Source organism: Papio anubis, chromosome 14 (assembly GCF_008728515.1).
Source record: "Papio anubis isolate 15944 chromosome 14, Panubis1.0, whole genome shotgun sequence".
Lineage (NCBI taxonomy): Eukaryota > Metazoa > Chordata > Mammalia > Primates > Cercopithecidae > Papio > Papio anubis.
Genome location: NC_044989.1, coordinates 22,896,082 through 23,374,919, shown reverse-complemented (window position 1 = coordinate 23,374,919; position 478,838 = coordinate 22,896,082). Strand labels below are relative to the sequence as shown.

Here is a 478,838-nt window from a genome sequence, read left to right as displayed (position 1 = left end):
TGTTTCTCAGATTGAGGGTGTGTGTGTGCACATGGTGGGTCAGCCAGCTTGGGGTCGGGCTCCCTGTTATTGGTCACTTGGCTAGCCTGGGGGCAGGCCCACAAGGCTGTTTTTCAGGCTTGGGACACAGCTGCATGACTGCTCAGTTGGCCTGGAGACATGTCTGCTGAGCGTGGCCCGTGGGACTGTTTCTCTGGCTTAGCGTGTGGGCATATAGCTGCTTGGTTGGCCTGGAGTGTGTCTAGTGGGTAGTGGCCCAGAGGGATGCTTCTCAGGTCTAGGATATGGTAGAATATGGTTGCACAGCTGCTTGGCTCACCTGGGGGTATGTCTGCCTGCGGCCGCTTGTGGGGCTATTTCTTAGGCCTGGGATGTAGGTACACAGGCACACAGGTTCAGCTGGCCTGGGGATGTGTCTGCAGGGGGTGACCCATTGGGCTGTTTCTTAGGCCAGGAACATTGGTGCACAGCTACTTGGCTGGCCTTGGGGCTTAACCTCCAGGAGCAGCCTGTGGAGCTGTTTCTTAGTCCTGGGTATGGGCACATAGCTGCTCAGCTGGCCTGGGGCCATTTCTGCCAGGGGTAATCTGTGGAGCTGCTTGTCATGTTCTGATTGTGGGCTTAGGGCCATTGAGCAGGTCAAGGACTTGTCTGCATGGGGTGGGGCACCTCAGGGCTATTACATTGGCCCTGGGTGCAGGCTAAAAGTTTAGCTGCTCTTCTGGCCTAGAAGTATGTCAGTTGCTTGGAGGCTTGAGGGGTAGGGCACGTAGCAGTTTGGCTGGCTCAAGAGCATGTTCACCCTGGGCAGGACTCCCACACTGTTCCTCTGGCTGGAAATGAGGGTGGTGGGAGTCAGTTTCCTATTGTGCAGGACCAGTGTTACAGCTGATACTGGGGCTTTATGCTGCTGGGATGTGGTGTTAAGCCACCAGTGTGGGATTAGTGGAATGAAGATGGAGCCCTGGTGCTGGAGAGGTGCAGTGGCTACTGGCCTGCAGAGGAGGGTGCACTTCAGAGGTGGCTCTGGTCTCAAGATGGTAGAGTGCTGCAGTAGCTTGGCTCACAGCGGGTGGGGTTGGGGGTATGGATGGCACACTTTGTGTTCCTAATCCGGGGCAGTGCAACTGGATGAATTCCTAGCAGCTCTCCAAACTGGGAGACCATGGGATTCTCTTTTTCTAAGGACTGTAGGCCTCAACAGTGGCAGTGGGATTGATGGGGATCTTCTGCTTACCTTTTCCCTGTGATGGGAAGTCCCTCCTGACTCCAGGCAGATCTGATTTGGGCATGGGAGACAGGGCTGCAGACACTGGGTGCCACCATGCTGCCCTCTAAACTTTTTTTTTTTTTTTTTTTTTGAGACAGAGTCTTACTCTGTCGCCTAGGCCGGAGTGCAGTGGGGCAATCTCTTGTAGAGATCTTGCAACCTCTGTCTCCTGGGTTCAAGTGATTCTCCTGCTTCAGCCTCCTGAATAGCTGGGATTACAGTCATGTGCCCTCATGTCCAGCTAATTTTTGTACTTTTAATAGGGATGGGGTTTCACTATGTTGGCTGGGCTGGTCTCAAACTCCTGACCTCAGCTGATTCACCCGCCTCAGCCTCCCAAAGTGCTGGGATTACAGGCATGAGCCACCATGCCTGGCCTGCCCTCCTGGACTTTTGATCACCATAGGTAGGTCTACACTCCCCTGTTGTACTCCAGCACTCTCCCTTTGACACTCCAGTCAATTCTTAGCTGTTTATTTGTTGTTTTTGCCCTTTCTTATGGGAAGAATGAATGCCAGATATCTCTAGTCAGTCATTTTGCTCCTGAGCTCAGAGGTTTTTTGCTGCTAGGTCACTGCCTCCTTTCTGGCTTTTGGTAGCACCTTAAGCCCAGGTTTACCTCAGCCCTAGTAAATGATTGGAGAGCTGCCCTTTCAAATGAGGGAGGTCCTAAAGGGGATATCCAGGACGTGTGGGAAGGTTGGCTAAGAACTCATGCCCAGGGGACGTGTGGGACAAACCTCCTACAGCATGGCGCTGCTTAACAGACATTTGCTTTGGTGTCTCATTTGACAGAGTTACAGAGCAGTTTCCAGAGCTGGAGATGTCCTGCCTTCCCACTTTGTCTCTGCCAGTCCTCAGGGATATTTCTCCCTGTAGGTACTTGTGATGCTTTCTGTGGGTTAAGATAAGGACAGGACTCCTGCCAGGAACCCAGGATGGTGGGGAAGCTGGTTGTCTACCTTAATCTCACTTTTCCTGGTGTAGAAACAGTGAGTTGGGGGGAAGTTTTCCACATGCTTGGTGCCAGGCAGAATGGGGGAAAGGGTGTCATGGATGTGGAAGTCCTATTCTCTTACAATCTGCTTGGAGTTTTTTCCCTTCTCTGCAACCCTGGGAACTGTCTCATTTTCATATATGAGTTCTGGGATATTTCTGGTGATGGTCTTGGCAGTGTATATTTGTTTTTGGTTTTCTGGATGGAGTGGGGGAAGTGAAACAAGCTTGCTTCTATGCTGCCATTTTGGAGCTGAGAATTTCTTTTAAAGTTTTTAATTATTTCAGCATCTGAGCAGTCTTGTGGTTAGCTTTGTTGATTGCTTTTCCTGTTTAGGGTTGTTTAATGTATTCCTAGTTCCTTGCATGTCAAGTCATTTTGGATTGTGTCCTGAACATTTTGAATATTTTTTATACTGTTCTGGGCCCTGTTACAGTCTTGGGGAGAAGGCTGACCTTTTTTGTTTTAGCAGTCAACCCGGCTAGGTTCAGACCAAAAGTCCTGGCCTAGTTCCTGTGGGCGGTGTTTCCATTGTCAGTTTAGTTTCCAAAACTGTATATTATGTTCAGTCTCTGTGTTAGGCTGAATAATGGTTCCCCAAAGGTGTCCATGGCCGAATCCCCAGAACCTGTGAATATGTTGTCTTAGTGGTAAAGGGGACTTTGCAGATGTGATAAAGGATCTTAATATGGGAGATTATTGTGGATTAGTGTGTGGACCCAGTGTAATCACAAGGATCCTCATAGGAGAGAGACAGGAGAATGAGGAAACGGAGATGTGATGGCCAAAGCAGAGGTTGGCGTGATGTGATCTGACGATGGAAGAAGGGGCCAGGAGCCATGGAGTGCATGCAGCCTCTGGAAGTTAGAAAAGGCAAGTGGATTCTTTCCTAGAGCCTCCAGAACACAGGTCTGCCAACACCTTGGTTTTAGCTCCTAAGTCCCATTTTAGACTTCTGACCTCCCAAATCGTAAGATAATAAATTTGTTGTCTTAAAGCCACTAAGTTTGCGGTGTTTTTTTTAATAGCAATCCTAGGAAACTAATACAGTTCTCCATGTGCATCACGCAGGGGTAAGTCTAAGAACCTGGTGGTGGCTTACATCATAGTTCAGATCTCACAGCCTTTTCCGTCTTGGTCCTGGTCAGTTCTACACATGTGCAGCTCAGGATTTTGTGTCATAATTGAAAGGACCTTTTTCTCCAGCTCCTTACTCTCTATGATCTTCCCCTGACTCTCAGGCTCCTACGAGACCCCTTTCCTGGTGGTTTGGCCAGAGAGACAAGAACTCTTAGGGATACTTCTGCTATCATGGCCACTGCTGCTGTGAGGAGGTGAATGCTTTCCTAGGGCTCATCTGGGTCTGGGTCTGGAGAGTCTAATGAGAGAGCGTTTTTCTTCTGGGGTTCTGGCTGCCCTAGAGAATAAACTAGGAGATAAGGAGTAAAAGGCAAACCCAGGGAAGTCACCACCATGTGGGTCATTCTTTGACTTCATTTTCCTACCCAGTTCATTGGCTTTTTTAAAAAAAATTTCTCAGAGCCCATTGATAATTGTTTTCTATCTTCTGTTCAAGATTTTTAGCTGTAATCAATGGGAAAGATGCAGTAGAATGTACCTATAACATCTTAACCAGAACCAGAAGTTTCTTCATTTCTTTGTTACTTCCTGCCCTTCTTTTTCCCCTTCTGTTTATCTTAAGGCATTATTTGTTTTTTTATTCACTGTTGTGTCCTTTCTAGTTTAGCCTGCATTTCTAAAATATTTTTTTTGCTAATTCTCCCTGAGCTGTTTTACTTCATTTGTGAGTTTTTCCAATTTTGGGGTTATATTGTTCTTTCATTTCTTATATTATTGTCATATGCCCTTTTGCTTGTGTTGAAGATATTAGGTTATCATTTTCTTTTGTAGCCATGTCTTTCTGCAGTGCTTTTATTGCCTGCGGGGTAGCCTTCTCCTTTTGAAGTCTTTTCTTATATTTATATAGTATTTCCTCTCAATCCTTTTGTTGCTTATTTTTACATGGAATTATGTTTCTTGAACTTTTAGAAGGAAACCTGGATTTCAAGGCTCTGGAGCTCTCTCTCCTGTTATTTTTGTGAAGTATTGAAATACATGGCTGCTGACTTTCTGAAATCTCACTTTGCTCCTCTTGCCTCCTTCTATTTGGACTTCTTTTTTCTTTGTTTCTTCTGTCCCCATGCTGTTCAATTCAGATTCTCTCCCTGGTAGTTTTTCCTTAATCTAGGCTCTGTCCTGGAAGAAGGCTTGGGCTGGTTAGTTTTGAGGATTCACAAGGCTCATCCTTGCCATGGAACCCTTGCACCACCCTGAGTGCTGGGACACAAAGCTCCTCTCACTGCCCGCTGCCCTCCTCAGCGTGGCCCCTGAGCATTCCCGTGAGTCCCTGTTAGGTTCTCAGTTCCATTCCATGCCAATTACTTTTCTCTACTTTCTTCCTCACACAGGTGTACCACAGAGTCTCATAGGTATCAGTGGTGCGTTCCTACTCACTTGGGATTTGGAGTTCCAGGGAGTCCTATTTAATTTTGTTTTCGATGTTGTCCAGGAGTCTTTTTCATCCTGGTTTCTCTGTTTTTAATGGGCAATTCTGGACGATTAAAAACACTGCGTGGCCACTGCCTCCATCCTCCTAAGTTATTTTGGTGAAAAAGTGTGTTCTTCTGCCAAGCACAGGTTCTAGGTAGGAAACTCACGGGAGAGAAGTGAAGATTAGCACAGTCACTGATGGAAATAGGAAAGAGAGCTATCTGAGAGTAAGGTGAGGGCACAGTTGGGGGTGGGGGCCATGTATTCATGGTGGCACCAGCACCAGCCTGTGTGAATATGGGCTTTTCCCCCTGCTTGCAACTGTCACCCCAAATGAAACATCAGAGGAGGCTGAAAGTTGAATTAAGTTAGTATTGAAGTTTTGTCTTGTTTATCCAACAGAAAGACGACAATGTTAGGAAAGTCAGATAATTTAGGGGAGAAGAATTCCATTCTTGGGAAGTGAAACCAGGGTGGGGCTGCTAAATTCGGAGGCAATGGAAAGGATCAAGAAACTGAATGTCTCTAATGAAACTAAAGAGCAAATGTAGTCATATACCTTGTGAACGTGCTGGATGGAGGCCTGCCAGAGATTTCGTGGGTAACAACGACAGCAACAACAACGAAAGGTCCCACGTTAGGTGCGGGCTAATATACCTGATCTCTGTAAATTATTAGATGCCCTGGAATTTCCAATTTCTCAGCAAATGGTAAATCAGTAAACCTTGCCTGTGTATCATCACAGCAGTTTAAGAGCCACAAAGAAGATCATAGGCTCAAGAAACTTTGCAAGTATTCCTGAAAATACATAAATAGCCCTAGTCATATGTCTATAATATGGTATCTACATAGAGCACAGAGCTTTTCTAACATTTTCACTGTGGCAACAAAGCAAAGTTAATTTTGATATGAGATAATAGTCTTTCTAAACATTGTGTATGGTTACCCTTATAGCTGAACATTTCTTGAGAAAGTGTTGGAAATTAATTACAAATTTCTATTTTAGCCTTTTAATGAGTGCAAGTATTTTAACAAGACTTTGCAAACAGAACATCCCTTTAGAAAGAAATGTGACAATCTGCAGTAACATTATACTTAGTATGTTACTGAAATAAAGGCTATTTGTGGTGGGGAGTCTCAACTTATGTCACATATTTAATGCATCAGTAAGCTGTCAGCTCTGTAGTTTATCATACTTTAATAAAGAAATTTAACAGATTATGTTTAAAATGGAGCAAAGAAAGGAGTAATTGCCTATCACACTGTAAAAAATCAGTTACAGATCTTTGGAATGTTTCTTTACACTAATTTCCACATTGTTTGAACTTCAGTGTTTAACCACAGAAACAGAAAATCAACCCTACGTTCTCAAGATTTTATGGCTAGAATTGGATGCGACTTTGGCTGTCTATTAATACCAATGTTAATCTAAATACAAATATTAAAAAAATTTTTATGCTTTAATATTTTTTTTTTTTTTTTTTGAGACAAAGTCTTGCTCTGTCACCCAGGCTGGAGTGCACTGGCGTGATCTTGGCTCACTGCAAGCTCTGCCCTCTGGGTTCACGCCATTCTTCTGCCTCAGCCTCTTGAGTATCTGGGACTACAGACACCCACCACCACGCCGGGCTAATTTTTTGTATTTTTAGTTGAGATGGGGTTTCACCATGTCAACCAGGACGGTCTCGATCTCCTGACCTTGTGATATGCCCACCTTGGCCTCCCAAAGTGCTGGGATTACAGGCGTAAGCCACCATGCCTGGCCTTTAATATGATATTTTAATGATAATACTGGAGTTAACGTGAAAGTTTTCAATGCTTAAATATAGGTGGGACAAATGACTGATTTCTCTATTCTTTGCTGCAGGTGACTTAAAAAGATTGTCATGTTGTTCAAAATTAACAAAATATAAAATATCTAAGAGCCTTTTCCAGAAATTGTCGGGTCACACTTTTGCAGCTGTCATTGGATATGTGGGTTGGGTGTTTTAGTTTATATGTAGGTAGTTATTGTAGGTGTATGTATTGGAATTTTTTCAATTAAAAATATTACAGTATGAGTAGAGAGAGACTGAAGTCTTCTGGACAGATGATTCCTATGAAACATTTTTGAGACAGAGTCTTGCTCTGTCACTCAGGCTGGAGTGCAGTGGTACAATCTTGGCTCACTGTAGCCTCCGCTCCTGGGTTTAAGTGATTCTCCTGCCTCAGCCTCCTGAGTAGCTGGGATTACAAGCATGTACCACCACGCCTGGCTAATTTTTGCATTTTTAGTAGAGACAGGGTTTCACCATGTTGGCCAAGCTGGTCTTGAACTCCTGACCTCAAGTGATTCACCTGCCTTGACCTCCCAAAGTGCTGGGATTATAGGTGTGAGCCACTGTGCCTGTACCCTCTATCAATTTTTCTTAAGAAATATTTTGAGAATTCTAAATTAGAATTTGCTTCTGAGTCTTCACAAGATTACAATTACTTTCTGTTTTGCTTCTTTCAGGAATGAGGGCAGAATGTGTTGACCTCAGAATTCCATGATTATTTGAGCTTGTGTCATAATTTAGAAGAGAAGAAAACTTGGGGTTGGGGATAATGGCCAGATACATTGGGAAAACTCTGCCTTTTGTATCCAGTTTAGTAAAGTTAGAGTGACTGTTAGTCTGTTTTTGATTCTGAGAAATCTGCAGTAAAAAAACCTATTTAACCTTGATAAACCCAGCATTTCCCAAATTTATTTAATCTCAAAACCTTGTATATCACTGTTCGTAGCAGCATTATTAATAATACCCAAAATGTAGAAATAACCCAAATGTTCAATAACTGATGAATGGATAAACAAAATGTATTCATTTTTGTATATATCCATTGTGTGTATCTGTATAGTGGAATAGTATGGAGCCATAAAAGAATGAAATGCTGACATATGTTCCAGCATGGATGAACCTTGAGAACACTTTGTTAAGTGAAAGAAGCCAGAAACACAAGGCCAAGTATTGTATGATTCCATTTTTATGAAACATTTGCAGTGGGCAATCCACAGAGACAGAAAGTAAATTAGTGGTTGTTCAGGGTTAGGGGTGAGGGAGAATGGGGAGTATGCTAATGGGTACAGGTTTCTTTTTGGGGTAATGAAAGTATTCTGCAATTAGTGGTTATTGTTGCTCAATTAGTGAATATACTGAAAAATCACTTTAAAAGGGTGAAGTGTATGGTATGTGAATTATATGTCAATAAAGCTGTTACTTAAAAAAAATCCATAAAAAAGGGGTTATAGCAACAATTAGGGCAAGAAGTGATAAGGGTTTAAAAATAAGGCAGTGGTGATAGAAAGGGACTGGAAAATTTAGGGGGTGACTTGAAGAGCATCGGTGACTGATTTATACTCACAGGAATGTAAAGTCCCAGGGCTAACACCCTAAGGAGACAGTGCTCATGGGTCCTCTGGTGCCCAGGTTTGCATTTGAGCAGTGGCCAGCTTCACCGAGAATGAAGGAATTCCGTACACAGAGTGAATGAAAACCCTTTAACTAAAACTTCTTATGGCAAAAACTGCCACTACTTGTGCACAAACCTAATACTTCTTCAGTCATCTGTAGACTGCAGGGCTGGCTACAGCAGCACACTTGCTTATACTTTTTCATGTGCTGTCGCCAATGGAGTTGGGGTAATCTGGCTGGTGCTGCGCACCAGGGTGAGGCGGCCCACAGTGGGAGGTGGAAAAGGCAGTCTTTTCGACCTAGTATGAGCCACTCAAAGGCTGTGCTCATTTTCTAGGAGGAAACACACCCAAATGACCTGCATATGTTCCAGAGTGGGCAGCAGAGCATATGCATGGCAAGTTTGGATGGTAAACACACATTCCTGGAGTCTTATTTTTTTTTTGTAAAGAGATCCATGGGATTCCTCTGTGTCTCCTCCCAACAGCACATCTCACTCTTTTTACCATTGTATGAAAACAGCAGGCTTCTTGGAGTTGAGTCCTTATGTTATTCAGCTCCTTGACCCAGCTGGGAAAACTTTCTGTATCCTTGGATGCCAAAGTCATGATATTCCCTTTGGGACCAAGGCTGCTGTGGTCACGCTGTTCTCTCCTCTCCTCTGCTCTCCCAGGCCGGGGTTGTGGTTCCACAAGAATGTGAGGAACTCCTTGAGAGTCCATCACACAGTGCAGGCTCACAGCAGGAGTTTCTAATGAGGCGGCAGTGGATGGTCTGACATCTCAGTGAGTGGACTCTTTCCTTACCTCAGTCCCAGGTTTTCTGTTTAAAGCCAAAGCCTTCATTATGTTGCTGAGACTCTTACCAGGTGTTTTTAAAAGCACTTATAAAGAGGACTTTTTAACAGAGCTGAATGTCTATCCCATTCACAGAGTTCTCTGTTTTCTTATTACGGATTTTTGAGGTAGCTTGGGGAAGAGGATTGTGCCTTAAAAACTCCAGGCAGATTTGGAGGGGCTGTGTAGTGTGAGCTCCTGGAGTCTCACTGAGCTGGGTTTGAAGGCTGAGATGCTGTAAACCTGCTCTCTGCTTAAGGTCTCCGGGCTCCGTGGCCTCATGCCTGCAATGGGGATGACCATCCTGTGCAAGACTGTAATGAGCATGAAACTCAACAGTGTACATAGAGCACTTGGGGCACGGCCTAACTATAACCGGGCAAGCCACTTTTCTGAGACTGTTTCCTCTTCTTAAAGGGTGAAGAGGCCCTATGCCTTTTAGGGTAGTTGAGAGGATAGAATGAGTTAATGTGTGTAATTATGTTATATACATACATTAAGGTTCAATTAGAGGAGACGTACAGGGATCTTAATAACCCATTCCAGAGTTTTAGCATGAATACATGGCAGCATATTTTTTATTTGTAATTCTTTTTGCTACTTGATAGTGAACCCTCTCCAACTTCTCCATTGCTTGTGGTACCCAAAATAGGAGATGATCTTCACAAAAGAGAATCTCAGACTGAAATTCTGGGGAAAGGGCCAGACGCAGTGGCTCACTCCTGTAATCCCAGCATTTTGGGATTGTGAGGTGGGTGAATCACCTGAGGTCAGGAGTTCAAGACCAGTCTGGCCAACATGGTAAAACCCCCATCTCTACTAAAAATACAAAAATTAGCCGGACATGGTGGCAGGGGCTTGTAAACGTGGGAGGCTGAGGCAGGAGAATCGCTTGAACCCGGGAGGCGGAGGTTGCAATGAGCCAAGATCATGCCATTGCACTCCAGCTTGGGCGACAGAGCGAGACTCTGTCTCCAAAAAAAAAAAAAAAAAAAGAAAGAAAATAAATTCTGGGGAAAGATTACTCTCTGTCCCTCACTACCCATTTTTTTAAATATATGTCTTTATAATAAAAATAATGTCATTATAGAAATTCTGGACGAGAAAGAAGAAAAATTGCCCACAATTCCATGAATAAACTAATAGTTTTTTTTTCTGACTGCAAATCTGGTCATTAAAAATATACATATCTTACCTATCTTTAGATGTGTATCTTATATATCTTTATATACATATATCACATACCCACAATCATATAAAAATATACATTGTTTTCCCTTTTCTAAGTGTTTTCCATATGGTGGCATGTCTTTAGTATTACCTGTCTCACGGACACAGCACTTCACGCTGCCAGTGCTTAGCACAGTGTCGGGCATGTTGTTAGTGTCAGTAAATGAGAGCAAGTTATTGTGATGGTTATCCCTCAGCATCCACAGGGGATTGGTTCCTGGACCCCCAGGGATACCAAAACCCTGGATGCTCAAGTCCCTGATATTAAATGGGGTAGTATTTGCATATAACCTCTGCACATCCTCCAGTGTACGTTAAATCATCTCTAGATTACTTATAATACCTAATACAACGTAAAGGCAGTGTAGTTGGTTGTTACACTATACTGTTTATTCATTTGTATTAGTCTGTATTGGTTTTTTGCCCCCCAAGTTTTTCCATGCATGGTTGGTTGAATCTGGATGGGAAACCTGTGGATACAGAGGGCAGCTGTGTATGACTTTTCTCATAGTTTTATGATTTCCTCATGGATGCTCAGAGTGGATTCACCAGGTCAGGTGTGAATGCTCCTGTGGCTCCTGATACCTGGCCCCTGCCTCACTGCTCTCTAAAAGTGCTGCTTTGGTTGACAGAACCCTTCACTGCTCACGGGGTTCACAGCTCATGAGCACTTGGAGTCTCTCTCCCCCTCATTTGTCTGAGGTTTGGGGAACTAATCTAGTAGCTAAAAGATGTTACTACCTCATTGTTATGATTTTCATATTTAACAACTACCCTTGTTGAGCTTTTTTGTTGTATTTTTACTGGCAACGTTTCTTCTTTGTTAGGTCTGTTTAAGACCTATTCTCTTCAACTGTTGGAATCACTTAGCCTTTTCTTATTGAATTACATGGGTTCTTTAATAAAGATACAAATCCTTTGTCATATAGACTGCAAATATTTTTCTTGACTGTTCTCTTCTTACTTTGGCTATGGGTTTTAAAAAAATCATACACATGCATAATGTGAACCATGTCCTGTTTGTAGCCACCACAGTGAACTTTTTCACTATCCATGTCAGCTCTGATGGTTGCACCTGGACCCTCCCCTTTTCTCACAGACTCCTGATATAGTGGACATACATGGCTTTTACGGCAAAATGCAGTTTATTCACCCACCCCCCGTCCCTGAGTTAAGTCTGAAATACACAGACTCTTCATAGACTCAGAGAACACGTTTCTCTTGATTTAGGGAAATGAGGTAGACAGGAAAGGAGTTAACAGGACAATTGCTTGATTTTTGTCTCAAGTTATAATTTCAGCTCTTCATGACTGGCATCCTCTAGACATTTCCATCCTTTAGGACTGAAGGTATCACTGCAAATATTTATTTGACAAGAGTATGGTCCACTTATCATAAAGCCTCGGCCAAGTTCTCTCAACATCTCCCTCTCTCACCTACCCTGACCACTGCCTTCCGATTTTTTTTTTTTTTTGGTAAGGAGACCCTTAGTCTTGGTGAGATTTGTGGATTAATGGTGTGAGGCTCTTCACAGGGATGACAAAGCTGGCCAATCTGCCTTCTGTGAATCTGTGAAATCTAAACTTCTTTCCTTGCCAGAGGATAGGCACTCCCATCTGGTGCTCTACCTTTTCTTCCTGGGGAGCCTGGCATGGAGTCCTTAGCATAGCAAGACAGGTCTATACAGCAGCCTAGAGAGCAGCCCCAGCCATGACTGAAGAAGGCAGTGAGGCCCCCTGACTGGATTTTAGGATAGGATGGAAATCACCCTGGCTGGGCGCAGTGGCTCATGCCTGTAAGCCCAGCACTTTGGGAGGCCGAGGCGGGCGGATCACCTGAGGTTGGGAGTTTGAGACCACCCTGACCAACATGGAGAAACCCGTCTCTACTAAAAATACAAAATTAGCCGGGTGTGGTGGCACAGGCTTGTAATCCCAGCTACTCAGGAAGCTGAGGCAGGAGAATCGCTTGAACCTGGGAGGCAGAGGTTGTGGTGAGCCTGAGATTGCGCCATTGCACTCCAGCTTGGGCAACAAGAGTGAAACTCCATCTCAAAAAAAAAAAAAAAAAGAAAAGAAAAGAAATCACCCTGTATTCCTCTTCCTAGAGAAAGTGTGTTGCGTCTCTTCTTAGGCTCATGAGCTGGAATTGCCATGTGGCTCTAAGTCGGTCCCCAGCACAGGAGTGATACCAGTGGGAAGCTAACAGTTTTGAAGCTTTCAGTTGCACAGGTGTAATAAGAAGAGCACTTCAATGAAAAAGCCTCAGAGTCAGTGTCAGCGTGTTTGCAAGTCCCTTTCAACTTTGACCTTCAATTGTCTTTTCTTCTTGGCTTTTCAACTCTAAACCTTCCCTCAATATGGAGTCCTATCCTTTCTAATCATCAAGATCTGCACCAAAGTCTATAAGAGAACCCGTACAGCTGATATATGAGGGGTAGAACAGGTTTTGCATCCCTGTGGCAGGAGGATGGCACACAAAGATTACGCTGGCTTCCAAGTCTAGATCTATAAATATATTTATTATAATATAACAAGAACTTAACAATAAACATATACTATGTACAATACCATTACAGAGAACCCTGTTTTATATCATTCACAGAAATAGCCAGTTTTGCTCCAGTGTGATAGATGAGGAGAGAAACGGAATTTCAATGTCATCTGTGTTGAGTCTCGCTGACCACTAGAACCTCCTTTGGAGGCAGACGCACACCAATGCTAACATTAGCCCTGCCCCAGGCAGTTAGGAATTTGTGCTCCAGTCCTTGGGTTCACACTTGCACCCTGTTTGACATAAATACTTTAAATGACATACAATGTATGTAGTTTTGTGCTTATTACTTTTTAAAATAATAAATAATATTAAAAACTGCATAACGAAGCTCGGTATCTTGTCCAAGTGGGAGCCACACTCGTAGTGCTAGAAGTTGATGCCCAGCATTAGAACTGGAATTTTGTGTCATCAAATACTAAAAGATGGAAAGCATGTCCTGTCTTTTTCTCTTATAAATGGTTGTTATCATGAAACGATGGCAAGTTGACTTCCCAGATATAAAAGTGGTAAATGTGTATTTGGTACCAACTTCAACTCAACAGCGCAGTGGTGGCGGTGGTGGCGGCAGCATTCTTCCTGCCCTGGAATGGAAACTGTTGACCGTGTGAGGTTTGAGGGGCTAAGGACTAGCGGGAAGGCCTTTCCCTTTTGAGCCACGGTGTGACCTCCCTCCTGGCTTCCCTTTTCTCAGGTTCATATGTGACAAGAAGAGTGGTTCTGCTCATGCCCTCAGGCCTTGCTGCCATGGCTCCACTAAGAAGGCTGTCCCCATCCTGAGAGCTCTTGCGGCAGGTGCCTTAATATATAGCTATGAATATCAAAAATAGTCTCCTGTGCTTTATAGATGCTTATTCTCCCTCCTTCCCTTCCCACTGGCCTGGGTCCTCAGCTTGACCTCATGGAGGGAGCTGGGCCGGTGTCCTGAGCCAGAACCGGGCTCCTTCTAGAGCAGACTCTTCTTCCTTGGGCACAGCTTTTATGGGGCTGTCTGGGAGTTACTTTTTCTAAAAATAAAATGGGGGCATTGCCCACCCCAGGAGAGATCCTCTATTCTGCACATAGAAAAATGAGAGCAAAAGCCCCCCTCTGGCACTACCTACAAAGAGCTTTGGGAATTCCCACAACATTATCCCTCTTGTGGCCTGCTTCTCCTCTCAGTACTTAAAAATAGCCTTTTGTTTATCAAGAAAATGCCTCAGAAATCTAAATAATTCATACTGGGTAAGAGAAAGCTAGCGCAATCACTTTGTCCTTCTCCAGCAAAAACACAGTAGAAAAACCTGTGAAGGACAGACCGCTGTCCTCGCTCCCCGGCTCTCCCACGGCTGCCACCCCTGGCTCAGCGTGGGCAGCTGGGCTTCTCTTCGGCCCCAGTGGGGACCAGCAGCCTCCTAGGCCTTGTGATGCACAGTATTGTCCCTTGTTTTCTGTCGGCCACTGAAAGTGTAGATTGGTTAAAAAACAAAAGTAGGAATCAAAGTGATAAGGACACTTTGATCTTATTCCAAGAGAGCCTGATGCCTAATGTCGTCATAAGATAACTGATCTATGGTTGTTTAGGGATCAAGCTTGCTCTGCAGGAAGGAAAAGACGGCTTCTCTCTCCCAGTTGAAAAATATGTGAAACTCTATTGCACCTGGCAGAGCGGATGCCCCTGTTCAGGGCGGGCGCCTGGTCAGGAGGCAGCCAGCCCCACAGTGGGATTGTGGTTCCTGCGGCTCCATGCATGGTGCCTCCGTTTCACCCAAAGGTGAGGATGATTTTCTACATTCAATGTAGAGAATATTCAACATGTTGAGCGCAGTGAGTTCCTTGATTGTGTTTTGTTGGCCTCTTGTTGGTGTCGCTGGAAAATTATCATTGCGTGGCACTTGCCTCACCAGACTTGTCCACAGTCTTATCATGGGCTTTCTGCTGATGTCAGCCGCTTTGAATATATTTCTTTATCACGACGCAGCCGTGTCTGAAGACAGGGCAGGGCATGTGGGGGAGGAGGGTCCATGTGTTGGTTGTGGGCTCATAGGCCTCCATGTTGCCCAGTGCGGGCCCCTCACTGCTGACAATGCCTCCAGTTGCATAAATCTTGCCATCAAGCACCACGGCACTGTTGGGGGAAAGCAAGGACAGAGTTAGGCATTTCACTTCCAACTTGGCCCTGGAGATAGGTTCTCAACATCGTGTCCTGTTGTAGGTTGCCTGTGCCTTTTGCAAAAGTCATCTGGGATCTTGCTGCCCTTCTTTGCCCTCTGACCCGGGCTGACATGAAAAACACCTGTCCTCTAGGGCCAGTCAGGAAGCTGTGCTATGCCACCCTGCGAGCGGCAGAAGGCGCTCCCTCCCTGCCCCGCCAGAGTGACTAACCATGGCTGGGAGAGGAAAGATCTCTGTGCAGGCACTCAGCTCAGGTCACTGAGGCTTTCTGGAGTCTCTTTTGTGTGGCACACGCAGCCTTCCTACTGCTCAAATCAAATTGGGAACATGACTCACAAGAATGACGGGAGAGAATAATAAGGAGCTCAGCTGGAATTGAACGTCAGCCACTTGACTGGGAGCTCCACCTGCCAAGGTGCTCCTGTGTGACCTGGTACTGCTGCCCACCCAGGATTGCAAGGGCCGAGCATGCTTTGCAGGGTGACCGATGGTTGTGCCTGGACCCCTTCCCTGTGTGACACTCACTGGCTTGCTCCTGTTGTCTCAGTCAGTTTCATCATGAGGGCTCAGCATCTGGCCCCTCTCTGCACTGACTTCCTTAATGCATTTCAGCTACCTCTTTGCACTGACATCCACATCTTGTTACTGGCCCTGACTCTCTTTTAGCTAATGGCCATTTCTTCTTGGCTATTCCCTGACATTGGACACATACCTTTTCAAAGGCTCCACCCGTTTCTGAAATGTCTTAAAGAGGGACTTCTTACCAGACCCTGGAGCTTCTAGTCTTCTCTCCCTTAGTTTCATGCCATCTGGGGCCCTCATATTTTCCTTCTGTGGTGCACCTATTCCCTGATTCTCTTGCAAGACCTAGCTTAACTCTCCCATTTGCCATTAAGTCTCCCATTTTTTTTTTTTTTTTTTTTTTTTTTTGACATGGAGTCATGCTCTGTCACTCAGGCTGGAGTGTAGTGGTGTGATCTTGGCTCACTACAACCTCTGCCTGCCGGGTTCAAGCAATTCTCCTGCCTCAGCCTCCTGAGTAGCTGGGATTACAGGTGACTGCCACCACACCTGGCTAATTTTTGTATTTTTAGTAGAGACGGGGTTTCACCATGTTGGTCAGGCTGGTCTTGAACTCCTGACCTTGTGATCCATCCACCTCGGCCTCCCAAAGTGCTGGGATTACAGGCATGAGCCACCGCACCCAGCCTCTTTTTTTTTTTTTTTTTTTTTTTTTTTAAATATGGAGTTTCGCTCTTGTTGCTCAGGCTGGAGTGCAATGGTGCAATCTCACTGCAACCTCCACCTCCTGGGTTCAAGCGATTCTCCTGCCTTAGCCTCCCAAGTAGCTGGGATTACAGGCATGTGTCACCACCCCAGCTAATTCTTGTATTGTTATTAGAGATGGGGTTTCACCATGTTGGCCAGGCTGGTCTCAAACTCCTGACCTTGTGAATCGTCCACCTCAGCCTCCCAAAGTGCTGGGATTACAGGCATGAGCCACCATACCTGGCCGTTTCCCATTCATTTCTAGTCTCAGAGGAGGTGCGGGCATCCTCCCAAGTGAAGCGTAATGCTCCAGTTGTCTGCATCAGTGGACAGGGCAGTCAGACTGTGCTCTGCACACTGCCACCATTAGGGTATGTGACATGGAAGTATGGCTCAGGAATTGTAAAATCTCAGTCCAACAGGAGCTTAGCAGTTGTCTGGTCCAATCGCCTGTTTTACAGACAGAACTTCCCCAGAGAGGGGAAGGGATGTGTCCAAGGTCACTGACGTGCTAGTAGGTTGTATCTTTTCTAGCTATGCTACACAGACAATGGGCACTCAGTAAGTACTTCATGCTATTCCCACACTGAAGATTCTGCAGTTACCTCTGCACAGGCACAAGATATCTTCAGGAAGCATCTGCTATGGGAGTCCTGACAATGGGGTTTCTGAGGCCCCCCTTTTTCTTTTTTTAGATGGAGTCTCGTTCTGTCACCCAGGCTGGAGTGCTGTGGCATGATCTCGGCTCACTGCAACCTCTGCCTCCCAGGTTCAAGCGATTCTCCTGCTTCAGCCTCCTGAGTAGCTGGGATTACAGGCACACACCACCACGCTTGGCAAATTTTTGTATTTTTAGTAGAGTCGGGGTTTTACTATGTTGGCCAGGCTGGTCTCGAACTCCTGATCTCAAGTTATCCACCCACCTCGGCCTCCCAAAGTGCTGGGATTATAGACGTGAGCCACTGTGCCCGGCCTTGGGGCCCCTTCTTATTCCTTGTTCCTCTTAGTCCAGGAAAGGATGGGGTTGGAAGAGCAGGGACTGGTGTCTCATTGCCACAGGGCCAGGAAGCCTGGGGACCGAGCCACACTTGGCCCTCTACCTTCTCTGCCTGCAGGGGCAGGTTTGTGTGTGCTTTTACCCAGTCAGCCTTTGGGACTCTGAGCCCCAAGCACAGCTCCCAAGGCCATCAGGATCATTCATGCTGTCATTCATGCTGTCAGAGCATTCCCCCAAGAAATCACTTGTTCCTGTAGGGCATCACACTGGCCTGGCACTGCTCTGGCCTGGCACTGCCTCCCGTCTATGATGGGGCAGGTGGTCCTGGGGGAAGCAGACCTCACCTCTCACTGAGAGCAGGGTAGCCTTGATGCCTTCAGGAAATAGTTCCTTTCTGCTGGAGCTGGGGTCAGCTGGAGCCCTGGGGATAGGCTCCTGGGCCAGAGGCTGCTGTGGGCTGCTCTGGGTGCTCCACCCTACTGGTCTGGGCTAATGCCCACGCCTGTGGTTGGATGGGGAGGGCCACTGCTCTGGGCCTGGGAATCATTATGGTCACTGAATGGTGGGAAATCATTGTGGTCACACCCCTCCTCCTCCCGCTCCTCCGTCCCAGCCCTAACCAAGGTGCCACAGCCCCTCACCTGCAGAACTGGCGAGAGTGGTTCATGTTTGGGCCCGCCTTAATGTTTCCTTTCTCAGGGTCGTAGATGGTGGTGGCTCTGGCATAAGCCCCGCCCAGGATGAAAACGAAGCCATTGAGTGTGACAGCGGGGGCATACTTGTTGTCTGTGAGGAGAGCAGAGCAGGCAGGTCACGGCATCTTGTCTCGGACTTCCCTCTCCTTTTCTTTCCCAGCAGACCCTCCAGGGAAGGAAGCTGGAAAGACTTCCAACAAGTGACTGACTGGCCTGGAGACAGGTCTGAGGCCCAGGGGAACCTGGAGCCTTGACTCACTTGCCCTTCTCCAGACACCTGAACTGGGGGCTCAGCAACTCCTGCCACCCTCTAGATCTGGGTCTGCAGAGCTGTTGGGCTTAGCCTGACTTCTGGGCATGGATACTGAACAAATCAGCGAGGCAGGGGTGCGACCCTGGCCCTGGGCTGAGGACACCACTGGTTCTCACCAATCATTGGGGACTCGATGAAGCTCCACGTGTTGGTCTGAGGAACGTAAGACTGGAGGACACCGGCAGCTCGGCCTGCCTCATTCACCCCACCAAACACGTAGATCTTGCCACCACACACTGTGGCTGCAGCAGAGTGCACTGCCTTGGGCAGAGGGGCCACGGCCTCCCATTGGTTTGTGATGGTGTCATACCTGCAGGAGAGGAGAAAAAGAGCCCAGGGTCAAGATGGACCTTGCGCGGGGCAGAGGTCACAAGCAAGGGCAGCAGACTACCATTTGCTCCTTGCCCTCAGCATGGCCAGCATAGCCTGAGATCACACAGCGATGGGAGGTACTGCGATGAGACACTCAAGGCCTTGTAGGGTCTGGTCCAAATTAGCCCTCTCAGCCTTCCTCTGGAACATCAGTGGGCTCTTTCTGCCTGTGGCAGCCTCTGCAGAATTCCTGTCTCCATCCCTTTGCTCACACAGTGCTCCCCTCCTCTCTATCCAGATCAATCCTGCCCTTGCATTTGGCAATGCTGCACTGAGCATGTGCTTTATAGCTAGGCCCTGGGCTGGAAACTGGAGAAACGTGCTGGATGAAGTACCATTCCTGCCCTCAAGGCGCTTATGGCCTCATGAAGAAGGCAAGCCAAATAAAACACACAAAGAACAATTACATGCAGGATGCTGAGTGGTCTGAAGGTGAGAAACCCAAGGTGCACATGGCAGGGAGCACCCAGCAGCTCCAATAGGTCATATTAGCTTCCTAGAGGTGCCGATAACCAGGCTGGGCCTTGAAGGGTGAATAAGCTACTAGCTAGGTGGATGGGAAGCAGGGCTGAGCGGGCACAGGGAAAGCATTACAGGTGAAGGGAGAGCAGTAGGCAAAGGTGGCATTTTGGGAGAAATGACAGTCCCCGACTTACGATTTTTCAACTTTATGATGGTGCAAAACGATTGCAATTTTGATGTAATGTGCAGTGTTCAATAAAATCCATGAGATATTTGACATTTTATTATAAAATAGGCTTTGTGTTAGATGCTCTTGCCCAGCTGTAGGCTAATGTAAGTGTTCAGAGCATGTTTAAGGTAAGCTGGCTAAACTATGATGTTCAGTAGGGCAGGTGTATTAGATGTATTTTTGATTTAGAATATTTTCAACTTTTAATGAGTTTATCAGGAAATAACCCCATCGTCAGTCAAGGTGCTTCCATAGTATGGAATGGCTGGAAGTGGGGGTTAGTTAAAAAGGGCCAGGGGTTAGTTAAAAAGTTAAAAGTTAGAAGTGGGGGTTAGTTAAAAAGTTAAAAAGGGCCAGGTGCGGTGGCTCATGCCTGTAATCCCAGCACTTTGAGAGGCCGAGGTGGGTGGATCACCCGAGTTTGATCACCTGAGTTGAGTCGAGAGTTTGAGACCAGCCTGACCAACATGGAGAAACACCGTCTCTACTAAAAATCCAAAAAAAAAAAAAAAGAAAAAGAAAAAAAAAAATTAGCTGGGCGTGGTGGCACATGCCTGTAATCCCAGCTACCCCAGAGGCTGAGGCAGGAGAACTGCTGAAACCTGGGAGGCAGAGGCTGCGGTGAACCAAGGTTGCGCCATTACACTCCAGCCTGGGCAACGAGCAAAACTCTGTCTCAAAAAAACAAAAACAAAAACAAAATGGCCATGTGTGCAAAGCTAAGGGAGTTGGGCTTTATCTAGAGTGCAGTGGGTGAAGGTTTGTTTGTTTGAGACAGGGTCTTGCTCTGTCGCCCAGGCTAGAATGCAGCAGCATGGTCACAGCTCACTGCAGCCTTGATCTTCTGGTCTTAAGCAATTCTCCCACCTCAGCCTCCTGAGTAGCTGGGACTACAGGTGTGCAGCATCATGCCTGGCTAATTTTTTTGATTTTTCATAGAGATGAGGTCTCCCTATGTTGCCCAGGCTGGTCTTGAACCCTTGAGCTTAAGCAATCCTCCCACCTTGGCCTCCTAAAGTGCTGGGATTACAGATGTGAGCCACAGTGCCTGGCTGTCCTGAAGGTTTTAAGCAGGGAAATAATGTGATCAAATTTGGCCTCTAGAGAGATCACTGTGTCTGCAGGGTGGAGTATGTCCTGGAGTGAGGAGGTCAGAAGCAGGGAGACTAGTTAGACTAATCTGCACAAGAAATTTGGTGAGATGCGACAGTGGCTGGGACCAAGGGATGACAAGAGTATGAGGACACAGGAACAGAAGGAGAGGCGAATGGGTATGGCTGCTCATTGGTGAGATGCTGGTGCTAACGGAGACAGTTGCCAAGAATGGTTCAGGGTCTGGCTTGGGAGACTGGTGGATGGTGACACTACTGGTGGGATGGGGAGGTTGAGGGAGGAGGGTGATTTCAGTTTTTTTCACAGGAAATTTACAGTATTTGTGGGCAACAGACTGGGGATGTGCAGCAGACAGTCAGATATTTGGGTGTGGATTAAATATTCAGCTGTGGGATCTCTGGCACAAAGCTGGAAATGGAAGCTCAGGAGTGCGCTGGGGAGATGCGAAGTGCGTGGGGGCTGAGGACAAACTGGGGAAATGTAGCCTTTAAGACGGGAGCTGAGAGGTGTCCTCGGAGGGCAGCCAAGGTCCCAACAGCGAGTGGGTGGCTATGCCCCCAAAGGCGAGGGCTTCAAGGATGGAGGATGGAATCTCCAGCAGGCCACTGCTCTGTAGTCAAGGGCACTTCAACTGGAACAAGAGGTGCAGAAGCCATTTGTGTCAGTGGAGACCGTGGGTGTAGACTTCTTTTGGAAGAAACTTAGCTGTGAAGAGGCACAGAAGGTAGGACCTAGAAAAGAATCCGGAGCTGAGAGGGGTCAATGGAATGCTGATGAATGTTTAACAGCCAGCTCTCTAGGGAAAACGTCATGGTTTGCAGCATTTGCTGGTTTCTGTGATGTCACTCCTCCCACTTGGTTGATTTCAAGCTACCATAGGGATGTTGCTGAACATGGAGTTGGAAAGAGATGTGCTGTGGCCACCATTCTCTGGAATCTCCTCCCTGGAGAGGTGCAATGGGCATATATAAACCTCAAGGCCCAAGAGAGCAGTAAAATGTAGTAAAAAATTAGGAAGTGATGAATTGTGAGTATGAATTACCTTTGTTTTTAATATTGGGTACATAATTTTTAATAATTAGAAATTGTTAAATTTTTGTGGTTAACAACTGGCTCAGAGTTCCTGTAATTTTAACATTCAGATCTCACGAGCCAGTGAAAAACAGGTCTTGTTTTAACTTTTAAGGGGAATGTTTACTTGTGTGTATGTACGTGCTAAAATAGGAAGGAGTCCAACTGGATAATGAAAGATTAAGTGTATATGAAAGAGAGGGGAGAGCTGATGATGGAAGCTTTCAGGAGGTGGATGCAAATGGAATCCAAAGTGTGGAGGGAATGTGGAGTCCATTTGCACAGGAGAAAGGAAGTCAAGGATGGCACGAGTGTAGCTGTATTTGCAGGAGTGACCACAGGAAGGTGAGCAAGTTCTTGACTGATGGCTCCATTTTCTTTGTGAAGCAGGAGTCAGGGTTGACCAAAGTAGTGGGGGAGTCTGTAGGGTCAGCTCTCTGAGGAGAGAGGTCAAGACAAGAAATAACTGCTCTTGAGAGTGGGAGAAAGTGCTAAAGAAGGAAACCCAGAAAGGCTGCCTTGTAGCGTGAAGGAGCCGGTAGCAGATGGGGGCCTTCCCTTCCCGCGTGGTGGGGCCAGTGTGTTGTGGAGTGGGATTTCCTCCATCACCATTCAGCCCCCAAGGCTGGGCGCCGAGAATGCAAACGGTTGGATTGAACAGATCTGCTGATGTGGGGTGCAGGACAAAGCAGCAGAGGAAGAGGATGAAATGACAACATGAGTTCCAGACAAGATGGGAGAAAGGACAACAGGAGGCAGCTGCTGGGAAAAGCAGACTTGGGGTTCAGCAGCCTGGCCAGGTCACTGGGAGGTTTGAGGTCTTACTTCACAGGGAAGCTGGAATATTGGTCCTCACTGTTTCTGTTGGGTTCCTTGGGGGCTGCTCTCCCAACTCCAGTTGCCTCCATACTTAGGCCCTCCCAGCGGGGGACACATCTACCACCCACCACGCTGCTCACTGTTCGGTGAGTGCCTGGATGCAACTCGAGGCCTGGGCATGGCGTGCTGTGCCACCAGGGTTGGGTCTGTCCCCAGCACATCTTTCCTGGGAGGCACACGGGGCCTGCTTTCTTTCTGTGAGCCTCGGTCACAGCCCAGAGCCCTGGGAAGCTGGCCTCCCAGAGCCCGTGCGTCTGCCTCCAAGCGAGGGTGATATGACGTCCAGTTCTGTACTTGGATTTGAGAAGAGGCTGGAATGTCTCAAAGGGCAGCAGTGGGGCAGATTCAATTAAGCCCCAGACGAATGATATGTGGCTTATATGCAATGGAGTAAGTGTCTTTTTGGACAGTGTCAGAAGTTCAGATATCTGCTTTTTAAGCCAATATGGCAGGGCTCCAAAGAGCTCCTGCAGAAGGAGCTGGGAGACAGTGGAAGATTATGTGGCTGTTAGTCCTCAGTCTTTCAGTATGATGGCACATTGCACCAAATGTGAATTTCCTGAGAGCTTGTTATTCCAGGTGGCTGATTGCCAAGCCATGAGCCCTCCCGTCAGCTCAATCTGTCAGCTTCCTGCTTGAGAAGGATATGCTAATGACATGCAAATGACCCCGCCGAGTGAGGCGCTCTGCTATCATTTATCCAGTAACCACAGCGACTGCAATATATTGCTATGAAATATTAGACCCAGTTATTTATATAATGATATAATACAGGTTTGTCTATTGCGCTGTTGTCTTAATCTATAATTATATAATCTTGCTCTATTTCTGTAATACCGTAATGTAATATAATTATAATGCACCATATATCTCATTCATTATCAATATAATAGCCATTTGTACCATTAGTGCTTCCTGGGGAACAAAGCACCCTCGTGTCTATCCCCATTACCCTGACCTTCCTGTCACCCTGAATTCTCATCATTGCCACTGTGTGCCACAGAAAGCAACTCACCCGAAGGGGGTCTAGCTACACTTCTTGGAAAGCAGTGAGTGCTCCTTTGCCTGCACCCTCCAACCAACTTGCATGCACACTGCCCAGGGGTCTTCAAGCCTGCACTACCCCTGCAAGGATAGCTGACAGAGTCCGGTGGGCTGAGGAAGGGCTCAGGGCCCTTCAGGGCACCCTTTCGTCCTGGATGGCTCCATCATCTCTTGGGGCTCCCGGGGTGGTCTTGCTCACACTGTGCCCATGCTGACCTTTCACGGCCAGAAGTAAGGCCTCACCCCCCAGGGAAGGCCCTAACAGGCAACCCCTGGGCCTTGCAGACTGCTCCAGGACCCCAGAAAAGCTGAGCTTGTCTCACTGCTTAGTTGGTACATTTGATCCTTGAACAAATCTCTATATTTATCAACAAGTATAAGTTTGCAAAATGAGTAATCAGTGTCTTAGGAGATTAAAAATAGCTGACAAAAGCAAGACAGAATGACGGATCCAGCTCAGTTTACTCCTACAGAGAAAATGTCTCCTTTTTCATGTATTTATTATTGGATGACAAATGATCGGAAGCGGATGCTTCCAGAATGCTTGGGGTATGCATAGCTGGGCAGTGGGTCACACTGAAGGCCGCCAGCACCGGGGCCAACCCAGGTCCAGCAACAGCGCTAATATCCTCATCATCACCCAGGAATGCCCACGATTGCCAGATCAATATGACAATTAAATGTTGTTACTGAGCTGTCTCTGGGCTCCACTTGGGGGAGTTAAAAGCCCACAATGAGCATTCAGAGCCTGTCTCACTCTGTAAGCCATCTTTGCTGTAACATTTGTCAAGTGTCCAATTAGCCACCAAGGGGGAAAAATACAAATTGAGGGGTATGTGTGGCTTCATAGGCAACATGATGTCCCACGGGAAGATGTGCTTTCTGGTGGCACGTGGCGGTGGGGGTGGTGGGCTCAGGTGCAGGAAGGGCTCTGGCGATCTTAGCTGTCTCCCCTGGGTTGTGCTTTGGGCCAGGTCAGCCTGATGGGTTACCCTCCAGGCACTAGTTTCTCCAAAAGCAGGACTAAGCTTCCATTCTGCTGCCTGACGAAGCTTCCTGAGCTCTTCCCCCAGGCGTCCGTTCTGTGTAAGAACAGTCTCCCTGGCTCAAGGGAAAAGGATTTTGTATTCTCACCTGGAAGCACGCGCTTCAGCCCACACCCCCTCATGCCTGTATCTAACCCTCCACAATGGCCTCGGGAGGAAGCCAGCCGGGGACTCCCAGCAGAGGGCAGGTTCACACACGTGGTCCTTTGGCTTTTTTCTTCTGGAAAGTTCTAGAGGGTTGGCAAGAATGTGCTCCCTAAATTGCTTAGTTTGTGTGCAGTGGCCTTTCCCTAAATTATGAACAGATGTCCTGGTGTGTGTGGCTGGAGGGAGGAAGGGAGCTCCCTGGTGTAGGACCCCCACTTGGCAGGACAAGGAGGCACTGCCACTGGCATGACCCGCATTTTAAACATTGCTTCCAGCTTTGCCCGAAACCCCAGTGGTCTCTGGGCTGGTGCTCATGTGCAGGGTGTTCCCTGACTGCCTGGCCGGGAGGGTCTGGCTCATCCCAGGCCTTCTGCAACTGGATCTTGGGCCTCCAGCTTGTCTGACACCTAAATGGGCTGTCGGGACAGAAGCGCCCCATCTCCCATCTCAGCGACTGCAAAGGTGACACAGATGTCCTCCCGCCTGCTTGTACCCCACACCCTGGTGCCCCCCGGTGCTATGATTGAAGAGCCTGGGATGACTGCCCTTATGAATGGTCCAGGCTCTGCTCCATCACCACTGAGTGGGTGTCAGGAGGTACAGTGATGTGATTTCAGTTCTTGGTGAGCATAGAGCATGCCTCTGTCCTGACCATGGCCTCATTACCTCTCCACGTGGTCCACGTTGCCCGCCACGCCAAGTCCCCCGAGGGTGTAAATCTTCCCATCGTAGACGAGGCTATTGTGCCGACAGCGGGGGACTGTCATTCTGGAGACGAGGTTCCAGTTATCAAGCAGGGACATGTAGCACCAGACATCAGCCAGCGTCACCCCTGATTCCATCCCACCTGGAGGCAGTGTGGGAGGCAGAGAGAGCAGGCGGGGTGAGGAGGGGCCTGGGGTCAGCAAGCCCAGCCCCAGGGGCAGAGGAAGCCTTCATCTGCAAAGTAGACACTTCTGGGCTGCAGCCTTCCTCGGCCCTGACATGGGGAGCAGTCTCCTTGGGATCCCCATGCCTGGTCCCGCCCCAGCCCCGGGGGGCCTCACCTGAGAGGTAGATGTTGTCCCCGGCACTCACTACACTGAAGAACTCGCGGTCGTAGAAGGGCAGCGAGGCTAAGGGGTACCACTTGTTGTTCTGCGGGTTCCAGCAGGTGACGGCCACCAGCGAACGCTGGGTCATCCCCACCATCTGACGGCCCCCAACCAGGACGATGACCTCAGCCACACCTGCAGGGACATGGATGGGCGCCCTTGGGACACACCCGAAGACTGTCGGCATCTGTGCCTGGCACCTCACTGGGACCACTGAGCCTAAGACACTGCTTATGGGGAGGTTTGGGGCGTGCCCCTTCAAACCTGCGGAGAGGCGTGGCCGGGTTCTGGGCGTCTGCATCTCCTGGCGGGCGTGGGGCAGCATATGGTAGCGTTTGGCCTCGTTCACCAGGTCCCGGCAGGCTTCTGATGACTTGATCAGCTCTTCATTGTCAACCACATTGAGCAGATAGCTGGGGTGGATGAAGGGGAGGCGGACCACGGCCAGAAGCTCGGCTGCATACTGCAGGGTAAAGGAGACATGGAATCTTCTTAGACTAGCAAGAGAGAGCCACCTCCTGGAAGGAACGAAACGGTGTGTGGCTGCACAAGAACGTGTAATTCCAGGCTGTGTCGGGCTTGGGAGTGTAGATGTTCTGCTAGCCTAGACAGAGGTAAAGGGAGGTACCGTCAGCTGGAGGTGTGGAGGGGAGGGCAGGGAGCACAGGGATGGCGAGGGGAGGCTGGCAGGCAGCAGCCAGCCCTGCAGGAGTGGGAGCACCTGTTCATCCCCCCAGCACCCCATTCTCGCACTCCACCCTGGGCCGTGGACCCCCGCTGCAGATCAGACCACTGGGGGTAGGGGCGGGGTGGTTAAAATGAGGAAGACACGATTATTAAAGAGCCGTGAGTATGGCAAGGACTCAGGAACAGGTGGGAGGACCCACGAAAGCTTCAAGAAGATGGCGACTGTTGAGCTTGCCAAGTTCCAGCCGTGGAAGCCTGTGTCTCCCCAGCACCAAAAACTGTTTCAGTGGTGTCCCACGTCCCACGGCCTCAAACTGTCGCCCTGCACCGAGGAGGTTTCAGAGGCTCACTTGAATCTCCCCTCCTAACAAACTCTGCTCATCACTCCACTTTCGTTTCATCCCATGAGTAACTGGCGACCACCATAGGCCAGGCATGAAGCTCATCACTGGGGGTACAAAGACCAATGCGACCCAGTCTCTGACCTCAAGGGGTAGACAGTTTAAAGGGAGGGGATCTGCTACAAAAAATTCACGGGGGGCAAGAGGAGGGTGTAGCAAGGGTTTGTAGTGGATGCAGGAGTAAGAGGTTTTGCAGAGGGAGTGGCGTCTGGATGGAGTATGCAAAATGGGCAGACTTCTCAGGCACAAGGTGGAGGGGAGGGCGGACATTCGAAGCCTGTGTAGAGGTGTCAGAGAGTGAAAGAGAATGGTGTGTCTGGAGAATTGTATGGGGTTTATTCTTACGAGATGCAACAGGATTTTGTTGAGGAGGCGTTTAGGGAGACAGGGAGAAGTGAGAGGAGAGAGGCTGGGGAGGCCAGCTCATGCTCAACAAGGACGGCACAGTTTCCCCTGCGGAGTCGATCAGGCAACTGACGAGGGGTTTGAGCAGACGGATGAGATGTTCAGTGTGCTTTTAGAGAGACCACTCAGGCTGGAGGGTGGAAAATGGATTTGGAGGGAGCAAGACAGAGGCAGGGAAACCACTTAGGAGGTGCTGCAGTAATCCTGGCGAGAGGAGGAAGGTCTCGATGGGGAGAGGGAAGTCGATTCACTTAAAGGGGAGGAAGGAGGCAGGAACGAGCGCTGTGTAGCCAAATGGCTGTGGGAGACATGGGAAGAAGCTAGGCTTCAGTTTTGGGGACCAGGTGTGGCTGAAATCAGGAGCACAGGAAGAAGTGTAGGCTTTGGGCTTGGTGAATTAGATGGATCTGCGGGACATTCTGCTGGAGAGGCCCAGAAGGCCACTGAGCAGAGGGGTCTGGAGCTCAGGAGAGGGTTCTGAGCCCGAGACACAGATCTGGGAGTCATAGGGAATTGTGGCCGTCACTGTTATTAGCTGCCCCATCTAACTTCCTACCTCTGAAAAGAAACCCTGCTTTCCCACCTGATCTGAGGACCCCTTTCTCTGGGGCTCAGTGGCTAGGTCTGGGGCAGGAGCCCTCTCTGTATCCTCTGTTTGCCCAACACAGTCTCCCCAGGACCTCACATTCTCCCCCTTCCTGAGTACAGGGGTTTCCATTTGGTCCATCAGGGGCTGTCCGTCCCCTCAACAACTGGAGCAGGTGTGGGCTCCTCCAGCTGGGTCCGTGTTCCTGGGAGCCCCAGAGCCCCCTGGCTCAGGCACCCACTTCTCCCTGCAGAGTGCAGGTGCTGCGGCTCTTGGCCCACTTGGGTCTCCTTTGGGGTGGAATGCTAGCCCTTGAGGATCCTTTGGTGACTGGGTTCTCATCTCTCTGCCCTTCCTTCTCCTCTCTGCCACTCAGGGGGAGCAGGACAAGGAAAGTTCACTTCCTTCACCCTTGATGCAGACCCCATTGCCACAGGGGGAGCCCAAACCCAGAGAAGGGGCGGGGGCAGGGCAGGCCCCACCTGTGTGCGTGTCGCGGGGTCCTTCTTGATCCACTTGATGACCGTCTCATACACCAGCTCCTCGGCCTTGGTGTTGAGGCTGTCGTTAGAGACGTAGGCGATGAAGTCATCCTTGGAGATGCTGAGGATCTCCTCCTGGGCGGCCACTTCGGGGAAGATCTGCAGTGCGAAGGCCTTGGCCATGTGGTAGAGCTCGCTGCACTGCATGGCCTCGGCCATGGCCAGCACACCCAGGCAGTTGCTGGCCGTCAGCTGCTTCTCTGGGGGCAAGAGCACAGGACCACTGAGCCAAGGGCCCTGGAAGCAGTTGCCACCTGTTCCCATCGCTGTCACCCTGGATCCTTCTCTGAACCCACATCCTGGGGACCCTGCCTCCAGCATTCAGAGTCCCTGCAGGCCCCCTTCCTGGGTGTCTGGAGCCTTCGATCCTTCTCCTGGGTTCTCCCTTATCCCATCTCATGCTGATTCCCAGGGGCCTCCCTCTGTGTGCACAGGTCCTGGCAGAAGGACCGAGACTGGGAGGCATGGAGTGTGAGAGTCCTGCTCAGAGCCTGGGCCTGGGCTGGGGCCAGGAGTCACACTGTTGCTGAGGTTGAGGGTAGCACTGAGGCTTACAGCATCTTCCATGTTGTATGTCTTCCATGCCAGGCATGTCTGCGGTCCCAGACTCCTTCGTTAAGCTGTGTCAGCTGTAGTGCCCCTCGTGCACCTCCCAGCTTCTTGCATAGGCTTCTGCCCCACCCAATCTGGCCGGCTAGGCTCTGGGGTCCATCTGGCCAGCTCTCCTGGGCTTAGTCGCTAGATCCAGGGTGGGAGCCATCTCCATACCCTGTTTACCCAATACTGTCCCTCCCAGGACCTCACACTCTTCCCCCTTCATGATAGTAGTTCTTCCAGCCTAGGTGTGTCTGGGTTCTTGGAAGCCTATCTGTGTGCGAGCCTCATCGCTGCCGTGGTTCCCGGCACTTCGAGACTGCCTGGTGCCCCTCTGTCCTCACGGATCTGCCCCATCACTAGGCTGGGCTCTGGCTTTCTCTCTGCACTCCATACCCCAGGCCACTGGTTCTTTGGAGGCTTTCGTCTTTGTCCCTCCCTCACCTTGCTGTTGCCCATGCGGGGCAGCATCAAGTGTAAAGGCAGCATGTTGTTTGGCTCAGGGACCCCCCGGGAGCTCCTGACACTCAGTCCCCATCCTGGGCAGCAGACATGGGTACTCAAGGGACAGTTCAGATGTCTAGGCCTGGGCAGACATCTGGGGCAGCCCAGGTATGAATAAGGTAAAGGGAAAGCAAGTTTGGGCTGCTTTGTTCTGGGTCTAGAGAACAGGGCGGTGAGGCCAGGGCCACGGCCTCTCCCCACAAGCAGAGCACGTGCACAGCCCTCATGGTACCATTTGTTCCCACAAGGCCTGGCGGGGCACAGTGCGCCTCTCCCACCTACAGAGAAATGACACGGAATCCCCTTCATTTCATGCCAGGGAAAGAGAGTCTTTGCATGTGTATCCAAATTACCATCTTAAAACAGCCCTGCCAAACCCAGCCACATGTGAGGGAGCTTCGGGTGTGCACACATAGCCCTCCCCGCTCAGTCCTCCCCGCTCAGCCCTCCCCGCTCAGCCCTCCCCGCTCAGTCCTCCCCGCTCAGTCCTTCCTGTTTATGGAGTTGTCTGCCCATCTGCACTCCTCCCCACAAGTGACACACATGGCCTCCGGGCTCACCGAGAAAGGACACACAGACTTTGCAGAAGGTGTGGAACTGGAACTTGCTGGCCGCCTCCAGCAGTGTCTTGGCGTTGGCCGAGTCGATGACCAGGGAGCCCGTGTAGACAAACTCCAGCAGCAACTCCAGGACGTCTGCTTGCAGGTTCGACAGGACGAGCTCCAGCTTCTCCCGGCCGCCCTGGCTGCTGTCTTGCACGGACCTAAGCACAGAGACCAGGGTGTCCTTACCTGCTGCCCCGCGGCCATCGTGCCGCTTCCTCACAGGGCTAGATCTCCCTGCACACCTTGGTCACGCCCTTGGTTTTAGGACTCAAAGGACACAGCAATGACACACCTGAACCTAATGCTCTGACACGGGATCTGAAAGAGAAGAGTCTGACCAGAGACGCCCAAAAGAACAGAAAACCCTGCTTATCACTACTCGGCATGTCCATGCAAAAAAAGATGCAAATCAAAAAGCATGAGCTATGGATGGGGACGAGGACCAGGACTGGCCTCAAAGGGAAACAATACGGTTCAGCCCACTGCAGGCCCTGGCATCTCCACCAAAGCAGGCCGACGCATCCCAGCCCGGCCTTGCCTGCCTTGGGTGGCAGATTCTCCAATGTGACCCAGGCTTGGGAGGCTCCCAACTGGCTGTGATCCCAGCCAATCCAGAGATATCCTCCGATCGCCCCAAGACCGAGGGCCCCAAGTTGCCCCAGAACCTTCTCCAACCCCACCTCTTTCCAAAAACATATTGTTTCCTTTTAGGCATGGAAAGGAAGCCCTTCATGACATTGCTTTGAAACTGAGGACAAGACGAGATAGACGGACAGAATGGTCAGAGCCGGGAGGAGGGGAGAGGAAACAACCAAGGACTTCCGCCACAGACAGCCAGCAGCCATGACCTGGGGCCTGGCCCGGGGCGGGGCCCTCCTGCCACATGGAACACGGGGTCAGAGGTCAGAGTGGCCTGCGTGTAGAGTGTGCATCGGGCTTGGGAACTGGGGGGAGCAGGGGAGGGACACAAATATATCAATCTGTTTATATCTGGTGTCTACAGGAATACAAAACCATTGCAAAGGCTCCTAAGGCCTGGCAGCCGCCCCTAAAGCTGGACCTGGAAGGAAACAGATAAGATGAAGCAAGAGTGACACCGATGCATAAGTGACAGCAGGAGTAAAAACACCCGGCGCGTCGGGAGTCTGGAGGCCTCGTAGGCCGTCGGCTTGGCTGCCCTGTCCTGGCTCCTCCAAGCAGCCTTGCTTCCTGCCCGGAGCCCGGTCCTGCCTGGGGCTGGGCTCGGCCACATGGCTGGGAAATGACCTCTGTGGTCCACTCACTCGCTTCCGAGGAGGCCACAGGGCAAGATGCTTGTGATGGGTTCCTTGCGTGCACCTGTGGCTGGTGGTGGGGCTGTCGAGGTGTCCAGCAAGCGGGCAGGCTGGCTGCAGACAGACCAGCTGCTGGGTGTGTGGGTGAGCGGAAAGAGCACAGGGCAGAGAGCTGGGGGCGCTGGGTGCCCGGGCTCTGCCACCGACAGGTGGGCAGCCTTGGCCTCCCAGGCCCTCAGCCTCCTCTTCTGCAAAACAAGAGGGTGGACCTAGATGAGGTCTGAACTCCCGTGGAGATTTTGTGGCAGAGGCTGGAAAATGCCCTTCCCACGAGACTCTTCTCTATGTGGCAGTACCTGAAACTCCATCATTAGAGCGACATTCTCTCAGGTCAGGCACCGCCCTCCCAGGGCCTCAGCGCAGGCATGGCCAGGAGGAGAGGGGGAGATGCAATCCTGCCACAGAGCCGGCGTCCAGGCTCCCTCCCAGGGCGGCCACGGTAGGCCGTCCCCACACAATGGCTCATCCCACCAGGACCCCAAGGGGCCTCTGCCTCCAAGCCCTGGGCCAGCCCAGAAGGCAGAGGGGGCAAGGTGTGGGCTCCACAGAGGCCCCTCCAAACCCCTGCAACACAGAGTGACTCCTAACGTGACTTCACACACCTAGTCTTCTGCTGTTGGCATGGATTTCCATACCTCAGTGGCTTTGTTAAGTGTAGAAGTAATCCACTAGGTGATCACTTGAAACCACAGAAATCCTTAACACCCCCAGCCCCAGAGCCATCTGGTCAACCTCGTACTCCTGTCTTTGCTGCCCAGGCCTTCATTCCTGCAAGCCGCTGCCTGGCCTCTCCTCTGCCCTGTGGAGGTCACACGGGGCCACAGCCTGCTCCCGAGGCCCCCAGTCACTGCTGCCTTCACCTCTGGCCAGCTCACTTGTCTACCCAGGAGTCCTCAGGTGGAGGAGCTCAAAGCCAGTGAAGGGCTGAGCCCAGGGGACTTCAGGATGTGTGAGCACACACGCACACAGATGCACTGTGGGGAGGGGTGCTGGGTAGATGGACAGTCCATGGCTGAGTGACAGGTGCGATGGGACCCACATGGCTGCTGAGGGGTGCTGCCTGTCTTACCCACAGTCTGAGCTAGGGAGTGGGTCCTGGCCGCCAGGCGCAGGAGGAGGGGCACCAGGTGCCGTAGAGCATCACAGGTGCTGTCTAGACTGAGGAGGACCCTTGGCCACAGGAGGCATGGCTGTGGCTCTGTTCCTCCTGGCCCCTTGTGAGGGCCACCTATGGGGTGGAGGGGGCGCTGGGCAGATGATCTGCAGGGAATGGCCAGAGAGGCACAGGGGAATGTGATGGGGGCTCTGTCAGAATCTGAGTTCAAGGAGGAGACGAGGCCTCAAAGGGCGAGGCCTGTGCCTCTTACCAACACACATGGTTCTCATCCACACAGGCCTTTGTGCGTGGCCTGGAGAGCTGTGAGGGGGTGGGGGCGCCTCTCTATCCCTGAACACCAGACTGTCTTGGGACTGGACCCCGGGGCTCCTTAGGCCTCTTCCCTCTGAGCAGGGACCCCAGAGGGACACCCCCGTGATGGGTGACCCTGGTCCCTGAGGAGGGGGTACAGGTGGCTGTTCCGTCCCTGCCCTGAGCCATTTCTTGTCCTACTGGGCTCCATGGAGTGAATGGCGTGGGGTGCTGCTGGCCCGCCAGGTCACGACGTGGCTTTGGAGGGACTGCAGCAGGGCAGACGGGGAGCACTAACCTTCTCTATGAAGCTGACAAAGGGGGGTGGGGTGCAGAGTGAGGGGCAGGCTGGTGCTGCCCAGCCACACGGGCCCCATGGGGTCTGTCAGAAGACCAGAGCTTCCTAGAGTCACTTCCTTCTCGGGTTGGGGGTGCCCAGGAGAGGCCAGAGTTCGGGACGTAGCCTCTGCTCAGCAGAGGAATGGCTAGGTCCAACTACCGGGATGTTTGCAATCCCACCATTAGCCATGGACTCATCCAGGATTAGAAATGCCCTTCCTTTCAGACATCAGGTTGGAGGCCCTCATCCACCCTCACGCACCTCGGAGGTCAGATGTTTCATTTTGCAAGGTGGAACTGGGCACCGTCTGGAGCGATGGGCAGAATCCGTGGGCAGCGGCGGGTGAGGCACAGGCATGGGGCAGGTGGCTGGTACCCAGCTCTGCTCAGAAGAGAGGACTCTGCCCGTGAATGAACACCTGGGCATGTCCTCAGCTGCAGGACACACGCATGGGCATGCACGAGTTTCCCTGGGTCTTGGGGATTTGTGTGGCTCAGGCCCACCCTTGGTAACTTGGCGACAGGTGTGGGTCATGCCATTGTGCCAGCATCCAAAGTGAGACATGGGAGTCTCGTTATCTGGCTTCCAAGCCACACCTGTCTACCAAGCAAGGTGGCAGGCACTGCCACCCACACGTGCTCAGGGAAGAGGGTGAAGGGTGTGGGGCTCTGGGCAGGACTTTGCTGGGGCCCTTCTGCATGGCCACGGGGGGGCAGCCAAGCCCAAAGGGACTTGGCCGCACCCTGGGAGAGGACACTGAGATCCAGCGCTCCCACTCACGGTCTGACCGTCATCTTTACAAAACACACATCTGGTCGCAACACCCCCAGGCTCCTGTGACCCAGGTCCAGCCTCCCTCCAGCCGCGTCCCCTGCAAGCCACCGTCATGCCTGGCCCTGCAGCAACGTGGAGTCCTGAGACCCCCTCCTGCCTTTCGACCTTGCTCTCCCCCACGTGTCTGCCCGGCCGATGCCTGTTCTTCATAACCCACATCAGATGCCACCTCTCCAAGGTGCCTCCCTGAATGCCCCTCCCCCACAGCCAGGCCCTTGGCCCACGAGTCTCTGAAGCATCATCTCCGCTCGTCTCCTTGCCTGTCTGCAGTGTGTCCCCACCAGACTGTGGGCTTGGCTGGTGTTTGGTGTGAGTCCCGGCCCCAGGAGGGGCTCCTGTGTGTTTGCTGAGTGACCAGCGAGTGAATGACTTGGATTCCCACATTCTGTCCTGTGGCTCCAGGGCAGGGTGTCTGCACTGGGGTTGGGTCTGGCAGGCACTGTCCTTGCCAGGCTCGGGTGCTGGGTCATTGTCCTCCCTGGGGCTGGAGTGGTGGACACATCACCTGTCCCAGGCTGGGGGTGGGAGTCTCCTGACAGGAGGCTCAGGGATGCTGGGACAGCAGGGAGGGGTCACCTGCCCTTGGCAGGGCTCACCCAGGGAGGGCCAATGTTGATCCCCACAGAGGTCTGCACCAGGACAGAGGTCCCAGAAATGGTCCCTACTCCCTCCCCTTACAAGAGTGCAGCTGCCTGAGCGGGGAGCCACTGCTTGGGGTCAAAGGGCAGGGCCACGGCTCCACACTGGGCCAGTCCGGCCACTGCACAGTAAGTCTCCAGGGTCACGGATGTGAAGGGGACTGAAAAGACATGGTGACATCAGCTTCTCTCTTGACCACCAAGAATGTGAAATTATCTGTGATTTTACACGGCGGGAAAGGAAACCATCTTCCTATAAAGACCTGGCTTTCCTCCTGAGAAGGCACTTGTTTGCACTCATCAGCACCAATGGTCACGTGTGCTCTGTGGCTGCAAACTCACACGGCGACCTTCAGTCACAGGGCACCCTGGGGCTTGGCTTTGGCTTCCCTCCTTTTTCCCGTGTGACCCTCCTGTATGCTGAAGGCCCCCCAGCCCTGACTCTACAAACCTCAGACCTCTCTGGGTTCAGATCCATGCACCTGGCTGCCTACAGGTGGCCCAACCTGGGGACCTGGGCATCCATCAGGCTGCTCAGCTTGACACGCCAGATGCTCAACTGCTCATCTCCCCAGCTTTCCCAACGCTGGCCTGTGGACCTGCTCTCCTCCCTGTGATCTCTGATGCCCATGACACCTCAGCTTCTTGGGTCCTGGTGCTTGCACGTGGGAAGCCTCTCCGTCCTGGTCCTGCCCATCCTCTGCCCATCACTCTGGGGTGTCAGAGCTGCAAGGAGACCTGGGCATCATGTGAACCAATTCTGATTTGTAGATGAGAAAGCCCAGGGTGCAGGAGAGGAAGTGACCAGTCTGAGGTCACAGGACAAGTGGCAGAGTCAGGTGTAGGACCCAGGTCTCCTACCTGCCAAGGCGGGGATGTCCTCTCTCCTCCAGCCCCATCCTTTCTGATCAGGGCCACCGAGACACATCCTACTGTTCTCCCGCCTTCAGGTGGGTGTCCCTTCCTCACTGCTCTTGACATTACCCACCTCAGACCATGCCCAGGTCCTAGCATGGGGTCAGGGCTTGCCTGCCCCAGCACAGCCCCCTCTGGGAGGGCCATCTGCCCCACCCTGCCCTTCCCCACTCATGCCCCACCCCTGGCCTGGAATGCTCTTCCTCCCTCTTATCAGCCCAAGAAGCCTTCACTACTTTGGGTTCCCACCTAGCACGTGTTCTTCTCTGTTGCGTGCAAGTCTGGCTTTCCATGTGTGGTCTCTGAAAGCCATCGGAGGGCCCCGTGCTCCTCTCGCCCACCACGTTCTAGCTGGGGAGGAGGCTGCCGCTCAGCACTGACCTGCCCCCTTTCTGTCCTCTCCAGCTGGTTTGGAGCCAGGCCCAAGACCCTAGGACGCTCATCCGTGATCCAGCAGCCAGATGTGGGCCCCTGCTTCCAGGATTTGTCAAGAGTGGAAGCACAAAGTCCTCCCTGGCCTGGTGAGGGCACTAGACATATCCCTTCACCCCAGACCACATGCCCCTAACCCCTGTGCTTGGACAGAGAGAGCCCAAGCACCGGGGGCAGGAGACCCGAGGTGTCCATGAGATGGGAAGTCCCAAAGAGCCTGCCCCTTCCTGCAAGGCTGAGGGCCGGCATGGGGCCAGGCGGAGCCCGCCCACAGGGCAGCTGGGCTCTATGTGAAAGGACGGATCGGAGAGGAGATGCCAGCCAGGGATCCATCCTGAAACAAAACACAGTCACTCCGGGGTTAGTTGGCAAGTCCAAACACGGCATTGGGAAGCAGAGGTCCTGTCCTCCCTCTGAGCACAGTCCTGGCTCAGCGTCTGCCCCGGAGAGGCTGCAAGGCAAGAGGAGCAGCGGCGTTAATCTGCTGAGGGCTGAGAGAAATGTGAGCGTTACCCTGGGCTGGCCCCTTGGCTGCTCTCCCTTACTACGGAGCTGGAAGGTGGCCCCTGACTTCTTTGCAAAGGTATGAAGCAGACAAATTAAAAAAATCAACATAATGGAGAAAAAAAAAAAAAAAGATGCTCATGCACCAATAAGACTCATTCAGGTAGAAATAGCCAGGGCAGAGGGCAGGAGGGAGGGAGCAAGGGTTGAGAGAGACCGTGTTTAGGACACACCTGGTCTATGCTCCACAGCGCCGGTTTAGGCTCAGTGCACAAGGATCAGACATGCAGTGTGGCCCAGGCTTTGCTACAAGTCTCTTCTCCCCGACTTGGGCTGGGGAAAAGCGGCCCCGGGGGCACCCTGTGCTCCTCAGCAGGGATGGCCTGATCGATGTGCTTTCCTGGCATTAGTCATCACTGACAGCAGGGACGATGGCACTGGGGATCCTGCTCTGGTCCAGTGGGGGCAGTGTGCAGTGATCCCTTAAAATGGAGCCTACAGTCCCCCTAATCTCAGGGAGGGCTTGTGAGCCACTGAGAACCTGGGATCTCAGGGGTGGGGCGGGGTGTTGTCTACTGCTGGCAGAGGCCCCTGGTGACCAGCAAAGCTGTGGCTGGGGGCAGATGCTGGGGGCAGTGGCTGCTCTGAGGCTGTGTGTGAGAGGGTACTGGGGAGGAGGAGGAGGAGAGATGGCTACTGGCTCTGTGACAGGGAGTCACGCTTCAGGAACCTGCAAGAGAGGGGAAGAGAAAAGCGACACAAAAGCGTCCTACAAAGGAACAGACCCGACCACAGCTGGAAGGAAGGCAAACCTTTGAATCAGGTCCTTGAAATACAAGCTGCAGGAAGCTAGAACATTTTGGTGGACTTCAAACTCTCTGCCTTCAACAACAATTTTCAGGTCTGTAAACGCTTTCGCTCTGCGTTGCTGGTTCAATTCCTTCAACATTTCTGCAGAACAGAGAAGACAGACAGGGCCAGGTTCCCATTAAGAGTTTTTTTTTTTTTTTAAATTAAAAAAAGTATTTTTTTTTTCTTTCAAGAAGTAGAGAAATAGGAAATACTTGATATTGTTTCTTGGCAAGACTGGCTCAACACTGACAGTCAAAAGAAGTCACAAACATAATGCATAAACAAGCAGCCACTGGGAGGGGCTAATAACCAAAGGCATCACAACTTCAAAAAGCAAAAAAACCAAATATGATACAAAAAATCAAACCCAGAAATTGAAAGGTTGGGGGAGAGATTCCCATACTGACGATTGGAAACATAGAGAATACATTATCACAGACAACTAAAAACTGTTAAATAACCACGGAGCAAGTTCTCCAAATGCCAATGGGTGCCGATGTATTGGAGACCAAGTCAAGCATGGCATTGTGATGTAAGATGGGCTGGATATGGTTCAAAGGAATCACAACCACAAAACCTGCAAAAACAGCGTCCCTTATGTTAGACACTCACAGCCATGGCATGGCAGCGGACCCCGAGAAAGGAGGGGGCCATGGGAGAACTGGCAAACACCTCCTTCTGTTTCACATTTGTGGGGACTTTTCGGGAAAGCAAGCAAGCAAGGGACAGGGGCCCTCTGTGCCTCCTCCCATGTCCCAGGCGAGTCTCTCAGGACGCCCACCCTCTCCTGGGGCTTTGACATTGGGCAGAGCCTGCTTTACAGCCCAGCAGGTCCCAGGAAGTGGCCTCGGAGGCTCCCACTCTGCTGCGCACCTACCTGTGCCCGGTGTCTCGGACCTGGGGCTGGCACACACAGTGCCCGGGCCCATGGGCTCCAGACCTGGGGATGTCAGAAGCTTCTCCCAGACCCACCCCAAGGCTTAGAAAGGAGAAGGAGGGAAGAGCCTGCCAGCCACCCTGTTGGGGTTGCACACTCTCTTTCACTGGCCAAAGTTAGGGCCTTCACGTGACCACTGCTTCCCACAGCCTTGCCTCATCTGCCTGCCCCCAGGACTGCCCTTAATGTTGCTGGTAGCTGTGCGTCAGGCCCCTGATCCTTGGGCCAGAAAGACCTGTCTTCAGGCCAGGCGATTTCCCTTAGCAGATGTATGGGAGAGGGTGGCCTGCAGAGCTGAGCCCTGCTCTTCAGCACCCCTTTGCCATTGCCCATGCTCCAGCCTCATTGGTTATTGCTGGGGCAGGGCTGGGGCTCCCCGCCAGGACTTCTTCCTGGCCCCAGCCCTGCTTCTGACACTTGGCCAAGCCCCTTTGCCTCTCTCAGCCTCTACTTCTGTATCTGTAAAATGGGGATTGAGGATCCTGCTTCTGCTCCCTGACTGCCAGGCAGGCCCTTTTGGTGAGGACACACTGGGCTCTGCTGAAGACCAAGGAAGACAGTGGGAGGGGCTCCTGGAGAACATGCCACATGCATGTTCAGGGAGTGGGGTCTGGGGCCCTGCCTTCTGGGAGCCATGGGCAAGGCCGAATCACTGACCCTGCCAACCCCAAGTCACGCTGAGCCTGGAGTCGTAGCAGAGCATCTCCAGGGGTGCGGAAGAGGGCTCTGGCTGGGACTTCAGGAAGGATCTACATGGGGTGAGCTCAGACCTGGAGCAAGGAGGGTGGGAGCTAAGACAGAGACCAACAGGCTCAGATCACCAGCGGGAGGGCGCAGAAGCACGAGGGGGCAGGTGCAGGTGGACAAAAGGGCCACGGGCAACAGGGAACACGAGACGGTGGGCGGGGCCAGATCGCAGCAGTCTTGCCTGGGAGCTCCAGCTTCATCCAGGGCACCAGGGAGCCACAGGGGATTCTGGATAGGAAGTGGTGAGGTTAGACTTGGGTTTCAGACAAATCCACACAGAGGCAGGATGGGGAATGGCTTAGGAAGCCAATGGGGGGCAAGAAAGTGACGTGCCCTGAGGGTGAACCTGCACTGGGCCTCCTATCAGCTGTGTGACCTTGGGAAAGGGGACCTACATTCTCAGAGCCTCGGGGTCCGCCCTTGTTGAAGGTTCCGTAAGACAGCATGTGGCGGGCACACAGGGAGCTCAGCGTGGGGGCGAGTGCAGTGCTGGTTTCGGTGACGGTCTTTCCAAGGGAGAGGTGAGAAGGCCAGAATTACACAGCAGCAGCACGACAGAGAAACAGGAGTGTGTGTACCCCGTGGGGTTCAGTGCAGGAAGGAAGCGGGGAGGGGGAGGCGTGGAGACCATTGATGGGATTTTGGAGGGGATGGTGGTGGGACATCAGGAAGGGAGGGAACTAGAAGATCAGTTGTGGGGTGGGGCCTGTGGGACACCCGGGGTTTGGGGTAGGAGGCAGTGGATAGAGGCCTGGGCTGGAGAGAGCCTGGCGGTGCCTGCAGACAGCCGGGGCGCAGGGGAGACAGCACAGGACCAGTTGTAGGGCCAGGCTGGATAAGGCTCAGCTGCCGCACTCACATGCGTCTCCAGAAAGTCACCAGCTGAATTAATGCCCAAACCACGAGCCAGGTAGATGACATCACCTTTTTGAGTGAAGTGAGGTAGATGACGTCACCTTTTTGAGTGAAGTGAGGGAGATGATGTCACCTTTTTGAGTGAAGTGGTAGGGAAGGGGAGAGAATTCTGGGCTGGGATTCTGAAGACCTGGATCCCGGTTCTTGTTCCAGCATTGCCACTAATTGGTGTGTGACCCTGGGCCAGCCACCCCAGCTTTCTGGGCCTCCATTTCCTCTAGCACAGGAGGGCAGAGATATCTGCTCGGTAGCCCCCTGGGTGTCACACTGCAGAGAGTGACAGATGTGGCCCCACATGCCTGCTGAGTTAATCAGTGCTTAGGGGCCTGGAGAACACAGCAGCACACACATGCCTACTCCTTCTGGGCCCGAGGCATCCCGAGGGTTTGTGAAGACCTTCCCTTCAAATCGAGGTCCCGGCAGTGATTCTATCAGCAGCCCCAGCCCCGGCCGTGACACCTGCTGCTCCAGGAATTCTGCAGCCAGACCTGGAAGGCACTTGGAGGTTCAGGTGTCCCCCTCCTAATGTAGGTGCTTTCTGTTCTCTCTGAATCTCACTTGGTGGAAATCTGGATTTAGTAGTTGGGGAAGATTATTCACTTTCAGAAGAATTTGTCAATTGATGAAAGTGCTCACCAGGGGACTCCTTTTCCCAGCAGGCCCCAAGTGCATTCCGGGTATCGATCGGCTGGTGTGTGCGGGCTGCTGCCCACTGCCTGCCCAGCTGGCAAAGCAGGCTCTCAGGCTGTGCCTGTTGGGGGGCGGCAGACCCAGAATCCACAAGGGGGCACCAGGACCCGCGGGGCACAGGCTGCCCTCCTCCCTGCCCCATGTTTTGGCAAAGGACACTCCCTGATCTCTGAGGAGCTACCCAGTGAGGTGTGTGGGGCGCTGTGAGGAGGCCTCCAGCAACAAGGCCTGTTCCCAGGTGTGGGGAGGTCTGCAGGCCTCAGGGCTGGGCCTTCAGAGCAGACTTCCAGAAGCACCTGGCACCCTGCACTATTCTGCTGCTCCAGGTTTCTGCGGGAGAAGATGGCCCAGAGACGCTATGGCCTTCCCTGGATGGAGGCTCGTTGGGGTCTGGCGAGCGGAGTGCTGGCAGCTGAGCCTACCAGGTGGGGTGAAGACTTAGCCTCAGCATCCGTCCCTGTTGGCCAGCCCCAGGGGTTGTTTTTGGGTCTCCTTGGCTTCGAGTGGGATGCCCGCCTGCGCCTGTGGGACTGCACACCCTGGCGCTGCTCACTGAAGTGGCTGCCCCCAGGCTCAGATTTTTGTCCCAGGCCTCTTTGCCCCTTTTCCCACTTCCTCCCGCACGCCCAGGATGCCCGACTCAGCATGGAGCTTCTCTTCCCGCGGAAGACGGTCCACCGCCCGCATTCTGCAGGACTTCCCCGGACTCCTCCCACCCCTCATCACACCAAGTCCCATCTTTTCACCTCCTAGAATTCTCAGGATCCAGCCGCTCCTGCCCCAGGCCCTTCAGCACCCTGAGTGAGCTGCCCTCATCTTTCACCTGAGTCACTGCAAGAGCCTCTGAGGACGTCTCCCTGTTTCCAGCCTGTCCCCCTCCAGGCCACCTCCACACTGCAGCTCCTCACAGCCTCCGGCCGCACAAATCCTTCGGGGCTGAGCAGGGGCAGCACGGCCCTCTGGGGGTCTCCCCGTTCCCTCAGCTCCTCCTCCACTCCCAGGGGGCCCTTTGCTCCCCAGCGAAGCTTCCATGCACCCCACACATGTCCCCACTCCAAGTCTCCGTCCTCTCTGCCTGGATCTTCCATCCCCTTCCTCCATCTGGCCAAACAGTATTTATCCTTCACCACCAGGGAAAGTGTTATTTTGTCCTGGGCCTTTTTGCCTCCTTCCCCTCTTCCTCCCATACCCCTGCCCTCCACCCCCTTTCGCAGGCTGGCAGAGCAACCTGTGCTCACTTCTTTATAGATACTAGGAGTTGTAATTATTTATTTACATGTCTGCCTCCTGCACTAGACTGTGTTTTATTTATATTTTTATCTTCAACACTCAGCACAGGGCCTGGCATATATATAGCTGGTGTCATGGATAGCAAAAATTCTTTGTAGCTTCCCCCGTCAAGAGGTGGAGATGATTTCCCCACCCTTTGAATCTTGGCTGGCTTTGTGATTTGCTTTGGACCACAGAAAGTGGTGGAAGTTGACCCTGTGTAAATGTGAGCCATGGCCTCAAGAAGCTTTGCTCACTTTCACTCACTCTCCAGGGACCCCTGGCACCACCACCATAGGAGCGAGCCTGGGCTAACCTGTTGGAGCATGAGAGACCGCGTGGAGCAGAAACGAGCGGTCCCAGATGAGACATTTAGACCAGCCAGTCTCTGCCAGTATCAGCCAGGCTGACCTAGATCGGCTGAGTGTATCCCAAACTGCCAGGCCAGGATCACAGTCTAAATAAGTGGCTGTTGTTGAAACACTCAATTTTAAGTCACTCAATTTAGAATTGTTCGTTAAACAGCAAGAGCTAACTGATACACAAAGCATGAATAGATGATGGACTCCAGTGCTCAGGGAACTTTCCCTGTGTTGGTTTCACCTTTGCTAGTAGTTTGAGGCTAATTCTTTTTTTTTTTTTTTTAAGTTTTGGTAAAATGTACCCATTTTAAAGTGTCCAGCTCAGTAGTGTTAAGTATATTCACACTGTTGGGCAAACCACTGGAATCCTTTTCATCTTCACGAACAGAAACTCCACACCCATTAAACAACCACTCCCCACCTCCCCTCCACCCAGCCCCAGCAACCATCATTCTACTTCCTGTCTCTATGAGTTTGACTATTTTAGACCCTCTTATAAGTGAAATTATGCAATATTTGTCCTTCTGTGAGTGGCTTTATTTCACCTAGCATAATCTCCTTAAGGTTCACCCACATGGTAGCATGCATCAGGATTTCCCTCCTTTTTAAGGCTGGCTAATATTCCACTGTATGTAGATACCACATACTGTTTAACATTCATCCTTTGATGGACACTTGGGTTGCTGCCACCATTTTGCTGTTGTAAACAATGCTGCTATGGGCACTTATTTAGACTGTGATTTTGGTTTGGCAGTTTGGGCTACATTCAGCAGATCTAGGTCAGGCCTGGCTGATATTGGCAGAGACTGGCTGGTCTAAATGTCTCATCTGGGACAGCTCATTTCTCCTCCACGCAGTCTCTCATGCTCCAACAGGCTAGCCCAGGCTCGTTTCTATGGTGGTGGTGCCAGGGGTCCCTGGAGCGTGAGTGAAAGTGAGCAAAGCTTCTTGAGGCCATGGCTCACGTTCAGTTCTCACCCCCGAGTTACGGACCAGATATCCCCTCTCGCGACCCGTCTCGAACCCCGTTCATTCTAAGTGGTTAGTATGAAATGGCTCTGTGGATGCAGCAGCAATGGGCATGAGGGAATGGGGACTTGAGGAGGCTCTGCCTGGAGCTGGATGCTTTGCCTAGAGGAGAGTGAAGCCACAAACAGAACCAAGGCTGGAGATGAAGTTGCAGCCAAACTTCTGCATATTTTTCACCAAACGACATAAGTTATTTGTCAGAGACTAATGGGCTCGTTCCGGCTGGACTACAAGAGCTGTGTGAGATGGTAATAAAGAGGAAGAGATGTCAATATTAAAAGGCAAAGAATTTCAGTGGCTTTGCCGCAGAGAAGTCCATTAAATCAGAGCCTTGAGAAAGGTTGTGTGGCCAAATCATTTTTTTCAGAGCTCAAGAAAGAACCCAGCTAGGTGATAAATGCTTCCCATCCCATTGGTATGTATGACACATATTTGATAAAGGACCTGAAAAAATTATAAACTCAGAGCAGTTGTGAAATATACTGAGAAGGCCCAGCGAAGACAGTGTCAGGCGGGCCCATAGGGCAATTCATCCAGCAGCAGTGAGGCCGACGCATGCTGACACTATGGGGACAAATGGAGGCTTTACGCAAACAGCATCCCGCTGCTGCTCCACGCGCCTCCCGAGCGGAACGTTGCCCTCCCTCCCCCCACCGTCTGATCAGATATGCATTTCTTCCCCTTCTTTTCCAAAGAAGAGTTGGTCTCAGAATGAACCTTGGAGGCCAAGAGCAGGCTCCAGCTTCCAGGTGAGACAGAATGAAACCACCTGTGGGCGGGACCTGTGGATCCCTCATCCAGCCTGAGTTGGATGTGTGACACCTGAGGCCCCACGCAGGCAAACCCTCCTAGGAACTGTGAAACAGTCTGACTTCCTGCCTGGACTTAGGGTTTTAGTGAGGAGCCCTTCTGGCTTTCCTGTTGTCCAAATGGGAATTTCTGCCATTTGTCTAAAAGGGAGCCAAAGTCCTAGGAACAGTCACAACCTCTCCCACTAGCCTGCCGTTTCCAAACTGATGACACTGGATGACAAGGCCTATTTACTGAGCAGTGATAGCTGGCCCCAGAGGTCCCCTCTGTGCCTACAGCCCCTGACCCAGGGCTGCACACCTGTGGGTGTGGGTGGGACTGAAGACTGCCTTCCAGCTGGAACATTCTCATGTCCTCTAAGATGATAGAAAATTCACTTCTATTTTTCTCCTTAACATTTTTTGAAATCATCATAAAACTAACAGAAATATTCCCTTCTCTTTCACTGGGTTTGTGCCCTTGACCCTTAGGTCCAAGGACTGAACAGAGGCAGCTGCCAGCTTGGGCTGTGGGTAGTGCGACTGGGAGACCTAGATCTAGTCACAGATTCACCTCAATCCTCCTGTGACCTTGAGTGGGAGCTCCTTCTTCATCTAGGGTCCACCAGACCAACGACTGCCTGGATCCCTTACTTCCAAACTCTGTACTGTGGGCTCCTGCAGGCTTCTATGACCTGACCTGACCTGTGCTCACAGCTTCATATTCTATCATGTTCCACACATCCCCCACTCTAAGTTCACACCCAGTTCATCCTGTTCCTTCACTTTGAATGTTTCTCTTTCTGCCTTGGCCAAGGTTTCTCCTACACTTGCTTCCTAGGGTCCCATCCATTCCTTAAGCCTCACTCTATTATTATTATTATTTTGTAGAGACAGGGTCTCGCCATGTTGCACAGGCTGGTCTCAAACTCCTGACCTCAAGTGATTCTCCTGGCTCGGCTTCTCAAAGCATTGGGATTACAGGTGTGAGCCACCATGCCTGGCTGTAAGCCTCGCTTAAAATCCCATCCTCCAAAAATTCTTACAGAATTCTCCAGTTGCCATTAACTTCACCCTCTCCTGTGGTCCCATGAGACCTGGTACCTTCATTGGAGTAGAGACCTTTGGCTGCCTTATTACGGAGGAATGTCTGTCTGTCTGTCCATCTCCCTTCTAGTTTGTGATCTTCTGGAGGGCTTGTCTCTCTGGCCCCCCGAACACCTGGCACCATGTTTTGCACAAAAAGTTCCTTTCCGATTGGAATTCATTGTGGGTTACAGACCACATGCGGATGTGTGCTAGGGAGTTAGATGACATTCCCTCAAATGTGATCCACTGGAACTATTTGAAATACCACAGTTGTGTGGAATTGGATGGACAGAATGTAAAAGTCAAGCCCCTCTAACTTCAGGCAACATTGGTGCTAATAACGGCGATAACCCTGCAATTCGTATGCAATCTACAGTTGCTAAAGCATTGGCACATTAATTATTTAGGTCCTCCTTGGGGAGAGATTTAATTATCTGTTCAGCTCCAATGGCTTTGAAGAGCCTTAAATGGTCTTCCTGGGAAGAAATGACCACCCCAGCAGCCGCCGAACACAGGTGCAGCCTGGAGCCCTTGAGGCCACTCTGCAGAACAGGGTTCTCTCCAGGCTTTGGGTCCTAGCTGCCTGGATCATAAGATCTACCCCCCGACCCAAAAAAAAAAAAAAAAAAGAAAGCCAAAAACAGATAATCTTCCTGGACAACTCGTGCCTTGTGGGCTCAGAGTAGGAGTCAAAGGGTATGGTCTCTTGTTTAGGAAGGAATGGAGGAGGACGGGGGCAGAGTGTCAGGATCCCATCCCCAGCCCAAGGAACCTGGCCAGAGGGTGGGCACTGCAGAGGTGGGGGTGGGTCCTGAGCTAAGAAGGGAAGGCCATGGGCAAATTCTGTGGCTGCCGCTGGAGCAAGTACCTGGTTTGGTTGACACTAGCAGCATGTAGTCCCTCCTGCCTCCAGCAAAAAGGCTGCCGCTTGGCTCCTTCCCCTGCTTGGAGGATGGAGGCCGAGGGATGATGGGAATATTCCGAGCAGGAGAGAAGGAACATGTCATGGGGTGAGGGCAGGGCTGAGAGACCTTGGGAGAAGGCCAGGGCTCGGGAGACTTGGGTGAGAAATAGGGTCAAGGCCAGTAGTGTGAAGAGTTCTAGAGTGGCCAGAGCTGGAGGTGGAGGGGACTTTGTGTGGGGAATTAAACATCCAGGGGAGTCAAGGCAGGACCTGGAAGAGCTCTGTGGGGCCTGGAAGCCTGAAGGTGGGCTGGGGGAGGGCCAGGTGAGGGGCCAAGGCAGATGGGAGCAGACAGAGGGGCAGGCATTTAGGGGCAGGGTGGCTCTACCATCCTTTTGTGAGGTAGCTGGCCCCACCAGGGGTTAGAACTTGTTACCAGGAAGCGAGGTATCCTGAGGTGCCTTGGTCCTCAGGGCCAGAAGAGGAAGAGACTCGAATCTGGCCCCAGAAACTGAACTGAATCCAATGTCTGGGGTGGGGGTGAGGGTGGGTGGGTCTCACTCCTCCCCCGTGCTCATAGCCCTCCACGTCTTCATGTGGAAGAACTGTGTTCTGTCTACAGCGTTATTTATTTAGAGGTACTGCTTCTTTTCCATTGGAGGGTGGGCTCTTGGAAGATGGGGTGGTTCTTGGATGGAGGGATTGAAGAAGCCAGGATAGATAGTTGGGGCCAAATGCAAGAGCCAAGTTCAGCACCTTGGAGAGCTCTGAGTGCCCTGGGGTCAGGCCAGAACGACAGGGGAACTCTATAGAGGTTAGAGGGTGCCCTGGAGCAGCTGACGACGTCCACCGCTGAGTGGGGCTGGGGCCCTGACATCCTCCTTCAGAGGCAGACTCAGACCCCGAGTTCTGGGAACCTCAGATGGCTTGTGTCTGTTTGGCCCCTTCGTTTATTCATTAAACTGCTGTTTCCTGTGTGCCGGGCACTGGCGGGGGGAGAAGGGGGTGCTGGGGTCACATGGAAATCGGCACGTGTGCAGAGCTGGGGGAGCTCACAGTTTAACGGGAGACACACTCACAGAGCGTGTGTCTGCCTGGAATGCCCTGCAAGAGGAGTCTGACTGGGGCAAGTGCTGGCCGGATGTGGCACCGAGGAGGGGATGGCTGGTTCTACCCGACGGAGCTGAGGAGAGTGTCCACAGGGAAGGTGACAGTCAAGGGAAGACTCAAAAGGTGAGCAGGAGCGCCCCAGCTAGCTGCAGGGGCGAGATGTGAACACACAGGCTGAGGTGTGAGAGGGCCACGTTAGGGACTGAAGGTCACTCGTATGGCTGGCATGTGCTGTGTGCACACATGGCTGTGTGTGTGCACGCATGTGTATCTACATGTGTGTTCAAGCATGTGGTGGGTACAAAGGTATGGGTGTGAACATATGGTGTGTGCAAGCCCGTGGGTGGGCGTGTGTATGCAGCCCTGTATGTGTGCCAATGTATGTGTGTGTGTGTGTGTGTGTGAGAGCATGTTGTGTGGGTGTGTGCATGCACCCCTGTGTATGTGCCTGTGTAGGGGTGTGTGTGCATGTGAGCATGTGGTATGGGTGTGTGTATGCACCCCTGTGTATGTGCCTGTGTAGGTGTGTGTGTGTGAGAGAAGATGTGGTATGGGTCTGTGTACACACCCCTGTGTATGTGCCCATGTAGGGGTGTGTGTGTGAGCATGTGGTATGGGTGTGTGTACGCACCCCTGTGTATGTGCCCATGTGGGGGGTGTGTGTGTGTGTAAGTATGTGGTATGGGGGTCTGTATGCACCCCTGTGAATATGCCCGTGTGTGTATGTGTGTGTATGAGAGACAGCACGTGCCTGTATGTATATGTACATGCAAGCATGTGGTATGTACATGCAAGCATGCACGCACCCCTGTGTATGTGTCTGTGTCTGTGTGTGTGAGGATGGGTGTATGTGTGTCCTCGTGTGCATAGTGCATGTGAGCACGTGGTGTGGGTGTGTGTCTGTGCCCGTGTCTGTGTAGTTGTGTGTGGGAGACAGCATGTGGCATGGGTGCGTGTCTACGCCCTTGTATATGTGAGCATGAGGCCTCTGCATATGAGAAGCAGCGGGAAAAGCTGCAGATCAAGGCAAACCCCTATCTGACAGTGAACCAAGCAAACCAACCCGTCTTCTTTTTCCCACAGGAGGCTGGGGGCCACTGGTGGATTTCACGAGGGAGGCTGAGAGCGTCAGGTTTGTCTCTGACACTGAAAAGGTTGCTGGGAAGCAGCTGCGAGCGGCCTGCCCCTGCACGTGCAGGCCCACCTCCCCACACTCCCCTGGCCTGGGGCTTTCTTTCTCACACCATCATGAGCTCCCTTCTTCCGGGCTGCCCCTGCCATTCCAGCCCATTCTGACCCCTCCTCTGAATTTCCCAGGCCTTAGGCAAGCACCCAAAGCATATCATCAGGTGCCACAAGGCACAGGGCCCCAGGCCGACACCTGGAGCTGGGGTGGGGTGAGAGCTGCGGAGGAAGCGGGGGCAAGAGGTGAGCAAGACAGCTCCTGTCCCAGGGGAGGACGCAGCTCAGTGCAGACACAGGTGCCCACAGTGAGGAGCTGGATGAGAAAGCTGCAGGATGGTCAGCTGTGGTGCTAGAGGCCTTCTGAGGAAAGAGGGGTGGGTGGCCAGGGCCGGGGGGCCAGGAAGCGCAGGACTGTGGGGCAACCGCTGGCTGTCTCCAGTGGAGAACCGGACACGTGAGAGGGGTGAGTCACTCCGAATCAACTAGCTCAACACCTCAGTGCGTATTTACCGGCCTCCTTCATGCCAGGCCTGGACCATGGAGAAGAAGCCACTTTCTGTCCCCAAGGAGCTCAAATCTGATGGGAAAGGAGCCACTGGAGTAGACAGAGGTGAGTTTGGCTGCTCAGCACTGGAACCCCTTCCTACTGGGGACAATCCCAAGATGTGGGGATCTGGGCCCCGTCACTGTGGGGGCCCAGGGGAGGTAGCTCCCTGGTAGCTGGCATGTGGTCATGAGGCCTGGGCTTGGCCGGTTGGGTGCTCCGGCCCCAGACTTCGAAGTTCCTTCAGGAGTGCAAAGACAGTGATGACCATGTTGGCTGTGATGAACTTGCAAAGCTATGCTCCCCCAGGACCTGGGCAGGCTCTGCCATAAGTGGCATTTATCATAGGCCTGACATATCCATGCATCTGTCCCAGTCAGGGCCTGGGATGCCAACCACAGGACCCAGTTCTGACAGCGAAGCAGAAAGGTATATATTGGAGGCTGGTGAACGAGGCTGGGAATTGGGGCAGGAATTGAGGCAGTGCAGCCAGGTCCGTCACAGAGACAGTCCCCCTGGGGTCCTATACAGGCACAGTCTCCCCTGGGAGCCTGCTGCCCTCCATTCCCAGCCAGCGGGCAGCCCTGGGTTCCAGGAGTGGGTGGCTCTGCAGCTACCATGAGACCACCCCCTACTCTCTATCCATTCAGAGGCCCTGGCTGACTGGCCTCCACTGGGGGTCCTGGGGAGCTGGGTGAACAGCTGTTGTGGGGTGTGGGGAGGGGCTGGCTGGGAAGAGGTCGAGTGAGCAGCCTCAGAGCTTCAGCATCCAAAGCTGCAGACCCACAAGAACGGTGTGCTTTGGAAATAGAAGGGCCACAGGGACCTGGACGAAGAAATGGTATTCCTCCATAAGGGATGAGGAGCCCGACAGCCACAGATGCAAACCCAAAGCCTAAATTCTCATGTGCTCATGAAACCTCACTTTGTTGTATTCTTCCTGGAGACCTAATCTTTCCAAGATCTGGCCAGCTACGGCTTTGGGAAAGTCAGCCACCTGCACCAGGTGACAGGCCGGCTTAGAGAAGGAGTGGAAAGAGATTCAGGGAGAACTGGGGATAGGGGCAGGCAGGAGAGTCACAGGAGACGGGAAAACATGGGTCTCCTCCTCCTGCTTCAGTAAAAGCCATTATTTCCCAAGAATTCTGAGAGCCATAGTCCCAGCAAATAAATCAATAGTTTTAAAGGATTTGCAAGAATTAGTGAACCAGAGCCGGGAGTACAATCAGTTTAGTTACCTAGGTAAAGAGGGAAATGAAATGGAAACCCCAGATGCCAGGAGGTAATGTCAGCTCAGAACACTGCGAATCCCATCCAGGGAGGAGTCACAGCTGGGAGGATGTGGGGCTAGGAGAGAGGGGAGAAGAGAGAGTGTGTGTGTGTATGTGAGTGTATGAGTGTGTGTGTGTAGAGACCCCTCCCCTCTCTGCCCACCCTGTGCCCTTCATGGTCTTCCAGGAGGAGTGTCTGCCCCTGGTTCTCTGTGCCCACCCCTCCTGCCCATCCTGGCCCGGGTCAGTTTAGGACAATACACCTGCCTCCTGCCATTTCGGGGGGGGGGTAAAAGCCCAAGAGTCATTTCTAGTTTTTCATATTTCTAACGACCTTTTAAGATGATACAAGTAATCTCCACATCATTATAGGAATATTAGAAAATCTTTACAGGCATGAAAGAAGAAAGTGGAATTGTGCCCTCCAGGTGATCCGCCCCCTGCCGCAGGCCCTGGCGCAGAGTCAGGAGGTCAGGTCTGCCTTAGAAGGCCTATGGCAGGCCTGGGGGCCGGGGGGATCATGCAACGGCGGGGAGTCAGCCCCTCATCCTGCCAAGGGTGACACATTGCTGCAATGCCCCCATGTAGCAGACATGGTGCCCAGCACGCCCCCTGCCCATCACACCGGTCGGCGAGTCCATGTTGTGCCCCAGCCTGTGAGGAGGCACCCGGCCTGGTTCCATGAGGTCCCAGAAAGAACCAACAGATGGGCTGTACTGACACCCGCCTCCTCCCAACCCCCAGGTTGTGCCTGGTCTCCCCTCGTCCCAGGCCAATCCCTCCTCCTGGGTGTGTAATCCCTGCCTGCTGAATCCTATCTTCCAGTTAGCCTGCCAGCTCAGGCAGGTAGAGCCGCCGCCTTTCCCTCCCCCGATACTCCCAGAGCCCTATGCAGCCTCTGACACTCACTGGGCTCCACGTGACGATCAACACGACTGATACCCCAGATGCAGGAAGGAGAGGCCTGACTGGGCACATGGCCCATGCTCCAGGGCCTTCTGGCTCAATTCTCCCTGCGTGGGACCATTCATGTGTCCCTACCATTTTGGCTGACATTCCGGTTTTACCGACACCTGTCTCTGCCTGGGTCCCTCCCCATATGTATTTAACGTGAGTCTGTTTTTCTTGGGAAGCAGAACCTACCAGATTCTGTGATAATACCACGGCCCTGTTTTTACAAATCCACTGGACACAGTTACCCAAGAGTTGCTGTCCTGCACTGGCGTGGCCAAGCCTGTGTACTCGGTTGCAGCCCCGGGTTCTGGGGGCCTCAGCTCTAAATGAGCCGGGCACCGGCCACTGTGCTCAGAGGCTGACCGGGGGTGGCAGGGCAGCCACACGGTGGGGGGACCATCCCCCACGTGAACACAAACGCTGAGAAGGACCAGTCTCCCCAGCAGGCTGTGTCCAGCACCGGCCATGGGCGCGGCTTATGGGGCAGGGCCCCCGCTGTGCAACAGGCCCTGTGCAGGGGGCAGAAGGGATGCAACAACCTGGCTTTCTGCCCTCTCGGAGCCTTCTCTGCATGTACAGTTATCCATTCAGTGGGGCAGGACTGTGCAGAAGGGAAACGGAGGCTGCGTGGGAGCCTGGAAGAGGAGGGTGGCACCTAGGCTATTCCCTCCGCCTGGGAATTCCTTCGTCCTCGTTCAGAAAACATCTACCCATTCGGTAAGATCAGCTGCCACTCTGTGGTCCCACCACACTTGGCTCAGCACTCTGCTGAGTCTGTTTGCTTCTCTCTGGACCGGGGGTGGCTCATGGACAGGGACTTCCAGCACTGAGCACCCAGCAGGGGCAGAGAGGTATCTGCTGGCTGAGTGAATGACCCTGACCAAATGGGAAGACAGGGGCCTTCCTGGCCTGGGGGCACTGAGACGCTGCAGGCTGGCCGCGTGGGGGTCGTCACCAGCTGAGTCTGCAGTCCCCTGTGGTCACACAGGACCAGGTCCTCCTAGACTCCACAGTCCCCAGCCCAGGGATGAGGAAGGTGCTGCTCGGCCTGACATGGGAGTGGCCACTGCCCACCATGGGGCACGGCCTTCCTGCTCAGCTCAGCCTTGCTGGTGAATCATGCTGCCCCTGCTGTGCCACTTCCGGGCTCTCTGGGCTCCCACGCTCTGCTGCGGAGGCCCAGGCTGCCTCCCTCTCAGGGTGTGTGCTGCCTCTGGTGGGTGGAGGTGAGGGGAAGGGACTGAGGGTGGCCCTGAGGGGCCTTGCTGGAGCAGCAGTGGGGACCACGCACATCTGAGGGTTTGGGTAAGTGGGGGCTGCAGCCAGGCCTGGGGCAGGCTGGGGACAGCCTTTTCCCCAGCCTGGCTGGCCTGGGGGATCGGGAGGGTCTGCGAATCAAGCTCTGGGACTCCTTGAAGTTCCAGGAAGAACACCGCCTGTCCCAGCAAAGGTGGATCCAGGAGAGGAGTGGGCTTGGCCACCTCGGCTGCCACCAGAAGCTGCCCCTTCAGCTCCTATCTGTTCCCCTCTGCCCCTGGAGCTTCTGAAACCACTTCCCTCCTCCCTGGACTTCTGCAGGCCGAGGTATGACTGCTCTGTCTCCTGTTAGCAAGGTCTGCAGCATTGCTCTGAGCAGCATCCTCCAATGTGGTGCACCTGTTCGACAGGGGTGCACAGGTAGGCGCTGGGGCAGGGGAAGTCATGGACTTGCTCACCACTCCGAAAAGCTCTCACTCCTCAGGAAAGCTCTCAAAAGCAAAGCCTGCATCTGACCGGTCTCTGCACCCCAGTGCCTAGCATAGCTTCTGGCCTCAAGCAGCTTTCAGGTAAGGTTTGAATGAGTGATTGAGGGAAACAGGTGCTGGCTTGGAGAAGGTGCTGTGGGATAGAAGGCACTGAGCTGGGTCTTGAATGGACAGGGTTTGAGCCATCAGCCATGGAGGAAGGGCTGTCCACAAGCAGAGACTCAAGGTAGAGAAGCACAGAGTGACCAGGGATGCTACAGCTGGACCAGCTGGGTGGGGGACGACGGAGGGAAGATGTCAAACAGGGAGGAGGAGAAAAAAATTACGCAGAGAGGGGCAGGACCCTGGCAACAATTGCACTGAAGTGCTTTAGACATTTCCAGAAATCCAGTGTTCTTCTCCCCTGGGCAGCGCCTACAATGGAAAGCAAAAGGCTGCAAGCTTCAGGGTCGTTCAGTGCCTGGCCCTCTCCTGGCCTGGAAAGAGGAACAGAGGGAGGCCAGCAGGGCTGGGTGGTCTCCCCATCACAAGCATACATTTCCCAGGCATCTGGGCAGTGATGGAATTGTCAGCCTGGAAGTCACCTCGAAGGAGAAATGACCGTGTGCCTCAGACAGAACAGACCCCAGGCCTCAGCGTGGAGCACTCACTACCCAAGAGCTCAGGGTCCTAGGGGTGGAGTCCAGGGCCACTGGGTGGCAGGGCCAGGAGGAGCAGCCGGATCTACACAGGATGGCACCGTGCAGTGGTGGTGATGCTGAGCAGGGCCCAGTGAGTGCTTGCTGGGTGATCGCCGCGGGCTGGCATGGCACTGGCACTTCACACTCCTCATTGCTTTTGAGTTTTGGGAGAGGTGAGGTGACCTGCCCAGTGGAGGGAGGCTGATCTGATCTGACATAGGCCTGTCCTGTCTCACATTGGTTCCTGGCCTGTGTACTGGGCTCACCTGGAGGCTTTAAAAATACACAGAGGCTCAGGCTTCACCCCCCAAGTTTCTGATTCACAAGTATGTTTTTGCCTTTTTATTCTCACTCCTGAAGTGTCCGGATCTGTGCTCAGAGCTCAAAGAAATTTACTAAAAAATATAAAATTAAGGAACAACAGCTCGAAGAGCCAGCAATTTATGCAAATGAATGCAAATAAATACACACTTCCATACATATGTTTATGCAAATATTCTTGTGGTCCTTGCAAATCACTCACCCGCCTGCAAGCAGCCACCTACGAATTCTTGGTTGAGAACCCCGGGCAGAGTGCCTGGGTTAATGACAGGTGGTATCACGACCTCCCAGAACAGACGTCTCTATTAGCAAACTCATCCCAGAAGTCCCCCAGGGAACCTCACTGAGCCTGGCTCTGCCCACCACAACCGCCTCCCCTACTCACTCAGGACTCAGGACTCTTTCAAGGCCACTGGCCAGGGAGGAATTGGGAGCAACTGTCCAGCAGGCACTCCAAGGCCACCAGGGCTGGGCAGAGAGAGAGGGGCCCTGGCAACTGCCAGGTGCCTGATCGCTGCTGGGAGGACAGCTGTGACCACTGAGGGTCGGGCTGCCTTTACCTCTGTGCCAGTCTGGGTGGGCCAGCTTGTCACTGAGCACTTGGTCTTGGGTGCTCCACATGCGCTGTCTGCCTGACCACACCCTACGGCTCACTTTCATAAAGCAGGAGGCACTGGACTTCAGAAGGAAACTCACCCAGTCACGATCAGAGGTGAGTGCCCCATGCCTATTTCCTCAATGGACGCTCCTTGCATATCCAGCACTCATTTGCAACCCCTTCTGCCAGGCTTTGTGGAACAGTCATGATCTCCATAACTTCAAGGCACCCTCGCTTTGTTGCCTCCAGGATAAGCAACTTCTGCAACCTTCTGGCTTTTGGCCTTGGTCCCCGAGAAAGACTGAGAGGAACTGCTCTCTTCCCACAGGGTCACCGCACACTGTCCTTCCTGAGCCGAGGCTGGGCACACTTCTCTAGTTGCTGCCTGGGGCGGAGGGAGCTTGGCAAGGGGGTTGGGATGTGGCTCTGAAGATCCACCCGAGACCCCTGCCCTGGTTTCGGGGATCGTAGCTCAGCCTGTCTTAGGCAGCCTTGGAAAAGGCACATGCAACTTGTTATTTCTCTAGTTGCTGCATCTGGGATGTGGTTGCCGTCATCATTTGGGAGGCTCTGGGGAGCTCGAATGTGAGCCCCCTGAGGGCAGGGAGGTTGGCTTGTTATGCAGGGTAGGTGCTCAGTACAGTTTTGTTGACTGATGCATAGAATGAGTTTTTCCTCTGCAACACCTATGCCTCAATATTTTCTCCAGTTGTCCTTGTGACTTCATGCACAACTTGGGGTGAGGTGTGGGCCTGTCCCACCACGGTACTCACCTCCAAGAGGGCAAGAATGGACAGTGTCCCCCATGGACCCAGTATACAGCTCGATTTGGAAAAGGTTATTGATATGGTTTGGATATTTGTCCCCTCCAAATCTCACGTGGAAATGTGTTGGAGGTGGGGCCTGGTGGGAGGTGTCTGGGTTATGGGTGCGGACCCCTGGTGAATAGCTTGGTGCACCTCTCACTGTCTTGAGAGGCCTCTCCCTCTATTAGTTCATGCTAGGCCTGGTTGTTTAAAGAAGCATGGTGCCCCTTCCCTCTCTCTTCCGTCCACCCTCACCTTGTGATGCCTGCTCCCCTGTGCTCTCCACCATGAGGGGAGCCTGACCACACCCTATGGCTCACTTTCATAAAGCAGGAGGCACTGGACTTCAGAAGGAAACTCACCCAGTCATGATCAGAGGTGAGTGCCCCATGCCTATTTCCTCAATGGACGCTCCTTGCATATCCAGCACTCATTTGCAACCCCTTTAGAGGCCTCTCCCTGAGGCCTCTAAAGAAGCAGATGCTGGTGTCATGCTTCCCGTACAGCCTGCAGAACCATGAGCCAAATCAACCTCTTTTCTTTATAAATTACCCAGCCTTAGGTCTTCCTTTATAGCAATGCAAAATGGACCAAGATAGTTCCCTAGTTGAAAAGGTAAGTTCATTTCAGCATGGTTCTCACTTTTGGCAGGGGTACTGGTGGTAGGGAGATGGCAGAGGGGTGTCAAACCCTTCAGGCCATGATGGAAATTCAGTGACTAGTGTCCTATTGGGCACCAGAAGTCAGTTCAGGTATGACTCTGTCTCACCAAAGGCCTGTGACAGCAACTTTTCAAGCATAGAAATCTCTGGGCCCTGGTGACAACACATCCCTCCAAACCCTGGGCCCCTGGTGGCAACCCAGCCCTTCGAGTTGTAACACACGGTGGATTCCAGTCCAGTGGAGAGAAATCCGCCACGTGGTGTTGGGAGACAAGCCTGGCCTCACTGTCCTCACTCCCAGTTCTTGTTGGTCCAACTTTTCAGGAAGAAAAAGAGCTCTCACACTCAGAACATTCCCTGTCTGAGTACCAGAGGCCCTAGCTCAGCCACCAGCCACCCGAGTCACCACCCAGGCATGGGAGCGAGGCCCAGGCCATGGGGAGCACTATCTCCGTGTACTCTTTTTTTTTTTTTTTTTTTTTTTGAGACAGAGTCTTGCTCTGTCGCCCAGGCTGGAGTCCAGCAGCGCAATCTTGGCTCACTGCAAGCTCCACCTCCCAGGTTCATGCCATTCTCCTGCCTCAGTCTCCTGAGTAGCTGGGACTACAGGTGCCCGCCACCACACCTGGCTAATTTTTTTGTAGTTTTAGTAGAGACGGGGTTTCACCGTGTTAGCCAGGATGGTCTCGGTCTCCTGACCTCGTGACCTGCCTGCCTCGGCCTCCCAAAGTGCTGGGATTACAAGCGTGAGCCACCGCATCTGGCCCTCTCCGTGCACTTTTAAAAGACCATTTTATTATTTAATTACCTCAGGCTGGCCCTTTACCTCCTCAGCTTTTCTGGGCTGTTTGGGAGATTCCCTGTGGCTCCTGTCACTCCATGGTTGTGGGAAAAGGGAAAAAGGAGATAAAGCATCTCCTTTGGAGGGGAAGGGGAGTGATTGGCCCCGGAGCCTCCTGGCTGGTTGGTGAGGTTGGCCCTGCCAGTGACTCTGGGGTCTGTCCCATGGCAGGCTACTGTCTTGAGGGACTGGCCCTCACCCACATGCCAGCCCTGGGCACAGCGGGTGCTGCCCTCCCCTTTGTGGAAAACTGGCTGGAAGGGGAGAGGTGCAGGGAGGGCCTACTGGATCCTTTTTTATGGTCAACCGGACTCATCAAATCGATGGCAAACAAACCCAAGACTGTTAGGAAACATCTATCCCTGCCTCCTGGCCCTGGGTAAACATGTTCTGTGTGGTGATCTTGCTCAGGACCCAGGGACCGAGCGGGGGGCCCACCCAGGATCCAGTCCAAAGCCCAGAAGCCAGAGACAGAAGCAAACTCAGAATTTACATCTACAGCTCAGAGCTTAAAATTTAGAACCCAAAGCCCCAGCCAGAGCCCAATGTTTGACACAGTTCAACCAGAGGCTAAAGTCGACCTAAAATCCTGGCGCTGAGACACCTGGACAGAGTCCCGAAAACCCTCCCTGGCCCAGTGTGCTGGAAAGTTCCTTTTGCTGCCTTGAGCCCTCTGATTGGCACCTGACAGTGTGCATTGTATTAATTATGGTCAGAGCTTTTCAACATGCAATAAAAAGCTTTTTAAAACGTTCCGATGGGAGGTGATTAACTCTATTAAGTGGCATTATGGATCTTTCTATCTGTTGCTTTCATAAACATAGTTGTAGGCGCAATGTTTTATTATGGGCATAAAAATGTCCCGCATTACAATGCATAAGCGCATATTGATGTTATATTTCTTTAGTGTGCTATGTGCCTCAGTCCCCAACCACTCGGAAAAGAAACTACACGTCTTAATAATTTATGTTCCAAGTTTTAACCAGGATTATCAATGGCAGCTTTTGAGCTTTCTCTTTTGGCAACACAATACATCATAGTAAAAATGCACCGACAAGCGATGTGTCCGTTTGATTTTTTCCACCTGAATCAGCAGCCCAAACTCCAGACACAGCAGTTTAGGGCAACCAGCACACTGAAGAATTTAAGTCTAAGCATTTAATCTGTTCTTTCCATAAATTTCTGCTGCTTGTGCTTTATAATGATTCTACCAGAGGAAGTTTATTTATATCGCAGATTTTCAGCATCAGCACATTGAGAACACAACGGCAATCGCTCAGTCAATAGCTTACAGCCATGTATAATATCACTCCGGAAATCAAAAGCCCATTTGGAGAAAAGAAGGCTCAGATTAAAGTCACTTTAAGACATCAATAACTTGGAACTGGCTGAAGAGAAGTTATAAATATCCAGGGTGCGCATATGCAAATAGGCGCTCACAGACGCGCCACCTCCGCGCGCCCGGGAACCTCCCGGTGGTCCCCTCCCCGGCGCACGTGACGGCGGGGCCGCGGGGCGGGGCGCCGCGGGGCGGGGCGGCCCGAGTGGACTCGTCACCACCTCCTTCTCCTGCCGGGCACAAGCAACCCCGCCCCAGCCCGCGGGGACCCGAGGGGTCTAGGACTGGGGCGTAAGGCAGGCGAGGAGGGGACCCCTACCTGGAAACCCCAATAAGCTCAAGATAACAAGCACACTTCTGGTTGCTTGCTAATGGTCCAGAGGGGCGCTTTGATGACCCCCGCCTCGTGCCTGCAACCATCTATCTCACTCCATAGCATTCGTCCTCAGCTGGGGAGTTTGGGGACTGGGAGTGGTCAGGAGCAGGGCGGGGCAGGGGAAGCCCAGCACTTTGAAACGCTTCCTCCCACCTGCCACCCTCTCAGAGACCAGACTGCTGATGAGATCCACTCTTGGAATCCTCAGGGCAGCTCTATGACAGATTGCCCCCATGGTACAGGCCAGGAAAATGAGGCGCAGAGTGTCACTGGTCCCAGGCCACACAGCAAGTGAGTGGCAGAGCGGAGATTTGAATCAGGTTCTGCTTAATTCAAAGCCCTGCATGTATGGCTTTCAACCCACCACTGTGTTTCCCTGTTTCCTGCTCACCCTGCCCCGGGAAGGCAAGCTCGGGCCCCAGGAAGATTTAGGGGTTCCTTGGGAAGGTGAAGCCCAAGTTCAAGGAGCACCACCGACAGTCTGTAGGTGGTCCAGGCTGAGGAGAGGTGGCTCGGGAGGCCAGCTGGGTGGGACCCCTGGAAGGAGCAGAAGCTGGATGGAGGAGCCAAGGCAAAACCCAGGGGGATCTGGAAGTGGGGACGGGGCAGGGCTCTGTCCTTAGGTGGTAAGGGGGCCTCTTGCCTTTGGGAGGGAGGGAAGGCCAGAAGCACCTACCAGGAGGCGCTGGAACCCCAGGAGGGGCTGGTGAAGTCAACCGCCAGAGATGAGAAGCTGCAGTCCTAGAAACTGTCAAGGCCTCACATGGCCAAGGGCTTATCTTGGCCAAAGCCCCCACCATCTATTGATCGATCGATCAACAAACAACAAATGCCTCCAGGAGAAAGAGGAACACTGATCACTGCTCAGAGCACGATGTGGCCCTGCACAGAGCGAAGATCCATCAAAAAGGGAATTTCCTATGGTCAGTGGGTGATAGTAAGACAGTGAGGTTAAATCCTACAAAAATATCTGGACGAGACGATGTGAGAGGGCAGAAAAACTGAATTAACTTTGTGTTAAGACCATTGAAGCTGATGACTGAAAGTCAAATTTTTTCAGGATGACTTTTGCTGAAAGACCCCCTAAGGGCCCAGAGAGCCCCCTCTGCACCCTTGCTGAAGCTGTCCCCTCCTCCTGGGTTCTACCCTCCCTGCTCTGGTGCCTACAGAGCACCTGGAGCTTGTGCTTCAGTACTGTGGGCAGCACTGATCTTTTCATCTGGAGCCATTCATTCACTCATACACTCAACAAGTGTTTACTGAGCATCTGTCATGTGCCAAGCACTGGATACAGCAACTGGCTGTCCCCTTGGAGCATGGATTCTAGAGGATACCTGGCGACCTGCCCAAGGTCTCGTCCTATACAAGGGCAGGCACAGTTCGGCTGGCTCAGAAGCACAGGGCAGCCAGGCAGAGAGAGGCCCTCGAGCATGCATTTGGGGGCAGTTGGTTCCAGAGCTCCCAGTAAATAGCTTTTCAGGGTCTCAAGCGTCAGTCACTCATCATCTCTCTTTCCTTCTTCCTAGTGGGCCTGGGGGTTGCTCATGGGTTTGGAGATCCTTCCCAGCACAAGTGCCCGGGGGCACTGTGGGGGCACCTCTACTCCACCACGAGTAAGGCCATATCCTTCCAGAAAACTGACCTAGTCCCAGGAGCAGGATTACACACTCATTGTCCTTCTGCCACTGGCCATGCCAGGAGGGATTCAGGCCCAGCCCCAGGTGCAGCTCAGCAGGGCAGGGGCCTGGCCCTGTGATGAACGCATGCAGGGCAAGGCCATGCCAGGTGTGCAGGTGCAGTCTGTCTGCGGGTGGGGATACAGCGGGCCCCTTATCAGGCGTGTGGGACCTTCTGAGGTTGGGCTTCTCTCCTGTTAAAACATTTTTTCATGGTTTTTTTTTGAGACAGGGTCTTGTTCTGTCACCCAGACTGGAGTGCAATAGTGGGATCATAGCTCACTGTAACCTCAAACTCCTCGGCTCAGGCAATACTTCCACTTCAGCTTCCCAAATAGTTGGGACTACAGGTGCATGCCACCATACCCAGCTAAATGTTTAAGTTTTTTGTAGAGATGGGGTCTTGCTATGTTGCCCAGGCTGGTCTTAAACTCCTGGCTTCAAGTGATCCTCCCACCTCAGCCTCCCAAAGTGCTGGCATGACAGGTGTGAGACATCATGCCTGGCTTCTCTTTCTCTCTCTTTTTTTTTTTTTTTTTTTTTTTTTCTGAGATAGAGTTTTGCTCTTGTTGCCTAGGCTGGAGTGCAATGGCTTGATCTCAGCTTACTGCAACCTCCACCTCCTGAGTTCAAGCGATTCTCCTGCCTCAGCCTCCCAAGTAGCTGGGATTACAAGCGCCTGCCACCACGCCTGGCTATTTTTTTTTTTTTTTTTTGTATTTTTAGTAGAGGTGGGTTTCACCATGGTGGCCAGGCTGATCTTGAACTCCTGATCTCAGGTGATCCACCCACCTCGGCCTCCCAAAGTGCTGGGATTACAGGCATGAGCCACCATGCCCGGCCAGCTTCTCTCCTTCTTACTGACCTGGGAAGAGGCTGTGGAACCCCCAGCTTCCACGTGAGCCCCAACTGCCACCTGCCACAGGGGAGGGGCTGGACTCCCAGAAGGCTGGAGCCTGATGAGCTGGGGGTTGTGGGGACAGTAACCTGTGCCCCTTGTCTCTTTTGGGCTACGAGAACCAGCTCTTGTTGGGATGGAGTGTTCGCCTTCCTGGAATTCTCCTGCCTCCCCAGGCCTCTCTGGTGGGGCTTGAACACTTGTTTTTGGCAGCTCCTCATGTGGAAGCTCTGGTTTCTGTTTGGCAGCTGCAGGGGTTCCGGGGATGGTGGCTGGGAACCCTGATGAGCCCACACCTGACTTTACCAGGGAGGACAAGCTGCCTTGGCTCGGGTGGGAGCACCTGTGTAAATCAGAAGAGACGGGCTGAGGGGGAGGCAGCAGGGAGCTGAGGTGACCTGAGCCACCTTGGGTAAAGCCAGATGTGATGTCAGCATACTGTCTCTCAGTTGGTGAGGCAGGGGGTGGTCCATGCCTGCCTGGTCTCTGGCCCAGGCCATGTCCCCAGGAGCCTCCACCTGGGAGAGAAGAGTGAGTCACAGAGAAAAGACCTGTCTGCCCTAGGCTGGCACTTGGGCCTGGGGGCTTCCACATGGTGTGAGGGTCCAGGGAAGCTTTCTGGAGGAGGAACAGGCTAAACACAGGTCTAGATAGGAGTGATGTGAGGGGCCCTGTGAGCAGGTGCAGCGCTGCGGCGCACAGGTGGCCTGAGCAACTGGTGAGGGGCTTAGTGAGAAAGGAGGACCCCTGAAGGGCTCCAATCAGGGGAGGGCCTGGCCAGTGGCGTGTTAGGAGGATTGCTCTGACCACGGAGGCTGGAGGAAATGAGGAGGCAACACGCCACTCAGGGAACCCTGAGGGGTGGGAGGGAGAACTGAGACCACAGAGGCTGGCCAGGCCTGGAGGAGGGCCTGGCTGCAGGAGGCCCTGGGGAGGAAGCCTGGTGGGCTGGATGATCTCATGGGAGGCTCAAGGCTCTTTAGCGCCAGGCACAGTTGGGCACGAGTGAGGGCACCGCCTCTGATCTGGGACCAGCTGCTCATTTTCCAAATGGGGAAGGGAAGCAGGAGCTGAACTGAGCCGAAGCCAGGCCCCTCTGTCCTCACACCGGACATGCATCTGCCAACTACCCAAATGACCAGACCTGGGACTCAGCGCTGAGAATGGAACAGTGAATATGGGGTTGAGGACAAGGCTCTGGGGTGAGGGCCCTGCTGTCACTCAACTGCCTGGTGTCCACCCGCTGACCCACTGGGTAAGCATGGGAAAGTTATTTGACATTTCTGAACCGAAGTTTCCTCCCCTGTAAATGGAGGTCATGAATGTACCCACTTCAGAGTTGTAAGAATTAAATGGGTCAACACATGGAACATGCTAGAAGAGTGTCTGGAAGGTAATAAGCTCAGTAAGTCCCCCGGCGCCACTGCCGACGGGTTGCTCAAGTTACACACTGCACAACTCCAGGGGGTGCCATTCAGCTCACCCACATCCTAGGTTTCCTTCGTTATCATGACAATTTTCTGGTAGGTGGCAGGCAAGGGTCCTAGAAAAGGGTACCTTTTTACATTTCATACACAGTTGCTAAATCGGTCAGCGGCGGGGGTGTTCTAAAGTCACTCAGTTGAGTGGGGGAGACAGACATGAAAATAGACCATCAAGATGCTGGCTGGTGGGGAGGATGAGTGAAGGCTGCGCTGCGCTGGGGTGAGCTGAGGAGAGGCTTACTCTTCCACGCTGAGGCTGGGGCCTCTCAATTCTGACCAGAAAACCGGGATGTCACAGACACCCTGGGCCTCACAGGTCTCTCCTGAGGAGACCTGGCTCCCAGGCCCTCTGACCGGCCCAGCAATTTGAGCGGGGCCAGGCCGTGAGGCTGTGGCTTCAGTTCCCAGAGGCTGAAGTCCCCTTTCCTCTGTGTCAGCATGTCAGTGTGAGTTCCTCCGCCTCTGCACTCAGTTCCGCTGTGGGAGAGGCAGGCGGACACAAACTCAACAACCGGAAGGCCTCTCAGCGGCGGCGGCCCCTGAATGGCTCATCATTCACCTGCCATGACGGACAACGGGACGGCCCCTCATGGACGGCCACCTCCCCTGCCCCTCCAGGCTGCTTCAGCCCAGGAGAACGGAACCTCGTGGCTCTGCGCAGAGGAGCCTCGGCCAGTGTCAAGGGGACGTGGGGCCTGTGCTGAGCACCTGGGAGGCGCTTCTGTGAGCCTTGTGGGGAGCCAGAGTGAGGCTGCTTGCCCTCTAATCTGCTGCCCCCCAGCAATCGGCGAGGCCAGACCTTGTCACTCTGTCACCCCCAGACTCAGCAGCCTGTGCTGACGGGGGCATCTTCCCCACCCTGGTGTCCAGGGCTCAGGGGGTTTTCCTCACCAGCCTCTGACGCTCAGGCAGGGCTTTGGCTCTGGTGGCACAGGCGGGGAGCTCTGGAAGATGCAGACCCCTATCCTGGAGCTGGCCTTGGTGGGGGAGGGTGGAACCCTTGAAGGGAGTGAGTAGGGTTGGGGAGGACGATGGGGAGGAGGGTAGAGGAAGGATGGGAAGAGGCAGATGAGTGGGCAGGAGGGGGAGGAAGGAGGAAGGCCAAGTGTGGACAGGGGACACACAAAGGGAGCTCACAGGCTGTTCTGGGTGCCGTGGAGCTTGAGGGGCCGAGATGCACAGCCAGCTGGCTACACTGCCCCATGGCTCCTCAAGGCCCATTGGTCTCAGAGGCCTGGACCACCCCTAACGGCTTCTGTTAGGCAGCTGAGAGACCAGGCCAAAGCATCCACCTTTAGCCTTCTTGCTTCTGCTCCTGTCAGAGCCTCGGAAGCCTGGAAGGCTCAGCAAGGACACCCCGGTGACCAACCAGCCTTCTCAGGCGAGGCTGGTCCCCTACTCCCGAGGCATAGCTCTCAGTGCTCCGGGGGAGCACCGGGCCCAGGGGGTGAGGAGATGGCAGCCAGGACTCTCTCAGGGAGTCCCAACCTCCCTCCCAGAGAGCGCCAGTGAGTTCTTCCTGCTCTACTGGGCTCCTTCAAAGCTATCAGCACATGGTTAATCTTCCTTCCGTTCAGAAATGCAGAGTAATTTGCCCGAATGGGGATTTCTGCATATTTATACTAATGTCTGTGTTTAAAGCTTATGAGACAGGGAATTGCTGAGAGATGTCCATTAGCAATATATACAGACGGCAATTATTTCTTTATGGTGTGTGGTTTGACTGCAGAATACTTTATTTCAATAGAAGTAGTGGGCTTTGCCTACTGTGTTTTCTTATGTGCCAGGAGAAATCAATAAGAACAGTAAAGAAGTGAAAAGAGGCAAGAATAAAAGGACTGTGCCCTTTTAGGATACGGAGAGCCCTGAATATGCTACACCGCAAACTGCCTTCGTCCTGAGAATCTAAATGCATGTGCCCGGGTTGGGGGAATTCAGTACATTTAAGGATGCTGCTGAAAACTTGCAAACCTTCCTCAGGAAGCCTCAAATTTGTTCAGCCCAGGAAGAGCTGGCAGGGGTGCCTTGTCAGAGACAAGCAGGAAAAGGGAGTAAGGGGTGTCCTCAGAGGACCTCACTTATGGCCTCTACTCCCCAAACCCCTATTTCCACCCTAGGACAGAAGCAGGTTTTGATCTGAAACAAAGTAAACCCTAAGACTAGAGGTTCACAGACCAAAGATTTCTGGAATGTTCACGGAGGATGGTAGAAACCAGTTTTTAATTTTCTTTGCTGTTGGGGACGAGCGGAGGGGAAGGAAACAGGACTGTTCCAAACTGATGAAACACCATGCAGGTGGGGAGGGCCAAGCCCTTCTTAGGGAGTTTCAGTGTGGAAGATGCTCAGCCTGGGAGATGCCAGCCAGAAAGCCTGGGAAATTCCTCCCCTCTGCAAGCCCCACCCCGTGCTAATCCTGGCTCCACCTCACCTCCGCCCAGCTTCTCCTGGACTCACATGACTTTTCTATATTGGTGCCCAGGAGCTTAAGGCAGACGAGTCTTAAGCGGGCATCGCAGACAGACCGGACACCTGTGCAGTCTGGAAGAACTTCTCAGCTGTCAGCCATGGGAAGGCGATCACTCAGCCTAGGTGTTCCAAAGAGGCAGAACTGTCCTAAGGGGCTTTGCAGATAAGAATGGCCCCAGAAGTCGGGTGGAGGAACGCACATGGATGATGCAAACATGATATCTGACTCTGCGTGGCAGCAAGCTGCTGCTGACATTTCTCATTCCTGCTCCGGGGAGCTGCAGTGCCTCACAGCCCTTCCCCTTCGCCTTCCCTCACATCCTTCGGTCCTACCAGTTGGTCCTCTGCTCCAGGGCCTCTGCTCTGCTGGAACATCTGGGCAGCATCACTGGAGCACAGCCCACCTCCTCTGGGCCAGCATCTCCCATCGCGTGGCCTCCTCAAAGCCGGCTTTCATCTGCCGGTGACGGTCCCCTTGGCGGGTAGGCACTATTCTTTTCCGGCCCCAAAATAGTTCCCTGAAGTCGACGCTGACTTCTCACTGCCTTCTTGCACAGAAATCTCTTCCAAGAGGCGCTGGGGTCCAGAAGAGGGACAGATGGTCCCTTTCTTTTTATAACATGGCCAGTCTTTTGAAGTGAAGAGCTATAAACACAAGTTTTGTCTTCAGCAGATGTTCTGTGGGCACAACAAGTGCCACTTTGTGCTCTTAAGCAACTGCGAGTGGTGGTAACTGGGAGGAGTCTGAGACTGGGCAGAGCTTTGGTGCATCTTTGGGGGTCTAGGGGCTGTCGCATGACGATTCCCGTTCAGGCTGCAGTCAGATCTCACGTCTCTGCTCAGGCAGTTCCAGGTCCACACACTTCCTGGAAACCATGTCTGCTTACCCTACCAGAGCCCGGGGACCGCCCCGCACCAGTTCCGCCTGTGCAGTGGCCATTTCTGAAGTGCTGGCAGTCTAGCTGTACTCTTGTGCAGCTCTGCTAGCTGATCCTGAGGTAGGGGCTAAAGGCTGAGGACTGGGTGGATGCTCTTCCAGAGGCCCACGGACCATTGGTATCACTTTCTTCCTGGAGCTATTTATGCTGATTTGGGGACCTTGCTAAGAACAAGAATGGCTGGCCAGGCAAGACATCTGTGGAGCTCCCAAGGAGCCGTAGGCCGTGCTAGATGTCGGCGGGAAGCCAGTTCCTAGAGCTCTGTGCTGGTGGCTCCTCATTCATTGGTGACAGGAACACTAAATGGATGTACTGCTGTCTGGTAGATTTCAAGAATTTAATTCATTTTAAAGGGCATAAGCTCAATTAATAGGCCTCATCAACTTCAAAGATGTATCATCTTTGCACGGAATTGGCTCCTTCACAGGATGACTGGCTGCATTAACTTTACTGCATTGGCGACGCTCTGATTAAGGCGTGGGAGATGGAGCAACAGCAAGGACTCCCCAGGGCCGCCGGACTCCCAAGCTCCAGTGGCTTTGGCGGTGGCCAGTGCTCTGTCTGCAGCTTCCTCAAATGGCCCAATGCCCCCTGTGCTACTTTGGGAATTCCATCTACCTACCCACCCATCCATCCACCCAACCATCCCAACAACAGTTTTGGAGATGAGGAAAGAGCCCGAGAATCGCCAGCTTATACAGAGAAATATCAGCCACGAGACTGTAGGAGACATGAAACAGCCACTTGTGGGACTTGCCCGTCCTTAGCCCAGACATGCCTGGTGACCACACAGGCTACAACAGTAAGCCTCAAGGTGTGGTGAGGTGGATAGGGTATGGGCACTGGAGGCAGGCAGCCTTGAGACTGACCCACGTTACCAGCTATACCTGGGCAGGGTCTTAAGCCAGGCCTTAGTTTTGCATCCATGACCCTGCCTCACAGGGCAGAAGCAAGAAATACACAAATACGGGGTGAATATACAATTAATATAAAGTGGTAGGCACCTACAAAACATCCACCCCCACCTCTGTTCCCTTCCGGAAGATAAGGCTGCATCTCCCAGCTCTGCCCACCAGCTTCCCTGGAACGGCACTCCCGACCCCAGCCTGAGACCAACAGCAGGGTTCCTCAGGCGGCATCACTTCAAATCCTCAGGCGGCATCACTACTACAAAGACCCAGAGGGAGGCCACATGTCCACGTCTCTGCTTTCTGGGATCAGTGCCATCAACTAGGAATCTTGAAGGTAATGAACATCTCCATATAAAAGAAAGACTGAAAACATAGAAATTATTTTTGGATCAATCAGAATTTCTGAAACCTGCCTGTTCACATGAGCAGATGGATCAGGAGCCTTCAGAATCACCATGGTAATTCCTAAACTGAGGGGCGTGTGAGGTCTGCAGCAACAGGTTCTATTTGGGGTCTGAAAAGAAAGCAAGGCAAGCCGGGGATGCTAACTGGGCCAGGGCCTGGCTCTTGAAGGTGCTCTGGCCTCCACTGGAGAAACATGGCTCCCAGGAAGGAGCTGGGTGATTTAGTTTTTTTTTAATTTATTTTTTGAGATAGAGTCTCACTCTGTTACTCAGGCCAGAGTGCAGTGGTGCAATCTTGGCTCACTGCAACCTCTACCTCCTGGGTTCAAGCGATTCTCGTGTCTCAGCCTCCCAGGTAGCTGGGATTACAGGAACCTGTCACCATACCCGGCTAATTTTTGTATTTTTAGTAGAGATGGGGTTTTGCCATGTTGGCCAGGCTGGTCTTGAACTCCTGACCTCAAGCAATCTACCCGCCTCAGCCTCCCAAAGTGCTGGGATTACAGGTTGCAAACCACCGCACCCGGCCGAAGCTGAGCAATTTAACCAGGATATAAGCGCCGTTTTTGGAAACCACTGTCGCCACAAAAAACACTCATCTGATATTTGTAGAGACCTGGAGGGTGGGAATCCGCCCAGGAGAGTTCGCCAAGCAGGAATTCCAGAGAAGCCGCTGACATGGGAAGTGATGGGGTGGGGGCTCCCGTATTCTCGAGTGAGAGTTTGCCCTTGTCACCTTTTCCTCTCCTTTTGGGACGATGTCTCCTCCCTCATCAAATCATCCTGTGTGGCCCTGGCTGACCTTGCCCATGTGGCATCATGTGTGACTTGGCCCCTGTGAGTCGTGCATGTCTTGTCCCTGCTCTTCCTCCCATTCATTCCTTGTGGAGCTGCCAGTGAGTACAGAGGGCTCCCGGTGGGATGCGCTGCTCTGATCCCAGCGGCTGGCAGTGTGCACCACATGGGCAAGCTTGGAGAGGCTCAAGAGCTGGCCTAGTGCGGCCCATGCAGATGCGGGGCTTGTCCCTGTGGAGTTCTCGGTCTGTGGGAGGAGAGAAGGGGTCTCAGAATGACAGCTCCTAGCAGCAAATGAAGCAATTCCACAGGGCACCATGGCATAGGGGTGGTTTCACAGGGAGCTTTCCGGTGACAGATTCTGGGGGAAATGTGATAGCTAGGTGATACCTCTGAGCCTCAGTTTCCCCACCTGTAAAGTGAGGTTTTCCTGGATGACCGTAGGTAGCATCCTACTCTGACATGCACTATGGTGGTGAAGGACGGAGGTAGAAGGGTTTGAACGGAGCAGATGTGTTGCTGCTCAGGAGTAAACTCCCATCAGCAGAGAGGAAGGTGGAGAGTTGCTTCAGTGTGCACAGCTGGGGTATGGGAGTAGGGTAGGTGGGCTGAGACACACCTACCTCCTAGACTTCAAAAGGAAATAATTCAAAAATTCAGAGGGCAAGTTCGCTTGCTCCCAAGTTAGGGGCAAAAAGCTGCTGGAATGAAGGTGGGGTTGGGGGTGTCTCGATCCTGATAAAAAGGAGGAGGTGGGGACACCGAAGAAACCAGCAGAGTGGACAGCAGGACTTTGGAGAGAATTTTTTCTCTTTTCATTTCGTTTGGAAGTTTAAGTGTATATTTGTATATCTCTGTGAGTATAAATGTGTGTTTTAACCAAATAAGCCACAATTATTAGAGAAAAGTTAGAATATCTGCAGTGTGATGCTCAAGACCAAGGAGGTGACAGTCCCTCTCCCTGGGCCACCTCAACTGTCGCCTGGTATCCCGTTAAGAGGCACTTGACAGGCTGGAGCATGACCAGGGAGGACACGCACATGGTAAACGGGTCCTTCGCAGGATGGGCAGCTGAGGCCACTGGAGATTTTTGGTCTGGAGAGAAGGAAATTCTGCCACCCTCCCAAAGCTGAAGGGCTGTCATGTAGAACAGGGACCAGCTTTGCTCTGGATGGCTCCAGAGGGCAGGGCCATGGAGTGACAGGAAGAGACAGCTCTTAACCATTTAACAGGACAGACTGTCTAGCAATCGGTGGTTCCTGCTTAGTTCCCAGTGGTGACGGTAGATTCCCTCCCAGCATGAAAGTTCTATGGAAAAACAATTAACCCCAAGTGTGGATGATTCTAATCATGGGAAATATATTCAGTGCTTAGTTAACAAAGCAGAGGGAGCAGCCTGTAGCTAAACCAGGATAAAAATGGCAAAAGTGCACTTATGAAAAGGTTCAAGCAAACCACTGAAAACACCCACAGGTAGAAGTCAGACATTGTAACTACATGGGAACTGTGCCTTGTGAGGGGCTACCCTTTCCATCCACCAGCTAGACAGACTTGTAGACTGTTATGGACTGAAACGTGTACCCTCCCATCCCAAATTCCTATGTCAAAGCCCTAATCCCCAGTGTGACTGTGTCTGGAGAAAGAGCCTTTAAAGAGGAAATTAAGGTTAAATGAGGTCATAGGGTGGGTCCCTACCCAGTCGGACTGGTGTCCTTCTAAGACCAGGAAGAGACACCAGGAGTGCTCATGCACAGAGGAAAGGCCATGTGAGGATACAGCGAGAAGGCGGCTGTTTGCAAGCCAAGAATCGAGGCCTCACCAGAAGCCAACCCTGCCCGCGCCTTCATGTTGGACTTCCAGCCTGCAGAACTGTGAGAAAATACATTTCTGTTGTTTAAGCCACCCAATTTGTGGTATTTTGTGATGGCAGCACAAAATGAAAAGTTAGAATATCTGCAGTATGATGCTCAAGACCAAGGAGGTGATAGTCCCTCTCCCTAGGCCACCTAGCCTGTCCCCTTGTGTCCCTTTAAAAGGCACTTGACAGGCTGGAGCATGACCAGGGAAGACACACCTTAGCAGACTAAGATGTAGCCATGGCGTTGACTTTGCTGATGTTGGTGAAAACGAATATACACTGGCATCGTGTGTAGCCCTGGATCTAGGGCATTAAGCAATGACAATGAGAGGTCATTTGGAGGAGGGGAGGGCAAGGTAGTGAGAGGCCTGTGGGCAGAACCAGACTGTTCACAGTGCTGTGCTTAGTCATCCAAGAGGCTGCCAGGACACTGTAAAAGGAAGGAGCATTTGCCTTGTGGTGTACTGAAAACACTTGGGCTTCCCTTGAACACAGACATAATACAAATGGTTTAAAAATATAAACATATATTCTTTTTCAAAGAAGAGAGTTACACGAAGAAAACAGGCAATGACAACGATTTCAATGGATGGTGACCTTTCAGCCATTTTTTCTTCAAGCAATTTACACAATGTTTTGTGCTCCTAAAATACTCTGCTTGTATTATTTTTACCCCTTATATTTCTAGAATAGTGAGTGTTCTCCTGAATGGAATGTAATTTCAACCAGATCGTTTCTCATTGAACCAGTTTTGTGCCATGTTTTCTCCAGTTTTGTTTCCTATTTGGGGTGCCATGATGTCCTTCCCTCCCCATCACACGGGGACAAGCAGCACACATCCCACGCCGTGGCCCAGCTCACCTTCTCGCAAAACTCCTCCCAACCTCTAGAAAACTCTAGGGCTCAGTCCAGCATGGCATGCTTTTCCTGGCACAGACAGCAGATGCCAGATATTTAAATAGTGGTTAGGCAACGGGAAACTCGCCATTAAACCCCTGTCATGACAGGAGAGAGCGGGGTGCACAGAGAACTTCCTGCCCATGGATGTGCACCTGATTTCCCTGTTGGGGGTTAATGGCCCCCAGTGTTTTCTACCCAGCTCAAAGCCCCTGAGGATCAAGGAGGTCTTCACCTTGCAAGACCAGGATGGCCTCGGAGACGATGGACTCTTGTGCAAGATCTTGGGTTGTTACCCCAGCAAACACTAACTGATGAGGCTAAGAAGTCAGCCAAGTAGCCCAAGCGGGCTCCCTGGGCTTGGCGTGCCAAGCATTCAGAGAAAGGGATGGCTTGGGCCTTTGTGCTTAACTCACTAGCTGACCCTGTCTCAAATCAGGACAGGCCCTGCAAACTGTGTGCACACACGTGTGTGTGTGACTCTATGATAGATGGATCTATTGGAAAATCATAATTCTGTGTCTCTGGCACTTCCCTCAAGCATTCTTTCCTAAGATCTGGCATTTGTAGAACCACTCACTGTCCCCTTAACTTTCCTGCAGGCTCTGTCTAACCTGACCCCTCTTTTCTCCAGCCCCTGAGCCTTTATTGCTGGCACCCCCTGGTCTCCCCAGCTCCCCCAGGGCAGACTTGCACCTCTCTCCCAGGGCCTGGCATGGCCACAGGCCTCATGTGCACAGGAGCCCAGACTGCATGGGGCATGCAGCTGGCACCCTGCCTGTTTCTTTTGCCTGGCTCAGGAGAGAAGCCACGTGTGGGCTCTGTGCACAGGAGGTGCCTAAGACCACAACGTGATGGCTCAGTAAAAACTTGGTGGTGCAGCAGGGAGGGAGGGGACATGACTCAAGCTCCTGAGTGGCCTCTGCGTGTCACTGACCTGGAACCTCACGGGTTACCCTGCCGGTGTCTGCTGGGGCCTGCTGCTCCTGAGGGAAGACAGTGTCTAGGATCAGGGCAGCTGGCTTCCTGCCGCGGGTCAGCACCATCACCTGAAGCCCCCAGGAAGGAAATGTCCCCGCCCTTGGCTCCCGTCGGAAGAGCCCTCTCAGCCCCATGGGCAGGGTGACCTCTGGCCCTGTCAGACAACTGGGGCCAGAGCAGGGCTTCTGACCTTGAAGATACTCAGCAGAGATTTGGGGTTGAAAGGCCATCTGCTCCCGCAGCCCCACAGAGAGAGGGCCCGGGGTGCCTCGCTCTGCCTGTGCCCTGCTGAGCAGGCTGGGGCAGCCAGGGGTCACCTCCTGCTCCCAGGATGACACTGTTCCTGGGTGGTCCAGCGGCCTTTGCGGCATCTTTCCGCTTGCCCGGTTCACTCATAGTCAAATGATCTGTTAACAAAACCGTTAAGCCCTGGACAACTCTCCAATTACTGATGAACAAGCCCCGTGAGGACAGAGCCCCGCGAGGAGGGGAGGCTTCCTGAGCAGGGCTGGGGCAGGTACAGCGCAGGCGAGGACGAAGAGCCTTGTGCAGATGGAGTTTTGAATTCCCCAGGCTCTGAGACACACACTGCCTGCAGGAGGGTGTGTGTGTCAGGGGTCGGGGCTGGAAAGTCAGGGCAAGGGTGGGATGGCGGTTTGGTTTCAGATCCATGTTGTGAGCCATTTAGTCAGACTTGGAGATTATTTTGGACAACCCTGCTTTAAAAGCAGTGGTGGTCCTGAGGTTAAGGTGCTCCAGACCTGCTTTCTTCTCCAGAAGTCTTTAGGATTTACAGTAGTGGTCATAACAACGGCTAATATTATTTGAGCCTACTGTGTGCCAGGCACTGGGCTAAGACTTTACATACATTATTAAATCCTCAAAGCATGTCTGTGAGGATGGCACTATTACCTCCAAGTTACAGATGTGGAAACTGAGGCTTAGAAACACCCGTTTTCTAGCAGAAGTTCATGGGGTTAGTGGGAAGTGGAGTTTGAATTCTACCCAAGCAGTCTGCTGCAGAATCTGGGCTCTCAGCCACCATCCATGCTGCCAGCCACACCCTCCTAATCAACTCTCTCTGCCTGCAGCTTTGGCTGTTTGGTCTGGAGGAGCCAGAGAATTCTTTTGGTCCCATCTATTGATGTGGCCATGGAGGACCTGGCCCCGGCGGTGTCCCTGGAACCCTGATTATCAAGCTGAATGCCACGGGATACTGAGAGCCCCTGGGTGGAGGTAGGAGGAGCTCTCTCAAGACAGATAGCTCCCAGAATTAGGGAGAAGCTCCTAGCAACAGGCTGCTTCCTGCTGGTTGTTATGGCCAGTGGAGGACTGTCAAACATTACAATGGGAGAAGGGGATTTTCTTCTGTTCACGGTGGATGCCCTGGGAGCTAGATGCTTCAAATATCATGATATCTCCTGGGACTCATTAACCTGGGACGCTAAAAGGCCGTGGACACTGAAAGATGGCCCTGGTACCAGTAAAATAATCACAGTGAACAGTTTTATAGTGATTCCTGCATGCTAGGCAATATACCAAGCCTAGGAGTACGTAAAATAACTCAATCCTCACAACTGTAAGAAGTGGGTTCTATTCTTCTCCCCCTTTTACAGATGAGGAAACTGAGGCAGAGTTCCAGAGCCTGTATGGTCTGGGGCAGGATGTAGTGGAGGTGCTTGGGTACAGAAGGAAGTCTGAAACAGGCGTGGGTCAGGTGTAGGTGGGTGACGGGTTGCAGAACAAGCTCTCCTAAGGGCACTTTCCATCCCTGTATGCCTGGGGCCCTGAGCACTGACCTGCTTTCATGTGAAGGGAAGGGGGAAGTCACAGAACCCTGGTGGGTAATTCTCAGCCCAGTGCTTTGTGCTCACATTCATCAGATGCTTCTGAGGCATCTCTGAGTGCGGGCACTGGCTCGGATGCTGAGCGGGGAGTGGGGATGAGATAGCGTCCTTGCTGCCCCCGACCTCAGGGGCTCACAGTCAAACAGTCTCACAGGCACTCGACCGAGGCACAGCGCACAGCTAGACTGGAGAGCCAAGGCCTGGGGTGTTGCGGGCAGCCTGCGAGCAGAACAGCAAAGGATGAAGTCGGGGCAAGCACCGAGTCAGCACTGGTCATCATCCCCAGAGCAGCTGGCTCGTTGGACAGTGTGTGGCAGGGCCAGACCTGCATTTTGAAAAATCACTCTGGCTGCACCACAGAGCCGGACTGGAAGGAATGTACTGTGGGCTGGGAGGCCAGCGTGCAGGCCAGAGGTGACGGTGGCCTGATGGTGGGGTGGTGGGGGAACAGAAGAGCAGAGGAGAGATACGTAGAAACCTGAATTAATTGAGTTTTCAGACTTAGTGCTAGAGGTGGACAAAGGGCTGGCCACAGACGACGCAGGCCTTGAGTTTGAACCCTGGATGAATTCATGTTGGCATTTCTGAGGCACAGACACAGGAAGAATAGGTCTGTGGGAAGACAATTTCCGTCTGGATAACATTCTGTGCCTCTGGCCTGAGTGTAGGCGAACAGCTTTATCATGCATTCCCAGCTTCTTCCAGAATATTTATGGAGGCTGCGGAAGAACAATGTGCCCTGGACATGTCAGAGTGTGGGGCAAGCAGAGATGAGATCAGTGCCAGGCCTCATGCCTGGGGAGAGCCATCCTGAGTCCTCCTGCCAGAAAAGGGATGCATCCAACCTCCCTTTTAGGGAAGGGGTCCCCATCCCTAAGTTAAATGGCTTGACCAGGGGTTGCCAGCCCTGTGAACAAGCATGGGCTTCTTCCATCTCCTCTGCGCTGGGGAGGGCCTGGCCTTCTGCCCCTTCCCTAGCCTCCTTCTCTGCTGAACTCTCTAGACCCTGGGCCAGAGGCAACAGTCAGAGCTGCTTTTGGTGGTAAGCAGGCACAGTGCTACGTACGGTCATGTCCACAATCTCACTCAATCCTCCCCGAGGCTCTATGAGGGTGGTACTGTCACCCCCATTCTAAAGACGAGGAAAGAAAGGATCAGAGAAGTGAGGAGGCTTGTCCCAGTCACATGGCTATTCCCTGTGCCTCAAAGTATTTTCACAAGATCTCATCACTGTTACCTGTGAAGACAGGGGCGAATGTGGCAGCGAGGATGAACACCGTGCCATGGGGTGGAGGTCCAGTGCCAAAATGGGAAGGGAGGAGCTGGAGAACCAAAGGAAGGGGCTGAGCCATCCCTCTCTTCCAGTACGGCTTCCCAGAAGGGAGGCCAAGCCTGTAGATGGATCCTCATGACCCCTCACCCTAGGCCTGCAAAATATAAAGTAAGAAGAGATACCTTTCCCTGCTCAGGTTGACACGAGCTTTGCTTTCTGGTCTAGAAGCAGGTAGGAGCAGGTGCAGCCTGGCTTTTCACTCCAAGCCAGGCAGGTGAAGACACAATAGCCTTTCTGCAGCTCACCACTAGGCCTGGAGCCTGGTACTTTGAAAGGTCCCCATGCATCCTCTGAGCCACCAAAAACTGTTTGCCAAAGGCGGCAGGGGTAGAAATAGCTACATTCATAGCCTGTGCTATGTCATCAGGCACGCACAGCTGGGTTCACGGGGTCCCAGGCATAGTAACACTGACTCCAGGTCTCACCCAGGCCTGAGCTTGGCCACACCTCTCCCCACATGTTAGCTCAGCGGTTCCAATCCAACGACGAGACAAATGTCTTAGGTACTTCATAACAGGATTCAAATGGAACGAATTCTTTTTTCCTCCCTTATCACTTTGCACACATGAAATCTATTTTTAATTAGCTTTCAATATATCATCTAAAAAAAAATTCTACAGCTTGCTCCCACCCCCAAATTGTTCTTAGAGAAAGAAAGATTTGTCTTGTACGTTTCTTAAGAAAATCTATATGTGCTCAATGCATTTAAATAACACTCATTAAAGTGAACGGCGCGCAAGCTGGCTTCTCTAGTCACAGATGAGAGACAATTGCTTGACCTATTGCAAATCAAAAAGCATTTCCACGCCACCTTTATTTTTCAACTGGTTAAGTTTTAAATTAAAGTCCCAATGCCCTTTTTGGAAAAGCAGACTAATAGGACCCCAACTGAAATTTTAGCTCAGTGGATCGGAAGATAATTACAAGAAACAAAATGTGAAATTTTAAATCAGGGCACTAATGAAGTCTAAAAATACCAGTGGCCCATCCCTCTGGCTGGCAAGACCTGTTCTTCGTGGAGGGGAATCTCCCCATAATTACTCAACCCTGGGAGAGGCCAGGTTGTCACGTCAAACAATAGCCGGGAAAATCGGGGACTTTAATGAGCTAGATCTCAAGGCGTTGCATGGTGGATCTTATTATAATGCTGGGCAAGGTTTCAAACAGAGAACAGGAGAAAAGGAAAGTTCTTTTCTTTTCCAAAGTGGAGTTCTGACTTGTGTTGACGCCATCACGCAGAGCCTCCTGTTCCCGCCTGGAGCCAGCTGTCTGTCATTTAGGAGTGTGAAATCAATTGGGCTTCAGAGATGTAAAATCCTAAGGGGCAAAATTAAAAGTGACCCAAATCCAAGCCCACGTGGTCCTGTTAGGAGCATGACTCTCATACGGCAAGTTTCAAAGATTTAGTTTCAAAATTCGGGTTTCTTATTTTAAAAAATATGCAGTTGTTTGACATTAGGTCTGACAGACAAATTATAGCTTCAGCAATAAAGGCTTTTAAGATTAGAAATGAAAAGAGATTTACTTATACATCACAAAAAAAAAAAAAAAAACCAAAACCCACCCAGGCTTGAGTTTGGAGGCATTTGTAGGCGCATGCATCACTCTTTCTTCCCCACAAATACAAGGGGATAAATCAACTGATGAGGCCGTAAATAGAGAAGCGAGTCACATGGAATTTCAAGGAAAGAGCCAGTGTGCTGGCAACCTCTGGAAATCAGGGTGATGGACGGGTCAGTTGTTGTCACTGACTGGTGGGTCTCGCTGGCTCACCAGAAGGCAGGGCTGCACCACACTTTCTAGGTCCACCCCATCCCTGGCCCTCACCTGGCCCTCAGTCTGCCCAGTGGGGCCTGGTAGAGGGAATATTTGCAGGGCCCCTATTTCTTGTCCCCTCCTGTCCATTGGCTCAGGACCACAGAGGATGGTTCACATCCTCAGGTCCCCGCACAGAGGTTACAGGAACAGCTCTGCAATGGTCATGGACCCCGTGGGCACAGAAGTCCTACAAGGTCCTGTCCCTGCCACCTGTGTCTTTCTGATCTCATGGGCTCAGGGCTGACAATGTTTAGCTGCCTGCACCCAGCAGCTTCAGTGGGGTGGATCCCAGCTTGGTGCTGAGCCCCAAACTAGGGACTCCAGTCCTATCTCAGCTAGTTACCTTTTTGCACAAAACAGCTCCTTTTCCTAGATGCATGCCTGGAACGTGGCAAGCCAGCAAGATCTTGCATTAGCCCTAGAAGACCCCAGAGGGGCGATGTGGGGAGAGAATATGCCGCCTGGTGCCTTGGGCTTTGGCATAGCCTTGGAAGCAGGATTCCCACTGCCCAGTTGTCAGAGTTGGTGACTCATGAACTTGAGCTGGGAGTAAGTTTCTTTCTTTCTTTCTTTTTCTTTTTTTAAAGGGAGACAGAGCTTAACCAAAACAATTCAAACAAAAAATCAATTTAGTCATTTTTTTAAAAAGATCTTAAAGCAAGAGTTTACCAGAATTTAGAGGTAATTTTCTATAATTTCGTCATTTAAAACTAGTGCTGATTTCCAAAACAAAAGCAGTCAGGGCTCAGCCAGATTGGGAATTAAACCCGACCGCAACCAGACATGAGCTTTATTGTTGGGATGCTTGACAAGGCCTGAAAATTGCTTAAAATGACAAAGGAAGAGACTTGGGAGAGAAGACAGGAGAGTGGCCAGTGGGGTTCCTTGCTCTGCTGAGAGGCAGAGCCCCCCAAAATGCTATCTCAAGGGGTTTTACGTGGGAAGGCTGGGAAGCTGTGCCCAGAGATGCATACTTTCTAGGACCGTCTAGTCTCCTCTTTCAAAGGAGATGTAGATACCCCACTGGGGCAGACTGCTTGCCGTGGACTCTCCTGCTCCCTCCTGCCAGGGAGCTGCCTGTACCTGGCAGTGGCCCAGCAGCCTTCCCCACTGCATCCATCCAGCAGGAGCAGGGACTTGGCTTGTCTGGGGTGCTAAGGGCTAGGCAAACCTATAGCAGAGGAACCCAGCAAGCCTCATATGTGTGCCCTGGTCCTCCTGTCCCCTTCTGCCTTCCAGTCTGGACTGATCCCTCATACAGACATCAAGAACCCTAATCCTGAGACTGGGAACTCCAGCTAGGACCATGTCCAGCATGCATCCTTCCAGAGGCTCTGTTCTGAAGGCTTTACCTTCGAGTTCCCTGGAGTGAAACTCCTCTGAGGCTGGGAGAAGAGGGTTAACTGAAGGCTGAGGCTGGAGGTGCTCTTTCCCAAGGTCTCACAAAGTCACCCCTGGATCCTTGAAACGAAACATTCAAGTGCCTCAAGATGGTCTGGGAACGTCTCCTGGGCCTAACTAAATTGCCTTGGGCACTGCTCTCATCTGATGGCATGACCGAGGGTGCTTTCCCTGGGAAGGACACAGTTCATGCTCTGAATTTCCTCGTGGGTAGAACATGGAGAAGGCCCCAAAAGGGACTGTTCTGTGGTCCCCTAAGAGTGGATGACTCTCACCCTTTTGCATCTTGGCCTGACCTTGGGGGTTGGAGGTGAGAATGGCCAGGGCTTGGGCTGGAGGGGGCGGGCTCTGGGCTTTGCAGGCTCTCCCTTCCTTCCTCTTCCTGGGCTCCCTCTTCTTACCCAGGTGCATTTCCCCACCTTCCTTGTCCCGCCCTCCACACTTTTCCCCTCCTTCCCCCATCTCAGGCCAGTTGTCTTGGGCAGGCAGAGGCTCCACTGCAGCCTCTGGGTTGGGGAGGCCAGTGAAGGAGCTGGCATGAAGCACACTCCTGTCCCGGTGGTGTTGCAGTGACCGCGCAGGGAGGTGCAGACGCAGGCCTGTGGGCAGGCACGTGGCAGCAGGACTTACCTCTGGGGTGCCCTGGGTCGGTGAACTCATACTTCCCCACGCCAATGGTCCGCAGCATCTGCAGCCCGTGGGCCGAGTCAGTTGTGGGGGGCCCATTGGTGGCAGGGGCACCACTGGGGAGAGTGGCGGACGGCTGGGCTGGCGGCGGTGGAGGCAGCAGGGGCCCTGCCATGTGGCCGTTGCCCACAGCGGTGGGTCCTGGGCGGGCCACCTGCCCCACACCGGGCAGTGTGGACACGGCCAGGGGCTGAGGGCTGGCATACAGGGCCTGGGCGGGCATGTTCACCACCACGCTGCTCAGTGGCTGAGAGGGCGGCTGAGGGAGCGAGTAGTGGCCTGGCATCAGCGGGAGTTGGGGCCCCACGTGGGGAGGCAGTGAGGGGGTCACCCCAATGACCGGGGCCTGGACGTTCACAGCCGGGCTGAAGGTGGGAGGCTGGGCCACTCCATAGGAGTGTGCGATCAGGGTGGGCTGGTTCCCGGCGGCCACCGTGGTCACCCATGGCCCTGTGCCTGTAAGGGAGATGGAAGAAACGTCATCTGCCGGTTACATATTCACTCAACAAACACTGACCACCCCAGGCCCTGCACTGGGTGCTGGGTCACAGAGGTGAATGAGACACCTGCGAACAGGAACTGACCGATTAGGAATCTGTGATCGTGGCAGCCCAGGATAAGTGTGCTGGGGGTCTATGAACAAACAGCTATTGGGGCTCAGAGGAGGAAGCAAGGCATGCCTGGGAGAGGTGAGAGGCAGCAGAGCAGAGAGAAGGAAGCAGAGCCCTTTGAGAGACTTGGGGACTTGGGTTCCACTCTCAGCTCTGCCACTTAGTAATTAAGAGCCTCAGGAGCAAGTTCTTTTTTATTTTATTTTTTGAGACAGAGTCTCACTCTGTTGCCCAGGCTGGAGTACAGTGGTGTGATCTCAGCTCACTGCAACCTCCACCTTCTAGGTTCAAGTGATTCTCCTGCCTCAGCCTCCTGAGTAGCTGGGATTACAGGTGTGCACCACCATGCCTGCTTAATTTTTGTATTTTTAGTAGAGACGGGATTTTTCCATGTTGGCCGGGCTAGTCTCGAACTCCTGAGCTCAGGTGATCTGCCCACCTCAGCTTCCCAAAGTGCTGGGACTACAGGTATGAGCCACCGCGCCTGACCTCAGCAAGTTCTTATTTCCTCTGATCCTCATTCTTCTCATCTATTAAATGCAATTAGCAATACCTACCTCGGGGGACTACTGGGAAGAACTGAATGAGGAAGATGTACTTGGAAACAAAACAAAACAAAACAAAACTAGCAGAGTGTCTGGCAGGTGGTGAACGCTCCATAAATGCTGGGGTTTCTCCTCCCTTTCTGCAAGCTCGCCTCTGAAGGAGGCAGGGGAAGGGGATGGTGGAGACGGGGGTGTTCGCTGGGCCCTCAGGTGAGGGCACTGGAGCCTGGTCCTCGCAGGAAGGGAGGGGCCCGGGTGGGGGACGTGTGGAAAGGCTGGCCAGGCCTTGCTGGGGAGGGCGGGCCTTGTGCTAGGCAATGTAGACATGGCCAGCCCTGGGGGAAACAAGAGAACTCCACTTTAGTCCTTAAGAAAACTTTGGCTGAACAAGGTGGGGTCCAGATACACCTCTTGAGAGCCGACGCAGAGGCGAGGTCAGCTGTGCCAGGCGGGGTGACCTAAGGGGGCTTGTGAGGGAAACTGGGAGACACCATGACAGGGAAGGCCAGTCTGGGCTGCCTCTGACTGAATGAGCCTGGGGCCAGGTCTCCATGGCCCAAATGCTACCTTGGCTTTCACAGCTGCTCTGGGGTGGCAGCGTAGACTGAGGATGGGGAGAGAGAGGGAGTAGGGGGCAGAGGGCCACTCAGCACCACAAGCCCCACAGGATAGAATGTGGAGCTGGGAGCTCCCTCTCAGAAAGAAAATGGCGCCAACGTGGGGCAGGAGCTAAGATGGCGGGTCACTACCAGACCACTGTCCAAGGGAGAGCCACTGTCTGGTGGTGAGGAGCGAGGCTCAGAGTCACATAGACCACGGTACGAGGCCTGGGTCGCCCCTTCCCAGCCGAGGGACCGTAGGCCCAAGCTTTTCCCGAGCCAGTTCCGTAAGCATTGTGATGATGCACAGAACAGGACACGTGATACATGTGCAACACATATTTATGATTTTGATAATGAGAGAGGTCAGGGAGAACTGGAAGCCAAGAAACTTCAGTGAAGTCATGGCAAGATTCTAGAACGGGCTGCTGATGAGAACTGTCCCCAAACCTGAAGAGGGGAGGTGGTGTCATTATGAGCCAGCCTGGGTGTCTTAGGCACAAGGCATGTCATCCCAAGCTCTACTCTTTCCAGGATTAGCCAGGGAGCCTGGAAAAATGCGTCACAACTTCAGAGCACAATGGGCGGGGCCCAGGGGACTCTGTGGCAGAGACACAGAGACACAGTGCCATGGAGGTGATTTACTTATGATGTGGTGAATGGTCCAAGGGTACAAGAGACCTAAAGAGAAGTCTCTAGTTATATGTGGCAAGCTCCCAGCATTTTAATCCGTGACTTGGTCCTGACGTGGAGTCTGCAGGGAACATAATTGGGAGGGGTGGGGTCAGCAACAGAAGCTGATGTCTAAGAGATCCTAACAGCAAACAGGGGGACACTGATGAGGGCTTGCTATTGGGTCCCCAAACCCAGCTGCCTAAGCCCAACTGTGAGGACATGAACAGGGGTAACTGTAGCTGCTGGGGCATCTTGGGGTGCTGTTGAGGCAGCATGTGACGTGGCTACTAGCTGAGCAGTGATGAGACCAGAGGTGCTGAAGGAAGCACGTGCCGGGCAGACCACTCATGGGCTATTTGCATTGAGTTCTGGACGCTGCACTTCAAGAGGGATGCAGGGGGCAGAGCAAAGCCCTGGAAGGCAAAGGGCCTGGAATCTATGGGCTGTGGGGCATGGCTGAATAGCCTGGGGTGTTTATCCTAAGACTTTGAGAGGGGCATGAAAGGGGTCTCCTGGCACCTGTGGGGCTGTTGTGTGGAGGGGCAAACTGAGGTGTTCTGTGGATCCTAAGGGGGGGCTCTGGGGCCAACGGGAGATAAAAGAGAGGGCATTCATTATGGCTGGAGCTGTCCAAAGAAGGGCTGGGATGTTGTACGAGCTGGTGAGTTAATTCCCAGTTCCCGAGGGTAGAACACCCCAGTTGTCATACAACCATTAGCAAGGAAAAACCTTACTGGAAGGCATGTCTCAAGAAATTTGTTATGAATCAGAGTACCCAGGTTTGGGAATGATGATTCAAAAGAATCCGGAGCCAATTCAAAGTCACCCCAACAATGTCATTCTCACTCCCTTTGCTCTCTGGAGTCCTTGAGTAGCAAAGAAAGAAGTAGAGAGACAGCTCCTTCACAGGGAATTACACACAGTGCCTTTCCCCCTGAACCTGACGAGGGGGCTTCTGACCCTGACAGGGTCAAGACCTGCTGTGCAGGAGTTGGGGTCCCCAGGAAGCCTCCAGCTTCTCACCAAGCCCTGGGCTCAGTCGTTTCTATCTGCCGACGAGGGACATACCTGGATTGTCACTCTCCCTCATCTGTTTGGAGGGTGGCTCATCAGTGTCCCAGGGTGTGGACTGATTGATAGGCGTCTGCCCCCACCGGATGCTGGTCGCCAGTCCCTGGGACTGACTGTCTGCCTTGGAGATGCCAGGAGCCTGTGGGAAGCAGATGAGGAGGTGAGCATGGCCTGGCCAGGGACCATTCTCCAGAACAAGACTCCCTAGGAGGGACCTAGCCTCCAAAACAAGCCTCCCGTTGCCTAAGCTTCGCCCACTGAGCACAGGGTCAGAGACAGAGCCTACTATGGTTCTGCCATAGTAGTAGCAGCTGGGACCTCTGCTAAACTCCTGCCTCTAGGAACACCCAGGCCAGTGCCTCCCTGGACACCCTCCGTGGCCACTCACTCTACCAGCCCTATCACAATGGGAAGAGCGTTCTGAGCTATGAGATGGGATCTCCGGCCCTCGGACCATCCACAAACCACAGCCACACAGATGCTACCAACTTATCAGGGCATGTGCTGAGCACTGTGTGCCCAGCCCAGCCTCTATGTCACCACTGGCTGGCTCTTGGACACAGGAGAGGACAGCTTTCCAAGGGGCCACCGGCAGGTAGCAGGTGAGGGACTTTATACCTTTCCCATCCTGCCCCCACCCCAGCCTCTGAGGCCCAGTCGTCCTATGGAGGAGGCGTGGGGAAGGTGGGAGCTGAGGCCCATGGCAGGGACAGCTCAGATACTGCTCCTAGGTGGACGGTGGGACCCTCAGCTCCTCTGTGCAGGAAGGAGGCAGGCTTTCCGCTCTGTGAGCCCACTCTCTAGCTCAGATTTGCAGATGAATGAAAAAATAAACCTCAGAGTGAAAAAACAAAAACAAAACCAAAAACCACCAGGACAGCATTTGTCTCCCTGAGCCACAGCCTTATAACGGAATATTATATAGCTATCAAAAATCATGTGTGAAGAATTCTTGATGACAAAATGCTTACACTATAATGTTTAATGAGAAAAACAGGCCCCAGAATGACACACAAATGGCCTCCCTATGCAAACACACCTGTGTCAGACAATATATGTAGGAGGGAAATGACCAAAATGTTAACAGGGATGTTATTCTTGGGTGAGGGGATTATGGGTAACTTATTTTATTATCTATACTTTTCCGTATTTTCCTTTTTTTTTTTTTTTTACTATGGCCATTATATATATAGGCAAAAAACAAACAAACAAATGAAAATACTCCTGGAAACATGCTGGAGAGGTTGGGATAAGATACCTGGGATATGCGGGGGTGTGGGTGTCAGGACAGGTGGCCCTGGGAAGAGTGAGCACAGTTCCTCAGAGCACAGCCAGAGCCCAACCAGGTGTGGGATGAGGGGTGAATATGGATGCCCACCAGGAACAGCCACAGAAGAACACAGGAGCCTCCAGGGGCATCTGCAGGCCTCTCAGGTGAGGACCATGGTCCTTACCGTGACTTCTGATGAAACCTGACCCAGGAACCCAGCTGGTGGGAGACAGGGCCTGCTGCTGAGCCCCTCTGACCAGAGTGGCTCTCCTGGGTTCTGTGCCAGGCACAGAGAGGGGGTGTGGATAGGGAGGCTGGGCAACACTTGGGGCTTTGACGCATAGTGCAGACGACACACAGCGCCTCCATAAGGGCCTGATGGAGGAGCGGGAGCCGTATCCCATTAGGATCTGTGGGCTGCGCTCTGCTAATTGCATCAGGCTGCACTTTATCTCTGGCCTGCATTTCAGATGCTTTGCTTCTGTGAACAGAGCAAGAAACAAAGGAAAAGGGTGAATCTCCTGAGAAAAGAACAATTCAAGGGACAAGCTTCCTTATCAGAGGGCCTGCCCCATTTCTATCTGTGGGACAGGCAGAAGCTGGGAGGAGAGGGGGTTGGGGACTTCGCTGCACTCACTAATAGTCTTAGGGAACAATAGCATGGTTTTTCCAGCATTCTCCAAATAGACAGCTTTTAACGTGTGCCCTGTCTGAAGGATCTATCCACTCTGCAGCCTTCGTTGTATTTCCAGGCTCTCAGGTCCTGGTGGCTCAGAGGTAGGGAGACTGCTTTCCTCGGAATCAGAGGCATCCGAGGGAGAAGGAGCCTATGCCAAGTCCCATGCCGTCCCCGGGAGCAAAGTGTGAATGCGAAGATCCCAGCCTCATGACCAGCACTCCGTTCACGGACAGCGCAGAAGCCCCTCCTGCCTGGAGGAGGTGCTGCAGCCCCTCTCCGCGGTGCGGGATGCTGGAGGTGTCCCAGGCAAGAGGCTGTTGAGGTTTTCAGCATCCTCCGACAGACACTCTTCTCCCCTCTTGAATCACACTCCGGCCTGGCAACTTGACAGGGAAGGGAAGCTTCTGGAAACTTGCCCTGGAATAGCCCCTGCCTCCAGGAGAGGAGGTTGGGGTCCCCTCAAGTTTGGGTCCTCATGTTCTGAGCACTAAAACTTCAGGAGTTCCAACGGTCACCCTAAAATTGTTGGAGTTTCTGAACTTGAAAAAATCTCACTTTTCCAACACAGATTGCTCAGCCCCTTGGCTTCAGAGCACTCCTGCCGCTCATTCATTTAGTTTGTTTCTTCTGCCTTAGGTCTATATCGGGCACCGCTCTAGGCACTGGGGATGCGGATGACCGAGACTCAGCCCTGCCCTCAAGTGGCTGCTGCGTCACAGTGGGAGGACTCGATACATGAACAGCTTGAGGCAAAGACGCTGGGGTGTCCCGGGTGTGCAGAGGCGGGCCCAGATGGGCTGTGAGCAGGCGAAGTGGGCTACAACCGGCCTGCTATTTGGCTGTGTCGTTCATGAATACTACAAGCAATTTCTTATGTATAAGAAAGCAGCTCTGTGGTGAGAACCAAAAGTCTTTTTTTTTTCTTCTTTAGGAAAGATACACAAGGCTACCCATTTTCTACTAAGCACTCACAACATCTGAAGCTACAAGCAACCTGTAGTTCAGGAATTTTATTTATTTTATTAAAACAATGCAATGACATTCCTTCCTCCACTTTCTCCAGAAAAAACCTGGACACGGGGTGTGCCCTTTGCCGAGGAGCCTGGGCCCCCGGGTAGGTGACATGCAGAGCCACTGGTGATGTGCGTCAGCGCAGCCTGACCACAGCCCCCTCTTGCAATGAGTTCCAGGCCCTCAGTAAAGCCACATGGTCCCTGGGTTCTGGAAGCTTCTAGGGGACCATGTTCAGGTCCGTGGGTCCAGCTCTGAGCCCAGCTCCTGCTAACTCTTTCCTCCCATGGTTCACAATCCCCGCAAGCCCAGGCCACCCTGATTTCCATGCCTCCTGGTCGGGGGGTGCTGACGACACAAGAATGCCATGAAAACCAACCAGGAGAACTTAGCCTGGGCAGCAGGGAGGAAGGCAGAGTTGAGCAAGCCTCACCTCATGCCCTCCCCCTGCCATCATCTGGGACACCAGTGAAGCCACCCAGACCTTTGGCCGTTCCCCAGTGTTCCTTGCCATGCCTTCTGCTCCACTGACATGATGGCACTTGGCAGAGAGAGGCAGACCAGGAGAGCCTCTCCGTGCCTGGCCCCACGGAGTGGCCCTATCTGCCCATCATCGGGCCTGAGCAGGCTTCTCTTGGTTTTCCTTTAATGAGATGCTAATGGGATGCATCATTAACGCAGACGCTTTTTAAACCCTGAGCTCTTGTAAATTTTCAAAGGTCACAGTTTTATGGCAGCTGACAGCATCCTGCTTCTTTCAGCAACTGAAGAACACTAAAGACCCAGGGCCTGTATGGTTGAAGCTCTCTGTGAGGCAGTGCAGAGTGGGAGGCACCTGCTGACCATGGGGGCTGGGGGCCTCCACATTGCAGCAGTCTCAGAGGACACGTGGGTTCACTCCACCAGCTTGGGCGGAACCAGCCGTGCACGGCCCACAGAGCTGCTCTGAGGGACCTGCTTAATTTAGGGAAAAGTGTGTAGGGCCGTAGGTGGTGTGCAATGAAAGATGCCTAGTAGAGGGCGAGGGGCTGACACTCACCCGGGGAGGCAGGAGCAGTGGATGCCCATGGAGTACCCTTTGCTCAGCGGGCTGTGGACCCAGGAGTCTGTGACACACAGCCCCGAGATGCTTTTGCTAATCTGTCCGCCCAGAGGAAACCCCTTTTTCTACTTTGCAGAAAGGTACCGCATAGACTAGCAGTGTCCTGCGTGGCAAGGGAGGTTTGAGGTTTGAGAGATGGCAGGGACTCCCCTGGGGTCCTCCCAGGCCTCGCTTGTTCTCACCTCTACTCTCTGTGCACCCAATGACCACAGTACGTAGCGCACTACCCCCAGGACCTTGTTTCTGCCCCATCTTTGCAGGCAAAGCTCCATAACTCCAAGAGGGCAGGGTCTCTGAGCTACACTGTTGGCCAATGGAAGAAGCATGCATCACTGTTGGCTCGATGAATGAATGAATGCACAGGGTGGATTCCAGGGAGAGTGAATGACACGAGTCACAGAGCAGAGCAGTGAAACAGCACGGTTCCCTCACTGGGGGGCTGAGGTTTCCATATCATGGGGGCCGTGTATGCTGGGGCCCTTAACACCGTTGTCCTGGATGCTGCTGGAGCCCTGGATGGCCCAATCCACTGACCAGCAGAACCCGTCAGCCCCTCTGGATGCCTGGATACGATCAAGGCATGGACACTGAGGGGTGACTACTGCCTCTGTTGAGCTGGGGGGACCTGGGGGAGTCTCCTGGAGAAAACAGAACACAGCACCCTCCACTATTTGCCCAAGGATGTCAGAAGAGGGTGAATCAATGAAGCCTCGAGAAGAAGCTTCCAGAAGAGATGGGCTGGGGCTGGGCCACAAAAGCTAGGCAGGATTCAATCTGGCAGATGGATTGGGGCCCAAGTCACCAAAGGACCCCACAGCAAACAGTGCATTTTCAGCCTAGATACATCTGGCAGAGACAGGCTTCAGAGTCCACTTCCGGGGTACACATGGGCCTTTTCTGGAGGGATGATGACGCCAGCACCCACAGCTCTCTCCTGCCAAGGAAACTGTCTCCCAGACCGGAACCTGCAGGCCACGATGCCCTGTACCATGTGGTGCAGACACGGCTGGCAGGGTGGCCTTCTGCTGAGCATCACTGAGCACCCTCTCTGGGCCAGAGGCACCACCAGGTACCAGGGATCCGTACTGGGCAAAGTCCTGCCCTGGAGGAATTTACAACCAGTATAATGGGACACCTGCACCAGGGAGCCGTGGGGGTGACACAGGCTTGGAGAGAGACCCCAAGGAACAGACCCATGATGTTGTCTCACTCCCACCCCTGTTAACAGAGAGACTGGTGCTACCGTTAAGAAAAGGTACAGTAAAATCACGACGAAATGCAAAGGGGAGACCAGACCAGGGAACATGGGGAGAGAGAACACTGCACACATGCAGGCCCCGGGGCTCCTGGAACTGCTACAGTGGAGCCTTCAGCATAGCACGGAGCTTCCATGTAGCTAAATTAAAACACACACACACACACACACACATGCACACACACACAGTCCTGTGACTCTTTTGACATAGTATGTCAGATGCGACACTATGACAGTCCTGGGCCTATGTTTTTAAGAGGCTTGAAGCTTCTGCCTTGGTATCTTAGACCCTCCAGACCATCAGCAAATCAGATGAACATCACCAAGGGTTACTAGTCAACATCATGGGCTCAGCAGAACTGTTCAGCCAAGCTCTCTCAGAATTCCTGTGCACAAATTTGGGAGATATTATAAAATGTGTCATTTACAGCCACTAAAAAAGAAACAGGTAAAAAAAAAAAAGGGGGATACACAGTCTACTGTGTATCTTACTATTTTGTATATGTTGCAAAATAGTAAAGGGTAAAGTCATTTGTGCCTTATCCTGGACATAAAAATGCACAGTGTTACATGCATCTCTTTGCGTTCTGTAGAGGATTGGGGGCAGCATAAATATAGTGGGACTCTAATTACATAAATGCCAAAACTAAAGTTAGTGCAGCATTTCCCTAACACAGCCCAGCTGGGTGGTGGGTGTGAAGTGGTCTTGGATGAAAACTTGAGGAGCCCCAGGCAGGACAATGCCGGGGGTAGCCTGGAGTTCCCTGTACCCGGAGCTTCATCTGGAGCCTTGTTTGCATCTCTGGACTCCCCACAACACCCAGCTCATTTGGGGAAGACAAGCTTTGGTGTGCCCATCCCACCCACCTGGCTCTGGGTTCTGATGGCTCCTTCTGGCAAGGGATGCTCACATGCGCTGGCCCTCCCTGCAACTCTGGCATGGTTCTGATTGCCCCACGCGTTTGGAACTCCCTACATCAGAAAACTTGCTCTACCAGCTTCCCTTGCAGCTAGGGCATGGCATGTGACCTGTAACTCAAACCCACTTAGGTGAGACTGCAGTCTGGAAAGCTGGGTGACATGAGGAGGCCAGCACTGCTCAGAATCCATGCTCTGCAGAGGCTGGTGGCAGAGGAACAGGGATTTGGGAGCACATGGGTGGGGGAGGCTGTAGTGTCCTCAGCCCAGCACTGGGGGGTGAATGCTGTCATTTCCTTTTTCTTCTCACTCTGCAGGGTTATTCCCAGGGCTCTTCTGAGAATAGCAAGAGCAAATTTGCACAGTGCTCCTAGCAGAAGTGCATTTGTTGCAGGCACCTCTGACCACCGGGCCCTGGCTTGCCCTGGGGGGAATCATATCACACCAGATATGAGCTCCAGGAGGGGGCATCGCTGGGCAGGCCATTCCCTGCAAAGAGTGGATATTTCACTTTCTTTCAGCTTCCCTCCCTCTGCAGGGCACTTGAGGTCTTCATGGTGCCAGGTCCACCTGTGGGGAATGATGGCATCCAGCTTTTGGCAAACATATTCAGACCAGGGTGTTGGGGACTGAGCACGTGGGCCTCTCAGGGGCTCTTGCACTACAAAGGTGAAGCCCCAGGAAGGCAGTTCTTACTTGAAAGGAATTACGTTCCAATGGTAGAAAGTCAGGCTTGGGGAGATATCTTGGTGTCTGGGATCTTTCAGATGACAGCTCATAGGTTTATAGCTGGGCTGTTAAGCTTTCTAGTGTTGGCAGGTTATCACTGAGAACACTGATTCCAAGATCACTTAGGGAGGGCTTCCGACCACCACCACGGGGATCTCCAATGTGAGTGCACAAAAGCAGCATCTGGAAGACTAGAGGAATGGAAGTTTCTGGACCCTATCCTGAAGGTTCTGATTCAGTTGGTGTGGGGTAAGGGACCCCAAAATGTGCCCCTTTAATAAACCTACAGGGGATGCTCGGCAGGTAGTCCATGGACTCGCTCTGGGGATCAATGAAAGTCTTCACGTTTAAGTTCTTGGGCCTGTGCATGGGGACCGTGGGGTTGATGCTGCTCATCAGGTCCTGACTGGGGGAGTTCTGGGTCTTGCTTATGTGGCTCATGGGAACCAGCTCCTTGGCGAGGCCACTTGTGAGGACTTCTGCTGAGCCTAGGTTTCAGGGGGTCAGAAGGACATGTTGAGAGCCGCCAAAGCTGGAAATCTGTGGTCTCCGGGAAGCGCAAATGACATTTACAGTTCTCTCCGTTCTCATTTCCTGATTGCTACTGAACTACAAATGAGAAGATAATCGCAGTCAAATCCCTACGTGGGGCCAGGGGAGGGTCTCCCGAGCCCCACCTGCCCTCATTAATGAGGCTGCCCTCTCTGGCCCCCTGGCCCCAGGTCTGCACCCTCAGCCTCCCCTTCAGAGCCCTGCCATAATGCGCTCCGGTGCCTGATGACATTTCTAATAATACTAACCAATGATGTGTTAAATTGAGACACTTCTGGCTCGCATGCCGGAAACTGCATGATGGTTTAAAGGACCAGTGCTTACCTTTCTCTATCAATTTGCTGCTAAATTACTGCTTTCGGAGCAACTTACAGAAAAGTAATTCTTTATTTAAATTTTAATTTCAATCTTGTCATTTAAAATATATATTCAGATTCCAATCATATTACAGAATATGATGATGTCTTTGGAGGCTAAATGGTCCTGCTGAGAGCCCAGGTGGGGACAGAGGACGTGATGGGGCAGGTGGTAGGAGGGGCTGAGTAGCAAGTGAGAGACAGAGGACAGGCTTGGTGAGGGCAGCCACGTGCTGGGCTGGGAGCTACAACCGCAGATCCCGTCTGGGCCCCAGGCCTGGCCCTGTCCTTGCCCTGTGATCCTGGGCTTGGTGTCCAGCCCCGAGGGTCATCTGTAAATACTTTAAGTGGAAACCACCAGTCACTTCCTATGCCCTTTCTCACTGGATCACCGTGAAGACCCAAGCCATAAACGGATGCCAGGCACGGATGAACTGGTCCTCCCTGGCCAGCCACTGTCCTAACAGCCTCTTCCACGCCAGGTGCCAGCATGTGCTGATTTCCTTCCATGACGAATTCTGCGTTCTTACCTTCATTTCACAGATGAGAGTAATAAGGCCCAGAGAAGCTCAAAAGTACTCAGGGCAGCCAGGTGTGGTGGCTCATGCCTATAATCTCGGTACTTTGGGAGGCTGAGGCAGGTGGGTCACTGGAGGTCGGGAGTTCGAGACCAGCCTGGCCAAAATGCTGAAACCCCATCTTTACTAAATATACAAAAAAATCTGCTGGGCGTGGTGGTGTGCCCCTGTAGTCCTAGCTACTTGGGAGACTGAGGCAGGAGAATCACTTGAACCTGGGAGGTGGAGGTTGCAGTGAGCCAAAATAGCACCATTGCCCTCCAGCCTGGGTGACAAAGAGAGACTCCATTTCAAAAACAAAACCAAACAAAAAACTCAAGGCATGGCAAGCCTGGGACTCTAACCCATGTCTACTATTTTATCACAAGACCTTCAGAGGTGCTCTGGGATGGCTGGAATGTTCCCAGGCTACCTCTTCCCCAGCCTCCCCGGCTGTGGCCGGTAGCCCCATAAATGGACTCAGCCATATTAAGGCTGCGCCCACGCCATTCTGTCAGGATAATACTAAAGCCCACCCTAGGTACCTGCAAGCACACGGGCCACGGCCTCTCCTTCCCACACTGTGTCAGCCCGATGGGGCCTCCTGCTGTGACTCTGCCAGCCCACTGGGGCTATCTGCTATCTCCCTGGGTTGCACTCCTGGTGCCGCCCACCTCTGTACTTCAGTGAAACCACCCCCTTTAAATGAACAATCACCTTCTGATGCCAAATATGGGAGCATTTCACGTCCTCTTTCTCTGATCCCTAACAATGGCTTCCTCCTTCTTCCTTCTGGAAACTCCTTGCCCCTCCATTTTCAGCAACAATGCTTTTCCTGGTTCTTGACCTAAACCTCTTCCCAGCGCCTCCTCCCGGTGCTGTTCGCCGGTGTCTCCTCTCCTCGGATCTCAAGCATGGACGTGCTCCAGGCTCGTGCCAGGCCTCTCTCAGGATTGTTGGGGCCCTGTCTTCTTTCTTAATGATGTTTCTGATGTGAAACACCTGTGTGGTAGCCCGCATCTTTGATAGAACCCAGCTTTCTATAGTATCCTGGAAGTATGTTTGCTTTTCCCTTTTCCAACATCAAAGTCTATACCCTGGAGACACTTTTGCTGAAAGTGCAGCACAGATGGCCTCCCTTGCACACATAAAGCAACCACAGATGGGGCTGGTTTTTGCACCGTGCTCTGGAATGTGCCCTGTCCGGGCCCCCAGCCCCTTCCTCCAAGCCCCCCTCCCAGTGGATGGGCCTTGTGGACAAAGGAAATGATAAATCTGGCAGAACCTTACAACTCAAAAGCTTTCAACTTTCCTCTAACAACTTTCAACCGAAAACTTCTTAGTCCCATTTCCAAGTAACTTTTCATCCATTACAAAACCCACAAAATTTTCAAAGGGGCTTTGAAATAAGATCACCTAGAAAAAAAAAGCCCATCACAAACGGAAGTCTTTGAAAAGAAAGAGGCCCTTTCCTGTGCTTCAGCTCCCCTCTGATACCAGTTTCCCTTTCATTCTGCGGAAAGGTGCAGGGCAGGCCTGGCCCTCAGCAGATGCCTGTGATGTGCGGGAGCCAGTGGCCCAGACGGACAGACAGGGACGCGGAGGAGCGCGAGGGGCACCTCTCACAGAGCAGGGCCGGGCCTTTCATCCCCGTTCAATCAGGCCGCACCGCTCCCCCAACAGCCGCGTTCCTTGTAGCGGTCCGGCCTGCTCAGAGGCCCCACCGCCCTGCCTGTTTCTGGTCACCGTGGCATTGGTGACAAGGCAGCGCCCTCCTGAGCACGGCGACCCTCTCCATTCGTGTCGCCAGAGTGGGCGGGGAGGTGGGCACGGCAGGGGCAGCCCCCGCTCTGGCCTTTGATAGGACATTTTCCAACTGCCGGCCCTGCGGGCAGTGACTCCGGGCCCACCCCCCGCCCTCCCCAGGGTCAGCTGCAGACTCGCAGACGCACATCACACAACGCCCATTTCCGGGAGCCTTTGTTATTTTCAGATTTGAAATCCGTAGTAAACTGGTGAGGAAAAGTCCGCTGCGGGCCAGTGTGGGGCCACAGGTGGACTCCCTTACTGAACCATTTGTGGATGGGGCCTGGCCCTCAGAGACTACAGTCTGAACACCCAACATTATTATTACTATTTTTGATACAGGGTCTGGATCTGTCATCCAGGCTGGAGTGTGGTGGTGCCATCACAGCTTAGTGCAGCCTCGAACTCCTGGGCTCAAGCGATCCTCCTACCTTGGCCTCCCAAAACACTGGGATTACAGGTGTGAGCCACCATGCCTGGCCTCAACATTAATTGTGAGCCCAGCTACTTGGGCCTGCATGGAGATGACTCGCAATGACCCCAGGAGAAGAAGCAGGCTGTTTACAACGGCTTGGCTAGGAGCTGCCCTGGCCCCTCTGCCCCACCCCCAGGGCCTTCCCAGTGCCTCCCCAGAGGGCATTCTAGGATTAACTAAGCCCTCCTGTGTGCAGGACCTCCCAGAGCCAGAAAAAACCCCAAGACCAAGTCCCCATTGTCTGTGACTCCCTTTGTGACCTTCCTCAGTAGTCGCTTAACACACTCATTAAGACTCCTGGGCTCGGGCTGGGTGCGGTGGCTCATGTCTGTAATTCCAGCCCTTTGGGAGGCCTATGCGGGTGGATCACGAGGTCAGGAGTTCAAGACCAGCCTGGCCAAGATGGCGAAACCTCATCTCTACGAAAAATACAAAAATTAGCCGGGCACAGTGGCAGGTGCCTGCCTGTAATCCCAGCTACTCGGGAGGCTGAGGCAGGAGAATTGCTGCCCCGCTCCCTGGGAGGTGGAGGTTGCGGTGAGCTGAGATCGTGCCATTGTACTCCAGCCTGGGTGACAAGAGCGAGACTCCATCTCAAAAAAAAAAAAAAAAAAAAAAGACTCCTGGCCTCCTCCCTTCTAGTTGGGGGCAGAGCGTTCCTCATTTTTTTTTTTTTTTAATTGCAAACAAAGACTCACTGGGAAAAGGGAACAGCTCCACGTTCTAAAACCTCTGCTGTGTGACTCGCGGCACTGACTCCCAGAGCACGGAGTCGACGGAGAGCTCGACTCTTGACGCCAAACGACAGTCCTGACACGACATCCTCAGCGACCTCATTAGAGGCCTAACAAGAGAGGGAACGCGGCAGAGTCACACCGAGGGGCAGCGAGACAAAGAGACAAACAGGGCAGCACACACGGCCTCGGAGGCGGCTCCTCAGACGCAAGGCGCGCCGAAGGAGATACAGCAGTTTTATTGTGGGGACTTCAAGACTCACCCAAGCAAGTCAGCACCTGAGTGCGGGTCTCAGGACGGAAGCCTAGATTCTGACATGGTATAGGGGTCGGAGCTGGGCAGAAATGACCACTCTGCAGTGGGAATGTTCCAGAAGACGCAGCGAGGGCCTCGGTGTGCCTTCCTCCAGCTCCTGGGTGCTGGCTGCTTTGTGCCTGCTTAGGCTGTCTGTAATGAGAGCCACGTGTGGCCAGGCAGGGTCTTGAGGCAGAGACATTCTCTTTGGCCCCATCTTGGTTCAGAATTGAGGTGGTTAAAGTGATGTTTAAAAAGAACTGGTATTTAGCAACAGCCCAGCTCTTCAGCCTTCAGGAAACACGGGGGCAGCCAGATGCCATCTACATTCACTGGAGGCCCACAGCAAGAGGCACGGCGGAGAGATCTTAAGCAGCGGTGGAAGAGGCAGGGGACATAGAAACAGCCCTCTTGGGGCAGACAGACAGATACTTCCCTTCCCCGGGAGCAGTGCTGGGGAGTAGCAGGGCGGGGATGGGCATTGCACACAGGGGCTGTGGGTAACCAGGGCAGCATGAGGCTCTGGTCTTCTCTGCAAGAGGCTGGGTAGCCACGGTGCCAACTCCTCAAGAGGCTGGGCCTGGCCCACCCTTGGAGATGGGATCCCAGACAAATGCCCTCCACTGATGTCCCCTCCTCAGCAGGAACCCGGACTGCCTAGGCCAAGGTTTCCTCCCTTCATGTCCAAAGGTGGGCTTCTGTCTGCATGTGCACTGTGGTCCGGCTACCACAGCTCCACTCCCTCAGTGCTGGGGCCCATCGCCTGCAGGGGCGTCATCCATCCATCCAGTCCCCCTCCCACCCACACTTACTGAGAGGCAATCCTGTTCTGCAGACACAGCTATCAATAGTCTCTGGCCTAGGGGAGTGCACAGGCTAGTAGGAGAGTCAGGATCATAATTACAACAGCTGATATCTATGGAAACTTTAGATGGTCCAGTTGACAGCCCCTCGAGGCCTGGCAGTTCTCTGAGGCCAAGATCTAAGGGCCCAGCTCTGCTCCTCACTACATTAGTCAGCTCAGGCTGCCAAAACAAAATATCACTGGATGGCTTAAAGCAGGGGTCCCCAACCTCTGGGCCACAGACCAGTACCACCCTGTGGCCTCTTAGGAACTAGGCCACACAGCAGGAGGCGAGTGATGGGCAAGTGAGTGAAGCTTCATCTGTATTTGCAACTGCTCCCCATTGCTGGCATTACTGCCTGAGCTGTGCCTCCTGTCAGATCAGTTGCAGCATTAGATTCCCATAGGAGCACGAATCCTGTTGTGAACTGTGCATGCGAGGGATCCAGGTTGTGTACTCCTTATGAGAATCTAATGCCTGATGATCGGAGGTGGAACAGTTTCATCCAGAAACTGCCCCCCGCCCTCCTACCCCTGTGCATGGAAATATTGTCTTCCACGAAACCGGTCCCTGGTGCCAAAAAGGTTGGGGACCACTGGCTTAAACAACAGAAATGCATTCCTCACAGTCAAGGAGGCTGGGACCTCTGAGATCAGGGTGCTAGCACGGGCAGGTTCTGGGGAGGGCTCTCTTCCTGGCTTGCAGACTGCTGCCTTCTTGCCGTGTCCTCACTGGGCAGTGAGCTCTGGTGTCTCTTGTTCATCTTACAAGAGTACTAATCCCATCAGGAGGGCCCCACCCTCACAATCTCACCAAAACCTAATTATCTCCCAAAGGCCCCATCTCCAAATGCCATCACAACGGTAATTAGGGCTTCAACCTGTGAATTTTGCTGGGGGCACAATTCAGTCCATAAGATCCACGCAGCCTGCACAAAGTAGGTGTTCAGAAACGCTGGCCAAATCGAGTGGAGATCAATCCGCCTGTTGTTTCTCTGGCTCCACCTTGCCCACTAGACCCCAGGGAGTGTTGAATGGAGACAGACACCCACAGACCTGACTAGCATGCCAGTTGGTCCTCCTACCAGCCTGAGCTCTAATTTTCTGATGGTTTGCTTTTTTCCTCTCACGACATAATCTCCATGATCTCTAGTCTTTCCCGAATGCTGTTGAAAGGCTTGTTGTATTTATCTCCGGAGAATCCACCGTGCCCCTGTGCAATTTTCCATTGTCATGGTTCATTTTAATTTCCTCTAAGGCTGTTGGCCACTCTCGTGTTCAGAAATAGCTTGTTCCACTTAATAAAAGCATTTAAATATGCAGACACGAGAAGTTTCCTTAGCTTGCTCCTAAACATCACAGTAAGTGGAGTGAGTTATACCCCATGTCCTGCTATAAGGCTGAGTGCAGACCATGTGGCTTCCCAGGAAGGAGAAACTCTGGATCAAAGGCTCAAGGGCAGGAGCAGGATCTGAGAACTTCTGGTGAAAACCCAACCAGCCTGGATGACCATAGCTCATATTTCTCAATTGACAGCACCCTGGCTCTCCTGGACTTGCCTCCCTTCTTCATAATGATCAGAGCTGTGGCCAGCATTCAGCAGGTCTGGATTTGAGACCTGGCCCACTCCTAACTGGCCTTGCACAAGTCACTCCACCTCTCTGAGCCCCTGCTTCTCTCCTTCATCTATAAAGTAGGCAGGACAATCCCTCCTTTGAAAGGCTGATTTCAACAAGCAGTGGGAATCTTCTACTTCCAGGACCTAGCGAAGTACCTGGGACAAGGCAGGGGCTCAGCAAATGGCAGCTATTATTACTTTTAGGGGACCCGAGAATGCAGGAATATTAAGTAGCCTTTTATAAGAAGGATGCTGTGCCAGAGGCACAGTCTTTCTCCATCAGTTTTCTCTGGGTCGCTGCAGCCAGAGACTCCTCCACGGTCTGTGGATTATCAAGAAACAAAAGCAAAGCACTGGAAAGCAGGCTGGATGCTGATTCAAAACCGTATCTATGGGAAATGTAGCAGTTGGCTGTGAGACCAAAGCATCACGACCTCTGGTGGCGGGTGGTCTGAATTGCAGGTCAAGAAACAGCTGAGCCAGGCTCATAGATACAGACAGTGAGGGGCAATGCCTCAGGGCATCTTTCTTTGGCTAAATAATGACAATGAAGAAGCAAGAGTCCAGGTAATTGGTGGATACCAGCATGGGATTGGGAAGGGGTGTGGCAGAGATGTAAAATCCCTGAGAAGAAGGCAGTTGAAACCCTGTTTTAATGGCTCAGGAAGCCAGTTCCTATCTGGTACCTGGTCCTTCTAGGACCCTGAAACCTCCTGTACCACAGAGGAACCCTAAGCGTACATCTGGGGCTGGGTGGGGCAGGCAGGGGAGTGCAGGTCAAATATTTTGGGTCATAACTGCCCCAGAGATCAACAGTCCAGGTAGTAATTGCTAGACTTCCAGCCATGCGCAGCTCATGTGGAATACCAATGGCCCCTTGTGAGACGCCTGGGGATCACCTCCAGGGGCCATTCTCCCTGGAGACACATCTATAAATACCTCCAAGTAAGCCCAGCCAACCCACTCATCTTTATCTGGAGTTAGCACTGGCATCAAAATTCTCTTCTATTGGTTATTCATGGGGAGTTAGTTCATGGATTCACTTGAGGTCACATTTAAGTCAGCTGCAGAAATGGGGGACCCTCCAAACCCAGACCTTGGTCACAGCTAGCTGGCAGCTCTCTCCTTCTGCATCTGCCTCCTTCTGAATACAAGACTCCAACCTCTCACACAGTCCATGCTGTACAACCCCACTCCCGGGATGATATTCACATTCACATGTGCACACACTATCACACAGGTGCACAAGTGTGCACACGTCCACTCACCTACTTACATAACTGAGCCCACACACATGCATTCCACACAAACCCACACAGCCCCAGCCTTCTTGGGCTGCGGGGGACTCTGGCCCCCACAGGGCAGGAGTAGCTGGCAGACACCCTAGCTGCTGGCCCCACAGAATCTTTTCTTTTCCAATGGCTCCAGAACACAGAGTCCCCCATGGCCACTTTGAGCTTTCCTCCCAGATACTTTTTCCTAAATCAGCTTCCAATCTGACTCATTTCAGTTTTAAAACAAGAAAACATCAACAAACATGATGGAGGGAAACAGATGGTAACAATTACAGGAGGGAGAAAACAGAGCTCGCTCCCTCTACAAGGGGCAGGCAAACATATTGTTCCCCAGACAGCGGACTGTCCTCCTGCCACTAATGTGTAAACCTGGGTGCAAGGCTCCCAGGGCTCATCGCCACTGCAGGGGATAGGCCAGCACTGTAGGGTCCATGAGCGATGCTGGGCACCACCAGGCGGGTCCACTGGAACCTGGGACCTGCCAGGTCCCCAGGGTGGGGAAGGAAAGACATTCCAGCACATCCCAGGCCACCTCACATGAGACATGCCACATCCAAGACCCGAGATCAGGGTGGGACATCTTCTTCCCCTGCATGCTGGGTCCACCTGTAACCAGCTCTTGTCACCTCCTCATGTCACTGTGCAGAAGCCTGTCTCACCCAGGACTGTGAGCTCCTGAGGGCAGGACGAGGTTTCTCACTCAGGGTGGTGGGTAGGAGTAGGACTCTGGAGCCTGGCTGCCTGGTTCAAATCCAAGTTCTACCACTTTCTTTTTTTTTGAGACGGAGTCTCGCTCTATCACCCAGGCTGGAGTGCAGTGGCGCGATCTCGGCTCACTGCAAGCTCCGCCTCCTGGGTTCACGTCATTCTCCTGCCTCAGTCTCCCCAGCAGCTAGGACTACAGGCGCCCGCCACCACGCCTGGCTAATTTTTTGGTATTTTTTAGTAGAGACGGGGTTTCACCATGCTAGCCAGGATGGTCTCGATCTCCTGACCTCGTGATCCGCCCTCCTCGGCTTCCCAAAGTGTTGAGATTACAGGCGTGAGCCACCGTGCCCGGCCTCTGCTACTTTCAAGTAAGGAAAGCCAAGCAAGCTCACAGACCACTCCATGCCCTCCTTTTCTCACCTCTAAAACAGAGATAATTCAAGTATCTACACCATAGAATTATGAATTAATATGCGCAAAGGACTTAGAACCATGCCCAGAACACGCAGGTGCTATATGTGGAAGCTCCCAGTGTTATTACCCATGCAGATGTCCGGCGTCTGGTTGAATGCTCAGCAGGCGTCCTAAAGGCCCCCGAGTGCAAGGATGAGGGGCAGGCCTTAGGCTGGGCCATGAAGGAAAGACTGAGCATTCCAGGCAGAGGAAGCCCTGCACTGACTTCAGGGCTGGGAGGAGTCACCCCTGTTGTTGGGAGAGTCCAGGAGAGATGGCCAGGGTCCGGGGTCCTGAGTGGGAGTTTTCCATGCTCCTTCCCTCTTGGGAACCACCGTTTGCATTTGTCCATCCTTTGTGATTAGGTAGGACAAAGGCTCTGCTCTCCAGCAGATCAGATGGGTGGAGTCAGGTAAGAAAACAGGTGCAACCCAGAGAAATCACATGCTGTGATGTGAGTGGGGTGGTGGTGGCCTATCCTAGCCTTGTGAGTCCAGGAAAGCTGCCTGGAGGAGGGGGCTGAGTCCTGACTTCAGGACAAGGGGTGTGGGCATGAACAGAGAGCATGATGCGTTGTGCTGGGCACAGGGAGTGTGATGCCTTTGGGGGCCAGAACAACAGGGCATCAAGAGTGAGGGGTTTGAGTCCATGTTCCTTCATTACTTGAGTGCCCCAGGCAAGGATTTAATGTCTCTGAGCCTCAGTTTCCTCATCCACACAATGAGAATCACAGTTCCCTCTGTCCCAGGCCTGATGAAGGGGTGTTGGAAGGATGTGCATCGCAGGTACCCAGCTGGCTCCCAGCATGTCCCAAGGGGATCAATGCAGGGGCCACTGTGCACCTGCCTTTTGGACCAGACTTTCTCTCTCATGTGTCCTGTTCTTACATACATTTACACACAAGCTGTCGTGCCAGTGGCCACAGTGTCCCCACCTTTATGCTCCCAGGGATATGCGGTAGCTGCCCCTATTTGGACTCCTGGATACAGCAAGCTGCATTTAACCACCACAGGGAGGAGGGTATGCCAGACCCCCCTTGGTGCCTACTTGATGCCAATGTGCACAGCAGCTTGTCTAGGCACTCCCAAAGTGGAGAGGGGCAGCTTTCTGCTGCATTTCATTTTGGCAGTGCCTTTTCTTCATCTTGAAATATACTGATGCCCTCACTTATTCTCCTGGGGGCTCAGCATCTCCATTCTCTCCAGTCTGCATTTCCTGTCTGGTGGGTCTGTCCCGTTAGCACCAGGGCGTGAGCGTGCTCCTCCCCTCCTCTCCTCTTCCTCCTCCTTCTCTCCTCCTCCTCCCCACTTCTCCCATCCTCATCTCCTCCCCATCTCCCCTCCCACTCATCTCCTCCTCCCTCACCTCCCCTCCTCCTCCTCCTTCTCTCCTCCTCATCTCTTCCCCCTCCTCCCCATCTCCCCTCCTCATCTCCCCATTTCCTCTCCATCCTCCTCAACTCCTCCTCCTCCAGCTCCCCTCCTCCTTATCTCCTCCTCTTCCTCCTCCTCAGCTCTTCCTCTTCCTCCGTGTCTTCTCCTCCCTTACCTCTCCTCACCCTCCTCTCTTCCTTTTTTCTCCCTAGGTGCTCCTAACTGCAGTTACTGCTGCTTCAGCCCCTGCCAAGGCCATTGCCAAACGTGCTCAGGAGGGCAGGGACTTGGGAGGCCTGAGCTAACCTGGACAAGAGGCTTCTCCCTGCTGGGTCTCATGTGAAAATCAGCAGATGGAAGTCGGCAGCAGGTCTTAACCCGGCTGGGCTTCCCCAGTCTTCCCTGGGAGGTCTGGCTCAGGCAGGCTGCAGGTGGGACCTGGGGCTCTGCTGCAGAGTTCCTCAGTTGCTGCTGTTGCTGCTGCTGCTGCTGCTGCTGGGTGAGAACTGGGCCCCACAGACTGGACGCTTTCCAAGACAAGTCCCCTTCACAGGCAAATGCTTCCCCGCCAGGGGGCCAGGGCTTGGAGCACTGCAGTCCCCCAGCCAAAGGTGTTTCTGCAGTGGAAGTGTGTGCCTCAAGCTGCCAGCCTGAGCAACGAGAAAGACCTTCCCCTGGCTCCCTGAACACTGGTTTCATGACGGGAGTCCGGCTTCCCGTGCAGGGTCATCCCTGTGGGTAGAAGGCACTGGTCAGAGTGGCAGCAGCGCTCCGGCCAGCAGGATGCTGAGTTCCCATCACAGCGGCACACGCTGGCCTGTTTATACACGTGGCTCTGCAGGCTTGGCCTTTTCTCTTTCAATGATGTTTATCTGGGTTCTGTAACGTTCTTCTCCTGCCTCCCTCTCCCACCTCTGGACAGGGACCCTGTTCCTGTGTCTGGTCTTGTTGCCTAATTGCCACATCACTGTCACCTTTCCAGATGCTCACAAGCCCACTCGACGCCTCCGCTTGGACGTCCTGCCTGCACCTGTAGCTCACACTCTGTGCGTCCGGGATGTCCTGCCTGCACCTGCACCTCACACTCTGTGTGTCTAGGATGTCCTGCCTGCACCTGCACCTCACACTCTGTGTGTCCGGGATGTCCTGCCTGCATCTCACACTCTGTGTGTCCAGGACATCCTGCCTGCACCTGCACCTCACACTCTGTGTGTCCAGGACGTCCTGCCTGCACCTGCACCTCACACTCTGTGTGTCTGGGACGTCCTGCCTGCACCTCACACTGTGTGTGTCTGGGACATCCTGCCTGCACCTCACACTCTGTGCATCCGGGACGTCCTGCCTGCACCTGCACCTCACACTGTGTGTCTGGGATGTCCTGCCTGCACCTCACACTCTGTGTGTCTGGAACGTCCTGCCTGCAGCTCACACTCTGTGCATCCGGGACGTCCTGCCTGCACCTCACACTCTGTGCGTCTGGGACGTCCTGTCACACCCCTGTGCATCCGGGACACCCTGCTCATACCTGCATCTTCACACCTCTGTGTGTTTGGGACATCCTGCCTGCACCTCCACCTCACACTCTTGTGTGTTTGGGACATCCTGCCTGCACCTCACACTCTGTGCATCCAGGAAGTCCTGCCTGCACCTGCATCTCACACTCTGTGTGTTCAGGATGTCCTGCTCTGCACTACAGCCTGCTCCTGTGTGTCTCACGTAGACCATCCACACTCCACCATCATGTCCGGGACGCCCTGCCTGCACCTCACACTTCAGTGTTCGGGACGTCCTGCCGCACCTCACACTCTGCAGTGCGTGTCCGGACGTCCTGCCTGCACCTCACACTCTGTGTGTCTGGGACGTCCTGCCTGCACCTCCACCTCAAACTCTGTGTGTCCGGGACGTCCTGCCTGCACCTCACACTCTGTGTGTCTGGGACGTCCTGCCTGCACCTGCACCTCACACTCTGTGTGTCCAGGACGTCCTGCCTGCACCTCACACTCTGTGTATCTGTGACGTCCTGCCTGTACTTCACACTCTGTGCGTCCGGGATGTCGTGCCTGCACCTCACAGTCTGTGCGTCTGGGACTGGCCTCTGCTCTCTCCCTCCCCACCCTGGGTCAGCTCCCTCCACTGTATGCTCTGTCCCAGAGCTGGCCTCACCACCCTGTTCCCAAGGCAGGAATTCAGGACTTGGCTTTAACTGTCTCCCCCGCCCCTCGCCCCAGCAGCCTTGCTGATGCCCTCCTTAATATTTCCTCTAGCAGCCCTGGCCTCCCTGACCCTCACCTCTGCCTTCTCCTGACCTCCAAGAGGTGTCACCTGGGGGGTCTACCGGAAGCTGTCCTTGGTGTGGCAAGGCAGTTCTTTTCCTAAAATGTAAATATGACCGTGTCACCCTCCTCCCTAACAGCTTCCAATCCCATAGTCAAAGGGATCAAGTGCCAACCCCCTGATGGGCCCCACTGGCCTCCTGGTGCCCCCTCTCACCACTCCTGGGCTGGTACTTCATGCTCTGCCAGCACCCTCATGTGGTCTGCTGCGTCCTGTCTCCACACATCAGCCTAAGCCTGGCCTCTGTGTGTCCACTGGGCCCCCTCACCGAGGCTCGCTCTGTCTTATCCTCAGGGACTCAGCTCAGTGGCCTCCCCTCGGAGAAGCCCCCCCCGACAGCTCCCTTCTCTGGCCTCCCTTTATCTGGGTCGGATGCATTTCCCCTGGTTCCCCAGCACACCCCATGGGGATCCCTGGAGCCTGTATGAGCTACTGGACTCAAAGTCCTATTTGCTTATCCCCATACTTTACACTATGAATTCCTTGAAGGACAAACCATGCCTTATTTCCAGGATAAGGCCTGGTACATAGTAGGTGTTCAGTAAAAGTTGGGAGTGTGAACTAGGCACTAACAGGCTGGGATGAGGCAGTCTGGACTTAACACCCTTGCTAGCTTTATCAGCACCCCAGACATGCTTCCATCAACATCCTTGTTAGCTTTACCAGCACCCCAGACATGCTTCCATCTCTCTTTTCCTGATGCAATTCCAGGGCAAAGGAACTTTTGAGTCCTTTCTAATCAAGCTGTCAACAGGGGAGTCCTGACACCAGGCATTGATTTTTCGCCAAAGGGGAGGAGGCTTTCCCTCTGTGTTCTGCACCCCAGCAGTCAATTCAGATTTTTAGGCTGCAGTCTCTCCTATTATCATGGGCACGGCCTGCTTCAGCTGCCCTGGGGCCTAATTTCCTCACATCAGCGTCAGTGCCCCCATCCCTGGGATGCTCAGATTTCAAGAGGAATCACAGCTAAGGCCTTCATGAGTGGACCCATTTCCCTCACCCATTTCTTCCTGCTCTCCTATCACTGCCAATCACTGTGAGGCACCAGACCCCTCTGAGAACATCCACCAGCCTCAAGATTTCCCCAACAGCCCAGGCTGGAACCAGACCCTTAACACTGCAGGAGAAGCCAGCTCTCGATCCAGGCCCACAGAAGACCCCAGGTGTGACGTATTCAGCTCAGAGCCTCACCTGCTGCAGGAATAGTCACAAACCTGCTGCTTAAAACCATTTCATGTACGCTTTCCTTTACCTTCTAGCAGGGGGTGAGCAAGGAGTGGACACCATGTCTAGGGAGCAATGGCTGGAGGCTGTAGCTGGAGCCTCCTGCAACAGAGAGGCTGCCTTTCCCTGGGTTGAGGGGCCTGTAGCTGCCAGGCTTGTATCTGGCTGCCTTGGAGGAGGGACCAGGGTGCTCCAAGCCTTGGTCTCCTAGAGGGGAAGGACCAGCATTTGCCTGTAAAGGGGGATGTCTGGCAAAGCATCCTCATTTCCATTCATACAGTTCATGGCCTCTGATGTTCTCAGCAGAGAGGAGTGGTGGCTGCAGAGCTTTTCTCTGGCCTCCTTCCAAATACTTTGGGATTCAGTCACCCTTTCTTCTCCTAGAGGACACAGGTAGCCTGATCAAGCTATGGGTTCAGGAAGGATGTTAAGATTTCAACTCCTGCCTTAATGGATGCCTTCTGTATCAGCCAGGGTTCTCCAGAGAAACAGAACTAATAGGACAGAAATTATATATATAATGTAGGATTTATTATAAGGAATCAGCTCCTGTAATCATGGAGGCCAAGAAGTCCTGAGATCTGCAGTTAGCAAGCTGGAGACCCAGGAGCGGGAACTGGTATAGTTCCAGTCCAAAAGCCTGCAGGCTGGAGACCCAAGAAGGGCGGATGTTTCAGTTCCAGTCCGAAGGCAGCAAAAGACCCATGGCCCGACTCAAAGGCGGTCGGGAGAAACCCTTCTTTCTTACAGCAGGGTCAGCTTTTGTTCTATTCAGGCCGACTGACTGATTGGATGAGGCCCTCCCACACTGGGGACGGCGAGCTGCTTTACTCAGTCTACTGATTCGAATCTTAATCTCATCCAGAAACCCCCTCACGGACACACCCGGAATCATCTTTGGCCCAAATATCTGGGCACCTTGTGGACTGGTCAAGTTGACGTGTAAAATTCACTGTCCCACCATCTACTACAAAGCCATCGGCTCTGGCTACAATTTTTCTTTGAATCTGTCCTTTGGGTAGGGAGCGTCCAGGCAGGGGGGGAAAAAAAAAAAGCCCAAACAGTAAGGATACTAAGCAGGGCTGGAGAATTCCTTCCATGATGACGGAACTTTTCCTCTGGCACTCCCTTCCCAATAAATAAATCCTGCCCACTCCCAGGAGATGCGGTGTCTGCCTCTTGTCCGCCCCCCAGCAAATAAAAGAAATAACACGCTTCCCAGTCGCAGCTGCTCCACACCTCAGCATATGCTCTGCCTCGCTTGCTTCCTCACTGTTAAAATGACAACGGGCGCTGTCTTCGGTGCTTCCAACACCCTCGGGTCCTTCTCACGGCCCGGCCTTCCTACGCTGCTACGTTGTGCATTACCCACAACAGCAAAAATGTTCCACTGGTGGTTTCAAGATTCCTAAAAAAATAGATTCAAAACATCTTTAATACTCTCTGAAGAAGCAATACATCACAGGAAAAGCTGTAACCTTTCCTATTGCTGATACTATCCAGACTGCGGGCTGATGAGGACGGTAACTGCAGCCAATTCGTATTCTGCGTGGCTGCCACTGGAGGTGCACAGGAGCTGGTCCACCCACCCTCCACACTCCCAACCAGGGAAGCTGCTGAATTTCTGAGTGTTTGCCTAATGCCCTTTTACATAACCCGAAAAGAGTCACAGTACTTGAAGGCAGTATTTTCCAAGAAACAGCCTTCCCCTATTAACGCAACATCCCTGAAAATAATACTGCTGTTTCTACAGCAGTGACAGGCCCTGCATGGAACGCATTTTTCCTTCCTTTTTTCCCCACCACAGAGCCACAGGCAAGAAGCTGTGGCAGCGGAGCCTCGTCAAAGCCAGCTGGACAGAGGAATGGCTACTTGCATTGTTAAGTAGGAGCGCTTCACAGTGACCATGGGCCAGCCAGGAACTGCCTTCCCCCAGGACGGGGGGACAGGTGTGGGTGGGTGTGAGGCACAGGGAGGCTTCTCTGCCTGGTGATCCCAAGAGGACCGGCAACAGGTGCCCTGACTGGCTGAAGGAGGAGGCTGCCGAGAAATCAGAGACTTGAATTTGCCAGGTTGTTTGAAGGTTAATGTTATGGGTAATCAAAGGGAGGAGACAAAAGACAGAAACATAGAAACCCTTCAGAACAGTGAAAGGTTTCATTTACCTTTGGTAAATAAAAGTGTGTTCATATTTTCACAAGGATTTTTCTATTTCACCAGCTTACAACTCAAACCGGGCTGGGCAAACACGCTGCGATACGGCGGTCACGGCTATAATCCAGAGAGAATGCTCAGAAATGGGAAACAGAAACGCAAGGCAGGATGCCCCTTTGTGCTGGAAGTCAGACACCCCGTGTGTTCTTCTCGCCGCCCGCTGAGGTCTGAGCCGGGCCCTGCTGTGAATGACCCTGGGAACGGTGCCAGAGCCACCCAGACTTGGTGCGGACCACAGAGCTCCCTTTCAGGGGCCCTGTGTCTTTGGACAGGTCACTAGACTTCTCTGAACCCGTTTGCTCATTTCCAGGAAGGGGTAAGATCTCTCTGACAGTTCAGGGGGTGGGCAAGAACGATGGGTGCCAAGCCCACCACCCCAGGCCCTGGAAAGGAATCAGCCTTTCCAAAAATGATGGTTTTTATTATTCTCATTATTCTAGAAAATGTCTTTGTGAATTGTTTGCTTGATTGAAACTTGTTTCTTTTTAATAAAATCTTGATTTTAAAAAGCCCGAAGGCACCTCTGTTTTTTTTATTCAGCAGAATAGGACGCGGGGTGAAGACAGTATTTAGAGACTTGGTAAATGTTTTCTTCTTTAACTTACATTGCCGTGTGTGTGCGTGTTTTTCTCCTTTCATCTTTCCCTCGCTCCCTCAATTTAAGAAAGGTTAGTTTAGGTAAAATGAGCATTACAAGGCTCCCACAACCTCCGCAGCCTTTCTGTCACAGGCTCGAAGAGCAGAATGAACCCCAGGCTGAGTATGAACTTTTTGTAGGGCTCAAGAGAACAGAACCCCAAGCTGAGGAGGGAGGGGCAGACTTGGAGTGTGGGAGGACAGGGTAGGGGGTGCAACCTCGTGGTCAGGCTGCCACTCGGGGGGCATGGCAGAAGCAGACCTGGCTCAGTGGCCAGAAGCAGAGAGGTCCACCCCCCCAGGCCAGGACCCATAGGCCCAGCGAGGTCTTCCTTGCCGAGAGCTCCAAGGGGACTGACCCTTGGATCCCTTAGGAGGAGGGATCAAGGCCACCAGGACTGGAAGCCCAGAGGCCACAGCAAGCCTGATTCCCGAAAGAGAAGCAGAGGGGGTCTGGGGAGGGAATATCTGCCATCTTTCATCTGACAGGGGACAGACACAGGCACTGGCTGTGCTGATCAGAAAGGAACAGTGATGCTGACGTGCAAGAAGGCTGGCGCAGCTGAACCAGGTCACGGTCACTTCACTCTAATCTGACATTCTCAGCACAGGCTGTGTCCACGCAGTGACTCTAACAGGTGCATAACCATCAGGCAGCAAACAAGGGGTCTATGGATGTGAAGCCCCCTAGACTGGAATAATGGGATTTCTCAAAGGGCCCCAGGAGCTAGGGCGGGCAGCTCGCAGAAGGTGCAACTCCAGCAACTTCCCTCCACCCAGAGCACCTGCTCCAGCCTGGCTCGCGGGTCCACCGTGTGAGGCAGCGGGGCTCGCACAGAGCCCGGGGACGCCTCCCTGGCCACTGCACCCCTTTCTACAGGCTGACTCAGAGCTCCCTGCAGCGGAGACACACAGGAGACGCTCTGAGGGTCCTGACTTATTCTCTGGTCCCAGAGATATGACCCAGGGTCTCAGGATCCCAGGTTGGATGGTCCAGGGTGGATGGAGGGCAGCAACCTCCTCTGGAAGTGGGGTCCCCAGCAGCACCCGGTTCAGTGAAAATGGAAGTGAGAATGAGCCTCTAAGAGGAGGTTGCATTTATACAAGAGCAGAAGTCGAAGCAGCAGTTTTCTCATCTGCAAAATGCTAATAACAAAGCCTGCCCCTGGGCTTGTGAGGACGAGCTGAAGCCCTGGGGAAGGCCTGGCTCACTGCAAACCCGCATGGAAGAAGCGCGGAGCTGTGAAAGGTAGTGCAGGTTCTAGGGAGAGGGCCAAGCAGACAGGGAGAGAGGGACCTGATGGCTGGAATGGGCTTTCAAGGAGTCTTGTTTTGCTGGAGGCGGAGCTGGCCTGGGGCTACAGGGAGCAGCAGGCTCCATTCCCATCATCAATGCCCAGATCCCAGGGCGCCCCTCACCTGGGGGGCTTACAGCCCACATCTTCCCATCCCCGATGGCTTTGCGGTCCCTGCTATTTCCTGAATACACCAGCCCACCCTGCCTCAGCCTGGAGCCTGCAATGTTCCTCCCTCAGCCATCAGCGACCCGAGTGACCTCCTTTCTTACCTCCTCAGGCCTCTGCCCAAAGGCAAACACAGAGCGCTCTTTCCAAACGCTACTATTTCAAATCTCGCAGCTAACACTCCGTATTCATTTTTCTCCATTGCACTTATCAATATTATGTGTGTGATTCTGAAGAATGTATATTCTCTAGATTTTATGTACAATATTCTCTATGCCATTGTCATGTTTACTAATTGTGTTTGCAAATCTTCTATACCTTTATTTTTATCATTATTTTTGTCTGTTTGTCTTGTTATTTAGAGAATGTGTTAAATGTGACTGTGAATTTATTTTTTCCCTTCTAGTTCTGTCAATTTCTGCCTTTTATATTTTGAGGCTATGTTCTATGTTCTGTGAACCCTTTGGGTATCTGAGACGGGTCTCAATTTAGGAAATTTATTTTGCCAAAGTTAAGGACGCATGCCAGTGACACGGCCTCAGGAGGTCCTGATGACATGTTTCCAGGGTGGTCGGGGCACAGGTTGGTTTTATACATTTTAGGGAGACATGAGACATCAATCAATATATGTAAGATGTACATTGGTTCTGCCTGGAAAGGGGTGGGACAACTCCAAGTGGGAAGGGGGCTTCCAAGTCATAGGTAGGTAAGCGACAAATGGGTGCATTCTTTTGAGTTTCTGATTAGCCTTTCCAAAGGAGGCAGTCAGATACGCATCTACCTCAGTGAGCAGAGGGGTGACTTTGAGTTCTATCTGTCCTTTGTCCACAAGGAAATTCCTTGTGAGGAAGGTATGTAGCCTGTTTTTATTTTTTCATTTTTATTTTTATTTATTTTTTTTGAGACAGAGTCTCACTCTGTCGCCCAGGCCGGAGTGCAGTGGTACGGTCTTGGCTCACTGCAACCTCTGCCTTCTGGGTTCAAGGAATTCTCTGCCTCAGCCTCCCAAGTAGCTGGGATTACAGGCATCTGCCACCACGCCCGGCTAATTTTTTGTATTTTTAGTAGAGACAGGGTTTCACCATCTTGGCCAGGCTGGTTTTGAACTCCTGACCTCGTGATCCACCCGCCTCGGCCTCCCAAAGTGCTGGGATTACAGGTGTGAGCCACCGTGCCCAGCTGTAGCTTGTTTTTAAAATCTGAGTAGTTATCTTTTTTAAAGGGATAGAATGAGAGGCAGGTTGGCTCTAAGTAGTTCCCAGCTTGACTTTTCCTTTCGGCTTAGTGATTTTCGGGTCCCAAGATTTATTTTCCTTTCGCAGTTCTTAGATGCTCACAATTGTTGCATCTTCCTGGTGAGCTGAGGGTGGTGGTTTTTTTTTTTTTTTTTTGAGATGGAGTCTCGCCTTGTTGTCCAGGCTGGAGTGCAGTGGTGCGATCTTGGCTCACTGCAACCTCCACCTCCCGGGTTCAAACCATTCTCCTGCCTCAGCCTCCTGAGTAGCTGGGATTACAGGCACGCGTCACCACACCCAGCTAATTTTTGTATTTTTAATAGAGATGGGATTTCACCATGTTGACCAGGCTGGTCTTGAACTCCTGACCTTGTGATCCATCCACCTCGGCCTCCCAAAGTGCTGGGATTACAGGCATGAGCCACTGTGCCCGGCCAAGGGTGGGTTTTTAAAAAATAGTAATTATGAAGTATTGCTTCTTGTCTTAGTCAATTTTGTGTGATACTGATGTAGCTACACCTGCTTTTATGCACAGTGTATCTTTTTGCCTTCCTTCATCCTTTTCCCTTTAATCTTTCTATACCTTTTCTCTTTTAATGTGTTTTTTATAAATAGCATAGAGTGAGAATTTAAAATTTCAGTCTGGAAAGCTTTATCTTTTGGTTAGAGCATATACATTTGACGTAATTACTGATGTACTCGGGTTTAAATTGATCATTTTGCTAAATGCTTTCTGTGTCTCACTTGCTCTATGTTCCTTGTTTCTTTTCTCCTTTGTCTTCTTTTGGATTAGGTATTTTGTATTTCATTGTAATATCCATAGATATTACATCCCTCATCCTTGACTTATTGAAGTGCAATATAGATACTTATACTCTCTTCCTTGGCCTTAAAATAATTCAAGGGCCTTAAAATAATTTCATTTCATTTGTTCCCCACCCCATTTCTAAACCTTTTTTGCATTTATTTTATTTCTCTCTATACATGTTGTTTCATGAGAGTTTTTTAATCTTTGTGTACAATTGATATAGCCTTATTTTTACATTTTTTTTGTTGCTTTTTCATTGCTCCCTGAAACTCTAACCTTTCTTTTGAATTAATTTCATCTGCCTGAAAAACATACTTTTGGATTTCCTTCAGTGCGGGCTTTTTTCCCTTTTCTTTTCTTTTTTGAGATGGAGTCTTGCTCTGTTGCCCAGGCTGGAGTGCAATGGTGCGACCTTGGCTCACTGCAATCTCTGCCTCCTGGGTTCAAGCAGTTCTCCTGCCTCAACCTACTGAGTAGCTGGTATTACAGGTGTTCGCCACCATGACCACCTAATTTTTGTATCTGCAGTAGAGACATGGTTTCCCCATGTTGGCCAGGCTGGTCTCCAACTCCTGACCTCAGGTGATCGACCCGCTTTGGCCTCCCAAAGTGCTGGGATTACAGGCATGAGCCACCACACCCAGCCAGGCTTTTTGGTGACAAATTATTTCACGGTTTGTCTGAACTTTTAAAAAATCTCATCTTTGTTCTTTCTTCTACGGGCATTTTCACCGGGTATAGAATTCTGAGCTGGCAATTTCTTTCAGCACTTTAAAGATATCACACCACTGACTTCTGACTTTCAATGTTTTATTGAGAAGTCAGTCATATATTTCATCACTGTACGTTTCAAAGTAATCTGTCTTTCCCTTCCACCTACTTTTTAGATTTTTCGTTGTCTTTAATTTTCAGCAGTTTTACTCTGAGTGCCTTGGTGTAGATTTCATTTATCCTGCTTGTAGTTTAGAGCGTTTCTTGAATCTATGACTTGATATCTTTCAACAGTTGAGAAATGTTCTCACCCATTTTCTTGAAATACTGCTTCTGACACAGTTTCCTCCTCCTCTCTTTCTGGAATTCCAGTTATACGTGTGTTAGACATTTTCACTGTAACTCCTACTGCCCCACCTCCCTGCCTTTTTTTTGCATTTTTTCTCTGGTCTCTCTGTACTTAATGCGGATTTTTTTTCTAATCAATCTTTCAGTTCATAATTCTTTTTTTTTTGGTTGCATCTGTTAAACTTGTCATTGAATTCTTCATTTGGGGTATTATGTGGTTATTTACATTTGGCTTTGAAAAAAGATATATAGTTTCTGGTTCTCTAATGAAAATTACAATTTTGATCTTTTCACATCTGGAACATAGTAAGGCAGAGTTATTTTAAAGTCTGTGTCTGAGAATTCCAATGTATCTGGAACCCCTATGGGTCTCTCTATTTTCTGTTGTTTCTACTGATATTTGTTAATGTGGTCTCCTTGTATCTGGTTATTTTTAAAATTATGTTACAGATTCTACCTTTGCACATTGTTTTTAGAAATAATTTGAGGTCAAGATGATATCTTTCTCCTAAGATTATTTGTCTGCTTCTGCTGGGCACCTAGGGATACCAGCAATATGGGATCACCTTAATTCATTTTGGAGAACCCAGAGGATTTGAAGCAGAGAGGCAGCTCCTCAGAGGGCCCAGTGTACAGCCCTTCAGAGTCCCAGGCCAAAGAAAGTGGAGGGGTCAGTGGAACCTGCTAGTCTCCTTGGCAGACTCTGGGTTCCAATCCTGGTCCTCTGACCCTGCAAGCCTGCTGTCGAGCACCCTGCTCAGCTCTCATCTGTCCCTTCAGAACTGCCAAATACTCCTAGAGGAAAACTGGCTGTAAGCATAAGGCTCACCTCCACAGGCCTCTATCCTTCCCAGACCCTAATCGAATAGCAGCTCACTGTGTTTTGTTACCTCTCCAGTACCTTCAAGACAATGGTTATTAGACATTGCCTGCTTTTCTAACTGTCTTCAACACAAGGCTTGCTCAGCATTTCCTAGTTGATCATTTTGAACATGGAACTTGCCAACACTTACTAACATCTAACATACTAGATATTTTTGTTACTTATTCGTTGTCTTTCCATCCACTTGAAGGTAAGCTCCATGTGGGCAGTAATTTTTGTTTATCTTGCTAATTATTACTCTAACCAAAGCACCTGAAACTGTGCTTGGCACAGAATAAGTGATCAATAAATGGTGAATAAATACATGAATCTATTATCTGACTTTACTGCTGCAAATATTTACCCAACAACACGAACTTGCATTTCTACTTTTGCAGAGGCAAGTGAGGTCCAGAATGGAAGGTGATCTGGGCCAAGTTTCTGTAGTGAATTGAGACACAGTTAGGACCCAGGCTTCCTGCATAGCATTTCAGGGCACCTGCCCCACCCCACAGGGCTATTTCTTATCCCAGGACCAAGCCTTACAAAGGACAAGGCTGGAGTGATGGCAAGAGGCAATCTGCTGATCAGATGGCGGATGAAACCAAAAATTTCAGAGTCAGAAACCACATAAGTCCCACGGTGAAAATGCAGACAGAGGGCCTATGGGGAAGTGGGGAACTGAGGAGAGATGACCACGTCTTTAGCCATTCCCTGCAGCTCATTCCAGACCAAACCTCTTAAAGCACCAATTTATGAACTTCATTCCAGGCAAAAGATGAAGAAAATGTCCATGAAACTTCTCAAAAAGTAGCAGATTCTCCATAAAAGCTCACTCAGATAGTGACAAGTTAGGGAGCTGGGAAATCAATTGGTTCTCCAAAGCACACCAGAACGAATACAGCAAGGTGCAACTCAGTACCGAGAGGCCAGCACGAGTTGGGTTTGGAGCTGAGGACTGGCCATGGGCCCAACAGGCCCAGCAGCAGTATCCCCTCACGCCGCCCCAAGACAGTCCCTGACTACTAGCATCCAGTTGAAAGGCTTGATTTCCAAGTGTTGGGAAAAAGGGCTTTATGGGGAGGGAGATGGCCAGCCAGGGATGAGGACTCTCCACTGCTTCTGATACCACGTGATCCCTGAGGGACTGTCAGGGGTATGTGTCACAAAAGGAACTCATCTGCTCAGCCCACCCTCCCTACCTGAGTAGCAGACTTCACATCGCCCCATGTCACTGACGACAGTAGTGTGGACCATGGGTTCTGGAAATAAATGGGGGGTGGGGGATGGGTTCACATTCAAACAGGAGTCTGATTCCCATTTGCTACTTAGATTAGTAGTGTAGTCTTGCACCAACTATTTAATCTCTTTGTGTCTCAGTCTCCTTGCCCATACAATGGGGATAATAGTCACTACCTCATAGGTTTTGTTGGAAGGTTGAACCAAATAAACATGCAAAGTGCTTGCAATAGGCTCTGGCACATGGTAAGTGCGTATTATGTATTTTTCATCATTACTATCATCATCTGTCCTGAATTTCTGAAATTCTCCCATTCCCCCTTTTCTCACTATTACCTATCTCTAGGCCACAGCTATCATGAAATTCTGTGCCCGGCTCCACACAGGCATCCTTGATTCCTATTCCCTCACTCCACAATCCGCTGAGGTGCGGGGAGGGGCAGGCATTCTGAAGAGCACACCTGCTGTCTATTTCACAAAAACCCATCTGTGGCTCCCCACAGCCCTCAGAATGTGGTCCCAGCTGACCTCTCCAGCTCATCTCTGATTGCTGCCTTCTCCAGCAAAAGGGCTCAATGACTTTTCAGTCCTCACAAGTACCAAGCTTGCAACTCTTCACCAGGTCTCTCCAGGGAATTCTCTCTCCCACACTTTCTCCTGGAGATCTCCAACTCATCCTACAGGACTGGGCTTAGACATAGTGCCCTGCCACTGCCGGCCATCTCCCTCCTGGCTGTAATGACATAAGCACCCCCAGACCACAGGAGTGGGGAATGTTCTGTTTACCCTTGTGTTCCAGCATCTAGCATGCTGCCTGGCATGCTCGAGACACTTAATACATTTGTGTCAAATGAATGAGTGACTACATGATTGATATCAGGGGAACAGGTTGATAGAATCACAGACAAAATGGAACCCAGTGACTGACTTCAACTCTCAGTGGAGAATCTTCTGGAACGAGCTCTCATACTAAACCTCCGTTGTAATTATCCTATTCCCATTCTGAGCACAGGGCTCCCTAAAAACCTGTAAATATTTTGTTTCCTACTTGCTTATCTGCAACTTAATCACATAGTAGTTATATTATTATTATCTTTATTGTTGTTATTAATGGTGATAAATAAAACAGAGCATATAAGGATTTGCAGAAAAAAACAATTGTGTGATTTAGAATTTTTAATTCATATGAATTGGGGTTTGTATTGAGTGCTCTGTGCGAGAATGGATAATCCTCAGTGCCTCCCCCAGTGGGTTTGGTATCTAAACGCTCCATATTGTAATTCACATCCTAAGGGGCCCACAGCACTTAGAAAATCATCAGTTCTCCAGTTATCTGGTTCCTATCAGCATCGCTTTCTCCAAATGAATGCATTTCAATTAAAGGAAGAATTTAACAGAGTAAATGTGAGGTGTGTATTTTGTGAATTAGAGCTCTAACTTTGAATAAAAACAAAACAACAAACATTTTCTGAGCTCTTATGATATTCTAGGCATAGAAGATAAGACAGAGAAAAAAAAAAAAAAAGACTGGGCCCTACCTCCAAGGAGACTGCAGTCTTGCGGGGGAAGAAGGATGAACACAAAAACGAAATATTCAACTGTAAGTCAGGGCAACAGGCAAGAGACCTCATGGGCGTGTGGGAGTTCCTGGTGCAGACAGTAAGCTATAGACATGTTTGGGAGAAAACAAAATAAAAGACCAAAACTTCACCAGCAGATGCTGTTATTTTCATGTTTACAGACACAGTTTTACTCTCTTCTGTATGTGGGAACTTCCTCCAAATGACTTCTGTGCATTCCTTTTTCCCTCCCATCATGCTGGGAATGGAGACGGAAATTACTGTCCTTGTGTGGACACCAAAAGGTGACATTTTGGGTCAACTACTGACAACCTGTAGGCTGGAGAATCACCCTCCCGCCCTCCCTCCTTCCTCATCCTGGGACAATTCCAGGGTCCCTAGAAAGAGATAAGTGTGAGAGAATCTAAAGTGACTAAACATATAAGTTGGGGGAACAGCAGTTCACATGACAGAGGCTTGCTCACAAAAGAAACAAGTTCAGAGCTCTCTAAAGCAACGGTCCCCAAACTTTTTGGCAGCAGGCACCACTTTTATGGATGACAATTTTTCCATGGACGGGGCTGGGGGTGTGGGGAGATGGTTCTGGGATGAAACTGCTCCACCTCAGATCATTAGGCATTAGATTCTCATAAGGAGCATGCAACCTAGATCCCTCACATGCACAGTTCACAATAGGGTTTGCGCTCCTATGAGAATCTATTGTCATTGCTGATCTGACAGGAGGTGGATCTTGGGTGGTCATGCTGGCTTGCCTGCCACTCACCTGCTGTGTAGCTGGTTCCTAACAGGCCATGGACTGTACCAGTTTGTGGGGGTGGGTGACCCCTGCTCTAAAGAATGTAGTCCCAAATATGTAAAAGATAGGGTATGACTGGATTTCAGATATTTCATTAAAAGTAACTTTTCCATTTGGCTCAAGACTAAAAAACAAAATGGATTGCTGATGGTCTCCTGCGGCCTTGTCTGCAACCCCTCTGCTTCTCAAACCTTTCTCAATCCCATCTTCCTTTTGGTGTTCCCAGCTTGGGACAGTGGGAAGAGATTCTTCTCTGGGGTCAGAGTGACCTCCTTTCAAATCCCCAGCTGATCTCTGAGCTTCTGTGTAGTCTGGGCAGTTTGCAGGCCCTCTCAGAATCACCACCTCCTGGTCTGTGGGTGGCAGAGCCCTGCTGTGCTCTGAATATTTGTGTCTCCTCAAAATCCATGTTGAAACCTAACCCCTGGTGTGATGGTATGAAAAGGGGAAGCCTTAGGGAAGTGATTAGGTCATGAGGGTGGGGCCCTCACCAATGGGATTAGTGCCCTCATATGGGGTTCATGAGACCAGAGCTTGCCCCTTCTACCATGGAGGATAGTGAGAAGGTGCTGTCCATAAGCCAGTCCCAGCCCTTACCAGGCACCACATTGGCCAGTGCCTTGATCATAGAATTCTCATCTTCCAAGACTATGAGAAATACATTTCTGTTGTTTCTAAGTCATGCTGTTTACAGTATTTTGTTATGGCAGCCTGAATGGGCTAAGATAAGCCCTAGTTAAGGGTGTCTAAGGGACTAGGACAGTGTCTGCCATTGAGTGTGGGTTCTGCAAGCATCAAACTCCCTTCTGCTCTCCCTGAGCTGCCCACAAGTGCCCTCAGATGCCCCATAAATGACTCTCCTCTTTCCCTCTGCTTTTATTTCAGTTTAACTTTAGAAGCAAAATTCTCCGATAAAACCAACTCCCATCAAGTAGTGAATGATTTGTTCCCTCAGGAGATTAAAACTGCTAATTGCGTTTATAAGACAAGGAATTTCATAAAGTGATCCTTTAATTGTTAAATCGGTCAGGATGAACATGAAATTTTGGGCAGATTCCTTAAGATGCTCTGAGGCAGTGCCTAACCCCGTGCCTTAGATCCCTTGGCTAAACTGAGTTGGAAATCAGGAAAGGCAAGGACACAGTGAGTCACAGGAAGGGCACCTTGCAATCACACAAGGGACATGAAACAAACGAGGCCAGAGACCCCTGCACCCAGCAGCAGAGCGGCTGGGAGGAGGACCTTCCAGCCTTCCTGAGCAAACTGTGTGCAAGGCCTGGGAATGTTCTGGAATCAATCATCTCTTTCCATTCCTCCCTCTCTCCTTTCTCTGTCTCTCTCCCTCTCTCTCTCTCACACACAAACACACATACACACACACACACACACTCGCCCACAGATTGACCCCCTACCTGAAACTCCCATACTGCCACTTGTCCTTTAAGAAAGGTTTTCCCTTGGCCAGGTGCTGTGGTTCATGCCTGTAATCCCAGCACTTTGGGAGGCCGAGGCCAGTGGATCTCCCGAGGTCAGGAATTTGTGACCAGCCTGGCCAACATGGCAAAACCCTGTCTCTACTAAAAATACAAAAATTGACCGGGCGTGTTGGCAGGCGCCTATAATCCCAGCTACTTGGGAGGCTGAGGCACGAGAATCACTTGAACCCAGGAGGCGGAGCTTGCAGTAAGCCAAGATCGTACCACTGCACTCCAGCCTGGGCGACAGAGTGAGACTCCGTCTCAAAATAAATAAATAAATAAATAAAAAGGTTTTCCCCATTCCTAAGGATTTGGATTTCGTGTGTGCTAAGCATCTGAGAAGGAGGAGGGCTTGAATGACTTCTTTGCTTTTATTATAGTTCCTCTTTCTTTTGGGCCCAGAGGCTAGGATATGTGTCTATTTTCATGGGCAGTCTAATCACTAGGGAGTTACATGTTCTGAAATATGACCAAATCGACTTTATAGCTCAAAAAATACTGAGAGAAGATGAATGGCGAGGGCTTCTCATGGTCCTTCACTGGGCGCAGTTCCTGGGGCACCAGGGGCTGTGTTCTGTGGAAGGCCTGGTCTGGGCCCCGTGGAGCCTCCTTCAGCTGTGACACAAGAGTCGCATGGAAGTCGCTCCATAAGGGGCAGGCAGGTGGGGCGTGGTGGCTCACGCCTGTAATCCCAGTACTTTGGGAGGTTGAGGTGGGAGGATTGCTTGAGCCCAGGAGTTCAAGACCAGCCTGAGCAGTACAGTGAGACTTCGTCTCTTCAAAAAATTAAAAAATTGGCCGGGCGCGGTGGCTCAAGCCTGTAATCCCAGCACTTTGGGAGGCCGAGACGGGCGGATCACGAGGTCAGGAGATCGAGACCATCCTGGCTAACACGGTGAAACCCCGTCTCTACTAAAAAATACAAAAAAAAAAAATTAAAAAATTAGCTGGCTGTGTAGTCCCAGCTACTTAGGAGGCTGAGGTGGGAAGATCCCTTGAGCCTGGGAAGCGGCGGTTGTAGTGAGCTGAGACCGTGCCACTGCACTGCAATCTGGGTGACAGAGTGACCCTTGTCTCCAAAAAAAAAAAAAAAAGGAAATGGAACAGGCCATGCTGTCCCCCCAGTGGCTGAGGCCTTGCTCCAGGGAAGGCGGTGGCGGGTTGGATCAGGCCTGATCTAGCAGGCAGGGCCAGGTGGAGTTGGGGCACTCAGCGGACCCTCCCAACAGCCCTTCCTGTTTCCCCATCAGAGGGGCCTGGCCCTTGTACTGCAAATGGCTGAGGGGACAACTGCTTCCCTGGCCTTGGCTGCAGCCCATGGCTGAGGGGCAGGAAGCATGGGTCAGGATGGGAACCTCAGGCCAACAGGCAGCGAGGAGCAGAGCAGAGGAGGCACTGGAGAGGCGTGGGAGGACACCACCTCCAGGGAAGGGGTCCCCTCTAACCTCAGAGGGTCCTCCTTTCTGTTCTCACCCTGCCTCTTGCTCACATCTACGATGGTCTAAAATGACTCAAAGTGACTTGGTCTCTCCATTTTGCAGATGGGCACTCAGTGCTCCAGGGGCCTGAGCTCTCAAGACATGGTTAGTGTCAGAACCAGAAGGAAAAGTCCCCCAAGGCCACCTCCGGGGCTCCTGCTGCTGCTGAAGGGGATGCGGTCTCCCAGGAAATCAGTCATTTTCATCCCTGTCCAGTGTTTCCCCCTGTGACACCTGGATCCCAATGGGGCCATTTATCAGCAAGCCCTGTAACCAGCAGCAACTGCCTCAGTTATAGAGAACAGAAATGATCTTCCAGGCTGGGTGCGGTGGCTCACGCCTGTAATCCCAGCACTTTGGGAGGCCGAGGCGGGCAGATCACGAGGTCAGGAGATTGAGATCACCTTGGCTAACATGGTGAAACCCCGTCTCTACTAAAAATACAAAAAAAAAATTAGCTGGGCGTGGTGGCGGGCGCCTGTAGTCCCAGCTACTCAGGAGGCCAAGATTGCACCACTGCACTCCAGCCTGGGCAAGAGAGTGAGACTCCGTCTCAAAAAAAAAAAAAAAAAAAAGAAAAAAAAAAAAAGAAATGATCTTACTGTTGTCTAATGGTCCTTTGTCTAGATGCTTCATGCTGGATAGTAACACGGTCCCCTCGGGGGTTGCCCTAGACCCTGGGCACTGAAGACCAGACCCACACTAGAACTGTGCACCCAGTACCCAGGCCTGAGCTCACAGAACTGACTTCATGGTGCTGTGGTTAACCTTGCCACAAATCCAGGCACCTCCTCTGGGCACAGTCCCTCAGGAGGAGACGGGGCAACATTGCGTGGCCGGGGGGGGGATCCCGTAAGAGCTGTTCCTGCACTGAGCTCAGGGATGGGCTGAGTGCAGCCTCCCTTTCCCACTGGACCGTGAATGCAGCTGCACCAGGGCCTCTGATGGAGTCCACCAGGGCTCCTTGGCCTGGCCTGCTCCCCAGGGCTGGGCACAATGCTGGACTGGTCTGGAGACAGGGAAGGGGTGGGGTGTGGACTCACAGTGTTTACGGCTTTCCTGGGCTCCAGCACCTGAGGAACGGTACGCTTTCCCAGCCAGCCTCCTCAATCTCCCTCTTTTAGAAAATCAGTACTTTCAGAATTCTTATTCCAAACATGCCAGGGCCTTTCAAAAGGCCTGGGCCTCAGACCCCACCTGGAAAGCAAGTGGCTGGGTAGGAGACCTGGGAAGCGCCATCAGTTCTGGAATCTGGGATTTTTGTCCTGAGACACAGAGCTCAGGGCCCAGCAGAGGTCCCCCTAGAACTCAGAGGACATGCACTGTCCTGCTGTCAGACTCTGACTACCCCTCCCACTCCCCCCACGTTGCAGCCTTCATCTTCCGGCCCAGGAAATGCCTTGACTGCTGGTTGGAGGTGGGATCCAGCCACGTGGGATGAACAGGGTTTCTGGGTTGAGGCCCTACTTCTGGTTGCCTTTTCTGGCTCCAGCAACTACAGAAACTCCCATAGGGTGGGCATTCCTCACAGTTCCAGGGTCCGGGGAAGGCTGTCCAACTTCACCTCTGACCTCAAACCTGCTTTCTCGAGCCCTTGTTTGCCCTGGGGTAGGGGGGTCACTTCCCTGACTTTGACCTACCCTGAAGAGAGGCACTGTCCTGACCTCACCCGACTGCCCACCATTGGGCCGGGCACAGAGGGTGGCTCACACCATACTCAGTGACTCATGGATTGGCAAGAGCTGTGATGTCTTTTCCTAAGAAATCTGAGGGATCTATGAAGCCCCAGAATTGCTGGCAAGTCCAAGTTGGCCCAGGCTGGGCAGACCCTCTCCTGCTTCCTGATCTCTCTGAGCCAATGGGGTATGGCTCCCCTGGGCTTGGCCTGAGTAGCACCTGAGATCCAACCTCACACACTTCCAGGCCTTCCCTCGACCCGGGATTCAGACCCTCAGGACAGAACCCTCCCAGGTAGAGGTCAGGAGTGGTGCCTGATGCCTGTAATCCCGGCACTTTTGGAGGCCGAGATGGGTGGACTGCTGGGAGCCCAGGAGTTCGAGACCAGTCTGGACAACACGGCAAGACCCTGTTGCTAAAAAAAAAAAAAAAAAAAGAAAATTCACATAGAGACATAGAGTAGCTGCCTGGAGCTGCCCCTTGGCTAGGAGGGACATTCACCTGCTTTTAAGCCACAGTCACAGCTTTCCTGACCCCCAACCCCTGTTGTGGTTTCCTGAAAGTTCCCCACTGGCCTCACAAAGGACTCTGGGCAGAGTGAGGAAGAGCTTGCAGGGTGGGGATGGACGTGCTGACTCAAAGCCAGCCTTTGGGGCCGACCAGGACAGAATGTCTCCAGGAGGCCTCTGTGCAGGAGCCGCAGCCAATGCTGTTACTAAGAAAAGCGCAAGGAGAAAGGGTAACACAACACGCCTGCTTTGGGCAGGCCCTAGGGCAAGCGGGGTGGGACAGATGACTCAGGAGATGCTCCGGGAGGCACAGGAACGATGTCATGTCTTGCCGATGGGCACGGGCTGTCTCTGGTGTGTTAGGATGAAAAGGCCCCACACTCTGGTTGTCTCCAAATTCTGGGGAAAATGAGCAGTGGATGCTCTGTGCTCATCTTGGCACAAGGGGACCAGGGATGCACTGGGGGACCCTTGCTGTGGCCCCTGCCCCTGCGTGAGTTTCTCCAGGGCAGTGACTGCCATAGCCACTGGATTCTGCTCCCTCTGCCCTGCCTCAGCCCCAGCCAATTGTCCTCCCCTGGCCCCAGCGCCCCAAGAGTGTCCTTCACAGCCTGATATCAAAGCAGCAGCTATTAACTGAGCCCTCCACTGCCACCCCCAACCCCCACCACGTGCCCAACACTGCAGAGGGCTTGGTGTGCCAATAGCACGGCCCTGTGCAGAGGCTGGGGCATGAATAACAACATACTAGGATGTGGGATGGAAACCCCTGGGTCCCCATCAGACAAGATCATGTCAGCCAGTGTGGTGGGCTAGCCTGGGAACCTACCAACCTCAGATGCACTATTGAGTGGGGGAGGTGCCCTCACGCTTCTCACTGGGTATCTCAGAGCTAAGAGTAACCCTCCCACCCCAGGGGTCTTGCCTAAAGGAACATGTTGATGTTTGCAGTCTAGAAGATGGCAGGACATCACGATGAGGTTGGGTGCATGGCTAAGCTCTCATAGACCATGGCCTGGTCTCGTTTGCAATCACGAGCAAGGCTTCAAAAAACCTCAGACCTGCCATGCTTTCCCGTGGCAAACCACAGAGCGGGAGGCTTGAATACACATGCGCATTCCAGGGCAGAATTTTACTTCCTTATGACCACGTAAATTACTTCATCTCCTGAAACTGCCATTAACAAATTATTCATGTAAATTCACAAGCCCAGCTTGAAGTCACTGAATGCAGACATTTCATTCCCAAGGACGCTTTACTCCCAGCCAAAACCCATTTAAAATGAATTTTCTCTGCTGAGCAAATCTCGTACCCCTACTTGCCGAACCCCCTCAATGGTCCTAGGAGGCATTCACAAACTCCTCTCCACTTTCGACGAGGCCTTTTTGTTTAGTCTTGGAGCGTAAGTGTTCAGGAGTTAGTACAGCACAATGAGTGGCCAGGAGTGCAAACCTGAGGGCAGGACAGACCCCAATTTCACCTCCAAACGATTTGAACATCTGTGAGATACAGATTAGCTTCTCTAGGCCTCAGTTTTCTTATCTATAAAATGGGAATGGTAATACCTCCATCACAGGGTTGTTGTGAGTTCAGTTTAAATGAGATGATGCAAAGTGCTTAGTTTCACATACACTGTAGGCACTCAATAAGTGATGGTTGTCATTCTGTTATCATAGCGGCTGTTATTATTCTCACCTAAGTAAAGACAGGATCAAAGGTGGCTGCTACTGCTCTCTGGCCGAGCAGCCGGTACCTGATGAGAGGCCAAGGGTGGATTCTGGCAGAGAGGACTCTGTGGGAGCCAGGGCTTTTCCCCTCTCCCAACCTGATGGATCCCACTCCTTCTTTGAGCCCCCCTCCTTCTGGCAAAGTCTCCCCTCCAGAAGACATCCACTTAGGAAGGGTCCCACAAGTCCCATCCAGGAGCTGATAGAGGCAATTTAATCAAAAGGGCAAAACCGCACAAACAGCTGCGCTGGTAGAGGAACAACGCCCCCTTTGCAGGAAAGCCCGGGAGCCCTGCCAGACAGGCGTGATGTTCAACCTGGAATCTGGCAGATAAAGCGCTCATTACGCCAGAGGATGGGAGCTGCGAACACCCAGTGCTCAGGTCGCAAGACCAAGGCCTTGCAGCTACAGTCGCTGAGTCTTTCAAGCGTCTAATCTTTTTTCTCCTTCTCCAGTCCATGTTTTAACAATAGTGTTATTCAATGTGGGCCATCCTGGATAACTTTATTCTTCCCTTAGATCCATCCCTATGAAAGGATACTGTGTTGTCCAGACCACCCATAATTCACTATGCTGAATCCCCTTCCATCTGGCGGCTTAGACAATTGTTGAAAAGCTGTCACTATAACCTATTGTCACTGCAACCTTTTATGAACCAGCCTACATTTTTATGTCAAAAATTTATCTGAATGGCTTCAGAGCTCTTGCCTCCAATTACTGCAGTGTCACCAACCTCCAGCTTGGGCTGCATTCTAGCGAACACACGGGGACACATGTCCTCTTCCCTCCTAGCCTAGCCTCACGTTGAAACACAGAGCAAGTTTCTGGTTAGTGTGGCGTATCTCCTGCACATGCATATGCACACCCTGCAGAATGAAAGAAGTGAATCGGGGGTTTGGGCCTTTGGGGTACATCCTAAGGAGGACCCTGGTATGAGGAACCCGGGCAGCCATGGCTGACCCAGAGCTGTTCTGTGTAAACCAGCACATGGATGGAGGCACAGGAGGAGAGATGTGGCATCCGGTGGGCACCACACAAAGAAGCTGGGCTCATGTTTCCTTTGTCTTTAAATTACAAACAGTAACGCACACACTCCCTATCCACGGAACAGAAAATGCTGGAGGAAAAAAATTATGCATGCTATTAAGAATGCCAATATCTTCATTTATAATTCTTCTTGTTCTGACTTTTCCAAAATACATATGCATATGTGTCTGTGTCTCTGTATATGTACACACATGGACTAAAGTATATAAATATTTATATATGTAAATATTTACATGTCATAATATGATAAATTATTAAATATAGAAATATTTATATAGAATGCAATATAGAAAATTATATTTCATTAGATTAGGTATATATTTTTAAAATACCTATTCAAAGATATTTCACTACTTTAGGAGTCAATGATAACTGAAAAGATGACTAAATAAACAGACGTTTCCTTCTATAATTTTTCTTCTTGTTATTACAGAGGAGAAAAGCCCTGGTTTCCTCATTGGGAGAGCTCCTTGACATCTTCTACATCGATTTGTGAGGGCTGTTTTACTTTCCCTACTTGATAAATGAAGAAACAGGGACCAGGGCACGCCAAGAACTTAGGCAAGGCTGGGGGCAACACAGGCCTTGAACCCACATCTTGGAGCTCAGCCCAGAGTCCTTGCCGCTGGCGTCAGATGATTCTGTGGGATATGCATTTATCTTCATCATCCTCTGAGGCTGAGAAACCCAACATTCTCTACTTCTTTTGCCCCTGTCTGCTCCAAAGTGGCTGCTTAAGTAAAAAATACTCCTTAAATAGGAAAGAATGCCTGGGATGGGAATCCTGGAGTTTCCCATGACCCTTCTTTCATGCAAGCTGAGCTGGGGGATGGCAGCTCCATGGGGCTCCGGGCCAAGCCTGGCTTTCCCTTGCCCACACCGCTCTACCCCCAGCCTTCTGGGCCTGAAGAGGTCCACCCCTATGATTTGGGGGACACAGACACTGCAGTTCTAGACCCTCTGGCCTAATCTCAATGCTGGCCGCTCGGCGCTATCAGGCTGCATCCCATTATTGGAAGAAAGACAGCCCAGGGGCCACGCATGATGAACACTCGCAGACATAAGCAAAACACAGGGAGCCTTGGACTCTGCTAACGCCCTCCCCTGGGCCACCACAGGGCTGCAGACAGGTGCTCTGGATGAGCAGCCTGGAAGTCTTCTCTGAGGCAGACCCCACTGTGCTTGTGAATTTGTGATCAGTCCTTGGAGAGAGGTGATCAACTCTTTTTGTGACCGTGTAGTGATGACATCCGCACAGCTGTCCATGGCTGTAGCAGGCACTGTGCACCAGGGAACATGACTGGCAGGGAACAGCCAGGGCAGCCATGTGTGTGCTTGTGCACAGTGTATATGTGACTGTGCGCACATGCAGTACAATGAACATCATCTGAATTTTCCTTTTTGCTTGAGGCAAACACAAGGATGTTAAACTCTTCCACTCTGTCCTGAAGTCAGATGGACCTGACTTCAACATCCTGCAAGGTCACTTACTTTGCAAATGATCTTGGTAAATGAACTTCCCTAACCCTCGGTTTTTTCATCTTAAAATAGGGATGATAATACCTGCCCTACAGGATTTGATGCAAAATGTGTGCAAGGCACTTACTCATGCCTGGCAGGTAGTAAAGATTTAATAAATGCCAGGCATTATTACTGTGCCTCTTATTACCAAACTCTTAGGTACTCAGGCTGGTTATTATTTGTACCCAGGATACCGTTTCCAAACCCTTGAACTTCAGAGCGACCCAGCCTCATCTCTCACTGACTTTCGGATGCCTCCAAGCCCTGCAGAACCAAGTGCTCCCTGCATGGGAAGAGGCCTTACTCGTGGCACCAGCTCCAGAGGCATCCTGTGCATCTCTCCCACTGAGATGGAGGAGTGAGGGGGACCAGCCCAGAGGCCATGAACGGGCAGGGTTGCGGAAAGACCACAGGTCGGGGATGGGGGCCAGGAAGACGCATCTTCTCTGCAGAAGAACCTACAAGAGCTCCCTATCTCCTTCCCTAGACTAAGAGCATGTCAGGGCTGGAAGGAACCTTACAGAGTCTCATTTTAGAGATGGGTGAACAGAGCTGGGCACGGTGGCTCATGCCTGTAATCCCATCACTTTGCGAGGCCAAGGTGGGCAGATCACTTGAGGCCAGGAGTTCAAGACCAGTCTGGCCGACACTGTGAAACCCCATCTCTACTAAAAATACAAAAGTTAGCTAAGCATGGTGGCACATGCCTATAATCCCAGCTACTTGGGAGGCTGAGGCAGGAGAATTGCTTGAACCTGGGAGGCAGAGGTTGCAGTGAGCCAAGATCACGCCACTGCACTCCAGCTTGGGTGACACAGCGAGACTTTGACTTGGAAAAAAAACCATATATATACATATACATATACATATACATATACATATATATATATATATATATATAGAGAGAGAGAGAGAGAGAGAGAGGTGAACAGACACGCAGCAAGTCTGCAACCTGGCCCAGAGGAAACAGTGCCCTCATCAGACCCTTCCCAGAGATGTGACCTCAATCTCTCCACCTATTATATTGGAAAAAGGATAAGCAAATGCCTGCCTAATTGCACCTTTTTAAAAGACAGCCTTCCCTGAAGACTTTAAAAATATGTGGGTCTGGGTTTCAGAGACAGCTCCTGCCCCCAAAGCAGAGCCCTCTATGTAAAGCAGCAAGCGATCCAGCACTGAGAAGTATTTTGCTTCTCTTTTCAGTGGGAAGAGACTTCACCATTAGCTCTGTTTGATTCTAAACGCAGCCCTGAGCTTTCCTGTATCCCTAGGCGCCTATCTGGCTGGGACCACTCCAGAAGTAGCACTTACATTAGTTCCATGAGTAAGAAGGAAGAAAATCTGAAAAATGGGTAAAGTATGTACCAGGAATCTCTTATTTATTTATGTCCTCCTTGGGGAGCCTGTTTCTGAGATGAAGAAAATAATTTCGCCGTTGTGTGTAAGAGACGGCTCTGCCCCAGCGTCGGAGTCTTCCTATCGCCCTCGTTTTAGAGGGAGATGCTCGCAGGAGAGGGATTAAAGGCGTGCTAAAGAGGCACATTCCCACGACGGCAGCGTGCATCCCCAGACACGATGTGTTCCCGCCAGCACAATCTCATCTTCCATTATGGAGAAGGATGACTCAGCGTGAGGTCTATTTTCTGTTTAGACTTAAGCCACGTTGTGCGCAAGGACAGTGTGGCATGGCCCCCGATAAATCACAGCGAGCCTCCTAGTGACCCTGTTCTGCTCCAACGTGAGTGCGCTTATGAAACGGGTTCCTTCCTCTCCCCTGGGATGCAGCCACCAGGACACCAAGACCTCTGCTTGGAGACAGAGACTCATAGGGGCAGACTGGTAGCTGGAGCCTGGAGGAGAACTCAAGAAAACCCTTGCAAAATGAGATGGGCATGATTTAAATCCATTACGTTTTAAATCTGCCAACAACCCTAAGGGATAGGGCTGCAGCTGCCTGGCAGGGTCAAAGCAGATGGCAGCAGGGTGCGAGGCTGCTGCCCCGCCCCGCCCCAGGCCTGCCCGTCCGGCTGGCTGCCGAGGGTCCTCTATTGTATGCGGCTCAGTTCAAACCACCAACGGACCCAGCTTCTCCATGGCAACCCCAAGCAGCCTGTGCATTCCAGAGGCTATGCTGGCAGCAAACATGGACCCAATGCCACAAAACGGTGTCCTCCTGACAAACCACGGGGAGTGTGAAAACCTTCTGGAATGCTTCTGAGGAAGAAGCCGGCCCAGGGATAGCTGGGGATGGGATGGGGATGCAGGAGAGTGATTTACAAACAGAGAGTCACAGTGTCCGGAAGGGGCAGGCTCCTTGCGCTAGGGAGCTCACAATTCACTGGCCTGGCAACCACCCTGGGACAGCTGGGATCCCAGTGGAGAGACAGCGTGGGAAGGGATGGAGAAGGACCTGCAGAGGGGAGTCTGCAAGATTTGGTGGCTCTAGGGTGTCCAGACGGAGTCCCCTGGCTGTGTGTTGGGGACACTGCCTCCTAGGAGGTCACGTCCTCTGCCCTCCAAGTGACCAGGACACTGCTCCCCTCTACTTGCATCCACACAGTCACACCACAGCCTGGCAGTGCCCGCTGCCTGCCACCCTTCCTGCCCACTCCTTCTCTGCGTCCATCTCTCATCCTTCTACTGCTGACTGCACCTCTGCCAGCGTCCAGATCCAGGCCTGTGTAGAGACACCTGCCCACCTTCCCAAGCCTTGGCACAGAGAGGGCAGGTAGGAGAACAAAGGGCTATGCCTTGGGTCAGGAATATCAGCATTTGAATCTGTCACTTGGATTTGAGTGACCTTGGGCAAGTTAGTTAACATGCTGGGACCTCAGTTTCCTTATCCATAAAATAGAGACAAAAATGCTGGCTTCGGTAGGGTTTTGTGGGAGAAATGGGATAGAATAATACATGGAAAGGCAAATGACGTTGCAGGAAAGAAGGGTTCCTTCCCCTCTCCTTTCCACACCCCACAGCCCCTTCCCTTCCCAGGCCCTCTGTGGGTGCCTCTTTCTGGGCACCTGCATCAGGAAATCAAAGTTAGGAAAAGTGATCCTCCAGAAACTGACAGAGAAGTCCACCCAGATATTCCAAACACTCCATCTCTGTTGTGGTAAACGATGACTTTAATTTACAAAGCAGACGAATACTAAATCTTCATGAAATTAAAAACTATATTATTTATGTGAGCGGAAACGGAAAATGGTCCGTAGCTAGCAGCTATCCTGCTTTGTAGGAGGAACACTAAAATAATTAAAACCACTCGTGCTTCAGTAATAAATAATGATAATAAATAAATGTCCTGACCTTAAGCAAAAATATAAAATTAAAACCCATTTGGTATGTAAATTCATTCAGGACACTAGTGCGTCTCTCAGCCCAAGATGATGTAGAATGGGAGCAGTGTTCACTACATGAATTTTGAAAGGAAAAATCAAAGAACAACAGAGTTGTGTGTGCATTGACTCATTATTCTACTTTAATTCCATCTAATGCTGTGTGGAGCCTGGAGGCTGGGACATTAATTTCCTGCTTTTTCTGTTTCACCAATTCCTCATGGAGACCAGGAGAAAGAATTTCAATCCTGGAGGCTGAAATCAGGAGACAGAGAAAACGGCAGGAGAGGCGGAGAACTGAAACGCAGGAAGGCCATTTTTAATGTGTTTACAGAAACACGGTGAAAAGAAGTCAGCGAAGAAGGGCACTGGTGTTGGCTGGGGGTGAGCTCTTGAGTGTCTGGGATTTGACCAATCCAGGAGGAACGAAATGTCCCTGGTCTTGGGTCCAGGTGGGAGCCATTCCAGGGCCCGGAGGAGCCGGGCAGGAAGTCTGCGGGCAGCCTCAGACTTCAGGAAAACGCGAATTGGTTCCAGATGGTGACACCTCCACCTCCCAGTGCCCGGCTTTACCATGAAATCGCTGCATGTTCCATGAAGCCGGCGGCTCCCCGGAGCGCTCCCAAATAAGGCCAGTCTGGTAAACCACAGGGTAACGCGCCAGGCAGAGAAACCAGAACCTTCCCACCTCTGCTGTATAATCAACTCCTAGACACCCTTTTCATTAAATCCCTTCCTCCAAGGGCTGCCACACCCAGCCTTTAATTTCAGTCTCATAACTACCTTGTGAAGTGGACGAGGAAGACACGGTTATTCCTGTTTGACAGGTAGGGACACTGAGGCACAAGGGCTCACAGAGAAGACGTGGCCGGGAAATGATCAGACCCTTCTCCCAGGCCGGTGCTCTGTGTAATCAGGGAGGGAGGGGCTCTGAAGGAAAAGCCTGTGGACAAGGAGCACGTAAGCGATATGCCTGGCCACAAGGTGCCCTGGTCCTCCCACCTCTTATGTGTAAAATGAGGGTCCTCCCTTAGAATTCACTGCCTTGGAGTTGTGCAGGCTGAGATACCGAAACTGTAAGAGCAGCCCCTGGGAGGCCTTTCCGAGGTGCAGACGCTGCATTTCACAGCTGAGTTTTAGGGGTCAAGGCACAGTAGATGGGAGCAGGCTCCCTGGACCACCCTGGTCCTGACGCTACGTTCCCCAAGGGGTCTGACGTCCTTCCATCACTTCTCCCCCTCACCACTGCCCCAAAGAAGTGGTGAGAGGAACCACCCCACAGGAAAGGGGGACCCCCATACATTCTGCTGTCCAAGGGGACCCAGAAGCGCCAGCACCAAACAGATGCACTGAATAGAAGCATCTATTAGACACACGGGCCTGGAGACTGGGCTTGGGGAGAGTAGAAGGGCTGTGCATCTATTCACGCAGGCCCTGTTTTCACCCTTCTTGTATGACCACCCCCACTCTTCCACACAGGACAGCATGGGAAAAATCCAACGCACACCCTCCAGTGTCTGAACGCTCCCAAGTATCCACAGGGTTAGTAAAGAAAACATTGGGATCAATGACTGATTTTCTTCATTTTTGAGCCTCAGGATCACACTGGAAGTCCTGGACAGTCAACAAGCCACCAGAGGAGGCACCCTGGTGACGAAGATGTTGTTTCTCCAGCCTGCTTGACAACCTCCAGCCCAAGGACTCCCGGGAGCAGGGGCAGCCCCCTTTCCAAAGGACAACTCTACTCTACTCCAACTCATCTAGGACGTCGATATCCCCACCCGCTCCTGCTTGCTAATTTCACGTGACTCCATGGTGGACACAAACCACGGGGCTTGAGCAGAGAACAATGAAGCCCTGAGAAGACCAGTGGGGTAGCTGGGAAGTCTTAAAGACCTGCATAACCAAACGGTGAAAATCTCCCAAGAAACACTTTCGGGTCAAGCGTAAAGCTCCTGAACCAACGTGCCTGCAGGGAGGGGACACCAGCTTACCTGCAGAAGGTCACGGGGACTCCCATTCCCCTTTGGGGGCCAGGAGACGGTCTGTTTGCTCCAACAGATTCATAAAGAATCGTGTCCTCTTGGCTGTCCCTGAGAAGGAGCAAGGGCATTGCAAGCTCTCAGTTCTTCCCTCTCTTTTGGGCAGATAAGCCACAACCCTGTCATGTCTACTACGGAAAGAGGATGGATTCTTCCTTCCCACTACAAATTCCATGTGACCCCAAAGCAGGGCTGACTTCAGAGGAAACCCAGGCCGCAGCCGGCCTGGCAGGGCCTGCACACGTCTCTGTGCTCCTGGAGAGGCCCCTGGCCTGCGGCCACGTGGACCCTGGGCCTCTCTCTGGGCAGCTCAACTGCTAGGTCCCTGCTTGGTTCCCCCAGGTCAGTATGTTCCCGAGCAGCTGCCCCAGGACACAAATGACAGCTCCAGGAAGCAGAGCTCAGAGACAGCGGGGCTCAGCTTCCAGGACTCCTGGGTCTTAGGGTCAGAGTGGCCTGGAGCTTTGGGTGGGCAACCAGGGGCTCAGGATAGGAATCAGCACCCTCAGGACTAATGGGGCCCTGGAGCTGGGGTCATGCAGCCTGCTGTGCTTCTGACGTGCTCCTGCGCCCTTGGCTGGCTCCCTTTGTGAATGCCACTGCTCCGCAGGCCAGCTGGGACCACCATCCACTGATGAGGATGGGCCCCTCTCCAGAGGGTCTCTAATTTCTTTCTTTCCACAGCAGTGAGTGGGTGCAGCGTGCTTCCAGTAGGTGCTCAGGAAAAGCCCATCATTCACTCATTCAACAAACGTTTGCTGAAAACCTTCCGTGCTCCCCAGTCATGGCAGATGCTTGTTTGGCAGTCCCAAGGGGAGCTGCTCCAAGGCTAAACGGGCTTGACAAGAAAGACTTCAGGGAAGAGATGGTTAGGACCAGGTTTCTGGAGATGAAGAAAGAGGAAGGAGTGAGGGCAAAGGCTGAAATGGGCAGCATGAGAATGTGCGCCACTCCCAGGGGGCAGCCCTGAGGGGCAGGTGGGGGGGCAGCAGATGAGGCTGGAACGCCACGAGAAAGGCGAGTTCTATCTTGATTGTGGACGGGGGTCTCTGGAGGGTGGAGAGGGCAGGCTGGAGGGGCAGGATGGAATGCTGGGAGACCCAAGGGAGGCTTTACAGCGGTCCAGGGGAGACTGGGCGAGGACCTTGGCCAGCACGGTGGCTGAGCAGATGCAGTGACGGGATCGACGGTGGACAGGTTTAACAACAGAATGGATGAACCTAGAGTAGTCACTGGCTGGAGCTGGGTAAGGTGCAGGAGAAGTCAGGGACACGCGGGTGGGAACATGGGGGTTGGATTGTGGGATCCGCATCAGGAAACCCAGGGGGAGGCTGAGATGGGAAGAGTCACGTAGGGGAAGAAGTGAGTCTGAAGTGCTGTGGACGCCGAAGGCTTGGCCCAGGAAGCTGCTGTCATGCGGCTCGGGAGCACAGACAGGGCTGGCCTGGGATGGGACAGGACACACGAGCCTGCGGACTGTGTCCTGGCTCATTCCTTGTCCTGTTCAGTCTGCAAGGCAGCCAGAGGGATACAGCTAAATTGCCCCAAGGGCACCGGCCTCCTGTCTGTTCCTCACCCCTCCCTCAGGGCCGTTGCTCCTTTACACCCCTGGCCTCAACATGCTTGTCCAGATACCCAGGTGGCTGCCCCTCACCTTGCCAGGTCTTTGCTCAGAGTCCCCTAAATGTGCCGTTTAAAGTCGCGCGCTCCCCACGTTCTGACCTGGCACTCTGGGACTTCTTTTCCTGCTTTATTCCTCGGGGTGTCGTTAGCCCATCTGAGATTTCCTGACTTATTTTGTCATCTGTTTTCAACCATTAGCATGCGAGCTCCCAGCGGCAGGGATGTTCCTGGCGATCAGGGACTCTCACTTCAGCACAGGCACACAATAGATCCTAAATAAACACTTATGTATGTAGTGAATGAATGAATGGATGCGGGCCTCTGGCTGTCATCGCCCCTGAATAAAGACCACTTGGTCTGCTGCTGACTCACAGTGCACTCTTCCAGCCTTGCTTGGGGCCTGGGCCATGGAAGGGATTGGGTTCCAGAAGGGTGCTGGGGACCCTGGCTCTACGTGGCCTGGACTTCAGAAGCTGCCCCTGAAGTTTGGGGACGGATCCGCAGCTTCTGTGTGGCGGGGATTTTAGCATGCACTGGGCCATGCCCGGGGCCTTGCACAGGTCTGGAGCAGAACCAGGGCCTGGCCAGGGCGTCCGCCGCCTGAACGGAATAAATCCATACTTGCTCCAAAGGCTCCCAGAGTGTTCAGGTCTTCAACGCCAACCCACATACTTTGGCAGGGGCAGATGCAAAAATAAAACCTACAAGAAACAATCTGGGGAGAGCAGGAGGTGGAGAGTGAAATGGACAAAACATATGGGCCTGAGCCGGAACAAACAGTAGGGAGAAAGGCCTGCCCGACCGAGGGCCTTCGAGAAAAACCAGAAGCTAGAACACCGCTTAGGCAGAGGCAAAAAACCAAAAACTCCAGAATGTGTGCTTCCTTCAAAGCTGTATCCCTTCCTGGTCCCAGGGCAGGGAGAGTATCAGAGCAATACAACAGAAAAGGCGGCAAGAGGCAGGAGCGGGCTTGGGGCCAGGAAGCCCAGCCTCTCAGTTGGCTCTTCCATAGATGCTGTGTGACCTTGAACATCTCTCTTCCCTCTCTAGCCCTCTGCTTTTGTTTAAAGTGAGGGGTCTGAACACTAGGCCTTCCAGCTCAGTTGGCTACTCCATTTCCTGGTCTTTAGGCAGCCTCCCTTTGGAAGGGCTGGCTGGACTCTCCCAGGATGCCAGCTGTGTGCCTTTGCAAGTTATCATAATATGGCAGGACCCAGAATAGATGTTGACAGTTGTTCAGTGCACAGCTTGTACAGCTGTACATGGCAGCCTCACCTACCCTGTGCTTACAGATCTAGCACCCCCTTTAAAGGTCACTGAGTTCCAAATTTTGGGAAGGCTCCTCAGAGAATTGTTCTGAGTAACTAGAGTGCTGGATTTAGCTTCTGGACCATGTAACATCCAGATGGCTGCTGAGGTGGACTGTTTGCTCAACTCAAACTTTCCTCTGAGGCAGAGAGGAAAAGCCTACTTCTCTGCAGGTCCCAAATGGGCTTTCTGTCTGCTGACCCTTGTGTTCCAACCAACAGGGGTGGCAGGAGATCTTCTCTGGGGTCCTGGGGCCAAGGCTGCTCAACTTGGCTCCCACTGAAAAGGCAACCCGCAAATGACTTTGCCACGTTTCACATCTCCACAGCAGTGTGGAGTGGAGCTAAACCGAGGTGGGTGGGTGGCAGGATTCCAGGATAACCCTGGTCCCCAAGGCCACAGCTCCAAGGGTGCCCCACAGGCCCAGGGCTGCCTCTGCCTGGACACACCCAGGCCGCCCTATTAATAGACCAGCTGCAAGAGCCCTGCCTTCTTCGGAGTTTCCATTTCATGTGCTCTAGATCTGGCTGTCCCAGTGGGGACAGCTTCCTTGCAAAACAAACAGCAAAATCAATATTTCCTTCACCAGGGGAGGTGTAGGCAGGCCAGGCCTTTCTCCATTCCTGCAGGCAAGGCGCAAGCCCAGGGATGGGGCACAAACGCCGCCTGGCTCATCTCTGCCTCAATTCAGCCATTTGATTATATTAAATTCAACAGACATTTATTGAGCAACTTCAACATATCAAACCCCAGTGGGCGGGTGGAGAGAAGAATGAATAAGACGCATCCTGGGCCTCGAGGAACACACGTGTAACCAGGAGACAAACACATAAACCAAGAGCTATGGTGTGACGCGTGAGTGAGGCAGTGAGGATGCGGCCGGGAGGCCCGGTGTCTGAAACCATCCATCTTTGGGTACAGCTGGTGTCTGAGAGTGTGGAGATAGCCTCCTGGCGCCTCGCTCTCAGCAGGCTTAACCAGAGAGCTCCAGGTGAGATGTGTCCTCTGGGGGCTGGTGGGTGCTCCAAGCCAGGCCCAGCACAATTTCACTCTGCCTCTTCTCCGTGGCCTCCAGTCCACCTGCCGGTACGGCCTAGAACAACCCTGGGCTCAAATCTCAGTGCATACAAAGTCCCGAGGGAGATTGCTAAAAATGCAAATCTAGGCCACAGCCCTAGAGACTCAGAATCAATAAACTTTGGTTGGGGAAGAGGCGATGTCTGGGAATCTGCCTGTTCTACAAGCAGGAGGCCTCAGACCACAGTCTGAGAAGCACCACACTGGATCTGGGCTCCTTGGGGCAGGGGCCAGGGAGAGAAGCCCAGAGGTATCACTGCCGTGGTGTGGAGAAAACCCCGTGGAAGGGAAACAGACTCGCCTGTGGCTGAAGTATGCGTCTCCAGGGCCCAGGTGGGTAAGGGGAGGCCTGGGAGGCTGAGGGTGGGTGGGGAGCAGCCCTCGGAGCTCTGGCTTAGCTGCTGTTGAGAGGAGGCGACCTGAAACTGGTGAGAGGTGCTGAGGCCTGCTCCCAAGTGGGCAGGTGCACCTTCCCACTGGGCCAAGGGAGAGTCCTGGCCATACTAACTCAGCCTCTCTCCTGGGGCCCACTCCATGTTCGGCTTCATGCTGGGCTGGGTGGCAGGGAGCCCAGGAGGAGGAGCAGGCCCTGCCACCACCCCAGGGGCACATGCAGGGTCATCAGGCTACTCACAGGGGCAGGGGCAAGCCCAGAGTACATGGCGGGGACCAGGCCATCCAGAATTGTCAGAGGTTACAGAGAAGGATGAGGGAGGTGAGGGCCGTGGATGGGATTAGAAGACAGGTGGGGTTGGTGTGAGCAGAGGGCAGGTGAGAGGACTTTTCAGAAACAAACGCCACAGATGAACAGGCTGGAAGGCACATGAGAAAAATTGTTGCAGCGAGGCCAGCACACAAGGCCATTCCTTCCCTAGCCTCTAAATTATTAGTCCATAAAAATAAAACACTTTCCCTGCCTATGCGTCAGGATTCTTGGAGGAGCAAGAATGAGAAGGACCACACGGGCTTTAGACCCCAGACACGGAACCGCTTAGCAGGCATGTTTTAGGATAATAAAGGAATCTAATGGAGAAGTGGTGCTTCCGTCCCCCAGAGCTCCGATTAGGCTCTGGAATATGGGTGACACGTACGCCGTGGAGGACACAGCGCAGTTAGAATTCTGCCAGCAAACATTCTCAAATATTCATGAAACATGGGACCAGGCCTGACTGTTAACACTGCAACTGGTTCCCTCCAATGGAGTGACAAATGGGCGCCAAGCACTGTCATCTGTCCCTTTGATCTTTCCAGCTCCTGCCAGGCAGCGCAGGGGGGACTTGGGTAGCCCGGGGGAGGCTGGGCTCTCCTGGTGGCTTATATTTCCATGTAAGAGGGCTTGAGAACAGCAAATTTCCTCCTACTCTAAGGCAAAATCATTGATTCTCCAAGTCTTACTCCATCAAAAGTGATTAGTGGGGGGCCCTGAGGATTCCGCTCCACCACACTCACCTCCTTTATGAAAGGAGCATTGTTATATACACAAATATCAACGAACAGCACTGGCGAAAAGCAAAACGTCTAAAAAAAAAAGTAAATTAGCCTTTGGAAGAAAATAAGGAGGAAAAGAATAAAATGAACTCCTGGCTTTCCTGGTTAAGAGCTTCTTCAGAGCTTCTCGACATGCTGAGAAGGAACCACAGTGCAAAATTGCTGCAATTTAACAGGGCGTCTAATTAAAAGGAGCAACATGAAAGGCCTGTTCTTCCTAGTCTGGGTTTGCTTCTTTCTGTGCAGGAATCAAAAGTATGACAACTCTGGGACAAAGAGTTACATCCCCCAACAATAAGACGGAGCACACCAGCTACTGGATGACTGGTTTTTATATCCTTCCGGCCAACGAATGTCGCTGAGGCTTGCGAGGTACTCCCTGCTGTTTTAGGAGCTGAGGTCACAGAGAGGAATCAGACGCTGGCAGTGCCCGTAGGGGAAAGAGAGAGAATTTAGACAACTAACTACAATGTGGTGTGTGCCAAGGGAGAGGGGCAGCAGCCCTCTTGAGGCTGAGGGGCACCAAGGAGGGGCTCAGCTCAAGCACAAGGGCTTCTCCCTCCCCTATATCAGCTAAATGGACGTTTCCTGAGGTCATCCCCTGACCCTTACTTTAAAAAGTAATGCTGGCTGGGCGCGGTGGCTCATGCCTGTAATCCCAGCACTTTGGGAGGCCCAGGCAGATGGATCACCTGAGGTCAGGAGTTCAAGACCAACCTGACCAATATGGTGAAACCCCAGCTCTACTAAAAAATACAAAAATTAGCCAGGCATGGTGGCAGGTGCCTGTAATCCCAGCTACTTGGAGGCTGAGGCAGGAGGATCGCTTGAACCCAGGACATGGAGGTTGCAGTGAGCCAAGACCATGCCATTGCACTCCAGCCTGGACAACAAGAGTCCGTCTCAAAAAATAATAATAATAAAATAAAATAATGCTTTTAGATAGAGGGAATGGGGGGAGGCTGCTTAATGGGTATGGGGATTCCTGTTGGGGTGATAAAGACATTCCGGAACTAGATAGTGGTGATGGTCCCACAGCCTTGGGAATGTACGAAACGCCCCTGAATTGTACACTTTAAAATGACAACTTTTATGTTATGTATAGCTTACCACAAGTTTTTAAAGTAGCATTTTCGGAGGTCACACTCCATTTAAGCTCTGCTTACAACTTCAAGGGTTCTGCAACAATTCCTGAGACAGGGCTGAGGGGTGTCCCTAGATAGTTAAGCCTCCCCAGAGGCCTTCTGCATGCTCTTGTTCTGCATAGTCCTGGCTCCAGGCTAGGCTTAAACATCGGGAATGAAAAAAGCCCATCAGCCACATCCCAGCCAACCCTTCCAAAGGCCACCAGAACTGCTCCCAACGGCATAACCTCCTGAGCTTTGCCTGGTCTAATTTTAAACTCTCCCTGGTGGTAAAGCGAATAAAGTGTTTCTCCTTCTCTGGAGGAGAGTCTGCTATTGCTTAGAAGTTCATTTCTGGGAGAGTGGCTGGTGGGCTTGGCACTGTTTCCTTCCTATCACCCCTCAGAGCCTCTGACACCACCCTCCTGCTTCTAGTTACATACGGGTCCCCTCCCCTTGGTGAGGGAGTTCACCAAGCCAAAAATCCGGGCAGGCTGGCACGGGTGGGCATGGTGATGGGGAGCTTGGGGAACAGAAAAGGAGGTGAAAATAGAGCTTTCCTAGGATTTGGCAGAGACCCAAAACCAGATCCTTCCCTTGGATTTGAACTTAGCCACCCAGCAATGAACTCATCATCTGAGCCTCCCCTCTTCTCGTGACTGTGCAAATGTTTAGCTTCACCTTCGTGCAGCCGGCAGTCCATCTGTTAACACGCTGGCCAGAACAGGGCCTGGTGGCACAGAACTGACCCAGGAGTAGGTATAATCCTCTCTTCTAAATGTCTTAATACCATCGATAATCTTGTCACATAAATCTCCCAGTTAGCAGTGAGCTGCAGCTATCGACGCTAGACTCCAAGAATCTTTCAGTAACGGATTCCTCCTCCTGTAATCCATCTCCTTTCTTATACCGATTTCAGCTGCCATGTTGCCGAGCACGTGGGAGAGCTGCCCTAACCTTTACAGGCGTGGTTTCTTGGGGAGCAGTCACTTGCAGATTAGGCCGACGGAGCCTGATCATTCAGCCCACTCGGGTGTGTACCCGCTCTGACGGCCGTTTCCTGCTCTTGGGGTCTGGTGCTACCGTCTGTGTTTTCTGCATAATCTCCTTGTTTTAAAGGCTGAGTAGGCTGGCTGCAGTGGCTCATACCTGTAATCCCAGCACTTCGGGAGGCTGAGGCAGGTGGATCACCTGAGATCAGGTGTTTGAGACCAGCCTGGCCAATGTGGTGAAACCCCGTCTCTACTAAAAATACAAAAATTAGCCAGGTGTGGTGGCATGCACCTGTAATCCCAGTTAGGAGGCTGATGCGGGAGAATCACTTGAACCCTGGAGGCGGAGGTTGCAGAGAGCCGAAATCGTGCCATTGCACTCCGGCCTGGGCAACATAGCAAGACTCTGTCTCAAAACAAGAAACAATAATAAATAAAATAAAATAAAATAAAGGCTGAATAAAACTTCCTAGACCAAGTGCTGTACCCCTTGACTTCCTCTGTCCCTCATGGGCGCCGCCCCCCTGCCCCAGCCTCTGTGCCCAGAGTAAGTCTAGGCACTTTCTCCAGCACTGCCAGTTTGGGATTACAATGTCGCCAAAGGCTTGGAGGGACGTGACGAGCTCAGGCTGTTGCCATGTTTCTCCAAAGAAATTAAACTCAAGTTATTAAATCACTTCCAAGACGTAAATTACCAGCACGAACACCGCTGGGCAGAGCCAACACTTTCCAAATTTGGATCCTCCCGAGTCTCAGAGTTTCTGCCGTTCTAATCCCCAGAGGGCGAAGCTGGGAGGAGGGTGCCTGTTTCCAGGAGCAGGGTACACAGCTCTGCCCCCAATCCCTGGTCGGTTAAAGAACAAATATCCTTTGAGCAGCACTGCCGCCTGCCCTGGTATGGGCTCTGGGCACCAGCAACAGCTGGGTAAACAGTGGGCTGCCATCTAATTTCATACCCAGGCCCAGGGGAGCAGCTGGAGAAGAACACGGCGCAGACCCAGGAGGCCGGCTGGAGCCTGCCTGGGGATCGCTTGTCTTCTAAAATAGGCCCATAAGCCTTGGCTGACATTTGGGTTCAGTTTCCTCCAGGCAGGTGTGTGGGTCTGTGGAGGCCTTCTGTTTCTAGAAGGCCCACCGTGGATCACTGGAAGCCGTTCCTTCCCGGAATTCTATAAAATGACCTGCTGGCAACAACACAATCAAAGCACAGACCTTAACAGGAAGGAGTGTCCCAGTCCATGAATCTGCCCACTTTTTCTCCTTTCAATTACAGTGAGATAAAGAGGAGCAGAGATGGCAGCAAAGAGAATTTTCTTCTGAATTAAAGTCTGTGAGAAGAGGGGAGTGGTTGGGCCTCAGAGCTTTTATTTGGCTTATGTGGTTTTTTGATTTAAAGTATTTCCCTGATGCTCTCTGAGTCTGATCAAGAGCTTTCTGCGAGGGGAAGAACCAGTACAGCACGTCTGTTTCCATTTTCTTACTCCAGCTACATAAGAGTCCCGATGTCGGCTCCTTTTAAATGGAGGCCACATTGAGCGTCTGATCCCACTCACGTGTCTGCCCCTCCTTGGAGACACCACTGCACGTAAACGACGCACCCAGCGCCTTCCCTTCTGAGAGGGATGTGGGAGTACCAGAGCTTCTCGCTTTAATTGCCCTTTGAAACTTTTCCAAATTGGAGTCCATATGTTATAGGAAGCAGGCAGGTGGTCATTAGGAAGCTTGTAGAAACATTTTTCGACACCGAGGAAGAAGGTGTGATGGAGTTTCATTTCAACCCAGCAGAGACGAGGTCAGCAGGTCAGCCCGCTGCTCCTGGATTAAACTCACAGCATCAAGAGCATCTTCTGCAAAAATCCAGCCCCACTCAGATGGGCCTTCTTGAAGGAGATGCTAGGAAGAGACACTTCCATGGGGTGTCCACGGGATGTATGATTCTTCTGGGGCTGCGGCGACAAACGACCACACAGTGGGTGGTTTACAGGACAGAAAGGTCCCTTCACACCGTTCTGGAGGTCTGAAGTCTGAAGTGAAGCTGTCAGCAGGGCCACAGCCCCTCTGGACGCTCCAGGGGAGGGTCCTTTGCCTCTTCCTGTTCTGGTGGCTCCAGGCATTCCTTGCTTTGTGGTGGCATCATTCCTCTTTGCTCCGTCTTCACGTGGCCTTCTCTGTGTTGTCAAATCTCCCTCTGTTCTCTTATATAGACATTCGTCATTGGATTTAGGGCCCACCCCAATCTAGATGGCCTCATCTTGAGCCTTACCTTAGTCACCTCTGCAAAGACCCTATTTCCACACAAGGTCACATTTAGAGATGCTGGGTGGACATGTATTTGGCTGGGGGTGGGGCACTATTTAACCTACTACATGGTGAGTGCCCTGAAAGTAAAATTCTGCTTTCTCATCAATTTGAATGTTTTCAAGAAGAGATGGGTTCCTTTAGAAATGGCCCACCTTACCACCCTAAAATATAGCTTAAATCCCTACCTGGATGTGATGGGGAGTGGAACTGGGAAATTGTAGCAAGCTCACAGGTAAGCCAAGAACAGGGTTGGAAGACAAAGCCTAGGCCACCCAGTTGTCTCTTCAGCCTATAAACCAGATGACTGGCATCTTGTGAAGTTCCTGGAGGGGCAGGACAATCTCAGGTGGCTGAGAAAGCAACCGCCAAGCCCCCGGGGACCCCTGACACCACCACCCTGAGTCATAGGGTCTCCAGATCTTCTCAGCACCCCCATCCTCCACCCCCACTCCTGGCTCAGTGTTGGCATTCAGAAATGTTAAATAACAATAATAATAATAACACATCTGAGTGTGACGCTTTAATAGCCAATCTGTCATTTTCCTACTTTATTTCTGAGATTTTAAGAACGGAGCCCTTCCTGCACAAAACATCAGGGTGCATTTATATTAAAAAATGAAACTAATTAAAATGTTTGAAAACCATAAAGCACACCACCATAACACAGCAGCAGCCTTATTTTTCCATTCGAAAAAGATTTTTCTTTTTTTTTTTTTTTTTTGAGACGGAGTCTCGCTCTGTCGCCCAGACTGGAGTGCAGTGGCCGGATCTCAGCTCACTGCAAGCTCCGCCTCCTGGGTTCACACCATTCTCCCGCCTCAGCCTCCCGAGTAGCTGGGACCACAGGCGCCCGCCACCTCGCCCGGCTAATTTTTTGTATTTTTTAGTAGAGACGGGGTTTCACCGTGTTAGCCAGCATGGTCTCGATCTCCTGACCTCGTGATCCGCCCGTCTCGGCCTCCCAAAGTGCTGGGATTACAGGCTTGAGCCACCGCGCCCGGCCGAAAAAGATTTTTCTTCTTCATTTTGTGGCCTGCCCTGATGAGAAAACTGTTGGCGCTGGGAGTCACTACAGGCGTGAGGCTGATAGGAGCTGTTTTGCCCCTGAGCACTGCCTTTGCTCCTAGACCCTGGCATGGCGTCTGAGGCCACAAAGCTGGAGCAGCCAGAGGGTTGGACTTGGATGGAGAAGGCTGGAGGACAAGCTACCCTCCGGGTAATCAGAATGCAACCCACTAGATGAGTGGATGTCTTGTGGGAGAGTTTTTCAAAGGTGGAGCTTGGAAGGTGAACACCAGCACTTAAAAATGGCACAATGAGCCCTGAACCTCAAATAAATGTTTTTTTATTTTTTATTTTTATTTTTTTGAGGCAGAGTTTCATTCTTGTTGCTGGAGTGCAATGGCGTGGTCTCGGCTCACTGCAACCTCCACCTCCCAGGTTCAAGCGATTCTCCTGCCTCAGCCTCCAAACTACCTGGGATTACAGGTACGCACCACCACGCCTGGCTAATTTTTTTTGTATTTTTAGTAGAGATGGGGTTTCACCATGTTAGGCAGGCTGATCTCAAAGTCCTGACCTCAGGTGATCCGCCCACCTTGGCCTCCCAAAGTGCTGGGATTATAGGCGTGAGCCACTGCCTCCAGCCTAAAAGTTTTTAAAAAGCCCCAGCACAATGCAGTACCAGGTGTGTGTGGCCACAGTGGACGGTGGATCGGGAGTCACTGCCTGGGACTCAGCGCACCCTGTATCACAGGTGGAGTCATTGACATTAGGGAAGCTGCCTTCCCATAAGTTAATCCTCAACCAGCTGAGCCACAGAACCTCCTAAGTTAACAAAGCATGAGTGTTTGTTGAATGAATACATGAAAGAGAATCCATGTGATGTTCAGAATGGTGGGAAGGAAGGCAGGGTGGGGAGTGGGGACCAGAAGGGAGGACCAATCATATACATGGAGATGCCGCAGTGTACTCGAGCTGTGCCACGGTGCAAGGGGTGTCTGACTTCCTCAGAAGAACATGGAGAAATCAGCAAGATGTCATTGTTTAAATGCTACACTCCTTATTTTCTCGGATGTGAGTCCATTTCTTAAAAAAAAAAAATGAGCCTCCAGGAATTTATTCTTAAGACAAAATTTGTATTTCACTACGATCATCAGCATTTATTGGACACTTATCGTTTGCTTAGTAATGGGCTAGAATTTTTTTTTTTTTTTTTTTTTTTTTTTTGAGATGGAGTGTTGCTCTGTCACCAGGCTGGAGTGCAATGGCACGATCTCGGCTCACTGCAACCTCCGCCTCCTGGGTTCAAGCAATCCTCCCACCTCAGCCTCCCGAGTAGCTGGCACTACAGGTGCGTGCCACCACGCCAAGCTAATTTTTTGTATTTTTAGTAGAGACGAGGTTTCACCATGTTGGCCAGAATGGTCTCGATCTCCTGACCTCATGATCTGCCTGCCTTGGTCTCCCAAAGCACTGAGATTACAGGTGTGAGCCACTGCGCCCAGCCTAATGGGCTATATTTTTTTTGTTTGTTTGTTTTTTGAGACGGAGTCTCACTCTGTCGCCCAGGCTGGAGTGCAGTGGCGTGATTTCAGCTCACTGCAAGCTCTGCCTCCTGGGTTCACGCCATTCTCCTGCCTTGGCCTCCCGAGTAGCTGGGACTACAGGCGCCTGCCACCATGCCTGGTTAATTTTTTTTGTATTTTTAGTAGAGACCAGGTTTCACTGTGTTAGACAGGATGGTCTTGATCTCCTGACCTTGTGATCCGCCCGCCTCGGCCTCCCAGAGTGCTGGGATTACAGGTGTGAGCCACCACTCCCGGCCTGGGCTAGATTTTTTATGTGGAATTTCTTTTAAGGTAGTACTGTTATTATCTCCATTTTATAGATGAGGAAAATGAGGCCACACAATGGTTAAGCAGCTTACCAGTGGAATGAACCCGAGGCTGCCTGTCTTTAAGGACAGTGTTCTTTCTGATTTGTGTTCTGCCTGACACACGACCAGGAGTCACTCACACATGCGCCAGCTGAACTCACCTGCGTCAGGGTTGGGGCATGCAGCTGTCTGGCTGAAATGTAAGACCCAGCGGGGGTGGGGGTGCAGAGGTGACAGATGAGGCTTGGTAAAGCCGGAAGAGGTGGGATTGCCAAGGGTCTTAAGCCACTTTTCCTTCAGGGCAAATATGGAGTAACTGCAAACTTGAAAAAAAAGGATGGGCCGGGCATAGTGGCTCACGCCTGTAATCCCAGCACTTTGGGAGGCCGAGGCGGGCAGATCACAGGGTCAGGAGATTGAGACCATTCTGCCCAACTCGGTGAAACCCCGTCTCTACTAAAAACACAAAAAATTAGCCGGGCGTGGTGGTGGGTGCCTGTAGTCCCAGCTACTCGGGAGGCTGAGGCAGGAGAACGGTGTGAACCCGGGAGGCGGAGCTCGCAGTGATCCGAGATGGTGCCACTGCACTCCAGCCTGGGCAACAGAGCGAGACTCTGTTTCAAAAAAATAAAAAAAAGAATGGATGTGACAGAGTGGGCAGATTGGAGGCAGGAAGCTAGGAGAGGTCATCTCTGTCCCAAGTGAGATATGATGGGCCTGGACTATGGCAGTGGAGTGGGGACTGGAGGGAAAAGGATGGATTCCAGAAATCTCCGAAGGTGGACCTCGGCTCACTGATGGGCAGTAATGAGGACGGCGAGGGAGGGAAAAGCCATGTGGCCGCACCTGTTGGGTGGGCGGGAAGCCTGAGCCCTGAGCCAGGCGTGCAGAAGAAGGCACAGCTCTGAGGCTGAGGATGGGAAGCTCTGTTCTGGGAATTTAATATTTGAGGTTCGGGCAGATACCTAAGGGCAGACATCTGGGGAAAGGAATTGCGAGTCAGAGTCATAGGCTTCAAAGTAAAAAAGGTCTGAGTTCAAGCCCCATTTCTGTAATACCACGTATGAGCTAGCACATGGAGCAAGTTCTCAGGCTTTTCAAAACTGAGTTTCCTTCTGTGTAAATGGGCAGAACTATAGACTTACCACATGGGGTTGCTTTAAGAATGGAGACAAAACATATAAAGCTCTTGGCACAGGGCCTGGCCCTCCACAAATGGCTTAAAAAACAAAACAAAAGAACAATGACAACAAAAACAACCATAACTACAACCACCAACAAACAGAACGGGAGCCAGAGCCCAGGACTACCGGGGGCACGGTGCTGGGTTTGAGAACATCAGACAGAGGTGATGATTTCCCATTTCATGCAGGCACAGCAAGTGCTCTGCAAAATGCCTGACTTCGGGATTCCTTTAATTAGCGAGGTGCTACATGCATGCCAATACATGCCTAATTGATCTGTAGACTGTTGAGCACTGTCGCCGAGATGCCTGCCACACAAAGGACGAGAGGCAGCCACAGGGCTCCTCTGAAATGAGAATATACGACCGTGGAAAAGAAATATAATTTTCAAAAGTGCACAGCTATTTTTCAGTAAAGCGAGTGGATTTCCATGACTACCCCTTCTACCCACAATTCAACTTGATTATTCAACACATATTTACTGAGCACCTAACAGGCAAACGGGAGGTGCCAGCAATGCGGAACCTAAGAGGACGGGTCTTTTGTCTGAAGGACCTTCACTCTGGAGGGAAAGAGACAGGCAGAGAGGAGGAGGTCACCCAATGAAGACCAGGGTAATAATAACGGATCACACTTACGGAGTCTGTTCTGGATGCAGACACTGATGTAAGTGCTTTGTATCATTAACTCATTTAATCTTCCCCACGACCCAATGAAATGGATAGTATTATGATCTCATTTTATAGAAGAGGAAACCAATGTTCTGAGAGGGTAAGCAACTTGCTAAGGTCACAGAGAAAGTGGGAGAGTCCGGATGCAACCTTGGGTAGTCTGAATCTAGAGTCTGGGCTCCTAATCCCATCGCTGTGCAGGCCAAGAGGTATGTTAAGAACTTATGTTGCTGGCGTGCAGTGGTATCCCAGCTAGGATTAATGTGGTTGGCTAAGCGACTGACGGTTTCACCTGCAGGCAAAGAAACCTCTTGGCCCTGACTGCCTCTCAAACCACAGCAGCTTCTTCCTGTCTCTTGGCACCCTCAGGCATGCCATAGGACAGAAGTCAAACTGAAAATCCAGGGACAAACAACACCCCAATGACAGGGAGGAATCACATCATTTACCGATGCTCAGTGGCTTCAGAATGGCCCACAGGGTCGGCCACCGTCACAGGAAGCTTTCTTCTGCTCCTGGAGTCCCTCCATGGCACAGGGTCAGATCTCAAGGGCATTCCGAAGAGAGACAGGATGAGCGTCTGCCTGCTCCTCCCCTACTCTCCTTTCAGATTTTCCTTGGAGGCAGCCACTCCCCTGCTCCAAGCCAAGTTCTGGGCTTTGATAACTAAATGACAGACCTGACTAGCCAGGAAGTCCTACTGATCTTTCTTTTCTTTTCTTTTCTTTTTTTTTTGTTGAGATGAAGTTTCGCCTAGTCGCCCAGGCTGGAGTGCAATGGCGCGATCTTGGCTCATTGCAACCTCTGCTTCCCAGGTTCAAGCAATTCTCTTGCCTCAGCCTCCAGAGTAGCTGGGATTACAGGCGCCCACCACCACACCCAGCTAATTTTTGTATTTTTAGTAGAGATGGGGGTTTTGCCATGTTTGCCAGGCTGGTCTTGAACTCCTGATCATAGGCGATCCACCTGCCTCGGCCTCCCAAAGTGCTGGGATTACAGGTGTGAGCCACTGCGCATGCCCGCCCCCCTTCTTTTAGACAAAGTCTTGCTCTGTTGCCCAGGCTGGAGTGCAATGGAGCGATCTCAGCTCACTGCAACCTCCGCCTCCTTGGTTCAAGCAATTCTCCTGCCTCAGCCTCCCGAGGAGCTGAGATTAAAGACTCATGCCAACATGCCCAGCTAATTTGTGTATTTTTAGTAGAGATGGGGGTTTCACCATGTTGGCCAGGCTGGTCTTGAACTCCTAACCTCAGGTGATCCGCCCACCTTGGCCTCCCAAAGTGCTGGGATTATAGGCGTGAGCCACTGCACCGGCTCCTACTGATCTTTCATGGGACCATGTGGAGATACCAGTTCTGAACTAAAGAAAACGCACTACAGTGGAGCCGCCTGTGAAGCTCCTGGCTGCCTTCCATCCTGGGGCCTTGAGGATCTGGAGGCACAGCCAGCAGGTGGTGGAGTCCTTCAGGACAGAAGAGCAGGACAGAAAAGCCCACCTGAAGATGGGTGGTGGCCGGACACCCTGGCTCTTCCACCAGGGACAAAGACGCTGGTGCCTGACTGTCTGACCGTGGGTATATCAAGGCTCAAGTCTTTGCCACTGAGGGGGCCAGAGGCGGGTGTGAGTGGTGGTGGCGAGGCTGCTGCCAACTCAGATGCCACCAGAGTTCTAGCGACTGAAGGCGAGAGACACAGAATATCTGGACTTGGGAAGATTTTGGAGGAAAAACGCACAGTCCGTTGCTGGACGCGGCGGTTACTCATTTCTGCTCGGTGCTCATTTTACAAAGCCATTGCTCATGACAGGTGCAGACTTCCCCTGTGGCCCAGTGAGTGGCCAGATCAATGGGGCCCCATCAGCTCGGTGAGGGAACTGCTGGGGTCTCAAAAATGGATAACCCCAAATTCCAAGTACCAGTTTCTTCCTCAGTTATTTACAAGGCACCCGATGTGGTACATAGAACCTAATTCATAACGCCTTTTTAACGCCATTATAACGCAATATTCATAATATTCCCTTCTAATCTCAGCAGATGACAAGTTGCCACTATTGAATTCCCATTAATATGAGTTATGGGTATAATATATTTTGCTCAATATCATCTCCTCAGCCTAATATTGTGGAAGAATAAAACTTACACGCTCAGCATATTTCTGGTTTTTGTTGTTGTTTTTTTTTTTTTTTGAGATAGAGTCTTGCTCTGTTGCCCAGGCTGGAGCACAATGGCGCTATCTTGGCTCACGGCAACCTCCGCCTCCTGGGTTCAAGCAATTCTCCTGCCTCAGCCTCCCAAGCAGCTGAGAGTACAGGTGCCCACCACCACGCCCAGCTAATTTTTACTAGAGACAGGGTTTCACTATGTTGGTCAGGCTGGTCTCCAACTCCTGACCTCAGGTGATCCACCCGCCTCGGCCTCCCAAGGTGCTGGGACTACAGGCATGAGCCACCGCGCCCAGTCCTCTCAGCATATTTACAATGGAAGAGGCGATGGTGACGCGGTATAGCTGAGGCTTCACTTTCAGCCCAGCTCTTGGGGGTGCGAGAGGAATTGACCACAAACATGCCTTTCCATGGCTCTGGCGTCCACCAGGGACTCTATCTGCCAGGCTCTGAGCAACTGGCTGGGTGGAGGTTCCTGGGCTGGGTGGAGTGGGCAGGTTCTGGAGCTCCGGTGGGTGAGCTGCTGGGGCCTGCATCTTTTCCCCTCTCTCTCTCCTCCTCTGTCACTTTCTTCTCAGGATCAGACTCATCTTCAAAGCAGGGGCTGTTTCTGCCCTGAGGCAGGCCTGTGTCTCCACGTTACCGGCAGCATCATAAAGAGGCCGTGAACCCGGTTCTGGGGCTCTGTGACCCTAGACATGATACCACCTCCCGAGGTTATTTAATGAGGATAGTTATGGCCCCAACCTCATGCAATTGTGAGAGTGGAGAGGGTTCACAGGCAAAAACACTTGCAGCAGTGGCTGGCTCCCAGTGAGCACTCAGTAAATGTCAGTGATGGTGACAATGACAATGATAATGCTGGCAGCAACCCCAAGGACACATCTCAGGTCCTGGCTGGCTGGCAGTCCAGACTTGCTTCTTAGAAAGGTTGCTGAGTACACAGGGTTAAAGCGCACACTTGTGCCAGGTGCATATTTCAAGCCCAGAGCTGGGCTCTGGTGGGCTTGATGCTAGTGAGACATATAACCTGCCTCTGAATACGCATAGCTGAGACCTCACCTTCGGCCCCGCTTTCTGGGATGCTAGAGAAATGGACCACAAAGATGCTCCTCCACAGCTCTGGTGTCCACCATAACTCTCTTTCTTAAGGGCCTGCCCACTGTGCTTGGCAGTAACCCTGTGGCCGGGTAGCTCTGAGCCTGCGGAGCTGCTGCTGTTGGGGGAGGAGCAAATGGGAGAGTGGAGAGCTTTTCTACCCAGATCAGGTTACCTGGTGAGTCCTGATGGGGATCCTCAGTCATGCCGACCCCACATTTTCCCAGGAACCTTCCCTGGGGGCTGGGCCACCTCCCGCCCATTCCTCAAGAGCCCTTCCTCATATTCAGTCAAGCACACGCTGGTCTGCGTGAAGACCCGTCATCTGATGGGCTTCCATTCTGCTGCCTGTGACCGACACCCCTATTTCTCTTCATCAAGGAAATGGCATGGTGCATCAGCTGTCCCTGAATTTATGCTCAGACATTGCTTCTCTCTTCCCATGGTGGGTATTCATTCATTCATTATTCTTTAGGTTTGAGTTTTCTTTTTTTCACTGTGGCAAAATGTGCTAACATAAAATTTGCCATTTTCCCCATTTTCAAGCCTACAGTTTAGTGGCATTCACTGCAGTCGCAGTGCCATGTGACTGTCACCACTATTTCCAAAGCTTTTGCATCATCCCAAACAGAAACTCTACCCGTTAAGCAAAAACTCCCTGTCCCTTCCCTCCACACTAGCCCCTGGTAACCTCTAATCTACCTTTTGTCTCCACGAACCAGGGCATTTATTTTAATAAAGCGCTTTCACCCAGCTGTTTCACTTAGACCCCACAACAGCCCGGTGAGGTGGACATTCTTGTGCACAGCTTATAGATATGGAAACAGTCTCAGAGAGCTTCGGCGTTGCACCTTAAAGTCACTCAGTCGGTCAAGTATGAACATGGGTCCTGACTGCCACCTCCTGACCCCAGCCTAGGGTGCTTTTCATCACTCTGAGCAGCCTCCTCAAATAGGGTCTCTCCTTCCCCATCCCAGGAAAGATCTCATGGAAACAGGGCTTGAGACAAAAGCCATAACCACAGTGACCTTTTCCTTCTTCCCTCTCCTCCTCCAAAGTGGTGCTGAGCTCACAGGGAAGACAGCGGCAAATTGTGGCTGCCCTGCCCCCGACATACACAAACGTCCTGCCAATGATTCTGCTGTACCTCCCATTCCCAGCCCAGGTTCAAATCCACCAAGAACGACTGAGGGACCAGCGAGAGGCAGCTGCTTTCCTGAGCTTGGATATATTCAAGGCCTGCCCAGCAACACCTGCGGGCGGTCTTGATGGCTGTGACTGCCCTTCTGCGACGGAACTGGGCCAACGCCTCTGAAAGCGGGGACTGGAGCGCAAACACTGGCCATGCACTACGTCTTGGGGGCAAAACAAGAAACCCTCAGAAAGAAAGAGAAGCCAGAGCTCTAAGGCCCAAGCATCCTGCACGTGAGTGCTATCTGTACCACCCCACCTGGCTGTTAAGGAAAAAAGGTCGCCTGATCAGACAAAAGGGAGAGGACTGCAGCTGGCTGTCTATGAGGTCTGGGGCTCGACCATGCAATCCTTGTGCCTTTTGGTCCTGACATTTGTTGGTTGTTTCAAACCGTTACGAGCAAAACTGTTCCTGTGGGGAGTGTGTGGTTGCACCTTCAGGTGGTGTCACCAGCACTGGGGAAGGATGTGCCTTGAAGCTGTATGCATCCAGCTGCTCATCCAACCAATTTCACCAGGGTTGTCCTGGGCTGGGCCTACCCAGAGCAGCTCTAGGTGATGAATCCCACTCTGCTGAGTGATCTGGGGCAAGTTTCTTAGTCTTTCTCATCTCTGAAGTGGTGCTAATAATAATTACTCGGAGGGTTATAATGAGGATTAAAAAAGTTCACATTGGTAAAGTACTTACAACAGTGCCTACAACAAAGTAATTACTAGATGAGTGCCTTAAATAAAATAAATAAATGCAAAAAGCTGCAGAGGATTACAGGAAAGTCAGAGTAAAACCTTGAGAAGATGCAAATATTTGAAGGAAAGGGTTGTGATACTGTGACTCCAAATGCTCTACGAGAGATGGGAAGGGCACAGTAACTACAGCAAAAGCCCCGATGATGTAAAATCTGCGCCCCCAACACAGCTTTATCATCCGGGCTCAGGCCCCAACTATGAACCCATGAGGGCTTCATGCTAGCTCACCACGGGGTTACGTCTTCATCATCCTCATCATGGCACGCACAGAAATTACTGTTTTTGGAGGCTGCTCCACTATCTTCTCTCAGTTAGTAGGCAAGTTGAGATGATGTCAAAGGATTCGACTTCCCTAACTCAACAACAGTGGTTAAATACATTAATAAATATTCATGTACATTAATCCATTCATTCTGTCCTCCAACACATACTGAGAGCCTCTATAGACTGGGCATCATGAGCCGCTGATTTTTACAGAGTTCGCTGCCTCATAAGGAGACAAATAAATAAATGGGTAAGTTTCACATAATATTGAGGTATTATAATAGGAACGTAAACAAAAGTGTTATAGGAACAAGAGAAATAATAGCAAAAAATGTTTCCCCATCACAGGGGGTGGTAACCTTTAGGTTCTCAGTTGTAGGGTGAACTTTTTCTGGGCAGGAAAGAGAGGAAATGACAATGCTAGGAAGATGGAGTGGCAGGTGCAAAGGCCCTGGGGCATGAGAGATCTTCATATGTTTGGGAATTTCAGGGTGGCTAAAGTGGGTGGTGGGGTGACGCTCTCCAGTGACCTCCTGGCTCACGTACCAGTGTGTTAGTGGATTTCCCTCAGACAGAAACACAGACCCACTGACACATAGGAGTGTGGCGATAGTAAGCTGTGTCCTGGTATTGACATTCAGGGAAGCAACAGATAGCAGCAACCCTGTATGCAGCAGCGAGTGCTGGGATGAATGAGTAATAGGAGAGGGTACTCACGAAGGTCACTGCAGCTGCTTTTAGCAAACCGACACGCCTGGTGAGGTCTAGGAGAGAGAGGAGGCACCCATGGCTGTCGCTTGGGAGCCGTCTGTGCAATGGAGGCGGTTGTTTTTTATTTCTTTTTCACACAACTAGAAAATGTATTGGCTCACACAACAAGAAGCCCAGAGCAACCAGGGCTCTGGTTTGGTACATCTGGAACTCTCTTGTTTTCTCCTCATGTGAGAACTCTCTTGTATATCTGGAACTCTCCTGTTTTCTCCTCATGTTTTCTCCTCTTGCTTTCTCTCTGCTCATGTGCTGGCTTCATCCTCAGGCTTGTAGCGGGAAGGTTACAGCAGTTCAAGGCACCATATTCCAGTCATGACAATGTCTGGAGGGCGAAGGATGACTTTTTTTCTTGTGACTCTTCCTTAAAAGCAAGGAAACCTTTTCCAGAAACCCCAGGCGGGATTACCCTCATATTCTATTCCAGAACTGCCTCACATGACCCTTTCCTAAACTAACGACGGGGAGGGGAAGCGCCATCACCATGCCTGGCCAGAATCATATTCTCACCAGGGGCTGGGATTCACTTTTCTTTGAGCATGCGAGGTGGTGGATACCTGAGCAGAATGGGGGTTCCACTGGGAAGGGAGAACGAGAGAAAATGAATGTCGGACAAATGGGCAGCAATGCCCATTACAGACCACGAGGTCACTTTGTCAGGCCTGGCTCATTCTCCAGCTCTGCCTGCAGCTGGCACAACCAACTCACCAGGCAGGCTCAGCCCATGCCCCCATTCCTACCTCCATCCCCTGCCACCCTCCAGCCTGAGGGCCACTTCTAACCTGAACTAGGGACACTTTAAGTAGTAGGTGAAGAATCTGGGTCGTGTTCACCATCAGTCTGGCCCTCGACTGGGTGTGTTTTCGTAAAGAGGCTGTCCTATACTGAGTCCCTTTGTCATGCCAGAGAAGCCTCCTGAGGGCAACCTCAAGGCCAGTGCTGTTCTAGAATTGCAAAGATAATCACAGAGACACCAAAGCCATGGCCCAGGGCTGGCCCGAATGCTGGGAGAGCTGGGCAGATCCACTCTGGACAAAGGAGAGAAGCGTCACACTGGGAGGACCTGACCTCACGGCCAGTGGGAAGAGAACGAGTTCAGGATGCTCGGGATGGATCTGGCCATCCATGAAGCTGGACTCAAAGGTTTGTCCTTTCTGCCCCAGGTGACTCTCGGTCATTCAAATCCATGTTTTTAAAATAAAGCAATCAAATCTGAAAGCATGAGCCACCGGGATACCCCAACAGGATCCCCCCATTCCCTACCCTAGCCAACTGCCTTAGACAAGGGGGGCCCAGGTGGGTTTTGAGTCTCCACCCCTCCAGGTGTGAAAAAAAATAAGAACGTGGAATGTGAGTGACTTTCTCTATCCATCCACAGCTCCATCTGGGCCGGGCAAGAGCCCTACCTGCTGGCAGCCTGGGGTTGCGGGGCCAGGGGGAAACTGTGTGGCCCTCTAACGGCAAAGGAAGGCAGGAGTGGGGGACAGAGAACCACAAATCTAACCTTGACACTTGAGCCTTGGGGAGCAGGTCTAGCAAGGGTGGCCCCGTGGGTGGCTGAGGGGTGTTTTCTTAAGGGACTGCAGGGAACAGCAGCCAACAATTTAAGTCAAGGGACAGAGGTGCGGACAACTGGCCCTCTGCTATTGAGACGTATAGCTCGCACCATTCCCCAGCTCCCAGGACTCCTTTTCACAGTGCCAGAAGGGTACAAAGTATTCACCCACCTTTTCCGGGAAGCAGAGGAGGGGAAGCTGGGCATGCAGAATTTTGCTGCCATCAATAGGAAAGGCGTGTGACAGCAGTCTCTGAGTGCATACAGATGCCTGGCCCACTCACTCTGCTCAATTCTCAGGGCTCTTTATTTACCAGAGGAAAATGAGGTTTCTTGCCTACGGGTTCTAGAGAGGCAGATTCACAATGCAAATTAATATGCCACGACTAGTTGAGACTGCAGCCAGAGCAGTACACGGAATTCTCCTAAACCTTCCTTTTAGGGCAACAAACGGAGTGTTGAAACTGATTGGTAATCCATTAAGTTACATCAGCTCTTCTCTGCAGAGACTTCCACAATGCCTCTTCCCCATGGCATTGCACTTTTGGAAGTCTCAGGCCAGTCTGGCTGGCTGTACCATGAAAGTAAGAAGAACAGAGATAGGGTCAGTCTGGGTTTGGAGGACGTTCCCTCAATGAAATTAAACTAACTGTGTAGGGGCTGATGGTAGATAAATGATACTGAGATGCATTAAGCTCTCCTTTTTATGTTTATTTCCCCAAGTTATTTTTAGCATTACAGACAGTTCCTAGTTAACAAATGGGTTGCGTTCTGAAAGTTCATTTGTAATTTGGCTGTTTAGATTTTAGAACATACTTTCCCTATAAAAAAAAATGTTATAAATGGTGATGAGACTCCCAGGCTAGTTCTCCAAAGCCTATTTAACCCATAATGTAGCTAAAATACTGTCCTTCCTCAAGGGAAAAAAAATTGTTTAATTGCAACATGAGTAATTAAACAAAACAGAGAAAACCATTAGAACTGAATAAGAAGTAGATTTATGTTCATCTTGAGTGATGCTCTTTGCAGAAAACCTAATTTAATTTAAGAAGAGGTCCTTCTAAGGGCTTTTGGGGAACTGCACAGGATTTATCCTATTAGGGAGAAACAGGCACTGGGCTGTCCGAATCTGTGGTTAATGAATACTGCATCATGCAACAGGCTCCCTTTCCTGATTTCAGACTCATTAGGAAGTCTCCCTACCAGAATTTGTTTTCCCAAGTAGATTTTCACAGGGAGAAAGCCTCTGGTCAAAGTCCATGAAGGTGGCCTCCTTGGGGTGATTTTTAAATTCCAAATCAATAGGTTAGCATCTATCTGTCTTTGTGCATGTCCTGGGGACAGCAGTGTTCCAGTCCCACCAACCCGGGAGCAGTGACAGGATCAAGCATTGGTACTTCTGAACTTAGAAGCCAAGGTCAGTGTACCTGCGAGGTCCCCTGAGAGCCAACTGGACAGTTCATTCCCTAGCAGCATAATCCTTGCCACGTGTCTTCTTTTCAACCTCATTAGCCAGTTCTTTGAGTAGATAGATGTGCGTGGGTCCTAAGTGTCCCACATCTATACCAGGCCATGTGAGAGAGTAATCCTTTCTGCCTGAGGCATGCCAGCCTTGGCCAGAACTGAAGGGTGAATGACTGTGCCTAAACAAACATGCCGGGAACACTCCATGGGTAGATTGCAAAAATGATCACAATTCTTTCCAACTTTAGATGCCTGTCCCTTTGCAATGTGGTGTTGCGGTATTTCCCATCAAGAAGCGGGGTCTCTTTGCCCACTCCTTGAATCTGGCTTGGCCATGCCTCCTGCTTTGGCCAATGAGATTTTAGCAAACATGCCCCAGGAAGAGGTTAGAAAAACATCTGTGCATTAACCTTGCTCTCTTGCTGCTCTTGGTCCCCTAAGACCACCGTGTGAATGAGCCTGAGATAGCTGGATGGAGGATGACAGGCCACAAAGGACTGAGGCACCTTGGCCAACAGTTGGCCAACCACAGATGTGTGAGACCATCCCTGATCATCCAGCCACTAGCCAATCTACAGCAGACCACAGATAAATGAGACAGCCCAGCAGAGATCAGCTGAGCCAGCCCAGACCAGTGCTGACCAGTCAAACCACAGAACTGTTATGGCTTTAAAACACCAGGTTTTGGGGGTATTATCAAGCAGCAAAAGCTAACTTACACACACAACTGGCTCCAGTCAATGCAGTCTTTGGATATCTTTATTTTGAAATCCATGTATGGACTTTTTTTGCCCAGACTAAGGCTTGTCTCTTACAAATGTGGCAAAATACATCTTCCTCCCTCTTTTTGCCTCCTTAATCAGAAATTTAAGTTCGGACCACTCAGCCCAAACTGCAAGCTTTGAAATGGGTGCTTTGGAAATCATGACATTTTTCAATTTTGTACACACTTTGTGACTGACAGGTAGGTTTTAAGTCAATGAATACACAATCAAACTGTAACTGCAACTTAAGGTACAGGCAAAATCCATGAGCTCAGTACTAAAGTGCACAGGTTGTGTTATCTCACAATGCATTATTGTTCCCTGATAATTTATCACAAGGCAAATCACAACTCTTGTTCATGGAGAAAGCAACAGTCTTTGGATAAAATCACTTGCAGTCTGGAAATTCATGGCGAAAGGGGCTTGAATGATTCTCCTAACTGAGCCCACTCGGCAAGGCAGCCTTCGATCTTCAATGTGAATACAAGAGGAATGAGAGTTCTGTGCACAAGCATCCTCTCTTCATTCATGGGCCCCAGAAGCACACAACAGGAGGGGCTGCCACATTGGCCCTGCGGTCACTCACATGATCCCCACAGAAATCCCAGATCCTCTCCCTCAAGGGGAGCATTCCTCCAGAGAAGCTGGAGTGCATGGGGAAGATATCATCTCCAGCGTTGTCTCTATGATGATACATATCCACCCTGACAGCCCTAAATGCTCATAAATGTCAAAACCCGGGTGTTTGAGTGTTGACGATGAAGCCCGCAGATTTCACGGCCCCTTTCAGTTCTCCTCGGGCCTCCGACACAGGCGAAGTCCCTCTGCTTCCCAGCTAGATTTATTTTCAAGGGCTTAGCTCTGAGGGACGATGGGAATGTTTCAGCATGAGTGCTCCTGACCACAAGGAAAAAAAGCCCCCAGTACATTTCACAAAGACATCAGCCAGGATTCTGCAGAGTCCATTCTTTCACGAACAAAATTGCATTTTATGAAGCCGTCCCTTTTCTGTTTCATCTGTCAACCAGGTTTGCTGAGAATAATTTAAATTTCATGCAGCAGCGACTGTGGGGCATTGGGGCTTCCCTTCAGGCCCACAAACAGGTCTGGCAGTGGAGTTGCAGTTCTGCTTCTCGGGAGCACCCTGCCCCTGCGGTCCAGACCATCTACAGACCAGACACACAGTGGTGGGCCAGGGACGGGATGCCATGCCGGTTTCTCAGCATGACCTCGTGCCGCATCAGACAGGGGATGGGGACAGGCCAATGCATCTTTCTTCAGCCTCCCAGCACCAACCACCAGCAGGGGACAGGTTTCCCCGCAAATGTATGGATAACTGGGTAGACCCAGTCAATGGTTTAACTTTCTAAAATTAACTTTTATCAAGTGCTTACCACATGGTAGGTAGTGTTTTAAGCTTTTCTATGCATATTAATTTAACCAGCTCTCACATCATCCCCATGAGGAGGATACTATGATTATTCCCAATTCTTAGAGACAAAGAAACTGAGGTTCAGAGACATACTCAGCTTCTAAGTGGCGGAGCTAGGATTCAGTCCCAGTACTGTCAGACTCAAAAGCTTGAAGCTCTCAGCAGTGGTGAAATGCTGAGTCGACATAACCTTTGGCTTAAATTTTCTCACCTATACCACAGAGGTAAATGTGCCCACTTTCTGGCCTGAAATCTCTTGCTATCAGCTGGGTGGATGAGCGGATGGAAAAGTTACCATAACAATGCTGCAATCATGGTTACCATGGTGAATGCATTCTGCCAGGCAGCCTGGAGTGGGAAGAGGAGCTGGCCCAGGCTGGTTCTGATTCTAACTCACTGGGTGACCTCGGCAGGCCACATTTTCTTTGGACCTCACTACTGTGACCTGTAGAATGAGGGGCTGGAGGACGTGGTCACTCTGCTCCTCTTAGGCTCTTGGAACTTGTGACCTGGGGAGGCCATTGATTGGTCTGAGCCATGAGTGTGTGTTGGGGGGCTAGGGTGAGTCCACCAGACCCTCCCTGCACTTCAGCAGCCCAGGAGTCTGCTTGTCCAACTGGCCTTTCTTCAAGACACGCGAGGAATCTTTAGGCCACAGACAAATGAAGAAGTAGAAAAATCAATTCAGGCCTGAAGTAGCAGTGATGGAAAGAATTGTCATCACCTCATCAGCCAGCCGCTGGGAGCACAGCCAGCCTCCCCACCCAGAGAGCCTGGCAGAAGCCGGCCCCTGCCTGGGAAGGTGACCAGGCCCACAGGGCTGGGTGGGGAGGGTGATGGCATGGGATGCTTCAGCCCCCAGGGCACATCGTGATGTTCACCCTGCGCCCTGCCCAGCCAAGAGGGGACACTAAGGCCTGACAGTACTGACACTAGTCCCCCAGTCACCTTCCTCAGGGACAGATGCTGCGTTTCCGAGTGTGGCTCTGGCCCGCATGTGGCTCTAGACCTTTCACCCAGGAAACCCGGTGTATACATTCCAGCAGCTGTCCCCACACTCTGGCAAGCTGGGACACAGCTCTGCTCCTGGCTTCCACCCGGCCGACCTCGCCTACCCACCCCACCATCCCCTGGAGTGCGGTTTCAGCTCTGTTTCCACAATAGGCTTTCCTTAGAGGAAAGGGCCCCAGAGCTGAAAAAAAGCTTTAAACTCCCTTCCCTCAGTCACCTGGCTGTATCAGTCTCAGTCTGGAGTTCACTAGATGGCCTCTTCCCCGCAGCTCCCTCCTGCCTACAGAGCATCTGGAATCCCAGCCAAGGAGTAGGTTTGAGATGCCCTTTCCTTTCCTTGCTTTCTTGGGGCCTGGCTGCTGTGTCTTTTCTGAAGACCTGCCTTTTCCTCTTGGTGAGGTTAGAAATGAACACCTTTCAGGCTGGGCATGGTGGCTCACGTGTATAATCCCAGCACTTTGGGAGGCCAAGGTGGGTGGATCACTTGAGGACAGGAGTTCAAGACCAGCCTGGACAACATGGTGAAACCCTGTCTCTACTGAAGACAAGAAAAAAAAGGACATGAACACCTTTCCCTAAGGGGGTAGAATCTCATCCCATAGGCCTCACCTGGATGACAGTAACAATGGTGATAGGAAGAGGTCAGCACCGATACAGGTCTCGACTTACCACATGCCAGGTTCTGCTTGTTCTGAGCACTTCACACAGGTTTTAACCCACACAGTCCTCACAGCAACTCTGCTCGCAAGTACAATGACCTCTTCCCATTTTACAGAAGTGAGGCCCAGAGAGGTCAGGTAACCTGTCCAGGGTCACTCAGATAGCAAGCGGTAGAATGGAATTCAAATCCAGGCAGTCTGTCTCCAAAGTCTGGCCCTATCCACTGCACTAAGCTTCCCCTGCCAATAACTTCAGGGGGAGAGACATTCTTGGGTCATTTGGTCACACTGTCCAGGCCACAGATTTGTTATACACAAGGAGCCATGAGCTCCCCGAGGACAAGAGCCAGCCAGCCCTGGCCTGCTCAGTAAAGACCCACATTGTTGACCAGGGAAACTGCAAATACCTGGGCCTGGGCCTGCCCATGAATTGACATGGTCTTGGCACGGGGTCAAATACATAGGCTAGAGGACAGGCCTCTGGGCAGGCAGGAGCCAGGCTAGAACGGCAGGAAGGCACTGTGGCCCAAATGTGCCAGGGGTGCCTGGGAAGCCAGTACTGCTGTCCTCCCTCCCCCAACCCAGTGCTCCTGGGCACCAAGGGACCGGGGCGTAATCCGGGGAATCAAACAAGCCCCTGCAAGAAAGAGGCTGGGCTGGAGGCAGAATTCAGTTCCTCTGTTGTGACACGCCAAGGAGCGGGCTGTCCTCACAGGCATGAACTTTCGGCCCCTCTCCCCTTCCTGGCCACCCTGCCCAGTCCCTGCCCCAGCTGTTGTTTTCTGTCTGTGGCTGGGTTCCTTTCCTCTCATGTGGCTGTGGTTTGGGGTCAGGCCAGTCAAGGATGGTGACTATCAAACCACTCTGGAGCAAAGGGGGAGCTCTGTGGACAGCACAGCCCTGGAGGGGAGCCCCAGCACCGAGCCCCTCCACTTCATCCCCCAGAGCAGCCCGACACCATCCCAAAAAACACATGCATCCTTAAAAGGACAGACGTCTTCAAGAGGGCCTCTGGGCCCAGCCTCTCTCTCCCACCTGGAGCCCCGAGCAGTCAGTTCCAGTGGCTGCCATTCTCCATATGGCCAACAGCTGGCCCTGCAGAGCACCTGCCAGATGTGGCCAGCGGGGCTAGCGGCTGGCCCTACTGGGCAGAGGTCACCGAGTCAGACCAGCGCTTGGGCTGGCGCCCAGGGGAGGAATGTGTTTGGCTGGCCTGGGGGCAGCATGCCCAAATAATCCTCCATCTCCTCTCCCCTGTCCAACATTCTTTCCCTCCCCGCCTCAGTGGGGTAGTGTTTTCATAACAGGAAAATAAAATCAATAAGGCACTGCAGCAAGATGTCAGTGCGCTCCGAGCCAGCCTCCAATAGCTCCATTGTCTCGGCCTCCACCGGGCTCTGCGGCCAGCAGCACTCACAGTTATTAATGGGAAGCAGGGCTGAAAGGGAGTTTTGAAAACCAGAAGACAAAGGCGCAGCACACCTGGAGTGCGGCTTTCCAGTGCCACAGCCACCTCACAATGGCCGGGCTGGGGCTCCCTGCCTTTAACTTCTCTGGCAACTTTTCTGAAAGCAGGAAAAGAAAAGCCTAGACACACCCACATGTGCACACACACATGCATGCACACATACACATCCTTGCACATACACGAGCGTACGTGCACACCGCCCCAAGGGGGCTCCTGGGAGACGACTCTGAATGGCCAGCAGAGGCAAAGGCAGCCTGCATAGCCCCTGCTCGCTGAGGAAGCAGGATAGGGACCAATGGGCTTCCTGCCACAGCCATGGCCAGGGGCCCGTCCCTCCAGGACTCAGGCTGCCTGAGGGGCTCTGAGCAGCCAGCACGACTGGGGACCAGCTCAGCCCAAGGCCAAGCAAGAGCTGTGGCAACACTGTTTTCCACATTCCGTTCAGCAACACAGGCTGGCCTCTGTTGCCATTCCCAAGGCTGGAGCCGCCTCTTCTAAAAGAAATGGGAATGACCTGGAGCTGACATCCCTGAGGTCAGCTGTGGGGATAAGTCCTGGGTCCTCTGCAGAAAGGTCCCACAGCCTTGGACCAGCAGCCTTGGACCAGCCCTTAGAAGGCCCACTGAGCCCTTGCTGTGCCTCAGTGTCCTCAACTGGAAGGCAGGGATGATAAAAGTACTGACTCATCGTGCTGTGGCAAGGCTCAGAAGAGACAATATATATGAGAACACGCGGCCCAGTGGTTAATAAAGGGTGGGTTTATCACCTTTATGACTTACTACTTGTCAGTATCTTCTTGCAAACCCAAGTTACTGGCACCCCCAGGGATGCTTGCATGGTCTCAATTTATCTATTTAGGAACCCCATATTGCCATCTTGGAGTTCGACTGTTACTTCACTCATTAAATAACATCTAATCAACATGGCATAGGACAATGAGTGGCCTCAGCACCTGCTTATCTTCCTACAAGTCAGTCACAGAGAAAGACTTCATGGATAATAAAACCCTCGTGAACGCTCGCAAAGAGTTGCCAGGCCCAGGTCCTGGGAGGACAAGACTCTGGAGGACTCAGGGTCTGGAGCACAGGCTGCCGCTCTGGAGCCTGTGGGGCTGGCCTGAGCCTGCAGGGAGACAGGGCCCCTCTACCCAGCTCCTGCTCAGAGATGACACCAGGTCTTACCTTGGTGGTGACCGCAGAGGCAGAGCTGGCCACGAGGCTGGTGATGGCCTCGCTGCTGCCGGTGGTGCAGGGAGCAGGAGCTGTAGCGGGGGTGGGCAGCCGGGAGGGCACCACGGGCAGCGGCAGGAGGCCAGGCCGGGCACTGAGGCTGCTGGCTGTGCCGCCACCGGCCCCCGAGGTGACGCTACAGATGCTGGTGGTCCCATGCGTCCCGTTGACGCTCCACTCGCGGCGGTCCCAGCCCACCCGGTAATCTCTTTCGAAGCGGCTATGGTGCCGGGACATCTCGGTGGGCCGAGGCGGCTTCTCACAGGGAAACAGAGCCCGGACCTGCGGTGACAGGGTGGAGAGAAGGGTGATTTAGGACTGGAGCAGGCAGCGACAACGGACAGCATCCATGAAGCCCCTTCTCTGGGTTCAATAACAGGCTTCAAACATTAGCTCATTTCAGAGTCACGCAAGCCCACAAAGCATGGATCATTAATTAGCCCCACTTCATAGACAAGGAATACATGATTTGCCCAGGATCCTGTGGCCAAAGTAAGTAGGCAGGATTTGAACCCAGCCACAGTTAAAAGTGATACTGTTGGTTCTGCCACGTCTCACTGCCCCGAACAACACAAATGTGCATATTTTAATTACGGTTGGGACTTTACCCCCTCCACCCCCACTGTGAAAAAAGAGCCGTGAACTCCTCAGGACATGTTTTCCTCAACCACATGATAGGATACGGTCACCCGCGTGTGCAGACTCACTTTATAGTGGACAAAGCCCTTTACAGAAAGCTCTCTTCCTCCTACAGTGGCCTGTGAGGTGGCAGGGCATGGACGGTTCCCAGTTGAGGGTCGAGGGACCTCACTGAGAATAAGTTATCCCTCGAGGTTCGAGTACTAGAAAGTGATAAAGAGTCCAGGATCCCCAGCCTTCAGATCCTAGCTAAATGCACAACTCAAGTCGCAAAGGGTGTTAGCCTCTAGGAGTGGAGTTCCCTTTCATAGTCACAGCCCTATGATTTGATCTTGGGCAGCATCAGAGACCCCGTGTACCCTGGCCTCTGTTAACCAGACCATCTCCCACACGGCTCTCCTGAACCTCTAAGCATAAGGCCCTTCCATGTTGTCATGGAGACCTGGACACGCCATGATATTTGGAAGGGCTTCTGAATCACCAAAGATTGCATTTTGCTCAGTATTACCATGATTTGCTGGGTTCCCTGCCCACCCTCGATTAGGAAGGCTGTAAAGACACAGGGGAGGTGTTAGTTGCAGAGGCCACGGAGAGGCAGAGGCAGAGGGGAGAGGGTGTGGCAGTGCCAGGGCACGAGTGATGGTGGGTTAGGGTAGGGGTTTGCATCACATCCACAACCCTGGGCATGGCCCAGCTACAGCTTGGTTGCCTTTGGCCTTTTGCATTCTCCAACTGTTTTCCAGTCTAGGGGTGAGCGCCCAGAAGTCCTGGTTCCCAGCTCCTTTTCCTACCCTGCCAGTCCAGCTCAGCCCTGGGGAGGCACCCTGGAATTGTTGGCCAGTGGACAGATGGGCCACTTTATTTTAAAAATATTTATCTATAAAGCCTGTTCCTACTGCGGACTTTGCACATCCAGACCTAGTTGTCAACTTCTGGTGCCATGGAGCCAGGGCCTGTGCCCAACCCAAGAGCCTCCTACCCATGTTCTACTTGCATGCTGGCCTGTGCCCTGGTGGCCATCATCCCCTCTGCCAGGCACACCGGGCAGACCTGAACCCACCCTGCAGCCCAGTTGAAGCCTGCAGCCCTGCCTGAAATAGAGCTGACCATAATTTCTTCAGCTGGGTGTGGTGTCACTATTTATTTCACCATTATGCTTTCTGGCTTACACAATGTCACAGAAATTATTTTTAAAAAGTCTATCCAGGCTGGGTGTGGTGGCTCACGCCTGCAATCCCAGCACTTTGGGAGGCCAAGGCGGGTGGATCACGAGGGCAAGAGATCGGGACCATCCTGGCCAACATGGTGAAACTCCATCTCTACTAAAAATACAAAAATTAGTCGGGTGTGGTGGCATGCACCTGTAGTACCAGCTACTCAGGGGCTGAGGCAGGAGAATCGCTTGAACCTGGGAGGCAGATGTCGCAGTGATCCGAGATTGCGCCACTGCACTCCAGCCTGTCGACAGAGCAAGACTCCGTCTCAAAATTAAAAAAAAGAAAAGAAAAAAAGTCTATCCAATATTACCTGGTTAAAAAATGAAAATCAATTCCCTTTTGATCTCCCCACATAAACTTTTTCAGCTGAGCTTCTTGATGGCATTGTCTAAACTGAGCTCCAGTTTCCTCGTCCTGTTCACTCTGTGACCTGCTCCGCAGTGGCCTTCGCCCTGGCCACTCCATGGGAACTGTTCTCATTGAAGTCAAGGGTGACCTGCTTGCTAAGTCCAAGGGGACATTTATGCCGCTGTCCTCGACTTCCCTCACATGCGACGTGGCTGATCTTCCTTGTTTTCCAGAGCCCTCCTCTGCAGTTTTGGTGATACCAGCCCTCTCCTAGTCCTCCGCCTCCCTCTCGGCTGCTCCTTCTCAGTCTCCCTGGCGGGCTCTTCTTCCTCAGCTCATTATTTAAAAGCTGGGGCTCCTCGGGGTTCCAGATCTCCTCCGCTTCTCCCTGGATGATCACATCCCTCCTCCCCTCTTTCCGGATAACTCCCAAGGCTACCTTTGCAGCTCTCCTCTCTCTTAAGCACCACCCCCACCTCCCTGCAGCCTGCCGCACACCTTCCCCCAGCTGTTCCACAGGTGCCTAAACACCCAGAGTTGCTAAATTAGTGCAACATTCCTTTGTCCAAACACCCATCCTCAGGCATTCCCTCCCTCAGAGAAAGTCGCCTCTATCTCCTCACCTCCATCCCCCTATAGGTCTTAGATTCCTCTGCCTCAGCTACTCTCAAATCTACCCCCTTCTCCATCTGCAGCCACGACCTTCCGTCACTGTCGCCCAGTGCCTCCTTATTTCAGCTTGCCTGCCTGCCCCCAGTCTTGCCCTTCTCAGCCATTCTCTACTCAAATGCCCACAGGAGTTTTGCAAAGGGCAACTCTGATCATGATACTTGACTTTCCTGCTTTAAATCCTGTCCATCAATATAAGGTTCCAGCTCTTCCTGGTAGTCCAGAAGAGGATCTGGTCGGGCTCCCTTTTCTAGCATCCCCTCTCATTCATCCCGTCCTGCCCCAGAGGCTATGGCCCATCATTCCAAATGCCTTATGGTTTCTGAAGCCTCATGTCCCCTTTCAGCTCAGGGTCCAAGTCCACGCTGCTCTTTTGCCAGGAATGGCTTCTGACCGTCCCCCTGCTACTGCCTATGACCCCACCCAGCTCAGGCACGGATTCTTCTAGAAGCCTGTACTTACTTTTCCCCTTCTGGGTCAGGTGAGAGACTCTCCTCCAGTGCCTGAGCAAACGGTACCCACCCTCCCTACAGCCACAGCTGCTGTCTATCTGCTACCGTCAGAACAGGGCCTGGGTCCTCATTCTCTGTGTGACCCCAGCAACCTGAACAGCGCCTGTCAAAGAAGGGTGCTCAGTACCTGTGTGCTGAATGAATGATTAAACAAATGCTGGTTTTTTCTTAATTGCTGAGCACTTCCAGAGAGGACAAACACATTTGTGTGAAGAGAAAACCTCAAAGAAAGAAATGTTGAGTCTCCTGACTGGAAGTTCCAAGTAGGTGCTGGAGTAAGAAAACATCCTATCTTAGCCTGGGCATGGGGGCTCATGCCTGTAATCCCAGCACTTTGGGAGGCCAAGGCAGGAGGATCACTTGAGGCTAGGAGTTCAAGACCAGCTTGGCCGACATGGTAAAACCCCATCTCTACCAAAAAAAAAAAAAATACGAAAATTAACTGGGCATGGTGGCGTGCGTCTGTAGTCCCAGCTACTCAGGAAGCTGAGGCATGAGAATCGCTTGAACCCAGGAGGTGGAGGTTGCAGTAAGCCAAGATCGTGCCACTGTACGTCAGCCTGGGTGACAGGGTGAGACAAAAATTAAAAAAGAGAGAGAGAGACAGAGAGAGAAAATGTCCTACAGTCCTAGTAAATCAGACCTTGAGCCTCCAAGGACAGGCCTGAACAGAGAATATCTGCATGTCGAGGTGAGCTGGGCTCACAGTGTAGACGCCTCTCCCAAGGCTGACCTGCCAACAAGGGGCTCATGCTGATTATCACGGCCTCAGGGACACTGCCTCCCTAGGGTTGGATCCTAATGTGGCAGAGAGGATGTTATGTATTCACCACAGTATGTCCTCCTTCTGGGCACAAGGAGGAACTCTCCCAGCTGCCATTGCAGTTAAGCTGGGCTCCTGTGTCTGGAGTCTGGCGGATAGAATAGGTGGGGAGGGGATGGAGACTGCTTCCAGACCTGGTCCTTTACAAACATCTATGACCCTCAGTTCCCTGTGCTCGTCATGGCAACCTTGGAGGCCACATGTTCCAGATGGTGCCACCATCTGATGGAAGAGCGTTTCTCTGCGCACACTGGATGTTGCATAATGGGGGCGTGAATCTTTGTTGTGATAACACGCTGAGATTGGCAGTCTATGTGTTACCTAAGCACAGCCTAGCCTGGCCTGACTGATGTGATAAATCAGCCTCTACCTTCCTACAAATCAACACAACTTCACATGTCGCCAAAGAAGCCATCTCCTTCCAGCTGGGGAGGATGGAGGTGAGGAGGGTATGCACTGAGGGTGGCCAGCAACACCGCTCCCCTGAGACATGCCTGGAGGTGCTTGGGATCAGGTCAAAGGGGTCTCCTAGGCCCTAGTAAAACCTCTCCACTCTCTGCCTTGGGGACCACCTGCTGGGCCATGGTAAGGTGCCCGCACCTTACCGTTCTGGTGCATGAAAGCAAAGCCCAGGCCCCAGCGCCCTTCACCTCCCAACACTCCCACCCCCCACCCTGAGGCTTAGTTCCTCAAGTCTCCTTTAAATGCCAGGCAGAAGATGGAGACTTGGAGCCTGGAGCCCAGAATCTAGTTTCAGCCTCATTAGGTGTACTCAAAACAAAGGTCAAGAATTTGCATGCCAGCATTTCGGTGAGACTTCATTCCTCAATTTAATTTCCCCTCTCAAACGTCATGAAAGAAAGGTGTTGCACGGTTTACCCTGAGTGAGATGGCAGACTGCCAGCACCAGAGGTGGCAACTTAAGTATTTTCTGCTGGGCACCGAGCCACTGTGCCACAAGGTCCCATGGGCATACATGTGTGCCCAGAGTGGTGTCGAGGGAGGCATCGGAAGTGCTAGTTGTGGCAGAAGGAGGCCTGGAATGGATGAGGTACCTTAGATGAGACTGGTCAAGCAATTACCGACAAAACACATCAAAAAGCTTCCTTGTCAAGGTGAGCCCCTTTTCCTGGCAGGCTGCCCATGAACTGGAAGAACCTGGCACAGGGCCCTTCACCATGGTGGGGAGCAGGCTGAGCAGCAGCCATCCCTTTGTATGGAGGGGACCATTTACAAAGACACTAGGACTCGAACCTGGGTGGGGTTAGTGCCTTGCTAGCACCTGTTTACATTCCACGCACATGTGAAGAAAACGCTCTAGAGCCTAGAAAATCTTGTATTAACAGGTGGAAATAGGCCACGCTGAGGGGCAGGTAGAGACAGTTCAGTGCTCGTCCTGGGTGAAATGTGAAAGGCCTCACAGTTATTTTATGTGCCAACTTGGCTCTGGCCTTTGGGATCTTGCAGGCAGCAAAACCGATGCTGGCCAGGAGACGGGAGGCGAGGAGGGCCGGCCTTTCCCAGGGGAGGGCAGAACCCCGAAGTCTGTTTTTTGTTTGTTTGTTTGTTTTTTTGAGATGGAGTCTTACTCTGTCACCCAGGCTGGAGTGTAGTGGTGCGACCTCAGCTCACTGCAGCCTCCAACTCCCAGGTTCAAGCGAGTCTCCTGCCTCAGCCTCTCGAGTATTATAGGATTACAAGCACCCAACACCACACCCGCCTAATTTTTTTTTTTTTTTTTAGTAGAAATGGGGTTTCGTCATTTTGGCCAGGTTGGTCTCAAACTCAAACTCCTGGCCTCAAGTGATCCGCCCACCTTGGCCTCGTGAAGTGCTGGGATTACAGGTGTGAGCTACCACGCCCAGCCTCCTGAAGTCTCCCCTGTGCACAGAGCCTGCCAGTCAACACCACACCTGCGCCTCCATGAGGGGGGTCATCTTCACAGCAGTCCGGGACAGACATTAGGCTTTGGCCTCTCAGCTCTGGGCCCAGATTCAGAATCTGGAGCCTGGGCCCTGCACACACAGCTTAGGAAGCCGGCTCAGGCTGTCCGGCTCCCCGTTCCCTTCTCTGTGATGCACCTCCCCGCCTCCAGGGAGCAGAGAGGGGAAGTGGAAGACCTCCTTACAGAACGGGAGCAAATGTGAAGAACGGGGGGAACATGTCACTGGGAGCTCCTGACAGGCAGAAGCACTTCTCGGAATGTTCAGTTGTTGATCCCGCTGCAACCCAGGCCCCGCTTCAGAGCCACATGCTGGCATCTCAATGCACACAGGTGCACCCCAAACCTCAGGACAAGGTCCCCCAGCATCCCCAAATGCAGCAATGCCACATCCACCAGCTCTGGGGAAAATCCCAAGGTCGAGTGCAACTGCCTCACAATTCAGATCATCCCTCAGAGGAGGTGGGGCAGACGCCAGCGCTGGGGTGTGCCCGATGGCATCCCCAGCCCCGCCAGAGGAGGTGGGGCAGAGGCCAGCGCTGGGGTGTGCCCGACAGCATCCCCAGCCCCGCCAGAAAGGTCTTTCCCTCCCATCACTTATCTCCAGGAGACAATGAAGGGTGTATTCCTGCCACCTCCCTACTTCCAAGGGATGAGGCCTGGCCTTCCCTTCTGGCTCACCTGCTCACCAAAAAGTGTCCTCCACCTGACAGAGCCTTGACCTCACACCTCCACAGATGAACCTCCCTTCAGGCTGCCTGTTCCTCAGGAATGAATGGAAACTGGCCGCTTCCTTTCCTATTGGCACATGGGGCCAAATCTTCAGCTTCATGGGGTGCCAGAGCACCTGGGAGAGGCAGGAATGAGGGAGCGGTCACCCTGTCCCCAGGGGCTCCTTCTGTTCCCTTGCAGAAGGCAGGTGAGTCTTAACTAGGATCAAAATAAAGATGACAAAGTAGCCTCAGCCCCTGACTTTTAGCTCCCTCCTTAAGCCTTCTCCCACTATCTGTCCCTAGAACCCTCACATCCCAACAGGAACCCGGCAGGTTTACTGGGATAAGGAAAAAGACACTGTCAAATCCGAAGCAGTATGTGTGGCCTGTTGTCTGCGAACACGCACAGCTCCTGAGGCCCTCTGTGCTAGGTCAGCCAGGATCCTTCCTGTAGGGTGATCTCACTCAGGGACACTGGGAGACACAAGCTGAGGGTGGGGGAAGGTCATCCACCATAAATACCCATGACACAGGGGACCTCGTATCACTAGCCCCAGGGCCTGTCTTGATGGAAGAGCTTCTCCCTGCAGCTCAAGGGCCCTCATGTCCCAGGCCCAGGCTTGCAAAAGGCTTGGGCTACCTGGGGCCTGAGGATACTGCAGGAAGGAAATCCTGGTGCCCCAGGCCCAGACTGTGTCTCTAACTGCTCACCAGCTGGTGTGTTGTTGGGGATGTCGGACTCCTGGACACTTGCTAGAGATCGGATCAGTAGCCCTGCCACACAGACCTGCCGGGAAAACCCTCACCATGAATAATTCATGAGTAAATAATTAAGAGCTTCCATGTGTTTGTATAGTCCATGTGGGGCTGGAACAGAGGAAACAGTGTCCAGGAGCCCTCAGTGCTGGGCCCCGAGAGTCCCTGCTCAGGAACAGGATGCTTCGTGCACCTGAGCTCACGGGCGGGATGGAGGCTGTGTCCGGTGACACACTGTATTCTGGATGCTGGTGGCGGCCCACACACATTAACATGCACCGTGTGTACACACTGTACACAGGATCACAGGTGGCTAATGACCCTTTCCTCGTTCCTATCATTAAGCCACGCCGAAGGAGTGGGCGGCCGGCTGTGAGGGCCCCGAAGGCATGATTAATCCACAGGAAGGCAGGGGGCCCGCGCTGCCTCCAGATAGGGAAGCCGAGGTGGCTGGCTGAGGAATGAGCCTCGGCCGGCCGGCCCCGATCGGAAAATGTATGATTGCCTCATTTGGGGGAGACGTGCTGCCAAGTCGATTGGAACAGTCTGTGCTTGTCTTTATTATTTTAGTTTCCCTCTCTGCATCTTTTAGCCTTTCTTCTGGAGCAAAATACTAAACAGCAGCCAGAACACCATCTTGGCAAATGCAACACAAAGGAACTCTCTGGGCGTTTCTGGAGAGGCAGCTTGGCCACGACTTGACGTAGATGTTAGCGGGAGGTGGGGATGCCCCTCAGAAATGCCTCCCTGCCTCCTGGGGCTGCTCCAGCCCCTAGTAACCCCCATCCCCACGGAGCCCCCACTAGCTCAGAAGTCTTGCTTCTGGCTGAGGCTGGGGGTGAGCCCCACACTACCCTACCCTGCTGGACACCTTCTTTGATGAGCCCTCTCTTCTCGGAGCCCACAGAAGCCAGACTCACCAGGCCTAGGACCCCAGCAACGGACTGGCATGTTCCACTCACCGTGTGAGTTCTGATCCTGTCCCTAAAGACAGGGCTACCTCTCCCTCTTCGTTTCCTTCACTGGAGCTGCCCGAGCACAGGGCTGGGCACCCGGGGTGGGGGGCTCAGGGAACATTTGGCAGACCAAAGTGACCCTCCCAGTACGGGACACATGGCAGGGCCAGGACTAGGCTGAGGAGAGTGACAGGTGGGGCCAAAATGTATGGAGACCCCCCCATCAAGGTCCATCTGCATTTATATTGCCCTGAAAGGGATGAGGGGATGAGTTCTTAAATGATGCCTCACCATCTAGCCCTGGTCCTGACCCTTCACACAGCCTCTAAGGGTGACGTATTCCTCGAGGGTGAGGTGTTTGGCACCTCCAAATGAAATGTGGGGGTCATGGGGGCCATGTGTAGGTGCCAGGCTGGACCCAAGACTTCACATTTAAATCCTCTGAGGCAGCAGAAACCCAGGAAACTCTGGAGTACCCCAGGCTGATGCCAGCCTTCTCCAGTTCCACTCTAGGATGAGGAACCTAAGATGTGGATTTATTTTTAGCTCCTTTTCTTAAAATATCAAGGCCCCAGGTGAACTGAAAGCTTCTCGTTGTCACATTTCCACTCCCATCCCTGGCCCCCAGTTCTCACCAGCCACCTCGCCATCAGACCCCACTCAGCCAGGGCTAATGTGAAGATCGCCCAACCAGGTCCTGTGGCTTGGCAGCCAGAAGTTTCCAGCAACACCTGCTGCAGGATCCAGGGTCTGAACCCAAATGAGCAGCCTCTACCAGGCTCTCCAGGCGGGGGAAAGAGGGGAGGCGGGGATTTGACAAGTCCCATTAGAAACCAGAGCTGTGGCCGGGAGTGGTGGCTCACGCCTGTAATCCCACCACTTTGGCAGGCCGAGGCGGGTGGATTACTTGAGGTCAGGAGTTCGAGACCAGCCTGGCCAACATGGTGAAACCACGCCTCTACAAAAATACAAAAATTGGCCAGGCGTGATGACAGGCTCCTGTAATCCCAGCTACTTGAGAGGCTGAGGCAGGAGAATCGCTTGAACCTGGGAGGCGGAGGTTGCAGTGAGCCAAGATTGTGCTATTGTACTCCAGCCAGGTGACAGAACAAAACTCCCTCTAAAAACAAACAAACAAACAAACAAACAAAAAAAAACCCGAAAGAAAAGAAAAGAAACCAGAACTAGAGCTGTGACCTCTGACGTTTGCGTCCACTCCAGGGACCACAGGTGGCATCAATCTCTGGAACCAAAGGCTTTAGGGCATTGTCTTTGTTATTTAAAGATAGGGAGCCTACTTTCTCCAATGCCAGTGAAACCTGCACGCGTTCCCAGGTCTCAGCCAGTCCAAAGCTTTGAGGGAAGCACGCCTGGCAGAGCCGAATCTTTCTCAGCAGCAGTGGGTGCAGCTGGTCTCGGGGGAGTGGGAAGGGCCCTCACCCTAAACACCCCACAGTGGCCAGTACAGCAGCAGCAAGTCCTCACCCTTCACAAGGCTCTTCTTTTTTTTTTTTTTTTGAGACGGAGTCTCGCTCTGTCTCCCAGGCTGGAGTGCAGTGGCGCGATCTTGGCTCACTGCAAGCTCCACCTCCCAGGTTCACGCCATTCTCCTGCCTCAGCCTCCCGAGAAGCTGGGACTATAGGCGCCCGCCACCACACCCGGCTAATTTTTTTGTATTTTTAGTAGAAACGGGGTTTCACAGTGTTAGCCAGGATGGTCTTGATCTCCTGACCTCGTGATCCACCTGCCTTGGCCTCCCAAAGTGCTGGGATTACAGGCATGAGCCACCGCGCCCGGCCTCTTCTTTTTTCTTTAACCACTTTATTGAGGTGTGATTGATGTACAGAAAGCTGCAGATATTTAATGTGTACAACTTGATGTGTTTGGGAATGTATCCATCCCCCAAAGCATCAAACCATCATCACTATCCGTGCCACAAGCACAGCCAGCATGGCCACAAGTTTCTTCTGTGCTCTGTTCGTGCCTTGCTTTCTTTTTGTAGTTAGAGCACTTAAATGGGCGGTGCTGGTCTCAAGACACGAAGTTTCAGTTACACAAAGCCAAACAGGATTTGGAGAGCCCCTGTAACAGCACAGGACCCGTGATTCACAGCGCTGTGTTTGTGCTGTGTGCTTCAGCCTTTGCTCAGAGGGGAGGGCTTCTGGGAAGTGCCCTCACCACACAAGGTTCTTTTAGAGCCACTACATCATTTGCCTCACAACATCGTGCCGGTGTAAGCAGTCCAGCACTGACCTTCGCATTTTACAACCCAGGGAAAGGAAAAGGGTGAAGCCCAGGGCTGGGCATAGTGGCCTACCTCCTCCCAGCTCAAAGTGTGGTCGGTAGGCCAGCAGCCACAGCATCGCCTGGGGACTTGCGAGACATGCGGAGTCTTAGGCCTTGCCCCAGGACTACTGAGTCAGAATCTGCCTTTTTAACAGGGTGAGGGGTGGGGAATGGGACAGGATCCACTCACGGAGCCACTCACATGCAAGTTAAAGTTCGAGACGCACCAGCCTAAGATCTGGCGAGTTAGCAGGCCTGGATTCGGCCCTAGGACCCAGGCGTTCTGACTCCCTGGATGGCCCTGAGGGACAGATATATATTTGGAAAAAGCCATATTCCATAATGACAGGGCTTAATACGTGATCTAAAAAGACAAATGTTCAAAATGCTTTTCTGGTGGTTACGTTTCAGGAAAAATGCCACCGATTCCATTTCTGGGCACAATTTCTTGCACAAAAAGCAATCTCCCCATCTTGGAAAGGCAGTGCTAGTGCCTGTTTTAGATGAACAATATTAAAAGAACAGGCCTCCCATTTCCCTCCCTTCCCATGTGCACCTTTGCTTTGAGAAAATCGGGCTGTGGGTTTTGATGTAGTGATTTTTTTTCAAAAAAGCACACATGATCCAGAGACTTTTCTCACAGGACTAATTGACTAGGCATTTGTGCTATTGCTCCTGGTGTAAATCATTAAAATGGTGATAATGAAAAATAAAAAAGATATTGGAAATGACAGTTGGAAACATAATATCAGCGTAAACTGAGGGAAGAAGGGAGGCGTGTATAAATTAGGAACTCGTAAACATCAGGATCGATGAGGGAGCTGTGGTGACTACCGTTTGATTACTTAGAGGAGGATTAACCAGAGTTATCATTACGAATAACCATTGTGGCTCCTTCTAACTCCTCCTTCTTGTGGCTCCACAGAGGCTGCAAACACTGGAAACTCCAGCCCTGTTTCCCTGTAGTCCTGCAAACACACGATCACAGTCTTTTGAGCTGGATTTTGCTGTTACTTTCCTTTTCCAAGCAGGCTTCCCCACTCCCAGGGCTGCCTCTCAGGCATGCCCGATTATTCTAGATCTTGCAGAATTGACTAATTCAATGAGCTCCTCTTCACAGGAAATGGTGTTCATCAGTGGCCCAAGCTGATGAATGAATCCTACTCGGTGCCGGGAGCCAGACCCAGTGGCAAGAGTTGCAAAGAAGAAAGACTGATGCCTTCTCTCTATTTGGCTGCCAAAAATGCTCTTGCAATTTGCTTTCTTCTAGACAAGAGTCTATTCAAAAGTCTATTTGGAAACATTAGGGAACGGCTGTCACATGGCCGGCAGATCATACTGCCTGTGACAGGATATTATCTTCCTTAGGAGTGACTCGACCAGTCTTTTATTTCACCGAGTAACTAGCGTCTGGGTTGATGGCTGCAGAATTGCTCCGACGGCCGGGGACGTTAAAATCCCTGTCCGGAGTGAATGCAAAACCGACAGCCACTTCAGTGAGCAGGATTTGTGGAACGAACCTTCGCCAGTATTAAGCACCAGTGCCCACCTTTCTGGTCTCCATCTCTAGTGGGATCTGGGGGGCCTCCTGCTTGTCCAAATCCCTCCCCAGGAAACCATGACATAGCCCACTTCCTGTTCTGGGGCTCCACTCCATGAGTCAGGCCTTCGTGCCCCTCTTTCCCTCTCAAGCAATTCCCCAGGCATGCCCTTGCGTTAATGCATGGTCTGCCCTTTTCTCATCAAATCACGTCAAGTTCACTGCCCACCTCCTTCCCCCATTATACCCGGCTCAATGCAAGATACTGAGAGGAAATAAGAACAGGGCACGCGGCTCCTGCCTTCAGGGAGGGCGGGCTGCTCTGGAGGGCACAGCCATAAAATGGAAAAACTCCCTGGGGGGCAGGGGAGGGACCACACTGAGCAGGCAGGGTAGGTCAGGATAGCCCCAGAATCCCAGGGTGGCCCAGCTCCCTGGGGCTCCATTCACTTCCCATTCACCAGAAAGGAGACTGCGTCTTAGTTAGGACAGTGTCTAATTAAGATGGGAGACGAAAGGCAGCATGGCCAAGGATGGCAGTCCCAGCTCCGCCCACCATGCAAGCAGCCTGCTGGCTCAGCCCCAGAGCCCCTGCTGGCTGGCCTGTAGCCCACCTCTCCCCCACAGAGGGACCTCCGGGGCCTCGACTTTGGCTTTGGGAACTAAAGGTCCACACTGTCCACTGGAGCTTCCTCCAGGATCAGAAGCGACCCCCAAGGAAGGAGTTGCTTTTGGTCACTCGGGAGAGACTTCTGTCCTCTGTTCCTGGCCACGGGGCCCTGTTTTGCCCACTCCCCTGCTGACCTCAGTACCAGGCTGTCTCCAACCGCACAGGCTTCTTTGTTTTCAAGTTGGGAGCTGCTACCCTATCTTGATGTACTTGCTTCAGATTTTCATTGTCTTTATTCTACGTCCGTGTTTTTAATTTAATTTAATTAAAAAAAAAAAAAAAGCAGCCCAGACCAGAGGGCAGCCTGTTGCGAGGTTGTGTGTTTTATCACCACCCAAGCATGCAAACGAGGCAGCCTCTGTTGACAAGTTCACATCTCCAGTGCAGAGCTGGCTGTTTGAACAGCTTGTGTGCAGTAATTGAAACATAGATTTTGTTGCCTTTCTGTTTATTTTTAGATTAACCAAGCAGGGATACTTTGCTTCCAGGCTGCCACTTCCACCCCCACTGGGCAGCCTGGGACTGCTGGCCCCTTGCATACTGGCAGCAGCAAGGGGCACCCCCCCTGGGGTCTTCCCCTCCTGATGTGTCCTTTGCCTGACTCTGAGCAAGGGTGACCTTCCCTGTGACCTCCAAGGCCCAAGGCAGGGACGCTGATGAATGCAGTGCTCGGAGGCTGTTTCCTAACTCCCAGGTCTCTGAAGACATCCCCGTACCCACCATGTTGGACTGCCCCAGCAGCCTGGGGAGGCAGGCGGGGCAGGGATCAGTGACCCCCTTCGACAATGGTGGTAACGGAGTCTCAGAGCCTTAGGACAGAGATGAATTAGAATCCAGACCTTCCACTCCCAGGGCAGGGGGACTGCAACAGAGAAGAACCCACATAGCTCCCAGAAGACTCAATCAGGGCCAGTTTTCTGTTTTGGCCACTTAAAAAAAATGACGGTTGCATCAGCCTGGATAGGTAGGTGACGCTATGATGCTCAACAGTCCCCAAAACCTCAGTGGGTTCAGCGAGGTATGCTTTTCACTCATGCCATGCTCTCACTGCTGGTCGGCTGGGGGCCCTGTGCCAGGTCATCCATGCTCTAGGACCCTGGCTGTCAGACTGGCCACTGTGGCAAAAGGAGAGATGGGTTAGTGCATCGCACACTGGCTCTCAAGGTTTTCACTTGGTAAGCTTGTGTCCTTTCTGCTCTGATGTCATTGGCCAAAGCAAGCCATGTGGTCACGATCTAAGTGGGTGGGGACGTGCAACTCTATCACGTGCCCAGAAGGAGAAATGGTTTTGGGGGAAAAGACAGCCAGGGAAGAGGGTGTGTGCATGCGTGTGTCTGTGTGCCTGTGTGTGTCTGTGTGTGCCTGTGCCTGTGTGTGCCTGTGTGTGTGTGCCTGTGTGTGTCTGTGTATGCCTGTGTCTGTGTGTGCCTGTGTGCCTATGTGTGTGTGTGTCTGTGTGTGTCTGTGTGCGTGTGTTCAAAGGGTCCCCAAGTTGGGATGCATTCTCCTCTGAGCCCTGCAGTACCCCTGAATTCATCTTAGCAAAATTCCTTTGGCATTCCATGCTTTTTCTCTTTAACCTCATGAGGCTGGCAGCTCCTTGAAGACAGAGCCTGCCTGCTCCTTATCTCAGTGTCCCCAGGGCCCCACCCTCGGCCTGACATAGTGCAGGGGTTCCACTGATGTCTGCTGAGCTGAACTGTCCCAGGAGAGGGTGTGTGAGTGAGAAGGATGTGGCCACGCACACAGGCCTCAGACCACTCTTCTCCCAGTGGCGTAGCACCACCCGTGTAGTGCTGGAGGCCTTACTCTGTGCCACCTCTTCCTGGAAGCCTTCCTGGACCACCTAGACTGCAGAGATAGTTGCTCTTGGCCTCATCCAGCACTGCTGTCTTCTCAATACAGAGCCTGTGAAATGATGACCATGTAACTGGCTTCTTCCTCTGAGTTACTTTCTGAACTCAGCAGGATGTAAGCAGTAAACAAGCAGTAAACAAGTATTTTTTCCTCCCACTACTTCTTTCCAGACTCACTCTGTTAGGCCCGAATAGCATTTGGGGTTTTCTTCGGGGGAGGCGGGAGGGGTGGTCACTTTTGGGCACAATGTCTATTAGTAGAAGTACTACTGCTGCTGCCACAACTACTGCTGCTGCTACTACTCCTACTACTAAAAGCGAACACTTCCTGGGCACTTACTGTGTGCTGGCTACCGCACCAAGGGCCACGCACGCATCAGCTCTTTTAATCTCCACGTACTTTAACTGAACCGAGGCAGGGAGGGGTTTAAGTAACGCAAAGGTTTAAGTGACCTGTGGGGCCACATAGCTAGTAACTGGCTAGGTCAGTCCTAAACATGATCACATCCTTGGCTTCTCCAAAGCCCAGTCCTTTCATCAGAACTCTTATCGTATCTGGTCCACAGCCTCTCCCCTCTGCCCCAGCTCTGGCTGGACCCAAGCTCAGAATCGGGTAATGAGAATGGCAGCGTCGCCCTTCCCTGGTTTTGCCTCCTTCTCACTAACTGCTGCTTCAGCCTCCCCAGAGTGGCCAGGCAGTGGGGCTGGGAGCACAAGGGCAAGGTGTGAGCAGAGTGATGTAAACGGGCAGAGACAGCCTCTGTGTGCAGAGACCCGGTGCCGGCTCTCCTTCCTCTGCAGCACTTTGGTGGGTTCTCTGTGGGAGCTCCATGAGGGTCTGTGCTCTGCTGGAAACACTCCCTCGGGTGGCTCTGATGGTTCACACCCCGGCAGGCTGTCCTCCTGGGCAGGGTCTTCCAAGACGGCTGGAGTCTGGCTCACTGTGCAGTGTCCACTCTGGACTCACAACCACGACTCTCCCTTGATGACCAACTCTGGTCCCGCTGCCCCCAGCACAACCCTCACTCTCCACTGCACAGTCCAGAAGTCCCCAGGAGCCTTTTGCATCTGGACACTTCCTGGTAAGATTCAGGCACACAGCCTTGGCGTCCCCCAAATTCCAAGGAACACAGGTCACGTCCTTCTAAGTGCTCGGGGTACCCCAGTCTTGGGGTAGCAGCAGCTCCCACAGAGGACTGGTTGAGGGGCTGGTGGAGTGGGGAGCTCCTCCCCGGGAGGGGAGAGAAGCCTCAGCATCCCTCCTAGGCCAGCTCTCTTCTAGGGTCGCTGCTCCCTGTAGTCAGCCCAAAGCTTTTCTCATGGAAGTGGAGATGGGCCCTGGGGCTGTCTAGCTCCTCTTTCTAACGCGGGGGTACCGGATACCTTTCAGGCACAGCCTGGGGCCTTACCTGAGACCCCAAAACAACAGGAATAGCTTTATTTCACATCTTGATACAAATGATTCACTCCTCCTCCAGCTCAGCTCTTGCCTCCTCCACGAAGTCTTCCTGATGGTTCCAGGTCACTCTGCTGCCTCATCCCTTGGCCCTAATCTTTTCTAGCCCTCATTCTGCAGGGTCCCCTGTATCTGATGACATACTAAGCTCTGAAAACACACTGCATTGGCCACCCCTGCCAGTTGCCTGGGGGGAAGCCCTAGTCACGCCCATCAGTCACATTCCCTGCCCACAGTCACATGTGTGGCTGCACAGAGCCCAGCCTTAGGCAAGGGAGTGGCCACCCTAAGGACAATTGGGATGATGGGGTCAGGGCCCCTGAGAGGGTTCTGGAGAGCTGTCTGCAGGCCAGATCTCAGCTGCAGCAGGCCCTGGGAGAGGGAGGGAGACAACCATCTGCTCTTGGCTCAGCCCAGCCCAGTCTGTAGGCACAGGCAGTCCATTTACAGAGGGCTGGCCCTGCAGCGGCACACAGAGCAGGGCTGACACCCACTGTCTGGGGCTCAACAAAGGGGGCTGCACAGGGCTGGTCTTGGATGAGGCGGGAGGAAGGGAGTCTGGAGAAAGCCGTGGTCCCCACCTGAGGCTGGGGGGACTCTGGTGTCAGACGCCAGCCTGGCACCATCAGGATGGCTTTCAGGGGCTAGAATAAAAGGAGCTCAGTATTCTTCACGCCTGAGAAGAGGACTGGGCTGGCACCCACTCCCTGGCTACAAAGGAAGTGACTCGTCCCCAGGAGCAGCATAGCTGGGGCCTACTCACCCCATACTCCAGGGCCTCCTGCCTAGAGGAAGTGCCTGGAGAATTTCACGATGAAATCAGAGACGGAGATGCCAACACCCCCTTTTGCTTACCACAAGGCGGTGCCGCATCCCTCTCCACACCCCTGAGCTCTGCGGGTGTCAGCCTCCTGGCCTGGGGATGCCCCACCCCAACGACGCCGAGCCTTCCTTACCCAGCTGCAAACAGGCAGCAGAAAGGGGAAGCAAGGAGCATTTACAGAGCACCTATAGCATGTCTGCCACTCTGCAAGTCACTTAAACTGTGTGTGTCATAGCACTGCCTCCATTTTATAGAAGGGGCAAACTGAGGCTCAGTGATGAGGTGGCTTGCTCAAGTCCACTTGGGGGAAGCAGTGGTGCTTGGAAAGAAGCTCTTGTGCCTGACTCTGAAGCTAATGCTCTTCTTTATCTTCTCCCGGACTCACGTCCAGCCCCGGCCTGCAGACCTTTCGTCTCGCACTCACAATGCTTCTTATACATTCAGCTCCCTCGGCTGGCAGCTGTGCTTCCTCCTAACACCAACCACTTCTTCCCATCTCCACCCTGGCCACCCTGGTCTGGGCCCCTGTCATCTCTCAGCTGACTTTCTGCCACAGCCTCCTAACACGTCTCCTTCCTTCCTTCCTCACCCTCATTCAGGGTATTCTCCACCCAGCAGCCAGAGTGATCCTGTTAAAACACAAGCCAGATCATTTCTCTCAAGCCCCTGCAATGGCTCCCAACCTACCCTAAGAAAAAGCCAAAGGCCTTCTAAGACCCATGAGGCCCTGGTGCCCACTCCCCTCTCTTGTTCGATCTCCCCCTGCCCCTCTGTTCCAGCATGCTGGCCTCCTTGCAGTGGCTCCATCACTTTAGGCCCCTTCTACCTCAGGACCTTTGCACATATGGCTCCGTGTGCCTGGCCCATCCTCCCCACTACCCACATGGCCAGGGTTCTTATTGCATTCCAGCTTCTTCTCAAATGTTACCTTCTCAGTGAGGCCTTCTCTGCCCATCCTATTGTAAAATGGCAACTTCTTTCTTTTTTTTTTTTTTTTTTTTTTTTTTTTTTTTTTTTTTTTGAGACAGAGTCTCGCTCTGTCGCCCAGGCTGGAGTGCAGTGGCCAGATCTCAGCTCACTGCAAGCTCCGCCTCCCGGGTTCACGCCAACGGTGGCTCAAGCCTGTAATCCCAGCACTTTGGGAGGCCGAGACGGGTGGATCACGAGGTCAGGAGATCGAGACCATCCTGGCTAACACGGTGAAACCCCGTCTCTACTAAAAAAAAAAAAAAAAAAAAGGCAACTTCTTTCTCTGCTTTTTTTTAGATCACTCTCATTGCCTTCTCTTGGCCTATACAGTTTACTTACTTAGATTTCTGTGTGTCCCCCTCTCTGGAATGTGAGTTCCCTGAGGGCAGTGCTCCTAAACACAGACTCATTTAATCTACATAACGACTCCGTGCGGCAGCTATTCCGATGGCTATCTCCATCTTCCAGACCAGGAAACTGAGGCACAGAAAGCTCAAGCAATTGGCCCAAAGTCTCCCAGCTAGAAAGTAGCAAAGGAGAATTCATGCCCTGGGAGTGCAGTCCCGGAGCCCTGATCTCAGGCACCACAGTCTCCACCTGCCAGCTCTGTTCACTGCTGTATCTTGGCTCAGGCAGTACCCGGCCTCTTGTAGGGCTCCGTAAATAACAAATGAATGAAGAACGCTGCAATGCCACATCACTGTGGTTCTCATGCCTGTCTTGTCTCCCCACAGATGGGCAAGATCCTGGACTCAGGCCTGTTCTTCCCTCCTTCCCTGCCCCACCTACCAGACTGCTGCTATCTGATGCGGGCAGCATCAGTCAGGGTATGTCAAAGAAATGAATTCTTTCCCTGGATCTTCAAGCGGTTGCTTTTGCCAGTGGCCATGGAGAAGGGCAGTTCAGGTCAGTTGCACAAAATGTCTCCCACTCTCCCTGTCCAGCAAGTCCCGACCCAGAGCCCTGAAGAGTCCGCCTGGTGGATCTGGAAGATGACATCACCGGCCCGGGGTAGGCAGGCTTGCCGGGTTCCTCCAGCCCCAAGCATCCTATTCATAATGTACCAGCATCTGGAGTGGCGCAGGGAGCAGCCAGCTCTCCCCCAGGAGCATACACATCCACGATGCAATTCCTCCGAGGAAAATTACTCAGGCAGCCATTTATTAAAACACAACTGCTCCCGAGGAGGCCTTTCGGCAGTGGAAATACCAAATAGCTTTGAAGCTCCAGACGTCCCAGAAACCAATGAAGCAGGCTCCTAGGCACTATCTGACTTTTAATCTGCTTGTTCTTTCCCCCATCTGGAAGGTCTAATGAAATGTTACACTGCGAGGAAACACGGAAATCAGTAACTTCAGAGGGCAGGGACATAGATTTCATTTCTTGCCTTGGTCTGCTATTTGCATAAACCTCAAGGGAACATCCGCGAGAAGAAACAAGAAAAATAACAATATCTCCGTGCCTACTGGGGGTCAGGCACTGTGCTTGAAGAATGATGACATTTTACATTTAACCCTCACGCACATCCCGGGCAGGGACTTTTCATCACCGTCTCTGTGGCAGAGGTCGCCGGCGCTGCCCACGTCTGTGCCCTCCTCCTTCTTGGGGACCACAGCTGGACAACACTCTCCAGCCCCCCTTTGATGCTAGCTGGAGCCGTGTAATGAGTTCTTGCCGACATGCGCAGAATGTGTGTGCAAGTGACTCGGGTCCCTCCAGACCATATGGTTAGAGCAGAGATGTCTTCTTCACCTCTCTTTCTCTGTCCATTGCAGACGAGGATGAGGCGCAGATGGCAGGGACACACTGCACAAGGAGCCTTGGTTCTTGTCGGGCTCTGCTCCTGGAGCAGAGCTGCTTCTCACTGACCCACCCCACACCATGGCTTGAGAAAGAAGCTACACGATTAAGCCACTACAGTTTGGGGTGGTTTGTTCCAATCGTTAGCCTGCCCGGACTAATGCAATCTTTATTTCCCAGGGGAGGAAGCAGAAGCTCAGAGAGTTGGAAGCGACTTGCCCAAGGTCACAAAGAGCCTGGGTCCGATGCAGCAGGAGCTGCCTGAGTGGTAACTAGACCTGGTTCCTTTCCCAGGTATCCCCGGTGAAAAGCCCAGGTGGCTGCTATGAGACCACCTTCCAGATTCAACTCCCCGGGGCTGAGCAACTTGTAGTTGGTCCAGGTGAGGCTCTCTGAGGATTCAGGCAGAAGCCTGCCCCTCCTCTGCAGGAATGATCTCTCTCTGGCCTCCACCCTGGGAAGAGAATGCAGGAAGGACAGTGGCTGGATGTTGGCTCCCTGGAGACTGTCTCCTTCCAAATGCCTGACAAGCCCCGAGGATGGCACATGCTTTGCAGAAAAGGTCAACTCCAGAAAGCAGGAGACTCAGCAATTCCCCAAATAGCCAAACCCTGAACTCGGGCTGTCCCCATCAGAGCACACATGCCCCACAGAAACAGAACAAGAGATAGAGGGAGAGAACCAGAGACACCAAGGTGGGAGAGCTTCCCCAGCAGGCCTGGTTATAGCCAATTGGTGAACCCCTGTGCAGATGGAGCCCTCTCATCTGTAGAAGCCTCCCTGGGCATCCAATTTTCCAGGCAGGTGGGTCTACTGGGACTAAAATAAGTCCTCTAAATGCCTAACTCATTTTTGTTCCTTAATAAATACATGTACAGAAAAAGATGCAATTGAAGAGAGGAAGGGAACAGTATTAACCAGGGAAGAAATATAATTGCTAAATTCTGAGAGGCTATTTTAGACAAGAGATCAAAGGGTTGAAAATTAAAATAAAACAAAAGACAACACTACCACCACCCTGGTTGCCTGACTCAGCCCTTTAGACTTCTTAATGCCACTTCCCAAGGCCATCAGTATGACGACAATGACTTAACAACAGGCAGCACACAGCCCAACCCCTCCCAGGAGAGCTAATTACTTCCCAGGATTAATTCTTCAGTTTTCTAGACAGTTCGAGCAGCTGCACCACCACGGCCATTGCCAGAAACAAGAGCTTCTGGATGGAAGACACACCTACTGTTTCCCAGGAAATGGACCTGGGGCCTCAATCCACAAATCATCTCACACAAGAAGGCACCAGCCCTGCTGCTGTCTGCTGGGAGCACCATTTTTATGGTTCTTTTATTTTTGCTAGGGCTTTTAAAAGCTTTTTTAAAAATCCTGTTTTTGATTGCGAGGGGCTTGAGAAAGAACGGTGAATGCACTGTGTCCGAGACCAGCAGTCTGGGGAGGACTGCTGCCTCTGACACTCAGATGAGATCACCCTGCATTGCTGGTTAGCTCGTATCTTACCGTCCAGCTACAACAAAGAGATGCACAGAGCTGCTGCCGACTTTCAGTCCACCAGCCAGCCCTGGCCAGGCACTCAGCCCTGTGCTGGGGCTGTGAGTGCTGGCAGAGATGGGTTTAGCTGAGGACTGCCCTCAAGGAGCCCATGGCCTGGCAGGGCTGAATCAATCCTCAAGGAGATCTCAGACCATGAGACAGGCAGAGGCTTCTGATGAGCATGTAAGGGAAGCTCCTTGAGTTCTGGAGCCTGGTTCTCTCCCCTGGCCTTCTCCGTAGCTAGGCATATAACTGCCCATCTTCTGTCCATCTACTTATCCATCCATCCATCTACCCATGCATCCACCCGTGCATCCATCCATTCACGTCTCCCTCTGTTAACCCACCAAATATTTGTTGAACATCTGTTCAGATACTTTGTCAGGCATCCAGATTCCTGTCAAGTGAAGAAAGTGAGGAAGGTTCCAAACAGAATTCAGTTGTGAAATCTGCGTTTTGTCTGACCCATTCCCTCCTTCATCTGATATGAGCAAGATCCTATGATCTTTCTCTCCCACAGGGAGCCCATTAGCTACGGTTGGGTGTTGTGCCACACCCCTGGGGTAAGCATGTGACCAGGCCAGGCAAATCAGGGTGTTCTATCCCCCTGGCCATAAGGATTGATTCACGGTTCCTGACCCAAACAGACCCAAATCCCATAGACATGATATATGAACTCCAAAAACAAAGGTCTCTCTTCCTTCGGGATCATGCCCAGTAAAGATGTTGTAAGCAGGGCCTGCTCCTGGCCGTGTTCTCTGGTCATGGGGAGGGGACGGTCTGCAGGGCAGAGGATGAAGCCGGCCACAGAGGGCAGTGGAGGAGGGATGGGTGAGGTCCAATAGTACATGAGCGACTGAACCTGGCTGTGCTAAAGCCTGAGCTGTGTCTCTCCGGTACAAGAGCTAACACATTTTCTTTTGTGCTTACGTTAGTTTGAGTTGGGTTCCCATCTACTGCAACCAAAAGAGTTCTATGTTCCAGTGTACCCTCAGAGAAGTGCCAAGTTCCGTGCTGCTGAAGATGAGGTTTGGGATGTAAGGATGTGTCTTTGTGACTCTTTGGGAAAGAGAGAGGATTCGGAGAGAAGGAGAGGGAAAGAAAGATGCTCAAGAGGAAAGGACAATGTGGACCAGCACTAGCCAGCACGATTTTCTGCAATGGTGGAAATGCTTCTGTGATCTGTGCTGTCTAACATGGGAGCCAGAAGCCCCCAGGGGCCGTTGACACTTGACAATTGGCCAGTATGACTGAGGAACTGAAGTTTACATTTTATTTAATTGTAATTGATTTAAATACTGGCTAGTGGCTACTGTATTGGACAGTGCAGGTGTGACCACAGCCCTGGGGGAGGAAGTATGAGGAAAAGTGAGCACTTCTGAGGGACTGGGCAGGTATCAGGGGTGGGACTACAGGATGGGAGCCTGGACACAGAAGACCCTGGGGGACACTAAGGTAAATGGTCCAGGCGAGGACTGAGGAGGGTCTAACATGGGGCAGAGGAAACAACTAGGAGCCAGAAACAAGGAAGTTCCAAAGTGGGAGGACGCCAGAGTCAACTCGCAGGGCTGGTGGGCGGCATGGCTATTCCCTGAAATGAGGATTACAGAGGAGGATGGAGGTCTGAGGTGGAATGATGGGATGAAGGTTGCTTAACAGAAGTTGGAGCCTAGAGAAACAAGCTGTTGGAATCATTGGAGTTTAGGGGATAATCGCTCAGACTGTGGAAAGACAAAAGTATACCTAAGCTAAACTATGGAGACTGCCATGAAGTGGCTGGAAAAGGAGAATGAGGAAATACAATGTATGAAGGAGTCAGAAGGAGGTAGGATAATGACCAGGCACAGTGGCTCATGCCTACAATCCTATCACTTTGGGAGACTGAGGAAGAAGGGTCACTTGAGCCCAGGAGTTCAAGACCAGCCTGGGCAACATAGTGAGACCCCATCTCTTAAAAAAAATACAGGCCGGGCGCGGTGGCTCAAGCCTGTAATCCCAGCACTTTGGGAGGCCGAGACGGGCGGATCACGAGGTCAGGAGATCGAGACCATCCTGGTTAATACGGTGAAACCCCGTCTCTACTAAAAAAAAGTACAAAAAAAACTAGCCGGGCGAGGTGGCGGGTGCCTGTAGTCCCAGCTACTTGGGAGGCTGAGGCAGGAGAATGGCGTGAACCCGGGAGGCGGAGCTTGCAGTGAGCTGAGATCTGGCCACTGCACTCCAGCCTGGGCGACAGAGCGAGACTCCATCTCAAAAAATAAAAATAAAAAAACAAAAAAAAATACAAAAATCAGCTGGTGTGATGGTGCACATCTATAATTCCAGCAACTCATAAGGCTGGGGCAGGAGGATGGCTTAAGCCTGGGAGGCGGAGGCTGCAGTGAGCCAAGATCACATCACCGTACTCCAGCCTGGGTGACAAAGTGAGACCCTGTCTCAAAAAAAAAAAAAAAAAGGAGGTAGGATAAAGATAGCAAAGCGTCATCAGTCTGCTAGGATTATTATTAAGTGTCTCTTTTTTCTTATATACAGACGTATTTTTGAGATAACTGAAATCGATTCCTTTCAACATCCAATCTTAAACAAGAACAAAACATTTTAGCCGTTTAAAAGAGAAAATATTCTGCAGTACACTGCATACTTCCCAATAAGCTGAACAGAATTGAACGTACCAGAGGTACCTAGGGCTGTGAGCCAGTATGATCCCCAGGACCCAGTGTCCCTACACTCATCGGCCCCGGGCGGCTGCCGGTTTTCTAAGCACGGATGTAAAATTTTAGAGTTTGGCAGTTGCTTCACCTCTGATTAGCTTCTAGCAAAATTTTCTTGCTGGTACAATCTTTCCCAACGCTTCTCCTCACCCTTGCCAGGGCAGGAGTTTGCAGAATTTGCTCTGAATTTGGAATGCATGTAATCAATCTTATAGTCAATTTGTATTTTTTAAAGAACAATTCTGAATTAAAGCCGGAGGGATTGATGATGAAGAAAGAACGAGATTTTGTGTGCACACATTTGGTGATGCCTATTTGTTTTGTCAGTAACTCAGAGGTGCCTTCTGTTCTTTCTCTCAGTCTAGGCTCCAAATCTCTAGGAAAAGTTTCCAGATCAGTGAGAACTGGTGGAACAAGCAAAGGCCCTGACAATCTTGCCACTCAGAACCTCCTATTCTGAAATAGATCAATGGCACAAATTGTCACACTGTCACAAATGTACAGCCCAGACAGCTAACAGAGTGACATATTCCACAGTGTGTCCCTCCCCACAACCAAAGATCATTCTCACATTCACCCCCACAAAGCCACAGGCACACTCTTCTGAGTGTTTGGAATGTATGTTTCAGTCACGATTTTAGCTTCCTGTATGGCAGAGAGAGGCTGGGATCTGGGTAGCAAGTAGCTGACAAAGGATGACAGATAATCTCCTTGTTGAGGGTCTAGGCCAAAAGCTTTTAGACATCTTGATAAAGATAAAGCAGAACAAGAATGGAGCCAAACAGATAGGATGGAGAATTAGGAATTCCAGCTTTGCACCCATGCCATCTGGCTTCCTTGCAAGTGAAACTGACGTCAGACATCTCTGTTTCTCAAAGTGTGGTCCTTAGGTCCAGCATCACTTGAGAGCTTTTAGAAATGCAGAATCCACTGAGAAGGGCTGCCTTGCTCGGTTCATAATTCTATTTCTGTGGCCAAAGGAATCCTGGACTACGAATCAAGAGAAACCCGAGCTCTGTCCTAGTTCTGTTTCTTATTGGTGGTGTGAATTTGAGTAAGACCTTCCTTCTTCTGGTCTGCTTTCCCAAATACTAATTGGGGTCCAACCAAATGGGCTCAGGGATCCACCCTTGTTCTAATTCTCAAAGTGAGATCTGTAGGTACCCTCAGTGCTTCCAGAACAACTTTCCTTTACAGACCAGAGCCTCCTTTTTCCTCACACACAAATCATCATGGGATTTTGGAAGTATTTCCGACTGTCATGAAGGCTGTGGCATGAATCCCGCCACCCTTTGGACACATTCCAAAGCCTCTAACAGCCCGAAGCATCAAACCAGGATCCAATGAGCTCCTTGAGAACCCAACCTTCCATCCCTAAGTAGACTTGGTGGTGCCAGCTGCCGTAAGCCCTGCCTCTCCAACTTCCCACCCCACACGCAGCTTCTTGCAGGTGGCCAAGCTCCAGATGCCCCAGATCTCAGCAAAGAGCAATGAACCATCCCTTCCCAAATACCCAGATGGGGCCTCCTACTTCCTTTAGTCCCTGCAGTTCTGTACTCCAAATTCTGCCAACAGATGAATCCTAGTATCTCGTATGGTTATAACAACTCTGCATTCTAAGCACTAATGCAGCTGACATAATATTGGGCATGAGTGGTTACACAGGATACCTCCTCCTGATCTGCCGGAGAAGCGTGTGCGTGCCTCTGTGTGTGTGTGTGTGTGTGTGTGTGTGTGTGTGTGTGTGTAGTTGTCCACATTTCTGCCCACTGCAGGAATCGGCAGCTCAAACTCAACTAGAAGTTACTCATCCTTCCTAAAGGACCTGAAATGCCCTTCCCTGCACTGTAATATGATGGAAAAGGCAAAAGGGGGAAGCAGACCCCTCCCTCTGAGGCAACAGAGTGTTCAGAGGGCAGCCAGGGGCACAGAAGCGACAACACTGCCATGAAGGGTGGTGGCAGCGGCACCCACCAACTGAATTAGCCGACAGAGCCCGAGGGCAACCAGTGACTGAAAGGGAACTCAGGACAAATGCAAATTCAGAGACAGAAAGTCAGACTGCAAGAAAGTGGCTTCCAGGAGCAAGGTGGAGTTGGACCAGAGCAGCAGGTGCACTTCAAGTTTCTGCCAAGAACAGAGACGTAATGGACAAAATAGGGAAGCCAGCAGGTCCAGAACAGCCCTTTCTACCACACCTGAAGGAGAGCGAGCGAGAGAGGGAGAGAGAGAGAGTAGGTGTGTGTCAGATCTGTCTTTCACTATTTCGTTAGGGAGGAAGGGAACCAGAAGTTTGTCTCAGAATGTTGCTATCCTTCCTTTACTATAGGCGTGGTACCTACTTATCTACATCAACCAGGACATAAACAGTACAGAGCTTCTTTTCACAGCACAGGCTCAGGCCCTTCCAGTAGATTCTCTCTTTGTCCTCCTAACGGCCTGAGTGCAGCAAACCTTCATGGAGAGAGATCAGGACTCAAGAATCCAGTATTATTTTATAAACGAAAAGGTCGGCAGCCCCCTTCACAGGCTGCTGTGCTGAGGCTCTCTCTCCTCTGAGAATGGAGCGTTGCCTGTGAGTCTGATGGGCCAAGCCTTCTTCCATTCGAAGAACAAATCAAAAATGGTCCCTGAGGCAAAACGGGGAGAGTCAGCCTCCTTTAAACTCTCCACGGCACACCTGCTCTGGCCGGCATGGCCCTGACGGCACCAGCACCAGCCCCCTGCTGTGACAAGTACCCGGGTGTCACTCTGAATTACAGGCCAGGAGCCAACCCACTCTGACAGCGAAGCTGCCGTTCACAAAGCGTACTCTAATTTCCGCAGCTTGGAGCCCCCTGCGTCTTGAGGATGGGGTTACCCCAATCACGATGCTGGGAGTCGCTGGGGTGTAAAGTAAAATCCAGCCCTCCGTCATCAGGTTCAGGCTACACGTTACCCGAGAGAGTCACATGAGAAAATTAAGTTAAACCAGTGGCGCAATATGTGGTCACTCACCTTTGTCTTGACAAAAGGACCTGGCATTTAGGAAGGTACCTGTCGCTCTGAATGGGCCTGGCAGCAGAGAGGGCTTCTGTTTCCCACATTTGGATTCTCAGACCAGAAACCACATCCTCCGCTAAGCAGTCTCCTGAATGAGATTTAAAATGTTGAAATTTAAGGGGGCCAGAAGGCTGCCTTAGGCCTTAGATTCTTTCATTGCTCTTCTTTCTTTAAATTTTTTTTATTGTAGTCAAATATACAAAATGTAAAACTGACCATTTTAGCCATTTTACGTGTACACTTCAGTGGCATTAAGTACATTCTCAATGTTGTGTAACCATCACCACCATCTACCTCCAAAATGTTTCATCTTTCCAAACTGAAACTCTACGCCCACTAAACAATAATTCCCCTTTCTTGCCTCCCCGAGACCCTGGCACCCACCGTTGTACTTTCTGTCTCAATGAATTTGCTCTAGGTATCTCATATAAGTGGATTCATATCATATTTATCCTTTCTTTTGTCTGGCTCATCTCATTTAGCATAATGTCTTCAAGGTTCATCTATGTTGTAGTAGATATCCATGACTATAGCATTCCCTTCCTTTTCAAAGCTAGATAATATTCAGTTGTATGTATACAACACATTTTGTGAATCCATTCATTCATCAATGGACACTAGAGTTGCTTCTACCTTTTGGCTATTGTGAACAATGCTGCTATTAACGTGGGTGTACAAATATCTGTTAGAGGAGCCCTGGGTTTAACATTAATTTTAATCGTCTCTTCTCCTGTGAGAGGCAGGCCTCAGCCTGTGGCCGTGTGAGGCTTGGCTCTGATTCTTTGGAGGCAGGCCAGGGTGGGGTCTCCTGGGAGAGGGTGGGGAGGCACCTGTGCATGGAGGCCTAGCTCAGAACTTAAAGGGTTAAGTTCCACAAATGCAGAGACTGTTCTGTCTCTTTTCCTCCCAGAGCAATCCAGTGACATGCTGGCATGAGCTGCATTTCCCAAGGCCACAGAAAGACCACAACAGGCCCCTGTACCCAGTCTGTCTGGTCAGGCCACATTTTAAAAAAATTAACTAATTTGATGGAGATATAACATCCATAAAGTAACTGTACAAATCTTAAGTGCACAGTCTGAAGAGTTTTGACAAATGCATGCATCTGCCTAACTACCACCCCAATCACGATACAGACCATTTCCACCGGCCCAGAAAGTTCCTTCGTGCCAGACTGCATTTTAGCAGCTGCTTTTAGGGCCAGTCGATACTGCTGCAGCATCAACAGGATTAGGGGATCCAAAAAGCCTGCAGGGGGTTCTAGGCTGTGAAATCCAAGATGCCCTCAGCTCTAAGTGACCAGAAAAGGTCACTTTTCTAATTCTGCAGCTGACTAGCCACCCACAGTAGTCTGGCAAGGGAAGTTTTAAAGCACTAGAGCCCCAAAGAGACTGTGGGACCTCAGCTTAACTCGACAACTCCAAACACATCCACTCTACTAGCCTCTGTGCCATACATAGAGCTGGGCCCTGCAGCGGCAGGGAAGGGGCAGCTCTGCGTAGCTGGAGAGACACTGAGCAGAAGAGAAGGAAGACGGGAACTCGGGCTGGAACAGAAGTTGGCATCTGTGATGCCGCAAAGAAATAAGTCATTCTGGCTAAGGCCAAACAGGAAGGCTTCTCGGAGGCGGGGGCATTCATAGTAGCCTCTGAAAGGACGCACAGGATTTCAACAGAAAACAAGAAAGAGAGGAAAATTCCAGGCTGGGAAGACATAATGTGTCAATAAAGGCATTGAGACACAATAATAATCACTTACTAAATGCCTGTTAAGCAACAGGCATTGGGCTAGGTTTTGCACAAATGTGATTTTATCTAATAAAAATAATAAAGATAAGGAGGACACTACAAGGTAAGTCATATTAACTGCAACGTGGCCAAGTGACTTCCCAGGTTCACAAAGCATTGTACCTGGATTCAACACAAGGTCTCACGATCTGAAGCCCCGGCTGTCCTGTTTCCTGTGCTGTGGGAAGAAATACGATAAAACGCGTGCTGCCCAGCGGATGTGGGAAAGGAACCCCTGGTTGCTCGGAAAGGCATCCCCAAAACTGGAGACTTTCAACGATTGGCGGGTCCTCACTTGGTTCAAATATCAATTAAAATGTCAGGAGCAATGTTACATACCCCAGAAAGAGCTGTGGGAACACCTCATGGTGTACATATATATTTCTTTTAACAAAACACACACCCTAGGAAAGTCTCATGTATTTGAAAAAAAGGGAGTTAATTAGTAAATTTGTTTTTTCTAAAAGCAGTCTTATTGATACAAAATAGCCCAAACCGGGTTCACAAAGGTTGAAAACAGAGTTGGCTTGTGATGAGCATTTCAACTGTCCACAAGCGGATCTTCTAGATTGTCAGCCCAAGGAAATTCTGTTCTCTTCACTGGCATAAATGCCCCAATTCTTATTTACACTGTTAGTCCCGTGAGAGTGGGGGGTCCTCACACTGTTACAAATGCCATCTCCCTTCCCTGTACCCCACCCAGCCCAAACGCCTCACCCCATCAGCAGCTGCCAGGGAAGGAGCTTTCAGGGAGCTCCCAGATCTCCCAGCTTTGATCTGCGAGCCAAGGCTCCCCGGAGGCTGCACAGAGCTGCATCTACGACCCACAGCTCCTTGTTTTGCATCAGCTGCTTCATTCCCGGCAGAGGCTCACGTTTTCTCTGACGCCAAATGCCATGAATCCTGCTGGGCCAGGAGGTACAAGTCTCCACAGGACCCCTCCCTGCTTAGACCATCCCAGCTTTCTTTCCAAAGCAGGTAGAATGCCAGCCCCAGACGGTGGGGGAACTCTCAGAAAAAGACTTCCCTGGATGCAAGAGTCCACATCAAACCCATGCCCTAGGGCAAGCCCACAAGCAGCCATATCAGAAGGTACCGCTTACTGGTGCACACACAGATCTGCACACACACACACACCCCCCACACTCTTACACAGTTGCCCTATGCACACACTCACACATACGCATGGTTTCTCTGCTGCCTTTGACACCCAGGCCTGCCGTATGTATACACCTTTTCCTCCCCGAATATCTCCAAACCACTTTGTGTGCTCGGGAAAAACCGAGAGACGTTCTCACACAGGGAAGCCACTGGTTGGCAGAAAATCCCTTGAACTTGCCAAAGACCAGGCCAGGCAGCACTTTCTGCTCCTCAGCTTGGGGGCCTGTGAGTTGCAGAGACACGGAGGGAGCCCTCCCCTCGGCCCCCAGGCTTTCTCACCGCCAGCTGAGCTCCTCCTCTCGGCCCACGTGCACACACAGCTGCGGGTCTGTCTCCCTTCTCAACAAAAGTTCGTCTCTCTCCAGTTGGTAGCCTGGAGCGGGGCCAATCCTCCCGTTACCCTGAACGCGCGCCTCGATTTGCAGAGGCCTGTGGCGAACAGTCTCCCTGCCCTGACCCTTCTCCCCGTGCAGAGGGTGTAGCGGGTGAGGCTGGGAACACACCTCCTCCCACCTGACACCCGACCCCAAACCACAGGCCTCTCGTGAGCTCCCCACCGCCCAGGCCTCAGTCCCAAGTTAAGATAATCTTAGAATCTTGTCACTCCAGTGGTTCATTCTTGAAGGAAGTATTTTAGCTTCAAAAGAAAGTGGAATTGAGATTTTAACATAGGAGCAAGAAAAAGTCTAACCTTGGCGATGCACATTCCACGAAGCCCCACTGGCAGGGGCCTGGGTGCCGCCCCAGGTGCTGCCCTGGGTGCAGGCCGCAGCGCACGGTGCAGAGGGTGCGTGGGCCTCCCACTCCCTTCACCAGCTCCCACCGTCTTCATTCTGCTGCACGCCAAGCACATTGCAAACCAGAGTACTTTCTCTCCTTGCCAGTGAGCCGGTGCTGTCTATGTACTGCAGGAGGAGGCCATTACAGGGAGTTAATAGAGTTTTAAATTTGTTTTTAAATTTTACAATGCACTTCATCAAATTCAGTGTCTGAGCACAGCATCATGTTCAGACCAGGCAGCATATGTCAAATGGCCTCAGCCTTCCCCTCCACCCCTCTCCCACCAGGAAAGGTTAACTCTTTGGAGTAACTCCCAGGCATGGCCCCAGTGGAGCGGGTTCTGGTCTGTGGCGGTCATTCTGGAATAGGCCCAGTGGAAAGGCTGCTGACTTATTTGAGATGCTCTGGGCAGCTTCCATGGTCAAGGGCCGTTGAGGCCTCCACTGGGCCTTGGTCGTCCTGTTGAGGTCCCTTACTGAGGTGGCCACTTGGGAGTCATGGTGACTTGGTTCTCTCAGGTTCACATCTCTATGGTCCCAGGTGTCAAAGAGGGTGAGAAAATACCCAGGGCACAGACGTGAAAAGCAAATAGTGCAGTCTGCTGACGAGGAACAGATGGGAGCACATTTCTGCTATTTTTCACCCAGAAGGATTTCCTTTAAGGACATGTTCAGCTGAACCTAGGATCATTATTGTAACTTGGGATCAGTTGCTGCGGAATTGGAAATAAGTGAGATTTATGGGCCCACGGTTTTGTGAAGAGCGTCTTGGGCACCAGGACTTGTGGCAGGTCTTCTCTGTCACTAACTGCAGTCAATCTGGCCTTTTACTAAGCTTTAATAAGGGACTCTCGTTTTAGGGAAAGTTCCGGAATAGATAATACTGGCAAGAGAAATCCCTTTGGTTCCAGGACAGACTGCAATAAAGCAGCTCCGTCCTGGCAGCTCTGAGGCAGGGTCTCAGCTCACTGAGGTCACAGAGCCCCATGAGGGAGGTGGAGGGTCCCCTTGCCAGTGAAATCTGGCAGTGGGTGGGTGGGGGATGGAACTGGTGGAGGCGGTCACCTGTTATTCTCCCTTGTGCATCACAACACTGAACCTCACCCCCCAGATAGGTTCCATGTTGGCACTAGTCTGCTTTCAAAACGTCCCAGGCAACAAGAACCCAACATGTCTGTTTTTGGTTAACAGAACCCACGAGGTGGCTGCACCCTGGCCCCAGCTGTCTGGCCATCACGTGGCAATGACTTTTGCTCACTATTTATCTGAAACTTGTCTGTACAGGTGACAAGGAGGAGAGAGGCTTCTCAGCCAGGCTTCTGCCGAGTCCCAGATACAGTCCCAGCTCCCCCTCTACCTCATGGCGCATCCAGGTGTCAACCTGAGCTTTGCACTTCTTAAAATGAACATCCCTCAAATAGAAAACAAACCCTTCTTTGAGGCTACACACCCAGTTAAACACCCCACCCTACTTTTCAACTCTGGGGAGACTTTGCCCATGTCTGCATCCTTCCAGACAGAGCTTGGTGCTCTGTGTACGGCTCAGGTTTCCCATTTCTAAGTTCATACACACACAAAAGCTGGCGGGGTGGGGCAAGAACCCTCGGTGGCCTCCGCTCTTCTGAGCAGATTCAGAAACACATGCTGAGAACTGGGCCCAGGAGGGATGTGGGAGCTGGGGTGGAGCTGGGCTTGGCAGCTGGGCAGGGGTAGGGGATGGGCTGGGATGGAGGGAAGAGCATCTTGAGGTGATGGGAGTCTTTTTGCATTCAAGGGCTTGCTGGCTTCCAACTTGCTACTTACTGCATTGAAAAATATTCCACACGATGGAAGAACTATTTTCCAAAACAAAATGCTAGTATTCATCAGGAGGCGCGGGTTGTGCAGTGTGAACAATTCACTTTCGTTAAGTACCATATGGCCGCTGGTAGGAAAACGCTAACATGTTTCAACAGTACAGCTGGGGTAGGGCTCCTTTATTCACCGTGCAGATGGCTCTAATTGACATCTCTCCTAAAACAGGTCTCCAGCATTTCTGCAGGATCATTAGAGTAATTAGTTATTAAATACCATCACCACTTTTAGAGAGGGGGTCTGATCCTTGGCAACGTTCCAGCGTGATGGAACTGACAGGTTGGGAGGACAAACCGTGGGAGGGCCCATGGAAAGGGCTTAGGAGCTCCTCCTCTTCAATGGCAAGGCCAGAAGAGGACAAAGACTTCGCGGATTCCAGAACAGCCTCCTGGAGAGAACTCAGGCGCCCAGAGGGCTGTACACCACAGCTCTAGAGCTGGCCCTGCCTCTTTGGTGGTGTGACTGTGTACGCCCCTCAATCACCCAGTCTCAATTTATTTATCCCTTAAATGGGGGTAATAGCAACTGCCCTTCTGGTCCTGCAGAGCTGAAGCTACCTATTGAAGAGCAAATGGAAAGAGCTGAACTCAAGTGCTGTGGCTGAGCTGGTCCTGATGGCTGTGTTTGACACCCAGCTTGACCCATGCTCACCATTTCAGTGAGTGACAAGCCGTGGCCTCTCAGGACATGGGCACACCTGAGACTCAGTCCTTGATGCTGCCAACGGGCAAGCCTTTGTCATGCTGTGACCAGAGCCCAGTCTGCAAATGTGGGCTGCCCAGGCTATCTCAGAAGGGGTGGGGGGCTCAGCCCAGCCTCCATGAGCCCCAGAGCCAGCCCACGGGTGGAGACTGGTCTAAGCTAGATCCTGTTTCTGTACTAGACCTATTACACTCTACTCCCCAAACCAGCCCTTGAAAACAGCCCTAACACCTGCCCTCACTCGCCTCTTCGATATGCTCATCACCTCCAGTCAGCCAGGTCTATACCGAGCCTATGCTTTGGTCGGGGCAGGTGGGCAACAGGGGCTGAGGTGGGGGAAAAGAAAGAGGAAAATAAGAAGAACCATGACCTCTGTTCTGTCTCATGAGACTGAACACACAAAGGTCTCAGCAAACCCCATACTGCAGCGTGCATAGTGGTGGAGTGAACCCAATATCCATTTTAAAATGGAGCTCTTAGCCAGCTGCAGGGGCTCATGCCTACAATCCCAGTGCCTTGGGAGGCTGAGGTGAGAGGATCACGTTAGGCGAGGAGTTCAAGACCAGCCTGGGCAACATAGCAAGACCCCATCTCTACAGAAAATGGGAAAAAAATTAGCCAGGCGTGGTGGTGTTCATATGTAGTCCCAGCTACTTGGGAGGCTGAGGCTGTAAGATCCCTTGATCCCAGGAGTTCTAGGCCTCAGTGAGCTATTGATCGTGCCACTGTACACTCCAGCCTGGGTGACAGAGCGAGAACTTGTGTCCAAAAAAATTAAGTAAAAAGGAGCTTTTCAGCCAGTACTATATACTTCGGCCCTATGTATGGTTAGAGGGTGGCTTGGCATCAACCCCAAAGAGAGATTTCTAGTGACAAGGGGCTTAAGGGTGGGCTGGGGGCCACGAGGATCACACTCACAGCAGAAGCTCTGAGTCCTGCTCCTAAGGTCCAAGGGGCAGCTCTAACTCCAGCCAACTTGCAGACTCGGCTCTACCTTGGCCTTCCACACCACACACGTGGCAGCACTGCCAGGGTGGCTGTAGAGATAGCACTGTGAATCAGGTTGCAGTGGCAGGAAGGAAAGGCGGTCTGGGGATGTGCGCGTCCCTAGGATTTCTATAAAAAAGTAAATACATGTGTCCAAAGGGTAACATGGATCTTGGAAATAGCCTTCACTTTGAGTTCAGTCCACATTGATTGAGGGTTAACAGCGTGACATTATTAGTTTAATTTCACAGTCTAATCAGTTTCCTGCTTTATTGATCAAAGGACTTGGAGCAATTGTAATTTTGTGAGGCTGAAAAGTGAAATTCTGGGCTAAGGGAATAAAGCCTGGAGGCTCTCTGGGCTCAGGGGTCGTGCAAGGGAGCGCGTGGCCTCATCCTGTACAGCCCACCTTACAAGGGCTGCAGGGTCCACAGGTGACATCTCCAGTCACGTCTTCTTCCTCCCACTGGTGAACCACACGGAGGGCACAGGAACTAGTGACTAACCAGCATCGGAAATGGAGACCAGCCTCGGAAACAGCCCCTCGCCCCACGACACCCAATCCCACACCCACCTCCAGCCATTCCGAGCCCCAAACCGGCCCAGGGCCTCATTGTTAAACACCCTCCGTCAGCAGAGCCCCATCTGTGCGATGGAATTTTTTTTTGTCACTTTTTCAAATCAGAATAGAAACAATTTTTAGTCTATAATTACCATTTCTTTTCTCAACAGACAAATGTTTCCTTTTAAATTGTAGGGCAGAAAAAGCAAAGAACAACATTTTAAACCAAAAAGAAAGACTAAAATTAATTTCTTCTTTACAGAAAAATAAAATACAACAGCTCTTAGAAGCCAGGTTTTTCTTTTCCCAAAAGAGCAACAAATGCAACAGTGTATTCACTGCCACCATTAACTCCCATTTTAGTGGCAGGTCCTGGAGGGGTGGTGGTGATGGGGTCTGCAGTAGCCCCAGGGCCTTGTACCTTGATCTCCTGGCAGAGCCTGGGCTGCTCCTGATGTCTGCGTTTGCTTGGGATGAATGGTCCAAAACCTTCAATGCAGAAAGCTGGCCTGGGGTTTAGGGCTCCAGGAATCAAGATCAAGGCCTGGGAACTACCAGTTGCTCCTATGGAGCCTTGGGGTGTAAGCTAACCACCTGGCCCTCAGTTTCCTCACCTCTGAAATGACAGCACAACCCATGTGGCGAGGTGGTTGGACGATTTTGTGGGCTGCATGTTTTGGAACTCAAGAGCATGCAACCAATCCTGCTGCTTTCACCACGCCATCAAGACCAAGCCGACTCTCGCTAAGAAAGGCTCTAGCTCTGCATCTGAAGACAACAGCCTGTAAGTTCTTCTCATAGCTTTCTAAGCCGGCAAGCTTCTCCACCCACCCCAGGAAAGGGCCGTCCCTCCCGGCTCCGGGCTCCACAGTCTCCGAGCAGGCAGGAGGGGTGCTGCAGACAGCATGGCGCGGCTTCTGTGCTGGACAAGACCCATGAGGGCCCTGCAGACACGGTGTGGTATATACTAATGCCTGGCCCCCCCTGGGGTGGCTGGGGGGCGGGATTCTGAGGGAGGGGCAAGCATGTGCTGGCTCTAAAGCGGAGGAGAAGCAGGTCGCATTTAAGGACTGGAAAGAGGTCCAGGGTAGCTGGGCAGGGCCTGCTCAGGTGACGAAGCAGAGAGGCAGGAAACACATGTGTCCTCCGTGTGAGCTGTGTCCGGGGTCTGGGAGCCCACGTTAAGGAGCCTGGTTTCAGAATGGGCCAACACGGCCGAGGTCACCCAGTTCTCCTGGTTGAGGCTCCATCCCCGCTCCCTAACTTCCTAGCAGGGGAGTGACACGACGCAAGTCCACCAACGCAGGATACCAGCCCCATGTGGTCACTGCTCAGCCCACCATGCTAACCTCCAGCATGAAACTCTGCGGGGGCGCACCATTACCCAGAGCTATGCTGGTAAATGTTTAACACCCGGCTCTGCTGGTGGTGGTGGACAAAAAAAACCCTACCCAGACCCTGAGGCGCATGCAGCGTTCACCAGTCTCTGTTGTACAAATATTCCCACTGTGGCCGTTTCGAGCTACCAACGTGCTGTTTCCTAACGAGGAGCTGGGAAGAGATGTTAACAATGGGCTCTTGGGAGCCACGGAGCCAGTCCCAGCTCACCCCACCCTAGAGACTTGTGAACTGGGTGTGGAGGGCAGGTCACGAAGGTGATGCTCTGGACCCACAGCTGCTGCGGCTGCTCTGTGACCATGAGGCAGCCAGGTCACTCTGGTAGGCAGGGGGCAGAGCAGGCCACCAGCCCACCAGGTTCCTGTCTCTCCCCTCCAACCTTCAGTGGTTTTACCTACCATCTGCTGGATCTTGTCCAGATACCTCACCTGGAATTCAGGGTGTCTCAGGCCTGGCGACCCCTCACTCTCCCGGCTCTCCTTTCCCTGCCCCATGCAGAGCCCTCTGCACCAGCCTCATGCCTCCTCGGGGTTCCTTAGTCACGCATGGGCTGTCCCATTGCCAGGCCAAGAGCGCAGCGTTTGTGGTCCCTCTGCCTTCGATGCCACCCCTCCTGCATGCCCACATGACCACAGCTCTGGTTTCCCCTCCCCTGAGACGCTTCCTCTGACCACCCACGTTCCTCTGAACTGCATGCGCTGGCAATGAACTCCACGGGTGCACGTGGGCATCCCCTGCCAGACTGCACACTTCATGCAGCTTCCTTTAGGACAAAGGTTCCAGAATCTTCCACTCAATGACTCAACACTCCTCACAATGAGCTCCCAATTCCAGGTTCTTCCTAACCTGCTTTTACTTTTCAGCCTTTACCTTCCTCTCAAGGAAGCAGAGGAGGGCAAACATTAGGGCCCAACGTCTATGCTTCTGAAGACACAATGGCTGCAGGCCCAGGGACGTGACTTGCCATGGCCAGGTGAGGCCAGAACGGTGGCTGGGTTGCATCGGGAGGGAGTTTCGTGCCAGCTCCAGGCCACAGTAAGACAATCACATCAGGACAGGCAGGGCCTGGGGCAGCGACACAGGATCCCTAGAATGAGCCCAAACAGGTGGAAAAAGGCAACTGGGCATCCTGCGCACCTGATAGCTTTCTAAAAATAGCGGTGGGCCCTGGCTCTGCTGGATTGCCTGGGGGAGGAGCAGGGGCTGGGGCTCACTCGGCCTCTGGGGAGCCAGGCAAGTCCCAGCAGGTTCCATGCCTTACTCTTCCCAGGCAGGGCAAAACCAGGCCCCTTGCCAAGCTCAGGACGGGGGTCTGGGCCCTGCTCCTGCATCACCTCCCCCTTAGCTCCATCCCACTGCCTGGCCAGAAGGAACTGTCCCTTGGCTGCTGGTCATGCAGGAGAGAGAGGAAGGGAGACAGGGCAAGAGCAGATGCCAGCAAGCTCCGGGCACCATTTCTTCTTGGCCAAGAAAGCTGGGTACACAGACATCCTCCTCAAACCAAGGCACTGACGGCATCGAACAGAAATGTCATGGTCTGAAGCCACATGGTTTAGCGGAAAACAAGAAAAGAAGAAAAAAATGCTCTGGGCCAAACCCCAGAAGTGTCCCCTGCCCTCCCGGTCCCTCAGGCTCAGGGATAGGCAGAGGGCAAGGAGACAAAGAGAAAGTTCTTCTCTTCCAAGCGTGGGCCTGGCCTTAGCCTGTATTGTCAGTTGTCAAGTCTTCTCTGGCTTTTTCCTCCCTCCTATGTGTCGAGAAGGGAATTCTTAGCTCCCAGCACCTTGAAGTCAGGCATTTGGCCTCCCCTCCCAGCACCAGTGCCACAGCTGCACCTGGAGTGCTCAGCTGATTTGAGGAGATCTTTTAAAAACAAATCTCATTCATTAAAAGTAAAAGTAACAGTATGTATTCTCACGAGCCAGAATGTCAGCAAATTTTAGAGATCACTAAGTCACCCAACTGAGAACCAAAGTCTGAGTTTGGATAAAAAAAATACAGGCAGCAAAATGAGTTTTAAGATCCCCATGAAACAGAAATGGCCTCCCCCCCACGTGGAAAATGCCTTCTGATTCTTTTGCTCAGAGGCAGGAAGCCTGGGAGGCTTTTGTTTTCCTGTAATATTTTCATGCCAAATGTGTTCTGCTCACCACGAAGTCCTTCAGAAACTCTGACTTTTAAATCTAGCTTTCTGGACTCTTCGGAGGGACACACGCACAGCACTGGTGGTCCTGAAAAGGCTGGCAAGGCCAGCAAAGGAACGGAAAGGATCGAACCAGAGGGGTCCCCTCCACCGCCTGGTCCCTCCACCCACTCCCTCTCTGAGTTGAAGGCCACAGATGCCCGCATGCATGTTCCTCCTCACTTGGGCAGAGCTGAGATCATGTTGCTGAAATGTGACACCCAGCCCACTGGCCTGCCAGCCGTGTGGCCACCCTGGCACCAGTGCACGCGCGAGCCGCCCACCCGTGAGCCGTGAACATCCATCACCGTGACTCACAGCTGCTGCCCTGCTTCTCCTGCCGATGCCTCCCGGGAGTCCGGGGCAGGACGGAACAGTATTTCCCGGCCTGCTATTTCCTGGGTCTTCCTGAGCCCCTCCCAGCCAAGGCCAGCCCAGCAGGCGCCGGTGCTGCCGTAGTCTCTTCTGTCCTGCCCGCCTGCTCTGGGTTTGGTGTAATGGAAAGAGATGCGGATGAGGGGCCGGGCACTTGGGCCTGGGTGGCCCTGCACTCCTTAGCACAGCACCAAGCAAGTCATGCCCCGCTCTGGCATCGGCTTCCTTTTCTGAGAAATGGGAACACCCGCACCTCTACTACCTATGGCACAGAGGTGTCATAGGGAGAAAAAGCCCTAGATGGGGAAGGCCTTTGGAAGAGGAAGGCATGCTGGTAAAAAAAAACAAAAACAAAAACAAAAACAAAAAACAAAAACAAAAACAAACCATTCACATGACAGAGCGACGCTGGTGGTGTTTAGGCGAGCTCCCAAAAGACGCATGGAATCTTTTCTTTACGAGATAAGTACTTACTTCAAGGTTCCTCTTTCCTCTTTGGTAAAAGGAATTGTAGAAGCGTGCCAAGTCCAAGCAGTACAAACAGCAAATAATCACTTGGAAGAGAAGCTTGTTGAAATGAGTCTTTGCTGGGGACAAGGCCGGCTGGCAGGCTTGGCCTATAAATCATTGCTCCCTCGTCGGCTTATTGGCTTTTGCAAAGAGATGAACTCAGCTGACTCTGACATTTCCCAGCTCCTATGACTGTGGCCTGCACACAGTAGGTATTTCCTCAATGTTTGTTGAACTGAATAATGGCAAAGGCAGCTGGAAGTGTGAGGGGGTAAAAGCCATGTCCACCCAAATAGGAGACTCACTACACGAAGCCAAGGCGAGGGAAAAAATCCAAACAGACGTGACTTCAGTCTGTGGCCAGAGCGCAGTTCATTCCTGCCAGCTTTAGCTGAAAGGGATTTTGGGTGGGGGAAGCCGAGGGAGGTTAGAATTAACATACTTACTGTATTATGTTGCAGCAGTGATAAGACTAAAATTTTAGGATTTTCTTAATGAGACTCCTGCATTCACTAGTTTTCCTTATCAGCACTGGCAAGAACCACAGTTTAGTATTTATGTCCTTTGCTTTAGAATGGAGGAAGGATCATAAGAGGGGTTGGAAAACTCACTCTACAAAATGCCTCTGCTCCCTTTCTGTTCTCCCTGTGGCATGCAGGCCCTCTGCCCTGGCCCACCCTTGGGTGGACCATGCTGCCGCTGAGTTCCGGGTTCGCTAAACAAAATGCAAGTGGGTGCTGGTAAAGAAACCAGTGGAAGTGAGAATGCCAGGCAGTTCCGAATGCCTCTGCCCCCCTGGGTTCTGAGAACCATCCACCCTCCTGACTAAATGCCCATAACCACCCTGACAGGCAGGCGCACAGGTTCTAACACTCAGTTCTCCAGAGACAGCTCTAACACCTGCTCACATGGTCAGCTCCGGGGGGAACGCAATCACGGCACTGACAAAGTCGAGTCCACGCAAGTCCTCACATCTGCACGGCACTGGTCACCTCTGCAACGCTGGGCTTACTCTGCAAACTCTGTGGTGGCGGCAGGGGAAGAGCTGCATGTCCAACAGCCTGGCCCGGAGGTGGGAGATGACTTTAGAGAGAGTTGCCACTGGAGTCAGGAATAAAAGCTCGGGCGTCCAGACTCAGGGCTTGGGTTGGAGGAGAAGAAACTCTCCCCGCAGAGACGGAGCCATGGGTTTCCCATCTCATACTCAAGGCTACCAGCCTACTTTGTGGGAAGAGAACCCAAAAGACCCGCCTCACCTTCCCACCCCACTTAATGACTCTCCAACCTTGCAAAAAGCTTTTTTTTTTTTTCTTTTTTCTGATCAGATTTCAAGAAGGTAAAAGGTCTTCCATTTGCCCAGAAATAAGAACAAGCATCCTTCTTTGATCCCAAACATAACCAAAATTCAAAAAGCAATCAAAAGAGCCTTAGAGGCCGGGTGTGGTGGCTCACACCTGTAATCCCAGCACTTTGAGAGGCTGAGGCAGGCGGATCACTTGAGCTCAGGGGTTTGAGACCAGCCTGGCCAACACGGTGAAACTCCATCTCTACTAAAAATACAAAAATTAGCCAGGCGTGATGGTACATGTCTGTAGTCCCAACTACTCAGAGACTGAGGTGGAAGAATTGCTTGAGCCCGGGAGAGGGGGAGGTTGCCATGAGCCAAGATCGTGCCACTGCACTCCAGCCTGGGCACCAGAGCTAGACTCTGTCTCAAAAAAAAAAAAAAAAAAAAAGCCTTAGAATAAACACACTGAAGCTTGGTGTTCACAGGCAAGCCCCAGCATCCTTGTTCATAGCCTATGGATGCTTCCTTTGCAAACAATTCTAACAAGCAGGTCCACAGCAGGTCAGGTGGGTACTGGTGCTTTAGGCAACAACAATGACCATGGCAAGTTTAAAGAATGAGAATAAGGGGAGATGCAGAAAGGCTGTGAAAAGCAGGTGCACAACCTTAGTAACCACAGTGAGCTTTGACCATTTAGTTCAGGGGCAAACGTCCCAACTACCTCTACGGGACCCCGAGTATTGATACATCACTGCAAAATTAATGATACTACTAAGGCCATAGACTGCTTAAGAGTGTGGGCTTTGGAATTCAACAGAGGCTTATGTCCTGGCTCTGATGTTTATCATCTGGCTGCAGTCTATTGAACAATGTGCTGAAACTCTGAGCCTCTGTTTCCTGCCAAGAAATGGGGTACAGGTAGTTCCTACTCTTAGCTATGGGGAGGATGCTGCCTGCCTGCAAAGCGCTCAGTGTCTGGGTCACCTGGAGCATGTTCCCTACAGAGACATCAACAGACACCAGGGAGGAGGCAGAGAGGAGTGGCTGCTGGGTCTGAGGATGCTGGAGGAGCTCACGACTGCCCAGCTGGCCCGATGCAGCACATGGGCCTAGAGGGCAGGCCGCACCTGCAGCTTCAGTGTATCAGGGAGAAGGCCCTGACTCTGAAACCTTGTGTGAAGTTAGAGCATTGGTCCTGCTAGAGGTTTCTGACGTGGTTGAGGGGAAATAAAGTCTGCTTGCAAACTTCCAGTGCATGAACCTTGCCTCCAACGGTGCCATGTAGGAGTCCCTTATCCTTCCTCCTGCAGGCAGAGCTGGCTAGCAGGGCTTGGGCCCAGAGCCTTCCCTGGGAGTCCTTCTGCATGGCCTTCTGCATGGCCACAAGGAAGGTCCTTGGGGAAGCCCCTCGAAGCAGTTCCCTCCCAGGTTACCTCCTGCACGTATCCCACACCACGTGGCAGGCAGGGAGGGCATAGACAGATACAGGAATATCCATCATTGACTCTCCTAATTCTAGCCATCAGGTTATGTACGTAGCTCGGGGTAAGGCAAAGAAAAATATCTGAGAAGATGGAAACACCCATGGGGGGAGGGAGTCTTTGTAAAATGAAGGCAGTCATCAGAATTTGTATATGGAGAAAAGAAGACAATTGTGAAAACTATGCATCCTGAACTCGGGTTTATGATAATGTAACATTTCCAGCAATAATATTCGGGGAGGAAAGGCAGACGAAAATGAACTGAACTTTATTCGGGGATCTCATTACGATGACTGTGGTTCCTTTTGTTAAAATACCGAAATTCCTATAATGAGATCTGTGTTGTACTAAGAAGAAATGTATGAAAGAGTGACCTTAAAGCATGGGAAAACTTTCATTCACTGTAAACAAAAGTTTCTTTCCTTAAAGAGTTGGGCGTATGTAAACAGTCCACTGAAAGAAAAGACTTGTATAAATAATCACCTGTGCCTGTCTTTCCCAATGGGCTCTGACAGTGCCACGGTCTCAGGGCCCAGGAAACAGAGGTCAGGGCAGTGGCCTGACCCTGGCCTCCAGCAAGGGGAGGGAAATTCCAGTAGGTCCCCTCCTTGGATTCCAACACAAGCAAACACAGCCAGCTTTGTTCTTCCTCTCCTCCATCACCCCGGCTGGGAAGGCTTTGTTTTTGTTTGAAGTAGTCAACGAATCACAGAAAGCCCTGAAAGCCCCTTCAGGCTCCTTTCCCTCCAGCCCTCCCCGGGTGCAGATCAGGCACCTGAGGCCCTGGAAGGCTTAGGCATCTGAACCCATGAAAGGGCAGAGGCCAAGCCCAACAGAATTAACATGACGAACACCCCTGCCCCGTACCCTGTTTTGAGGGGGATTTGACCTTGTCTGGGCTGCTTTCTATTTAGCAGAGGGCTTCACCCTCCCCTGGGGGGGTCGCTGACCACCTTCAATTAGACTAGGAAGTCTTTAGACCTGTCCTTCTCTCTCTGCCACTCCCTGACCTGGCTCCTCTCCTGGGTGGGTGATACCAGTGAAAGGAGAATACCTTGGGGACCCCAAAATCTCTAAGGAAAACTCAAGCTGGAAATTGCTTAGGGCAAAACTACTTCCCATTCTATTCAAAATAAATTTGTTCATTAATAAAATCAAGTTCATTAATAAAAGTTCCTCTGCTCACTGAGATAGACACGTATCTGACTGCCTCCTTTGGAAAGGCTGATCAGAAACTCAAAACAATACAATCTTTGTGTCTCACCTATCTGGGACCTGGAAGCTCCCTCCTCACTTCAGGTCTTCCTGACTTTGCTTCAAGCTGCCCTGCCTTTCCAGACGGAACCGATGTACATCTTACACATATTGATTGATGTCTCGTGTCTCCCTCAAATGGATAAAACCAAGTTGTGCCCTGACCACCTTGGGCACATGTCGTCAGGACCTCCTGAGGCTGTGTCACGGGCACGTCCTCAGCCTGGCAAAATAAACTTTTTAAATTCACTGAGACCCTGTCTTAGATTTTCTGGGTTCACATACCCAAGGGTGGTTTATGCCAACACTCCCTCTGCTGACAGCCCTCAAACAGGGCAACATCCTGGTCCTGGGCCCAAGCCTTGTTCTGCTGCGGGGCTGGCCAGAGTTGGGGGGTGTGGCAGCAGCTGTCTAGAGGCCCTGGCACACTGGCCGGGGGAGTCATCGGATGCCATGGGAGGCAGGATTCTGGGCCTGAGCTAGCAGGTGAGAATGCTGGGGTGGGAGGGAGCCTGGCGGGGAGGGGAGGGTGGGGGACCAGGGACCCTGGGGGATTGCCAAGGCTGACAAGGTAGGAGCTGGATCTGGCTGGAAGAAGTCCTCGGTGGATGGCTCAATAGTGGACAGGTCCAAGCCTGACAGCAGAGCGTTGGTGTCAGTTCACCTAGGGAGGCCGTCCCCACCTGGTGGCTGCAGCTTCTGACACAGCCTCTGGGCACAGACCCAACAGAGCATCAGAACAGCCTTGAGACTGGAAAGTGCATTCCAGGGCGTGGTCTGTGCAGGACTCCCAGAAAGGGGAGAAGCGGGCTCTCCACATGCCGCCTGGCAGCCCGGCCCTCACTAGGCCCACAGAGCAGGCCCTTTCCCTGGGTTAAGGATTGCCTGGGGGAAGTCACTAATAAAAAGAAAACATTTTTCCAAGAAAGCAAAGGAGACTGAGCACTTTGGCTGCTTCTGATGCCTGCTCAGGACATCTGGAGCCACTCTCTTGGAAGATGGTTATCCAATTCATGATATCGGGATAGGAGAAAGGAAAGAGACAGCTGTGGGGTGGCTGAGACCTAGGAGTGACTGTGGAGGGCAGGGGATGGCTAGGACCCCGGACCAGGTGCATGTGTTGGCGTGTGCAGCTGTGGACCAGGCCCAGTGGGGAGTTAGCATACGCAGTGCCTGGTGGGGAGCTCAGGTGTCCTGGGTACTGGCCAGGGAGTGCTAAGGTGTAGGACACAGCACTCCAGGAGGGACAGCACCCACACCAGCATGTAGAAGGTGCACAGAGGCTTCCTGGAGGAGACAGCTGGGGTCTCTTTTTTAGGGTTGCCTTTCTGAAAGGCCAAGGAAGTAGCAGAGGCAGAGGCCCAAATGGGGCTCAGCAGACAGAGGGAAGCGAGGGCCTGAGATCCGTGAGCATCTCCTGGAGGAGGGAAGCTCCTCCCTCTCTTTGCAGCCAGGATCTTGCTCCCCAATCCCCAGTGGCCCAAACATTTGCCCTGCCAGAGGACCACTGGGTTCTCTCACAAGTCAATGGGTAGGCTCTAGTTCTTACATCTTTACCTCTAAGCAAGGAAAATAACAACAGGTCACAGTGAAATCTGCTTGAGACTGTTAGGCGATACAGCGTCAGGGTCATGTGGGAGGAGGAGCCACAGGCCAAGTCTCAGGTTCCCTCCAGGCTGGGTCCCCACAGAGGGGATGGGGAAGTTGGCCCCCAGTCCACCGGACCTGCCTGCTTTCTCAGAACAAGGATAATTCGAGGGGTTACTCTCGAATGCACTATCTCATTTAATCTTCATGCACTATCTCATTTAATCTTCACAGTCCCCTCCCCGTTTTGAAGATGAGAACACTGAAGCACAGAGGTAAAACATGACTTGTCCAGAGGGTCTGAGGGGAAACAGAAATACCCACTTCACTCTCCATCTCATTGACCCCACAAGGCTCAAAGAATGGGAGGCCAAAATATCTTAGAGGCAAGAAGACACTGCACTAAAGTGACTTTCCAGTGGTGGGAATGGGCCCAGTCAGTTTTCTACCACAGGGAGCTGCTGAGCAAATGTGGTCTAGGAGCAGAGACCCCCGGGCAGCCATCCATTCAGTGGGAGTGGCCTCCGGTAACACATGGAGATCCGGACGCGAATCCCATTAGGAGAAAAATAGAAAACACGACGCAGCCTTGTATCCACTCTGCACCTGCATGTTAAAAAGACGGGAAAAGATTCTGGAAGGGCCCAAATTTCAAATGTTATATTAGTTAGGTTCTATTTATTTATTTATTGAGACGGAGTCTCACTCTGTTGCCAGGCTAGAGTAGTGTAGTGGCACAATCTCAGCTCACTGTAACTTTTGCCTCCCGGGTACAAGTGATTCTCCTGCCTCAGCCTCCTGAGTAGCTGGGACTACAGGCACGTGCCACCACGCCCGGCTAATTTTTGTATTTTTAGCAGAGATGGTGTTTCACCATGTTGGCCAGGATGGTCTCGATCTCCTGACCTCGTGATCCGCCTGCCTCAGCCTCCCAAAGTGCTGGGATTACAGGCATGAGCCACCACGCCCGGCCTAGTTAGGTTGTTTTTAAGAGTTTCTGTCAAATGGCTTCTGTTCCTAAGTTTAAAGAAAAAAGAGCTCAGCAGATGGCAGACCCCTGGGCTGGAGGAGAGCGGCTGAGAGGACGCGCCTCTGCCTTCCACGTCCACAGCGGGCACAGGAAGACAGGGCTTTCTGCACAAAACCTCTCCCCGGACTTTGCAGGCTCCGCACCACGAAGCAGCTGACGAACGGGGAGCTCTGCTCTTTCCCTGTGACAGGCAGGCTCTGGACCCAGGCTCTTGCTCCCAGGCACGTCCGTCACCAGTCTGACAAAGCCCACGCTGCCTCCCCTGCCCTCGAGCCCCATCCTCCACTGTCTTCAGAGATACGGGCTGGCGGGACACCACACGCAAGACTTGGTTCTGCTCTGAGGGTCTGGAGGGAGTCCCTGCTTCCTGCCTCACCCCAGATCAAACTGTGAGGCTTTGTAATCTGGGATCTGTTCACTAATTCCTCCGTGGCCTCCCCAGTGCCAGGGCAGGCATGGATGAGGGCCCTGGAGGACCTGCTGATTGGCCAACCGCCTCGAGGGTCCACTTCCCAGGCCCTTGCCTATGAGCTGCTTGAATTCCAAGAAGTCTGCCAAGAAGTCAGCTGTTTGTAACTCCAAATGTATTTTCCTGTAGAGACAAAGCCATCAATGGCCATGGGGCTACCCGGCTAGATCCCACAGGCTGGTATGATCATAATCTAGCTTGCTGAGCCATGGCACAAAAGCCTGAATTATGTGCATTGTCCCTGGAGGGTCTGCCATGTGCAGGGGAAGAGGAAGAGAAAGGAGTGTGTCTATTTTGTTTCTCGGTGCTGGGGCGAGCTTGGCCAGTGTAGCATTCCCACATGTGTGTGCGTGTGTGTGTATTAAGGGGAGGTTTGTTAAAATAAATGAATCTGGAAATCATGACCCTTGGCCTTGAGCAGTGCACGTGCTGGGCTGTGTGCAGGGTGCTGCCTTTGAACAGCTGCTCCTGGTCAGCCCTTCCCAGTCCCGGGCCCAGCAGGTGCCCACGGCCCCAGAAGCAAGGGTCTTCTGTAAGTGGAGCCCTGCCTTAGCTTCTCTCCCCACTTCCTTTACTGCTCAGCCAGCCAGGCTGGGCAGGGCAGGAGGGATCCATAGTTCTCACTGAAACTCAAGTCCTAGAGCCTCAGAGAACCCTTCTAAGCTCTAGGAGGGCGAGGGGACCCTGCTGTCCAGCTTGGTGTCTAATTAATGCCAGGGCTTGGACAAATTGACCAATAGACTATAGTTTTAGAAACACAAAATTGATTCATTTATCTTTTTAATAAAGCATGCTTGGCTAGTCCCATCCTTTGTGGGGATAGCTATCAATCAACATGGCAGACTAGGCTCCTTCTGTGCCCACTAACTCACTCATGGAGCCACCACGGAGGAACAGCCACTCTGCTCAGATGCCGGGGTGGGGGGTGGGGAGCTGCAACTTCTCAGATCTAGTCCTTGTGGTTTCATGTGGTTTCATTGGGGAACTGTCTATGAACTTGGTCTAAGTCAACACACAACTGTGTATTAATACAATTTGGTGCTCTCTGCACTTCATGTGCCATTTGAGCATTCGTGCCAATTCCATTTAGATCCTCATTCACAGGAGACCTTCTGGGGGCCAGGACTTGTGCTGGGCATGGGGGATGTTCAGACAGACAACACAATATTCCTGCCTTTAAGGGCAGACCTTTACAGTTTGTTATAATTGTGACAAGCGTTACTACACAGAAAAACACAGGAGCTGTGGAAGTAGAGACTGGGGTCCCCCCAGGCCCATGGGCACAGCTGGAAAAGACTTCCTGGAGGAGATGGTGCCTGAGCCAAGTCTCTGAAGAGGGGAAGTCAGGTAAAGAAGAGGCAGGGATATTCTGGGCAGAGAAACATCCTTAGTAATGAAATCGCATGTATGTTGTGCTCAGGAACTGGGAGAGACTTGGAGTGAATGAGCAAGTGGGGGAGTAGAGATTGTGGGAGTGGGGGTCACAGGCTAAGACATGACCCTGAGCACCAGGTCCCAGAGTGCAAGGGGATATGGGGGGGCTTTACAGGCTGTTCAGAGGTGGTCCTGTTGAATAAGGACCCTCCCTTGGGCTGTGGTGGTGGAAATGCGAAGAGGGACAATTTGGAGAAATATCCAGAAAGTGATTTGGGTTAGAGTTGGCAGTTGACTATCAAGTTCATTAATTCATTCAACAAACAGTTCCCAAGTGTCTCTGTGTGCTGGAATAGTGTTGGGTGGAGGGAAAAAGACATGTCTCAGATGAACTCTAGGTTTTAGGCTTGAGAGGCTGGGGGAATGGTGGTGAAATTCTACTGAGATTGAGGACATAGGAGGAGGGAGAAGTTCAGGGAAGTCATTAATGAAAGTGCAGGATGGGTGGGTTTCACACGGGTGAAATAGACAGAAAAGAACATTCCAGGTGGAAGAACCAACTGAAGCCAAAGCAGCAAGGACAGATGGAGCGTGGTCTATTTTCATGAAAGAGAAACTAGACCCTCTTCTTCGAGTCCAGAGGTTTTGAATTAGGAGAATGACAGATCACCACACCTGGACACACTGCCCTTCTTCCTAATGATGCCTCAAAGAAATCAAGCAACATCATCCATTTACTCACTGACGATGGCAAGATCCAGGCCACATAGTCAAGTGACTGCTTCTCAAATTTGCAGACAGAGGCGCCAAAAAATTCTGCCATCAGCTGCTCCTAGATCCCTGCTGCTAGCCTTCACCTACAAAGTCCAGTCAGGGTACTCATCAGGATGGGGGAGAATGAGGAAGAAACGTGCAGGAGAGACCAAAGCAACTTCCAGGAAAACCATCAGCCCAGCTTCCTGTGGGGCCGGCGTCTACTCACCCACCTGGCACTCTGCACCCTGAGGCCACTTAAGGGCTCTCTGATCTGGGGCACTATAGCTCTAAGGTCCCCTCCTTATCCTCCCCTCCCCAGGTCTCCCTCCAATGGAGCCCTGAGGGTTCCAAGAACTGGAAAGTGGGAAGCCTGATGCCCAGCTCCTCAGATGAAAAGCAAGCCATTGCATTTTCTGGCTCCTTGGAGGCTCCTCAACCTCACTCCCTGGCAGCATAATTATAGATGCCTCCCCCCTTACAAACCCTGCCTACGCACTGCATAAAGGAATACAATTTCTGGCTGTCCAAATTACAAGAGACCATAATGCGCAAAAGCAATAAACACAGGTTCTAACAGCAATCAGATACCACTTATCGTAAACAATGGTTTTTGTGATTTATTGCGTTTGAAGCAGGTTCAGCATTACTCCTTAGAAGATTTGGTTATTCTTGTTTTCAAGCAGAGTTGCCGGCAGCCAGCTGACGTCACATGAAATTGCTCAAGTGCAGCAGATTTTAAAAATAAGGCCAATGTGTTGTTAAAATAATAATCATAGAAAATTTGGGGTGGCTGTAGGCTGATGTGGAAAGTCTAAAGATGGAGCCTTTTGGTATTTGTAGCCCCTCTTGCCAGAGTCCACACCTCCTCAGTGGGTTCTGCACCCAGCGCATCTTCGATTCTAATGCCCAGCACTTTGGATCTCTCCCTCTGCCCTCCTGTCCTCTGAGTGACGTGGGAAGGAGGAGGAGACTCGTAACCAGCTGACAATCCTGACAATTTGGATTAACACGTCAAGCGTTTCAGCTTACCTGCTCAGGCCTTAGTTAGTACTCAGGTTCTGGGAGAATGCAGAAAAGTTAAACAATGCATCTGAACCAAGAGTTCGGTAATGATCATCCAAAACGAAACCTGCCTAGTTCTCACAGAAGCGGCAGTCCCTTCTCTTCTGGACCCCAGCCACCCTGACAGAGGGCATGGCTCAGAAGGCAAGGAGGATTTCTCAGGGCAGGCATTTTCAAACTGGCTCAGAGGAAGCCTTGGATCCCACGTGGGTAATTCAGGGACTCCAGAAAGAGGCACCTCTGCTTCGCCCAGGGAGTTCTGCCTTTATTCATTGTCTCTGGCAGATTTCTATAAGATTGTTTAGGAAAAAAGAAATTGGATTGCAGAACTAGTCCCAAAATAGGAGTCAGCAAGTTCTGCCTCTCTGACCCTTTTTCTGCCCTCCCCAAATTTACCATTTCCCCATGATTTAAAAGTACAGGCACCAGGATGAACCCACTCCAAGACAGTACTACAGTGAGACCCTTTGAGAAGCACCACGCTCTCAGGAGGTATGGCCCCCTCCCCTCTTGGGGGTCACCATGCGTGAAGCATGCCAAGGATGGCTGACAGTGGACTCCCCAAGCCTCCTGAGCCACATCCCACAGCCCACAGCCTGTGTGCCCCCAGGGACCTGGTTTGAAGGGACATATCCTGGTATGAGGCCAAGTCCCCACAGCAGGCACAGAGAAGTACAACACGTTGTCACCTGAGCAGACTGTTAATGCCTGCAATCTCCAGGGCCTGGAAAAGACACCCTTTAACCAACAGACAGCCCCCTCCAGACAGAGGCGCATACACAGCCCTGTACCTGCGGATGCTCCATTTCAGTCTGGGAGGCAAAGCTCTCTGTTCTTAGCTTGGAGCAGACAGCAGAAAAATCACTGAGCTATATAGATCACGATAAGGAAAATGGATTTGTTAGTGACTACCCAGTCCTTAGAGAACAGCCGTGATATCTTGTTTGAAGTAAATTCATAGAACATCACTCATCCGGGTGGAAAAAACCATATTGATTGCTAACATTTATTGCATACTTATATTCCAGGTACTATTCTAAACTTCTTTTATAATTAGCTTAATCCTCGCCATATCACAATGTGATAGGTATTTTTATCATCCTAATCTTTTTTTTTTTTTTTTTTTTTAGACAGAATTTTAGTCTTGTTGCCCAGGCTGCAGTGCAATGGCGCGATCTCAGCTCACGGCAACCTCCGCCTCCCAGGTTCAAGCAATTCTCTTGCCTCAGCCTCCCGAGTAGCTGGGATTACAGGGATGTGCCACCATGCCCAGCTAATTTTGTAGTTTTAGTAGAGACAGGGTTTCTCCATGTGGGTCAGGCTGGTCTTGAACTCCCAACCCCAGGTGATTCAACCAACTTGGCCTTCCAAAGTGCTGGGATTACAGGCGTGAGCCACCGCACCCGGCTTATTATCCTGATCTTAAAGATGAGGAAACTGAGGCTCAGAGAAGTGAGGTCATTGGCCGAGGTCACCCAGCCAATAAGTGGAAGTGCAGTTCCAAAGTCTGCTGCATCCACTGCGGGTTCTGCCATCGCCATGCATGTTGTTTTCTGCCGAGAGCCCTGACATATTTCTCTCTGTGTGGTCTCCTGTCAACTCTTTGTTGGCCGGGATCAATACGTGTATAGGAAGACAGGTGGAGTGAATACAACTTAAAACAACATCAACTCTCGCCTGCAGGAGTCCGAACTCGCCAGCAGCATGTGTTGTTCACCGGCTGGGTTCCCCCACCACCCCCACCGGCCACACACCTCCCTCCTGAGAGATCAAGTCACCGCAGCCACGAACCGACACAGAACATCCGAAACCCTCAAGCCAGCGAACCCTTGTTGAACGTCGATGTGCCAGGCACCGATATCACATCCCCAGACGGCAAACAGGAATTTCAGAAAAAACAAAATTTGTGTTTTGATAAAGACAAAAGTGATACACTGCTCAAAGATACTCTCGACGCTGTGATAAGGTTTTATCCAGATCCTTGTATCTCCCAGCCTCCCTGTCCTCACACACAGCTAACCCTCAGCCTCGAATCATCTCTGTGCAGAGGAAGATGTGAGAAACACCGCCTTCCAGGGACTGCTTCCCTGACACTCCCTGCCCCAAGGGGACCCGCCTTCCTTCTCCAAGCTCCTGAGGCACTTTTCGGTCTGCGCCCTCCATCTGGCCGGTGACTGGATTATTATACTGCATGACACTTTCTCTGATTGTCTTGTGCAGGTCTTGATTCCTTGACTAGGGAGCTCCTTGAAGGTGAGGCTGTGCTGTACCCTTTACTTACCTGTGTGATGGCACTTCAGGGGGCACTACTGGGAGTCACCTAGGGAGCTTATTTCGTTTATTTAAATGTCAAATCCTGGGCCACACTCCTAAAGATTTTGACTCAGTGTCTCAGAAGTTCACATTTTTATCAAATAACCTAGAAACTTCTGATGCCAGAGGTCTGAGAGCCTCCGAAGGAACCAACCCTGCCAATGGCTCATCTTGGACTTCTAAGCTCCAGGACTGTGAGAAAATACATTTCTGTTGTGTAAGCCACACCCTGTCAGTGCTACCTTGTTACGGTGGCCCTAGCAAACTAATACAGCATCCACAGCAGATATTTTGCAAATATGTATTTTTTTGTCCAAACTCATATTGGTCAAACTGTGTGACTGCCTGGAATTCTTCACCAGAGTATTCCTACCCCAGGGCAGTGACGTGCTGTCCCCTAGAAGCCTGCCAGCCCTGACTCAGCTGCCTGGCGTTGGGGCAGAAGATGGCTTGAGAAGGCATCTCTCTCAGCCCTACACCTGCCCAGTCTTGGGATCCAGCCACCACTTGTCTCCCTGAGGGCAGGAGCTGCCCTCCCTCTGGAGCTCCAACCTCTTGTCATTGTCACCAGCCACTCACTAAGTTCTGCTCTCTGGACCAGGTGCCACCCAGCTCCTGCTCCCTCCCTCCCAGATAAGCCAGGCATTATTGCCTGTAAGGCTTGGCTGGTGACAATCGGGGGGCCCTGTGGGCAGACCCTCAGGAAGGGGGCAGCTCTGCTTGTCCCTGCCTGTGTTTAAGGGATGGGCAGACCCACAGCAAAGCCTGTTGAGGCTATGCCCACAGGGACAGCTCACCATCGTCCCCACCATGGCTGGGGTGGCCCCACACAGCAGGCCGTAGAAGGGTCAGGTGCTCACAACCAGGGATGAGCTAAGGGAAGGCATCCTGGGACGCCAGCCCTAGAAACTGGATACTAAATGAGGGGGTGGCTCAGCAGCGAACCTCAGTGGCCCTGGTGCCCCTAGTCATGCTTCTTGGTCAAGTGTCCCCCATCTTCCAGACATTTCCTGTCGCTCCCCAATCCATCCCCTGACATAACCACTAGAAATAAGTTCTTCTGAGGGCAAGATTTCAGCAAACTCCCTTGTCACTGAGCACATGGCCTCACATTGAATAAAGGGTCTTTAGGATGCTCTCAGCTCCACCTCCGTCTCATTTCCTCCTCTCCTTGATCCTGTTTTCTCCCTGGGGTATGGGTGACTGTGTAGCCAGTGTGATTAACTCTGCTGGGACTATAATCTCAGGAAGGAATGGAATGGAAATCATTTTTGGAATATAAATCAAATAGAATTTCAGTTGAAGTTATTTAAAAGAAATTAATTGACTTGTACTCGCCACAATACACTGATAAGAGTTCATTGCCAGGTCCGTCAGGAGGAATGAAAAAACAGTTAATAAAATTCAGCTGTCAAAAGCAGCATGCGGCCGCTCTCCAGAGGCCTCCCACCGCCCCCCGGGTCACAGCGGGTGGAGTGCACTGGTTTGCAGGGGCCAAGCTCAGGCTTTGCTGTATTTTTCTCTTGCGTAGGATTACTCGAGTTTTAATACTATAAGATTCTTAGGGCTGAGACTTTTTCCCAAGCTGCTTTGTATTTCTGTATTGCACCATGCACATATTAAATCACAACCAAAGGAAGGATGCCAGAGAGATAAGACTGTGTTTGCGTTCAGTAATTCATTGTTTTTCATTTGAAAGACCTCCTAAAGAGATAGTTCTCCTCCCCCTTATTGACTACAATGACCTTAAAGAGGAAGGAGTGGCAATATTTAATTAAAGATATCATCCGCCCCTCTCCCTCACTCTCCCAGATCCACAGACAAGAATAAGTTATGAACTTAAACACACACACAGAGTAAGGCAAGGGAGAGGTAGACTTTCCACATCGCAGTCCAGTGAAGACTCTGGACATGGCAGCCAGCCCCATCACCCCACCCACGTTACAGCACTTCCCAGCCTCAGTTGGGTGTTATTTGCCTTTCTCGTAAGAGATGAGAATCCTTGCAGTGCAGCCACAGAAATAACACTGTATCCCCAGGTCTCCACCAGCCCCAGTCTACCTGGAGCGGCTGCTCCCGCCCTGAGCCCTTTTCTTGCGTAGAGTATCTGGAGCACCCACCATCACACATTCCGGGCCTGAAGGAGCTGATGGATGTTTTATTTTATTTCTATGCCATCCCAGGCACTTCCAAGCAGTAACCCAATTGATTCTCACGACGGAGGTACATAGGTACTGTTTTATCACCCAAATCTTTTACAGATGAGGGAATGGAGACACAGAAAGTCACCTACCCAAGGTCACACAGTAAGTGACAGAGCCAGGACTGAAACCGCCCAGTCTAGCTCCAGATTCTCTGCTTTCTCCATGACAGGGAAGCAGCCTTTGGCTGAGCTAGGCTGTGCTTTATGTTCAATGTCCCTGCAGTCAGGGATAGATGTTAGGAGCTGGTTTGCTGAATTGCCTGTATTAAGTCCATAGGTTGTGGGAACCCAGGGTGGGGTCCCACTCCAGGAGTCTGCACAGAACAGACACACAGGCATCTTTATCAAGACTTTGGGTTTTGACTGCAAGATTGGGGGATCCTGCGGCCGAGATACTGCGGCAAACGGCAATCTCAAGTTCTTCTAGAACCTCGACACTCCCCCATCAAGAGGCCTAGCCTAATTCTCTCCTCTTGAATCTACGTGGACTTGTGATTCACTTGTAACTAATGGAATGGAGCACAGGTGTGCTTCTGAGGCTAAATCCTCAAAGGCAGCGCAGCTCCCACCTGTTAGCTGGGACCCTTCCCCATGGCCCTGTGCTTCCATATGAGCAGAGAAAGCCCAGCGGAGGTCCCATTGGGCAGCATCACTGCCAGCCATCTGAGTGAAGATGCTTTGGAGGATCTCTAGCCTCTGCAGGTGGACCACCCAATCTGTGAGTGTTCCCAGCTGAGGTCCCAGACACTGAAGACAAGCTCTCCCCACCATGTTCTGTCTGAAGTCCTGACCCACAGAATCTGCGAGTAATAAGGCGGTTGCTCACACCTCCAGGTTTGGGGAGTGGTTTGTTACACAACAACAGGACTGGGACGGTGTTGAGCCACACAGTCTCTCGGGTGCCTGCCACTGGCCAATGCCTTCCTGCCCTAAGCATGGGGTCTTAGAGGCCTCAGGCCCAGGCCCCTGCTGAGAGGCTGAGAATAGGGGTCTGATGGACAGATGGACAGACAGATGGCACCCCAGGAACAAACATGCTGCTCTGGGTGAATTTCCAAAGGTCAGGCCCGAAGTGAGGCTGGATCCCTCCAAACTGCTCCCAGAGATGCACATCCTGGGTCCCCATCTAGGCTTGAGTCAAGGGAGGGGTGCAGTCGCACTCAAGAGCAGATGTTTAAACATTTAGACTTCAAGAATGTAGCCTCTGCCGAGAGGCACTACAAAGTTGGGGTAGGTGAGTCCCAGGTGCTATGACATCCCCTGAAGCCAGTTGTTGCTGTTGCTCTTGTGACTGTCATTAAGGACAGGCAACAGGAGAGGGAAGGACGGAAGGACACCCGTGCACTGTCATGCTGCTCTGGGATGGGGGTGGCAGTGAGGCCATTTGGGGCGGAGATAAGAAATGGGTAATCCTATTATCTGGTGGGTAAGCACACACAAACAGGCCCCTGAAATGGGCCCTGCTCCTTTCTTCATTTTCTTCCCCACCTTAGCCGTTCTGCAAGTCCCTGCTATTTATTTTCCTGCCTCTTATGTTACAGGATCTGGATGCTGATGGTGCTTACAGGTGTGTGGGTCCCTGCGCCAGGAAGGCTATGATGGCACGCACAGGAGTGAGTGCTACCAACAGCTGGGCACACCCGTGCAGCTCCACCCAGATAGCGATGTTGAGCCTAAGGAAATGTGGCCGCCTTCACACCTTTGCTTAGAACCCCAGGGTCGGCTCCATTCTAGCTTTGGTCACAGCTTTTCTGCATTCTATAAAGAGACTCTAAAGGCTCTGAGTGTGGAAGGTTCTCTGGCGTAAGTTCAGCATTCTTCTCCCTTTCCCAAATCCCACCTGGGAAGGCTGTGCGGCTCTGGAAGAGAGACTTCTACCCCACCCTGTAGGTGTCAGGGGTTTTGGCGTTCAGCAGGGCTGGCTGCAGAAGGCAGGCTCATGGTTCTTTTGAGGAGTCAGGCTGTTCAGGTTTGCACTCCTGGGAGCTTTGATGGTGTCCCCTACATGCTGGAACCAGGAAAGGAGGAGCCGGTGGTTCCAGGAGGAGAGACGATGGCTGCTGAGCCAGATGGTCCCGTGATGTAATGGTCTGATGTAATGAGTTCCCTGCTGCTCCCCGTGGCTGTGGCTGCAGCCCCTTTAAATGTCCTAGTGTGATTTCAGCAGCCACAAAGAGGAAGGAAACAGCCTTTAGTACCCCGCTTAGGCCACAGTGGTCAAAAAGGGAGGAGCTAGGGTCCTTGTCCCTGGCAAGGCGGTGGAGTAACAACAATTAATAAAAGACCCCTACAGGAGCAGTGGCTCTTGGGGGATAAGAATTAGGTTGAAAGGTCCTGCCCTGTGCAGAGATTCTCTCCCCAGTGGCAAGCTGTAGGGCCTGGCTCTGTTACTAGGGAAGGTATCAGTTCCATGGCAGAGGTGCATCGTGACAATGGGTCTCTATCAAATCTGTAGGTGAAGGGTCAGGCCATAAGCCTTCCTGTGCCTTCAACTTCAAGAAGATAAGCTGCTCTGTTGTCTAGCGATGACCTGTGAACAAAGGCAAGCTGTCCAGCCTGTTGCAACACGAACCAAAATCATGCCCATCTGGAATACGTCTGGGCCCGCCCACCACTCCCAGGGAAGTTTGCCTGTTTTCTCAGCATTTTCTTAAAAGAAGATGAAAGGATTCCAGGGGTTCCCAAGCCCAGAGTGCTCCTGTTGCTGCAGAGTGGCTGGTAATGAAGCCGTTCCGCAGGCCCCAGTGTGGTCCTCGTGGTCGGGCTCTGGGCTGAGTGACGGGGGGGAGGCTGACCTAATTAGCCTGGCTGGAAGCTGCTTGGCATTGGCAGCGACAGACGGAACATCCTCTTCAGAGACCTCCAGGCCTTTTGGTTTTTCCCGAACTGGGTTAGGTGTCCTCTGAACCCACCCGCTAGGGGAAGGGCTGGGAGGACGTTTTTGATGTAAATCCAGAGAACATGCAAGTTCAAATCCCTGCCATTCTCTGGCCTCTCTTCCACGTGACACTGGTATGGGGGTGCCTTTTGAGCATGCTCTTTCCGGTCACCAAAGCTGGTCTAGTAGGGGCTTCCATCTGTTCTCTGGAATTTTGTGTAGGTGGTTCTCCAGGGGTACTTGGGATGACTTCCCTCCTGGACAAGGGAGCCCTGGCAAGAGACCTGGCTGGGGACTTTGAGAGCCTGTTGGGATGCAGGGATGGGGCAGCCATGCTTGTGGCCACCCAGGCAACCCAACCAAAGAGTCCACCTTAAGAGGCAGAGGGATGAAGCCACATGTGGACAAAAAAGATGGGCAGGAACAGAGGGGAGAAGCGGCACACCTGGGGCCATGCTGCCCCTGCAGGAGGGGAAGGAGTGGTGCAGAGAGCTGGAGAGCCCTCTGAGCAAAGTGTCCATCAAGGCCCCAGCCTGGGAGAGCCTGTGAGTGCATGCCTCGAGAGGACACCTCCGCGGAGGTTGGGGAGGCAGCTGCTGGGAGCCAGGGGACAAGGCCTGTCTCTTCTGATACCCTGCATCACAGGGCTCTCAGATCTCCTCTCAGTGTCTGGGCCTCAGTTTCTCCACCTGTAAAGGCCCCTAGCAGCAGAAAGTGAGGGACCACGGTGAATGACACTTAACCTCGAAGGGAGAGACACTGTCAAATATAGTGTATAAAAGGCCAAACACGAGAGAAGACAGAGCATTCTGGTAGAGGGGGGGAGAGGATTTAAGGGTTTTGTTCCCCGCAGGAAGGTGAGAGGCAAAAGGATGCTCTGAAATGACTGTCGACCTCGTGGCAGCAGGTGGGCAGATCAAAGCTGCTCAGTGCCTGCCCCATGGAGGTCTTGGTTGACTGCCTGGGAGGAGCTGGGTCACCAGGGCCATCAACCGGGCTTGGTGGTTTAAGGAGGAGAGGCCTGGGCACACTCACCGGCCAGACCTGCGGCCCACAGGCTCGGCGCACAAAGCCCCTGAGCAGACTGAGGGGAGCTGCCACGGCTCCTGGCTTGTGCCCGGCACATGCTGGCTCGAGGACAGCCAGCCCCAGAGGCCCAGAATTACTGAGTCTAACCCAAGCCCAGCCCTGGCACTAGAACCTTGCTCCAGCTTCTTTTTCTGACCCAGTTAGTGCCTACCCTCTTCCAGTTCCAGCTGCAAACAGGAGCCATGACCCCCTTTCAGGGAAGGCTAGGCCTCTTTCCCTGCCCCCTGTTCCCCCTCCCTCCAGCCTCCCTAACTGGAAACACTGGGACTTAACCATGGAAACCCTAGGGAGGCCCCGAGGCTCCAGACAGCCGCCTTTGCTGCCCTGAGGCGAGGCCTTTGCCTGAAGCTCCAGGCCTGGGACCCCACGGGCAGTGGGGCACCTGTGTAGACATCCCTGCCTGTAGCTCCTCTTAGTGCCCACAAGTGGCCCCCACCCCGACCCTGAAAACTCCAGAACGCTAAGGCTGGTGGGCGATCAGAGCTCTCACCCTCTGCTGGAATTTTTTCCAAATAAGTGAATGCTCTAGGTCTCTGACATTTGTCTCTTTAAGCACAAATATTAATTTAAAAAAATTCTAATAATTTTTTTTTGCTTGAGCACACTTCTGAAATGTATTAAAACTTATCTGGCCCCTGAACAGAGTATACAAAGCATAACCTTCTCTTCCCTCGATGACCTGGGATTGCTCTCAAGAATACCCATTGCTGGCCTGAGCTGTCACTGCCTCCTCCTGAGTTCCCAGTAGGATGTCCAGACACCACCTCTGGCCAGCCCTGTCTCGGCCCTCAGGGACCTCTGGCTGGCTTGGAGAGTGCTTTTGTGTGGCATTCCCAGCCCAGTGGGTTCATCTGGGCTGGAACCAGAGGGTCCTAGTGGAGGAGGGAAGGATGCAGGCACAGCAGAAGCATTCTCTCATTTGAGCACCCGGGGTCTGCCCCCGCCTCTGTTTAGACAAAGATGGCAATGTGTGCAGGACTGTGTGGACTAGAGGCCCGGCATGCTGTGCTCTGAGACCTCCTGTCTGTGTTTCCTTCCTCCTTCGCTGGCAGCTGCTGCCGCTCAGGGTCACAGAACTCACTTGTCACCTGTGGCCCTATTTTATCCATGGGGGCCTGGGAGGAGCTGGAACATGGATGGGGTAGCTCCCACCCAACAAAGGAAGGGCCTCCTGGCCACGGCACCTCTGTTCTGGATGAGCGAGGCTGCAGCAGTCTCAGCGGGTTCATGGTGTGCAGCGGCAAGGACCCTATGAGGAGCCTGCGTGAACCAGGAGCCGTCCCTAGGACAACACTAACTTCTATGGCCTTGTATTTTCCAGTCTGAGTGTCTAAAACCTGCTAAACATTCCCAGTTTGATCGGCAATGATGATGGCAAACATGTAAGTGGCCAAAGATAACAAAGAGAATCATAGAGCCATGAAAAGTCAGGCTAGAAGTGACCTTAGCAACCTTTTAGTCCAACCTCTCACTCAGATGGGGCGACCGAGACACAGGCAAGGGAATGATTTGTCAAAGGTCAGAGCAACAACAGAGGCAGAGCGAGGCCCAGGCCAGCCTGGGGCAGCCATCCCCTGCCAGGTCTCCTTCACAGGACAGCAGCCTCCACTCAGATCTGCCTGCCCTTGCCGTAGCCCCGTGCATTTTAATTGCTTATTCCTTTTCTTATCATGCCCTGGGGTAATTTTACAAAGGGCACAACTGCGACATTCAAACAAAACACATCTATTCTCAGGTTATTTTTCCTGATGTAAATGCTTATGATTAAAGAAGAAAATACAATTGTAGGTAAGACAAGCCAAAAAAAAATAAAAAGAAAAAAGAACTATTTCAAGGTTGGCCACCCCCAACAGACCTAAATCCTGCTAGAATTTCAGTAACCAAGCCAGTGGAGCCAGCTAGAGAGGGCTGAAAAGGGAGAGACCTAGATGGGGCTTGGACCACACTGCAGCCTGGCTGCTTCTATCTGGAAGTGTCCATGGTGCTTGGAGAGACAAATGAGGGGGTGGCGTTGGGAACCCAACAGGTCCCCCGTAAGTATGTGCAGTGGCCACCAGCATCATGGGAATAAGACATATACTGCATTTAAAGAGATCAGCAAAGCGGCCCAAGGGTGGTCTGAATCCCCGCTGACCACCTGCGCCTAATGACAGGTGCTGGAAAGGCCAAACACGAGGGGATGAACTGGTCATATAGGTAGATGTGCAGGAATTTTATTTCATGGGGGTCAGGAGACGAAGGGACACAGGGGCCAGAGCCGTCTCTGCCCTCTGCCAGGCCCTGTGCAAGTGTCCTCCCACTTAGGGGCCAGAAAATCTGGGGCCCCCCAAAAAGGGGGGTGGTAGGTATGGGGAGAGCTGCTGAAAAACCCGGCTCCCTCCCAGGAGAACCGCCCACCAGTGAGCTTCTGAGCTGCACGGCAGCGTCTCAGGAACACACTGTTCTCTTTGTTGGGGCAGAAATATGTTCGATGCTGATTATGCAGACCGATGAGTAGGCCTCTCTCGCTCTCTCCCTCTAATCTGGAGTCCTCCTGCTCAGCAGGCACAATTGCATGCAAGCGATCCTGGAAAAAGCACAGAATGAATTTTTTTGCCATCCATTGTTCTGGAGGTATTGTGAATGTCTGACATTCCAGGTGTAGAGTTGTGTAGCTGACTAGACTTCAGACAACCTCCCGGTCTGAGCCAGGGGCAGTGCAACCTGTGAAGAATGTGCACCCGGCCTGGCTACAGCCACAGCACCCCGATGGGCCCAGGAGCCAGCAGGAGACCTTTCTCAGAGGAAGGAGTCTTTTTTTTCAGTTTCAAAATGCAGGTGATGTTTTAAGATGCATGTTAAAAACAAACCATCAGTGGCTGCTTCTGGAGGCAGGGGGATGCCTGGGAAGGGGCACGAGAGGGCTTTCTGGGTTGATGGGAACACTGTTTTACTTGATAGGAATGTGGGTTACACAGATGTCTGCATTTGTCAGTGCAAAACTGATTGAACCGCACGCCAAAGATCCAGGCATTTCATTGTAGAGAAGTTATATTAAAAACAATATTTAGAGAAGACCTACAGGCTGTCAGTGGTAACGAAATCTAGATTAATGAGTTTTCCAGATAAAAACAGTAACAGTTAAAAATCAAAAACGTTTTTAGTTTTACTAGTTCAAAGGAAAATGAAAATACAGCAGCGTTCTAAAGCTGAGTGAACAAAGGACTCCAAATTACTTCAACTCTTCTGCTGACACAGGCTCTTCAACCTGAACATCGATGACGGGCTCGGTGATAATGGAATTAAGCATTTTGACTCCAAAGTCCTGTCCTCGATGCCTACGCTATAGGTCTATTTCCACTGCTGTCTCTCGGCCACCTCTATCTCCCACCCTCAGTGAATCTGCCTGCACCTGTACAACCTCTTTCCCCAGGACCAGCTGACGCTACAATGCATCTCAGTTAGATTCAATCCAATTTGTATCAGCCCCTTATTCCACAGCAGGAACAGCGGATTGATACCAATTGGACCCGGTCTAGCAAGGAACAGACCCTGAGATCCCAACCTGGGCTGGAAGGGAAGCTGCCCGACGTCTTCACGTGGGGAAGAGTTGGAGATTTCTGATTGGAGTCTGGGCCATCAGCCACCCTGAGTCTCAGAGTGGCTCCCGTGTCCCAGATCCCTGAGATGACCCAGTTCATCCCAGGACTGACACCCACAAACTACTGCAGGAAGTAATTTCAGCTAATCAAGCTGCTCATCAGCTCTCCAGACTGGGCCACCACTTTCCCAGACAGCACACACAGGCCGGGAGACGCTCCGCCACAGACAAACAGATGCGATTTCCACTTTTGTTCTCATTAAACAGTAGCATAATCATGATTTATAAAAATATTCAAATCTTAAAAAGCAGGTCAAAGTGCAACCTCGTGAACTGAACTCGAAAAAGCTACTCACTCCATGTGCATGATCTGAAATCCTGATTTCTCTTTTATAAATTGTCGCAAGGGGATGAGGAGTTAGGGAAAGTAATCAGTTTTTAAAACTCTTTTCTTGGAAATAGTAAATTATGTTTCCAAACTCAAAATAGTCCAGTTTTTTTATATACCTAAAAATCAACTTCCAAAGCTCCAAACAGGTTTTTAAATCAGAGAAACAGTGTTTAAAGTGGCTTCACAGTCACAGCTGGTTGCCCATCACACACACATCATGTCACTGCTATCAGGAGCTTGTCTGTTTCTCCATCCTTCTGCTGGGGAAGGCAGGAGACGGCCGGGGGGTGTCTCCACGTATCGAGGGCAGTTGTCCTAACACTGGTCTTGATTGCTAGATCTACAAAACTAGGATCTAATAAAATGATACCAAGTGCTATGCAAATTCCCAAGGTTTAAACACAGCAAATACACACCCAAATAAATGGAAATTCTAACAGTGAAACTTTCTCCACAGCTTCTGATCACTTACCTGTTTCTTTTTTCTCTCCATCTTTGTTCTGATTCCTGAAGAGCCCTCTGTACTCCTTCCAGACATCTCAAGGCGCAGTCAAGTCTCCCTTTTCCATGACGCCCTCCTGGACTGCCTACCTTCTGCACACCAGTGTTTGACATGAACACATCACTCTGTGTCCTTCCTTGCTAAGGCACCATCTGAATATCCTGCTCTTCCCTTCCAGACCATGCTGGGAAGAGCTGGGGAGAAGATCTACTTTAGAGCAGAGATGTTTTCATTCACTGTTATCTTGCTGGTGGACAGCACAAGGCCTGCTGTACCGTTGGTACCAATACATATTTACAGGTCTAAGGAGGGTCATATATAAATTAATTATCCTCACAATGCTAAAACCAAAGCAAATGCACTTAAATAAACCAATAACCTCCTACCCTAAAAAAAGCCAACACCTCCTACTCCTCTGTTCCCACCCATCTCAGCCAGTGGACAAGCACTGTATTTCTAGAGAATGTGCCTCAAATATTAAGGTTGAAGCATCCTAAGCAGTCCACGGAAAAAGATGTGTCATAAACACAGCAGCTGTGCTGCTCCGCGCCACTCCTCCCTCATCTCCTGAGAGACTGCCCTGGGGTCTGGGAGACTCTGGATCTCCAAGTCATGCTTTCCTTTCTCCGGGTGGGGGCCAATAGTGCTGCCTCTATGAGCCCAAGGGGCTGAAGACCTTTCTCCTCTTCCCACCTCTGACTTGTTCCAGCCGTCAGAGCCCAGCCTCCTTGCCCAACTCTGAGAAGTGCAATTGCTGAAATCAGACGGTGATTCTGATTACTCCATAGCTACCCCAGAGCCAGGGAACTTCACCAAGTCACCTAAAGCGCAGCCACTGCTTGAGTCCGACAGCTCTGGAACAAGAAAATAAGTATCTATCCAGGTGGTCCTGACTTACACCCATAGAAGCCAGGTATTTTCAATGCAATGCTTATCCAATTGCCCTAATCTGTCCATTTCCTGTAAGTAGTGGTAGCTGGCCCCTCGATTCCCTCTCCAGTCACCCCCAAGAAGGGAGAGGTAGGGCTGCTCTAAACCATTCCACTGTCTGGCCTACAAGAAATCCCACCACCCTGGGCAGGAGGAGTGAGCCCTGAGCAGCCAGCAATCAAATGGAAACTGAGTACCCAGGCCTGGCTTCAGCGAATATGCCAAAAAATCCAAAAATAATAAAGTCTTGCAAAACCATTTCCTCAGGCAGCTGTAGGAGAGGAAACTTCATGCAGCAAGAGAGAAAAGGGCTTTAGGGAAAACCTGGTAAGATTCCTCCTATGCCTAATATTTAATACAATTCTTACAGTCACGAAAGGAAACGTGCTTAGTCGCAGGGACCTCTGTAAGCGTTCAGCCATTCGGTCTGATTTTCAGGATAATTTCTCCCTGAGAGCTCTGTAGGTTCTGTCACTTTCAGCAATGGAAAGAGACACAGTGAAAGATCTCCCAGTCTTGGGAGGCATAGGGGCGGCCTCACCCAGGTTCTGCCTTGAATCTTCTAAGGTTATACTGTCCAATATGGGTAGCTACTCGCCAGTGTGACTTTCAGTTAACATTAATTTAGCTCAAAGAGAATTCAAAATTCAGTTCCCCAGTCACACGTGCCACATTCTAAGTGTTCAACAGCACTTGCCAGCACAGTACAGGGCATCCGCATTACTGCAGAGTTGTGAGTGTGGAAGGAAGCCCCCTACCTTCTTAAATGTCCTAACAAAGGCACTGAGAAAGCTGGGTGTTGGTCAGGGCAAGACTAAGTTCTTTCAGTCTGTTTCCCAACCCTGAAAGCCTTCCTGAGCCCCAGCAGAGGGGCTTCCCTCGGCGCCAAAAGCCTGGAGCACCTTGCTTGGCAGGGCAGGCAGGGTGAGGCCCCCAGGTAGCGGTCTCCTGCCCGGTCGGGTGTTTGTTCTGACTTGTCACAGCCAGCTGGATGTCAGGGCATCTCACTGGTGCCACAGCCCCCAGCTCACTCGGTGTGGAGGCCAAGGTAGAGACAGCAGAATGGAGTCTACACCGGCACTTCAGAGAAAACAGATTTACTGCTGCTCAAATCTCAGACTTCTTGATTTTCAGGGAATTCTAGCCTGCTTTCCTGGCGATGACCTCTACATCCAAAACAAACAAACCTATCCTGCCCAATAGATGAATAGGATGGTGTTCACTGTCAGTGTATAGGATAATATTATATTGTATGCTGGAAGTTTGCTAAGAGTAGATTTTGGTGCTTTTATCACACACAGAAAAGGGTAACTATGTGAGATGATGGATATGTTAATTCACTTAGCTATAATAACCATTTCACTATGTATAAGTTTATCAAAACATTGTGCTGCACACCTTAAATAAAAAAGAAAAATCCTAGGATTCTGGCCAGAAATCTTAAATCAGCCCTTCCCGTAGTCCCAGACAGATCTCTGTCTCCCTGAATACTCTCTACCCGGTGCTCCTGTAATATAGGCTGTCTTTCAGAAGGCATCCATATAGTTGATTTCCCCTGACTTCAGTGCTAAGCCCACTCGACACCTCGAGCTTACAGCTCAGTGCCCCTCAGGTCACATGTACACACCAGCCTCAGGCCAGCCTCTCTCTTGGCCCAGCTGGAATCTTCCCCTCTTCTCCAAAGAGCTTAAGGCTATATTCCTTTAGGAGGCAGGGGAAGACGCTCCTGGGCTAATGAACCTTCCCTGGCTCTCCCAGCCCTTTGCTCCCTCCCTTCCCTAAATCCCTACAAAACCTTTTGGCTTGGCCCTGCCTCTTTGCGCGGAGGTGAGTTGGAGTCCATTTCTGTGATCTCCATGCTCGGCCCAAAGGAGGTTTGGCTCATCTTGACCAAATGATTGTTATACCGTCTCCCCCAGCAGGCCTGTGTAACTAAAATGGGGTAACGGGGTCCAGGTATGTGGAACTCCAGAGCGCGTGCATTGCTAGAGGGAGGGGCTGAGTGACTGCCCAACCAACCCCAGGAAACCCTCGGCCCCCTGCTGTGGTGCTCCAGTCATGGAGGGCCAGAGGAAGGAAAGAGAACCACATGGGCAGCCACAAAACCACAGAGAGATTGCCAAGGAGGGAAAAAAAGGAGTCACTTACTTTCATCCCGTTTTCAAGTAATTGCAGTTGCCAAGAAAGCAACCAACCCAGCGGAAATACCCACCGACTGAAGGGAGTCAGAACTTTCACGCCAAGAGAAACAGCACTGCCTGGTAAAGGTGGCTATGACTGGACATTAAGTCATTTCTAAAGGGCTCATAGTTTTTTTTTTGTTTTTTTTTTCCCCTACCCTAGGAGAAACTCGTGATTCTTATATGGTTGCAGAACAAATATAACTGTGACTTATGTTTCCCAATTTACAGAGCTGATTTCATGCGCTTTTGACAGGAATATGATACTTCTGACAATTGCAATTCTTCTTGACGCTGCAGTGTTTGGAGGGCAAATGTCCCATATGCCACACTCTCTGATTTGTTTTTTGGGCCTTCCAGGTATGTGAGAGACTCTCATAGAAATGCAAATGGATGGTATGTATGGATGCAGAAGTCTGAGTCCCTGGGTCTGCATTCAGTAAATAACTTTCCCCCAAGCATTGCCATAGAAGTCAGGGGAAGAGGGAGCATGCCAGAGAAATTTACGAAGCAGAGACAGCAGTGGTCCCTGGGCCCCCTAGGGCAGCTCTGGCCCATCGTGCAGGTCTGGAGGCCACTTGAGGCCTTGCTTCCTGCCCAGGCCGTGCACCCCCGCCCCCTGCCTTCCTCCACTGCTGGCCCCGCTGAAGGTTAGAGGGGGTGCTGCTGCTGCACACTGGCGGGGGACCCTTTTTGGGGGAACACATATCTTTCCAGTGGGGGCAGGATGGGAGAGAGGGAGAGAGGTACCAGGGCTGTGCTCTTCCCGCACACCTCCTTCCAAATTGAAGAGGACCTTGAATGAATGGAGCAGGAAAACAGGCAGTTTCAATAGTCTGGTGATGTTTCAGCTCTTAAGTTCAGAGGTGGGATGGATCATGTGTGTTCATTTCATTGTTGTCATACAACATATCTAAATGTTACATATCTTATTCTGAAAATACCATATTACATAAAAAATTATAAGTGGTATGCAGGGCTGCCTGGTGTCTAACGATGCAAAACCAAATTTCTAAGATCAGTTTGGCTCCAGGAACAGCTGATATCCCACTGCTGCAGCGGGTAAGCCGGAGTCCTCTTTGGAACCCAGTGAGCCCCTCTTGCGACCCCTGAGACTGAGCAGTGCCGTCCGGGCAGTGTGAAGGACACATGGGTGGCCAGGTTGAAAAGACAGCTCATCTGAGGCCATGCCATAGGTGACTGGCTGCAGCTCGGGCTGAGGGAGGAGCGGAGTGGGGCTGGCCAATTCGGCAGCAACTCCAGAATTTGGTTCATAAGTAAAAACAAGCAGTGGGGGAAGAACAGCTGGTGTTGAGTCTGGTGCTAGGATTAGTCTGCAACGCTAATCACAAGAAGTGGAAAAAATTAGGAGGTCCTGCCTGCCAAGGAGGTTTTCAAACACATGCGCGTGCTACAGTCGTGGCGGGATTAGACTCTCCCAGCGCCAACAAGGTAGGCGTCCACAGCCATGAGTCGGAGCCCGTTCTGGGGTGTCACACCCGGAGCCCTGGCCCTGACACGACGCCAGAAGGGGCCGTCACTCTCATTGGAGCTGTGGGTACAGGGGAGGTGGGTACGGTGCAGGCCCAACCCCAAAGCTCCTCTGTGATGTCCTGGAGAGAAGCTGGGACCAATGGGGGCTGGGAACATGTCCCCAGTCCCAGGGGACACAGCGGGGTTGACTGTTATACCCACTGCCACCCAGGGCAGAAGATAAAGAACACTGTATGGTTTAAGTGAGATGTTATTCCAGACATTCACGAAAACAAATGGGAACTCCAGCCAAACGTCAGAAGACACAACCTCAACACCTCTGCAGCAAAATTATCATGTGTCCCAGGGCCAGGTAGGGGCAATGACCTGGACCCACCTCACCAAAAAGCATGGCATGGGCACCAGGATTGGGGGGCTCCATTGACTTCCCTGCCTCCTCCCTGACAGCCCACACCCACAGAGGAACCTACTAGAACGTCACTACAGGGGCCACCTCCTGCAGCCCCTCACATCTTTTATCATTTCCCTGATAAATGGGGTTTCCAGCCAGGTACATGATGCACGCCTGTGATCCCAGCACTCTGGGACTGAGGTGTGAAAGTTGCTTGAGGCCAGGAGTTCGAGACTCCGTCTCCAAAAAATAAAATAAAAATAGAAATAAATAAAAAAAAGAGATTTCCTTCCAACAGAGGCACAGAGGCGCATTAAAGGCCCAGGTGCTTGGGGCTGGGTGAGAGGGAAGGAGAGATTAGCTTACAGAGATGAAAGGAGCACTGCCGCTTCATCAAGACCGGTATACTGCAATAGTGCAAGGCCAGTGTGAGGCGCACGACAGATATGCTGATGGCAACTGGGGGTGGCAAGAAGACAGAAGGAGCCCGGAAAGCAGGGAGAGGACCAAGAAGTGGGAGAGAAAACTAGGTGACGGGTCACCAGAATCCATCCTGGACCAGATGGAAGCCGAGGGGGCCTTTCGTGATCCTCAGCCCCAGAATCATGACTGCGGGGTAGGGGTCGCTCATGCCACTGCCAAGCCTTGGGGCCAAAGCAAATCCTGTTCTCAGAACTCTCCAGAGGCTTCGGCAGTCTGCACGAAGGTCCCTGCAGTCCTATATCTTGGAAACGTGCCTGATGGATATTCACGACAAAGCACGTGCTTTTAGAGCAGGCTGGATTGGTTGCCTTTCCACTTGGACTGCAGGCAGCTGAAAAAGATGCTCGGGCCTGTGGCGTGCCTGTTCCCAGGAAGCGCTTCCTTAAGGTCACAGGAAAGCGTCTCCGTGGAGGAGCTGCTGGTGGAAATGTTCCCAGCACCCTTCCCTGCCTGTCCCAGCCCCCAGACCTTCATTTCGGTGTTGCTATTTGCTTCTACAAAATGTGGAGCTTTTCAAAAGACATTCAATTTCCTTTGTTGCTATTCAGTTGCCATAGTCAATTAAAATCTATCAATGCCCCTGAATAAATTTGTGCTAGGTGAAGAAAGAGCCTCAGTACAATCTCTCGACATGATCTCTATTACCTTATGTTACTTTAATAGCTAGAGTAATAGTTTGTTATTAATGGAATTAAGCAATTTAGTTCAAGCTTCCCAGAGGTCTTATAAGACAACTATTATAATTTGTATTCTCAGATTTTTCCATTGAGTAGATGCCATGTGTTTTACATTACTTGCTAATGTTTCGAGAGATAGCAGTAGTATATTTAATATCTGGCTTTGTTTAATGATTCTAAACCTCTTTCGGTGTAGGTAAGTGCTGCTGGAATTTTGAGCAGTTTAAAAGTCTACACTGTACAAATAATTATCTCCAATACTACTCAGCTCAATTTCCATTTGTACTTTTACTTTGCCATCTATCCATCCTAAAGATTTGACCCAAAATGTGTTTTCCATTTTTCTCACTAAAAGAAAAAGTCTCCTGTCCCTATGGAGAAGGCCAGAAAACAACGTACTTCTTCAAGTGACCACATGGACACACAGACACAGACACACACACACACACGCACACACGCGCACACACACACATACTCTCTCACACACAGACACACATGCACACCCCGCTCCCAGAGATTTAGCATATTCGAATAGAGTCATATTTAATCAAAGAGTTAAAAAATAGTTTTTGATGATTGCAAAACCTGTTTTTAGAAGAAATAAATGTATTCACTGCATTATGAAACAGCTTGAGAAAACAAGACCGTACAATGTACACCATCTCTGTATTTAAATAGTTTCATTTCTATTCATGAGCTCCCTGATTAGATACATGGAAAATATCATCAGTAAAATATGAATAATTCTGACAAATTAATAGCCGATTTTTTTTAAAATGAAAATATGCGTAAGCATCTCATCCTCATTAGATAAAGCTGCTACTGGGGGTGCATGAACATCATGGCCTGCCTGGCCATGGCATAAATCCCTCTTAAACAGCAAGCAGAGAAGCAAAAGCTCCTAGAGGCCCCCTGGGAACTGTGCTAACAGGAAAGGGCAATGCTATTTGCAAGAACAGGTTGGGGCAAACACTGAGCTGGCCAGGCTTGGGAAGTGCTCTACCTTACGTCATTCCTGTGCGGGAGGCAGGGCAAAGATGACAGGGCTGTGAGATGCCAGAGCAGGAACGGAGCTTGAACATCATCTTGTCCAACTGCTCATTAGATCCTGGACTATTTCCACTGTTGCAGATGAGGGAGAGATGAGAGTGATTTGCCCAAGGTTACACAGCTGCAACGGAGAGAGGCAGGACTTGACTTCTGGCTTTTGGGCTCAGACACCCGTGCTTTTCCTGTGGGCTGCATCTATTGTGAGGCTATGGTAAGGAGGGCCTCCAAGGAACCCAGCTGATTGGCAAAAACAAGAGGAGGTTCGGGACCAGCCAGAACTAGCTCTGTCTTGCTCTACAAACCCCTTCTCTTAGGATATTAGCTCCCTTTTTCCTTCCTTCCCAACCAGCCTTTGAGATTCAACTTTGTTTTGCACAGAGCCCCAGAAAACTCATGCTTTCCTTATATTCATATAAGCATCAGGCTAAAGGACCCAGCCCCAAATGGAACTCTCTGGTTCTTAATTCCCTTACTTCCCATTGCAAAGGAGATTTAATCTGATGCTTCAGCTAATTTCTTAAAGTCACGGCCCACCAGCCCTGCGTTGCTGCCAGACAATGGAAGGGTGGCCTGAAGCCAGGTATCTGCCCCTCATCCAGTAAGCTGAGGCTGGAGGGTGGGCCACGTGACTGCTATCAAACAGCAAGGCTTGTGGGTGGGTGCAGGGGTTTTAGGAGGTCGGGTGAGCAAGACCGGCAGCCCCAAACTGGTCGAACAGAAAAGGCCCTCACAGGCTCGTTTCCTCTTTGGCACTAGAGGCGTGGACAGCGTGCAAGGAGCAAGGAGGTCTTCCTTGGGAGGACATCCAGGGGGCCAGTCCAGAGAGGGCCATGGGAATAGCATCCCAGGTGGAGACCACGCGGAAGAGGCACAGTGCCATGAGGTCTCAGAGCGTGATTGTGGGTGGTGTGCTTTCGGCACAGGTGTCTGGAACTTGGCCTCCAGGGTCTGGGGAGGCTAGTGGCGTGATCTGCAGATCTCCCTCTGGGGCTAGTGCGCCGGAGGAGCTGGAGGGAAAAAGGTGGAGGCAGGGAGCCCATGGTGGCTGCTCAGGTGCCAGCTGGTGAGGGTCTGCTGAAGGAAGTCAAGAGCAGTGGGGATGGAGGGGAAGGACAGGTGGGAGGGATGGTTAGGAGACAGAGCTGAGAGCCTGTAGTATGTGGAGGCGAGATACACTCTCAGGTTTCTAACTAGGGGACTGGGCAAATGGTGTTGCCATTTCCAGAGGTGGGAGGCAAGGGAGGAGGAGGGGGCTTGAGGAAACATGGAGTTCAGCGAGGTCACAAGGCACCTGAGTGGCATCCGGGGGGAGGGGCAGTGGACAGCCATGTCAACAGGGCCAATCCCTAGAGATAGATCCGGGAGGCTCCAGCATAGAGCTGAGGAACAGGAGATAAGTAGCACCTGGAGGGCTGGAAGACAGTGATATGGGATTCCCACTGCTGGGACAGGGACAAAAGGGGCTGTTACCTGAGGGCAAGAGGAGCAGGAGCAGAGCTGCTGGCCCAGCCGGGGGAATGCTTGCATGCATGGGAGTTATAGGCCTTGAGACCCGATTCATATCCCCCAGGCCCCCAGGCACCTGAGGCCATGTAGTGCCCTGCCTCTGCTTTGCTGGTGTGCCTAGGCGTTCCTTCTGCCTTTCCCCAGGCAGGAGAAAAGCATCACTGGAGGAACTCATACTGAACCACCAGACCACATTCGCGCAGGTCCCTGCACTAAAGGCCAGTCCACCTGAGCTCCCAGGTGTAGGAGAGCAGAGCTCAGAGGCTGTGTCACTCACATACCCACCCACCTGCAGAGGGCCTCTCCGGGTCATCAGCGGTTCTCCATCCTATGAGGGGCAATGGGCTTCCACAGAGCACAGGCGGAAGCTGCTGGTGTCCCTAGGGGCTGGAGCACTGAGTTTCATACTAGAATCTGACATAGGGTCGGGGGAAAGAGGAGGGAGAGCATTAGGACATATACCTAATGCATTCAGGGCTTAGAACCTAGATGATGGGTTTGTAGGTGCAGCAAACCACCATGGCACATGTATACCTATGAAACAAACCTGTGTGTTCTGCACATGTATCCCAGAACTTAAAGTAAAATTAAAAAAAAATCATATCAGGTAAAAAAAAAAATCTGATGTAAAGAAGGAGAGAAGGCTAGGGTTCAGCCCAGCCTCCTGGACCAGCACAGTTGGCAACTGGATGGGCCCAGGGCTGCCCGTTATACCCTCCAAAGATCCCTGCAACCTAGCAGCTGGCATGGTGGGTTTAGGTTGGGAGCCGTCCATTTAACCAGCCCTGAGGAGGGAGGGGTATCAACCAGCATTAATACTGAATGGCTGCCACTCTGTTTACTTTTACAAGCCCCAACTTTCCATAAATCCAAAGTCAGAAATCAATCATCTTTTATGGAATATATTAATGGCAATTCCATTATTTAAATCCAATCAATGCAGGTGGGTTTTTTTCCCCCATGGCATTGGAGCTAAGTAGTTTGAAAAGGGGGCTTTTGACTAAGCAATGGAAAAAATAAAGCCTAATGACCTTGCTCACATCTCAGTATCACACTTAGATACCTGCTTAGGAAAAAGAGATTCGGTTTCTCTCCATTTATCCTGCAGAGTAGGAAGGTTTTAATTCCACTGGCCTAGGAAAAATAAAAATTCTTCTCTTGTATCCACTGTGTGTTGTCCGAGTGTTGTCAGGACCACTCAGCATCATTGCTTTTTAAACTCAGTCACTTAGCTGCTGTGATCTACTGCTTTCCAATCAGATTTTTTTTTTTTTTTAACCACCAACCCAACTCTTCCAGGAATTGGCTTCAATGGCCTACAAAATAGCTTATCTTTAGCAGAAACAAGTAGGGGTTTTTTGTTCCCAGAAGTAAAAAGGCACAAAAACAAGACAGAAACCTAGTGGTTCAGGAGATCAAGAGGCCAAAAGAATCCTCCAGAGAATGTATGCGCCTGCATGCGCATCCTCGCCCACGGTGGCTCCCCCAGTGCACACTCACTAAATAAGCGAATGATCTTTCCATTCAACATCGGCTGAGGCAGGCAGGGAAACAATCCATTGCCAACACTAGAGTGAGGGGAGTATAAATAAGACTGTTTTTTCAAACACAAATGTGGAGCCTAGAGTGGACGAGGAGTCTCCTGGCACCAGCCTGAGAGGCCCTCCTCCTTCCCCAGCCACCTCTTCCTCTCCCTTAGGACCTGATGTGGGCACCCCCACCAGCCCAGGTCCCTGACCAGACTCCACGCATGCACGTTTCACTGTGAGGTGCTGATCCGTTCACGTGCCCATCTCCCCAGCTGCTGCAGGGGTCAAGCCCATTCACTCGGGGCCATCTAGTGCTGTCCCTGCAGGAGGGGCCCTGCCACCACCATGCCCCCATCCCAGAGTGGAGCCTTGTCTCATGCATTAATGCAAAGCCATTCTCTTGGGAGGCTTTCACGAGGACAGATTCAACAGCACAGGTTTCTGAGAATGCTTCGGCGTGGCAGGAGGTACACAAGGACTTCTGACTCACCCTGCTTTCGGAGGCAGCTGGGGACGAGCTCTTCTCCATTTCCACTCAAAACAAAATAAGGGAAAATGGGCTTCAATTGCAGCAAGGGAGATTCAGGTCAGATAGAAGAAAAGCCTGCAGGAGCCACCGGAATAGGGACTCTGGAAGCTGATGGAATTTCTTTCCCTGGAGACCTTTGGGAAGAGGCTTCAGTGTCAGGGACAATCCATTCCCAGGGCTTTCTGTAGAAGGACCAGCCAGCCTTGTGGGTAGGCCCTTCCTCCCAGCACATCACTCAGCACCCTGCTGGGGAACAGGAGGGCACCTTCCAAGGGGACCCACAGTCACAGACCCATCTTTCCTTGGGGATGTCAGATTGTTAGAGCCCACGGAAACACCATGTTCTCTGCTTTGTGATAAACGCCAGTTTCTCTCATTCCTTTATTGCTGGGGTTGGAAACTACCCCTCTCTTCCCTAAACAATACTTTTATTTTCTGTCAATCTGGCCACAACCAGGGCATGCAAAGTCCTGTCCTGATGGACTGCAGTAGCCACCCCAGGAGCCAGAGCTTCCTAACCTCCCTGGGACTGGCCAAGCCCGAGAGTAAAACAAGACCCTTAATAGAGATTTTGGAATGTGGTCCCTTCTTCTTTGGGGTAAGCAAGAGGTCGACGGCTTTGCATTAGTCACCAGAATGCCCAGGCAATTCCAATGAGCAGCTGAGGTCAGAGGCACTGCCAAGCCTGGAGGAAAATGTGTGGCCCACTTGTGGCCCATCGGTAGGACTTTCTGGATGTGATTTTGTGTAGGCGACACTCCCTGTTCCTACACCTGTGATTCTGTCTCCTCCTTTTGATTTATGATGTCTTCATGAGTCCTTTTAACTCCCCTGCAATTCTTCCTGGAACTCAATGAGGTGAAAACAAGTAGAGTAGAGTAGAGAAAATAGAAAACCTTCCTGCTTTTCTCCAGCTAGGGCCTGGGCACAGCTCCCACCCATCAGGCCTCCCCTTCCCCAGACACAGGAGCTGGGTCACGGTCTCATTCTGTAATCCCGCAATGGGGAATTGTAGCCAGTTCTGCCAAGAGTCCTCCAAGGCCCCACAGAAGAGGCTGGTCTGGTTCCCAGCAACTGCGTGCTGAGACGAGACTGAGCGGGAGACGGGGGACGCCCAGAGACGGCTGCCAGAGCATCATCCAGTCCAGGCTGGCAGTAGCTGGGCCCCCCTCTCTGCCTCCCATGTCCACTCCTCAGCCCCACGCTGAATAGAAGGTGGAGACTGTCAGCAAAAGGCCAGGGGCGCCCAGGGGTGGAATTTTTCCCCAATCCTGAAAGCAAGGAGCTCAGGCCAGGGGCAGGAGGTGTGCCATTGTGAAGCTTGCCTGACACATAAGATGGGGCCAGCGCCTCCTGTGAGGCAATTCTGTTCAAAGGAGATGGGAAGATTCCAGCTGTTTCAAGCTGTTCTAGAAAGCACAAGTGACCCACTGTCTTGCCACACATCTGCCAGTCCTGACCACGTCACTGGCCACAGGAGGTTAAAAGGCGAGAAGGGGCCTCCCCTTGGGCTGGTTACTGTGGTTATCGAGGAATGAGCATGCACCGAGCCACTGTGGCTTCTCCCACCACATGGCCCGGCTGCAGAGGTTTGTGCAACATTCCAGATGTGTGACAATTAAGAGGCTCAACATCTAGAAATTCCACCCTGTTCCTTGACACTTGCAACTCAGGGCAGTTCTGTTTCCCTGAGAAGAAAAAACAGAGACCTTCATGACTATGGGCCTTGACAGGCTCGTTACAATACGGGGGCCAACAATGTCTGCAGTGCCCCTGCCCAGGAGAAAAAGAACGGAGCCTTTTAGCAGGCGGAGTGGGACACCCCGAGGACCCCTTCTAGCCTGGGGCACGGGGGGCAGGTCCTGCAGATGATACAGGGGGGGCTGCTGGCCTTGCTGGTAGGTGACGGCATGGCAGGAGAGGAGGAGCTCTTGGCAGAGCTAACCCAGTCCTAATGACCAACCCACGCAGCCAGGGTTCCCGGCATCTGAGCAAAGAACTTCTTCCCCAGAACGAAGTACTTCTAGGGGGTATAGCCAGAGATATATGCAAGGTGTCCCCTGGGCAGGAGAAATACAATAGGCTCATTAGAAGATGGAAATTCTAATTCTGTGCGTGCAGAAGACATCCCCTCCTGCCCCTCTCCCCAGCGTCCTTGGTTTGGCCTCCAAACACCACTAGAAGCCTCACTGCAACATTAAGTAGGCAGCCAGCAAGGAGATGCTCTGCTCTACGGCCTCTGGGAAGCACCTCCTGGAACCCATCTAGGGCTCACAGTCTTGCTGGAGAGACAAAGGTCACACAGAAATAAAGGCTGGACACATGACAAGAGGTACAGCTGCTCGCACGAGGGAGTGGGACGCCCTAGCTAAGAGTGAGAGCTCTCACAACATACAGATGTGAACTCCAGACCTGGGCTTTCTAGTTCAGCGACCTTGGATAAGTTATTTAGTCTCTAAATCTCAGTTTACTTCTCGGTACAGGAGATAACAACAGTAGCTACAGCCCTAATGCCGCTGGGAGGATTCCACGAGAAAGTGCACGCAAGTTGCTTAGCACAGCCTTGGGCACTTGGCCAGCACTCACTGGGTTCACAGACACGGTCCTGCGTGAGCTCCGGGGAGGGGTGATACCTTTGGTCAGGAGTGGTGAGGGAGGGCTTCAGGGAGGAATTGTGGCCTGAGCAGGGCCCTAAGGATGGGCCCTGTTGACACCAGAGGTGAGCAGGGAGCTGCCCTGCAGGAGGTGGCTGCATTTCTGCAGCTGTGCTCGCCCTCATCAAGCCTCATTCTAAATGGATTATTGTTTATTGGCAGCTTATCCCATCTCTCGGGTTATGAATTATTTACCAGATAATGACTTCATAATTGTTAATGACAGATGCCCCAAGGACAGGCTGACATAACTTCTGAGGCCACAGTGCTAATTGTGGTGGAGTCCCAGAAGCCCCCACGTGGCCCCATCCAGAGTGTCACTCCTAGGGACAGAGCCTGACTGGTCCTTGGAGATCAGTCATGAATCCAGTCCCCTCATGATGCAGATAAAGACAGCAACATTCAAAGAGGGGCACAGACGTGCCTCTAGGTCTCAAAGCCTGTCAGTGGCAATCATGGGAGGGATAAGCCTCAGTGTCTCGGATGGCCCATTCGTCACTGTCCAGGTTTGGGCTGCTGGACACTGTGAGCTGAGCAGGAGTTCAGATCCTCTTCATGGGGTGAGGGGCTAAATGAAATGGAGCTGTGATAGGTGCTTGGAGATTCCCTACCAGAAGTAAGTGGGAGGGGCCCCAGGACCCTCTGCTGTGGCCTATGGAGAACTGGAATAGGATGCAGCCCAGTGGCTGTCTGGGATCTTGTGGGCCGAGGAGCACCACCTCCCTGGGAGCAGACAGATATTCCCTGCGACTGGCTGCATTCAGCAAGCAAAGGCCGCAGGATGACTGACAGGTGAGGGTGGGAGGTGGGCACGCCAACACCTTCCTTGAAGATGCATTTGGTCTCAAAGAAGGTATGAATTAAGTCCATGACTCAGTTAGGGTCCTAGTCATTTAGAATAGTAAGAGCAAAGCCTTGTACAGCACCATGTCTTACGCACTATTCTAGGCACTTTATTGTGTTAACTCATTTAGTCCTTACAAACACCAGATAATTTTATGAAAATCTCTACTTTGCACATGAAGAAACGGAGACACAGGGAGGTTAAGGACTGCGCCCAGAGGTTGCACAGCTGGAAAGGGGCAGGGCTGGGATTAGGACCAAGGCAGTCCAGCAGCTATGCTTGTGACCATTACTTTCTGCTGCTTGCTGTTGCCTGAATGAATGAACAAAGGTCGTGAGGACCCTCTGAATATGGAACGTACCTTTCTAAACATGGCTTGAATGCGATGTTGAGCATACTGAGAGCCTGGGTTCTAGTAAGATCTGGGAGGCCTAGCTTCCTCTTGGGCCATGGACTATGCTTGGAACAGTAGAAAGGAGAGCTCTGGCTGGGTGCACCATGTCCCCAGAGGTGGTGGCCTTGGGAGGGCAGGGTCAGTGCGTCACCCTCTGCCCTAATAAGGGCGGCTGTTAGCTAACTTGATGGGTGTGGCTGGCTCCTTTCACACACAGTTTAGATAGGTTAAAGGAGCCACTTCAGATCATTCATTCATCTCAGAAACATTTGAGAGCTTTCTTTGTGCCAGGCTTTGTGACTGAGACACACTGACTGCGACAGTCCCTGCCACCAAGGAACTCCCGGTAGTCTCCCGGGAGGGTTCTGTGATCTGAGGAGGTGGGGCTGAGGGGCCCAGGAGCACAGCCAGAGGCCGTGGGAACTGACTTTTTCCATTCATCAATTCCTTCCAGCATGTGTGGGGTGTTTGGCTTTGCAGGCTCCCCTCAGTACTGGGGGTGGGAATGAGCCTTGAGCATCCTGGACAGTGACGGGACCATACCGGAACCAGGAAGCAGCAAGTACTACAAGGGTGCTGGGGAGAGAAATGGCATCACGGCATCAGAGGAGAGAGAATTCCCTCGGGGGCGGCCCTGGAGCTCTTTGCCAGGAGATAGGTAGGGATGGGAGAGGTGCTTCTGGGAGACTCGCTCAGTAGGACCAAGTGCCCCAAGGTGGGATATGAACACTCAGGTAGGTCAGACAGTACAGGAGTCTGCAGAGATGTGAGCAAGAGCCCAGCAGAGACTGGTGCAGGCCAGATTTCCTTTATGTGATCCACAGAGGCAGCAGCTGTAGTTAAGGGAGGACCTGCGCAAGATGGCAGAGCACCACAAATGCATTTCAGAAAGCCTTGAACTGGTGCTAAATAAATAATCACACTGTTTATTCTGAGATGGAGAGGGAGGACACCTCCTCTCTGTGCTAATGGCAGGGGCGCGGCTCTCTGGCTGGCGGGGCCGACACCAGCACATCCCACATCCTGGAGTGCTGATCCCAGAAAGGCCTGGACAGAACCTCTCTGTGTTCTGACTTCCGTTTCCCACTTTCAGCATGTGCCTGTGTACCTAGAGAAGGGAGTGCCGGCTTAATTGTTACCTCCTGTGCTGTTACTAGGTTACTTCGTAAAAGCAGAAATGTGCTTCTAATGATTTTTGCTGTTGCTGCTACCTTATGAGCCAGATGCTTTTATCTAAATGAGTTACTACAAATCAAGGGTGGCCTGTGAGGGCTGCTAGGCTGCATCTGTCTTCCACAGGTGAGCTCAGGCTCTGTGCGTGAGGCTGAAATCTCCCCATTCTCTTTGCATCCAGCCTGCTTACAAGAAAGGGTGAAAATAGGTATTGGCGGCTGTCATGAATGACCTCCAGGTGGTCTGGGAGCAAGTGGAGGGGTCTCCAGCCTGTGATGGTCATTCTGTGTCCTGTTCCACTTGGCTTAGGAAGGTGACAGCCTGGGTCTAGTTGACCCGTGGTCTTTAGGCCTCTTGGGTCATGGTGGGTGGGAAGAAGGGCAGCCCACACGTGGCTCCTTCAGTTATCCTCCTGAGTGGGGGTTGGGACCGCACTGCAGCCCAGCAGATGGTCAATGCCTAGCTTGACACGTCGTATGTGCTGCACTAATGGTCGTGGGAGGCAGGCAGGCGCGTGATTGATACTTGCTCAGAGCTTTTTAGGCTTCAAAATAAGGAGTGGCAGCTGACACGGGGACAAGAAGGGTCCCTAGGTTATATTAGGAACCAGGAGACAGGGACTTTAGTTTCTGCTCTGCCTTGATGGGTTGTGTGACCTTGAGCAAGATACTAGACCTCTCTGGGCTTTGGTTTGCTCCTTGGTACAATAAATGGCAACAAGAACCCCTTTTTGTCTACCTCCTAGAGTCCCTCTCATGATCCAGGAGAGGAAGCTGTGAAAACACTTTGCAATCTAAAAGCACTAGGTCACAGGAGGAGGTAACATAAATCGTCTATCTTTAGCCTTAGAGGTTCCAACAAATTGGAGTTGGAGTAGGAGTTGCCAAGGAGTCTCTGTTTTGGGGTCGGGGAGTCCACATGGAGCCCAGCTGTGAGGGTGGCTCTCGCCAATGCCCTGTGAGCTTTCAGTTACATCCCCATTATATGAGAGAGTGACCTTGGGAGGGTTAGCATGGCATTCAAGGCTGTGTCTCCCAATTCTTAGGTTTCCCTTAGCATTTCTGCTCTGATATCTTTGGTCTTTTTATATCTTCAGGCTTTTACACAAGCTGTTCCCATTGCCTAGAGTGTTCCCTGTACACATATATAAATGTATAGATTTAGATTTCCAGCTTTAAGGCACCTCTTCTTTGAAGCCTGTGGTTTTGATCAAACTAAGCTAGTTGCTGAATATTCTCCTCCCCTCAAATGTGTGCTCTGGGTCAAGGGTTTTTGTCTCATATAGTCACTGTCATACCCCCAGTGCCTACAACAATGCCTAGCATTATAGTAGATGCTAACTAAGTATTGTTGAGTAAATGAGTTGCTCTTCCGTAGCACTTGTATACATTCTTCTTGTTGCATTTATCACATATTTGCCACATAAGAATGGATCGCATTTATCATGTAAGAATTTGTATGTACTTGCTGCCCCACCGGACTGAGAGCTCCTTGCAGGCAGGGCTTTCGTCTGACCTCTCTGGATCCCAGACCTAGGACAATGTACAATGTGACTACCAGGAAGTGTTGAAGGAATGAATGAATGAGTGTTGCAACACTCTTTTGTTGCACCATGTGCTGGGTATTCATCCTATAGTTCCCAGTACTCCTGGCACTATTTGTCCTGTTGTAAGAGAGAGAGAGAGGGGTGGAGTTGGAGAGAGACGGGAGAAATTTATGATTAGAAGACAAAAGCTTAAAAGTCTTTCTGAGTGGCCTCTGAGTATGAGTAAGTGAGATCATCCCTACAGGATAGAAGTCCATCAGTTTCAGAGCATGGTCACTCAATGTATGCATACACGGTGCTTTCCCTGAGCAGGATGCACACACGGCGTTTTCCCCTGATGGATGTTTTTGTGCAAGCTAGAAAGAGGCACTCCTCCCTCCGAACTCTCAAGGGCATGGTGATACTCCCAGAGCACAGACTGGGGGTCAGAACGCACGTCTCCTTGGCCAGGTGCCCTCATGGAGGACACAAACTCACAACTGTTCCCGGCAGCCCCAGCCACAGGAGCAGGTGCAAGGTAAGCAAGGAGACAGGCCGCTTAGAACATCAAATTTTGCCATAAAAATAAACTCTGAGGTTTGTGGAGAAGCTATTTCTAGCCCAGGTGCCAAATGAGGTTCTGCACCTAGACTGGACGGCTGTGCGCCCCTCCATCTCCCACCATTCACTAAGAGAAACTACCCACGTGCATGCTATCCTCAGTTCCCTGGCTTCCAGGACTGGGGAAAGAGTCCATCCCGGGCATCTCCAGCCTCTTGCCGACAATCTCCGCCCACTGTCTAGCGTGGGGCTGAGTGGAGCTGACAAGGAAGACTGAAAAGGGGGCCATGGCCTTCCACAATCCTGAACTGGGTGGCGCTTTGGTGGCCATCATTAGCCATCTCCGATCTCCCCTAGTCCAGTCTCAGCACTCAGATGCTGTGAACCAAACCAGCCTCTTCTTCTTTTTTTTTTTTTTTTTGAACAAAAAAAGTGTTGCAACACTCTTTTGTTGCACCATGTGCTGGGTATTCATCCTATAGTCCCCAGTACTCCTCGCACTATTTGTCCTGTTGTAAGAGAGAGAGAGGGGTGGAGTTGAAGAGAGAGAGAAGAAATTTGTGATTATAAGACAAAAGCTTAAAAATCTTTCTGAGTGGCCTCTGAGTATGAGTAAGTGAGATCATCCCTACAGGATAGAAGTCCATCAATTTCAGAGCATGGTCACTCAATGTATGCGTACACGGTGCTTTCCCCGAGCAGGATGCACACACGATGCTTTCCCCTGATGGATGTTTTTGTGCAAGCTAGAAAGAGGCACTCCTCCCTCCGAACTCTCAAGGGCACAGCGATACTCCCAGAGCACAGGCTGGGGGTCAGAACCCATGTCTCCTTGGCCAGGTGCCCTCATGGAGAACACAAACTCACAACTGTTCCCGGCAGCCCCAGCTCACTGCAACCTCTGCCTCCCGGGTTCAAGCAATTCTCCTGCCTCAGCCACCCGAATAGCTGGGATTACAGGCATGTGCCACTACACCTGGCTAATTTCTGTATTTTCTAGTAGAGACAGGGTTTTGCCATGTTGGTCAGGCTGGTCTCGAACTCCTGACCTCAGATGATCCGCCTGCCTCAGCCTCCCAAAGTGCTGGGATTACAGGCTTGAGCCACCGTTCTCAGCCCAAACCAGCCTCTTCTATGGGATCTTGGAGGGCTCTTGGCAGAACTAGCTACAATTCCCCATTGTGGGGTTACAGAACGAGGCTGCTGACCAGTTACTGTGGCTGGGGAAACAGGAGGCTCCCACCCTCTTTCCAGAGAGGCCTGACTGGGGTGGGAGCTGTGCCCAGGTCCCAGCCAGAGAAAAGCAGGAACCTTTCTACTCTATTTGTTTTCACTTTGCTAAGTTCCAGAAAGGATGGCAGGGGACTTAAAAGGATACATTAAGACACCATAAATCAAAAGTAGGAGAGAGAATCACAAGTGTAGGAGCAGGAAACGGAGAAGGGAATGTTGCCTACATGAAACCATATTTAGAAAGTGCCATACACAGGCTACAGGTGGGCCACAAATCTGCCTCCAGGCTTGGCAGTGCTTCTGACCTTGGCCACCCGTCAGAACCACCTGGAGAGCTTTACAAAAATCCAGATGCCTGGATCCACCTCCCAGAGACTGACTGTGAACTCACGCATCTGGTATGTAGCCTGGGTATGAGAATTTAAAAAATCTCCCTGGGTGATGTCATATGCAGCCAGAGTTGAGAGTTACTGTTTCGAGAGCTTGGAAGAGGCAAATCTGTTACAACATGATTTGTGGGTCCATGAGATCCTATGATGGTGGCTCGGGAGAAGAATATGTCTGTGGTGAAATCAGAGACACCTCTCCCAAGGGTCCTAGCAAAGGAGTCACAAGTGACAGGATAAACATTAACTGCCACAGAATCCTAAATGAGGGTGCACTGTTGTGACCTGGAGGGCAGCAGATATTCTAACAGCCCGGAGAGTTCATGTAAAAGCATTCCGGGTGGGGCAAGATGAACACAGCACAACATAGCCAAGGTATCCAGCTTTTGGATAGCTTGATCCGGGGGTAGATTTTAAAGGATCTGAAAGACTAGACAAATTACACATCATCCAGGAATACTGTTTTGCCAAATCTTTATAACTCCCATCTGAGTTCCTCAAGCCACAGAATTCAGGAACCTGCTAATAACACCTATGAGTTGACAGTAGTGGTTAAAGTTTTAAAACACACTGATATCCTCATGAGAACAATTAGAATATCTGGGGGAAGGAGCCAGGCATCTGTACCTTTTTTTTTTTTTTTTTTTGAGACAGAGTCTCCCTCTGTCACCTAGGCTGCAGTGGTGCAGTGGTGCGATCTTGGCTCACTGCAACCTCCGCCTCCCGGTTTCAAGTGATTCTCCTACCTCAGCCTCCTGAGTAGCTGGGACTACAGGCATGTGCCACCATGCCCGGCTAATTTTTGTATTTTTAGTAGAGACAGGGCTTCACTATGTTGGCCAGGCTGGTCCCAAACTCCTGGCCTCAAGTGATCTGCCCACCTCAGCCTCCCAAAGTGCTGGGATTACGGGCATGAGCCATCGCGCCTGGCCCATCTGTAGTTCTTAAAGCTCTCTGGGCAATTCCAATGTGCACCAAGGGCTGAGAACTGCTGGCCCTGGTGGCACCGTTCCTCCCTTGTCACCATTCAAGGTCCTGAGAGGTGGGAAGGCCGGGGTTATTCCCATTTCACAGCTGAGGATACTGAGGCTCAGAAGGTTTTATAGGGCTTTCCCAGAGTGAGTGGTAGATTTGGGACTAGAATCCAGAGCTTGCCTCCAATCCCAGGTTCCCTGCCACCATGCTGCCTGTGAGGACATGCTGTCTATGGTTCTGTAATCTCTGAACTGAATAAAATTATCTGATCCCAAGAGGTATGCATGAACAGGGCCCTGCGCTGGGCTTGTAGAGAAAAGAGGATGGTTCCTATCCTCAGTGAGCTCAGGGTCCAGGAAGGAAGGTGAGCAGCCTAAGGCAAAGGAGATGGAGATGCATGGCTAAGGGAGGGAGGAGGGCTGACACAGTCCAAGTACAAGGCTTCCTTGGAGAGCAAGGAAGCAGCTTTGTCTTGGACAGGCGGAGTCTGATATGTGAATCAGACAGCAGGGATCTGCTACGCAGAGGCTGCTGAAGTGGTCCGGACCTTAGGACAGAGGTGCCATCTGGGAGTCAAGCCTGGGAACAGCTGAAGCAGAGGGAGGGGAGGGAGGGCTGGGGATGCAGGGAGCCGAGGAAAGCCTTGTGGCACCAACACCTCCCCTTCTTGGCGGGAGGAGGCGGTGGAGCTGGAGGACAGCAGCTCACATGAGCAAGATGGACAGGAAGCAGGAGAAGACGCTGGCACCGAGGTGGACAGCACATGCTGGGGGTCTGCAGCCCTGTCGATGGAAAGGTGTGGAACAGCTGCAGGGCACCAGGCAGCGAACGGACCAGAATCCCAAATGCCTGCATGGGGCTGAGGGCTTGGCTAAGTTTCTGTTGAGGGATCTGGGCCCCAGCTAGTGGGTGTGGTCACATGGCCTTCTCAGGGGTGTGAGCGCCCAGATACCTATTTGAAGAAGGGGCTGCAGAGGTCCCCAGAGCGGGCCAGGAAAAGCAGATACAGTCAGAAGACAAGGGCAGAGTGTCTGCGTCGGGCAGAGTGTCTGCGTCGGCCAGAGAAACACTGGGATGTCTGCCTGCAGGTCCCTCCTTGAGGTGGACACCACAGAGGCCAAGAGGGGAGTGGACAAGGGGAGAGCAAGGCTGTCCACGGCGTGAGGGAGGGAAGACAGGCAGAGGGCAGGGGAGTGCGATCAGAGAGGACACCTGCAGGATAGACTGGGGGAAGTGAAGGTGGGGGGTGTGGAAGCCCAGGGCACGGCACACGGTGTTCTCTAACTGCCATTAGCTCCGGAGACATTTGCAACCCCCTCCGAAGATGCAGGCGGCATCTAGGTCATCTCGTTTGCTGAGGGCAGGGGGACAAACAGCCTGGACAGACAGTACTGAGAGGGTCTCAATGATGGAGGCAGTGGATGCCGCCCAGGGCAGCTCCAGCACCAGTGGCAATCAGCACTGCCCTTCACCACCTCCAGAGCCTGAGGTGTCTGCTAATGCCATTCTTGGCTCAGACTTGGGCTCTGCGCAAACTGAGTCCTCCGCTCAACTCCCCCCACCCCTCTTCCCTGCAGTGCAGGTATCAGATTTCACTCCTGCTAGCTGGTTCCAGTATGGTCTTCTTTCCACCAAACCACAGAAAAGCAGAGCGCGGCCCTCCACGCTTGGCTCTTCAACTGGCCTGTTTCGTAGCAGGTTACACAGGGCCCTGTGAGCTGGCCCAGTTTCCACAGCAAACTGATAGCTGCTTCCACTGATCCCCAGGGGTCACAGAACCATCTAGGGGCCTCGGAACCTTCCTATCATCTTGGAAATCAATGGGACTCCTGCATGTGAGGGAAGCGCACAGCCAGCACCAGGCCGCGGGTCGTGTCGCGGGCACTCCCAGGCACAGTCCTGGCTGCACACGGTGATTTGTTTACTGAGAGCTAGGCAGGTGCTGGTATGAGTGGCGGAGCGGGCGGAACTCAGAGACAGATCAGGTACGATTCCCATCCTCCAGGAACTGGCCAAGTGCTAGGGAAGACAGACTTGAGTTCACAATGGGGACCCTGGTCTGGGGGCGCAGTGATAGTGGCCCACATAGGGTGCATCTTACCAGCTATGGCTGGTGAAACCACCCTCAAGGTCCCTCCCCATCCTAAAGTACATGATTGCCAGAGTTCGGGATGAACAAGAGAACAAGAGCCATGTGCCACCCTGCATCAGCAGCAGGGAAGATTAGACCCCAGACTAAGGGTCAACATTTAAGAAACCAAAACCCACTGTCCTGGGGTGTCTCTGTTCCCTTCCCTCTCGCCAAACTCACAGGTACATCCAAGGAGAGCTGGCTTCTGTGAAGAACATGTCCTCAATCTTTTCTTTGCCCCGTGTAGGAGCGGGGATGCCCTGGCTACCAAACCAACGTTTTGCTGTCTTGTTTTCCAACTCCCCTTCTCTGACCCAACAGGAGGCCTGGAGGCAAAGGATTCCCCAGTGCTGGGGATATCGCTAGCAAGCACAGCCATCCCCCGCCAGTGGTGCCATGGGCGTGTGCCAACAGCCCACCAGCTTCCTAGGTCAGGAACCCACCTCTCCTCTGGCTGCCCCTACTGGGCTGCTGGGAGGCTGCAGGCTGGATGTACCGTGGGGTCACAGGGTGGGGAACCTTCCATTTCAGTGCTGATCCTGGCCCAGCCCACAGCCTTCTCCCACTTCCTGCTGACAACCAAGGCTACCCCTAGCCTGAGATTCCAAAGCCATATTTTCTCCTCTCTGTGCAAAGGTTCTGGCTGGGGACAGCCATCCCCAACCTCACAGTCTCTGAGTCCAAAGAGAAAGCTCTCTGACCAGCAGAGAATCTGGATGTGGCAGGAGCCTTGTTGGTCTGACACTCTGCCCCTGCTGCAGATGGAAGCTGGAGTTTGGACTCAGGCAGATGCCAGGAGGCCACCGGTCAGAGGGCATGAGGGTGGGCTGCTGAATACAGCAGTCCCGGGACTGCTATGACCTGTGCTCACCCAGCACTAGGCCCCGTGTGTTATGCAGACGCAGCCTGTACTTCTAAAGGCTCAAGTTGCACAAGGACATATGAGGCTGGGCCAGCTGGGCCTCTACTGTCCTGGATCCGAGAGCACACTCCTCTGCCCTCCAGCCTGCTTTATTCCAGGCCCAGTTCCTGTCCCTTCAGTAGCAGGAAATGTGGCGAATGTTGTCAACTCTAGCTCCAGGCCTCCTTGCCTCTGCAGGCACATTCCTGGCCTGCCCGGTGGGAACTAAAGCAGATCCCAGACCAGAGATTCTGTTCACAAGATTGTGCCCTCCCAAGGCAGACCAGGTTCCCCCACACTTCTGGCTGCCTGATCCTGCTTGGAGAACCTGGAATCAAAAGTTTAGGCCAGGACTCTAAAAATTTAACCCAAGGAAGTCATCAAATGACTATGCAGATACATATGCAACAATGTTTGTTGTGCTGTTATTTGTAATAGTGAAATACTTAAAATATGTTAAATGTCCATCAATAGGGCATTAAGTGAATCATGTATGCTATTACATCCACAGAGTAGACAGTCTGTAAAAATGGTGACATAGATTTCTACTTACTGACATACAAAATGGCTTGACACACTGTTGAATCTAAATAACGTGCCCCCCCCACAGTACCCACAGTCAGATCCTGTGTGCATGTGTGTGCCTGTGTGCACTGTTTACATATGTGCGTAAGAAAAAGCCAGGAAAGAAACACTAAAATGGTTATCTCTGGGGAACGGGATTATAAGTCATTTATATACTTTTAGCCACTATGCTTTAAAATCCCTTTACAATGAATAAATAATATTTTCATATTTAATAATACATTTTAATAACAAAACTTAATTATAAAACTTAATTACAGTTTTTAAGGAGGTTAAAGGTCACCTAGCTGCTGGCCATCCTTAGATCTAACCTCCTGGGGAAAGCCAAGGCCCAGGTAATCAAGGAAGGTCACAGAGATTCTTTGGTGCGGCACGGTGGCTCACGCCTGCAATCCCAGCACTTTGGGAGGCCGAGGTGGGTGGATCACCTGAGGTCAGGAGTTCAAGACCAGCCTGGCCAACATGGCGAAACTATGTCGTGAGAGCACACGTGATAGCCAGTCATGATAGCATGTGCCTGTAGTCCCAGCTACTTGGGAGGCTGAAGTGAAAGAATCGCTTGAACCCGGAGGCAGAGGTTGCAGTGAGCCGAGATTGCGCCACTGTGCTCCAGCCCGGGCGGCACAGTGAGACTGTGTCTCCAAAAAAAAAAAAGAGTCATAGATATTCTCTTTGGTTGATTCTAGAAGGATTGAGGCTAACATGGCTTAGCTAAGCCCCAGTACCGGTTGATCACACGCCTGTGGTAAAAACTGCCCTGAGGAAGACGGCGAGGGGACCTACTGCGCTTTCTCCCCTTCCCCTACACATTTAGTGTGAGAGGAGAGAGCTGGCTATGCTCAGGCCTGATGACTTTATTTCCAGGTGAGCCGAGCAGAGACCTACCTTGCGCCGCCCGTCTCTGGCAAGCTCAGGATTCGTCCCCAGGATGCAAAAACCTCGATGGCCGCCAACACTTAGCAAAGCGTGAGCATCACCAGGAATCCAGATAGTCTAGAAAGAGAGGGAAAAAGAGTAGGGTAGGGGTAGGGGAAAGGTCTAATTTTTTCTTTCTTTCTTTCTTTCCTTTCTTTTTTCTTTTTTTGCAAAAAAATCTCTTTTGAATTCCACCATCCCAGGTGGTCCCCACACTAACTGGATGCTAGTCTCCGCCTCAGATGTCCCCGATGCTGAGCTGCATACTGTGGATTATCTCACACGGGCTGTGCACAGCCAGCCAGCGACGTGAGTAGCAGACTACTCCTAGTGGCAGATATGAGGCATCCCTCGCCCATCCTCCGAATATACACAGCCCTAATCCCCACCATTGAGCCACTGACACTGAATAAGAGAGAGAACAATGGTATTGTCTTCCATCTAATCCAAACTAAGAAACTCCAGCAATGGGGAGAAAGAAAAAATTTAAGTCTTTAATCTAATACTGAGAAGGGCACAAACTCTAGAATTACAAAAACAAATCATTACTTTTTTCACACAATGGGCAAGAAGACCTTGAGGAGGCAAAGAATAGGTTCCCTGGGGAGAAATTTTTTTTTTTTTTAAATTATAGATTTAATACCTAGGAGAAAGAGGCTATCTATTATGGGGAGGCAGAGCTACTCCTGGTTCCTTCTTTTAAATGTAATCTATGAGAAAGCCATCTTCACCACGGGAAATGGCATCCCCCACTGCAAAACGCACGACTGTCATTACCTGGGAATCAATATATTTTTTTAAACCGAATATATCATTATCAATTGATTTTCCTTTTTCCTCTTAGCACTCCAGAGTCCCGGGTAGCAGGGGAAAGCTTTAATGTGATATGAAGGATTTGGACAGGTAAATAAGTTATTGTAAACTCATTTTGCCTTATGGCCAGCTTCCCTCTGACAACGCGACGAGTCTTTCTCAGATCCTCTCAACCTAAGCTTTTCCAGCGGCCGCTGACAGAGACGCACGTGAGCCATATCAAATAGCCATTTTAAAGCTGAAGGTGGCAAAAATATTATTTTTCCCAAGGATGGAATGTTCTCTTTACGACTAAGAAATAACCTCTGTGGGGCAGCAAAATAAGCCAAGGTCGCCATTTAATTCTGACACAGAACCAAAGTGGTAAGTGCATTTCCTCTACCAAGCCTATGAGAAGCACAAGGAGAAATCGATCACTTTGACCACAAGGTATTGGCAATACTGGTGATCGATGTCGTTCTGGGAAAGATCCTTGGCAGATAAGTGCTGGTGAAGAGAGAGGCCTAGGAGATAGGGGTCAAACCATTTTTAGGGGCTTGAGAATCTTATTCATTCATTCATTCATTCATTCATTCAATAAATACTGATTCCCTCTATGTGTCAGGCAGTACGTTCAAGGCACTGGGAATACATGAGCGAACAAAAGAGAAAAATATTCCTGCCCTCAGGGAGCTCATATTCTAGAGGGTGGAAACATAGAATATACAATACACTTAAAAAGTAGTGAAAATTGTATCATATTTTGGAAGGTAGTAGTGCAATGTATTAGAGAAGAAATGGAGCAGGGTAGGGTGCATGTTGTGGGCGGGCCTGTGGTGCAGTTTAAATAGGGTGGGCAGGGTCAGTCTCATGAGCGGAGGACATTTGAGCACACACTTCAAGATGAGGAGTAGGTCGTGTGGGCATCTGGCCCTACCTGTTCCAGGCAGAGGGAAGAGTCAGTGTGAACATGGCTGGTATGTTCCAGGACCACCAAGGAAGCCATTGTGGTTGGCGGAGGGAGGTTCTGGTAAGAGGTGAGGCCAGAGCGGTGAGCATCCTGATTGTGTAGGGCCCTGTAGGCCACTGTGAGCCCAAAGATCCCAGTCGCCATCTTTAGAAGGGGCTCCCAATTTCTTAAGCCAAAACCGTCAGAGTTCATGTCAGGTTAATCCACTTCCTTTCCAGGCTGTGCCAAATGAATATGGTATAGGCTAGACCGCAGCCTAGAGGGACAGTGGTGGGAAGGAAGCACAGGCTGTCTATGCCTGTTCTGACGAAGGTGGCCTTGCCCTTCCTTCTCTACGGTCCCTACCTCTAGGGGAGACAAGTGAAACAGTTCCGAACAAAAATAAACCACATGCACAGCTGAGTTCTCTGGGACTTTTCTTCATGTGCTGATGAAAAGGTCTGGAAGTGAATGACCCATTGGCTATTATAGACTGTACTGGGCGTCTTGTGTTGGCCCTCTCGGCCTGCCTTTCATCTTCCCCACCCTGTTCTTCCCCACCTCTCCCAGGCAAGACCTGGGAGGCTCACCTGACCTGTATGGAGAGCATCCCTCATGTTTTGGACCCTCTGACTTCTGGTTAGGTTCAGCCCATGCAGACACCAGCAGGAGACTGGGGACAGGGTTGGGGTTGGCTGTTGGTTCCCCTGCTCCCCTCCCTCTCTGTGTCTTCATGAGCAGGCTGTCCCTCACCTGCAGGTCATGGCTCTAGTTGGGGAACAAGGAGCTCCACAAGGCTCTCTCTCTGGATTCCTGTAATAGCTCCCTCCCCTGATCATTATGCCCAAAGGCAGTAATTTCCCCCATCCCATCATCAGCCCGGGGGCACTGTGCTATGATGGTTTCTCTATACTGTGCCTGTTCACCTTTGTGGATAGTCGTTTTACTTAACTCTCTTCAAATTACACATTTGAATATGTCTATTTCAAGACCCCAATGAAGACATTCACAGAGAGGGTTAAAAGCAAGAACCTGGAATCAGACACATCTGAATTAGAATTCTAACACTGACACTTAGTTTTGTGACAGCAGGTAAGTTCTTTAACTCCTAGGAACCTCTGTTTCCCATTCTTTTCAGGCCAACATTCAAACTGAGGAAATACAGAGAATACCACAAAGACACTACTTGAGAAGAGCAACCCCAAGACACATAATGTTTTTTTTGTTTTGTTTTGTTTTTGAGATGGAGTCTCACTCTGTTGCCCAGGCTGGAGTGCAGTGGCGCGATCTCGGCCCACTGCAGCCTCCACCTCACAGGTTCAAGCAATTCTCCTGCTTCAGCCTCCCAAGTAGCTGGGACTACAGGCACGCGCTGCCATGCCTGGCTAATTTGTGTATTTTTAGTAGAGACAGAGTTTCATCATGTTGGTCAGGATGGTCTTGATCTTCTGACTTTGTGATCCGCCCGCCTCGGCCTCCCAAAGTGCTAAAACTAGAGAACCCGTGACATCCTCCTCCTCTTCCTCCTCCTCAGCATCACCATCTCAGTAGTGCCATCACATGCTCAAGTCCAGGGCAAGCAGCACCTGCTTCCTGACATCTTTGCCCACCCCAACCAGAAACTCTTCCCGTGAAAGGGTTTCTAACTGTTCTCGGTTCACATTTGGCATCAGTTTATGCCTCAGTGATTTTGTTTATTTTTTCACATCTTTCTTTTCTTGTTCTTTTCCCACCCACCAAACCTCCACACCTTGCAGTTAGACCCTGGGCTTAACAGACAGTATCTTTTGGAATCTGGTCCACAGCACCCGTCGCGTGGTGGTGTATAATCGATCCTTGACTCATTATTGTCCTTCCTGGGAGGCCTATAAGCTATATCCGGGCACCGAAGCACGTCCCACTCTAATGAGATACATGGTATTTAAAAGTGATTTCAAAAGAAATTGCTAGAAACCAATTTTTAGTAATAATTTTGTTCCCAAGTTAACACTGTAAAATCTTATGTTTCCAAAGATCATGGCCTGGGAAAATGAATCCCAGGAACGAACCCAGGAAATCACAGGGAGGTAGGTATGGTTTTCTATCTCCAGGTCGATAAAGAGACTGCTTCAGGGCTTAATTTGTGACACTTTTGGCCAAATTGACCTTTTCCCTTCCACTAATTTCATCAAAGGGCAGCTTATAGTCTTAAGGAAAACAAATCGTAAAAGCTAAAGGACAGAGGACTCTAATTTATTTTTAAAAATACAGCAGGTAGTCAGTCACCGCTTGTGAAAGGGGTCTTAGGACGTTCAGCTTCCCAAGGTACTTGGGAAATGCTAATTGACTTTGACAAGGCATTAAGACCAATATGAAAGCAAGACCCTTGAATGGGCTATTTGGGTTAAATGCTGGGAGAGCTTCAAAATGAAACTAGAGAAAAATTTTGAGATCCATTTTACCTCTAAGTCTATAAATAAAGAAAGTTCCCAACATGAACCAAACTGATGGTCAAGAGAATTATGAACGAGGGCCCCAGGATTTTTTACTTCTTTATAAAATACACCATGTTTTTGGGGAGAGAAACTGCCTTCAGGGAGGAGAAACCAATTAGGAGCCTCCAGTTTGACACAGAATCAGAAAGCAGCCCCGCCGGGGTCTTAACCACACTCTCCAATTATGGGTCCAGAACCCAGAGGTTCAGCACCCCTCAGCAAACGGGGCAACAAAGAGTCTTTCTTCCTTGGAAAAGCAAAGCAAAGCAACCGGAGGCTGTAAACTGTAGGGAGGAAACCGGCTCCCGAGCCCACCCTCCTGTCAGCCCAGGTACGGGACTCCGCGGCACCTCTGACCCTGGGCAGGAATGCCTGCTCCCAACGTGTCCTGCAAGGGGAACGCTCATTCATATTCTTTTACTTTTAAGACGAGAGGAAAACAGGCCATCCATCCATTAATAATATCAACTGTGGGTTCACCAAAGCCTGCAGGCTTCTTGCCAACACAAAAATAAACGCTCTCAGAAGGTTTATCCATCAGGTTCATGACAGTTCACGAGCCGGGGTCCAGAAGGCACTGCATTTTAAAGGGGAGAGTGAAGGCGCAAAGATGGAGTAAGTCATGAGAGTCCACCCAGCACAACGCAGAGATCGCCTATTCCATTAAGGAGCCACAATTGGCCACTGATGAGATCCATTACTTATTTTCAGCTGGTAGGGATGCATCTCCTGGCCTGCTTTTTGTAGGCATGTATTCAAAGAAAGACAGTGTCTGCAGAAGTCAGGCTGACCGATTGAGAGGTAACCATGTTTTCCTAAGGCTCGAAGTTTACAAAGCCTAGCCCATTCTTATTTTCTCATTTACCTGTTCCAACAAATTTATGAGTTGATTACTTTTGTAATCCTCATTTCACAGATGAGGGAACAGAGGCTCATGGCAAAAATAAAGGTTGTCCAAAGTCACACAGCAAGTCAAAGAGGGAGCCTGAACAGGAAGCCTAGATTTTGTGCCTCCCATCCAGGCTTTTGTTCCTGGGCCTCCACCTGCTGTCACCCTTCTCCTCCTGAAAACTCCTCCCTGGAGGCTTCTTCCTGCACTCTCTGGAGTACAGAAACTTTCCAGGCAAAACGCTGGAGACTATCACAATTGGGACACACGTGCCACCCAAGGAGGCTCCCTGTTGGGCCAGCACAGCACCAAAGGGGCCCATCTCCTAGTTCCCTTGGATGGTTTGGGGCAAGGAGAATGGGAAGATAGAGAAAATGAGGTGTTCATAGTTGGACTGGATCCTAAGTTATGCCATGACATGACTCTATCAGACAGCCAGCATGAAAGGTTTCAGGAAAAAAACGTCGCAAACCAAAATCCTCTTAAAACCTCTTTTTTTTTTTTTTTTAAATTTTGATACACAGCAGATCCCCCCAAAATGAAATGAACTGGAACTCACCCAACTCAGTCCTGCCACTCAGTGCTGGCAAATATCCCCCCACCCTCACTCTACCAGCTAATACAGATTCGCCCATCACTGGAAGCAGGACTGGGATGACCCTTGCATTTCCCCAAGATGAAGAGAAAGAAGCCTGGACCTACTGAAGCCTGACTCACCCACAGCAGCACTGAAGATGTCCGCAGGGAGGACCCACCTGGCATGTAGTAGATGCTCAGTAAAGAGTAAGGCTCTGTTCAAAAAAGGAAATTGCCTCCACAGTTCAACTCATTTTCCACAATTTTTCTTTGAACATCTGGAAGATGTTCACACCACAGGTTCATGATTGGAATATAAACCAGTTTTTAAAAAAATCAGACATTGCTTCCAGATTTTGCTCTTATAAACAGGCCTCCATCCTCCCTGTAAATTGCAATAATTCCTTCCCAGATGTTGCTTCTCCTTCAGACCCATAAATCTCAGCTTTTCATAAGGACGCTTCGCCTCTGCCTGGTGCTGCGGGCTGCGTGGAGTGCTCCTGCATCTTCTCTCCCTCATTAGATGTCACACGAACCCCGCGAGGCAGGGCAGGTGCCCACATCCCTGATTCCCTGACGGGCAGGCCAGCTGCCGGCCCAAGTTGGACTGTGGCGGGTGCGGGTGTTGAGCAACGCACAGTAGCCTTTTCTCCAACACCCTCCAGGTCACCACGTGGGTGGGGCGTCAGAGACTCACAGTGCCCACTCTCATCTATGGAGGCTCCACTCCCGCCTTGGTGCCCTCAGGGGCACTGCCCCTTTAAAAGTCTGACTTCACTGTGGACACGGCTTTCCTCGACTCTCCCTGACACTCCTGGGACCAGGCTATAACATTTAAATAAGACTTGACTGGAGTCTGGCGGAGTAAAACAAAACAACAGGCAAAGAAGTAGGCGAGAGCAATGAGAAGAAAGCAACACGCAGCCAGACAACTCGGCTCCCAGTCGGTTTTCCAGGAGGGCCCCGGGGGCCTGGTCAGGCCCATCCCAAGTCCAGGGGGTGACATCACCTCAGCATCCACCAGACAGGAACTCGCACCCAGGAAAGAGGCCACCTCAAGTCTGGATGCCACAAGCAGAGCCCAGAGAGCGTAGGGCTTCCCTGTTGCCTTCTGCCTTCCCTGTTCCAGTTTCTCGTCTGAGGTCTGTCTCTTCCCTGGTGATCAGCCCTGGGACTGTTTGCCCCATTCTTCAGGGGAGCCTGTGACCTGCACCCCAAGCACTCAAGCAGCCAGCCACATCAGAAAACACCACGAGCCCTCTAGCCAGACGGAAGCTGTCGGTGTCGGGGGGCTGAGAGACGGCTGTGGGGACAGGAGAAACAGGCACCGCACTAGCTCACTGCTAGGGTCTGGAATGAGCCAGTGTGGTCCACAGACGGAGCTGCTGATGCTGGGGGCAGGGGGTGTCTGTTAAGCCCCACCCCTTTAGGGCATGACCTCTTGACAGCTTTGAAGAGGAGCCCTAGGAACAGAATGGCTTCACAGTGTAAAACGAGGTGGGCTATTAGACTTCATGATTTGCTGGTCCCCTTACAGAGATGCAGAGAGGTCTTCTCCCAAGTCTGAATCCTGTAGCCTCGCTCCTGGTCTGCGCAGCACCACCCGAGCTTCATTTTGGGTTTCCATCCTAGTCTCGGAGACACCAGTTCAGAGACTGGCTCAGCCTGTATAGCGGTCAGGAGCATGGAAGATTTATAATCTGAGGGAGCTGGGTCTAAATCTCAGCTCTGCCATTTGATGGCAATGACCACGTCTGCCCACCCTCCACTCCCACTCCCAGCCTCAAGCTCCTCACCTATACAATGGGGATGATACCACTAAACATCCATGGTTGTTCTGAGACTTGAATGTTCTACCATAAGAAAGAAACTTAACACATTTCATGGCACAGACACATGGCAGCAATAACCATTATAATGACCATGCCTGCTCACTGAAGAACAAAATACCTACAGCGCCTTGGGGATGGTTGGGAGTCACAGTAGATGGAGCCTTCTCTTCCACCACCCTACCAAAGAAGTGGGCATGGAGGGCACAAATGAATGAAGAGGGGTCTTCCTCAGAAGGTGGTAGAACCAATGGGCTGATCACATGTGCAAGAGTCCTGGGTTGGTTTCACACTGGTCAGCGACCACTCTCTGCTCCCTCCAGCTGTCTCCCTGAATTTCAGCCTTCACAGAGCCCCTGCTCCCACCCTGCCTGCAGCCAGCGATTGGTAAACCAAAATCCAGGCCTTCGGGCAGATGCTGCTACAACTTCTATTTCATGATTCTGCCTTTACTTTGAGCCCAAGCCTACAGAGCTGGTGGCCGAAAACCCCTTCCCCAACACAAGTGGGTCTTAAAAGGCATTGCTTCCTCACTCAGTAATAAAGCTATTTTATTTGAATAGATCTGAGGCTGTTTTCTACACTGTCAGAACAACAACAACAAAAAAATTGTGAAAGGCTTTTGAGATTACAGGACTTTTTACCCAAATATGATGAGTTATTCATTTAAAAATAAACTACAGACAGGCATGTTTCTCCATACCCAGGCAGAAAGAAGCCATTAACCAGGAATTTCTGTAAGTACTGTGCTTTTCTTGGCCAATGTGGAAAGAGCCTAGGAGCTGGAAATAGAATGAGAAGCGAATTCTGTTTTCCTGGTCTCTACCAATGTGTGTAGGTAAGTGGCTTGATCGCACCGTGGCTCTGTGATCCATCTGAAGACACATGCGGGACGGCTTACCACTCCGACTGCTCTTCTGCAAAGGAGGCCAGCAGCCGAGCAGCAGTCAGCACGGAGGTACCCATCATGGAGCCACAGCCTGGCAGGAATTGATGTCCAAATCCAGGCAGGGTCACCAAAGGCAGGAGAGGGTGAGTGACAGGAGGAGGTGAGTGACAGGAGAGGCTGAGTGACAGCAGAGGGTGAGTGACAAGCTCAGGTCCCAAAGCTAGTCAGCAGGAGGGTTGGCACGAGAGGGTTCCTAACTCTCTGGCCACTGTCCTTTCTTTCACCCAAGATCTTTCTACAGTGTAACTGTCACTAAAGAGCTGCCAGGAAAGTCCCTCAGAAAGGTCAGATAACATCCCAACCCAGTCTTCCTTCCTGCAGGAAGTCCTGGTCCCCTCTCCTCCCTGGTGAGCATTAAATCAAATATTCCTTGCTGTATTATTTTTCAAGCTTGATGTTTCTAAATCCAAATACATCTATAAATAATACATACTCATTTATATGTACATTTAAAAGACAAAAAAACCATAACAAAGATACCTGTAGATTCTTATGAATACTAATGGCCTGCTTTAACACAGTGGAAACAAACAGCTAATGAACACAGGTAACTGCAAGCACAAATTTCCCTCCACTCCATCTCGGGTCCGTACACGGTAGGGGAGAGCCTCCTTTCTGAACCTACACCATTCACTGCTTCTCTCCCACGGTCACATTTAGCCATCTGCTTCTTCTTTTATATGTGGGACTGTGTATTTTTTTCCTCTTCAGTTTTATATGAAACATTTAGCAATGAACTAGCAAATAAAAATACTACATATCATCTAGAATTCATATAAAATTGTACTTGGCTTTAACGCATCTAAAGGTTGATAAAAAGAAACACATAGATGCTTCTTAAAGGCTTATTTATATTTTATTACACATTACACACATTGCACTCCATTGAGAAAATTTAGAAGTTGATGTGGTTTTCTCTGTCACGAGCCTGCATGGCGAAGATTACCACATCTACAGAACATTTTTCCTTTGGAACACAATGCACTCATCTCGCAATTACCCCAGTGGACGGAAATGGTGCAAGTAATCCATCAGCACTCACATTAGTCTTTGGAAGGAGGCGTTTCTCTATTATTGTTTTTCCCTTAAAGAGTGTACTGTTGGCATTATCCGGCCACCCATCCTTTACCCTGCTCGACGTCTCTTGTCTGCACTCCAGACTGAGGACTGAGGTGAGCACCGTCACCCCTGAGACACATGTGCAAGTCAGCAGGAAGGTGGTGGGGTTGGCACCTGCCCCAGCACACACCCACATGCAGAAACAGGGGACAGACAAGGCTGCTGATGGTGCAGGCTAAGTTAACTAAGTTAGCGGGACTGAAGATGGCCAGAGGAGGAGAGTTTCTGGGCCAGAGGGACTAGGAGGACTTCACAGCAGGGCTTAAGCGGGGTCCTGGAGGAAGGTGGCGCCTGAAAGATCAATGTGAAGAAATTGAGAGGGACAAATGCCTTTGTTTGGGCTCCTCCTAAAGTGGATCCTGAAAAAAGATTTCGACAGAAGTGGTTTCTTTGGGAGTTGATCCAAGGAAGCACTAGGGTGTGAGACAGGCCAGGAGAGAAGCCAGCTGAGGATGCATTCGCCGTGGGGTCACCACTGGGGCCAGCTGGGGCTCTGTCCTGCTGGGAACCCTCTGTCGTGCAGAGTGCACCTGAAATTGTCTCACGATGAGGCGAGGAAGCCGGGGTATTTATGCATTGCCTCCCGCCTCTTGCTGGTAGAGGGCTGCTTCTGCAGTATGAATGCCCCCACACCTCCAGCCTGCCTGCTAGGCGCCCTCACACACAGAGAGGCAGGACGTGAGAGGCGTGAGCAGGTGAGAGGCAGGAGCAAGGTGAAGCCCTGGCTGGGAGATGGGTGCAGCACCAACAGCCTTCTGTTCGCTCTAGCAGGAAGCCAGGGCTCCCATCAGCACCCAAATGCTGCCAGGACTGGCTTCAGTACCTTCCTGGTGGCTTCATTCTCTGGGATCCGACCCTTCTGAGTGAGAGGGGGCCATACCCTGCCTGCCACAGTACGAGACCTCGAGTTTGCTCATCCTCACAGTAGAGGCCGTGTCAAATGTGTTCGTAATGGGATCATCTACTATCTGTCGGCCGTGCAGCAACCATGTATGAAAAATAACATTGAGAAGCAAATTAAGCGATCTGTCTGCAAGCAGCCTGTTTAGATGAGGAAGGGCTGCTGTTGACGAATCTATTAAAATTATACATAAATTATCTAAGAGCACATAGATACACGCTCACAATGAGGGCATTGATTATGGGCATTTTAAATACAGCCTGGATTAAATCATCTTGTCTCACTTGAATGGAGTAATAATAATTAAGAGAAGAGGTGGGAAAAATAAATTATACCCATCAACTTCCTGACCATAAGAAATGTTCAGACTTTTCATTTTTCAGAATGACGACGCCTTAAAACACAAATACTTCTGGGTGCTGCCAAGAACCCTCCACAAAATGGGTTATAGGAAAGAAGGATCCAGAGAGGCCCCTGGATGCCCTCAAAAAGGGAAAGGGGAAAGTGGGGAGGCCACGTGTACCTCTCTTGTCAAGCAGAACCTGGGATGAGGATCTGAAGCTAGTGTTCTGTTTGGACAGTGGTTCCAAAAAGCATAGGGAGGGGAGTGGGGAGGGAGTGAAGGAAGTCAACACAGATTGCTCCAAATGAGCAGGCAAGTGGGGCCAATCTCACCCACTGGGGACCTGTGGGAGACAGGGAGGAGGGGGTCTCAGAGTTATCACCACCTCCCATTTATCATGGGCTGAAAGCTGCTGGCGGGGAATTAATTCCCTGGCCCTTCACGTCTGTCCCAAGTGGTCAGCAAAGGCTCTGGGGGCTCCAGGCTTGCAGATACCCTGGGGAAATGAGCTTCCAACAAGTGCAAACACACTGTGCTGGAAACTCATAACCTCTGATTACTTGGATGGAATTCAATTTGCCACTTTCAAAAGTCTAACAAAAACAGACTACCCTCCACCCCCATGTAATCACTGAATAATATTATAATCATTTTGCATGGAAATTGCATTATTTCCCTGATGGAAGCATAGGCTTTGAACCTCTCAGGGCTTCACCCGCTACATTACTTTTCAAAGTATGAAGTAGCAGGTTCCAATTATCTGAAAAAAATTTTAAACAGTAACAGCACAATACATAGTGTGATCCAGATGGAGAGAATACACATTTTCCAGGACAGGCACCTTGATTAGTGACTGTGATTGTTAAACACATTTCAGGTAATATAGTGATAATGGACATTAATAGTAGCAATAGTGCTGAAGTGCTGAAATATAATCATTTCTGATTATATTACTATTTCTTTTTGTGAAGTGCAGTGCGTATTTCCAAACGACTCTATGCTCATTAAACTACACAAAAGCCCAACAGCAGATTGGCAGAAAGGTGGTCAGAAGGGGCTTACAGCTTCTTGTGTTTGGAAAGTGGTGAAGGATGTTGGTCAGAGTTCTTGCGGGGCCGAAAAGACTCAGCAGAAGACCTGGTCTTCCGTCTTTGGGCTCCATTAAGAGACCTCTGCCTATGTTCACAGACATAGGCTACCAAATGGCCACTACAGAAGTGCTTCTATGTGCAATATAACAAGCTGAGGGGCTTTAAATGATAATTTTGTACAGTAAATTTTTTTGTCTATGCCATCTTTTCCCTCCTCCCTCATTAGCCCTCAACAAGGTGTTGCTTTCTATTCAAGACATCCAATAAATGCACTGATAGATTCTATATCAGTAAGAAGACTCTAATTAAAACACAAATGTGATGTAGTAACAAATTTTAGTGTCTGTATGTTATTATAAACAGATTTTTGAAGGTCACTTTAATAAGAATCATAACAAATTATTGCAAAGAGACTGTGAAGATTTACCTATAAACCAAATGAAAAAAAAAAAAGCCAAAAACACCTGCTTCAACTTGGGATAGAATTCCCAGGGAAGGTCTAATCCTCACATTCAAAAAGTGCCATCTCTCAAAAGCTGGGATGAAAGTAAGGACCATGACATTCGGAAAAATTGTCAGAGGACTCAAAAAGTCACTCTAGTGGTTTAAAAAAAAAAAAAAAAAAAAAAAACCCACACATGGGAGGCAAAGCTGCCCAGAACAAATTTGAATAAGTGGAAATATTTCGAAATTAACATTTTATTTATTTATTATTTTTTAATCAAAGATGGGGATCTTGCTATGTTGCCCAGGCTGGCCTCGAACTCCTGAGCTCAAGCAATCCTCCCACCTGGGCATCCCAAAGTGCTGGGATTACAGGCATGAGCCACCATGCCCAGCTAGCATTTTATATAGTTTGTAATTTTTAACACTTGAAACTAAAATAGTTAAACATTGTAAGTATACTTTTTTGTTGCATCTATATTCCAAAAAAATTTAATATATTCAGGTTGGCTAAAAAGTTTTTGGAAAGCTTTTCTTTGGGAAAGTGGGGAACCGCCTTATGTTTGGGCATAAGATTAATTTTCTTAGCACTGATGGGCAGTCCTTATCCTGTCAAAGGTCTAATTTAATCCACCAGTCAAAGCCACGAGGGACACTAGAAGGTCTTTAGTCCAACAACCACTACATTTTGTAGATGGGAAAACGGAAGCCCAGAGAATTCTCTGTCCTACCATGGAATCATTATAGGAAAATGCCTAGAAATCAGAGCTGGCTTCCCCTACAGATCCCCTAGTGACAGAGGCCACAGCCTGGGGCTCTTTCTATCAGCTGGGGATCATCTGGGGCTGTGAACCAGCCTCAAGGAACCCACCTGCAGTAGGCTAGGCCAGCCACCCAGTGTAGCACAGAGCCTGTCTCCTCTCAGGAGGGAGCTCCCTCCAGATCACAGACCAGGTAGCATTTCCTATGCTTTGCCAGAACTCTGCCACTGTCTTAAAAAAGAGAGAGACACATGTATTTAAAAGCCTACATACATATAAAAATGTGTCTGGGCTCTTCTTTCCAAATGGGAGGAGTGCTGTTGAAATTTGCCAGGTGGGAGTCATCCTTGAGTCCCACCTGTCAGTCACCTGCCTCTCCGAGCAGCTGAGATTCAGACAAAAATCTCTTCTCATGGGTGGAAGGAACACAGGTGCAGCCCCTTCTATTAGGCTGGTGCAAAAGTAATTGCATGTTTGTCATTAAAAATGGCAAAAACCGCAATTACTTTTGCACCGAACTAATACCTGGGAACCTCCGTTTCCCTCTCCCTAGGGGCTGTCAGTCCTGGGCAAGGAGGGGGTGTCACTTCTCATTAGGGCCTCCCGATGCGGAGCGGGGAACCACTGTAATTAAAAACTCTGAAAAGCAGGATCTTCACTGGCTAATGATGCAGCTTTGTGCACTGAGACCTACTTTAAATTTTATTAGGCAAAGTCATCTATTTCCCGCTCCCCTCCCCAGCAAAGATAAAGAAGGGGTACACTGAATAGTGGGATGGGGTATCCGACAGAGAAGGCAGAGCGAGTCATACAAGATAGAGGGGTCACGTGTGGATACCAGGTCCACTTAAAAGGCTTAGGCAGCAAAAAGTGGATTTGACTTCCCATCAGCACACTTCACTCAAGTGTTTCTCTGTTGATGGGGCATTACAGCCAGAGCACCTAAAAAATTAACAGCTACATGAGAACTCCTAATCAAGAAGAAGTAAAGTGGTTACCTCAAGGCCGTACTCTTTAAGGCTAGAGGCATAGAATTTTTAGAGCAGCTGCAAAAGTGTTGAAACATATGAATTATGAATTGAGATCCTGTGGCTGCTCAAATCTGGTCCCAGAGCTCAGACCCAAAGTAGGAGACAGAAAGAACCACAGGGCATCTCATGTTTGTTTATGGGCCCAGTCTGGGAGCCACATCCTGGCCCTGCAGTTACTACTCATGTGATGTCAAGCAAGCTACCCAACCCCTCTGCCTCAGTTGCTTCAGCTGTGAGATGGGGATAACAAGAGTGTTTTCTCCATTGGGTTGCTGGGAGATGAAACAGGATAATACAATAAAGTACTCAAAAAAGTGCTGGACACAGATTTGGTTCTTAACAGATGTTGGTGATTATTGTTTGATCTTGTCGGCCAACGGGACGATCTTCTAAGACACCAACCTGGTTTCCTCTCATTTGAAATCCTTTAGTGGCCTCTCAGTGCAGAAACAAAATCCAAGACGCTTGGTACGGTATCTGTGGCCACAGCTCCTCTGCAAACTTCTGCCCTTACCGACACAGCTACTCTGCAAATTTCTGCCCTTACCACCACAGCTACTCTGCAAACTTCCGCCCTTACTAGCCACGGTGCCTCCACCCGGAACTGCTGGAAGCTCCTGAGTCTGCACGATGCTCCCTTCACGGCTCCATGCCTTTCCACACCTGTGGCCTCCACCTGTCTTGTCTGTCCCTCATCTTCTGCTTGGCCAGCTCCACTGTGTGTCCAAGTGCCTATCCTCTGAGCTCCTGTAGTTACCACATGCACATATTAATCTAGTCCTTTTCACCCCATTCTTGTTTGGGGCCAGAGAATTCTTTGCAATGGGCTTGTCCTGTGCATTGCAGGATGCTTAGCAGCATTTCTAGCCTCCACCCACTAGATGCCAGTAGCATCCCTTCCCCACTACATCACGACAAAAATATCTCCAGACATTGCCCAATGTCCCCTAGGATGGGGAAAGGAACAAAATCATCCCTGGTTGAGAACCACTGCACTAGAAAAAACTATAAGCCCCGTGAACATACAGGCTATAACTTATTCATGTCTCTATCACTGGGACCTGGTCCAGTACTTGGCAAATAATATATGCTCAATAAATGGCTGTTGACAAGGAAAGAAGGAAATGAAATAAAATAAATTTAGTGTTCATAATAAATATCCTACTCAAGGTTGAGATAGGCATGTTGGATCAAGTAATGAATAAATGAATGAGATACAGAGTTTGCTAACTGAATAAATACACAGTAGGTATGATAAACAAATACTTCTCATCATTTCAACATTTTAAAGTAAAATTTCTACTCCAGGATACCCTTCTGGCTTCTCCTCTACCTGTCCTGCTTAGCGCCTCTGCTTCATGGTGAAACTTCTGGAAAGCCTGCCTAGGCCTCCCGTCCACATCCTCACCTTCCCTTCACCCCTTAGCCCATCGCTATCCAAAGTTCTCTTGTTAAGTTCACCCGTGACCTCCATGGTGCTAAATCCAATGGACGGTTTCCACTCTTTATCTTGTGTGCTATCCCAGAAGCTTTCAACACTGGTGGCTACTCCTTGAAAGCAGGGATGAAAATCAAGATTTTTAACAACTGCTAGTGCATAGGCACTAACCACAGTCACAGTGCACACATTGACCAGTCAGGATGGTCACCGGGCATCTGTGGCCTGTCTCCCGGTGCCTGTGCATACAGGCTGAATGCAAGTCTTGCTTGAAGCCCTTGCTTCCCTTTGCTTCCACAACACAACAAACTCCTATTTTTATTCCTATTTCACTGGTCGTTATTTCTCCGTTTTGCAGAATAACCCTTGCCTCCCTGGCTATTAGACATCAGAGCTCCTGGAGGATGTTTTGTCAGGTCCTCTTCTCTTTTTTTACTCCATTCTCTTCTTCTCCTGGATGATCTAATCCATGCTCAAGGCTTCAATCACCCTCCATATGCTGATGACTCTCCAAAACATATTCTCTCCAGTCCCACCTTTCCTCTGAGCTCCGGATCTGTACATCTCACCTACTTATCTGACACCTTTAATGTGATGTTTCAAAGGCAACTCAGACTGATCATGCCTCTTCCTCCCACCCAAACAAATCAAAGAACTCTGGGCTTCTCCAGTGCTTCCTGTCTCAGAATACAGCACACCAACCATCTTATATCTAGATGTAACCATCTAATCAGGCACAACCCTGATACCTAGGAGCCATCCTGTGGAGGCTTTCTCCCTCCACACCCAGTCCATTATGACCCCCCCGACATACCTCTTGCCTCCGGCTACTTCTTTACCTCCCCACTGCCGCTGTCCTCTCTTGCAATGGTCTTTTCACTTGTTTTTCCTGAATCCTTGCTTGCTCTGCCCCAGTCTGTTTTCGTGTTGCAGCAAAGTGCAAATCTGATCCTGTTTCTCCTCTGCTTTAGCCTTCCCCATTAGACTCAGATAAAGACTGGAGGCACAGCATGGCTCCAAGACCATGCATCCACCAGCTGCACGTCCTCTCCTGCCTCATCTCACCCCGTCCCTGTTCTCTCTGCTATGACCACTGGCCTTCTCTCCGTCCCTGGGATGCTGCACTTGTACTGCGGGTGTTTCCACATGCTCGTTTCTTTCTCTATTCACCGGGTTCACACTGGTTCAGATGCCAACAAAAGCAGCAACTCTTGAGGGAAGTCTTTCTTGACCTGAGGTTGCCACACACCATCCTGACTGTAGAGCTATGAGAACATGTGTTCATAATTATAATTTGTTTGTGATTGTATGATTAATTTCCTGTCTTCCTTGCCTAGAGCATAAGCTCTAGGTAGATAGAGGATGCCCACTTCTGATTACCTCTGTACACAGTCCAGGGTCCAGCACACGATAGCCTGTGGGCCAAATGCAGCTGGTTTTGTCAATAGAGTCTTTTTGGAACAAGGCTACACCCATGTGTTTATGTACTGTCTATGGCTGCTTTTGTTCTACAAGAGTTGAGTAGTTGCAACAGAGACAAAATGGCCCTCAAAGCCTAAAATACTTACTTTATAGAAACAGTCTGCCAGCCCAGCTCCAGTGGGAGCACCAGTGCCTTGCAGAAAGCAGACATTCAATACAAATGTGTTAAATTAATGAGCAAGTGGGCAAGCTGAATAAATGAGCTTCCAGGAGGTCCCTGGTGTCTGCTGAGTGAGTGACTCAAACAGGCCCTCTCTGGGGCAATGGCAGCCACCTGCAGATGTGCACGGGTGCCTATGGCACCGTTACTGACTCGCTGACCCTCGCGCTTTTCCCCAGGAGTGGGCATCCTTACATTTTCTTTGTTTTCTTTCTTTCTTTATTTTTTTGAGATGGAGTCTCGCTCTGTCGCACAGGCTGCGGTGCAGTGGCACGATCCCAGCTCACTGCAAGCTCTGCCTCCCGGGTTCACACCACTCTCCTGCCTCAGCCTCCTGAGAAGATGGGACTACAGGCGCCCGCCACCGCGCCTGGCTAATTTTTTGTATTTTTAGTAGAGACGGGGTTTCACCGTGTTAGCCAGGATGGTCTCGATCTCCTGATCTCATGATCCACCCGTCTCGGCCTCCCAAAGTGCTGGGATTACAGGCGTGAGCCACCGCGCCCAGCCTTATGTTTTCTTTAGAGTCCCAGCTAATAGGTCTTGCCAGGCAAGGACGGGAGCTTTCATCTGACTGCAGGGAGCTTGTTCCTGGTGCTTCAGAGCCTGGGAATATATTGTTGGCCATCCAGCACCAGCGGGACCCTGTTACAATCCTTGTGACAGCCCTAAAAGCAGAACAGGGAATTCCAGATGTACCCCCACCTCGGGGAACACAAGGTGAGGGGTTGAGGGGTGATCCATGGGTCCAAAGGAGTAGCACCCACACTGCAGGGGTCCTACAGGGGAAGGGCCCCAGAACCATGCCAAAACCCCTTAATGGGACAGAATTAAAGGAGAGGAAGACAAAGGAAAGAATTAAGAACCTCTGGCTGTCTCTTCTCCAGGTCTCCACAGCTCAAAGCCACCACTTCTCACAGGAAAGGCCTGCCTTAGTCATTCCAGACTCCAAAGACCTGGCCCCTCCGGGCTCAGAGTCCATGTGAGTTCAGCGTTGGTCAAACATCATCCTACACCAGTCACTGTGCATGTGACGGTTACTCTGCACCCTGCGCTCACTCAGGGCATGGATTACTTTAACCTCCTCCTGTTCCTGTCACCAGATGCCTCTAGCTCCAACCCCAGGGTGGGGAAGGCACAGGGCCTGCAACAAGGGAGGGTCTCAGCAGATGCATGGGGAGGGGCCTGGGAAGGCCTCGACCTCTGCTGCTCTGGCCCTGACACTCGAGATGCGGCCACCTTGCTCCCTTCCATGTAGCCAGGCCTGCTTCTGCGGTGGCCTGTGTGACCTGGAGCAACCCTACCACCTTTCTTCTCCCTCTACCGGGCTGTTTCCACAAGTCCCTGTCAGCACACTTCAAACCAGCCTGGATGCACAAGGGAGGTAGCATCTATTGCCAGCTCTGGGTGACCGGACCCCGCGAGGGCTGCCATCCTGGCAACATCTCAAAGTGCAGGCGTAGCTACCCCCTCTTTTTTTGGTGGGGGAAGACTCCAGAATCTTAATACTCATAAATAAATTGTCAAAAATTCACACAGCAGCGATAATGCTGCATTCAGGCTGAAGCATGCAATGTGGCAGGAACAGAAAACGCAATGCGAGCATTTACACCCAAGCACAAGTAGCCAGAACCCCGCAGAGCTGGCGCGGGAGAATGTTTCCGGCTCCTCACTCGTGGGTGCTAGACGCACGCATCACGTGGCCTTACTAGAGAAGTTTCAGATTTAGTTCTCGGATATTTTGTGAAGATCCATGAAAAAGAGAATGAACACTCCTGAGCACAGCCCAAATCACTGCTCCAAGGATTCTAGAACAAATGTTTCCACCTGCATCTTCCTGGGTTCCTGGCACCGCTCTACAAGCACTCAGCTGCTATGGGGAGCATGCTGGGGGTTCTGTGGAGGTAGCTCCCTCTCAGTCCCATTGCTGTCCCATTGCTGTCACCGCACCAAGGGCCCAAGGCCAGTCGGCAGTCTTCTCTGCCTTGGCCCCCTCCAGCTACAACAACGGGGAGGATACTGGCTCCTACCATCAAACAGGAATCTGCTTGGAAGAAAAATCCTTTGCAACAGGCTTGGTGGTTGCATTAATTTGCTAGGGCTACCATAACAAAATACTACAGGCTGGGTGGTTTAAACCATGGGAATTTATTTTCTCATAGTTCTGGAGGCCAGAAGTCCAAGATCAAAGTGTCCGCAGGTTTGGTTTCTTCCAGGGCCTCTTCTCCTTGGTTTGCAGGTGGCCACCTTCTCACGATGTCCTCACACAGTCTTTTCTCTTTGCATGCACATTCCTGTTTCCCTCTGTGTGTCTTCTTTTTATAAGGACACCAGTCAGGTTTCACCTTAATCACCACTTAAAAGCCCTATGTCCAAATACAGTCACATTCTGAGGGACTGGGAGTTAGGGTTTCAGCATGTGAATTTTGGGGAGACACAATTCAGTGCCTAACTGTGGCTGACTAACAAATGAACCACATGGCAGAATTTACAAAATCAGGAGACTCTACTTGGAAGGCTGAGGCAAGAGAATCTCTTGAACCCGGGAGGCAGAGGTTGCAGTGAGCCGAGATGGCGCCACTGCACTCCAGCCTGGGTGACAGAGGGAGACTCTGTTTCAAAAAAAAAAAAAAAAAAAAATCAGGAGACCATCCCTCAGCTGCTGTTTTTCTTCATCACTCAATGGCAAACTTGTCTGCTTGTCCTCAGGGGAAGTTCTTAAGCAGAAAGGTAAATAAAATTCACAACCCAAAATATCTTACATTAACTGGATTTCCACTTATTTATGTGTTTTTTTTAACAAAGACCTTCACTAACAAGAGACCAAATCAATGCTGATAACAACAGTAACGATAAACCGACCAAACCTAGCAAAACTCTTTCAACTTAAAATAGGTTCAAGCTGAAGAACGTACTCAGACACGACGTGTAACTCTGAATCATAATACACAGTACTTATAAAATACATTTCTAGGTAACCTTTTCACAGAGATTTATTAATCAGTCACAAGAGGTCAAGGATTATGGAAGTGGGACAATTTTATGGGTGGGCCAAGATTTTGTTATTGATAATGCAAGAAACTAAAGACAACAGCTCCACCAGAAGGAGCCAGGCCCAAGAGGGCACATTCAAGAGACATCAAAGGGTGATCTTATTTAATTCACAATGAATTTGTCTTTGGAGATGACAAACTGATTGCACAGAGGTTGCAGATGCGAGAGAAAGAAATGTGCCCCCATCCCCACCCACTGTTCCTATTTCTACAAGTTGTCAAATTCAGCTAACAGCCCTTAGCCCTCTTTAATGGAAAGGCTCCACGGAATTCCATGCCAAGTGCCAAGGAGTAGACAACCTGGCTGTTTAATTTGCATTCTACACTTGGCACCTGACACAGTGTATGGTGGGCAGGAGGCACCGAGGAATATTTGTTGTACAAAATTTAAAAAAAAAATTCACCGAGGAAGAGATCTAGGCAAGACGGGGAGAGACTGCAGAAAAAAACGCAAGAACAGAGGAATAGCAAAAAACAGAGGAACTACAAGCAGAGTGTTTAACAGTCACGAGAGATTGTGCAAATGAAATAACGAAATCATTATTCAGTCCTCTGATATGATTATACAAGGAGACAGGAAAAGCTGACGAAATAACTGCTTTAAAATGTATAATCTTCATCTTGTAAAAATAAAACCGGGATTTTGTAAAGAATGTATATCAAAGTTATACAAAAACATCAAGACTATATAATTTATAGACAGATTTAAATGGAGTCTGCCTGGGGGTTTAAATAAAACCCATCCTACTAAGCATAAAAATAAAATTCTTTTTAAAACAATTACTCTGTGAAATAAAGAATAAACATACTCGTTTAATCTTTAACTAAGCTCATCCTACAATATAATCCACTAAGTCCCCTCACTATGAGACTGGAATGGGACATAAGACTTGACAGGAGGGGAGGGGAGGGGACAGGCCGAGCTCTGAGGCAAGGTTGTGTCCAGATCTCAAGGGGCCGGGGCAGGAGGGTCAGGGGCCCAGCTCTCTCCTCGGGCAAGGGGAGCCAATTCAGGTCTTAAAGGAAGAACTGACTCAATCAAATGTGTATTTCAAAAGATGACCTACAAGTTAAAAGCCCCTAATGAAAAGAGTAGCCATCAGCTGACACAAATACAACACAATCAGGCTAGGCTCTTCAAAGCAGACCTGGCCTCCTCATTTGCTGTTTTAATGGACATTTAGTCAGCGAGTGGACCTCGGGTCCTGGGTGTAAGGCTCACTGCCCTGGTTTCAAACGCTGTAAAATCCCACGGACACAGAAAGTCTCCTCAAATGCAGTTCTAAAACCTCCTCCCCATTTTTAAAGGGTAAATGCAGGTTAAATAAAAAGTGCTGGAGTTTGCCCATTGTAAGTTACCAGTGAGCCTGAATTTTCTTCTTCTAAAAAAAATAAACAAAACACCAAGTCCCTCTTATTTTATGATCTTGCTTTTTCTAAATATTCATATAAGGTGACCTTTTCAAGGCACGGCCTGGAACTGAAAACATGCTGGTAATAAATCGTGTTTCTCTGGCTTAATTGAAGCCCTGCCTTAGCCCGGAGTCAGGGCCGCTGCCTTCCATTTCTCAGGGCGCCCACGGAAGCAGAGCTCAGTGGGCATCCCGGGGCTGACAGGGCCTGGCAGGGGCTCTGGCTCCAGGGGAAGGTCCCTCCGCCACACTCCCAGCAAGGACGCTCCTTCAAGGTAAGTTCTCTCCCCAGAATATTCCCATGTGGCAGGGAGGAAAATGCTGCACCCACACTTCTATTTTCAATCACATTTCTGAAAAGCCTCAATGTGGGAGACGCATTGTTAGCAAAGTCCCACGGCTTCAGGGGAATCCTGCCTGTGGGCCCTGGGCTGGCAACTGCTGCATTTTGCTGTCACACAGGACAGGCAGTTCCCGGGCAGAAGAAGACACAGCTCCTGCGACGTGGTGACTGAGCCACCACGGGGTTACATCAACCAGCTGGTCGTGGTCGGGGCCAGGGAATGTTTGCCAGACAATTTTCAGAGACACTGTCTAACCCTCAAGTCAATAAGAACATCGTAGGCATAGACAAGAAACATTTTTTAAAATTTACTTTTCCTTTTTTTTTTTTTTTAAAAAAAACGACACACACTCCTATAAAAGGAGACAACACAGTTCTTGTTCTTTAGAAGTTTACAGTCTCTCAGGGGAGGCAAACCCAGACCCAGACATGGAAAAGACATAAAAACACACAAAGAAACCACAGTCCCAGCATAAATGGAGTGGTGACGCAGAAGCGCAGCTCAAGTGCTGGCGGATGTGGATGTGGGGGGGTGACCAGTCTTCAGAGTCCCCCAACAGAGCCTGCTTACTCTCCTAAAGTGCTAGCACCTGGAGACAGAAAGAACACTCCAAAAGCAAGCCAGTAAGTATGTCAGCGTTGAGGGATACATTTTCCTTTATTCTATCTGGTGGCCTTTCTACATGTTTGGTGTCATTTTTATAGTTAACAATGTAAATGCATTGCTGTACATCGGTACATAAGAGATACTTCTAGAAAGAAGACCAACAGGGACGGTGGCTCCTCTCAACGAGGGCTGTGATTATGCTCAGAGTAAAAATGACTGAGGACACAAAGGTAGGGCTGATAGCATGAGTGAACCTGGCAGTCACCCTCCAGTGACATTCCCAGAACTCTTTCAGAGGCAGATGTCACTTTTCTCAGCTTCCCATCTGACACGGTTTGGATGTGTCACCCCTCTGAACCTCATGTTGAAATGAGATCCCCGATGCTGGAGGTGGGGCCTGGTGGGAGGCATTGGATCCTGGACGATCCCTTGTGAATGGCTCAGCACCATCCCCTTGGTGATGAGTGAGTTCTTGCTCAGTTCATGAGAGTGCTGGCTGTTTAAGAGTAAGGCATGATGGCTGTAATCCTAGCACTTTGGGAGACTGCCGTGGGAGGATCACTTGGGCTCAGGAATTGGAGACCAGACTGGGCAACACAGTGAGACCCCATCTCTAAAAAAAAAAAAATGTTTTTTTTCTGGGCACGGTGGCACATGCTTGTGGTTCCACCTACTCAAGAGGCTGAGGTGGGAGGATCAACTGAGGGCAGGAGCCTGGGGCTTGAATGAGATGTGATCGCACCACTGCTCTCTAGACTGGGTGAAAATGCAAGACCTGTTTCAAGAAAAAATAAAAATGAGTGGCATCTCCCCCTTCTCTTGCTCCCCCTCTCATCATGTGACAGCCTGCCCCCTCTTCGCCTTCTGCCATGATTGGAAGCATCCTGAGGCCTCTCCAGGAGAGGATGCCAGTGCCATGCTTCCTAGACACCCTGCAGAACCATGAGCCAAATGAACTCATTTCTTTATAAACGACCCAGCTTCAGGTACTTCTTTATAGCAACTAAAGAATGGACTAGTACATTACCCAATAGCAGCAGGCCTGTGGGCCAGTTTTCTGGGTCAACATCGATTCCTTCTACTATTCCTGTTAACTTAAACCCTGAGGAGTAAAATGGACTAATGTGCCTGTCCAAAATCCCTCCGTCCCCCACCTGGAGGACACTCACAAGGAAACAGCTGCTTTCACTGGGAGCTAGGGAGAAGAACTTTCTATTCCCTTAAAGGCAGAACCTCAGAGCCTCAAGTGGGGCCACAAGGCTGCCTTGGGAAGAGGGGGATGCAGGAGGCTCTAGACTTGGGTGAGAGCTTGCAAGGCACATGCACAGCTTCCCAGTCCCCATGACACAGGTGCCATTCATATGGGAAGAACTGTCCACACTGCCACTGATATTTGCTGTGGGAACAAAAACAAACAGGCAAGGCTCCCCAAACAGAGCTAGAAAGGCCTTCAGGGAACACAGGACAAGAAAGATGATGAGAACTCACATTCCCTGGGTCCCTACTGTGTTCCAGGCACAGCTCAAATACAGCCTTTACATGGACTGACCCAGGGAGCTCTATGGGAGTGAGCACTGGAATCCTCTCTGTATTAAGATGAGAAGACAGACACAGAGAGGTTAAGTCACTTACCTAAAAACACACAGCCAGTAGGCTGTGGAGCCAGGATTCAAACTCAGCCATCTGCCTTCAAAGACAAATTTTAAAAAATTTCCTTAGTTTATGCTAAGTGAAAGAATCAAGTCACAAAAGATCACATTATTATATAATTCCATTGATATCCACTGTCCAGAATAGGGAAATCAATAGACACAGAAAGTGGATCTGTCAGAAATCTGTTTGAGTGAAAAAGAAAAAAATAACAGATTAGTGGTTGCCAGGGATTGGGGGAAGGAAAAATGGGGATTGACTGCTAATGTATATGGGGTTTCTTTTTGAGATGATGAAAATGCTCTAATATAAGCCACAGGGATGGTTGCACATATCTATAACTATATTAAAAACCACTGAATTGTATACCTTGAACGGTCAACTGTAGGGTATGTGAATTATTTCTCAATAAAGCTGTTGTTATTATTATTATAAACTTAGTTAAAACACATCTCCTGAGAAACAAACCAGAGGATACACAACTCTGCTTTCACTGCGGACCTGGGGAGACGGCGCAACTTCACTTCAAAGGGAAATGGATCCACAAGAAAAACGGGAGGAATGTCCGTTTTCTTTAGAGTCTTTCAATAGCGAAGCTGCCAATTGAATTGCTAGGGCTGAAGTCTTGGGGACAGCCCCTCATGTTCTGCAGAGAAGGGATCAGGGCCCAAAGGAACCCCAGGATTCCGGCTGCATGGACGACCTTGGCCCCCTGATCTGTCTCACAGCACAGCCACCGGAGAGCCCTGTAAGGTTATTAAATATGAATTAAGAAAATGTAAGATGTGCAGGCCGAAATCTAAGCTACAGAAAAACAACCCTGGCCCTTCACATGACCCCATGAAGCGGGGTGAACTATCTTGGCCTGGTGGCATGTCTTGTCCAGCTAAGTGGCATGATCTGGGAAATCTTGGGAGAGTCGTGCTCTGTCTCACCGAGAGGCGAGATGGAAGCTCCGACAAGGCGGGTGCTGCCGTCACGCTGAACTTGCTTCATGTTCCTCCACTTGTGTTCTGAATCGCAGAATTGTTTTCCCCGGTATTTGTCACATTGAGGACATGAGCTTTTTAATTGGCGATGGAGCTTGCCGCTTGAGATGTCAAAAGACTGTCTTTGTTGAGAAGCAGCTCTGTTAAGTACAGGCCCCACAAGTTAATGGCTGTGTCCCTGAGTCAGCTGGGGAGCCCTGGCTTGAGCACAGAATAAAGCCAGCCAAAAGAACAGATGATTTCATTTATGCAGAGCCTCGCTAGATAGGCCCTGGGTGCTGAATTCCACATTAGATTTAACGTGCAGGGTTCCAGAGGACGTGGCTCTCCACGCCTCCCATCCAAGCTATGCTTTCCAAGGAGTTCAGTTGTGTGGGCCATTGGAGAGGTTAAATATTGTCCCTAAGGTTCTCTAATTAGTTGATGACCCCAACTAACGGCCTCTCTGTATCCAGAGGGGTGCAACTTTCAGGTACCCTTTCCACCATGACCTTGAGCATGACTGTGTGACTGGCTTTAGGAAAACACATGCACATTTCAACTTCCTCTTTCATTTCTGAGAAATTGCTATAAGAACACACTGGCCGGCCTATTGAAGGATGAGAAACCAGCCTACTTAGTGAGAGATCAGCCAGCTAACCCCAAGCATGTGATAGGTCCCAGTCAAGATAAGCAGAGCCAGCCACCTAAGTGACCTGCAGCTGACCACCGATGCATGAGTGAACGCAGCTGAGAAGAACCAGCCAACCTATAGACTAGACAAACAATATTACATGTCTACTGTTTTAAGTGAGTGAATTTTAGGGTGACTTGTTAGGCAGCATTGTTAGATTAAAGGGTAACGGATACAACCAGTCAATAGACATTAGATGGACACCATCAAAACCAGTCCCCAAAGGATTCAGAGCCAGCTCAAGAGTCCTCCTTGTACCATACAAACACATGGGCCAGAGCTGTGAACCTACCGAAGAAACAGAATGTGGAGAAGACATGTTTGTCATGGGGTCCAGCCAGCCCCAGGCATGAGCTCATGGGATTCCTGTGAGGCAGCACACTTCACAGAGCTTAGATGCTGGGAACACACAGCCTGGCTTCAAATCCTGGTTCCACCACTTCCTGTGTAAGCTCTGGGAAGTTATTTAATGTGTGGGTCTGCAGACTGGCTCAATCAACATCCATTGGACCTTCCTCCCCCTGTGCCTTCCTGTATGCCAAAGTTGGCAAAGTGACAACGACCTATTCCTTTGCACCTCCAGGTTCTAGATGTGTTTAAGATTCTACCAAACAGACATGTTTGCATACGCTTTGAGAGGCTAAGCAAATGAGGTGGAGGCCATATGGCGGTAGATTCTGCCGTTCTCTGGCAAGCAGAGGCAAGGAGACCGGTCACCAGTTTTGCAGGTGTGCTGAAAAGCAGAGTGCAGGTGCGGCAGAAGGCATGCCAACTCTGAAGCCAACAGTCATGGTCACCTCTCCTGGTCCCCAGAAGGTGGTTGAGTGGGTGTTCCCGGGGTTGATAGTTCCTGCAGTGGAGTCCTGATTCCCAGCTTTCCTGACTGTGGAAGCAGCATTCTTGAGGGTCAGGCCATGCAGTGTTCTATTGAGAATCATTCCTGGAAGCTGAGCCGCCATCCTGCTCCTCTAGGCCCTTCTAATTCTGGAAACTCCCAATCCCCTCTATTAATCTCTTCTTAAATAGCTGGAGAGGTTTGTGTTTTCTGGAATCTGAAATGTTATGGATTCACTTAACGTGCATGGGCCTCAGTTTCCTTATGGTTTAAGGGATGGTGATATCAACTGCCTCAAAGAGTTGTCACAAGGATCTGATTAGATTACCCATACTGAGCACTCAGAAGAGTGCCTGGCATAAAGAAAGTGTTTCAAATCTTACTATTCTTAGATTTATAAATCCAGAAACCTGCTGGTATCAGGGCACCCGGAATTGACCAACTCTGGGGACTGGAGACATCTAATATATTCTGATTTGGGAACCTCTTTCCTAGCCGTCTTAGGTGTCCTGTGGATCTTCCAGGAATGGGGAAACCCTCAGTATACTAACTGGACTTGAGTATTTTCAAAGTCTTGGGCCTCATATACTTTTACTTACCTAGGCATGGGTCATTTCTATGCACGAGCTATCCTGACAGTCATATGGCATGAAATTACAGGCATCTCCTGCCTCCGATTTTCTCCAGGCCCATAATCCCTTATCACAAGTCCTTGGGACCAGATCTGTTTTGAAATTCAGATGACAAATATCATATATCATGATACTCCCAGCAGGTTCTGGGACAGCACCCCAGAATCAGACACAGTCATATCTCCACAGCAAAAGATATAAACATTCACATCTATTGGGATAAATAAGGAATATAAATGGCCTCATGTCAGTTTAGGCTGGGTTTTGCTGTCAAATGATTTCCTGTTTGCAGAGCCTTTTCTGTTTCAGAATTTTGGCTAAGGGACATGGGCCCTTTGGATAAGAAATAATGACACAATAATGGCTTAGGCACCGAGACTCAGGGGAGCCTGGTCAGCCAGGAAGGGACAACTGGGCCCAGCCAAGGCCATCATCAGTGTTAGGAAGATGCAGCAGACTGATTTGTGATGGGGGGATTTTTATATTTACAACGTTGCTTGATCAAATGCAACAAATGCAGAAATTTCCCAAGCAAGGAGAAAGGTGTAGAGGCATTGATGACGCAGGAAGCAAGGCCAATGCAGCTACCTTAGGTACCAGCAGGGCCCAGGGCTGGGGACTGAAGCAAATGGGGGCCTAAAGGGAACAAAGTAGTCAAGGCCTCCTCGAGGTGGTATGGTCCATGCACAGGTTCAAAGGGCACTGGACCAAGGAGAAGTATCATAAGGTGAGGGAGATAACACGTCATGTACAAAAACAAGTAACTGGATGGCAGCGGATGCCTGCAGAAAGGTCTGCATTTTGTCTCAGGGACAACACAGCATTTACTCCAGCACACATCCACGATGGCCAAGATGAGTCGAGGTGCAGGTGTGTTCAACAAAGTCAAACGCAAATGCTTCAAGCTGTCTGTGGTGTCTAATACACATGTCTGAATCTGTATCAGTTTGAAAACCCTTCTGCATGTATTCCTATCTCATTGAAAATGATTAGATTTAAAGGATGAAAGCTGCTTGACCTGGAAGCAAAGGTGTTTTTCTGCATTAGGTAAACCTGTCTAAGAAAAGTTCCTTTGAGGAGTACAGTAAATCTAGCCTGAAATCAAGGACTGTGCACCGTTTCCGTATTTCACTGCAGCACAAAGTCATCAGTCTTGTGTAATTGCTTTCCTTCCTTCCCTCCTCTTTCAATAATATATACTCCAGAACTGCTTGCAAAGATGCATATTATTTAAAAAAATAAAAGGAAAATAATGTCAGGAAAGCCGGGTAAAAAGAGGAAAAATAAGATAAAATGAAGAATGAGAGAATGATGTAGTGAATTCTCAACACCTTGGGTTTTACAGGGCTTTTCCTTAGCACATCCCTCAGTATAAGACCATGACCTGTCACTAATATGTGTTGTTTATCAAAAGCAATTCCACAAGGAGCCAAAATAGCACAGATTGGTACACAATACCCTGACAGTCCAGCGAGAGTCAGCAAGAGCTTTTAGAGTATTGCAGAGGAATAGATGTGCCACTCCATGTTGCAGGCTAAGTGCCCAGTTTTGGGCTTTCACCATCTTGGGGTGGGCTGGCTCTGCACTATTGAAGAATACGAGAGAGGTACACTGTCCTGGGTCAAGATGAACTTCAAGAACCTTGGGTCTGACAGATCAATGGAAGAGAAGAGAAAGTGGGCAAATAGACCCCATGTGGAAATCTGGTATATGATAAAGGTAGCATCTCAAACCTTTGAGGGAAAGATAGGTAACTTTTTGGAAAAACAAAACTGAATCCCTATCATACCATTCACCAGAAAAACAACAACAACAACAACAACTCCAAATGCATTAGATAGCTAACTAAATAATGAAGTTCTATATGTACTAGAAGAAAACATGAGTGGATTGTTCCTTAATCACCAGAGGGTGGAAAAGTCTTTCTAATTCTGATTTGAAACACAAGATTGATAAAATAAAAATAAAATAAATGCATTGCAAAAATATAAGTTAAAAAATGATAAAACTAAGAAAGGAAACCATTTGCAACTTAGAGAAAAACGCTTAATCTCTCTAACTTAGAAATTCTCTGAAAGGAAAAAGACTAATCACATGACAGAAAAATGAACAAAAGATGTACACAGTTTATAGAAAGAAAAGGGGAGATGGCCCTTAGACCTATAAAAAAATGTGTAACCTTATTCATAAGACAAACATAAAACAAAACAGAAACACCATTTCTTATTCATCATATTGGCAAAGAGCCAAAAGTTTGACAAGCATTTTGTGGTTAAGGCTGTGGAGACACATGTGTTCTCACACATTGCTGGGGGAATGCAAAATGGTACAGCCCCCAGAGAGGAGAACGTAGCAATATCTGACAAATTACATCTGTTTTCATCTTTTGACCAATCAATCCCCTTGATACACCTTCACATGTACGAAATGACATGCACTAGAGATTACACATTGCAGCACTGTTTGTGCAAGAAAAAGACTGGGAACAACCCAAGAGCCCATAGACAGGAAATTTGCTGAATCCCTTCCAGGGTAGCCACACAGTGGAGAAGTACAGGCAACGGACAAAGAGGATAGCCTTGAAGGGCTGGTATGGAGGGATTTCAAGGCTATATTAAAAAGTGGACAATGCAGGGTGACGAAGAACATAGAGGACATGCTGCTGCTCTTGTCTAAGAAAGAAGGAGAAATAAGAATGAGTATGAAATTTTTTTCTTACAAAAAGATGCACTGAAAAGACAAAAAAACTAGCAAAATGGTTATCCATATAGGGGAATGGAGCAGAAAAGACAGGTATGGAATCAAGATTTCTATGAGGTTACTGTATTATATGGTTTTGACTTTTAAACCACATATATTAAGTCTTCATGTAATGCCCTTGCTAAGGTTCTTGGAAACTGCAACTTTAAGTGAAATGACATACAGCAGGTCCTGGAATAATATCATTTAATTCAACATTGTTTCATAGCACTGTGAGGAAAAAAACTGGTTTTATTATATGTCATTTCACTTCAAGTCACAGTTTCCAAGAACTTACTGATGACCTTGAGGACTTGCTATATAATGTTTTATATTTTCTAAGAAACAAAATTAATTTTAAAAGGGGGGTAAACCTTACAGTCCAAAACACATGAAGCTAACTGTTTATAAAATTGATAACATAATCACACAAAGAAAATAATTTTTTCAAATGACTTTTCAACTCATTTGAACTCTGATCATACATCTGTAATAGGATATATTCTAAGGACAAAAGAAAGTGCCAAGGAAAGCTCCACTTGGTAGTTTTATTGTTAGTAATAATATTGGTGTTATAAGTTTAAAACTATTTTATATGAATGTATATATTACACAAACAGGTAAACATGTTAATGCACAGGAATCAAAATTTCAGTTTGATGCCGAGTACAGTGGTTCATGCCTGTAATCCCAGCACTTTGGGAGGCTGAGGCGGGTGGATCAACTGAGGTCAGGAGTTTGAGACCAGCCTGGTCAACATGATGAAACCCCATCTCTACTAAAAAGACAAAAAATTAGCTGGGCATGGTGGCAGGCACCTGTAATCTCAGCTACCCGGGAGGCTGAAGCAGAAGAATCGCTTGAACCCAGGAGGCGGAGGTTGCAGTGAGCCAAGATTTTGCCACTGCACTCCAGGCCTGGGTAACAAGAGCAAAAACAAACAAAAAAATTCAGTTTGAGAAAACATACATATATATATATTTATATATATCTGTATATTTATATATATACTGTATATTTATACATATATACTTTTTACTTTATATATATTTATATATATATAAAGTAAAAAGTTAAGGAAAAAAATCTTGAGTACTAAATCTGAATTCAAAACTATCAGTTCGAACACATAATTTATTAAATACGTTTCCTAGCTCTATCCACTAAATGGCCTTAGAATGAGCATCCCTAGTGCCTAAACCTTGGTTTTAAAGTCCCACTGAAAGAACCAGGATTCTTTAGAAAAATCACTGATTCTATGCCTGTAACAGTAAAAATACAATTTGTCTTGGGCATACTGTGCCTAAAAGCAAGGAAGGACTCAAAGAGAGACACGAGCCTTTCCGTACAAAAACTTTCAGCTAATAAATGTAGAAAGAATGATAGGATTTAAAAAATTACCATTTTACGATACCCCTGCTGCCTCACATAAAGGTTACCAAGGGATGCAAAAGCCATTAGGTGACAAGTTCTTGGAAACAGCATATCTGCTCCTTACCAAAGTATCACCCCAACAGATTACTTGCTAATTACAGAAGGAAAAAAAATCTACCTTCACAATGGCATCGCCTCATGTTCATTCCTTTAAACTAATGATTAAACCAAGTCAACTATAGGGGACACCTGACATTACGTGCTGGATGTGATGCCATATGCAGGACATGGTATCGTTTATAAAAATATTCTTACCACAAGTGCATAACCTGCATCTAGTCTAGCCTTTGAATATAACTTTCAATTTGCAGGAGATACAGGTGATAGAAGAACAAGTTAGACAGCACTGCAAGGAAATAACTAGGCAAATTTAGTATGTGGGACATTCTGCAAGATAACTGGCCTGGTCTCTTCTAACAGTCAATGCTATGAAAGGGAAAAAGGTGGAGGGTTATTTTAGAATAAGAGACTAGAGGGACAATAACTAAATGTAACATATGAATAGATTTTTAAAAAACAATTCTAAAAATTTGTTTTGGCCATTGGGGAAATTTGAATGTAGTCTGTATGTTAGATGATTGTGGATAATTTTTTTATCTTATTAGGTGTAATGACCACTGTGGCAATGCAGGAGAATGTCCCTATAGTTGGGAAACATGTGCTAAAGTACTTAGGGGTGAAGGGTCTTGATGTCTGAAACTTTCAAACAGCTCAGCAAAAAATATACATAGATATGCATGCACATATACATTAAGCAAATGTGGCAGAATATTAATAATTTTTGAATCTGGGTGGTAGGTATCCCTAAATGCATTGTACTATTCTTTAAACTTTTCTCTGTGTTTGAAATGTTTCATAATAAAAATTGGGGAAGGGAAAGGGGAGCTTAGAGTGGCTCCAACACAAGGGCCTGAAGTGGTATCACATTCAGCGTGGCAGCTACAATTTCAACTTGGAACCAGTGGGAAGCATGGATAATGCAACATTTACCTTGACTAGAAAGACTGTAAGGCATCCATAAAATATTTAACTCTGGGCAAAACTACTTCCTGAAGAAAACACCATGAGATTCTGGTCTGTCAAATGTCTGCCAGTTTGAATAATGGACTGTTACTTTGGTGACCCCCCAACAAAACATGGCTCCTAGATCCCAGCCTCTGTGTATGGCCCCTCCCACACGGACTCTGGGGTTGTCCATGTGCATTTGTTTCCTCTCACTGCTCTAACAAATTACCACAAACTCAGTAGCTTAAAACAACACAGATTTATTACCTCATGGTTCTGGAAGTCAGCAGTCTAATAAGAGTCTCACTTGGCTGAAGTCAAAGTGTTGGCAGGGATGTTCCTTCTAGAGGCTCCAGGGGAAGGCCCATTTTCTTGCCTTTTCTGGGCTCTAAAGCCTGCATGGATTCCTTTGCTTGTGGCCCCTTCCTCCATCTTCAAAGCCAAACTCTGCATCACTCTCATCATTGCTCCTGTCATCACATCTTGTTCTCTGACTCTGACTCTCCTGCCTCTGTCTTTCACTTATAAGGACCTTGGGCTGGACACGGTGGCTCACACCTGTAAATCCAGCACTTTGGGAGGCAGAGATGGGAGGATCACTTGAGCCCAGGAGTTTGAGACCAGCTGGGGCAACACAGGGAGACCCCAACTCTACAAAATTTTTTTTAAAAAAGTAGCAGGGCATGGTGGCACAAGTCTGTGGTCTCAGCTACTCAGAAGGCTGAGGTGGGAGGATTGCTTGAGCCTGGGAGGTGGGAGATAGAAGATAAGTAAGCCATTTTTTGTGTCACTGCATTCTAGCCTACAATACCCTGTCTCAAAAATTAAAAATAAAGGACCTTGGTGATTACACTGAGCCCACCACATAACCCAAGATAGCTTCTCCATCTTAAGAGCCTAACATTAATCACATCTGCAAAACCTCTATTGCCCTGTAAGATAACATATTCAGTTTCCTGCAATTAGGACATGGACATCTTTGGGAAACCATTATGCTGCTCATCATACTATGTGACTGGTTTTAGTCAATGAGATATGACCAAACATGATACAAGCAGAGGCTGAATAAGTGCTTGCAAAGTGGGGCTTGTCCTCTTAAAACTTTTAGTATCCTTTCTTTCAGAATCCAACCACCATGCTGTGAAAAGCCCAACATAACCACATGGAGAGGCCACAAGGAAAGGAACTGAAGCTGTGGTCAACAGCAGTAGTTGAGTTCCCAGTCAACAGCCAGCTCCAACTTCCCAGCCACGTGAGTGAGCCATCCTGGAAGTGCATCTTCCAGCCTCAGTCAAGCCATGTTAGCTGGCATCATGAAGAACAAAGATGAACCATCCTTGCTGAGCCCTGCCCAAACTGCAGAATTCTGAGCAAATAAATGTTCTTTTAGACCACTAAGTTTTAATGTGGATTTCTGCACAGCAATATATAAACTGAGACAGGCTGTAGGCTCGTAAGCCAACTGAATGCTGGAGAGCTTACACCGAAAGTGCTGACTTCAAATTTAGCCTAAGTATCCAGCAACCCTTCTTTATGGCAATAATTACATAGCAGAACCTGTTGTCTACTAAGTCCTTTCTGAATTCATGAAAACAAAAACCAGGTCATCTACATAAAAGAAAATGCCTTTCATCCTAGTCTCTCCAGCAAGAGGGATGCCACCTTCAACTCATCCAAGAATGGGAGTAAATCATTAAGGACCTCATTAAAATGACAGAAGGCCACAATACCACAGCAAGTTGCAATCTCATAGATCAAGAAACAAACCTCAATTTCATGGAACTAAGTGAGATTCTGTGAGATAAACTGCTGCTCCCTGATAAACTAGATTAGAATGACTGTTGATTTTACCCAAGTCTGTTGTTTTAAATAACTGATTCAGATCCTGGTTTGCATAGACTTGGCCTGCTTACTACACTTTGCCCACACATTCCGCTGAACCCAGGCTTTCAATCAAGCCAGTGGCCCAGCTAAACCCTAGCACAGGGGAATGATTATCAGAGAGTCTGGATCTTGCCAGGAGCTTTTTCTACACTGGATGGAAACCAGTTCCTTTCTGGTGTGTGGGAATTTGTGTTTTCGGTTTCATTACTCTTGGAAAATATGCTTAAAATCATTCATCCTCCATTTCCTTCCTTCTGGTCTGCAATGCTCCTAGCAACTGCAAGGGAATAAACAGACGTAGCTTCTAGTCAGAGAAACAGCTCCCAAGTCTAAGGCATCTCTTTAATTTATAGCTATGGGCATGAAAACATTGACCTAGCAAGACATGGGCTTAAATGGTGCCCCAAAAGCAAATAGCAAAAATCATTCTCATTTTCTCCAAGGCTGCGGAAGCCAGGCTGCATCTCCAATACATTTTCAAGTCTCCACATAACTAACTTGACCTGAGACCCTCAGAATCGTCAGGGCTCCTCTTCCTGCTTCGCAGCACTGAATGCGCACCTGTGGCTTTGTACTGCTAACAACAAGAGCCGCCCAGCAGATCCACACCTGTGACTCATCTGCTTTTATCCATGCAGCTCTCAGTGCCTAAACTCACAGACAATGAGGAGTGGCAGAGTCATTCCGCTCCTGAAGCACAGGCTTCCAGGCGGTGTCTGTGGCTATCACCACACAAAAAAATTTGGCTTTCAAAGATGGCTTTGCAACTCCAGCTTTTGAGAAACTGAAGGTAAAAGTTCTTTGGTGCTGAGAAACACACACACACACACACACACACAAAGCAGATTGGCTATTTACTTCTCTTAAATCTATGGATGTTTACTGAGTATCAGCAACGTGCTCAGCACCATCTACGCACTGCGGGGAATACCCGAGAAATTCAAAAACATCCCCATGCACTGAAAGCTCAGTCATCTGCAATAAAGCTATTAGAAGGGGAAGCAACAAGAAGAAACCCACAAGTTAAGGAAACAGCCATCACAGAGGCTGTATACTTTAGGAGGAGTTGGAGATTTGAAAAGCCCGGGGCAGAAGATTAGAAATAGCCGGAGGATGAGGGTCTCGAAAGCTCTAGGACTGAGAAATGACAGCTGAAAGCAAAGAAGGGAAGAGCCAGGAGGGAAGCAACAGCTTTTCTTCCTTTTTTTTTTTCTTTTTTTAAAAAAGCTTTTCTTCCTTTTTTTTAAAAAAAAAAAAAAAAAAAGAGAGAGAGAGAGAGAAAACCCAGAACTAGCTGAGTACAACAGCCTGGGGCCATTCATTGCTGGGGCAAAGGGTTCCAAACACCTCACCAGGCCTGGAGGCAACCAACAATAAGGATCGTTGCAATTATTCACAGCAACTATCCCATCGCACTATGCTTACAATATGTTCTACTTCCTTTTCTGAAAAAGACAGAGGGTGATGTTCAGTGGTCACTAGTTAGAAAGCTTTCCATCCAAAAAGAGTTAATTTAAGTTTGGGCATTTAAATGAATAAACTTAGTGGAGCAGAAAATTGATTTACGTGCAACCGCAGCTCATTCCCCAAACTTAGGAGTTGAACTTGACTTCCCCTTCATCATGTCACCCAAACCATTCCCCAGCCCTGTGGATTCTTTGTCACGCTCTCTATGACTGTCCTGTTTAGGACTATCATATCCACCTGGACTCTATGGCTCCCAGTGGTCTCTAGCCTCTCCCTGATCCAGCCTATAGCCTTTCCCTGATCCAGCCTAGCTCAGCCTCCACTTGACAGAGCCATCTTCCAAATGAGCACCGTGACCCATCGCTTGTATGCACAGAAGTCCCCAAACGGCTCCCTGTATCCTGAGGAGATACACCTCAGGATGGCCTTCACAATCATCTAAAATCTGACTCTGTCTGCCTCCCCAGAGCCATCTCCTAATGCCCGACCTTTCTCAACACCACACATTCCCCGTCTCCATGGCACCGGTCCCTCAGGTCCTGCTCCCCAGAATGCATCTCACCTTCCTGCCATGGCTGCTGACGTGCCCCATTCTGAAGGCCACACTCCAATGCTGCCACTTTTAAGGTGCTTTCCCCAGTGAATTCACATCCTCCTCACTCCCATCACACCCAGTTTAGGCCTCACACCAGGCCTGAGGACACAGAGCTATGGGATGGAGTTTCCATCAGCTCTGTGAAAGCAGAGGTATGTCTTGTTTATGCCAATGGCATCCGTTTCCTCAGCCAGCCTCAGCCCAAACCTTCTTCCCACTTCCAGAGCCTCTCTCCAGCAGGTGGTAAGATGGCCTGACACTCTCTACCCCCTCTCAGGCCTTGACAGGCACAGCCTGTCTCAACGACATGAACCTGAGACAGGGGTGATCAGCTCACAGCTGGACTGACTGCCCATGGGCCCTGAGGAGAACCAGGATTTAAGCACAGCAATGGCTCAGTGTAGCCATCCTCGCCCCATTATGGATGACTATTCACAGCATCTCAAAACCCAGCCCGCTGGAAAGCCACTTCATCTGACCCAAATATTTGTCCTTTTGTAGCAAATGTGTATAAAACCCAAGTAACTGGCTCACCAGAAATAGCCTGGGGGAAGGACTCTCAATGTCTCTTCTTTCTTTCTTCCTATCTACAGGGCCCAAGTATGAAATCAGGAGAACTTCCATCCACAATGGAACTATAATTGATTGACTGCCTCACGTTTTAATTAGGGTTGCATTCTTGACTGGTGCCCTAACCCGAGGGGAGGGTTTGGAATAGACCTTTCTCTCCCCACCAGGGGAATGGAACCATGGCTCTGCACTTTGTCAGAGCCCAGGGCTCCTGGATTTGGGCCATGACTCATGGAGGCTGGCTTTTTTTAAAGGGCTCTACACACTTGCACACACCCACAGACACATACCGTCAATGACTAACAAAACTTACTGCACTTGGACTTTGAACATTGCACTTTCATCTTATTTATCTTTTCTCTAAGATACATGGTCTTGTTCTATTGCCCAGGCTGGAGTGCGGTGGTGTGATTGTAACTTACTGCAGCCTCAAACTCTTGAGCTCAGGCAAGTCTCCCTCCTCAGCCACCGGAATAGCTTGGACTACAGGGGAGCACCACCACGCCCAGCAATTAAAAAAATTTTTTTTTTCGTAGAGATGGGAGTCTCATTATGTTGCCCGGGCTAGTCTTGAACTCCTGGCTTCAAGCAATCTTCCCGCCTCAGCCTCTCAAAGTGCTGGGATTATACGTGTAAGCCACCCTGCCCAGCGCTCATTTTTTTGTTAAGACACCATTATTGCTTTGTGAAATTTAGTTGGGAATCCATTTGCCTACATAATGTCGGCAGCACCCTTCTCTTACCAGCTGCTGCTGGGGATGCAGTTTATCCCCAAGCCAATGTCCCACAGGTGCCAGGACACCTGGACAGCACTGCCAGGTCAAGTATGAGCCAGTGGACTCCAAGGCCACTACCTGCCCCTCCTCCCCCAATGTCAGATTTCCTCGTGGGGATGGTTGTGCAGTAAAGTCAGAAAAATAGCCAGGGCTTGGCCTCCTCCCAGCTGGGATCCGGGCAACACCCTAGCAGCTTTGTAGCCACCATAATTCTGGTGCACTGGTAACTCTGCAAAAGGATTTCAACACATGTTCTAGAGCGGTTTCTTGCCATAGACCTCACTCTTTCGCTGGTGGAGACCCAGGCCTGGCATAGACATCCATCCTCTTAGAGGCTGGCGAGACTTCAGAGGAGCAGAAAAGCGATGGCTGACCCAAGGGTGCTCTGCCACCAGAAGGTGCACCAGCCAGAGGGCAGGAGGTGCTCCCTTCCCTTTATCAAGACAACGGAGGGCACACACTGTGAATGTCAGCAAGCAATCAGCACCAGGCCCCTCCTGGATGAACCCTAAAGTCCCCTTTGATTCCTTCCTTTGTGCCTCCACACCACTCCCCCCAACCCCTGTCCCCCTCACCATGCCCTTTCCTGTCTCTTCATCCTCCCTGCCATTGATTGCTCTTGGAATGAAATATGCATACTGGCTGCAGCCAGCGGAAACCCGAGTGACCTGGCTCCAGCCAACTTCAACTTCTTCTTAGACCAGTTGTCCCCAACTCCCTCTGCTCTGGTGCCTTCCCAGCCTCAGGGGCACCAGCCCCTCCTGCCTTAGCGCCTGCACAGCTCATCCAGCCCTGGCTGCCTCTCTTGCAGGTCTCAGCTCAAAAACGCCTCCTCAGAGAGGTTTCCCTGAGCTCTGTCACAGGAGCTCTGCTTCCTTCTCCCTCAATCCCACCACCCTGTTGATTTTTTATAGCACTTATCACAATCTGCAATGGTCTTTTAAACCTACATGTGTATTATTTATAAGCCATGTCCCTGTTCCTGAAGTGCAAGGACAGGGACCTTGTCTCAGGCACTGTTGAATCCCCAGAATGGGGCACCATGGCTGGCACACAGCATGTGACCTGAAAATATTTCCTCCAACAAATGAATAGATAAGCTTCCCTATTTAAAAAATAACCAGGGAAATAACTAGTGGTAACCAGCCAAGAGCACAGACAGGTGTGTTGTTCGTAAGGCAAAATTTGAAGATAATTTAAATAACCAATAAAGGTGGATTATGTCAATCAATGCTTTGGCATTATTAATTATTAAATACTATTTAACAAGGACGAATTAGATTTTCAAGCATCTACATGAAAGGTACCCAAGATTCTCTAAGTGAAAAAAGCAGGTTCCACTATGCATAAGCATACTTTCATGCATGGTGAAATGAAACGATAGCACTAAATAGCGTGTGTGTGTGTGCATCAAACCCTGAAACAAGAAAGAGACTGAGGAAACTTCGAGAAACAGTGATCTGGAATTGACGTCCATAGTTTTAAACTGTGGTTATCCCTGGGGCGGGTGGTATTATAAGGTATTCTCATTCCTTTCTTTTTGGTTCATATTTTTTGATTTTTAAATAATGAACATGTGTTTTCACTGCTTTTTTTAATAAGAAAAAAAAGATTAAATTGAAATGAATAATCTCCCACTGCCCATGTTCACGGCAGCTACTGAGGGGCGGCTACAGGCGGAGGAGCAGGGCTGGCGAGGAGCCTGTCAAGGGAGTCCCGGAACGGGAGACGGCGGAGGTGGGGCTGCTGGGAATAATTATTCTTTCCCCATTTTGAGCCCACATCAGAGAAAATACACTTGTTAGATAATGAAATCAGAAGCCTCCAGGCATATTTCCTTCCCACGGAGAAAAACCAGCTGTGGTCTTATTCACTGCACTGCTGTTCTATGCCTTGAGCTCTGAACACAGGGTCACACATTTAGATAAAGGACCCATCTGCCAACTCTGGACACCTGTAAACTCAGCTCCAGCCTCGGGAGAGCAGGAAGACCTGTTGGTGCCGTGGACTCCACGTACACCTCTGAAATGTCTGGAACGGGATACCGAATAGAGGCAGCTCCTCCTGACGCTTCTACACAGGTGCTAGAGGGGTTTTCCAGCAAGACCACTGCAGCAGCTCTGGGAACACTCTCCAGGCTGCACAGCAGGGAGAAAGGGGTAGCTGTCATGGCCGTCTATCTCAAGTCTGCATTCTTTCAGTGTAGGGATATCTGGGAAGTCATTTTAAGCAGTAAATGTAACCCAACTATAAGGTCTAACTGTGGTTGTCAAGAATTAATTCCAAATGGAGTTTATAGACACAGCACTCTGACCTGAGACAATTCTCTTTGCCTCTGGGCCTCGGTTTTACCATCTGTAAAATGGAAGGGCTGGACCAAATGCCACCCAAAGGCCCTGCAGGGCTGATAGTCTGTGCCTCTTGGATCTGAGGCTCACTATCTAGAAGAGAAAAAATTAGTTCCCAGGTTCTCACCTAGATGACTGACCACAGTAGCACAGGTATCAGAGGCTCAGCAAGGAAGAGATCCTGCGGGCTGAGGCAGGCCGGGTGAGTTTCCTGGGGAAGGTGAAGGCTGAACAGCGCCTTGAAGAATGGGTGAGATTTAGTAACTGAACGGCACTGGGCACTGATGTAATGATCTCAGGCACCTGTCCCTTTTGGGCCAGCTGGAGGGCCCAGAGAGCCCTTCTCAGGGAGGGATTTAACTATGGGTGATTTTCCTGGGCTCTAAGCTAAGGCAGGTTTGTGAATTCCAAAGCATCAAACAAGCAATAGATTCCTTTTAGAACATGCATCATCTCATGTAGTCACTAAAAGTGATCTGTGTGAAGCCAAATAGTAACACAGTGGAATTCTTTCAGAATGAGTGGGGAAATCAGGATAGAGGAGGAGGTCTCCAGAAGGCAGCAGTATGGACTAGTACAATCGTTCTCAATGTATAGTTTCCATACCAGCATACCACTGGCATTGCTTGGGGGGTTTGCTGGAAGTGCAGGATGGCAGGCCTCCCTCACCCAGCTTCACTGAATCGCACACTGTGGAAGTGAGGCCCAGGAAGAGGTTTAACAAGTCTTCCAGGTGACTTTCAGACAGGTGAAATTTGATAACCACTTCACCGGTGGAAGGAAGAGAGGGTCCAGAGTCACACGGCCAGATTTCTAATCCCAGCCCCGGCAAGCTGAATATACCCAGCAACTCAACCTCCACTCAGTTTTCTCATCTGTAAAATGAGATTCACTCATTTTTATCCAGGAGGATTGTTGAGAAGATTCAAGTAGTTAATATATGTAAAGTGCCTATTACAGTGCCAAGTATAAAAAAATTGAAACAATATAAATTTAAAAAGTCACTAGAAGGAAACGTACAAAATGATAGTGGTAGCTGTTGGAAGGGAAAGGGGTGTTATAGGTGATTTGCCTTCCCCTCCTGTTTCCCAAACTTTTTTTTTTTTTTTCCAGACAGGGTCTTGCTCTGTTGTCCAGGCTGGAGTACAGTGGCGAAATCTCAGCTCACTGCAACCTCTGCCTCTCAGGTTCAAGCAATTCTCCCTGCCTTAGCTTCCGAGGTAGCTGGGATTACAGGCGCCCGCCACCATGCCCGGCTAATTTTTGTATTTTTAGTAGAGACGAAGTTTCACCATGTTGGCCAGGCTGGTCTCAAACTCCTGACCTCAGGTGATCCACCCACCTTGGCCTCCCAAAGTGCTAGGATTATAGGAGTGAGCCACCGTGCCCGGCCTGTTTCCCAAACTTTTGATAAGGCAGTTATGTTCATTTGAAAGCAAAAAAGAAACATCTGTAGAGTGCAGTGAGACCCCACAACTGAAGCTCTGTCCCTCAGGGCACCGAGGAGCACATATCACTCCCAGGGACATGTGGGCACCAAGGCCCCAGCACCAGCAACCACGGCTCCCCGGGCTGCACAAAAGCAACTCACATGTAGAGAACAGACCTTAGAGGCACTGGCTTATCAGTGACAGAGCATGGCCAGCTGAGCATGTGTGCACAAGTGTGTGCCTGTGTGTGTGTGAACACATGTGCCCAAGTGCAGGCTGGTGTTGGGGAGAGGTGGATGCTCGCAATCCTCACTCAAAGAGTTGGCCATGAGTTCCAAACTCCCTTGCTGTGCACAGAGGGGAGCCAAAGCCCAGAAAGAAGACACTAGCCCAACCAAAGCTATACCTTGAGTTAGCAGCAGAATCAGGATGAGAACCCAGAGTCCAGCCTCACTTAACCTGGGCTGAGAGACGGTGTGTAGCACTTTCTATATAAGTGCTATATAAGCCCAAAAAGGAGACTTAAAGGGAAAGGCTGGGACATTGCAAAGCAAAATACCAAAGAAGTACTGGGAGGCTTTGCTGGTTCTGCTGGGGAAGTCAATGGCCCCAAATCATTCCTTGCATCATGTAAAATCTTTTGAAATTTTCAGGGTTTGCCAAGCTCCAATTCAGCCCTCAGGTTTGGGCACGAGAAGAGGGACATTGTTCAGCCATACATGACAATTTGACTCACATCAGCCACTTAAACACTGAGTATCAATCATATAACATAATTAAGTGCGTGTGTGGCGGAGGGGGGAGGGTGGTAAACAAGGCACCTTTCTTGCCTCCAAGGGACTGACAACCTGTATGATGCACTCTGGCAATGGTGCCTGCACACAGTGGGTGTGTGGTCATCGTTGGTGTAGGTAGATGAGAGGAGTTGAGACCAGGACACCCACCACAGCAAAAGACAAAGCATAGTAAAGTGACTATGAAGTGCCAGGAAGGAGGGATAGAGGGTGGGGGAAACTAGTGAAGTCCTATACCCATGCCAGACCTTAAATACCTACCTCGAAACATCACTGGGGGAAAATGGGCCTTCAGGTCCCAAGTCTCACATGCTGGGGGACAGCGAAAGACACAGCTGCTTGCCCCAGAGTGACTCAGCTCCCCTACGTTTCTGCCCACACAGATTCCTAGACCTGCCCACGTCAACACTCCAAGGCCTTCTGTGGGCACGGTCCAAACTCTGTTCTCTCTGGATGGCAGTTGTCGTGGATGAGGCCATGCGGCAGGTGCTGTGTCATTAATCCGTCAGCAGTGATAGCCTCCAACGCTCCGTCAGGGTGTGACATATTTCAACACCAATCAAGAAATAAGCTTTCACGCATGCTGATGGCTAATCAAGGCTGCAGGCAGGGACAGACTCTGGCATGCTTGTTAATGGCATTCTCTATTAAATGGGAGCCGCCCAGGTATAAAATAACCACCCTTTAATAGGAGCCTCTGTGAGCACAGGAAGATGGGCAAACAGGCAGCTGATGGGCTTCCAACATTGTTTTACTTAACTACAACATGCCAGAATATTCCACAGAACAGATTCCAGTGTTTAAAAATATGTCACAAAACTGACATCAAGGACCTTGCTCATACACTGACAGGGTTTTACATTTTTATCTTTAAATATTTCCCAGTAGGTGAATTACTCAAATTAGTCAATAATAGAACCCAAAATGACTATGTTTAGCCAATTGAGTGTGACACCAAAACGCCTGACCACATGAGCCATCTCTCCCTCAAAGCCATTTTAACGTGACTGTCCGTAGGCACTGAAAGGTTGCAATTTTGCTGTGATGATGAAATGCCACAGCAGAAGGTCATAAACTAATAAACACGGATGTGGCCACGCAGAACACGCCACCCCTCTGAGCCTCACAGAGAACTCAAAGTGACCGTTAACACCTAGAAGTTTAAAAAAATGTTATTTCCGCCAATATCAATTTTTCATCAGGACACACCATCTAAAGCATGGCCTCCCACTGTGAGAGACTTTTCTGGCAGCTCAGGTTAAAGAAGTCATTCAGTAAAAGAGTGATTTTTGACAGATTCATTCATTTCCTGTGATAACACCGTATTGTTAAGTTCACCTCCATTTTGGTGTAAATATAGAAAGCCGTAAAAATATTCAGCCCAGAATGATCAATGTGTGGCCCCCTTTCGAGCTGGCTCCTGCACAGTTTTCGGCTGTGCAATTAGCCAGCACTTTCTTGTGGAGTCAGGAGACCTGAGCTCCTGTTAGGAACTGTTTTGGGAAAAAGAGTAGGGACGTTCAGAGGCACCGTGCAGTGGTCCCCTGGGACATGAAACGTCAGATCAAGAGGCCTGGGTATCAGTAAGCAAATCGTTTAATGGCTCAAATCCACATCACTCTATAAAAGAGTGCTATCACTTGTCTGGTTAGAATAGGAAAAGGCCTTGAAAGCAATGTTCTTTTCTGAATGACACATGTGGCTCTGTTAAAGGTTAGATTTCAGGGTGTGTCATGTGTACCTCACCCTCATGGCAGACTGTATCACCCCCTGCTAGAACTCAGAAGCTTCCAGAAGAGCTGTCAGCTGAGGCTGGGTCCAGCTGTGCACTGAGACCTTGGCAGAAAGAGCTGGCAACCTGGCCCTTTGCTGTCCTGGTCACAGCTCTGAGCGCTGCCCTGGATTCTCCGGCCATACTTTCCATGGGATGTTGACAAACTGCAGGCCATTTAGAGATGTGACTCAGATGCCAAAAGGACATGAAAAGTATGTGTGAAGAGCCGGGGCAGGAGACGTTCTCGCAGATTGGGCATTTATTTGCAGCAGCGGGGAGGGTGTCTTTGCCTCTGTACATGCCTGAAAGGCCGTCCAGAAGCAGGCGGACCAGGTGTGCTCTGGGAGACCCCGAGGGGCAGAAAGAAAAGCTGAGGGAGGAGGGGCCTCCCCTCAGTTGGGCTAGGAGCTCCTGCTCCTGGAGGTGACCAGTGGCCGCCGGGAAGTCACTTGGCAGGGGAGCCTTGGGGAGCTCATGAGTTAATGATTCTATAAATAATAGTACCTTGGATTGATACATTTGAGGATGGGCTGTGGCAGGTCAACCAGCTGGAATAGATACAAATAAATGTTCCTGCAGGAGGGTCACAAAACACCTGCAGAGCCTGAGCACAGTAGAATAGTTTCTGCTGTTGCGTAAGTTAAACCTCTGCCCTACTCATCCCTTCCTCCCCTTCCCACAGCCTTCCAGAACCCAGCTGTCCCTCCCAAGAGCCTTTTCCATGACTCTGAGGCCACCTCGCCACCTCAAAGGCACCCCCCAGACATGGGAAGGGCACAGTCGTCCTCTGTGATCAGTATCTTTGAAATGGCACATACCCTTGTCCCAGAACACTGGAAGAATGCATACATGGGAGCCTGGGAGAATGTGTACACAGCACGCTCTTGGCCACCCTGAGACCCTAGGCGGCCTCTTCCCACCTCTCTGGGCTTTGATATGTGTCCTATAAAGAAAGAGACCCAGCCTGGCTCACCAGTGTCCTGTGGTCCTTCCACTGCTCACAAATAGTACAGGGGACAAAATTCCACCTGGCTGCTATTGTTCTGCCAAGTCATGTGACAGCCAGTTCTCAGAAATGATGCCGCCTGCACCCGGTACACCCAGTCTAATCTAAGGCAAGCCGGCAAAGCAGCTTAGCGAGGATCAGCCAAGGGCTGCTCCTTTTGGGGCTGCTATCTAGGGGGACACTGGCTTCCTTTCATCCGTGTCTCCAGCTCACTCCCTATCCCCATAGCAGGGTAGGACGCAGGTAGGGGGCTCACCCTGCTACCCGCCCAGGGTTGCGTTCTTTGAAGGATGAGCTCAAAGGCAGCATTCCTAAATGCCCTCACCTCTGGCTAGCTTTTGGCATTTGCTATGGAGCCCTGGTCTGGCGGGCCCTGGCGAGAGAGGTATTTGCTGGAGCCCAAGGAGGAAGCCGCATACGCCTTACCAGACGGGGACTGGTTCTTCCCCGCCCTCACTTCTCTCTCCTTCTCCAGCTCCCTCCTGAAATCCCTGGACTTTGTGTCTCTAGATCAGCATTTCCAATCCTGTTTTTGACTAATGAACTCCTTTCACAGTAATCTGTAATTTCACAAACCCCCTACAATTAAAAAAAAATCATTTTATCATTTTTGCATGGCTTATGGTAAAAAAGATTTTTAGTTAAATATTTTATATGAGTATATTATTCAAAGATTATATTAAATGAGCATTAAAAGATCATTTTTAAATAACGTTCATTATATACAAAGACACATTTCAACATTTTCCCATTTAACAAGTTATACACAACATTTCATTTCCTTTAAATTAGTTGTGCAAGGAAAGACTGATTTGTTGACAAATAAAAAACGACATTTTGGTTTGGGGACCAACATATCTAAAACATAATTGAAACTTAATTATGTGCATCTGCTTTAAAAACAGATAAAAACTGCTTTTGTGACCCGATCTTTAGAATTCGTGCATTTTTGAGTGTAAGAAAAATCGACTGCAGTGTTTTAGTAATGTTCAAATGTTATCTAAATGATGAGATAAAGCGAGATTCAGAGAGAGATTTATAAGTTCTTCTTCCAAATAACACATTGCTGGTAATAATTTTTTCCAATCAATAAAAGGCAAGCTGGTTAAATTATCTCTGTATTATCTGTCCCCCATGCCCTTCTTTCTTCCTCTCATTTGACGTACTAAAGACATTTAGATGACCTATATAAGAACTTGGATCAGATGATCACAACTTATGGATCTGGTAAAAATAACCTTGAGGCAAACTTGCAGAATTATCATTCTTAGGCTCCTCATTAACTTGGGGTGGCTCCACATAAATGTTTTTTATGTTTCCTGTCTTTGTCACTTTTTATAGCCAAAGCGGTCCACTTTGGTTATAAATGAAACCATAGATGACAAATAATAGAAACAATTTAACAATGTAGAGCAGTCAAAGTGAACCAAGGAGATACACCAAATGGTGACTGAGTCTGATTTCCATTCGCTGCTCATTCTCTCACAGGAAACATGCACACACAAATGCACCTGCCCATACACACACCTGCACGCGTGCACACTCAGAGGCTCCCAAAGTTCCATTTTAGGGGAAACTACGTAAGGCATTATTGACTGACTTTTACAATAGGTCGTTTAAATCTGATGCATTTCCCACCTTTGACAGCAATAAGCCCTAAGCACTTGTTCTAGAAGTATCGGTTCTACCCACCGTTCCTCGGAGAGGAACGGTGGATGGTGCTGTTATTACGAGAAAAGGAGCAAGAGCCCCACTGTCCTTCAGGGAGCCACGTGTGAAGAGGCAGCACCTCGGGGCTGTGCTGGGTGTGACAGGTGGACAGCTGGGCAGGAAAGGAGAGAGAGCAGATGCCCCAGCAAAGCCACTAAGGATGGTGAATGGGGTAGGGGAGAGGTTGGAGCCGTTAGAGCTCCACACTCGTCTTCAGGGAGAAAGACACGCTGCTGCTGTTTCATATGCGTGGTGGAGGAGCCTGGCTTATGGGGACATACGGTTTGTGCTAGAGTTACCTGGCTAGGACACTCCAGGATGGAGAAGGAGCTCGGGGGGAGGCCCCTGGGAACCAGCCGAGGCCTGGGAGGACCAGCAAGATCCCACACTGCACCCCCAGCCCGTGGAGAGTGGAATGGTGTTCCCACAGGACCCCTGCCCGCCAGGCTGAGGCCAGGCCTTTCTGACTGACCCCACAGCCAGCAACAGATCCGCCAAGTAGTAGCGGAATGACACACTCCAGAAATCACAGAGGCTGTTTCCCTTTGAGAGAAACACCAGCCCAGAGTTCTTCTTTAAGCCCTTTGAGAATCTGCAAGGAAAAGGCATGGGCTGTGCCACTGCTTAAGAAGTTCTCAGAGAGGATCTGAATGCAAGCGCAGACGGAGCTGGGGCAGCCCGCGGCGCAGTAGCCCTCGGGACAGGGCGGAAGGGACCCCTTCAGTGAAGAGAGAAGACCCTGGGGTGGGAGGCTCAGGCCCGGGGAGGTCAGGCCCGGGGAGGTCAGTCGGCCAGGCTGACCCACGCAGCAGACGCCTCTCGCGGCCCCAGAAGAGCCCTGCAGAGCCTGGCCCCACACAGCAGCTGGGAGAACCATCCAGGCTTTTCTGTTCGCAGGGAAAAAAGAAACAGCAAGCGGGCGAGTGAAAAACGCTTCCCATGACCAGGAGCTTCCCAGGGACCCCCTGTGGGACCCACCAAACCCCACTGTCCACTCTGAGGCCTGTGGCTCCCCGCCACGGCTCCACAACAGCCAGGCCCTGAGGCCCTGAAGGGCAAGTCAGCAAGACCCATTCAAGGACTGCTTTTGTTGAATGACTTGAGTTTGCATTTTCTAAGCAATAGGGACATAAATGGCTTGCTGGCATTTCACCGACAGAGGTGTGGGCGAGTGACTGGATCCCTCGCAGGCTTGGCGCTGAATGGGGAATTCAAGGCCTCCTGGAGGAGCACAGCGTCGTCCGTCAGGAGCATAGGCTTACAGCCCTGCCTGCCGCTGCACCGCGCCGAACCTTACGAACACAGGGCCTTTACCTGGTATACACAGCCTGAGAGGAACACGAACACACACACACACACAGGCACATACACAGCACAGAGAGACACAGATACACACACAGGCACTGCCCTCTTGCCTGCACACGCGGACCACATGACACCTGGACACACACACAACACAGACACAGACACATGGACACACACACAACACAGACACAGGCAGGGACGCACACACAGGCACACAACACAGAGACAAAGATACACAGACACACACATAACAGACACAGACAGGGACATACACACAGGCACACAACACAGAGAGACACAGACACATGGACACACACAACCTGGGAACACAGAGACACAGACACACGGACATACACAGGGACACACACAACACACAGAGACACACACCACCACACAGACTTTACAACCGCACGGACATGGGCGTATGAAGATGGGACCTTGCCTGGACTGCCTGGAGCCTGACGCAAAGGACTTGTGCATGGACACTGCTGGCGTGTACGCACATGGAATGAGCCTGGGATGCCTGGGACACTTACGGATGCATGGTGCACGGACCATGGACGCACTGGAACACGCACCACCTGAGAGACACCGGACCGCACTGGGCATGCAGACACAGGACACCTGAGACGCATGCACGGATGCACAAAGGCCGTACCTCCGCACGGACACTGGGACACCTGAGACCCGCGGACATGCTGACGCATCAGGCAAGGCCGCACGGACAGCGGAACGCTGACGCACCTGAAGCGCATGAGGACCTGGACGTACAAACATGACACCTGGACCCGTTGACGGACACCTGGAAACCGCGGACACCACCTGCGACCTGAACGCACTGACCTGCAGGACTCAAACACATGGTTTCTGCGGTTGTCTGGCTTATAAGACACATGAACCTGATTGACGGACCACCACAAACCACACCAACTTACCTGGCTTGTAATGTTACACAGATGCAGTGACAATACCTGAACACACAAAGACGAACACACTGACTCAGACACAGAGGCAGATAAACTGACACAAACACAGACACCTGAATACACACACATGCATGCAAATACATTCACACACAGACCTGGTCTTTGGAACCAGAGATAATACGCCACCTGAACAAATGGACACACACACAGATGTATGAACATGCTGTACCTGGATACCCACAGACACACACACATGAACACACACACGGACGTACACACAACACACAGACACACACAGAGACACAGATGCATACGAACACAGACACAGTCACACACGGACACAGTAACACACAGACACACACATACACAGTCACGCACACAACATATAACACACACACAGGTTCACACACCAAGACACACAGGCACATGAACACACACTCAGACACACAAAGCAGACATGCTGACACAGACACACAAGCTACAGACACACGCACACACACAATCTTGTCTAAATCTTCCTTCCTGACACTCAGGACAAGCAGAATGACTTTGTACCAGAAATTCTTCACTTCTGCCCTCTAGGAGCGGCCAGCCCAAAAGAGGAGGAGGGGAGAGGAGACGCAGAGACGGCCTCCACTTCCCTGTGCTCTGCAGGGAGGCCCTACTGGGCCCCCAACCCGGCCTCTGACTCTGCCCTGACCATGTGATCTTCAGGAGCAGACATCCCTTCAGCAACGGACAGACCACAGGTCCCTACAATTCAGGCCACCCCGGGAGACACCACAAGACAGGCCCCAACCATTGTCTAGCATGTGACAGACCAGGAGGATTGGAGGGGCTCAAAGGACCTGGAACAGGTGGAAGAAGCATTGAATGGAATTACAGGGTGGGCTGGAGCCTCGTCTACACTACTGAGTGAGTCACCCAGCCCTTCTGAGCCTCTGTTTCCCTCTCTGTAAGGAGGGGACACAATGATACCTACTTCCCAGAAGGTTGCTGTGAGGACTGTTGTGCGAAGATGCTAATGAAAGCCCCTGGCCTGGCACCTGGCCCGGTCTCTAAGGTCTCTGTGGACTGATAAAGGAGGAGGAGGAGGCAGCCAGGGCTTCTGGGAGGGTGTGAGATTGATGCTAGGCTTTGAAGGTTGGGTAGGATTCGGGTGGAGGGGTGGCGGAAAGATGACTTGTACACGTGCCACCCATAGTGACTGCCCCACCCAGAGCCCCCGCTGACAGATGGGCCTCAGCAGTGCCATTTCCGGAAAAGGGTGGACGCGGCTGGGACCAGAGATAGCCTCAGACCCAAAGGCGGCCAGCGCAAGGTCCAGCAGGCACTCTGCAGACACCCTGGCACCGGGAGCTCTGCCAGGTGGGGCAGCGGCAGGCAGCTAAGCCCACTGGACTCTTCCTTTGGAATTTTTTGCCAGAGAATACACACGATCTATCAGTTGACATCAGGAAGAAAATTAAGAAAGTTGCAGAAGAATCTGCTCGGAGGGCAGCAGTCGCCACGTCAGCAGGGCCCTGAGATGAAGACGCATGGAGGACTTCAGGCGGCCTGGTCTCGGGAGCCAGCGGGCCCTGTGTTCCTGTGGGATTCTGCCTCCTATAAAACAAACCCTGTTGGCCAGACGCGGTGGCTCACGCCTGTAATCCCAGCACTTTGGGAGGCCGAGGTGTGTGGATCACGAGGTCAGGAGATGGAGACCATCCTGGCTAACACGGTGAAACCCCATCTCTACTAAAAATACAAAAAAATTTAGCCAGGCGTGGTGGCGGGCGCCTGTAGTCCCAGCTACTCGGGAGGCTGAGGCAGGAGAATGGCGTGAACCCGGGAGGCGGCGCTTGCAGTAAGCCGAGATTGTGCCACTGTACTCCAGCCTGGGCGACAGAGCGAGACTCTGTCTCAAAAAAAAAAAAAAAAACCAAACCCCGTTCCTTGACACAGCTTAAGTGAGTCTCTGGCCCTTTACCTCAACGGGCTGCACACAGTAAGAATTTCAGGCATGAGGAAGCAGTGACAGGATCGGTGTGGACGCAGCAAGGAAGGAGAGCAAACAGGGCTTCGAGGGGCGGCCACAGGGTGGGCGAGTTCCAGCTGTAGACAGCTCTGAAATGGCTGAGGGATTGTTCTTACTGGATAGACAATGGGGAGTCCGTGAGGGTCGCTGGGCAGGAGGAGACACAGGCAGAGTGAGCTGATGGTGGGCGAGGCCAAGGGTCACCACATGCTGACGTAGGACCCCCCGTGCTGGCCACACAAGCAGCCTGTGTCTCCGTGTGTGGGAAACCATGTTATTCTGCAGGCATTCCACGAGCGAAAGCACCGCGCGTCCTTATCTAACCTTTGTGACATGTTACACGACGAGGCCTCTGTGGCTCAGTGGGGAGAAGGGAGTGGTGAAGTCGGCCAGCCAAACAGCCAAGCTGGGACAGGCAGCCTAATGCTGGAGTAATGACTGGCCCCAAGTCCCTTCCTCTCAACAAACGACCTATGAGCCAGGAATAGAATCTCCTGAGTGGGGAAAGGGCCATGCAGAGACCAGCCGCACCCCGAAGTGCAGCCCACCGGAGCCCTCAGCCCCCAGCCCCACTGCGACATGGGCCTCAGCACTGAGCCCAACACCAGACTCCTAGTTAAGGCCACTGTTATCCTGAGGACTCATTCTGCTCAACATTTTTCAGGGAAAGGACAATTAAAAATCTATTCTGAACTGAGCGAGGACGTACTTTTAGAATGAAATTGAGAAGATGCCCTGGAAATAACAGAACATCCAAGTCCACAGTGATTAAAGAGATGAGTCAAGCCCAGCAAGATAGGGAAGAGGGGGAAAGTCACATGTGTACATGAGCGCAATCACCCCGGCCGTGGGCTCCCACCGACAGTGCAGGCCACAGACAGCCCTGTAGCTCCTGTGATGGCTGTGCCCTCCCAGGTGGGACCCTCTAGCCTGGGGAGCGCCAGGACAGACCAGGAGCCTTTACCTGGCCTCCACTTTCACTGGCTCAGAGGTAGCAGAAATGACTCAAGAGAGGGAAAGAAGAGAAGGCAGGGGAGCGGGCCTTCTGGCCAGAGTGCAGGGCTGGTGTCTGCAGAGTTCAAAATTACAACTCACAAATGTGACCTCATGGAAGTTCTTCTTTTTGGGAAAATCATACTGGCCTGGCAATCTGGAAGCTGAGTTTTCTGACTTGGCCTGTTTTAATTTAGTCAGTAGGACCATTTGCTAGTATCTGTGGTCTGCAACTCCAGACTCTAGAAGACACCAATGGGGTGTGTGACGGGGCAGGAGGTGGAGGCAGTAATGAATCCGAACAGTGCTAGGAGAAAGCGAAAGCCCGTTCTTTACCTATAGATTCCTTTACCATGAAAAGTACCATCTGGCACCTTGTGGAACTCATGTACCAATAAGTCAGTCCAAACATGGGCACTAAGGGGCAGGGAAGGGGGCTCAGGATTGACGAAGTGCATGCTGAGTCAAACACAATGCTCTGTAGTCTTTCTTTTTTAATCCTCACAGTAACCCCAGCGTATTGGGTAGGGTTATCCCTGACTCACAGATGAAACAGCTGAGACTCAGAGGGGTTAAGTCACTAACAAAGTTCATAAGCAGTGGCCCCAGCATCCCTGGGCCCCAGTTACCATCACTGCTGGCATCCAGGCTTCCCTTACTACCCTACCCTGGTTACCGTTTTGCACAGGGCTAAATCTAATCAACAAAGAAAATTCCTGTGTCAGCAACAGTCCGTGGAGGAGAAAGTGAGCATTAACAAATGCCTGATTACTGTAAACTAGCTCAGAAATGCCAGGGCACTAAATCATGCTGAAGCCTAACATTTCAAAACCAAAGCACTGGGTCTGCAGGCCCCTCCGAGACGCCTATGTGGAGGCTGCATAGGCCACAAATTGCTTGGACAGGGGCAGGAGTCAGGAAGGATCTGCCCCTAGACCCAATTAGGGATTGCCAGCCTTGGGACACCCTCCCAAGCGGGGTTCCTTACAGTGCCCATGCCCACTCCATCACCAAGCGCTACAGCAACAAAGACCAAGGATCAGGCCCTGGCTCCATGGCGGGGTCCAGGTAGGATGGGGTGGGGAGTCAGGCAGGAGGGCAGGTGGAAGCACAAAGCCTCTTAGTTTGGAAACCCCACTGCCGCAGTGAGAGGCAGGAGCCCACAGTGGAAGGTGTGTCTGGATTCATCCACTCTTTCAACAGATACTTACAGTGTGTCTACAATATGCCAGGGACTGTGCTGGGCTTCGGCGACAGAAATGAGCAAGACAGACCCCGCCCTCAAGGAAATCACAGTTTAGCTGACGGGAAAGATGAACTAACTACTCCAAGGCGATGGACAGAACGAGACAGGGGCACTGAGGAGGGGCGTCTTTCCCAGCCCTGGGGGAGGGACGTGCTTAAAGAAAGAGCCCCAGGTGGTCTCTCCCACCACACTGGACACAGCCTCAGTAGAGGGTGGGGGTCATGGTGGCAGTGAAGGTTCCAAGCAGAAGAAACTCAATGCTAAAAATCCAGGCTGAACAAGTCCACGGTGTTGGGAGACTACAAGCACTTCAGCAGAGCTCTAAAGGGTCTACAAGGGGTAAAGAGCAGAGAAAGGTGAGGCTAGAGGGGAGAGAAAGGTGAGGCTGGAGGGGAGACAATGCAGTGATAAAAATGAAAATCCCAGGGTCAAGGCTGCCTGGGCACAGCGCCTCCTTCCACGACTGACTTGCTCTGTTCCCCCGGACAAACGACTTCATGTCTGTCTGCTTCAGTGTCTCCATCAGGAAAGTGGGGATCACGGCAGTGCCTACTGCATGGCACTATTGCCAGAATCAAGACAAGGTACCTAAAGCTCAAGGTTCAATATATGTAAGTTTGGTCCCATGTGCTAAGCCAAGGAGTGTGTGAATTGTGCTCACCCGAGTGTAAATGCTTGCAGGCAGACAATTCACTTCGGTCTCTCCATGTAGCCACACATGGTGACCACACAACAAACGTGTATCCCCAAACGAGATCTCTAAGCCATGGCTCTAGCAGAAGGCTGTCAGGAAAGAATTTGTGCCCTGGCTCTGGATGGAGAATGAATGGGCGGGGAAAAGCTCTGAGGCCAGGAGATGAGTTAAGAGGTTGCTGTCAAATCCCATAAGAGAGGATAGAGCCTGAATCAAACAGGGGTCTTGGTGGGAATGGAGAGAGAGGATGGAGGTAATGATGGGAAGAAGGCTGATGGCCCCGGGAATGGCTCTACGTCGGGGGCAGAAGGAAGAGCGTTCAGGAAGACTCCCAGGCTTCTATCAGGGCCGTGAGATAGGAACCCAGGTGGAGGAAGAGACTTGGGTTGGGATTGGGGAAAGAGGCTAAGATCAGCTTCAGAAGGGCTCAAATGGAGGTGCCTGTGGAGTATCCAGAGGAGATGGCCCTTAATGAGCCGGCATGAAGAGTCTCACGTCAGCAGTGGGGTCAGTACTGAAGATACGGATTCGGGAACCACTGTTTTAGGAAGCCCATAACAATACTGAAGAGAGAACATGTAGAGTGAGAAGAACAAAGATGGAGCCCCAGGAGGGGCAGAAAAAGTGAACTTGGCCAGGAAGGCCACCATGTTTATTTAGCTGGCAACACGCTAGACACCCACCATACACGACAGGTAGCAATGGATAAAATGCAGCTTCTCCAGGAAGAGTTTCAGTAAATCACGGACAATGGATCTATTGACAGAGAGATGGGAACAGCTCAAAAGACAGGGTGATGTGAATCTCATCAGGCAAAAGAGGACTGAGTTCCTCCAGCTCAACACCACGTAGCATCTCTTACATTTGCATGAAGAGATCTTGCACTAGAGTCCCGGCTCTGCCACCAACTCACTGCCCTGGTGACCTTGGTGTATCACTTGCATTTTGCTAGATGAAGAAACTGAGGCATGGATCTGCAGAGGACAACTCAGCCTGTCCTGTCCATCCCGACAGAGGAGGGAGGGGGACAAAGGGGGAAAATGCCCACCAAACCGCAGTTGTAAGACATCCAGTCCCATCGGAGGGTGGGGCTTGGATTGCCCTAGGTGTTTTTCTAGAAGTGGAGCTCTGTGAGGTCAGGGTTTCTGAACCTGGGATGCATCAGTGTTTCAGAATACAACAGCTTCCTTCCAGCATACAAGCGTTAGCAGAGAAGAAATGCACAAGACTCCCCAGGCTCTCGGGATGTTATCACTGTGCTCTCAGGTGCTTGTTGCCACGAACGTGTAACTCCAGCAGGCACAGGAACAGATTCTAAGCCATTCTGGATGATTTAGGATCTGCCTCCAGAAAGCTGTTTTGATCAATGTCGACCCCTCAACCCAACAGTGTCACCAATTTCTTACCGGCTGTTGATTACACTTTTCACCCATGTCTTCTTATTCACTGCTCACTGCAACTCTGAGCAGTGAGTATTACTATCTTTTACAAAAAAAACTAAAAAATACATACAGGGTGTGGCGGTGCACACCTGTGGTCCCAGCTACACAGGAGTCTGAGGTGTGAGGATCGCCTGAGCCCAGGAGGTTAAGGCTGCAGTGAGCTGTGATCATGCCACCGCGTTTTAGCCTGGGCAACAGAGTGAGAGTCTATGTCAAAAAAAAAAAAAAGACTACCTTTAGATCTAAAGATACATAAATAGGCTAAGGGGATTTTAAAAAACAACAACAGAACAGGACCTCAGAAACCTTCATTCAAGGCTACTTGATTAGTAAGGGGCAGCCCTGGGATTTAGGCCCAGCCTGTCTGGCACTAAAGTCCTAGTCTTGAATTTCATGGACTACTAAACCTTCAAAACTTTTGGGAACAAATAATAGCTTTCCAACTTCACATTCTGCCAAGTAATAATAATGCTTTAAACATCAAACAACCTAATCACCTTGGCTTCACAAAACAAAGAACATTTTAAAAATTCACACATGCACATACAGTCAAAGAGACAGAGAAGAAATACCTTTCCTTCCAGGGCGGGTTCTCAGCACCTGAGCTCCTGCCTTGTGTCTAGGAAGGCCCTTGCTGTGGAAGCTAAGCCCATCTTGCGTTATAGAAGCTGAAAACGGCAAATTTGCTTACCTCCCTTGCCCTACCAACAGGGCGCACCGACACACACTTTAAATCAGAAGTCAGTGACCCACAGGAGTGGGGAGAGTGTAGAACTGCAGCATGTGCAGCACCCACTGTTGGAAGCTTGGTGGTGCTGGTCTGGACCAACTGGAGGTCTGACCAGCAGGGCAGCTGTGGGGCCTTGTGGGGCCAGATCTGGGTATGACTGTTGTCATTCCTGGCCATGTGGCCTCTGAGCCTGGTTCGCCAATCACCCTGGAGACTCTGGGCTGACTAATACCCTTTTAATAAATTCCTTTTCTGCTTCAATTACGCAGGATTGGTTTCTGTTGCTTGCTACAAAGAATCTTGGCTCATAGAACATAATCTTAGAATAAGGACAGCACTTTAAATGCAATGCATTTAGTTCTGTGAAAAACTCACTGCATGGTATCAGTATTTTCCTCTGTTTGCTGCAAGCCAGTCTGAGACTGGCAAGCATCTGTAGACTGGCATTGGGGGTTATGCTGTGTGGCATCCCCCATTGTCAAGGGAGGACCCACCAGAATCAGAAGCCCCATCATGGGTCGCCCCCCGGCTGAAGCATCTCCAGTGGATCCCCATGCCTCTGGGGGAAAGAGGCTCAAACTGAGCTCTGCAGCCCCATCGGCCCCTCCCACTGTCCCTGTGTGACCTCTGTACTTCAGCTGACATGCTTTCCACCCAGTCTGCAGGACCCAGCTAGCCTGAACCCACTCCAAACCTGCTTCCCTGCCACTGGGGGTCTCTCCTACTTACTGTCTGTTAATTTCTTGCTTTCTACAATTTTCTTTCTGAGAGGGGATGGAGACATCTCTTTCTCCCACAGCAGCCCTCCCACCTCCCCCGCCACCCCGCACAAACACATCCGTCTGCGCGGCCCCCGCACTCCCTGGTGCCACCCACTCTGTCTGCCCAGTCTCCCTGAACCTTCCCTGAAGGGGGCCAGCCCCAACTCACTGGAAGCTTTGCACATTCATTTGAGATCCACTTTGTCTCCTCTCGCTCAGTGAGATGGAGAACAACTCATCTCTGTCCTCCACAGGAGGATCCTTCAAAGACAATTAAGTCCCTCCTCAGCCTCTTTCTTCTGAAATGAAATTATCCCTAATCCTTTATCCTGTCTTCAAGAGTTCTGTTTTCCGGTCCTTTAATGGAATGGACTCCATCCGGGGAACGGCACAGCTGGGAGGACTAAGAAGCTCAGGCATGGGGTTCACAGACGCCTGTGAGAACACCAGCCTCTTTTCAGATCATTTGCCAAGTGAAATCACCTTGTGAGTGACCAAAGACTACCCCAGGTCACTCTCTGTGTGCCCGATGCCACCTTACCCCACAGCAGGGTGCAGAGGCCTCCCACCACATCTGTGGGGAAGGAAGGGACACATTACAAAGGGAGGGAGGGAGCTAGGGACAAACTCAGGGCCCTCAATGCCACCTTCAGAGCACCGGGCTTGGTGGGGAGAGATGCACAGCTTACACAGGGAACGAATGGGAAAATGAACAAACATTCCAAGACAAACACTGCACGGCCACGGATCTGTGGTTTTTTTCCATGAGACCAATGGTTTCTTTCAAGGTGGGGATCAGGTTGTTCTTTCTCCCGTCTCTCCCAGGGGCGGGGACTCAGTTTGGCATTGGAGAGGCATTGGGGGAAGGAAGAAAACGAGGTGCATCTTAATAAATGAGCGGATAGTTACATGAATTTTCAATTAATCTCTGCCCGGTGAGGGCAGTCCTGGCTCAGTGGAGTAGAAAGGATGATATTATGAAACCCATGTCCATGGGTCTGGAGTGACCATATGGTGACACCCATGTCCATGGGTCTGCAGTGACCAGCCCTCTGCCACAGAGAACATGGATCACACAGCATGTGGGCAGTCAGGATGGAAATGGCTGGCCCCATGGTTGGCTTCAGCATGGAGATGGGCTCATCAGGCCAACTCAGTGCCAGCACGACTCCACTGATGAATTATCTTCAGTACAAATGATCCCCAACGTGAGGTCGAGGAGCTGCCTTGATCCTTTTAGTAGAAACCGCCTTGTATCTCAGCTACACCCCACGAGTTCACCGGGCCCAACGCCTCACTGTGCCATCAGTTCATTACATGCATCCTGGGCCTCACCTTTCCACCAGATGAAATAGAGAACTGCAGGCATTTTTTTGAAGGCAAACGAGAAAATTGCCCAAAGAACCAAGTAATCTTCAAATGTCAAAAACATCTAGTGCGTGAATCACGCTTAAGTAAGAGCATAGGAATTTGGCAAAGTGACAAGCAGTGGTTTACAACATTAAAGCTGACTTGGAAACAGTCAAACAGAAGCAGAGGGAGAAGGATGCCTGCGCTGCTGAACCAGCCATCTCCCTCCAAGGCTGACACCTGCCATTTCCCATTTTGCAAGCTTCTTGAGGAGAAGACAAATGGTTCTCAGAGCATCCCATGGACCACCCTGGCCAGCTACACCCAGTCTGGCAGAGGATCTCTGCAGTGTTGTCTTTGACCCATGTGGAACTTTTTTGTCCAGACCCAGGTGCTTGAAAGACCTTCCAAGATGCTTCTTGTCCACAGTAATCTCCACTCCCTCTGGTTCTCATAGCTCTGTCCCCAGCTCCAGGGGTCCCAAGCTCTCTCCTTCCCTCAATGTAGTGGTCCTGGGGTCCTCCCACCTCTCCTCAGCCTTGGAGAACATTCAGTTCACAAGGCATAGTTGGCCCATCTAGATGCACTGGTTCAAGTTCAAGCCCTGCAGCCCACTGGCATATCCAGCATTCTTCAGGATTCCTCTCCTCTTCCTTCTCTGTCCCCCAGTGCCCACGTCTCACTGGACTGAGTATTCCAGAAAGAGCTGGTGAGGGCCTGGTTGAGCAATCATAAACACTGCTGGGACCTAAATTCAGAGCAATGGCATGAACTTGTTTGTATTAGTTCTCGGAAATTCCTCAACCATTGACGCGCCCTGAGCAGATATAGGCGTGATCTGGCCACTTGACAAGCCCACAGCACCCCAACCCTGGAACTGTTCAGGCCAGTGGTCTCAGGTCAGAGATGACCCTTCCATCCTACCTCTACCCCCGCCCCCTGCCCCCGACACACACAAATTTTTGCAACATACATACCCGATATACTCCAGGCATGGAAACCACTTCACATTCCCACAATGCCTCCTCTGACACATCTGTTTCTTCTGCCCCAAATGCTCTCACCACCCTGTCCTCAACCTTTGCTACGTTTCCTAAGAAGTGTAGAAGTCAGACATGCCCAAAGGGAACTAAAAGTCATTCCAATGACAACATGAGTCAGAAAACATCCATGACGAAAATTCTGGCTCCTCCAGAAAGTTTTTAGTTATTAGACTAGGCCCATGCACAGAACCCTGAGTGACTCAGATTAGAAACTTATTTCCACTCTGCCAAAAGAGCCCAAGGAGACCCTCAGAACCACTCACTCAACGCTGCTGATGCTGGGAGCTGCCATGCTCACATCTGGGAAGTGGAGAAGGCAGAACCAGCAGTACCTGTTAAGATTCCAGTCCAAGCTTGTATTTCTCAATGCAAGAATAATAAGGATATTTTTGTGTCATCTCCTGACAGCAGGAATGGATGAGGCTGAGAAAACTCTCACGGCACACATACAACAGAAGGAAATCTGGCCGATCTCACAACTCTGTTCTTGAGGTCCTGCCTTATTTGGATGCTACTCACCTTGGCAGCTTAGAGGTCATAACCCATCTCTCTCTCTCTGCCCCCATGACCCATTACCTGGCCCTTCCATGCTACCTCAACCCCCTCCCCCTCCACACACACACACAATTACTTTTGCAACATACATACCCAATATACTCCGGGCATGGAAACCACCTCACAGTCCCACAACACTTCCTCTGACACATCTGTTTGTTCTGCCCCAAATGCTCTCACCACCCTGTCCTCAACCTTTGCTACATGTCACACATCCCTAGGCCTTCTCTCACTCCCTTGAATGGCCCCTCCCTCACCTGGCCTCACAGGAGATTTGGACATCCCTGTATTTCAGCATTTGTTACATCAACATTATAATCCCATCTTGTGCCTTCACCATCTTTATCCATACCACTGTGCCTGGCACAGAGCGGGTGTTTAATAAATATTATTACATGTATAATTAGATAAATGATCTCAAATTTAAGCAAGTAATTTAATGGGCAAGGTATTTGAAGGCTCGTTGTTCAAGAATGAGGAGCTGGGGGAGGAAGGGAATGCTCTGGTCAGAGGAGAGAGGGAGCAGGAGAGACTTCCAAGTTCCATCTCTGTACTCAAGAGACTCAGTCTGAAGGGTGGGGCCTGTGAGTCTGGAGAGTAAGCAAGAGTTTACAGATGGGATGCTTTAGACGTGTGGTTTCCCGTGTTTATGTCTCTTTTATTACCTCCATTCTTGACTCAGCCAGCACATGGTGGAGGATACACAGGAAATGCAATGCCCTCCTCCACATCTGGGAAGTACCATCTCTGGGATCTAGAGTGTCGTCACAGCAAGAAGCAGCAAGAGGTCTGAAGAGGACTGCGGACCAACAGCTTGACCCTTATCACTAAGATTCTTCTCTCGGAATCTTATGTGAATGATTCCTCGAAATTTCTGTCTCTGGCCCTGATTTCTCCTGTGAGGGAAAGCCAGACCTATACATATAACCGCCTATCTGCCACCACTGCCATGCCTCAGGAGCCCTCACACCCAGTCCTAAACAAAGCTCAGTTTTCTCCAATATACCTGACTGCTTCCACTGTTCCTAGTGCCCAGCACAGCACCACATCCATCCAGTAATCTAGGGGTCACCTTGAGACATCCCTCCCCTTTACTTTCCACCCTCGAACCCTCCACCTCAGCCTGCCCATTTACCTGTCTCCACCTACACCATCCCCTCAACTCTCTTCCGGACTCCTGCAGTCCTTTCCTAACTGTACCCCATTTCTTCTTCCTTAGTGTTTCATAGTGACTTACCACATGGTAGTCAGGGCTGTCTTTGCAAAATGCCATTCCCTTGCTTAAAAACAGTCAGTCAGTCAGTGCTCTTGCAATAAAGACACAGTGTACCTATGCAGCTAGACAAAACCCGCATGGTCTCTCCCTCCTAATTCTCCACTCTCCGCCTGTGCCATGCTCCCCTCTGCTTTCTTAACGCCAGCTTCTCTGACCTTTTTGCCTCTCCTTGAAGGTGCCATACTCTCTCCTGCACATGTACCTCCTCTGCCTGGAATGCACCATCCCTGCTCCTTCCCCAGCTCACTCTCCCTTTAAATGCTAAGCTTATCATTCCTTTAAATCTCAGATCAGTTCCCCCTACTCCCTGAATCCAAAAAGAGGTAGAGCTCCCCGTAACGGCACTGACCATCTTCCTTCACAGTGTTTATTGCCTTTTGCACTATCTGAAAAACATCTGTCTCCCCCACTAGACTGTAAACTCCTTGAGGGAAAGAACCAGGCATGGTTTTCTCCTGGTCGAGTTCCAACACCAAGCACAGTGCCTGGCACGCAGAAGGCACTCAGAAATTTGCTGAACCATGAAGAATGGGCTTGGGTTCTATTGAGGGAAGACGCACTGCCTTACAGTCTGGCTTCATAGGAGATAGTTACAACACAGAGAAATTGCTGATGGCAACATATTCCTTCCGAGGAAGATTTTCAAGTGGGAGAAAAACAACCTTCCCAAACTGGCATAAAAAGCAAAGAGTAAAAGATGAGTTGTTCGTCCAACGGAGGAAACGCACTCCATCGGAACATTCACAAGCCGTCTGTGTGGGGATGTGGGGAGATTCCGCCCCCACTTCCAGCCATATGCTAGGAAGAATCAGGGTAGGAGAAATCCTTGCCTTTCCTATAACTGATAGAAGGCCTTAATTTGGAGAAGATGACAATATAATGTGAGCTCAGTACAGCTGCTGAGAGTGAAGTGCCTAGATATTATGGTCATATTTCTGGTCAGCCTTTCTCTTCTTCTTTGCTCACTTTAAGGGGTTATCTTTGTGCTGCGAATGGAAAGTCCTTCAGGGATCACCAATGGGGAAAGTGATATCTGATTGGTTCTTCGTACTCAAGTTTGTCTGGCTGTGAGTATACATCTGGGTAAAATTAAACCCAAGCTCAACAACAACAAGCTCTACCCAATCAGTCTGGGAACCTGTGTCCAGAACTAGCTCCCAAATTATTCTTTATGATTAAGTCCTCACACACTCCCCACAAGGCAGAGCTGTGAACCCCAAACTCCCATCTGAAAATTGCTCATCGGAGCCGTCATGGTTGTCTGTTGCTTCAGAGGAGGCCTACAAGGAAGGATTACTGCACACGAACACTCTATGCCCCAAATACATTATGCTACCAGGATTCAGGAGTAGAGTCACAAAGAAACTTCACTATGCAGACACAACGAGGGGCCGTTTTCCTTCAAATTAGAAAAACTTCTTAAAAATGATAATACAAGGTCTCCCAGACACCCCTGGGTATACAGACAATCTTTTAGTACAATATTCAACATGTTTGAAGGCCTTAAAAAGAGTTCCATTCATCAGAAAGTTCAGTAACCCAGCAAGATACTAAATCAATGTACAAACATTAACAGCTTTTCTATTTGCCAGTAATAACTCATTAGCAAATACGATGGGACAGAACGATCTCACTCTATGTATATGTAACATCTAAGAATGAAGTTTCTAAGAGCAGCACAGAGCTCATATGAAGAAAGCCACAAATGTTTACAGAGAGATATGGAAGTAAACTCAAATAAACACAGAGAGAGCAAGAGTAAATGGAATAGCACATTCCTGAATGAGAAGACTCAACGTTGTAGTCCAAATGTCAATTCTTTATAAATCAATTTACAGATCTCATCGAATTCACATGAATATTATGTAAAAAAAACTCAACAAGGTATTTTTTTTTAGCATGAAATGCTTCTAAAGTTCCTCTGGGCTATACGAGATATGTCAGAGATAGCAGCCAAAAATACTTTGGGAAATAATAATAATGAAGATGCTTTGTACTACCAGATTTTAAAACACAAAACGAAAACTTCTGTAATTGAAACAGTGTGGTATAGAACTAAGTCTGAATGAAACAGAATAAACAGCCTGGAAACACCCTCTAGTCTATACAAGAATTTAATGTATCAGGAGGCCGATGCAGGATAACTGCTTGAACCCTGGAGGTGGAGGTTGCGGTGAGTCGAGATCACACCATTGCACTCCAGCCTAGGCGATGAGAAACTCCATCTCAAAAAAAAAAAAAAAAAAAAAAAAAACCAAGAATTTAATGTATGAGAGGTAGCATCAAGGAGGACAGAAAAATCATTCACTAAACACAACTGGAAGAATTAAATAACTATTAAGAAAAAGTTAAATTCCGATCATATCTTATAACAAAATGAGAAAACCTGATAAAAAATTGAATTTGCAAAATGAATCACAAAACAATTAGAAGAAAATGCAACTGCACAGATATCTACAACCAGGATGGGGAAGTGCTTTCTAAGCCTAGAAACAAGAGGAAACACGGAAGTGGAAAACGTTGATGATTCGTATAAGCAAAAGTAAAGGCATCTACACAACCGAGACACCATAAATGAATTTAGAAGACAAATGACAAACTGAAAAAAATATTTCCAACATTATACCAAAAGGTTAATATCCTCTTATGCATAAAGAGCTCTTAAAAATCGATAAGAAAAAAGATGAATATAAATAGAAGGACAAACAGAGGACAGGTATGTCAATAAACAAAAACAAATGCTCCAACCCACTGGTAATCAAGGAAACGCAACCGAGACCATGAGATACCATTACTCACCTCCCTAACAGACTAAGATTAAAACAAAATTATAATAGGATAGAACAGAATAGGGTAAAATGAGTATTCACATGCTGCTTATGGGAGAGAAAAATAGCACAGTCTTTCTGGGAACAATGTAACCAAATAGATCAACGTCCTCAGTATGTTTCTACCTCTGACTTGGTAAAGCCAGTTCCAGGAATTAATCCTAAAGAAGTAACCCAAAATGTCCACAGATCTTTGCTCACCAATATTTTATTGCAACGTTATTTAGAATAGCAAATTACTGAATTATCTAAATGGCAAACAAAAGGAAAGAGTTAAATAAGACACATTAATATAACAGAATATAACGAAACATGGTCTTTTAAGATTGTTTCCAAATGAATAATGACAAGGGAGAAGCAATACAAGGTTAAGAGGAAAAAAAGTAGGAGAGACAATGATATATATAGTACAATCCCAATTTTGCTACAAAGTGACAAATAATAGATTCTAAAATGTTAATTGTTTTTTTATCTCTAGGTGATGAAATTTGCATGGTTTTCTTTTGTTAAAATTTTCCATAAAGGATGTTACTTTTATAAATGAAAAGTTATATAATTTTAAAGAGATCAACCCTTGGTAATTCTATTCCTAGAGCTCTACGCAAACATGAGCTCACGTAAGTCTCATACCTACCCCATGAGGTTGGTACTATTATCTTCACTTGACCTGCACAGATACAGACCCGGGTGGATATTGTGACAGGCTCAATATTACCCTCAGAGCTGGACCGTGGCAGATGTGTCTGATACCAAAATTGTGAACCAAAATGATATAAGACTATCCACCAGAGAGTTATACTAGGGAAAAAAATACATCTGATGGGAATGGCATGCAGGCAGGATGGAATAAATGAAGCCATCCGGAAGTCATGTTTAAGAATAATTTTCAATGACATGAGACAATGTGTGTTGTATACTAAAGTAAAAAAGCAAGATGGAAAAATTTCATGTGCAACATGGTCCCAACTAATGTAAAAATGCAAAGCAAAAGACTGGAGGACAAAATGTTAAAATATTAGCAATCACCTCTAGACAATATGTGTGTTTTCTTTTTTTTTTTTTGAGATGGAGTCTTGCTCTGTCACCCGGGCTGGAGTGCAGTGGTGCGATCTTGGCTCACTGCAACCTCCGCCTCCTGGGTTCAAGTGATTCTCCTGTCTCAGCCTCCTGAGTAGCTGAGATCACAGCTGCCTGCTACCATGCCCGATTAATTTTTGTATTTTAGTAGAGATGGGGTTTCATCATGTTGGTCAGGCTGGTCTCGAACTCCTGACCTCAAATGATCCGCCTGGCTTGGCCTCCCAAAGTGGTGGGATTACAGGCGTGAGCCACCGTGCCCAGCCTAGACAATATGTTTATTAGAGATTATTACTTTGTTGTTATACCTGAACATTTTACACAATGGATGTTGCCTTTTATTACCAAAAACTATTCCACATTAACTTTCAAAAAATGTGTATATCACCCACTATAATCCTATAACCCTCTTCCTTACACCTACCCACCCTTTAAGGCCAAGTTCAAAGTTCATTTCCCCCATGAAGCCTTCCTGGATTTGCCCAGCCCATTCTGCTTAACCTCCAAAACCATGTGCTCAAAGTAAAGCACTGACTCTTGGCTTCAGAAACTCTCACAGCAGCATTGTAGCTCTTGGGCTGAGCTCCTTATCAAGTATCCCAGAACCCCTAGGAAGGGGAGCAAATCATCTCCGGCTCTTGGATCTTGTGTGTTGTGGTTGGGAGCTGAGCGTGCAGAACTGGTGCCAACATTGTTGGTCCTCGTGGTTGGGGAAAGCGTGGACAATGTCGTCAGCAGGACCTGTGGAACTGGATGCCGGCCCCTGACCAATCCCTGATGAAGCTCTCATAGCCATCGAAAAGGAGAAAACCTCAGATAACATAGCAAATTTTCCAAAACACTAAACATATTCAACTGTCCTCTATTCTGGGATTACATCCTTCCTACTCTTTGGTGTTAAAACATGCATTGTTTTGTCAAATGACGAGGTGATGAATAGATGGTAATTTTTAAATGTCATTTTACAAACTAACAACTGGCCACATCTCGATTCCCTGGTTTCCATCATGTTTCATAGTTCATAAAATAATACACAATAAAACTAACTTTTTTAGAAAAAAAGGTATTACCCTTGTAATCCAAACAATATTGGTATGGATTGAACAAAATTAGAATATTATTTGTTACGCATGAGAGAAGTATGCCTAATTATCCAATCAAAATAGCTACCTTTCCTTATCCCAGTTATTTTTCCTTATAACATTTACAATTATCTAAATCATACTCCAGTATTGGTTCTCCTTTTTTATGCCAAGTCTTCCTGTGGAGGATGTGTGTTCCACGAGGACAGGGTCTCCGTCTGGCTCAAGTTGACACGCAGTAGGTACTCAACCAGTATGTGTTACATACATAAAAGAAGGAACTTGGACCTAGAGAAGGTATCTTAAAATATTAGAGATTCAGGTTTTGTGCGGAAGTCATTGATGGGGTCGACAATGTACTAGCATGTGGAACTGTGTGTCTGGAGAAAACTCCTGCAAAGGATTCCTTTGGTCCCCAGTCATTCTGGGAATAAGACATAAAAAGAGAGTAGGTAAACACAGAGGGCAGATTCCTGGCCGGAAGCGTTGGCTCGCAGGCTTGGCAGGACGTATTAAGTGGAAGCATACATACAACTCAATTGTGAGCAGCTCTCCATTCCCTGCTCTACAGAATGCTCTCCTTCCCCCAGGCCTCTCAGCTTCCCTTTAGAAAACAAATCGTTTTTACAGTAGTTGATGAGAAAATGCCCTCTTGTGGGCGTGACAGTGGACCACCTCGATCATGTCACGGATTTCTGAAAATGTGGTTATTCCAGAGAATTCCTTCACGAGATTTAAAGGGTTTCTTTTTTTTCAATCTCAAACATCAATGCTTTGTTAAAGCAAAAATACATTTTCTAAGAGGCCATTAAACAGTCCTCAATTCACTTCAGCGTATCTAACTTAGCAATGCAAGTTCTGATTATCTTAAACAGCATCATCACAAAGATAATTATTCTCCTTTCTAAACTTCTGTATGATTTGCTAATGACTAGGTGACTTTTTTTTTTTTTTTTTTTTTTTAAATAATCATCGCCCAGAATCTGCCTCTTTTCTGCTCCCAGGAAACCATCACCTGAGATTGACGAGCAGCAATTGAAAATAATAAAATTATGTAAGATGAGCTTGTAATCACCAGCATTTCACAAGAAGCAAAACGCATTTCATTCTGGCTGAGGAACAGAAAGTTTCTTCTTCATTTTAAATCTGTATCAGAGGTAAAGCCTTCTATTAAAACACAATTCTCTGTACACTTACAGCCTCTGGCAGGCTGCCAAGGAGACTATCATGGAACCACCGCTGCAGAGAAGCAGGCAGTCAAAGGCATCGAGGATTGCTCCTGAGAAAGGATGCAAAGTCTCCAGAATTCTTGGGAGGGCTCTGCCCACAGCTACCCCCACCTCTTCTGGCCAGGCCTCCTGCCTCAAATGCAAACACACATGCACACACACGCACACACACATGCACACACACTCTCTTTCTGGGAGAAGCATGGCAAAAATAAACACTGAGAAAATTCTTCCCTGTCTTTTGCGCGCGCACACACACACACAGTCTCTCTCTCTCTCTCTCTCTCTCTCTCTCTCTCTCTCTCTCACTCTCTCTCTGGGTTTCTTTTTTCCCTTTCTTTTCTTTTTTGGATGTATTATTGTTTTCATCATCATTATTACTAATAAATTGCAAACTCTGCAGTCTAGGACCTGGCTAATTGCACCTTTTTGCTGCATGTAATTTACAGGTACATGTGACCACTTGGGGGCACAGTTATTTGAGAATGCTGGCACTTCAATAAGGTATGCTTTTAAGGTTTGAAGCCTGCTTTAAGAAAGCCCCAAATCTTGACTCTTACCAGAGCCCCAGAATGGGAGAGAATCCTGAGAATTATTCCTTTAAGGTGAGCCTGAGATTCATTATGAGGGACATTTTTATCTGGGATTATACAAAACTATTTGGTTCCTTTCCCATTTTAAAAACTGGTAGTTTAAAAATTTCTTCTACATGGCGGCCTGTCCTTTTTCTGTTTTCATCAATCTTAATGTCAGCATGGACATAAACACATACTGCTCACTACAGGACGGGGACGGGCGTGGCAAAATTAACCCTTCTTTGATAGTCAATTCTTTTTCCTTGTTAGGTAAATTTTTATTTTTCCCAATATGAAAAATACACTTATTATTTTAAAAACCAGAAAATTTTAAGGTAGAAAGATGATCACTGTTAATATTATGGCACATTTTCAACCTTTTTATCTATGTTGTTTGTTTTCATATACTTGACATTATAGTATACACTATATAGTATAGTGAAAACTATATATATATCTAAGTGAAAATATATGTATATACACATATATAAGATATATACATACATATATATGATTATATGATATATAAGATATACACACATACATAAATTTTTAAAAATCAGGGATATATATGTATATGTACATATATATGCACATATATAAGAAATCAGGGACACATATGTATTAATCAAGTTTCCTTCTTAATTAAAAACTATTCTCTCAAATAACCAGACTTATACTGAAGTCACTTTAGAAACTTTGTTCTCAATATCCATAGAAATGTTTTATATTTTCCCCATGGTTTTCTGATCAGCAGAAAGGCAAGGAGGGTTATTTACACCACTTTTCCCCAACCCTCCTGCAGTGCCCAAACACACCTGTGAGAACAGGTTCTGCCCTAAGACCACCCAGGCTGTTCAGTTCATAGCTGGACAGAGCAGTCTGCCGGGGGGTGTTAGGGAGATACAAACCCACGGGAGAGACGGGGAGGGACGGGGTGCCTGGGACTTGGATCGCATGGCCTGGGCTTTCACCAGGGGCCCCTAGGCGCAAGGACCTAGATAAGCACACACTAGGTTAGTGTCCTGGAAAGATTCTAATCCGATGTGTGGGAAAATGGAGCAAAGTTTATCTTTTCTGGCTCAGATTCAGATGCACAGTCATTTCACGCCCCAGTGAAGGGATCCTTTACTGAGCCACACATTTTAGGAAATCACCCTTATTTCCACAGGACAATAGTCAACACTGAGAGGGAGAAAATCCACAGGGTTTGCATTTTCCACCCAGTGCTGTTTCACCCAGTGACCCTTCACCCAGACGGCCCCCCCCCCCCCCCCTCCTCCCACCAGTCCTCGATGCTCTTCCCATGTCTGGGCTGCTGGAATTCCAGTTCTGACTCTGCCCCTGACTGGCAAGCCTCAGGTATGGCAATTCTCTTTTTCTGCCCCTTGCCTGTTGAAAGTGCAAAAGGTGCCCAGCATTGGCCTAGATCCTTAGAGGAAAATCAACAACAGAATATAAATAAAAAGTGAGGTGATCAGTTTCCGCAGGAGCACATGGTCAGGTCAGCCGGGGACTCCCGCACAGCCCTGAAGCAGTTACCTCGAGAACCTGCATCGGGCAATCCTCACAGGCATGGGGACTGCTCCCTACACAAATCTGCAGAGGACAGGCAGGATCTGAACCGGGCAGAGCCGTCTAGACAATGAAGAGGAGAGATGGAAGCTGAGGGTAGACTCGGCCCGGCCAGACAGAGGCTCCTTGGACCAGCAGACAGTCCCTCTGCTCAGCAGTGCACCTTCCTGCCTCTCCCACTACCTCAGGCAGGAGCAGATCGCTTCCTCTGTCCCAGGTCTCCTGTGCCCACATGTGAGCAGGCATAACACGTCAGGCCCTGACTTGCTGAGATGGGCTCCACACTCCATGTCTCTGTCATGTGAGCCTCTACACTGAGGCTCTGATGACCACACAGCCCTCGGCTCCTGAATAGGCTCAGACACCGTAGCAGTGCTGCCAACCTTGTTCAGAGGTGAATTCAGAAGAAGTCCTTTAGAAGTCACAGGTGCATGTCCAAGCTGAGCCTTGCAAGGTTACCTCTCCCAGGTAAGGGTCCGTTGTTAGCTGTCAGTGACCTGGTGGACTTAGAGTGGGGACCGGGGGTGTATAGAGTAAGGTTTCTGAATGGAAGGAGGGAAACCGGCGTAAATACTTTTTCTCTTGGAGGGCCTCCAAATTTTCTCTGCTCCATGAGGTTCCCCAGTGACCACAGCCCACCCTGATCAGCCTGTCCTGTCTCCACAGCTCTCTACTGTAGAGCAACAGTTGAAGTTGTCACCCACACACTCTCAACTTGTATTGTCTATGTCATGAGACGAGGAATGTGGAAGCAGAGGAAACTGACCTCAGCTGAAACTGGCTTTCACATTGATGAATCTGTCCATGTTCCTGGAAGGCAGGAATTACCCTCCCACCTCCAACAGGCCTATGAAGGCAGACATGGGACAACAAAGGTATTCTTTATGTTATCATATGAGGTAGCTATGCTCTAAGAGATTAACTTGCCTATGACTACACCATGTCCAGGTGGCCAGCTAGTGTTTTGAGCCCAGATCTATTTGCAATAAAGGTGTAGCTTTCCCCTTCCCACACCACTTAGAGACAGGATCTTGCTCTAGCACTCAGGCTGGAGCGCAGGGGTGCAATCTTGGCTCACTGCACCCTTAACCAGGAGGTTAATCCTTCTGCCTCTGCCTCCCAAGCAGCTGGGACTACAGGTGTGCACCACCACATCTGGCTATTTTTTTTTTTTTTTTTGTAGAGATGGGGTCTCACTATTATATCAAGCTGATCTTTATTAACTCCTGGTTTTAAGCAACCCTCCCACGTTGGCCTCCCAAAGTGCTGGGATTACAGGTGTGAGCCACATGCCCAGCTGCATGGCTCTGCATTAGGTCTCACCACGTCCTGAGATGAGATACTGCCCAGCATTGGGGAAATGGGGGGACACTGACCTCACTGTTGGACTCAGAGGCTACAAACTCACCCAAGAACGGGTCACAGCAGAGAGAACAAAGCCACTGGAAAGACAAAAGCTGTGGTGCTTCAATCCCAGGCTAATGGCTTTAGCATGGCTAAGGAGCATCTCAACCAGCCTCAAGGCTTCGATCCAGAAAGGAAAAGGCCAAGCTGGGGACAGGCCACCCAAACCCGGCGTGGGGGAGGGGGCACTCTACTCCTCCACCTCCACCCTAGCCCCCTTGGGTATCTGATCACATCTGCAGGTGGCCATCTGAGCTGGGGATGGGTGTGGCAGCTATCACAGCTCACGGATGTCAACCTGTTAAGGCCATCCGCCCACTTCCTGTCCCTAGTGCTGAGTCACCAAGCAGTCTCCCGACAGCGATTTAGCCACGTGACGGCCTTTGGGGAGAAATCTGCTCAGTGGCACACAAGTGTCTGGTCTGCTAGATGTCATACTTGTAGTGTAAATCAACAAAACACCATTACCTGGAGATCATTCACCTCCGGGTGGGCTGCCAGTCAAAGAGCAAAACCCCCAGCACCGAAAACTTGAAGTGTGGCAAGCCCACTCTGCCTGGACACTCCCCAGTGGTCAGCTGACATCTTCACTCACTGCCGGCGGTCTCCAAACCACAGTGCCATCCCAGTGCCCACCACAGGAGAAAGGATGCACAAACTGTGTATGGGATGGAGTACTAGCTAGCAGTAGAGTTAACTCCAGGGACATGCATCAGCACAGGTCAACGGCAGACAGCAGGCTGCACAAGACCAGCAAGGCACACAAGAGTGCAAACTGTGTGCTTCTGTCTACAAGAACGTCGAGAACAGGCAGAAACCCATGATGACTGACATCGGAAAGTGGCTGGAAAGCAGATGGGGGTTGACCAGAAGGAGGCAGGAGGGAACTTTCTGGGGTGATGAAAGTTACACAGGTTCATCATGCAGTTACACAGTTACACAGGTTCACAATTATTGAAACTCAGTGAACTGAACACTTGAGGCTGTAGATTTCATTGTGTTGCTTCTCAACGATTATACTTCAAATAAAAGAATAATAAATAAATGCAATGCAATGCTCGGCACAGAGCGGGTAACACGGCAAGTGCCCTAGAAGAGTTGCTAATTTGTTAAACACATTTTTTTCCTAAGTGAATTTTAAAAAGACTTTACTAGGAGAATCACTTTGGAATATGTTTGGAAATCTATTTTTTTATTGTGATGAAACATACATGCCATAACATTTACCATTTTAACTGTGTTTAAATGTACAGTTCAGTGGCATTAAGTGCATGCATACTATTTTGCTATTTAGTTTTTATTTCATAATCATAAATTTAACTCTGTAATCCAGCTAGGCATGGAAGGAACAAGGAAAACATGGAACGCAAAGGGAACTACAGCAAGAGCACAAAGATTCTAGGATACTGCGAGCAAATGGGGAACAGGGGTGCTTTCCTGAGCTACAAAGGAATGGTCGGGTGATGAAGATAAAACACAAGTCAAATTTACTGGAGTTGTCCACTGTCAGCAGTGGTGATCTTCTTGCTGGTCTTGCCATTCCTGGACCCTCCATGGCCTCAACAATCTTCACGCCCTCTTTCACCTTGCCAAAGACCACATGCTTGCCATCCAACCACTCAGTCTTGGCAGTGCAGATGAAAAACTGGGAAGTGTTCATGTTGGGTCCAGCATTTGCCATGGTAAGATGCCAGGGCCTGTATGCTTTAGGATGAAGTTCTCATCATCAAATTTCTCCCTGTAGACAGACTTGCCACCAGTGCTATTATGGCGTGTGAAGTCACCACCCTGACACATAAAACCCTGGAATAATTCTGCGAAAGCAGAAACCCTTATAACCAAATCCTTCCTCTCCAGTGCTCAGAGCATGAAAGTTTTCTGCTGTCTTTGGAATCTTGTCTGCAAACAGCTCAAAGGAGACGTGGCCCAAGGGCTCACCGTCAACAGCGATGTCAAAGAACATGGCAGGGTTGACCATGGCTGACAGTATGGGGATCCAGCAGTGGCAGCAGCATCTGCAAAGCCTGCATGCACATTGTTTTTCAACCTTCTCTACCATCTATCTCCAGAGCATTTCATTTTCTTAAACTGAAACCCTTTGCCCATTAAATGATAGCTCTCTCCCCACATCCCCTGGCAACTACCATTCTACTTCTGTCTGTGAATCCAATCTATACTACTCTAGGTACCTCATGTAAGTGGAATCCTCCAGTATTGGTCCTTTCGTGACTGGCTTATTTCACTTAGCATAATGTCTTCAAGGTTCATCCACGCTATAGCGTGTATCAAAACTTCCTTCCTTTTTAAGGCTAAATCATCTTCCATTGTATGCATCTAGTGTATTTTGTTTATTCATTCATCATTGATGGACACTTGGGTTACTTCTACCTTTTGGCTATTGTGAATGTGGTTGCTATGAGCAACACTGGTGTATGAACATCTGTTCGGGTCCCAGCTTTCACTTTTTTTGGGTATAGGCTCAGAAGCAGAATTGCTAGATCAGATGATAATTCTATGTTTAATTCTTTGAAGAATGGCCATAATGTTTTCCATAGCGGTTGCACCATTTTGCATTTTCATGAGCAGTGCATAAGGGTTGCAGTTTCTCCACATCCTCACCAACACTTGCTATTTTCTGTTGTTGTTTATAGTCATGCTAATGGACATGAAGCGGTAATCTCATTGTGGTTTTGACTTCCATTTCCCCACTGATTAGTGATGTGGACCATCTTTTTGTGTCCTTATTGGCCATTGGTATACCTTCTCTGGAGAGGTGTCTATTCAAGTCCTTTGCAGATAAATAGAAGCATTTGTTTGTTGCATTGAAAGTATGTTTTAATTGCTGCTGTGCTGGCCTGACAGCCAAGCCCCACCCTCCCCACTGCTGCATGCTCAGTTCCCAGGCAGTAGTGTCACATCCTCCACCCGACCCCATCCCAGCGGCCCACTGGTCACTCCCAGCACAGGAGTAAGGGCCTGATGGGCAACTGCCTCCCATTTTCCTGGGACCAAGGAGACTTGGCTCAGGTGTCTATTTGAGCTATCGAAAAATGTTTCTGGAGACCAGGCATTCTGGGACGTGTACCAGGAATAAAAACAGCAGACAGTTACAGCTGTCAAATTGTGACTTCACAGTCAGTGAGTGACCACCCCACCCCTGCTGCCTCCCCCAGGGGTCCTTGTGAAAAAATATGGCTTATTGTGGTGTCTGTAGAATCAAGCTTTAAATTTTAAAACTTGAGCAAGGCCATGGCTCTGGAAAGCCCTGCTCACTCAGTGATGTGAGGGAGAGCGCGTGGGGAGGGGCAAGGGCCAGGGGCCATCGCTACAGCCCTCATCTAGAATGGGGGCTGGAGCCCTTGCCACGGGAGGGCCGTTTGTGTGCCTTTATCCCAGCAAGGCAGCAGCAGGAGCTGCTCTCCTGACGAGGCTCTCCATGGCTGCCTGTGACCTTCCTTCTGTCTCAGTCACAGGTACCTTCCAGGTCTCACAGCACAAATTCCGCGCACTGCCAGACCTCTACCCAGCGGCCACTAGAGCAGACCTTGTCAGACACTTGGGGCCAGGGAGGAAGCCTCCCTCAAGGTCACAAGTGAGGTGGTGACCTTATACAGAGGAAAAAAGCGACTTCCCTGAAACATGCTTTCCATGAAAATAATTTTTCTCTTTTTGGGGGAAGAGAGGAAATTTTAAAACTGAGAATCATCGTAGAAAAAGGCAGTTTCCCCACATCATATGAAGCCATTCAGGTGCTTCTTTTTTTACAACATGTTGCCATAGATGGGTAGACGGAGAAGCTTAGGTGCTTCCTGTTAGCAAAGGTTTCAGCAAGAAATATGTTCCTTTCGCAGTTTGAATATTATTCAAGTTTTGGTGATTAAAACTGGTTTTGGTGATTAAAGCTGGCTGGAACAGCATGAACCGAAGAGATTACAGCAGGCTCTCCTCTAGAGGGATCAGCCGGACAAGCGCACTGCACGCAGCCTCCTGGTCCGACCAGCCCAGCTTCCAAATGAGGTATGTACATTTCCCAAATTCCATGGCCCTTAATTTTGGTTTGAAAAGCCAGGGCAAGCTCATCTTACATGTCTTCACATTGGCTAAATAAGCTAAGTCAATCGCAAAATAACTGACCCAAAACAAATAAGCTAATTCAATGGCAAAATAGCCTACCCAAGTCTCAAGAGGTCAAAACAGGCAGCATTGCAACAAATTGGCCTCAGGATGTATGTGGGTGGGTACAAGGGTCCCGAGCCAAGATCCTGAGGCTCTCACTCAGCATCCAGGAGACCGACAGAGGAGGCACCTAAACGCAGGGGACACAGCCCTCCTTATGGTCACCAACAATGGCAGTCAAGTTCCGGGCAGGAGAGACCAGGCTGCTGCCCCTGCTAATGTGAGCAACACTAGGTTGGACAGAATTCAGCCCACTTGTTAACCTAAAGGTGGCAACGTTGGCCTCACTGATGAGGGATTCTAGACCCAAGTGTTATAAAATCATGAGACACATCTTGCTTTGGCAAGACAACTGCAGCTAGGTTTCTTATGCTTATCTGAGGTGAAGGATCAGGTTTTGGGTTTTTGTTTACATCACCAATCTGTCAAGAACCAAAATGTGGCCCTACCTTGCATGATTAGCCCACACTCACACCATAGATGGCTCTCCTGGTAACTTACCCTGTGAGTCCGAGACCACCCAAACTGGTCTGTACCTAGTTAATGAGGGGAGCTTTGGCATCATGCTGCCAAGGCAGTGTTGAAAGCAATCGGAGTTTCTTTTTTTTTTTTTCTTTTTTGAGACGGAGTCTCGCTCGTCGCCCAGGCTGCAGTGCAGCGGCACTATCTCAGCTCACTGCAACCTCTGCCTCTCTGGTTCAAGCGATTCTCCTGTCTCAGCCTCCTGAGCTGGAATTACAGGCGCATGCCACCATGTCTGGCTAATTTTTGTAGTTTTAGTAGAGATGGGGTTTCACCATGTTGATGAGGCTGGTCTCAAACTGTTGCCCTCATGATCCGCACACCTTGGCCTCCCAAAGTGCTGGGATTACAGGTTTGAGCCACCTTGCTCGGCCTGCAATCGTAGTTTCTAAATGCTTATTCCTAATTTATCTCAGCACATACTGGTAACAGTGTAGAAACAGACACCTATCTGTGACCCTACCTGGAGTAGCACCATTTTCTACCCCTCTCTACCGTGATGGAGAGACAAGTCAATAGCAGCGCAGCCAATGTAGGTGGTTAGGCAGAACCCAGTGGACCTATGGGTCATGGCCACAGCAGCATTCACGACCTGATTCTCTCTGCTCTGGACTGTCTCACAGAATTTCTCAGGAAATTCCTGGACTGGACCACTCATTTCCATGGACTTCCTGGTTAGATGGGGTGCTCTGTCTCCTTCCTCTATCACCTCAGCACACTTCATTGAGCTCACAGTATCTGAACAATGAATACCCAGTCTGTGCCAGGACCAAGGCTAAAAGACAAAGTCCTTGCCTTCAAGGACCATGATCCCCAAGATGAGTCCAGAAATAACCACTGATGTTACCAATTTGGCATATGCTGGCACAGTTCTAAGCACTTTGCAAACAGGAACTCATTTAATCCTCAAGTATTCAATCTTCATAGATCCAAATCAGCACACCCCAGGAAGCCTTCTGACCACAAAGAAAGGAGTCAGATAGACCTAAGCCTTGCAGGCAAATTCAAAATTGAATTTTTGTTCCATTTGCAAAGATGAGGCCAGCACATTTAAGTCTGAAGGTACTTGAAATCATACTGGTGAGTCTCTTTAAATTTATTTCACACTTGAAAAGAAAATTAGCTGGACCTCAACTTATTATGTCAACTGTGATAATCAGTGAGCAATGTGGCTAAACATGTGATTATTTCTTTTTTTCAAATAGACAATTTATATTCCCTAGAAAAGGGAATATTGGCTCTCTTCCTTCTCCATAGGTAGGCAGGTGTCTGGAGGACAGGCTCCTTCCTCCCTGTAACCCATCCAGCACCCATCATAGGCCTGGCACCCATGTTTGTTGATCTGACCTTGGGCAAACGCTTGGGTCTCTCTAATCAGCTGCAGAATAGGAAGACCACCACTGTGAAGTCACCCATGCAACAAGGGGAGCAAACATGAGATGCCACAGGAAAGGCAGTACTCTTCCCACTGTGCCTTCTCAGTAAACAGTTATTGAATCTATCCTCATTTAGAAGCTCCAGGAGCTGAATATGTATCCTTAAAGTTCCTTGGGAGGCTAAGCTCAGCTGCAGGTTTGATCCAGAAGCAGATGCTTAAAGTTGGAAGATGTGAAAAGTGAAAGTAAAGGAGAAGGGGAAGATTGGTTTTTGTTTTTTGTTTTTAATCGAATTTCACCATTCCTCACCACTTCTCCGTGTTACTAAATGACCAAAAGGAAAAAGGGATGTTCTGGCAGCTGTTGGGTCTTTAATTTGGTCTAAGCCTTTGGCGGTTGCTTTGCACAAAACAGAGATACAGGGTCCTCTTGTCTGCTCTTCCTTCACCACCCACACCTCCAACTTGCTTCTAGGAGCTTTGCGGGGAAGCCTCAAGAAGAGGAAGCTTCGTGCTTGACGTTACAAGCCCAGCGGGGAGGGAGGGGCGGCAGCAGAGCTACACAGGAGTGACCGTGCCAGTGCCGGGCCAGCAGTCAGGCAGGGCCAGCCTCCCGCCACCCCTCACCTCCTGTGTGGTCCAGATCCCAGGCACTGCAGCCACGCCTTTCTCAAGGAGAATCTCAAAATGAAGAAGTCCCTCCTTGGCTGAACGTGGGTTGAAAGAGTTAAAACAGAGCAAACACATTTTTGTGGTGTGTGCTCCAAGCTCTGTTCACACCCATCTCGAGAAAAAACTAATATAAAGAATAAAAATAGAACAGAAGAAGTTGGAAAATACAGTGTTATCGCCCTTCCCAAACTGCCTCTGTGATTTCCAGGTGTTTCATTTTTTCCTTAAAACGAGGCTTTTATGAACTACTACAAATTTTGAAATCTGAGCGGGGACAACACCCCACAAAGAAAGTCCCTGAGAGAGGACAGACTGCATGGATGCTCAGAAGCGCCAGACAGACCCAGGTTGTCACTGCAATGATGAGGTTCCAAGAAAGAATTAGTCTTCAAAGTCTCAAGTCATAAATCCTAGAAGATTCCATCCAGATTAGAATTCATCAATAAGCATATTTAACAGATATATGCCCAAATATAGCATCAAAAATTCCACACAATGACAAGCCATGAATATGTGACTACACAGCCACGGAGTGAAAAGAACATCCAAAAAGTTGGCTTTGATGTCTGTTATATGACACCTTCTCTGGGCAAACATTTTTACGGGGAAGAGTTTTGTGCCAGGCACCTGGCTATGCATTGGTATGCAAAAATGAACAAGCCCAGGTCAATGGTTAGTAGTTCTGGATGAATCCTTAACCCTTTCTACATTGTTTTTATTCTTTGATTTGCTATTTATTTACTATGCTGGCTCAAGAAGGGAACAGATGCCATTCAAACACCTACAAGTTTTTCTCATTAGCCTTCCAGAAACCACAGTAAATGGAAGCAGGTGTGCAAATCCAAAAGGTATCATGAATTTTGGTCAGACTTGATTAATACTGTTATTTTAGCTCACATTCCTTCTACTAGATTGATTTTACATAAAATGTTAATTAGTGAAGTCAACATAGTACCTGGTATAGGCAGTGTGAAGTGGTGCAGATGCATGGGAAAAAACAAAGACACAGGCGCATGTGTGCACACGAATAGGGATGTGTGTGCAGAAAGGAAAACACAGACAGACTGATAGCTGAGGGATCTGTGTTCAAACCCAGCTGAACAACGTGGCTAGGTTTGTGGCCTTGGGCCAGTTGATTACCTCTGAGCCTCATCTTCATTTGTAAAATGTGGATAATCCCTACCTCGCAGCATTGATATGAGGATTAGAGATAATATATGTAAAGTACTCGGATACAGTGAGCAGCCATAACTGGAAGCTATTATTATTATATTATTGGGGCTTAATAAAGGTTTGGTGATTGAATAATAGGTAGATTAGCTGACCTCAAAAATTCACATCAACTCTAAAATTATGACACTAAAGATGGAATTAAAAGTTCACACATCAAATCAACTCAAGGGTATTTTTAACTATTGGAATTGTGATGCAAATGTCTTATGCTTTTCAGAATAAGTACTGATAGTGAGACTTACAGAACACAATATATATACAAGCCCTGGCGTACGATTAAAACATTTATGATTGAAATTGAACAGGATTGACATCTACAGTTTCTGAGATCTCTAGGGGTTGCTGCTCTCTCTTCTTCCACAGCTAATTTTCCTAAGCCCTCTTTGTAGAGCACTTCCCCAGGCCACTGTAATGTGGGTTTATGGAGGTTATCTGTTTTCACCCTCACAACCACCCTAGATAGCCACTACTGCTCCTTCCAATTTCTTAAAAGAAAACTGAGGCTGGGTGAGATTAAGGATCTGTTCAAGGTCACACAGCTAGGAGGCACTGGAGATGGGACTTCAACATGGACAGGAAGCCGTGTTTCTAATCCCTCTGCAGTATCACTGCAACTAGGACAAGCCCCCAAGCGAAGCATGAGATCTGAGAGACTCGGGAGGAAATGCACACACAGAAAAGGAAGAACAAATGTCAGTAACATCTACTGCATTCTTTATTGGACAGTATTCTGTGTGACTGCATTCTCACCAAGTCTCTTCAATAGAAAACTTATGTAATTTGTTAGTGTTAAAAGTCAAAATAGGGCTGGGCGTGGCGGCTCACGCCTATAATCCCAGAGTGAACTTTGGGAGGCAGAGACGGGCCGATCACCTGAGGTTGGGAGTTCAAGACCAGCCTGACCAACATGGAGAAACCCCATCTCTACTAAAAATACAAAATTAGCCGCGCATAGTAGCACATGCCTGTCATCCCAGCTCCTCGGTAGGCTGAGGCAGAAGAATTGCTTGAACCCTTGAACCCGGGAGGCGAAGGTGGTAGTGAGCCAAGATCGCACCATTGCACTCCAGCCTGGGCAACAAAAGCAAAACTGCGTGTCAAAACGAAGAAAAAATCAAAATAACAGCAATTCCACTTCTGGGTACAGACCCAGAAGTACTGAAAGCGGGATGTCTTATACTCCTGTTCACAGCAGCATTATTCCCAGTAGCTACAACACGGAAGCAATCCAAATCTCCATCAACAGATGAATGGACAAACAAAATGTAGTCCATACATGCAATGCAATACTATTCAACCCTAAAAAGGAAGGAAATCCTGTCCCATGCCACGAGATGTGATAAACCTGTAAGACATTATGCTAAGTTTAACAAGCCCATCACAAAAGGACGAACGTGGCATGATTCCACTCACGTGAGGGATCTAAGGTAGTTAAATGTATAAACAGGAAGTAGAATGGCAGCTGTCAGGGGCTGAGGGAGGTGGGAATGGGGACATGATGTTTAATGGGTATAGACTTTCAGTTCTGCAAGATGAAGGGTTCTGGAGCTTGCTTGCACAACAATGTGAATGCTATGAATGCACAGTTAAAAATGGTAAAGGTGTCTCACGCCTGTAATCCCAGCACTTTGGGAAGCCGAGGTGGGTAGATCACCTGAGGTCAGGAGTTCTAGACCAGCCTAGCCAACATGATGAAACCCCGTCTCTACTAAAAACACAAAAAATTTGCTGGGCGTGGTGGCAGGTGCCTGTAATCCCAGCTACTCTGGAGGCTGAGGCAGGAGAATTGCATGAACCCGGGAGGCAGGGGTTGCAGTGAGCCAAGATTGTGTCATTGCACTCCAGCCTGAGTGACAGGGTGAAACTCCATCTCAAAAAAAAAACCGTAAAGATGGTAAATTTTATGTGTTTTTAAACCATGGTTAAAAAAAAGTGACAATATATATTTGTGTATATATATCTGTATGTTTGTGTATATACATGTGTGATTATCTGTTTACAAATATATATACACATACATATATCCCCAAAATGATCAAGGATTTTAAAATGTCAAAAACCTATAAATTATAACAATAGACACCTGTGAGGCTAATGGCAGCCTATAAATGTCCTGGAGGCCGTCTTCTTTGCGCACACTGGATCCCCGGCCACAAACATGCTTGCCGTTCTTGTTCCAGCTTGTGAGTCGTCATCTGCTGCTGCACAGTCCAGAGTCTCCGAACTACTTGAATTTCATGCAGATACCCTCTTGCACAGAAAATGAGAACTCTTCCCCCTTCTACCCTAAAGGTGGAAATGCTCCCAAATGATAAAATTGATTTCACAAAGAACTCTGTTGCTACCTCCAGTGATCAACTTGCCTCATCTTAATTGGCAGTTTCAGTTTTCCTGTTTTCAAGTGGTTTCCTTGAAGAAAGCACAGGCTGCGTTTCCTGTGGGAGAAGTAAGCCTGTTTACTTCTTTAACTCCATGGAAGAACCACGGAGTTTGCTTTCAGGGTGGTCCTGATCTCAGCATTTTTGATCTAAGGTGCAGGTAAAGAATTCGGATACATCTTTCCTTCTTAACCAAAATTAAGACCATTTTCTATGGTAAAATTTACTTTCGACAAAAGTACATTCCAGGGATTCTGCTACCTAATCTTTTAGCATATCAGGAGATGACCCCAGATTACTTAAGAAATAAAAACTGACTATCTTCTACACAAACTACAGATATTCTACCAGCTTCCAAACATTTGCATGGATATGTGTCTAGCACAGTGAAAGATGCTAAGACAGGCCTGGAAAAAATATGAATTATCTGTTTACAAATACATCCCCCCCCCCCCCTCTTTTTTCCTTTCTATCTTTTTTTTTTTTTTTTTTTTTTTTCTTGAGACTGGGTCTTGCTCTGTCGCCCAGTGTAGTGGCGTGATCACGGTTCACTGCAGCCTCAACTTCCTGGGCTCCGCGGTCCTCCCATTCACTAACACATTTCTTGTTCTCCAGTCCTCTTACACAGTAACTGCCTTGGTTTATCCTCATTCAGCACAACTAAAGGCTGGATTTCTTATTCATGATGTTTCTTCCTCCTCCTACCCGCAAGTAGGCACTTAGTTGACTGATTATAGAATCACAAAGTTGGTTATAATTCCATTTCTTCATCTGACTTTGAACTTAAGTGTTCCAATTACTTTGCCTGATCCTAATAAGTCAGTAGCGTGCTAATGCTTGCCTTGATATTTCTGAAATATACAGGGTTGTGATTAGCATGGGATTGCATCATTAGAAAGCTAAGTTGAAAGCGGGTGAGCAAAATCACCACTCGCATTTAAGTAAAACTGCCTGTTCAGTAGACTTACAATGTTACTATGATCCTAGGGATACTACATGCTGTGACTAAATATATATCGTATTTGGAAAATCCTCTGCTGTTCCGAAACCTTCTGGCTTTGACCACTACTAGAAAAGACCCCAGGACAGACCGGCTCTAATATAGTCTCGAAGTCTCTCCAAGCCAGATACAACCGATGACACAAAGAATCCCTAAGCCACAACAGTACTGGGATTTAAAAAAAAAAAAGAAGAAGAAGAAAGAAAGAAAAAAAAGGAAGGAAGGGAAAAGGAGGAAGGAAGGACAAACTTTAGTTAGTTCTGCTGGACTGAATTGATATCTCCCAGCCAAAAAGTGAGAAAGCTTTACGGTAAGCCTGCTAAAAGAAAAAAAAATAACCCATGTACACATACATATCAAATGAGATGCTAAAAAAATGACATTAGTATTAGGGGTGCTATTTGAGTCGATGAAAAAAAAATTAACTCCTTTATATCTGTATGTAGCTGGGAATAGTGTAGGCTTTTAGAAACTAGCAGGAAAAAAGAAGGAAATACTTTAGGAATGGTTTGTAGCCAAATCAATTGATAAAAGAAATAAAAAGATGGCACAACTAAAATTGATGCCAAAGATTTATAAGATTGACTAAATAAACAAAAATGAATGGATCACCATGGAAATGCATGAATATTGAAATAGGCAAGATTTGAATAGACTAATGATGTGCCTCACTTAAACTGACAGGTGTTGATAACAACGGTGACACTGAATCCACACCAACCGCCATACTTCCAACATGCTTATTCCTAGAAAACAGGCTGGATTTAAAGGTTCCTGTGGTAATAGTTTATAAGCAAAATGCATTTTCCAGTCTTAAAGTGACTGACTGAATGCTCATCTACCGGAAAAACAAAAAAAAGGTTTTTATCCATTTTGTTCTAGATATGAGGAGCTGCAGATAGCAGAAGTCATTCTCCTGGGCTCTACTAGTCTTTGTTTCAATAAACCTCCCACAAAACTGAATTCTCAGTCTTGCTTGTCTTCCACTCTGAGTACTTGAAGTATGACCACCACTCATTAGAAACATAATTAAAAAGACACAACACTAGATCCCCACCCCCCATCACATTCAGATGAAAACCAATAACCCTTAATCTATTTGTTACCATGGCTACCATAGGATATTTTATTTCAGTAAAACTCTAGGTATTTCGTTTGGATTGCTGCTTGCAAATGAAAGTTGGAGACCTATAAATTTCCATAACCGCACTAGAAATAGAGAGACCGAGAAGAAAATGTTTTTCTTAATCATAGGCAAATATGGTTTATAAGCTGTTTGTGCAGAAAAGTTATTAAAATTGGTTAGATGCATCAGCCCATAAACCAATTTAATGCCATTAAATTCATATAGAGTTTAAAGGCACACGTGCTAGTAATTCCCTGATTTATAGCAGGGTGATAAATCAAGTACACTACAGCACAATGTATGGGACGGAGACTATTCATCAGTAGCGCACAGCTCCATACCTGTATAAACACCTAGATTACAGACTAATCAAATACATGCATGCCAACCAGCCTTTAAAGTATTCACCAGTGCTTACTGGACATGTTTTCTCTAAGTGTCCTCCTCCCTCACAAAAAAAATTAAAAAGCTCTATACCTTCAATAATAATAATAATAAATCAGAAATAAGGTGAGACAAGTCTGCTGTCATTCATCTGAAAATGAAGCAATTCCTCAAATCTGACCTCCCAGGGCTGAGTTAGTGATAAGATCACACGGCGAAGAAGAAACTCTGTAGTGACTAGACAGATGGCTTTAAAGAGACTGAAACTAGGATAAATACAGCCGTAACCAGGACAGATCTGTCATCGCAAGAGGAGTCCGAATCCCAGCTTTGCTGGACTGGAGAGAGGCTGGAACCTGCAGCAGCGGGGCCGGGATGCCGCTGAGCTGCCGAAGTGGAAGTTTCGCGGGCAGCGGCAGCTGGGCGTCCTCTACGGTCTGGTCCCTCCAGCGCCGAGGTCTCGCCTAATGCTACATAAATACCTGCGTCCACGATTCGCCCGGGGCGCGCCGCGGCGCAAGCACGGGAGGGAGGGAGGAGAACGTTTGCAGAGCGGCAGGGATGGCAGCGGCGGCGGCGGCAGCTCCTCACCCATCAGTATCCCTGGGGGCCCGCGCGAGGGCCCGCCAACGGACCGCGTCTGCCGCTCGGTTCCAGAGCCCGGGGACGACAACTGGCTTCTCAGCGGGCGGACCCAGGCATCCGAGACTCGCGCATGGCCGCCACCCCCTCCTCCGAGACGGCTGGCCGCAGGCAGGCAGCGCGTCCCCGCCTTCCCCAGCCAACGCAGAGGCGACCTGCCCTGGGAGCCGCCTCCGACCTACTCCGGCTCCAAGCACAGCGCTCCGGCCCCGGGCTAGCACGTCCCTCCCTCGGGGCCCGGGGCCGACGCTGTCCAGCGCGGGCACCCGCGCGGCGACCGCAGATAACCCTCGCGCTCTCAGCCCGCTCCAGGCCACGGAGACTGGGACGCGAGCCCTGGGCCCCCCACCCCCGGCCCCACGCGGCCACTGGGGCGCGCGTTCACACTCCCACACTACACATCTCCAGGTCCACCCTGTCCCACACATCAACAACCCCTCCCCACCGACACCACCTCCTGGCTCCTTTGCCATCCCCGTGAGCTCTCCTTTCCGCGTCCCCCCACAACACGCTGGCACCCACAAGATGTCAAGGGAAGTGTGTGTGTGTGTGTGTGTGTGTGTGTGTGTGTGTGTGTGTGTCGGGGAGGGGGGTCACAACAAGGTCTGTGCGGTTCCCTCCCGACGGTTTTCGAGCTCCTCTACCTCGAAAGTTACTTGGGATTGAGTAAAGAGACCCTGTCCCCAAATGCGGGATCAGAGGACGCGAGGGGCAGAAAACCCCAACCTGGCTTCTCGCTGCACAGAGGCGCGCACATCCCCAAAGGGCAGTGCGCGCGGCCGCCCCTGGGGGCCAGCCCTCTGGCGCCTCCAGGCCCCCTGCCCGGCCGGGGCCCTGGGCCGCTCAGGGGAACGTGGCCTGGAGAGGGGCGCGCGCCGCCGGGCCCAGAAGGGGGGCTGCTCCGGTCAGGGGTCACACTCGCCTCCAGCACCTCCGACCACCGTGACAGTGTCCCCAGGCAGCCCCAGTGCATACACACCCGGGGGCAGGAAGTTTTTATCCCCCCCTCCTTTTTTTCCCCCTGGAGCAGCGCAGGCGCAAGGGCTCCTGCAGCCTGCGAGTCCAGACGCGGGAGGCTCCTGTCTCCGCCGCCGCCGCCGCCGGAGCCGAGCCCAGCGTTCCGGGTTCCGGCCCCGCTCCCACGCCCGGCCCGGCCCGGCCCCGCGCGGCGGCCAGGACCTGGGTCTCCCTTCAGCGCCGCATCCGAGGCGCTCCCGCCCGGCCCGGCTCTTACCTCCGGCCGCGCGGCTCCGGCCCCGGCCCGACGCGCAGAGAGCCCGGGGTCGCGGGTGGGCGCAGGAGGGCTGATGGAGAGCGGACGGCGCCGGCGAGTAGCGGTGGCTGGGGCCGCTCGGGTCCTGGCCGGAGGAAACGGATCCAGGTCCTCCTCCTCGCGTTCCTGCTCTCCGCCTTCTCCCCTCGTTCTTCCTCCTCCTCCTCCGCCGCCGCCGCCTCCCGGCAGCCCAGGGAGGATGCCCGGGAGAGGGAAGTCGGTCCTCCTGCCTGTCAGCCTGTGCGGCTATGCGCGGTGCGGCGCGGCTCTCATCGAGGCGGCGGCGGCGGCGGCGGCTCCGGCAGCATCGCCCCCGCCCTCTCCCCGCAGCCGCGGCGGCCGCGGGGTTGGGGCTGGCTCCGGGCTCGCGGCTCGGGCTCCGGGCGGGGGCTGCGCTCAGGCGCGGCGACCGCCGGGGCTGCGGACGGGCGCTGCGGAGCCGGGGCTGGGGCTGGAGCTGCGGCGAGATCCGCGGTGGCGGGGACGGCGGCGGCGGCGGCGCGGGGGCTGGCGCGGCCGCGGCGCGGGGACCATGCTCCCTTCTGGCTCGCTCCGCTCCGGGTACCGTCTGCTTTAGCTGCGAGGGAGGCGGGCTTCGGCGCGCAGCCAGGGGCGGGCGGAGCCAATCACGGGCGCCCGAGTGGGCGGGGGTGGCGGGTGGGGGAGGCGGGGCCCCCGGCCCGGCCCGGTGCGCAGCTCCCCGGGCCGGAGGGATCCCTGGCCGCGGCGCGCCCGGTCCGGAGCGGAGTGCTCGCGGGTGCATCTGTCGTTCCGTCCGTCCGCCGCCCCCGCCCCCCGCGGTGGCCCCCGGTTCGCCTGGCTCCGCGGCCGCGCCCGGCAGACGCACGGCGCGTGGCACGGGCTTCTCCGCCGCTGCCTCCCGGCCCTGCCGGCTCAGGGTTGGGGGACCGGGACCGAGGCGAGCTCCCTGTCTGCTCTCAACACCTGAGGAAACTGGCGGAAAAGTTTGAGAAGGAAAAGTCCTATCGTCTTTCAGCTTCCGACCTCCTTATAACACTCCAACCTTGGAAAGAAGCAGGAATTGCCCACCCCTCTGAAGGACCAGGGAGAGCCCTGCAGATCGTGTCCACCAGCCTTCTGAGTCAGCCCTGCCTCTCCTCGAGGAGCGCGAACTTTTCTGTTCATACTGACCCTTAGGAATCTCCGAAACCTTCTCTGTTTAACAGCCTGACCAGCCTTTGATGTCTACACTGACTACCCACCCCCACCACAGCTCGCTCGCTCTCACACTGTCTACACTGATTTCTCAGTCCCACCCCCTGTCGGTCTACACGTGCTGTCTACACGGACCCTAACTTCTAACCCTAATAGAAGAGATTTGGCCGGAGGCGTGTGGGACTCCCAATGAGGGCTTTTCCCTTATGCTAGAATATTCCACTCTGGGCACAATCTTCCCCACCCCTGACTGCTCTCCGGGTCTGGTTTTTATTCCCCAACCTCTCCCTCCTCGCCTACCTCCCCTTTACCTGGTTTTGAGTTTCAGAGGAAATATCTGTACTCGCCCTCCTCCTCCACCCCTGCCTGAATGTAAAGGCCTGAGGGCCTTATCCTTATCCTCCACCCTCCCTCTGCTTCCCCAGGTAAAGGCCTGAGGCCTTGCTAGAAATTCGGGAGAGAGTGCGGTAGGTAGTGTGGGGAGCTGGCTATGGAGGCCCAGCTGGGAGGAGCTGGCCTGGGGAGGGCTTTGCCAGTCGCTGCCCCCATCTGCCAGGGCCGGGGAGGACTGCGCCGGTAAATCCCTTCCTCACAGCTCCCCCCTGTGATGTCTGATCCAGGCCTCTGCTCTCCTTGGCTGTAAACTCAGCGCACGGATTGTGTCTTCTTTAATATCTTGTAGGAAGCAGAGTACAGTGTCGTGGCTGATAAATAATAAATAATAATAATCTATTGAGGGTAGCAGGAGCAGTGTCAGAAACGGAATGAGGACGCCGGGGAAACGGCCCACTGGTGTCAGAATAACTGAATTTCCTGGAAAAAACATCCAACAAAGTTTGTGTGTGTGAAGCTGGGGACTCAGGGGAGGGGACAGAGCGGAGCACTTCAGGGAGGAAACCACCCTTCATGAGGAGGACAGCCAGGAAAACTGGCATGTCCTTAAGAGAGCGTGGCAGAGGTGCTGAGGAGGGGAGCAGGAGTGGGAGGAGGAGGAGAAAAACTCCCCAAGGGTCCTCAGACAACACCTGAAGGTGATTGATAGCTTTGGCTTGAATACTATGTTCTTAAAATGGTGAATGAAAAGTGATAGAAGACTACCAGATAGCAAAATGGAAAAAAGAGGGATTTCTTGGGATTTCAAATTGATACACAGGTCAACTCAACGCAAAAAGAAGGAGAACAAAGCCACAGGCGTGTATCTGTTCCTCCACGCTGTAGGAAGCTGTCCTCTGAGATAATCTCCATGGATCCACTGACTGAACATACAAAAGTCCGCCCAGCCGCGTTCTGGAGTAGCGCCCTATGAGACAGCTGTAGGCACTACAGAAATGTGGCCAAGGTTTGCAGGGTCTGGGATAGGTTAAGATCTGGCAATGTGAGGCACTCACAGTGTCTTACAGATGATTTTGAATGATCCTCAATTGAAAGAAGAAAATAGGCACTCCAAGAATCCTTCTTCAGCTCCCTCTCCAGATGAAGGAGAAAGGATGCTCCCAGTTTCCCTGCTGGCAGGATCAGAAAAGAGAGCTGTGTTGAGTTCTCATCCAGAGGAGGACCGCCTCGGGCCGTGGTGGTGCGAAGGGTGCTGGTTCTGGAGCACCGTAAAGTCTTCAGGGTTGGAGTTTGGTAACAGCTCACCAAGGGAGCCAGCTTGTCAGGGAGAATGAGAAAAGCTGTGTGAATTAGACTCCCAGTGGGCTTATCTACCCTGTCCTCACCCATCCTCGTTTTATCCCTCAGAGCCTGAATGCAAATAAGGATTTCCAGAGTTAGATACCAAGGCCTTCCTCGTCGTTAATGCTCTGCCCAGCTGCCCTGCTGGGAGCTGTTTAGTGTGGACACAGTCATTTATGAAGGGTCTGCGCTGGTCTGCACATGAGCTCCATTTCAGAGTGCTGTTGTTCACGTGATCTGTCCCAGCGCATCTAGTGTCTTGGCAACATAAACTGGATTTGCATTGTGTCAGGGGTCTCCTCTGTCTCTCTCTCTCTACATAGATCTTGCTGGAGTCTGGGATCTTTTCTGGGTCATTCTTTGCTTTGCTCTGTGGCCCATGGGATGGGCCCCGTGATTGGCATGGATCTCTCTGTGCGGTTCATGGGACTCGTGTGTTGTGCCCAGGAACCTCTTCCACCATGGTCAGAGATTTCTCCATGAAGCACAGGATCAACTCGGTGGTGTGTACTCCAAAAGCCAACCCTCCCTGTCCTGAGCCCCAGGCTGGGCACTGGGATCAGGGCTAATGTGTACACTCCAAGCAGACGGGTAGTGAAGGAGCAGACTCATAGTGCATAGGGAAGTGGACTGGAACACTCCAGAGCATCCATTCTCCACTCAGATCACAGACCATTATCTGTGCAGTCCATCAGACAAGGACTTGTGCTGCAAAGGCCACTGTCACCTAAGGAGGAACCAGAGGAAGTCACATCGGGATCACCTGGGGCGCCACATGAACCCACAGTGGCCAAGGTGGACTTCTGTCCTTATCTGTGTTTATAGTAATAGCCACAACAAAAGGACCTTTACCCAGTGGCTACTATGTGTCAGCACTGTGCCAAGAACTCTACCCATGATATCCTGATAATCCTCACAGCAACCTGTGGAATCGGTATTATCAGCCCCAAAACTGAGTTCCAGAGAGGTAGGTGATGAATGATGAGCTGAGTTCACCGGAGGGTAGATGAGCACCTGCAATCACACAGTAAGTGACAGTGCTGGAATTTGAGCCCGGTTGTCCCAAAGCCTCTGTTCTTTTTACCACACCAAACACACAAATGCAGTTTCTTTTGTCATTAGCCCAGTGCTTTTCCCTTGGCGTAGACACAGTGGATGCTGATTTTTGCCTTCATCAGCAAAAGTCTTTACCCCAGACACATAACTGGCGATCAGTCTTAGAACAGAGAGCACTAATGCAGGAGAAGGGCATGGGCCCCTTTGATTACTGAACACGCAGGTCACTTGGAAGAGTGGAAGCCTCATCAGAAACCTCCAGATTTGACAGGACATCTGTTTCTAGGAGCACAGTGGGTGTAAACAGAGCAGCTGCCAGTCTCTGTCCTGGTTGGGGTTTTGTGTTTGCTGGTTTTTTTTTTTTTTTTTTTTTAAAAAAAAACACACATTATGCTCTATGAGAACTACCCCTATTTGGCATCAAAAGCATTAATAAATCCCACATAAGGCACAGTCTCTCCAGTGGTTAATCAATCCATAAAAATCTATTTAGCACCTACTGTGTGTCCAGCATTTCAATCCCACGACGTTGATTAAAGCAGGAAGTAAGGAGTCACAGCTGCCAAATTTTCACCACGGCCACCTGCTCTGTGATGTGTCACAAAGGCATTTGCCAATCATGCAATCAACCATTTACTGAGAACCTGCTTGGTTGCTCAACTCTGTGCTGGCAACTCTCAGGAAGACAGGGAAGGTATAAGGTGGCTTATATGTCAATCACTTTTACCCTGCCTATTTTCCAAAAGGTGGTCAAGGTTTCCTATTACAATACTTGGCTCTTGTTCTTGACAAGGGTTAAGGTAATAGCAGTTGTTATCAAGAAATATAACTTAGTGCTCACCTGTGGGGAAGAGACTCTCAAGTGTTGTGGGGTTACAGAGACGATTCCGGATGGCTTCCTGGTGGAGGAAGGTCTAAGAGTGGACCTGAGGAGAAGGCAGTTTCTGTGGGAGGCAGAGGGAGCCCAGACCAGGCAGAGGGGAAGGCAGAGGCCAGGAGGTCAGGGGAGGGAGGATTGCTGGATCGCAGGACTCATTACCATATGATCCTTTCTAAAACGTGACTTGTTAAGTCATTTCCTTTGGGTGAAAGTGAAAGTGTATTTTCTTCCTCCCTCCTCCCCCCGCCCCCTGCCCGCCAAATCAGTGAAATATTAGATTCTAGTAGTCAGAATGAAACCAGTGGTGTCTTTTTTTGGCATTCTCAATGGCAAGAATTCAGCACCTTTTTTTAGTACCACTTGTTTGCAGGTGGCAGGAGTGCTAATTAAACGGAGCCACTAACAATTTTCCTGGGTGGCTCTGACTCCCAAACTGACATAAGACACTGCTTGGGCGTTTTAAGAGAGCGGCTTCTGCTCTCTCCATTGGTAATGTCATTCTTCATCCATGGTGTCCGGAGGAATGGACTGAAGAGTTGCTCAGTATATATTTATTGGTTGTTAAATTGTTGACAGTGATTGAAATGTCACTTTCCTTTTTCAGTGTTAAAGAAGGGGCCGGTGTTTCTCTATGACAGATTATTAAAAATAAGACCCAGATGATTGTTAGGATAGATTGCAAGGAAAATTTAGTTTGAATTTTAGAGTGATTTTTTTTTTTACACTCACTGAAGCATGTTCACTAATGATACAATTCAGGAGACTTTTTTTTTTTTTTGAGACAGAATCTCACTCTATCACCCAGGCTGGAGTGCAGTGGCACGATCTTGGCCCACTGCAACCTCTACCTTCCAGGTTCAAGAGATTCTTCTGCCTTAGCCTCCCACGTAGCTGAGACTACAGGTGTGCACCACCACGCCAGCAAATTTTTATTTTTATTTTTAGTAGAGATGAAGTTTCACCATGTTGGCCAGGCTGCTCTCGAACTCCTGACCTCAAGTGATCTGCCTGCCTCTGCCTCCCAAAGTGCTGGGATTACAGGCCTGAGCCACCACGTCTGGCCAAAATTCAGGAGACTTTTGAGAGATGATTGAGCCCTGATAGCTCTCGGCATAAACGTATTTTTAAGCTGTTTTTAAGAAAAAAGAGGTAAAGTTCCCACCTACCTCCTGTTCAGCTCTAGAATCCATCAGTGCCACTGTTTCCATCTCCCTCTGGGTTTTCAGTAGGACTTAGGGCCAGTATCAGGCTTGTGATTATGGTCATTTTGGAGCCCCCAGTAGGGCCAGGGGAAGGCCAGTGACCACTCACCCAGCACAAGTGGTGACTGCTCTGCCTTGACTGTCCCCAGGACAAGGGCCCTCCACTGTCCTCTGCCCTCTGCTGGGACCCAGGCAGCCTGAGAGGGAACCCAGTCCACACGGGCTGCATGTGGAGCACAGCAGGAGGAGACCGGATGACCTTGTGGAGACTTGGCAGTGAATCTCATTTTCATCAGCAATTTATTGAACACACCTGGGTCAAGGGCTCTGTCTCCGGAGTTACTGGCAATCACCGTACCCCCACAACTGAAGTAGCCTGTCATGGTCACAAGCAAATGACAGCCTGTCTTCCAAGACACACATTCTCTATTCTCCCTGCAGATGGAAGTGTTGGGGGTCAAGTTTCATGCAGCCTCAGAGTTTGAGATTAACCTTGGTTTACGGTGTGAAGTATCTAATGGTTTCAGCTATTTTGGGTCCTCTGGACTATGTAAATCCGTGTCTCCTCTTCATGTTCACCCCTACCAGAATCTGTGAAGCTGCACACGTTTTCTGTGCTGAGGGGTCCAGGAGGAAACATTTGTGAGACCACACCTAGTGGAAACATGAACGTCAACAGCATTGCTGAGGCTTCACACCCAGGGAACAGAGGGTGACAAGGAAGTGATGATTTCACCAGGGTTCCTGCTGAATATTTACTGAGGGTCTTAAAAATAGCCTAAAGTCTGTGATACAAGCCACCATCTGGTCCAGGTGTACCTTACTGTAAGAAAATATGATATATGAAAATTCAAAATTGTAAAGCGGAAGGATTTTCTAGTTTGCATCACAAAAGGATGCATGGGCTTCCCTTGAGTGAACCTATTCCCTTAGATACTTAATCTGTGGCTGATTTACTGGAAATTCAGTTCACATCCAACTGGTCAGAAACACACTGATTTATTTTCATTTATTTAAGATGTATCACCTACCTACTTCCAAGAGGCCTTGAGCAACTCACAGGTTAAAACATGGGGCAAAAGAAGACTTTTAGGAATGAAACAGAACAGACAGGTGATGAGGTAGAGGCCTCAGGCACTCACGATGAATGGTTTGCCACAATTAGGCTCTAAGGAAAATAGTGCAAGTATGCCGGGTTACCTGACTGTATAAAGAAAGGAATATTTCTATCAGGTTATAAAATGTTTTGAATAGTAACTGCTTAAAAATCAGAGACTATTACAAATGGAAGAATGTAGTATTGTTGAGATAAAAGGTTTCTCCTCTAGACTATTGGAAACAAATGCTAACTGTGGAAAAGTAGTAACGCTATAGGCCTGTTATGTTAACATTTTTCACTACTCTCAAACCCTTACAAAATATTTATCAGACAATTTTTGTTAAAAAAATTTCAATCCTTTGTAGATTCATTTATTGCAGATTCAGGGAAATGACTGCAAATCAGACACATCTCCTTTAGGTGGCTGTGAATTTTCCTAGAATGCAATGAGTATTTTCTAGTTAAAGTCTAAACCCTCAATAATGTCGATATGGCTTCAGGACAATTTCAAAATTAGAGAGTTCTGGCTAATGTAAAATTTCACTAGATACACCCAGTATTTAAATAGGAGAATAGGCAGGTTTAGGAAAGAGTCAGAACAAGATTTGAAATCTAAGATATTTCTATACCAATCTGCAGGTAAATTTTTTTTTTTTTTTTTTTTGAGACACAGTTTCACTCTGTGCCCAGCCTAGAGTGCAGTGGTGCGATCTTGGCTCACTGCAACCTCTGCTTCCAGGTACAAGCGATTCTCATGACTCATCCTTCCGAGTAGCTGGGATTACACGAGTGTGCCACCACACCCGGCTCATTTTTAGTACAGATGGGGTTTCTCCATGTTGACCAGGTTAGTCTGGAACTCCTCGTCTTAAGTGATCCACCTGCCTCGGCCTCCCAAAGTTCTGGGATTATAGGCATGAGACTCTGTGCCCGGCAGTCTACAGGTAAATTCAATTAAACTGAATTTGAGATTTTAAAAGGGTACAGCTATGACTTATCATTATCCTCAAGGCCAGTTTTACTGGGAATCAAAATTGAGGTATGGCAGTTGATGTGTATGTGTTGTTCAAAAGCAATGGAACGTTGAGTTGGGGCGACAGTACGTGAAATAATGATGTACGAATAATGACAATGTCAGCAAAAGCACATATTAGTTCAGTACTTACTATGCAACAGACACGGTTTAAAATTCTATTTTTCTTATTTCTTTTTATTTTAAATATTTAGTAATATTTAAAAATATTATGTATTTTTATATGTAAATATGTACATATTTAAATATGTAATAATTTTCATGCAGACATATAGAAGGAGGGAGTCTGGTTAGATGAAGGCTAAAGCTTCATCTGTCTCAAAACCAGAGTGGAAGTTGAACAGTGCCTTGCTCTGGGAAGCTCCGGGCGTTCCTAGATGATGGCTGCATCTTGCATGCTGCTAACATCTGACCTAAAGGAGACTGAAAGATAAGATGAGAATGATTGAAAGAAGCCCAATTGTATTAGTCATTTATTGCTGCCTATCAAATTTGCCCAAAACTTAGCAGCTTAAAACAAACAAGATTTATTTCCTCACACTGTCTGAGGGTCAGGAATCCAAGAGCATTGTGGCTCGGTGGTCCTGGCTCCATGTTTCTCACAAAGTTGCAGTCAGACGTCAACTGAGGCTACAGTCATCTCGAGGCTCTGCTGGGGCTGATGGATTCACTGCCAAGTTTACTCACATGGCTGTTGGCTGGAGGCCTCAGTTCTTTGCCATGTGGCTCTCTTTACAGGGCTACCTGGTTTCTGCCTGAGCAGCAAGTGATGAAGGAGAGTGAGCGTATGAGAGAGCAAGAGAGTGAGCCCAATCGTGGAGTGACCACACAATTGACCCTGGTTTACTGTAAGAAAGGACACAGGCTATGAGCACCAGGAGGTGGGGATCATTGGATGCCATCTTGGAGGCTGGCTACCTCAACAATCATCTTAGATTCCATGGTTTCTCGACAATGGAAGGATGACGGGATGTATTTCCCAGATTTCAGGAATTCAGGCTTCTGATGGTCCCCAAGAAATCAGAGGACATGAGACTCCAAAAAGAAGAGAGATGGCTCAAGAAGGTGGGAGAACTCCTGGTAAAATTCCAAATGTGTAAATTGCCAGTGCTCTTGAAGAGAAATAGTAAGGTGGGAACAGGTTGCTGATGAGACCAGGGCAGCTCCTGGAGAAGCTCACCTTTGAGTAGAGCTGGCAAAAGGGAACAAGGAGCATAGTGTAGCAGAGTCACACAAACCTAGTTTGCTAATTAGGTCTAATTAATTAAGGCAGTGAAATTGTAAGGATAACAACAACCAAAAAAAGCTTTTTTTTTTTTTTTTTTTTTTTTTTTTTTTTTTTTTTTGGCATGGGCAGAAAATCAAGAAAGCAACTTCTCTATGGCTTCTGTGGAGTCAACTCTTCCTGACTGCCTGACTGCCACGAGGTACCAGGTAAGGTGTAAGGTACAGAGTACACAAAGGAAAGGTCACTGCCCTCAGAGGTCTCCCAGTCAAATGGGAAGGCAAATGCAAAATGCCATTCAGCATAATCAATACCATAATGAGATTCTGGCCAGGAAGGTCAGGGACACGAGGAAAGGCTCTGCAGTGCTACCTGGGGCAGGTGAGTCAGGTATTACCTGGCCGAAGAGATTACACTTGAACTGAGTCTCAAAGGATCAGCAGGAATTCGCCAAGTGAACCAAAGGAGAAAGGGCAGAGAAAAAGGAGACACCCAGCACAGAGGCATGAAGTAGCTGGGCAGGCTGGGGGAGCTGCCAGTGTTTTATATGATTAGAGCAAGGTGGAGGAGCAGACAGGGCTGGGGAGGACTGTGGAACCCACTTTGCAAGGCCTTGGGTGCCTGTACTGGGAGTGGACAGGGCGGTGTTGGTCAAAATGGGGTGTTACATCAGAATCTCTTGGGAGGTTTGTGAAAATGCAGATTCTTAAGCCTTATCTTATGTCCATATGGGCAGACTGCTCAGCATAACTCTCTTTTCTTCCTGAGCTTGACTACATTTCCCAGCATCCTTTGGAGTGAGACTATCCTTGCAGTTAGACGATTTTCTAGTCTCCTTTGCAGGTAGGTGCACTCATGTGACTGAGATCTAGCCAATAGAATGTGAATGCAGCTAATGCTTGCCATTTCCAGACCTGAGCCATTAAAATTGCCCTGCACCTTCTCCATGCACTTTTCCTTCTCTTTATGTTTTTGCACAGGGATCTTGGAAGCCCCATGTTGAAGGTGGCAGAGCAACAAAAATTGAGGAAGCCCTGAATCCCGGAACTATTATTTGGAGATGACCACCCACTGATCCAGAACACTCATTATTGGGCTTTAGGAGAATGAGAAATTCTGTCATGCTTGAGACTCCGTACATCTTTGGATTTGTTTTAACTGCTAGTTTTACCCTGACTAACATGGCAATTGACAGCCTCTGAGAGGAGATTTGGAGAATCTGCTTTTTTAGCAAGTACCCCAGGGGAGTTTGAGAACCACTGCTGAAAGCCAAGGGGAGCCAGTCACCCAAGGATTTAACGCTGACCAAGGAACACCACGCTATTTGCATTTTAGAATGACAGCAAGGGAGCAGAACTCTGCTCCCTTCTTCTTTGCCAAGGAGAACAATCTATTGACTCAAAAGAAAAAGAAACTTTGGTAAGAGAAAATTGAAGCTCTAGATGAGTAAAAAGATTCTAACAGTACCAAGCTGCCATAAATGAGCTCAAGTCTCTTGGCCAGGACAAATTACACTCCAGGGAGTAGAGAGAACTCGCCTCTGAAGCTGTAAAGCCTCTGCTGATAATCTTTACAGAACATGGAGACTGTGAAAGAAATTGGAACGCTAGAGATGGCAAAATATAGGTCTGATTAGTAAAGAGGGGGAAAGCTCCTGCAAACTACAGAAGTGGGGCTCTCCTATCCATCCTCATTAAGTTCTCTGATCAGACTACGTAAGGCTGACTTGTGAGCACGTGAAAAATGGAGCAGAATCCTCTAGAAGCCTGTGTGGGTTCTTTAAGAGCAAGCCACGACAAGGTAACTGTGTTCCCAGTTTCATGGTGGGCTTGCTAGATTATTATGTCAGGGAATTGTGTTAGCTATGGTAGAGACAAAGCACACCTCGGCTTGTCTGTCTGTCAAGGAATCTCATGATAAATTTGTGCATGAGATGAAGTAATTTCAGCTGCAGACCAGCATGCCTGGTAGGTGGATTTAGAACTGTTTTTATGGCCATTCCCAAAGATGCTAGTCAATGTCCTTGCGGAAGTGCATTTCTAGTTGAAGGCACAGTCATTTTCGCATTTGATATTTTTATTAGTGTGTGGACATAGATGACTTAGTTAATACCTGACACATTTGGAGACGACATGCAGAGAATACTTTGGTTGACACACCAGGGCCCAAAGAACAGACTACAGTGCTAAGCTAAATGTAATGATATAAGATGAAACAGGGAAACGGTAGGGTGAGATGCTCCCGTCCAAATAGTCCCTGTGTGAGTGCAGGGCCAAGAGGCAAAATCATTGGCAGAGAGAAAAAAAAAAACAAGAACCTCAGCTGACAGTAACACGGCACGTTGTTCAGCTGCTCTAAGCCCATTGTGGCCTTGGGTTGAATTGAGGGAAGCATGAAAGAGACGCTCTTGACACCTGGAATGTGGTATTTGGTGGTGAGTTCCCCTTTGTGAGATGCCCAAGAGTGTGGAGACGAAGATGAGCGATGTGTCTCGGGGAGGGAGCTCTGAATCCTGTCATCTGAGAAACATTTAAGGAACTGGAAGAGGTCAGTCTGAAGGTAAGAAAACTCAGAGTTTAGGTATGAAGCCTCTGGGGTTAGCTGAGACCTGCATGCAATGAGCCGAAGGCACGTCATTAGCAGAGGGGCCCTGGTTTCAGGAAAAGCCTAGCAGGCAAATTTCAGGTCCACCCCAAAGTGACCCTTCTATACCCATCTCACAGCTTCCTAAAACAGAGGAGCTTCTCGGGGTAAGAGCGCCTGTCAGTGGAGATGACCGAGTGGAGAGAAGAAAGTCCCTTGGAAGGGCTGAAGGCCTCTGATGGGTGTTTGGTCACAAAGGAATCGTTAATATCCCTCCAGGTATTAGTAGCTACTAGCACTGGCTGCACTTGGAGACATTTTAGAATGTGCTGGGCACTGTGCTAAAGTAGGCTCAAAGCCCCATGTAGTTTTCTTTTGCTCCTGTAGCAAATTACCCCAAAATCTGTGGCTTAAAGCAACATACATGGATTATCTTACAGTTCTGGAAACCAGAGGCCAAAATCGAGGAATCTGCAGGGCTGTGTTCCTTCAGGAGGCTCTAGGAGGCTTCCCTTGCCTTTTCCAGCTGCCAGGAGCTGCCTGCACTCCTTGGCTCTTGGCTCCTTCCTCGGTCTTCAAGGCCAGCAGCAAAGTGTCTTTAACTCTTTCTCTGACTTCTCTTCTGCCATGGCATTGCTATCTCTGACTCCGAACTGCCTGCCTCCTTCTCAGAAGGACTCTTGTGATTATGCTAGGTCCACCCAGATAGTCTAGGTCCCTCTCTTCATTTAAGCAAATCTGTGAAGTTCCTTTTGCCATATAAGGTAACATATGCACAGCTTTGGGGAATGAGGAAGACAACATCTTTGAGGGGCTGGTATTCTGTCTACCGCAAGTCCTTTGAATCTCACTTCCATTCATTTAATCTCTCATTACCTTGAAGAGTTGGGCATCATTTCCACTGCACAAATAGAGAAACAGAGACACAGAGAAGTTAGGTAAACACACAGCATTGCCATAAAATGGTGAGACTGGGATTCGAATCTGATTGTAACTCTCAAAGCCAGACCCTTAACCACTCAGATGCTATACTGTGTATGTTATTATTATTATTAGAGTCTATAACTCTAAGCACTAATAATTGCTTTTTTTAATGGTGTTAATTTAGTGGTGACATTATTGCAGCTTGTTTTTTTCCAAAATGTAACATAAGTTAGACACTTCTGGCTAATATGAAATGTAACTGACCTCCCCCTGTTCTGTCCTTAGCATCCTCAGCTAACAGCTTTCTCCCCTCCTGGATTTTGTCACCTTGGGCCTTCTCAGCTACAGGAGTTTGAAGCAGTGTTATTTTCTGAATTTGGATCTGACAATCTTTGTAGACTAAAGGTTACACAGCTGCTAAAGTTTGTTTTTAACCCAAAGTAACAGAGTTGTCAGGGAGAATGTAAAAAGATTCTAGAAATGCAGGTTAAAAACCTACTGATTCTTCCAGGCAGCAGGAACTGCTCTGTGATTATGGCATTTAGGCCCTGGGCAGGCATAGAAAAGCACAGATCCGGTTGAAGCCCCCACTCCTCCTGGAGCTTAGGAGGGCCTATGGAGGTGGGCAGTGAGCAAGTGGCTGGGACAGTGAGTGCGTCCCATCTCTTCTGTGGTCGTCCTTCCAGGGTGCCCAGCCTTGACCATTTGGAACCACAGAGCACCATCCACCCTCCAGCTGAGGCACAATTCTCTCCGTGCTGGGCTGGACTGGGCTGGGCCCTGGGTCCAAGTTGAGCTGGATGTGGGATGCTCAAAGCCTATTGGACAGAGCCTCGGGCACAGGTGGAGGGGTCACTGTGATACCAGGAAGAGGTTGCCAGACTCTAGCAGGTGGACGAAAGAGTCCACAGGGTGCAGGACAGACTTGCCTGGGGTTGGGGGGCTGTGCACTGACTGTGATGCAAGGAATGGCTGGATGGCTGGAGAAAAGGGGAAGGGCCTCCTGTCCACTGGATTCAGATCCTATTCAACTGCAGGGACCACGTTGACCCTCCTGACTGATGCTTCCTCTATGGGCCACACAGCAGTGCCATGGCCTCTTTTATCAGGCCTATGTTATAGGTTTGGTATTGATGGAGCACCTGGATTCTAGAAAGGAAGGAAATGAACATTTTTGAACCTATTCTTTTTGCCAGGCACTGGACCAGGAAGGAGAAAAATGGGGCCCTTTCTGGCCAAGTGCTTTCACTGACTCCAGGTACAAGGAAGAATACAATATGATTCCTGTCCTCAGAGATGGAAAAGTTCGCATGCCTGTGGATACTAGCCTTTACACAGACAACATAAGGACTGAACAGCGTGGTAATTAATGAAGATGAAAGAAGTAGAAAGAGTAACAAGTAATAAGTGAGAATAAGTATTAAACTAAGTACTGACTTTGGGAGTACCCAGGCTCCATTTTTATGCCAAATCTCTGGTGTTAAGGCTTAAGAGATACTGTGTCCCCTAAAAGGGGATATGTTCTAAGACATAGCACAAAACAGCAGAAAAAATAACGTTCTGCTGCTGACTTGTGTTCATTGTTCAACTTGTGGGCCACTAGGACTCTTGAATCTTCTTTCCCCATATTTGCATCTAATTAGCATTTGCATAGTTGCTGTCTTTCCCTGACATGTTTCTTTCTCAACACTCAGTATTGCCATAACAAGATGGGGAAATAGAGGAAATAATTTTTTTTAAATGTTCAATTGATTTCCTTTTTTAAAAAGACACCTTTTTTGAATTATTACATATCATAAAATTCATCTGTTTTGTGTGTGCAACTCAATGAATTTTAGTAAATTTACAGAGGTGTGCAGCCATCACAACCAGTTTTAAAACATTTCCATTACCAGAGAGAATAATTTAGGGGCACAATCCAGTGAGTGTGGGCATATTTAACCCACTTGAGCATGCATTTCTGAAACTGTTGTACTTAAGAAAATCTGTCAGCAAATTTTGAGTTGCTTCATGATATACTTTTGCAAAACAAAGTAAAATGCAGCAGAAGGAAGGATCTCTGTGCCTGAAATCCTGAGAAACCGTTATCTATTTTGCAGATCACTTCATTAATAAACAGATTATTACAAAAATAATTATTTTCGAGGTGACATGTTTTCTATTGGGACACATAAAAAGTCTTTAAATTTGCTCTTCAAAAAAATCACTTACACCCACAAAACTACTTCAATCAAGAAAGTAAATCTAGGTATGGGAAAACCATGGCAAAAACAGCTTTACCTTTTTGTCTTTAAAATTTAGTGTATTAATTTTCGTTCGGATTCTCTTTTCTCTCCTGATTGTTTGGAGGAAGGATTTCCCTGGTGAAAAGTACCCCGATCTGATGCCTTTGCAAAAGCAGTCACCCCTCTGGCATGAAAGGCACCATTCAATCATCCAAACTCTTAGAGGCGAAGGGTACACTGAATAACGAATGCTCAAATGGTTTCTATCGTATTGTAAATACCCATTTTAGAAAACCCAATAGTCAGAAAGTTGAGAATCTGTTGCTAGCTTCTCTGTTGGGTATTCCACTGCTTTCATGGGTGGATCCTTCTGATATGGCTTCTTAGATGGGGGTCAAATCCCCTTCCTCCTAAAATCCCACACCTTATCCTCCTTATGCTGTAGGTCAACAGATAGAGAGAACTGTCTCTTCCCAAGCGGGAGGGGAATCGTTCTTCCAGTCGAGTATTGGGAAAAACGTGATCCCAGGGTCAAGCTTTTAAAGTGCTCTCAAGTTCTATTATAAGGATATGAAGGGGTAAATATTGTGTTGCTGTTTACTTTTATTAGAAAGACACAGACACCCAGAAACAACCTTGCATCAGAGACTTATTTAATTTTTATTTTATTTTATTTTATTTTTGAGAGAGAGTCTCTCCCTGTCACCCAGGCTGGAGTGCAGTGGCGCAATCTCTGTTCACTGCAACCTCTGCCTCCCGGGCTCAAGCAGTTCTCCTGCCTTAGCCTCCCAGGTAGCTGGGATTACAGGCGCCCGCCACTGTGCCTGGCTAATTTTTGTATTTTTAGTAGAGATGGGGTTTTGCTACGTTGGCCAGGCTGGTCTTGAACTCCTGACCTCGGGTGATCAGCCCACCTTGGCCTTTCAAAGTGCTGGATTACAGGTGTGAGCCACTGTGCCTGGACTAATATTTATTTGTAAATTTAAAAGGTTGACATTATCATATATTCAGAAAAGTACACAATTTTAAGAGTACAGCCTGATAAATGTTTACATAGTAGACAAACTCATTTCAAGATAGGTAACATCACCCACATCCCCAAGGCTTCCTATGCTCCTCCCACTCGTTACCTCCACAAAGTAACCGACATCTGCCTTTCATCAAAATGGTTTTGTTTCATGAATGGAATCTCACACAGTATTATTTTTTTGTATCTGACTTTTTTCGTTCAACATTAGTGACTGAAATTCATCTATGTTGTTGCCTAGAGGAGTAGTTCAATGTTTACATTGTTGTATAGTATTCCACTGCATGAATACACCATGATATATTTAATGTTTTTACTATTGATGAACATTTGGGTAGCTTCCAGTGTTTTTTAATCTCTTAGAAATAGTTTCCCTAAGAAGATTTCAGGGCATATTCAGTATGTCTCGGTAGTCATTTCTCAGACTGAATCACTGGATCATGGCAATGCAACATTCAGCTTTAGTGGATAGGATGATAAAGACTTTCTAATTCTGGCCAGCTGAGGTGGCTCATGCCTGGAATCCCAGCACTTTGGGAGGCTGAGGCGGGAGGATCACTTGAGTCCAGGAGTTTAAGACAAGCCTGGACAACATAGTGAGAGCTTATCTTTACTAAAAATAGAACAGAGAAAAATAAAGGCTTTCTAATTCTTGTGTCAATATTTGCAAGTTGTATGTGTGCTTTTTTTTAAAAAAGAAATTGTCTATTTCATCTAAATTGTCAAATTTTGGGGCAGAAAGTTGTTCAGAACATCATCTCATTGCCACTTTGATGCTTGTGTGGATTTTTAGTGATGGCACCTTTTTCATGATTTATATTAGTAGTTCATTCCTTCTTTTTTCTTGATCAGTCTTTTGAGAGATTTGCAAATTGTATTAGTTTTTTTCAAAGAACTGATTTTTGGCTCTGTTGATTTTTTTTCTATTTTATGTTTATTTCATTTTTTGGCTTATATTTTTATCATTTTTTCCTTCTAATTTATTTGTCTTAATTTGCTGTTCTCTATCTCCTAGAAATAGTCACTAGATCAATGATTTTCTCTCATTCTTTTTTTCTTAAAATACATATTTAAGGGTATACATTATTCCTTTAAGCATAGTTTCAACTCTATTCTACCAGTTTTAACATGTTGGTTCTTCATTATTATTCAGTTCAGAATACTTTCTAATTTCCATTAAAATTTTAAATTTCTGATTTGTTGTTTGGAAACATGGCTTATTTAGAACTGTTATTTAGTCATTTTCAAACATTTGGGGATTTAAAGAATGTTTCCTATTAATTTCTACTACATTTTCACTCTTGTAAGAGGACATACTCTGTATGATTTCAGCCCTTTGAAATGTACTGAAATCTGCATCATGACTCAGAATATGATTTATTTTGTTAAATGTTCCACACACACTTGAGAAGAATGTAATCCCGTTATTGCTGGGCTCCGTGTTCTGTATATGTCACTAAGTTCACCCTTGTTTATCATGTTGTTCAAGTCTGTATCTTTACTGATTTATTGTCTGAAAGTTTATTCTATCAGTTGCTGAAAGATGTATTTGAAATCTTCAACTATGATAATGGATGTGTTTTTACTTTTACTTTTGTCAGTTTTTGCTTTGCACGTGTTAGGTTTTCTTTTTAGGTGCATACAAACTTCAGATTATCAAATCTTCCCGCTGAATTGACTTTTTGTCATTATGAAATGCTCCTCTTTATCTCTGGAGATCCTTCTTGCCTTACAGTCTTGCTTTGTCTGATATCGGGATAGCTAAGCCAGCTTTCTTTTGGTTAGTGTTTTCATGGCAAATTGTTTCTGTTTCTGTCTGTTGTAAGTAACATATAGCTGAGTCTTCTTGTTTTGTTTGGTTTTTCTAGTCTGGCAATCTTTTTACTTTAATGGATTATTGAGTCTAGTTAAATTTTAATACTTTCCTGATATTTTTGGTGTTCATTCTGTGATTTTATTATTTGTTTTATATTTGTTCTATCTAGTTTTGTTTCCTTTTTCTCTTTGCAGCCTTCTTTTAATTGTTTTTTATTATTCTATTTCCTCCCTCTATTAGTTTGTTAGTTATACATTCTTTTATTATTTGTTCAGTATTACCCAGAGTGGGGAATGATGAACTTCTTCTGTAAAGGGTTAAATAGTAAATATTGGCCGGGCGCGGTGGCTCACGCCTGTAATCCCAGCACTTTGGGAGGCCGAGGTGGGCGGATCACAAGGTCAGGAGATCGAGACCATCCTGGCCAACATGGTGAAACCTTGTCTCTACTAAAAATATAAAAATCAACTGGGTGTGGTGGTGCACACCTCTAGTCCCAGCTACCCAGGAGGCTGAGGCAGGAGAATCACTTGAACCTAGTATGCCGAGATTGTAATAAGCCGAGATCGTGCCACTGAACTCCAGCCTGGTGACAGAGCGAGACTCCATCTCAAAAAAAAAAAAAAAAAAAAAAAAAAAAGTAAATATTTTAGGCTTTGAGCACCACCTTCAGTCTGTGACTTTCCTTCTTCTTCCCAATCCTTCTCCTCCTTCTCCTCCTCTTCCTTCTCTTCCTACCCCCACTATTCTTTAAAAATATGAAAAACATTCTTAGCTCTTCAACTGTACAAAACAGGCTCTGGGTTTGATTTTGGCAATGGTGACAGTTTAACAACCTGTACTAGAGATTTACCATACGTCTTAACAGAATCTACCCTTCAATTAATAATTTCACCACTTTCTGGGCAATACAGGAACCTTACACAACTTTAATTCCATTTACCTAGCTCTCTTCTTCTGTTATGCTAGTTTGGTCATGCTTTTTTTCCTCTACGTATTTGAAATCCTATAAGACATTCTTATGTTTATTGTTTGAAATAGACTATGTGCATTTCAGTGTACTCTCATATGTACCATTTCTTGCTCTCTATTGCTTTCTGCATTGCCATTCTTCTAACTTAGATTGTTTTGTCTGAGTAAACTCCCTTTAAAGTATTTTTTTAGTGTGTCTATGTTGACAACATTTTTTTTTAATTAAAAAAATGTCAATAGCTGTTGGAGTACAAGTGGTTTTTGGTTACATGGGTGAGTTATACAGTGGTGAATTCTGAGATTTTAGTGTACCAGTCACCCTAGTCGTGTACATTGTACCTAATGTGTATTTTTAAAAAATCCCTGGTCTCCTTCCCATCCTCCCCCTTCTGAGACTCTGAAGTCCATTATATCATTCTGTATGCCTTTGCATACTCATAGCTTAGCTCCCACTTATATGTGAGAACATACGTATTTGGTTTTCCACTCCTGTGTTACTCCACCTAGAATAACAGCCTTCAGCTCCATCCAAGTTGCTGCTAAATAAATTATTTTGTTCCTTTTAATGACTGTGTAGTAATCCATGGTGTGTATATACACCACATTTTCTTTATCCACTCATTGACAACACATTCACTCAGTTTTTATTCACCTGAGATATTTGTTAACCTTCATTTGTAAGGGTATTTTCACTGGATGTAGAATTCTAGACTACCAGTTATTTAATTTTGGCGTTTATCTTCATCCTTCTCTTGTCTTTTGGCTTTCATTGCTTGTGTGGAGTAGGTCTTGTGGCTCCTTAATGTATCTTTTTTTTCACCTCCTATGGCTATTTAAAATTTTTCTCTTGTCTTTGATTTTTTTGGAGCTCTACTCTAATGTGCCTTTGTATAGTTTTTTTGTTTTGTTTTGTTTTTCTCTGTTTGAATTTTGTTCGAGCTCCTTGAATCTGTATATTAATGTAATTCTTGGGTTTTATCTCCTCAGACATGGCTTCTATCCATTTCTCTCTTCTCTGCTTCTTGAGCTTAAATTCCATTTATGTTGGTTCTTTTCATTGTGTCCCACATCTTTCTTATGCTTCTCTCTCTCTCTCTCTGTGTCTCTCTCCTTCTGTGTACATACATATGTGTTTAATCTTTTTTCCTTCTGCTTTAATTTGGTTATTTTTCTACTGACCTAATTGCTAATTTGCGAATCCTTTCTTCTGCTGTTAAATCCATCTATTGAATTTCTTTCTTTCTTTCTTCTTTCTTTCTTTCTTTCTTTCTTTCTTTCTTTCTTTCTGTCTTTCTGTCTGTCTTTCTGTCTTTCTGTCTTTCTGTCTTTCTTTCTCCTTCCTTCCTTCCTTCCTTCCTCCCTCCCTCCTTCTCTCCCTCCCTCCCTCGCTTCTCTCTCTCGCTCTCTCTCTGTCTCTCTCTCTCTTTCTCTCTCTTTCCTTCAAGACAGAGTCTTGCTGTGTCACCCAGGCTGGAGTATAGTGGTGTAATCATAGGTCATTTCAGTCTTGAACTCCTGGGCTCAAGCAATCCTCCCATCTCAGCCTCCCCAACAGCTAGGACTACAGGTGTGTGCCACCACACTCAGCTAATTTTTAAATTTTTTAAAAAGTAGAGATGGGGGTCTCAGTATACTGCCTAGGCTGGTCTTGAACTCCTGGCCTCAAGCAGTCATCCTCCTTGTGCCTCCCAGAGTTCTGGGATTACAGCTGTGAGCCACTGCACCCTACCTGTGTTGAATTTTTAATTTTAGTTATTGTCTTTCTCAGTTCCTATTTGTTTCTTCTTAGATAGATTCCAATTCTCTACCTTTTCATCTATTTTTTGATGAAAATATTTATTCATATTAATAAACTATTAATACTGTCTTTGTTGTTAACTCTAGTATCTGGGCCACCTATATCTGTCTAAATTCTCTCTCCTTTTTAAACTTGACTTCATTTCATGTCTCCTGGAATGCTGGGTGATTTTTGATTGAATACTGGATATTGTGAATGAAACATTGCTGAGGCTCTGGATGATGTTGCTTTCCTTTACAGAGGTGTTTATTTTTTCCCTAGCAGCAGTTAAAGAGGGGGCAAATCACCTTGATCTAATCATGAATTGAGATATTTTGAGACTGAGTTTTAGGCTTTGTGAGGGATGGTGTACGTCTGGCTTGGTTTTACTCTTAGTGTCCATCTACAGTATAATCCTTCTGTTGTCTCAATGGAAAATCTAGGTTATTTACCAACATCTCTCCTTCTCTGTGGGCCCTGAACTTCAGTATATTTTCTCCCCATTACTTTGAGATTGCTCAAACTCTGCTGGGTTTCAGCCTATTTATGGCTCAGTTTCCTGGTTTCTTGCCCATCAAATGCAATGTGAGGAATGAGAGAATCCCTTGAGGGGGAATCATACGCAGAATGCCTAGCTCATTTCTATAAAGCCTCTTTCTCCAGGATAAGGGTCCCTAATATTCTGGTCACCTTGGTAGCTTTGAACTCTAATTTTTGTCTGTCCAGATTAGCAAGGCTGATGCAGGTCTAGGCCAATGTTTCTGCTCTGTCTCAATGACATCCTTTGAGAGCCGGCAAATGCCCTGAGGGGAAAACGTGGGGGAAATGGAGGATTTACTCACTGCATTTCCCTTCACTCCAGGATCTTGGCCCCTAAAGTCCTGGCTGCCTTTGTTACTCTCTGATGACTCTTAACAGCTGTTTTCTGAAATATATTTAGCTTTTATAGTTGTTCTCTGCAGGATGGTTAACCTGACACAAGCTACTCTGTCATAGACAGAAGGCAAAGTCTCCAGAGATTTATTTTTAAAAGTGGTTTCCAGGACATGTCCTGAGGCCATCGCACATTTAGCTATATCTCCTGCATCTTTTTGAGGCATCCCCAACGGAGGGCTGGCAAGGTCTTTGGTGTCTTTAGCATCATCAAAAATAAATTGTTAAGCTCTGTTGAGTATGATTTGTATGTATTAACTATAAATATTTAAAAATTGAGATTAATGTGCCAAGTATGATCATTTTTAATCAAATCACTCAGTTTACCATAACACCAATTCTCCAACTTTCAAGGTTTTATAGTCTTTCACTTTTATATTGTGAAACATTCAGTTTCAAGCGCGCACACACCCACACGTCTGTCCCTCCTCCCCTGGGAGCCATGTGACTGTGGTCCAACCTCTTTCAATCTCTGGCTCTCAGTGTCTGCATTTGGAATAGGAGGTAGGTAGAGGTGGAGAGTGAGTTAGAACCAGACAAGCTCATTGGGTCTTTCCTGCTCTGGTGGTCAATCTATCTTCCATGACTTGGACTGGGGAACCTTGGTGAAACGAGGCATTTAGCGTGCTCTGAGCCAGAGGTCTTTACTTGGGGCCATAGAACTCCCTCTGCTAAGTCAGTTAGCCTTGTGGCTGTGCAGCCAGTTTGTAAGCAGGAGGGAGCTAAAGGGACCAGGCTCAGGCTGTCTTTGTGAACAGGCAATGGCCCGGGCAGTGGGTCTCAAGGGGACCAACATCCCAGTGGAATGAAGAATGAGAGAAAACATCTCACGCCGCACCTGCTCCCCGTTCCCAAACCTGCATCATTCACCCATTTCAGTTGGGAATTTCAAAGCCAGAGGTGGCCACTTCTCCAATTTGTCCAAAACATCCTCTTCTGGATGTTCCTGAATATAATATGCTGTCATATAAGAAATGTCCTAAAAACTCTGACCCTTCCTTTTCCCCGTGATAGCTTTCAAATCTTAGGTTCAGAATCCACCTCTGTGCTGTCCTGAGCCGGTTTCCTCCCCTCCCCTGCCCAGCTCCATGTCACCGTGGGCAGTGGCATAGGTTGAATGCTCTTCCAGACTCCCCCGTCTGTGGACTTCTAGCTGGTTTGGGCAATGAAAAGCCCTGGAAGGAGACTGACAGCAAGAGGCAGGGAGAAGCCAGTGCATTTCTCTCCTTTTCTCCTTGCCTTAGATGGAGTCCTTGGCAGAAGCAGCAGTGTCCATGGCCCCAGCTCCTTGTGGATGGACTCACTGTCTACCTACCAGGTGATTCCAGCCCCCTGACCTGGGCAACTTTGTGGCTTTTCTTTGTTCCTCCATCCAAAGGGTGGTAGTGGTTTGTTGTCGTGCTCATCTCTAGAGCTCCTGGCACCGCTGCTCTCTCTCCAGCTTCTTCATCATGTGTAATATCAATAAGTGTTATTAAGTCCCCTCTGTATGGAGACTTGGAGGGCTGCTGCTTCTTGTTCAGATCCTGACTAATTTAGTTGCTAAAAACTGTACTTCAAATACCTTTTACTTTCATAGATATATAATTTAAGCATCACAGAAACACATTTGCTTCCCTTTATCACCTCCTAAGGTGGATGGCATTATATATTCATTCAACAAATATTTGTTGAGACACTGCTGAATACCCTAGCCAAGTACTGTGCTAAGGGATACAGCAGTGAGCAAAACAGGCAATGTCTCTGACCTTGCAGAGCTTACAGCTTTGCAGGTAAGACAGCCTGAAATCCTTAGAATAAAGGGTGTTGAGAATGAGACATTGTTCTAACTCACAGACTTAGGAGACAGAATTGGGTTTATACCTCAGCCCTGCAACTTACTCTAGGCTGTATCAACATGGGCAACGTACTTCACCTACTCATGCCTTAGTTTCCTCTTCTTTAGGAGAGTATTCAGTTATCCAGCTCATGCCACTCCTAACCATTTTACATGTATGGTGAGGATGCTAATGTTACTAACGTTGCAAGGCTGTTCATGATTAAATGAGTTGCTACTGGAGAAAGAGACAAATGCCCACGAAACAAACTCACCTTAAAGATTTATTTTTTAAAAAGAGCTTCCAGGGAGCACACATTCAGCACCACTGAGAGTCAAGTGGGGAAGGTGAGGTGAGCCTAGAAATGGGGCAAGAAGGGCTGAAGTCCAAATTTTGGACAGAGACAGTTGCTAGGAGGAGCGCTCAGTCACCAGGTTAGGGTTACGCCCATGGTGAGTTCTGCTGGAAGAAATGCACAGCCACCCTGGCCTGTGTGTGAGTGGGGACCCTTCTCTCCTCTTTGCTTGGCCAAATGTCACTCCCTCCAGAAAGGGCTCACTAACTTCTAGTCTGAGTTGGGTGTCCCTGGTACTTCCGTACTTCTCCTGTCATAGTTGTAAACATTGCCATCAACATCTCCATCATCATCATAATCAGTAGCATCATCGTCGCTAACATTTGCTGGGTATGCACTCACACTGCTTTCCAGACATTGTGCTATGGCTTCTTATGGCAGAGTCGGGGTAGCAGCTCAAGTCTAGTGCTTTTTTATTTCTCCACATCGTTAAGACCAAAACATCTAATGATTTCTAGAGAGGGAGGGAGAAGTGTGTGTGTGTGTGTGTGTGTGTGTGTGTGTATAAACCTGCATGTGCCACAATAATTGAAAGTTGCATGATTTCAAATCATCAAAGATTCAAGATTAAGCTGTGCTGAGTAAAAATTTAACACGAATTGTGTTGCTATTTTTTGAAAATTGGGATTTCACATGAATTAGAGGGACTCATAGGTTGTTGCAGTTAGAGACAAAGGCCCGGATTCATCAGCCTCTATTCTTTGCTCCCACCCTTGAGGCTGTGTGTGGCAAGTCTCCTGATGCATCCCCTCATGCCCTAGGTCCATTTCCTGCTGCCCCTGCCTCTCCTGCTTGACCACGTGCTGGGGCCTCCTAGTGGCCTTGTCACCTCTTTGGATTCAGATTTAAATGCATCATTTACTTACATTTTACTCACATTTAAAAATCATTCTACAAACAACATTCTAATGGCGTTAAACAGTTGCAGAATCTAATGAAAACTAGTCTTAACCTCATTGGAATCTCATTAAGAAGAGGGCAGCTCTTTTTTGTGTGAAATTGCTGGAGATGATTTTATCTGGTTTTGTTTTGTTCACGTTGCCTAGGAGGGTGGGGCAGGGGGTAGATAAAAATGACAGAATATGGATTCACACAATCAAAAGATTTTTAAAATCCTCTTTCCTGAATTTACATATGAATAAACCAGAGCCCAAAGAAGGGAGGTGACTTTTCCAAAGCCACACATTAAACCTGTGGCAGTTAAGAGCCAGAACTGTGGTCTCCTGGCCCTCAGCCCCACACCTCTTCTGCAATATCTGGGACGTGGGCCCATGGATTGATTTATGAATTTTGACTAACATATCTTCAATTGAGCAATCACTTGGATGATCGATTGAGCACTCCTTCACCAAACAAGGCTGGAGGCCTGGGATGGACACTGGTGGTTTGAGATATGAAGAAGAAATGGGTCCTGCCCTCTGGAACACTCCAGAGATAAGGTTCACAGAAGAATGATGAAATGCTGTCTCATGAAGTACCTGCTTGTTGTCAGAATACGCTTGCCCAGGCTTTTTCACATCAGTACAGGAGTAGCATCTCTTTTAGTTCTGTTCAGTTCCACCAGCATGTACTGAGCAAAGGCCTCCTGTGTCCTGGGTGCTGAGATAGGCGTGAACTCTCTGTTCATGATAATGAACAACACCTCCATCAGAATGACTTATTGGGTCAGACTGAGAAGTTCACAGGCCAAAGGAGAGAAGGAGAAGGAGGCCCAGGCAGGACGCCTTTTGAGATTTACCGACACATAAATGCTGCCATCTCCCTCTCTTGGAGAAAAAGAAACACGGCTAATATTAATAACCATGCCAGCTTTTGTGCAGCCCTTTGCAGTTCATGACGTGCTTTTGAGTCCATTATCTCTTCTCATTGTATGAAGTGGGAGAGCAATGAGGCTGGCATCCTTGGGGAATGAACAGCCATGGTTCTCCAAGGAGTCGAGCCTGGTCACGCGTGTGGGCAGCAGGCAGGCTGAAGTTATTCTTGCTGAGAATGTCCAGCAGAGGACAATCCCCAGAGTTAGTGTTTTCCATGAAACCTTTAGCAAGCCTCTCTAGACCAGAAGCTGGGTAGTCTGCACTGGCGTCTCTAGACCAGAAGCTGGGTAGTCTGCACTGGTTTTCCTGTCCAGAACCTCATTTCTCCTTGGTTGGTGCTGGATATCATTTCCAGCCCTTGCAGGCCACTCTGCTAAGTGCTGGGCCCTGTCCTTCAGCTGTGGCTGCTGCTAGAGTCTTCCTTCAACAGAGCTGGACTCACACTGGGATGAAATGGCTGCTACCTACCGGACTTCGTGAGTTGCCACTGTCTTGAGAGTCCATCTGCAGTGTGTGCCTATTCCTTAGAGACCCTTTAGACAATTGTAGGGGCTGGACATGGTGGCTCATACCTGTAATCCCAGCATTTTGGGAGGCTGAGGTGGACGGATCACTTGAGGTCAGGTCAGGAGTTCGAGACCTGCCTGGCCAACATGCTGAAACCCCATCTCTATTAAAAATACAAAAATTAACTGGGCGTGGTGGCGCATGCCTGTAATCCCAGCTTCCTGAGAGTCTGAGGGAGAATTGTTTGAATCTGGGAGGCAGAGTTTGCAGTGAGCCAAGATCACACTACTGTACTCCAGCCTAGGTGATAGAGAGACCCCATCTCAAAGAAAGAAAGAAAAAAAAAAAAGACAATTGTATGTTGTAGAGGGGCTCAAATTTAGCAGTTAAATATTGGCATGTGCAGAAAAACATTGCTGTTTTAATCTTCCAGAACTGGTTTGATCTTACTTTCTTGCTGATGGCAGGAAAAATAGAAATGATAACAAAAACACAAACACCACTACCAGCACCACCACCGAAAACTTCCTTTCTCTTTGACAATGGAAGGTAGCATTCTTTCTTCTAGCTTAAAAGAGCCCCCATGACCCAGTAAATAATAAACCAATGAAAATTCGTATTCTTTTTCAGGTCTGTGATTTCCCTCTCAAGCAGGCTCTTCTCCTCCTCCCCCACTTTCCCAAGAGGACGTCTGGGTTCTGGCTTTGATGGGCTTGTCTGCCTGGGCGCTGTCCTCTGGCTGACCTGCTCACCGCTGCTTGTCCCAGGGCAGCTCTGTCCTCGCTAGCTCCACTGCTAAAGTGCCCACTCCTGGGGGGATCCTGTAGTCTGTTTTCTTGGTTCAGGCTGAGCTTGGTGAATGATGCTGGGAGCTTGGCATGAGGGAGCTTCTAGATTCCTATGTCGCACTCCTAGGATAGGAGGACAGTAGGGGGGGTGTCGTCTGTGGCCACCTAGACCACTCCCTCGGTCATTTCTAATTTGCCACCCTGTACCATGGTAGACACCTTGCCCAACAGAAGGTTTTTTTGAGGCCCCTCTGATTTTCCTAGGATATGCAGGGAAGCCAGGCATGAGCAGCTATGTACTGGCATTTCCCTGCAAACCTGTCTGACGCTATCAATTTCTTTCCTACCCCCAGAGGTTGCAACCACTGGAGAGAGCCAGAAATTCCTATCTGACCTCTTTCCCTTTCATTTTCTCTCTCCTGGCTCTTCCACTAGCAGTGGAAGGATGTTCTATTTCATTTTTGGTTAGCTGGGAGCATCTGTATGTCATATTCTGCTTCTAAACTCTGTGACCTTCATCGATGTCTTCCTCCACCTTCTCTGGGGAGCATACTTTTTTAGTGTAGTCTGGAAGAAGAGATTCAGGGAAAAGGAAAAAAAAAACTGGATGAGTGAAATTACATTTCCAAAAGTAATTCCATTTTTTTCCACGTCACCCCTAAAATATCATGGCACTTTATAACATCAAGGTCAGTCAGCATCGATTGACAAGCCCCCTGGACTTTGGATGACTTCTCTGAAGCCCCAGCTGTGCCTGGCTGGGCCATCTCCCTTCTCCACTTGGCCACAGCATAACCTGCAGTCAAGCCACAAGAGTGACCTCAATGCCTCAGGCCACTTTTCCAGGCTCAGCTTTTCTTATGGGCCCAGCCCACTTACAACAGAAATTTAACGAAGATTGGGTTGTTAAGTAATGGATAAGGTTTCGTACTTACTATTTTCATTTCTGAATCTCTCTTTACATGCAGTTAAGCCAGGAAATCCTGAAAGAACACTCTTCAGAATGTTTTTAAGTAAAACAAGTTTTTGTTAATTTAGGGCCAACCCTGGAGTAAACAGAACCTGAGGTATTCTGCACCCTGCAATTTGTGGACTTCTTAGGATCTTTTAAAATAAAGATGAATAGTGGGTGGTAAATGCCAAGACTTTATAAGAATCAGTTCTCCCTGGGAATTGGTTTGGCGGGTTACATTAAAACTTAAACCAGCTTATCTATGGTCACATTCCTGTGTTTGAAGAGTGAATGTGGAGTCAGAACAGAGTTCATCTGGGCCTGTTGAAGGACTCCTGGTGGGGTCCTAGGGTGAAAAGATACAGCCACATGGCTTCCGGTCAGATGGGCTTCCATCTGAGGACAGGAGTCCCTCCTTCTAGTTCTCACCTCATTGTTCCACCTGCCACGTCCCACCCTTCCCTTCTGGGCCCTCCCAACCTTGCTCTTCCCGCTGCCCCAAAACGCACCACTACCTTCTAGCTTTGGAGCTTTGCTCAGCCCCTTCCCGCTGGCGATGCACCCTCCATCCTCTCTCAGAATCATCCAGGGCCCTTTCAACCCTAGGTCTTCACCCTTCTGGGGCTTGCCTCTGGAATCCTGCCGTGCTGCCTCCCCGCAGCACTCCTGCCGAACTGGATTTGGAAGCACTTGGCCTTGAGAGCTCATAGGCTAGCTCTGCTGCTGGTTCTGCTGGGCCCCTGCCTTGGCCTCCGTTGTGCTTTGTCTGTCCTGAGATGAGGCCAGGGTGTCCCTCTCCTCCCTGTGCTCCTGCCGTCCACTTTGGCCGCTGGCCCATCATCCTGATCCATAACAGACAACTAGGTAATGGATGGCATCTTTCTTTCCCTCCATAAATTAAAACCCAACTGACACTAGTTCTTGTATATCTGAATCACCCTCATCATTGAGAAACGACTGGACAAAGCCGAATCCCTGCTAATTTATTCTCCCGTCGCTCAGCTTGTACTGGCAGCCCACACTCCCCGCATCGCAGGGTCTCTGTGGCTGAGACAGAAGGCCAAGTCACCCCATTCACAAACAGCAGAAGTTAGCATCTTTACCTCTGGAATGGGATTCTTGAGAAGTCTTTTGTTTTCTACCCAGGTTTTCTGGTAAAATCATCAAAAAAAAAAAAAAAAAAAAAAAAAAAGAAAGAAACATGTCTCAGAAATACAGCAATATACTATCTTTCCTCAGTGGACCCTGAGCAAATTCTTTAGTATATGTTGATTTTCCAGAAAAATAAAACTTGGGAAGTTTTCCGTAGGTTTTGGTGGACAAAACAATCCTTTTATTAGCGAAGTGATGGTGACGAGGATGACGATGGGGATGATGGGTGCTGAGGGGTCTGCTCTCGAAATTTTCTTTCTTTCTTTCTTCCTTTCTTCCTTTCTTCCTTTCTTCCTTTCTTCCTTCCTTCCTTCCTTCCTTCCTTCCTTCCTTCCTTCCTTCCTTCCTTTCTTTCTTTCTTTCTTTCTTTTTGAGACAGAGCCTCGCTCTGTTGCCCAGGCTTGAGTGCAGTGGCGTGATCTCAGCTCACTGCAACCTCTGCCTCCAGGGTTCAAGCAATTCTCCTGCCTCAGCCTCCTGAGTAGCTGGGATTACAAGTGTCTGCCACCACGGCCAGCTAACTTTTGTATTTTTAGTAGAGATGGAGTTTCACCATATTGTCCAGGCTGGTCTCAGACTCCTGACCTTGTGATCCACCTGCCTTGGCCTCCCAAAGTGGTGGGATTACAGGCGTGAACCACCACACCTGGCCTGAAGCTTTTTCTCTGGTAAGTTATCATTATTCTTTAAAACTGAGAAAATACGGATAACATAAAAAGAGGAATGAAGAAAAATTAAATTAGCTATATAAATTAACAACATTTGACACTGAGTTTCAGTACAGTGTCTAATATGGAGGTCTTTATAAGTATCAAAGGGATTGAATGAACTCAGAAGAGGATAAGCCATTGCTAAATATCTGCCAGTCATTTCCCTCTTCCGTATATATGCAGGTATAAATACTTGTTATATTCATATATAAGATTTTTTTTTTTTTTTTGAGATAGGGTCTTGCTCTCTCACCCAGGCTGGGGTGTGACATATGGATGGAGCTTCTTCCTTCACCTCTGCAGCTGAGTGTGAATACAGGGAGCTTAATCTCTCACCTTCTTATATAGTCTTGAGAGCATCATTGCAGTCTGCATTGGTGGTTGGTAGTGGTTGTGCTGCAACGTTTCTGCTGCAGTGGTAGCCTGTTGACATACAATGTAACTGCTGGATTGGAACATTTCTTCCCATGTTGGGGACTAACTCCCTTGCTAACCCAAGTCTGGCTGCCTGCCCAAGTATCCCTCTTCTTTCCCAGTTCCTGGACCACACCAGGCTCTTTTTACCTTGGAGCTCTTGCTCATGCCATTCCCTGCGCCATAAATATCATCCTCCCTCTGACTGCATGGCTGACTCCTTAGAGTCTCAGCTTCCAGGCCACCTCCTTGCTGGGACTTCCCTGACCACTCATGTGAGCATGTTGTCTGCCCACTTTGAGGTTCCTCGTTGCATCTCATTCTTCCTTTTCCTTGCAGCACTTCACATTTTGGAAGTACTGAGTTGTCCACTTGGTGAGGACCTGGCTCCTCGGGGGTCATGAGTGCTGATTTGTGTATCTTTGTGGGCATGCATGGAAATGAACCCGTAACTGACTGGAGAAAAGATGGCTCCATCAAACTCATTAATTTACACGCACCAAAAGGCTAGACTCATCTGGGAATTTTTTTCTCCCTCCAAATGGGCAGAACTGACTTATTGTTTTGGTACCTGGGAGGTAGAGCTATAGAGAAAAGCTTCATAAGCTTCAAAGATCTCCCCAGGTGATCTCATCCATACCCAAGCCTGCAAATGTCACTTGTATTCTGACAGTCCCTAATTTGCATCTCCAGGAAGGCCTCCTCTTAGCTCTCCAGCCTCTTATATCCAGTGGCCTGCTTGGCAGCTGCATGCAGGTGTTGCACACATGACTTAAACCAGGCGTATCTCTAATAGAACTCTGGATCTTTCCCCATACCTGTTCCATTCTTTCCACCTCAGTAGTTGGTGCTATCTTTTACCTAGTTCCATAAACTAAAATCTGGGAGCTGTCTGCGATGCTTCCCTCTTCTTTAGGTTTTCTTTCTGCCCCATGAGCAATTTCCCAGGTAGTCTGGTTCTTTTTACTTCCACCATATATGTTGAGTCTCCTCACTTCTCTCCAACTTGACCACCATCCCCCACAGGCATCCCTTCTGGACACAGGAGAGCCTCCCAGCAGGGTTTCCTTTGTCTTCTCTTGATTTTCAATTCAGTCTCCACACAACAGTCTTTTCAAAACTTAAATCAGTTCCCATCACTCTCCTTTACAAAACTTCCCACTGAATTCCTGTTGTACCTGAGTAAAATTCCAGCTCGCTGTCTTGATCCATGAGGCACCTGTGGATCTCTGCAACCCTGTCTTGTGTCTCCTGCCCTTTCCCCACAGTCCAGCCTCAATGCTTTTCCCTGTTCCTGGACCACACCAGGCTCCCTTTCACCCCAGAGCTCTTGCTCATGCCATTCCCTGCCCCATAAATACCACCCTCCCTCTGACCAGATGGCTGGTTCCTTCTTAGGGTCTCAACTTCCAAGCTACCTCCTTCCTGGGGCTTCCCTGACCACTTATGTGAGCATGTTCTCTGCCCTCTTTGAGGCTCCTCATTGCAGCTCCCTTTTCCTTTTCCTTGCAGCTCTTCAATTTTGGAAATACCGAGTTGTCCCTATTAGGGCCATGCTCCGTCCCTGGATCATACGTAAGTTCCAAAGGGCAAGGCTGTATTCGTCTTGTTCACCATGATATCCCAAGTGATTGAGACCATCCTGGTCCACATGGTGAAACTCCATCTCTACTAAAAATACAAAAATTAGCTGGTTGTGGTGGCACATGCCTGTAGTCCCAGCTACTCGGTTGGGAAGCTGAGGCAGGAGAATCACTTGAACCCAGGAGGCAGAGGTTGCAGTGAGCCGAGAAAGCTCAATATTAAATATCAATGTCCATATGAATAGTGTAAGATTTTAGTATGTCTTTACCATTTTTTGTGGTAGACTACCCAGACCCTCTTTGGAAGTAGGGAAAGCTTCAAACAATTTTTTTTTAATACATAAATATAATAGGCCTAGCAGAGGGCATGGCTCACAGTATTCACCTTGTAATAAACATATGTTGAATCAACTCTGAAGACCTGCAGAACAGGGCTAGTAATACTGCCCAGTTTACCACACTGAGTTAAAAAAGATCATGGGCATGAAAGTACTGTGTAGGGGCCAGGTGCGGTGGCTCATGCCTGTAATCCCATGGGAGGCTGAGGCGGGTGGATCACAAGGTCACGTGATCGAGACCGTCTTGGCCAACATGGTGAAACTCCGTCTCTACTAAAAATACAAAAATTAGCTGGGTGTGGTGGCGCGCACCTGTAGTCCCAGCCACTGGGTTGGGAGGCTGAGGCAGGAGAATCGCTTGAACCTGGGAGGCGAATGTTGCAGTGAGCCGAGATTGTGCCACTGCACTCCCGCCTGGCAACAGAGCCAGACTCTGTCTCAAAAAAAAAAAAAAAAAAAAAAAAATTTGCTCTGTAGGTTGTACATGTGCTGGCAAATAATATCAACAATGTCAGTGATTAGCTGAGTCCAGGCGGAGAAACAAATGTGGAGGAAAATGGTGTTATGCTTGGTTGAAAACAAAAAAGCAGCCCTGCTCTCCTAATTCTAGAAGTAGAGTTTCCAGCCCCACAGTGGTGACAATGGGACAACTTTGTAATATATATTTTCTAATACTTCCTTTCTTGCCTTGGCCGCTAAGAAGCTTAAAGGTAAACTTGGGTCTCAATTGTCATGCAAAAATTAGCTCAAAATGTTCTGTTAAAAATAGATAATGTTATGTGAAAACACCTGCTGCCCTGCCTGACACAGAGGAAGCTCAATATTAAATATTAATGTCCATATGAATAGTGTAATATTTTATTATGTTTTCACCATTTTTATGATAGACTATCATAGATCCTCTTTGGAAGCAGGGAAAGCTTCAAACAATTTTTTAATACCATAAAAATAAAATTATTCATAATTCTGAAAAGTGGAAACAACCCAAATGTCTATCATGGAAAAATAACACGTACAGCTTGCAGGTTGCAGTGAGCTGAGATCGCGCCACTGCACTCCAGCCTGGAGACAGAGTGAGACTCCGTTTCAAAAAAAAAAAACAAAACCCAAAACCCCATGTATTTATCACATAATATTCGGCAATAAAAATAAATGGGTTACTGATACATGGACACCATGGAAGAACCTTGAAAACATTCTGCTAAGTGAAAGAAGCCAGTCACAAAAGAACATAGATTGTGAGATTCCACTTTATGAAATGTCTGGAATAGGCCAATCCAGAGACAGAGAGTAGAAGAGTGGTTGCCTTGGACTGAGGGGTTTGGAGGGAATGGGAAGCGACTGCTAGTGGATGTTTGGAGGTAATGAAAATGTTCCAAAATGGTGTTGATGAATGTGCAACTTTTTGAATACACTCAAAACCACTGACTTGTATTTTATTCTGTTTTATTTTTTGAGACAGAGTTTCGCTCTTGTTGCCCAGACTGGAGTGCAATGATGCGATCTTGGTTCACCACAACCTCCGCCTCCCTGGTTCAAGCAATTCTCCTGCCTAAGCCTCACGAATAGCTGGGATTATAGGCATGCGCCACCACGCAAGGCTAATTTTGTATTTTTAGTAGAGACGAGGTTTCTCCTTGTTGGTCAGGCTGGTCTCGAGCTCCCGACCTCAGGTGATCTGCCCGCCTTGGCCTCCCAAAGTGCTGAGATTACAGGCATGAGCCACCGTGCACAGTCAACTTGTATTTTAAATGGGTGAATTCTAATGATATGTGAATTATATTTCAGTAAAACTGTTACAATTAAAATTAATTAATTAATGGAATTAAGAGCACCCTTGCTCTCTGATGACAGACAGAATGGCTAAACAGGCCAAGGAGATTGGCTTTGTGTCAAATGCCCACTTTGATTAGGGTCCATCCTCCCTCTCTTTCCCCTTCCATCTCTTCCTCGCTCCCTCCCTCCTTTAAATGTTTCTTAGTGTACTTCAGGACTCTGGACCAGAGATGGATTAGACTTAGCCTTTATCTTCAAGGAACTAAGTTTAGTTGGGGCGGGACAGGGTGGAACAAAGGGAGGAGCCCGGTGAAGACCTCATGGAGCTCCCTGGGTGCAGACAGAGCCTCCTGGGGATTCTGGTGAAGAACTCTCTGCTTGGAGAAACGTCTTTTGTTACAGCAAATACTGTTTTATTTCTTCACTGTACGGGGTGCTGGGGTACAGAGATGCGTAAGAACATGTGTCCCCAAAGAGTGGGGTGGGGGGCACAGGAGCTAACCATGGAATCCTAGCAGGGGTGTCAGAGGGTGAGGAAGGTCCAGAGGCAGGGAACCGGCCAGGCTTCCTGGGAAGTCAGAGCTGGAAACAGGAGACTGTGCTCGGCTTGGTGAAGCAGCTCCGAGCCTGTGATTTGTCTGTAGACAGCTGGGTTGGGTGAACCCCAGGGCTTTCCTGACTGTTACCGGCCTAATCAAGGCAGAAGGCAGCGTGGTGACCTCCCTCCCAGGCGCCGGGATGCAGCTGTGAAGGCCTGGCTGGGAATTGCTTTGAGGCAGGAGGGGGATCTCCTCCCCCGACAGCCTCTTTTGCATGGGCACAGGGGAGTTGCTAAGCAGGTCTCGCCTCCCCGGGAGAGGAGGGCAGGCTGCGTGGCCCTGGCAGGAGAGCGTGCGGCAGGCGAGGCTCCGGCCGCAGAGATGCTGGGCTCTGTGCGAGCCGTTTGCCGCTAGAGGGAGTGCCACGTCGTTCTCCGTCCCCAGCACGGACTCCCAGGGCCGCAAACCAGTTTGGGCGGAAGCCAGGGCTTTGGGGCTTCCTGGGAAACTCACTCTCTTTGCCTTTGCCCTCTCCATTTTGAGATTTCTCAGAAGAAGCTGGACCTAAGGATGCTTCGCATAGTTTGGCAGAATTTGCAGAGCCCGTTCCAGCCGCGTGGGTCTGGAATCCGGGATGTGGTCTCTGGTCTGTGCAACCCCTGTGTACCCCGGGGCTGGCCTCCGGAGGGCAGGGAGGCTGGGAGCAGAGAGAAGCACTCAAGGACCTGGGAAATGTAGAAGGCCTTGGTTTTGTTTTGTGCAGTCCCGTCTGGCCCTCAGAGCTGCAAAGGACAGACCCCAGGGTTCTGGGCAGGGGCTCAGGTTTGGGATTCGTTCAGTGCTTAAAAGGAGGAAAGGGGACTCAGGAATAAGAACGATCAGGCTGGCAGGACATGGAGCTGGTGTCAGAGACCTGGAAACACATGGGCCAGTGGAGCTGATAGGCCCGGTGGGGTGAGTGGGTGGCAGCGCCCAGCTGGTCAAGAATGGCTCTGCTGTGGCTTCCTCGGCATGGCCCTTAGGTAAAGGGAGCAGAAGATGACTGTGGATGGCCCCAATTTCTGACATGAGAGGCCCTCACTGGTTCAGGTCGGATTGGCCTCCTGAGGTGACTGGAGGATGGCTGCCACCTTTGGTGGCAGAACTAAGACTGGAAATGTGGTGGGTCCAGAGAAAAAGCCCAGGCTCACAGCCCCCACTGACATGGCAACTATGCTTTTGGACTGCATCCTAGACCTCTTCTGACCAGGCCTTGTGAAGGGTTGCAGGAGGTTTGAGGCCCCTTTTCTCTCTAGCATTGACTCTTGGGTCTGGGAGACAGACCACCCTTTGCAACCTCTGGGCCCAGGCAGTAGGTGTGCAGGTGAGTGCACCAGAGGCCTGGCAGCCGGTCACAGCTCCCCACCGAAGCTGCGGGAAGCCGGCGGCACACCATCTGCAGTGGAGCAGGTCAGAGTGGGCCTGCTGAGGCTCCTGTCACTGCTGCGGTTAATGCTGCCGATTACCATGGTTACCCGGAGGCTGGAAGCTCTGACAGTCAAAGGCAGAGCAGGAGAAGGATGTCCTCTCCCTGCTCCGAGCCACATGGCTGCTTCTCAGTCTCCCTGGGTAGGCAGGATTCTTCCAGAAAATAAAAGTGCCTGGACCAGAGACGTTGTCCTGCCGAGATTCAGCTGATCCGTGGGTCAACCATCCCCAAGGGCCTGGGGCCTTCAGGGAACCCTGTTCTTAGCACATTCAGTGGCGGGGGGAGGCAGAAGGGGATTCTGGGCCTTGCCTTTGCTTTGCTCAGTCTTGGAAGGATAGAGAAAGGGAAGAGAAGATGCTGGTCTGGTCCTTAGGGAGCTCTGAGTCAGAGGAAGGAAGCGCTTCGTAAGCTGGGTGGTGGATTCAGCATCGATTCCTGAGGATCTAGGAATGGCTTTCTGGTCCTGTGCCTACAGTGGCAGCTTGGGACTGTGACTGTACCCTGTCCAAATAGGGTGCTGGCCAGGGAGTCAGGGCACCTGCTTTGTCGGTCATTATGGGCTCCAGCTCCCGCTGGGTCCTGGTTTCTCCATCTGCAAAATGGGGTTAATGATTACTAATCCCCCACCTATTTCAAGTCTGTGGGGAGGATTCTTTAAACGAATAATTTTGTGCATTGAAATGAGCCAACAGATTTCAAGTCTTTGGAGAAAAGGCCTTATTTATTATTATCATCAACTCATTGAGCAGAAATTCCATTTATCTCCTTTACTGCCTCTTTGGTGCTGCGTGAACTGAGAGCGATATCACCTCTGCAAGATGACAGGGCCCTGCACAACTGTCCAGACCCCAACGCTGGGGAGTCCTGGGACTTGGAGAGGCCAGGTGGGGCTTCATCTGAGCTCCAAGGGGATGTGGGGATCAGAAGGGAAAAAAACGGAACGGGAACTTCAGGTGCAAATGCTCCTGCAGAAGTCTGAAGATTCTCAAACAGGGTGCCTGGCCTGGAGGGGAGGAGCTGGGGAGAGAGGAGCTGGGGAGAAGGAAGCAGGAGAGGTGGGCAGAGAGTCTGCCCCGGGGCCTAGGGACCTGGTTTTGAAGCTTTTTCTTTGGTGCGTTATCATTATTCTTTAAAACTGAGAAAATACGAATATACATAAAAAAGGAATGAAGAAAAAATTAAATTAGTTATATCAAATTAATAACATTTTCACACTGAGTTTCAGTACAGTTTCTAATATGAAAGGTCTTTATAAGTATTGAAGGGAATGAATGAACTCTGAAGAGGATAAACCATCGGTAAATATCTGCCAGACATTTTCCTCTTCTGTATATATGCACACATAAATACTTATTATATTAATATATAAGACACTTTTTTTTGGAAATAGGGTCTTGCTTTCTCACCCAGACTGGAGTGCAGTGGTGCAATCACAGCGCAGTGTAACTTCCACCCCCTGGGCTCAAACGGTCCTCCTACCTCAGACTCTCAAGTAGCTACAGGTGCACACCACCACTCCTGAATTATTTAAAAAATATTTTTAGTAGAGATTAGGCTTCACTGTGTTGCCCAGGCTGGTCTCAAACTCCTGGGTTCAAGCCATTTGCCCACCTTGGCTTCCCAAAGTGCTGGGATTACAGGCGGCCTATATAATGTACTTTTAACAATAGGATTATACTGCAACAGGCTCTCCTGAATCTGTGGTTTCGAATTCTGAGGTTTCAGTTGGGAAGGGTGTCTTTGGTCAGCTGAGCTTCTCGGGGGCCTCCCGGCATTCTCCCTGTGTACCCGAGAGCCTTCCTTACTATGTGCTGTTAGCCTCTAGCTGCCGCAGCCCTTCCTCCCATGCCTCATCTGTGCAGACGGCTCCACCTTTATCTCCAGGGCTCTGAATCCCAAGTCTTCTTGGCCACCGAGCTGCTCTCTGAGGACTGCCTACTTCCTCACTGGCCCTCTGGTCTCCACGCACCCTCTCCATATCACCCATACTTACACAGCAGCCCATGTTAATGGTGAGAGAGAAGGCGGAGGTGAAGCAATCCGGGCACAGTCGTAGCCTGCTGAGCAGGTAGTCCCAAACAACATGCTGAAGAGGCCTGGAGATGCAGGACACACAGACCTCGTCCTCCTGGGCTGGGCATGACAAGACCCCAGGGCATTTGGCTGCAGGTCCTCTGGCATGAACACTCTGTCTTCTCCTTCCCTGAGGGTGTGGCCAGCACACCTGTGACGCATTGCCCAGCACCTGTTCCCAGCCATTGGCGGGCTGCTGGGTAAGATGAACTGTTTGGTCCTGAAAACCATGCCCCCTGAAGTCTCTGCTTTTAAAGTTCTGCTGTCAGTCTTTTATACTTTCTCTACGTCGAGGCCTGCTGTTCACCCTCTTATTGTTACACTTCCTCTTGGCTTGGAGAAAGCTGTGGAGCAAATGCTGTTCCCGTGTTGGGGGGCAGGGAGCCTGGAGAGAAGGCTGGCTTGTCACTGACAGGCTGGACCAGGGGCCTACGTGGACAAAGAAACTCAGTTGGGACAAACGTGAAGTTCTTCAGTGAGGCTGCCCCTCCACAAAGACCTGCATGGATACACGCACAGGGAATGCTGAAGACGCTGCTCAGGATCCAAGTGACATAGGGCCTCACCTGCTTCAAGTGCACCCGTGGCTTCTGGCACTGAGAATATGCTCTGTGCATCTTTCACAGCTGACCAGAGCTGCCGATGCGGCGTCCTCTCCTTGTGCTCCCCTTTCCTGCTCACCACACTCCTGCCACTCTGATCTGCCTTCAGCTTCCTGAACATCTCAGGCTCTTTCTAGCCCTGAGCCTGACCCCTGCCCAGCGAGGGTCCTGAATGCCCCTCTCCCATGCTCCCTGGTCAGCCTCCTTCCCATGCTTCCAGTCTCAGCTCAGATGTTACCTCTTTGGGGAGTCCTTCCCTGGCCACATCATTTAAAGTAGCTTCCCTTCCTCCCATATCATCTGATCTTTTTCTTCATAGCATGTGTTTCAGATTTCATCTATTTGGTTTCTGTACTTATTTATTATCTGTCTCTGGAAGTATTCTTCATGAGAACCAGGACCATGTCTATGTCGTTCACCACTGTGTCCCCAGCAACCAGTGGGATGCAAGGCATATAAGAAGTGCTCCATGAATAGTGAGTTGATGAATAGTTGAGCAACAGGTGTAAGAACGGCTTGGCTCTAGGTAACTTTAAGCTCAACCTGGGTAAGACGTATAACCCGTCACTCTCCGATTGGTGTTCTGGATCTCTGGGCACAGTTCTAGGTTCACAGAATAAGTCATGCATGAAAAAAATGGCACATGCCTGGAGGACAGTGTGGCTAGAAACCATGGGCTTTGAGGAAGGGCAGCTCAAGGTCTTTCTGTTGAAGAAGGACTGGCTCGGGGATCCCTAAGAGGTGTCCACAGATGTCCGAGGCGTTGTGTGTTGTAGGAGGAGAAGACTCATTTTGTGTGCAAATGGTGGGTGCCTTGAAGGAAGTGATCTTGCCATCACTGGAGCTGGTACTAGAAGCTTCTCTTGGGGAGGATGTGGGACTAGATGACATTTAAAGTTGCTCTCAGCCTGAAGTGTCTCTGCATCCAAAAATGATTTCGAAATATCCTTGTAGGGCTCTGAGAAGTCGTCTTACCTGGGACAGATGGAAGAGTGGACAATTCCTCTTTCACAAGACTTAGTGCCTCTCTGAAGCAGTTCTGTCTGGGCCTGTAAAGATCCATGTGTGTGTGAGAGAGAGTGTGAGTGAGTGTGCGTGTACAGCATTTGTGATAGGTTAGATTATTATTGAGCAAATGTTCACTCAATATTACTCCTTCCTTTGCTGATGGCATATATTTGCCCCACTCACTTTGGGCATGGCTGTGCAACCACTGCATGAAAGTGAGCGGGTCAGATGTCCATGTTTGTCCTCTGGTGCTCCTGCCCCCACCATAAGACAAGGTAGTTGCAGTTCCAAAATAAAGAGACCCATGGAACAAGCTGTGTCCAAGCCCAGCCAAGTTCAGCTATCCCCGGTCCACCTGCAGACCCGTGAGTGAAAAGAAAGAATCTGTTGTTGGAAGCCACTGAGATTTGAGGATTATTTGTTACTCAGCATTGTCACAGCAAAACCTGGCTGATGAGTGTTCATGGAATTCTTTAGATAGAACGACTTCAATACTCAGGGCTGCTTGCAGAGGGCCTCTGGTCTGAGGTGCTTGCTCTGTTGCAATGAAGAATCAGGGTTTAGTAAATAGTTATTCTGTTTTCCTCCAGACCCCTTTCCGTGGCCTCTCCCTGGAGTGTGCAGCTCCTGCATTTGCAGGACAATTAACCACATTTACAAAACCCCACCTCCTCTCCAATAACCCACCTCAACAGACTCTTGGAACTGTCTGTCCCTGACAAGGGTGATTCCTGTTCTGGAAGACATCAGCTTTACGAGGAAGACTGAAAGGATGGAAGTTGGAGAGACAGAGGAACCTTGGAAGCTGCAGCAAAAGTGAAGAAAGCCCAGTGGGCAGGGCCCCCGCAAGGAAGTGGGCAGGGAGGTGGCGGATGCTCCTGCTGCACGAGGATGTCCTTGCAGGCCCCAGCCGAGGTGTTCTGTGATGTCAGGTGAGCAGCTACTTAAGCACCTCTGCCTCTGACTACCCAGCACAGACATGCCAAAAAGTGGCTTTTAAAATGACGTTGACTCTTATCTCTCTTCCATCACCCTCAGAAATGAAATCTCAAACAATTTAGCAGGGTTTGATGCAGAGAACAGTAAGTAGATCCAGGTTCAGGCAGAAACAGAACAGAAGGAGTCAAAAGCCCTGGAGAAAAGCATGCATAGGCTTGGAGAGGACAAAATAAAATAGCAGAGACATTTATACGGGTCTCCCCTACCTCTCAGAACAAAACAATTATGAGATAAGAGAGGCACGGATGGGAGGAAATTCTTTCATTTTTCACATTGCAAGCTAGAGAGATCCAATAGCCTGTTTATGAAGAACAATAAAGAAGATACATGAACTCAGTAAAGAGGTTGTTACAAATACATCGGACGGTTTTGAAAGGCCGGGGTTTTCTCCCCGCTTTTGGATAAAGCTGTCCGCTAAGTATTAAAATATATGTATTTTTTTTTTTTGGTTTTGCATTTGCTTTTTTTTTCCGAAAAGCAATAACTGGCACCAGCAGTTTGTTACAATTGGCAGAAAGAGTTATCACTTTTATTTAGGGTTTGGAAATGCAACCAAAGAGGGGCAGATTGGAGCTTGAATTAAATGAAGCTTAAATAGGCAAAAAGAAAAACCTCGGCTGGTCTTTTAAACAAACAAACACAAAAATTACAGTTCCTTGTTGTTAATTTGAAGCTATAAAGGATTTGACACTCACACTTGATTAAATGGTGCCAAGCAGAATGGTTGCTACTTTTTTGTGTGTTAAGTACTGAATGTTCTGATCATTTTTAAACGTAAAAACCCGTTGTTTTTGGAAACTCCAGTAGGATCCGGCCAGGTTGTTTATGGGAGATCACAGCAAAGTTTCACTTGGTTGTTTTCACAGAAAATTATTTCTTTCCAGGATAATTTAAATAAATGAAAAAGCTGCAGGGATCGTTTTTGTTTAGCTACCTGTTTTTCACATTTGCTCTGTTTTATAATTCCTGAATACCAAATTGCCCTCTGAAGTTGTGAAAACGTCTCTGCCTAAGAATTGCCCTCAAATTGTCGTTTCAGTTTTGTTTGGATTCATCCTGATACTATCCGGTAAGTTCCACTATCTAGATCACAGCTCTCAGCATCAGGATGGAAGCAAAAAGTTTCCCCCAGAAGACGGAAGAGATGCCACAAAGTGTTTTCCCTAAATCTCAGGCATTCCTGCATTACGTGCAGGCCTATGGACTCATTCAAGACTCTTACATTCCAACAAGAGCCGCACTCTTGTATTAAAACCCACAGTGAATTAGAAGTGAAGAGAGGTGCTTCTATGTGCAGGGGCAGTGATCATCAGAAGTGACAGGTGACAGTCTGGTAATCAGAGGCAGAAAAACTGCAAAACAGCCACAAACTCACAGGACTCAGCAGTTTGGTTCTATGCAGTAAAAGGGTAAGTACTTGCCAAAATCTCACTTCAGTCTTGGGGATCCGGGTGGTTGAATGTGTAGTTCTCTCCCTGTGTCGTGAGGGAAGGTACAGGGTTCCTCCTTATCCAGGGGTCCACTTCCTGGGGACCCAGGCAGGCACTGAGCCCATGTCTGTTCCACCTGCCTGGGGCGTGCCTAATTGGCCATTGCAGATTTTAACATCACTCTGGACTACAGAGTATGATCCCTGAGGCACCTGGAGTGGCTTGTTCTTTGCTGTCTCCTGGTGCTTCTCCACAATGAATTGTCCCCTAGAAATACATATTGAATGAATACGTGTTCTCTGTAACTTTCACAATAGTATTAAATATAAATAGTTTGAGGGTTTTTTTGTTTGTTTGTTTGCCTTTTTGAGATGGAGTCTCCCTCTGCCACCCTGGCTGGAATGCAGTGGCACGATCTCTTGGCTCACTGCAAGCTCTTCCTCCTGGGTTCAAGCAATTCTCCTGCCTCAGCCTTCTGAGTAGCTGGGATGACAAATCCTGGCCACCATGCCTGGCTAATTTTTGTATTTTTAGTAAAGATGGGGTTTCACCATGTTGGCCAGGCTGGTCTTGAACTCCTGACCTCAAGTGATCTGCCCACCTTGGCCTCCCAAATGCTGGGATTACAGGTGTGAGCCACCGCGTTCAACTAGAGTTTTTTTTTTTTTTAAACAGCTAAAATTTTCTAAAAGATGTTAATGTTTGGAGAGAAACTCTCTGGTTTTGTAAACACATCTGACTTATCTGCTAGCACCCCCTTCCTCACTCTCCAGCCCATCCATCAGCCTTCGGTGTCAAATGGTGCCCACAGGAACATTGAGTTAAGGGGAAAGATGTGGTAGGAGGCAGCAATGCAAATTGCATCTTATTTCCTCAGTGAAACAATGTTACAATAAGGGGTATATTCCCTAGTCATTGTTTTTTTGGAACATATGTTATCTAAATCCTGAAGTCAATGTTGGCTTGGAGTCAGGTAGACCTGCAATTGAAGTCTGCTCCTTCCAGCTAAGAGCTTTGCAAACTTGGGTAAGTCTTTTAACCTCTGTAGGCCTTTGTGTCCTCAAATAGGGAGAAATACCCACCTTGCAGGGCTGTTGTGAGGATTAAACTCAATAATGTATGTAAAGTGCCTTGTGCATTACCTGGCACATAATAAGTGCTCAATAAATTTTAATTCCCTTTCTTCCTTCTCCTTTCTCCAATTCAATCAAGCATTATGATAGATGTGTTTCCTGTGCAGTGTAAAGCTTTTTAAAGTGCGTATAAATCAATTAAATAGGGCAATGCTGTAACTGATCACATAACATTTATTTAAGAGATCCTGGGGAGAGGGGGAGAAGATTAGGGGCTTGCAGAAACTGCTAGAGAGATACTAGAAGAGGGCTGTTCAGGTGGAGACTTCTGTGACTGGGCTTCTGCACTCCCTGCTGTAAATTCTATGAGAAAGGACAGGGTGGGGGACTGGGCTGTGGTTTATGATTAGGAATGTGGAAGTGAGAAGAGTGACCCTGAGTGATTCTGGCTGCTGGGCAGGCACCACAGGAAAATGCAAAGTGATGGGAGGAGTCACCAAAATGGCTGTTCAGCCCATCTTCCAAGTGTAAGGTTTGTGAACTAATGATCTCCTCCATGAGCATAGAAGAGAAACCAGATGATCCAAATCTACATTTCTCACCACTTACCTGTTGTGAAAAGGGAGACACATTTGTGGGTACCTTTCCCCGTCTGGCTGCTTTAGGACATGAACCTGGAGGGCAGGATACTTGAGGCTTTATTTGTATAACTCTGGGGAATGCTATTAATATGATGGGGGCAGGGAGTGGGAGTGGGGTGTGCCGCAGGCAGAACACAAAGAGATTGAGGTCTGTAAGGAGTGCTTGTCTAGTGGCCAGAGAACAGCCTCAAATGTGATTCGGAGTCTAGGTGATCCTAAACTAAGACCTAGACCCTCTTTTTCTCTGGGGAAGGACAGGGGGATTCTGTTTGGTCATGCACGATTCCTTGCTTTTAGAGCAGAATTTAGAGAAAGAATTCTCTAAATTCAAAACAAGCCACCCCATAATGGGAGGTTGTCTCTGCCATTCTTCAAGGTCACGCTCAAGGACTTTCTCTTTGCCAAGCATCCCTGCCTTCTTCCATCCTTGTGCTCTCCCTAGGGATGAGGTGGGAACTGTCATGGGAGGCGAGGACTGTCTCTGTAGTTTTTGAATGTTGTAAGACAATTCTCCAAGGGTTTCTTGGGTTTCTTGCATTTCTGCATGTCTTGTGAGCGGGGACATTGATAATCTTTGTTCCAGACTATGTCCTCTGGGATATTTGTATCACAGACAGCCTTGGAACATACAGTTGGTGTCTCCTTCTGGGTTAAGCAAGTATTTTTATTGTCCATTATAGTAAAGATAAGGTCTCCCTCTAGAGCAAAGGTCAGGTAGGCTTATGCTCATTTTAAAAGGCTTGGATTTTCTGAGTTTGGGGTCCCTCAGGTGTGCAGCAAACCCACTGCATGTGCAGCATTTTCCTGGGCCCCTCCTTATTACCCTCATGGGACTTGGGTAGGCAAGAGGAACTGATGCAGATGTGACAGCCATGCTGCTTCCTGCACTGTGAGTAACAAAGTGCTTTGTTTCTGACCCAGGAGTCTCGTGTCTTTTGCCAGCATCCATGAAACTGTGGCAGGGTAACATGTTAGCTTGCAAGCAGGATAAAATGTAGAACCCTTCACAACTCTTGTTAGTGAACTCAGCAAAGGAGACTAGTGGCTGTCCTGGGCTGGGGTCAAGGTTATGCCCGCTTGTAGGAGGCCGGTGTTGTGCTTGGTAACAACCTGGGCAGCAGCTTTCTCTTAGCGAGCTCTCATGTACACTCTCACTTACTCTGCCTCCCCTGAACTTCTTCCTGTTGGAATTTTCTGTATCTCTGGGCCTCATGAGAGGACTGGAAATTTTATCTCTTCCCCTTTCTCTAGGGAGGAGATCTCTGGGTTCCATGGCACTCTGCCATCCCCTGCTCTACAAGGAGATGTCTGTGCCAGGGCTTTTGGCTCTAACTCCCTCTCCCTTCCCACTCAGTTGCTTCCCACTCCTTTCTCCTGCAGGTGTGTCCTGTGCTGCTTCTCTTCCTTCCAGTCCAGTTCTTGGTGGTCCACTTGCCCTCAAGCCTGGTTCACTTCTTGTTTGGTAATTTTCAGGTTGACTCCCAACCTCAGGAAGGTAAGAATGTTCCGGGGATGTCACTGAGGCCAGACTTGCTGGAGTCCCTTGCCACATGTGAGGCCTGTTCTCAGTCCTCCCTGGGTCTCTTCCTGGCCTGCCTCAGGCTGCAGAAACATGAGTGCCCATCTTTAGCATCGTCCAGACCCAGAGCCTCTGCCAGGCAGGGCCTGCCTGCTTGCCCCATGCACCCTTTCCTGCCCTTTTCCTTCCACAGTCCATCCCCAGCACAGAGCCTGGCACACACTGGAGAGGCACAGTGGCTCGGCTGAACAAATGCAATGGGCAGAGATCCAAGTCATTCTATACTGGGTGGCAAGCACTTCCGCTTGCTATTTTCTTTCTCCTTATTTCTACCTTGCTTTTATTTTTTCTTTTCTAAATATGCCATGCTATCGCAGCTTTCTTAATCTTCTCTTACGGTTGAAAAATATTTTGTAATATTTGCATTATTCTTACTGGTTCGAACATCCCTAGTCCAAAAATTCAAAATCCAAAATGCTCCAACTATTCCTGTAATCACAATCAAGAAATAAAGTAACTAGCTTTGACTGAGCATGCCCAGCCATGGACCCTATCATAGTCATGCTGGGTGGAGTGCAGAGCTCTCTTTTTAGGGGCAACTGGGTAATAAAGGGGAAGAAAACTTCTGGGCAGAATAAAGTAGGCAGGGAACTCGAATATAGGTAGATCCCAGAGGGATCATAGTGAATAATGGGGTTACAAAATAAAAACCACATGCTGACTGACCATGGAATCTGAGGAATGAATGGGCTCATCTGGGCCTTCATATTTGATGGACACACTGAACTTCTCGCCTGCCCACCCAGGTTGAGCCCAAGCAGAGCCTCCTTTTGGGTAAGGCCAAGGGAGGGGATGCCACAGCTATGAGGCTGGATGATGGGAACTCAAAGGTTTCCAGGCTCATGATGACTATGGAGTCTGTCTCTCCTTAATATATGCTTTTGCAAATGCTTTGCCTAACTGGACTCCCTGGACTCAGCTTCCCCTGGTCAAATATTTAACCAAGATGGCACCTGCCATGGAGTTCAGAGTTGCAGTCCCTGCTGCAGAGTTCAGAGGCCAGGGCCTGGTGGCAGAGCTCAGAGGGCAGAGCCACTTGCCATGAAGTTCAGAGGCCACGGCCCATGGTATGCAGCAGCTTGCTGCATCAGGGTTTAGAGAAGCTCATTTAATATTTTCTAGCATTTTCTGAATTGAATGAGTGGTCTGTGGATGCCAGGAGCATGCTCAATGCTCATCTGTCAGTTTGACAATACAACAGAGTATACGTTATTTATGCTACAAATAGTGGATACAAAAGATGAGGCTCCAATGGCAGCACCAATGGGGTCTTAAAATTCCACCAGGCCTCTGGCTCACGCCTGTAATCCCAGCACTTTGGGAGGCCAAAGCAGGCAGATCACGAGGTCAGGAGATTGAGACCATCCTGGCTAACATGGCAAAACCCCGTCTCTACTAAAAAGAAAAAAAAAAAAAAAGAGCCGGGCATGGTGGCGGGCGCCTATAGTCCCAGCTACCTGGGAGGGTGGCTGAGGCAGGAGAATGGCATGAACCTGGGAGGCGGAGTTTGCAGTGAGCTGAGATCGTGCCACTGCACTCCAGCCTGGGCGACAGGGCGAGACTCCATCTCAAAAAATAAATAAATAAAAATAAAAAAAAATTCCACAGGGCTCCCTTTCCTTGGAGGTGATTGACAAAGGAATTGTATGTTTATGCTTTAATAACCCAGAGCATGTTGTACACCCCAGCGAGCCTTTGGAGCCCATTCACATCCCTCAGGCCCTGTCCCAAGGCCTCCTACCTGGAGTGGTCCATTGAGATATTCTCACTCAGTGGGTCATTTTTAGGACAATAGTAGAGTGCAGGAATAAGGATGGCTCTTGGTTTAGCACAAAACACCTGGAATCCAGTGGTTTCCAGTTCCAGACTGACCGTAACCATCTCCTGTGCCCAGCGGGGTAGGAGCAGAGAGGACCTAGCTATGGGAAACTGTGTATCTGAGTGTACATTCTACTCTCTTCATCAGGACCATGGCCATACTAGCTACTATTTATTTTGTTTTGGTATTTGTTTATTTTGAATGGACAAATCAGAATTATATCTATTTATGCGGTACAATGTGATACTATGGTATATGTATTCTTTGTGGAGTGACCAAATCAGGCTGGTTAACATCCATCATCTCACATACTTATCATTCTTCGTGGTAAGAGCATTTAAGATCCCCTCTTTTAGCAATTTTGAAATATGTAATATGTTATCATTGACTGTAGTCACCACACTGTGCAATAGATCACCAGAACTGATTCCTCCTGACTAACTGACACATTTCCGCTTTCCCCATCCACTCTCCCTCTCCACACCAGCCGCTGGCAACCACCCTTCTGCTCTCTACTTCCGTGAGTTTGACTTTTCTAGATTTCACATATGTCTTACTCTATTCAGTGCTGCTATAACAAAATACCTGAGATGGGATTTGATAAAGAACAGAAATTTATTTCTCATAGTTCTAGAGGCTGGGAGGTCCGAGATCAAGGTGCTATCAGTTTTGGTGTCTGGCGAGGGCTGCGCTCTGCTTCCAAGATGACACTGTCTTGCTCCAGAGGGGAGGAACCCTGGGTCCTCCTCACGTGGTGGAAGGCAGAAGGGCAAGCTAGTGGAACCCTGAATGAGGCCCGTTTTATAAGGGCCTTATAATCCCTTTCATGAGGGAAGAGCCCTGATGGCCCCATTGCCTCTGAGAGGCCTCACTTCTTAATACTATCACATTGGCAGCACCTGAACTTTGGAGGGGACACATTCAAACCACAGCAGCATATGCATGAGATCATGTGGTATTTGTCTTTCTGTGCCTGGCTTATTTCACTTAACATGATGTCCACAGATTTGTCCATGTTGTTGCAAATGATAGCATTTCTTTTTAAAGGCTGAATACTATTCTATTGTGTATGTATGTATCACATTAAAAAAAAATCCATTCACCCATTGATGGGCACTTAGGTTGTTTCCATACCTTGGTTACTGTGAAGAGTGCTGGAATAAATGTGGGCGGGCAGATATCTATTCAACACACTGATTTCAATGCCTTTGGATAGATATCCAGAAGTGAGATTGTTGGATCATACGGTCATTCTGTATTTAGATCATTTGAGGAGCCTCTATACTGTTTTCCAAAATGGCTGCACTAATTTACATTCCCACCAACAGTGTGCAAGGGCTCTCTTTTCTCCACATCCTCGCCAGTACTTGTTATCTTTCATCCTTTTGATGATATAGCTGCCCTTTATGGAGGCCTTACTAGATGCCAGTCCTGTGCTCAGCGCTTTAACTGAATGATCTCATGTGGTTTTCACACCAATCCTAAGAAGTAGCTACTGCTCACATCAGAGGAAACCGAGGCTTCTAGAGGACTCAGAGGGGAATTTGTCACTCCAGCATGCATATGGAGTTTGGAGGGAAGAGGTCTGCTTCTGTGAACCGTGGGCTTGATGTGGATTTTTTTCATAGCCTCAAAGTTGGGAGCAAGAGGAGATGGTAAGAAGGGTTTCAAGGGGGAGAGAGGCTGATTCAGGGTGGAAAAAGGAAGATTTCCAAATGGTTCTTACACATTTTTTGAAAGGCTGATGAAAGCATTTGCTTTTAAATTTAGCCACACCATCCCCAAATCCCTGCAGTGTTTCCAGTGCAGAAAGTGGGACAGCAGAACACCAGCTTCTTTCAGTTGATGTGTGAGAAGACCAGCTCAGGCAAGCTGCCTCAGCTCCAAAACACAGAGCGGCACGCAGTAGGTGTTTAATTATTTGTGGAATTAATCTGAGCTCCTACTTAGGGATGTACACCTGCCAGTGTGTGTGTGTATGTATCTGAAAACATCGATAGCTCTCCCTCTGTCTTAGTCATGGCCTGGCATTCACAATATCTCTTATGCTCCTTTCAGATAGGCGTTTGTGATCTGGGATCAGCAGGGGATGGAGAGATTGGGGTGGGGTGACTTCCACTTTTGTAAGGGACCTGTCTGATTTGCTTAGGAGCCATGACCATGGATCTGAGGCCCCTAAGTGCAGAGGAACAGGCCAGGAGTTTGGGGCTGGGCTACACTGGCTAGAGATTTGCTGATACTCCGAGCATCAGCAGCTCAGGGTCTCAAGGGAACCAAACCTACAGTTTCTTCTTAACAGTGTTTTTAGACAAAAATGGTGGAAGAGGGGCCACTTTGCTGGCCATGGGGAAAATCCAATTTTCATTTTTCCTCCTCATCTCCAGGAGTGAGCTTACATGAGAGAGCAGGCAGGCCAGGCTAACTGGCTCAGAGGCCAGATCTCCTGCCTTTGCCTTGGGTTTGTCCAACAGTCACAGATCATGGCCTGATAGGCACTGATCTTCCCCTAGGCTCTTGGTGCATTCCACTGTCTCCCCTCTGCCTGCCCAGAAAACTGATGGCTCTGGTTCAGTCACTCCCTCCCTTGAAGGATTCTTACTGTGTACATGGCCCTAGGCTGTTTGGGCTGTGGGGATTCAGAGATAAAAGACACACCATCTCATCAGTTGCCACCCCTGCCTGACCCCAAATAAAGTCCCAGTCCCAGCCCCTGGTTAGGTGGGCCTGCTGCTTGTCTTAGAGACTTTGGTGGCATCACACTCAATTCAGGAAACACTGATACCTTAGGGCATCCTGACAGTGTTCCATCGTCCAGAGTTCCACGAGGGCAGAAGTTCAAGGTTTCTGCTGGGACTTCAGCCAGGAGCAGATAATTGCAGAGACTCTTGCTACCCAAAGCAGTATCAGCATCACCAGGGAGCTGGTTAGAAATGCAGGATCTCAGCCCACAACCCAGGCCTACTGAATTGGTATCTGCATTTTCACAAGTTCTCAGGTGATTTGGATACACATGGAATTTTCCAAGCCATGGTATAGGCCCTTTCCCCAGGCATGAGGTTCAGGGCTCTCACAGCCACTCTGTAGCTCATGGCCATTACCACCCTTTTAGGGGGTACTCTTGTTCTTGCTGAGGCCTATAGGTGACAGACTCAGGCCTCCAGGCTCTTCTCATAGTACTGGGGCCAGGTATTGACCCCTCAGTGTCTGTCGTTGCTGAATTTGGCTCATGTGAAGTGGAATTCTAGTCTACTCTTTGGACTTCCACACTCACCTATTTTCAGAAAGACTTTCAAGGCTTCTGTGCCTATCAGATCATGTCTGAAGAAGTGCAGCTCAGCCTTTCCCTTGTACACACACACACACACACACACACAGAGAGAGAGAGAGAGAGAGAGAGAGAGAGACAGAGAGGAGGGAAAGCCTTTAAAAGAGAGATTGCTTCATGGCTTTTTAACCAGAATCTGTGGTTGGGCTTGTTGAGGAGGAGTTCGTGAAACCCTGAATTAATATTCAGAGTACTTGTTTATGTGCATTTTCCCAGTATGAGAGAGGGTCTGTGACTTTTCTAGGTTCTCAAAGGAGTCTATGACCTAAAAAAGCCACAGAATCCTTGGTCTCAGTCCAAGTCCGCTCCCTGGGATTTATTTAACACCTTGCTGTTTGAAGACAAATCAGGAACTAACTGAAGGGTTCTTTCTGAAAACAACTTCTGTGCTGCCAGTTAGGCATGACTTTTCTTTCCTTTCTCTGGTCCTCTAAATTTCTCTTTGTTCTTCCTATTATCTCTATCAAGGGCTATTTTCAGGGCTGATTGGAAACGAAGAGTGGCTCTGGCAGCACAGTAACAGGAGGGAACGTTTGCTGGAAAAAGCATGGGCTCTTGTTGAGAGCAAAGGCAATTAGCCCTCAGAATTGGCCCATATTCCTTCCCTTCCTTCTTTTTATAAGTGAAGCCATTTGCTAGAAAATGGCAAAGAGCAGATTCGGGCCTGCAATTTTGTTGTCTCTGCCCAGATGGATGTTCTGGGACAGGAGCCATGTCACCGAGCCCTGGACTGTGCCGGGCATCCTGGTCTCAGGGTCGGAGTCTCTATTCATCCTTCAGGGGTTTGCTGTGCTGTGGGTGGGGGGCACATCTGGGGTCAGTCTGTCCCCTGTGCTGTGAGGCCAGCCCCACTGCGTAGAAGTGAGCGCACTATTCTCAATGCTGTTTGCCCTCACCCGCTGAGCACCTTTAAACCACGCGGCTGCAGGAAGGACACCCTTGACACTGACGTTGCAGCCAGAAGCACTTCCGACGACCCCCGCCTGGTTCTTGCTTCCTAGTTTCTGATCCTGTGGTCACTTGACCTCTTGTTTCTGGATGCGGTTGGTGGCTTCTTGGTCTTGAAGGTAGAAATTGAGTTTTTTTACTTTTGAACTGTGGCTCTTTCGAGATCTGGCCCTCATTTCTCCCCACCTCTCTCACTCCTTTAAATATTTCTGGCTTCTTCAAATAATCAGTTTTCTTAACCCAACCCCTGCACCTTACTAGGCCTTTCGCATTGCAAGGGGAGATTTGGGCAACCCAAAGTCTTCACCTCAGCCAATCAGCTTTACTCACTACCCCCAGACATACCTGCGATCCCTACTGCTGCATCTTTGCCAACACATTTGCCACCTTCCTGACCTTTCTAATTAATCAAAGTATGTCCTTTCAAATCCCACTTCCCTAATAATTATGGCACCTCTCCTCTGAAATGGATTCATTAAACCTCCTTTCAGGTTTGGGATCTTCTTTCAGTTGCTAGGGACCTTCCAGCCTCTTAACCTCTCATTTACTCAACACACAGCCTATTCCATTGTTGGGAAACCTGAGCCATTAGAAATGTCTTCTTTATGTCGTGCTCAAATCTGCCTGTGAGTCTCCTCTCCCCTGGTATGCAGCCTCTGGGATTGCGTAGTGGGTAGGAACACAGGCTTCAGAATCAGTCGAGTGGAGTTTAAATTTCAACTCTCATTTAATGGCTGTGTGACCTCAGGAAAATCACTTAACCTCTCTAAGCACGAGTTTTCTTGTTGCAAAATGGGGCTGATAATAATACTTATTTCAGAAAGTCATTGTGACGATCAACGATTTTTGAAGCACAGAGTGGGCGTGCATTTGGGAATAGTAGCTCTTGTTATAATTTTACTTTCTGTCTCCTTTAAACTTCTCATTTGGCCTTAAATTGCTCTTATTTCATCTCATGTTTCAGGTGTGTCTGGTCCACTCAGCTAGACTAGGCTCTTGGAGGGAAAGGCAGCAACTTCATCTCTATCTCTACCTCATTATTCTTAGGAGGGCTGGGTGCACCATACATACTCATCAGTGGGTGATTGATTCAAACCTATGAGAAAACACTTGCCACATAAGTAGCTGAATTAAAGCAACTTTGCAAATAGTTCAGATTCAGCATTGATTTGCCAAGCCTGGTGGGCCTGTAGTGAACGGGACAGCAATTATTCCCCAAACTGCCTCTTCTCTCCCTCATGGCCTTTGAAAGGCACAAAAGCAGGGCTCAGACCCCTGAGAGGTGGGAGACACGCCCAGAGCTCTCCTGGAAAGCTGGGGATCCATCTGCAAGTCAGCCCAGCCGCAGGTGACGGTGCTGCCGATCTGAGAGGGAAGGAGAGGACTTGGAGATACAGCTGGGCCCTTCTGGAATCAGTATGGGAGGTCCGGGAGGCGATGTTGGTGTGGGGCATTATTCACAGTGCATCATGAGGCCACACAGACTTTCCTCAAAAGCAAGGGCAGGGAGCCAATGGCCCATGGCCTGATGAAAGCCAGTGGTCACTGGGGCCTGCTTCCCGGCTCCTGTTACACAGCACTGTGCGCACTGTGGGGTCTCTCAAAGGTTTCTTCTGGGGCTGCTGAGACACCCAGAAAACCAGACTCCAGGGAGAGGCTGCCAGGAGCACCGTTCCTGCCCCTGAGGTCTCTGGCTGCCTGCCTTCCTCAGGTCCCGGGCTGGCTCTAACATTTGCGATGCCTGTGCAATCCTCCACCTCTGAGGCTTATGCGTGTGTGAACTCCTGGGAGTGACCTCCCTGAGAGGAGGCTGGAGTTTTATTTCCATGGGAGCGAGCCAGGCAGTGGGGAAGAAGAAAGTGTGAGGATTAAGAACTGACGGCCTTAATGAAGAAAACGAACCTTTCATAGTTGAGATGCCACCCAGGCCTCTTGCAGTGAGTGGGTTTGTATTCAACGAAAACATTTTATTTTATTTATTTATTTATTGCAAAGGAAATTGGATCGGGAAAACATTAAAGGTGGTGGAGCGAAATGTGTTAAGCAGAACTCACAGCAAGGCACAACCTTGAGCAAGCCCTGCTTACAGACCAAGGAGAAGAGCAGCTAATTAGAATGAGGCTCTCCCGGGGTGCCTGGATGCGAATTCTCGACTCCTTGCCTCACAGGACTGCCTCCAGCGAACAGGGAAGCAAAACTCAAATTGGGCAATCATCCCAGGGAACCATCATTTTCACTGGCCCCACCTGTGACGTGCCTGCTGGGGAAGGGAACGCTACCTTTTGCAGGGATACTTGAGCCTGGCCCCTGTGGTGGGGGACCTGGGGAAAGACCTTTCTGCCCGCAAAGTAAATGGACACAGGGCAAGAGGGCAGGAATCTGAGCTGGGGGGAACCTGAGCCCCAGTCATGTTCTCTCCTCAGAGCCAGGGGTGTCTCCTCAGCCCTGACGGCTCATCTCGTGTCAAGGGAAGCTTGTTGAGGTGGAGCGTGCTGGAGAAGCCCCCCAAGACCAGGCTTGAAGCAAGGAGAGATTGTTCTTGGGGACTCTGGAAGACTAGGCATTGCACGGACCCATGCTAGACAGATCGAGGAAGGCCTGGAGGAAAGCGTCCCTGGGGTCTTGGAGAGGGGATTCTTGCCAGGAGGGGAGGGTGGGGGTGATGGCAGAGCACGCAGTTCCTGCCTTCCCTTTCCTAACCCACCAGCCATCTGAATGGAGACCATCCCAAGGAGCTCACCTTCCAAGGTAGGTGGCAGGCAGGAAGGATGCTGGGGGTCTGAGATGCTGTTAGAGGGGGGTCACCTGGGAGACAATGGATCATTGCACAAGGATAGTTGAGAACTAAGTGTTTGTTGTGTTAAGCTACCGGGATTTGGGGTTGTTTGTTACAATAGTTACGGTACCCTGCCTAATACAGGGCTGACATCTGCTTCTGACTTCACGGTGTTAACCTTGCCTATGGACATAACTCATTCCTTCAACAAACACTTGTTGAGCACCAATTGTGTGCTGAGCAGGCAGTGGGCAGCCTGGCGAGCTAAGGAGACAGTGATGGAGAGCACATTAGATAACAAGGATGCAGATGCCACCCCATCGAATCGGGCGAGCACACACTGGGCCCAGATTAGAAGAAAGAGACGTTGACCTCACTTTGTTCAGCTCCAGGCCTGTATCCGTCAGCAGAGGGGAATAAGGGCTGGGCAGGGTGATTAGTCTGGTCATCAGATGTCAAACTTTATGGGGGATCCTTAGACTATGTCACATCCCATTCCCAGCAGGTCACTCTGGCATGTGGGGTCCTGGATCACCCTGAGAGGTCACTGGAGAAGAATGAGAACAGCTTTCCCCATTTCTTAAGTGATGAATACACCCCTTTCACCTCTTGCCTTCTATCTGAGTCAGAGGGAAATGTGCATTTAGGAAAGACATGATGTTGTATTTCAGTGTGCTGAAGTGGGACGTGAAGACAGGCAAGGAAAGTGCTTCCAGAGGTCAGTCAGCCGGGTGCTCTGCTCAGAGGCAGAGCTGGCAGCAGCCTGGGAGGTGCTGGTGCACGTCTTTCCCGCCCCCAAGATACCCACTGGCTTCTCTTAGGGCCACCCTGGAGGTTACAACACATGCATCTTTAATTTTTTCAATTAACAACAATATAGAACAAATGGAGTGAAGTTTTAATTATTTATAATTCATTTTGGAATAAAGTCTTTGTAAACCAAAGAAAGGGAAGGGCTAGCCTACCTGTTCTTAAAACAAAGAAAGGGAGAGCAATGAAAGAGAGAAAATGTATCACTGAACTGAATTTTCTAAAGCTTTCCCTTTGGTCTGTGCCATTAAAGACAAGCAAGAGAAATGGGAAAACTGCCTTGTCTGCTGGCGGGTCAGAGGCTGCCTGTACGTAACCCCATCTTAGCTGGGGTCCTGAGGCGTTGTGTGACCTACAGCTTATGGCTGTCTTCTTCTGTGTCCACAGGAGCTGTCCCTGCCAAAAGTGCTGAACTTCCCAGGGTCAAGACAGATCCTACATATTGACAAGTATTGACAGAGTGCCTTCAGGGTGTCACAAGCCAGCTACTAAAGCGACAGTGAGAGGACCCTTGCCCATGCAGACCTTAGGAGAGTGTCACCCACTAAACGTGCATTTATATATACATACACATCTATACACCAAGAATCCTAGGTTGGGTGGTGCAACTAGGCATCTTTGGGGTCTAAATTTTAGAGTTTAAGGGCCCAGGTTCAGAGAACGGGCAGGCAGGGTGGAAACAGGAGTCAGAAAGGACTGCTCCTGAAGTCAGCCTTGCAAGAATGGGAAACTTTAAACCAGTGCAGAAAAGAAGGGGATATGTTATAGATGAAGGAGCTGCAGGGGCAGAAGTGTGGAGACAGATGGCAATGAGACTGGCCCGGAGGGTCCACGGCAGGGGGTGTGGCTCTGTGTTGGGATTTGGCTCCCATTTCCCCCTCAGACTTCCCTGCCATTGCACTGGTTAGATCAGCATCATTTCTGGCTTGGTCTCCCTGCTTCTATCAACCTCTGGGGAACTCTCTGAGGCATCTCTTCAGAGGCACCCTTCCCTTACCTCATCTCTTGAACGACTCCCCATCATTTCCAGGGTTAAGTTCAAGCCTTCTGCCTTTCATCTCTGCTCCCTCCTGCCCAGCGCTACTACAGTCAACAGCCAGGCTGGGCTCCCAGTTACAATCCTTCTATCCTTGTGCCATTACACATTCTCTTCCTTCAGTATAGGCAGGGCAGCAGACAAAGACAGGGTCACAGGGAACAGGATCCACAGCTGAGTTGTGGACTCCACATTCTAAAGATGGAGTTTGCCAACAATGGGGACCAGGTCTCTCCCTTAAGGAAGGCCAAATGCTGACCCTGACAATCAGCACCCCCACCCGTCCTCACCACCAGCTTCCCTTTCCATTAAAGAGATGAGTAGGGGAGAGGGGCTGTTGTTCAAGTTGACAGGAGTGCTCAGTTAGTGGCAAGAGGCCTCTGTTCTGCTGCCCACTCCTTCTTGAAAGCCCAGCGCGGAGGTTTTCCGGAGGGTTGCCTGTGGGGGGCTGATGCGACGTCTTGGTCCTCAGTGCTCCGGATTGCAGAGGGCAGCAAAAGAGATCATGGGCAAACTTAACCCATGACCTTGGAGTTTCAGGGCCTACCTAACCATAGGGTGGTTCCTGCTTCTCCCCTGGAGATCTCTAAAGTCAGAGGGCTTCTGGGAAGGACCTGGTGAGCGCTCTGGAGAAGAAGGATGAGAGCAGAGGGCTGTTCCCATTAGGTCTTCTGAGGACTGGATAAAAAAAGAGGTGCCAATGGCTCGCATGGCTACCAGGGAAAGACGCAGGGGCCATGGGGCTGCCGAGGTGGCTGCTGCAGTGGCTCAGTGATGTCCTCTGAGGGAAGTTGGGGTGTAGACTGCTGATGGGACAAAGGGAGCTGTCCTTAGCAATGGGGGAAGTTGTGGGGACTCTGGACACAGCACCACCTACCTGTCAACATATAGCAGCTACAACCACTGGCCAGTGAAACCAGCTGGAGGCAGGAAAAACCAGGGATGCCTCCCCAGCACCACAGGTGATCAATCATGGAGGAGGACACTTGCCACCTCCTTAACTTCTGTTCTCAGAAGACAGATGGGAGGATGAGCGAGACAGAGACCCCACACTCTTCCCTCTGAGTTCCAGCAGCCACCAGACAATTGCTGGGGTGGGGGGATTAAATCAGATGTGGGCCTGTGGGCTGTACCAGACTTGCCATCACTGAGAGTGACCAGAGAGCAGTGGGTTCTGCTCACTAAGTGACAGGGAAGGGTTTTGATGGAGCATGGTTGAAATCAGGGATTGGGAAAAAATAAATCACTTTCAAGGTCATATATCACTGAATTGAGATTGCTTTAATAAACTGTGTCTGAACCAGTGGAAATGCCCCAGTGTATCCACACCAGTTCACAGTGACCATCTGTTTGGATTGGTTGGTGCTGGATCAGTTGTTAAATATTCTGACTGTCACTCCCATAGACAGGTATAATCACCATGGCAGGAAACATTCACCAGGACAGTGAAAATAGAAACAACCACAAGTATAATCAAACAATCACCATTCCAGGAACAGGCAGTAATTATGCACAGACATAGCTGTGGACCTGGGAAGTCATGGGATGGATCACAGATACGGTCAGTCTTGGACAGCTCTAGGCTCAGAACACAGGCTCAGAGGCAAAGGCTCCAACCCAATGATGAGAAGCAGAGGGGCAGGCGCAGGTGCACCCTCAGGAAGGCCCCACAGTCACAGGAGAATGGCACAAAGCAGGCACTGAACACCGCCACACACGGGCACACACAGTCTCAGTCACAAACCAAACCACCCTAGAGCTTTCTTGCTGATGCTTTTGGAAGATGGTATTTCAGAGGGATGAAGCTTTTTATATTCTGGAGAATAACAAAAGAAACCCAGTGCTTTAGGTTCTGCCTCTTGTTCCCAGCTCCCTGGCTTCCTCCGGTTCCTGGGAAGCTGGCATACTTCCTCTGACGGGTATGGGATGGAAATTGCAGGGAATCTAGTTCATGGTGCGTTAGGCACTCTGTAGAGGGGTAGGAGGCCCAAGATAAGATGTGGGGAGGGTTTCTCCCAGGCGGCGTCTTTGGTTATCATCACTGTCGAGTGCTCACGGATGTGTGAGCAGGCACCTGGTGAGTGGGTAATGGAGAGCTCTCAGACAGCAGCCACCGTGCTAAAGTGGCTTCTCTATGGAGGCTGCGTATGGGCTTTGCCCTGCCTGGAGACAGTATCCTGAAGTGGTATCAGGGCTCACCCAAGACACATGTTTGTCAATAGCAGTATGTGGAGGAATGCTTTCAGTGAAGGTATTGGTAGAGATTAGTTGAGAAGCGTGCAATGAGAAAGAACCATAAGTGGTTACCAAACAGGGAATATTAGCATGATTAATATAGCAAATAATAATGTACTGGGTCCTGCTACTCATTTCTTTTTTTTTTTTTTCTTGAGACAAAGTCTCACTTGGTAGCCCGGGCTGGAGTGCAGTGGCGTGATCTCGGCTCACTGCTACCTCTGCCTCCTGGGTTCAAGAGATTCTTCTGCCTCAGCCTCCTAAGTAGCTGGGACTACAGGTACATGCCACCATGCCTGGCTAATTTTTGTATTTTTAGCAGAGACAGGGTTTCACCGTATTTGCCAAGCTGGTCTCTAACTCCTGACCTCAAATGATCCACCTGCCTTGGCCTTCCAAAGTGCTGGGATTACAGGCGTGAACCACCGTGCCCAGTCCTTGTTACTCATTTCTAATTCCTTCTCACTTAAATAAAAATCTCTGCTGGTTCAGTTAAGATTCATGATTTCTCTTGTGCAGTTGTCATCTGCTCAGCTCTGGATTTTAGCATTTTGACCCAGGAAAAATTCTCTGTCCCTGAATCTGTGCTTGCTCAGAGGTTCTTTATGTACCAAATCTTTGTCATTATATTGCCAAGAAGCTTGGCATCCCTGGAGTCCTCTCCGCACATGGCCATGATCTGTCTTCTTTGGGACTGGACTTCTCTGCTGGTTGGTGTGATATGGCAAAGCTCTGCATTCACCAGATGAACACCTGCATGTAAGTAAGCTGCTGACTGAAGTCCAAGCTTACAATATATTCATCCTTCGCCAGACATGGCCCTCAGAGCAACTCTTGTGTATACCATGAATATATACATTAGCGTGAAACACTCAAACGTGTCTGGTTCAACCATTTCATTTCCAGTAACTCCTGACTCGTCTATGGGTCTGTGACCTCAGTGTCTCAGAACCTTTGTTATTATGCACCCTGAGGTCATGGCCATAACTTGCACTGGAATCCAGGGAAGGAATGGGGACTTCTGATTTTGGTACATTGGCCAGTTCTTTGATTTTCTAGGGATTCCCAGAGGACACGTCTTTGTCTCTCCGAACTAGTTCTGTAAGTTCAAACTACCAGAGTTATTCTAGGGAACCAGAGAAACATTTACTTAGGACAGGTTCTGAATGTTGGGGAGCTGGTCAGTACACCAGGGTTGGGAGCTGCTACTGAGCATGTACCTGGGCTTTGTGAGTTTTTTTTTTTTCAGGCATTTAAGTTTCCTCCTAGAGAGAAGAAAGCCTTTGTTAGGGCAGAGATCCCCAAAGCCTGCCCCTATTACCTGTGAGCCATGCCTGTGCATTGCCGGCATGACTGGTAGGTGTACCTGGGATAACAAAAACGTTGAATGACAAAACCTGAAGCACCTAGGTTACCTGCCCTCTGTTTTGGCACCTTCCTCTGTCCCCTTGTGTCTGGCATAGAGTAAGGCAAGCGAGGCAAGGGAGAAACTCACCAATGCTCAGAGATTGTGCTTTTCAGCTGAATCTCTTGTTATGATCTCAATCTCTTTCCTTCCTTGGCTTCCAAGATGCTCCCTTGAGAGGTGCCTCAGACTCTGCATCATTATTTATTATATTGATCACCCATAACATCCCCCAAAGGCTCGATGTAGAGGGAAGTGACTGGTCCTAATGGCCCAATTAGGTTTATTATCTCCTGGCTCCTGATGTGATGTTTCTGCCTCTGGCTTTGCAGCAAAGGGAAGGAATCTGGTGTGGGGAATCAGGAGCTGAGCTGTGGCCCTAGCTCTGTCACCAGCTCACCAGGTGACCTTGGGTGGGATTTTCCTCCTTTTGATCTTGGTCTCAAATTTGTCTTTTTTCCTCCTCTCCTCTCCTCTCCTCTCCTCTCCTCTCCTCTCCTCTCCTCTCCTCTCCTCTCCTCTCCTCTCCCCTTCCTTCCTTCCTTCCTTCCTTCCTTCCTTCCTTCCTTCCTTCCTTCCTTCCTTCCTTCCTTCCTTCCTTCCTTCCTTCCTTTTTCTTTCTTTATCTCTCACTTCCTTTCTTTCTTCCTTTTCTTTTCTTTTTTTCCAAGAAAGCATCTCACTCTGTCCCCCAAGCTGGAGTACGGTGATGTGATCATGGCTCACTGCAGCCTTGATCTCCCAGCCTCAATGTCCCAGACTTAGGTGATCCTCTAATCTTAGCCTCCCGTATGGCTTGGGGGCATTTCTAAAAACAATAGAGAACATTGAGTCCTGTGGCAGTGAACTAAAAACATTATGTAGATTATCTCCTTGATATTTGCCAACAAACCTATGAAGTAGGTGCTCTTATGATCCCATTTTGCAGGTGAGGAAACTGAGGCTCAGAGAGATTATGTGACTTGCCCGAGTTCTTACAAGTGGGAAACTGTAGGCTGAGTTTGAACTTATGATGTGTGAGCTCAGGGCCAACACACAGAAGCCTCTACTCTCCTTAGGTCTCAGCTACTTCTTGGAAGCCCTGGCACCCTGGTGAGAGAGACAGGCACTTGCTGGCAATCCTGACACCTTCACAGCAGCCCCTGGTCTTTGCATCAGGTACATGAGTATTGCCAAGGCCCATCCCTTCTTGAATCCTGTGACTAAAGGACTCCAGCTGGGCCTTACCATGTGCCGCGTGGAATTCAGAATGCATTTATATTCATATTACACTTGCATTCATATTCCTTTACTAACTATAATATTTATGTGTATAAATGTATTGTTATTATTTGATAAGACTGTTTCCCCCTCATCGGGCATCGTGCTTCCCTACCTTTTCTGTGCTAGCCTACCCTGTGGGGGCTGCCATCTCCAACTAGTCCCCAGAGAGCCTGGCTAGAGCTGGAAGTTAATTCTGTTTGCGGTGGTGGCCACTTGAGGCTTTTAAGCATGGCAGTGACAGAATGAGATGGGTATTTATGGAAGATCACTCTGGAGGCAGGGAGGAAGAAGGCTGGAGTAGGGAGAATGACGGTAGGGAGGAGGCGGGAGACATAGTCGGGATTCGTTTTGGAGGTAGAACCGCGAAGATTTCAGGCATCCTTCAGCAGAGACTTACTGGCTGTTATGTGCTCAGCCTCGCGCCAGACCCTGCTCATCGGGCGAGGATGCCACTTTCCTTTGGATTCTGGGAGCCTGTGGTTTTTCTTCCTGGCCCTCTCTTTCCCTGTCTCCCACCCTATTTGTTGGCTTAAAAATCCCAAGCCCAATCCAGGTGCGCCAGGCTTGGGACCATGTTTGTGTTGGGAGATCTGGCACTGCGCGTGTTTGCCTTTTCACTTCATCGCACCGTGGTATTAGTGCCTCTTGAGTTCGGTACGCACGTTTATCCAAATCAGGGTGGCCTCTCAAACTGAAAAAGAATCCTGAGAACGCCTAGTAACTGGTGGCCACCTCGACTGTTCTAGATCTGGGGCCCGGTGCCCTGTGGGGAGCAGGCTTTGTCCCGGGTCCCTGGAGACCAGGGGGCGGGGCCAAGGGCTGCCAGGTGCGCTCCAATGATTATTTCATGGAAGGATTTTGGACTCTCAGCTACACAATTTTCATCCTTTTTGCAAAATGGATGATAATTTGGGTCTGTCTTGACTGCCGGTTTTGCATTGCTAATATTGGTGGAAGGAGGGTTTTGCCCAAGTTCTCTTAAAATATGAGAATTTCAGTCCAAAATATGTGAATTTTTAATTGCAATCCTGGCAGCCCTGGGTGGGTTTTGTGTGTAGCATCTGTTCCTTCCTCCCTGTTCCTCTGCAGTCTCTGCTTTGCATCCCTTTTCCTTTCAAGCGTTTTCCTGGGCTAGGGCTGCCCCTTTTTTTTTCCTTTCCCCTCCTTGTGCTGAACATCCTCCAGCAGCCCCGACCAACTCTGCCTCCTGAACCCAGGCGGGATCAGCAGCTGTGTGTTACCAGTGTTTCCATTACAAATGCCATTTTCCAGGGGCTCTTAACCAAGTTACACACATTTGTTTGGGCTTGGAACCTGATATTCTGGGCAAGGTCTCAGACCTCGCACAGCCTTGCGGTTCTGTGTGAAATCTCATTACTGTCAGTTCGGCCATTTTCCTGGTTGAGAAACTAGGCAGTCGACGCGTTCTGATGCCATTTATTCCTTGTGTTTGCATTGCAGGGGTAGCAACTGTTAAGGAAACGCCCTCCTCTCCTCTGATCCTGCCCACTCCACGAGCAACCAGATACGGAATGTGCTGGTGTTGTCAGGAAGCCTGAAAATGTGCGTTATTTCCCATGCTCCTTAGCTTTACACAGCACCGTGGCCTGACATTTAAAATTAATCTACGCGGTAAAGTTATTAACGTTTGAATGTTAGCACTGGGATATCCACAGTGACCTCTCCTCCCACGCTGGTATTTGTTTGATAAGGATTCCCAGGCTGTGACAGAGTCCAGAGCAATGCAGTCATACTTGCTTTTTATTAATTCGGATACTGGGCCTCACCTTGGGACATCTCCAAGCATTCTGCAGGAGGGCTCTGATTTCTTCAGGCAATAGCCCAAGCATCCCTGAGCCAGCTCCTGCAGATGCCGAATAGGCTTCTTCCACCCAAAGAGACAACAAAGACCCAGAGAACAGTCAACGGGATTTTTTAAAGCTGCTGGGGAACCATTGTTCTGGGGCTGCAACAAGCACATAGATTACCATGGTTGTAGGGCATGAGCTCATCTGCTCGCATCTCTGTGTGTCCAGCTGGCTGTGTTAGCTCGTGTCCTAGCGATTGGCCATCAATTGGCCAATATCTAACCAAGATGATCAGAGAAAAGGCTGGTCCATCTGGCCATGCCTGTCCCGATCATGATATAGTGTACATGCCTGTCGGCTTCTGGGTGACTTAAGTATTGATGGAGTCATAAGACAAATCCAAGGGAGCATGCTCACTAACTTCTCTCATAGGCCAGATAGGCAGGCAGGAAAGGCATTGCAGAAGATGAAACAGCATGAACAAAATAGTGGCAGCAAGAAAGTAGGGGGAATGTCGAGGAAACAGGATAGTATGATTTCGCTAGAGCATTCTGTGTGGGAGCAGTGACAGGATGGAGGGGGAGAGTTTTGCGAGACTCAGTTCATGAGGAACCTTAATGCCAGAGTCTAAAGTGGAGAGTCTAGGTGGGTTGTCTTTTAAGGCATTCGCAGTAGGTTGATGTCATGGTCGCACAGCACTTTCAGAGGATTAATGCGATGTCAGATTGGAGGATAGATTGGGGGAGACACTGGAGCCAGTTACATCCAAGTGGGACTTCTTGCTGAGTTTTCTCCTTCCATCTTTCTGAGCTCCTCAGCCTTCTGGCTTTCATCCTACCTTCACTATTCATTCTCCTGGTCCTTCATCACCTGCTCAGCCTGTTCCTTGTAAATGAGGGTTCTCCAGGGTTCTGTCCTCTGCTTAATACCCATTTCCCTCTGCACACTCTGCCTGATGACCTCACCAATTCTCCCAGTCACAGCTGTCACCCTGTGTTGCTGACATGCAGCTCTTCATCTTGTGCTCATACTCTCCTCTGAACACCCGTTGTTGGTACCCAGTTGCACATGCACTTGCCCTGCCTCCTTGAGGAGCCTCATGGCAGGAGTGTCGGTCCACACCCGTGAGCCACCCTGGAGGCCTCAGTACTTAATTCCATGACAAACTCACCCTGGTTTTAGAAGGTGTTCCATCTTCACTCCTGTGTTCTATGCAGCATGCTGGAATTTCTTTTTCCTTCTGGACCCTTAAACTTGTTAACACCTCTGGCCTTTCTATCACCATTCCTCTGTTCATACTTCTTTATCTCTCACTTATTTGCCACCCCTCCCCTTTATCTCTGCCTGTAGAAATCCTTCTTGGGCCCAAAGCAGGCTCAAATGTTAGCTTCTCCCAGAAGGTTCTCCTTCCTCTGAGCTCCATGGCTGTTCACTTGCTTCGTCTTGCCGTGTTGTGCGTGTGAAGCTGGAAGTGAACCCTGCTCCCTTGCCTGTCTGTTTCTCCAGGGTGGATGCTGGTTAAAGCTCTAGGACAGTGTGGCTCTTCGGGAACCAGGCCATCTCCTGTACATAATGGGTGGGCTTTATCCTAAGGGGAAATCATGCCTCTTGCCCATCATAATTCTGTGTGGTGAAATGCTCAAAGCACATGGGGCCCTTAGGCAACTCACAGACTGAGGGTTGTTCTAGCCTTGGGGTTGAAAGAATCAAGAGTGCGAAGAGGTTGGGAAGCAAGATGATTCATGCCAGGAGAAGACAGGCCAGGAACCGGGAGCAGGAGCCCAGTCAAGGCTGTGCACTGGTTAGAGAGTGGGAGTGGCCCAGAAGTGCCCTGGGAGTGAGTTACCAGGGGGTCTGATTGCTGGGGTATGTGAGCTTTTCCGTCTTAGGTTCCCATTCTCTCCCTCCATATTTACCTCCCTTTGTTCCAGCATATAGTGGAGTTGTTTTGCAAATTCCACCCTGTTTCAGCTGGGCTTGGAGAAGCCAAGGGGAGAGTGTTTGCCTATCCTGGTGACACCAGCAGCTTTGGAGGCTCAGGGGTGATGTGGCCAGAGCGAGGGGCCCTTAAGGAAGGCAAAGTTGGCGAATGGTCTGCCCTTTCACACCAGCCCCCTCTCAAGAGTCTTTCTTGGAGCAGAACTTGCAAAGTGCTAGGTGTTGTCTGGCTGAGAAGGCAGTTCTCTTACAGCATCTATCCATCCACTCCATGTTGGCGTCTTGACAGTCAGGGGCTGTGTCTTTGTCATTTTCATCTGAGCCTGGAGCCCAAGCCCTGAGCCTTGTTCGAAGAAGGCTCAGTAAATACCCTTTATTTTCTTCCCATCTTTCCTTCCTCTCCTCCTCTTGTCTACATAAACACGCTTTTATTGTGGAATGAATATGATTGACCAGTTTGAGAATGAGGGTTCAGAGAGAAGTGGAAGTCTATGTACTTTTGTAGGGGATAGCTGTCTCTCTCTCTCTCTTTCTCTCTCTCTGTGTGTGTGTGGAGGGATGGAGAATAGAAAGGAGGTATGTCAGGCCAAGCGTAACGGCCAGGTGGGGAGGGGGAGAGCCTGCCCTGGACCACAGGGGTCCCCACTATCCAGTTTGTCTCCAGCCTTGGCCAATGGCCGCTTTCCTGCCCGCGGTGCTGATTTAGCTGTGGGCCTGGGGTTGTAGGAAGGGGTTATCTGGGAGTGAGCAGATGCTTCCTTTCCCTGTTCCACCAAGTCTTTCTTCATTTGCAAACATGATCTGCTTTTGTTCATTAACAGGCAGGCCCTGCCTGCTTCTCTACCTCCCTTGTGAAGACACCGCACAGGGCCTCAAGTGTTTCCTGGAAGGACCCACTGCGTTTTTTGGGAGAGGATAAGTGATTTCCTTGACCTCCCTTCCCTCCCTCAGTATTAAGCTGTATAAGTGGTAAGGCCCCCTTAAAAAAAAAAAAGAATTCTAATATGAGGAAACATTCCTTTCCTATCCATTTTCATGCTGCTCTGAAAAATGTTCAATAAAAATAGCTTTAAGTCTTTAATACTTGAGGCGTTAAGATTTCTCTTATAGTTCTGTGACTGAAGAGTAAAAAATCTCATTTTGTGTGAAGATAAAATTATCCAGGTTATTATATAAGATATATAACACTCAAGATATATATTTATTTATGTACATACACAGAAACATGCAAACAAGCAATGAGATCTGGGATCTACGTTTTGTCAGCCATTAGTGGGTTCACCAAGGTTCCAAAGAACATGAACAGGAGAAAGTCTTGATGTTAGATCCCCATTTATGTTAGGCCCCCATCACTGATCTAGTAACTGGTTTAATTTTGAAGTTTCCTTTCAAAATGTGAGCTGGTTGTTTTGCAGTGCTGATTTATTTATTTGGCTGTCGAGCACTAGAGAATATGGGAGAGCTTGTGAATCCATGTAGTCTTAGCCAGACACAGAGATGTGTTAATTAGTTATTTAATATGGCTACAGTTATTTCCCAAGGAAAAAAAATCCACAAACATGACAAGTAATTGCTATTAATCTTAATTATTATAATAACCTTCCTATAAACAATAACTGTCTGGCTACCCTATCACGTGTTTATTTCATTACTGACAAGAGAGATCTTTAAAAATCTCATGATAAATTAACGCCTTTACCATTAGCTTCAATATGCTGGCCATGGGGAAAAAAATGATTGCTCAGTTTATAAAACTGTTGAAAAGGTTCTCTTACTCTACTGGTAATATTTTAGATTTCTCCTCTTAACATAACTCTTAATTTTTTATTCCCTGTCATCCAAACCTCTTTCCAATTTTGACTCTTTCTCTGTTTAAGTGGTTTTTGTTTCCTGGTTGACCAGAGTGAATGCATATGTCTGTTTTGTAGTGATGTTTACAAGAATCCTCAAAGGATTTAGTGACTGACTGGTCTCACTGATAAAGATGTCTGTGATGCTGAAGGGTTATTATTATTATTATTTTTTGCTTCAGGCCATAGTATGTCATGCTTAGACTTGTCTGAAAAAGCAAGTGGAATGTGTTTATCTAGCATCTCCAGATTTATTGTGAGTAAACAGAGAGGTTAAGATACTTTCCCTAGGATACCCAGTGATTTAATTATGGAAACAGGACCAGAATGTATGTACATATGGGTTATCAAATGCTGGCTTCCCCCAATATCACCACAACAAACTGCTGATATGCAAAGCTGAGTTTATTGCTGACTGTGTGTCTTAGTTCAGGCTGCTATAACACACATATTATAGACTGAGTGGCTTAAACAGCAAACTTTTTTTCTCACAATTCTGAAGGCTGCAAAGTCCAAGATCAAGGTGCTTGACGGATCCAGTGTCCGGTAAGGGTTTTCTTCTGGGTTTGCAGATGGCCTTTTTCTCATTGTGTCCTCACATGGCAGAGGGCAAAGTAAAAGGAAGCAAGTGCTCCCCTATTTCTTCTTGAAAAAAACACCGGCCAGGCATGGTGGCTCCCGCCTATAATCCCAGCACTTTGGAAGCTGAGGTGGGCGGATCACGAGGTTAGAAGTTCAAGACTAGTCTAGCCAACATGGTGAAACCCCATCTCTACTGAAGATACAAAAAATTAGCTGGGTGTGGTGGTGGGCGCCTGCAATCCCAGCTACTTGGGAGGCTGGGGCAGGAGAATCGCTTGAACCTGGAAGGCAGAGGTTGCAGTGAGCCGAGATCATGCCACTGCACTCCAGCCTGGGTGACAGAGCGAGACTCCATCTCAAAAAAAAAAAACAAAACCAAAACCAAAAACAAAAACAAAAAAACACAAAACACAAAGCACTAATCCCATTCGTGAGGGCTCCACCTTCATGGCATCATTATTAGGTAGGTGCAAAAGTAATTGTGGTTTTCACCATTGAAAGCAGCAAAAACCGCAATTACTTTTGCACCAACCTAATACCTCCCAAAGGTCCCACCTCCAAATACTGTCTCACTGGGGGTTAGGCTTCAACATATGCATTTGAAGGGGATGTAAGCATTTAGTTCATGATAAGCGAGCCCCAGCTTGACAGAATCTGGACATGTCTCATTGCAGGAAGAGCAAAGTTGGAATATTTACCGCCATCTTGCAATCTGATTTAAGGTAGACCTTTCAACGTGGAAGCTTCATTAGGACTGGGTAAGAATCATGATCTAATAGTTTAAAATGCATAACCACAGCAAGGTGTTTGAAGAGTTTGAGGAGAAGGGTTTCAAGAGTCTTAGAGTATAAACTGCCATTTGATGCTTTCTATTTGAAAGTTGACGCTTTCAGAAAGTTGTTGCTTTGAACAACTTTTACCTTCCTGGGCAAGAATATCCTGGAAAGGTGAAGTCAGTTAATGTGGACTGTGACATGTATGCATGGTTTGATTCCTAGTATGTATGTATTTAGTTATTGATGCATTTGGTGATTTTTTAAATTCACCTTTTGATGTTTGTTGATTTTATGCTTGCACCACCACAGGCTGCTGTCTGTTTCATTTTAGCTGTCGGCGTTGTAGTGAATTTCCGCCTCCTTCACTCCAGGGGCACCTAACATTCTGAAATAGAAATAGAAATTTCAGCCTCTCTTCACCTTGAGCCATAAGGTCAAGATTGACCTTTGCAGAAATACTTTTCTGTACGAGTGAAAGCTAGAATTAACCTAGCTGAAATTATTCATTGAGACCCTGTCTCCCTGGACTTGAAGAAACTCATGGGGGCTAATGTATTTTGTACTCTAGTATTTCCAACCTTTGAACCAGTAGTTCTCCACCAGTGTGCCCTGGAGATACTAGAGAGGGAATTGTGAACCCTTACATGTGAGCAGCCAGAATATTGAGCAGTGTGTAAAATTAACTTTTGTGACAACCCAATCTGGTGGAGACAGGAATGGGATGATGAGCTGAATGGGTCTCGTGACCCAGCATAGCTGTGGTAGAATGTGTTGCGAGAGTGATAGCGTCATTACACATCTATGCCACAGGGAGATCACATGCTCTCCACAAATGCAGGAATTTTGCTTCCTTTATATGTAAAAGACAAGTAAATCGATGCACTCAGGCAGTAACACAATGCTGAAGTGAGTAGTGTGATCATTTATGTGGAATGTGGTCCCTTCAATTGTGCTGGCAAAAATTCTCACATTTGAAAGTATGCCATAAACGCAGAAATTAGAAGACATTGCTTCAAATAGTCTGTTAGTGTATTGGTTAAAGTAACTCTAGCTTTTTTACATGCTGTTCAGATTTCAATGGCTTAACTCAATAGGTTTATTTCTAATCTATGGAACAATCTACTTTGGGTGCTCCTGATTGGCAGAAGACATTCTTCCAAATGGCGGTTCAGGGATCCAGATATGTTTTAGCTCCAGGCTCCACCATTGCCTAAGACTTTGGAGTCTTCTGCTTCCGGCTGGCTGAAGGAGAAAAGAAGAGTGGAGATGAAAACACTCACTTCCATACACATTCCTTTGGGAAGAGTGGGAACACATCTAAATGCAAGAGTGGCCACACACAAATGCAAGGGGGGAGCTGGGAAATGCAGCCCCTAGTGACAGCTGCCTCCCAGTGACATTTCCCTACTGTGGCGGGGCAGCATGCATTGGAGGACAGCTAGCAGTCACTGCCACAATCTGTCCTCTGGATACCCAAGGTCTTTCCACATCCCTCTTTTCATACCTGGACCATCCTTACTCCTCCTCCCCAATGTCCAATTCATGCATCCAGTTAAAATTCCAGGAACTTGAACCATCAGGTCTGGATATGGCTCACTGTGACCCAGTAACCAATGAACCAAAAGACGTGCAACTTGCCCTTGCCCCACACCAACCCAGTGACAGTGGTGGAGCAGTAGAGGGTGAGGACCCTCCATTCACCAATGAGGAACGGGAGACGCAGTAGCCACTGGCCCATGCTGAACACCCCTGCACAGCTGGGGGAAGTTTCTTGATCAGCCCTGATTCTGTTCTCTGGGAGGAACTTCTTGTCCACTATTCCCATGGCCCCTGTCTCCATGCACTGGGAGGTTTTTCCCTTTCATCTTTCATGGGCATATCTTGCTTATTTCTTCTTGGTGTAAGATGAAGTGGCTTGAGGGTTATTTAATAATCATAAGTTTTTTTAAAGGCTAGGATTATAGTTTCTTTGGTAATACAGTTTTGTCAAAAACTCAACAGGTTTGTAAACAGTTGAATATGTCCATAACTTCACCCAAATTTTTTTTTCCTAAATATAATTATTAAGCCAGGCTTATTAATTTGCTTATTTTTCTTCATTCCTCTGTCTTAGCTCAATGGAAGCTATCTTGACACCATCTAAAACAATAGGCTTGGGCGGAAAGCAAACAATCATTCTTGATTTACTCTTTGCTGCTTGACTAAGAAGCCTTAAAAGACCTTAGTTGCTTAAGGCAGTTTTCAGTGTTATCTGCTACTGTGTGGGGTTTAGCAGTTGGGCCCTAATTTCTGGATCCTTTCTATTCACTTTCATTTTGGATTGCAAACCAGCCATTGTTTTTTCTGAGCTGATATCTTTCTTTTCCTCCTTCTTAAACTCTGGCTCTCCTCAACCACTTTCCTTAAGTAGGGACTCAGTCTGTTCCTCTAGTAATGGCAGAGGACAGTTCAGAATGTCTTGCCATTGCATGACGTGGGTCTCCATCTTTCCAACCTCTGATTATCTATTGCTTTATCTGTTGCTTCATCTGCTGTCCCATCATGGAGGTGGGAGGGGTACAACACATACTTTCTATTTCTGGCGTTGTGCACACCAATTGTTCTGCTGTCTCCATCTGTCCCAAGCGAGCCTGCCTGCTTCACTTCCCCCTTACCTTTGACCACTTTGACCACTATCATCTCTCCCTCCCATGGCCCTGTGTCTGAACCCAAGTTTCTGGGCTTGTTGTGATTTTTCAAATGCTCTTGGCATTCTTGAGATGAGTATTATTTTATTGTTAGCCACAGATTATGGATAAGTTTTCAATTGATCTTTGCTGTTTACAAAGTGTGTCATTAATTAATACTACAGCTAAGGTATTGAGTTCTGAAAATGAGTGTAGACAAAGACTGTGTGTGAGCAGTTCAGAGTGCCCAGTTCTGACTGATTGAATTTCCATAGTGACTGATTGATTTTAACATCAGTCTTGGAAGCACATTCGTAAAGGGACAGGTTGTGGCAATCATTCTTACAGTGAAATCAGGTGATGCATACTTTGTATGTCATGTAGAACACAATAGTATTAAAACTTTTTTAAAGTAGATAGCTGAGCATGTCCAGTTCAATGGCTGAAATGCCACTAAATATAAAATAAAACATTTATATTCTGTGGTTATTGTGGACCATCCTTGGGACTATGTTCACATAAAAATCTCTAGTCTTCACATCTTAACATTAGGCCAGAAGAATATCTAGTGAAGTTTAGCTTTAGGGTAGAGTTTCATATACTCTTGAAATCCTAGTTAGTTTAACCAGCTAATGTCCAAAGTGAGCTGAGAAGGAATCTTTGTTAGTGACTAGGGTTATCCAGGTAAGATGGAGAGATCTGTGTTGGTCAGGAAATGCTATGCTATGTGGCTGCAATGAGGAGCCCTCAACTCTCAGTGACTTAACCTAAAAAAGTTCTCTTTCTCACTCAGTCTCAATCTGATATAGTTTGGGAGGCTCTTCTGGAAGGATCCATACTTGCTCCATCTTGTCCTGCTGCCATTTACAATATGTGGCTTCCACAGTTGTTGTATAAGAGGAAGAGACAGTGTGAGCAATTATGGAGGGAGGTTTATGACCAGGACAGCAAATCCAATATTTAATTTCTGCTCACAGCCCACATCCTTTGGCTCCAATGTAACTGCATGGGAGGCTGGGAAATGAAGTCTTCTCCTAGGCCCAGGCAGAGGAAATGAGATACATGAGCATTTATCCCATTTCTGCTTTGGGACAATAATGGAATCCCTGTATATGTGAGGTGGGGAGAAGGGACGAGGCTGAGGGAATGGAGCACAGAACTTTTCAGACCTGGGATCTGCTGGTTTATGGGAGTAATCCGATGTTGGTGTGATGAAGTAGGAGAACACACCAAAGTTTTGTGCTGAGTTTCTGGGAGAAAGGTAGAGGGCTGCTTTTGGCAGAGGTGGAAGGGAAAAGAAAAAGAAGAGTCTGTTGTATGTAAACCTTTGCTCATGCCTCTCCTCTGACCCCATTTATCTTTTTGTCTGATTATGGGAAATTGGTCGTTCACACATCGACACCATGTTGAGCCTGCAGCATGGCAGCCTCCACCCCACGAGGAACGTGGAGGCGCGCTCACTGGTTTGCTGAGTATTGCTTTGTCTGCACCCTGTGTAGGGTTAATATTTCCTGTGTTTCCTTCGGGTAAATTAGTTCCCCGCCCCGCACACTGTTCAAACTCCATTTGAGTTTCTGGAGGATTCGGTAAAGCTGTCAGGCCATCCTCACTGAGCTTAAGTTTTCTTTTATAATTGCGGTAGTGAAGGAGTGTCCACCAATCAGCTTTCCTGTGGCTGAGAATGAAACCTCTTTTCTTCTTGATAATATAAATGAATTCATGGTTAATTTAAAAAGTCATCGTGTATTTCTCAGGGTGGGTGCATCATGGCTCTCTGCCCAGAGCACTCTGAAGTGAAAATGGGGTCCTTTGGTCATTATTTGGTTAGCTCAAGTCTTTCTGGAAACTAAAAGGACCGTATTTGCCCTTATTTTCTACCATCCGGTCATCTGAGGAGCCTGAGAGAGGTGGGCTCTGGGCGAGGACCGCCCCTAGTGGAGATGCGTGGCACTGCAGCAGCCCGTTTGCTTGACCCTGGCTTGTGAAGCTGACCCAAGAGTGAACAGGGCTGACTTCAGCCTCCATCTGCACGTCATAAGGACCCCTCATGGGGCTGTGGGCATAGGCTGAAGGATCAGCACCAAGGCAACAGTGGTGGGTGACAGGGGTTGGAGCTATCTGCTCATGGAGTGTCCTGTGCCCCTTGGCTCTGTTTGTGCCCAGGCCCAGATGTGTCACTTTGATCTCACTAGGGATTGCTGCTGGGCCCACCTGACCTTTGGACTCAGAGGGTCTGACAGAAGCCAGTCATGGTGTGTGTTTCTGCCCCCATGGTCCTCTTCTTTTTTTTGAGACGGAGTTTCTCTCTGTTGCCAGGCTGGAGTGCAGTAGTGCGATCTTGGCTTACTGTGGCCTCCGTCTCCTGGGTTCAAATGATTCTCCCTACCTCAGCCTCCCAAATAGCTGAGACTACAGGCGCATGTCACCATGCCCAGCTAATTTTTGTATTTTTAGTAGAGATGAGGTTTCACCATGTTGGCCAGGATGGTCTCAATCCCTTGACCTCATGATCTGCCTGCCTCAGCCGCCCAAAGTGCTGGGATTACAGGCGTGAGCCACCACACCTGGCCCGCATGGTCTACTTAACACATGAGAATCACATTCCTTGTCTCAGCCAAGGTCCAGTATTGTGCCAGGAACTACTTTCTGAGCAGTGTGTGGTTCTTGGGAGCAGATGGCATGGCCATGTCCCAGAACCCCAGATGACTATGCTGTGATTCTTCTACTGGAACGTGCTGTTAACTTCCCATGGTGTCTTTTCCTCCTGCTCTAACAGGGGACCTTGGAATCCACTTCAGTTCCCTGCATATCAATTGCAACTTGGAGTGTGTTCATAGTCTTTGAAATGTCTGAGTAATCTTATTGCTCCAAGGTATGGTTTTCCTGCTAGTCCTTTCCTTGGGAGAATTGTTACTATATAAACTTGTCGTGTAGTTTTAGGGCCCTTCCTCCTGGGGACACGGCCTTTCCTTTAGTCAATGGGCTATGGGTCTGAGAGTTGGCTTAGGTCTAGAAGCTGGTCAAGGGATCATTCCTTTTTTTTTTTTTTTTTTTTTTTTTTTTTTAAATCAGGGCAACTTGCCTCCTGATCACCTCCCCCACCCCCACCACCTTTTTTCTTTGGATTGTATAAGTTATGCAATACCCTTATTAGCCACCTGTCTGTCTTACCCCTAGGAACACAGAAGCCTCAACTCATCACAGTTCCAGTCACTGGGGGAATGAATGCCTCTGTCATAAGAGGAGGATCTGAGAGTAATACCACAGTATACACTACAACTTTCCACCTTGAAAAGGCTGCTGAAACTATCACGGAAATGATTTTAGCCATTCAACACTGACTGCGTAACTGTCCATTTCTATAACAGTTTGTTCTACTTTAAGCATAAGTAGATTGACCACATGTATTTTTCTTTTCTCCCTCTTGAAACACCACTAAAATGCTAGTAAGGGAATAAAAGTGTTATAATGCTATGAGGCTAAAGAGACTAGAAATGGAGGTAACAGTAGATGAGTAATTACAACAATATTTGGAAAACAGAAACTAAATGAAGTGGTAACTAATTAAACTAAGTAGAGGCGTTGCAATTTAAGTGTCTGCAAAGGATGATACCAATGAGAAGTGGACCAGTTTGCTCTTCTGGGAAAAGGGTTCAGGAGCTGGAGATGAAGAGCCTCAGGGGAGACAGGAGTAAGCTGTGGACCCGAAAATACAGGGTTGGTTGATAGCTGTGTATGAAGGGCTTGGAGTCCCAGTACCATGATCTACCCCTTGAAGGCATGACTCACTATCTGTCTTAGCAGCAAAGGCTGTTTGCAAATAATGCAAATACTGTCACAACAACAAAATTACTGATTCTTGATTTAATAACCTATTCTGTGTACCTTTTATGGGAGGTTGGGAGGAGGAGAAGGGAGGTTATGAGGGTATGTGATCATTAAATCCCTATCCAGCATGAAAGGAAATCAATGCATAATGTTTAAAATGGACAAATCAAGGTATATGAAGTTATATATGAGAAGAAACAGGTCAAATTGATGGGAGTGGTTATCTCTTGAGACCAGAACTGGTGGGGGTGATGGGGAGAAGTAAAGAAGGAGACGGCTGTTTCCCCTTGAAGTGTTAGCTCTATGTGAGCTTTATTTAGACCACGTGCATGGATTATTTTGATACAGATAAGCATTAAAGGTAAATATTCAAATCATCTTTCCCCTGTGATCTAGGCATTCATCAATTCATACATTCATGGCAGCCCTTATTCATTTGTTCAGTCATTTAATAAATATTTCTCCAGCTCCTTCCTCCTCTTGGGCAAAAATTGGACTGGGATGTGGGATGGAGAAGCAAAGATTGATCACGTCACATACTTCGAGGTTTAGTTGGAGAGCAGACAGCCCTGGATGATCAGTGCTGTAGCAGATATGATCACAGAGAATGGGGACCTAGCTCTGGGGAATTTTCTCTTGGTGGCTTCTAGAAGAGTACCCCCACCCACAGTTTTCTTTCTAGCCAACTTAAATATGAAAGTCCTACAGCTGCATGGTCTGGGTGTCTTCTTGGGCTGGTTGCTTGTGAGTTTGCACAGGCAAAGCTGACTTGAGGGAGACTGGGCAATGTCTGGATCTGTTCTCAGATTCAGGTGGTTGAGGTCTCTTGTCCCCTGTCTGTGCTAGGTATGGAAAAAAGGCCCAGGTAGAAGAGAAAGAAAGGAAGGAGACCGGACAAGAAGGAGGAAGTGGGCTGAGAGGGAGAACAGGAAGGAGATGTCACTGGATAGGGGCTACCACTCTGGGGCTGCTGAGGAGGTAAAAGGGGACTTTTGTTTAGACATTGTTTTCAAACACTGTTGGAGTACTTTCTTTGTTTTTATTTTCCATCTTGTGGAAATTTTGTTATTTTTACACTGTCACGGAACAAATGGAACTGTGACTCGGCGATCACATTGTATATAGCTGTTTGGGTATACTTTTGACAGTTCTATCACGTTTTTGACAGGCATAATTTTTTTCTCCCCTGGGAGATTGGGAGGGGGAGACAAGCTCCCCAGATGATCTGACTCTGCTTGGGGCTCTGTCCAGCTGGGAAGCCTCTCTGGGTCACAGGGAAGTTGCTGAGAAGCCAGTCCTGGGTGTCAGAAAACCCCAGCGGGGAGGACTGGTTCCTGTGAGGGGAGGAAGGGGGAGGGAGCTCTTTGGGGTGTGGAGTGGTCACTTTCAGCCTCTGAGCAGAAATCCAGGTCTGACTCTGCAAAGTCACAGTGGTCCTGGATGGAGAGGACATGCGGGAGCTGAGCTGGAGGTGCGGCAGCAGGGGCTTTGCTTAGTGGAATGAGATGAGGGGCTTGATGGTGAGCAACTGGACCTGGGGCACCAATCTCGCTGAAGGGCAGGTGCCTGGAGGCTGGAGCCTCTGCTGAGTGGACAGAGATATCCTGAATACTCTGATCTCCCTTGTTTTCTGTGGAAGGAGGAGGTATGAGGCCTGGGGCAGGTGGGAGGCAGTCTTCCAGGCAGGAAGGCCCCCTGATGCCCTTGCAATGCTCCACTAAGAAGTAGCCTGTTTGAGCATCAGAGCTATGATGCTTTCTCTGGTCACCCTGCACCAGCTTAACTGACCACGATCTCTTCTGATCCTCAGTGAAACCCCCAAATACTTCTGCAACATGTTATTACAAATAATAATAATAATGGCTAACAATGATAAAGGGCTTACTGTGTGCCAGTCTCCAGCACTGCCTCATGGAAATCTCACAGCAGCACTTTGAGGAGGGAACTGTCTGAGGCTCACAAAGGTCAGGTTCACTGTTTTCCATGTCTGATTCCTCTAACCTATTTGAGCTCACAGTGGTGTGGACTGGGCTTATTCTCCTTGTGTGCTGGGGTGTGAAGCCATTTGCTCGTTGAATGGATGAGTGTGTGAGTGAACAGATTGGAGCCAGGCACCCACTTTTCTCCAGAAAAGAGATTATCCAATTTGATTTCTACTGGTTTTACATCCCAAATTCTGTGTTTGAAATTCTTCAAGCACCCACCTGACCTGTGAATTGATCCCTGAGATCTAGAGATATCGTTCTAAATGCCAGGACAAAATCGGTTTTCCAAGGCCCCTGGAAGGAGAGTCCATCATCAACTGTCAGTAGAAGTGTTCAACCCAGAGGAAATGCGGGCCTGGGCTGGTCCATGCTATGAGGTTTCTAGGAGGGATGGGGTGGGTGAGAAATGATTTCTGGGTCTAAAGCATCATTTCTGATGTCTGAGATATAAATGTAGTTATCTTCTGATGTGGCTCTTACACAGTGGCCATGCTGTGGCTTGTGAAAATCATGTTACCCATTGAAAGTGATTTCCAGTGGGATTTATTCAAAATATGACATGTAGTCATGCTGGTCATGACTTGGTACTTTTACAAGTACAGTCATGATTGGTACTTTTAAGTACCAAGCACTGTGCTTAGGGTTCTACAGGGTTTGCAGAAGAGTCAGTAGACAACAGCTACTAAGATGCATGTACAATAGTGGTTGAATACCTAAGCTTGAGGGCCAGTGTCTTGGGTTCAAATTATGACTCTGACTTTGGGAATATCACTTTAGTCCTGTGTGCCCTGTTTTCCTCAATGTAGAGAGTAATTTTCCTATCATATGGGGTTTTAATTTTGAAAATTTTGTTATTGAAATATACATACAGAAAAGTACACATATATAGGTGTATAGTTGATTGAATTTTCACAAAGTATACATACACATACACCCAACACCTCATTCAAGAAACAGTCACTAGCACCTCAGAAACCTCCCTTATCCCTCCAGGGTAGGAGAGGGTACACTATTCCCCGCCCGAAGGATAAATGCTAACCTGACTTCTAACGCCATGGATTACTTAGTTTTGCCTGTTTGCAAGCTTTGTATAGATAGAATAGTACAATAGATAGTCTTTTGTGTTTAACTTATTTTTTGAACATCATGTTCTTGAGATTCCTTCATATTGTTGTGTATAATTGTGGTTATTCATTCTCATTTAATCTGGGAGTGTACTGATACAACAGTGCTGCTATCGTACATATCTTTTGGTGCACTTATGCACACATTTCTGTTGAGTGTGTACCTGGGAATGAAATGGCGGGGTCATAAGGTGATATGGTTTGGCTGTGTCCCCACCCAAATCTCATCTTGAATTGTAGTTCCCATAATCCCCATGTGTTATGGGAGGGACCTGGTGGGAGGTAATTGAATCATGGGGGCCGTTTTCCCCATGCTCTTCTCGTGATAGTAAGTTCTCACAAGATCCAGTGGTTTTAAAAGGGGTTTCCCCCTTTGCTCAGCTCTCATTCTTCTCCATCCTACCGCCCTGTGAAGAAGGATGCGTTTGCTTCCCCTTCTGCCATGATTGTGAGTTTCTTGAGGCCTCCTCAGCCATACTGAACTGTGAGTCAATTAAACCTCTTTCCTTTATAAATTTCCCAGCTCGGATATGTCATTATAGCAGTGTGAGAAAGACTAATACATAAGGTAAGACGTACATTCAGCTTTCATGAACGCTCCTGGACAATTTTGCACAATGGTTGTACAACCATCAGTGAGGGAGATGTTCAGCTGCTCTATGTCCACACCAACCTTTGGGATTTTCTTTTTTATTGTGGCCCTTCTGATGGGTGCAGAGTGGTACTGCATTGGGGATACAATTTGCACTGCTGCCCTTGGGCTGTTGGAGAATTAAATGCATCAGTGTGAGACTGGCACTTAGTACCTGCAGAGTAAGCTCCGTGTTAGCTGGTTAGGTATCTTGGGAAGTCAGGGATGTCCCTGGAGGCACTCCTCTCAAGACATGGTACACATTTACTGACTCTCTCCTTCCAGCAGGAGCTGTTGTGTCTGGGGTTTGAAGCTGTCAGTGATTGCAGCTAAGATTCTTAGAACTGAGTGAGTGAGGAGCCCAGGATCTCAGAGACTGAATGAAGAGGCAGACACTCTACTTCCCAGTGTCTCTTAATAACTGATTTCCTGTGAAGCGATTTCTTCCCTGACTTCCCATCTCTTCTGATTCAGCTGGGCAGAGAAGTGCTGGAGCAGGTGCTAATTTATGATTTAGGTTTATTTTTATTTATTTATTTATTTTTCTAAAAAGATGCTCCAAGCTTTAGAGAGTCAGCATGGAGCACTGGGCATTGGAGTCCAGTTCCTCAGCATCCTGCACCCTAGAGTGTCTCATGCTGCTCAGAGACAGGGAGTTGGGAGAGGGCAGAGAGAGGGCACCTGGTTTCTGTGGACAAGGTCACTCCTAGGAACTGAAATAGTAGCCTGCTTCCCTGGAGTCCTTTTTTCTCAGATTTCAGAGATGCCCCCCTCCACCCCCTCCTTCATCCTTGTATGTAACCTGTGGCCAAGGTCTCCAGAACCCTCAAATTCCCTTTCACCCATGTTAGCATCTCTGATCTCACAACGTCTGCATTGGTTCAGGCCAAGATGGCCTTGTGCCTAAATTCTTGGGGTAGCCCCCTGCTGCCTCCTGAGACCTCTTGCCAAGAGAACCTGAGTATGTTAGTTTGCTCTGGCTGCCATAACAAAGCATTCCAAGCTGGGTGACTTAAACAACAGAAAGTTGCTTTTCACAGTCCTGGCTACTAGAAGCATTGGCAGATCAAGGTATTGGCAGGGTTGGCTCCTTATGAGGCCTCTCCCTTGGCTTGTAGATGGCTGTCTTCCTTCTGTGTCTCCCCAGGGTCTTCCCTCTGTGCCTATCCTTGTCGTAATCTCTTCTAAGAATGTGAGTTATCCTGAATGAGGGACCACCCGTTTGACCTCATTTTACTGTAATCACCTCTTTAAAGGCCTTGTCTCCAAATACAGTCTAGGTACTAGTGGTTAGGGCTTCAATACATGAATTTTGGAGAGGTCAAAGCTCAGCCCATGACAGTGACCATGCATTTTTCTGCATGTAATACATCCAGGTGACACATGTCCTGAAACATGATGTTTATTTTGCTTTCTTGCATTTGCTCACGCTCTTTTCCCAGCTTTCAGTGCTTCCTTCCATCTTCTCCATCTCTCCAAAGCCTGCCAGTTCAGGGCCCCTCCAGCATGAAACTTCTGTCTTCAGAGACCACTCTCCTTGACTCCTACCGTGCTTTCTGTCTGTTCCACTTGATCGAACACTTAATCCCAGTTTTCTTCTGTTCTCTGTTGTTTCGCTGAGGGGGTTGTGTCTATTCTGCTTGGCTCTGTGCTCCTTGAAGACAAAGTCATGTTTTCTGTTCACATTTACATTTATTTAGTGTCAAGCATGTGGCTGGTGATAAATAATATTGTCGATTGATTAAAAACCAACTTTCATGTGCCCTGTGAGGAGCTGCCTAAATGCTAAACAAAATACTTGGTGGGGAGGGGAAGTGCTGTAATCCCTGACGGCCTGGGAGCCTCTGGCACAGGCATTTCACTTTAAGAGGCAATGAATTCAGGGACCTGGAAAAGGTTTAAACATGAGTCTTAAATTATTTGCTCAGCTTTGATTTTTATTTTACAAGATGCTGGGGCAGTGCTGGGAGCTATTTGCAGAAGGGGTGCGTAAGAGAGATGAAGAGAGACTGGAAGTGGATTTACCTAGATGTTGCCTCATAGAAAAATATGTGTGCACTGGGTAGGGGCTTCTCTGATTCAGAGGCATGAAGAACTCCGGGTTCTGCCCCTGGGCTCACTGGAGGGAGATTTGATTTCTATTCCTGCATTTTTGTCCCTCTGCTGGGGATGCGTTGAGCTAAGCCACTGTTGAGAATGGCCCCTCCGAGGAAGAGAAGGAAGATCAGCTATTTATAGGCTGAAATCAGACGCGACCCACCTTTTCAGCCTGTAATTTACAGTATATGATGAGAAAATGAACTTCTATTGCTGCAGGAATGTGAAAAGACAGGAGACGGATTTTTCAGCAGTTTGGGGTTTGGCTTATGTACTTATAAGATGTCTGTGAAAATGGCCACTTTGCTTTGCCAGAAGATGGCTTTCCCTGGGCTGCAGTCACTGAGGCAAAGGGTGCCCATGTCCTGTTTCTCAGTGACTGATAGCATATCTGCAGCTATGTGGGTGGTGGAGGAAGGGGAGTTTCTGTACCGGGGTTGGGGGCAAAGAGGTGTAGGAAGAAATGAGCAGGAACACAATGTCTTACGATTTAAGGCAGTGCTCTGGCTTCACAGAACTGTAGAAGCTATGTCTAAGAAGTGGTCTCACTGGGGAGTTGGTTTAGATTGACTTTTGACCACAGTCTTGGCTATTATTTGGGCTAGAGCTCCTAGCCTGACTCAGAAGCCTTTGATGAAGCTCAGAGCCTGAAGATAACTTCCCATCCCTCAACAAACTCTATTTCTGGAGCTCTCTAGAGGACATGTAAAACTTAGTGTATGCTCAACCAAGTAGCACATTTTAATCAAATATCTACTGTGGACTAGGCACTGAGCTGGGTGTTCAGGTGAATAAGGCACGCATGGTCCCTCCCCTGAATCTAGGGAGAGACTGTCATCATTCTGGTCCTCTCACCCTCCATGCATCCCTGAGCCTGGTATTCACCAGGATGCTCACTAAGCAAGTCTGTGGGCTGCACCTGAATCTGTGCTAGCTCCTAGCTAAGTCGTTGCCTACTGAACTTGCATTTCTGATGTAAATCCTTGGTGTGAGATGAGGTTGCCGGGAAGGTGTGTGGAATGGGAAGAAAAAAATGAGGACAGAACCTTGGAGAAAATCAACAGGGGAAGCCAACCACCTAAAGGAAATGGTGAATGGGCAGAGAGAGAGAGAGAGCTAGAAGAAACAAAAATCTTGGGTCATAGAAGTCATGATATCAGGTTGAAAGGTGAATAGGAGATGAGGAAGTGTAGACAGAAAATGTGGCCAGAGAACGCTCTATTTTCATTAGATCAAGTCTTTAATCATGTTATTCAAATCTTCTAAATCTTTACTAAATTTTGCTCTTCTTAATTTGTTAATTATTGAGAGAGGTGCTAAAATTCCCCATTGTGATTGCTGATTTGTCAATTTCACACGCTAATTTTGTCAATCTTTGCTTTATATATTTTGTGATTTTATTATCAGGTGTGAACAATGTTAGAATTGTAGTACCTTCTTGAGAAATTATTCTTTTTATTTTTGGCAGTGAACATCTTTGTTTCTAATAATCTTTTCCCCTGAAATTCCATTTTATGAGGCTTCTTTTGGTTGGTATTTAACTGGCAGATCTTTTCGCCATCTTTTTACAAACAATAACTTTCTTTTTGCTTTGGATTTGTCTCTTGTAAAGAGCAGAAAACTAGTTTACTGTTTGATCCAATCTGATGATCTGGGTTTTAACAGCTGAGTTTAACTCATTTAATTTATTGTGATTAGTGACATATTTGTATTTATTCTATCATATTTTTCTTTGCTTTGATTTTCCCCTCTCCCTTTCTACCTTCTATGCATAGGTAGCATTTTACTTATTCTCCCTTATCCCTTCTAAGGGATTCAAAAGTTATATATTATTTCCCAAGATATTTGAAAGTTATATATTATTTTCCCACTTTCTAGCAGTTACTTTTAAAACCATTTCATGTATATTTTACCTAATGGTCAAAGCCAATCAATAACTCTGTCATCCTCTGAACAATACAAGGAATTTAGAAAGCTTTAACAGTTTTCTATTATAGGTATTTTTTGTCCAATGTTTTAGTTCCATTTTGATTTTTATGACCTCCAAATTAATCATGAGTATTATTATTTATATTATTTAGGTTCATACACATGCCTGCTCATGTTTTGTTCACATTTCTTCTTACATCTGACTCTTCTGGTTTCAGTTTCCTTTTTCCTTTCATCCTTTTTGGAGAAAGAAACTAATTCTTTCAGCAAAAGTCTGTTGGTGGTAAATTCTTTCAGTTTCAATGCTTAATCTTCAGTGATAACTTTGCAAGGTATAGAATTCTGAGTGGACAGTTATTTTTACTTTTAATCAGTGCTGTGAAAATAATATTCTATTGTCTTCTGGTTTCTACTGGGGTTGTTAAGAAGTTTGCTGATACTCTTTGCAGGTAGTGTGTCATTTTCATCTAGTACTGTGTTTACTAATGGCAGAAACTGACCCCTCAATTTCTATTTTTCATTAACCTCACAAAACACCACTCTGAATTTTGCATGATTGAGTTTTTTGGACTCTGTTTATGAGTTATGGCAGAGTTTTACTGAATCAGTAAAACATAATTTTACTTTGTTATTCTTAGATAAAATAAATAAAAGTTAAGATTCTGATACTTTATTCCTACCCTCAATGGATGATGTTATGTATGAATACCCTGGGGTTTAAAAAGTGGGGGTATGCACAAAATCATTCCATTTAGGAGGCTTGCTATCATTTTAAGAAGCTTGCCTGTGAATAAAAGAGTGGAAAAGGTGGGAAGTTTATATATATTTGGTTTTGTTAATACAAGAGATAGACCTGACTATTTGTAATCTGTGCAGAAAGAACCCAAAGTGCGGAGTGGGGCGGGGGAGGGTGGTGGAGTCTGAATATATAAAAAGAGAAGAGAAAACTGATGAAATGGACATCATGGAGAGCTTGAAAATGAAGCAGAACTTTTCCTTCTCTGAGATGGGGACTCTGTATTTTCTGTCTTTGATTGTCGAACCTCCAGATCTTTCTTCTGAAGGTGAAATTCACTCAAGCCACCCTCAACTCCCCCCACCCCCCTGACCTTGGCCCTGATCATGTTCTTCAATAACTTCTTATCACCTAATGAACAAAGTCTAAGCTTCCAATATGACATTCAGGGTCCTTTGAGGTTTAGAATTTTCTTAAATTAGACCATTTCTTGAATAGTCTTATCTCCCATTTCTCCTTTTTACATACTCTGATTAGTGAAATTAATTGACTTGGTGTTTTCTGAACATGCTCTACGTGTTCTCATCTCCCCATTTTTGGTCCTGAGTCCTTTCATCCTGGTAGGCTAGTTCCTCCCCATTTTCTCATATATCCAGATATCTGTCATTCAGGGTCCAGTCCAAATCTCTTCTGCTGTTCTCCTTTCTTGATTCATCCAACTAGAAGGAATTACCCCTTTCCGTTCCCCCATAGAGATTTGGGTCTTTCCTGGCAATAGTCCTCACAGCTTGCTTGTATTTTGTTATTGAATATAAGTTTCTTCTACCAGACTAAAAACTTGTTAGGGCAGTTAGAACATGTCTAATTCATCTCTGTGACCTTCAGCATACCTCATACATTAGACATATCTCCAAATGGCCATCAGTGAATGAATGTGAAAGGGATTTGTATTTACATCAGTATGAGGTTGTTGCCAAGAATTATGAGAAGTGTTTCTACTAACTGGGTGGCCTGCAGGTCTCTTGCAACTTATGTAGAGTGTCTGTGGGCCTGAGAGTGGGAGTAGACCTCACACTGGACTCCTCATTCAGCCCTGGCTTGTGAAAAAGCCACATAACTCATTCTGAAAACTTGAGTAGCAGAAAAGGAGTGAGATAGAACTAACTGGGAGAGCATCTTTACAGCTTCATTGCAAGGGGGAGGTGCTCCTGATCTTGGTTACTAGCCTTGGCCTGAGAATAAGATTTGACCCAGTCCTAGGCCCACCACCACTTTGAGATCTCTAGGGATGATTTTGGTCCCTGTTCACTCTGACAGTCTTTGGGGCCTCTCCGGACATGACCTTTTTGTCCGTCATCTCCCTTTCTTCCCATTGCTTGATGACTTGAGTGCATTTGGTGCCTCTTGTGGTATTCAAGGAGGATCATCCAATTAATCTGTCTACCTGGTTCTAATGAAGAATGATAAGGGTCCCAAGAGGCTGGATAATCATTAGTTCCTGGAGTTTCTCTAACTTCTCCAAAGGACTGATACAAAGTAATGAGTGGAAGCCTGAGAATGTTCCAGAATCTGACAAAGACAATGTAGGTGTCTTTGTGGTGAAGGTAAGAGCCTGCACTGTCTGCAACCTCACTGAACCAGAAAATGTCTTGTTGTCCCTATAACTCAAAGTGACAGCCGGGCAGGAACTTTCCAGGAACTTTTATGAGATCTAATACAAAATAAAGACTGCAGAAAGGGGCCGCAGACCCACATTTTGCCCCATTAAAATAAAGCAAAGTAGCCTCCACATTTTCTCTCCATTGTTCAGCATGGCTCAGCTACTCAGGGGGCTTGGCATTGTCATCCACCAAAAACACTGCATCCTCTTGACAACCGTCATGGCATATAACAGGTTCTTGAAAAAATTTGTCTTGGCTGGCTGGTAATGCCAAGCCCCCAAGTGCTGTTTTTCTCATCATGAACTCTCAGGAGAGTAGGGGTGGGAACTTACCTGTATGTGTCCACCATGTCCTAGGACGTGTGCTAGGGCTTGACAAACCGAATGCCCAATATAGAAGGTTCACACTCATGCTCCTCCCCACGCTCCTCCCCTAGGAGTTCATGATGAGAATGACAGTGTGAAATACACTAAGCTTCCTGCCACGCAAATTAAAGGCTTTGCTCTAAGAACAGCAAAGGCCATTGCCTGCAAGAGCAACTTCCAGCAGCTTCTCTGTGCCTGGATTCAGCATGCAGAGCAAACTGCCCACAGGGGGCAGAGGCACTGGCGGGGGAAATTTTATATGATTGCTGGGGTGGAGACAGGCTCTCAGCAGCTCAGCGCCCTGCCAGGCCCACTGAGCAGCCACCCCTTCTTTCAGAGCAAGGCTTTCCACAGCAGTGGTATTCTTTTCCTTGTCTGAGTTATAAAATGTGGCTGAATAACAGACAGGACTGGGAGAAGCAGCCTTAGTCCTGAATTCCTGGACTCGTCCGCATGTTTTGAGTTCTGGAGGATGGAGATGACCCATTTGAAAATCCCTTACTAGACCCTTCTTGTGAGCTGTGCAGACCCTATGCTGTGGCCATGCCAGGATGGTGTTTCCTCAAAGGTGCCCTGAGTCTGACAGGGGAGCCAGAAATACACAAGGAATGGAGGCAGAATGTGATCCATGCAGTGCAGCGTGTCTCAGTCTTTTAAACATATGTCTCCTTTGGAGAAACATATACATCTTGAAAATTCTTTTAAAGTTTGTGTTTCAAAAGCAATAGAGTGATTTATTTTTTGGTTTCCAAATATGAAATTATAATATTGAATATATTTAAAAAACTACATATGTCCTCCCTGAGGATGTTTTAAACATTTTTTTTTTATTGAGGGATAATGTACATACATGAATTTTACATACATATGCGTTTGTATGAATACCATCCGGCTATAAAAGGAAGATTTCCACTGCCCCAAGAAGCTCCTTCACGCTCCTTCCAAGTCAGTGCCTCTCACCCAGTCATCCAGAAGTAAACTCTATTCTAACTTCCATCAGTGTGGATTAGCTTCACCTGCCCTTGACCTTCATCTGCACACAATCATGTATTTATGATCCGTGTCTGGCTTCCTTTGCTTATATTACATGTTGTTGCATCTAACAGTGGTTGATTCTTTCTCATGGTTATGCAGTATTCCAACATGTGACCTCCCATACTCTGCTGCCCACATAATTTAAGTGTCCATTTTTCTTACTTGAGACCATTGGTGTGATAGAAAAATAGCTGTCTTTGGAGACAGACAGAAAAGGACAACTTCTTTTTCTTATGATCACGTGGCCTACAGCAAGTCACTTTACCTGGAGCCTTGGTTTCATCACTTGCAGAACGGGGCTATTATACTAATCTCATAGTGTGAGCATGGGAGCGAATGTGTGTAAAGCCTCTGGCGCAGCCCTTGGCACAGAGTAGGCATTCAGCCAATGCAGCCATGATGACAAAGGGATATGAGGGTCACGTGGGTTGCTGTGGGTGCTGAGGCAGACAGCTCCCTTTATTTTCTGTGTGTCAGGGAGGGCATTAGCCATGCCTAGGGAGAGCATCAGGGCATCGTGTGGGCAAAAACAGAGGGGTGCAAATGTAGGCATTGTAAGGACAAACCCAAAAGAATGCAAAGGGGTGACGATGTGGAATCTCCACACCCTGAAGGTTCCATGGGAGGCTTAGGAGAGCCCACCTGAAAGTCAGTGATTCAAGACTGGACTCAAGCCAGATGAACACACTGCTGGCCTGAGCTGCTGGAGCTCAGAGACAGAGATTCTGTGCTCTAGGGTGTTCTGGAAAGCCATCTGGGAGAAGTTGGGGAGCTGGTCCTCGAGCAGAGGAGGGGGGCATCTGTGTGGCATGGGAAGGAGAGTCTGAGCCAGCCTGCAGAAATGGGAAAGCTAGAGCAGGCTCTGGGGATGACAAAATCCGACCCTGATGCCTGCTGCTGCTGCCACCGCTGCCACCACTGCTGCTCTGGCCACTGTATTTCAAGCGCATGTCATGTGCCATGTTGCACTGCGCTGGAGTAGAGATGTTCTGGTCTAATCTTCATATGGTGGAATAAAGCAGCTCTAGTGATCTCCTCTACTGACAGATGAGAGCCTGAGACTCAGGAAGTTCACCAGCCAGCAGAGGCTCTGCAGCCTCTCCCCAGGGCTTACTTTCCCTCCATGGAAGGATAAAAGATTCTACACGCGGCCTGACACCCCGTGTGCTGCTGAGCTGGCATCTCTGGTGGGAGCCATTTGTCCCTGCTCAGTGCCTCAGACCTGGGCAGCCTCACCATCGGGTGGGCAGTTGGTTCCTACTCTGTTGCCCTCACAGGCTGAGGCTGTGCAGCTGGGGGTGCCTGCTGGTGGCTGTGCTTCTGATGTCTGTGAACAATATTCATGTTTCTGGCAGAGATTGGAAGCCAGGCCTTTACGTTCCCCCTTCGTTGCCCCCCAGTGACTCAGCTCTAACTTCAGGAAAGAATTTGGAACAGAGGGTGGTCTGGGCTGAATTGTGGCCCCTACAAAATTCCTACACTGAAGCCTCAGCTCCCTGAATCTCAAATGCGACTGGAATTGGAGACAGGGCCTTTAAAGAGGTGATTAAAGTAAATGAGGCCAATACGGCTGGTGTTCTTATAAGAAGAGGGGATTAGGATGCAAACACTCGGAGGGAAGACCATGTGTAGACGCAGAGAGGACACAGCCATCTACCAACCAAGGAGAGAGGCCACCAGAGAAACTAATCTTGATGACACCTTGATCTTGGACTTACAGCCTCCAGGACCGTGAGAAAATAAACATCCTTGTTGAAGCCACCCAGTCTGTGCTTTGTTATGGCAGCCCCAGCAGGTGAATACAGTATGTTATTCCTGTCATCTGACGCCCAGGGAGGAAAATCGAAGGTTTTAATCACAGTAACAATGTTAATCATCATTGTGAACGTACCTTGCAGCTGAGAATATTGAAAGGCCGTTTTGTGGGTGATGCAATTTGGGTACAAACAGGATGACATGTTTCTTATTGATAGAGCTACATTTCTTTTAAAAATCCCCACCATGCTGAAGTCCCAGGGAATATTCACAAGTGAGTGCTGCCTGATGATACGAGTTCACCTACAGATCAAACTCATACAAAATAATTAACGTTAATTCATCTGTTTATTTCCTGGGAAGTGCTTGTGGCCCTTTCCTTTGGCCATTGTGATCAGGGAGGCAGAGTGTCAGAAGAAGACCTACCCAGGTCTCAGCTTCCTTCTTCTAAACATACTTTGAAATGAGACTTGTTTGGACTCCAGGGGCAGCCAAAGAGCTGGCGGAGGAGCTAGATCACAGAGATATATATCCCAGGACAGCCATAAATGTCTCGGCTTATGATGCGTCGGGGTGAGTTACAGAACCAATAGTTTTGATCAAGTGCCCAGCTCTATTCGATTAGCAGAGGATAATGAGAATTGAACAGGAAGGGGGGCCTGGGGGAAGAGGGTAGGCTGGGCCTTGGGGAAGGTGTTGTGGGAGGAGCTGATGGCTTTTGCTTTATTAGAGGAGCTCGTTTTCTGAGCTTCCTGACCTTTGCAGGGCTGGGGTCCCAGGATGATCCCTGGGCTCACATGGCAGATAAGAGTTTCTGGATGTAGCTTCCACACACTATTAACCCTTCTCTCCGTGAGGCTTCCTCCTCCCAAATCGCTTCCCTCTGCATTCATCCCAGTCCTACATCCCAGCAGCCCTGCGGACAGAGAGGAGGCGGCGAAAGCTAATTGCTCAGATGGATCTACTGAAAAGCGAAGGTGAGAGTCGGGGTGGGAAAGGAAGCCCCTTGAGGCAGGGAAGGATGAAGGGTGAGAGGTCAGCCATAGTCTTGCTCTCATTTTCGCTGGGCTCTCTAGCCTGGGTGCAGGGGCTGTTCTGGCACTTTATTTTTCCCCTTACTTGGTTACCCTTTTCTCTGTTTTTTTTTTTTTCTTGACACCCTCTTTCACATTCTTTCTTCTCGTCCTCTTTCCTTATTACCTCATTTTCTTTTTCCTTCTCTTCCTCTCCTTTCTCCTTCTTGTAAGATGCCTTCCCTTTCTTCTTCTCTCCTTTTTTTCTTTCCTCCTTTTCATTTCTTCTAATTTTTTTCTCAATAGCATTTAGCTACCTCTTTAACATCTACTGGGGTTTAGCATCCAAAACACCAGTCATTGCTTGGCACGGGGAACACACTGAAAAAGAGAGATGCACCAGTCCTCTTGGAGTGGAGGGTCTCGAGTGGGACACTGGTGATTAAACACATAGTTATTAGGAGACAGAGGCGGGTCTGGAGAAGGCCCAATGATGAACTCTCCTTTTTCTCACCCAAGACCTGAGCCAACTGAAAAAAGATAAAAGAGTAAGGCAGATGGGAAATCAAAATAGCACTAAAATTAACGAGGAAGCTGCCATTGGAGAATGGAGTGTGTATCTTCAGGCACGTGGGCTGCCTGATGCTAAATCTCAGAGTTGGCCCAGCTGGCCCAGCAGTCCCAGGCAGCCTGGGCCAAGCAAGGCTCCCACTTGCAGCCGGAGAGCCTGCATCCGGGTAAATCCTACAGTATAGCGCAGCAACTGTGCATAGGATGGGCTTCCTAGAAGAACTTGCTTCTAAGATGAGGGAGGAGGAGGAGGCCTAGGTTACTGAGACCTGTGTCTCCCTTCCAAGGCCACTAATTGACATAAATTCCGTATAAATGAGTGAAGGGTGGAGAGAGAGGCCAGGTGTATGGTGCTAGTGGAGGCAGGCTTCATCTGATGGAAAACACCGGGAGTGGGGAAGTGTCTCCTCCAACCCCTCCACCTGGAACACCACTCACAACAGGTGTGTGTGTGTGTGTGTGTGTGTGTGTGTGAGAGAGAGACAGTGCACAGGAGAGGAACATAACCTAGTATAGGAGTAATGGAAGGCTTCTTCTCTATGCACAAGTGACATTTAATCTGAGACTTCAAGGATTGCTCCCAACCTTGATGGGATAAAGTGCCCATCATAATCCAGAACAAATTAAGCAACATCACACTTCTTCCCTCTTTAACCTTCTTCTGTATAAAATAAAACTCCAAGGAAGATTTTCATTCAGTTATTCTGTCAACAAATATATATTTAATGCCTATTAAATGCAAACCACTTTACTAGGCAGGAGAAATGCAAAGATTAATAGGATGTGGCTTCTGCCCTCAAGGAGCATTCAGATTAGTATGCTGGGTAGGGCATAAATAGCAGACATTTGGGGGGCAGGGATAGGCATGGTTGTTGCTTGGTGTTGAAACAAGGTAAGAGCTCTAAGTGAGCTATGTTAGAGTTTTAGAGGGTTCATATGGGGAAGAAAAAACTTCTTGTTAAGGGGAGGAAGTGGTATTTGAAGCAAGCCTTGAATGGCAAATAGCATACAAACCAATAGATACTGACTTGGCCTTCCAGGTAGAAAGAACAGCATCAGCAAAGGCTTGGAGGGAGAAAATCAAAGAGTATTTGCAGGGATCAGCAGGTTGTCCAGTTTATCTTATATGCTATACAAGCAGGAAGATGTCAGAAAAAGCAACTTTGAAAAAGAGGTGGGATCCAGGCTCTTGAAAGTCAATGTAATGATCTGTCAGCACTTTGGTCACCAATGGTGATAACAGTTGCTAAGCTGGAAGTGTGAAGTGCTCAGATGGGCATTTTGGAACCCTAGACGTCTCCGATCACAGTGCTGTTTGGGTTGGAGGAAGCAAAACATGGAGACAGTATGATGTAGGGTAGCTTTGGAGGAGTCCTGGTTGGATGTTCTGAATGTCAGCAGTGGCCACCAGGGTGTGTAGCAAGTGGGTGGCACCTAGGAGTGGGCCCCTTCTAGAGCATGAGGGGAAGCAACAAGAGGCCAGCTTCGTCATGATGGGGGCAGAGAAAGTCCTAGGGTGTGGAGTGCAGGCCCCACTGAGAGATGGCTGTTGGGCTTCAGCAGAACAGGATCTCGTGCCAGGTCCTTGGTGATGGGGATGGAAACAGGGAGACCTGATCAGGCCGGCTGGTGTTCAGTGAAACCTATGAGGTTCTGCAGGAGAATGAGGGTTTGTGAGCCCTCTCTGTTCGGCCTTGCATCATTATGGAAAAGTTAGATTCTACCAAAGGGGGAAACTACAATTAAAACAAGTCCTAGAGAGATACGCTTAGAGACAAGATGAACTCATGATTGTGAAGAAGCCAAGTCAGAGCATTGCTCAGAACCCTGTGTGCAGGTCGCTGCCGTGGGATGTTGTCACTTCCCTCTGAAGCTGCCAGCCCTCCTCCATTATTGCTTGGACTTTATGACTCCCTTGTTCTCAGAAGGAGAAAGGAGCTTATTAAGTGAAGTGGCTGCCAAGTGTATTTTAAGACGAACAAAGCCTAGATCATTTTTTTTTCTCACTGCATACCATACATAATTGTATGAAGGGTAGGATTTGTTTGGTTTGCATTATGATTTTTTCCCCCAAGCTTAATTACAGTGTTAAAAAGGCAACTACAACTTGAAAGAAACTAGCTCCACGGTCATGGAGACCAGCATGACCATTCTGGGTTTGAAACGCACTTTCTTTATGAAGGGAATTAATTGTATATGAAACTTTGGGGCTTATGTAAAACACATTTTTATGAAAATAAACTTGAACAGTCATTAAAATGAATAGTTATTTTAAATAAGACTCAAATTACACGGTGGTGCCATGGAATTTTAGATGCCTCCTTTATTGGCTTTGTTTTGGGTTCAACTCTGCATTTACTAAGACAATATCAGGGCCCCAGAGGTAAGTCTTAGCTTATAATTAGGAATCAAATGTATAATTCCAATGAGAGATTATCAGGGGAGGTAAGGAAATGAAAAAGCTTGTACAGTATTTAGGTCCAAATAACTCATGAATAAGTAATTATATGTTGGAAAAGTCCAACATGTTATCAGGAACTGTTGTGGCCTGATGGTTTGGCCTCAGACCAAGGAGCCAATTATGAAACTTGGCCTTCCAGCTTCGGGACATTCCCTGGGCAGCCTATAAATAAAAAATGTGATGGTCCCCACTGTTTCATCTGCCAGCACCGACATGAGGTATCTCAGGCTTGGAGATCTGTGTGGTTCAGGGAGAGCCCAGAGCTGAGCCCTCAGCTGGGATTAGGCCATGTTGAAACCTGAACAGTGCACCTCTCTGGGGTTCATCGGGGTGAGAACATGTGGCCGTGGATTTAGGGAGCCCACAAAGTTGTGTCCAGAAAGGTAGAGGAGGAGCTTGGGCTAGATGGCTCTGTTCTTGGTGTTCTGTTCCTTCCTCTGTCCCTGTCCCCTCATTTTGGGAAGAGGGGGTGGGAGCAACACACCTGAGCAGTGTGGGCTCAGCTGCTGTTCTGGGGCAGATGGGAAAGTACATCCTTTTTAACTGGGGAGAATCTGAGCTCATGGTCTCCAATCCTCAGGTGAGAGCTTGACTGATTTTCAGTCCCCCTGAACCCCCTACCTGTGGCCCTTACTCCACTAAATCACTAGCAGGACAGGATCTTGTGCCAGGTCCTGTTTTCCTCACTGCAGTGAGATACTTGTAGCTATTTAGATAAAAACCTGCATAAGAGGAAAGAAAGGAAGCTCTTGAAGTCATATGTAGGGATATTCAAGAAGGGGCCCTCATCCAGCTTGTCCCTGAGGTTCATCCTTTAACACCAATGCCTCGATGCCAGCGTAGGTAATGAACCCATCTTGTGTTTCCCATAGGGTTGTTGTGAGTTCTCAGCAATGCAATACCTTATCCTATATAGCAATGCGCTTTTCTACCCACTTCTTGGATTCCCTGATTCAAACCAGTTCTTGGTTTGAACAGAGTGACCAGCAGCCACCCAAGGCCTCCAGAATGGTGTGCAGGTTGTTTAGTGAGGAGAAAGAGCACCCAGCTGGCAACTGCCAGGTAACAGAAAGTTCCCAGGGTGGAGTCTCCTGCAACCTCCCAGGGACCCATGCAAGCTACTGCAGGAGGTCTTCTTGGCTCATGCAAGGGGTGCTGGATGCCCTCTCCCTGCCACCCTCACCACATGCATTAGTCCCAGGTCCCTTGGAGTAGTGAAGCTGCTTAGATAGCTCCCTAATCCTTAGGCATGAGGCTGACCCCCACATCCCAGTGGTCAGCTCCTGAGAGGGAGGACCAGGCTGGCCCCACCTTCTGTGCTCCATGTAGAGGGACCTTAGGGCAAGGCTGGGAACACTATAGGTGCGTGGGAAGACTTGTCAAACGATTTATTTGTTGTGGTGGAAACATTTAAACCTAGAAGTTCTGAAGTGCATTTTGGTCTGGCCCCAAATGCATGACTGGAAACGTGGGGTCTTGACATTTCTCTTCCCTTTCCATGGCATGGCTCAGTGAATCAATTGAAACCCATTAAGATTCTCAGAATGACAGGAGGAGAAAATCTTTCCAGTGAACACTCTTAGGATATTGTGACTGAACACCATTTCCTTGGACCTGGACTGTTTTCTCATTTTTAAAATCCCATCAATTGCAATCCCTCCTTGAGGTCGAGTATCTGGTTTTTACTTTCCTATTTCTTGACACAAAAGCCTATAGCAAAGGCTTGTAGATCCATGAATTACATACTTGTTAGTAACACCATCTTAGTAACACATGTTGCCTCATGTTCAAGAGGTAATGTGGAAAGAGGTCTCAATTTTCCTGGGTTTGTAAAGCTAGAGATAATTGTCTTTCCAAAGACTGGCTGTGGGGTCCGGGGTCAGGAAACCTGGCATGCAGACCTGGGCTTGCCTCCTAACTATTGTGTAATCTCTGTTTGTAGCATGTTCAAGCAACACTGTGTGTGTGCATGTGTGTGAGGGAGTGATGTCTTAAGCAAACTGTTTTTCTGTGGGAACACAATTGAGTTAAAAAAAAGTCTAAATTAAACACATCTTCTCCAGGAGCACATCTGTTGCACAGAGTGAAGCCCATTCCATCAATATAGTTGCCTGCAGTGCAATGAAGTCATTCTCATCTAATTCCTAAAACCTGAAATGAGGGTAACAGGCCAGTATTAAATATTAAAGGTTTTTCCCCCCCCCCCACATTTTGCTATTCTCTTCCAGAGAACACAAAGAACACTGACATATTTTCCGGAGCTCAGGTGGATAGCTAATGGACTGGAGAAGTTTCAACTCAACTGGAGCGATACATAAAGAGAAAACTTAATTACAGTCAGGATTCAGTGGGTTAACTTGGTAGACAAATAGCCACCATAGAGTCGCCGCTGTATTTCGTAGTATCTAAGAAACTATTGATTTTAAGATGCATCGTTATTTTATATACCTCTAAGAATAAAAAAGTCCTGTCAATTAGACTATGACCATGATGCTTTATAACTTAGAATTATGATTTTAGATTTATTGAAAAAGCCCTTTAAGTTTGTTTAGATACTGTGCATACATTAAAATGAACATATAAGCAAAATAAGTTGGCTGCAATATTCCTAAGCTATTTTCACACAACAGGCTCTTCTGAATACTCTCTGACTCTGAGTTGCTGTTGTCTGTGGGTCTCTATGCAGCGCCTCCCTCCGTGACATCAAGAGCAGTGTTAATCATCATCTCTTCCCACATCACTGCACTATTGATCTGGGGTTTTCTTCCCAGACCCTCATGCCAATTTATAAGCTCTAGAACTGGTGCTTTCCTGATCTTACCAGAAGGTAAAAACCCAGGACTCATGTTCTTTTCTCAAATGATTCTTAAATGGTTTGCTGACTGAAAAATCAAGGTTTGCAATGGTCTCATTCTTCCACTAGAACAACAACCAGGTGTCCTCATGGGTGGGCGCTGGCAAGGCCGTGACCTTCATCTTGTTTAGCAACAGTTTAAGATGCCACTACCAGCATTGTGTTGGGCTGTCCTGGTAAGTTGCTTCCTACTTCCTTCCTCCCTAATCTCACATAGCCATTATTTGCAGAGAAATCTTATGTATAATTCATCAGATGCATGGATAAGGATGCCTGATATTCTACTTGCCAGTCCCTGTATGTTTATTACATGGAAATGAGAAGTGGAAGAGGGATGGTGAAGTCTAGATTCTTGCCTTTAAGGCCCAGCAACTGCACTCAATAGTAAAATGTGGCTCAATGAATGGTCAACTTAAAGAGCTACTGCTCCAGAAAGTCTTACCCAGTAATCTTGCTGTGCGAGCATCATACCTGGTACTTAGCTCTGTCGTAGCACATTCCATGCTGTATGGTGAGGCTCTATTTACTGTGTCCTCATTGAGAACTGTCATCTTAGTAACCCTAGTGCATTGTGCAATGACTAGATTTTGGGTGAATGTTTGGCAAAAGATTGAGGTTGAAGAGAACAGGGCAGGAACGTTCAGGGGCGGGGAAAGGTCAGCCGGATTTGGAGAAGGTGGAATTGTGCTGCTTGGCTGAGGTGGACAGTGTGTGAGAGGAAGCAGTGGGAAGCTGGAACATGACTGTAGGCCGCTGCCAGGTAATGGAGAGCCTTGAGTACTACCAGAAGGGAGACTATTTGCTTGTGCAGAACCTGGCCTAGACTATTTCAGGGCATCTACATGTAATCCAACTTGGACACTGAGTCACAGAGGACAATGTGGCAAAATGAATTGGTTACTATTAACCATATACCAGATGAGATTATCCAAATAGAGAACCTGATACACTTGGAACTTCAGTAAAGTAGGTTATGTTTTCATAGTGGCATTCATTCATTCGCTCATTCATAGATTCTACTAGAATTAATGGATGATGATCATGTATCAGGCACTGAGGACACATGGGATGACTGTTGCAGAATTTATATCTTGAAGGAGATCACAGTCTAATGCAGGGAGACAGATCTGTGTATATCCACATATGTAAATTTGGATACATGAATATATAAGGAATTTGTACAATAGAAAGTATTTGGGTTTCAGAGTGTTACCTTCAAAGTACTGTGGAGGTACAAGGAGGGAGAGACCATCTTTACATGGGTGGGTCAAAGAAAATCTACAGGGCCAAGATGATTCTTAAAACATTTGTGACCAAGCCAGAGATAACCGTCCTTTATAGATGTATTTCCCCCAGAAGAGTGGTAGCCCCTATCAAACAAGGGTGCAGAAAATGGTGTGTACTCCATGGAATGCACAGTGTGTATTAGCATATTAAAGGCATATTGAAGACCAACAGTACAAACAAACAAACAAACAAAAAACCCCCAACTTATTTGGCTTGTGTAATCTACCATTTTCCAGACTTAGCTGACCACTGAATCTTTCTATGGCAGAATACTTGTTACTATCTGAACACCTATTAATGTATCACACCTATTAATTTCTTCATGTTACAGTTTAGGGAGCATGGCTGATGACCTATTTTGGGTGGGGGCTTCTCTGAGGCCAAGAAGCATTGGATGTCCTTCCTAATACTATGGGTTTCTGCTCTTCTTAGAGTTCTCATTGAGAATTGATATTTGTCATATGTATAGGAACGCGTGTGCTCATAAGCATGGTTTGTGCCTTTCAGTATCCAAAATTCACACAAAAATATAAAGTGCTGTGGAGTTACAAGGAGGGAGGGACCATCTTTACATGGGTGGGTCAAAGAAAATCTACAGGGCGAAGATGATTCTTAAAATATTTGTGACCAAGCCAGAGATAACTCTGCCTCAAAAGCCATATAATTTTGTGTGGGAAGGAGTGTTATATTGAGATCAACCATCATTCATTGCACTGTAAAATGCAAAGGATGTTTATGAAATAATTTAGAAACTGAAAAAATGCATAGGCATTGGCCACTGTGCTTCGTGAGTACTTCTACTAGGGGCTTCTAAGACCTTCTGGCTATTTGCAATGCTTTCTTAGACTTTTATATATAATTGTGGTAACAATGCAGAAAAATTCCTTGTCAAATTACCTGGAGATGTTTCATCTTGGTTGCTGATTGTTATAAAGCTCAAAGCAAGAAGGATTCCTATTGTTATAATGAAACAAGTTCAGCTTTACCTGAGCAATAACAATAAATGCTCACCAATACACTTACTCTGAAGAGTCTACTGTGCATGGAAGATTTGGAATGACTTTGACTGTCTGATCATTAATATTTTGGATTCGTATATCCCTGTGAAACATGTCTGTAAAGTGAAATCTCATATCCCAAACACAGATTTCCAGTTTAACCAGAACTGGGGTCTATTTCTGGTCTAGTTTGATTCACAGACCCGTAGGCCATACTCAATTTCTACATCTTGCTTGGTTGACGGAGAACATTAAAGTAACAGCCACAATCAATCTCTAGCCTTCCAGAAGCACATTCTCCTCCTTTCACTCCAGAAAGAGACCATAGCAGAGTTGAGCAAAGTATTGCAGCCTATGAGCAGAACAGCATCCCAAGTGGTGGCTTTGTGATTGAGAGGAGATTCTTTCAGGGCTGACACTATTTCCTTTGCATGTATTTAGATAAAGAGGGTTTGAGAAGTATTTGTTAAATGAATGAAGGAGTGAATGAATGAATGCGTGCCAGGTCAGCTTGAGCAATGTTCAGACTTGAACATTTCACAGACCAGAGGGTAGATCAGTGAATGTCTGAGGCAGGGCAGCCCTCTCTCCTTGTCTTCTACATTTGTTATAAACCTGACGAGATGAAATCCAGTGAGTCCTCAGAATAGCTAGACTTGAAAACATCACCCTTCACCCTCCTTTCAAAGTGTGCTCCCCTCTGCAGCCCTCCAGCCAAGCCCCCTCTATCTGGGAAAGGTGCCAGGAGGGAAGAGTCCCTGAGCAAGCCTCAGAAGGCATCTGAGGGTAATGAGAAAAACACATCTCACTGCACACACAGATCCTTTTGCCTCGGCTTTGCCTGTGTGAGCTTGTGGGAGAGGCTGGAAAGCACATTCTTTAAAATCTTGGCCCTTAAAAGGAATGCATCTTGGGTTGAAATGTCAGCTTGGCTGTGCCCCGACTGTAGGACAGTTCTTTTAGTGCTGGCTTTTTGACACGATAAAACCCATCCCCTTCCCTTCCACTGTGGGAATGGTTCATAGAACTGATGAAATTTCAAGCCCTCACTCAGCCAAACTGTATTGGATTTTTATCACAATACAAAGATTTTACAAATTGCATTTCTATCCTTCCTCTTTAGTCTTCTCCCCCACCACCCCCACCTCAAAACCGTGTCTTATCTGGAACCAGCTGCATTAGATATCCAAGCAAGTCTTTACTCTGGACCCTGGGGTCAGTCACATCCATTTCTCTCTACCTTTTAAAAAGCCAGCCTGAGCTTGCACCGCTCTGGCCTGCAGCAGGCTGGGTCAGGCTGTGGGTGGCCGGAAGATGAGCTCATGCCCTTGTCTCACTGCCCGGCTCATAGCTCATCTTGCTGGACTGTCACTTGCCGAGTTAAATCTGAGTTTTGAAACATCATTCTTCAGCTATTTATTTTTGTCTTTGGAGATTTTTAAGCATTACTTTAAATGTATTCCAGCTTTGTTTGGAAGTTTGACTTCTGACCTTACAAGAGTCCCCCTGAGTTTAATTGCCTGATGTTACTTTGGGATCAACCAGAATTTACTCCCTCCCTTTCCTAGCATTTAGACAGAAAATCTGTCACTCCTATAGACATGGACATTCTCCCTGGCTTCCTTCACCTCCTGTCCTGGATTTTCATAGGCAGTCTATGTGCCTCTGAGCCAGGGATGGCAGTGATCAATCTGTGGCTTTCTGAAAGACGGGGCTCATCAAACATTTCCATAGACAAACATTTGCGGGATACCTACTCTATGAAGGGCACATAAAGTGGAGCCTCCATTGAGACAACAGCTTCATCTTCATTTGTTCATTCTTGTGCTTGGGTGTTCTGTGTCCTAGCACTGCAGTAGGCACTGAGGAGTAATAAAGAAACGTAGTCTACTTTTTAGGAGTTTAAACACACCTGGATTTAAGATGTACGTACTCACAGCAGAGTTCTGTCTCAGCAGCACAAAGGTGTCACAAGCAAAGTCTCTGGGTTCGTGGGCAGGAGGATATTGCTTGCTGAGAATGAAGCAGACATGGTAATCTACCTACAGCATTTCCTGAGCTTTGATCCTTGGTAAAGGCTTCTGCAGGGACTGAAGGAGACAAAGAGAAGAATCCATCTCGATCCCTAGCCTCAAGGAATTGACAATCCAATAAAAGAGGAGGCTCATGCAGTACACTGCGAATTCTTGTCTAGAGAGAGGCATAATCCTGAGATTATGAGGTGTGGCCAGCAGTCACTGTCCAATTAGGCCCTAGTCATCCGCTTCTCCCACTGTGTGGTGGGCAGATGGCCTCTGGGAGTTAATGATGTTTCTAGAAAGTCTCAATTTCCAGCCACAGCTGGAAGGGATGACCAGCAACACTGCAACCACCTTAGCTTTGGTGATTGTACCTTTCCATCCTTTCTCCAAACCAGGTTCTGGTCATTTCCATTTTCTAGGTTCCTAAGTGACTTCAATTTTCAATATAGTTGCAGGTATCTTGGGTCTCTTAATTTGACAAAATAGCTTTTAAATAAGGACAGAGACCTTGGAAAAAAGGACACGACAGATTTTCACCTTATCTTCCAAGCCACTAACCACCAGTCCTTGCTTGCCTGACCCCTTGAGTACTGCTGTGAGGGTGGGAGGTATGCCTGCAGGAGGGGAGGAAAGCCCCTTTAGGAATATGCATTCAGGAATCCAAGGGTTGAATTCCTTTGGGTTTCTGTGAGAAACAGCTTTATGTCCCTGTGCCAGAGAGGCTGTTGTATTTTTAGTTCTCTCTCATCTCTTTAACTAGGTGGGGATTGCCAGGCTGGAGGGATGTTTGTGCTATGTCCTGTAAATGTCCTCTGAAAGTCTTCATATCTTTTCTCTTGACCATCCTGTTTTCCTATATGTGCATGTACACACATGAACACACAAATGGAGACATATAGGATCCTCAAGATGTACATGGCATGGGGAAGGTGTGGCTATTTTGCAAGACCAAGCTTGTAAGGCCATGAAGTGCTGGACAAAGCCCTGGCCTGGGAGCTGGGAGGCTTCAGTTTTAAGTCTGGTTTTTATCTCAGTGTGGCCCTAGGCAAGTTCCTTTCCCTTTTGCATTTTATGTTTCTCAATTGCATTACTAGGTGTTTGGCAATACAACCTCTAAGAACTTTCTATGATTCTAAGAATCTTCCTTTCTATCTCATTGGCCTCTCCTGGTATCAGGCAGGGGCTAGAGTTTGACAGTGGTCCCCTGGGCCTAGGGTGTGATGTGGAGTGGAAATGTCAATATGGCAAGTCATATCTACTGGGGGTTTTGGACCCAAAGCTGAAAATTGAGTCCAAATATGTTGTCCATCAATTAGCTCCAGGGAAACCCTGGGTGCCAGGGTGCAGTGCCTGGGTGTGGGTGATGGGGCAAGGAGACAGACATCAAGGAACCAGGGTTGCTCTTATGCCCATGCCTATAGGGTCCTTTAATTATTCCTGGGCCCAGTGTGCACAAGTGGGCTGATTTATTTAAGGGGACTAGAGTGGAGTAAATTCTAACCTTTTATGTTTGGTGCTGTAAAGAGGAGAACTGACATTTTCCTTCATGGAAAGTATGTTTTCCTTTATATTTTCCTTAGTGGCCTTCCAAGTGATTTAAAATGAAATACACTTAAACCAAATGCAGAATAAATCATCTTAAACACAGAAACCAAATCCAGGAGGCTTTCAAGCGGAGGTGGGGACACAATAGTTTTCCCTGGAGGTACCCAAGGACCATGACTGCACAAGGGGGAGGCAGTTGAGCCTTACATTATGATCTGTGAATTTCACTCTAGAGGGAAGAACTGGACTCACTTCAGACCCTGAGGAGATGCAAATAAGTCTTTTCTCAAATTCAAAAGTCTAGAATGGTTACCTAAGCCAACAGCCTAATCGTAACCACAGAGGGACTTTGTGGGCAAAGTTGTGAGTTCTGGGAGAAACATGTCTCATTCAGGTCAGGGATTTCAGTCGGTTCCCCCTTCTTCCATGATCCAGGTAACTCTTCCTGGCAACCAATTTGGAGTTTCTGAAGGTTAGAAAACGTTCCAACACAGCTCTTCTGTCCTAATCATTAGTTTTTCATGCATCTACCATCTATCCATCCATCCATCCATCCATCCCTCCCTCCCTCCCTCCCTCCCTCCCTCCATCCCTCCCTCCCTCCATCCCTCCCTCCCTCCTTCCACCCCTCTGTCCATCTGTCAATACAGCAAATACACTGTGAGCATTTACTGTGTTCCAGGTATTAACCTAGGTGGTGGGGATGAGATGGCATAATGGACATTTTTTTGGTTTTCTTCTCTTGCTTTATTTCACCATTTTCTCTACCGAAAGGAAGTTTGCCATGGCTCTGGTTTAGAAAAGGTTGCTTTTCTCCCCAGTTTTAGGTGTGGGTCCTTCTTAACTGGATCAGTGAATCCCACTGGCATACACCATTCTCCCAGCAGCTGGTCACAGTGATTAGTTGGATGAACATCCCATGACTTAATTCAGGTTATTAACAATGAGCAGGAGTCAATCCAAAGACTTTTATTTGAGATATTAGATATGTGGACCTCTCTCTTCCTCTGGATCAGGACCTGAAAGCATTCCAGGGGCTGAGGGCTGTCATTTGGCAACAATCACAGGGAGTCTGCAGAGGACAGAGCCAAGGCCAAGAAGGTTTAAATGAGATATTATGAGTGAGAAGTCAGTCAAACTCTACTACAAGGCTATAGTAGCTAGAATAGCATGGCACTGGTACACAAATAGACACATAGATCAATGGAACAGAATAGAGAACTCAGAAATAAAGCTGCACATCTACAACCAACTGATCTTTGACAAAGTTAACAAAAATAAACAATGGGAAAAAGACCCCCTATTCAATATATGGTGCTTGGAAAACTGGCTAGCCATATGCAGAAGAATGAAACTTTACTCCTAGCTCTCAGCATATACAAAAATTAACTTGAGATGGTTTAAAGACTTAAGAGTAAAAACTCAAACTATAAAAATTATAGAAGAAAACCTAGGAAATACTCTTTTAGACATCAGCCTAGGCAAATAATTTATGACTAAGTCCTCAAAAGCAAATACAACAAGACCGAATATTGACAGTTGTACCTAATTAAACTAAAGTGCCTCTACACAGCAAAAGAAGCTATCAACAGAGTAAACAGACAATATACAGAATAGGAGATAATATTTGCAGACTATGTACCTGACAAATAACTAATATCCATAATCGATAAGAAACTCAAATCAACAAGCAAAAAACAACCCCATTAAAAAGTGGGCAGAGGACACGAACAGACACTTATCAAAAGAAGACATATAAACAGCTAACAGCTAATATGAAAAAATGCTCAACGTCACTATCAGAGAAATGCAAATGAAAACCACAATGAGACATGATTTCATACCAGCCCAAATGGCTATTACTGAAAAGTCAGAAAGCAACAGATGTTGGTGAGGTTGCAGAGAAAGGAGAATGCTTATATACTGTTGGTAAAAATGTAAATTAGTTCAGCCCCTGTGGAAATCAGTTTGGAGATTTCTCAAAGAAGTAAAAATAGAACTACCATTTGACCCAGCAACTCCATTACTGGGTATATACCCAGAGGAAAATAAATTGTTTTACCAAAAAAACCAACCAACCAAACAAAAAAAACAAAAAAGAAATGCCTGCACTGATATGTTTATTGTAGCACTATTCACAATAGCAAAGACATAGAATCAACCTAGGTGCTCATCAGTGGTGGACTGGATAAAGAAAATATGGTACATATACACCATGGGACACTATGCAGCCATAAAGAAGAATGAAATTATGTCCTTTGCAGCAACATGGATGCAGCTGGAGACCATTAGCTAAGTGAATTAATATAGAAACAGAAAACCAAATATTGCATGTTCTCACTTATAAGTGGGAGCTAAACATTGGGTACCCATCAGCATAAAGATGGGGAAAATAGATACTGGGGACTCCAAAAGTGGTGAGAGAGGGAGGGAGCAAAGGCTGAAAAACTTCCTATTGAGTACTGCGTTCACTATTTCAGCAACAGGATCAATAGAAGCCAAAACCTCAGCATCATACAACATACCCTTGTAACAAACCTGCACCCCCTAATCTAAAATAACAAAAGTTTAAAAAGGGGAAAAAGAGAAGTCAGGTCCTGCTCACATCCCTGAAGTCTTTGAACCAAGCTTTGTCTGAGGCCACACCCAGTTTAGTTTTGGGAGCCAGTATATTCCTTTTACGGTTCAAGCCAGTTTAACACGCGTTCTATTGCTTGCAACTGAAAGCATTCTAAACAGATGCAGAGGCAGCATTTGTGTAGAGGTTAAGAGCCAGGAATCTGGGATAAACAAACAGCATGGGCCTTGGGCCAAGCTGCTTGACTTCGAATCCCAACTTCACTGCCCAATAGCAGTATGACCTTCTCATGCCTTATTTTCTTCCTGAGAAAAATGGGAGTAATATTCCTGCCCCATGGGGTTGGTGTAAGGATTAAGTTAGAATGTGAAAGCACGTAAAATGGTGCTCAGCATATAGTAAATGCCAGGTAGTTTTAAAAAACTGAGTATAGTGGTGAAAAACACTTGGTTGCCATTCTAGAGGAGCTCTCGGTTTCCCTCTGACTGCTGCCTCCATGGAGGGATGGGACAGATAGCAGTAACACCAACCATCACAGGGGCCTCTAACCTGAGTAGTGAGTTCTCAGCACCTATTGCAAGGACTGTTTGAGCAAAATGCAAATCTGCACCATTGTTTAAAACCATACAGTAGCTTTATAACTATGTACATGAGTAATATCACTTTCCTCGAGCGTGGATGCGATCCAGCTCACTTAGAACAATGACATTGTAAACTTGTCACACCACTGCTCTGCGTCTTTTACTTGCTAAGATGTTGTTTGTCTGACATACAACAGGCTAGTTCGCTCTCCCACACTGACTCATCGTATTGTTATGCTGTGATGATATACTAAATTTGTGCTGTGGTCATTCCGTGGTAGGTTGTAAAGACAGTGCCAAAGAGGTCATGTCTGTCACTATGACATGGTGTACCTGCCATAATAATTGGTATATTTGTGTATCATCATGATGGATGGTATCTGTCTCTCACTACAACATGAAGTATCTGTCAAGGTGTCATTGTAGTATTTTTCCATCATGATGACACAGAATATCTGTTACAGTGACCAGGTATGCCTGTTAGTCACCATGGTATACCTGTCACTGTGACACCATACCTACCAGCTATGGTGATATGGTGGATCTATCAGTAGTGGTGATAGGAGGTATCTGGCTGTAACAATGGCACAGGGCTCCTGCTTTTTGATCTTATATGTTAGTTTCCCAGTGGCTCCATAGATCACCTTCTGGTCAGTTCTTTGTTGGTTGTCTTATCTAATCAAGCTAGTGCTCCAAATATTTGCAATGGCTCCCGAGCTGAACTTTATTCCCCTTACCTGCTGAGCTTACTATTCTTGGCTCAAGAAATGGCCCTTATTATTGGTGTCATCTTAAACTACCTCCCAAACCTCAAACTTGAGACTTACCTGAGTCTCTCCCCTTCTCTTGTTCCACAGTCACCAAGTCCTATGGCATCACTTCCTAATTATCCCCTAACCCGTCCCCTTCTCTCCATCACCACTGCTCCCATTAGAGCTGTGGCCCTGGCCTTCCTGCCTCCAGAGGGGTGCCCCTGGTGAATCCATTCTCAACCCTGTAATCAAACTGATTACTCTAGCACAGAGCGATCATGTCAGCCTCCTTTTCCAAGACCTGAAAATTGGCAATGGCACTTTACATTTTCCAAATGCAATTGAAATCTCATATTTTCATTCCAGGTGTCTGGGATTTGGCCCTGACCACTTTTTACCCCTTGTCTCCCAGCACTTCCCTTTTAACCCTATTCCCCAGCCCCTCACTTGGCTCCTTCTTTATTCATGCCACTCTTACTATTGGACACTCACAGGCTGTGTGAATGTGAATACTGGCTCCATAATCCAAGGAGTGTGTAATTTTAGGTGAGTTACCTAACTGCTCTGTGCCTCAGTTTCTTCATCTGTAAATTGGATAAACAGTACGCCTACCTTATCAGGTTGCAGTGAAGATTAAAAGAGTTAATTAATATAGAGGACATATAAAACTGTCTGACCCCTACCAAGCACTCAGTACGTGTTAGTTATCGTTACTGTTATTAATTTTTTTTTTTTTGAGACCGAGTCTCACTCTGTCATCCAGGCTGGAGTGCAGTGGCGCAGTCTCAGCTCACTACAATCTCCACCTCCCAGGTTCAAATGATTCTCCTGCCTCAGCCTCCCAAAGCTAGGATTACAGGCACATGCCACCATGCCAGGCTAATTTTTGTATTTTTAGTAGAGACGAGGTCTTGCCATGTTGGCCAGGTTGGTCTCAAACTCCTGACCTCAAGTGATCAGGCTGCCTTGGCCTCCCAAAGTGCTGGGATTACAGTTGTGAGCCACTGCGCTAGGCCTATTAATGTTTTTTAATCCTTTTATGTATATCCAGATTAGATGCCCTCTTCCCTGAATTTCCTTTATCAAGAATTTCCTAAACACCCAAAGCTAGACATTGAATCTTCTGTGGGGTCACCCTTTGGCATTTATCACATTTTGCCTTATTTTATTGTTACTGTCATATTTACTTTAATAAACTTTAAGTTTTTAGAGGTAAAAAACATGTTTTAGGTGTCTTCCTCAGCACCCAGAACAATGAGTAGTGCAATAAATAACAATAAATGAATCTGTGATTGTGTACTTCTTCTCTTTGAGATTGTAAAGATCTGGACTTTCTGCTCATCTGGAAACAATCAACTCAGATGCTCCTGGAACATGCTGAGAGACTCCTGCAGGTCACTGAGACAAGGGGTGGTGAAATATTTAACAGCACAGGCTCTGACTCATCAGAATGAAGGCTGGCATAAACCACCAAGATGGTGGCACTGGTGTGTCCCAGCTGAACCAGGTATGCCACGGCCCCCCCTGAGATAGTGAGGATGTCCTGGGCCAAACAGGAGAAATCTGAGTCAACTGCCTTGAACAAGAAGGGATTTACTCTCTCAAATAAGAAGCCTGAACATAGGGTCACTCCACGTTAGTGACCAGGACTCAACTGCATGATGGAGGACCCAGGCTCTGTTCCTAGGAACTGGCTGTCTTCAGGCTGTCCTCCCATGATAGCCTCCTGACAGTTCCTGAGACAGAATACAAGAACGTGTGCTCGTTTTTATCAGAAAGAGAAACTTTACCCTGCAGCCCCAACAGATCTCATCTGACATACTGTTGGTCAGAGTTTAGCCACAGGACTGTGCCTAAACCAATCATCAGCAAGGAGAATGCAACCTCCATGTTAGATTTTACCAATCAGAATTTACTCAAGTCAGGAGGAAGAGGAATGGACACTGGAACAAAATCAAGGCTCTCTCAGCCTGAAGGAAGAGGGTTTTGGCCACTGATAACCAAAGACATCTGCCATATCACTCTTCATAAACAGGAGAGAGACTCTGCCACCGCATCTAAATAAACCTCGTACTTATTCAAATTTTAGATGAAAAACAAACATCACCAAACAAATCATATTCACCTGTAAATAAAACTGAATATGATCCAAATACAGGCTGGCCTTTGGGTGAAAACCTCTGCATTTATCAGAAGTTGTCCAGCTCCATACCCCTCAAATCCTGAAAATTATTCCATCACTTGAGCCTCCAGGGTAATTGCTTATGATTTGAGACAAACAAGATAAACATACATTTCTTCAAAGAAAGGCCTACTTCTACCAGCTATAAAGGCATACAAACAAAATTCTCAGTGCTGTTATGTCTTATTTCTGTTTATTTTTTTAGTTTTTTGAGATGGAGTCTTGCTCTGTCACCCAGTCTGGAGTGCAGACTGGCATGATCTCAGCTCACTGCAACCTCTGCCTCCCGGGTTCAAGTAGTTCTCCTGCCTCAGCCTCCTGAGTAGTTGGGACTACAGGTGCGCACCACCACACCCTGCTAATTTTTAGTATTTTTAGTAGAGATGAGGTTTCACCATGTTAGCCAGGCTGGTCTTGATCTCCTGACCGCGTGATCTGCCTGCCTTGGCCTCCCAAAGTGCTGGGATTACAGGCGTGAGCCACCGCGCCTGGCCATATCTTATTTCTAGTTAATCATGGGTCAGTCCTTCAGTGGCTTTCATTGTCTGCTAGAAAACCAAAACCAAAACAAAACAAAACAAAGAACCTCAGCAAAATGCCCAAGGCCTTCTGCGCCTGGGCTCACTCTGACTTACCAGCCTGTCGCCCCCTGTGCCCAAGAGCTCCTGGCTTTGCAGCCACATGGATATACTTGAATGCATTGGACACGTCAGGTTCTTTTTCTTAATTTTTGTATTTTTGGCCTTTCTTTCTTTGTCTATCTGGCAACTTCTACCCATCCTAAGACCTAATTCAATTGTCACCTCCTTTGTCAGAAGCATGACTTTTTCTAGGCCTTCCCAGGCAGGTCATTGTGCCTCTGCCTGTGTATGGCTCAGCCTTAAAGCACCGCTCTGTTGGAGCCATTGCCATGTTGCTGTAATTCTGTTATCTGCTGGCACCTGGTCTCCTGAAGCTGAGGGGCCACTCCTACATTCTCTGCCACTTTCTTCTGGCATAGACCCAGTACACATCATAGGGATAAGGGTGGTAAATAAATGGTTTCATGTGTAAGCTTATAGTTTTCTTTTTCTTTCTTTCTTTTTTTGAGATGGAGTCTGGCTCTGTCACCCAGGCTGGCATGCAGTGGCGCGATCTCAGCTCCCTGCAAGCTCCGCCTCCCGGGTTCATGCCATTCTCCTGCCTTGGCCTCCCGAGTAGCTGGAACGACAGGTGCCCGCCACCACGCCTGGCTAATTTTTTGTATTTTTAGTAGAGACAGGGTTACTGGATTAGTCAGGATGGTCTCAATCTCCTGACCTTGTGATCCACCTGCCTCGGCCTCCCAAAGTGCTTAGATTACAGGCGTGAGTCACCACGCCCAGTCGCTTATAGGTATCTTAATACATTAGAGATAACTTGGTGGATGTGTTACCTATTACCCTCCTTCAAGACATGGTCCAATTTAAGTCATAATCTGATCATTTATGAACAGATTAGCTCCTTGCAAATGGGCACATTTCTGCATATTTACCTTGACATATTTGCACTAATGGCAGCAAGAACCATTAACGAATTCATTATTTTTGAATCCTAGTTGCACTTCTACTTGCTAAGGTTAATTATTGATTTGTTTTATTCTATGATTAAAGCCATTAGCCGCTATTAGCAAATGACGATGTTTATGCATGTTTGAATATCAGCTGGGTTGCATTGCATAGCAGGGGCCCAAGCTAAATTAGCACTCTCTGGGACTGACATCTAGAATGGTGATACATGGACTTGCTGAAGGGGGCCAGTGATTTTTCCACGATAAACAGGACCTGATTGCCTTTGCTAATTAGTCTTCCTGAGCATCGACACTGGCTGGAATTTACCTTTAGTTGAATTTGGCCTCTGTCCTTATCTGATTTTGAATGACCAGAGACTCCTGAGCAGGAGTCCTAGGGGGTCTAAGAAGGCTTCAGTGCCTACAGACCCTGCTTTTAACTTTCCTCTAGCAGTGAGGTGGAATGGGCTCATTTTCTCTTTGAAATATTTGGGAATAAAATTTGCACCTCAGAGCTTGGCTTCACCTGGACACAGCTTCTGCCAATGAGGAAGAGACTGCTTTTCAAAGCCCTCTCTGAGTGGGTCATGCCCTTCAGCTGTGCCCTCATTTGGGGACGTTTGGCCTGAATGTACCTGGCACCAATGAAACTGAGTTTTAGATGCAGGGAATGGAGAGCAGGGGTGAAGCCCACCCTTCACTCTCTGTGTTAATTAGGGAAGATGAACTATTGGAATACAGCCCCCAAATCTCAAAGGCTTAGCATCTCACATCCAATGTTGGGTGGCCAGTGGCTGGGAGGGTGGGGCTCTACTCTAAAGGATACTTCCTTCTGGTGGCTCTTCCACCTCCAAGGGCCTTGGGGTCCTCCCCAGTCTTCTCTGTGACCCTGCCTACAGCCTGGGCAAATGGAGGTGGAAGATTGTGTGGGAGGCTCGGCTCTGTGGGTTGGGCCTGGAGGAGCACCCATCCATCCTGCCCATATTCCCATTGGCCAGAACATGCATACAAGCAACTGCAAGAAGAGTGGGAAATGTGACCTGACAGCTCTATCTGGCAAAAAAGAGAAACAGTTTTGAAAAGAACTCACTGGTGTCTGTGGCAATCTCCTTTGCTTCTTTCTGGCAGGTGAAGCTAGCCAGTGCTGAGAGAGTTTTCACACTCGGGCCACTTTCTCAACCTGTCATCTCTTTCTTTGGTGTCACAAGGAAGCCCACTCCAGCTGCATCCTTCCCTGAATGGCCTTCAGCTTTCTTCCTGCAGAGGCAGAGAAAATAGCTTGAGGGCGTGACAGCCACAGACCCACATTCCTGGAGATATACCCTCCAGCTCCTAACCTGGTTTGGGGCTCACAGTAAACATTTGTTGAGTGAATAACTGGTTGATTGAATGATTTTGGTGAACCTAAGTTTCCTGTCATCTGACTTTGACATATATTCTTTTTAGAAGGCTCATCTCTTTACCCTTTGCACAAGCCTTCCTGATTGTTATCTACAGTTCATCTTTCCCAGGGAGACGGTTCAATTAAGACACCTCAAAATGAGTCTATGATTCGAAGGTACAGCTGACTGCACTCTGATTAACTTCCTATTCATCAGTCACAGAGATATATGATGGGAATTAGCAGGGCAGGCAGGAGGGAGGGCAGGCAGGCTAGGGGGAAGTGAGATAGCAGATGGAAGATCAGGGTTTTGGGGTAAAAGAAGATGGGAAACTGCCAAGAGAAGGGTGAGATCCCCAAGGGGACGAAAAGCCCCAGCAGGTAGCATGAGATAGGATGTAATCTTCTAGAAACTGTAGTTATGGTGCTTTAGCACTACAGTGTCTGACTCCAAAGTTAAAGTGAACTTTGTTATGATGTGAAAAGGAAAATAAGTATGAAATGACGGAGGAGACTGATGACTCAGAGGCTTAAGTGAAGGAATTTTTGTGACCCAGTCTCCCTTTAGCTTGGCGATCCCAGCATCTGCTTGGAAGGGTGGGTGATGGTGCTTCCTTATCAGAGAGGCTGCTGCTCCCTCATTGGGCATTTGAATGGTTGGAAGGACCTCCTGCCCTCTCGTCGTTTCATTGCTGTGTTAATTTCTGGGGCTCTTCTAGCTTCCGGTAGTTTTCTGGCAACTTTGCCACTCCTTGACTTGTAGAGGCATCACCCCAACCTCTGCCCTCATCGTCACATGCCGTTCTCCCCTGCATGCATGTTTGCCTTTGCATCCACATTTATTCTTTCTCAAGAACATGGTCCTATTGGGTTAGGGCCTACCTTAACCTCATCTTAACTCCATCATCTGCAAAGACTCTATTTCCAAAAGAAGTCACGTTCACAGGTACTGGCGGTGAGAATGTCGACATCTTTTTGGGGGACACAGTTCAACTCATAACAATTACCAGGGGAATGCTGAAAATTCTCAGCGCCTCACCTAAGCCAGGAATCCTCACCTGACACTAGAGCCCTGCATCCCAGTGTCTGCCAAACATTCCCATCTGGATGCCTCCCTGAGCAGCTCCAGGAGTGGATGGAAAAGCTGAGCTCTTCTCCTCCTTCCCCCCAATCCGCTCCTCTCCCCACAGTGCCTCACTCAGGGAATTGACACCACTATCCACACAGTTTATGAGGAGAGACAGGAGCATCCTCTATGACCCCCTCCTCTGTTTCACCTGTCGTGTTCAGTTGTCTACCACATCCTGCAGTTTTGCCCTCTTAATATCTCTCCAATCCCACAGGCCACCAAGCTAGGACGATGGTACCAGTTTCCCTACTGGCTTCCTTGCCTCCAGTCTTGCCCAACTTCAATCCAACTTCTGCAAGTGTGACAAGGTGACCTTCCCATAGTGAAATTTCCTGATCATCTCACTTCCCAGCTTGAAACATCTTAGGACTTCCCCCCTTGCTTTTAGGATAAATAAATTATTAAAAAAAAATCCTTGCATGGCCCTTTTACCTGTGTCCAGTCTGGTTTCTGCCCACTCCCTGCTTTCACTTCAATTACTCAGAGCTAGAGAAGCTGCAGTTTCCCAGCTGTACCCTGCTTTCTCCTGCCTCACCTTCAGACAGAACCTTGGCAGATGCTGTTCCTTCTGCTGGAAGGTTCCTCTGCTCCACTTCCTCTTCCTCCCAGCAACTACTTAGAGTTTATACCTCAGGTAGATCTCACTCTCTCTATCCACCCTCCCCTAAGTCCCAAGAGTATCCCCCTAGTTTCCTGATGAAACTTACTCTGAAAGTGCTGGGATTACAGGTGTGAGCCACAGTGCCCAGCCCATAATACTATCTTTGAACATGTTTTGTAACTGAAGTACGATGTGAGTGGCACAAGCACTTGGGGTTCCACCCATCTACCATATCTCTCTCTCTCTCTAAAATATATATGTATTACATTATATATATAATATATTAATTATATATAATAGATATAATACATATGTATATATACATAGAGAGAGAGAGTGTGTGTGTGTGTGTGTGTGTATATATATATATATGACACGGAGTCTCTGTCGCCTAGGCTGGAGTGCAGTGGTGCCATCTCGGCTCACTGCAACCTCCGCCTCCTGGGTTCAAGTGATTCTCCTGCCTCAGCCTCCCAAGTAGCTGGGACTATAGGTGTGTGGCACCATGCCTGGCTAATTTTTGTATTTTTAGTAGAGATGGGGTTTTGCGACATTGGCCAGACTGGTCTTGAACTCCTGACCTCAGGTGATCTGCCTGCATCAGCCTCCGAAAGTGCTGGGATTACAGGTGTGATCCACGGCACCCAGCCCATAATACTATCTTTGAACATGTTTTGTAACCGAAGTCCGTTGTGAGTGGCACAAACACTGGGGGTCCCGCCCATCCACCACATGTCTAGAATGGATTCTCAGGTGCTCGGTTGCCTCTCTTGGCTCAGCAACTTCTGGTGCTTTCTGTGCCCAGCAGAGACCTGGGTGAGGGCGTAGCTCTGAGTCATAGGACGGGAACCCAGGCACTTGTGAGGGTCTGTGCCTCACCCAGTGAGTATCCCTAAGGCAAGCCCATTCCAGTAAGATTCAGGTTTCTTCCTTTGCTTGACATTGGCTTGAGGACTTCCATTAGCCTTGCTGAATCTTTCTCGAATTGTGCTGCAGTCCAGAGAGATGGAGAGACTGAGGAAGGAAGGAAAAAGCTTTTCCTGCTTTTGGAACAACTGTTCTCACATTTTCATGTTGCAATGAGCCCTGCCTATCAGGTAGCTGGTCCTGCCTGGCCATATAGTATGTGCTAAAAATAGCTGAGTTTTAGTCCTCTTACATAGCTCTCAAATCCACCCATGTTTCTTCTTTTTCTTCCTTTTATTATTTATTTATTTTTCTTGGTGGACAGGGGTCTAGGGAATGGGGCCAGGTTCCTTCTTTTCCACTTCTATGACCCAAATCCAAGACCAGGCTCCTCCCTTCAACAATTTCAGCAGCTTCTGTTTGTCCTTGTATTCCAGGTGCCTAGTGGTGGGTTTGACACGGAGCAGGACCTCAGCAGGAATATGATGAATAAATGAACTAATTAAGTAAGTAGGAAAAATAGTCTTAAAGAGAGCCTGTTGCCAGTTCTGCAAGTTAAAGTGGCTCCCAGGTATACCACTGAGAAGTATCTCCAGGAATTAATCACTTCTGCACTCTGGCCTCTGCCAGCAGGCGGTCAGATCCCTGGGCTAATCCGTGTGGGCTGCTCCACTCAGGCAGTACTGCCCCACTCCAGCTATACTGCCCTGCTTAGACTATTCTGCCCCACCCTTCACCTAGGCAGGGCCCAGCTGCAGGCCACAGATGCACTGGGGGACCAGAGAGGCTTCAAAGGGGGAAGCTGTCCCTGAGGCATTTGAATGGCCAAGGAGCAGTTTGTTACCAGAAACAAAGACCCATCCATTCTTCAGTGATCTTTATTGCAGGTCACATCAGAAACAAGCGATGTGGCCCAATAGCCTACACATGAAGGGGAGGAGTATAGAGAGAGTGGTGTTGGGTTTGGCTTGACTCCTCTACCTCAGTTTACACAGGGAGGTATGGGTCTCTAGGAGATTTGCTGGAGGGTACGAAGAAATTACTTCTGAAGAGGTTGTGCAAGGCTGCCTGTGATCTGGCTGGCTAAGCCTCTGCCACTGTGGCCTCATGAATTCTCAGGGCAGACAAAAAGGTCCATTAGGCTGAATCTGCTTTACCTTTTGTCTTACTCACTGTGGTTGTTATAACAAAAATACTATAAACTGGGTGACTTAGAAATGACAGGGCTGGGCATGGTGGCTCACACTTGTAATCCCAGCACTTTGAAAGGCCGAGGTGGGCAGATCACTTGAGGACAGGAGTTTGAGACCAGCCTGGCCAGTGAAAACACATCTCTACTAAAAATACAAAAATTAACCAGGCATGGTGATGCACACCTGTAATCCCAGCTACTCGGGAGACTGGGGCAGGAGAATCACTTGAACCTGGGAGGTGGAGGTTGTAGTGAGCTGAGATCATGCTACTGCCCTCTAGACTGGGTGACAGAGTGAGACTCCATCTCAAAAACAAAACAAAACAAAAACAAAAACACCCAGAAATTTATTTCTTTTTTTTCTTTTTCTTTTTTTTTTTTTGAGACGGAGTCTTGCTCTGTTGCCCAGGCTAGAGTGCAGTGGCCGGATCTCAGCTCACTGCAAGCTCCGCCTCCGGGGTCTACGCCATTCTCCTGCCTCAGCCTCCCGAGTAGCTGAGACTACAGGCGCCCGCCACCTCGCCCGGCTAGTTTTTTGTATTTTTTTGGTAGAGACGGGGTTTCACTGTGTTAGCCAGGCTGGTCTCGATCTCCTGACCTCGTGATCTGCCCGTCTCCGCCTCCCAAAGTGCTGGGATTACAGGCTTGAGTCACCGCGCCCAGCCCAGAAATTTATTTCTTACATTTATAGTTTGGGAAATACAAGATCAAGGTGCCAGAGGTTCAGTGTCTGGGGAGGGCCCACTCTGCTTCACAGACGTTGCCTTCTTGCTGCATCCTCACATGGTGGAAGGGGTTAGGTAGCTCTCTGGAGTCTCTTTTATAAGAGCACTAATCTGGTTCATGAAAGTATCATCACTTTGAGGATTAGGATTCAGCATAAGACTTTTTAGAGAAGAGAAACATTCAGACCATAGCACCTTCAAAGACCCATCACCCAACTTAGATTTCCATCTAAGTAAGCATAGAACTTGTACCCAGCTACCACTATACGGGTTGCATCTTGTAATGCTCCAGTGGCTCTTACAATTGGTCAACAGTCAAGAAATTCATAGCTATGATGCTCATAATAGCAGACACTACTGCCGCCACATTCTGCTGATAATGTGCCAAGAAGTACATTTAGTGGCTTTGATAATAACACTTAACTATGTTATTGGAGCAGGTTTAGTTTTCTGTGGCTCATATTGTTTGAACAAAGCAAAGTATGTCTGTCAAGTATTGTTTGACAGATGTCATTCCTATGGAGGGCAGAAATGGTCAGTGTGATGTGTGGTGCTGTTGGCACTGATGACTCATGGTGAAAGCAGCAAGATTCACTTCTTGGTGATTGCAGCAGCTGTAAACCAACAGCTGCTTTTCCCATACACTTCCTTTACCAACAGGAAATATAAGTCAGAGGCTATGGACAGTTTGGAATTTGATTCCAATGACCTTAAGAGATTCCCTACTGCATTGATGCTAAGGTTACACTTCCTGATGGCTGCTCCCAGCTAATGCCTGAGCACGGCCCTGGTACCAAGGCAGGTCCATCCCCATAAGATGCAGGATGTCTCTGATAGATGACTTTGGCCTCAGTCCTTCCAGTGGTCTTGCTAAACTATTGAGACGGTGCTGCATTCCAAGCCTCTTCTGGTTTGAATCCTTCTTCCTTGTTTCTCTCCTTTCAGCGGTGTCAGATCTAAGTCATCGGCTGAACACTTCCTCCTCTTCTCCTGCCCCCTCCTCCAACAACTCTCTTGCATGTCTCACCTTGTTTTAATGTCTGCTTCTCAAGGACTTAAATGAATGCATTCACTTCCCCTATCTATCCATTCTCAGGGATAAGTAAAAAACGTATGTTTCAGATTGTTGGTGCTAGGAGTGAAGCCAGTATTCAAGAGGTGGAGGAGACAGAATTGGAGAAGGGAGACTGGAAAGAGGCCTGGGGTTTTGTCATCTGTGAAAATTGTAGAAGCTGATCATATTCATGCTCCATAGAGGGGCGAGTACAGAGCAATAGTGATACCACAGGCAACAGTGTCATGGCCTGGCCTGCCTTCATTTAAGAACAGCACAGTAAGGAGTAGCTCTGAGCTCACAGGTATGGTAGCAATTGAGAATGGTAAGGACCAGAATCATAGATCAACATATCATTCACCATTTTGCAGGCACACAGCGGAAGTCCCAAACATTTACATCCAACCATCTCTTAAAATGACAGAGACTGAATTTATCCAACATCCTGGTTAGTTGAGGCCCAGAGTCAGGTTAAATATGATGTAGAAAAACAAGATGATCCTACAGTTCTGATATCTAAGTATGAAAAAGTCCAGACAAAACATCTACATGCTTGTCAGAATGGGCAGGCTCTTCAAACAACTGGAGGGAAAACAGTGAAATGACACCTGTTCCCAAGAACAGTGACTGAGGCTGGAATTATAACCATATGCAGAGTGTGGGAGTCAGGCTGTGCTTCTTTATGGAAGAAAGTCAAATCCAAGTAGGGGAATGGCTCTTGGAGATTGAGAGTATGAGTCAAGTCCCCAAACACTGACTGAGGACTCTACTGCGGTCAGCTCCTGGACAGCAGTGCCTGCACACATGAAGAAGGCACTGAAGGACTGGAGCAGGTCTTCCCAGATGAGACTATGGAGTTCACAGGTCTCTGTGCACAGGCAGAGTGACGCATATTTCCAGGTGAGAATAGGAGACCACTCTGGAGGAGCAGAGGCACTTCACCTTGAGTTTTTCAGCTAATGCACCTCTGATGACAAAGGAAAGGGTGTGCTTCCAGGAGGTAAGGGTAGAGTCAGAAGTAGCCTGCAGCAGGATACAATTTATGGCCTTGCATTCTACTCCATAATCTATTTGTGTATTTTGTTCATATTTTGGAATGACAGAATGATTTTGCATTGTTTAACGTAACTATCAATGAGAGTGCTCACATCTTAATTTGTATAATAGTAGCAGTCATTAATGAAAAAGAAATTCTGGCCGGGTACGGTGACTCATGCCTGTAATCCCAGCACTTTGGGAGGCCAAAGGTGGGGGTGTGGATCGTGAGGTCAGGAGTTTGAGACCAGCCTGACCAACATAGTGAAACCCCGTCTCTACTAAAAATACAAAAATTGGTCGCATGTGGTGGTGCACACCTCTAATCCCAGCTACTCAAAAGGCTGAGGCAGGAGAATTGCTTGAACTTGGGGGGTGGAGTTTGCAGTGAGCTGAGATCACACCATTGCACTCCAGCCTCGGTGACAGAGAAAGACTCTGTCTCAAAAAAAAAAAAAAAAAAAAAAAAAAAAAAAAAAAAATGCTGAGAGCATAAAGAAGAAAATTAAAATGACTCACAATACCACCAGCCAGGCAATCCTTACTAAGTTTTAGAAGAAATATCAAGGTGATACATGCATAAAAAGTAGCAGAGAAAAGTTTGAAATAAAGTCAAGTCAGTTCTTCCAGGTGATTCTAGAATGAAGTCAATGCTGGAGCTTCAAAATCCGCAAAGTGGGACTTCACCACTGAGCAGGATGGAGTAACAGGGGCCAGATTTACCTTCCTCCTTCAAAAAAATGAGAAAAAAATTAAATGAAATTACAGTTTTCAGTCATTGGACAACAGGCATTGCTGGAGTGCGCTCGGGTTCCCGAGTGAAGCACAACAATGAAGGGAGCAGTATGATTGCCCTTGAACTGCCCCAAGAGACCTTCTAGGAGGAGAAGGGGATCACTCAGATCCTGGGAGTCTCCCTGAGTTGAGGAGATAGAATTGAGAATCTGGGGAGGCTGGGACAGCTAGGATACTCAGAGCAGAATATCAGAAAGGAGAAAATAGCACAGCAGGGAGAATGCTGCATGGAGAGAGAGCTCCAGAGAGTCCCAGAGGGTTCACCTTAGAGGTTCTGCCTAGTAAGGATCAACACACGCCTGTGAGGAAACTTTCCAAGGCCCAGAAAAGAGCAGGTGAAACAATTCTTGATGATCACACAGGGCCAGGAATAGATTGTATTCCTGCCAACCAGAGTAAAAATAACATTGCAATGCACAGGGCACTGGATAAAATGTTCAGTTTATTCAGTTTATAAAGTATTCAGTTGTTGCCTCAGTGGTGGGCCAGAATCAGCCGTCAGTTAAAGACTACCTTGGTTCTGCCAAAAACAAAACAAAGCAATAAAAAAAATCTTAAAAGAAAGCCTTGAAAGGATCAAGATGTTTTCAAGCAATTTAACAGGGTTCCAATGCAATGCTCAAGAATATTTGAAGAAATACAAAAATCAGGTATTAAGGTAAAATTCACAATTTTTGCAACTCAATCAAAAATTACCAAAATTACCAGGTATACAAAGAATCAGAAAAATATTACCATACTGAGGGGATCAGTCAATCCATCAGTATAAGCAGACTCAAAATGACATAGATGATAGAAGGAGTTGAAAATGTCATAAATGTACCTCCTATATTCAAGAAGAGAGAGCAAGGTTTTCCAGCAATGGTCTGTGGGTCAAATCCAGCCTGGAGTCTCTTTTCATATGGTCCGAGTGCTAAGAATAGTTGTTCCTTTTATTTAAAAATTTTAAAGATTACTTTAAAAATATTGTAAAAAATGTGACAAAAACATTTATAACTCCTTAAACCTAAAATGTTTACCATCTGGTCCTTTGAAGAATAAGTTTTCTGACCCCTGAGGCCAAGAAAATATAGACAAAGAAAATATTTTAGAAAGACTCAAATTGAACTTCTAGAAGGCAAAATGCAGTATTTGAGATGGAAAAGGTGTTGGATGGAAAAGATGTGGGATGAAGACAGCAGATATGACATTGCAGAAGAAAAGATTACTGAACTTGAAGACATAGCAATACAAATCATTACAAATGAAACCCAAAAAGACAAAAAACTGAAAAGAAACAGAGCAACAGTGAAATGGGGGACAACCTCAAGAAACCTCTCCTCCATGTAATTGTAGCCCATAAAAGAAGCAGGGTGGGGAGTCAGAAAAATTATATGAAGAAGTAATGGACACAAATTTTCTAATCTGATAAAAAGTTTAAGCCCACAATTTCAAGAAGCTCAACAAACTTCAAGTAAAGAAACATGAAGAAAACTGCACTAAAGCAAATAAAAATCAAAGTGTTTAAAACCAGTAGTAAGGAATATCTTAAAAACAGTAAGAGACACAAAGCACATGTGAACAGAGAACAAAAATCAGAATAATAGCAAATTTCTCACTAGAAACAATGTAATCCGAAAGACAGAAGATCAATTCTGTCAAGTATCAAAGAAAAAATAGTTAACTTTGATTTATATTGCCAGTGATAATCTGTTTCCAAAATGAAGTCCAAATAATGAGTTTTACAGGCAATAGAAAAGCTTAAAGAAGTTGTCACCAGAGACCTGTGCTGAAGGTTAAGAGTTAGTCCTTCAGGCAGAAGAAACATGATACCAATGGCAAATCCGAATCTACACAAAGGAATGAAGAGTATAGAAAATCAAAACCATGTGGAAAAGATTAAAGTACATTTTCGTATTTTAAAAATCTCTAAAAGGTAAGTGATTTTTTAAGGTAAGCTTAATGAAATGTCACTGTGGGGTTTATAACATATTGTATATAGAAATAAAATAATACAAAGCCCAGGAGGTGGAGGATAAATGTTCTTACATTATGTATAGAGTGGTAATATATAACTTGAAGGTAGGCTGTGATAAATTAAAGATATATATCATGAAATGTGAAGGAACCACTAAGACACAAAAGAAAGCCATAGCTATGACTATGGGAGATAAAATAGAATTATAAAAATACTTTTTAAATAAAATTCACAAGTACATTAAAAGCACACAGATGGAAAAAAAGGTGTTCCATGCTAACAACAATCAAAAGAAAGCTGGAATAGCTATTTCGTAAGATAAAAAGTAACATAAGCAAAGTATCAGGGATGAGGAAGGCCATTTCCTGATGAAAAAGAGGTCATCACATCAATGGAAAATAACAACGAAAAATGTTTATGCACCTAAAAGTAGAGCTTCAAAATACATGAAGCAAAAACTGATAAAGCTAAAAGGAGACAAACAAATCTGCCATTACAGCCTAAGATTTCACACCTCTCTGTCAATAATTGATAGAAAAAGTAGACATAAAATCAGGAATGATAGAGAGGAATTGAGTAACACTATCAATCAACTACCTAATTGACATTTATGGAACACTCCGCTCAACAGGAGCAGAATAGATTCATTTTAGGTGCACAGGGAACATTTGCCAAGAAAAACTATATTCCGGCCCATAAAACAAACCTCAACACATTTATATTCTGGGCCATAAAACAAGTCTTAATATATTTAAAAGAATTCAAATCATGCCAAGCATGTTCTATGATCAGAATGGATTTAAGTTAAATATTAATCACAGCAAGACATCTGGAAAACCCCAAATATTTGGAAACTAGATAATACGTTAAAATATTTCTTCAGTCAAAGAAGAAATAAAATAAATTAGAAAACATTTGGAACTCAATAAATGTGAAAATATGACATATGAAAATTTGTGGAATGCATATAAAGCAATAGTTAGAGGAAAATTTATAGTACTAAATGCCTACACCAGAAAAAAAGAAAGGCCTCAAATAAGTGATCTAAACCAGGGTTATCAAACTATAACAGATGAGCCAAATCCAACCTGCTGCCTGTTTCTGTAAATAAAGTTTGATTGAAACACAGCCATGTTGATTCGTTTGTGCATGGCTTATGGCTGCTTTCATGCTACAACAATAAAGTTGATTAACTGTATGCATAGCAAAACCTAAAATAATTATCCTCTAATCTTCATGAAAAAAGTTTGCTGACTTCTAATCAATGCTTCTACTTTAGAATATAGAAAAAAAAGAACAAATGAAATCTAAAGTTAGCAGAAGAAGGGACATAATGAAGATAAAAACAGAAAACAATGACATAAAAAAAGGTAAGGATAAACAATGAAAGTACATCTGCAAAAAGCCTACAGCAAAATCATGCTTGATCCTGAAAAAATTAATACTTTCTTCCTAAGACTAGAAACAAAGCAAGAATATAAATTATGAAAACTCTAAGCATTGCTGAGAGTGTTAAAGAAGGCAGAAGTAAATGGAGATGTAAACTATGTTCATGGGTCAAAAGACACAATAGTCGTAAGATGTCAGTTCTCTCCAAATTGATGTGTAGATTCATCATGAGTCCAAAGAAATCCCAGCAGCTTTCTTTTTCTAAATATGAATAAGCTTATTTTAAATTTATATGGAAATGCTTAGAATCTAGAAGAGCCAAAACAACATTGAAAACAGGAACAAAGTTTGATTTCAAGTTTATTATAAAGCCACAATAATCAAGAAAGTGTAGTATTGACATAAATATATACTTAGATAAATGGAACAGAAGAAAGAGTAGAGAAATAGATACACATATTTTTGATCAACTGATTTCCTACGGTCTCAAAGCAATTTAGTTGGAAAATGAGATTTTTCTCCAATAAATGGTGCCAGAGAGATTGCAATTTGCGGAAAAATGAATTTTCATCTTTACCTCACACCATATGCAAAAATAAATTTGAAATGAATGATAGGCCTAAATGCAAGGTTAAACAACAGAGCTTTTAGCAGATAACATAGGAGAAAATCTTCATACTTGGGTTTGGCAAAGGTTTCTTAAGTATGTACCAAAGAAAACAAATTATAAACATAAATAAAAATAGAAAATTATCAAAATTAAAAACCTTTATTCTTCAAAAGAAAAGGCATGACATAGACTACAAGAAAATATTTGCAAAATGTATCTTATGAAGATTATATGAAAACTCCTCCCACTCAGTTGTAAAAAGACAATTGACCCAATTTAAAAAAAGACAAAAGATTTGCACAGTCTTCACCAAAGAAGATATATCAATGGTAGGAAAATACCTGAAAATATAGTTACCGTTATTAGCTATTAGGGAAATGCCATTAGAAACACAATAACATATCACGACACACCAGTTGCAATGGCTAAAAGTACAAAAGACTGACTACTAATTGTTGTCAAGTATGTGGAGCAATTGGAATTCTCATAATGCTTCGTAAGAATGTGGAAGGATACAACCATTTTGGAAAAAATTGGCGGTTTTAAAAATAAGTTAAATGTACATCTACCATGCAACCCAATCATTCCACTTCTAGATATTTACCCAAGAGAAAGGAAAGCACACATCAACACAGACTTGTACAAAAATGTCTATAGCAGCTTTATTTGTTATAGCTTAAATCTAGAAACAACCCAAATGTCCATCAACAAATGAATAGCTAAAGAAGTTGCCATATACTCATGTGGTAGAATAATACTCAATAACAAAAGGAATAAATTATTAGTACATGCAACAACATGGATGAATCCCAAATGATTTTCCAGAGTGGAAGAATCCAGACAGAATGGGAACATGCTATATTTTTCCATATATATGAAATTCTTGAAAATGAAAACTAAGGTGACAGAATATCAGTGAATTACTGGAGGTGGGGAAAGAGTGAGGTAAGCTTGGATTACAAAAGGGCATAATCTTGATTGTGGGTGATTTCCCATGTGCATACAGATGTCAAAAGTTATCAAATTGTAAACTTTAAATGTGTCCGGTTTATTGTAAATTAATTGTACCACAATAAAGCTGTAAAAGAAGCAAGTTACTGCCAGTAAATCAAAAACAAAAATACCTGAACCCAAATTGAGAAAACTAAACAGAGAAATAGACAAATCAATAGTCATAAATTGGGATTTTAGCATCCATAGCTTCAACATTGATGGAATAAAAAAGGCAAAAAGTCATTAAGGATATAGAATGCTTGAACAACAATGTTATCCAAATTGACCTAGTTGAGTTGTAGAAAAATCCCTCCAAATTCTTTGAATGAAATGCATGTGGACTATTCGCTAAGCCGGATCATATTCTGAATTGTAAAACAAGACTCAGTAAATTTCAAAGTTTTGAAATTAGATATATAGAAAATCCCCTAATTTTTGGAAATAAAACTACATTCATAAATAACCAATGGGTCAAAGAAGAAATCAGAAGAGAAATAAGAAAATATTTCAAACAAAACAACAATGAAAATAAAAGTTAACAAAATGTGTGAAATATTGTTAAACCAGTTCTTAAAGGGAAATTTGTACCTTTAAATGCTTATATTATAAATGAAGAAATGTTTAAATATATTAAGATTTAAGATTATATCTAAGAAGCTAGAAAATGGAGACCTAGTTTACATCAATCTAAGGAGAAAGATGTAAAAGAGATAAAAGCAGAAGTCAACAAAATAGAAACAAAACAAAACAATAAAGACAATCCAAAGGGCTGAACCTAATAAGGACAATGTAAGAAAAGTACAGGCCAATATCCCTATACACAATGACACAAAAATCATCAACAAGTCCAGCAAATAGGAAAAGGACCAATTGTTTGGTCTGAGAATGCAAAGTTTGTTTAACATTAGAAAACCAGTATCAGTTACCATATAAGAGTAAAAATCCCCCACATGATCATCTCAATAGATGCAGAAAATCAACACATTCTTAGTAAAGACTGTTGACAAACTAGAAATTGAAGGCAATTTTGTCAGTCTGATAAAAGGAATTTATGAAAACCTACAGCAGGCATCATACATTAAACATTGAACATCATACAGTAAAACACCGAATGCTTGCTCTCCTCCAAGAAACAAGGCTATCTATCCTCATCATTTCATTATGGGGGAGGTCCCAGCCAGTATAATAAGGTAAGAAAAAAAAAACAGAAAAGATGAAAAAGGAAGAAGTAGAACTAATTTCTATATGACATGATAATATATACAAACAGTCCTAAGAAATCTATAGGAGAAAAAACCTACTAGAGCAAAGAAGTGAATTTAGCAATTCCACAAGAGTCAAGTTCAATATGCAAAATTTACTTGTACTTCTATGTTTTAGCAACAAACAATAAAATAAAATGAAATAAGATATCATTTACATAAAATTGATTTAAAAGCAAAATACATGGGAATAAGTATAAAAGATGTGCTAGATTTTTACAGTGACCACTATAGAATATGGAGCAAAGAAATTAAGAACGAATAAATGGAGGGATATGCCATTTTAATACACTGGCAAATTCAATATTATTATGTTCATGCTCCCTAAATTGGTGTATAGATTCAACATAGTCTCAATCGAAATCACACCAGCTTTAAAAAAAATTTTAGCAAGCTGACTTTAAAATTGTATGAAAATGCTAATATATAAAATTATATGAAATTCTAAGCATTCTATGATGCTTAGGATAGTTAAAACTTTTTGAAAAAGTTGAACAAAGTTGGGAGACTTATCCTACTTGATATCAAGACTTATAACACTACATTTTCAAAGCTATGTGGTAATTTTTAGGGTAGACAAATCAATCAGTGGTACAGATTTTAAGATCTCAAGATAAAGCCATATAAATATTGTCAATTGACTTTCAACAATGATGTCGATGTGTTTTGATGGAGAAGACAAAGTCTTTTTAATAAGCAATGTTGAGACAACTCAGTATACATGTATAAAATCTCCCCATAAACAAATCCTGACTCATACTATACACAAAAAATTATTCAAGATGTGTACAAAACTAAATGTACAAGGTAAAACTATAAAGCTCCTAGAAGGAAACTTAGAATAATATCTTCTTGAACATACAGTAAGCAAAATTTTCTTAAAGGACATTAAAAAGAACTACCTATAAAAGAGAAAAAAATAGATACATTGAAAAATTGGTAAATTCATTAAAATTAAAACTATCTGCTCTTCCAAAGCGATTCTCCAGAAAGTTCAAAGGCAAATGTAAGTTTGGTGAAAGTATTTGCAAAACAGTTTTGAACAGACCATTTCTGTTTAAAAAAAAAAAAAAAAAAAAGCTCAGCATTATTACTCATCAGAAATGGCAACACACACTAAAACCACAAAGAGATACTTAGACCCACTAGCATGGTTAAAATGAAAAAGTCTAAGGATGTTGGAGAGGATGTTGAGCCTCTGGCATTCTGGCAAAATGGTATAACCACTTTGAAAACTGTTAGTCTATTCCTTATGGAGTTACATGTTACATGTACAACTACATGATATCCCAGCAAGCTCACTGCTAGGTGTTTATCCAAGAGGAATGGCAATGTACAAGAATGTGTATGGTAGATTTATTTTTAAGAGGCAAAAGGTGGAGACAAAAGGAGAATGTATAAATATGTTGTTGTATATCCACAGAATATTACTCAATAGTAAAAAACAAATTACTGACATATGCAACAGCATGAATGCATTTAAAAAATATCTTGAAGGAAAGAAACAAAACACATCATTTGTTGCTGTTTACATAAAGATCTAGAACAGGTGATGGAAAATCAGAGCAATGGCTACTTCTGGGGTCTGGGGAATTGACTGAAAGAGGTTTGAAGGAACTTCCCCAGGAAGATGGAAATGTTCTATATTTTTTTTATTGGGGTAGTGATTACATGGGTTTATATATTTGTCAAAATTAATGAAAATATGTGATTGAAATCTATGTATTATGTGTAATTTACACCTCAGTCAAAAATAGTATGAGAGGAAAAAAACAAGTAAAATTGCGTTTTCCTGTCTCCTTTGACTGTTGCTATATTCAAAGATATCATTAACCATACCTCTTTATTATAGCATGTCTCCAAAGTTGTGTGTATATATAATATGGTAATATAAAATATATAAAATTGTTTAGCTTTTGTATTAGGGTTCTATATATGATAAATATGTATCATATATTTATAGAAGATATATTCTTTGACTTTAAGTGAAATGATGTATAATAAAATCAATTTTTTTCTAATCAATGTTATAACAAAATAATGTTGAATGAAATGACATATTTAGGACCTGCTTATGTTGTTTTGCTTAAAGTTGCAATTTCCAAGAACCTATGGATAACGCTAAGTGAGAACTTACTGTGTGTGTATATATGTATAAAACCTCACATATATATGTATATGGAAAGAGAGAGATGGAGATGGAGATTTATGATAAGGTATTGGCTTATGTGATATGGAAATGCAGATGTCCCATGACTTACCTTTTGCAAGTTGGAGACTCAGGAAAGCTGGTGGTGTAATTCAGTTTCGGTCTGAAGGCCCGGGAACCGAGGGAGCTAATGGTGTAAATCGCAGTCTGTGGGCAGAAGATGAGATGAGATGTCCCAGCTCAAATGGACAGGCAGGAAGCAAAACGTGTGAGATGCTCCTTCTTCTGCCTTTTGTTGTATTCAGACCCTCAGCAGGTTGGATGGTGCCCACTCCCAATGGGGAGGACAGTCAGTGTTACTGAGTACACTGATTTAAATGCTAGTCACATCTGGAAACAGCCTCCCAGACACCCAGAAATCATGTTTAATCAGGGTACTCTGTGCCTAGTTGAGTTGGCATATAGAATCAACCATCACAATTTCCGTCTAACACTGAGTCAGCGCTCACTAGAGGTCCTTCACTATAACTGTATTCATTCTTGAATGGCTCGACTTTGTCATCAAAATTTTCTTCATAAGGGACAAATGGGAGATATATTTCCCGAGGTCTTACAAGTCTGTGAGTGCATGTTTCACATCTTTATACCTGAACTACACCTTGTTGGGCCTGCGATTTTTGGATTACACTTTTTTCCCCTTTCTCAAACTCATAGATGCTGTGCCATTTTATTTCTGGATTTTAATATTGCTGTAAAGAAACATGATCCTGGCTTCATTTATCTGCCTTTTAAGTAAATGTTTTTGTGTTTCTTCTTTTCAAATGCCTAAGAATTGTCTCAACTTTTTGGGTGATCAGTAATTTATGAGGATTCGTCTTGGTTTTGCCTATTTTGTATCAAATTTCCTATAATATGGTCTGCTTGGAAGGTTCTTTCCATATGTAGATTTGATTCTGCCTTCATTTAAGGCACGTTTTTTCCCCTATTACATCTTTAATTTTTGGTGCCACTTGTTCCCCCCCTTGAGGGATACCAGTTAGTCTTTCCTCTGTTAATACTATTGGGATGACATCTATCGTCTTCCAATTATTTTAATATATTTGTCCCAGTACACAGGTGTCCAGCTCTCTCTCCTTCTCTGATATTTCAAGACCCAGGGCCCCTGACAGCAGACCTTTTGCATAACCCAGGATTACAAGATCAGGCCAGGGCATCACCACATCTGCAGAAGGACCCCAACTCCTACCCCAGGGAACCAGCACAAGCTCGAACATAGGCTTTCCAGCAGCAGCAGCAGCAGCAGCAGCAAAAACTTCACTGTAGGTGGGCCAGGTTTTCCGTTGTCTTCTGTCCTTCCTTTCAACATCCCTTTCCCATACATTCTGTCCACCTTCATTCCAAACACAGATTTCAGAAAAGGATTTGATATTGGTCATCAAGCCTCCTCTCCCAAGTTGGGGCTCTATTTCATTAAGCCCAGATCCTTCTCTGGGTTGCCGCCCTTAGCTGAAGGTATTGGAAATGGGGAGGCTTTCCTGGACCCACTGATGGCCCACAAGTTGGATGGTCACACTTACTGGTCTGCCTAAGTTCCTCTTAGCCTATTAGTCTTGCATCTCAGTCTCAACCACTGTGGCTCTGATTTCTGCAAAGCACCTGTCCTTGTCATCCAAGGAGGGGCCTCCAGGAGGGCTGCTCTGTTTCCTACCTGCCCACTCACCTTGGCACCTGCTCTGAAGGGCACCCAGCTCCTCATGCATCAGGCGTTTTCCTCTCAGGTAGCTCATGTCACGCGGAAGAGTCCTCTCACTCTCAAATGAGCTGTAAGTCTCTAGTTATTGGAAACATCTAATATTTGTGTGAAGCTTGATAAAGTGTTAAATCGGGGGAGGAAACATCCCTAGACAAACTGAGAGCTTTTCTGTTAAGGTGTAATTGCTTTTATCACCTTTATGCAAAAAGTGATCGTTAGCCTAGCTACTTGAAATGCACTTTTCCCTCTTCTATTTGTTTTAAGAATCACTGGGATTTAAAAATATCCCTCACAATAGTTATTTCCAGCATTGGTGTTATGCATCAAGAGGTAGAAAGATGGTGGGCTTGAATAGTCACGTTTCCTCCTCTTCTCATGTTGAAACGCCGTCTCCTGCATAGAGCCCCTCCCATCTCCTGTCAGTCCCAGCCACTGCTGCGGTCTTATGCTTACAGTGGACGCTGGCTTTCTCACACACTCAACCCCATCAGCCTTGCCAGGGAGTGAGTTGTTCACACACATGCCTCTTAATCCACTCAGCTGACGACGGGTGGACATGTGTGCTTAATTTCATATTTTTATCAATACTCAGAATTATGTAGGGCACAGAGGTGGCCCCAGTGTTTGCTGAATGCTCAATGGCTTTCTAATCATTGGAGAAAAAAGCTGCTTGAAATGCTCAGGCTGCTACAGACTTGTTACTTCAACCCAATGCCTGAATTTTTTCTTTTCAAAAACAAAGCTTTGTTTCTCATCAGTGGTTTCAAACATAAAAATCCAAGCCAGTGTGGTCAGTCAGTCAATCTAACCTTCAGCCTGAATATTTCCTCATTTGTATGGTCGGGTTGTTTGAAACACAGTCCAAAAGGGAATGGAATGATGATTTTAAGTAAGGTTCTACTGATCCCAATTTGAGAAGGTCTTTCAGACCATTGGGTGACAGAGCCTGGATATTAAGTGTCACTCAAAGGTAACTGGCAAAGAAGATAGATTACTATTTCTAGGTAAACCATAACTTTTCATTCCAAAGCTGTGCTACTTTGAAGTCCTCAGCCCCAATGTCATAGCATTGCACTGCATTGAATAATAATTGTATTTCTCACAGAACATTACCCATTTTTTTTTGTCTGACCTTCAAGAGGAACAGCTTTTAATTTTGATCAATGTATTTCCTTTTGAACTAAGGAAGGGTTGCTGATTTACTCCTCTTAAGATCTTGACAAAGAGACATCTCTACTCTAGCCCACTAGTTGCCAGAGTGCACCTCATCTTGGCTATTAATGGAGTGGAGACTTATGGGAACAAATTGGTCTCTTCATAATTTGTCGAGTAAAGTGTGGATAGCTGAAAATTTTATTATTGGTACCATTCTAGGACAGCTGTGAAAGAAGTTAGCAAAAGTCAGTTTTATAAAGTTCTCTTTCAGGCTGAGGAGGATTATTGGTTGTCACTCATAGAAGAATCTACTATAATTTCTATGATGCTGTAGCAAATAAAAAAGTGATTTGTAAAATTACTCTTAACTCCCTTGGAAATGAGGGAGAGCTTCGTTCCATTTTCTGAAACCGAAATATGGTTTAAGTTAAGAAGCAGCATTAAGAATTGCTGCTATAACCATTAAAACTATGATGTAGCTGCACATTTATCTAGGTGGAGAGAGAGTCACATTATGTTAGTGTAAAAAGTAGGTTGAAAAATAGAATATAAAGTATGATCCTGTTTTTGTTTAAGGAAAGTATGTGTATTTGCATAGGAAAAGTCTGGAAAAGTGTACTGGCATTATCATGAAAAGAAATAAATGAGAAAAAAGGTAAACACACCAATAAAAATGAGCAAAGCATACATATAATTCATAAAAAAGCAATGTAAATACACCAAAATAAGTGAATATTTTAAACTTCATTTTTAATCACAGCAAAAATTTAAAATGACAATGAGATAGCTTTATATTTGCTTATCAGTTTGGGGAAAATGCTCGATATAAAGAAATGCCCAGCGTTAGTGAGACAGAAGACACAAGGCATGTCTGTACACAACCGGTGGTAGTGTATTTTGGTACATATTTTAAAATGTATACATTTATCACAACCTTACTGAGGTATAATTAACAGAAAAACTGGCACGCAGTATACTGTGCACAATGTATACAAGGTGCACACTCTTTAAAGTGTAAAATGAGATAAAATTTGTCATATGTATGCATGCATTAAATCATGACAAAAATCAAGTTACATTTTTGTAACTTTGTCTTGGAAGAATAAAAGTTTGTATTTGTGATGAAATCTAATTTACTGAGTTTTACATTGATAATTTATGCATTTCTGGACCCATTTAAGAAAACTTTTCCCAAACTGTGGGCACTAATATTTCTCCTAAAAGTTTTATAGTTTTAGTTCTTACATTTATGTCTATGATCTGTTTGAATTAATTTTTGTTGTTTTTGTTTTTTCGAGATGGAGCCTTGCTCTCGTCGCCCAGGCTGCAGTGCAGTGGCGTGGTCTTGACTCACTGCAACCTCCGTCTCCCGGGTTCAAGTGGTTGTCATGCCTCAGACTCCCAAGTAGCTGGGATTATAAGCATGCGTCACCATGCCCAGCTAATTTTTGTATTTTTCGTAGAGACGAGCTTTCACCATGTTGGCCAGTGGGTCTTGTACGCCTGACCTCAAGTAATCCACCTGCCTCAGCCTTCCAAAGTGCTGGGATTACAGGCGTGAGCCACCATACCTGACTTGGATTCATTTTTGTATATCCAATGAAGTAAGAGTTGATGTCCTTTTTTGCATATGTCTATCAAATTGTTCTGCATCATTTGTTGAAAAATATTCATTTTCCTATTGAATTGCATTAGAATCTTTGTAGAAAGACAGCTAGCAATATATATGTATCTATCCCTGTGCTCTCCATTTGTCTAAATTTATCCATTTATATAACTTTCTATCTATTATGCCCACACTATACTATCTTGATTACTCTAGCTTTATAATCAATATTGAAATTAGACTTCATCCTCTTTTTAAAGTTGTTTTGGCTATTCCAGATATTTTGCTTTTCCTTATAAACTTCAGAATCAGCTAGTCAATGTCTAGGAAAAGAAGCCTGTCAGGGTTTTGATGGGATTGGATTGAACATTTACATCAATTTGAAAATAATTGACTTCTTTTTTTTTTTGAGATGGAGTCTCTCTCTGTGACCGGGGCTGGAGTGCAGTGGTGTAATCTTGGCTCACTGCAACCTCCGCCTCCCAAGTTCAAGTGATTCTCCCGCTTCAGCCCCCCAAGTAGCTGGGACCACAGACGCATGCCACCATGCCCAACTAATTTTTGTATTTTTAGTAGAGACGATTTCACCATGTTGGTTAGGATGGTCTCAAACTCCTGACCTCATGATCAGGCCACCTCAGCCTCCCAAAGTGCTTGGATTATAGGCATGAACCACCATGCCTGGCTGAGAATTGACTTCTTAACAGCATTGTGTTTTCTGATTCATGAACGTGGTTTATATCTCCATTTATTTATGCTTTTTAAATGTCTGTCAGTAATATTTTGTAGTTTTTGGTGTTCAAGCCTTGCAAACTTTTTGTCAAATTTCTCTTTAGGTATTTCATATTTTTGGATGCTATGATAAATGTTATTTTTAAGAAATTCCTCTTTCTGATTGTTGCTATTATATAGAAATAAAGTTCACTTTTATTCATTGATCTTGCATCCTGAAACATTGTTAAACTCATTTACCGGTTCCAGTTGCTTTTTTTGGATAATCCATGGGGTTTTCTACATGGATGTCATTTGTCAACGCAAAAAGTTGTTCTTCTTCCTTTCAAGTCTGGATTCCTTTTTCCTGGCTGAATTCACTGTTCAAAATCTCCAGTACAGTTTTGAATAGAAGTGCTGAAAACAGACATCCGTTTTTTTGTTCCTTAGCCTAGGGCAAGAGCACTCAGTCTTTCACCATTAAGTATGATGTTAGCTGTAGATTTTGAGGAAGTTCCCTTCTATTCCTTTTTTGCATAAGTTTTTGGATGTTTCTTTGCGTTTACAAGTAATAATTCATGTTGGATTTTGTAAAATACTTTCTCTGCATTTACTGAGATGGTCATGTTATTTTTATTTAGTTAATCATTAACTAAATAAACTAAATATAATTAACTAATATAATTAATTAATAAACTAAATATAATAAACATAAACTAAATATAATTAATTCCAATTAAATTATAATTGGAATTATAATTTCCAATGTTAAACCAACTTCACAGTTTTGGGATAAAGTCTACTTGGTCTTCATGTACTTACTATCTCTTAAATATATTATTGAATTCAATTTTCTAAAAACATTACATTTTATTAATGTCATAAGGACTCTCCAGTTTTCTCTTTTCTGATGTCTTCACTTGGTTTTGGTAACAAAGTTATTCTGGCCTCTGAAAGACATAAGAAGTATCTTCTGCTCCTCAGTTTTCTGAAAGACTTCATGTAGAATTGGTATTATTTCAAATTTAAATATTTGATACAATTCACCTTTGAGTCCATCTGGCTCTGTGCATTTTTTTGGGAGGGGGCAAAAGATTATTAATTATCAGTTCAGTTTCTTTAATAACTGTAGAGTTTTCCAGGATATCTATGTTGTCTTGAATGAACTTTGGTGGTTTGTGTCTTTTAAGGAATTTGTTTATTTCATCTATGTTGTCAACATTTATATCATGAAGTTGTTCATAATATTCTGTTTTTATTCTTTTAATATCCATTGAATCTGTAATTATATCATTTTTATCATTTCTGATATTGGCAATTCTCTCTTTTTTTCCTGATCAGTTTTGCTAGGGATTGATAAATTTTACTGATCTCTTCAAAGAACTAGATTTTGATTTCATCAATCTTCTCTGTTGATTTTCTATTTCATTGATTTCTACTTTCATCTTTGTTTATTTTTTTCTTTCTGCTTATTGTGATGTTTAATTTTTTCTTCTTTTTCTAGTTTCTTATGGGGATTATTGATTTGAGAACTTTCTTCAGTTCTAATATAGACCTTTAGTGCTATACATTTGTAAGTGATATATTTTCATTTTGTTATTTTCTGGATACTTTCTAATTTTCTTTAAAAATGTTATTCTTTCACCCACTCGCTTTTTGAAAATTTTCCAGATATCTTTCTGTTGTTTGTTTTCAACTTTATCATATTTTGGTTAGAGAACATACTTTGTATGAATTTAATTGTTTAAAATTTATTAAGACTTGTTTTATGGCCCAAAATATGATATCATATAAATGCATTTATGTGTTCTTGAAAAGAAAGTGCGTTTTATACTTGACTGGAGTGCCATATAAATGTCAGTTAGTTTAAATGGAGTGATAGTATTGTTAAAGTCTTCTATATTTTTCTTGATATTATGCATCTTTGTTTAATCAATTATTGGGAGGGGAGTATTTAAATCATCAACGTAATTGTGGATTTGTCTATTTCTAACTAACATTTATCTAAGTTTTCTTCATACATTTTGACGCTTCGTTATTAAGTGCCTAAATTTAGGGTTATTATGTTCCTTTTCTGAATTAACTCTTTTTAAGTAGTAAGTATCTCTTTTTATGCCTAGTAATATTCTTGTCTCTGAAATCTTTGTTTGCCGTTAATATAGCCACACCATATTTGTTTTCATTAGGGTTAGCATGGTATTATCTGTTTCCATGCTTTTATTAATAGTTACAATCTATTGTGTCTTTGTATTTATAGTAAACTTCTTGAGTGCTGCATATAAATGTATGTTACTTTTCTTCCAATCTTACAATCTGTGGCTTTTCTTGGAATGTTGAGATCATTCATATTTAATGTGATTGTTGTGGTTATCTTTAATTCCACAATCATGCTATTTGTTTTTTCTTTATCCCATCATTCTTTCTTTAGGATTTTTTTTTTTCTCTGCCATCTTTTTGTCTTCTATCTTGTGGATTAATTTTTTTAGTATGATTCCATTTTATCTCTGTTGTTGATGTATTAGTCATAACTCTGTAGCTGTTTCAGGGTTTATGGAAGGGATAGAGAATCATTATTTGTAAAGAGCCGGATGGTAAGTATTTCAGGGCTTGTAGGCTGTATGTTCTCTATTAACAGTGAATTCTGCCATTGTAGTATGGAAGCAGCCATAGACAATAAACAGACATAAATAAATATGTAGATATAAATAAATAAATATGTTTAGCTTCTTCTTCTTCTTCTTTTTTTTTTTTTTTTTTTTTTTTTTTTTGAGATGGAGTCTTGCACTGTCGCCTGGGCTGGAGCACAGTGGGGTGATTTCGGCTCACTGCAACCTCTGCCTCCCAGATTCAGGCGATTCTCTTGCCTTAGCCTCCTGAGTATCTGGGATTACAGGTGCCCACCACCATGCCTAGCTAATTTTCTGTAGTTTCAGTAGAGACAGGGTTTCACTATGTTGGTCAGGCTGGTCTTGAATGCCTGACCTTGCGATCCACCCACCTCGGCCTCCCAAAGTGCTCGGATTACAGGCATGAGCCACCACACCCAGCCAATGTGTTTAGCTTCTAGTAAAATGTTATAAGAAAAAACAGGTGTCTGGTCATATTTGGCCCATGTGCTGTAGTTTGCTGCTCCATTTTTAATTTTTCACCATTCACTTCCATCTCTCCTCCCTAGTCTTTGTACTATTATTGTTTTACATTTTACCTTTAAATATGTTATAAATCTCACAATAGAGTGTTACTGTTATTGCCTTAATAGTCAGTTATTTTTAGTGAGATATAAAGAGGAGTTTTTTTAAAAAAGTTTACTTTTTTTTTTTTTTTTTTTTTTTGAGACGGAGTCTCACTTTGCCACTAGGCTGGAGTGCAGTGGCGTGATCTCGGCTCACTGCAACCTCCACACCCCCAGTTCAAGCAATTCTCCTGCCTCAGCCTCCTGAGCAGTTGGGATTACAGGCGCCTGCCACTGCGCCCAGCTAATTTTTGTATTTTTAGTAGAGACAGGGTTTCACCATCTTGGCCAGGCTGGTCTGGAACTCCTGATCTCGTGATCCACCCAACTCGGCCTCCCAAAGTGCTGGGATTACAGGCGTGAGTCACCGCACCCAGCCAAAAGTTTACTTCTATCTTTACCATTTTAGCATGATCTTTATTCCTTTGTGTAGGCATTGATTTTTATGCCTAGTATAATTTTCCTTCTGCTTAAAGGACTTTCTTCAACATTTCTTGTACTAAAGTTTTGTTGGTGATGAATTCTTTCAGCTTTTGTTTGTCGTAAAAATCTTTGTTTTCATTTCTGAAAAATGTTTTTACTGTTTATAGAATTTTAGTTTGACCTACTTTCAGTACTTAAAGATGCTCTAACACTGTCTTCTGGCTTGCCTTTTTCTCCATGAGAAGTCTGCCATTAGCCTATCCTTGTTCTTCTGTATGTAATGTGTATTCTCTGAATGCTTTCAAAGTTTTTATTTCTCACTGGTTTTAAATAACTTGATTAGGATGGTTTTGGTCTAGTTTTCTTTACTCTTCTTGTGTTTGGTCTTTGTTGATCTTCTTGGATCTATAGGTTTATAGTTGTGTTAATTTGGAAAATTTGGAGGCATTATTTTTCAATTTTTTTGACTCTGCTCACCTACCTCTTTCCATTTTGTGATTCAGCACATATTAGGCTACTTGAAGTTTAATCAAAGTGAGTTCTTCTTAGGTTTTCTTTTCAGCGTTTTTTCTTCTTTGTTTCATTTTGGTTGGTTTCTATTGCTTATTTTCAAGTTCCATAATTGTTTCTTCTGCAGTTTCTAATCTCCCTGTTAATGCTATCTAGTATTTTTTTTCATTTCATAAATTGTATTTTTCATCTGTGGGAGTTCACTTTCAGTCTTTTAAATATCTTCCAAGCCTCTACTTATGCATAATCTTTCCCATGCCTTCTTGAGCATACGGGATATGGTTAAAGTAATTGTTTTAACACCCTTGGTTGCCAGTTCTATCATTTGTGCCATTTCTGGGAATGTCTTCTTAGTTCATGTGTCTCCCTCATCGCTGGTTGTCTTCTCCCCATGTCTGATAGCTTTTTATTTGTTGTTAACATTGTTTGTTTTACCTTGTTGGGTGCTGTCCATATTTATATTCCTATACAAAATTTTAAGTTCAGGGACACAGTAAAGTTACTTGGAAATAGTTTGCTCATTTAGCCTTTTTAAAAAGCTTTTTCAGTTGGGTCCAATATAGGCTTTAATCTAGAGCTAATTTTGACCATAAATAAGGCAAATATCATTCTGATTCTCTATCCAGTGCACCACAAATTATAAAGTTTTCCTTTAGGGCTGGTAGAAACACAAAGTCTTTCTAAGTTTGTGTGAGTTTCTGGGATTGTTCTCCCTGTTCCTTTCGACAGTTCTTTCCTTGGCCTTGGGTAGTCTTCTCACATACATGTCTGATCTATACTCGGCTGAAGACTTTAGGGAGGCACTCTACACCACTCCGGAGCTCTTTTTCTGTGTAGTTCTTTCCTCTCCAGTACTCTGTCCTATACATTTTAGTTTCTTTGGTCTTCCTGGACCAAACTTTGTTTACCAGCTTTGTTTCTTCAGCTCAGGTAGCATGCTGAGCTCTGTCTGGGTTCTTTTTTCTTCTGCTATCACCCAATAACTCCCCGCAGTAAGCTGGGGTCATCAGAGGACTCATCTAATTTATTTTACTTCTCTCAAGGGTCATTGTCCTGTGCTTCCCATATGCAATATATGAAAATTGTAGTTTTATATATTCTTAGAGATTGTTTGTTTATGGTGGTAGGGTAAATCTAGTTCCTGTTAATCCATCTTGATTAGAAACATTTCAATCCTAGTACATATTTTTGGTCTGCAATTTAGGAAATGTATTTAAAAAACTTTAATGTGGACAGATTATCCCAATAATATAATCTTAGATGTACTGAAAGATAACATATAGGTATAATGATGATGAGAATAACAGTTGTTTCTTAGGTTCCTATCATGCAGTGGGAACTTTGTTAAGTGTTTTGCATGATATGTCAAAATAAAGTGTCTAAAATAATCAATGTTGTATGTTAGGTGCTATTTTCACTGCTTTTTGTTTTTTTGAGACAGAGTCTCACCCTGTTACCCAGGCTGGAGTGCAATGGCGTGCTTTTGGCTCACTGCAACCTCCACCTCCTGGGTCCAAGCGATTCTCCTGCCTCAGCCTCCCAAGTAGCTGGGATTACAGGCACGCACCTCCATGCCCAGCTAATTTTTGTAATTTTAGCAGGGACAGAGTTTCACCATGTTGGCCAGGCTGGTCTCGAACTCCTGACCTTGTGATCCACCCCCCACACTTGGCCTCCCAAAGTGCTGGGATTACAGGCATGAGCCACTGCGCCCGACCCCCTATTTTCATTTTTAGAGATGGGGTCTCACTGTGTTGTCCAGGCTGGAGTGCAGTGGCTATTTACAGGTGAGGTCATGGCACACTAAAGCTTTGAACTCCTGGACTCAAGTGATCATCTCCCCTCAGCCTCTAAAATAGCTAGGACTACAGGCATACACCACTATCACTGACACACCTCTGTTTTTCAAAGTAGGAAACAGTTTATAGAGTTTATGCAACTCACCTAATAAACAGTGGAGACAAAACTTGGACCTCAACACTCATATTCTAAAATCCACATTCCCAATCACAAAATTTGAAATATTGTTTATATCACTTAGAGACGTCTTAAAATCCCAGCAATAGAGGAATTTGTTAACTAGTTTACATATAGGTATAAAATTTATGCAAGCATTTAAAAATGATGTTGTAGAAAAATATTTGAAAAAGACTTTTAAGATAATTAATACAAGAACACTGATCATCCCGAGTGATGAAATCATGGCTAATCTTAATCTTCTTCTTTTTTCCTGCCTTACAGTTTTCAGATTTCTTGACTTTGCTCAGAAAGAAAAGAAACTTGTATACAAAAGGGATTGCAGTCCTGGGTGCTTCTATGTATGGTAGCCATGAACAAGTTATAGAAGCTGGGCTTTTGGCCTACATTTCTGATGTCTGTAGATTTCTTTTTTTCTTTTCCATCTTTCCAAATTTACTCTATCCTTTGTGGTCCAGCTTATGTTCACACTCTTTTGAGTGATCTTCTCTGGTTATACCCACCACCATCTTTCTGAGCTCCTGCAGCTCACAGTAGCCTGGATAGTATCACTTCAGCCAGTCGAATGATGGTCTGTGGGTGATGTTTCTCTCCTTCACGTCTGATTATGAACTTCTTGAGGACAATGCCAGATTCTACATTCCTCATTCTGTGGCCAGGGCCATGTTGAGCACAGATGGTAATAACATGATGTCATTTGAGTGTAGGACCACACAGTGTAAGAATTGCTTCCATAAGTATTGGCTCATTCATCAGCAAACCCTCAGCAGTGGTGGTGATTGTGGGGAGAGCAGGTCTTTGATCTCTATTTTACAGGGAAGTGTGTGGAAGCCGACACTGGGTAGGCAGCTTCCTTGAATACAAGAACCAGCAAGTGTCACAGCAGGTATTAGAATATAGGTATCCCAAGGGATAGCCATGGTTCCTCTGTCCTGTCAAAGACTAGGGGAATAGTTGCAAGCCCCAATTCCTTGGCCTGAGCTTGCCTGTTCCTCCCTTACCCTTGTTGATTCAGCCTCTGGGCACAGCTGCCTTGACTGTTCCCTCTCCAGCCTAAAGGTATGCACATGACTCTGGAGGCCAGCGGTGCTGCCCCATGGGTTTATTTGCCCAGTGGGTCAGAAGACACAAATGTGCACCTGCTCTTGAAAAACAGGCCCAGCCTCTATCATTGGCTGATCATCTCCAGGCTCCAGGAACTATATTCTCAATGTCCCTCTGCCATTGCTTGGATACTAACTTGAATGCCATGGGCCTAGATAGCTGGTTTCCAAGCCACAGGGGATGTGCAGCTTCCCTGGGCATGGGGAGGCTTGCTTTCCTCTCCTAAGAGAATAAAGAGCTTTTCTATTGGGAGCTCCTTCCTGAACTCCCCACTGTTAACCCCATATACTGTCCAATGTGGCACACATTGACCTCAGAACTTGCAGACTTCAGAGCTTAAGTGGATGCTTTTATGAGTCCTGGGAGAAATCGGCTACTGATTGGGAACAGAATGGCATGCCCCGACACTCATCCTGGCAGACTGGACAGGCTGGCAGCAGACTAGGCAAGACACTGGGGCCTTGGCCAAGGAGGTGGTATAGCCAGAAGCAATCATTTTAATTTCAGGGTGAATTTTACTGGCTACTCACCCATTTTGCCTTTTCTAAACTCAGCATGCAGGAGGCCATACTCATTCTCCCCTCCTCCAGGAACTTCAGCCTCCCTGGTCTCTGATCTGTTCAGAAGCACCTACTTCCTGCTTTTCCCCATTTTTTACCATCCCCAACACAGAGCCTACTCTCCTCTGTCTCTGTATTGCCAAGAGTTCTTCTGGCTCTTAAGACTTTTCTCCACTGTTCCTTTTAATTCACAGATTCAAGTTTTACACAGTCTTGGCAGCTTAGCTCAAATTCCCACTTCTTCCAGGGAGCCTTCCTGATAACTTCTGCCCCATTAGTCTTTTCTCTTCCAGAGAACTTATTTGGGGATGCTATCATAGTTGGTTGTCACTTTATCATTACGCTGCTTCTTTCTCTCATTTCTGCATGGTCAGGTAGCACATATCTAAGGAGACCGTGAACTACTCAAGGTCAGGAGTGTTCCCTGCAACTCAGCACAGGGCACTCACTCATTACTGGATGGATTGAATTGAAAGGTATTTTGGAAGCCCCTTGCTTTAGTTATAGCATGTCCTGATATTGCAATAGTTCAGATGAGAGACAATAAGAACTCTGGCCATGGAGTAGAGAAGAAGGCATTGATGGGTTAGAATACATAGTTCTTTGAGGTCATGGTTATTGGAGAACAGAGGAGGAAAAAGTCTAGAATTATCCAGGTTTTAGTTTGAGTAACTAGGAGGATAGTGACACCTTTCACTGAGCTAGAGAATATAGAAGGAGTGAGTGTGTATGTGTTGCATAAGTGTGTGTGTGTGTGTGTGTGTGTCTCTAGGGGATGAGGAGACAATGCATTCCATTTTGGATAGGTTACTTTGTAAGTACACATTGACCAAACCCTCCCTTGGGCCAGGACAGGCGTGGTTCAGGCTCCAGCCAAGGCAGTTGTAGACAGAGAGTTGGTCCTCTGGGACTCCAGCTTCTTCTGTGAGTGAGCCAGGAGAAGAAAGAGCCAGAACTGTGAGTCCAAGCCAAAGCCCTTAGTAATGCTGAGAGTCAAGTTAGGAAAATCAATGCAGTATGAGTTCCCTGGCATCCCTCCGAATCCCTATGCGGGTCACCTTTGGCAGGCTGGTCACGGGCCGCTGGCCTCTGATATATGAAAGGATGGCTTTTTCTTTGAGACAATCAGCCAGATTAGTTTTAATCTTATTAAAAGGTGAAATATACTTAGGAAAATAAATGTCATTGGATTTTACAGTGTTTTAAGAACATGCACCATAAAAAGTGCCCCAAAACCTTTTATTCTGGTATGTTCTATCTTGGATGAAATATAGGACTTTTAATGAAGAGTTAGTTGAGTCACCGTTTCTTCTTTGAGTCTAATGATTAAAATTCAAACAACTCAGCAATCATTTCTCTTACCTCTATCTAATTTCATATTGAAGAAGACAATGTTATCTGGAGGGAAAGCAAAAAATACATAATTCAAATTTAAATTTAATAGGGGATGGGAATTTGACGATGAGAAGGACATTTCCAGGGTGTAGGTCTAGAGCAGCTTATGTTTTCTTCTGGGCTAGGCCCAGGCCTGTCTGAGAATAGGGGAAGGAGAAGTTCAGATCAATGATACCCTGGCAGGGAAGCTGGTGCTATGCCCATGGCATCAAAGGTATTGCCCATGGAATTCCTATGACCTCCACAAAAATGAAACTGCTCTGTACTCACTCCTAGATTCCTCTGACATACTATAAATTGCCATCCTGGAATTTTTCAGCCTTGTGAGGAAAAAGCCCCTGAGATGTGGGGATATCACCATCCACTGTCCTAACCGTCCCTCAGATACAAAAGCCAAAGGCACAAGGGTATTGATGACAGTCTTATATAGAAGACCATAAAGCAATGAACAAGCCAGATACCCAGCCCTGGGGAACCATGACCATATTCTGGTTAGGTTACTCCATGGAGTGCTACAAGTTGCAGGGAGAGAAGGCCAAGCCCTAGAGGGAAGGCCATCCTGCCCTTGACATCACACAACTTGATGTGGTCACTGTTGTTCTTTTCTGTGCCCTGAAACTCAGTGATGTCTTTATGCCCAGAGGTGGCCAGGTCCTCAGGGGTGAAGACACTGACCTTTCCCATGTGATTCTTCTGTGTGAATCTAGACCAGATCACACATTTGCAGTGGCAAACTCTCAGATGGTGACTGCAGTGCATGAGAGCCGAGGTGGATACTTCGTCTGGGTCCTGGAGGAGTCTGTTGAACTATTCCCAGCTCATAGAGGAAGGCCCCCTCCCTGGTGGCCAGATATCCCTGTCCCCAGATGCCATGCCTCTCTCCCACAGGCACGGATCTGCATTCTGGATCTTTGAGCTTCCTGAGGCTACACCCAGTTATGTTGGGGTCTCCAGCATCTCAGGCTCCATTTAACAAATTCCTTCCAGGGCAGAATTAGCCCTTCCTTGGTAAAATGATTGATTAATTTTATACCTACAAGTTCCTTTTATGACCTTTCCACCTTACGCTAAGAAGATTATAAAAATGAAGATCATTATGACCGAACAGTAAAAACTTGGAAAAAAATACCAAACATAATACCACAGAAAAAAGGATATACAATTTACATAGAACGTTCTTATAGCTGTAAAAAATGTAGGTGGGAAGATAAGGAGGGCCAGAGATGATGGAGAAATGTAAATTTGACATGAGTAGATAGTGGGATTTTGGGTGTCATAATTTTTCCCTGACATCATAAATACATTTTCATCATAAATGAACAAAAGATACCTTGACCTTCAGATTCATGAGCTCCAACTAGCCCTGAGAGAGCAATGAGTTCCTTGGGTCCGAAGAGGCTGGATCTGGCCCCTGGCCACTGGAGACCTCTCCTAGGATTCCAGCCTCTGTCATCAGAAGTCTTTACTTTTTGCACAAACACAGCACCCCTGCCCTGCCCAGCCCTCCCTGGAAGCATTGCAGGGTTCCTGGGAGCACAGTTTGCTAACTCCAGTTATGGGAACTCTACAGGCTCTGAGGTCAGGGCCTGGAGGAGATGTCAGTGATTTCTGTTTCAGGCAGATTCTCAGGCTTGAGCTCCTCAAAAAAAGAGATTGCCATGGGGAAGTGACTGGAGGCTTTTCAGCTCCCAGCTTGAGAAGGAAAAACTATGTTTTTGTTGAGTCCCCACCTGTATTTTAAATCTCTTTTTCTTTTTTCTGATGGACACTTCTGTTGTTTAGCTTTCTCTGCCTCTTCCATTCCTCTCTCTCTAAGCAAATAAACCTTTTATTGACTTACTTGATCAAGTGAGATAATGTCCATGAACGTGTTTTGTAAAATGCAGAGGGCTCTACAATGTAGAGGGTTATATTTATTTTGCCAGCACCTATTTTGAAGGACCTAACAAAGGCATTAGTTTATAAAACTGTTAACACCATAGAATTCTAACATGGGTCTGCTTATCAAGGGAGGTGGGAAGTTAATTGAGCAAAGCAGAGAGCAGACCCATGTTGAAAAGTCACTTTGGCACATTAGAGGTTTGAGCATGTATTGATTAAGTGGGTGATTAGCATTAGGGGTAGAGTAGGGGTGGAAAATGTCATGGTGAAAGGTCATGAAACAGGTACTGGAGCAGACACCTGGCTCCTGCTTGGTACTCACTGAGTGGGACCTCAGCTGGTCTTTAAACCTTTTTTTTTTTTTTTCTCTTTTTGAGACAGGATCTGGCTCTGTCACCTAGGCTGGAGTGCAGTGGTATGATCTTGGTTCACGGCAGCCTCAACCTTCTGGGCTCAAACGATCCTCCTACCTCAGCCTCCCAAGTAGCTGGGACTACAGGCATGCACCACCATGCCCAGCTAATTTTTGTATTATTATTATTATTATTTTTTTTTTTTGTAGAGACGGGGTTTTGCCATGTTGCCCAGGCTGGTCTCGAACTCCTGGGCTCAAGCAATCCTCCTGCATTGGCCTCTCAGAGTCCTGGGATTACAGGTATGAGCCACTGTGACTGGCATAAACTCTTACACATTAGTGTCCTCATTTATGAAATGACAGGAGTTGACTGGAGTGATCGTCAAAGGCGATTGTAATATTACAGGTTGTAATATTTGAGACTCACAAAACCTTAATGGAGATACTTATTTCTCCTGTTCTAATTTTTCATCACAGCAAGTCACATGTTGCTTTAGTACTAAAATAGGCACAACTTAGAATTGTGAATCCAGGGGAAGTTCTGGGTAGAGAGGTGTCTGATATTTGTGGGTTCTCTTTTCTGTTGAAAGGTCTGGTTTGTAAATGAAAGTTTCAAAAGTAGACTCTAGACTCTGGATTAGGTATGCACAGCATACAGAGAAGTTTATATTCCATGCAGGTGGGACGACATCACGTGAAAGATGAAAGAGGTCAAAGTCAAGAACACGTTGTAGTGATCCCAGCCAGGGCCCAAGTTTCTGCTGGGAGAAAGTTTGGCCTCTTAGAAGGCATGTATGGCCTCAACCCATAAAAACGATCACATGAATCTAATTCAAGTGCTTTTCATGGGTCTGAACGTATAACGTCTCCTCACATAAAGAGATACCCTAGAGAAGAAAAACCAGGATGAGATTCTTTATTTTTATGCATTGTGGGTTCTCTGCTAAAGAAAGCCAAAGTTATGGGGTTGCTTAAACTGAAATTGTGGTTAGGAATTACCCACAGATCAGAACATTTACTCATGATTCAAATCCCCTTGTGTCCTGCTATGGTAACTGAAATGGGCTTTGCTGATTATAGCTGCATTCTGATATGTTCCATTGCATGTCATTATAAGGCCACGGCCATGCTTTATATCTGATGTTATGTATAATAAAATGGTGAAAAATTACATGTAATCTGATTTTATGCATCCATAAAGTGTTAGGTGAATGAGTTGGTATGCACATATGTACACACAAATATATATGGCAAGTATAAATACAATAAAAAGTGGGAAAAATTTATCACCAAGAAACAAGGTTAAAGCTTTTATTTATGCTTTGTAGTAGGTTTATAAATTTCAGGTTGCCCCTCTTAACAGCCATTGTTGACCATTGCAGGACTGGGTCATTGGCTGAAGCTACATATCCCCTGACCAGGTTCATGTTTGCATATGGCGTCCAGGAAGGGCCAACTGTATCTAAAGCTGAGAGGGTCTGGATAAGGCCCGTCTTTCAGAAAGCAGGCTCAACTTGAGACACCCACATAATGTCCAGAGTCCAAATCATAGCATTGTTAATATCTGTTGCCAGCTTTGCATTCAAAAAGATTAAGTTTCATTCAAAGATCATTGAGAACTAGCTATGACAGCACATAGAGAGGATTTTAAACAAATGCGAGTCACGGCCCTTGTCCTAAGGAATGTATTGTTTGTGAATTTTGGAGGTTGCAGCTGACTTTAAAACATTTTACATAGTTTTAGTAAAGACTTAGAAGAGCAATAAATCCTGCGGAGGGGTCATTGGAGAAAGGAGAGGAGAGAAAGACTGGGAAACCAATGATCTGGAAGACCAAATCTGTTGCTGGGAGAAGGTTTGGGAGCATTGTCTATTTTGAAAATAGTCTAAAAGTGGGATACTGAATATCCAATGTAGGGAGAGAAACAAAAGTGATGTAAGAGTACAAATACATTTCTGGTGACACAGTTTAAAAATGTTTGTAATTCAGTCCATTTCTAGACTTTAATCTCCAATTGTGCTCTGGGATAAAGATGGATGGTGTTGATAGTGGAAATTTGGTCTTGAGCCACTGAGGAATAGGGATCCCAGCCAAAGAGCCTCAAACTGCTATAGAGGCCTCTGAGTCCTTTGACTTGTTTTTGGAAAATATCCATACTAGGCG

General features: G+C 48.5%; 1 protein-coding gene and 3 long non-coding RNA genes across 7 annotated transcripts; 3 read left to right on the top strand and 1 right to left on the bottom strand.

The window, feature by feature from the left end:
- Positions 1 to 12,814: 12,814 nt before the first annotated feature.
- On the bottom strand, positions 12,815 to 335,432 carry KLHL29 (kelch like family member 29). 2 transcript variants are annotated; one of them, XM_017947314.3, is made up of 14 exons: positions 334,824 to 335,432; positions 248,987 to 249,094; positions 161,095 to 161,424; positions 82,388 to 82,529; positions 78,833 to 79,345; positions 37,294 to 37,432; positions 30,032 to 30,234; positions 28,314 to 28,573; positions 26,017 to 26,215; positions 25,705 to 25,887; positions 25,325 to 25,505; positions 18,412 to 18,605; positions 17,929 to 18,073; positions 12,815 to 14,974 (listed from the first exon to the last, which is right to left on the bottom strand). In XM_017947314.3, the coding sequence occupies exons 3-14, from the start codon at positions 161,377 to 161,379 to the stop codon at positions 14,791 to 14,793; spliced, it is 2,628 nt and encodes an 875-aa protein (XP_017802803.2). In that variant the 5' UTR covers positions 161,380 to 161,424; positions 248,987 to 249,094; positions 334,824 to 335,432; the 3' UTR covers positions 12,815 to 14,790. The 2 variants fall into 2 exon arrangements, with proteins under 2 accessions (XP_017802803.2, XP_031510820.1); XM_031654960.1 differs by lacking the exons at positions 248,987 to 249,094; positions 334,824 to 335,432 and adding an exon at positions 200,678 to 202,225.
- LOC108581578 lies at positions 105,641 to 106,701 on the top strand. Its single transcript, XR_002516565.2, has 2 exons — positions 105,641 to 105,862; positions 106,199 to 106,701. It is a non-coding gene; the product is annotated as an uncharacterized LOC108581578 (long non-coding RNA).
- Positions 335,433 to 342,784: 7,352 nt separating the features above from the next.
- On the top strand, positions 342,785 to 350,685 carry LOC103876788. Its single transcript, XR_002516564.2, has 3 exons — positions 342,785 to 344,047; positions 344,340 to 346,766; positions 348,911 to 350,685. It is a non-coding gene; the product is annotated as an uncharacterized LOC103876788 (long non-coding RNA).
- A 44,433-nt stretch (positions 350,686 to 395,118) lies between these two features.
- Positions 395,119 to 412,530, top strand: LOC103876787. Of its 3 annotated transcripts, none has more exons than XR_001893927.3 (4): positions 395,119 to 396,612; positions 397,161 to 397,262; positions 408,096 to 408,191; positions 408,497 to 412,530. It is a non-coding gene; the product is annotated as an uncharacterized LOC103876787 (long non-coding RNA). The 3 variants fall into 3 exon arrangements; XR_002516562.2 differs by lacking the exon at positions 395,119 to 396,612 and adding an exon at positions 396,654 to 396,740; XR_002516563.2 differs by lacking the exons at positions 395,119 to 396,612; positions 397,161 to 397,262 and adding an exon at positions 402,410 to 402,635.
- Positions 412,531 to 478,838: the final 66,308 nt, after the last annotated feature.

Excerpts from the sequence above, each read along its gene's own strand:
- KLHL29 (XM_017947314.3), bottom strand. The coding sequence starts at position 161,379 with ATGTCCCGGCACCATAGCCGCTTCGAAAGAGATTACCGGGTGGGCTGG. Across the intron at positions 28,574-30,031 it reads AGTCTGTGTGTCCTTTCTCG|AGAAGCAGCTGACGGCCAGC; the intron begins GTGAGCCCGGAG and ends TCTTGCCCCCAG. Across the intron at positions 25,506-25,704 it reads GGACAACATCTACCTCTCAG|GTGGGATGGAATCAGGGGTG; the intron begins GTGAGGCCCCCC and ends CACTGCCTCCAG.